Below are 564,982 nucleotides of genomic sequence, written 5' to 3'. Positions count from 1 at the left end.
AGAGAGGGATATAGCCTCAAGCTCAGTGTATTGAAGGCAGTCTAGTCTGCTTTAAGAGTCACTGGTCAGTGAAATCACTCCCTTTGACTGCAAACAAGCATCTCCTTCTACTTGACCAGCCTTGAGAGTCACAAACTTGCAGGAGGACTGGTTTCAGGCTGGCACCCACCTCATCTGGGGCTGCCGAGAGATGAAGGTTGATGTACTCAATGCAAGGAGTGATGAGATGACTCCACATGCCGGGGCCCGTCTCTGGAGGCAGTTCATTTGGCGAGCAGTGCTGCAGACTTGACATGCGCAGTTGGCTCAGGTTCGTTGCTAAATTAGTCCATTTGTATTGGCACAGGATGACAGGGCTCCTTAATGCCTCACGGATAGAAAAATCACCCTCCTGCACATCTGCAGCTGAGGCTTCCACGTGAAACCTGGCTGAGTGCAGCTCCCCAGCCTGTAGCAGCTATGATACACCCCCTAAATGAACGGATCAGCTGGAGAGGGGCTGGCGGGGAGGCAGGAAAAGGCACTTACAGAGTCATTCAGGCGATGCTCGTGTCTGGACAGCAGGATCTCTATCACAAATCAGAGCAAAAAAGCAGAGAGCTCTCCCCAGCCACTGTGGGGAAATTAAATGTAGACACCCAGCAGATTTCCGTTTCCAGCTTAGAGGGTGCATTTTTGTGATTTTACTGCTTGGGCTGGTATAAAGGAGAGAGAGAAGCCGCGTATAACGCGGGCAGGTTGCTGCAGTCATCAGTAGTTCAACCTCAGCCTTTAAGTAATGTGCTTCAGAGCTCCTAGAATGCCCAGCATCCCAGTTGCCAACTGCTATTTCCCTTCCCAAACACTGTATTATCAGCCTCTAAGTATCTCGCCTTCGTTTCTCACTGTCCGCTTATTTGCTGTGATGGCAGATGGCATCTTAGGTGACTCCATAGACCATCATTTCTCTCTGGCAGAGCCACAGCCTCAGACTCCCTTTTCTTTCCCAAATAGGCTGCTAACACCGGCATAGCTGGGAAGAGACCAAGCAGAGGGTAGGAGATGGGGGTGCCTGTACCTCCCAAACGAATAGACACCCTGCGAGCGCTGGGTCTATGGGTTACATGGCTCTGCCCTGCTCATATGAGAAACTGTTGAAAGGCTGCAGCCATCAGAGGGGTGTTTTCCATGTGCGCCGGAGCAGAAATGCGAATTTGAGCAGCAAGATGACAAGAAACCTGCTAAAAGAAATAAAGGAAGGATTTCCTGCCTCGCAGACGCTAAAACCCCATTTCGGGAAGCGAGTGGCTGTGAAAGGCATGAGGCCATTCAAAGAATTGGGGCTGTGTGCTACTGGGCCCTCCAAGGATTTGTCTGATGGAGAAGAAACAGCTCGTGCTTGCTTTAACCTGCTCCCAGAAGGTCTATTTCTTACAGCCCCCTGAAACGGAGACTAGGCGAGAGATGAATATGAGTTTTCTCTGCCAGTAATTTCCAGCACAGACTGCATGCAAAATCTTCATTTAAAATGTGTAAATGACAGCAAAAGAGCCACAAGGGAGCCAGATTTTAAGAGACCAATTTGCTGCCCTGGTTTTAATGACTGTGCGCCACAGCGGACCCTGTGCTGTTTTGCTGCTGTGTGCGCTCAAGAAGGGGATCAAAGGATAGACAGGCGGACGGGCAAGGGCTCAGCAGAGCCTGCGTGTCACTCTGGAGGATAAAATATTGTATGTCGTGCACGGAAAAATTGGGAGAGGTGGGCCTCCCTTGCTTCCGAAGAACAGAAAGAGAGGCTTTGTTTCCCAGACCTGCAGCTCAGAGCTGCCCTTTGGCACGTGTTGGGGAGACCGCTCCCCACCACGGGCGTTTTCTATCCAGTGCCCCGAGTCTGGCGGGACACGGAGGAGGTGATGGGAAGCTCTGCTTCACTAGAGGGCCTCAGCAGTTAATTCCTCTGAATGCCCTCAGTGCCCCCCAGGCTGGGTTGTACGCCCAAATCGAGCCCAAAAGGTTCCCCCCTTGCACTGCAGCTTGCCTGCCTGGGATGTTGCTCCCTGCTGCCCTTTGCTTGTTTTTCGCAGAGCCCTCAGCTGCCAGCTCTTGTTTCCAGATGTTTCCCTCTGGTTCTCACCCTGCCTGGCTGCTCTTCTCAAAATATCGGGATCAAAAATACCCCGCCTCAGGGCTGCCCTGGGATCTGCGCGGGGGACACGACAGCCCATTTGTACCATCCCATAAAGCGCTCTTCAGCTGCAGGGAGGAAAGAAAGATGCAGGCTGGTGTGAGCCCAGCCTCTGCTTTACAATCTCTTTCCTGCCGCTATAAATAACCCCGTCGAGAGTCACTTCAAAGGGAAGGGCTGGCGGCAGAGATGTGGTTTGGGGACTGAGCGGGACAGGGGCGTCCCACTGCTGGATCCCACCCCGGTGCTTTGCATAAATAAATAAATCATGCAGCAAGGGAGAGGTGGAGAGAGAGGGTGAGCAGAGGAGGTTACTTTGGGAAGCCGCGCAGCTCGCTCATCCCAGCCCCGTAGTTCGCAGGGAGTGTGTCATGTTACAGGGGACCCACAATCAGCCAGAGCACAACGTCGCCGGAGCAGCCGAGAACTACCTCTCTCTAATGGGGACTTTCATGTGCGAGCTCCTGGCTGGTCTGCGAAGGAACTGAAACTGGCAGCTTAGAAGGAAAGAAAATCCTACCAGCAAACCAAAAGCCTGAAACACAGGAGGAAAAAAGAAAAATCCTGATCAGACTTTTTTCCCCCTCCTTCTACTCTTTGCTGCAGTTGGATCCTTTTTTTCTGCACCCCTTTTATGTGTGTGTGGTTTGTTTTTATTTTTTAAAGACCCCCCCCCGTCCACTTTTGTCACTATTGATGTTATTTGTCATTTGCTGGCACTGGGATCCCCTTGGATGCTCTTTTTCTATGCCTTCTGGATTGTGCTTCTTGGAGTAGGAGTGAGGCTTTATTTATTCTATTTATTTATTTATTGTTTCTCAGGACAGGGAGGGAATGTTGGAGGAGAAGAGCTGGAAAGGTGTCGGCGAAGCAGCTTTTGACAGGGGGTGCATGGCTCCCCCCAGGACCGGCAATGGGGAGAGATGCTGCCGCCTCCCTCTCCTGCTGGGCTCGGGGCTACCTGGCGTCTCCCTGCTTTCTCTGGTGCTGAGCCTCCTGCTGTACTTTCGGACATCTGATCTGCAGTCACGGGTGTCCCACTTGGAAGCGGACAGACCCGCACAGCTCCCTGCCTGGCTCTCAGCAGACCAAATGGAGACGGCTATTTTGGGAAGAGTTGACCAACTGCTTGACGAGGTCGGTGTTCTTTCATTTTGCATGTATAGTTTGCAGTACTATAGATTTTAGGCATGTGCATGCTTGCATAGTTGCATTATCTATTTCTTTTCTTCCCTTAAAAATGTATTTCTGCACAAGTGATGCTGCTGGGTTGAATTTCCCGTGCCTTCAGGTCCCTCCCACCTCTCAAACCGGCCCGGTGTTTGCTTCCCTCTGCCCCAGCCCATGCTGTGGCTGAGCCACAGCACTTTGCAAAGGAGGAAACCTCATCCTTGGTCCTAGCAGGGAGCGAAGAACCTCTAGCCCTCTCTGTTTGGTGTCTGGTGGCATTGCCTGCCAAAAGAGTTAGAGCTAGATGTTAAACCTGGGAATTCAGTGTGTCTTTGAGCCCTGGGAGAGGGACCGGCAAGGCATGCCGCAGCTGCCGTGGCCATGAGAGGAGGTAAATGCAAACACGCCAATGTTGTGACAGGCTGGCTTCGCTGCCGTGCCAGCCCTGACCCCTTCCATGGTTCCTGGCTCAGGAAAATGAGACATGCTGACACTGCCAGGGTAGTTTCTGGTACTGCCAGACCATCAGTGCAGAGCATGTGGTTGTGCTGTGTGCGCTCGAGCCCCATCCAAACTCCACTGGAGCCAGTGGGCTCTTCCTCTAAGGATGGGGGAGAGCTGCTGCTGAAGAAGCCTGAGCTTCAGCAGGTCAATACGGAGAGAGCCCAAAAGTGCTGATTTTTGTTGCTGACACCTTTTACTTTGCTGTGCTGATGCTGCTAGGGGCTGCCTGGTCTCCTCTGCATTGGGTGGGATGGGTACCCTGCAGGATTCCTTGCCTTGTCGGAGCTTTGAAGCGGTTTTGACGTGTGTCAGGGAGCAGATGGTGGCTCATGAACTCTCCAGTCAGGTCCACACTGACCTGTTCCCCCAGCTCTGAGGGAGGCTCGGGGCTAAGATTTGGGGCTGGGGCCATTTCCACCCACTTGTCCTTTTCTCTGTTTATTCCATGAGACAGGCTGCAGAGATCCTTGGGGCTATCCCAAAAACTGTTTTTGTCTGAAAAAATCTCATGTGCTGCTATTGCGAAACAAGGTGAGGAGCCGGACGATCAGAGTGGTGGCTATTGGGACGTGCCTTGAGGCAGTGCTGCCTGGCACCCGGGGGGGACCTGGGGACCCCTCCATGCTTTCAGGAGCAGTGAGGGTTTGCCGTGAGGAGTTTAAACCTACAGCTGACAGGCTCGACTATCGTTTATGAGTCTTGTGGGAGCAGTCCCTGGATTGACCGGAGTTCGCAGCCAAAAACTGTGAACCTCGAGTTAGCAAACACCGTAGGAGCTGAGGGATGTTGTTTTGAGTAGCCTCTTTGGATGAGGAATAAGGGGGACACAGGATACATGGGGCAATACCTTGCAGAGAAAAGCTTTTTGGGGCGGCAGAATCTTTGCAAGTGGCTGGACTTGTTCCCCACAGTTGGACCTTTGCACAGGGACTTTGCACAAAGTCCCTGGGCAAAAATGTGCAGCGTTCCCCTCGTTGCTGCTGGCGCAAGCCTCCTGGGAAGTCGCAATTTATCTCTACCGAGTGATTTGAGACTTGCCACAGGACGCCTCCTGGGAGTGGTGCCCGGGGCCGGATGGCCCCCTGTGTCCTGCTGGCTCCGCTGGCTGCGGCACCTTTCCGCCTTTTTATACCCCGGCTTAGCAAGGAAATGGGGCTCTCATGATGCCCACGTGCCCAGCAGTGCCCCTGTTTTCTGAGCAGCCCCTCCTCAGCCCCTGGAGTGGCCTGAGACCTCCCCAGCCAGTGCAGGGAGCAGCTGTGGGACAGGAACCACTGCTTAAGGGGACAGATCTTGCTCCCAGGTACCGCTGGGGTTGCCAGCTCCCTTCTGGGCTACAGCTTCAAAAATAGCTTGGAGAAAGGTGCTGGAGCCTGTGGAGGAGCAGGGATGCCTGGTCCCAATCTCCTGTCCCTTTACAACTGGGAAGGTCTGCTGCCTAAGGGGGAAGGAGGACTGGACTTCCTGGGGAGCAGACCATCCACGACTCTGCTGCCCACTTCATCTAAGCTCCTAAAACAGCTCCTTCAGACCTCCACACCTCAGCCAGAAGCGCTTGTGTGGGCCAAGCAGCTCGAGGTGCAGGGTGGGGGTCTGCCAGCGGACAGATGGTGGGGTGGCATATGGGGCTTTTGCTTAGGAAAGAAAAACAAATCCCCCTGGTCCTCCTTTTCATTAGGTCTAAAGAGGGGCTAAGTTGGATGGGTCTCCCAGGCTGGCTGGCAAGGGACAAGAAGGATGGAGAAAAAACAGGAAAGATAAAGGGGAGCAGGGAAAGGATGGGAGAAGAAAAACGAGGAAAGAAAAAGACAGTGCTGAGCAGGGGAGAGGGGCTGTGGCCGGGCTTGCTGTGATGGATGTGAAAGCGGGATATTCGTTCCCCCCTGCTCAGACCCTCACTGCCTCTCACTGCCACATCCTGGTTTTTCGACCTTAATGGGTTTCACAGCTGCCAGCTTAGTGTTACCCGTCACAAAATAAAATAGCAAAGCTTTGAAGAAACCACAGCTTCAGAAAGCGCTGGTGTGAGCCGGGCAGGGAGGTGGGAGGTGAGGGGAGCCATGGGCACAGGAGCACATTTCTAGCTCTGATGACTGTGAAGATCAGCTTAGAGGGACATGAAGAAGCAAAGTCTGCAAGGGCTGGTAGAGGAGCTAGCTGAGGTTATCCTCTGTTGTCCCAGCTGGAGCTCATGTTGCCCTCCAGACTGTGCCACGCTTGTGCCCAGGTGTGTGCTGGAAGTCCCCATCGGTCTGTGAGCACCGAAAAGTGCAAAATGCCCTGTTAGCTGTTCTTCTTCTAGACAAGCAAAAATAAAGCAAACCGGCAGGGAGAGGAGCTGGGTTTGTTTGTTTAAAATGTTAATTTTAAGCCAGCTGGTGGGGATATTTTCCTGGTCTTGGAGCCCAGTTTTGGAGCACCCACGGCTGGCTGTGGCAGTGTTTCTATCTCAGTTCAGGATGAGCAAGGAGAGGGCGGCAGATGCATTCCCAGAAGCAGCCTGACTAAATGCTGCTTCACTCACTACTGTGTAAATCTCTGCCTGGTGCCAGAGAATACCAGAGGGGAATTTTCTACCAGACACAAATTGAATAAGTTTTCCCACAAAAACATCTGTGCGGAATAGGCCAGAAGCAGGTAATTCCGGGAGAACTTTAGCTCTACATAGGAATTCCTGTGCATTTATGGGGCATCAGAAATTCATAGAAAGAGCACAAATAAACTCACTACTGGTATTTGCAGGAGAGGCAAAGCTTTCCAAAGATGAAAACAAAGTCCTTTCCCATGCTGAGTAAAATTTGGTACTATTTTGCTTACCAAAAACTCGACAGGGTGGAGAGGAGGAGGGATTCGGTGCTGCTGCTACGAAAAAAACCCCAGAATTTGTGTGCTTGTAGAGATAGAAGTATGTGAGTGTAACACAACAGCAGTTATCCTGTAAACTCTGGGGGTAGATCAGCTGCCTCTCTGCACTGTGATGAGTGCACTCAGCATCTCAGGGAGTTGTGCTGAAGGTATTTGTTGTGTCTTCAGTGATGCTGAAGGGATTCAGGGGCTGTGCCATGGATGAGGAGGGAGCACTGATCCTCACTGCTTTCCCAATAGGCTCATTTCCCTGGGATTCTCTTCTTCTGTGAGCAAAGGAGGGACACCTGAAATCTCCCTTTCCCTTTCAACTTAAAGCTTTATTTTTTCCTTCCTTTTACTTCAGTGTCTTAAAGCACACTGCTCAATTCTGCTTCCCAGGGTCAGCAAGATTGCTTTAAGCATCCCCTGCCTCGATCTTTAGCTTAGTGTTTTCCACCCCAAAATCATGAGATCTAGTTTTGTCTTCCAATTCCTCTGGTAGCTAAGTCCTGTTTTCTTCCAGCTGCCTGCAATCCTTGAACCTAGATGGTGTTATTTCCAAGCTTTTTGCTCCATCTAGGAGGGTTCACTGCTTGCCTTTGCTCTATGCCACGTGGTCCTGTGATTCCAGGAGCTGGGCCTTTAAGAAAAAACAGGTAAAATGGAGATAATATAATGGAAGTTAACAAAACCACCAGCCCTTGAAATCCTCCTGATGGCTGTAATAGGTTATCTATTTGAGACATGTTTCTTTTAGCTGTTAGATAGTGGTGGGAAATGATTTCACCTCCCCGGGTGACTGCAAAAAACTACGTCTGCTAAAGAGCTATTAATCTGCCCCCTTTGAAGAAGCACCCCCTCTTTTACCTAATCTCAAGTGCTCATCCAAAATGGACAGGCACTTGCAAGGTTTAGGAGCCCGCAGCCACGGTGCTTTAATGTCAGAAGACGTCTTGCCTTCACTGCTCTGTCCGCTCAAGCCAGCCCTGTCCTGTCACGCTAGCGGTGAGTTAACAAAACCCATGGGAAAAGTCCATGCTAGCTTTATTGCCTGCTTCCAGCATGTCTTTCAGCCCGACCCTCCTGCCCTTGCCCTTCTGCAGACAGACGGTTTTCCACTTTCTTCTGGACTCTGCAATGTGTGATGGCTCCCTAAATACGCAGAGGTGCACGTTCCCCATGCAATCCCCGTGCAATCCCATTCCACAGCCGGTCAGCTGTGGCTCCAGTGCTGGCAAAGGCTTTTTATCCACTTTCATATGTGTAGGGGGAAGGTGCAGCCCTTATGTCACTGGAAAACATGACAGGCAAGAGCAAGCAGGCTGCGCTGACAAGCCGCTCCTCCGTGTAAGAAGTGTTTTCGGCATTTCTGCCAGGGCAAGAGGTAGCCAGTTGCGTGCTCTAGGTGTCCCCCTGGTGAAAAAGCAAACCCCAGACCCCAGAAAGGAGATTGCAAGCTCTAGATTCCCAGAGACTGTGTTCTTTTAGTTTTGCTCACAGAAGTCAACCTTGCCCTACAATTGAATAGTTTTCTGTTGCCTGGGAATGGAAGATTTCACTTGGAGAGGCCACTTTTAGAGGAAAGCCTTTCTTTTTGCTTTCCTGAGCAAAGTTGGCTTCTCATGCTGGACCAGGCAGTATTTTGCACAGTGGTAATGAGAGAAGCAGAGAAGGCTGGGAATTGATTTTGTTTCACCATCTCAACCCAAAGTTGAACTGAGGTCTCCAGAAGCCAAGGATTTTTTATGTTGCAGTCAATGTTTGTTTAATAGACTGTGCAGGAAACTGAACTCCAGGCGCTCCTAAATTCCTGGTAGGTTCTGCCTCCTACTCTACTGAAGGGGAGCAATCCCACGGCACCAGTGCCTTTTGCACTCCCCAGGGATGTGCAGAGCTCCTGGGATCCAGGGAGGCACCGTGATGGCCAGGGAAGGGGAAAATCCCCAGTGCCAGTGAGTGCCCGATGGCTGCAGGGTACCGGTGCTGGGGGTTGTGCTGCCAGCCCTGCCTAGCAGCACCCACACCTCCCTCCCAAGGGTCCCCGTTCTTGAGAAGGCTATTTCAGTTTTCCAAGATGTTTCCACTACCCTGACCCCGCAGATAAAGTCGTGGGGAAATGCTATCTCTCCTATTCCTCTCCGGGTCGTGCTCAAGTCCTGCTGGGTCATCACTTCCCCTGATCAATGTCGTTACGCTGCTTCCGAACTTGTGCGCCAGCAGAGCAACCCAGCCAAAGCTTCTTGCAGCAAACCTGAACTCTGCTTTCCCCCCGGCCGCTCCCAGTTAGCCCACGGGGTGCCTCTGCACTTGGTGGGGCAGGGGTCTGTTTCATGGAGACCTTATAACAGCCTTCCAGTCCCTGAAGGGGGCCTACAGGAAAGCTGGGGAGGGGCTGTTTGCAAGGGCATGTAGCGATAGGACAGGGGGCAATGGTTTAAACTAGAGCAGGGCAGGTTTAGATTAGACATTAGGATGAAGTTCTTTGCAATGAGGGTTGTGAGACACTGGAACAGGTTGCCCAGAGAGGTGGTGGAGGCCCCATCCCTGGAGACATTCAAGGCCAGGCTTAATGGGACTCTGAGCAATGTGATCTAGTTGAAGATGCCCCTACTTACTGCAGGGGGGTTGGACTAGATGGCCTTTAAAATTCTCTTCCAACCCAACACATCCTATGATTCTATGTTTCCTTGCAGATTTCTGTTCTAGAAAGGGTCCTGCTGCAGTGTGTTGGACCCTCACTGATAAGGAAATGACTTTCTGCTCCTGCCTGTGTGAACCATCACCCCTCCCGTGTGCTAAGCCCAATTCCCAAACATGGGAACCCCACCCAAATGTGTCGATCTCCTGTTTAGACATTTTGGTTGGCACATGTGTAGATGGAAACAGGAACGCGTGTGTCTACATACCAGTGCGAGTATCCAAATAAAGGCTTCACTGTCCGATTTGTGCCCATGTTTGACCATTAGTACAAAGTGTTCGAAGCCAGGAAGTGCTGTGGTGCAGAGCCATGCCATCTGGGGGTGGCAGCTAGATGGGAATGTGCCCAAATGCAGAGATTCACATATCTGTGCTTTTAAACTGGGAAGATAAACACAGATAAAATGTTGTATGGGAACTGGCAACTCTCGCGTGAAAGCCTCTCCTCACCCTGATAGCAAATCAACTTGTTATCAAAACATTTCAGTCTGCCATGCAAAAAAAAAGCTCTGAAAATATTCAATTTCTAGTCAGTCACAACAAATCTTACTGGTTTTGACTTCCAGTAAGGAAGCCAGTCCTTTCAAAATGAAAAATAGAAGTGTTCCAGCCAGTTCTGCCTTCCCTCATCCCAGGCAGAAATACGTTGCTTTATTTTTTTTTTCTCTAAGAGGAATTTTCCCCAAACTGATGCCTTCTTGCAGGAAGGTGCTCTCTTGCTTGTGAAAATCAAGTCATGTCTCTACGATCCTGGGCATGGGCTTCTGTTGAGCCCAATATAAGGCTATTTCTTTCGAAATGTTGGCCTCGATTATGAGCTAGGTTGGACAATAAGAAGATGCAACCAGGATGAACAGTTGGGTCTGAGGGGTGGAAGGGAAGTGATTCCTTAGCACCCAGCCAGCTCAGTCTTCTCAAATCATTAACTAAGTGCAGTTCACAGGCATTAATGAATAACTTTTTTGCATTGATTTGCATTTGCTGCACTAAATCACAGTTCTTTTAATGAAGTCTATGAGGGATGGTGTGGATGCTGTCCCTAAAGTGCATTTTGCTCAGGACATGGGTCAATTTTAATGACAGTGAGGGAAGATGCAGTGGCTTTAGGTGGACTCTATCGCCCCTTTAAGAGATATGCAGATGGGGCCAAAGAACAGGAAACCGACACACTGGCACCATTAGAAATCCAAAATCATTGCAAATGAACACCTTGACATGATTTTAGCTTGTGGAAGCTCTTGATAGGTTTTGTCTTGTTCTGCGTTTGGAGATTCACAGCCTCTGAAGGTTTCAAAAAACGCCATTGCTCTTTCCAGTCCACCTTCACCTTCAGTTTTTCAGTGGAACCCTTCTGTCCATCCAAGTGTCTCGGTGAGCATAAGGAGTCTGCTGCAGGGGGGAAGGAGTACCTGCGTCAGATCTCTATTTTTCATCTGCTGAGTGGGTCTTCTGAGAAATGTGGCTTTCTCATGAGGACACAGTCACCTCTATTCGCCACTGCTGGCTCTTGATTTTGTAATGCCTGTCAGGAGGACCACATTTGGAGGCCATTATGAAACTCCCTCAGCCTGCTTCCAATCAAACCCCGCATTTCTAGTTAAAGACTATGAACTTTAATGTCTGTCTTCGTTCCCAAACTGTTCTGCTCTGTCTCTTCCATCTCTACTTGGGCAGCATCCCCCAGTCCTGCTTTTCCAAGAATTTGAGACTTTGGTTTTGATGGTACTAATGAATCCTTTTGCTCTTTTTTCTCCCTTGACAGAAATTAAAGTTTCATTTGCCGAGACATCGAGAAGTTCGAGAGACACACCAGCGTTGCAACTGCCCAGCAGGTAGGGATCTGCGACAGCTAGCACTTTGGAAGGGCCTTTTTCATTGACATCTTGTTGAAATATTTTTTTAATGCAATGTATGTGTTAAAATACATGAATGCAAAGTTATGTATACTTGTGTAACAGTGTGCTTGAGGTATAGGAAATCAATATGGAGATGCCTGCAACAAGTCGGGTACAAATGTAAATGCTAACTCTGCATATGACAGAAACAGCAGGAAAAGTGATAGACATCCAGGTAGGCATCTACCAGTCAACAAAGCAGTCAATAAAGAGAGAAAGATACATCTAGAGGGTAAACGTTCCCATTAATTTCAGAGATCAGTTTTGAAGCGGGCAGAATGGCTCCTGGGAAGTGCATCTTTCTTGGCTGATGTGAGAAAGTTTCAGACACAGAGGGCTAGACCCAACACCAAAGCTGGACGGCTAAATTGTGGTGAGCCAAAATGCCTCTGGGGTGAGAAGATTTGAAACTCTTGGTGTTATACAGCTATCTGAGGCATCTTGCAGAATAACAGCCTTCTGTTAGAAGCAGCCATTTATCAGGGGGTTGAATGAAGTGGTCACTCAAGGTCCTGCTCATATAACATACAGAAATATTACAGGATTGCTTAATTGCATTATGTTTTTAATCATGCTAATATAAAAAGGCACTTTGAGGCACATCTTCTGAAGTGGTTTCAATATAATAAGTGACAAATTGCTATGGAAAAAACATTTGTGAATGGCATTTCATTCCATTGCCATGAATCACACAGCCTTCCTCATTGTCTTTTGATGCATTTGACTGTATAGAAAAAAAATAAAGAAGTGCCAGCTACCACTCACATCCAAAGTTGATGAAGTTTTGGGAGAATTTGAATGTGTGTATCCAAACTGAGTAGCTGAAGCTCACCTTGAAAAGAAAAAGGCAGGGAAAGTTGTGTCTGGATAAACACCTGAAAGTGGTGGTTCCATTTTCTATGGTTTCTCCCTTGGTTCTCTTTGGTGCCTAATGGGAGGTCCTTCACAGCGTCTGGTGGTACGCGTATCAAAGTGTGTTGAAGTATGGTCAACAGTGGGATAATGGTGGATGAAATGATGAAGGGGTCTGTCTTTGCTGTAGGTGACGTTGTCTCGTAATCAGTGTGTTTAGGCCTGTGTACAGACATAGGAGGTACAGTCTCTTGTCAGACTAAGATGGATTTGTAAAGTAGCAGCTTGTAAAAGCAAGAGGTAAAGCTATACAGTTTGTGATGGAAAAGTACTAAAATCCAGTATCCAGACTTGTAGACCACTGGAAAATATCTGATTTGACTAGTCCAGATCAGGACTGTTGGACTTTCTTTTTAGTCCTAAAAAGAAACAACAAGAACTATTTTGGTTTAAATTTAACAGGCAGTACAAATAAAATGTCTTCTAAGTATTTCTTCTCCAATGATCAGATCAAAACTGAGTTCAACTGTTTTTAAATTTCAATCTTTTCCCTTCAATGGGAACACAAATCGTAGCACTACTCCATTTTCAAGTTCCTGCCTAGACTTGACGTATAAATGCCATAAAACCACAGGAATGAATATCCTCCTGGTGTTTCTGAGCCAGCTTGGAGAAGGAAACTTAGAACTTGAATGCAGAGCAGAGAAAAAAAAGAGATTCACTGATTTTTGAGGCCACCTGAAGGTGAGCCCCTGCACCATGTGTGTGATAGCCCAAATGCTTCAGCATCAAGACTGTAATACTTGGTTACAGATTCACATCCCATTTGAAGCCACAGCAGCAGTTGGTGCTGGATTTTTCATAATGCTTAGGTGCCTGCTGATTCCATTAAGCTCATGGTATTTCTGAAGGACAGCTTTGATTCAGGAGAACAAGAATAATAAATGGCTCATAAAGGCTTCCTTTTTATCTGTCAAACTTGCTTGTCTTCATCAAATACCCTATGTACACAGAAACTATTTGTAAAAATTTCCCCCCCCCTGCCCGCTAATGCATCGAGAGAAATGAAGTTATGGTCCTAAGCTGATGTGTCTTGATTGACTTTGGGCAGTGCAGAAATGAAGGCACCTTCAGCCAGCTGTTGTCTCATCTCAGACCCTTTGCTCTGGGGTGTTTCCCTTTGGTCTTCAAGCTGATGCAATGCAGGCCACCTGAAAGCACTGCTGTGCTGTTTCAACATGGTTTCTCTTCCAGCATGAGACCTTGGGAATCCTCTTCCCCAGTGCATTTTTTCCCATGTGTTTAAAATGCCCTAAGGACCAGACAACATGACCCTTGCGGGAGACCAAGGTATTCAGAAGCACTGAGAAGCATCAAGATGTTGCAAGATTTGGCACATGCCCGTTGCTTCTCACTGGGCCGCTCCACTGCCTATAAACACATCATGTTCCTCACCAAAAAGAAGTGTTTATCAGAAGTGACGTTTGAGTTCATCCCTAACTGTGAGCCAGGTCCCTGCATGGGAAAGAAGGGGAAAAGGAAGGCAAGTTCATTTGCTGATTTGTTCAGTACGGATGTGGAGGTCCCAGGCAGGGTCACCCATTGCCATAGAAGAGCTTCAGGACACGGGGCGTTGTGAAGGTAAAAGGTTTGGGAAAGCTGGGAATATGGGAAGCAAGATGACTGTGAAATGTGTGACTGTACTGCGGCTATCTGAGCGTGTGTGATGAGGACTGTCAGAATAACACAGCCAGGAAAACATCGCAGATGTATTTATAGCAAACGATAAGGAAATATAAGTTTCCTTCGGCTGGGAAGCTGCTACTTCAGATTGCTAGGGCTGGGTGTGACTACCTGTGAGCGAGATGTCGCTCCTTGGCATTGTGTTTTTTGAGCTCAGAGGTCACAACGGACTTTTCCAGCAGTGTCTCAGTGGGGAAGACCCCAAGGTTAGCACAACCTTCCTGAAAAATTTATGACTCAGCTCCCATAATCTGACAGATAACCTGGGTGATTCCTTCTGTCCCCACTGTCTGCCAGACTGACCTGGGAAAGCTTCGTACAGGTTGGGAAAGTGTCCTGAAGCCTCAACAGCAGCAATGGCTGTATCCAGCTATTCACCACCCTCAGACCCTGTGCCATGCCAGGGCCAAATGTGGACAGGGAGCTCTGCACAGGTTTTGATCTGAGCTTGTTGCATGCCAGGATGGTACCTGGGGAGTTTATCTGGGGCTCAGCAGGTGCTGCTGGGACCGTGGGTCTGCTATCTAGGAATGAGCCTCCCCTCATGACTTCTGCTCAGATGAGGGAAATGTTTGTTTTCCATATGGGATCTGGATGTGGCTGAGAGCTCAGGAGGCTGAGGCTGGGGCTGGAGGATCCTCTTTGGCTAGCTGATTTCTGCCACACCACAACAAAATGCTGCGAGGGAAAAGCATTGTTTTCCAGGCTGACAGGGTGAGAACCTAAGCTTTCCTGGTCTAATCCAGACCCGGTTGCAGATCCAGGCTAGGTCTGCCTGGACAGTCTCAAACAGCCAGGGATTACCACCAAAACCCCTTCCTGCAGCCTTCCTGTCAGAAATGGGTGCCCACTTGGCCACTCTCTTCACCTCCGGCTGACCTTACAGAAATAGCAGCAGGAGCTGCCGCAACTCAAAATTGTTGCTGCTGTTTCCCGTCTTGCATGGTGGCCTGTGAGAGCAAAGGTGCAGTGGTGGCCCCAGTTGCACTCCGGGGCTGTGGGCCACATGATGTGCACACTTTTTCCAGGCATCCTGCTCACCCTCTGCTCGCCCCCTTGGGTACGCCCCTCCTGTGCCGGCTTGGACCCCTCGGCACAGCATCAGCTGCTGGAGGAGGCTAGCAAGAAATGGCACGAGGCTGCAGTGGGGTTTTGGCTCCCACCCAGGATGTATCGCCCTGAGCCGACAGGGCCAGCTGGCAGGAGGTGGCAGGATTTCCCATATCCTGACCCCTGCCTGGCCCCACAGGAAAGGAAATGTCGGGAAGGGCAGGACCCGGGCTGGCAGACAATGGGGTGGCAGGGATGGCAGCAGAAGGGGCAGACCCCTGGGCAGCGCAGGCTGAGCCCTGGCCCCACAGCACCCGAGCAGGATATTGCATCCAAGTGGATGCATCCGTTTCTCCCTTGGGATTCTTATCTCCTCCCCAAATGATTCTGGGAAGGTGAGACAAAAAGGGGGTCAGTGCCCAAGTCTTGCCTGCTCCCCCAGCCCTGCCCCAGACCCTGGCTGGGATGCTCCATCTCTTGCCATGTTGTTTTCATGGCTTTTTATGGTTTCTTGCTGTCATTTTTAACACGATCCCTTTTCAGCTTGCTAGGGCTGCTTGGACAGATCTGAGGGCTCCTGTGAGATTAAACGCCTGAACAACACCGGTCAGCCCTGAAAATTGGAGGTGGTGTATGGGATCCCTGGGGTGGGGTGAGGGTGTGGAAAGGTCATGCCAGCTATTTAAATGCTGGCACCCATGAGCTGTGTTGGGTGGCCCTAGCTCAGAGCCACAAGGAACATGAGGTGGGAGTGTGCAATGAAACACCCATCCCTGTGGCCCTCCTGTCAGGAGGTGCGTCGAACTAGTTGAAATGCTACCGTTTTCTCTTTGATACCATTTTCTGTTTAATATCCAGGCTCTTTTCAGTGGTGCCCAGTGACAGAACAAGAGATAACGGGCACAAACTCGAACATAGGAAGTTCCATATAAACATGAGGAGGAACTTCTTACTTTGAGGTGGCAGAGCCCTGGCACAGGCTGCCCAGAGAGGTGGTGGAGTCTCCGTTTCTGGAGACATTCCAAACCCGCCTGGACGCGTTCCTGTGCAACTTGCTCTAGGTGACCCTGCTTCGGCAGGGATGATCTCCCAGAGGTCCATTCCAACCCCTATCATTCTGTGATTCTGTGGTTCTGTAATGTCTAATCAGAAGAAAAGAAACTCAAATAATGCTTGCTGTTAGGAGTGATATTTCACCCTGGAGTTTAGATAGCTTGACATTGTCCCTGCCCATGGCAGGGGGGTTGGAACTAGATGATCTTTAAGGTCCCTTCCAACCCAAACCATTCTATGATACGTTTTCAAGACAATAAGGCAGCATGATTTTCTATGCTGACTGAGCAAAAGGTGTTTTCTGCTTTAGAAGTGTCTAAACGCAACTTTTTGACAACCTTTAACCAAAAAATCGGAAAAAAAGAATGTTTGTCTCAAGCAGGCACTCCTTGCCAAAAGCTTTGAGCTTTCCAGATCGCCTTTTTCCCGTGAATGCGCTGTCACAGCCCTCGTGGCTGGGCCGGCTAAAGAACCGAGCTCTGGAGGAAGCATGGCCTGGGATACTGGAGCCGGGCATCTGGCACCACCGCAGCCACAGCAGCATGTTGCCGTGTCAGGAAATGCAATTTGCTGGCACAGCATCCCCATGGCACGGCACATCTGGAAGAAAAATTGCAGCATAATCATTGCTTCAATACTTCACCTCCCTTTTTCCCCCCTTTGTAAAAAATCTCCCTGGGAATACTATTATTCCTTGAAATTTAAATATGTTCCCCCTATCCACATTTTTTGGGCCCTCCAGAGTATACACACACTTCAGCCTTGAAGGTTGCTCATGCGCCCTGGCCTGCTGGCTGTATTTTGGGTTGGGGTTTGTTTGGTTTAGACATACTGTTGTTTCATTTGTTTTGAAGATGCAAACCACACAATGAATTCCATGGATTCTGTGAGCAGTTATGAATAGATGTGCCTGAACAATTCAGGAAAAAACCAAACAGTTTATTTGGTCACTTAACTCTCTTTCTCTGAACACGTAGGCAGCTGTGCTCTTACGCAACTCCCTGGAGCAGCTCAAGGAGTCACTCCTGCCTCGGCTTTTGTCACCTGGAGGTTGCCACATCCGTGGCTGAAGGATAGTAAGAGGGAGCAAGGATGCTCCTTACACCTCTAAGCATCAACTCATCCAGTTTAGTCTGAGTTTGGGATTTAAACTGATTTTATTAAGGATTATTTAATTGATTTTAATGAACCTGCTGTTGTTGCCACAGCGCAGAGTAGGAGGGCTCGTGTAAGCCATTAATACAGCTGTGAGCACTGCCCAGGCTGTGAAATAGCTGGAGGGCTAGCACATCCTTGTGGTGCTGTCATGCACCATAGTTAGGAAGGCGAAAACCTCTGCCCTTCCCTCTTTATCCAAAATATGGTTAGAAACAGTCAACGCATTAGAAAGGGAAGGCACTGAGGCACAGTGACGGGCACAAGTGCTCTGGAAGAGGGTGGCCTGTTTATTTACGCCCACCTGCTTGCTTGTATAATTCCCTCTTGCCGTGTTCAGGCCTGTCTCCTGGACGCTCCAGGGCTCCTCTCTTTGTCCTTTTATGTACTTTCTTATTTTAAAGTTTTTATTTTAAGCTTTTTTTTTTTTTATTATTTTAAACTGTCTGGAAGGTGGAAGGAAATCCCCCCAAAACACACAGAATTGCTGCAGGTCTTTTCCTCTGGAAGCTGAGCTCTTCCCAAAGGTGCAAAGAGGTGAACATTTGTGTCCAGGTGTGCATGAGTCCTGGTGGCCCAAACATTAACTTGAATGGTGCTTGTATATTTTATCTCAAATGTTACATTGCGGCCTCAGGTAAGCCTTGCCTGTTCGGTATAGCCATCTTCCATCCAAAAACAGGGATAAACTAACCTCTTCCCCAGACAAGGGTATGGCGCAGAGGAAGACGCTGAGGATTAAATGCGCAGGAAAGACAGAGATTTGGGAGGGAGGAACGGATGCACAGCACCGCACAGGAGCGGATAACCAGGCGGGCTGCAGCCCAAAGCACAGATTGACACAGCAGAAAAGCACCGTGGCTGTGCCGATTTATATCAGGTAATGGGTCCCACCGTGACCTTTACCGTCCCTGCCAGACCACATCCAAATAACGTGTCCAGCAGCAAATGGCACCCCACACGCAGACTGGGGCTCAACAGGTTGCCTGTGGGGCACCCGGGACGCATGTTGAGGGCTGCAGCAGGGAGCTTCTGCATATTTCACGGGTTTGTGTACAGATGTTTGGTAGAAGTGTTTACACCATTGCGTGCCTATGCTTACAATATATATGGTACATATGGGCATAAATCAGCGCCTTGACAAAGCAAGGCAAAAACATCCCAGCTGGCTGGGGAAACCAAAGGCACATTGCGCTGCTACTGTACGGCGACGGCTTTGATTCAGTGCGAACGCGCTACCAGGGCGGAGGATTTTCCCAGGCCCGGGCTGTGTGCACATGGCGGAGCTGGTTTGCGTCAGCCGCTGACGCATGTCCGGGCCCCGCGACGTGGGTCTCGCGTGTGCTGCCCATCCTGGCAGCTTTGCGGCGGCCGGAGGAATGAAGGCGAGTCGCACCGGCCACCAGGCTTGACAGTGGGGCATGGCGCCCAGCGGCATCCAAGTCCCTTGCGCAAAGCGTGGGCGCCTGCCAGCCGGCAAAGAGCACCGAAAATACCCGGGACAGGCCAAGGGAGATGTTGCAGGTGCCAAGTGGCTCGCTCCAAAGCTGTTTGCAAAGGGAACTTTGCGTCGGCGCCAATGTTAGCTGACGCTGTGTGCTCAAGGGCAATGGTGGAGGTAAAAAGCAGGCTGCTAGGCCAGCCAGTGTCAGGGATGGCTCTGCATGGTGTCCCTGCAATAGGGCAGAGAGCAGGGTTTTGCAGCAGGGATGCAGAGGCCCAGGAGGATCCCTCCTCTCTGGGGCATTGGGTTTCAGTGTGGTGATACCTGATTCCCTCTTGGCTCTTCCGGGCATCCGCCTTCGCCCGGCAGATGGGGACCAAGGGCCAGGCTGATCTGCCGGTGCCCAAAGGGTATCCCAGGGTGAAGATCAACAGGAAGAGCGGAGGGGTGGCTTTCCTCCCCCTGGATCACCTTTCAGCCCCCATGCCAGGCTGGGGCCACAGGTACGGCTGATGGGACAGGGGGAAAGGCAGCGGTTTAAAAAGGACAGGTTGCATCATGCGGGGCTGGGTGGCTTCGGGAGGCAGAAACCTCATCTGTTAAACACATACGGCCCGCCCCGCCTCCCCTCCCTTGCTAGGGAACATTCAATCCTCTCTTTGATGGATGTCCAAGAAAATACTTCTTCCACATCCTAAACTTGTTAGCACCAGTTAATCATCTTAACCTTCTTCCCCTCCAAACATACACTCCAATGAGTTTCCCATCGCTGGCAGCCGTTAAAGACGCAGCGACACTTTTCACGCCGGCCTTCGCAGGCAAACATACAGCCATTAATTATTAAACATCCCGGCTGTCTCCTAGGTGGGAAAGCAGAAACCCACGTCTCATGCTGAAGCTTTTCAAAGTGACTGTGCAGTGAGTTGCTTTGAGGGTGAACGCGTTTGACACAGCACTCCCATTCCAGGAGTTGGAGCAGGTCTCTGCCCCTCTGTGCACTGCCTCTGACATTCACAAGCATTGGGAAACATAAGCCCTGGAAAATATTTGCCTGCATTGGAGCAATGCTCCAACGCATCCCAGATTAATGTTGCAAAATGCCAGTGGCATGACAATTGGAGGGTGCTCATGTGCGGGGTCTGTGCTGCACAGCTGGCGAGGGGAGGTGGCTGTGGCATGACACCTACTAGCTGGGCATCTGCCCTTCATTTCAGCTGGCTATTTCTCCTCTTTCCAATCTGGAAACCCCCTTGTTGCCCATTGCGTGTCTTTGCTGTATTTCCCCCAAAACAAGGTTGTGCTTCAGATAGAGAAAAGGCGACTCATTGATGCATCCAGCCCCTCTGCAGTGCCCGTGGCTCTGGTGCCCTTTGATGCTATCTCCCTCTTGCACATATGGGTTTGGAAAGCAGGCTGCTCGCACAGCCTCCCTAGACCAATTCACCCCCTCACCCCCAAACCGTGGCCAGGGTGATTCCGGCTCTGCCTGCCCATCCCGTTCCAACCTGGCTGCCGAGGCTCAGTGTCTGTTTCTTCCTAATGCGATGTCTTGGGCGAGCAGCATCGCAGCCGGACTGTGCAAGCAGGAGGTAATTAAATCAGTGTATTCCCCAGGGGGGGCGGCTGATTAACAGCACATTTTCCCCACGCCGGGGGGCTGAGGCACACACGGGCAATATCAATCCATTGCTTGCCTCCCTCCTCTCCCTTAGGATGTCTTTTTTCTTTTTTTCTTTTCTTTTTTTTTTTTTCCCTTTCTTTCAAAGAGAACATGAAGATTATATCAGCCGAACTGGAATCTGAACTGACAGAGCTTTGTGCGAGGGACATGTTTATTATGATTTGGTATTGCTCTGGGCAGCGTGTGTGCTATGCCGGGGACCACCCAGTGATCCCCTCCACACCAGGCTCCCTTTGCTGCGCGGCTCAACCAGCAGCAGGTAGAGGACTGCGGGGCTGCAGGCCGTCCTTTGCCTTTGGGAACCGAGGCTGAACTCGGTACCGGGATGTGGCGCTGGGTGGACCCAGCCAGATCACAGTGGCTGCTCTTTGCTTGTCCTTCTCCTCCACCGTCAGCTGCTGCCATCCAAGGGAGGAGATGTTGCTGGAGGCGACGGCAGCTGCTGGGAGTTTTGTGTTGGCCTTGTCCCTAAAGGAGCTGAAGCACACAATGGGCTGGGATTATTTATTTTTTTCCCTTTTTTATTTAGTTTTTAAATATTAGCTCCTTATTAGAGGGATTTTGGCAGCAAAGAGGGAGTAGTTATGTCTCCCAAAACGGCAGCCGTTGCCTACAGATTAACTTCCCCTTAAACGTTACTATATACAACACAGATGAAAGAGGGGTTGAAACACCAAAAGCACCCCACAGAGCTTGTGGGTTTGTGGCACAGCCCCAGCGAGGGAGCCACATCTCAGCCCTCTGCTCACTGGGAAGCAATGTACCTGGCCCTGACCTGTCTGAAACCCAAGGGGAAGCCATGGTATTCCAAGGCTGTTTGGTATCCCCTGTGCAATGTGATTTAATGTGGGCTTAAAAACAGCAGGAGAGGAGAGGGGGAAAGAAGTGTGGCTTCTTTGAAAGATGTAGCCTCGTGTTTCTTAGTTTACCCCCAATTCATGTGTGTGGTGATCTCTTGCTTATGGATGACCTGTGTACTAATAGTAAATGTGGTTTGTTCTTTTTTTTTTCTTCTGGGGAAACAGTGAGAGATGGGGGTTATCAGATGTGGTGTGAATATTTCTCTCCCTGAATTTCAAAGCCATCCTGGGTAGATCCCTATGCTCTGCTACTGTATTACCTTGATTCTTAATGGGCAGGGGTCCTGAAATTTCTTGGAACAGTGATAGGAAGTGGTTCTCAGGTCCTTTAGGAAGGGAAGCTACAAACATGCAACTCTTGGATCAAGGGCTGGTGCGGGACATGCACTGTCCCTGGCCCCGTGTGGTTTGGCATGCATTCAGCCATTGCCTCCTCCTCCACATGGGTTTTTCCATGTGCCTTTCCCATGCAGCAAACTGCTGCAGACCTCGGCCCTCATTCCTCCTCTTTACTCTTTTTTTCCTAGAACAGTGAGGTCTTGCTGTTTTGGTTGGACTTGGGGCTCTTGAGCGGCCCCAACAAATTTTTGCCAGACGTGCGTGTCTGCAGCGCATGTTCACCACCCACCCCATGTACTTTGGAGAAGCTTCTCTCTAAATATAATGCCCTTTTCCCCTTGTGCCCTCAGGACCTTTCCTTTTGGCTGGAGGAAGAGCTTCAGAGCAACTAGTTTCTAAACCTGGTTGATTTTCCTGCAAGTTATTTTTTCCTGCAAGTTATTTTTTCTCTGCTCCAGTGTCAGGGAAAAATATCTCTTTTCCATCTTCGTTGTGCTCTCTTTTCTTCTTGAAATTACTGTGAGATCTCTCACTACCTTAAAAAGTGGTTACCTGTGTGCCTAAATAAGAAAAATATTTCAGTCTCAAACAAGACAGGGGTCCCGACAGAGTTTAGCAAACTCATTCATTGAGTCAAATTTGCCACAGTGAGAAGATGAGAGAATACAGGTGCTTTCCAGACTATGCTCAAAAGGCAGGTGGCAGTTCGTTGGGGTTATTTTTTGCCTTTCCAGTTCAGTGGCTCTCTCTACCGCATGTGCTGTGCAAAGCATCTGGTTTGGGCACCGGCGGCGACGGGGAAGGGATCTGCACACTCAGTATGTTCTAGGTAAGGAAAGCCATGAATCCTTTTATCCCTGTTAGCCAAAGTGAGTTGTCTCCATATGTGCTTGCTGCCCCAGCCTGGCTCCCACCAGGCAGAGCCCTGCACGAGGGTAGCCAAGCTAAGCAAACCTCTCATAGTTTGAGACGTGCTAAGAGAGCATCAGCTAGATTTGGATGAATGAATGAATGCTCTCCTCTTCCTGTGCAATAAAACATGCTGAGCAAACCCGCTTGGGCTCAGAAACCCCATCGCGTTTTTCCTTTTGAAAGGACTAGCACCAGCCCTACTCTCCTCCACATGCCCTGTTTGGAAACAAGGCGGCGCATCAGGAAAGCGCCTGAAGGAAGAATTTATGGTGTCTCTAATTAGTCAGTGTGTTCCATCCTTGAAGAGGATAACGAGTGACAGGGATGCATTGCTGGCCTCTGGAGGAAGAGTGCTGTGGCTAGGCTTATGTCCAACTGCTGATAGGGTAATTAGTGGTAACTGCGAGCTATCAATCATCTTGGGTGGAAAAATGTCTCGGTTAAAGGAAAGACCCTCCCAAACATTTTTATAACTCAAAAGGGTGTGAGACAGGGTCTGGAAGACAGTATTGGCAGTCCGTGAGGTATTTGAGGAAGGAGTCTATTAAAAGATAAAATTGAAGACAATGGTTTTTTGTTCCTCCCCGGGTAGGTGACAGAATTTGCTGTTATAAAAGTTGCAAAGTATTTTGGAAGGAGGAAGGAAGAAGAAAAGAGTTAGCAGATGGAAAAGAGGGAAGAATAACAAGAATTAGGGGGGAAAAAAAAAGAAAAGTAACAGTGCACTAGATATTAAAATCAGCTGCTAATTGCAAAAACTACATAGGAAGAAAATGAATCTATGCAAGTTGACAAGTGAGTAAAATGTATTATTTGCATTTTAAGTTCATGATCAGAGAATTTATTTTAATAATTATTAGCTATAGTAAGTTCCAACTTTCTACTTTTCCCAGACAACCACATTATGAGAGAGTTTGTCATTTTCAGCGGGAAGTAAAAACATTGTGGATTTTGTTTTTTTGCTTTACCCAGCCATGATTTACTTTGGCCAGTTTTTCCCTCTGATTCTTTTCTAATTCTGCAGCTCTCTGAGGAACAAGGACTTGTGCAGGGTCTGACCGAGTGCTGAAGAAGCAATCAGCTCCTCGGAGGAGGAATATCAGACTTCTCCTGAGTTTTCAAAAGCTGCAGTTTTCAAACTTTTCGGACACCACCTTCCATATCCCTGGCATGGAATAGGATGTGTTAGAGGATGTGGGGTGGGAGCTGCAGGGAGACTACCTACTCTGCCAAGAGTTTTATTGGAGTCGTAGCTTGTTGCATTGGCATGTTCAGACTAAGAGTTGCAAGGTGTTTGTGGAAATGTCCAAGTGTGTGAGGTGGACTTCAAAAATACAGAAGTAGCTGCAGAATTCGTGGGGTAGTGCCCCTGGAGAGCAAGAGCTAGGTAAGAAGTTGAGGAGACGCAGCAGTCTGGTAGGGAAAATATGTTAAAGGCAGGAGTTAAAACTGTCCCAGTGCAAAGAAGTTATAGGAAGGGGTCAACTAAAGAAAATCATAAACTCCTCAGCAAGGTGAAATTCAAGACAGAAGAAAAGTAAAGCTGGAAGGATTTAAAATTAATGGGTATTGAAGATGAAAATTTGAAAGCCTAGGCTGAGGTGGGGCTTGATAGCACCTAGAAAATGCTGAAGAATTTCATTATGAGTGAGAAGGAAACCTTCCTCCTCAGTGGAGGATGACAGCAGGTCACACTAGACAGCAGGGACACCAGCTTCTTAGAGAAATGCTGCAAGAAATCTCTGAGCCTTTGAGGGCTCATGGAGGACAAGTGATATTTTGGAAGACAAGGGCAAGGCAGAGGTGGTGACGGGGGGAACTCAGTAAGACCCTGTGGATAAGGTGAATAGACACCATGTCTTCTGCCTTCACCAAGTCGTCTGCTGTTGACTCACGCAGTGAGCCAGAGAGCAGGTTGCTATTTGAGAACCACACTTCAAGGGGTAAATGGGCTGCTGAGGGGGAGCAACAAGAATGACCAGAGGTCCAGAAAACATGGCCTCTGAGGAGTGACTGGAAGAATTAGGTTTTGTTTAGTCTAAAGACAAGAGAAGACTGCGGGGAGCAGGACAGCAGACTTCAAACACATGAAAGGTAACCGCAAAAAGGAGAGGAAAAAAGCTTCTCTTTGAGTTCACTGTGCATCAGAGAGGTCATTGACTGACTTAAGCAGCAACACTGGAAATTTTGGGTAGTCTCTAAGAAAGATAATAAATTTGGCCTCATGAGTCAGGGCATGGGTATCGCCTGGACTGGATCACTAGGAAAGAGTGTGGTCTCTCCATCCCCAGAGGATAGCAACAGGTTAAAGAAATATTTGCCCAAATGGGCTAGGTAGAGACGTTTCTCCTTTGTTTGCTTTGAAGATGTTTCCTTCTCAATTTCGTGTCCTTCTCATTCTCCAGGAATCCTTTAATCTCTGTTTGGTTTGCTCAGGGGAGGCAGAAGGGGAAGAGAAAGGGGATAGTCAAGAGCAGTGGTTTTTGGCTGGCGGTTTGCATGAGCCTGGGGGCATGCTGGTTCTTTGGCAGAAGGTGGCGGACCAGAGTGAGCCTGCCACCAGCCGGTTTCAATTTACCATCCAGGGGCCCACACTGCTACTGGAAAACCCTGAGGGGGCCTCCAGATCCGAAGCGTGAAAACCCACCGGGCGAGCTGACCCCAGGTGCCCTTCCCAGCCCTGTTTTCTCTGCTTTCTGTGGTGCTAAGTGCTGCAGTGTGGCAGGGACAAATGTGATTGTTTGCTTTTTGGAAAGAGCTTGCTGACCCATGGATGCCCGCCTGAAACGAGCATTGTTCTGCCCTGTGTCGGCCATCCCACTGTCTTTCCCCAGCAGTGCCAGAGGTGCTGTGTTCATCCTGGGTGCAGCCAGCACCGTGTGGGCCATCTGCTCTCGGCACTTTCCCCCACCCTTTTTTTTCACAAGGGGCTCTCCCAAATGTTTGTCAGAATATTTCTGTTTGTCTATTGTTGAACCCTCATCTTTGAGCACTTTAATCTGCCTAACAGGCTCACTGCAGTTATGCCCATGGCCCAGATTTCTCTCATCAGATTCTTCTGGCTTTGGAGGCTGAGTGACTCCTGTCATCCTTATAGACGTTTCTTGAAACAAGCAGATGCTCAGAGATGCAGTTAGAGTCTGTGGCTTAACCCTGATATCAGGCCCTCTCTTTTATTTTTGAGCATGCTGCTTAATCATATTAATTTTTTTGTGAGGCTCCACCTCGTTGTTCGCTTTGGGCATGGCTTCCTCTGGACTTCTCTCGGTGCTGTGCTTGAGGCCTTCTCCTTGGCAGGGGCTGGTGGTGGTGGAGGTGGTGTGCCGGGATGCTCAGAGTGCCTGAGCAGTGACTTTTATACTCAACAGCTGCTGATATTAACTGCCGAGTCTCGGTGATGTCATGCGTTTGATTTCAGAGGCGGGCTTGAGTGACTGGCATAACCTGGTGCCTCAGCTTAGCATTGGTCACATTTTTTGGCAGTGAAATCCTGATAGCCTCTTTGCTGTCCAACATTTCTGTGATCCTTTGAAGAACCTCTTGCTGGCTCTGCAGGGGCGTAGGCAAGAGGGGGGATGTTTTGGGGACAGAAGGGCCTGGCCTTTGCAAGGGACTTGTGCTCTCTGGAGGCAGTTCTACACCCAGATTGTCTGCTATTGCTGACAACACTTGAAGCAAAATTTCTGGAGGGTGTGCTTTGGGTAATCACCGTTGTTTGAAATTTTTCATATTGTTTTGAAGATTTCTGTTGTCTTTCATTTCCACTGCAACTAATAACATTGAATTATGGCATGCCTGTGGCATTTTTGCCGTTGCGTTCGCAGCTCTTTGAGTTAATGCTCCTTCCACGTCCTCTTGTGTCATTTGTCCCCTGAGAGAGGTAGAGAAGGTGTCTCTAAAAGACTATGAGTACCCTGGATCTGTTGTGTGAAAACTGCAGCACGGCCAGTCTTTAAAAAAGGCCAAACCCACCACCTGGGCTCCATGGACCCAACTGGGGTCTGCCTGCTCTGAAACGGGGCTGTGAATGAGGGGCTTCCTGACACCCCGGATAAGGTCATGCTTGGGCCGATGACATTTCATCAACATTTCATAACTAATTGCCTGGCCCCAGCTATCTTGTTATTAATTAACATAGTCCTGAATGTCAGGAAGTAACTGTATCTCTCTAACTTGCTAAGGCTGCCTTCTGGGTCTGTGAAATGGCTGGATTTCCTCACAGGGATGGATTACATGTTTACATCTCCCCTTCTGCTGGAGTGCATAGTGAGGATGACCCAAGGAAGTAACAATAATGTCTTTATGTTCCCTCTCTGTCCTCCTCATCTACTGTATATGCTATAGAGCAAAAAAAATTCCCTCGTATGTGAGTGTTTGGAGCAGGGTGGAAGACACCCACGCTGCAGACACTAGATGGCCTGAAGCCAAGAAATTAGAGAAAAAAAAGCAACAGCATTTGAGAGCCTTTTAAGAATGGACACTTTCCCGGGCGTCAGGAAATGCCCTTAAATGGATGGGATCATTTCAATGATCCTATCAGTCCAGAGAGCATTGCTGTCTCTGAAGCTGGAGGATATCTCTGCCATCAGCAGGTCTCACACTATGCTGACCCACTATAATACTGTCCAGCTTTTAAGGTCTGATATTCTGGGATGTGGGACTTTCCAGATTAGGATAAATATGACCCACTTACAAAACTAAGCATCCCCTCTTCTGAGCCCAAAGAGGCTACAGTGTGGACGGGTGGCTTTTTATCTCTTTTATGTGAGTAAGGGAAAAAGGGTCATTGCGGTTCTGTTTTGTCTCGTTAAAGGTTTAACGGGCCATGGGGAAGGACAAGTGAGCAGAGGGCTCTGTGGCACAGCCCTGCTGTTCATCACAGGGTGTGCCCCCCTCTACATGTGCAATAAGGTGGACTCCTCCTGTCTGCAGACCATGGCTGCTCATTTGCTCGCTTGGGCTACAGGAAGGGCAGAGCTGCTTTAAGGAAAGTTTCTATCTGCATAAAAGCCAGAGCCTTCTCAGGTACTGAGAAGGGACAGTGCAGATGGTGCTAATTTCCAGAGGTCCTACGTTTGGAGGGACCCCAGGTACCCCCACAAGAATTCTTTGTTTTCTTAATGTTCATTTTCAAAGGTGCTCTGGAGGTCTTCTCTTTGCAGGAGGCCGCTGCTTCCTCCCACTCGTCCACTCCCGACATGTTTGCTCCCTCCCCCGCTGCTCAACAAGTGCCGCAGCTGGATAAACAGTGATCGCAGTCGCTTGCAGCCCTCCAGTGCCTTTCAGCGTGACGCTGGCACAGAGAGATGCTTCCTGAGCTGCCCGCTGTGGGCAGATGCTTGTGCTGTAGCCTGCACAGCAGCATGAGCATCGCTTTGGTCCCAGCAAGATCAGGTTCAAAACACACAGGACCTGGAGGTGCTAATTACAAATGTGGGCTCTCTGTTCTGCACAAGGATAACGAATTCGGGGATCTGGGAGCTCTGGGTCTGTCTGATGGACAGCTGGACTTAGATGGAATGGTCTTAGAAATGTTCACTGGAGCTTTGATCCCTGCTTTGTTGATTCATTGTCCCTTCTCTGCTGGCTGTTTATGGAAAGGGCATCTAGCACATCTCCTAAGTGGCACTGCCTCTGTCTCACCCCAAAAGAGCCTGCTGTAAATGTGGGAGAGGAGGGACCCCCATAAGTGTAATTTGCACTTGTGGCTGTCGAGATTGTTAGTTCTTACTTGTTTGTGGAGCTCTTTGGAGTTCACCACCATGGAGACCTGGCTCACCTGGTAGCAATCAGGCCTCTTTCTACACAGCTGCCCCAATCTGGCTGGGACTTCAGGAGCCAGGGAGCATGGGGGACAACACGCAGTGATGTTGTGGTGACTCCGTTGCAGTTCACATTGCTTTCATAAAGGGTCCTGTGCAGCCCGGTCAACTTGTAGGTTTACTCCCTTGGCTTACAGGGTTGCCATCATCCCTGACCAGGGCAGGGCAGCTCTGCCAGACCCCTGGCCAGGGGCAAGCCGGGTGCACTGCCTGTAGCACGGCCAGTACTGCCTGGCAGAGGCTGGCTCAGCCCAGCCACTGGTGGTTAGAGCGGTTGAGAGCGGAGGCGTGAGGATCCCTTCCCTCCTTTGCCTGCTCTTTCCTCCAGTGTGTGTTAAATTGCTTCTTATTTTATTAAAGACTGAGCCTCTTTAGAAGCTCTGCTCGGCCTTCTCGTTAATCACCGTGACAGAACATGACAAATCCACTTTGCTGAAGCACTTTGTAAAATCCCCAGTGCTTTGCAACAGCTTATCCAGCAGCACCTCCTCCCTCCTCACTGTCCTCGGGACACCTTCCCTCCTCCTCCTCCAGCCCATGTAAGATGATGTTGCTATTAGAATTGGCTATATCCAAGGGCCTTGCTTTCTCCTGGGTCACCCGGACAGTCCTGGCATTTGAAGCTCAGTTCCTTGATGGCTTCTACCGATTGACTTATTGCAGCCGAGACCATGTCCCTACAGCTCACTGATGTGTGTTTACACAAGACTGTGCAGCCCACCCTTCACATAACCATTAATTTTATAGAGGGCATATAACAAAGATGGGCCTCCAATATGCCTCCTGCCTTTGATCTGTGTGGGGTGACTGGCCTGATGGGTCCAGCGCCGCCGGCGACGCTGATTTACTCTGCTCTGTGGACATAGCTTCTGGAGCAAACAAAAGCTTATGTTTTGTCTCAGTGGTATTGCAATACCATTACAGGCTGTACTGCTGTCTGGTTGTGTTTGGTCTGGAAGGGCAGGGATGGCTCAGGGTTTGCTTGCCTTTAAATTTTTCTTTCAATGTTAGCTAAAGAATTTGGTTCATGCAATCAACAAGTGCCCCAAACCCACACAGACGGGTAGGTGGGTTATTAAGGGTCTATAGCGTTGCTAATGGAAATAAAGTCTGTGTCTTGGCAAGCTATAAGCATTGACCTTGTGACAGCTCACTCTGAAACAAAATCTCTCCAAAACAGTTCTCTCACAGAACTTTATTGTCATCCAAGCCAGACTTGGAAAACTCTTTTTTTTTTTTTTTCTTCTTCCAGTCTGGCATAAATTAGGATTCCTGGATCTGAGTCTGACCTTGCCCTCCAAAATGAACTCTCTGATCAGAAACCCTTTTGTTGTTTAGACCTGGCATACCAAGTAGGATAGTGACCTCAGCACCAACACCTCTGATGGGCGATTAGGAACAACCAAATCTGAGTCCCTGCTGAGCATCTGTCCTAAGTTTGAGTGGAGTTGTTTGGAGTCGTTGAGCCTTCTGGCTGTGAGTGTTGATCTTAGCTCTGTCTGTTGGTCACTGTGAAGGTGCTAAACTTTATTATTTTTTTTATTTTAACCAAAAGGTACCCTCTAGAGGCAACCCTTTTTGATCAACTACAATGGAAGCCGAGCAAAAGTCTGAGTGGCATTTGACAGTGCAATTTTAAGTCACCAAAGCCCGATAGCCAAACCATTTACCATAGTCCACGGTACGAAGGAGTCACGCTAAGTGAGAGATTTCCAATGCAGAAAATGTTTGTTCATCCAAAGTCTCCAGTTCCGTTTAGGGACTTTCAGCCAGGGGCATTTTCAGGATGACGACGTATTCTGCAGGTGCTCATCGTGGTATCTGCCTCCCCTGCAAAGAAGAGGTTGCTACCTGTTATCTGTCAGCTCGCCTGTTATACTGCTTAGTCTTACTTCTTGGCACTTTACATAAAGAAAAAAAAAAATGAAAACAGAGCATCTATGAATTATGGAAAATGTAGAAACCCCTGACAGTTGTATGGTGTGTCTTGCTTCTCCCACAGAGAGGAAACCACAAAATAGTGAGTCCAGGGGTTACTTTCCACACACACAATATCTATCAGGATTTTGAGGAATTTTCTGGGAACTGATGAAAGAAATGTGCTGTTTAAGCTCTGATATTTACTGTGCAATGCTTCTGTACAAGGAAGATGCTGTGCTGCACGCTGTCAGCTTCCAAAAGTCTTTCCAAAATAAAAGAAATGTAAAGGATTTCAGGGAATTCCTTCCAGGAGGGGGGACTGGCTCCTATGGGATCAGAGGCAGAAACAAAGGGGAAAATTAGCTTGTACTAAAGAGAAAAGTTACCTAATGTGTTTAATAGCTGCAATTTCCCCATTAATCTTTTCACACCTTTGTGAGATCACTGATGCTGGTGGAAAATGCATAGGCATTTTAGCAGCAAAGGGGCTCTCACCTCCCCAGGTTCAACTTTCTCAACCCCAAGGGGTGGGCAGGATGCAAGGGGGAGTCACACAAGTACCGAGTCCCCCATGCTCAGAGGTGTCACACTCAGGGAGGGGACTCCTGTGTGCCAAAAATGAGTGTAACAGTGTTGAGAGCCTGACTTGCATGGCTTTCCCAACACAGGGCTTTCAGAGGCTGCCCTACGCTCATGGTGACTGTATGCAGTGCTGCTAATTGGGGGCATATCTTAATTAATGAGCAGAGAGTTGGTGAAAGCGCATCAGCAAATGGGAGCAGCATCAGGATCAACCCCACAAGATGGTACAATGTGTTTATCTAGTCCTTGTTGAGATTTATTGCATTAAAAAAATTAGTTATTGTTTGTTTGTCTTCTCTCTTTCAGGTCCACCTGTAAGTACCAAACCTCTATGGTTTTAGAAGCTGTTGACACAGAGTTTGCGGGGCATGAACTAGCAAAGTCTCCTGTCTGTGGTGTCTGGTGCGGTAGCCACCTTTGCAGTCGTGGCACCCTAGGATCTCCAAAACAGCAAGTACTGCGGGTGCTGTGGACCCCTGTTGGGTGGGATTGCTCTCAGCTGCATTGCAGCTTCTGAGGGTGAAATTGAGGGAGCGCAGGGATTAGGACACGGCAAACGCAAGGGACACATATCTGTGTGTTACCAGTTAGCCCCAAATACCCCAGCGGAATTGGCTGTATGCGCTTCACATGCACTGGATGCCACACGCTGAACAAGACGTGTTTGCGAAAAAAGGAAAGATCGATCGCAAACACATGGCAGGAGCTGAGCTGCAGAGACTTGCTCCCTGCTACTCACTCGGGCTTGCTGAACTGTTGGGCCTTCAAGTATAGCTGCACGACTATCAATTTCAGAGAAAAAATTGTGTTGACAGCTTCCTTTTCAAATGTTAGCTAATGCAAAACCTCAGAGCAGACCATTTAGGCTTCAGGAAAATAGCTAGGTTATTGCAGAAGTTTTCTTACAGCTATTAAGAGACCCACAGTGAACCAGAAGCAGCAATGCAAGGAATGAGGCCATGTATCGACATCTCTCAGGATTATAAAGAAACACTATATTGTCTCTAGCACAGTCCTTACAGAGGAAATGGTTTATATTCATGTACAATAGAGTAACTATACTGAGTTTCTGTGAAGGAACATGAGAAGCTAAATATACGGTAGTCATCTTTTGTCTGCTCATGCAAAAATGTCTTAAACAGTTTGCAGATGACTGAGTTCGCAGTTCTGAGGAGTGGTTGCTGCACAACCTATTTGCCCCTTTCGTCAAATTGAAATGCTATAGACTGAACTCTCACAGATACACGAGCACAGCCCAATTTAATGACAACAATCTTCTAAAAAGTTGCACCTTCCAGGCCAAAAGGTCTGAAAGCGTTTTACGGCTGGAAGCCCTGAGCCATGCAAACCTTCAGCGATAGCTTATACCAGTGGGCTTTCAGGACTGGCTGCTGAAGTGGAGGTATTTCAGCATTAGCTTTGGGTTACTGGGAGGAAAGCAGTACTTTGGAGGGGGCTGCAAGTGGAGTCCGTCCAGAGCTGTCCCTGCCACTCTGCCCCGGGCAGGCACCTGTTGGCACTAAAGGGATGGGGCACAAAATTGGTAGCAGCGTTGGCATTTCTATTATTGCCATGAGAAATTGGAGAGAAATCAGTAAGCCAGCGTTTCCTGGAGAGCAGTCTGCGCCTTTGCAGGGTGAGGAAGATGCACGCACCAGGCTTTCTCTGCAGCAATAAGGGTTAGAAATTTAATATCGTAATGAAAGATTGAAGTCTGGCAGAAACACATGGGACCACCAGAGAAGTGCTAACAATATACGCTACCATATCCTACCCGGCTTATTGCGACCCCTGAACTTGTCTCTGCACGCAGACTTTCAGGACAGGCCGCGAGGAATGCTGCAGCCCATGGAAATAACAAGAGGAAGTTGGGCAGACCGAGCATCATTAACCAACGTGGAATTTGTCTTGGGCTAACAGCACCTTTTTCTCATTCTGGTCTTCTGGGGTTTTGGATCGTCTGGTGAGCGAGAGCAGCTCAGTTGCTGTGAGCAAAAGTTCGCTGCTGAAGAGTCAAGCAGAGTCCTCCATGTTGCTATAGGAAATATCCCCCCCGCTTCCCCCCCCCCCCCCCCCCCCCATGTTTCTCGTGATTAAAACCGCATGGAAACTCAAGTTTATGAGCAACAGACCTGGGCTCCTGCCTGGCTGGATGTCATACACAATGTTCTGTATAGCGACTCCAAAATGCTGACAACCCCACATCTCTTTCCCGGGGTTTTTTTCACAGCTTGCAAAACACAATATGCCAGGTGACAGGGCTTAGCTCCTGGTGCCATTGTCAGCTTGAGTGTGGGGATGGGCACGAAGTACTCGTTAGACTCGTTAGAAACGTGCTGAGCCCTGCTTGTAGTCTAGGATGACCAGGAGAAAAGCCAGGGAAATGGATGAGCAACACCCCACCAGGCAAAGGGGCCTTCATGCTCTCCTCTTGCCCAACAGATGCTCCCATCGTTATTCTTGAAGTCAGTCGAGGCTTTGGTGAAGGGAAGGGCAACCCGCAATCACGTAAGAAATTTGGTGAGATTGGGACTAAAAGGGGCAAAGGAAGGAAGGAAATGATGAAATCGTGCAATAGTCCTGAGGTTCCCGGACTCTTTCGCTGTCTGGACCACATCCGAAGGAAAAGATCCTCTCACGGACATTTTCTCTCCCATTTCTGAACATGCAACATTTCTGTGGCAACTGCAGCAATTCCATACATGAAAAAATAATATTTAGCAGATGGAAACTAAGGAAGAAAGTCAGAGCCCTGTAATTAGCTCGTTCTCCATGGATTTGCAGATACCTTCAGAGCCTGTGCAGAGAGCTGTGGGTAGAGCCATGCTGAAATGAGAGAAAACTTAACAAAGAGGGGATTAGGAAACTGAAGCAATCAGAGCTGATGGTTAAGAAGCTGTGGAGAGTTTTTTAACCATTCCATTTCCTAAACCCTTACATGTGATTTGGTCTCTTCATCAAGCCCTCCCTTCAGGATTTGAGGCTAACTTTCGCTGTTTCTGTGTATTTTGTTTCAGGGCCCTACAGGAAGACCAGGGCTCCAGGTAAATACTTCATTCCTTCTTTTTTGTTCCCTCGTGCTCTCTGTCTGGCAGTACTTTCATCAGAAGGCCCCTGGGGTTTGTAAGCTGAGAGAAAGTAGTGATCTCGCATAGCAAACCTGATGTGGAAGAACAGCATATTGCAAACAGGACATGGCTCATAACAGAGCAGGGACCACAGGAGCTTTGTAGGAGCAAATTTAAGGGTAATATAATCCCTATGAGCCCCCTGCATGTGGGAAATACTCTACTTCTGAAGATGCCTTTGTCACCTTTGAGGTTAAAGAGGTGCAGTATTCTTGCTGATGAGGCTTGCTAGTTGCAGGAGGATTTAAAAGGCCTGGGACAAATGCAAAAGTCCATAATAACAGTATCTGCATCTGAGATAGTCATGAGTGAGGAAGAAGTGTGGGTTTCAGGGTTACGGCTGCGTGCTTTCCTGGCGATGGCTCCCTGCTCCCCGGGCTGCTGCTTACCTGGAGACTGCAACAGCCGTAACAGCAAGTTTCCTAATGAACAAAATGCAAACTGTAGTGTTGGCTCTCCCCCTCATTCAGGACAGAGGCTGCTTGTTGCCTTTCATGCTCCTGTAGCTCCAGTGTGGGAGCTGCAGGCAGCTTTGCATGACTTTGTAACCGACATACACGGTATCATCCACCCACGAGCGCTCTTTCCTGGCTCCCTGTCACAGACAACCTTTCCTTATAAACATCTGGCATTTATTTGCTGTCCTCCCGTGAGCTCCCCCCTTTGCTGCTATTGCTTGGAGGGCTGTAACGCTGCGCAGCCACATACCAGACACGGTGTTGTCATGTACCACTCGGACACCAGGTACTCGCTGGAGACCAGACACAGCTCGGCCGCGACCTCAGGCTCTTCCTGCTTGGGCACCAGCTACAGCAGAGCCAAGAGAAACAAAATCAGCTTTTACCTCAAACCAGGAGGGAGCTCAGCTCTGGAGAAAAGCAGCATTTAAGGGACTAAAAACACAGGAAAGCTCAGCATTGTGTTCTCCAGCAGCCACAAAGTAATCCCAGGGCAAGATGCTGACACCAGGAGTTTTGCTCGCTGCCGGCACACAGAACAGTATTGCTAGCAAATATTAGTGGGACTGAGAACCCGCCTAAAACCCTAGAAGAAAGCAGTTTCCCATAATATATCATCTACAAAATTTAAAATCAAGCAGCTGTTTAGCGTTGCATCCATCTGCAAGGGATGCTTTTGCAATGCATGTATTGCCGCTTTTCAATTTGTCAAAGCATGCGCTGCATGGAAAAGAATGCTCCAACACCAAACGGCCCCCCAGATCCGCAGAGGGAAGTGGCTAGGCTTTCACCAGGTAACGGTTTGATCCCAGGCAATAGCATCCGAGTTTGGGATGCACAGCCAGAGGAGCCTCTGCGTACACCCAGCAAAACAGATAGAGTTAAGCGCATTCCCCTTCCAGAGATTTCAGACTGTGTTCATGCACATTGGGACTGAACATGGGGGAAGGCACAAAGAGGTGACACCGATGGGGCTGATGTCTCCAGCTGCAGAAACCAGAAGACCAGATTTATGTCTACAGATGAAGGCAGCCACAGGCAGGAACGCTCCGTTTTACATAAGGAAACTCCAAACGTTGCTGGAAGCAGAACTGAGAGATCATTATCATGTCATTTTTTGCAAAATATATAGGAAAAGCTACATGACCGCTGAAGCCATAATCATCAAGATCCTTTCAGCAATCAGCTTCTATCTTCCAAATCTGCGCAGCCTTCAAATTTGGTGACCAGGAATGCAGAGGGGGTTGATCATTATTTTTGTTTTTTAAATTGCATAGTTAAATTTAACTGTAAGAGGCAGAACACTGCCTTGTAGGTAAGTGGCTAAAGAAAATTGCCACCAGTCTTGTGTTCATGTGTTTACAAGGCTCTGTTCACTGTCACCTGACCCAAAGTCATCCCCCAAACCACTGTTAGGATGGTTCACACCCTGACAATTCACTGAGAAGTATCTCAAAGGGATAGAGGACACTGAACACAGCTGCTCATATGTCTTCTTCCAGACGTGCTTTTTCCTGTGTCAGCTTGTTTTCCCACATTTTTCTCTTGCTTCTGGACAGGACCGTATTTTCAATTCTAAGAAAATCCTGTTTTAAAGTGATAATGCTATAAATAAATAGCTAACACTAGGGGAAAAAAATGTGACAGTTGGCTACTGCAAGAAGTCAGTTCCCAGGACCTGAATTTTATGAAGTGTTGGAAATTGGGATTATACTTTGTTAGGCTGCAAACTCTTGCCCTCCTTTTGATGCCTAAATCACTATATGTCATTTCTGTTGTGAGACGTGCTGGTTTGCCATATGCACAAGTGAACTAGTGGCTTATGCATGTTGTTAAAGACAGGTTCGGGCACATGCAAACACACTTTCATCTCTCTCTCACTTGCTTTCTTCCTTTTTCAAAATCCCTGGATGCTTGCAGCGCAGCAGGAAGCTGTGTCTGTGGCACAGCTCATTTGTGCTGTTTTTATAACCTTGCTTTTGGCCAGTTTCCAATTGCCTCTGATTTTGCCTTAATTGCCAGGGGGACAAAGGCGCGATGGGGATCCCTGGGCGGCCGGTAAGTCAAAACATCTCGCATGTACCTTGTCCTCCTCATCCTCTTCCAAACCCCAAGGTTTTGGTGTGGCTTTTAGGATGACCCTTGGCAGGTATCAGCCTGAGCAAAGCCACCCTCCCTGAGCTCCACACCTGAGGGGCTCTCCTGGTCACAGCAGGGTGGCCAGCCATGCTGATCAGATACGTGCCAGGGGGGAGTGTGTTTCCATCCCCTTTGCCATACTGCTCAGACCCACTTCTAGTTCAGCATCCCCCTGGGTTGGGTGCCTCCTGCTGCCACCTCATGCGCCAGCTGGGCTTGCTAACCGTGGGCTTGCTAACATGCACCCCTGCCTGCCACCGGCAGCTGCCCATTCCAAATAACCCTGCCCTGAACAAGGTGGGGCCATCCCCTGCCTGGCTGAGCACTGTATTTTGGAGCCGCTCTTTGCTCGGGCACCCCACGGTGAGGATGGGAAGGAGGACTGGGGCAGGAGCTGGGGCCAATCTGCTCATCCCAGCCCCACAGCCAGGGTTTTGGGGCGGGGGAGCATGCCTTTGCCGCTGATGCCTGTGTTTGTGTCTCTCTCTCTCTCTCTCCGCCCCCTGCACCCTCTTGCACATGGCTGTGATGGGTGCCACTGACCAGGGACTAAAAGGGCAACCCGGAGAGAAGGTGAGTCGGCTCCTCGCAGCCCATAGCATCCCCAACTGTCCTCCTCTAGGGTCAGCCCCCTGGTCACAGTCATAGCCACTGCAGCCAGCTTTGGGCTTTCACACACCCCCCCAGGCTGCCCTCTCATCTCTGGTAATGCGAGTTTATCTCCCAAATTCCTTCCAGACCACTCAGCCTCCAAAGACATTGCGTTTCTTGTTTATGACAATTTACTAACAGCATAAGAGCCAGTAGGCACATACAGGGCTTCCCTCGAGGCTTCCTGGGTTTTAACTGTTGAGTTCCTTCCCTGCTGGCAGCTCCCCTTGCCCTGATCAACCCGTAGCTCCCCTCCGCTTCCCAGGTTAGCCTGATTGCCCGTGCAAGCCGTGGCAAGGAACAAAATGGCACGGCACGCTTCTACTTCTGACTTGGTGGGATCTCTTCCTCCTAAGGAAAACAGATGGTATGGTTTAAGCCTGCAGGAAGCCACCTCCCAAACTGTTTGCTGTGCAGCAAATGGGTGTTTTGTCCCTCCAAAGAAGCCGTGGTTTGCAAAGCATCCTGCTGCTGGCCTCCGTGTTTTGAGGTGTTTGACACTTCAGTGTTACTGTATTTTCCCAAGAGCTGTGAGTACCTCCTACCTGCAAAAACAGCAGGATGGAGGTGTTTAGGGAGGGTGAATAACTGAATAACAACAGGTAGAAACTAGGAAAGGGGTGAATATTCACCTGATAGGGGGACCATCTGTGCCATACCAGGCCTGTGTACTCCTATTCATAGGAGAGAGCGAGAAAAACAGCAAGGAAGGAAAAGGTGGGACAGAGATTCTCTTGCCTTGCTTTCAAGTTTCTGCTTTCTCATTGGAGTCAACCAACATTACCTAGCAGGCCAAGATTTCACTGCCTGAAGCCGCCCTGCTTTTTCTCTGCATGTCCTTGCACCTTTGCACGTCTCCACCAAAGCTTTCAACATGAAGGGACAGCAGATAGATGCAAGCAAACAAACAAAGGAAAAATCACTCTTAATTGTCCATGCTTTCCCAAAGCCTTCCGTAAGAGTCCTAGGTCCTCGGCAGGCCTCAGCTTTGTTTTGCAGAGAGCTCTGCTTTCTTGCAGGCTGCTTGGTTTATGGAATGCTCCATCCCAAGGTTCCTCAGCCCCGGGCGCTTTTGGAGCTGCCCTCAGGAATATGCTGTGTTTCCCAAAGACAGGGATATGTCCTGCCCATCACACGTCGTGGGTGGCTAGGAGCTGGAGAGGCAGCTGTTTTGCTTTCCAGCAAGGACTTTGCTATTTTCATCCACATCCCAACTGAGTTTGAGAAGCACACAAGGGAGGCGCTTCTGGAGGCAGCCAGTGAGCTGCCCGCAGCTCCCATTTCCCTGGAGCCCAGCACATCCCTTCTTCTTTTCTTTCTTGTGCAGGACACAGTCCTCCTGGACTCGCAGGAAGAAAACAGCAAGGATTTGAGGCCGTCTTTCACACTTGTAATAGGGCAGAACCTCTGTTTTGCCAGAAAGTGCTTTATGTCTTTCTAGTTTTCATTGCTGTGCAGCTTCCACTTTCTGACATGCCTGAGTAGCTCCAAACAGTATCTCTTCTCCTAAAGCGTGGGGTAAGAGCTGCGGGAGTCCAGAACAGCAGCTGCCCCATAAGCCCTGAAGGTCTCACACCTTGAGGACTGTCATTTAACCCTGGTCTTGATGGGATTATAACTGTCTTTGTAGTTTCCACTCCTCCTTTTCTCACCCCTTTTCCTCTCCCTTGTCTCTCTGCAGGGTGCTCCAGGAGAAGCAGGCATGTCTATCATCGGGCCCCGTGGTCCACCCGTAAGTGGTTTTTCTCTCTATTTTTGACTGATGCAGGATGTGGGCAAGTTACAGGGAAAGACTTAGGAGGGGCGGTAAGACACAGCATCGGCTGGAGAGAGCAAAAACCCTATATAATGTGGTTCCCATGCTGAACCAGTCTTGGTTTTATACTGTTATTATATACTATATATAATGAAATTACAGCTTATACTCCAGAACAAATGAGGAAGCCTTCCTTTGCGAGGAAACCATATTCCTGTATTTAAAGGAAGAAGCATATTTCCTTCTTGCAACAGGGCTGCTACTGCTTTTGGAGAAAATATGCCCTTTGTCTGGCTGATGCCTTTGGTTTCATTAGCAGAGGACGAACTCCCTGATTTTGCAGAAGAGCAGGATCAGAGCTAAGCTGGTGACTGGGGAACTCCCAAACATGGGTTGTTCAGAGGTCCTTGTCAAGTACCCATAACCTTGGAAACTCTTCGACGGCACAGTTACTGCTGTCTGGAAAGTCCCTTAGCTGGCTGGGGAGATGAGAAAAGTGTAGGCAGGATTTTGCACCCTCTTCCAGCAGAAGTGTCCCTGCCAGGTGCAACGAGTCAGCCAGACAAAGCTTTTTGCAAGGATGGGGTCATAAAAAAGACCAACATGAAGGGTTGGAGCATTTACGTGCCCTAAATGCCGGGTATTTCTTGCACTGTGGTTCAGCCATCAAGCCTCTGCTTTTGTGCAGATGCAGCCAGTCCTTCCTACTCCACCCTTGCACAGCCTCCACCAGAGATTTCCATGAAAAAAGACCTGCTGACTCAATTTTCTCCCTCCTAGTGGGCACTTCCGATTTTGATTAACCTGTGAAGAGCACCGTCCTTGACCCGCAGAGAGGATGGGCTGCCGGCAACTTTTGTTTCACAGAGGAGGTCAAGTGAGAGAGACCTAGGCAGTGCAAACACTTGGCTACATCTGGCTTTACAATTAGCTTTGCAAAAGCCCCATGATAAGTGTTTCTAATAAGAAACAGCTTTGTCAGTTCCCAGGCCCACCTGCTCGGCATGCTGGAGTTTGAAAAGTGACAGAACTGAAGCCCAGGACACAAACGGGTCTCCCCAAGTGTTTTATGCTCAGCAGAGTGGCCGTGTGGCCAGGCCAGGAGGAAGGGCTGGCAGGTCCCTCCATGACAAGGTCTGAGTGAGGCCACCTTGCTCTACAAGCAGCAGGTTTTGGAGGGTAAATGTCCCATTACTTTTGCTATTTCCTCCAAGCTGTATCTCTCAGCCTTCTGGATAGTGTGGTTATAGTAATTGGAGAGAAAATCTGTCAGTCCCTGTCACTGAAGGTCCTACAAACACAGACAGGCACCACTGTTTTCTTGAAGACATGCCTGGTCTGCAGGACAATTTTTCATGTCTGCTTTGGTGCTGCTGCTTTGCCTTTTCTGCTGTTTGAGAAAGCGCAGAACACATTGCATCTCCAAAGCAGCAGAGAACTTAGATGGCAAACGATACTTTAAATGGGCTTTTGCTTACCCTAGTCAAAGCTCCGAGGTGCCAGGACTGGCACAACTCCACACTTCACCCCCTGTGAAGATGATCCAGTTTCCTGGGGAGCTGGTGATAGGTCAAAAGGATGGCTGAGCACTGAAGACAAACATGGAAACCCCAGCCAAGGAGCCACTCGGAAAGACGTGGGATGACAAATAGTTTCCAGATTTTTGTTTGGAGGTTAAAGTTTTCGCTAGAGCTCAGAGCTGCTTAACTTCTGGCCAGAGAGGGACAGTGCACCAATAGTGGCAGAAACAGACAGTCTCCATGATTTGGCAGCTCCCAAGATTGCATACTTCATACGATCAACATTTTAAAAAGAAGACAAGGAAAAACAGCCACCCAAAAAAACCAGTCTCTTGGAATTGCTCGCTGCTGAACTGTTGTTTTGGCCTGATACCGTGCAAATCACTCTGCCGTCCTCTAAGGACAAAGAGGCAGCAGTCTGTAGTCTGCAGAGGAAGCCAAATTGCACAATTTCCAGGTTTTCTCCGTAAATCTTTTTTTAGCACTTCTTGTACAGGGAGGTGTCCAGCAGCGAACCAAAATTAATGAATTGTGGCTAGGCTTTTCTTGATTCTTGCCTTTTCAGAAACCAGCGATGGACAGATCCTTTAATTTATAGCCTATCTTCCCTCCTGGTCACTGGCCAACACGACCAGGTGGTTTTATATGTATCTTGCAAAGCAAAGCTGACCAAGTTCAACTTCGCAAAACTGAAAAAACAGTGCAAATGGGATTAGGTTCTGCTAGCGTTGTGTATAAAACCACAACCGTTCAGCACAATGCAAGGCGTTTTGAGGTAGGGGCATCCCTCAAACTCCGTGAAGAGGTTATCTGGCCCCATCTCTGAAGGGCCAGATCTTCTCTGATTCTCTCTGCAAGCAGAGGGAGGCTGGAGGAAATGTAACTTGAAGGTGAAGGTTTTCCCTGACAATGTGGCTCTGAACTCTCTCTCAAGGGATTAGCATTGCTGCGCTGCGGCAAACCTCAGCCTTGCAGCCCAGCATGCCCGTCCCCTCCTTCCCCTTCCCTTCCCTTGGCACCACAAGTGATAGCTCTGCTTAATGCAGAGATGCACCCAGGTGCATTTCTTGTCAGAAGTGAACCCTTGTTTATACCCAGCTCTTTCATAGGAGACCCTTGTGGGACTCAAAGATTCTGGTTATGGTATCTCAAATTGCCTAACAAAGCATTTTCTTCCCCAAAACAAAGCATGACAACACAGAAGAAACCTGGGCTTTTAGGCATCATAGCACGGCTTTCAGGGAAGCCAAGACGCTGCAGCGGTCACTCGACGACTGTGGTAGAGGATTTACCTCATCCTGCTGTTTCCATCTACATGGGTGTGCTTCCAGATCTGCTGAAGTCTGGTCCATATTGCTTCCTGATTTGGCTAACACATTTTTCAGGAAATTGAGATTAAAAAATCCTTAAGTAAAGTGATATCTTTTCTGGATACCCACAAATCTAGGGTATCCTGTGACCTGGGATGTCACAGGTCCCAGAAACTGAAGAACTATGAAAAATGAACAGCCAGGACATTTTCTTATTTTCAGTGTTTTTAAGTGGGTGATGAAGAAGCTGCCAAACACATCCCAAGCCAGTATTTGCTGTACCTGATCCCAAACTGGTAGCCAACGCTGGCTAGCCAGAAAGAGGCGGGGGAAAAGACATGGTGCTCATGTTCCTCTCATCACACTACTTAACTCTCCTTTTTCTCTTAGCTCTCACAGGGAAAAAAACAGAAAAGAAAAAAAAATTAATCATCTCTTCTCCGGAATTATTTGTGAGGGAAATGAATGCACTGGGACATGAGATTAGGGGAGGAGGAGAAGAGGGATGGCTTTGACACCAGTGACCTGCAAGGTTTGTCTTGCACAGAGCAGCACCCTACATTAAACGCCTCCAGTTTATGGCAGAAAGAATTGCCATAAAATGAGCTCAGCCCCTGGAATATACTCCAAAAGCCTAGCGTATGGGCTAGGGACACCCACTTAATTAATGTAGAAACTTCAAGGAAACTGCCTGCAGTCCAAACTGGACCCGTTCCAGGATTTTCTTGGCCCCGTACAAATTGGAGCTGGGATGAGAGATTTCCCCTCCTTCCCAAGACGCTTTCCCCTTGGATGAGAATTGGGTCTTGGGTAGCTCTTCAGAGAGTCGTAGGATAAATGGGCAGAGGCTGGAGGAAGGGCTACGTAGGGAGGACTTAGGTCAGTCAAAATCTACTTCAGTTCTTCTAAACTGCTGTCTCTGTTTCGTCCTTCCCAGGGACAGCCTGGAACAAGAGGTTTTCCTGGATTCCCGGTAAGTGTAACTGCTAATTTATGAGGTATGGGTGTGCAATATTACTGGGAAATGTCAGTAGTGCTTGCTGTATCTCACCATTTCTGTCTGAGACCAAGGAGCTGATCTGAACTGTTTTTTCTTTCTTTTAAATGATACTTAGGGAAAAAAAAACCAACCAAAAAACAAACCACACAACTCCAAAAGGAAATTAATTTAGAAACCCCCAAAGTGTTAAAATAACATAGTTGAAGCAGAGCTGTTCAGTAAAAGAAAACCATCCTAAGAAATACCCCCAGACAAAGAAAATAACCCCTAGGTAGGTGAAATTCCAACCTTAATTGAGGCTTTAGGTGATACTGCAATAGCGGTGAGTAACAGCAATCCAAATGGCGCCCTGCGTGATGCAGGTCGGCTGGGGGCCATACTGTAGTCACGCCAAAGGGAAAGTACAAAAAACATAAGGGGGGGCGATTCTTCTCCAACGCTGTTACAGACGGGCAAGGGAATGGAAAACAAGCCCAGGAGAGGACAACGCAAATTTAATTTCAGTCCTACAGTTGCTGGCAACACTCCTCTGAAGCATTGAGGCTGCTAGAGAACTCAAACAGTTGCTATTTATTCTTATGCATTTATCCTGGATGACTAGGAAGCCTAAGGCAAACACAAATACTCCCCGTATCCTTGCTCCCGCCAGGCAGCTCAGCTGCTGCTCCAGGACACACAATGTGCCAGAGCAGGTCTATGGGGGAGACTCTCACGCCTAGAAAACAGGAGGAATTGGCAGCCTCCGAGCCATCTGACCGGGCTCCATGGCTCTGCCCTTTGCGAAAAGAGGGGCTGTGAGCTGCCCCTGGGCTGAGGAGAAGCAGATCTCTCCAGGACTTTGTGGTCTTTGGCTTTCGGAGGAGCAGAAAACAAATCAGCCCAGCTCATGAGAAAATGCCGGGTGGGACAGTGCTCTGTGGAGCCTGTTTCTCATCAAATAGTACCTTCAGAATGAAGCTGAGCTGTATGTCACCTCTTCCCTGGGACACTTTTATTATTCTGTCATTTGCAAAAATTCTTCTTCCCCCAAAGGTGGGTGCCTTTTTAAATCAAAGTCTCAAGAAACTCGCCGATTTCCAACTAGTTTACAGTACACTGCGTAATTTGAAATGCTGAGGGTTTTTTGTAAATTGACCATGAATCCCTCCTCCCTTCCTTTCTTGTATCCGGCGTTGCTTCTGAAATGGGCTGACAGTGAGCAGGTCCCTGCAGAAGCAACTGGGAAACTGGGCTGGTACCCAGTGGGCCAGGAACCTGCTGGGACTCGGCAGGAGGGCAGAGAGAGTCACCTCACCTCTGTGTCCTTTCCCCAGTCTGTGCAATCTTGTGACATGTAGTGCTTGCTGGGGCAGATGGACAGACACCCCAGTGAAAGCATTTCTTGTCATTTCTCCTTTTTTATTTCAGGGCCCTATTGGCTTGGACGGCAAACCGGTAAGCAAACAGCTTCTCTCAAAGCTTTCTGCCCTGCCTCCTGCTAGGTCCCACTGTCCTGCCAGCCTGCGTGTTATAGAGTATGTTTTTAAGAGGATTATTTTGCAATGTCACGCAAATGCATGGATTAAAAGGAAATTAGAAGGGTGGCAGGCAGGAGGATACCACAGATGCCTTGGAGGAAATGCAGAGGTCAGGAGATTAGAGAAGGCAGAGTGGGGCTGCTCCCTTTCTAGGGAAATCTATAAAATAGCACTTCACGAGTGCAACAGCCTGGCTGCTGCAGGGAAAGCCTTAGCAGGCACTCCCACCCTGAGTCAGACAGACGGAGCAGGTCCCCTAGGCACCGTCCCTCTGCCTTAGACAGCTGACAGCTTCATTTGGAGTCAACCCTACAGCTTCTTTCTCTTCACTGCTCTGCTGCAAAGAGTTGCAGTAGAAGAAGAAAGGACCCTAAAGTCCTCCATGCTGTCTTTAGAGCCTCCTTATAATCAGCTTTGTAGCAGAGAGAGAGAGAGACCTAAGTTATCCCCATCCTTCAGAGAGCTAGGCAGAAATAAGGCTCCTTCACTATGAACCCAACTGACATGAAACCCACGGAGGCTGTAATGGAGAAGGAGCAGGTCGCACATACCTCTGGCACCTAATTTCCTACAGCAGGACCCTGTTTTTGCCATGAGGAACATCACCCTTAAGAGAGATCCAGCAGCATCTCTCTCGTACTGCTCAGGGGACACACGTGAGCCCCAGCAAGGCACAGCGCACTGCGCTCAGGTGAAGCTGCTCTGCCACCACAAGGGGAGCTTAGCCCTGTCCTGGCCATGCCCCGCAGAGCCTTTGCACCCTGGATTCATCCTCCAGAGCTTTGTTCTCAGAGTTTTGGGTAGCAGGGAGCCGTGTCCTGTTAGGCGTGTGAGCAGAGCTCCACATGCACGGCACTGCATCTCCCTTGACCAGGTATAGTAACTGCGGGCACCTCCCGAGGCAAGGGGCAACATCTTCTAGAGATCTTCTCCAGAGGCTGAAGCTGATGCATGTTTTCTTTCTTTTTCAGGGTCATCCTGGACAGAAGGGGGAGATGGTAAAAAAAAAAATAAATGTCTGTCTGTGGGTGATGGGTTGATTTAAAATGACAGTGCCTCTCAGCTGGAAACGAGCTCATAGGCAGGGTGGAAATCTTAGTTCAGCTAATCCACTAGCTACGTCCCTAATTCTGTAACTTTATAATAGCAGTGCTGGGATGCACATCTGTAATTTTTACATTATGGCTATCAGATCGTCATGTCACAACAGCAACTCTCTAGTTACGCATGGGATATGTTTTTCTTGCAGTTAGCAATTATGTTCTTTAAATATACACCGGGAGCTGACATTTTTCGTAGTTGGCCTCATAGCAGAAGTAAAAGTTGATGGAAAGATTTCTGAAAACCCATCTGGCAGCTTTCAACTTATCTAACAACAACAAAAAAAGCATATTTTATGTATTAAATGTCTGTCTTTCCCCTCTTGAAGCTCTGTTTCATATGTGAACTGTACTAAAATGCTTTTGGTTGAAAATTATAAGCTTAGGCTGCACTTGATGGAAAACCAAATGCAGTCTTGTTCCTCTTGACATCTCTGATGATGAAATCCCCAAACATGAGTATGCCAAGCCAGCAGCTCTGTAGCCACCTTCGCTCACTGAAATGCTGAACATTTTCTTCTGCTAATTCTATTTTTTGAGCCAGTCTAAGCCTCTGGCAAGCACATGTTGAAGGTCCCCCCTCCCCGCTCCTCAGTGGAAGGGTGAGCTGACATCCCCCTCTTGTGCAATCCTGGCTCAGGCAGTTGCAGCTCAGGCTTCAGTCCTGGCTGCTTCTGGTTCAATCCCAGTGCATCGACCAAGGAGACGCGCTGTCAACTGAGGTCCTGGGAACAATAAGGGTGTGTTTTCCTGATGATTTTTTCCCCTCTCCTTTTAATAATTGCCCCCTGCAGTGCAGCCAGAACATGTGTGCATTTTCACTCCTCCAGAGTAACAAAGGGAACACAGATCTCTCTTGGGAACTTTTCTCCACAATTGTTTTTAAAAGCCGAGTTTCCACCTACTCCATACGCTGAGAGGTTTTGTCTTGTCACTGTAAATGGGAATCCGTCTCACATTCACAACAATGTGTTTCTTTAAAGGGTGCTGCAGGTCCCAGGGGACAACCCGTAAGTATCCCATCCCTTGCAGTCGCACCACCTCCTAATCCCTTTCCCCTTGCATGTGCTGAACTCCTTCATTTACTGAGGGCTTTTTTTTAATCGCTTTTCCTTTATAGGGACCCCCAGGACAAAAAGGAGAAAAGGTAATTTTAATGGGAGACATGTTGAAAATTAAATGTAAAAAATGAGCAGGGAAGGGACTCGGCGGGTTTGGTGCTGCTCCTTCTGACTTTGAGTGGCTGAAAAATACAGCAAGAGCAGAGGGCTGTGGGGAGAGGGGTGCTTGTTGGGTGCAAATTGGCGTAACTGCACTGAATTCAATATAGTCACAATGATTTACACCTTCTGGATCTGACCCTGCGTGCCTATTTTGGTCCTCTCTGTTTGTGGTTTAAACTATTTCCTTTTAATCCCCTTCTTTCACAGGGTCAGTGTGCAGAATACCCACACAGGGTAAGTCATTAGCGTTATTATCGTATGTCCCTTGCCTTCCTGCATGTTAACCCTCCTTTGTTTGAACGGCTTTTTGTTGGATATATAAATCGTTTCATTAACAAGTTGTGTCATCAGGGCCCCAAGGGCAGCGCTTGGCTGCCAGGAGGGATGTTGGTTCTCTAGACTGTTCCTGCCCACCAGGGCTGACCCCCAACTAAATGCTGTCATTGCTGCTTCCTGGAGACCCTCCCATGCTCTGTGCTGGAGCAGGGAATGTCCGTATCCTCACCCTGAAACCCAACAAAACCTGGGGTTTCTGGAGGAGTAGAGGTCACCCACTCATGCCTTGTGTTGCTCCATGAGCTCTGTCCTGCTTCCTCAGACTGCTGTGGTTGCATGGCCAGGAGCAGTTGGGGGTTTGTAGACTTCGGGGAGACTCTATCATCATTCCTCCCTTTTTCTTCTCCCTCATGGTCTCAATCCTGCCTAGAGATGAGGGGAAGGGTTGTGCGCCCTGCCTGAAAGTAATCCTGACCACCCTGGCCACAGTGCTCTGGCTGGTCCCTGGTGAGCTGGTCCCAATGCCAGTCCCCCAGCCGGCTGGGCTTTCTGCCTGCAAAGAAGAGGAGGAGAGGGAGGATTGATGCCAGCATCCATTTAATGAAAGCCAGGATGTTGCCCCGCTTGCTTCTTCATCCTGAGCTGGCTGGCATGTACCACAGCCAAGAGAGGAGAGAGTACATCACGGGGTTTGAGGGGATTACAGGGGTAAAAATGTAACCAGCTCTAAAAACAGCTGGACTGCTGAAAATCCACTGGAAATGCATTGGAACGACATCATATGAAGTGCCTGGAATTTGTAATCTGGGTGTACAGGGAGACAGGCTTAAGGGCTTTCTGTTTATTTTTGGTGGGCCTCTGGACAATTAGCTGGGCTCTGGTCCCTGACCCCGAGGGAGCGGGGCCCTGGATGCTCTGTGCGGCAGAGGCAAGGGAATGAGCTGGGCTGGCGGTGAGGGAGAAGGGAGCCATCGGTATGTGCCAGCCCTGCTACAATAATACCCAGTCAGCTGTGTTTATTTAAGCGAGAAGGCTCACTAGATCGTTATGTTAAAAAGAAGCTAACAACAATGTTCACCCAGAGGTGTCCTGGGTTCCTGTTACAGCCCTTGGCTCTGACTGTCCTCAGTGCTCAAGGTGAACAGCGGCAGCAGGACCCACAGCAACACTGGGAAATGGAGATGCAGATCATGCATCACTGGGAGTAGCTTGGGTTCAGACCTGGGGGCAAAGGCACACACTGGTTTGGGAGCTGGGGGTTGTAGGCATCCCGGAGTGACATGCCGCAGGGCTGTGACGGTGAGGAAAGGGCAGGTGCAAAGCCTCACATCCCAGCAAAACCTGGTGACGTTTCCTTGGCTCTCATAGAGGTACTTCTGGAGTCATCAGGGAGCAAGCTCAACATTTTAAAAATCCCATGAGTCGTTCCCAGGCAGAGACGTGCTCACGGGAAGGGTGACTGTCATCAGATCAGCTCAAGGGTGGGCTGTCCCCAAGGGTCTGGTCACAGGCGCACATCAGACAACAGAGGTACAGTTCCCTCTCTTTCTCCCAAAATGAAAATTAGGATGAGCCTTGTTGTAAAAATGCTACACATTTGACTGAATTTTTGCAATTTGTTCTTGCTTTACTGATTGACAAGGTCCTTTGTCAGATGTTCTGGGCAAGGAAATGAAAAGCAGCAGCCTGAAAAAACAGGGGTGTTGTTTCAGTCTTGTTTCATCTTTATTTTCTTAGGAAGGAAATGTAAGGTTAGGACGTATGCCTTGGCTCGTGTTGCAGTTTCCTATCTTTTTTCTCTATGAGTCCATATGGCCTGCGCTGCTGTGAGGGGGAGGCCGAGGCGTGGGGCTGCCCATTCGGTGTGAGCTGGCCGTTCAACCTGCTCCAAAGCACTGCCCTGGGGAAGGGCTCTCAGCTCAGGGGAGAGGAGGACCAGCTGTGCTCCATCTCCTCTCAGAAATGCCACGTGTCTAACTGACCCCTTTTGTGTCATGTGCCTTCACTGTCCCCTAGGAATACCTAAGTACCACCCTTGCAGCCCTGCGGTCTAACCAGATCCTTACGCTAAAGGTTTGTGGGTAACGGTCTGATGGGACCCAGTTCTGATGCAAAGGCTTGAGGATGCAGATCCAATATTGCACGCTGCCTTCTGAGAAAAACTTGCTGTTGGGACACAGAGAGGGCAGGGCAGGAGCTGGGTGGAAGAGGCTCCTTCTCTAAACTCTCCCACCTGAATCTTGGTCTTGTCTCTCCTCTGCGTTCAGGACTGCTTCCCTCTGTTTCCCTCCTTATCCTTTCCAGCATCCTTCCTCTGCATTTCTATAAGCTGCATAGTATTTCAGATACAATTCAGCCACTTGAGGAGCCAGCTCAGCTGGCTCTGGGTCACTCGTACAGACCTGCTAGCGCACCTAGCATGGGGGTGTGGGGATTTACAGCAACATCTCCCTTGAGAAGGTCGGTACAGTCCTGAACGCTCTCCTGAGCGATGGGACCTCTCCTGCACTGTCTTTCAGAAAGAGAAGGATTTCCTTCAGGTAAAATCAGCCCTGCTGATTTTCCAGCAGCATTGCTTTTGTTGTGATAGCTTGTGGCTGTCCGGATCAGTGCATTTGAACGCAGCTGCCTGATCGCAGGGCAACAATGCTGCAATATTGGGTTGCCACTTCACTTTGCAACAGGACTGGATCCTTTGCTTTCACTGCAAACACAAAGAACAATGTTTAAAGGGATTAAAGTGCGCCGCTTGGATGCGTACGATTACTGTGGTGGGAGACCTACAGGCACACCTCTTAGATCTGAGTGCGCAGCTCACACCGGGAGACATCGCACGCAGGGGCACGTTTTTGTGCCTGTGCACAGAAAGCCTGTTTCTCTTCTGTGTAAATCAAGAGCAGCTTCAATGGAAAACTGATAGGAACAGGAAAGTGGATCAGGCCAGACGAGCATTCCTGGGCCTGGAGCCGGCACGGTGGCTGCCAGGCTGACAGCAGCATGCGTTCAAGTGGAAACTGGATACAGCAGAAGGATGAACAAATGCTCCTGAGCTTTAGTGCATTTGATTTCTATGTGTCCGGGTCAGCTTTGTGCCCTAAGGCAGCATTCCTGGCTGTAAGCAGTCAGAGGCTGATGTTACCATTAAACAAGGAAAAGCAAAGCACAGGCTCCCAAGGCAATACCCTGCTTGGGACTCAGAGGCCCCAGGGTCCAGTCTTCTCCCTTGGCCGTGATAGTTGCGTCGCGGAACACCACCAGGACCTGTTCGCTGGCTGTGATGCCTGCTGCTGGCCCCAGCTAACCTCCCTGCACTCCCTTCCACACCCCGAGGAAGGGTGAGGCCCAGCAATACACTGTGCTTCTTGTAAGGGAGGTGGAAAGAAATAGGAAACTGCACTTGGAAAACTTAGACAAAATCGGCATTTTGATAGTTACCGCAAATCTGATGATGAGAACTTAAGAGAAACAGTCCTGTCACCGGAGAGCTTAGCAGAGCCAGTGTGTGGGATGTCTTGTGATAAATACTGCCTGAGGAGAGCAGTGGAGCAGAGTAAGTTTTGTCTCTGAGCAGAGAAAGCAGTAAAAGCTCTCTGCACTGGGAGCATCAGGTTGGCGAGTGGCCACCCTGTCCCTGCCGGGCTTGGCACAACGGCAAATCCCCCTGTGAGCAACGCACAGTGTGGAGGAGCTAGGAGGTCTGCCAGCAGCTACCCGTGCCACGCACCTCCACGCGCGTCTCTCGCATGGTGGTTTATTTTCACGGCAATCTCTCTGTTCCCCTCTTCTCTGTTCTCTCCCCTGTCTGCTCTCTGACTCTTGATGCCCTAATGGCCTCCTTTGCCCTGCGACCTTCTGGTTTGATCTTCTTCAGCTGTTGCCTCTCCTCAATTCAGTGCGGCTGGCTCCACCTCCGGTCATAAAGAGACGCACTTTCCAGGTAGACTTCTCCTCCTCGTTGCCTGTTTCTAAGCATGCCCTGATGCTTGCGATTAATCAGCTTGCTACCTGTCTTTCTTCCCCTACAGTAGGGTTTCCAAGAGGTGCAGGCAGAGCTGAGGGACTTTCTTTGAAGCGCAGGAAATCTTTGATGTCATAATGTGGCTGAAAAGAAGTGCAGTGAAGCCAGTTTTTCAAAGTAAAAGAAATGGGCCATGAAACTGTTACCGGGACTGTCGACAGTCTCCTACCTTAAGGAGTCAGTTCCTGCATATTTAATCTCCAGAAGAGGTTAGAAACCTCTTGCTGAAACGCAACTAATGTCTGTGAAATTTAACTGAGATGAATGAAGAGTCAAATGCTTCTTCTAAGGGCTAGTCTAGTCTAAAACACTTGGGAAAATGTGTTTAAATAAGCTCTTATAATGGTTTCATTAAATTGCATTACATCTTTGTGTAAACACATTTATTTTGGCTTCCAGGGCCATAATTCATGTTTAGTTTAGTTTATTTTGGGAATGAATTCATAAAAAGAATTATGGACGTATGAACAGTGAATGAGAGTGTCCATAGTCAGAGTTCATAGTCAGAGGTTTAATAAGCCCATTTTAAACTCCCTCGTTCCATCAATTGGGATTAACTTTCCTGTGTGGACAAACCACTGCAATTACCCTGCTGAAGTGTGCTGGGCACCCTCTATTAAGTGGCTCGGTTTTGTCACCCCACTGCCTGTGTAGGCTGCAGGGAACTGCAGTCTGCAATACAAGCCTTTACCACGAGGTGCCTGGTCCTTGCCCAGTGCTGGCAACATCCTGACCTTATCACTTGAGCCCGTGGTCTCAGTTCAGTTTCTATCAATTCAGCATTCGCACCACACAAAGTCCTGTGGATTGCATTGGTTGCCCTTCAAAGTGACAGGCTGGAGAGCCAGGCCAAGGACTGACCTCTTGGGAAGGCTTTGAAAGCTGAAGTTCGTATCCAGGATGAAGTGGGAAACTTGAATAGCTGCCCCGCATCCTGTCATCAGCCAGGGCTGCAAATTCCCCCTGTCCCCGGAGGCTAACTTCACCAGAGAATTTTGCCATGATCTGTTTTGCTGTTGCTGTATTCATTCCCTAGGTGCAACAAAGTGTAATCCACTCCTACAGATCTGCCAGCACTAAGCAATTCCAGGAGCCCAATGTATGAACACTAAGAAAAAATGTGAGGCTGGAAAATAAATGTTAGCACCAGCGCCTGAGAGAGGAAAATCCTGCCGCTGCCTCTGAGCACATCAGTGAGGACTTGGGCTTGGACTTAGCAGAGACACAAACTGAGTGGAGACCTGTATTAGGAGGCTGAACAAGAACTGCATTGCTGGGGAACAATCAAGGTGGTGGTTAACTGGTGTTTAAAAGAACTGAAAAATAGCTCCAGTCAGTGGCTAAAAATATAGAATGACATCTGATGAAAATGACACCTGATCTCCAACTTACTGTATCCGCTTACCATCCAGTTAGATCTGTGGGGGTCTTTTTGTACCGAATGCACTAATAATGATGTGGTAGTAATGTTCGGCGTGTTTAGGGATCTGCACGGATGGGCACTCGCTTAGACAAAGCACACTCTGTCCGAGGCAGCGAAGCCAAGGCAATGTGAACAGGGGTTTGGGTGAGCTCCTTCCAGCCGCTCCCCGTGCTGGGCTCCTGTTCTCCCCAACTCCCCGTTCCCTGCTAGGGTGCCAGTAACCCATTCCCAGCATCGTGCTGCAAGCTGGGAGAGGGTAGATTTAGATTAGATATTAGGAAGAAATTTTTCACTCTGAGGGTGGTGAGACACTGGCACAGGTTGCCCAAGGAAGTTGTTGAGGCCCCATCCCTGGAAGTGTTCAAGACCAGGCTGGATGGGGCTTTGAGCAACCTGATCTAGTGGGAGGTGTCCCTGCCCATGGCAGGGGGGTTGGAACTAGATGATCTTTAAGGTCCTTTCCAACCTAAACCATTCTGTGATTCTATGATTTTTACTGCCCTAAATCTGGAGTGTGAACTGGGCTGACAGAGAGAATAGAGAAGGGAGAGCCAAAGGGAGACAGGCAGAGCCCCCTTTGCCTTCTCATGGTGCATCCACGGTGGGGTGCTGTGAGATGCAATGGGAGGGAAATCTCTGAAGCTGAGCTGAGAGGTCAGGACAAGAGGAAATCTAGAAATATACTCCAGTGTCCTCCAAACCTTTTGTCTTCATTGGATCCAAATTCCTCCCAAATTTAAAAGCTATGAGACCATTTACAGGAGGGTTGAATAGCACTGAGTATGGAGGATAGGGAAGCTCAGGAAGGATCCTGTGTCCCCTTGCATGGGGCACAGGGTGAGTCAGGATACACTTACAAAATGGGAAAAAGAGAGGGCCCTTTCCCTGCCTGGCTCAGCAGGCTTCCCAGTGAGGGATGCGGGTCAGGCAGCAAGGAGGCAGCAATCTTGAGGAGAAGGGCTGTTGTTCCACACATGACCAAGCTTCCCGTGAGCCTGGCCCATGTGTTGGAAATTTTCTTTTAAATAGAGCTCACGGCAGAAGGGATGAAATTTGCAGCTTATTACTTTCATTTATCATTCTAAATAAAGCAAATATCCCTGTATCTGCATGTTTTACTAAAGGCAGCCAGGATAAACAGCACGCTTGGTAGGAACACAGGCAGGGGACAGATTTTGTGCATTTCCCTGCACACACAAGCGTGTGAGAGCAGACTTAGTTTTACCCAGAAGCAGTGTATAGGGCTGCAGAGAGGATAAACACAGCAGACCCAACTGCACACCCACTGATTTATAATTGAGAAATGACCATGTTTGATTACTAGCTTCCCGTGGATCCACCAAGAAGAGTTTTTCAAATTTAAATTTGGTTGCTGGCAGTATGATGTTGTGATATTTTATCTAAGGAAAAGGGAATGGGACTAATGGGAATGAGACTAATAGCTTAGCGTGGGTGCCATGGTGCCTTAGGGGTTCGCTGGATTCATCAATTCTAGATCAGCAGTCTGGTATTCAAACGTGGCGCTTCCAACCCACTGTCTCCTCAGCGCTGCTTGGTCCCGTGTCCAGGTTCTTTGGGCCAGATGACATTGCTGACGCATGAGCCACAGCCGCTGAATGGCTACTGAGGGGCCTGGGGAGGAACCGGATGAAACGGCTTCATTTCAGAGAGCTTAAAATGGCAGGTGGCTCTGCACGCACTAGCTTGTTAAATCTTACAAAAACAGGCTCTGCCTGGCGTACATAGGCCTGTTTTGGGTGGGCTCCAGAAATGCCATGATGATCGTGTTATTTTCTTTTGGTTTTGTGGCGTTTCTACTTTTGGTCCTTGGCAAAACAGAGGGAGTGTTGTCCAACAAATATAGCACAGGGAAAAAACTAGGCTGAGGTAAGACACTGTGGCTCTGCCTGGAAGCACCAGTGTGGTCACGGGAGGCTTTGCTTCACATATGACTATCAAGTGCTTTGGAAAACCTCCTAAGAATCTCAAGAGATGTTGGGCCTTGACATATAAATTGTACTTGACTGACTCATGAAGAAAAATATCTCTTTGGAGTGCTCAGTCATCTGTGGATCCCTTTTAAAGAGACCTGGGACAAGGTGGCCTCAGGTGTCTTTGCAAAGTGTAGGGTGCTGGCTCCTGCTGCCCAGGGAGCCCGGCCGCCCTCAGCGGGGCTCTGTCTTGCTCTTGGAAACCTCTCCTGGCACTAACCTGGGACTTGCTTCCTACCTCTTCTGCTTCAGGCTGACCTGCCTTGGGCTCTTGGGGTGGTGGTGTGAAGGGTTTGCTCTGCCTGCTGATAACCCCTTGCTTTAATGAACCTCAGGGTGAACAAGGACAAGCAGGAATCCAAGGTCCTCCAGGGCCTCCTGGCCCACCAGGGCCCACTGGACCAGCTGGACCTGAAGGAACCCCAGGACAGCCCGGACCAATTGGGCCACCTGTAAGTCCAGTTACAAAAAAGCCTTCTGTTTCGTCTTTCTCAGGCTCTTTCCTCTGGCCTTTGTTGCCTCTTCTGAAGCCAAGATAGCCATGGACAGGAGATTTGCAGGGGATGCAGATGTGTGGGGAGGAAGAAGGTCCCAGGAAGGAGGGGGTGCAGGAGGGAAGGCAGAGGTGTGTGCCCTGCACCGTCGCTATCTAGACATACGTGTGTGTGTGGGTGACACCAGGCACATTTCCTCTTTCTCAGCCCCTGCAGACGGCCACGGGGAGGAAGTAACATGCGGGGTGTAATTGTCCTGCTCACAGCAGAAGCCTGGCTGATAAGAATCCCTGCGACCCCTTTGAAGTCCTGTCCCCGTCCTGTTCTCAGGCTGGTAGCAAGCAGCCAAAGAGGGTGAAAATAGAAGCAACGTTTAAAATAATACCATCGCTAAATGGCAGGGGACAGGGCAGAAAATCCTGCTAATGTACCTCTCTCTTACAACAGGGCAAAGTAGGAGAACCTGGGAAGCCTGGCAGAGATGGAAAGGTGGGTACCAGAAACCAGCTCCACTCCTGGGAGCTGGGAGCGGGGGGAGGGAACATGGCCCTGCAGCGACTACAGCATGAAAATGGTTTCCATCTCCAAGAGTTTTCAAGGCCTGCTAGCAGGGCAAGTAAGTCTCGTCCCTGAGGCAAAAGCGCCTCTCCACACACAATATAGAGGTCCAGTGTCATGTAAGCATTCTCATCTCTCTTTGAGCTCCAAGGAACCAAAGATGTGATGACTAAACATTTGAATTGCTATAAGCAGGCAACACTAAGGGCATCAGAGCGTATCTAGAGTAGTTTTCTCCTTCCGTCTGCTCATATCAGGAAGGCAGCTTCTGCATGGATATTTTGTTTATTTATATTTACATACACACATATCCAGTATACTTCATGGTTCATATCAGGTAAATTGTTTGGTTATTTCTCATTTAAAAACACAAGTGGTTTGTTTGTTAATATATTAGCTCTATTTAGCTTGTCAGAGGAAGCTGCAAATTCCTGATTTACTCCACAGCTGCACAGTGACTGGGAACAAGTTTCCCAAGCAAAGCCGGAGAAACAGAAAAGATTCTGGAGCACAATGCATAAAGCAAAGCAGCTTTTTGGTCTTCAGATTCAGTGAGACCAGGCTGGGGCAATGGAGCACTGTGGGCATGAATTTGTTTGGGAGTGCGTGTTAAGATTGTAGTCATCTCCATGAAGAATAGACTGGGGATGTTTGAGCTTACCAGTGCCAATCATCTCTCTCAAGTGGCATTTCAAACCAAAGCAGTCAGCATCTCCCATCACCCTGCAGTCCATGTAATGTCGTCTACATTTGCCAACTCCAACGATTCTTTTGATTTTATCTACAGGGCTTACCTGGGCCTCCTGGACCAAAGGTGAGATGTCTGGCCTTGCTTAGAGGGAGCAAGGTGATAACCAGAGGTGGACACTCCTGGCAAGGACAGACATGTACATTTTAACGGGTGGAGGAGGGGGAAAGGAGGTTACATCAAATAGCTGAAAAAGATTTCTAGCCCAGCTCAGTATTGCCTTTGGGGCCCAGTCCGTGTGCTGACTCATGGGTTTTGTCCAGGCGACACGTCTGAGTTGCATCTTGACTGAGCAAGGCATGCCTCATCAGCCCCTCTTGCAAAATTGTTTGCCACACACAGCTTTATTGGCTTCTTCCACTCTCAAAGCATTTACCAGCGCTTCAGGAACAGATTTTGCAATGCTATTGTTAACTCCACCACAGTTTCGCATTTATTCACTTGCCAAAATGCGAGGGCGGGGGGGGGTGTTGTTGTTTTTCAGCTGTAACCACCCACCCCTTTTGGGTTTTTTGAGATATTTAGCTAGGGTGAGGAGGTAGGAACCGCAGAGCTGGGTCATGGAGCTGGCATGAGTTATCCAGCTGCCAGCGCTTTTGCGCCTTTCCTGCTAGGACTCAGTCCAGCTGCAAGTAACAGTGTCCCGCAGGTCTGAAGGGTCAGGGACTCAGTGGAGTCATGCTGAGCAAAAGGTGAATTTTCCTCATGGAGTGCCCTTTCATCCCAGCATCTCCCCCAGGAAAAGGGCAGGGATTTGTTCTTCTCAGGCCAAGCCTCAGTTTCTTTTGTCTTTTTGCCTTTTGCAGGGAGACCCTGGGATTCAGGGATACCCTGGCAGAAAGGTAAGAAGGGGAGCTCCAATATTGTTAAATGAATTAAGTTGCACTGGTGCCTTGTGGGATCATGGCTGAAAATCTGCAGACTCCGCTGGAGTCCTATCCTGAGCTCTGGACATGGGGCTGTGACAGGCCCACGGATCCCTGCCATCACCCACATAAGGAGAGGCTGGACCCAGAGATATCTTTAACTCTCCACTGGCTATGGTACAGACATCTCCCCATCTGTGTGCCTCTCGACACCCACTTCCAGGCTGAAATATACCTCTCGTGCATCCAGACCTGAACAGGAGGCTGGAAAGGGCCAAATCCCTGGCTGTGTATTGCTCTCTGGAATAAAGCAGGAAACAGTCGATTCTGATGCAGGTTAAAAGGCAGAAGCTGGCAATGCCAGAATGTCTTCAGCAGCAGCTAATTAACAGTAGGGTCATCAAGCCCAGAGGATGTAATGAAGAGACAGAAAGAGAGACAGGGGAAAGACACAGAGTTAGATCAAAGAGGAGAAAGGGAATGAAGAGATACTGCTAAAGAGATGTCAGCTGGAGAAGGGGAAGGCGCATGTTCCCAGCAGGCAGGAGTCCTGTGTCCCCTGTTATCTCCATGTTGGTTTATGGGTGCTCTGCAAGCAAAATGGCAAGACCTGAGAGCTTTTTAATTAGTTCTGTATAAACTGAGAAGTTTTTGTTATGTCAGGAAGTGGAAATTATAGCCCCTGCGGACCACAGCCCACTCCTGCAGACAGATGCAATTTATTGCCTCTTCTTCCAGTGAACCATCGGTTTTTCCATTAAGAGCCCATCCTGTTCTGTGTGCGCTGGGCGGGTGGCTCTCAGCACACAGGAGCGGTGAGGGGGTCCCTGCAATGACCCTGCAGCGAGGGCCTCTCCTACGAGCTCCTCTTACATGAAACAACTTATCTGGCTAATTTACTTACCAAGCAAAGAGCCTGCACTGATCTCAGAGGAATGAGCCCAAGGTTGTGACCTTTCTCTGGGAAAGGTGGAAGGAAGGGATGAAAGTAGGGGAGAAAATCCTCCCTGGTGAGTGGGTCAGGGGAAAGGGAAAAGAGGGCAAAGAGTTGAGAAAGAATATTAGCTCTGCTATAAGATAGTGAGACCACTCCCTTCAGTCCCTGCGTTTCGCACCCTGAATATCTTTCCTGATGCGTGAACAAGGACAAGCCGAATGCTGCTCTCCTCCCAGAGAGACTCGGACGGTAGGTTGGTGTGTGGTGGGCACCTCTGTGTGGGACATCCCACTCACATCTTTGCTGACGTTTCAGGCAACCCACAGGCTCCTTTTCTTGCTGCTCTGCTCACTGCATTTGCCTCTTCCTCTGTTTTCTTTCTTCTCTTCCTCAGGGTGAGGTGGGTGAGTCAGGCCTGCCCGGTGCACATGGCCTCCCTGGAGCTACTGGCCCCAAGGTAACACTTAAACTCAGAGTCAGTGGGGCCATCTCCCAAGGGCAGATGAGAGGCACACAAGCCTAGAGACAGGCTGAAGGAATATGGAATGTCAGGGGCTGGAGGCAGTTCTCTAGTATGCCTCGGTATGAACCATGTAAACAGAAAAACTTGCTGCTGTGTAAAGGGCCTGGGCAATTTTTGGCCAGCGCGATTCCCTGCTGTCCTGAACCAGGGCCAGGTTCAGCCCTGCACAAGCCCCCGTTAAAGAATAAAACCGACCCAGCCTTCAGAGGCTTTTGCATTAAGGCTGGGAGAATGAGTATATTGTGCTCCATGAAATGGTTAGATGGTTTGTCTACACCCAAAACGTGCAGGAAAGTATTAGTACGGGCAACCTCCAGCACCCGCTCCAGCCACGTAAACTGCCTTGCATTCCTAGCGGGAGGGCTGCAGCCAGCGTCCAGGCTGGGACCATGTTACCAAGGAGCCAGTTCTCTCTGGAGGCCTGGGGTTGCATTTATCGCACACTCCCTCCTTCGACTACTTTCTCTTTGGCCCTCGCTGTTATGATTGTACTGCTTGCTCGGTTTCTCTTTATGTTCACTGTCCTTCTTTCTGTTTCCTTTCTCTCTCCTTTGCTGGGCAGGGTGAAAAAGGGGACGCTGGCATAAAGGTAGGCATGAGAAATACAGTTTTCTACCATGGCAGATCATGCTGCTGCTCCTTGGGCTGATGCGTTGTAAAATGAAGTTGGGTCTGAGGCAGCTCTGTGGGGTATTTAATGGAGTACACATCTGTGCTCTGATTAACCACAGGCAGACACTCCAAGCTCAGGCAATAAAAGCAGACTTTATCCGTTTGGTGGAATTCGATTCTTACCAAAGGCATTTCTCCGACTATGAAGCTTGCTAATGATTTGTTACATCTCCCCATTTGATGGGCTGGGTTGGGGTTTCCTCGTAAAATCTGGTTAGCTGACGCATCAAATCCTCTCAAACTCTGCAACTCAGGCTGAGGTTTGGCACCAGGCTTTTCTGTCTGTTTCTGGACACTTTTTAGAGGCTTATATGGTCTATGCCCAGATGTTATCTATTTCACTGAAATCTACTGTACCCATATATTTAAAGTATATCACTCAATGTAGACTGTGCTTAAAACATTACAACATTGGCAAGTGTTCATGACAGCCAGAGCATACTGTGTCATGCCGTACATCTTAAACATCATGAGAAAAGACTGGTCCTGTAATATTTTGAAAAGCATTAACAGTGACACATAAATTTCAAGTATTTAGTATGTGGCATGCATCTCATTTATTGTGCAGCATATACACTTTCTATATTTTTTCCATCTGGGTGGATTACTATTTGAAGGAAGAAAAGGCCCCTTCAGAACTTAATATGGATGTGTTACATCAAGTTTAAAAAAAAATGGTTTTTTTTGAATGCAGGCTTTGGGTTAATAGTTGAATAGAACAGCAGTGATTGTCCTCCTACAAGAAAACAATACCTCCTCAGAAATACTGCCGTGTGTGTCAAGTCCAAAGGTTCCCCTCTGTCGGCCTTCACATCACTGTAATACCATCGAGCACATGGAATTTCTTCCACTTTGTGCCAGTGTAAATGACAGCAGAATCACATCCAGGTTGCATGTTGAGGGCTAGGAGTTTGTTTGCTGCTGTCTCAACAGCCAGGTGCTCTCCCTGAACCAGAGGACTGAAGTCGGAGCGTGGCCTGGGAGGCAGAAAGGGCTGGAAGGAGAAGCTGCGTTCCACCCCTGCTCACACTCCTGTGTTTCACTGCTAGCAGACACCTGCTCTGCTTGCACCCATGTACAAGGACTGATCAGCCCTTCATTTGGGCTCTGCCAAAGGGGAAGTCTCCGACTCTTTATAAGTCTCCCACTTCTTAAAGAGTGGAGATGAAGCCCAGCACACTTTTTGTGGTACTAAATCGCAGCTCCGAAGGGGCACCTCCCCAGTCCCATAGCAGCCGCTTCTTTCACACACGGACTTCCATTTGTTATTGTCAGGATTGCTTTTCTCTCAACTTCCTTTCTTCCTTGCCCAGAGGAATTGAAAAGGAAGTGCAGAGGTACCGTTAAATCACCAGCCAGACATCACCCGGTAGCAGCTCCTGAACATCCGCACAGCACATGCATTTGTTGTCTTTGGAAATTGCTTCTTCCTGTCCTCCTCCCAGCTAGGAGAATCAGTTGAGGCTCTGGAAGGTTTTTGATGCTTCCACCTTTGCATCCGGTTACCTGGGCTAGGTTTTACCTTCTCTTTGTTTTGAAGAGCCCAGGACAAACACTATGATTCATAGTTTAGCTGTAGTGGTCAATTTTGCATAGCATGTCACTGCTTGCGCTGGCAGTGAAGAACATTTCAGGCCTGAAGAGGCTTGCTGGTTTCACACAGACCCCTTGTTCATTTGATAATCTCTCCTTACTGCCCAGTGACAGATACAGCACAACATAGATTCTCTCTTAGCTATTTTCTTCTGTGGCCACCATTTTTGCTTTGATCATATTGAGACCTTCATCTGTGTCCCATGAAGGCCATTAGACATCCAGTAAGTGTGATCACATGGGTCATTTGAATAGGCATTTGACTCGCTGCCCCCCAGCCTAACCATCACATTCAGCTTTAATGTCATTGTCTTCTTTTTATTGAAAAGTCCTTAGGATGAAGCTCTTTGTCGTGCTCTGAGGAAAGAGAAATAAAGAAACCTCCCACAGCCTTGCTCAGCAACCCCCTCATAATCTGCCTTTCACAGCAAGAAGCAAAAAAGGAAGGGTCTCCGTTTTAATTGGCAGCCTGTAACCAGTACTGCTAACGAGCTGATCAGCATGGGGCATGCTCTGTCATGATTGGCACCGAGTGGGTATAAAGCTGCTCACACCAGGTGTAGGGAAGAGAGCGTGAGGGTTTTGTCTGTGCTGGAGGGAGGAGGTGTAGCCTAACTCTTCTAGAGGGCCTGGGGAGCATAGGGGTATTTCCTAAATCAGCTCAGGAGAGCTAGGAGATGCTGCTGACCGCCTTCCTGGAGCCCACTGGGGACCACTTTGCCTTTCCTCTCTGTCTTTGGTGATGTTTCCCAGCTTCTGGCTTGGCTGTCCCATTCCAGTGCTGGCTTTGGTGGGTTCCTGCTGCCTGGCTATGGCACTCTGTGCAGTCCTTCTTGGGCCCAAAGGGCACTGAGGGATCGTGAAGGGATCAGCCTGGTGGGTACTGCGTTACAGTGCCTTTCAAATATATAAGGGTTTAAAGGGTTTATGGAAAGTTGCTTTCCTGCTTAATTCTCTGGCACTGGGCCTTCTTTCTGCTCTTTAATGGTGCAGTGTCAAGTTTGTTGCTTCTGCCTTCTAATTAGCTCTAGTGCCTGTGTGATCCTGCTGGTGCCAGTGGGAGCTGTGCAAACGAGCATCAGAAAACACAGGGCGGTGTGGTTGCTCTGTAACTTGTCCCCTGTAAGGGGCTACCTTGCTCCCTCTCACTGAGGTGGGCTTTGCTTTAGAAATAAATATAAATAATTACATTTATATTTAAGGACTAAATAATTTAATAGCTCTTCAGGCAGGTGTTTTTTTTTTCTCCAGGGAATTCTCTAAGGTGGGGAATTACTTTCACGTGCAGGGCTGGTGTGTGGGGGCAGCCTCTGCAATCAGGGTGGGTGCCTCCCATCAGAAAGCACTGGCCTTGTCTTCTCAGTCTCATTTAAGAATAAAAACAGGGAGCACAGTTGGGAAGGGACTAAGAGCGGTCCCCAGTTCTCCAGTACGAAGCATTCATAATTATTAGTTTATTTTTCTTATGGCTGGAAATACCCTAGTTAAGTATCCTGCATAGGGTAGAGGTGCCTACAGTGCCTGGGTCTTGTATATTACAGTACTAGACAGCATTTTACAAAATATAGTTTACGGGATGTCAGATTAAAAAAAGTGCTTTTAAAAAAAGCATATACATATACCCGCTCCAAACTGTCCTTTCAAGCAAGGGCTGAACGCCCAGAACAAAAGCAGACTGTCTAAAGAGGCTTTATTTTCCATTTACCACCAGATAAAGTTCACGCTAACAATACAAAGCAACCCTTGGGTTCTTTATTTCTCCAGATAAGTTTGCTCATCCTGTAGTTGCTGCAGACTGGTTACTCCCTGTATGCAGAATGCTGTGGTGTGGGATGTGGTAGCAGGATACGGATGCTGGCTTTGTTCCCAGCAGTGTTTCCCAGCCCCTGCTGTACAGCACAGGTTTGAGTGGTGTTGCTGATGGGAAATGGCCCTGGCTAGGGCACTCAGCTTGGTGAGAGCCAGGGGGGGAGAGAACCTCACCCTGGAGGCTTTCTCATCACCTCTGCCCTGATCGCTCCTCATAGAGCTCTAGGAGGACTCATGTCGTGTCTCTTGGTCTCTTTCTCTGTGTTTCTTGCTCTGCTTCCAGGGGGAGAGAGGCATGCCAGGGCTGCCAGGAAGACATGGCACTAAGGTACCTTGTAAACAGTGGAGTGACGCTTGTCTGCCTGATCTCACCCATACCACTTGACTGTCCCTGATGCGCAAGCATCACCTGAATCTGTGTGTGTGTCTGTTAGTCAATGACTATCCTCAGCTGAATTCTTTCTGCTTCTAAATTGCAAAATAGAGGGCCTAATTTATGAAGGAGGTGGTGGGGGAAGAAGTGTTTTACAAAGCAAATGGCATGCCCAGTCTGATGCTGTCTTGCAACATCAGGATCTTAATGCTTTATGCTAGTGAGAGCGGCCAATTGCTGATGTTTCTAGGGGGTTGATGTTTTGTAAACTGGGGATCTCGGGTGATGGCCACAACCTTCAGTGATGGTGTTAGCCCGCTGCAATCAGTAGGGTTTTGCAAGCGTGAACCTGGACTAATGCAGCGATGAATCAGGGTCAGCGTGTGAGCAAGCCTGCATGTGTGTGCGTTGCAGTTTTAGGATAAATACTAGGAAATAACCTCATCTGCATTTGCTGCCATTTAAAGACCAAAGAGTCAGGAACAGGCATCCTAAATGCATTGTAAAAGCCTAACCCAAGCCACTTGCTGCATGCAATCCCTTTCATTACTCTCGTTCGTATTCACTAAAACCTACTGACCCCTGAGACAATCTGGAATGCTTTTTTTTCCCCCCGTTTATTGCATAGAATCCCTGATCTCCATCTTCTGTCCTTGTGTTTTTTAGCTTTGTCCCTGATTTCTGTTTCAGAAAGCTGAGAGGTATGATCCTGCTGCTCTCTGGCTCCCCATTCCTCCTTGTTTGAACTTTTCCAAGCTCTTTTCACTTTGAACTTGGCTTTCAGTCCTCCTCTCTGCCTCATGTGCTACACCCCAACCCCTCTCATTTCCCAGCTTCTAACACTACTTCACCTCCTCCCCTCTCCTTAGACCCTTGTTATCCCTCATATTTGCTTTTGTAACTGGACATTTTCCTCAGGACCTAACTAATACTAACACAGGGCATACAGAGATTTTGGAGCGAAGGGTTGATAGGGAAGACCTGCTTTTTTGCACCAGTGCTGTCGAGGGAAATGTGACTGTCCCTGTAGGAGCAGCTGCCTCCTGGGGTTTCAAAGCACCTGTCTCGGATTGCGGGGGCAGGCTGGACTCCTTGAGCTCATGGTGGTGGCTTCCTCAGCACTGCAGAATGACGCTTGAATTGCGGTGCTCGGAAGTCGTTTTTCCCCCTGAGGTGGCTGGCTTCAGAGCTCTCCTGAAAACGTTTTACTGCAGGGTTTGTCTTCTGTGACAAAAACAGAATGAGGGGAAATAGCAAGACCAAGGCTCTAGGGTAAGAGCTGGCCTTTCTCGGGATGCTTGAGCTGATGTACCTGGGATCAAGCGCTAAACTGGGTGTTTGGTCCTCATCCTGTCTTTGCATTCCTCAGTTATTTGGCACTGTTCTGCTTGTTGGCCTTTGCTTCACTTGCAGGACTAAAATCAGGGGGGATGTGGAAATCTGGTTGTCTTGACTGGGTTGTGCTCGTGATGTCTGCCTTTGGAGGAGCTTTCTGGAAAGCAGAGCCACTGCCATAGGTGAACAACCTGCACAGGGAAGGAGGATGTGTGCTGTGTGGTGTTACAGTGTTACTGCTGAGTTTTGGAAAGCAAAAAGAAAATGTGTATTTTGCCTTTTTAGTTCCACCTGGCTGATACCGTTTTGTTTTTAAAAGTTTGTGTCCGATTTATTTCAAACAAGGTGTTCCTGTCTTTCCTCTCTCTGCCAGGGTGCTCCTGGGGTGGCCACCGCAGGGGTGAAGGTCAGTTTTACGCTACGCTGCAATGGCTTAAGTAGGGCGCGCTTAAGAGCCAAGAGTGGAGTTAGGAGAGCAGGAGGCCCAGGAAAACGGTCAGACAGCTCCCACTGAAGGGGAATATCTGAACTGCTGTTGCTTTCGGCAGAGGAAACCGGACCCGTCTCCAGCAGCACCCCTGCTCCTCCTCACCCCTCTGGGCAGGGAGGTTGGCGAGCTCGTGGTACTCCACAGAGCGAAGGGCCAGGTGCAGATTTAGGGGGCGAGAAGTTACGCCGGTGATCCAAGGCGTGCAATGAGACGACGACCTCTTGTTCCAATTCCTTCTAGCTGCTGCGGAAAAAGACAGGAATAAATAAGTCATCTCCAGGGCTGGTTGGGAGGGTTTTCCTCCTTGATGCCATATTAATGCCGTATCAACACAGGCCTCCTCCAAGCCCCGGTTGCAACTGCAGCCTTGCTCTGCTCCTGGGTGCATGGAGCTAGGAGTAGGGAAACTTCTTAATGCCAGCAGATGAGTCTTATTATGCTCTTTTGTATCTGGTAAACCTTCTCTTGGAATGCTGCAAGGTGGTTCCTCAGTTTCATAAAAGCCTCTTGTCTGAGGCTTGCTGGTTTCTTACAGCGGCCTAGAAGCTGGCTAATGAAGGTAAAACAGCTTCAGGCACAAATAACAATATGCATTTAAAGCATCCTCATCCCCTTATTTACAAGCCCAAGGCCTTCATAGATGAATGTTCCTTCCTCCACTCTGACAGCTCTAGGAGGTTTTGTACTCTCTCCTGGTTTTTCACTTTATTTTCCTGTCTCTTCTTCACCAGGGCGAGCCCGGGACTCCAGGAGAAAAGGTACTCTCAGAAGGCTTTGCTCTGAGCCTGCACTTCTGGTTGGTTTGTTGGTTTGTGTATTTTTTTTTCCCCCTCCCAAAGCAGCTGAGGGAGCTGAAGAACAGCTCTGCACTTCCCGGTGCCCAAATCCAGCCCCTAATGGCATGTGCCAGTGTAAGCAAAATGGTAGTAGCATACAGTGATGCCGAGTGGGACCACACTGCACAGAGATGCCTGCCCTCCTGCTCGTGACTGTGGGGATGGGAATATCCTCCAGCTGCCTTCCTCCTTTTCTCCCATTGCACAAATTATGCACAACACGTTTTGCTTAGCAAGTATGTTTCCCTTCCCTTGTCCCCTTCTGCCTCCCAGTAATTCTGTGTCCACCAGCAGTCTTCCCATGTTGCTGCAGGGAGCTGTTGTGTCATGCACCACGTGAGCTGCCCTGCAGCGTCTCCCCTGTCTGTGTAGTGTGACCTGGTTTGAGTTCCTGTGGTGGGCAAGGTACAAAAATACCCCATCACTCTCCATCACTAAGCAGCCGGCTTGGTTTCTGAACAGCTGGCTCCTCCTGTTTGAGGCTCACTGGATTATGTTACAGCGTGCGACAGCCATATAACAGACACGTTCTTCTGTCTCTTTTCTTCCCCATGAAGGGAGATCCCGGAGTCCCAGGGAGGATGGGTCCCCCAGGTTTGCCAGGGAAGAGGGGGCAGCGGGTAGGACATTGCGTGTTTGGGCTTGGTGTCCTGGCAGTGCTGTGCTGTGTTCCTTGCAAGTGGGAGCTGGCGGGAGCCTACTTTGCCTTGCGTTGTCCTGCTTGTGGGGTATTATGTGTCCTTTTCTGGCCCTAGCCCCCCTTGATGAAGTGTGTTTGCGTGGTCCTGCTTGCAGGAGGTGGGGGGCTGGTGGCAGGCAGGGCAGCACAAGAGTGAGTCTTGTGGGAATGATTAAGGACAGGGCTGCATCTTTTGACTCCAGAAATAACGCCCTAAACAAGGATTCCCTCCTCAAGAAGTTTGCTTCCCTACACCACTGTTCAGGCAGCACAGGATGTTTTCAGTAGCCCTTATGGGCGTGGGTATTGAAAACTACTCCTTGAATGAAAAGTAAGATGCCAAAAGCGGAGCAGGGCAGAATCGGGGATTTACAGATGCCTGGGGCAGGATTAGAGATTTTATCCTCACAAGAACCCTGAAGGCCAACCCTTTTCTTTGGGCATGAGGTCCTGCAAATGTTTTCCTTCTTTCCAGGGAGAAAAGCATTAATTTGCAGCAGCACTGTGCATGCTTTGGCAGGGAAGGAAAACTGGGTGGGGGCCTTACAGGTGTCTAGAGGCCTAATTACCGTAGAGAAAGCAGTCACTGCACTCTAGAATTGCCTAAAAAAAATAAGATTGCTGCTAGTTAATTATTTTCCATGGAATCACCAGTGCATGTCTGTTCTTAGAGCGTTGATGCAAGTCCCCTGCATGTCAGACGTGTGCCCTTGAGCTCCGACAAGAGCTGGTGTGCAGCACCAGCCTCTGCAGGCAACAGCATGGCACCAAGAGGAGCTCTTTGCTAGCCTTGTTGAGCCGGTGTGCTGCTGTTGTGGAGAGACCTAGGCAGATGCTGGGGGGAAGAGGTTTTGAATTGTTCTTTGTGATCTGTACAAGTTGTTAAGTCTTGGAGGTGTGAGGATAGCAGGTAAGAACACACCTTTTTGTGATGATGCGTTTGAAACATCTCTTGATACCACTCGATACTGGCAAAATGCAGGCTTCCAAACAGTACACTGGAGCTGGAAACCATGGGTTTAGCAGCTGGATGGAATGGACTGAATAGAATTAAACATCAATGTAAAGGCCACTAATTGAGCCCCGATATTCAAAAGATGACCCAGATGTCATGGGGAACTAAGCAAAGTCACTTCACCGAGTGAATGCTGGGTGCTGGATGCCTTCCGTTGCTCACTGCCCTGTGGCAGCCTCCATACTCCTCGGCCTGCTCTTCAGGCATCATATCAGGGGTTTTACACCATCATCTTCTGTCTTTGCCATTTTTGCCACTCCTCTTTTCACTGCTTTTCACCACCAGTATGCGTCACAGAGCTTGGCTGTTAACTGAGACACTGTGCTGTTTTGTTTGGTTTTTTTTACGAGCATGATGAGACTGGGATTTGGAGTTAGGGAAGAGGAGCAGGAAACATCCCTTGGGAGAGGTGTGGGAATATTGGCTGTGAGATCTTTGCCAAAGCAAAGCACTGTAATTCACAGAGTAATGAGGAGGTGTGAAAACTGGGATAGACTGAAGCAGTAGACAATTCCTGTGAAAACTGCTGAACTCTATCAGGGCACAGAGAAAGTCCTGCACTTCAAATAAAATTTGCCCGGGGCAACAACTTCTCTTGGATATGTGGAATGGGGAGAGCCTGTGCTGAAGGACTCATGGGGAAAAAGGGTTTAGCAGACCAGAGCGGTAAGGAAGATGCACGGGGGGATCCTGGATCCCTTTCCCACTTGCCTTCCTTTGGACAGAAATAGCAATGATGTGCTGAGATAGTCAAAAGGACAGGAGAAAACATTCACTGGCCTGAGCAGGTACTGCTGGAGGATGCCTTGTCTATGCCTAAAACAAAATCCCCTGGGGAAGGGAAAGAGGGTTTGAAACCAGAAGCAGCTCAATCTTTAGCTGCTTCTCCAGGACAGAGCCTGACCATGACTTTTTTACCAACAGGGTGAGAAGGGACGAACTGGTGACCCTGGGCTTCCTGGACTCCCTGGCACGAAGGTTTGCATCTTCTCTCATTTTTGGGGGGGGACCACTCTCATCCCCTTTCCCTCCTCCCTCCTGTGCCAGCTGTGCACTCTTAGGTCACTGTCGCAGCGTACAGCAGTGTGTTCTGCAGAGCTAAACTGGATCTCAACCCCAGCCAGGGATGTGATAGGATCACACAAAGTGCCTTCATGCAGTGAGGGCAAGGCTGTGGTCCTGGGAACATGACCACGGAATCCTGTTCCCCTTTAAAAGCATGACCTCAGATGTAACGTGGCATTTTAGCCTCCCTCCTGCTCCAAGATCCACATGTGAGGAGGAGACGGGCTTTTTGGGAGCTGCACTGCAGTGCTCTGGGTTGGGAGAGTAGCCTTGTGCTCAGAGAGACCCAGGGCAGGTCAGCTAAAGCTAAGCTCTGAAATTGGCTTTTTCTCTGTGCTCCTCGGAATCATACCTTTCAGGTCAGACTTTCACAGGGTGCTTTTCCTTTGGGAAAGGGGACAGTGCACTGGATGACAGTGGCCATTCTGGGAAAGGACGAGGGCGTAATGGCAACTCGGTGCAAGCAAAGCTTTCCTGTTACTGTCTTTGTATCTGCTCTGCGCAAACGATGTCGTCTGCAGGGCTGACTATCTGGCTGTTGACTACAGCTCCAGGGGGACACATACCAAAAAAAGCCATCATCAGGTGGTTTTATCAGCTCAATTTCAACAGTAGAAGAAAACAATTGTGTTCAAACTGAAGGCTAGGGGATGAGGTCTGTCCGCAGGCAGCTTTATATGGCCCTGGGGAATAAAGGCTGAGCAGCAGCACTGCAGCCGAAGGGATGATGATAGCTGGGACTGCTGGCAGGGCTCTAGGTGGAGGCCCCAGGCAGAATTATATTGGCCTGGTTCCTGGACAGCTGGTGGCTCTGGAGCAGTGATGTTTCTGGGTTACCAAGAGGCCAGCTGATGGACCTTGCCTTGGGCTCTGTCTCTCTAAGTCAACATTATGGCAAGTAAAATTAAGGAGATGGAGAGACTGAACTGTGACATGTGGCTTTTTCTTCCTTGCAACAGGGAGAGAAAGGAAATGCTGAGAATGCCCTGGTGGGAGGTAAAGGAGAACCTGGCCCTCCTGGTCTGCCTGGACCCCCTGGACCAAAGGTGAGCGGTTTTTTGGTTTTTTTTTTTTTTTTACTTCAGTGAGCTGTGTGTTATGAGGGATTGTGCCCAGCACAAGGTGTGTAGGAAGGGGCAAAGGTTGCATTCATCTGTGCCCACTTCTGATTACCTGCTGAAGCGATATCAGGTTCTGCAGAGTGTTTTAGTTTTGTTGTTATAAATGCTGAAGGTGAGAGAATTGGTAAACTGTGTTTCTGGGAGTAAAATACCCTTCTTGTGCTCAAATAACTCCCCTTTAGGTTCTGTAAGAAACCAGTTGCTCAGAATCAACGACAGCCTCTAGTCGCTGTGGTACCCGAGACAGGACTCCAAGCCCTCCAAGTTTCTTCTCCCCTTCCTCTTCTACCTCCTCAAGGTGCAGCACTTTTGCCCGTTGGCAAAAGACACCAAGAACACTTAAATCTGAGGTCCTGTCTCAGATGTACTTGGAACAACCCTCCTGTGCACTTACTTTTTGTCTGAATTGGGTGCTTTCCTTCATGCTGAATACTCCCTCCGCACTGAGTAGAAGAGAAGGGCACTTGGTGTGAAACCATGCCAGGAAATTTGGCTTACCTGAGAAGATGTGGGCATGGCAGGGGCGCTGGCTGGTGCAGTTCTTCCTCCTGGAAAGGCAAAGCCAGCAGTGAAGTCACAGCCCTGCCACACAACACAAACCCATCCTTTTCCCTTTTTCTTTCTTTCAGGGAGAAGCTGGTGACATTGGCCGGCCTGGTGCTGCGGGGTCACAGGGGGAAAAGGTACAGAGTGCTTCTGCACAACCCCGCTCCAGGTTCAGTAGCTGCAAATTTTTTCCTACATGCACAAAACTTATCTGAAAAGGAGCATTTTAAAACTGAGCTGCCTAGTCCCAGACCGTTTCAGAGGACTGGAGTTTGAGCAAGTGAAAGGATAAGCTTTGCTAACGGCATGTTCTTCTTGTTACAGGGGGAACCTGGTTCACCAGGAGACCAGGGACCCATGGGCCCAAGGGTAGGTGTCCCTTCACTAACACTTGAAGAGTTTTGGCCCTTCAAAGGGGCCAGTGGGACCACACTGACAGTCTAGATTGGGACGCTGCTTTCTTGACATGTTCTCACTGTTACTAAAAGTGCTTATAGCTGGGCAATGGCTAAGTTTGAGACAGGCCATTTTCACCACTCCATACCCTCATCAGAAGATACCGCCTTCCAAGCCAAGTCTTCCAAGCCACCTCAGGATGAATGCTTGGCTCATTCATAGGAGGAGGTGGGTTCGGACATCCCAGTCTGAACTCCAGCTGACCTTGGCATGTCAGCAAAGGGTAGGAGGAGAGTGTTTGCTGCATGCCCAAGTCTGACAATCAGTCAGATGATCTAGTTCCTGGATTCTGGCCTCAACTTGACCACTTACCAGACCCGGCAGCTTTGATGGTCTGGTGATCTAGGCTTGTCTGGCTACACTTTGGTAGTGTTTGCTCTATCAAATGTGCTTTCAAGAGCATTGTTCAATAAATGGAAAACTGGAGGCGCAGGGAACAGGCCCCTCTGAGACCCCCTTTTCAGGGTGAACCACAGCTCTGAGTAGCCCATGGGAAGGGCAATCCCCAAGCACTGTCTAAAGACCTGATATTTTGCAGGGCCCCAAGGGAGAGCCTGGGAAGGATGAGATGATGGACTACGACGGTAATATCAGTGAAGCTCTCCAGGTGAGCAACTGCCTTCCTCTCCCATGAGGTGACTGCTGCTTGCTTTACTGTTTCCCAGGGGATGCACAAAACCAGGAACAATGTAGATCTGTTTCCTCAGCAGTAGCAGCAAAAGGAAGTACTTCATTGTTCCATGGTTTGGTAAATACTTGTGTGTCTTGTTTAGCTGATATGTTAACACTGGTGGACATAGAGGTCATGTGAAGCCTGTCAGGAGTGGCCCATGACTTGGAGTAGATGGTGAATAAAAGGACTGCAAAGCTTCCTTGGAGGTGTGCACTGATAGTCTGCAGTGAGCGAGTGGCTGTGCCCAGCTCTGGGTTAGCCTGGGTTCTACTTGAAAAAAAGAGGAAATCGTAGAATAACAGCACCGTGGGACTCAGAGCTGTGGTTTTTGCTTTTGTTCATTTTGTAGGCTCCTTGCTCGTTGTCCCAGCGTTACATTAGTGGAGAACAAAACACCTCCAGGAAAAAGCTTCATTTTCAAATGGCTGTTTTCCTTTTTTTTGATTTTTTTTTTGTTTTTACTTTTTTTCTAGGAAATACGAACTTTGGCCTTGATGGTGAGTTCCTAACTTTGCTGTGTGGTTTTAAGCAAGTGGGCATATGTTCATCCTGAGCAGATGGCCTGGCAATTTAGGTGCAGCTAAAACATTTGGCCTTTGCTGTTGGGAGCTAAAGTTGGGGCAGGTGACAGCTGAAGGAACAGCTCATCTTGCCTTCTGATCGTGACACTTGAATTCTAATCAAGCCCTTTATTTCTCTGCTTTAGGAGGTAATACACGCTGCTCAGAAGGGGCAGGGAAGAGCAAGGGGGGCTGACTGAAGCAGAGAAAAAGGAGGCCTTGAGTGCCTTGCTTGAAAGCTGATACTGGCAGTCTGTGGTGGATACTTTCTGTGATGGGGGGGGAGGACATGTTTTCACCATTGATAAGCATAACTTGACATTACAGTGCTGTACAAAACCAATCATTTAAAGAAGCAGTGACTACAAGCCCTTTGAAGACAAAGAGAGGCAAAGTAGTTCTTTTGAGCCAAAATAAAGGGAAAAGTGCCCCTGTATTTTGCTTCTCAGGATAAGAAACCTGATCAGGAAAAAAGATGGATTTTTAAAATGCAGTATGACAGGGCAGCACAAAATGGGTATAAGTAGCATTACTTGCTAGGCCAAACTGCTCCCTAGGTCTCCTTAGAGTGGTAACTGTCGAGAGTGATCAGGAAATCTGCTCAAAATACTAGTGCTCTTTTGCTCTGCTTAAGTTGTGCTTGGGATCTAAGTAGTCCACTGTTTCCTATGATCTCTGTTCTAATAATTATTTCAAAATGTTAAAATAAAAGCCCTGACGATAATCTGAAAATGAGTTTTTCTTTTTTTAGGGACCCCCAGGGCTTCCAGGTGTGGCTGGACCTCCAGGGCCACCAGGACAGAAGGTATTTGCTCAGTTCGGCACTTGCAGAGCTAAGGGAAACACAGCAGCGGTCCAGGCAGAATTCTCCACACGCCCCACACCACCCCCACCACGACAACCCTCTCCAATGCTCCTATTCTCCCTGTGCAGCACCATCAGACTGTCCTGCTGGCCTCTACCACTCCTCCTCATGTACAATATCCTGAAAATATCTTTTCCCACAATGATAATGTCTTATCTGAAAGATGAAGGATCCTTTCTACTTGCCCTCCCCTTTAGGAAGCAGCTTATGGGAACTGATCTCTGTGCAGGGATTGTGTTTGTTGGGGACCATGTTACAGCACTGGGGCTGTGAACTATCAGTCAGGACAAACAAGACTGGTGAAATTCTTAGGAAATCACAATGTACTGTTTCAGCAGGGGTTTCCATGTTTTTTTTTTCCCCTGAGACCATTAGTTACCAGAGTCCCTGCAGACTATTTCTGTAATGCCCACCCTTCATCATCACGGTGCCATGCAGAAGGAGTCAGAGTAGCTGCTTTCAAACTGCCAAAGTAACAATTTTGTGTTTTAGGGTGAAATTGGCTTGCCAGGTCCTCCAGGCCATGATGGAGAAAAGGTAAGACACGGTGCCTCTGTGGATTGCTCTTTCCTTCAGTGAGCTTATCTGGAGTTAGTATGTTCCATCTCCGTCACTGACATTGCACAGTTGATTTCCCACAGGGCAAAAAAAGTATTTTGCTCCACAAAAATGAGTACTAATGGTTTATCAAAGTCCTAACTTATAAGGAGTGGCTAGGATGGTGTAGCAAATCTGCTTTTTCATGTCCTCAAATGGCATTACTGTGAATGAGAGGATGAGCAGTGAAAGAGGGTCTGGGCCAGGGAGTTGTTCTGCAGGAGTAACCTTACTCTTATCTGTAAACGTTTCACTCTGTTGCATGAATTTCTTTTAGGGACCACGCGGCAAACCTGGAGAAATGGGCCCGCCTGGCCCTCATGGACTGCCAGGAAAGGATGGACCACCTGGAATAAAGGGAGAGCCAGGTCATATCGGGGTCACAGGAGAAAAGGGTGATAAAGGAGATCCAGGACAAGCTGGCTCGCCGGTAAGTAAACTGAAGCCTCTCAGAGCCCTGCTGGCTCTCCAGGTTATGGGTCAAGGCCCTGGGACTTCTCAGATACCTCAAAGCTCCCCCGCTGAGGTGGGTGCTGGAGGCACCTCATTGCTGCTGTATGAAGTGTACCAATACAGAAGCAAGGCCTTGGCTCCCTGGCAGATGTGTTGTCCATCTTGCTGGAGCAGCTGTCCCCAGCTGCCTGCCTTGCCGTCCGGGCACTGTGTCGCTTCCTCAGCTTGCTGCCTGGCGTGTTGCTTAAGCTGAAATGCCGCTGTGAGCAAGTAGGCTTGACTGTGAGCAAGGCAGCTGAGGTACCAGCACACACGCCCTCTACAACCCCTTACATCCCTGCCGCTAACTGGGGCAGAGTGCCTGTCTCCCAGCTTCAGTCTGTCACAACTTCTGTGTCCCCAGCACTAGTCAAGAGGGGTTTATGCAATGAGTTTTTGCCTCTCTGCAAGATTACTAGGATAAAACTCTTGCTGTCACAACAGCTGGCTATTGGGGAGCGATTTCTAGCACCGACTCCAGCAAACTGCATATCTGTGAGCAGAACTTGGAGGCAGGAAAGCAGTCCCCATCCCTGCTCTCGGGACTGGCACATCCACAACAACAGGAGGATGTTCAGGCACTTGCATGTCCAGTTTTTAGTACTAGTGAAGCCCTGGTTTCCCCTGGGCACCTGGTGGTTGCCTGGGGTTTTCAGTGTTCTTGGGATGACCAGAGCCAGTCTCAGCTCTTGCAATGATGTCTCATATGCCTGCCTGACTTAGCCTTGCAAAAAATCCACAAATCTTTCTTGATCTGTAGGGTCTTGATGGCCCCACTGGAGAGAAAGGTGAACAAGGTGACCAAGGGATGCCAGGACCGTCAGGATTGCCAGGTCCCATTGGACTTCCAGGACTGACAGTAAGAACGAAAAAGACAGGCTGCTCTTTCCCGCTTGGCAAAGACAAAACAGCATAGAGCAATGCACAAGGGTTCATTTCCCAAAGCGCTGATATCTCAGGAGCCTCAGGCCTCTGCCCCTTAGACCTAGGTGTTTGGGTGTCGCCAGATGTCCATCAGGTCTCCAGCAGCAGACAGAGGGCCAGCTGGGCATCTGCTCCTGTTGCTGCCTGAAGGTGCTGGCTCTGGCAGCTGCCCGCAGAGCCTGCGCGGCTATGCCAGCCCGGTTTGCTGGCAGCACGGCACCATTGCTGACCCCCTTGCTGTGCCCCCTCCCTCAGAGGCTGTAGTGCAGCAGAGAGGTGTCAGGCGGCTGTTGGGGAAAGGCAAATAAAGCTCTGTGGCACTCCCCTTGCACAGCCATGAGATACTGCTCCTGGAGGCCTCCCTCTCTGTAGGGTGTCTGCTCTGGAAGCAGAAGTGCACGAGAGCTGCAGGTGAGCTGTTTGTGAAATACACTGTATGTTTGTGCTCCCTCTTTGGGGAGCTGCTGGTTCACAGATGGCTTCTGATGGAGTGAGACTCCAGAGTACAGCTGATGGTGACAGGGTCTGTTGTGTGCAGGGAGAGAAGGGTGAGCCTGGGGAGCACGGTGACAAAGGAAATCCAGGAGAATCGGTAGGTCACCTTCCTCGCTTTCCTTCTGCAATCTCGGCAGTAAGGGAGGGATGATCTGGCAGCAGTGCTGCTGAAAACCAGCACATCCCACCCTCTTATGACACACTGCTCATTGAGTACAGCAAGCTTCATCTTGTGGGACTGAATTGCCAACCAGCTCTAGCTCCTGATGCCCTACTTTTCCCCTACACAAGAACAATCTAGCTCATGACAAGCAATCAATAATGAATGCCTAGGGAAGAACAGAAGATCATGGGAAGCGTAACAAATGTTTTCCTTGGCATTTGTGGTAAAGGGATTTCCTTAACAATACCTGTGTGTTTCTACACGTATATATTTTTCAATAGATTTTGGCTTCGTGAACTTGTCTGTTCTCCCCTCAGAGCTCACCCCTAGCTTTTGTACTGCCCTGCAGCAAGGAGTCTCACAGGCTATCAATACACCCTTCTGCATGTGTGGAGCCAGCCGCCTTCTTTCCTGTCTCTTGAAAAAGCTGTTAGCTGTTGACCTTGTGCCTCCTTGCAGGAACAATGGTAGAGTAGTGGAAGTGGACCTTTTTCTGTAGAGAAAAAAAATCACTGCTCTCCTTCCTCCTAAATCTCTGTAACTGCTGCGTAACCCTCCCCAGAGTCTTGTTGCTGCTTCTTAGCCACTCTGTCCTGGATTGCTGCCACTTCCTAACATAGTCCTTAAGGGGAATCCAGGTTTCTAAGTCTGGTAGAGCTCAACTGTACCCTCTACCCTGCCTCCCCTCTGAGCAGTTCCCCCTCACCTGCTGAGGGCAGCAGATTATGACAGTGACTTCTCTTGTATTGCTTTCTAGATATCTGGCCCTCCCGGACCCCAAGGCCCACCAGGACCTCCAGTAAGTTTTGAGTGATTCACCTGAGGAGCAAGGCACTGGGAATGAGGATAGAGCGTGAAGTGGCTGGGGAGGATTCTGGGTGGAGAAAACAGACGGAAACACTGCAGTGTTGAAACAGGAACATGCTTAGAATCGCTTCTAAAACCACACCCCAGGGTAGGTCAGAGCTATGATGGGCTGGATAGGAAAAGAGAGAAGGTTATGTTAGTCTGAGATGAAAGGGAAGACAGTCACAAGAGGGGATGGACAGGATTAAAGAGATCAACTGCAAAATGGTCTTAATAGCGAGCCTGGCCCTTTGCCAGATTGTTCTTGGCAAAAGCCTCCTCATTACCAGATGAGAACGGTACATGAAGTGCCCTTTACACAAATAAAGAGGCCTCTGGGCTAAGCGTTTGTGCCCTCTGTGTGTCAGAAAGCAAAAGCTCTATGCTGCACACTGAACGGGAATACCTGTATTTTAAAGCACATCCTTAAACATTACTCATATTTTGTCTCTCATCCCAAATACAGGGTCTTCAGGGCCTCCCAGGACCAAAGGTAAGGCTGTAAAACTTTACTATCCTGAAATTCTACCAGGCTGGTCCGGGTGCAAGAATTTTTCAGTAACAACTTTCTAGCTTGCAAATGTTGTTTTCCACCTTGGTAAGAGGAAAATACTTCTGAGTATTTTCTTGAAGGAAATGGATTAGCAGCTCTCATTTTAGGACTCATTTAGCTCTCATTTAGCTCTCATTCATTGTCCCCAGTTTTCACCCAGAGAAGTGGGAAGCCACTGGCCCTTGGAAGTCTTCCCATGAGAACATATTTGAATTCTTTGTCTGAAAAGTTGAAGGTCTGTACCGCTGGATGGACAGCCTATCGTACAGTGTTAATTAACTCAGCTCTAGCTTAAAATTAGCCAGGTTCTATACCCTTTAAATTACGCTTTAAAGCCATTCAAGAACTTCACTGTTCTTGGAGATTAGAAGCTTTCTAATCTCCGTCTAAATATGTTTATGCTCAGCCTGCACCATTGGTTTGCCTGCCATTAAACAGTACCTGGACAAAAAAATATTTGAGTGGAAATGTTCAAGGAGAGCTATGTTTTTCCTCTGAGATTCTCGGAAAAGATTGGAAAATGTGAAAAGTGTCTTAATTCTTCTGGTTATGCTGAGTATTTGGCTACCAGCGCTATTTGGGTGTTAAATGGGGTGGTATATTTATCCTGATTCATCTTTTCTCCAGGTGTTGATTACAGATAGAGTTATCTGTCTTGCTTGTCTGTAACTCACTAGCCACTCCTATCAAACGTCTGGGAAACTTCCATGAGGTGCAGTTGTCTTTGGAATATGTGCCAACCAAATGCAGATGAAAGTCTCGCACAGCACAGGCTGGATTATAGGCAGGGGAAGTACTGCACCAGTGTCTCCTTGAAGAGAGGAGCCATGTAGGCTTAATTAGCAGGTGCACTGAGATGTCCAAGTGTGGAAGCTTTTGTTCCATCCCTGCAATCTGTCTTTTTGTAATGAAGCTTTCAGTAGTGGTGAGGAAGAGCATTTTATACCCTTTGCAGACATGTCAGAAATAAATAACTCTTCCAGGTATGTGCTCGAGTCAAATAGTACTGTAGGGCAGTGACACGTAGCTGCATGGAAGCCGGAGGGCTGGTAGAGAGCGCCAGCAATGTGCTGTCCTACAATTGTAGAAGAGTACGGCAAGCAGGCTTACTGTTTCTGGGCAAACTTGGTTCTTCTGACGCTTCTCTTTCAAAGTGCAACCAAGAGAGTGTTTTAAAATGCCTTATGAATAGGAGTGGGTGGGGAAAAAAGCTTTGGGTTGCACTTTGAATTTATGAAAAGAATATTTTGTTTAACACTACTTTGTAGTTTATTATACTATAGTATTATAATATAGAATTTATATATATAGTATTATCATATAGAATTTTAAAAATACCATTGGAAAAGGAATGATGATTTTTTTTTCCCGAATTTTGAAACTGATGCCTCTGCATTTACAAAAATCTGTCATAAAATGTTTCAGTATGACTTTGTTTTTTCAAAGCTTACAGACACTTGTCTTTCACTCCCAATGAACCCACATCTTAAAATGTAAAACCACCCTATTGTATAACTTCTGGTTACTTATATTTACCTGACGCTCCCTGCAATAGCAGGGAGAGCAACACAGAAGTGAGCTCAGCTCCCTTTTTACCATCTTCACCCGCTGGGCCTGAATCTCCTCTTACTGCCATTGATGCGAAACAAGTGACCTCACACAGAGGCCATTTGACTGATACCAGTTGTCTTAAGATTGGGCTGAGAATGGGGCTAAAGCATTGCTCTGCTGCCTCTTGTATTCTCTCTGCTGCCTCTTGTATTCTCTCTGCTGCTTCGGTGCGCTCCGAGGGGAGGAATGTTTGTTATATAAGTGGTGTTACGGTGGGTTTATTTTCTGCTCCATCCTTCCTTTAGGGGGAAGCAGGGATTGATGGAATGAAAGGAGAGAAGGGTGCCCAGGGTGAAAAAGGAGACAGAGGGCCACTGGGATTACCTGTAAGTATCCGGGAAGCAAGCAGCACTTTATGAGCCAAATTTATATCAGCTGTAAAAAGATCCCTCAATAGGAGACGCATGCAGAAATTTGATATGTAAAGTCAAAGAAAAAGATGATCTATAAATAACTGTGCCTTTACGTTTTAAACTTAAAAGGCTCAATTTCTGTACGGAGCCTTCATCTTTTAGATCTGTTAAACAGATCAGTGATCACTTTAATTCTTCCTGCTTCTGGTAGGAATGGGAAAAATAAGCAGTAGTTTTCCTGTGGGTTCTTTGCACTTCAGGGCAATGGGGCAAGACCAGAAACAGAATTCAAAAAGATGTGGAAAAGGAAATACCTTCCCAGCTATTTGTCACCTGGGCCAGACGTTGTACAAAAGCTTGGTGGTTCACTAGGCAATACTTTACTATCACTTCTGCAATGGAATCTGTGCTTTCCCTGACAGGGTAGAAGCCTCTGTATTCCCTGCTGTATGTGAGCTCGGTCACCCTGGACTACTGTCAGTGCACTGCTAACAGTAGAATTACAAGGCAGAATTACAAAGAAGTTACAAGCGCTTTAGATAAGAACCTGAAGGCTTTGTGAAGCTCTTAGCTCAAATCTGCTAAAAGCCTCTTCACCCGCTGTCTGAGCTGACAGCCGATAATGAAATTGTGTTAACTCAGTCCCATCCAGTTGCTCCGCCAGCCCCCAAGCTCTCTCCTCTTAAAAAGCACTGGTGGCAGAGCACACCCTCTCCCTTTGCTGAACCTACTGCCTGGAAACAAGCACTGCAAAGTGCATCTTGTGTACTGTGTGACTTTGGCCTGTGTTTGATCACCCAGATCCCTTGTCTCTGGCTGAAATGTGTGTGTCTTCGTTTGTAAAATGTTTTCCTCTTTTAGTTGTGCTGTATAGCAGTTACCTTCTAGGGCCTGGATGCTTCTCATCTAACTCTAGGCACTCGAGTGAGCTCATCATGAGGGTATTCACAGTGGCTCCATGCAGAACCAGTAGGGAGAAAGCAATGCTTTCAGAAGGCTCAAATGCAAAGATTGTACCTCAGTGAAGCAGTGAGAAGTAAAAACCCAGTCCCCATTTTGCCCTGAGGAATGCAAATAGAAGCTTTCTGCGTAAACAGTTAGTCCTTCAAGTCTGTGTGGTATCAGAATAGGGGAAGGAGGTCCTTGTGACAGGCTGAGCAGAAGATGCCCCAGCAATTATCCTGACAAGCTTATCAGTGTGGCAGGGAATATGCTATCTGGCTCTGCTACAGCAATGAGCCCCATGAGAAACCAGGGTCCCTTGGCTTTTCACATCATATCATCACATATCAAGAAAGATATGGACGTGCTGGAACGTGTCCAGAGAAGGGCCACGAGGATGATCAGAGGGCTGGAGAGAGTTGGGGTTGTTCAATCTGGAGAAGAGAAGGCTCCGAGGAGACCTTACTGTGGCCTACCAGTATCTTAAAGGGGCTACAAGAAAGCTGGTGAGGGACTTTTTGGGATGTTGGGTAATGGTAGGACTAGAGGGAATGGATTAAAACTAGAGATGGGACGATTCAGACTGGACGTTAGGAAGAAGTTCTTCACCATGAGGGTGGTGAGACACTGGAACAGGTTTCCCAGAGAGGTGGTGGAAGCCCCATCCCTGGAAGTTTTTAAGGCCAGGCTGGATGGGGCTCTGAGCAACCTGATCTAGTGGGACGTGTCCCTGCCCAGGGCAGGGGGTTGGAACTAGATGATCTTTAAGGTCCCTTCCAACCCTGACAATTCTATGATCACTCCTCCTGAGCTGTGGAGAGGGAAAGGCTGGCTCAGAAGTGCCCTCTTAGAAATGTTTTGTGTTTGGAGCAGCAATATCAGCTGGCCCACTAGGAAGCACAGTTACTGAGCTGTTAGTAAGATAACAGAGATATTGTGGACCTTGTATCCCTCCTCAGAGCTACCTGTAACCCTCTTCATAAGCTTTTCCATGCCTGATACAGTGTATTTTCAGCCTGTCAAAATTAATGCAGTGCCAAACAGGTACTGAAATATTTCAAAGACGGATTCTGTAAAATCCCACAGCTGGATCTGCTGCCTTTTCATATGTGACTTAGGGCTTGACATCATGCCAGAACCTTCAGCACGCTTCAGCACTGATTGTCTGCAGTAGCCTTGGGCTTCTCTGTATGGCCGACAAGCTGAGGAATTTGTCATGCTCCGGTGAAGGAAAACGCAGTATTTGGTACTTATATTCTACCAAAGCTTTCTCTCCTGGCCACCGTTAAGAGATATGACACTGGCCTAGATGGGCCTTGGGCAGAGCCACTGCTAGGTCTTATGAATGAGGAAATTCAGGGCAAGAGCCAAGCGCACAGAAAAGTGCCATTTCATCTCAATCTGGTGTAAATCTGCACTGGTGACACAGGAAGATGAGCCACCTGTTTTACAAGCCTCCAAACAACTGGATGTAGAGTGGAGCAATCTTGCAGCTGACTAAGTGTGCACCTAGAGGACTTGAGTTTCTCGGTAGGAACTTGAACGGCTGATGGCTCTGCACTGCTTGTAAATGCCTCCCTGACCACAGGCCTTTGAGCCTTCTGTCTCATCTGTGTTGCCCAGCCTGCCACAAAGGCAATGCATGATCCAAATCCACTGTTGCATTGCACTTTTCATCACCTGTCACAGAAGAGCTTCTTCCTCAGGGGTTTTCTTCACGGCACTGAGAGGGAAACTTGTATTCTTAAGGGGATCTGAAAATTACAGGTTGACAATATATATGTATTCAGTGTTTCTATGTTTTTGTTGGTTTGCTTGTAAGTACCATCACCTGTCCTTGAGATCTTAATTTTTGTTTATTGCAAGCATATGTTTGTCTCAAGTCACTGCTTCACTCACCTCTCCCCTCCCCTCTCCTTTCCCCCTCACCCTCCTCCCCTCTCGCCTTGTTTTTGTTAACCCTCCCCAATCTGTTCAGGGTGCTTCAGGTTTAGACGGCAGGCCTGGACCACCGGTGAGTTCCGTTTCTCCATTACCCTACGTTACTCCTCCCCAGTATCATGATTTGTCTCGTCTCTTCCACCAGAGTCTTGTTTACACTAGGAATAACCACCTTTTCTCCAAAGCAGGCTTGGGCAGGGGGCGGAGGGTGGTTAAACTTAGACTGTGAAGTGACGCCACGTGCTTGTCTTTTTTTGATGCTATAAATCTGTCTGGATCCTGGGATTACAGCCCACTTGTTCCACTTTATCTCAATAACAAGATGAACGAAACCTCTGCATGGTTCCATGATGCTCTGTTCTCCTGTCCTCTTTATTGTGAGGGGTCTCTATCCTGTTGTTCTCCATGGTAGCCTTGCTTGCCACCTTGTCATGACAGTAGCTCTACAGTTTTGTCTTGGGCATAATAATGCCGGTGTGTTTTGTCCTGTGAGCAAAATGCTTTGTGCGTTGTTTTCACACATGGCGTATAAGGCTCGGTTGCCATGGGTTGCAGGTATGCTTACAGGTATCTCTCTATAGCCTGGTAAGCATCTTGGCACAAGGAGAATTTACATCTAAAAGACCTTCTGCAAGCAGGACTAGCCCTTCACCTCTCAGCAGCAGAATGCCATGCACCTTCAGCAGCTCCGCACATGCCTTCCCTAGTCCCAGATACCTGGGGGTGGTGGGGTGTGTTCCGGTCTGGTATATACATCTGAGAGGTAGCGACATCTAATAGCGGAGCAGGATGATGCAAGATTCCCACCTCTTGTTGCTAACTTGCTGTGAGATGTGAAGGAAATAAACTCCTTGTGCCTAAGTTTCTCAATCTGTTGAATTCAGAATGAGACAAGTAATGCTAACCTGGTTCTGCAAACCATTCTGCTATCCTTGGCTAAAAGCTGTTAAATAAGGGACAAAGATTTTTAATACCTCCCGGGGAAATCATGTATCACCCATGTACAATCCATTTGCTATTTAAAAAGAAAAAGCAATTTCTCCTCCTCAGCATAACTGGAAATAATTCAGCTGCTCTAACTTCTGAACAGAATCTGAATGGCAGTTTACACACTCACTTGTTTTGGGAAATTGTGGATTTAATTTTATAAACGTGCAGGTGAGCTATCAGTGTATTTCATGGCACTAAATGATCTTAAAATGACGCATATATGCAGGCAATTAAGATTTCCATGATGTGTACTCCTGTGCCTGAACCTAAGGAGAGCCTGATTTTTCTCACTTCCTTCACTGCGTTGAAGTCGTGTGCTGCATGGACTACTTCTCCACTTAAATTCTGCAGATCTTAACTTGTCTGAAAAGCCCTCCTGATCCACATGACTCATTCTGCTCACATCGGAGGCGTTACTTCCATAACTAAGGATTGCAAGCTCACGTTAAAAAGTGCAATACCCTTTTCCTTAAGGCTGTTGGAAAAAGATTTCCCTATTCAAGAAGCTTCCTCCTTTGTCCTTCCTAGAAGGCAGGTAGTGGGCCTCAAAATTATCCTTGTATCAAGGCTCCATGAAGGAATAGCTAAATGGTTCTTGCTAATCTAAAAGTATGTGATGTAGGGTTAGGAAGGCAAATGGCTTGTCTCTACTATCTAGTTTGCAGTGTGCAGTACACCCACCTAATTTGAAGGCTATACTTTTATCTAAACTGCAGAATGTGTTCTGGGAGAGTGCTATGAGACCCTCCAACAGGGTCCACAACAAGTTCAAGGAGTCTATACAGAGTTGAAAGTGCTTGAATCTTCTTCTTAGCCAGGACTATTGCCTAACTGCTGTATTGGCCGCATTAAAGATAAGCTTTGATGGGGTGACTTTCCCAAAGCCCAAGCAAGTCTCAGCAGCACAGGGAATTAAGTTTGGTATGCTAGTCGGAGATGGCCCCTGTGTCAAAGGGTTAGCAAAAAGACTGGGTTTTCCTGTTCGCGTGATTGAGAGCCTGGTAGAGTGACATAAATGGCAAAAAGGGAACAAAGGGACGGGGACAGGGACTGAATGATCCCCCTCTTAGTTTGCATCTGTGTCTGTGCAGCATTCCTCTCTGCAGCATGGCGTCTTTCAACTTGCATGACTGACTGGCTGCCTGCCACCGAGTAACCACACTCTTTCATTTTTGCTCAACTTGACTGACGCCAGGGGGAAAAAAGAAAAGAAGCAAATAAAGAAAAGAAAACTGCTTATGCTATATCTAAATAGCCTTTATTCTGCTACAGCTTTCAGCCTTGTCTGATATAAACTAGAGCGAAAAAATTCCCTCCTGTGGAACTGGTAGAAATGCCTGCTGTAACAATTGTCAAGAGAGAGCTTCAAAATTAAAAATAAGGCTCTGCAAAATGGTGCTGGTGTGATCCAATGTAGCAATTCCCATGTTTTTCAAATTGCCTATATCAACTACTTCAAATCCATCGCCACCAACACTGAAAGCTGTAGTGGTGCTAGATGCCTTCCACCACCAGACTGTCCTTCCCAGCCATGCTTTTTCCTAAAGGAGCAGCAGTGTCTCCTGGCTTTAATGAGGCCCTAGAATAAAAATGTCCTGATGAATTTTCCTTCCTACAAATACAGGGTACTCCAGGACCAATTGGTGTTTCGGGACCAGCAGGACCAAAAGGAGAAAGGGTGAGCTTGCTTCAGAACTGACCAATGCTCTGTGTAACTTCTTTGAAGATACCACAGCTCTCTGGGATAGAGAAGCTCTAGCTTGTTCTAGAGCTGGAACTGCTCTTTCCTTGGGCATATAGGGCCCTCAGCTTGGCCTCTTTGATTTTTGAGTATTTCATTCATGAGGTTTTTAGGTACTTTGAAACGGGTCCTTTACTTTTCTTCTATAGTAATGCTTGTTCATACTGAATAGGAATGTGACAAATTCTACTCTTTTTTCTCCATTTCAGGGCAGTAAAGGAGATCCTGGAGTTATAGGACCAATGGGACCAGCAGGGCTTCCTGTAAGTATGGGAGTACTAGGGATTCATTATCAGTGTCTGTTTCCTTGCTGTGGTTGATAGCTTAAAATGCTGCTGTAATACAGCATTTGCAGTTTCAGCTAGGTTGGGTGTTAAAGAACCAAAGCTTATGTACGCTACAGAGAGCAACAGAAAGCGCTCGGTAGCTTCAGAACAACAATTCAGAATGAGATGGATGAAGCTGAACAGAAACTGCTAATTCACCTCGATCCTCAAACTACCAAAAGAAGCTGCACAGGACTCCCAGGATAAGTATCTTAGTCCAAAATACTGCTTTTGAGCACATCTGCTCTGTTTATCTTTCCACAGCTTGGGTACCTGCCTTCCACCTGTCTGAGGGGGCTCTGTCTTGTCGTTGCAGTGACAAAAGCTGCCTTCAGTGAGGTTACTTCCATTGTTTGGGATTACTTTTTGCAAAACAGGGACAGTGGGGCAAAAACTCCAGTTTTATGGTATCATGGAGCTGCTTTGTTAACACAAAAAAGAAAGTTTGTTGCTTCTTTCAGGGACTGCATTCTCTAAACTAGTTTGGTTTTTGTCTGAAGAACTCTTAGAGGAGTAGTAGTGGTGTTACAGCCTGCATGGCCTAATGGAGGTGAAGAGGAGGTTGTCTGCTGGAAAAGTTGGGTTTTGGTGGTTTGTTTTTGTTTGGTTTTTTTTTACCGTAGAGCAATTGGTACAAATGGAAAAAACAAACTCCTGGGTACACATTCTTCTTTTTGAGAAGGAATACAATGGGGCCTACTTATTTTAAAATATCTTTGTGTTGCTGCATTTCAGGGTTTACAAGGTCTACCTGGTGACAAAGGCATCCGGGTAAGTTACCAGGCAAATTTCTTGTGTTGAGTTACTAACATCTTTACACAGTGATAGATCCTTTAACTCCTGAGCAACCTCAAGTAGCCAGCAGGCAATTCTGTCTGCTAGACCTTCATATAAGTAACTTTACAAACTTGTATTTTCTAAGGTGATACCTGTAGCTCGTATAATCACCTGGGACATTGTGGTACATCTGAAAGCTGCAGGAGGAATTTTCTAATGTGTTAATTGTTGCCATAGCTCTGTTGTCACTGAAGCACGGGACTTCACATGTAGTAGAGTTAGGCTAACGTCGCATGCTTTAGAAATCCCGCTTATCTGTTTACTGATGCATGTAGGGATTCCCATGAGAATTAACTGAGGTGGAGTCAGCAAATCTCATTACATGACTTTTAAATTCCCCCTGAAGCATGAAAAAGAAGGTTGCTCTCTAGCAAACAATCCTGCAGGGAATTTCAAAGACGGAAATTTGGAAAAGATAAATTAAATTCGCCTACCTTAAAGAATCAGACATGCAGTCTCCTCATGTCCTGAATGGACGTGATGGTGAAGAGCTGGGTCAAACCCAATAACGTGAATGGCTGCTTTTCTGTTGTACCACCTGTGTTATAGAAAGATAAACATGACTAAAAAGTGCATGTTGAGAAGGTCCTTGCATTTTCATCAGGTTTTCCACAACGTAAGGGATTTCTTGCCTGTTAAGGCTCTGAAACTTTTTGATAAAAACAGTTGAGAGCTATAGTTGAATCTAATTTGTATTTGAAATACAAATGACTTTTGAATTAAAAATCTTTTTAAGATTACAATTGTATAAATACGTCAAGCAGTTCAATATAGTACACGTGTGTGTGTCTTTCTGCGTGTACTCACACATACACCTTCTTTTCATAAGATTCTGGTATCGCCTAAGCTTATCTGAAAATGTAAAGTTTTACAGTGCATGTGCCCGTGTGGTGATTTCATTATATGAATTTGCTTTTGATACTTAGTGAGTGTTCTCTGTCTTTTATCTGCGATGTATTTCTGACCTTACTCTGCACAGAATGGGCAGTTTTGGAAAGCAGTAGCCAATTGGCATCTTAAACTAGGGGAGAAAGGTCCAAGTTTCATGGGAGCTCCAAAGTTCTCCCCTTTTTTAATCATTGCGTTTCTGGCTTTGCTTCTTCCTCTTCACTAAGATGCATTTTGTGTTGTTTGTGTGGCTTCTAAACAACAAAAAAAAATAACTTTAACAGACTTCCTAGACTTTTTCAGTTGGTTTTTAAACTGGGTGTTTTATTTAAAAGAAGGATCTTTCATTAGCCGTATATAGGATTTCTCTGAGCTCTCGCACAAAAGCACGTGAAAACTGGGAGAAACTGCACCTCCTTATAGAAGACCGGTTGGAAAGCTGGAGTGGGAAGTTTTGCTGGCCGCTTGAAGCATGCGTGCACTTTGCCTCACTGCAGCCAATATTGTGAAATGAAAAAGTGTGAGAAACTTGAGACCTGTAAATGGGCAAGTGCAATACCTTTGTACCAGGTGGGATCCTAGAAAATATCATTCCCACTGAGTCTTTGTACAGCGGTTTCCCCTCACTCCTGCCCCTCTTCAAAAATTGTGCACAGGTCACTACTACTTACAGGAGTTAAACAGCACAGTTTTGGTGAGTCCCTTTTATAAAGCTGTTTTGTCTGAACGCCTCCCTCCCGTTGAAGTCATTAGAGACATCTGACAAGTATCGTTTAGCAGAACAGGACACGATGCCCATTTCCCAGGATTTGCTTTGCAGCCCAGTATCCCCCTCTGAGTGCTAGGTCTCCCCTGCAGTGGGACACATGGCTTCTGTGGCAGAACCTCCTCAGAAGAACGGGACAGTCTCTCCCAGCTGCTGGCAAAACCATGGCAGCAGTTCAGCCAGGAGACTTCAAAATGAAAAAGAAAGCTGTGAAGTGAAAAAGAGGAGGCAACACTTCACTTCTGGCCTGTTCCACAAGGGGCTGGGATACAACACCCGCCGCTTTGGAAGTGGGAGGTGTGTTCATTTAAAATGCCCCTCTCTCTTAGACAGCAGCAGTACACATAGCGCTTTAATATGAAGTTTTTCAGCGTTAAGCACATTAAAAATGAGGATCCACTTCGTTAAGGTCCCAAACAGTTTGCCAAAATCCTCTCTTATTTTAGGCAGAGCTCCTGCTGCCCTTTGTTCGGTGTGGGAGTACAGCACAGCTGTGCCTGGGGACCGGCAGACACTATCGTGGCACTAGGTAGCAATGGGAACAGAGGGCCTTTCAAGTAACCCAGCTGAAAAAGTGTAAACCCTGAATTTGTGCTACCAAGCTGATATCCTCACTGTTATTTTAATGCCTGTGGTTTTTTTCTCGTGTGTATGTGCATCTTCCTCGCTCCTACAGGTCCACCTTTGTCCCCTTTATCCCTTCCTCCTCTTCCATCTTTCTTCCTGGTTCCTTCCTCTTTCCTCCAGAGCAACTCATGCCGCATTTTCCTGGATTATGCTCCCTGTTCCAGTGCTTGGTTCTGGGTGACTTCTCATCGCCTTTCCTCTCCCATCCATTTCTCTTGCCAGCTTTGGGTTTAACACTTTTTTTAAAAGGAGAAACAGCAACATGTGGTGTCTGATTTTTACCCCTTAATTCCTTTAACCACCCCCCCCCATAAGGACCCTAAATTCAATTCCCTGTGCTGCAGCCCATTCTGCTGCTTTATGCTTAGCAGCTTTGAGAATTTCCTCTGTTATACAGAAAGATTTGGTATACATGTAACTGTCAAATCCCCATGCCATACCTTGCCTTGGCTGACCTACAACAGATGGGAGGTACACTTCCTTGGTTGAGGGCATTTGATCATTCCCTCAGCCCCTCTTGCAGCTGGCTTTCATTGACCTAATGCTGTCCCTCCACAAGAGAGCAAGCCTCCTCTTTGGTTATGATTTTTTAATTTGTTTTCCTCCTGCCCTGGCTCTGGTGTAACTCAACCTAGAGCCTGTGGAGAAATTATAATATCAAACCATTGTAAGAATCGCACCTTCTTGGGATATGTCTGTATTGCACCAATCCCTGAAGGGGGCCTACAGGAAAGCTGGGGAGGGGCTGTCAGCAAGGGCACGTAGTGATAGGATGAGGGGCAATGGTTTAAACTAGAGCAGGGCAGGTTTAGATGAGACATTAGGAAGAAGTTCTTTACACTGAGGGTGGTGAGACACTGGCCCAGGTTGCCCAGAGAGGTGGTGGAGGCCCCATCCCTGGAGACACTCAAGGCCAGGCTGGATGAGGCTCTGAGCAACCTGATCTAGTTGAAGACGTCTCTGCTCACTGCAGGGGGGTTGATGACCTTTAAAGGGTCCCTTCCAACCCAACACATTCTATGATTCTAAATAAGAGGGCAAGGGACCAGTGGCTGCCCTGCTTGGGACTAGTCCCTGTCTAACAGGTTTTTCTGGGGGAGCACTACTCGGAGCATCCCAAAGGACAACCAGGCCGTGCAGACTGTCGGGCTGAGTATTTCCTTCATTCTCTGGCTCTTTTCTGTTCAGCAATGTTGACACACCCTAGTGCACAAACCACCGTAAGACTCAGGCAAGCACATTCATGCAAGTTAAAGCTTTGCTGTGCTGGGATATGGAAGTAATTTTACACATTGAAAAAAAAATAAAACAACCCCACAGCTTTTAAGGAAAAGCTATCAACCCGAGGTGGCAAACAGTGTTCATTAAATGGTTTAAGGGAATGCTTCTAAAAACACTTCTGTGAGTGATAATTTCTTTAAAAATGAGAATTGAGAGTGGTAAGAAAAGTACAATCAACAGAGGGCATCTGTGCCAGCAGTGCCTTCCTACTACAGCAGGAGAGCCTGCTCGGGGTCTGCTGCAGGTCTCGCCATCTGAGGCACCAGGCATCTACATGCTAGCCCAGAGCTCCTGTGGGAGAGGAGGGACCCTCCCAGGCAGCTGGAGATGGAGATGAGGTGTCCTGCTGCTGCCCAGGGGAGTGTTTTCCCATCCTGTGAGTCTAGGGTCAGCCGCTTCTCAGAAGGTGCCCCTCTCTCTGAATGTATACTGTACTGAATGTATAAGAAGACCGGAGAAGTGGTATAACGATGGTACTGGCGGCGGAGGAGGAGTGCTCCGCTGGCTGACCGTAGGCCTGTCCATAAAGTTCAGAGGCACTTGTATTCCCTTTAATCCCTTGCAGTCTATCAGTGTGGGATTTTAGCAATGGCCAATGCGTTTATGCAGCTAAGTCATGGTTAGTAGCTCCATACGTTGTTTTTCACTTAACATCTCAAAGGGAGATTTCTCTTCTTTCAAAATGTTTCCTAAATGTTTATCCTTTTTTAAACTATCGCTGACATTTGTTTGAAATGGATGATCCTAAAGCTTTTGTGTATTCTTTTTTTTCTTGGACTAAACTATTATTTACAGGGGGAGAGGGGCAAGAAAGGCTCTAGAGGGTCTAAAGGGGATAAGGGAGACCAAGGAGCGCCTGGATTAGATGCACCCTGTCCGTTGGTATGTTCTGTTTCATCAAATGTATTGTTTTAAGATTTGTTGATGGGGAAGAAAGAAGGAAATCATAACATAAACAATGGTCTTGCAAAAGTACAACACTTAAATAAGGCCCAGCCTGGTTCCCACCGCATTCTATGGCAAAGCTGCTTTCTTCAGTGGGGAACCACTGATCCTTTGAGCAATCGGGCTGTTGAGTGACCATGGTTATATTCCTTCCTCTTCTGGAGCTCACAAAGGTTTGGGGTACATGGGGGTGTCCCATGTGCTGGGGGCCCAGGGCTTTCTCCTTTGCAGATAGAGCCCTGTGTCTCCTTTGCTGCTAGTTATGGCTCCTCTCCGGAGATGTTTAATGTCATGGTGTCTATGTAATGGCAGAACGTGAATGCTGTTTTTCTTGCCTTGGAATAACGGCCAGCTGATGTGATCGCCTGAGAGCGACACAGGGCACTTGAGCTGCATTACCCAGAGGGAAAACAAATCTCAGTTATTTTAAATGGGATATGCTTCTGTCGAAACATATTGTCTATAAATCTATATGAATAAATATAGGAATATGTACACATTTTTATTTAAACTCATATGCTGCAGCAAACACTGCCAAAAATCTGTAGCATTGCTATGAATCCCAGGAGTACTTGTGAATCATGCATCTATAAATCTAGCTGCTGGGTTTCCTAGTGAGGATAGGAAGAATGGATGATTTCATAATGGAGGAAACACCATTCTCATGCTCTCAGATTTAACTCAGAGAAGTATCTCTTGACTCATAGATTACAGAAAATCAGAAAGGAGACCGCTACTACTGATTATGCGGACAAAACTAAAACTGAAACAATGGGCCATCTGTACTCTGGGTATGCAGCAGAGTGCCCTGGGACAGTCCCAGAGGGGCACTCAGCCTCTCCTCCCGTGACATGGAGGTAACTGGCATTAACTGAAATAACGATAGTGGTTGATTTCATAAACAGGGTCTTCGAGGTTTTAAAGGCGAGAAGGGTGAGCCGGGGTTACCTGGGCTGGACGGCCTGGATGCCCCATGCCCATTGGTATGGCGTACCTTCCCTTTCCTGCATGCTCGTTTGCTTTTTGTATCTTGGTTGTTATTTTCCAATACCTCTGAAATAGCTGCATGCCCCAGAAACACCTGGCAATTCCTTCCTTACCTATCCCCATCCTACCTTCCTTGCGCTGCTGTTGTCAGAAACAGGCCCTTCCCTTCATGCTGTGATTCACAGCCGCTGTCAGCATTACTTTGTGGCATGAGGGAAAATGTAGCGGGAATGCAAATTTATTTACAACTGCTTTGATTCTTCCTTTGCCTTCACTTTGACAACATTCAGTAGATTAACACGTGAAGACCTGCCTCTGCACGGGCTTGGCTTTCTAGCAAGGAGCTGCAATGCTCATTAACTCTGTTTTTTAGTGCTTGCATGCGGCTAGCACAGCCTGACACTGCTTAGTATTACTTCAGTCACCCTATACACTAAGACGACTGAAAAAAATGGTTATCCTGTTAGCAAGCCCATGTGAAACATATTAACTGGACACTTACCTCCCTCAGTTCCTGCTAGGTAATTCCAATTTGTGACTCTCCCCAGAAGTCCCAACGATACCCATAGCATCCAAGAAACTTGAATTTGCAATTGCCTGTTTCCCAATATCCATCTTATTCAAGTACTAAAGGACGATTATTGCATTCGTGCCTCATCTAACCCAACTATTGTAAGACAAAGGTATTCAGGAACACTTAAACTCAACTGATTTCTAAACATTCCATTAAACATCACTGATCTATTAATTTAATCTCAGATTTTCCAGAGATGCAGCACGTGGGTGAGGTTTTTGCTCCCTACAGCAGTCTCAACAACTCCATAATACGTTGAAACCTGTACTCCCCTACCCTTCCAGCCCCGATTTGGCATAACTAGGTTTGCTTGAGGATGGGCATTCCAAGCTTTATGCTCACTTAAAGATAATTGATGCCATTTACAAGGGATGGGATATAAGTTAGTTCAACTAGCTGGAAAAACGTGTCCCAAAGAAAAAAAGCCACATTTAGTTTGGAAGGTTTTCTTAGTTTCCTGAGGAAACTAGCCCTGAAATTGCCATTAAAAGCCCTCGTTATTTGACTTTTATGAAGAGCTAACATTAGCCTTCCTTCGAGCCTTCCCTCCTTTGGGCGCCATTGTCTCTTTGGAGCAGTGACTATAACGGTGACTACTTGCAAAGTCTCAGTTGCTGCTCTGTAAATTCTGGGTAACAGAAAGAAATTCTGTCAGTCCCACAGGTGAAATACTACCTGTCTAGAACAGTCCACAAAGGAGAAAAACCACTGATCTACGTGTTTCGCCTCCCACTGATAATAGCCAGGTTTCTATGGAATAAGTTTTGCCTGAATAAGGCACCTAATTTCACAGGTGCACGGATTCTACCACTGCCCTGGTAGACTACCTTCCTTTTTATGCCTCTGCTCTCAGTTAGGATTCACCCCGCATGGCCGTGTTAGAACATACACTTCTTTTCATACCTATTTTTGTTAAGGGAAACTTGCCAGAAAATCTGTTGAAATACAGATGCCATTATTTTTTTAATATATGGCGTTCTGGCATGCAAGCTAGCTTGGGAATGTGGATGAGCATGTTTTTTGGTGCAGCTAGGTTAAAAGCTTAGCATCCAGCTGACACATCCATGTGTGTAACTTACGGAGGCCGCAAACTAATGCTTTACAAATCTGAGATATGTGGAAGGAGATACTTGGTACTAATAAGCATGTTGCATTTCCGTTCTCAGCAAATTCGCCTGCAACAAATACTTCCTTGTGACCCTGGTCTTCCTTTGATCCCTAAGCTATAACTCCCTGGCCTCCCATTCCTTCATACACCTAACTTCCCACCTCCTCCTGCAACGCACTACACCAGTCATTCCTACCACCACCCATGTACCAATGGGAATGCCACAATTCAGCCAGTAATTAACCCGTAGCTCAGTATTTCCACACAGTGGAGGGGAGGGGGAGGAAATATCACAAGGAGACCACAGTCTAAAAAATGCATTTGAAAAGCAATATGGTTGTAGCAACATTCACTTCATCAGTCCCTTGAAAGTAGTTTATTTTTCAATGAACTGCTGTGCATTTGCTTTTCTGTTCGGGTTTTTTTTTCTTTCCCCTTCTCAAATGGGATGACATGCACTGCAGATTTCTCATGCAGTACTTGAAGAAGTGAGAACTGAGTCATTTGAATGAAGAAATGTGCCTGCCTCGTGCGTTGTCCAATTTCACTCCCTGCTCTTGAGTTTCCCGGGTAATAGCAATAGCCCACGAATCTGACGTGCACACACAGTGGAAATATGTGACTTCTCATGTCCGAGGTGTATCTCCTTACATCTGACTTTATCTCCTGCTTGAGAGCACCTTATCATTGACATAATTTCCTGTTTTCTCATATCAAATAGGTCTGCATGGAGATGAAATTAATCGTAGTAATTCACAAAAGCGTTTCCCAACCATATAGGCTCAGCCCTTAGAGTATCCAACCTTCTTCAACATTAAAAAAAAAAAAAAAAAAATCACACACCCATCTTGGGATGTGTAGCCCAAGACTTCAGAGTGTCAGCTGCGACATCCTCAACCAGCACAGAGGCTGCCCAGCTTCTTACCTTCTTAATGTCCCTGGAGCAGAATCTTCTCAGAGGCAAGAGGGGACAGCTGGGCAATCTCTCGTGTGATAAAGCAAACCCTTTAACAAACAAACAGGGCAGAAAGGAACTGTAGGGTTTTTTTCCAGTCCCTCCTTCAGACCAATGTTAGTGCTGCCTCTGTGGTTTGCTTATAACCTCAGTGTTATACAGTCAAGCCCGAAGACCTAGACCATCCATCTTCTGCTTTCCACTGCCAACCTCCTGCGGCATTTTTCTGGCCGAGTGGTACCTCCTATGTTCCCTCCTTCCTTCATGGAAGCCTGGTTAAACACCTTCCTCAGCGAAGAATGAGAACAAGCCTACAGACCTCGTGTACATAAGTTCTTTGCGTAGCCCGCAGGCAATCCCCTGTTCAGCCCCAGCCCTTGCTGCAGGTTGTGTCAGCCAGAAGCCTGGGTCACTCCAAAGGGGTGGGGAATATCTTTCAGTCTATTCCTCCAGCCCTGGTTCAGACTGTTTGTTGCAGCTGTAATAGTTAACCTGCGCCTTCTTTGCTCGTTCTCTGCAATATTTTCTGTGTCCTAAACTGATATTTCATCTGTCTCTTTTGCAGGGGGAAGACGGCCTTCCAGTTCAAGGCTGCTGGAATAAGGTAAAATAATCCTGGAAATGCTGTGACTGTGCTGAGCTGGCAGTGCTATGGGTCCTGCTAATGTTTTTCAATGAGACTGGCTAAGAGCAAGAGAGGTGTGGAGGCACGCGTGGGATTTCCTGAGCCTGAAAAGCAGCAAGCAAAACTCTCCCTTGTTTGTATATTGCTGGTTAGTTTTATAGGCTAAAAGGGAGATAATTGTATTTTGTGGCCTTTGAGCTGCCTGGCCTTGAAGTGCTCTAATACTTGCGCAAAAACTTACATTTCCACCCAGTCAACGCTGTTAGGAGGCTGGCAGCTGGCGTACCCCAGGTAACCATGGGAGGCGGGGCAGAGCGAACGAGCAGCGGCTCGGTGCCCCTGCATGCCCCGATGGGCTCTCGGCGCCAGAGCCCCCAGTGCCCCCACTGAGGGGTGGTCTGGCAGCTGGGCTGCAGCGCTGGACTTGGGGAAGACCCTGTACGAGGGAACGGGCTTGTTAGCTCGATTCTGGGCTAGCACTGAAAGCGGGGTGTTAAGTACCTGTCGTCCCCCCGCCACCTCTCCCTTTGGTTCTGATAGTTCAGCTGCCTCAGGAGTCCCCTTTGGAGGTTCCCATTGGTGCCTCTGCCACTCCTCGGGGTCTAGCCCACCTTCAGTACCCGCGTGTGCCTTAATGCCAAGTACTCAAGCTACAATGATGGGAAGAAAGTGGAGGCAGAGAGTCAGCCCGGATCCAACCTCTCATCCTCGCTGCCCAGAGAAGTGAAAAGGATCTCTGCTGAGATCCAGCACCACTTCTTTTCCTCCTGGAGACCCTAGAGCCAGCTTCCCTAACACCATCCCACTGTCCTTCCATCCCATGAAATGGTCCTTCCCCCCCCTGCTGAGCTGTCACTAACAATTGTTAGTGAATTGTCACTAACACTTGTTTATGTTTTCTTTTGCAGTGATGATTCTAACCCTGGACTGGCCTGTGTGTGTTACTGTACATAGAATATTTATTTTTATACAGTGTTCTTTTCTGAAATGCCAAAAGTTATGCATTTTTACAAATTATCAAAAAGCTGCATATTTTTTGTACAGAAAATACTAGGTCTCCCTTCTTCCCCATTTGTCAGTTCTCTGTATAATTCTATGTCTGCATTACGCTTGTTTTGTCATGGAGTACAGCTGTAATATTTACATGATATTTGTGCACACATGATAAATATAGGAACTTAATAAATTATTGCATTAAAAATGCCCAAAGGAACTGCCTTGTAAAGATTTAAAGGTAATTTTAATTTTTCAAGCTGGCATCATTCAAGACTATTTCAAAATATTATGTATTTTTTATTAAAGTGAAATATTAACAAATTTGTGGTGACTAAATTAAGGTACTGCTGGGGGAAAAAAAAAAAAAATCACAGTAGCCACTGCACGCTAGGAACTTAGAGATTCCGTGATTAATAATTATCAAACAAGGTCTGTTTCTTGATCAGATTCAGGCAGCCAAGTGCAGCCTCCGCCAGCTCCTCTAGAGGCCCCTCCTTGGCTATGCAGGAAGGGTAAAACCTTCCCCAAGAGCACGAACAAAGAGAATTTCTTAGCCTTTTGCCTCTGGCTAAAATAGAGCAGCTCCCATGAGCTGGAAATAATAACAAATAAAAATAAAATAGAGCATCTCCCATGAGCTGGAACAACCCTCCTGACAACAAGCCCCGGTCAGCAAGAAATTCTAGCATCTTTCTAAATATAGACCTGCAAGTAGCTTAATTAAAGCCTCATTTAAAATTAAGCATATGGCTGAATACCTCGATGATACCTTAATGAATGTTTATTAGATAAATCAATCCATATGGCTTTTTAAATGTTAAACAAAGGTCGCATGCAAATTTGGGGAGTGTGTGATTATAATTTGCATACGTACACCGCAGTTATCCTTCTTGACCTACCTTTGTTAATGTCTCAAGTCTAAACTACACTATCAGACTAAAGCGAACATCACAATATGCTATTCTTCGGAAAGGAGTGGAAGTCTAAATCTATTCTCTGAAACATGACCCCTTTCCTTGGTCCTTCATGTAAGGGGGGAAGACAGTTTGCAACCCAGAAGTTTCAGGGGGGCAGAGAGAAGCTAGCAGTGTGTAGAAATCCCAACAGAGAAACACAAGCAGTAATTCATTAGTTAGACGGGTCCGCTGAAGTCCAGCTCTCCGCGCAGTGCTGCCACCACAAAAAGGAGTTCAGCGCCCTCTCCCACAGCATCGCTGTGTAGCTTTTACCACCAGGTTCCTGTGGTGCCGTACGTATGGATCCATAGGCTGTGTTCACAACAGCTTCTCCTGGCTACAGCTCTGCCAGCTGAAGCAGTCACCACTGCCTCCCATATTTAACCCCTATGCTCAAGTATTCATCTGTTTACAAACTATTAATTAATTATTTTTTCCAGCTGATTTCCATACAGCCTTTTAGCACCATCAGAGTAAAAGAACAGAGTAAGAGATATGCTTCTCTTGTATGCAGAGGAGAAGGCCTGCCAGGGACTGCCCGAGGAACCCAGCCCAGTCCCTGACTGTTCCAATCCATTTGTCACCTCACACTTTCAGAAATGTATTGAACTTCATCTAAAAAACAGTGAGGTTTCTGCCACCCTGTGTCCCTTACCTCCCCATCCTGCAGGCTGTTCCCGACTGAGATTGCTCTCGTGGTTAGGGAACTCCTTGCAACTTTCAACCTAAACTAATTCACAATACTTAAACCATCTCTTCTCATGCCAACGTTGTCCTTTGGATGAAACTTTTCCATGCAGGATATTTTTATGGAGCTGAATTAGCACAGAAAGAAAATGAACTGCAGAGCAGCAAGGGATTCCTGTGTGGTTTCTCATTAGTGTAAGACCCAGCTCCCTGTTACAAGGCTTTGCAGCTGTGAAGCTTAGCTAATTGGAACAGCACTTATTTAAACGAATGCCATAAACCTCTGGTGTTTTAATTATACACCTGTTAAACACAAAACAGTTACTAAAGACCCAACCAGGAATGCTGATGGCAGCTATGGTTTTGGAAGGCTATAGTAGGGGCAGGAGTGAATTCCTACTCTGGTCTTGTAGTGTTCAGCCCACAAGGTAGGTAGTTTGAATGCTTCGGTCCCTTCTCAAAATGCTGGCTATATTTAATCCCCCAAAATTTATAGATCCCTGAAAGAACCTGCCAATGCCTTCCGTTCCCTTTGGTGTCTGTGGTGTATTTTTGTCTTGTAACTGCTACTTGTGATTGCGCTGCATGGGATTGTCTTTGCTTGGGTTTGTCTTATCCAAAAGCAAACAAAGCATACATCTGTTATGTTGTCTTAACACAGCTACTGAAAGGTAAAGGAGTCTCCAGATGATACTGTATCTGCTTTATTTCTTGGGCTGTTTTTCAACTGATATGTTGGTGAGGGAGAAAGCTTTTGTCTGGGGCAGAGGAGACCTTGCAATGCAATTGCCAGACCTCCTGAAAGTACCTGCCTTGTGTCGGCAAAGAGGCAGGGGAGGAGGAAGAGTCTGAGGAAAAGAGGTTTGGTTTTTCTTTACTTCAGCTTTGCCCCAGCACAATTCCTCTGTTATCAGTGGAGGTGCTCCTGACTTACACCAGTGCCAACCACAAGAGGCTTTGGTGCCACAACTTCTGTAGGACTCATCTGCTTTCTGTCAGCAAAACACAGGCACACACAGAGTGTCAACGTATGCTCTTATCCTTGCTACCTTTTTCTTCCTTGTCTCAGCCTGTTCTGATCATAGCATTGGTTTGGCTTCAAATTAGCTGCTGGACTCTAAAGGTGCTCATTGGGGCAGCAGAATTTATGACCTTCAGAGGCTTGTTTAATGCTTCCTTTTGGATTCCCTTAAAACACTGAACTTAATTCAGCGAAAAGCATTTTAAAGCCTTTCTGAGAATGACATTTTGTAGGAAAAGTCTGCTGACTTGAAAACTTGTTTAATTTCTACTGTCATTTGCAAACCAGCAGCTCCTTTTGCATCGTGGCAAAAGGGATTGTTAGACTTCAGCTGTGAAGAAAACACAGCTCCTGCCTAATTCTGAAGAGCACCACGGTAGCTAATTCCCAGAGTTTTCTCCAGGGAGCAGGAGCACACCTAAATGCTTTTGTGAGCTCAGCCTGTGACACTAAAGGCTGACAGTTGGGTGCCTAGTGTGTGGGGGTGTTTTGGCAAACCCACAGTGCCTCTGTTGGGCTTTGAGTCACGAGTGTTTCACGCAGCTGACTACCATGAGAACACCGCACGTCACACAGCATACACAGACAGAAAGGACCTGAGATTATTTGCAGCAGTCGTACTAAAGTATAGAAGATGACAAACAACTGATCTAGTAGTGGGCAAAAGGTACGTGTAAGATAACCACTCACCTATCATAAAGGTAGGAAAATGGTGAGAAACATTCCCCGTGGTTGCTGCAGACTACAGCCTGGGTTTTTTTAACTGAAGTAGATCGGTAACCCTTTCAGATTGCTGTTCCTACAGCCCCTCCCGTTGACACAATCCTATCAGCCGCTGGGGATAAACCAGAGTTTGCCAATCAGTGGAATTTTACTGATGAGCTGTTCTTCCCAAACGTAAGAGCCTTGCATTTCGAGAAAAACCCAGATGGTAGAAGCTGGATTCACACCACCCTGAACCTGACAGTTTAGTTTCAGGGCCTGTCCCTACTAAAACCTGTAAGTCACTGTTGATGACTGTTAATTCTGCCTGGTTGTTTTCACATGAAACCATTTGTCTGCCACTTCAAGGGTCAAACTCCTTGGCTGATAGCCAAAAAGTGAGACCGGTCTGAAGGTGGAGAAGCTCGGGAAATAACAGCAAAACGAAAGGAGAAGAAGGACCTTCCTGAAGATTTGCTGAAGATGTTTTGCAAGTTCCCTCCCTGGAGCTTGGGAATAGTTCTTCAACGGCACATTAGGAATCGGTGCCCAGATACTGCCCGCTGGGGCTGCGGGAGCTCAGTGTGCCAGCGCTTTCTGCTTTGCTTGCTGTCTTCTCCCAGAGGCCAGTGGCAGGGTCCGAAAATGACACCATTTACATTCTTTTTCTTTGGTCATTTTCACTTCATTCTATTATTGTGGTCAGACTCTTTAGCTGAAGAATTAGGCTCATTTGCCAGCAGCTGCTGTATAAATGAGTGCAAGACACGGACGATATTTTTGTGGAGGGATTCTTTGATCCAAGGAAGAAACCCTTCTTGAACAATTATCCTTAGAAAAATCAATCAAACCCGGCATGCCCAGTTCAGAGTGCTGCTCAGAGAGGATGTGAGAAAACTTTTTGCTACTGTTTCTGGTTACCAGTTGACAAACTTCTACCTATATCGTTGATGATTCCATCTTTAACCTTTTCATCACAAACTTTCTTATCCTGTTAAATTATAAAGAAATGACCTTTTTTTTGGGGTGTTTTTTTTTTGTTTTGTTTTGGGTTTTTTTGCCAAAAAGGGAAAACCATACTGGATTTTGAAGGTGTGAATTATCTTGTTGGTAAAGGGAAATGTGGAGTCTGGAAAATATCTGGTTTCACTGAATAATTCCTTTGCTTCTTGTACTTCTGCTTTGGTCTCCACTGTGCACACTGGATGTATTTTGTCTGGAGTCCTCCAGAAATATGATTCTGCTGGCCCATTAAAGCCCTTTTTGTGGGTACCTCTCAAGAGATGTACTTCCAGATGGAAAATAAGGATCCCGAGGGTTAAATTCCACTGTTATGTGTTTTAATACATTCATTGAAGGGAAATAAAGATTTGGCAAAGCGCTGAGGAGTGCAGAGGACGTTTCCCAGCTACCTGAAGGGCAGAATATACAGGTCTAGGTACTTTGTACCAGCTGCCATGCAAATCTGGCATCCCTTACTCGGGTCCCACCGCTGAAGGTTAAATTCTGTTCACGTGGACTCTGTAGTGTCTCTCCACCATAGCTCTTGCGATTTATTAAAAAAGCGAAAATTAATTAAGTACATATCTTACCAATGTGACTTATAACATTTTGACTTCATTGAGTGCATTGGGAATCCCATTCGCCCAAGCACTAAGCCACACATTTAACTTTGAACGTGTGAATTCCGTTGGCCTAAACGATGCTATTTGCATGTTTAAGCACTCTGGTGAATCACAGCCATCGTTATTAGAGTTAATGGAAGATATTATCTAAATCATTAACAGAACTAAATGATAGGCAATTCACATTACAGTTCAGAGAGAAAGTGCTGATCTCCAGTTCAAAGCGATGTCTTTTAAATCAGCGCAGCTCCCAGAAAGGCAATAACCTTCATTCAAACACCCTTTGCCAACTCAGCTGGGACAATCCTGATCTTCTGATCAGGACACCTGCACCCAGCACCCATCTCCCCTCACCAGGGCAGGGAACGGCTGCTGTTAAAATAATTCCAGGATTACAAAAAGCAGGGAAAAAAGTTCTACTTTCAGTTTCAGCATTTCAGAAGAACTGCATATTTTTTTCTTAAGACTTCTAACAGCTTTATTCAGTAAATAGAGTAGCGAGGGAAGAAATTGTTTCAGTTAGGAACCAGGATGACGAAAGATTTAATTTATTTTATTTGTGTTTTTTAATTTTTTTTGTGGGGGGAGGAGGGGAGATACCCGACCAGAACTGCAGGCGGTAGGTGTGGTTTTTTTCCTTCTTTTTTAATGAAAACAATTATATATATAGTTTGATAATGTTACTTTTACTTTTCTTTTCATCAGTGATTTTTCTGGGGTTTGCTCTTTTCAGTTTTCCTGTGTTTTCTTTTAGGTATATTTCTACTGGTTTTTTGGAATAAGTTTGTAAAAGTTCCTCACCCAAAATGTCCTAAGGACATTCCTATCCTGTTTTTCCTCCTTACGTTCAGTAGTAAAATGGTGCTTTACGCAGGCAAAGCAGTTTTTAGTGGGTATAAACATATCCCCACAGGCCATGCCTAGGGACCAGGTACCAGCTCCCAGACAAAATGGTCTCTCCAAAACTCTTCCTTCACACTGACAAAATTCAAAAGGGCTATGTTAGGGACCAGCTGATTGGAAACGGTCTATTCCAATATTAGCTGGTCTGTCGTAAAGTAATTGGTCAGGCAAGAGTCACTGTGTCCTCTTCAGCAGCATTCTACAGCCCGAAATCTCCGGCTTAGCTAGAAAGCTCTGAAATAGCCATTAAAACTCCCACGTTTTCTCGAAAACGGCAAGCTGTCGGTAGGTACGTACTTAAGTATTGTTGTCTCTTGCTGTTGTTTTCCCTCCTCTAAATCCAGCAATGCACTCCCATTCAGACTTATCTTTAGGCTTTGCTTCACACTGAGCCACATGCTTTGCCGCATGAGGGTCTCCCCTTCTTTTACACTTTTTTGTGCTTTTTTTCCCCTTCCCCTGTTTTTGTCCCTATTGCTTCCAGATGACTTTGTTCCAGACAAACAGCTAGTTTCTCTTCTGCATTTTTAGAAAATCTCTGTTGGTCACGTTTTGAACATTTTTCCACTCACTTTTATTATCTATCCTTCCTGCTATGCTTCCTCCCTTCTGGTACCCTTTCTTTGTCAAACATGAGAACATCATGGCGAAACATGGATTAAGATTGTTGGTATTTGTTGGTAGTTTTGGATTTGACTGTAAAGCTTCTACTGTTTAAAATGCCAGGCAGCAAGACCAGTTTAGCTTTCCAGCTTTCTTATGACCTAGTTTGCTTGTTGAAGTTATTAAAGAAATTTGTTCTTTTTTAAATAGACTCAGAATTAGTCAGAATATTGCAGATTTTTCAATTAAAGAAAAACCTGCTAAAGTTTTTTCTTTTTTTTTTTTTCTGCAAAACATGACTTTGAACTGCTGTCACAAAGTTTAGTAGGTTAGATGTATTAATGGTAGGTATGAGAGGACTGGTTGTGGAACTTGCATTCTTGCTTTCCATTGCACGCCGTTTGTCAGTCCATTGTCTCTGGCGGGGGTTTGCTGGGAGCGTGAAATTCCATTTTGTGATAATTCCATTGTTTTCTACCAGTAATGTTTCAAAACATTGCTTCAGTAAATCTTCCCTTCAACTCTCCTGCAAAGATTTGCTTGTACCCTGGTGTTGCAAACCACCGGCAGTGCCACAGACCAAGCAGTTTCACCCGTTGGGGGATCTTCCAAAGATAGCTCATAAGTGGACCTGGACCGACGGTCTGCGACTGCGCCAAAGGCAGGGGCACCCAAGCCAGTGTGAAGGAGGGTGGAGCAGAAGCAGCAAACAAGGCACGGCAGCAGAGGCCTCCAGTGGCCTAATTGAGGCTGCTTCTCAGCTGCAGCATGCACTTACCCTCAATCATTCTTTCCACTTCTCTAATCAAGCAGGCTAGTCTATTATTCCTTCTTGTCCCTCACCATTTTAAATTTAAAGATAGGGTAAACTGGGGCAGAACGTTGTTGTTGTCATGTTTCCCCCACCCACCCCAATAAAAGAAGGACTTTGATGCAGGGTGGAATGACCTGATTCCACAACATTCTCATAGTTTTGAATGATGCAAAATTGACTCCAGATGTTGAACGGCACAGTAATGGGAGGGAGTTTCTGATTTATGGGGAAAGCCTGCAGATGTCATGGGCTCCTCAGCGGTACAACTTGTAGTGCCTGAGTTACAGGCCATACCTATGATACCAGTTGGTGCTGCATGAGAAGAATAGGTCTGAAGAAAGAACGGGTCCTGCCAAGGAACTATCTTGTTTAATTTTTGACTGCTCGAGTCTGGCCTAGCTGTCAGTGAACCACTAACCCCTGCCATTAGTGGTTCAGACACAAGGCATGCTGCTGGAGCTCACCTTCTGGTTCAGTTTCATCTAGCAGGAATCTAGTTTGCGTATTCGGAGACTGTTTTGTAATGTGAGCCAAAGCACAAAAGCAGTGTGATCAAGAGATTTGCTTTAAAAGTACAGCTTTATGGAATGCGGTGCCCTTGCAGACGTGCCAGGCCACAGCCTGCAACCTGCTCTGGAGCACGTCTACCCAGCACCATGCCGTGCTGAGGTGTTGCTCTCAGTGCCCTGGCTTGCAAGATGGGTGGGAGAGTGTCCCCCATCCAGGTGAAGGAGGTCTACCAAGAAAGCTGTGTGGTGTCAAGTAAACGTTCCCGTAGCATTCAGAGTCCTCACAGCAACAGAAAACCACCTCCCTGATGTACTTTCCCCACACCTGGAATGCTTGCGTCATTGGCACTGCTCCTGATTCTCATCTTTAGACAATTTGGACACCAAATTCTTTGATGCTGGGACTCTTTCTGTCAGAGATCTGCTCATTAACCAACATCAGTCAAACATTAATGACCCAGTCCCTGCAGGAGAATGATTTCTGAAGCAATCTGTTGTTGTTGCACATCTGGTTTCCTTGAATTTTACAAGAGATATTTTACTTTTTTTTTCTTTGGTGGCATAGAATGTACAATATTTGATATACCTGTAGCAAAGTGATGAGTTATGAGTAGATCTTGACAGGGCATTGTTTCTGCATATCTCTTATAAACACTTCTTGATTGAGACATTTAAATCTGAATACGCTTTTTTCTTTTTTTTTTTGATTGAACTTTCAGCCTGTATATTAAATACACGGTGTTATTTGACATTCATTAATGTAAGTGCTGTAATATACTTTTGTGTTACTAGTAATTATTACTGTCATCGTGCTGATTCTAAGACATTATTTCAACTTTTTCATGTAGTGTAGCTACTTGGAATTTTTTGGCCTTCAAGAAAATTCCACACTAAATAATTCCTAGAATGAAGAGAACAAAGGGCTATTCTTTCTCACAATCTTTTCAACCTTTGCAGGAGCTTATTCAGCCAAAATGAGTATTTACTTTTTTTTTTTTCCACTTTTTCCGTAGTAATATGACAACATTTGATTTGTTTTGTCTTTTCATTCTGGAAATTCTGAGTTCCATGTTGACCATTTCTAGCAATATTTTAGAAAAGCGGAGACAGCTGTGCCATAAGGAGTTGCTGATCGTAACAGAATTGAAATATTGTAATTATTTTGTTTTTCTTTATAAATATTTTTCCACTATTATGTTTTTAAGCAAATCTTTTCTTAGAGTGATAAAAACTGGAAAGACACTAAAGGATTAAACGTTTAACACGCATGAGGCAAGGGATTCAGTTAAGTGATTTGCATCCATATGAATGAAAAATAGCTTATGAATTTTTATGTCAGAACAAGAACTGTGCCTCGGTTACCCATTTCCTGTGCGCATTAGCTCATCCAGTGATTACAATGAAACCACACCTGCCCTTGAAACTAGGGGTACGCTTAAAGAGCTCACTAAAACCCTGCTCAGTAGTAAAAGTTCAGTTTTGTAACAGTAAGCTGCTGCTTAATTACAGTACCTTTAAAGCATTTCTGCCTTCTTGCAAAAGGTGGGAATTTTATATATTTAATCACCAAGTATCCATTTATCAGATAAAGAAAATTGTGCTTATCTTATTCAGAAGTGCTCTTTTCTATTATGACGAAAAGTGCTATGCAAGAGCTGTATATTGCTATTTTAAACACCTTAGCCTATTTACTATATCACTATGACAATAACGATGAGAAGATTCCACGAGGAAGTTAGTTTGGGGAAGGGACTTTTGGAAAACCAATGGAGGGCTGAAAAAAACAGGCAGGAGATAACGAAAAATGTCTTGGGCTGGATGGTTGTTGCAATGGGTAAACGTGACACCATATTTAAAGTGTCATCCCATCATTATCCAAAAGGAGTCTGATGCCTTGTGCTTTGTGTTGAAGCTTTACTCCTTTGTGTCAATGTTTTAGAGAAGTTTCTATTTTAATTTGCATGCCATACATATTCCAGTACAACCTGCATTTGTTATGTCTGGTGTACATACTCTCTTCTCCCTTTTATAAAAATACCTGTTTACTTACACACAGTTTCTGTCTTTTGTAAATGACAGCTAATGCAAATAACAAACCATAAATTCTCTTACACGTTGCCTTTCCATTTGGGGATGGTTTTTAGGTTAATGTTCTAAGGAAATCTCGCCTTCTGCTGTTTGCCAGTCAGCCCCAGTAACTATGGAACTAGGTGGCAAATTTCAACCGATTTGGCAGAGGTACAGAAGTCTCAAAAATACCGTTATCGCCACCTCTATGAAAATAGATGGATAGAGGACAGAGTGCTAGTTAGTGCCTGTGCTAAGGGAAAGGCAGCAATATCAGCTGGGCTATACTACCGGACACCGGGGAATCCGCATGGGAGAAAGACAGCCTGATCCATCCCACTGCATGAATAGTCTTATTGGAGCTCTTTCTTAAGACATGGCACTTAATCAACCATAAAACACAAAGCTACACAAATTGTGGAACTGAGAGAGCAAGCACAAACAGAGGGGACAGAGCCAAGACCAGAGGGAAGTAGAGACTGACTCTCTGGTTATGTCCATGCTGAAATGATCACGATTATCAGCTTTGTGTATTGTATTACTTTCCTCAAAACTGAGAAAATCAATAACAAGGTGTACATCTATCTCAAAATCCCAGAGTCGGCAGTTATTTGCTAAGGGACCCTAAAGTAAAATGTTTCTCAGTTTCTAAGAATCCCTGATAATGGGGAGGGGGGGCGGGAGGAGAAACTCCACAAAAGATCAGATGACTGAGCCTTTGGCAAATGGTCTGGGGACAGCAGAATCTTTCTTGTTTTTGGCAAGGCATGGTAATAAGGGGGAAGATGCCTTTGACTTCGAATGACATGACAGCTGTTACGATGATTGCACTATACCCCACGGTGATATATTCCTCTCATCTGACTCTAGATATCTGAAAATTAGACATTTACACTGGAGAAAGTTTCCCTTGGCTCCTTTTGCAGCAAAAGGGAGAAAGGGGCAGCTCCAGGAGCATCCATCTCTCCCTCCCCGCTGTCCTTAGGGATAGCTGTTTACTCCTCCCCTCCTGTACACCTGGGTTTGTTTCTGTGCTATCCCGAAGGGAACATATGCACCGACACAGTGGTGATTCCTTGAAATGAAAGTGATTTGCTGAAGAAACTTTAGCTCTGGAGTTGCCAGGCAGCAAAAGTAAGTGCCTCACTCCTGATCCCCTCTGTGTACAAATATAATGAGCCTTGGGTCATGAGCCAAAATCCTCAAGGATCTGGATGTTTAACAGTGATGGAGGCATTAAGTTATATAGAAAAATGAACGTATTTGGATACTACAACTTGGAAAGGAGAATGTGTTTGAAACATATGATTTCTATCTTAAGGCTTTAAGGTCACTTTTGCTTTACAAAAATGATGGCTCCTGGATATATGTTGTTGGGAGAGTAGTAAAATTTTGCATTTGTGTAATAAATAAATGTTTTGGAGGTTTGCTGTGTACTGCCTCAGCCAAACATGAGACCCAAAGGTAACTTGTTTCAGTGCATCTTCATTTATTTACAGCTCACAGTTTGAGATTATTTCTGCGCCCCCCCCCGCCCTGCCCCGGCCCCGAGGCCTCTGTAGTTAGCAGGAAAAAATAGTCAGTTATTCTAATGATGTAACTTGACTGTTTTAAATCAGACTGAGGAACAATTAAGAAAGCAAACAAGCAGTGCTGTCCTGTCCTGTGAAGTTTCTCTGAAAAGGACTTGGAGCTTAACAGTCCCATCCAGGACGACAACATGCTTGCAAACGTCACCAGAGGAGAAAGGAAATGTGTAACTGCAAAAGGACAAACACCTTTACTAGCACAGGAAAAACTGATCAGACAGAATTATAAAAAATGCCCTTGCAACATTGTGAGAAGTCGGAAATATAATCTAGTTTGTATGTGAGATGCCAGTTTGCTAAGAAATTATCCTGCAGTACAGATCTGTAGTGATCTGTAGATGAGTGATTTGATGATCAAAGGGTGCAATGACACAGTGCTACACCTTTGCTCCTTCAACAAAGAAACGTAGTTCTACAAATGCCAAAACATAATTGCACCAGAAGTGTGCAGACACCTACTGGGATGTGTCACTTTCTGCACTAAGAAACTGTGGTATAGTAAAAGCACAAACACTTTGTTGCAAATAGTATGCTTCAAGAAATTAACGGGTGTTACAGAGATGGAAGCTTTTCTGCCTCTTCAGGCTTGCGGTGCTTGGTTATCATATTAATCTGTGACCAAATGCATCCTCACAAATATATTGCTTTATCCATCCAGCTTTCCTTAAACTCATAAACTGAAATAGGTTTTTTACTAGTTAATATCAAAATTGCATTCATTTGGAGGCATAGGGCAACAAGCCAAGAGAATCAGATGTGTCCTATCTCATATTGCCCCTGAGTTTTCTTAGCTGGAAGTCCTAACCTGTTTAATTCTTCACAGAAGCCATTCCATAGGTGAGATCACCACACCGCTTTTCCCTATGCCTTAACCATTTCTGGCTATTGTTTCTGAGGTGTGGAGAGGAATCCTACAACGTATTACTCAACTGAGCACAATGTTATTTTCTGGGTTTTGCTCCCTTATTCTTTTTTCCGTAATTCTGAAAGATATATTCTTGACCAAAAAAAATTTAAATTATTATTGCGAGTAACCATAACTATTCAAATATTTGTATTAAATTAGTATTTTTACTTATATGACTAAGAAATAATTGAGTCAAGGTAATGATCTCTGCAGTCTGCATTGATGTGTTTAAGGGTGAGTTACAAGGATTATAACACTCCTTTTAAGTAACAAGGATGAAAACACTCTCTTAATTTTTTTAAGCTAATAAACATCATTTAACTTTTAGAATCAGTTGATGTCTGGACAGGGAAAACCTCTCTTTCTTGCTTATGTGTTAGCTAATCTGTGACTTTTGAAGACAACCTAACCATCAGTCTGCCTTAAACACCATGTCACAATCTGTCACAGACAAAAATGTTTAATTCTGAAGAACATGGGATGATCTAATTTAATAAAACACTGTAAGGGAGCTTTCAAAAAAAGTTAGGTTTAGCTTTTCTGGTTTCTTTAAGAAAAGATCACTTTATGCAACCTACTAGTATAATAAACCTATAAACAGTATGGAGGGTGGAGAAGGGGTTAAAAATGGCTCAAAGAGGGGGAAAACGTCACTACAGAAATATAGATTTTTTTGCAGAAGTCAGTTATTACATCTGTTATCTACTGCCGTAATATATACTCACATCAGCTTTGATCATATTAGGTTATCCTAATAACATGACAACACTTACACTGATTTGATAAAATTCCTGGTTATATATGCCCATAAAATAGAGCTTTCAGAGTACTTGACATTACTGTACTACCAGGATGACCCTGGATGCCTGCCAGACTAAGCAAGAGTAAAGCTGTATATCTCTTGGTTCTGAAACTATGAAATATTCATTACAACGTTTGAGATATAACAGCTTCTGTCCAAAAGTGAGAGTGCCATAAACACGCTGTTCTTCTAATAGCTGGAGAGCTAGGCAGTCGGCAGTCTATAAATGCTCTGTCAATAGATATGTTGTTTATTTTGACAAAGTAACAGACTGTATTTGCACTCGGAAGTCAACTGGCAGATGGTCTTTGTACAACCTAGTGAGGGCAAACTCCGCTCCTGCTGATTGGGGAAAGCTCTCTCTTAATACAGCATTGCAAATTGTTTTGTTGAAGAATGCTAGTTAGTAACAATTATTCCCTGAACAACTAGATCTAAATGGCCAGAACATTCAGCTATTGTGATTAAAAATCTTGGACTTTCAGTCATCTTCTGCATTACAGAATTTGTGAAGACATCCACCCTGCATCAATTCCTCACCACGTGGTTTAGGTGACCTACTGCTTATCACTTTTCCAGCGCAGCGTTAGTGTTCACCACCAAACTCAGAGCAGGAGAGAGAAACCCCAGTATGTTAGCTGCTCTAAAAAAGCAGGTAGTTTCAAAAGTGCGGTTACTGCAGAACAATTCACATGTGGTAACTCCCTGTTCAAATGCTGCCTTGCTCTGATCTGTTCTACTCAAAAATTGTTTATTCTTGTGTCACAAAGCAACTCAGAGTCTTCCAGAAATACTTGAAGCAACATAAAACATACATATAATGCTGTTAACATTTAGGTTAAGGATAAGCTGTGTCCACTGGAAAAAGAAATACAGAGGTGAAATTTACTTTATAGTGGGACAAATAAAAACCACAAAGGCAGGAAAATTGGTATTAAAATTCAGACATCTATGACTGACTTAAAAAAAATAAATTAAAACCAGTGGTACACTGTGAAGGTCTTTGTCCTCCTCCTCTTTCACGCTTCTCCAGCACTCCTGCTTCCTTCAGTCTGCTACTGCAGGGAGACTGTGCTATGGTTTGTGAGTCAATGGCGATTCCTTAGCCATTTGCAAGGGTAGCTAAGCATCTCCATGCTTAGTTTCTCCATGCTGGTGCTGCTTCCCCACAGAAACTCTTCCCAGACCGCAATCCCCACAGAAAGAACGTGAGCAATAGCAGAAACCAGCTGCAAAATAGGAGATCCCTTCTTCATACCTGCTCTACTGCCAGTAGCATAGTGACTCGCTCAGAGATGCGGCTGCTCCTGGGATGTGCTGTTCTTACTGGTGATGTGAAAACTGATACCAAGCTGGTGTGGGTGATAAAGAAGACATTGAGGTAATTAGATTCTTATTTCAGGGAACACAAAAACTGTATTAGGAGGCTGCAGTCCCGCACTCTCTGAAGGTGGTAAGCCTCTTCTAAGACTGACGCTTGACCACATTATACTGTGAAAGGCAAATCTGAAGAGGAGCCCCACCCTTATGCCAGTTTATTTCATCTGATCCATCTGAATGGCATGAACCTATGTGGTGAATGTGACAAACACAAAACTAAAGCTGAAAATATGCCTGAAAGTAAGGACAATGTTGTTTACAAACAGAAAAATGTTTTTGTAAACAGAATGAGTTGTCCTAATGTTGAAAGTTTATCTCACACAGAAGACATGATTTTATTTTCTTTAAAGACCTCCTACAGGTTTGTGTTGTTATCACACAGCAACTATTTGATGTTAATCTGTAATAAACTGGGAATGTTTTCAAAAATTTGTGATGCTTATTTTGTCTCAAATTATTTTTAATTACAAAGCTCTGTGTCACATGCATGATTGCTAGGATTATTGGATGCAATTATTTGTATCTGGAAAAGAAAAAATGTAAATACGCTTCCTCCTTTTTCACACGGGTTTTACATTGTCTTTCATTTTTCTGCTTAGTACTTGAAAATCTTCGTATTCCTCCTGCCCTCCCAATATGGTTCAATACACTTAAAATTCTACAGATATCTTTTTCCTTTGCTAAGTTCAAAGTCTCAACAGGGAAGATAAAAGTAAGACTTCCCCTTACATGTAAAATAATTCAAACTCATACACGAGTTTTTCTTCCGTGGTTTCAAAGAATTTTGACCTAGCTTTCAAAAAGAAATGGGAGAGAATAGACTCCAAAGCATTAATCCACAGAAATGTGTTAGATCTCTTACTCATTGAATGACTTGCTTAAAAAGAGGAAAGGTATCTTTGTTTCCATTTTAATGATAGCCAAAACACAGCAGTTGCTAGTGAAATGCTTTACCCAGGGTCACAGAACAGCTGAGAAAACCCCAGCCTCTCAACTCACGCCCTCTTTCTTTGGGAGATAGCGTTGTCCACAATTAATATAACCTGAAGGAATACTCCCATCGCTTTTTTCCCTACCAAATGCAATTCTATACAGACACAAAAGTTTACTTTGTCAGAGCCAAACCCAAGCTCCAGGAAGCCAGTGAATCTTTATGACTTTTGTCAGGGACAAAGGGAAAGCTGAAAGCATGGATGCCTCTTTATCACTCTGTTCTGTTGTTCCCAGCCAGCGTCCTAACGTAACGTTGCACGCAAGCTGGGTTAATGCTGTATCTCCCAGAGCATTACAGTAGTGCCCAAATACCTTTCAAGCGAAATCATTGCAACGATGCAGGATGCTTGCACAGGAATGACAATATAAACCCACTTTCATGTAAAAATATCTCCGAGATCAGTTTAAGAGGTGTAGCCCCGCACTCTTCTGTTTGCATCAGTCTGGGATCGCGTATCTGGCGCTGACGACAGACATACTGCAAGACTCTTAATACAATCATTTATTGCATATCTTGGAGCTCAAGCTCTTGAATACGTGCAACTGCAGGAAACAAAACCCAACCCCCTCAGCTTTCATTTAGAAAGCAAGTTAAGTTTGCAGTCCTCGTGGCTGAGTTGAAAAGCCTGTGAACGCCTTAAACAGCTCCAACGGAACAAGACACAAAAGAGCTGCCAGGGGTCTTTGTTACGGCCCTTTTAAGCCAGTTTGGGGACGCTGGAGCATTTCGGTTCGATGCACCGTACCGAAACGCGCAGGTCACCTTGCCTAATGTAGGGATGGGCGGCTCCCTTCCTAACAAAAAACCGGTAGGGCTGGGCGGAGGACACCTCAAAACCTATCCTCGAGCATTAGGCCAAGCTGGGACTGCCTCAAAACCGCTACGGCTCCAACTCCTTCACCCTGCGATCACGGAAAGGCTTCTTCCCCTTTATGCTCCCGACTCCTGCAAGCCGGGCAGCTCGTAAAGGCTGGAGACGGGGGAGCCCATTCTCACCACGAGGCTCTGTGGGGGGAGTGATGGAAGAGGCGGGGAGGGGGTGCCTGTGGGAAGGCGGCGGCAGCACCCCTGGGGCCTGGGCAAGGAGGAGCGGCGCGGTGCCTGGGAGGGCGGCAGCCATAGGGGGGGTTGTTGCAGGCCCGGGCTGCAGTGACTCCTCCTAGAGGCGGTATGCGGAGCGGGAGGAAACCCCTTCCCACCCCCGCCTCAAGAGGAGCCGCCGCCATCGCCATTGAAACATACAATACGGGAGGAGAGCCGGCGGCTGAGGCGGAGCAAGGGTGCGGGCGGGCGGGGGGGGAGGGAGGGGGGGGTGTGTGGGGGAGCCAAAAAGGGAAGGGGGGGAGGAGAGGGAGAGGAAGAAAAGAGGGGGAGAAAAAGAAAAAAATAAAAAAAAAAGAGGACGGGAAGAGAAGAAGGAGGCGGCGGCGGGCACCGGCAGGTGAGGGGAGCGGCGGCGCGGGGGCTCCGGGGCGGCGGCGAGGCCCGCTCCTCTCCCTTCCCTCTCCCCGCTCCCGGCCGCCCGACCCACCTCCTCCTCCTCCTGCCGCCGCCTTTCTCCGCCGGGAGGGCCCAGCCATGGCCGGGGCAGCGGCCGGCCGCCCTGAGGGGAAGAGGGCGGGGGGTGGGGCGGCTGTGGCGAGTAACGGCCGCGGGCGACGGTTGGGGCGCGAGGCGGGGGAAGCGGCGGGGAGGCGGCGGGGGGGGGGGGAGAACGGGAGGCGCGCGGCCCCTCGGGGAGCTGCGCGCCGGCCTCGCTCGCCGCTTTCCCTCCCTCCGTCCGTCCCTCCCTCCGGGACTTCCCGTTCCGGGGGAGCGCCCGGTGCCGACCGCCACCGGGGAAAACCTCCGTGTCGGCGGCGGGGGGGAAGCGTTTGCGCGGGAAAGCCAACAGCCACTCCTTCCCCCCCGCCACCGCGCCCTCAGGGCGCCTGCGCAGGCAGCGGACGCCTCTTTGTCCGTCGCTCAACGGCTCTTGGCCAATCAGCGCGCACCCTCCTAGCCCGGGCTGCCGTTGGGGCCAATCAGCGGGCGGGGCGGGCGCGCTGAGAGGGGGTTGTGGGCGGGGCGGAGGTGTCCAGGCAACGGCGTGGCGGGCCGGGACGGCTGGCCCTGAGGTGGCTTCTGGGAGCCTGGTGGCGGCTGGAGCTCGGCGGCTCTTGGCAAGGTCGAAAGTAGGTTATGCTGGCCTGTGTCAGGAATAGTGTGGCCGTCAGAGCTAGGGAAGTGATCGTCCCGCTGTACTCGGCACTGGTGAGGCCGCACCTCTAGTGCTGTGTTCAGTTTTGAGCCCCTCACTGCAAGAAAGTCAAGTGATATGCTGGAGCATGTCCAGAGAAGGGCAACGGAGCTGGTGAGAGAGAACAAGTGTTATGAGGAGTGGCTGAAGGAACTGGGGTTGTTCAGCCTGGAGAAAAGGAGGCTGAAGGGAGACCTTATCACTTTCTACAACTATCCGAAAGGAGGTTGTAGCCAGGTGTGTGTGTGGGGGTGATCTCTTCTTCCAAGTAACAGGCAATAGGACAAGAGGAAACGGCCTCAAGTTGTACCAGGGGAGGTTTAGATTGGATATGAGGAAAAATTTCTTCACCAAAAGTGTTGCCAAGCATTGGAACAGGCTGCCCAGGGAAGTGGTGGAATCGCCATCCGTGGAGGTATTTAAAAGATGGGTAGACGTGGTGCTGAGGGATGTGGTTTAGTGGTGGATTTGGCAGTGTTTGGTTAACGATTGGACTGGATGATCTTAAAGGTCCCTTCTAGCCTAGACGATTCTGTGATTCTAAGAAGACTCGGGTTGAGTCAATACTGAGGCCTACCCCGTCAGCTGTGCTGTGCCACACGGGTCAGCCTCTGCAGTTTGTGAGGGGAGGCTGCCTCTGCGAGGACCCCCAGGTTTTCCTGGCTTCAGTCTGCCCATGAAGCTTCTTTCAGTAGGAACACACTCTGTGTCTATAGTTTTGGAATAGTTTGAGTCTAGGAGATGTACTGGTTGCCTGCTGAATAGTACATTTGCGCATTGGTTGTGCCTTACTGATTTATTCAAGTAACAAGCTTCTGCTTGAGGTCTTCCAAGTTATTTTCACAAGGTGTGCGTTTGTATATGAGTGCATAGTCTAAGTTGACCCCTAGATATATTCTCTTTGAATTGCTTGTCGACTGCTAACTGTTCAAACAAACCTTAAGTTGGAGATGAGGAAGGTGTAGGACTGTTTATAGTCCTGCATGACCTTGGTTTCAGTCTTTGCCTGCTGAGTTCAAGTTTTCTCAATATTTGGAAGTCAAGACCCCGAGATGCCAAGCACACTGAACCATCTGCAAATGGTGTCCAATGCATCTTTGGTGAATATATTTGGTAGAAACGGTTCTGGCACAAAGCCTTGTAAAGACTCAGACATTAGTTCTGTGAGCCAGGCCACCAAAGTTGGCAACCAGCTATACCCAAGCAGTTTAGCCCGTGTGAGCTTCTGGTGTAGCACCCAGTGTGATGTCTACTTCTGAACCTCTAGTTGTCTGAGGGAGGGCACTTGGCGTGCTGTGCTACATTTTAGTCTGCCACATGACATTGTACTCACCTGTAAAGACCAGAAGGATGAGCAGCAATGCCAGATGTTTTAATTTGACTAGAAATTTACCTAATCATTGCTCAAATATTTAGTGACAACTAGTTGCTAGTGTGTTTTTCTTATTTGGTATAGCTGTTATCTTAGCTTGCCTCTGTCCTTTGTATGATCTGGGATGTGAAGAGGAGTGACCAGAATTTACTTTTCTCTACTGGTATTGCAACAGTTTTGGTGCTCCAATGTGCAGACTAAGCTTTCTTTTATTTTAGTGTTTTCTGTGATTTTTTTTTCTTAGAGAAAAATTTAAATCTGATGCATCTTAGACATTTTGTAACAAATTGAACTTTCTGATGTGCATCTGTGCTTTCTTGCCAGATGTTAATCTCTGAAACTGCTTCCTGGCCAGCTTTTCAAGTTCAGGCTCATTTGGAGGTTGCAGTCTGTTTTGGTGCCTGCAGGTTATTCTTATTTTTCTAAAAATTATATGTGTCCTTACCACCTAAAGATGATGATGGGATTTTGTTCTTCTGAGTGTATATGTAGGAAGGACTGGAAAGTTGTTTTGAGGTTGCTTTGGTAAACCTTGATACCTCAGGGTTGTGGTGTGGGATGAAAATTGCACAACAGTGAGAGGAATGTCCTAGGCTGGTGTGTTGTTCCAGTGTCCTTGTACAGCAGTCATCACCCTCTGCAGATAACCATGGTGGAAGAAAACAGAGTGATAGTGTCTGTAGTGGAAGGACCCTTCTGAGAGAGGCGAGGAGGTAGAGCTCTTTTGCCTGCAGGCAGAAGGAAAATACTGCTCATTGTTTTGTGCTCTGAAGAAGATTTAATTCACAGAGGAAGGCTCAATCTACCCTATTTTCATTATGTTGTAGAGAGCTATGGGAGATCTGGTAGCTACTAAAGCCCCCATAGCAACACAAGGATGTTGAAGTCATGGCAGAGTAGGAGTGTGCCGTGACGAATTAAGGGACTGGAAACATTAGTTGCTTTAAATTGCCCAAGCCTCATGATGTCGTGGTAGCCAGATATAGAAGCAGTTCCAGTAACTTAGCAAGGATGGACTTCACATAAATTACATGTCCGTGGTTTTTCATGGAGACTGTAGTTTATAAGGGCAAACACGGAGATGATGAGTCAGTTGGCAGTGAGGGAACTAATGTGAGTAGACCGAAGTGCTTTTCAACTGATAAGCCCTTGACGCTTAGCTGTATCGCTCAAAGAGAACAATTAGGAGAGCAGTGCTCAACTTGTAGCTCTTCAGTTCTTGGCAGCTTTGGAGCAGTTCAGGTGAGTGCATCATGTAACTGTGTCAGGACTGGGCCAATGTGCATCCTCCAAGGTAAACCAAATCCCTGCCTGTGGGAGGAATGAGCTGGCAGGGCACGAAGCCCTGGGGCCTCGTGCAGACCAGGTATAGCTCTTCTTTGCAAGAGAGCTTCAAAATCCCAAAGACTGACAGTCACCTGAGCCTGTGAACCATCCAAGGAGCCTGTCTACCCTCCAAGGTGCCCAGCGTAGATAGTTGCCAACCCAAACGTACCACATCTTTGTCCAGGTCCACAGGAGTTGTATGTGGAGGAGCAGATGTGACTATGCCACAGCTTGGCTTTCTACCAAAAATTGCCTCCCGTAGGATTCAAGATAAGAACATACTGTTGTATATGTCACTCCTCAGTAAACCCTGTTCCACTGTGTAAGTTGCAAAGAAGAGAGAGACAGTGTTAGCAGAGTTTTGAAACCTCTTTTGTATTTAGTCTCTCACAAAATTCTGCAAGCATACCTGATCTGTTACCTGCATTTGGAAAAACATTTTGGGATGCCAAAGGTTGCCTTGGCAGCAGGGGGAAAAAATGGCTGAGATTTGCTGTGAGAGAGAAGGGAAAAATAAAGGGGTAGACAAGGACGGAAAGTTCAGTGAGGCAACAGAAGAATGAGCCAGAAGTGATTAATTAAACAGAAATTTATATAATTCAACAGCATGCCCCAGAGCATGGTGCTTAGTTACACAAATATGTTTTGATTTTCTTTCAGAGAGATCAAGTGCAACCACAGTATTTTCTGTAGATGTAATCTCATGATATTTGCTTTTATTTTTCATTGATTTACACGCAGTTGGGATTTGGTATTGTAGGAGCAAATATATGAGAGGTTAGGTTAATATGATTTTGATACATGGTTGTTTGTAGTGTACTATTTCAGTATGGCTCTCTGTAGGGATTTCAGTGCAGGACTGAACTCTTGGATGATGAAACTGTCCTGCCAGTGTAGCAGGAATCAGATTGTAGCCTAGTGCATTCATTGATTAAGTTCCACCTTAAAATGAGTTATTGTTGCTAATATTACTCATAAGAGAAGGCTGTTCCAGAATTTTGCTCCTCTGCTGGCTAGAAACCTAATTCCCAGCCTACGTTTATTCATTAATTTGAATGTCAGTTATCATGAACTGAAAAGGACACTTTATAAAGGTTGATCAGTAGCATAATATAAAATGGAAAGTTTATAAAGGGTTTGTCACAAATTGCGAATTTTGTTGAGCAAGAGGGCTGAAGGAAGGGACCTCAAGAGATCACCTCATCCAGCCTCCTGTCCCAAGGTAGATCCAACGCTGCCCGTGCCATTTCTGACAAATATCCTCTAATCATTTTAAAGTTGTCCTGGTGGGAAGATTCTGCCACCTCCCCATCTGACTGAGTCTAGTGCTCCACTCTCCTCCCTGCTACACAGCTTTCGTAGGAGTCCCACTCTTTTCCTTTCACTTTTATGAGGATCACTTGCTCTTTCCACCTTCAAAGCAGCCTTTTATGTCTCTAAAGACCATTATCATGCCTCCCTGCTTCTTTTTGCCTTCCTTTTTAGTTTTGTGCCAGACATCCGATCATTCTTATCACCCTTCTCTGGATTCTTGTTGCCCTGCATGCCTGAATCGTGGTATCTGCGGTTGGACATAGCTTCTCGGCTCAGCTGGCTGTCCTCTTGCTTATGCACCTTGATGCAAGGTTTGCCTTTTCACAGCAGCTCTTTTTTTTCCCTCACTGTAACCTGCTGGTCCCAGTCCCTGGAGCTGCTGCCTAGCAATTGTTCCCTGTCCTACACAACTGGTTACTCCTGCATCAATGCAATTAATGGATTGCCTGGGAATTTTTTTCCACTTGTGTGTGTCTGAAGTGGTCATTGCCTTTAATCCACACTTGCAAGCAGCAGTTTATGAGCTCTTACTGCTACTCATGATTCCAGGCTGACAGTTTGCAGGGAACTCCGAGTGGGATGATTGGCAGCATCAGTTTTGAGGTGTCTGTGTCTGATAGGTTTACTGGTTTAATCTTTCCCAACTTTTGTTATCATGCCCACATAATATATTGCACTCAGAAAGAAAAAAATTATCTGGCTGATAGACAAGGACATGCCAGGGTTTTATAGATCCCTGCAGACCCTATGGTGATTTTATTTCCTTGATATTGTAAGTGAAACCAGCATTCAAGTTAGGTGATTATAGAAAGCGGCCCTTGACTTTGGCTGTTACGGATGATCTGGTTTCTGTGAATGTCTGGCTTCGTATGGGACAGGTGACCCTCTTTGTATTGATTTGTAATAAGCAGGATAAGAACGAAATGCAGATTTCTGTGCCCTCCTCAGGTGGATGTTGATTGATCCCAAGGGCTTGCAGCGATGTCAAATAACTTCTTTTTTTTTTTTTGAAGGCTATTGAAAATGCGGATTGTGATAAAATTTGACAGTATCACCTAAAGTCATTATAATATTTTTCAAATTATCTCTGTCCCGTTGTTTCCTTCTTTTGTTGAGATGAGTGAATACTGGGAATTAAGTAGCTGTGCTTTCATTGGCAGAAATACCATTTATGGTAGATATGCTCTTCGTTTACTTCAGAGGAGTGAATCTTGATCTATTTTGTTGTAACCAGGGTCATAACTAGGCCGCCAGGGCAGCTATCAAAATGGAATTAAAAACAATTTTTGTAAACAGAGTTCAAAGTTCTCCGTTATTTGGCTGAGAGTCAGACCTAGGAGTGTAACTACAACGACATGCACACTTTGAAGTGGAGTGGCTGATTTTGGGGTTTGTTGTCCATTTACCTGCAGTCTCACTGTTGCCAGGAAAAAAAGGAGACAATGAGATTTGTTTTCTTTGCTCCTATGTATAGACTAGATTGTCTCTTAAAGCAGGGAAAAAACACATCTACAGGGAGCTTGATGGACAGAAGAAAATGGTAGCCAGTCCTTTTAAGATGAGGGATTAGAGACCTCTGCTTAGCTGCATGAAGGAAGGCTTCTGGGGCTCTCAGGAGCTGCTGTGAAGGTGATCCGGGGAGAATTATGAAAGCAGCGAAGCCTGTGAGCTGGCCCCCAGGGCTCAGTTCCTGAGGCCAGTGCAATGCAAGGGGGTTGGTGCTTGAAGCATATCTGCTTGCCTGCATCTCTTCAGCCATGCATGCACGTGGAATTCCCTGTTTAAAAGACCTGTGAAGAGGTGGTGTGTTTGTAGGTAGGTTTTATTTTCTCCTGTGTAAGCAGTACGACTTCCTCTACTTATAGGTGGCACCCATATCTGCTTTTCAGCTTGTTTAATGCTTGTCCATTATGCCAATTCTTCTGAGCTGTTTATAACTTGGTACGCTTAGCAATCAGCATGGAAATTTTCCTTGCTGCGGATGTCTGCCTTGGTGTGATTTGTTGTTTATTGTTTTTTTTTTTTTTTTAAGATTAATGTAATGTACATTTGATTTTTTTAGTAATTTCTTTTTGATATTCTCCAAACCACTTTCTCTGTAATACTGCTACACTGACAGTGCAGCAGTCAAAAGAAAAGTTATAGCAAATGTTCCAGTTAGCCAACTTTGAATGCCTCAGCTTTTACAGGTATTGAGAATGGGTTTGGATTTTTGTTTCTGGAAGAACAAGATAATGTATAAAGATGTTTCTCACATGCTGAACACCAATCCCATTTCTTTTCTCTTGCAGCTTTTGGATTGGAGCAAGGGGTTAAGAATCACCAGCAAATTGAAAAGCGCAAAGCTGCAAGATGTCGGGCCGAAGTGGGAAGAAGAAGATGTCCAAACTCTCACGCTCAAGCAGGGCGGGCGTTATTTTCCCTGTGGGGAGGATGATGCGCTACTTAAAGAAAGGAACATACAAGTACCGGATAGGTGTTGGAGCACCAGTTTACATGGCAGCTGTCATAGAGTACCTAGCAGGTAAACCAAGAACACACAGAAGGCAGGGATATCCATGGAATGGGATACGAACGTGTTCAGCACTTTTGGAAATCAGGCTCTGCAAGTGCAAGATTTGTTGAAATTTGCTAAGGAGATTAATTTGCTTCTTGAAGAGGCTGAGGATGGAAATTTTCTCCTTTAGAGGCACCATGCTTGGTCACTAGCTGGAAGGATTGTTTTTTTATTGCTTTGCAGAGTGAGAAGTCACATATAGGTAGTTTCTGTCCAAGAGAAAATTGATATAAATTAGGCTTTTGAAACACCTGGATGTGAATAACAGAAAAAAAAAAAGGCAACTTGTACATCTCTTGTGCTTTTTAAGTCAACAGACTCTGCTTCGTGGGCTGCATTTCTCCTTGCAGAACAATGTCAAAGTGTTATGAAATATGGATATTGTTCATTTGTCTTTTAAAAATCATTTTTGTTTGCCTAAGTGTATGTAGAAATTGTTTCACCGTTTAAATCTTCCCACATACACTGAGTTTTCTTTTCCCTTCCTTTCTGAAGCTGACCTCAGAGGAAGGGGCAGATGTCACATGGTGATATGATATACTGCAATATACTGTGATGTATTGCAATATTCCAGACTGTCCTACAATCATATCTACTCATTTTCTTGTTTAATTGTGGAAAATAGCGCCTTAGCAAATTGTTACAATGCCTAGTGGAGAGAGGATGTTGGTTCAGGTTACTTGGGTGTTACTGATCAAGACTGAGGTGCATTAGAGAATCTCTGAGGAGTCACAAGCCTGGATGGAATTAGTTCAGTGGGTTGTGTGTCAGGAGTACAGTTTATTGCCGAAGTGGCATGGAAGAAGCTTGCATGGAGCCTGGTTGTCCATATAACAGCATGCCAGTCTTTATGTAAGCATTGTTGTCTTTTTTACATATGGAAGCCTGTTCTCGTTACCAGACAATAAAAGCACTATTGAAAGGTGTGGAGAAAATCTGAAATAGTGATAATTTCACTATTAAAATTAAATTTCTGATGATGCCTAATAGCATGTTACAGAGACTTCCACATTTGTGCTGATTAATTGAAGGATGTGAATTGATTATTTCTTTTATTTTTTTTCTGAGGCTACTTCTGGAGTTGGAGTGAAAAAGTATTGCTTATGTGGAAGAAATGTAAACAAAATTTTTAAGGTTGCGTTTATGTTCACTCCTATCTCCTTCAAGAGGTAAGTCCAGAAAAGGAGCTGGTTTTAAAATAAAACAAAACACCACTGAAAAGCAGAAACAAAATCCAAGATGGTAAGCATCTGTCCCATTTGTTTGATGTTATTTTATTTTTTTACTGTGGAAGAACAAACATGTTTATATTAAGATCATTTAATCATAGAGAGAGATCAGTTCTCTAAGGGATTTTGGAGAAGATTTTTTTACTTCGTACGTGTACTCGTATTTCCATAATCCAGTTTCATACATTAAAAATGAAGTCTTGTAACTGTAGAAATCTCTCTCTCAGTGGAGCTGGTGCAGTTATGCTGTACTGGGGAATTCCATGACTGGCAGAGTTTGTTTAGCTGTCTACAGCACGGAGCGCTTCTCAGCAGGGATGCTTCAGAGCCTGTAGGGAGTTAGGGGGAAAGGTGGAGGCACAGGATTCATAGCTTTCATAGCTCTCCTGCTCCACCACAGTGATTTTCAGGCTTGTTTTTGTTGGCACGTCCCTGTATGTTTTCTAGCGGAGGTTCAGGCCTCTTCAGGAATGTCATAAATATGAATTTCTCTATAGCAAGGTGTGTTTGCGTTACTTTATCATCTGTTGTGAATCGCTTAGAAGTCATCCACAAACTTCTGGATGTCTGGGTATTGCAAGATGAAAACCATATTACATGAGTTTTGGAAACTGCACTGACTTTTATAACTGAATAACATGGTTCATAGTGACTCTGCTGACCTTCAGCCTGGGGAGGAATACTTTTTTTTCTTTTACCACTCCACAGGGATCCATAGCGTTCAAAGGATTTTCTAGGATAAACATTTGGAGATTCTTGTTCTGAGCTGTGGCAATTGTTACAAGGTGTAGTAATAAATTGTCAACAGCACACCTAGTATATGCAGCACTTCAGTAGCGCAGACTGAGTTATGGTCATCTTTTTATAACATACAGTGCAGCACTGTTTACCTATTATCTGAACTAGAACAGTATATATCTTGGCTCTATTTCTGGCAAGTAAGTGGGGTTTAATTGAAATCATTTACATGGTAAGAGCAGATTATGTGTGGGCCTACGCTTTGTTTTAGAAAAATAGAATGTGTAGTCAATCAGGCGAGAAAATTGCTTGATGTGGGCTGGAGGCCCACATAAATTGTAAGGGAATGCTATTTTAAGCTGCTTGGTTCAGCAGAGAAGGAACCCCCTCTCACCCTAACCCTGTATATATTGTAATGGAATGGAGTAACGTTTCTGAGCAAACACCTATTGCTTTTATTGTCAATGCTTGTGGATGGTGGTCTTTCCAAGAGAAAGTTTATGCACTCCATCCAGAGTTTTGTTTGAAAAGATTAGAAAGGTGGATAGTTCAATTAAAAAACAGTGTTGTAACATCTAACCCTGCTGATCTAGTTATTCCAATATGTATGTGTGAATATAGTCTTTGGTTTGGGGGCGCCATTAGAAACACAATGTGGTTTTCCAAAGCTGTTGTCAAATGGGGTGTTATATATCAAACTGGCAATATTTCTTAATATTATCTCATACTTCCTATTACAAATTCCAGTTTTCTTTCATGGACTTGCAACTATGAAATGGTAGCTATTCAGGCTGAAAGCCTGCATACGGGGAACTGCTTCAGGCTAAATCTGGGAGGGTGAGCGTAAGGGAGTCTGGTTCTTAAACTGTTTCAGAGAAGCAAGTTGAACTGTGTCTTTTGTTAAGTTAAAACATTTGTGAGAACTCTAAACACCTGGGTGCTTCTCTGTGTTTGAGCAGAGAATTGTTGCTTTACTAAAGGGGAAGGGTGGTCTCTACCATCTCAGAGAAATCTGCTCTGTTTGGCCAAGCTGTAACTTTGAAAAACAACAGGTTACTCATGCTCAGCAGAGACTCCTTTGATTTCACCAGATAAATCCCCGAAGACTTGGTCCTCACTGAGCATGCTTCAGCCTCTCTTAGCTCTCAGTGCCGCCCAGACTGTGTCGTCCCCCAAGAGCAGCAGAGCATGCCTCAACCTCTCAGCTCTGAAGCATGACAGGATTGTGCATGGGCCACTCCACACGGTGGCTGAGCATGCTTTAGCCCATGGCTGCAGGTGCTCAGACTTTCCCTCTCACTGCTGTCCCCAGCTGCTCCCGATCACAGCACTGAGAGCAGGGAGGTGGCTGTTCTGTGGTCTCAGCAGTACCAGGCACTGCAGAGAGGAAGCTGTCCGATGTGAAGGCAGAACCAACAAAAGTCACACAGAGGCGTGTGGCAATAGGTCTGGCACTGAAGGCGGGGAGTACATGAAGGAGTTGAAGGAGAGGCTAATCATGCTTACTGTCCGTGAGGTGGGAAGGGCAGGCTGGAATTAACCATATAAGCAGATTAGCAGACTGGGAACAGTTCCACATTGGTCAGAGACTGGGAACAGATCATAACGTTTTGGGGAGACGATGGTTATGGGAGAAGAATATTGATGTTGGGGACAGAGCTAGGGATGGATCTGGTTAGTGGGGAGAGCTGAATTGATGACCAGTGGGCAAATAAATGGCAAGGGATGCCCAAAAATCCTGCCAGGGAGCTGGAGAGTAATTTGGAAAAATAGGGCATAGGCGGCCTAGGACTGGATGGAGGGGGTGCTGATAATGAGGAACTTAGAAAGGAATATTAAATCTGAGTACTACCACAACTGAGAATAGTAGACAGGAGAAAAAGAGACTGTTCAGGAAAGGCAATGGAGATAGAAGTCTCAGGTGTGGATTGCTGAGGAAAGGAGCTATGTCTGAAGGTAAGTCCTGGCTGGAATAAGGGCAAGGTGGATGAGGCTGAAGGGGTCAAACAGGACCAGAGCTGTCTGATTGCATTCATGCAGGGCCTGGCATGGACCAGTGATTCTCCTGTGAGCCGTGCAATGGCCTATATTTGTGTTGCCCTGAAACACCAAGCCTCTCAACTCACATCATCCAGATGTTGCATATATATCTTGAGCATCCTTATTCCCAGTTGCCATGTGGTTCAGGCTGCGTTTTGGCTTTGGTATGTGTTCTGTGTTGTGAGATACTAGATCCCTGTTTTTTCCCTTTGTATGTAAGACTGATTGTGGCTGCACCCCACAGCCATTATCAACACCAGATCTGCACTGTGACTTATCAACCCCATTGTTAAAATGCCAGCAATCATCGCAGTGTATCTCAAGAAGGAGGTACTTTTACCTTGACTGATTAGCTAATGTGAAGAAGATCTCATCAGTATTTTAAGCCTTTTTTTTTTTTTTTAATAATCTATCTATGCTGGTTTATATTTTAGGCTTGAAAATCATATTGCAAAACTGCAGCTTAATTCCTATCCAGAAGGTTATGTTTGTTGGAACAATGTTGGGCTCCACTGGCTTCAGGGTTAAAACTCCACGAAAAATTGGCCTCAGTCCCATTGGATTTATGGACTTTGCAACAGATGCATGCCAGACTATGCTCTGAGTGTGCATGGGGCTGACTACAGTCATCATCATCTAAATCAAACACGGGCTGCACGTGTCCCATAATGCACTTTCCTGAAATGTAGGCCAAGAATACAGACGCCTCTCGATTAGGAAGCAGAAGACATGCAAATGGTGTGCTGGTCAGAGGAACTCATGGAAGATGTCAATGGAAAGCCATCTTCTCTAAGGTAGGGCAGAACACAACGCCAGCAATACCTCCTCCTTCAAAGGACATCAACGGTCATACTCCTCTGGCTGTTGTACTCATCTGCCATCAAGAGACAAATCGAGCAGATACTATTCTGCTTGCAAATGGAGGGCCAAGGACTCCATCATCTGATACATCTTTTCAGAGCAAAGGTATTATTTGTAGATTTGTACACAGTAGTGTAACAGGAACTGTCACAATTTATCCTAAAGGGGAAGTGGAAAACAAGATAACCTGTCTGAAGTCTTTCCAATTCTGCTATCAGTAGTTTTCTCATATCTTTCTTGTCAGTACAGCTGAGCGCTTCACAAAAGGAGTCTGAGCCCAGCTGAACAAATACCTTTGGCCTGCTTAGGATGCTTTTAGTTCCCAGCCACTCCAAATCTATTGATCCATCAGCTGAAGAAAACTCTTTTTTCCTGCATGTTACAGGATGAGATGTAATCCCGTTCAGGCCATAGGTTGGCTACTGGTCGTGTTGGAAGACAGTTGTGTTCTTCCCTGGTCCCAAGTGCTTATCAAACAAGAGAAAAGGCTCCTTTAAAAATACTAGGTGTTGTGTGAAGTCAGGGGACAGTTCTGGGCATTACACTGTTGACCAGGATTTGATGTCTATCTGAGGCCAAGGTGAACTGTGGAGTACATAAATGAGCTAGTTTGCTTGTAGCCATCTGTGCTGAAGATGTCTGAATTTGAAGTTATGCTTCCAGTGTGAAGGCATTTTTGTGTATTTTGAATCTTGAGGGAAGCAAGATTATTTCAGATTTCACTTTAATTCTTAATGCCTGCTGCTGAAAGCACGTAAAGTAAAACCAATTTAATGGCTACCAAGATGCCCGATTTCAAAAGAGCTTGTTATAGTATAGGACTTTATTGTAGGACCTATATTCTCAGACTAGTCGTCTTAGAGTTTAGCTAACCTCAGCTATCAAGATGTTTCTACTTGAAATGTAAAGCAGTTGCTTTAGGGATCTGTTATTAACAGCAGAGGATGTGATAACTGAAGCCTCCAGATTTGATGTTGCATTTTGCAAGTGCCGTTTCATATTCTTGAGACTATGAATACCTGCCTCCAGCATTAGAAAAATATGCATATAAAGAATCATTAGAAGGAGGTAAGGCAATTATTTACCTAGCAAATAATTGGCGTCCTTTGTTAAGTGATATGTGTATTCCACAGTCTGACACACATCATCTCTGCCTTGGATTCCCTTCTTCCTGGTGTCCTGTGGTAGATGGCTGGCATTTGAGTGTTCTGCGTTTTTTGCTCTTGACATTAGGCAATGGACATTTGAGTGCGCCATCAGGATGCTGCTGGCCAAAGGACCCAGAACCTGGGGGAGTGGGGTGAGCACACAGGTAGCAGGATGTGCCTGTTGTTGGCACATCTGAAAGAACTTCGGTTACCACGCAGGTAAGTATGTGATGGCTTCCCCCCCCGATGCAATTTTCCTCTGCTATCAGCACACATCTGCAAAACCCACTGAAGAAGTCTGGGTCTCTTTTCTTGCTCTATGCTGGTCTGCACAATGGATGGCAATCTGTTCCTGTTGTCTGCTGCTGCACTAGCTCTGCTGACAGAGGTCTGGGAATTGAGTCTGAAACTTACAGCCCTGCAGCCCCCACAGGGGTGAACATAGCTGGATCTCTTTTCAGTCTCCTTTAAAGTCCAAGGCAAACACTCCAAAGTTAGGACATGCCAGAGCCAAGGTTGCTGGCCTAACTTGTAAAGTAGGCCCAGACTGTATTTGTGGTGTGATACTATTTCTGATTGTCCAATCACATAGTGCTTTTTCCTTGTAGCAGTGGCCTAGTTATCGCAACCACAGTTCTAATAATGTTTTCTAAAATGTAAGTGCTTGTCTTTGCAACATTGATAATGTTTCTTGAAAGTGGTGCATGCATAATTGTGAAAATTTTCAGCAGACACTGGCCGTTTCTTAAAAAATTGACTGTGAACATGCATGTTATTCTAAACAATGGCTTTTACATCTCCAACATTCAGTTAGGTGTGTGTGCTGTATAGTACTGAAAACTGGGTGACAAGTATGCACTTTTGTTATTCTAGACAAGTGAAATTAAAAGCTTTTATTTTTCCCATGAACTAAACCTCTTGTTGAAATCCTTTGGATTTTAGCCATAGAGCATTATGTAGATTTCCACTAGATTTTTCTTTCTATAATAGTTACAGTTCTTTATTTAGTTGATAAAAAGGAGTAAGATAGTAAGAAAAGGACACCGGTGGGCTGTAACTTTCTTACCCCTGTTACTGGGGGTAATACCGACAGATGTAAAGACAAAACCAAAAACCAAAAGGCAGGGACAGTGGATACTTTAAAGTGAAACAAGGTGTGAGTATGATTTTTATGATTCTTTGGAGCAAAACATTCCCTTCTCCTTCCTTCTCAGTGTTTTAGTAGAGCTCTTAACATGAGAAATAACTTCTCAGTAGGGGCCAAACTGTGTAAGTTAATGATTTATTCGGATTGCTACAGTTTATTTAAGAAAGACGTGTCTGTGTTTCCTCTCTAGCAATTGGAAAAAGCTCAGTGACATTAGTCGCAGTATAAATGTTATTGCAAATTTAGAGAAACTACTTTTGAAGTGACCGCCTGTTCCCAGAGATGTACAAAGAACCTTCTACCAATAGTTCATGCATTGAAGCTCTTACGTTGTCTCTGCTTGCCTCTATGTCAAACCTTTCATATCTTGTTCTGAAATGAAGCTTCTCACAGATTTTCCACACCCTTTCATTGCAGCATCGCCTGGCTAGTTTGTTGACTTTCAAAGTGTTTCTTTAAATGCACCTCAGTCTTCATCTTACCTGGTCCTGAGAATCCTTGCTGTTTTGTCAGAGCTGCCTGTACTAGGTTTGGGGTTTCATTGCATGCTTTACTGTTTTATTGTTAAAGGGTTACTGCTAAATTTTGGACTACTGATGTACATTTTTGTAGGCGTTTCTTGTTTTTTTGAAAGAGAATTCTGACTTGGGACTTGTAAAAGAAGTCATGTGAACCAAGCTTATTTTCTGCTAGCTATCCTTTAGGGAATTAGGAAGGACAAATGGCTTTAAATAAATTTACAAATACATTGAGTGTGGTTTGGTTACTGCTTTTCTGTAGCAAAGACCATTTAAATTGGGAAACACTCCTGAAAAGGTAAATGGATATTGAGAAGGAATGTAAAATGTGTATGTATGGTGTACAAGAGTTGCATTTTTATTACTCACTTTTATCTCAATGTGTTTACAGCTGAAATTCTAGAATTAGCAGGAAATGCAGCACGAGACAACAAGAAAGGAAGAATTGCCCCCAGACACATCCTCCTGGCAGTTGCAAATGATGAGGAACTGAATCAGGTACCCATTTACATTTCAGTGCAAGAGTTACGTGCTGTGGCATAAAGAAGCTGCTACCATGGAAGGTTAGAAACCGTTCAGTTTGACACATGAATGAGAACACAATTATTAGAGCAGAAGACAAGAAGATTGTGCCCACTTGAATAAAAGCAAACAGAAAAGGAGGTGGAGATATCTCATTTTAAATCCTCTGGATATAAATTTTTACTTCTTCCGTAGCCTGTGAGTCCTGTTGAAGTGGGTAAACTTGATGCTTAATTTTTTCCTCAGGGACATCCAGTACTTAAAATGTGCCATACGGAAGACCTTTCCCCAAAAGCTGTAGAAATGTGTGTTTTCTGTTATACTGGCTGTGAAGCCCATCTTGGGTAGGGATATAGCTCACTCTCTGCTATTGCTGTCTCCAGGAGTGCCTCTCCCTCCATATGCCCAGGTCCCATTAGCACCCGGAATGTGATTTGCAGTGCTCTGACTTTGAGGATCACTTGTGGGATCACTTCTGCTAAATTTGTTGAGTGAGAAGAGAGCTCATGGCACGGGCTATGGATTGCAGCATTCAGGGGTTCCAGAAAGGTTTGGTCAGCATCAGAGGATCTTTTCTTGGTTGGTCCCATGTGAAGATGTATGACATCATTCACACTTTGAAAGATTCCTACACTTAATTTGACTGCTTTAAATAATGAAAATGTGTGCCCATGAAGTCACCTAGCTCTGTTTCCGGTCAAGGGGACTGGAAAGTCAAAAGAGGCCAGGAGAGAGGGAAAAGCATGCTAGCTAACACTCCCAGCCCATTCCCTGCTCCATGGCACTGATCACTGGCCTGTAAACTAGGGATTAGATGCAGCGTTGTCTCTTATGAGTTAGCCAGATTTGTCCTCCGCATAATATCACAGCCCATTCCTGTTGTTCACCTCTGCAAAGCAGGTTCTCAGGGCTCATACTTGTTTTCATTGAATTTGTTTCCCTGCTAAAGGGATCTGCAACCAGTCCTTCTTTGACCAGGGCTGTGGTGCAGTCATTTTTTTAAGTTGCCTGCAGGTGCTTAATATCCTCTCTTACCCTCATTCACTGCTGCTGAGTCACCAAGGAGAGGCATGCAGAGAGACCAGCACTGGAAGAGAGAAAAGTAATTGACCGGTACACTAATAGAGTTCTCTGGGATGTGCTGGCTGACCTCACTGTGACCTGCCAGGTTTCTTTTCATTGTGGATTTTCCTCCCTAATAGTTTTTAGTTTTGTTTTGTTTTATGATAAAGGGACACGGTGCAATGCTTTAGGAAGTGTGGACTCTACTTGTGAATGTGTAATGTAGTCAGCAAAAATAGCTTCAGTACAGACTAAGCGAATCTGTAATGTGTTCCTTTACACTGCTTCTCCTTGCAGTTGCTGAAAGGTGTGACTATTGCAAGTGGAGGTGTCCTGCCCAGAATTCAGCCAGAGCTTCTAGCCAAGAAACGTGGTGCCAAAGGCAAATCTGAGACCATCCTTTCACCTACTCCTGAGAAGAAGGGAAGGAAATCCATGGTGAACAAAAAGAGTGGGAAGAAGGCAAAGTCTACCAAGGCCCGGACACCCAAAAAGGTAAGCATGAGGCAGATACGGGATTCCAGAGGTGTGGGAGAGGGAGTGGATCAAAACCAACTAAGATTATTAGGAGGAATATATTAGCACTGTGTGCATTGTTTGTTTGTAACAACTGGAAATGGGAGGTAGGAGTTGATAATAGACACACTAGGACTTTTTTTCTCTAAACTTTAGAAATAAAGGCAGACACTTTTTTTTTTAATGAATTTTTATAAAAAAAACTTACAAAGCTTTGAGGGAAACTTTACAGATTTCCATGTCACCCTTTGCAATACTTTCTTGATAACTATATAGAATCTCTTTATCTCCATTACTGTATAGAATCTCTTTATCTCCACACTAACTGTGTGGCAGTGAACTCTAGCCTTTAAAATAAAAGAAGCTGTATTTTAAAACATTTTCTACTTGAGAGATGTCATGCCTTCAGCCTTGTACAGTTACCAGGTTGCTGTTAAAGATTTTTAACTGTCCAGAGAACTTGTCCTGACATGGTACATAAGTGTCATTTTGACAAGCTCTTTGTTTCATGTGTTCTTAGGTGTGCTGCTGTTAGTGTTTTTTAAAAGAATTGCAAGACGAATAAATGAATAGAAACGTGACCAATGCACCTTTCCTTACGGTTGCCCATCCTCTGTCACCATCCAAAATGGTTTAATTTGGTAGAGCAGTGACCCAGATCAGTGTTCTTGGTTTGTCATTCCAGAGCATGCATCTTAAAACGCTGCTAAATTTTTGATTAGGTCAGATTAAAGGATATTAAGCTTGGACCTAAGCTTTTAAAACTTTTGTTAAGCACATCTTTCTGGAGGCCTCGAAGCTTTAATACATTTCCACAGCTGAGAATATGCAGAAACAACTTTTAAAAAGAAAACAGAGTTGCTTAATAGGATGCTTAAGAGGATGCCTCTGTGTATTGATCTCAGCTACCACCTTACTTTGAATTGTGCACATGCAGAGTTTGGGACTTGTTTGAGAGAGTTAGCTTCTTGGCATACGTTAAATTAAATATTGAGAGATGTGAAGACATGCTCCTGCAGCCCTCGTATGAACAGGTTACCTGCTGCTGGAGCTAGGCTGTGTGAAGGAGCACGTCCCACCAAGGGGATTTTGCATTCAAGATTCAGCTGTTAGTTATTTCATTTTGTCATTCTGACTGCTCATATGGAGGAGTGATGGCTTGCTCCTGTCAATATGGATTCAAATGTGTGATTTATTAGCTGAGACTTACGATTTTTTTCGGATTATAAAGATATTTTTTCCTTCGTATTGGAGCATTTGACTGGGTTACTAAGTTACTCAGTTTGATTTAGTATGAGCTCTGCTCTGTTACCAGCAAAAATAAACTAGCACACACCCACTTGTAAATGTAGCCTTAATTGTTAGTAAAACTACAGATGGATGTGGGTGCCCCTACTCTTAATGTGAGTACAAATGTATGTAATGCCTCAGATGAACCTCTGATGCTTTAGCATTATATAAACAGTGAAGACCTCTGTTGGTACATAATCTTTGAGGATTAAAAGGCTATGAGTAATATATTGATCCAAGAAGGTGAGATTTGTAGTAACTAATGAAGTCTATCCACTACGGAATAATGGTAAATGTTGCGTGCGTTTTGTTTTTTTTTTTTCCCTTTGAGACTTCTTGCTTTTTTCTTCCCCCAAATAGAACAAACAAAAGGACAACGAAAAAGAAGGAACTTCAAATTCAACATGTGAAGATGGACCTGGGGATGGTTTTACTATCTTGTCCTCCAAGAGCCTTGTGCCAGGACAAAAGGTAATACAAAGTTATAACAGATTGAGATCGCAAAAATGGAGCCTAGCATAAACAGAAGGATGCTTTTTATCTAACACGAGTACAAAATCTTCTCTATGTTCTCCCTTAGTGGTCTCAAATTTAAGGCCAAAACTCACTCAAGTCATGAGTGGGGCATAGGGTCTAAAAATGTATGTCTGCAGGTAAAAGATTTCCAAGAATAATGCTGGTCAGCCTTTCTTCTCGACAGAGAGCCATATCGATTCGTTTCTTGGCCTAACCTGCATTAAAGTTTTGCTCAGTTTGGACTTGGCTGTGTTATGCTTGGCATAGTGTCTAACCAGGTTTAACCTTCTAGGCTATTTATTATTTATAAAAGAGTATTTCTGGGCCGGGTCCCAGGATCACCCAGCAACTTCCACATATTTGTTTGTGCCAGAAGCATGGGTGCTCCATCTGAAAGTGGGCTGTGTGGTGCTGCTCTCTCACTGTTCAAATTGAGTATGTCACGAGAGCTGCAGGGCATGCCCACTTCTCCATCTCAGCACAGACCGTGACACCTTGCCTGGCCAGAATTACAAAACTGTACTACCCAAATAACCCGCACGTCCTTGGAGTCCAGCCAAGTTGGTCCCATACTTTTTCTTTTTTCCCCCTGTACTCACCAGGAGGGAGAGCTTAGAGATTTAACTATGGAGACACAGTCAAGATTTTTTAATTATTATTATTTCAAATAGTAAGGTCATCTAGAAAAAGTGCCCTTCCTGAAATTGCTTCCGTAAGCCCCCTGTGCTGATGATGTACCCTGTTGTATAAAGCAGCACTTATGAGTTCAGTCTGTCTGATACTATGTCTTGCCAAAGTGGTGCCAGACACATAATAGATCCAAAAGCTTGCGAAAAGCTGCTATCTGCCTGGGTAGATGAAACTTCAATCTACTTTATTAGAGTTCAGTCCTGTCTTAAGTTCCTCCAGAATCTGTCCATCTTCTTATTTTCTTCTCTGGGCAGTGCTTATTGTTCTGGTTAAGACTTAAATACTACAGTGTATCTTGTAAGAAATGAGGTATGCTAGGCACGTGTTCAGCAACTGTAAAGTCTTTTTAATGATTTTTAGGGTTTCTGTCCTCTGTTGTTTCTCAAAGTGATGAGGCTGTGAAATCTGGGGAGCGGCCTTTTTTGGGCACCTTAAGACATCATGTTTTGCTCAGTTCCTATATCCAGACGCATGGGTGGGTGGGTAAAGCATTCCTTATTTTATTTATGCCAGGAACTGAAAGGGCAATTAATTATTTGGCTGGTGAAGCCAAATGATCAGGATAGTGTTCAGCCCTTCTTCTGAACTCCTACGGTAGTTTACTGGGGGGAAGTGTTTCTACAGGAAAAAAGCCTCTTAATTTTAGTGTTTTTCTCTTTAAACAAAAGCATTTCCAAAATCAGCCTTTTCTCTTCAAAGTGTGATGCTAGAACATGAATTTTCTAGTAGTAACTTCCTCTGGAGCAAACTTCCAACCTGTGGGCATATCACAAAATGATGGAAAAGTGGTGTACAAATTAATTAATTAAAGGCTAAAAATCAGACTCACACATATTGAACACAATAAAACTACTGATCTCTGAAAGACTGAGTCCAGCCTTCTTTCGTTTTAGTTTTTTGGTATGAAAATGATTTTACAGTCAGATTACTATTTTATTTTTTTTCTACTCCCTCATTATTATTTTACAGCTTTCTCTGACACAGAGTGACATCAGCCATATTGGCTCCATGAAAGTAGAAGGCATTGTTCACCCTACAACTGCTGAAATAGACCTCAAGGAGGAAATAGGTGAGGCTCTGCTACACGCAGAAAAAACAGATCTTGAGCTGGAAAGTAGCTGGTCTCCTAGCTGTCTGCTGAGATCCCATCCTGTTTCATCTGAATCTTCCCCAGGCCATAAAATATCACTTACAACACTTCTGAAAATCAGGCTGGATCTGACTAGGTATAACAGGCTAATCACTACTTTATCTTTTTTTTTTTAATGATGCCTTACAACAATCAAAGCACAGATGATTTGTTGAAGCACATGAGCAGCAAAGGTGTAAATAATCATGATTGCAGCCTTTATTGGATTATTTTTACATTTGCCTCTGCAAATTCCATGACAAAAATTATATATTAATAACACTTGTAATTATGCTTCTCATTGTAGGATTTTACATACTTTACAAATACTTATGTACAAAGCCTTATACTGCTCATGTAAAAGAAGGAAATATTATTACTGCTAGTGTACAAATACGGAAATTGAAGCAAGAGGGAGGTAGAAACTACTCAGTCAGTTGCATAGAGAGGCACAGAATCTTGCAGCAGGCTTTTGGATCATTGTTTTTTATACAGTCAGTAATCAAGACCTTCACTGGCATCCCAGCTGTGTTTCTTTCAGAAAGTAGTAGGGTTTGTATATTGAGTTGATTTTGGAGGCTGAAAATCTGAGTCCTGAAAATCCCACTCTTCACTATTTTAGCCATAAGTCACAGTAAGATAGCATTCTTGCAGATAGTTATATTAAAGTAATTTCCAGTAATAACCATACAGGAGTTTTCAAAACCAATAAAAAGTTAACTTTCTCGGTGGCTAGATAGTGGCAAATGTGAACTTCAGCTGCTGATGTCAGAGGGAAACAGATAATATGTGTACAGTGTTCTTTTAAATAATGTAGAGTTGTATTTTCATGCTGATACTTTGAAGCCAAGGCCTTTTGCTCTCTGTCCTTGCAGGCAAGGCATTGGAAAAGGCTGGAGGGAAAGACTTTTTAGAAACAGTGAAAGAGCTTCGCAAATCTCAAGGACCTTTGGAAGTTGCTGAAGGTAAAAAGCATACTATGCTCTCTTTTGGAAACAGCTCATTTCATATGTTCTTTTCTCTGGACATCCTGATCTGTTCTTAATTATGTATGTGCCTTTGCTTATGTGATGTAAATGTTTCTGTTTCTTCTTTGAAGCTGTTGCTGATATGGACAGCCTGCTTAGGGGAAAAATAAGAAAGAAGACTAGGATACCTGTGTGCTGTGCACATACAGTCTTTGAGCTTCTAGGTGCCACCATAAGTTACACCAGGCTGATTAATTTAACTTAGGCAATTTCTGTCTGTAAGAGTCCAAAAATTAAGGAAAACTTGTGCTGCCACCTTTGTGCTGTGTCTCCTGTCCTATTTTTCGACTGCATTCCTTACGTGAGGATGAGAAACAGCTCTCAGTCTAACATAAGAGGTGTAAGAACAGTGATAGTTTATAAATTGTCCTGCTTTATGCCTATTTGATGAACAGTATAAACCAAACAATTACCTTACTTTGAGCACAAATAAAGATGTGATACAATCTTTAGAACTCACATGCTTTTTGGAAGAGCAACTGCTGCTCCCAGGCACTACACCTACATTATAGAAATACAAATTACAGAAGAGCTCCCTTCAAATGTTTAACACATCTGTAGCAGTGAATAGTTTGGGGGTTGAGATGATGTCTTCCTTTGTCAACAAATTAAACCAATTCATAGAGGGTGAAGGTGGCTGGAGGGCTGATGGAGAGAAGTTACAATATATCTTCCAAGTGCTTTATTTGACTTAGTATCTCAATACACAAGAAACTGATTTAAATATCAGTTTATTTAATGATTATATTAATGATTTAAATAGCCTAGTTTTTAAAATTTCCTAAATGAATAGCCTAGTTTTATAATCTCAGATGTCAGGGAAAATTTTGTACAAGATACTTGGCTTCATTTTTGCGTTGAATCAGAAATATATGCCAGAACGTCAAAGTAAACTTATTTTCTCTGTCAACAACACTACCTAACTAAAAAATAGACTCTTCCTATGCTATTAAGACAGTCCCAGCAAAGAAGATAATATTAGTTTAATAGATAAGAAAATGTACGCTCTCAAGCATTGTGTTGTGTTGCTGTGTTTGAAATTGCCTCTTCTACTGGTCTTGAAGCAAGTGACAATAAATGGTTGTTAATCACTGGAGATCTACTGCCAACACTTGAGCTCCAGCCTAATGGGCTTGAATTCAAGTGCTGCTCACAGGATACCTGTGTTGTTTTCAGTCAATTTGCTCCCTGTAGTTAAAGGCCTGACATTTCTCCTCTGGTTGATGTTTAAGTGGCACAGTGAAGCATTAGACAGAATTCCTCTGTGCCTGCAGCAGAATTCTTCTGGTGGACAAGTGATTAAATCCTAAGTTTTTCATCCTTGGACATTAATTGCACAGCTAATTTCAGGGTGTTTAACCTGAGATTCCTGAGATCCGTATTTTCAGAAGTGCTAATGGTCACAATTACAACAACAGCAAACTGATGCCATGCTGTGGACTCTGCAGGTCCTGGAGAAATATTACGCTTTCTGAAAAATTAATCTGAGATTCCTAATTGCACATATCCGTTAGAAACTTTCAACAACCAGCTTTGATTTTCGTGTCCTTGTCTGGAATTACTCAACTGTGAAATGGGTCTAAATGTTACTCCCTAACACTCTGGAGGTGTAATGCTGATGCAGGATATTTGTGCAAAGCATTCAGATAAGGCTGTGACAGCGTTGCAGAAATGTCTGTTGCGGGATTAATGATACTGTGTTCAGTGCAAGGTTTTGATACTTTGCATAAAATAAATCCACAGGCCATGCTGAATGAGAAGGCTATAAAATATTATTGTGTTAACCAAATGAGCTCCGGGTTCTTTGGTCTCCAAAGAAATAATAATTGATCACAAAAGTAATGAGAAGACAGTCAGATTATGATTGTGAGTGAGTCATTGTGGTATATTTCAATCACTAATGTATTTCTTTGGAGAAGTAATGTAATTAGAGAAAGTACTTTGGATTGAGAGGTCATTGCAGGGTGGTTTGTATTCAAAACTAAATGTTATATTTTCATTTGTATTAGCTGCACTTACTCAGTCTAGTGGCCTTGCGGCAAAGTTTGTCATCCACTGTCACATCCCACAGTGGGGATCAGACAAGTGTGAAGAGCAGCTTGAAGAGACTATAAAGAACTGCTTAACAGCCGCAGAAGACAAGAAGTTAAAGTCCGTGGCTTTCCCTCCATTTCCCAGTGGCAGGTATGACTCTTTCTGCATAGGAGGATTCTGTATTGGGTAGCGATGGTATAATCAGCACGAAAGGGCTGATCCTGCCTCCAGAGAGGGCTTGGCAGGTGCCATCTGACACCAAGCTTCTCCAGATTCAAGGAGCTTGAAGTGCAGTGTTTGCATGGAACAACCAGAAAGCCTTTATACAGAGAAATTAGCTAACCCACGGGAGTGCTGAGTAGACTCGCTGGGTTTTCTATTGCTAGGCAGTAATTTTCATTCTTCTACTATGGGCCTGCACCACCTCAGTTTTTATGTGTCCCTTCATTTTGCTGTGGTGAATCTGATTAAAAATACATTCGTACTAATAAGATTATAACAGCGTAACAGTGAAGGCAAGTAACAGTGATGCAACCTGAGCTAGGTAAATGTGAGGTGTTCACTTAAGTCATCCCGGGAATATATATTAAACAGACTAGTCACATAAAATGTTTTCTTTCAGAAGAAAATCAATGTTTCTCAAATATAGTTCTGCTTTAAAAAGGGAACTATGACACCAACTGTGAAACTGCACATTTCTTTCTCAATAACTAGCAAATAAAATGTGCTTGACTAAGAAATCCAATTATTTTTTTTTTTTGAAACTGACAGTTCATTGATCTTGCTTGGTCTCTGATCACAAGAAGCCTTACACAAGCCCTGCTAAATGCAGAAGTTGTTCTCTCATGTTGGAGTTTGCACACTTATGTTTGTTTAATTTGAAATGTAACAACTGATTTTCTTAGTAATGCCCAAAGAGTAGAGTTGTGTTGGCCCAATAGTGAATAAAATGGAAGTAAAACTGTGTTTTGATCAATGAAATCACCACACATGACTGAATACACAGGAGGTGAAAATACCATTTTTAGACAGACAATTTTCAAGACAAAATAATATTTTTATGGATAAGGACGAAAGAATAAATTGGGGACAGTGCAATATTTAGCGATTTTTCTTCCTTTATACATGGATCTTTTTATAGTGTTCAGTTAAAGCAAACGTGATAAATTGTTTTACCTCTCTTTAATAATGAAGTTCAGCTTTCAAAAATGAACTGTAGCTTTTAATGCCAATAGAAATAGTCTCTATAGACCTTGTGTTTCCTGTAAGTGTTATCTAAGAATAATCCAGTCTCGGAGCATTAGTCATAGTGCAGATGCTTCTGCTGCATAGTTCCATTTCACTCTCTGTTGCTCTTACAATTACTCCTGCTAACAGAAAATAGAGTATGTCTTACCAGGTGCTGCTGGTTTACACTTGATTTATCAAACGACCTCCAAGTTGTCTGAAAAAAAAGGCAGTTTTTCAAATAAAACTTAATGGTTTTGCTGTTGTTTTATTTCACCTACACGTCTGCCCAAGAAATGCTGGTTTTGTTGGGTAGATCGGGAATTATGCTGTATTGGTTCTGTGAATTTTCATCTTTCCTACCTTAGGGACTGTTTACAGTAACTGATACAATGTAGCAATAGATGGGATTTCTCAGTTGTACTGGGGCTTCTCACCTCTATGATCTTGTCATTAAAAAGTAGGGAAATGCAATTTAGATGAAATTACTTGTGCTGTGAAGCAGATATAAATTAACTGAAAAACATTTTCAAAAGGTTCTTATAGATAGCTTGCTGCCAGAAAGGCCTGTTATCAACTGAGTTGCTGCAGATGCTGTCCAGGGACTAAAAGTAGGAAAATCATTTGGACTAGAGTGAACACGGATACAGCAGTTGTTTGACGACTAGTTTCCAAGCTCTTTTTTAGATAGCTTTTAATATAAATGTGGTAAGTAGTCTGAAATCCCTAACATGAAATTGAGTAAGGAGAAGTGGGTGGTACTAAACTTGGAACGGGAAATAAACACAAATGCACATCACAGTGCTATCGGGGGGGAGGAGAAGACACTGCAGAGGCAGCTCTGCATGCTATGAAAAGAAATACCGTAATTTTTCAAGTGTAAGGATTGTTAGGTGCTGGGATGGCTTATCTGTGTATTCTCATGTAGCCCCATCACTGAAGATCTTTAAGTACAGGTTCGACAAATGTTTTTTCAGAAGCAGAAAAGTTATATGTAATCCTGCCTCAGAGGAAGGACACGGGCTAGATTGTGCTGGCCCACAAGTAGTTGATGTAATTAATTATAATTTTTTTTCAGTTTTCAACTAAAAAAATAATCATCCCTTGAAGTATTTAGCCTGCCCAGCAGAGCACAGTTTAATTCTAAGGAAGAGCAGTAAAAAACTTCATGTAGTTGTAAAAAGTAGAAGCAAACGAAAACAGGAAAGTAATACAGCAGCAGGTGAATGTTGCTATCAGAACCGTGGGGTTTGCTCCTGGGATTTACACCTTGCAGAACTGCAGCTGGCACTGTCTTAACAGCAGCCTGTAGTTGGTACGGCTATGGCTTGTTCCTTTCAACATCATGTGTACATAATGCTTGCACAGATGGCTGACACTCAGTTGTTCTGTTTTCTTCCCTTATGACATAGAAACTGCTTCCCAAAACAGACGGCAGCCCAGGTGACTCTAAGAGCTATTTCCACCCATTTCGACGGCACCAGCTCTTCCTCCTTGAAGAACATTTACTTTCTGCTCTTCGACAGTGAAAGTATTGGCATCTATGTGCAAGAAATGGCCAAGCTAGACACTAAGTAGCAATGGCAGCCAAATGAAACTTTATTTTTCAACAAACTTGAGTAGCATTAAAAGCATTAGAGGTGGGTTTTATTTTTTCAATGTGATGAGGAGGGGGAGTGGTAGTAGTGTGACGTGTTTTGACTTGATGAAGAGCTCTGACTAGAGATGAGAGGGGTTTAGTCTGATTTCTTCATGCTATCAGCATCCTCTAGCCATGTATATCACCTTAAGAAACTGAGTTACCATCTCTTTTCAGGAGTTTGCTTAGTGTCCCTTGTTACTTTAGTTTAGAAGTTTTTAAAGAGTAACCTCATCTTAGATTTGTAGTGATGAATATTTCACACACACACACACTTTAAAGAAAGCTCTTTAAAATGTTCTCCTCCCTTTTCCCCTCCCTTGAGGACAGATGGTAAACTTCTGCCTCCAGCCCACAGAGACGGGAAAGGGATTTTAAAAGTGATGCATGAGGAGCTTCTGTTTTGCTTTTAACTCACAATAATCTCTGTAATTACTGAAAATATTTCATGGTGATTTTGTTTGTTTTATAAGAAAAAAAGAAAAAGATGTGTCAAGTGTGGTTATTGTTATAAACCCTACTTCTGCTCTGGGAATGTCTCACCTTTAAAAGAAAGAAAAAAAGCAGCAGCATCTGTAATTAAGTGCTTACTGTGTCACACCTAGCACACAACTAACCTGTAGTGCTCTAAGTGACATAATAAAAGCTGCATTATATTCTGTTGAGTTTCAGGATTACAATAGCCTCTTCAAGGCTTTAAGCAGGCTTTCCCCAGGCAGTGCTGTGAGCCATTCTTCCTGCGTGCTGCAGAGCAGATTCCGGATCTGTAAGAGGCAGGTAGTTTTTAGAAGAGCAAGAGTAGAGAAAGCCAGGGAAAAACCACATAATAAACAAACCAGAGCGATTTTGAAAACCACAGTGTTTATGGTTACAAATAAGGTAAACCAAGTTTCTTGCTCACAGCTATCTCAACAGGGAAGCAAAAGAAACATTCCTTCTGTGGTTTTTATCATGAGAACTTCTGTGCACTTCATTTGGAAGTGCCTCCTTCCCCTTTAGAGCAAAGCAGGGCCCCCCTTCAATGCAGCACACTAATAGGTGGCTTTAGGAGGTGCTGCAGGAGACAGTATCAGTCTGTCCAAGCAATAAAAGTGCACCCTCACCGACTTCCAGTCGCTGTATTCCCTGCTGGTTTGTTACTGATCTCCCCCTTAAGAGGGCATTGTCTGTCCCATTGTCTTCCAGCTCTTGGAAACAAACAGGTCCCGGCTCTTAGCAATGGTCACCAAGAGATGTCCCACGTAGTAACCATTCACCTGGCCTACACCGTCATTCCTGCCCATTGAAAGCAGGAATGTTAGCGACCCTGGAAAGAAGATGTAGAGGCTTAAGTTAAGCAGTTTCAAAGCTAAACATCAAACCCAACTATGTGTGGGTGATGCACTTCCTCCAAATTCTCACTTCTCAAGCCTCTCCTCATTCCCATACACACAGCTAAGCATAGGACCCATGTACTGCATGACAAGGAAGGAAGCAGGCCCAAGGAGAACTAACTACTCACAACTCTCTCCTTTCTACCATCTGCTCTACCTCTTTCATTAATGGGATTGCTGAAGGATTGGGCTGTCTGCGTGTGTGCAGTAGAACTATTCTGTCCTCCCGAGAGGGAGTCCAAGAGGTAGACAACAATATTTAAGTAGAAAGAAATGTGAGTAGACTGAGCAGCCTCTGAAAACCAAGCTGCTGTCCGGATATCCTCCATCCACATGGAACAGCTTTCAGCATAGTCATGGTAAGTATTTACCTCAGTTGCTTATTAATGAGAGCCATCACCTAGCAAGATTTTTGAGACTAGAATTGTTCAGTTTGTGTTTGCTGTATAGTTTAAGGGGAGAAACGAGGGGAAAGTCAAGTCATCTCCTTCTTCCTAGGATTCAATTGGACAGTAAGCAATTTAAAGAAAAGGAAACAAGTTTGATGAATAGCAGACACCCACCAGTAGATTTATCAGGAAGACGTTAGTGAAGAAAGGACACGTTGCGTCTGTAGACTGACACAGGTAATTAACTTCTACAGTGTCTTTGGCAAGAACTAAGATGAAGCCTGAGCTATAAGCTTATTATACAGTCAACCCCAACTGTGTTCCCTCACCTCTAGTGTCCCATGCAAGTTCTGAGGTGTATGCGTTAAACTGCTGTTCCCTACAGAGAAGCAGCCCAACAGCTAGGGCCCAGTGCTACGATATTACCTTACCTGGTTTGTAGGTTTTAAGAGGCTTATGTGTCAGGCTGTTGATGATATTTGTCACCACAATGTTGGCATGGAGACCAGCATGGTAGGCCATCTTCGGTTCTTTCAGATCTGCACAGTCCCCAATGGCATAGATGTTCTCGTAGCCTTCCAGTTGGAGGTGCTTGTTAACTTTCAAAGCACCGTTACTTGCCATTCTGTCCCCTGTTTTGCCAAACAGTAAGTTTTCAGAAGGAGCTTTGTGTTGCTTGTTGTGGCCCAAGACCCCAAAATGCTGATGATGTTATTGAACATGTCACTGACACAAAGTAAGGTGTTGGTTTTTCACCCTCTTTTCTACATGTCAGGGAAGAGACGCTTTTTGCTTTGCTGTAGTTAATTATTGCAGTCTCATGCAATGAATCATCCTTTGATATTTCAGTAGAAACATCAAGAAACATTAAGAGCTAGTGTACGCAGCCTGAGAAGGAGACTGTATAATGGTCATACTGGTCCATAGTGGTAGCGCCATAACTGAAATTGGGCTGTAAGAGAATTCAGACTGAAGATGTATCACCAAATAATTGGCTGAACGCCCTGTGACACTGGCAGTTCAGCAAGAATGCTGAATGTGCTGAGCCTATTTTTTGCTCAGAACTCAACAAGCTTATATCTAGGATGAAATCCTGGCCTTGACGGCAGGAGTTACCATCATCTTCTAGGTGTCATCTGCCTCATGCTGAACTAGGACACTAAGGTTCCTTGGAGGTATTAGCGGAAGGAGCTGGAGAAGACTGTTGGCCACTTGATCTATAATTCTGTAAGTTCCAAAGGTCACATGTCACAGTTAAGTATTTAATGTGATGTTAGAGCATTTGCTGTATCATGGAATAACCACTGCAGGTTGTATAGGGTTGATTCCTAACCTCACAGTACTCAAGTGTAAGGTGTTGAAGAACTCTGTTGCTTCTCCCCCCACCCAGTGGTTTTTTTCATTTACCAAATGCAGAGGCGTATGCTGAACAGTTAATCTTTATCCCTGTGCAGAGGACCACCATGTCAGCAACCACCTCGGTGCCCTTTTCCGTTCTTATGACCATGTCCTTCTGGAACCGGTTTGGCGTGAGGTTTTCCTCATTGCTGACCCTTTCACCTGTTGGGACAGAGAGCCTTGGGTCACAAACCTTTACTAGGCTGCCATTTCCAGCTAGCCCAGATGTATCTAGAGAAACAGGAATTCAAGGAAGCCATGCTTAGTCAAAAAAGATCAGAAAGAGGACATCAGAATGACATGCTCTGGCTAAAGGAAGAGCAGCTTATAGAGCTTCAGAGTCTAGATCTTTAGAGGCATTGTTAGGTACGTACTTAATAAGAGGCGCACTCCTTTTCTGAGGAGAATCTCTTTCACCTCCTGACGGACGCTATCTAGCAGTTCCGCATCAGCTAGTGCAATTTTTGAGTGAATGAGGGTGACCTGTTGGGGACAAAACAGCAAACGGGGATACAGGAATGGGACAGGCCTCACCACATGCCAGGTGGGAGCAGCTATAGCTAGCTTCCAGCCCGCATTATGCCCAAGGAGAGCGAGGCAGTGAAAGGCATCTAGTGCCAATAATTGCTGGTGACAGGCTATGGGATGCTCTCAGAAGAGGAAGCAGTAGGGGTGAAGGCTGCCATTGCATGGAAACTCGTGATTTGCAGTGATCCCAGATACCATCACAGAAGAACAATCTCAGAAACAAGGATGAAGTAAATTTTAACTGATATGCTACTACCTCTTTGGCTGGGTGCTCTGTTTTGATCTCTGCAGCCATCTCAACTCCAGCAGCACCACCTCCCACTACCAGGATGCGCTCAGATTTCTCAATCTTGAGGTAAAGAAGAAACTCATGTTACAAGAGAACTGTTACGTGCAGGAGGTCAGATACCCTCATCCACTCCGCAAATAGACCTTTCTGAGATACAGCACTGGCCCAACAGCAATAAACCACCTAGTTTGTTAAGAGGAAACAAAAAATGAAAACACCATGCGCTCTTCCTGTGTACACTGTAACACTGTTGAGCATTTCAGGTTTTGCCTTTTGTGGGCAGCTGGTCTTCCCCTGGGGCATACAGGACCATATGCTGTACCTGTCCCTGCAGGCATCGTGGTCTCTTGTTCTTAGACACAGATGGCTCCAGATATGCATAGTAGTGTCTGGGACAGGGAAGCTGAACAGAGGCAGGCAGTGCTTCCTAGGAAGTAAGTTGATTCCTCACCTCTTTAACCATGTCTTCATAGGTCTGGATGGCACTCTCCATGTCAATGACTTTGTTGAACTTCCCAGGGAATGGCCCATCACTGCCTGTTGCAAGAATGAGATGGGAGTAGTGAAGCACCTGGGAAGGCAGAAGGTGGAATAGGATGTTAGACCTCTTTAAAACAGAGGTAGAATACAGTTGTTGCCTCCTCGGTACTTTTCACTCATTCCTCCTCCTCCTCGGTTCTCTTCACTCATTCCTCCTCCTCCAGCCCCCACTGACAACTAGGGAAAGTTGTCAGTGTCAGAAAGTGACTTTAGGAAGAGACCTGGTCCAGGTGACACCACCTAACTGCCTTCCCTCAGGGTCTGAGAGAAGCACTATTCTTCAGATGAGCTGAGTGCTTTGAAGAAGCTACCATAAGCTTACAGGAAATAACCTGGTATTTATCCCAGACTCTGAAGCTACCATCACAGCTGGCTCCAGAGACTAACTCTCCTTCACCTTCTTCTGAACAGAGATGAGATGCTTTGGCTGAAAAGAGTTATCAGAGCTGCTGCCCTTGTTTCTTCCTGTAGTTAGGTAAGGATCTGAGCTCCAGGGTTAATTGTTGAGCTCTAAATCCATCGCTAAGAATAAAAGCTCATCTGAGCACTAGATGGGGTGTGGCATTTACTGCACACCAACATCCTAACACAGCTCTAGGCCACTTAGCTTGGTTAGAGGGGATGGTGCTGTTCAGCGCATCCATAGAAAGAGCTACCAAGCTCTTCAGGATGATTAAATGCTCCGGTCTTTCCCCACATTGCCTCGTGGTTTTAGAGGAGATGGTTGGGGGCCTGCCTCTGGGGCAGACCTCCATAGAAGTAGGTCATTGGTTCCATTCCTCTCTACCTACTAGGGTTACAGGGCCAGTATTGAGCATGAGCATTTGTGTGTCTGCCCACAGGTGGCAGAAACCTAGAGGAAAGCAATCAGTGCCTTGGTTTGTGGCTTGTTTGGGGTCAGGCATTTCAGCCAAGCTGAGGGTTACATCAGAACAGGAACCCTGTTGTGCGTGTGAACTCTTGAGCCCGGGAGTATTGGACAGGTCAGGGTTCATGTGCTCAGCTGACCTGCACTGTAGGAGATATGCAGGTGTTTGCCACAACTGAACAGCATTCCCAGCTCTCATCTCCAGCTCCAGGGCAAAGGTCCAGTTTGTTTTTCCCAGAGCATGATTCTGTCCTGCACGCACCCTCCTCTAGCAGATGAAAGTTACACTCCTCTTCCTGCCCAGACGCACATTTTCTGTAGGTGCCTTGTGATCCTGCTCATCTCGCTCTTTCCCCCTCAAGAAGACTCCAAGCACAAACAACAGTCTGAAACCTAAATTCCAAGTCACTTCTCCAACCAGACATAATGAGTCAAAACCAACATGGCCTAGATTTGGAGTACTGCGTTCTCGCAGCCAAGACATGGCTGAAGAAAACCCTTGAGAAGGTGAGATTCACAACACGCCCTGCTGAAGGCTGACTCTCCGCGTTAGCAGGTGATCCCATAAGGCAGCCAAGTTACTCATTGCAAGTTGTTGCATCACCCACCTCACCATCACTGAGCAAGACTTGTTGCCTCCCAGGGTCTATACCAACAACCTTGCCTTGTCGGAAACTGTCCCCAAAGGTAACAGAGTAGGAGATGAAAGTCTTCTTGGCAAATCCTGTGGGAAGAGGAGATGACAGGGAAGAGATCTCCCTCTGTGGAGGCTAACAAACCCCTCTTTGCTTCTCCCCTCACACCATCTTTGCTCAGACAAAAGCATTTTATGCACCTGGGACCAGAGGCTGGGCCTCTGCTGTGCGTTATCTCTGCCCAGCAGAGACCTTTGCTTCAGGACCTTTGCCTCGGATGTGGCTTTCTCAGAAGCCAGGTGACAACCTCAGCTCGACTACTTTCCCTGGTCCCCATACAGAATCTCCTGTACTGGTTTGTCAGTAAGGGCTCCACTGTGGTCCAGGGTATTTCAGGCATGATTTCAGAGGCTTTTTGTCATGTTATCTGCCTTTCAGATATCCCTTTGATGCTTGTTCCCAGCCTCAAATATGGGATTTTTCCCCCTAAATCCCCAGTGACTGGAGGAATGGGGTTAGCCCAGTCTCCCAAGTGAGATCCCAGACGCATCTGAGCTTTGCCATCCAGGGCCTCACTACTGAGTTGCTCAACATTTCAAGTGCCAGATACAGAAAAACGTTCATTCACCCCTTCCAGCTGCTGCTGGTTTTAGCTTAGTCACCTTCTAAACTCTCAAAATAAAAAAAACAAACAACACAATCATCTGAGTAGGTTTTGCTCAGTTTTTCCCAGCAGACAGGCAATTAGCTTAACAAAGACAGTCTGTGGGTCTTCCCAGAGCTAAGTATTTGTTTTCCAGGCAGAAAAAATCAAGTCTTCCACCATCGCTAGAGCAGAGGAGGCACTTTCAGTACCCCGTTCCATGTTACTCCGAGTACCTCCGAGCTGCTGCGGTCACTGGTGGGCCTCAGAGAGCTGACCCGCCGAGACCCGCACAGGGGGAAGGCCGTGGAAATCAGTTGAGCCCTTACCACTCTGCACAGCGGCGCGGAGGGCAGCAACATTGTGATGGAAAGCGTCTCCCATGTCCACCAGTGTGAAGGGGATGGCCCAAGACTTGAGGAGGCTGGCGGCCGCTGTACCTCCGAAGCCACCCCCGACCACCACCACCCGCACGGAGTCGTCCAGGGACAGGCGGGATCCCATCGCTCTGAGCCGGGAGCTGGCGGCTGGCTCGGTGGCAGCGTCGATGTGGCTCTGCGCAGCCGCCTCCTGCGCGCTCTCCGCCTCTCCCGGCGGCGGGTGGAGTCACCTTTGCTGGCTGATAAGCTGTTCGCAGCTTTAAGGTTCAGGGAGGAAGTGGCTTTCTCAAGCTCCGAACCCAGCTCGCAGACTTTGGCTCTCCCGAGCAGGGCAATGCTTTCTGCCAGGACGCGGTGTCTGCCCAGGTGAGCATCAGAGTCCCAAGAACAGACTATTTCCCCTTTCACCTTCCTTACACACCCCCGCATATGTCCCCCACGTGAGAAGGGGACCGGAAGGATCTTATGAACCAAGAGCTGTGTTTTAAGGGTGATGGGCAAACAACCAGAGACCAGGGGAATTGCTCCAGCTGAGCCTGCGTGCTCGGGGCTGCCAGTCGCAGCCTGGCAGTGGGTAAGGATGCTGTGCGAGACAAGAGGCTCTGCTAATGCTGAGGATGTGCAGTCAGTCCTGCCAAACCCCAGCATTAAAAAGTCATGAGCTCATCTTTTAAAAAAAAAAAAAACAACAAACACAAGCAAAAAAGAAAATGGTTTTAGTTTGTTTTATTTTGGAAAGTTGACGAATATCGGGCTTTGCCTGCCCACCTTGGCTTGTCCTTTGTCAGCTGTGAACATTGGCTGATGACATGTTGGTTCAGTGCCCCCTTTTGGGGGGTAGCTGGGGGCTAGCAGCAGAGGGGTGCCCTGCTCCTGCCCTTGCTGGGAGAGTTCAGGTTTCATAGCCCTTGGGTCTGTGGCTTGAAGGGGCTCGTCGGGAAACACACAAACTGGCCAAGACCGCAGGCTGCGTGAACAACGCAGCCAGAGGATGGCCAACTCCCTTCATCAAGAGAAATGCTTCCCTCGGAGAGAGAAATGAAGACGTATGTGTTCCAAGTGGCAGTGGGAAAAGGAGCCCAGAGAGGGCTGTACGAAAAGGATGGAGGGAAGATGAGCCCAGCTTCACCATGGTGGAGATGGTGGGATTTAAGGAGGAGCATGGAAGGGCTGAGAAGGTAGTGACGGCCCCTGTAGAAGGGGAGCAAAGAGCAGAGAAGGAGGTTTACAGTAAAAATGACATCTAGATCATGTTCTTCCGCAGCACGGAAATTACCCCGAAGACTTTAGGCTCCTGTGGCATTCCAGATAAATATAGCTGCTGGCCATGTGGATAAATATAGCTGCTGTGCACACTGCAGTGTTGTCAGCTGGCAGAGCTGCCCCCGCGCTCCCCTTCCCATGCCGGTTTGAAGGCTGCCTCTGCTCCCCATTCCTCCTTCAGCGAACGCCTGCCAGTTCCCAAGCCCCTTCCCAGCAGGGTCCCCAGGAGAACTCCCCCCAGCCTCGTGGGTGGGAGATGGATGAAGGAATTAGCATTTATTTTTTTTTCCAGGAAAAGCAGGGCGTGGATGCAGGGCTGCCGCCAGAGGGTGCAGCCAGCTCGGCTGTGAGGACATGGGACACGGCGTCCAAGTCCAGCGTGCAGCACCAGACATCCTCCCCTCCATCGCAGGAAGGGCACAGGGAGTGGGGAAGGAGGGTGACAAAGGGGTCAAAAGATTTGGGGGTGTTTCTGCTCTACACAGGGGGACTCTTCATCCTGGAAGAGAGCTGAGAGAGGAGGGATGGAACGGCCGACAACAAACCCAGGAGGAAAGTCCTTTTAGTAGGAAAGCCCATGGCCTCAGCTGAAATAAGCCAGGGGCAGGTTTGTGCTTTTTGTTACACAGGACTTAGCTGGAGGGTGCTAAAACCTTCAATGGGGGAAAAAATAATTTTGGTTAATCTGGGGAAAATAAATCCTCCAGAGCTGCTAAACACAGAGGCACTGGTTCTGGCCAGGAAATCCGGGAGCTACGAACATCCAGAGGCTGTGAAGTATCCCCACGGTAGCAGCACTCCAGGTCTACTCCCTGTCCTCTCTCCTGGTACCTACGTGGGCACTGACCTCTGAGGAGGCTGCTGGAATAGCCTGGCGATGACCGGCTTTGGAAAAAGATAATTCAATGCAGAAACTGGAAAAATATAAACGCATCTCCATTTCTAAAAGGGTGAACTCAGCAATCAAAACCTGATTTACGCTCTGCCCTCAAATGACATGGACAGGCTTGCTTTGCACTGGGCGTGTGCGAACCCATCCCCTTCCTGGCAGCATTGGCCTTACGTGCATAACTCCTCTGGCATTTCATCCTACTGCAGCAAAGCTGGATCAAAGGTCCGCTCCTAAAAGATGGGGGAGGCTGAGGATGAATTGTCACTTCCCATGTGCTACAGCCCTCTCCCCCTTCCTCTGTGCCCAGCTCTCGCTTTTATAGAGGCGTTTTTTGGCTTTTCATGCCACATGTTTCCATGTATTTTACAGCACATACCCACTGCCGGGAGAAATCTATTACTTCAAGAGTAATCCCCTATTTTTCCCTATCGCATGATGTTATCCGCCCTCGGGTATATTTGCACCAGACCTGCCACAAAGAACAAGATCTTGTTTCTGCCCTTAATTCTGCTGCTCACACAGGATGAATGCCTTCATCCTGCCTCCAAGCATTGTTCCAAGGCAATGAGGGCTATCATCAGGTAAATCCGGTGGTACATCAGAAGATCAGGGCCACCTTTCCAAAAAAAAAAACAACAAAGGGTGTAAAAAGCTTCTGGGCCAGCGAGTTGGAGATGCACCAACAAACAAGACAAGGCCAGCGGAGAAAACAGTGCCCAAAGCAAACAGGGGAGGTAAAAGGAGCCTTTGTGAAAATGACGCACCCAACTCTGGGCAAACGGGAAGAAACTCTGAATGCTTAAAATTGTGGTCGGAGGGAGCCTTCTGCGTGCAGGTGCACACTCAGTATTGGCAAATATGTTGTTTTGATGATATTTCTGTGGCCGACAACTGCAAACAGACGGCTGCAGTAAGAGCAGGTCAGCTTCAGAGAGGGTTTTGTCTTCTGCTGGTGATCTGTACGGCAGAGCCAGGTGGGGAGGCTGGGGGCAGGGATCCGCCGGCCCTGGCTTCCTCCGGGCTCCCTGGCTTTTTCTTCGTACCTGCCCTGTGGACCGTACGTTCCCCTGTGGGATGGCAGGAGGCCAGTGGGAAGGAAGAGGCGTAGGGAAGGGGCTCGTCGGGATGCTCCTGTCCCACCTCTGCAGCTCCGAGAGGCCAGGCAGGCAGCGTGGGTATCTAGCTGTCTCTGTGTCCTCCCCTCATCAGGTTCAATGCAACATCAGCCACAGCCAACAGACATCCCTCTGAGTATGGTAAATCCAAGGATGGGTACAGCGGTGCTGCAGGAGAAGACCTTAGGATGTCCAGCTGCTCCAGGTGAACCTGCTTTGGCATGGAGGTTGGACTAGATGATCTCCAAGGGTTCCTTCCAACCCCTACCATTTTGGGATTCTGTGATTTCCCTCTCGAGGCAGCCTGAAGGCCCCCGTCCCTCTTGGACAAATCTGAGCAGCTGGAAGGGTCCTGTTTTTCCCCTTGCTGACAATGTCTTTGCTGTAAAACCAAAGGAGACATCTCCCAGCTGCAGTGCGGGAGGGAAAAACATCCCCCTCAAACACAGAAAATAAACAGCTGATTCAGGACTTAAGAACAAATGTCATCCAACCCACTGAGGGGTAATTGCTCCCAAGGAGACCCCGGGACTCTCCTTGGCACCTGCCCTGGGGCTCCCCATTTTGCTCCCCGTTTTTTGATCTTGTCACTCCCATGCGTCTCAGGAATCTCTGCCGCAGCAAGGGTGGAATCGCATTAGTCCAGGGCAAAGAATTGCCTGGAAAAACCAATTCAGACCAGTTCCTGTCTGCTTTTAAATATCAACACCAGCTATTTTATACTTTATAAATAACATTTACATTTAGCAAAAATCAACAAGGACCAGTTTTATTTATTCTCTCCCCAACAAACCTTGTTTTTAATTTCCAGTTTTTCGGTGACATCAGCTAGAGGAGATCAGCTGCTGGCCACTTCCTATAAACCACAGCACCAAAGTCACCTTATTTCGGTCAGGCTGGACTGGCCAGTCACACATATGTATAGGCAGCGCCTGTGCACATGCCAGCCCATAAACTAGTTGCAGATCCCGCACGGAGAAGGGATTCGGGAAAACCCCAAAGGTGAAATGGAAAGGTCTCTGTGATCCGGCTGGTCTTTGTATCCGAAAAGAAGAGCCACGGGGAGCTGGTTGTGGGGGTCCGCTCTGTCCCGGGGCTGCACAGGGCTGTTCTCCTTGTTCCTGGGATTGAAGCTGGCTCCATGCCGAGGTGCGCCCCAGCTCCTCTTTGCCAGCATGACGCAGCAGGACACCCCAGCATGGGGTGAGCACGGGCAAAGCCAGGGCTCTCCTTCCCCTTGGAGGAAACCCCTGCTCAGACACCTCCAGCTTTGGTTTCCGTGCGCTACAAATCTTCCCTACCCCTGGAAACGGGCTTTTGGAAACACCGTTTTGTGGGAATTCGTCCCTTGTTGTGCTGTGATACAGGCAGGTGCAACGAGAAGCTTAATCAGCCTTTATCCAGCTTAGCCGGCTGGTTGTAGGAATTGCAAAGACCCCTCTGGCAAGGCTCTCAGCTCAGTGATGAGGTGGCACCTTTCTCTTACGGGACAACACGGAGAAGGGTTTTGTGGCATTAATCTTCATGAGGTGGTAGAGAAGCACCTCCAGAAGGACGTCAGCAGTGGGGTTTTCCTTGAGAAAGGGAGAATGCTTGGGCAAGCTCCTTCACTCCTGGGGCAGGTTTTAAGAAGGAACAGCTTTCACCCCCAAATTGTAGGGAGTTTTCTTCCCCCTTCTCCCCCAAGATTTCACTGCAGTGAAAGCCCAGTGTGTAATAAAACTTTGTCCTTAAAAAAAATCAGTCTCACAGACAGGCAGCCTTTGTCCAAAGGTGTAATTACAGGATAAATATGGGATGCAGACCAAGAAATGCAGTCTGGTCAGGCATACAGTCTCTTAAAAAAACAAAACGGAAAACAAGGCTGTCATTTAATGCCAAAATGTCCACGTGTGCTGCAGCCCCTGGTCCCTCGCTGGCCCGTGCGTCCCCCCACTGACCTGGGGTTTGGGCGATGGAGCTGTAGCTTATGCACCAGCTCCCTGTGGGAATGACACTGAGCCCCACCATGGGGCAAGGGCAGATTCGGCTTCCGTCGAAGCCAGCGGGGCTGGGTGAGGGGATGTGGTTGCTTGGGCCATGGGTTTCCCTCCAGCCCTAGTGCAGAAATCCCATCTGATAGCCCTGCGCGGGCACATGGGGGATTAGCTACTCCGATCCCATTAAACGGAGCTGGAGCAAGTGAGGAGAAGGGGACGGGGAGTCAGGACAGCTGGTGGAGCAGCCTTGACTTCGGAAGTTTGGGACGAACCTTGTGCCAAGCTGGAAAAAGGCCTTTTTTATGCATTTCTGTGGGCCAGCCTGGTGGCTTGGCTTGTGGGCTGGCAGACATCCACCGTGCCAGATGCTGGTAGCAGTTTGCCACCTCGGCCATGCATTAAACACCACGGTGTCCAAGATGGCATCGCAGAGACCTGCCTGCCTCCACCGCTTTTGTAATTGGTGGGGACTGGCATCTTTTGACTCCAGCAAAATTGCCCCTCTGTGGCAAGGCCAGCCACATCAGCGTGGCCCCAGCAAGCCCCAAGTGTCCCCAAGAGGGAGGCGGAGAAACAGCAGGGTATACCTGCCATCCAAAGTCAAGTCTGGATTAGACCGGCAGAGGAAAGTATTAACCAGAGAGATCCCATTTAAAGGGGAACAGGGCATACATAATTTATTAAAGCTCTTACTGGTGCTACATCATCTCCTTTCACCTACAGTAACCCTGAGGAGAAGCAGGCTTTGGCTCGTCGCCCTGTCCCGTGGGACATGTGTCCCCTCACCTCTCTGGGCTACTCGCAGGAAACGTCTCTCTGGTGACAATAAACATCACAATGCACCTGATTTTCCCCCAAAATAAAGCTGTGGTGGGCTGAGCAGGCGAGCCCAGAGGCAGCCCAGCTGTGGACACTGACCTGCATGAGGAAGGGATGGGCTTGGGCTAGGGAAGCAAGGGGTAGGGGGCATTCTTTCATTTGTTTTCTTGTTTTAAAGCAAGCCTGATCCTTTTGGGACCTACTTTATTTCTGAAAGCTTGAATCCCTTGAAAAGAGGATGGGGTTTTTTTTTGGCATTGGTGTGGACGGAGGAAGGGAGAAGCTGAATCCGTTGTCTGAACGCAGGTATGGCCTTGCTCTAAGGCATTGCCTCTTGCCATGGCTTTCCCAAAGCATGTTTTTTCTCCCGAATCGATGCCTTTCCTCCTATAAGGATAGACCGGAGCAAGGCCTGGCAGCGGCCAGGGCAGGGTGAGCAGGAGGTGCCTCTCCTGGGCAGGGGGGACGACACCCCCCCACACACCCCAGTTGGCACAGAGAGAATTCAGCTTTCATCTCAAAAGGAGCCACGTGTTCCTCATGGCTTCCCAATGCGCCTGGCACTGCGCGGGAGTCGGGGCTGCGTGGCTTTAATGGGAGCAATTAGCCCCGGCGGAAATCTGCACGGGGTGGGCGCACGTTTTCTTTCTGTCCTGTGACATTTTTGATGGGAAGCTGGAGGTTGGCCAGGAAGAAATGCTCTCGACTGAGCTAGAAATGGCAGGCTGGAGCCAGCCGGGGCTGAGGCCGTGCTGGCAGCGCAGGTGAGAATGGGGGGTTGTCGCCATCCCCTCTGGCCTCAGCGTTGTATTTCCCTTTATTTCTCGGTACTTCCTGCCCCTACATCTCACTTTTTGCCCCAGCCCTGCGGCTCTTCCACGTGCAGTGGGGTGGGACAGGGATGGTGGGCACACCTCTGAGGTCCCTTTCCTGGCTCTGGCAGCCGAGCAGCTCTTAACCCCTCGTGCTGCTTTGCAAAGCAACAAAAAACTTTATTCGCTTTGCAAAAGCCAAACTAGCAAGTACTTTTGTAGAAGCGCAGGCGAGGTGTTTGCCGTGGGTTCGGCCATGTTTCCCGCCCCCACCCCCTGCCCCCGTGTGCTGCCTGAGCTCCATGGGATTTTTCCCAGCATGCAGCTGCGGGGTATCCAGCTGACCTCAGTGACCCCGCCGCTTTCCCGGCAGGAAGCCTCCAAACAAAACCCCATTCACTCGGTGAAACCCGGGGCTGCTTGCGATGCTGGGAGCTGCGTGTGAGACAGGGAAGGGAGGAATCTGATGGCTCTCCATCGCCTGCGTGCCACGAGCGCGTCGCCCACCTTGCTCAATGCAAAGAAAAACCCACTTTTGCACCCTCTCCCGGGGTCAAGCACCTTGGCTCCGCACCTTGAGCCCAGATGCTCCCCGGCAAGAGGCAGCCGCGCACGGGGAAAAAAAGCCGTCACGGACAGGCGCCTGGGGCTCCGTCGTGGCTGCTCCCTGCCAGCCGGCCCCCTGCTCCTCAATACCACCTCTGTTCTCCCTCTTGGGTCAAAAAACACGGCTTTTGTGAGCTTGGCCCAGCGGTGGCTCGTCACTGGAGCCCTGGTGTGTTCCTCCCGGCTGCCCTCCGCTGGCAGAAACACAGCCCAGCTGCGGCCAGCTGCTCCCGCTGCCGGATTTTTACTTATTCATTTTTGCTTTCAGCCAACAGCTGGGGAGAGGCGAGGTGGGGCTTCTGGGTGAGCATCTGCACGGGCCAAACACCCCAAAACTCCCCTTGCCTCAACCAAACCCCAGGTACGGGTCACCCACCAGCAAACATTTCTGGGGCTCCCCCCTCCCCAGGCACATGAATACCAAGGAGATGGGAGGTGATTTGGACTCTCTGCTGTTGTATTTTTGTTTTTAATTAAATAAGTCCGACTGTCTTCCAGCAGGCGCCGTGGTCCGCAGTCACTCCTGTGCAGGGTGGGTGCAGCCTTGGCACCAGCTCCGCTGGGGGTCTGGGGGGTGTTATAGCCCATTGGTCCCCGGGGGTCTCCCAGCAGGGCGCATGGTGGTCCCCGGCTGAAATCTTACCTCAGCACTGTGTGTGTCTCTGTTCCTTTGCGGTACAGTGTGCGGCTTTGATTTTTTTAGGCTTAGCTCCTTGACCTGCTTGCCCCTCTTTTTCACATAACAAATAAATAAATGGGCCTGGTGACCCTGGTATGCAAATACACAGGAAAAAAGGAAAAAAAAAAAAAACCAAACCAAATCCCCCAAAAACAACTTTGAAGAGCACCAGTCCACAAAGTCACCTCATTTCATTGCAGCCCAAGTGCTGGCCGGTGCTCCATGGGCGACTCCTGCCCCGGCTTCACCTTCAGGGCGGTTTCCAGCCTGTGCTGGTGTACGAAGGCACTAAACTAGTAAGGCCTCTAGGGTCCGGGTCCTTCCTGGCACTGCAGGGGTCTCGTCATTGCTTTGTCCTAGCTGTGGGGACAACGTGGAGGCGCTCGGCCCCACCACCTCCTCTTCCTTGGTGCAGCCCCTGAGACAGGGAGGTGGCCCCAGCACCGAACACCCGGCTGCCCCTCACCCTCGTGATTTCCCCATTCCCAAAGAAATTGTGTAATTCAGGCTCTGCGGGACCGCAAGGTCGGCTCCACTGGGATGCTCTGGCTCCCGGTGCTGCCACTTTCCACCCAGCGGCGGCAGCAGCAAGGAGCGTCTCTGGGAGTGGGGACCCCCGGGTCTCCTCCGGGCCGTCCGGGAGCGTGGCCGCAGCCCCTCATTCCCCCACGCTGCCATCCCCCCCCCCCCCCCCCGCCATTACGTGACCCAGGAGGGCTGTGCATCCTCCAGCAGGCTGAAGGAACGGTTAGCCAGAGCGGCAGGGCTGCTAGCCAGCTTGTAGCCAAAAAGGTGCATGGCTGGGGCGCAGGCGTCCTGCACCACCTGCGCCAGCTTGAAGGGGATGCTGAACCGCCACTTCTCGAACTGCTCAGAGGAGTTTTTGCGGGTGGAATAGACACCGTTGCCATCACGGGGCGCCTGTGTGTTTTTGCTGATCCACTCCTCCACCTGCGGGGTGAGGGGGAGCCCGGCAAAGCGGTACATCTCCTCCGCCTTCTGCAAGGGTGCCCGTGCCACGTCCTCGTAGCGTACCAGCATGTAACGACCCCGCAGCCAGCCTGGCCGCCGCAGCCCCAGCTCAGCCGACAGACGGATGCTCTCGCAGTTTCCCCGCAGCCGCTGCACCTCCTCCTCATGGAGGGGAGCCTCCCCTTCGGATGCCCACTTCTTCCAGGTCTCGTACTTGCCAGAGAAGGCCACCATGCGGGAAGCCAGGACGGCCCGGGGGTCCCGCACCAGCTGGATGATGCGCACATCCAGACGGGGGTCCTCCACCAGCGGCTGCAGGAATTCCAGCTGCCGGATGCGCACTGTCTTCAGGGCCACATGCTGCTTGCGCTGGCATGCCTCGGCAGCCAGGGTGATGTTGAGGGGGCCGCAGCGGCGGTTCTTGCAGTGGTACTTCTCGAAGACCTTCTTGGCGCTGGGTGTGCAGACGGGGTCTTCGCAGAGTGAGCGGCTCGAGCCTCGCCGAAACATGAAGGGCGTGAGGTGGCCCTCGGGGGCTGGCAAGATGAAGCTCTCCAAGATGTAGAGGTCGCAGAGGAGGAGCTGCTTGAGAACGTCCCGGTAGACCAGGGCCGAGCCCACTGCGTTGGCTCCCCCCGGCTCAAAGGTCACTGTCCTCTCAATGTGCCAGAGGGGCTCGAAGAGGTAGAAGATGCTGCCTTGCTGGTTGAAGAACTCCCCCACGAAGGAGGAGCCGGTGCGGGTGGTGGCCATCAGCAGGACGTGTCGCCGTGGCCTGGGGTCCCCTTCACCCACCAGCTGTAGGGTGACGTTGTGCAGGTGGGACCTCAGCTGGGAGAAGGCAGCATCCAGCTCTCGCAGCGAGGCCAGCGAGCCGTTCTCAGCCGGTGCCGGGCTGGCCTCTGTGCCATTGGCCTCCACCAGCACCTGTGGCAACTGCTTCAGCTTGTCCGACACCCTGCGGGGAGACCCAGCCCGGCATGGAGGGGAGCGGTGCCAACCCCATGTCCCAGCAGGGGGTTTTGGGGGTGGCTCCTGCTGAACAGAAGCTCGGGATGTGGGGGAGAGGAAGGGTTAAAAGCATGGGGTGGCTTAGGAACCCGCTCCCTACCTGGAGATGAAGTTGTTCTCCTTTTCGATGATGATGAGGCCGACGACGAAGACCAGCAGAACAGCGTACTTGCTCCTCATCTTCAGGCAGTGCAGCAGCTCCCAGAAATCCTGGGGCAAAGCGCATCGGATCTCCATGGGGACTGCACACACACGTCCCTCCTGCCTGCAATGGAGGTGTCCTGGGCTAGCCACCTCCCGGCATCCTCTGCCCTGCCCAGGGCAGCCCTGCCTGCAGAGAGAAGGAGGGTCAGCACAGTGGCAGCTCTCTACGGTCGGGGGGGACGCTGATCCTTCCCACAAGAGGTGACCAACAAGGCCTTGAGCAGTAAAAAAGGTGGGGGGGGGGGTGGGGGGGGGGGTGGAGGAGGGTGGGAGGTTGGGGCAGGTGGGTGTGCTCCATACTGCTCCCATCCCAGCCACGAGGAGCAGCTGCCTGAAGCCCCCATCAGACGCTTCCCCTCCATCCCAAAATACCACTGCCTTATGGGACCCCTTCCTGCACCTCCACCGACCGCCCCTGCCAGCCCTGAATCCTAATCCCCGCTGGCTGCCTGCTCCCCGCCAGCCAAAAACCTGCTGCCAGCAGCGAGGGACCCCCCTGGGTGTGAGAGCAGCTCCTCAACCCGATCCATGGGCCATCTTGGCTCCCAGCCCTCTGGAAAGAGCTGCTTTTGGGGACGGGTGCAGGCTCCACCGTAGGGCCCCAGCCTGGGGCTGCTCGGCTTCCGCCTTCCTGCAGCGCGACAGCGGCTGCTCAGCCATGAAAATGAAACCCAGAGGGTTTCCAGGAACGACAGCGGACCAGAAAACGCTGCTGCTGCTGATGGTCCTGTGCGGGTCATAAAATTCTCCCAGTGGTATTTTCCCGAAAAGAAAAAAAAAAAAAAACCAACGAAATGACGATGCATTCACTTGGCACAGGATGCAAAACCCGCCGGGAGACTCGGCATTCCCCCCCCCACCTCCCAGCAGAAAAGACCCACCCCACAAGTGGGATGTGGCAGGGGTGGTTTTTTTTTGGGGGGGGGAAAGCTGCCATTTGGGATGGTGGGGCAGGTCCCTGGCACTTGTCACACGTGCTACCTGGCCACTGGTTCACACGCCCAGTGTCCAGCTGGCCGCATGGGCAATGCTGTTTGCTTGTCCCGCTTCCCTGGCCAGAATTCCATTGACTCAGGGAAAGTCTATTTCGATTTGGTTTGGCTCCTGCCAGTCTGACCCTGGCAGCTTCCCCCCCCCGACCCCTGCTTCCAGGGGGAGCCTGGCAGAGCCCTCTCCTTTGGGGGGACCCCGGGGTTTGCCGGAGGGGAGATGCCCCAGCCAAGCAGCAGGCCCTCGGCAGGGTGTGGAGGGGGGAAGCCCTGCCAGGCGTTGCGTCACACCCCAACCTCCTCAACCCCGGCCATCTGGGGCCAAAAAATGTGCATTTTTCGGTGTTGCTTACTGGGAAGGGGACACAGGCAGGAGGAAAAGGATGTGTCCCACAGTCCCCAGCTTGCCCGGTCCCCGGCGCTCTCTGCGGGAGGACCAGGAGTTTCCCAGCTTGAGCAAACCGCTCAGCTCCTGGGGCTTGGCTTTGAGCCACCCCCTTCCCAGCAAAAGCTCCTAAAAAGAGACACCCACGCGCCCAGGGAGCCAGCGCTTGGTTGGGACACAGGGCCCTCAGAGAGCCCCAACAGCTCTCAATCCCGCCCCCCCACCCCACCCCCAGCTCTCCCCTTTCCCCCTGCAGTGAGTAGCACGGACGCCCCCCCCACACACGTATATGTGTGTGTTTAACAGCCCTGTTAGTTTAATTTGTCAGCAGGCTGGTGGCTGGGGCAGGTACCTTTCGCCATGCCATCCCCTGAGTCCCCCCCTTCCTCTGTCCCACTCTGCGCCCCCGTGATGACAGGACTTGTCGGAGTATTTGAGCAAATGAGAGAAGAAATAAAATACAAAGCCCTCAGCGCGCGGCCCGGTCTCTCAGCGCCCAGCGGAGCTGCTGCCTTCGCCGCTGCAAAGGATTTTTGGGTTTGTGGCGTCTTGGGGAGCGGTGGCAGCGGTCTGCATCCCTGCCCTCGCCTCCCTGGGGCAGGGCACCGTTCCCTTGCTGCCCGGAGCACACACGCAGTGGGGGGATGGCATGTAAAGGCGTGCTCAAACAAAATCCCTTGGCAAAGCTAGCCCGAGGTTTTCCCCCCTCTCATGTCCCCAGACCACAAATGATGCACAGACCGGGAATTATTCACAAGGATGACACAGAGAGCCGTTTCCAGCAGCGCTGGCAAAAAAACCCAACCCAATTCACGGGCCCAGGGCAGACATAATTCATTAAATAAACAGCCGGCTGCCAATGTCCTGCCTGGGGACCCGTGGGGTGGGGGTGGCAGGCGCGGGGGGGACCCTTGCAGGGCTGAGCTTTGGGGTTGGGGGGACACACAAGGGGGGTAACCTGTCGAGGCTGCTCAGCATCCTAAAGCTCTTCCTCACTGGGGCCCGCGAGGTGCAGCCTGGCCAGGGCGGCGAGCAAGCCACAAGCGTTCCTTTGTGAGTGGGAACAGAAGGGCTCTGTGCGCCCCGTGTGCTCCCCGCTGGGGCTCTGCCGGGCCGGGAGGTGCGGGAGGGCACAGAGATGTCTCCAGGAGAGCTGACGGGATGCTGCTACCACCCACACGCCCACGCCCAGGGGATGCGGGACGCTCACACTGCCCCACTGGTGGGAGCAGACGGACAGACAGCCACCACCTCCGCTGGCCAACACTCTCTTGCTCAGCACATCTCAAAGCAAGGTGGAGTAATTTTCACGAGCACTAGACTGAGACAACCCGGAAAGTGGCACACGTGGCTCGGGGGAACTCCCCCCCCGGCGCTGCTCCCTGCCTTTTCCCATCCCTCAGGCTGGGAATGCTTTTCCTTTCAGCTACAATTCCCAGTGTCAAGACGATAAAAGGCTTTGCAGATTTCCCAGCTGAGTCAAAGCTAGCAAAGGGGCTTTTTTCTTTTGGGGGGGTGGTGGGGGTTTCGTTCCCATGCAAAGCTGCTCAGGTGGATACCCGCCACTACTAGCAAGTTAACTTAACCCTGACGCAGCAAGAAGGAAGGACTCAGACGTACTGGAGATGCCAAATCATTCAAGTCTGCTGCAGCAAGTCGGCTCATCGGATGGAGGTGGGGTGAGAAGGGGAGTGTAGCCCCAGGGTGGCCCAGGGCAAGGCCCATGGTGAGAGGAAGGAGGGAAGGGATGCTTTTGTCACCCTTCTACAGGGCAGTTTTGCAGGACCGCCTGCCTGAGAGAGTGGAGCCGGGGTTTTTCGTCTCAGTTTTGGGAAAGGGAGAGTCTTTCACGAAGCCTTGGGGCTCTCATCCCCCCTCCTCCAGCTGCCCCTGACACCTACTGGGTGGGATCCAGGAAAGGAAAGATGCCTCCGGGCTGGCTGGGGAAGCCAGTTGGAGGTGAAACTGGATGGAGTCACATTTTCCTCCAGTGACTCAACAGGCAACAATGGAGCTCCCGGATGAGGAACGGCGGTGAAGAACCTACTTGTGCGCTCCCTCCTTGCCCGAGATCCCTCTGCCCATCCAGCCCCCTGCCTCCCCCCATGCATCCCTGCCCGCCTGCCGGGAGAAGGAGGGGAACCTATGATTCTATGACAACCTGCGGCTGAGCTCGCTGGCCCCGGAGTAATTCTGCAATGCTCTGCTTCATCAGATTAACAGCAGCAAGGTGAGACAGTGGAACACAGGGGCTGAACAACAAAGAGATAAGGCACACGAGTGCTTATCTGCTCTCCCCGCTGCTCTTTGTCTGCAAACTTGGGGATTAAAACACCACCCCCCCCACCCTGGGCTCCCCTCTGTATTTACTCTATCAAGTATTTCCGCTCACGAGCTTCCTCCCAGGGCTGGCCTTGGGAAACATGCCACCGGTGCTTCCCTCTCTGCTTTCACCTCCCAGCAATTTTCGTTCTGCCCCTGGCTCTTTTCCAAGGCGATGGCACAAGCGCGGCACCACTTCGGTTTGCCAACACCCCCCCAGTCCCCGGCGCAGCAGAGAGGGCTGCCCAGGCAGGTATTTTTTGCTTAAAAACATGTGCACTCAAGCGAAAAAAAAGGGGAAAAAAGTCACCTCCTCCTATGACGTTTATAAAGTTGCCTAGAATAGCCCTAAGCCTCATCAAATTGAAGCCCGGAAACTGCCCCATCGGAGGAGAAAGCTGGGAATGAACTTCTGGCTCATTCTGGGCAGGGATGGGGCACTGATGCTTGCGGCAGCCCCAGCCCATCCCACCGCTGCACGGATGGTGTAAGCAGGGGCCATGTCCCCCCAGGAAGGATGGGAAAGGCTAGGGGGCTGGCCCTTGGCTTGGGCAGCCCTCCGGGGACACGGCCAGGGATTTGCTTCTCTGTATGTTTGGTCAAATTAAGGCAAGAGCAAAGCTTGTTTCTCCTCCCCTCATTCCCTTCCCAGCTCTGCCCCTTGGTCCTTCAACCCGCCTCAGCTTGGTCCTCAGCTCTCCTCTTAACCAGGCACCCTAGTGAAGGATGTCCCTGCTAGGACAAAGGCATCCTCCAGGAGATGAACTATGCCGGTGAGGAGGTCATTGGTACAAACAAGCACCAACTGCAATGACTTGTTTGTCATTGCGTGTGCTCTCAGACTCCAGGTGCACGTGGTCATCTTCTGCCTGCTATTTATCATCCCCCCGAGGAGGCACTCTGGGTTCTGGGATGACCCATCCTCGTGTCCCAAAAACCGCTGCCCAGAAAGGATTTAGAGTCTGGCGTTGGGCACAGCAATGCTGGTGACAGGACCAGCCCAGGCTTCATGGCCAGGACAGAGAGGTCTTTGCTCTCTCTCACCTTGGATGGTGTCCAAAGAGAGGTGTTTTCTCCTGACCCAGGAGAGGGGAGAGCTGTTGCTGTTGAGCCCCTGGTAAACGTGATGGGACTTTCAGAGACATCAGTGCTGGCCGTGGGGGTAAAATCACACATCTACAGGTGCACCAAGCTGTGCTGCCCTGGTTTGATCCAGACCAGGAGCCAGTGGGGACCATCTGAGCTGGCTAACAAGCCAACAACCTTGAAACCAACTTGCTGGAAAACACAGACGTCGGTGAGGTGGGTTTTGCACCATCACCTGCAGCAAACGCATGTGACCGAACACGCCAACCTGCTGGGCAGCAAGGAGGTCCAGAGAACAGGCCACCAAGATGGGTAAGAGGACCACCCGGCTCCCTTTGCACAATGCTGGCCGCTGTGCATGCCATCGCCCCCCGGCTGCACTGGGAACCGCAAATGCCCGTCCCTGCTTCAATGAGCCCTTTCTCTGGGGTGTAGAGCCCGCGGTCCCTCCCACCGCCCCAAGCTCCTTCTCCACGCTAGCCTGGAAGCTCCTCCGCCAAACCCACCCCGAAAAACAGGGCTGCTGCTCGCTCCATGCCCCACTCCGCTCCATTTTCACCCTGAGACGGGCATCTGTAATGGTCTGACAGGCGGTCAGCGTTGTTCACTGGGGAAATACCGAATCCCTGCTGCCCTTGGGAAAATGTAGCCTCTGCCCAGGTTCTGGCAGTGCAGGGAGACCAGAGGTGTGAAAACGAGTCCTGCACCGAAGCAACTTGGCAGATGTGGGAAAATCGTGGAGTTAAATCCCTGCCACAGTGTCGTGTTGTAAATCACTGACTATGGAAAAAGGGACACTTTCCCCCAGGGACTGAAGCCAGGCTTGGGACTCATGGTGCAAAGGTGGGGTGGGGTGCGGGCAGGTCCCCAAAACGTGGCCGGGAGTGGCTGCTGGAATCCCTGCAGGCGCTGAGCAGGGACTCTGGGCGGCTGGTCCTTCTCCCCCCCAGGTATCACCATGCCAAACAAGTCCTGTCTGGGTGTCTGAGACCCGTAGGGTGCCATCGGGATGGCCGTGCCCCCGCTCCGGCAGAAAAGCCACTGGCTCCTGGTGGCCAGGAGCCAGCTGAGCGCCAGTGTGCCCCAGCCAGCCCCGGGGCAGGAGGGAAAAGGGTGAGGACAACTTTCCAGTGCTCCCTGGTAGGAGCTGACAGGCCGGATGATGCAACTCCGGGATGGTTGTGAAAAAGTCTCCTGTTCTCGACGCAGACACGCTTCGCTTCGGACAGAAGCTCAGCCTTGCGGCTGGAGAGCTCGCCCTTATTTCATTAATATTTTTTTGTTTTGTTTTGTTTTGTTTTGTTTCCCCCCCTCTTCTTCTCCTCCGAAAGAAAGCTGCTGGGACGGCCATGTGCCCGAGAAGACTTTCTCTCCCCAGGCAGGGCGCTGGGACCTCCGGCTGCCCCGCCGGCGGGGAGGCATCGCCGCCGCCGCTGCCTGGCTGCCGGGCGGGGGGTTGGGGGGTGGGGTGGGGGCGCACGGAGACAAAGGAGCGGCCGAGGCCAGTGGGAGCACAAAGGAGCCGGCGGAGCCCGGGGCCGCCCCGGCGGGGGGCTGCGATCGCGGACCCCCCCCCCATCCCCCGGCCTCCCTGGGCCGGGCCCCGCTTAGCCCCCCGGGGGGGGGGGTTGGCGGGGTGACGGCCCCCCCCGCCCCCGCCATCGCACGCCCAACTTCCCGCAACTCCCCTCCGAGCCGGGAGAGAAAGGCCCGACCCCCGCCGCCATCCTCCCGGCTCCAGACCCTCGCTCCCGCTCGCCGCTGCACCTACCCGGGGCGAGCTCGCCTGGTCCTGCCGTGCGGGCGGACGGCACGGGTCCCGAAAAGCAGCGGCTCCCCTGCTTTTTCTTCACGGCGCTGTCATCCTCCCTCCCTCCCTCCCTCCCCTCTTCATTCCTTCCCTGCCTCCCCTCTTCCCTCCCTCTTTCCTTCCTTCCTTCCTCCCTCCCGGGGAGGCGGCGGGGGGGAGCGGTCCCGGCGCCCGGACGCGGGTCCCGGGGCGGAGCTGGGCAGGGTCCCCGGGACAGCCTCCCCGCTGCCTCCCCGCTGCCTGCCCGCCCGCTGCCTGCCCGTAGCTTCGCCGACGCTCCGGCGCTGAAAACCCGTGAGTCGCCGGCCCCAGCCCCGAGATCGATCCGGGGCTGGAAGGGGTCGCCTGGGGGCTGGGAGGGTGTTAATGGCGGGGGGGGGCGGGGGGCTGTGACCACACACACACCCCCTGGGAAAGTGTCCCACCGTGGCCGAGGCGAGTCCCTTCCCGAGTACCGTGGGGCCGCAAGCTCCTGCCCGGGCTCCTGCCCAAAGCAGGGTCACGCCGGGGTGGTCAGAGCTTTATCCTGCAAAGCTCCAAAGATGGAGCTGGCACAGCCCCTCCAGGCAGCCTGTTCTCGTGGGGAAAACGTTTTGGTTTTTTTTTTCCTCCAAACCTCTCCTGTCCCACCTCTTGCCCTCCCACCACCTGAGGAACCTGGCTCCATCTTCTCCGTGACTGCCTTGCAGGCGCAGGAAGGCTACTTCTCCTTATCCCCAGCCAAAACTGGCTCCGGGGTCAGCAACTTTCTCCCCAAATTACCAAACTCCATTTTCTCCCCGCACAGGAGCTGTGGGTGGGTTTGCCCCATGCAATGGCTGAACACCTTAGCGAGCATGTGTGGGCTAGGAGTCAAATCATCTTACTGGGAGTGGACCAGGAGCTTTGGGGCTGTCACTGTCCCCGAGGGTCTGGCATTAAAGCTTATAGAAACGGCTATTCTGGCTTATGTGCAGAAATTCATACCACTCCCTCAGAGCTCTGTAACATTAGACACCGAGGAGCTGAAAGACATCTGGCTTTGCAGGCAGAGAGAGATACGGGAAAAAAAAATAGCCCCCATAAAAAGTTTCAGCACTCTTTCACATTCCTGGCATAGTTTTTCTGCTACGCATGTGGCATAGGTGAAAAAAAAAATAAAATAAAAATGCAGGTTTTTCTTGGCATTCATGTGCAACGACCTGCGTAGCTCATCGGTGGCTTCCTATCAGTGAAGGTAATACGTTCGGGTTTACACACGGAGTGCCAGCACCGTGCTTGAAGCAACAGTGGGTGTGTGCAAACCTATACGCGTGTGTACTTTACATATATATATATATATATATATATGTAAAGACATATATTAACATGGGGGTGTTGTGGACCTGACCAGTGTTGCGTGGGGCTGGTGGCACAGTCCGTATGCAAACATCAGCTCAAGAAAGGCCGGCTGTGATGTCTGTGGGTCTAGCCTCCACCCGTCCATACATCCTTCTGCTTTTTCTGGTTGCAGCGGGCATCCCGTAGCCAGTAACTCCGTGATCCGGCGGCAGACGGGCACAGGAAGTCTGGTTCACCCCTGCTGCAAGCTCTGGCTCCTGTATCATCGCCAATGGAGCCGGGGTGACGGGCAGTGTCTCACAAACTCAGCCCAAATGAAGTGAACCCAGGGCTTGCAGGATCAGGCCTGCGTAGGCTGTCAGGTTAATCACATCAAAAAGCGCAGATAAGTCTGGCTGGCCCCAGGCTGCAGGAATTTCGTGGGGTTTCGAAACATGGCGAAGCATTTTTTAACTCCTCGCTTATTTCCGTTGAAACAGGGAATTTCGCCTTGGATTTTATGGGCAGAGGAGATCTTGGTGAAAATACAGCCCTAATACGTAAATAGCTTTGAGATGAGGGCAGAGAGAGGCCGGCGGCGAGTGGGACGCCCACGCGAGAGGGGTGTTGCTGCTTTTGTAGGATGTCCCCCCTGAACCCCAGGGGGGATGGCAGGAGCAGAGGGGGGAGCATTTAGCCTCGGCTGAAGCCCACCACTCCCTGCACGCACACACGGAGCTCTGGATGGAGATCATCTTCCCACCTCATCGATAAGTAAAGCGAGCACAAGGAGGAACAGAGTGCCTCCCCCTCCCTGCAAATTTCCAAGAGAGGCGACAGGAGGGGCAGGGAGTTGTGTTTCCTCTGCTCTTCGCCGGCCGCAGGATCGCATTCCCTTCCTCACCCACTCCTCTTCCTCCAGGGATAACAGAGACTGCTCTCCTCAATCCATGTTGCACATGCATGTGCACGCATGCTTGTTGTATGGGAGGAGGCAGGGGAATGGCACCCGGAATGACATCAGGAGCAAGGCAAGGGGGATGCGTCGCTATAGCAACGAGGATGCTCTGGGGGTTTCGGGGAATAAAGGCATCTGATGCTCGTTTTCCGCCCTCAGTCCAAGTTGATGATATGGTGGTGACCAGGTTGGATTCCGATTTCAAAAAGCCTTCACTGGCCATTGCTCTGTTGGAGCCAGGGCAGCGTCTGCCTAGAAATTTGCCTGCAAATTGGATGTTGCCAAATTCTGTACCCACGTCCATTCAAGCACCGTCCGGCGGTGTCTGGCAGCAGGATGTGCTGCTGAGGCACCTGGAAACGGTCTGGAAGCTGCGGTGCAAAGGAAAGCCATTGCCTCAGAGAGGTGATGGTGCACGGGAAGGAGATGACCTGCCAGCTGCAAAATAAGAGTTGCAAATGCCCCAATTTCCTTTTGTGCGAGGGACTTTTGCAAACTCAGCCCAGGAAACATCATTCTCCAGCAGCCAGGACTTGGGTGCAGTGGTTTCGGGGGACAGGAATGCACAGGCACCTGCAAATTTATTTATTTTTTTTGCAGGATTCCCCCCTGGGGACAGCAGGGCAGCTGCTCATGGGACCTGCTCCCGGCTAGGGCTGGGCTGAGGACCTCCTAAGGCTGCATGAGCTGGCCTAGGGAACCAGGACCCATGTCAGAAGAAGGTCTCTGCCTCCTCTAGCTCCACACATCCTCTAGCAAAAGGGATGGGGAACCTAAAGCCACACGGATGCTCACACTGAACTAAAACATGCAGCACGGGTCCCGAACTGGCCAGCCAAGGTCCGCCTACGAAGAGAGAGAAGGTTTGTCTCAGTGCCAGGGTGCAGGCGTATCACCCCCGGATCTGGGTGCAACCCGCGTGGGGGTGGATGCACAGCCATCCCAGAGCAGCGAGGCTACCTGCGCCTCGAGGGAAAAGCAGCCAATGCCCCTTCAAACCAAAGAAGGGCCCAGTTTTCCAGTTGAGCGCACCGTGCCCACTCGTGAGCCATATCTGACCTTCTCAAGAAAAGCACTCTCAGGTGCTTTAATGACAGCTCTAATGACTCACTGGCTGCGGGTTGATACGAGGAAGGCATCAATGTGAAAACGCTGGTTTTCTTCCAAGGGCCAGATGCCATTTTCGATCACCGATCCACCTCTCCTTGGACATTTCCTCTTGGATGACCTTCCCCCACAAACTCCACGAGGGTGTTTTCACCCTCTCTGCCAAGCATGGCCTGCTTACCAGAACGCAGAACTATTAGGTGGAACTTTTACAGCTCTCTTATTTTTTATTTATTTATTTTTTTTAAAATTATCTTTCCATAATTAAACACAAACCCACCTATCACGAAACCTCTCCCCACCTAACTACATAACGGGGTCTTTCACCCTCTCCACCGCTGATAGCTCCCATCCTTTAGGACTATAAAAAAAAGCCAAACTTTTGAAGCAAGCGCTTCAATGCCATCTTTTGGACAAACGGGATGCGGGCTCCTGGTGCCACCTGGCGGCAGCACGTCGGACCCCAGTAATTTGCAAACTGGTGCCCACTCTCCCAGTCGCAGCCCGTACTGGGAGCGGGTGCTGCCTCACCGACAGCTTGGGCTTTGGCGGCGGGGGTGCGGGGGATGGGCAGTTTCTCTCGCAGGGAGCAGAACCACCTGCCCTTGGCAGCCCATCCCGGCTCCACTGTGTGCGGGGAAGCCACGTCCCCGGTCCTACAAGCTGGAGGGGGAAAAGTCCGCGTGGCTAGAGCCCACATCTGCTTTTTTCGGTCCCTCCTTCCCCCTCGTTTTTTTCGGATAGAGCAAAAAGCCTCTGGCTCCTGCCGGCTCGCTGCCCAGCCCTTGCCTTCCCCGTGCATTCCTCTCTTGGCATCTCTGGTGCCACCAGGAGCTTCTCTCTTAATTTTAAAGCCTCTCCTTGCTGGCAGACGTCCCTCCAGGGGGGTGCTCAGACCACAGCAGTGGACCCAAAACCATGATGTACAGCCCTGGTACATCAGCTTTCCAGGGGAAGGTGCTGCCTGCTTTGCCATCCAAGAAGAAAAAGCAAAGTGCCACCAAGTAGAAGGGGACAGCAAGCCCAAATATGACCCAGGGGCTGGGGGAGATGACGGCCAGCAAAGAGCATGGAAAGGGCGATCCATAAACTGAGGATGTTTGCTGAAGGATAGACTCATGAAGAACATCCAGTCCCAGGTCCACTACAGAACCTAATTATTTGCTACAAATAAGTAGCAAATTATTGCCTGCTTGGCAGGACGAGGTGTGAGAGGATGAAAACTTTCAGTGTGGGAGAATCTCCAGACTATTTTTGACCCAGGCCCTGGGGAAGAGTAAAAAAAGGCGGTTTTGAGGATGAAGTCACCAGAAAAGCCCAGAGCCCCAAGGTTTGTGGGGCGATGAAAGCAGTTCCCAGAGACAGTGTGAACAAGACCCCCTTTTCCCCCCTGGCAACTTGAGTGTGGGAGCAATCTCCGGATGTTTGCTCTTTTTGAACCTTGTCCTGGGGAGAGTGAAAAATGGTGGTTTTAAGGATGAAGCCCCTCGGAAAGCGCACCACCCCAAGGTCTGCGGGGCCATGGGAGCGGTTCCCCCAGAGCGTTACAATAAACGCCACTTTTCCGTCTTGGCACCTTGGGTGTGGGATCTGTCTGCGGACATTTGCTCTTTTTTGAAGGCCGGCTGTGGGGAGAGTGAAAAATGGGGGTTTTGAAGATGAAGTCGCCATGGAAGCACACAGCCCCAAGATCTGTGGGGCCATGGAAGCGGTTCTCAGAGAGCGTGAGAACAAGAACTACTTTTCCATCTTGGTACCTTGTGTGTTGGAGCAATTTGCGGACATTCGTTCTTTTTTGAGCCTGGCCCTGGGGAGAGTAGAAAAAGGTGGTATTGAGGATGAAGTCGCCAGGGAAGCGCACAGCCCCAAGGTTTGTGGGACCACGGAAGCAGTTCCCAGACAGGGTTAGAACAAGCCCCACTTTTCCCTCCTGGCACTTTCCATATTGGAGCAATCGCCGTAAGTTTCCTGGTTTTGAGCTCAACTCTAAGGAGAAATTTAGCACAGAAGTTATTGGGGCAGTGAAAGCAGTTCCTAGAGACAGCGAGATGGAGCCCTACTTTTTCCTCCTGGCATTTTCCATGTGGAAGCAATCTCCATATGTTTGCTGGTTGTTGAGCCCAGCTCTGTAGAGACTCTTAGCATAGAGGTTACTGGGGCAGTGAAAGTCGTCTCTGGAGACAGACAGAAGAAAACTGTTGCTTGTTCTCAAGCTCTCTGGGAACTGCTTGCATCACCCCACAGACCTTGGGGCTCTGGGCTTTCCTGGTGCCTTCAGCCTCAAAACCACCTTTCTCACTCGCCCCAGAGGGAGAAAAGGGAAGGAAAAAGCAGGAGGAAGAACAGAGGGACATAGGGAAGGGGTGTGGGACAGGAAGCCAGGAAAGGGGATGCCGCAAACAAGAGTAGAGAGAGGAGAGGGGAGAGACTGTGCAAAACACAAGAGACAGAGAGATGGAAGGATAAATAAGAGAGACAGGGGGCAGGAGAGAGAGGCGGAAGGGAGCAGCAGGACAAGAAGACAGAGACGAGACAAGGGGCGGGGAAAAATTCCACAGTGACCGGGAAGAAGAAGCAAAGGCAAGAAATAGAAAATGGAATCAGGAAGCAGGACAGAGGAAGACGTTGAAAAAGAACTTCAAAAGGCAACAAGGTACAAGCAACGTAGGCGAGAACTAACAAATAGGGACAAGGATATGTCAAAAGAAAGTGTAAAAAGTGACAGGGGGCAGGACAGAGAGGGAAGAACTGGGGAATTCTAGATAGAGAGATGGCTAGAGGAAGGAATGGGAAATGTAGGACAGGGGGAAGAATGGGGGAAAAAAGAAGGGATGAACAAGGGACGGGGGAAAGAATGCAGAAAGAAGTAGAGGAGGAAGAGGCATCAAGGGGAAAGAATGGGTAAAGAAGGGAATGAAAAAACAGGGGACAGGGTCTAAGAATGGGGAAATAAGGAAAGGAAAAAGAGGGGATGGAAGGGAAAAGAAAGTAGGAAGAGGGGACGGGGGAATAAATGTGCAACAAAGGAAAGAAGGAACAGGCAACAGGTGGAAAGAATGGAGAAAGAAGGAAACAAGGAACATGGGATGGGAGGAAAAGAATGGAGAAATAAGGAAAGGAGGAACAGGGGACGGGAGGGATAAATGGGTTAAGAGGGGACAAGGGAAAATAGAAAGGAAAGAAGGGGAAAAACAAACGGGGGATGGGGAAATAATGGGGAAAGAAGAAGAGGAACAGGGGACATCGGGAGAGAAAGAATGGTGAAAGAAGAAAAGGGGGACAAGGGGGAAAATTGGGAAAGAAGAAAGGAAGAACAGGGGCCGGGGGAAGAATGAAGAAAGAAGGAAAGGAGGAAGAGGGCACAAGAGGAAAATAACTGGGAAAAAAGAAAGAGGGACAATGGAAAAGGTGAGATAAATGGGGTAAGAAAGTAAAGGAGGAACAGGGACAGAGGGGAAAGAATGGGGAAAGGAGGAACAGGGGACAGAGGGGAAGAAAGGGGACATGTTGGATGGGGCGGGAGAAGAATGGGGAAGGGAGAAAAGGAGGACCAGAGAACCAGGGGGGGAAGAAAGGGGAAAGGAGGAAAGGAGGAACAGGGGACAGGGGGAAGAATCTGGAAAGGAGGAAAGGGGAAACAGATGACAGAGGGTGAAGAAAGCAGAAAGAAGGAAATGGGGAAGAGGAGACTGGAGGGAAAAAAGGATAAAGAATAAAAGGAGAAAAAGGACCCAAGGGGAGAAGACTGAAGACAGAAGTAAAGGGAAAACAAGCGACAGGGGGAAGAATGGGGAAAGAAGGAAAGGGGCAACAGGCGATGGGGGGAAGAATGGAGAAAAAAAGAAATGAGGAAGAGGAGCCGGGTGGTGGGGAGGGGAAGGAAAGAAGTAAATAAGGCAGAGGGAACGGGGGGAAAGAATGGGGACAGGGGTGGAAGAGAGGGTACGAGGGGGGAGAAGGGAAAGATGGAATGGAGGAACAGGGCCCAGGGGGAAAGAAAGGGGAAGAAGAAAAAAGGGAAAGGGGAAGAATGAGGAAAGAAGGAAAGAAAGAGCAGTGGATGGGGGAAGAATAAAGGAAGAAGAGGAAACAGTGGGGGAAGTATGGGGAAAGAAGGGAGAAGGGGAGGAAAGAAAAGAGGAAAAGGAGAGGGCTAGAAGAATGGGGATAGAAAGAAAGAAGGAAGAGGTGACAGGGTGGAAAAATGGGGAAAGAAGGAAAGGAAGAAGAGGGAACTGGGGAAAGAATGGTAAGAGAAGAAAAAGGGGATGGAGAGCAGAGAAAGAGAAGAAGAGGAGGAAGAGGGGATGAAGCGAAAAGAACAGGAAAGAAGGAAAGGAAGAACAGGTGAAGGTGGGGTAAGAATGGGGAAAGAGGGAAAGAACAGGTGATGAAGAGAAAAGAATGGTGAAAGATCTAAAGATGCAGCAGAGAACCACATGGGAAGTATGGGGAAAGACAGGAGAAAAGAAATAAGGGAAAAGGGGCAAAAAAGGGGACAGAGGGAAAAGAAAGCAGAAAGAAGGAAAGAAGGAACAGGGTGGAAAGAATAAATAAAGGAAGAAAGGAGGATGGGGGTACAGGGGAGAAAAATAGGGCAAGAAGGAAAGGGGGAACAGGCAATGCGGGGAAAAGAACGGGGAAAGAAATAAAAAGAAGAGAGGGGACAAGGGGAAAGTAACAGGGAAAGATGGAACAGGGCACGAAGGTTGAAGAATGGCAGAAGAATGGAAGGAGGAAGAGGGTAAGAGGGGGAAGAATGGGGAAAGGGGGACAGGAGGAAAAGAGGATTGGTGGAGAAGAAAGAGCAAAGGGCAGACAGGGGAAAGCAATAAGGGGTACATGAGGGAAAGAAAGGAGCCAAAGAAAGAAGGGGGACAAGGGATCGAGGAAAGGGGGAACAGGGAACAGCGGGTGAAGAAAGGGGGGAAGGGGGGACAGGGAACTGCAGGGGATAGAATGGGAAAAGGCGATGGGGTGGAAAAAGGGGTCAAGGGGAAGAAAGGGGGAAAATCGGGAACGGGGAGGAAAGAAAGGCAGAAAGGTGGGAGAGGGAAAAGGATGGAAAAGGGGAAAGGGTGCACAGGAGACGGGTGCGAGAAAGGGCAGTGGAGGAACCAGGGAGGAATAAGAGGGAAATGGCAGACATGGGAGGAGACTGAAGCGAAAAGAGAGGGAGGACAAATGAGGAGACGAAAGAGGAGAAAGACACGGGGAAAGGGGGGACAGGAAGAAAGTGGGGGGGAGGGGTAAGAAACGGGAAAGGGGACAGGGAAAGAGACGGGAAAGGGGACAGGAAGAATGAGGGAAATGGGGGAAAGGGGGACATAAGGGGCAAAGCGGGGACGTGGGAGGGGGATAAAAAGGGAAAGGGGAAAAAGGGAGACAGGGGATGGGCCAGAGGGAAAGAAAGCAGAAAGAGGGACAGGGGAGGAAGAAAAGGGAAAGGGGGAACCAGGCATGGTGGAGGGGAGAAAGCAGAAAGAAGGAAAAGGGGGACAAAAGATAAAGGGAGAATAAAGGAGGAAGGGGGGAACAGAAGACAATGGGTGGAGAGGAGTGGAAACAAAGGTGGGAAAGGGGATGGGGGGAAGAACGGGGAAAGAAGGAAAGAGGGGACGGGGACAAAGGATGGGGGCGGGGGGGGAGAAAGGGAAAGGGGACAGGAGGAAGAAAAGGAAAATGGGGAAAGGGTGAACGAGGGGGAAAGAAAGGGAGAAGAGAGGACGGGGTGAGGGGAAAAAAGGAGGAAAGGGGGGCAAGGGAATAAGAGGGAAAAGGGGGACAGGGGAGGCCGAAAGAGAAAAGGGGGAAAAAGGGTGACACAGGATAGAGGAAAGAACGGGTAAAGGAAGTAGAAAGGGGGGACACAGGAGAAGGAGGAACAAAGACGGGGAAAGGGCTGACAGGGAACTTGGTGGGAGAATGGGGACAGAAGGGAAAGGGGGAGGCAGTGAGTGAAGCACAGGGAAAGTGGGGGCAGGGGACGGAGAGGAATAGGGGAAAAAAAGGGAACAAAGAAGGCAGAAAGAGGAAAGGGGGGAAAGGGGAGACTTAGAACGGGGGGAATAAAAGGTTAAGGAAGCGGAAAGCTGGGACGTGGGAGGAGGAGCGGCAAAGAGAGAGGAAAGCGGTGACGTGAAACAGGGGGGAGAATGGGGAAAGAGTGGAAAGGCGGACAGAGGATGGGGGGAGGAAAGGGGAGGCACGGGAGAAGAAAAGGGGAAATGGGGAAAGAGGTGACAGCGAGCAGGGGGGTCAGAAATGGGGAAACACAGGATAGTGGGAAAGTCAGGGGGAAAAGGGAGGACTCGAGATGTTCACCCCACCCCCTGCAAAATACTTTCACCATCACCAAAATAAAGAAAAACAACATCATCAACTTACACGGTATACAGCAAAACCACTGAAAAAAAACCAAAGTTCCATCTTCAGTCAAGTTGGGAATTCCTCAAAATGCAGCATACCTGGAATAAAAAAAAAAAAAAAAAAAAAAAAAGAAGCCTCCTATTCAACTCCTCCACTCCTCCCCCGCCATGATTCCCAGAGGCACGGTGGCTTATCCACTGGCTCACACACACAGCCGACGAAGGCAGCGAGCTCCCGGTGCTCTGCACTGGTGACGCACTCTGTCAGGGATGGCTGGAAGGGACCCTTCCTCACCACGGGAACCATCCCTTCCTGGCTGGAGGCACCTGCCTGTTGGAACCCCCTTCGTTTGACTCCTCAGCCAGGGCCAACCCCATCCTCAGCCACACTGCCTGCACCTGAGCCTGGCCCAGCCCACGCTCACCTCATGGGTCCCACCTGGGCTGCCTCAGCCCCAGCTGGAGCCCGCTGGGAACAGGGGCCGTTGCCAAAGCCCCACAGCACATCAATCACCCCCTCCCCTGAGCCTGACCCCAACGACAGCTCTGCACCCTGGGGACAGCAAATGCACCCAGGGGCGCAGAGGAGGCAGGAAGTGTTTATTCCTTAATATGCGTAAGAAATCCCAGCAGCAAGTTGGCCGCGAGGCTCAGCGCCCAAAGGCGGTGGGACAGAGGGAGAAAAGGGAAGAGAAAAGCAGGAGGAAGGACAGAGGGACACAGGGAAAAGGCATGGGACAGGAAGCCAGGAAATGGGACGCTGCAAAGAAGAGAAGGATGGGAAGCAGGACAGCCCTGAGAAGCAAGGCAAGACTGTGCAAAACACAAGAGAGAGAGAGATGGAAGAATAAGTAAGAGAGACAGGGAGCAGGAGAGAGAGGCGGAAAGGACCAGCAGGATAAGAAGACAGAGACAAGACACAGGAGAGGAGGAAAAGTAACGTCATCAAGAAGTAAAAAAAACAGAAACAGGGACCCAGACAGAAGTACACGTTGAAAGAAAATTTTGAAGAGTGACAGGGTACAGGAAACATAAGCAAATAATAACAAGGGAGATGTAGAAAAAAAATTTAAGAAGTGACAGGGAGCAGAACAGAGAGGGAAGAATTGGGAATTATAGACAGGGAAATGGCTAGAAGGAGACGTAGACACAGGAAAGGCACAGGATACAAGAATCATACCCAAGACTTAAGAGATAGGTACGCAGGACTGCATAGAAACAGATGGAGGAAGACAATTATGAAAAGCGACAGGGTACAAGGAACATGGTAAAGAAATTAAAATTAATTTGGGGAGACAGATAGAGGGAAAGGTAGCAAGAATAATTTAAAACTAACTGGGTTCAAGAAACATAAGCAAGAATTAAGAAGAAAGTGATGGAAAGGAAGAAAGAAAGTTTCAAAAGAGATCGGGTACAAGAAACATAGTCAAGCATGAAAAAACAAGGACAGGGAGCGTAATAGAAGTAATCTGTGGTGGATTGACCTTGGCTGGCCCCTGGGTACCCACCCAGCCACTCTATCGCTGCCCTTCCTCAATGAGTCAAGGGGAGAAATTAAAATCAAAAAGCCTGTAGGTTGAGACAAGGACAAAGAGATTGCTCATAGTCACAAGAGCGACAGACTCAATTTGGGGAAATTCATTTAATTTACTGTCAATCAAATAACGAGAAATAAGAACAAATTTAAAGAAAACACCTTCCCCGCACCCATCTCTTTTTTTTCTGGGATCATCTTCACTCACGACTTCTCTACATCGTAGCCCCGGACAAGGCAGGGTGACAGGGAGTGGGGGTTGCGGGTCAGTTCATCTCGCGTTGTCTCTGACACTCCTTCCCCCTCGCCCTCTTTTTCTGCCCCAACAGGGGGGCCTCCACGGGCTGCAGGGGACTCTCTGCTCCGCTCCCAGCCAGTGTTGCTGACCACAGTGTTGTTCGACCAGCGGCAGGACCCTCTCGGAGCTGGCTGTGCCCAACATGGGGGGAGCTTCTGGTGTCTTCTCACAGAACCCACCCCTGCAGCCCCTGGCAAAATCCTTGTCACGTAAACCCAAAACAGCAGCCATCTGCTACAGGGCAGAGAAGTTGGGGGAGTGTGTGTGAAAAACAGGCAAAGGGAGGCACAGGGGAAAGAAAACAGCGATGGGCTACAGGCCAGACAGGGCGAAGCGACGGGGAGCCAGACAGAGAAATAACCATGAAGGCAAAAATTGGCTACGGGACAGACCTTTTAATATGATATAACATCATTTATATCATAGATACAGGTTTTTATTTTGAACTCCTTTTTATATACATACACTCATATTTTTCAATATGTATCAAAATGAGAAATTGTTCTTTATTTCAATGCCTCATGCCCATGTATACAGGTTTTATTGTTTTTTTAAACACACATTCCCCCCCATGAATTTTCAGGCATTTTTGGGCTGTGAACTGCCTCTTTTGGGGGGAACCCCGTGTGACACCCCATCCTCCCCAAAAAAGGTCTTGTTTTGCCTTAGAAATACCATCTGGAGTACAATTACAGCCTGACATTAAAAAAAACCAAAACTACACAAACATTACACCCTACACAAAGCAGCCTTAACATTGCTGAGATGCAGTCTGCTTCGCTGCTGCTGAACAGCCCCTCCCACATAGCTCTGCTCATCCCCCAAAAAACCCCATTAATTAAAAAGCTGCCCCCAGGACCTGCTGACGGCTAGCCCATGGGAGTTGACTGTACCACCTTTGCCTCAACAGTCTTGCTAGATCTACATACTAACCGTAGACTCTTTTGCTGTTCCCCCTATCCCTGACTCTACATGACCAGGCAGAGCAGCTCCGAGCCAAACACACGCAAGCACAGACCAACGCTGCAAACAATGCGCCTCACCAATGAGAGAAAACTCTCAGCGAGAAGGATGACACCCAGACATAAGCGACTGTCGGGCAAGAAGACCTGCGGGACCACAACGGTGACACGAGAAGGCTCTAGGGAAACCCCAGGAAACGAGTACAATGTAATGGCCTGGGACAAGAAGCAACTCCAAAACTGACAAGATGTACGCGCAGGACGCCCAGCTTCAAGACCTAAGAACTTAAGGATGCAGGGAACAAGCCCCAGTCACCGAAAATGGATGGCTAGAGAACAGGGCTGCTCCCGCAGCCAGTAACAACCCTGCAAATGAGCACCATCCGGACACTTCCGAGACGCAAGACTGATCCACTGTTTAAGCTTATAATGCAAGAAAAGCGGGGCCTGACTGGGGCAATGCCGATGAGTACTGGCATTCAAGGCTCTAGGGACGGTGCCTGAAGTACAGACCGTGCTCCTCAAATGTAAAGAGGACATCGAGACCCAAGGAAGGTCTAAGACACAGAAGAGAGACCACACAAACAAACACAGGCTGGAACCACCCTGCCCGGCTCATGCTAGCGTTGTGCTGAAGACTAACCTGCTCCCTTTACGTGCCCGAAGGGGACGGCTCCAGGACAGCCACCTGCCCTCCTCTAACTTTAAACCCCCACCCCGCAGATCCCAAATTTCTCCCTTCCCCCCAGCCCCTCCCCAGCCCTGGACACTCAACTTAGCCTTCAGAAGGCCAGAGATCTTAAATCCCCTGCAGACAAAAAAACCCAGCACATCAACTACCTGGGACAACCCTGTAGTCACCAGGTTCCTCTTCATCATTTGCAATTAAAGAAAACCAAATAGTGCCAGCAAGAAGTATCAGAGAGGTCAGTGCCGACCTCTTCCACAATTACCCCTTCCTCAAAAGCACAATGGTGTCCCGCTCACCTGCTCTTTCCAGAGTCAGACGCTGTGGCCATCATCGCTTGAGACACCAAGAAACACAATTACTATGGTGCATGTGAGAAGTCACCATCCCCAAAGCTCCTCCTCGCCACTGCTCTGACTCACCTCTAATGCTCATCCACTTCCAAAGATGGCTCACAGGGCACCTGCAAAACCAGAAGATAAGTACTTAACGAAGTTGCCATATAATACTTCACTATTAGACACAAATACGGCCCACAACTGCCTCACTTTCTCAGCCCACTCGTCGGCATGCGGCTTAGCCCCTCTGAGCCTGTGTCCTGCACCTGGGTGGGGGGAAAAAAAAAAAAGCCAACCAAAAGGCAGATGCTGAGATACTGCCCCGAACCTCAGCTTGCCCACAGCCATTCCTGTCTCCTACTCCTTTACCCTGGCCTCTCGCCCACCTGCCCTCCAGGATTTTGTGCTGACACTTTGACGCTTATGGACCATCTGTAAAACAGACCCAAAGGACACTCAGAACTTCACCCACAATACAACAGCTGACAAAGAATCGCTATTTCAGCCCACTAGTCATTGCTCAACTTGCCTGAGTCACCTCCAGTACCAATTATCATGCTTCCCTCATCATTTCATAGAATCTGTTGGGTTGAAAGGGACCTCTAAAGGTCATCTAGTCCAACCCCCCTGCAGTGAGCAGGGACATCTTCAACTAGATCAGGTTGCTCAGAGCCTCATCAAGCCTGGCCTGGAATGTCTCCAGGGATGGGGCCTCCACCACCTCTCTGGGCAACCTGTAATTGAGGAGATGACTGCTTCTGAACAGCTGTCTGCCTTACGCTAACTTTAAGACCCCTCCCTGCAATTGCCAACCTTCTCCCCTCCCTCCCCTGAACCGTCTCCAGCAACGGCCCCACAACTTAGCTTTCAGAGGGCTGGGTCCGAACCCATCCTCAACAAGAAAAAAACCCACAATCAGCCAAGTAGATTAATCCTGCAGTCACCAGGTTCCTCTTCATCATCTGCAAAAACTCCCACACGCACACACAGCAGTACCGTTAGTCAGCATCCCATCAGTCATCACGGACCTTCCCTGCAACATCCCCCACCTCAGATACACCACCACGGTCTGCTTGCCTGCTCTGCACAGATTCCAGAGTCAGATGCTGAGTCAGTCACTGTTTGTGGTGCCTAAGAGACCAAGACACACAAAATTGCCATTGCATATACAAGAAATCACCAGCTCCATGCTCCTCCTCTCTACTACCCGTCTCACCTCAAACGCTCATCCGGTTCCAAAGGCAGCCCACATAGCACCTGTAAAAACAAAAGAGAAACACTTCGCCGAGCTGCCACCTAACACTTCGCTATTAGACACCAATGCAGCCAACAACCACCTCACCAGCTCAAACCGCTCGTCAGCAGACAGTGTCACCCCTCTGAGCCTGCGTGTGACACCTGCGAAAACCCAAGCTAAACGGAACACGCTGAGATACTGCTCATATCCGTAGCCTGTACGCACTGATGCCCACCTCCTGCCCCTTGACCGACACAGCTTGCCTGCCCATCCTCCATTAATTTGGGTTGCCACCTGGAGACTTTCGCACCACCTGTAAAACCCAAACAACGTGGGTTGCTTACAACTCCACCAGCAATGCAACACCTGAAATATAACTGCTATTTCAGCCCACCAATCACCGCTCACCTTGAGGGAGTCAGCCTCGGTACCCATATCCCACACCCCTCGTTGCTTTGAAGCTCCAAATTGAAAAAATAAAATACCATAATTAGTCATAGAGCCAGCGGTCACATCTTCCCCCCGGTACCACACACCAACCCACCTTCTTACGGTGCTCCGCTCGGCTGTCGTACATCACCTTGCACACCTTCTCCCTCTGCATCTGAAGAGACATCAAAGAAGTCACATGAATGCAGAAGGATAGCTTCGTAACGCCAAAGGTCTTGTCTCTATTTAGAAATACCATCTAGAGTCCAACTACAGCCTGCCACAAAAACCTACAAACATTACGCCCCACACAAAGTGGCCTTACTATCTTTGAGATGCAGTCTCCTTCACCACCACTGAAGAGCCCCTCCCACATACTTCTGTTCTTCCCCATAAAATACTAATGGAACTGACTGTCCACACAACCTGCTGATGGCTACTTGATCTGAGATGACTGTACCACTTTTGCCTCAGCAGATCAACAGATCCCCTGCAGATCAACAAATTAACCATAGACTCTTACCGCTATTCCACCTGCCCCTGAATCTACGTGACCGGGCAAAGCAGCTCCAAGCCAAACACACACAAGTACAGACCAATACTACACAGAACACTACAAATGATGCACCTCACAGATGAGATAAAACTCTCAGCAAGAAGGATGACACCTGGAAGGAAGCCACCACTGGGCAAGAAGACCTGCGGGTCCATGATGGTGACATGAGGAGGCTCTAAGGAAACCCCAGAAAGTAAGTAGAACTCCATGGCCTGGGACAAGAAGTGACTCTAAAACTGTGAAGACGTATGCGCAGGAAGCCTGGCTTCAAGACCTACGAACTTAAGCACGCAGCGAAGAAGTTCCAATCCATGAAAAAGGGCTGTCAAGAAACTTTCGAGACACAAGATAGATCCACACTTGAATTTTATAACGCAAGAAAAGCAGCACCCCGTTGGTGCTAAGAAAATGAGTACTGGTATTTGAGACTCTAGAGATGCTGCCTGAGGTGCCACGCCATGCTCCTTGAGTGTAAAGAGGACACTGAGACCCAAGAAAGGTCTATGCCACAGAAGACAGACACGGACAAACTACACAAAACCAGACACAGGCTGGAACCGCCCTGCCCGGCACGTGCTAGCATAATGCCGATGACTAAACTGCTTCCTTTAACTGCCCAAAGGGGACCGCTTCAGGACAGCCCTCTACCCTGCAGTAACTTTCAGACCCCTTTCTGCAACTGTCAGTCTTCATTCATCTCCATTGCAGGTGCCTCAACTCAGCTTTCAGAGGGCCAGGGGTCCAAATCCATCCTTGACAAAAAACACAAAAACCAGCTAACTGACATGTTCCTGCAGTTACCAGGTTCCTCTTCATCTGCAAAAAAAAAGAAGCCACAGCACCAGCAAGAAGCATCTCGAGAGGAGACGCCAACCTCTTCCACAACACCCTCATCCTCCCAAACGCCGTGACATTCCGCTCACTTGCGCCATGCCAATGCCAACATCAGAGGCTGCCGTGACAATCATTTATGGCACCTAAGATACCAACAAACACAAAATCGCCATTCCATTTTCACAAAATCATCTGTCTCATGCTCCTTCTTGATACCCTGCTCCACATACAGGTACATAAAAGATACTAATCCATGTTAGATCATCTCACCATCAACCCTAACAAGTTAAGAGATACCAGCAACTTACACAGTATACAGCAAAACCGATGGGGAAGAAAAAAAAAAAAAAGCAACACGGCTCCATCTTCAGTAAAGTCAGGATTTCCAAGAAAATATGGTGACCTTGGAGCAAAAAGCAAAAAAAGAGCATACTATTAAACCACCTTGCCACACCTGAACACTCATTACAAAATTACTGACTCGAAAAAAATATAAATCCAAACCCCACCAAAAAAAAAAAAACCCAACAAAAAAAAACCCCACCCATACAAGTCAACTTTCTACTATACACGCTGCTGAACCTCAACTGGTCCTGAAGGTCTTAGACTGTCTTACCTTGGCTTCTCTAAATGCCGAAACACACCTGCTGAAATAGCTGACCCGCGTCCGAAGCTGCAGCCCACTGAAGGCCCAGCAGAACTGTGACCCCAGAGAGGCCCAGCAGCAGGACGGGCTCCTGAGCAGAGCCTGGGGCTCGTGTACCCCAGGCCCCATGTCCCCCGGACCCCATGTCCCCCGGGCCTCGTCCACGACCCTCGGGCCCTCCTCCGCCCTTCCCCCAGTCCCCTGGGAGAGGTGCAGGGACAACCCCCCCAGAACACGCAGAGGTGGCCAGAGGCAGGGTGGCTCCTTTTCTCACCTGTCTTCCCAGCAGGCAGAGCACCAAACCTGGTGTTTTTTTTGTTGTTTTTCCATTGAGGCTCATCTCTGCTGGTTTTCGTACCTCTCGCGTTGAAGTGATGTCGGGTTGTTGTTGTGAACACATTTCCACAGCGGTCGCATTCTTTTGGTGAGCTTCAGGTAATTTTTTTGGTTAATCGTCAGCCGTTTTGTGTAGTTTCGGAAGAGTGCTACCAGCACAGGGTTTCTAGAAGACTAACAGTCGCTTTCGGCGTGCTGGAGGACCGCGGTACGATAGAGATGGAGCTCGGAGGAATGACAGGCACTTCGGCGTCCCGGAGGACCGCAGTACCATGGAGACGGATTGCCGGAAATCGAACGGGCAATTCCGGGCAGCCCGGAGCGCGGGTAAGAACTGGTACCAGAGCGCTAATGGCCGCTCCCGGAGGCGGGCGGGCGGGCAGGCGGCTCCGGGTGGCGGGGAGCCCAGCGGAGCCCCGGCGGTGCCGCTTCGCCCTCCGGCCGCCGCTCTCAGCGCCGGCCCGTTGCCTGGCAGCAGCGCCGCCATGCAGAAAGCGCCGGGGGAGGAGGGGGGGCGGGCCGAGGCGCACCCGCTGCCCGCCACCTGCAGGACCGGCCCTCGGCCGCCGGGCGGCAGCACTCCCTTTAATTATCCCGGTCTCGGCGCTCATTAGGGTGATGAGCGGTGACGGCTCTCAGCCCGCTTTAGGCCAGCCGGGCACCGGAACCACTTACCGGGCTGCGGGGCTCCCGGCTCTCGGCCCCGGCCGCACTCGGAGCCGAGGCAACGGACAGCCTGCGCCTCCGCACCAAAAACCTGCAGAATACAGTCGGTTTTCCCCAGAATGAGCTCCGTGGACACTGCATAACTCTGCGCACAGCGCCAGAGGCAGGGGGGTGGCAGCAGCCAGCCCACCGGGGACCAGGGACTGAACAGGGGTGGCGGCTTACACACAAAGTGGAAAACAGTGATTTTTTGCCTGAGCGAAATACTACTTTTTTTTCTTGCTTTCTGGCTGCACAAATCCAAATATAGCATAGACACTCACACTCATGTATCTATTTACACCTGTATATATATATTTAGGGAATATTATCTATTTACACTTACAGAGAATACCTGTTTAGACTTAGATTCGCTTAGACTTACACATTAACAATCACCTGGGTGGGTGGGGGCGTGGTCAGGACCGAAAGGGGGCGTGGCCAAGCAGGACTGGGGGCTTGACCAGTGGGTGCATGGGCGTGGTCAAGACAGGCAGGGGGCGGGGCCAGGGCAGGCCCAGAGGCCTCCCCACCTGGGAAGGCAAAAAAACCAAGGAAACCCCAGGGATTTAATAGAATAAGACTAAATAATTAATAGAACTGAAGAACCAGTGTTGGTCCTGCTGCTAATATGAACTATACGAGGATTAGCCTCATCCCATCAGCGGGAAGCTGTGCACTCCCCCCGGGGACGGCCAACGTGGGACACTGTGAGCGCCACGGCTTTGGGAGGAAGGGAAGGGCTCAGGGCTCCAGCACCGGGGCAAGGAGTTCTCAGCACGGCTGCCAGCAAGGCAGAGAGAGAGATCTCCTCAGCAAACTTTCTCATTTACACAGAATGTGACACTCGTGGTATGAAATAATCCCCTTGGCAGCTTGGGTCAAGAGCCCGGCTCTCGCTCCTCAAATTCAGACACTAGAATCTTCCAAAAATGCAGTTTTCCCAGGTGTTAGAAAAGACCTCACCGAAAATTAAAATGAACTAAAAGAGAAATGAATCCTTCGTGGCTCAAAGCAGGAGGGAAAGCCGCATTAAATGCGAGTCAGCACGGAAGGCTGCCACCAAGCAGCTTCAGCAAGAGCTGCCTCCAGCCCACCCACGGCAGAGACATTGCACCACGGGGCTGTTGCCTCACACCAGGCATTGCGTGTTCATCCAGGGAAAAGAGAGCAGCAGCAATCCCTGGCAAGGCCTCTTGAACCTGCAACCGGGCTCAACCGAGCACAAAAGGCTTGATGGGACACGCAGCTTGTAGGGCGACAGCAACTCAATGGGAATGTGAATCCTGCCATTCAGCCCTGGATTCCCAGCGACATTTTGGGATGTGCCTTCTCCCAGCTCTGCAGCAAAGGGGAAGCCAACACAAGATCCGCCGGCAACTAGCACACAGTAAGGAAACGAAACACACAAACATCGTTTTACAGAAGTTTTTATTGTTCATTAAGGAAGCTTTTGTGCAAAAATCAAGACAATGTTCTTTAGAAAGCAACTGCACGTGTCCCCTCAGTGTAACTCAAGCGGGTCAGGTGCCAGGGTCCACAGGAAGGGAGAAAACCAAAGAGACTCCCAGCTCTAGCACAGGATTTCCCCCCTGTTCACCTCGCCCAACGCTACTAAAAACCCAAGAAAATTAAAACCTTGCCAACGGGTAAGAGCAAGTGTCAATCCATCCCCACCCTCCCTCCAAAGGGATTCACATTAAGAGAACGCCATCCAGTTTAAAAGCTCAAATACCACACTACATGCCCCGGTGTAACAGAACCCATACCTCCAGAGCAGCGAGGCTGAAGAGAGCCCATTTCCCATATCTGGCCTATCTACCCCAACCGGGATACACCGCTGGAATCACTGCGCAAGCCTGCCAGGACAGAAAGCTGAGGGTATTTTACATCTTTAGGGGCAAATATTTTTCTTTCTGTTTTTTAAAGCCATGAGTGCTTCAGCATTCTGTACAAACGCTGTCAATACTGCCCAGACATTTAGTATGTACACGAAGAAGTAACAAGAAAGCTGGTTTTCCATTAAACTGCATGAAAGTGACTTTGCCTGCTGCTACAGCATTGCTGCTGGCGCTCCCGCCTCACCCAAGACACCGCAGGAACAGCGGCAGTTACCGGCACCTTTCTGAAAGGGACGGGAATTTTCAAAGCTTCACCTCTGCCCAGCTCCTCCTTCTCAAAGGTCTTCTCAGAGCTACTTTGGTGCCTCTGTTTTGGGGGGTTAACTTCATCAGAACTACACCCTAAATGCTGGTAGAGGACACAAGGTCCGTCTCAAGCACGACTGTCATTCTCAAGGCCCTGACACCTCGAGGGCCTGACTGGTTTCCAGGGCAGCAGCCCGCCTTGAAAGGCTTTTGTTCAGAAGTTCAGGCCGTTTCAGTGGGATGCCGCAGAGGCACGGAAGACAGGTGCTCAGTTATGCCAGCAGAGCTGCCAAACACCTACTACGCTGCTCTTATCTGCCACCTCCGCTTGCTGCTCGGACGCATTTCCCAACAGAAATGGGAACTCCGGAAAAAAAATTCAAGCTGTTTAGAAGGGTGAGTGGCAGTGAAAACAGGTGGCAGCCATGGAAACTGCCTGCCTCATAGCGCCCGTGAAGTTTTAGATGACTGAAATATGGTGTGAGAGAAAAACAGATTGAGGATCAAACTGGCAGTTTACAATAAAAAAAACTACACATTTTTCCATGCGTTGTGCCCTCTACGCTGAGCCCACTTTGACATATGCACAGCCCCTGATGACTTTTTCCCTTCCATCTTCTACGGACCCAGCTTGCTCCACCTCCTTGGCACCCAGCTGGCTGCATGTAGGAAGCTGCAAGACTAAGCACAATTGAGCAACTAGGATAAGGAAAAAATGGGAGCCATTCCTTAAGTACGGTCAGCATGCTTCAAAAGACTGAAATCCCACTGTACAGGGCTTGACAGTAGTCATGCTTAGACTGAGTAGTCCCAGGAAATAAAAAGGACATGATCAAAGGCTGAGGGGGGGTTTCCCTTAGCTGTAACAACACCATGAGCCGTAAGGGTGGTCACTCAAACGCAAAAGCATGGTCACTCAAATGCAAACGCATCCCTTTTTTAGGTACCAGTTACTCTGAAAGTTAGCTGGGCACACTAAGTCCCCTCCTCTGCATCTGCAGAGCTTTGAAAATTCCAGCCAAAGGGATTCCCAGATTCAACACTATCCCTTGAGAGCTCCCCTATGGTTACACAGAAAATTAACATTCCAGCCAGATGTTAAAAACACAAAGCATGTAGTCTTCCCAATGCTGACTACAAACACATTTGAAAGTTTAGTCGCTATCTTGTTCTTTTTTAAATTAAAAGATAACAGTCTTGTCTCATTTCACCTTTTCTGCCATTCTTCCCAGCACCTAAAAACCACTTCAGCCTACCAATTAAAAAAAAATAATCTACAACACACTGACTATTTTTAGGAGTATGAGTTAAACTGTACAATCAGAGATATCTTTGTTAAGTCAACAATGAAGATCTGATCCTTCAACAGCAGCACTGCTACAGAAGAGTTACAATAAAGGAACTTGAAGGTCAAATTGTTAATGAGGCAGAGAGGAAGGACATTTGAGATACAGCTCTCTGCCAACCTCGGCCCACAATTTTAAGAGCCATGGCAAGCTTTCAGAACTGGAAATTCTTCTTCTAGTTCCACACGTGACGTTTGCAGTGATCAACAGCCTAAAGGGGAAGAAATAGTGCATGTCAGTGGGGAAAAAAAGGCTGTTTGCAAACAAGCCTTGCATCTACACACACAATTCAACACCTTATTCTAAGAAAAACAGATTTGCTCCCAAGATATTGTCACAAAGTAAGTGATCCCAGAGAGGACTGGAATAAATAACAGCCTCATCCCCACTCAAAAGCTTCAGAAAAGAATGCGGATGGCCCTTAGCCATTAAAAGGCCTGGCAAAGAACGCATCAGCCCACAGCAGTACTGGAAGCCAAATTTTAGTCTGATGAGAGGTCGTGACATGGTCTGATGGCTGTGGGAACCCAGACTAAATATAAAGCTCACATCGTACCTTACTACAGATTCTGAAATGCCAGCAGAGGGGTGGGGGATAGGAACGAAGGAGAGAGGAAACAGGCTGCTTTAAAGCTAAGGGCTCTGGAAGACCCTCTGATCACACTCAACCACCTCTAGCTAGTACCCTTTTGCTTCCTGAAACTGGAATTCATCCACTTGAAAGTGTGGTATAGATGCCGGAAAGGTAGTTTATAAGGAGCTATCAAAGACCAGCAGGAAACTTGAGGCAGAATCCTGCTTTACGTACATTGCACTGAGCGGCAGTCTCCATGTTCTTACACCAGTAGCCTGGGCCCCAGACACAAGCATCATCCCCCAGGAGAGGCTGTTTGGCCGATCCACAGACTCCAAGTTTCTGTGAAAGGAACAGCAGCAGAGTCAGCATCTTTCTATTTGCACCAAGAGATCTCAAGTCCAGCCTCACGCCTGGGCTTCCACCTGACCGAGTGTGGAAGCAACACCGAGGTAGCTTCAGCAGCTCCCACAGTACCACGCTCAACTGACGGCTGCAGTAATGCTCGCAGCCAAACGAGTAGACGTGAAGCAGTAATCTGACACAAGGAAGAATTAAGTTACCGCAACTGCTTCTTCATATTAAGTGTCGAGAAACAGAGATTCTAGAAAGGGCCCTTCCTCAAGAAAGGTCATTTAACTTCCTCTCATCGCATTCAGGGCCCACTACACCTCGTTACTGAACCTCAACAGTGGACAACCACTGGCAGCTCTTTTCTTCTGCCCTTCCCTGCACGAGGCTGGCACTCGGACAGCTGTCCATTCAGTATGCCCGAGGTCTTGCACAACCGCATTTGCTCCAAGCATTCAGCGTGCCGATTTTTATTCCGGCAGAGTTTCTGCATGCTAGGCACTGAAAGGCACACAGAAGAGCAGGCAGGACTGCATCAGAGCCCTTACGCAATAGAACTACACGCAATACTCACAGTGCAAACAAAAGTGGGATCCATCATCTCTGCCAAGAGTTGCACAACCACGGGTTCATACTGTTCCACAAACTGAACACACTGTAACACAACACAGGTGGAGAGAGTCTCCTGTTAAAGCCTTAGAAAGAAGAGTGAGATACAGGCCTGTATGCTACTCCAGACACCCCAATAATACACTCCAAACTGCTAAACCACAGGGTTGAGCTCTGCAGATCAAAAAGGACACAGCATCGCACTAATCACACAACTACATCATTTTTTTCTGGCTCACACCTGCCTACAGCTGTCGGCAGACAGGTTATGATGAGGAAGGGGGTCACAAGGAAAAGAACCAAGCGGGACAGACTTTGGGAAAGGAACCAAGCAGGACCAGGCTTTGATTTGCAAAGCTTAGTCTCTAATGGCGGAGATCAGTGCTGTCTCAAGAGGAAAGCACACTGAACAAGCTGGAGACAAACATCCTGAACAGGGCGTCAGCGATGCAGTAATGACTCTTAAGCACTTTTAGCCCAAGTAATTACTGTTCACTTCAGACCAGGCGGCGGCAGCAGCAGCACCAACGCTTCCCATCGACAGCAGTCAGCCCTCTAGTGGAGAGGCCACCTCCGAAGCACAAATAAAAATATTGCTGTTCTCAGCAGAGACTAACAGCACCGATTAATAAACAAACCACAGCTATTAAACGGCCTCGTAGCAGTTAGCGGGAATAGCTGCTTCATAGCTGCTTTAAAGCCTGTATATCATATGCCTAGTAAACTTGTAAGCAGTTGCCACTTGCTGACACTCAGCAGCCACCTAATAAGATTTCCAGGTAAATCCTGATAACTGTGGCCTAACAGGTGTTGCTTTTTGCTGTCTCACTGGAATTATGCCAGTCTACTTCCAATTACTTTGTTAATCCCCCAAACAGGATCAGTGTTGGGCGGGGAGGGAACCAGCACAAAACCCTTCAGCTGTTCCCACCCACTGTTCTCAGAGGATTTCCAGGCAAACCTTTACTGACTGCAAATTAGCGCAACAATCCAGCCAGTCAATTCAGAGCCTTAGAAGTCTCCATCTATTCAAAGGACTGCCAAACCCCCAAGGACCGGGAGCGTGAAAAACTAATCCCCCTGAACCCCAGACTCCTTCCAGCCTCCAGCAGAGGCAGGCTGACTACTCTTCTAAAAAAACACCAAGAGATGCCGCTCTCCGGTTCTTCCAAATACTCTTGCAAGCTGTTTCGACCTTCTCATCATCTCTATCTGCCTTGTTCTGCTGGAAACGCAGGCAGCTGCACAGCGAGGTCTGCGTGGTTCATTTGGCTGCCTCAGATCAAGCCTGCTCCCTCTTTTTTGCTCTACTGCACATGAGAAGCTGCTACACATTGATGCTAACTAATGAAAGGAAAAAAAACCAGGAAGGATCAGGTTGCTGAACACCTGTGGACAGTTTGTCTCCAGCCAGAGACCAAGGCAGCTGGCCAAACACAGAGACCTTTATTGTGAGTACCTGGACATTTATAGCAGAAGTAGAGACACTTGAGAGACGGACCTAAAATTAGCATGTAGACAGAATATCAGGCAAAACACTTAGAAAATGAGGAAAGCATAATTGTCACTGTAGGACCTATGTAAACCCAACAAATCCACAAGGACAGTTCCCAACCATCAAGACGACCATTGCTTTTTAGCCTGCCTCCTGCACAAGCGCTTTACCTGATCACTGACAGACTCCGGCAGGAAGTGACAGACTTTTTCCAGTAAAGCCTCAATTTCAGCTGTTGTGGCATTCTTCTCCAGTTCTTTGTCTGCATAAGCTACCACCATCTTGCAGATATCACAGAAGCCATCTGCAGGTTTCACTAACACTGAGAAGGAGGGAAAAAAAAAAAAAACCAAAAGGCAAACATCAGTGCTTAGGTAGTTCCCCCAAACAGAAGAAAGGAGGCAGCATCAGCAAAGTACCAAAGCACGTATCCTCAAAAGAGATATAATCATAGGTGAACTAGCTCATTTTGCAACACCAGCGACTCCTCATTACCAACCTGGCTGCTGCTGTGGAGGCTTGTTGGCTGCGCAGCATTTCAGCATAACGCACACAGCTTCAGGATTCGTTGCCTCCAAGAGCATGTCAATCAAAGCCTGGCCATAGACATCTATGAAGTCCTTGCACTGGTCTTTGACGCTTCCTGGGAACAGGTAGCAGATCACCTCCATTTCATGTACAATCTCCTCCTGAAGCACAGTGAAGGACGAGTAGCAAATGAGGTACAGAAATCTGACTCGACTCGTACATGTTTTCCTTCCCCCTCTAATACAACCCCATTTTAGCCAAAGCTTAGGAAGAGGTACCATTTCCCCCACTTAAATACCTCTGTCTTGTTGCTCTCCAAGAGGCCAGTCACTTCTTTCACCATAGTCTCACATATTTCACACACGGAAAATGTTTTCTCTTGAACTGAAGCTTTCTGAGTACACAGAAGAAACATACAAAACAATAAATCACATCTGACAGAGACAGTTCGTAAAATTTGTCTAACAGCATTCACATTCAGGTGCGGCACACCAATTCATTTTTACCTAGCTGGGCAGCTTGAGCTGAATTCAAAAGGTCACGCAGAACCCAAAACCAACCTCACAGATCTCAGTAAAAAGCCTTTTTGAATGAACAGTCATTTTGTATGACTAATTAAGACTACAATCCCCAGGTTGTATAAGAAGGGAAGTTGAATCTAGCAGACACAGAAGTAAGCAGTCTCACAGTGACTGGAGTCAAGAGAAATATGAACTAGTTGAGGACAAAATAACTAATTTACTAGAATTGAGAGCACCCTCCTGTTTGCAGAAGGAACCTAGAAATTGAGGGAAGCTGTCTGGAGCCTGTTAATCAGAAGTTAACTGTCCTCAAAAGATACTTTCTTTTTCAAAATAACCTCAGCCCATGTCTTACCCAAAGGCCATGGGAAGCTAAGGTGCTTCTCCAAACTCAGAGCTTCAGCGTTCTGACTCTGATCACTTATTTGCATGTGCAGAATACTGTCCCATTTTTTCAAGCGATTGAAGCATAACTCCAAATGCAGAGCAAAAATCAAACGAAGCCATTTGCCCTCTACCCTCTGAGGTGTCATTTACAATGGCTGCTATACTCTACTGCTGGAACAAGAGTTCCCATTTCAATCCTCAAGTATTACCTTATAGGTTCAGCTTAGCATTGGCTCTGCTGTTCTAACAAATCAGTCAGCTCACCTACTTCACAGATCAACATGAGAAATAACAAGTGGCCAGAGGAATTTATATGCAGGGATACTTGAATTATTCTATGCACAAAAGCTCGTATTTTTTTTTTTTTGTTTCACCTAGTTCATTACACTAAGGCAAAAAGGAAGGCAAAGCTGTTGAGTGCAAGAAGTCCACCTTACCTCCACTGTTTCCATTTTCACTTCATGAACCACTTGAGCTGGCACCAGAGTCTGAAGGGGAACAGATTTCACGGAAGGACAGAACCCAACCATGGCACAAATGTCCTTTGGTTGCTGTAAAGAGATGCATAAGCAATTTTTAAAAGTCTAGAAGACTCTGCCCTTCCTATGGAGCCTGTGAGCAGACACAGGGAACAAAGTTTTAAAAGGCTCCAGCACAACCAGAAGCTTCATGACTACTTCTACTTCAAGTATTGCCAAAGCATTTGATATGGTTATAGGCAGAACAACTACCAGATAAAATTTAGTAATTCCTTTAAAAGAGGAAGAGGTTAGGCCACCACATCCATTTAAAAAACCCCATTTACCGTGAGCTAATACACTATGCAAGACCTTCAAAGGAGTTGACTTAAGAGCTACCAACACCAAAACAGGCCACCAGCATCACATTAGACCTGCATTCACAAAGCTGCTCCCCTGAAAGCTTTAAGTAATCACAGAAGAGGCTAATTATCCTGACTTCAGAGTTCACCCAAAAGCTGAAAGAAACATGTAGAAGAAAGGACTCCTTTTCTCATCCACAAACTACCTTTTTTAAAGCATCCAGTAACATCACATTTTGCAAACAGAAACAGATTCCCGCATTACTGAACACAGCCTATAAGAAACAAAAGTTACCCATGTTAAAACCTAAGGCTAACGCTTTTTACAAGTATCTGCAGTAACTGTATTTCAAGTGTTCTTTTCACAGTAAGAGGGAAAAGAGCAAAGAGAAACAAAGCCTTTCAAAAGGCTTTCTAAGCTTTTCCTCAAAGGTTTCAGAAACATATAGTACTAAATGCAAAAATAAATGCCAGACATGAGGCAAACTGCTCTAAGGGGGCCACATTATTCCCACATAAAGTGAGAAAGTCTGTACAGAGTAATACACAAAACTTGTATTTTCCCACCTGAAGTCTACTTAAGCTAAAATAACAAAAGTTACCTTTGGTCCTATGGCTAATTAGAAGACCATACCCCACACTGTCACCAAGGCATCAAGCTTCTTACAGCAGAAGCTTATGGAGCAGTTAATACATCATGCCACAACCACATGCACAGGCAAAAGCAGTATCTCAACGATACGGTGCTGCTTCAGACTACTCCAGGCAGTACCTTTAAGTCAAGCCCTTTGGTTCATGCATTGTAAGAAGCATTTCCAGGTATTAATGTTACAGCATCACCCACATACACACAACATGCTGTCTCACAGAGAGATGACAGACACAAGGTCTCCCAGGACTGGTTAAATTAAAAGCCCAAATAGCTCTAGGAAGCAGGAGCCTAAAGGCCTCCCACATCTTCTTTTCAGTTCATATACTCCAAACATCTATCCCGTTGTCCTAAATTTAAAGGTTAACCAAGAAAAGACCCGGGGACAGCTTCACACAAGCCCTTCTGAGTCCAGACTTTAAATCTGAAGCTGGCAGGGGCCACCAGCATGCTTTTTCCAGAACTAACCCCTCTTGTATGAAAGCGAGCATATTTTCTGCTCTACTGGCCAAAGAATAATCAAGCTGAAATCTTAGTAGATACAAACTGGTATCTGGAGCTGGAAGTAGGACTGATCCACTGGAGGAAGTCTATAGTCTTTCCCTGATTTAATCACATAAACATCCCTTGTATCTGTCAACACTGAGTACAATCACACCATGTACACAGCTAATAAAGCAAGAAGTGAACTACAAGCCCTTTAAGAGCCAGAAGTGAACTACAAGCAGGCTATCACCACAGGCAAGTTGCTCACCTACCTGATCCTTCTGTTGACAGGGGAGATTGGAGACAGAGGAAGGAAGGAGAAATTAAAGATAACAGTTAAGAGAAAAAAAAATGTCAAGCAGTTGGAACTGCATATACTCTTTCCACGAAGATGATGATCCCCACCCCAAAGATCCTTAGCGCTGCACATTTAATTGCACAGTGCTAACCAGCATTATTCACTGGAAGTTATTAAAACATCCTGGGCAAGACTACCTCCAAAGAGTCTGAGCAACACTCAGCCGGATGCAAAGTGTGGTCACGCTCCAATTTCGGGTATTAACAACACACTGCATTGCAGTGCTTAAAATGAGAAACTAACTGTTGCTGGAACAAAGATTTGCTCCCCATCCAAATGCTTAAGAACCAGTATGACAGTAGCCTTTACCAACTGGAAACAAAAAAAGGCCACTGTGCTGCCAAATTCAGGTTCAAGTCAGCCATGTATTCTATTCATGAATTTGGAATAATTTATAATTTGTTATGTTACTTGTGGCATCTAGGCACTGCAGTCTTTAAGGAAAGGCTTACCCATTTTTGTTAAAAGGCTTTGAAATCTCTGGATAAAGGGCTGCTATGGAGGTGGTCAAAGGTAAAATATACTGTAAGTTGCTGCAGAAGACCAGAGCTGGTGTGGTACCTCTCACTCTCCATGGCTCCATCAAGAGCCCAGAGAGCAGGAGTCTTGAGATCGTAATTCCAGAAGAAGCATGTTTAATCTTGCTTCGAATAGACACAATTATCTCTAAAACTTGAACCGATTTTGCAATACTGTGACAGACCAACTCTAATATGCTTAACACGGTATTTGGCGGGGGGCGGGGGGAAGCGGTGTAAAGTGCAGGACTGAGATAAAAGACTATAGAGGAACATACGTAATGCACCTTCTGTGTTTCAAAGGATTAGAGCGTCTTTTGCGCCGCTGAAGTGGTTGTGAAAGAAAAGGAAAGTGCTAAAGAAAGCATTCTGAGACTGAAGTTACTATCCAAATAAATGACAAATTCAAAGCATTAACAGCAAGACTTACAGAGCAAGGGCCCTCCCCAGACTTTTACTGCAGTAAATGTTTCCTGTTTTGAAATAAGTTAGCTACACAAAGCAGAAAAAAATAACTGAGAGCAAACATCATATTCTATGGATCTTACCATGTGCATCATCATTTGGATAGCCAAGTCAGAATATTCAGAGATATAGTTCTTGCACTGCAGGAAGTGGGAAAAGAAAGTCTTGTAAATATCAAACCGCTTCAGCTGTAGAGTTAGTCTAGAATTTTCTAATACATCTCAAGGTATTAATTTACCTGCTCTACTTAATAACTATTCTGTTATCTTTCAGAGCTTGTCCCAAATACAAGATGGCATTTCAGGTTACACAATCATTGCACACATAGCTGCTTATCTGATGAGTCCCCTTTTCTCTTCCGCTCAGAGCAAAAGCACTCCCCCTCATTAAGGGGGACAGGACCACATTACCCTGACAGATCATTTTTATGAAAAAGGCCTTTAAGGGCTAGCAGCAACTTTCGGTCTTTTTCCATCCCCCCAAGTCCCACATACTCCATCCCCCCCAACTTCTTTGGCCAGAAAGTTTATGATTTCAGTGCTGTTATTGTTATACTGCGTAACGTATCGCACATGTGACACACTCTCCTTTGTTTTGTTAAATAGAGATTACATTGAGAGGATTAAGGCACCAAGCAAACTATTTCATGTTTGTACACAGGAGCAGATTTTTAAACAAAAAAGATAGCTTACCATGTCAGACATTCCAGGTCCCAAACGGTCACACTCCTCCTTGGCATGAGCAACCAAAGACTTCACAAAAGACGAGTTTGTCCTCACCGCTTCCTGAACATCAGTAACCAGCTGAATGCAATCTTGGCATACATCCCCACTTCCCTGGACAAAGAGTGAAAGGAAACTTAAGGTGATGTATCTTCACATCACGCATTTTAGAAGCTTCTGCTACTACCAAGTTTTAATATACACAAATCTCGATAAATACTACAGAATACTCGAAAGCCTGAACTAATACGAACAGACAAGCTACTGCTGGTACACGCACCAGCCACTAGATGGAGATTAGGTACCTACTTGGCTCTGAAACCCAAGATAACTTAAGATACCCAATCTGCAAAATCTCTTGGTTTTGTTACAGACCACAGTGGGAAGGTTTCTAAATTTGGCACAGATCTTACCTGCTCCACCCACAGCAGCTTGTTATCCGCCCATCCAGCTGTTTAACTCCTATATCTAGGCTTGCTATCAGGTCTCAGCCTCTACGCACAAGTTCATTGTCTCATCTACTCCCTTTTGTCAACTATTTGTTCTTTTCTGATCCAGTCTGTCACCTCTGGATTCAGAGATGAATGCTTCCCCTGAAGCTAGCAGACTACGCGGAATGTGAGAGAATTCTTCCTTTGAACGCTGATGCAAAACTTGTTCTCAGAAGAAATTGTTTCCAGTAAAACCTGCCTGACTGCTACATCACTGGATGGGAACAGCCCAGCACAAGACTTGCCTTTATAGACTGTGGTTGTTAATCCAACATTATACATATGGTCCACAGGGGTTGCAGCTATCATCTTACTTAGCTTTAAACCCACAGGTGAAGCAATAAGGTAGCTGTCTGTATGCAGGAGAACAAACTTCAGTAGGAGACAGTCACCCAGGTGAAGCACATCAGCATAATCTGTGCCCAGCACAACAATCCCACACCAAGAACCATCAGGAAGTTCTTACAAAAATGAGCGCTGAAGCTTTGGAGCAAAAAACATGCACTTCTCTTGCATGCTGGAATAGCACTGCACCCTTACCTGAGACTTCTGCTTGGGTTTGTCCTGAGGGTAGAGGAGAAGTGGCACGTTAGCCATGAATGGAGATGCCAGTTCAGAGAAATCCAGCTCTGGTATCTTATTGGACTGGAGTTGTTTCTGAAGTTTCATTGCTGCAAGGTGCTTCTGAAGGGGCTGGCACAGTGAGAGGGCACTACATACGACTTCAGGTTTATCCTAGGGGAGATAAGATACATACATAAAGCTCTAGACTGACGGCACTTTCATATGAAGGTCAGAGTAGAAAGTCATTCAGCTGAAACATGATAGGAAGGGAAAATGTTTCACAGCAAGGACTCAGTTTTCAAATTTACACCATTAGTTGCAACACCAGTGATCCATACAGGATTGAAGGGATCATACGCACAATCTTATGTACAAAAGAAACTCAGCCATCAACAGGAGCATGACTTTTAATTCCAACAATTGCAAATCGTTATCTACTTACTAGCTCTTCTTTGATCATATCCATGATAGAGGGTAGGTAGGAATCCACAATTTCTTTGCACTCAGAGACCAGGCCTTGGTCAGGAAGAAACTCGCATGTCTTTTCCAAGTAAGCACGGATCTCATCCTATAAAAGATACGGTGGGCTACAGACTATCAACATATATATCTATATTTATATGCAGGACACAAAGCCTAAAAAAAGCCCCTTGGACTCAGGCAGGTCCACCCAGTTGGCAAATAAAAATAGAATGAGGTTTTACACTATAGGTCTATTTTCCCCAGTCCTGGACCTTCAATGAGACCTTGCCGAAGTAAAAACATGAAATACTGCTTGCAAGGTCTGCACAACACAGTTTTGCCTGCATAGGACATTTACATTTAAGAAGAGGAAGTGAAATCTTGGACTCACAGGTTCACAAAACAGAATGGGAAGAAGTGTCCACAACAAAAACAAAGTCCACTTGGTGTAATTACCCACTTTTAGAGACGGCAGTATCCCACCTTTTAAGATTGATGGCCCACTGGCACAAGAACAATTTTATTAAGCATCTACAGTCAATCTGTGATGTGTTAGAGCACGAGAGGCTCCAGAATTTGCTAATCTCTAAACCATAAGAGGCCGTTTAAAAGCTTTTTCCCATGTACTCTGTCCCGTTTCAACATCTGCTGCTTAAGGGAAACATCACGCAGACTAGTAATCCACCCCCTCACCTTGCAATCTTGTTATGACAATGAAATCAAATAATACCTTGGGGCAAGGAGAAGGGGAGCTCTGCTTACCTCGGTGCCATTATCCTTCAAAACCTTGCCAACCACCGTCACAAGTTCCTTACACAAGTCACAGGGGATACTGTTCTGCAGAGAGAAGCAGAGAGTTACTCTGAGACAGAATTAAGTACCTGTAAATGCAGTGTGCAAATAAAAATGCAAAGGAAGAGCATCAGTTTTGGAATTGAAGTTAAGGAAGAAACACTGGCCGAAGCGAGGGTGAGAAGAGGTGTTTTTAAATCGAGTGAGGCTATTCCAAGCGTGTCGAGCTCCGGTTTCTTCAGTAAATCAACATGGTATGAAGAAGCAGGCATGCTACCACTTGCTCCTTCTACCTAGTCCCACCTCCCTTGAAGTATAAAGTATACTGCCCCGAGAAGCCTTCTCCTGAACCTCTTTTACCTTACACTTACTAGAAATTTAATAACTTCAGAATATCTAGCAAAGCAGCACTCACATTCACCACAAATGCAATTTGAAAAGCCTCGCTAAATCTAACATTTGTACCATTTTAGCTTTCATAATTTAGCATACGCTGTACCTTTTGTGGAACATTAACTCATGAGAAAGGCCTGAAGAATCATACAGCTTCTTTTGTAATAAGCCTATCAGTTTGGCAATGTTCAAGTTAAGAACAGGAAAAGGCTCTACGAGTTAGGAGTCGGTTTAACACAGAGAAGCAAGTCTGAAATCCACTAGCTCCATCCCAAGCATTGCTCAGTGACTGTGCAACAGGTCACAGGAGAAGTCAGCAGACAAGTTATGCGAGACAGAGACGTGGAAAGCAACCTTTATCTAGCACCCAAATTAAGGGAGAGTAACCGAGGCGTAGTGAGATGTAGCATTTAACTCTGATCAGAGACTTGAAAAATCTTCATCAGCTTATGGAAACCAGCTACCTCAGCTACAGGTGGGAAGAAGTCTCAGTAGTTGATACTTACTACAGTAGGCTTGTTCCAGACATTCTGCTGGCAGTGTTTCACCGCTCCGCACTGCGATGCTGTCCGAAGACTCTGACACCAGACCTCTGGACCCTTCACGCAGTCCTTCTGCCACAAAACAGGGCTTGCCACAGCTGCCAAAGAAAGAATCGTTCTTTCACAGTTACACATTTGAATGATTTCCAGTCCAAAGTAAGAAGGTTAATGCTGTATGGTATAACCACAACCTTTCCATTAGGCCACTTAGATTTACTAGACATTTTCAAGCACATTTCCATCCAGCAATTTCTACCTGAAACATAATAACGAGTCCCAAATACAGATTACACAGACAAAGAACTCCAGAAAAATCAAAACAGTTGAACTTCTCTACTGAAGTGCCTGACCACCTCAGCACTCCATTGCCCCAACATCTACCTTTAAGCAAAAACAAAACTAAAACCAAAACACCCACTTTGCTTAGCACACAAGAACTACCAGCTGACTCAAAACAGAAAAACTAGTCATTGCAGAAATCCACAATTCAGACAGCCGATTCCCAAAGCTACAACCCCGCTGTCCTTGCAGTCACTTCAACTCTGAATCAGCAGTTGCATCTAGCTTGTAATTGCTGTCTGCATTCCTTCTCCCAGGTGAACCACCCTTTCGTCATACAGCAACTGTGAGAGCTAGCAAACTAATCGGATTAGAAGCCACAACACCGCACACATTACATGGGGGACTTAAGAGCCAGGTGCAGACCAAAACACTGAACAGAAAGTTTCAAGTGTCAAAGCAAGAGAGGGACAGAAAACAATGTGAGACATGTTCCATCAGAGAGTTCTAAACCCATTAGATCTCTTTACACTTTGTTTCCTCTTGGTCAGTTCTTCCATTGTATAATGACAAATGCGTGGGGAAGAAAAAGAGCACAAGTCCTTGCCTGGACATTACCTCCCAGCCCACGTGGAATTGTCTCGCAACCTATAAAGTTTTGAAGTAAAATTTAGAATATCATTTCTGCACAATCTTCCTAAAGAAGTGTAAGAGATCTTCACTATTAGTAATTAACAGGGCAAGTTAATCAACCACACCTTTTAGCTGACTTTCCAAGCTTTTTTTTTGCGCACCCTCTCTGAACTGGACACCTAACTTCTCCCACTTCTCTAAAACCATATTGCCTGTCAGTAGTCTCAGTTTCTTCAGCAATCTCCTACATTGCGCTAACCTATGAAGAAACAACTCCTAAAATCCTGCAGTGGACAGCCTCCAAGGAAATTTGCCACCATCTAAGCCTACAAGGCACTGCTGTCGAAGTTTTAGGGAAAAAAAAAAAGCCCATTCAAACCCATTAGCTGTAGAGGTGTTGTTGTTTAGGAGCCATTATTTCCATGTCAATGCTATTTACACATCACAAAATGATGTAAAATTCCACTGTCAACCAAGAAGTAGGAATTAAGCTGTTTGATTCCTACGAAGCTTCTGGTAAATTTATAAAGAGATGAACAATCACTTTTCCATTTCTCACATCTCAGTTCTAAGCAATTAGAGGATCAACTTAACAGCTGAATTACTAGTGCATCTACTAGGTACACAGCCACTACACACCAAACAGAGCCAGATAAACACTGCATTATAGGTGGCATTCCACAGCCTTCTCAGCTGTTGATTTATAAAGCCCGTTTACACTGGATTTCACAGAGGAATGACCCATTTATTTTAAGAAAAATGTGCTCTGCATACTTAATCTTCTACAAAAAAGCGTGAAGTTTGCCACTCTCTCTTCCAGCAAAAAACCTAGATTGCATATTATTCTTCAGCAAGACAGCACACTATGTCTGCTGATAAGACCATAGGAATAAGACTTCAAAGCTTCTAATAATATATGGCTAGCAAAATATTTACAGATGGTTTATTTTAAATCACAGCCATTATTGATCTGGAAGCACTAATAATAGTTAAGTTTCAAAGTCAGATTGGTCAGCCAAATAGCTGTCAGCTCTGGCAGGATGACAATAACCAAGTATACGCTTGGTTGAAAGAAAAAGTTATTCTTCCCTTTCAAATATTGGTATTAAACAATGGCAGGAAGGCTCTGCAAGGCAGAGTCAAAGCCTGGCTGAAGTCAAGCAAGACCTTGACTTTCACCGTAATTAAGGGCTTCCAGCTATTTACAAGTATAGCTTTTAATTAAGCACCCCGAACACCTTCCCACTGGTACTATTTAAACTCCTCACTCCTGTACAACATCAGAGCAAGATGAAATGCCAATATACCTAGAGAACTTTTCCATCAAAAAAGTCAACAGATTCAGGAAACCTGAATCAGCTATGCCAGGAGGATGAACACTTATCTACAGAAAACAGAAACCGGAAGAGTGTCCTTTCACTTACAAAGGACACTGGGGAAGTTCTTTCCTTCTGGGAAGGCAACTCTACACTCCATGCTTTCAGTACAGCTCTTTCTGGTCAAACAGTGACTAGGCAAATTTGTTTGTTAGGGCCACGTATCACTGGCACATTTTAGAAAGCAGCTACAGAGCAAAGACGACACACACTAAGCGTGGCTTCTTTTCTTCCATCTTCCACAGTGACTTTAAATATAGTTAAGGTTGGATTAGTTTACTCTGTATCATGTTGAAATGTTTTTTATCTCATAACTTAATGCGTAATGTGAAAGGATGCACCTTCACTGCAACAGGATCCACCCCCCCTTTCTGAATGTTCTGGGAAAAACAGAAACAAAATTTAAAAAAACCTCTGCATTAATTCAGATCTTGCAGCTTCAGAAAAGAACAGCCTGAAATCCTTTCCTGTTCCCACTACTTTTTCCTTTAGGTTGTTCTCCTAATTTAACTACGAAGCAGTGTTTTTCCTCATATATTAACGTATGTAACAACACAAGCAAATATGCCAATGAAGTGCGTTAAGACCTTGTGCTGTTTCACATCAGCATGAATAGTTCTGAGTCTTAACAGTAACCTTACCTGCCCCCTCAAAATAGCCTCTGCTGCAAGAATAGTGACACCTTAACGTGGTACTGCACATCCCGAGCACAGCAGCAATCCAAGAGACAACAAAGCACTGTCAGTTACCTCACACCACTCCTAATGTTCGCTGGATAAACCCAATGGGATTACCTTCTTAGTTATCTCTGGCATCCCTTTATTTTATATATTCTTCTTTACCTAAAGGTCGTCCATTTTTAAATAGATTTCTCCTATTAGATTTCTCCTATTCTCCTAATAGATTAGCTCTCAACGGTCATGCGTCACACTCACCCAAAGCTGCCCCCCTTCCCCAGAGTTCTTGCAAGCTGCTATTTTTAGAGCACCAAACAAGTTTATCTGTGAATGCCAGGGTGTTCCTTCACTTGTCCTCTTCACTGGTTCCTCCCTTCTTGAACTGCTTCAGAGATGTAGTTTCTCCAATTTTAGAAGGAACAGTCTTTGCTCCACCAAGTTTTTCCTAGATTAAGCAGTGAAAGAAAACTGAGGAGGAAGGAGAAGTGGGGGTAGAAATGCAATCCATGTATAAAGGGTACGTCTTTTGGATGTGAAAGACTTCAGCTTTCAGGCTTTTAGCCAAGCTGACAGCCAAAACGTACCCTAGGATCCTTGCATACACTTGCAGCTTCTTGAAACAAAAACATAAACAACAACAACAAAAAAAAGAGATTCATACCCACTCTGCCCTCACTGGTGCTCATGTCTGACAGACAATAGAAGCCAACTCCCAGAACAAGCGTTGCCTCAGAAACACAGCCTGAAGCCCAACAACATGATCAAAATACTCCATAAGCTGAAGGGTAACAGCAGAAATGGAAGGAGAAACCTCTTCTTGGAGGCCCAGGTCAGCAACCTAACACTGTCAGAACACCAGTCGCGCAGTCCTGACAAGTGACAGCTACTGCATATCGCATGGGGCTCTGCCAGGAATCCACACAAAACCCAGTTTAAAAGCTGTGAAGATAAAGGGAAACCTACAACTTGTTCCTACAGTGGTACTATCCTACTTACTTCAGCGACTGTGCGTTACTCTCAGACACTTTTTCAAAGGGGCAAGTGCCAACTATTATCTCCTTCCTCAACACTAGGCATCTGGAATAGAAACACTAACATACAGTCAGGAGCTAGTGAAGTAGAAGGGACAGCCCTCAGACAATGACACCTTTTCTACTTGGAAAGCTCACAGAGCCCTGCATGTGAAAGCATAGTTCCTCCCTTCTCTTCAGAAAACAGGAACCTAGAAGGAAGCTTGTAATGACTGGATTACCATTCTGCAAGGAAAGCTACTGGAAAATTGTTTGGATAATTACCTTTCCTGAGAACAACCTTCCCTTCCCTGAAGCGTTTATGTTACTCTTCTCTTCTTCCAGGGAGAGCCAGCCTGAATTTCCTCCCGAGATTCTCAGGAAAACATCCTAAGCAATCCCCTCCAAAGCTGTACTGAATCTACTAATGAGACTTTCATGATTGTGCTTAAAAGTTAACACCTTATATAAGCTCCTATGAACAAGGACCCTGTATGGGCTGCACCAGATTCCCAAGAGTCGGGAGGATAAACCAGAAAACTATCGCCCAGAACACAAAGAAATTCAGCTTGAAGAGTCAAGCCTCCTCCAAACCAAACTGCTACGAAAACCTTGGTGCAAGCAGCATTTTTACAGACAAATTAATCTGCAGTTGGCAAGAAAGGGAAAGAGCTGAGCTGCTGTTCACTTTATTGGGTTGAAGTCAATTGTGGAAGATAACTTGGGGTGCTGTCAACTCTTATGACTTCATGACAGTCTAATTTGTTCCGAGCATATTAACACATTCATCAGGAGGGATGGTCTTTCCCAGGCTGTCCCACTTTGCAATGTTAAAAAAAAAAAAAAGACCATTCCTAATCTCCCAGGAGTGGCCCATAGACCAAGTGAATGCATCGGGTTCTGCCATTCTGTGCTCACTTACTGACTTTTCCCCATTTCTGCTGAAAATTGCAAAAGCAAAGTGTGTTTAAGTTAAAGAAGTCAAGAGGGATCAACTTCTCTTCATCAAAACTTACAAAGTGTCAACAAGTCAAGGAGTGACCTGAACCTGGAGTTATCTGAAGGGCTCACTACTCCACAGCCTCTCTGGTCAGTTAGTGAATTTAAGTAACATTTCAAAAGTTGTAACCATATCACACCCTAGTAACTCATGCCAAAGGTCTACTACGCCTCTGGATTGATGAGGCAGTAAAATGACAACAGTATTTGAGAGAGTACAAGCAATTTATGTAAAAAATGGATGAAATCTGGCTAGCTGTTATCAGTATTCCACGTTGGTTAAAAAAAAAAAAATATCAGTCTTCCTCTCCAGTATCTACTGATCAAATATCAAGCTTGAAACATTTCTAAGTAGAGCAATTCACAAGAAATACGTTTTGAGATAACACCATGATTGGTCTCTTCCTCAAAGCGGGGAACCCATTCTCATCTTGGTATGCAACCTCTGCTCCAAAACATTGTTCTTACCTCAGATGCTCACCTGCTTCCCTTACCAGAAGAGGGAGGCAAGAGAAGCATGGTAAGAGAAGCACTTTGGGTATGTACAAGCAACCACAACAAAGTTAAAGACAGCAGAGAACAAGATGAGCTGAGACAGTAAAATCAGCTCTACTGTCCCAGTAAATTGTCCCCGTTACTATAAAGGTTGCAAGATTAATTTCCACATTGACCAGAGGTTGCTACCAGGTTGCCAAGCAAGCCCCAACTTCTGCCTGAGATTTTTGTAAGACAGAATCCAAAAGAGATATTTGGATGTTCAAGGGCATGTGGTAGTCATCAGGAGTAAGCAGTTCCATAAGGAATGTTAAGATATTCCCAAGAAGTTATGAGAAGCATTTTTCCCCTACATCAGATGCTTGTAGAAATACACCTAAATGTTTTGAACATACTCGTTGTTTCTGTTTTGGGGTTTTTTTGGAGGGGGGGGGGTCAGGTTTCATGCAAGTCGCTGCAGAAATTCTGTATTCAACATGCCCCTTTTACCTGGCAAATATATTCACGCCACAAAGAATGGAAAAGTCTGTTAGTTATGCAGCGAGCCATGTCTGTAAGAGAGAAGTTACTTGCCACAGGTTACACTGCAGTCCCAGGAAAGCACAAGTGAAGTCCAGAGGCATCTAAAAACTTCAGAAAACAGAAGGGCAGCTCAAGACACTGCCAGGAAGAAACAGAAGAAGAGTCTCTGGGGTAATGTTCTTTTTCACACTGCTGCCAGAGAAGTGCTTTAATGCAGAATGAATGCCAGACACAGAAGACAACTCAACAGGAAGCTCTCTCAGGGAAAAGGAAGACATCAGACCCCCGCAGCTGAGCACAGAAAGTATGCCAGAGGGATGAAAAAGGACGTTTTAAAATGCAGCTTCAGGGAGTACAGCAGATAGCAATGGGAGAGCCTGGAAAAGGCAAACTGTGGTGCACAAGGTGAAAGAATAACCTACGCAGGAGTACAGTGATGAAGCAGCTGATACAGCAGGAAAGAAGAAAGCATTAACCTCTAATCTCTGTGTACTAATAGCTTGCATCCCGACGTGAACATAGTCAAAGGATTTTAAACTGTTACATTTGGAAAAAACAAGCCTTGAAATCTCACTGCAAGATTCGTTTACTCAGCATCTCCAAGAAAATCTCTCTATAGGCAGACTTTTACAGAAGTAGAGAACAAAGTTTAAAAACTAGTTAGGGTAAACAGTGAAAACGTGAGACTCTTCATGCCAAGAGAAAGAAAAATACCGATATCTGAAATTAAACATTGCTCAGTGACCAAACACACAGTCAAGCATTGCCTCAAAATATACGCACACACTACAAAGACCACAAAGTACCCCCTTTAACATGTAATAGGAACTCTAATTTCTTAATAGAAGCAAATTAACTGAATACAAAAGCTGCTACATAAAAAAAAAATTAAACAGAAAATGGACTAGAGTAAATCCTTACAGAAAAAAACAAACAGAAACCCTTTTTTGTCATGTAGCTCTAAGGCGTTGCTGCAAGTCTGCCTTGAAAAATCAGATCCACATAAGGCATTGAAATAAAAACCCGCTGGCAGCCAGCAGTAACTGGTCCTGCCTCCCCCACAGATATAAAGTAAAAATCTTCCTGCCTTTTATACCAGAAAACCCTCCCTAAAACAGCACAGTTCAACCTCCCGGAGAGTCTCAACTGACATCACCGTCACCTGATGGAGACATGGCTCCGTTTTGCTGACAAGCTCCCACTCTCTTGTTCCACCCTCTGCATCCTCTCGGTTTTCAGAGATTCCCAGAACTGCTTCTTTGTGGTATGCTGAATAGCACAAACTGAGATTGGAAAAAGACTGCATAAGGCTTCATAAGCTCTGCAGATGCGATCGTGCATTTCTCTGAGCACAACCATGACCAGGCAAGATGAGCTTGCGCAGCTCCTCCAGACACAACACCAAGAACAACCCTTTCTATTTATACCTCATACCTCTTCTGCAAACAAGTAGGAGATTGTGCAAGGGCAGGTTTACACAAGCCACATGACTGGTACACTGTCGAAGCACCGCTTCGTTATGTGACAGTCGTAAGGTGCCTCAAACCCACAGCACACTCTCTTATTCCTCTAAGAAAACAGGGATATATTTTTTAGAAATAAGACACCTTCCACGGTTTGCTTAATTTCATCTACAGGCTGCACTGGCCCAGCTTTTTTGTTAGAAACCACATTCCCAACTACAACAAGCTTGCAAACTACAGAGCATAGTCCAAGTTCAGTTATCTTCTTCTTCTGCACCCTCCAGAAAATTCAAGTCAGACTAAAACAGCCTTCAATTTTCCTGTCCCCAGATGTTCTGACCAGCGTTTGCTAGAGGAATCATACATCATACAAAAATCTTGGAAAGAAGATTAAGTCTACTATTGGGGGGGGGGATGAAATATCCATATCCTCAAACTTTTTACTTTCTGCTCCAAGCTTAATTTTATTTTACTAGAAGAAAAAAAGAATATATATATATATATATATACACACACTTTCAGCTCCCAGCCTTCCTTCCTTCCTGATCTCAAAGTCCAGCAATAATCAAAGTGCCTGTGAATAGTGCAGAGATCCCGAGTCCTGCACAGCCTGCTTTAATTCCTTCGTGCCTCCCTTAAAGCCAAGATGCATAGGAGCACTGTAAGTAGGTCAACCAAAAACCCTCATGGCCTACCAACCATGCTGTAAGCCAGCCAAGTAACTCCATTAGGATACGCCAAGGGTGGCTAGATTTTGATACAGCTAATTAGTTAGCTTAGTAGATGAAAACAGTGTTTCAGGTTGTCACAGCAGAATCTTCAGAGAAATCTGCACAATACTATCATAGGTGAGTCAATCAGTAGTCATAACAGGACTTTGGTCAAAAAAGACAGGTGTTTATTTATATTAAAACAGTGACTTCGTAAAGAAAAACAGGCCTAACAAGTCTTCTGCTATGCTCAGTTGCATACGCATGCCTTTAACAGGTAAACCAAGCTAACTCTCATTGCTGAACTGGTTTCTCATCACAATTTCCTTAAATACACTAATGGGAAACCTGGTGAATACTTCAAGGCAAATCCTTTTCACTTTTAAAGCACATGAAACTACAACAATTTTAGTGATTCGGAAACAGTCCCAACAGAAATGATAACTGGTGGCAGTTAACTCAGTGCAGAGCAGACACTAAAGTCACACTATTAAAGCAGATAAATAAGTAGAGCGAAAGCTGACATTTACTTTCTTTTCTCCAGCCTGAAAAGTCTGAGATTCTCTATTAAATTATCCACATACCAGTATATTTAAAAACTGCACCTAAGTACAAGAGTAGTGTAGAATCATGTGAGATCTCCTAGGCATAGTTTACTGTGCTAATGGCTATTCCTATGGCTTTTAAATGCCTAGTCAGGCTTTTTTTTTAGTTGACTTGTGAAACACTGCAGGTTAAACTCATGGGGAAATAAACACTAGGCTGAAAGTTGTCCTACTTCAAAGAAAATTTTCCAAAAAAATCGGGTGCATCACTGTATTAGACCTTCAATTTGGGGGGATTTCAGCCATCCCATACCACAACCTAAAGGTGTATTACCTCTCCAGTCAGTCTACGAATCATTTCTGTAGCTCTGTCTAGCTTCTGCAAAGCACAAAATACAAGCACTGCCTTTTCTAACCTCTAGCCCTAACGCTAAAGGCAGGTTATCAATTATTCCCACCGCCACTTTCACCTCATTAACAAGAGGCAACAAGGCAGCGAGCAGCAAAATGAGTGGAATTTTCCAGGGTGGGGGGAGGCAGGAGACCCTAATGAAATGAGGCTGCAAAAGTCACACGACAGAAAAGGCTACCTCTTGCCACCCGAAAGAGGATTAACAACCCAGAGCCAAAGGTAAATTGAGCTACCGACAGAAAGGCAGTTCCCACCAATTGCTCTTCTGAGGTGACATGGACACAAACTGACCCCCACGCCACCACAGAGCCACCAGAAGTCACTTCCCTAAAGGCAGTAGGAAAGGCTGGTTTTTCACGGGAACTTCCCCCTCCTCCCTGCCTTTACCTGCTCGGTGGGGTATTTGGGGCGATTCCCCCTCAAAATATAGCTGTTTCACCACAGCCACCCCCGAAGGCGCCCTTGAAACCCACCCACCCCCTCAGGCCTCGCTCCCTCAGCGGGACCGTTAGGCCCCACACCGGCAGGGCGCTCCCCCCGCCCGCCACCTCCTCTCGGCAGCCTTCGCCCGGTAGCTCCTGCTGGGAGAAGAGAAGAAAAACAGCTTTAGGCCCGGCCTCCCTCTCCCTCCCCCTCGCCCCCCGCCCTCAGCCCCCCTTCCCCGCTCGGGTAGGCGCCGTGTGGTGAAGGAACGCCGACCACCGGGGTTAAGAGCGAGGGGAAGGCGGATGCCGGGCCGCTTACCGGCCGCCAGGAGCCCGAGGAAGCAGAGGAGGAGCCGCCGCGCCATCGTTCCCCCCTGCACGCGCGTCTGCAATGCGGCGCCGCCGCCGCCCCCCCGCCCCTTGATAAAGGCTGCGCCGGACGCCATTGCGCATGCGCGTCCCCCCGCCCCCGCCCCCCTGCGCATGCGCAGCCCGCCGTCGGCGCCTCTTCTCGGGCGGGCGCGAAATGGCGGCGGGCAGGGGGGAAGTCTGAGTGGGCTCTTTTGCGTAGGGCCTGCCAGCCCCCGCCGCTTCAAACGGCCCTCCCTGGCCGGAGGAAAGGCCCCGCAGGCAGCAGAAGGTGGCCCGGCGCCTTCCAGATGCTGTGAGAGCACCACAGGCGGGAGGGCGCCCATTGCTCCCCCCACCCTCCCCTCAGGCTGGCTTTTCATCTCATCGCGGTGCACAGCAGCAAGGAGGAGTTGTGTTATGACAGAGCTTCCCATCTCGTTCCCTGGGGTTAGGAGCTGGAATGGGTGTGGGTGCAGCAGCAGACTGCTGCTGCCTGTTGTCACCAGGCACCTGCGTGGTCCAAAGGAGCAGTAATTAAAACGGCAATTAAGGAAGACAGCCTGAATTGACTTGGTATCTCCCAGCATCTTGACTCCCGCCATATCCCTGGAACTGATTTGGCCAACTAGAACAACAAACTAACCCAGAAAAAATAATAAAAAGCAGTATTTTCCTCCTGGAACAGCAAACCGAACCAGCTCAGCTGAAGGCCTGAGCTGGTCCCTCGGGCAGGACCAGGCTCACCAGGACTGCAGGGAGCTGCTGGACCAGATCCCCTCTGGTTTTAAACCCACTTTTCTGTTGCTGGAAGAAGGGTCCTGGTAAACTTAGGTGCTTCTCACAGCCTGGAGTGCTTCACTTGGGTATCCCCTGCGGCCTCACTGTAACTCAGAAAGACTCATCACTTCAACATCTGAAGTGCTGACCATCAGCGAGGCTTATCCAGCCCACTTCATGAGGGCCTTCAAGGTATCGGCCTTCATCTCAGGGCTTGTTAGATCCCTACCTACGTGTTTGTTTTTCCAAGGACGAGACTTGCTGATAACACTTAAGGTTTACTTGCAGTTTTTAAAGGAAGTGGATCTGCTCTGTTTCACTTTACACCAAGCAGGGTATCATTTCTCCTCCCCTTATGAAGACCTTTTCAAAATTAAAAGCCAAGCTAAGAGGCCACTGTGGGAGGCTTGTTATCTCGCTCTTCTTTGCGAGACACGGTGGAAGACCTCGATGCTCACACAAGCCCTTTGCCCCCTGCCCATCAGCACAGCTTCATCCCAAGCCTCTGCTGTCCCCCCTCATCGGGAGCCACAGCTCTTGGGCAATTCCCAAACCGGACCCAGACGCACCTGGACTGAATCAACCATGCAGAAAACCACCCCCCCAAAACAGCAATTTTGGCCAGACTAAACAAACAACCTTTACTCTGGTGCTAAAGCCACCTTACCTAGGCAGGGCTGAGCATGCCTCTCTTATCTCAGGAGCGCACACAAAGTGCTGACAAGGCACCTTGACTTTCTAACCAGCGGTCAGCTACTAGCTTGGGAACACAAAAAAGGACCCACCCAGCTTTGTGACGAATATTTAAAAAGGGGGGTTAAATAAGACTGTCTGGAACAGGAGAGCTATTTCAGCAGGCAGGGTGTTTTTCTTCTGGGAACTGAAGGACAGGGGTAAGGAAGGCCTAGCATTGAGCTAGCAGCTGCCACCCCCAACCTGTTCTCATTTTGGGCACCAAGAGAACTAGTAGCCCAGGTTTCCCTGGAGCTTCACCAATTCCAGTTGATTTGGTGACTTCCCCACCACAACCACCAAGTACAGAGCATATAATACCTGGCCCGCAGCTTCATGACAAATTGTCACCATGACATAGCTTTCCTGCTCTAGCCATACTGCCTGCTAGTTTTCTCACTTAAAAATGGGATTAAAAAAAATAAATGAATATCAAAGGGCATCAAGAGTTGGAGCTCTGGCCATCTGCCATCAACGACGGGACTGTTTGCAAGAGTGGGGAAACCTCAAAGGGCAGCTCAGCCCGTCGAGACCAGGTCCAGCTCACAGATGCAAGAAGCCAACTGCATGAAGAGAGACCTCACACCGAGGGTGCAAACTGCAGCCGTCCACCTTCCGCTTTTGCTGAATTTCTGCTGAGATTTGGGGTTGTTTGGGTTTTTTCCAAGCAGATAAACCTCTCAGATAAGGTGTCAGATGAGGCTTCTCAAGAAGGACTGTGGCTTGTCGGTAGTCACATACAGTTGAGTCACTTTGCTGTGGCTGGGAGAGAAAGGGGCCTTCCTTGCCTAAACCTAAAAACGGGGCTAAATTTTTTTAGCCCCATTTTCTGGGAAGTGCATGCTCTGCATGGAGAAAGTGAGTAGGAAGAGCCTGTCCTTGCTCAAGCTGGAAAGCTGCGGCCAAGCGAGGGACTGTCCTGCAGCAAAAGACATGAGTCACTTTCCAGGGGCTGGCGTCCAGGAGAGGTGCTTCCCCTACCAACCAGTTTGACTGGGCTGGCACCGGAGCCCGGCTGGCTCCAGAAAGCCTGATGCTCGGTTTTTGTCATGCCTACGGCACATAAATTCCTTCCACCCTGGCCTCGCCCTCCTCCTCCTCGGGCCCAGTTCCCCGCTTTGCACAAGCGGCGCACGTGAGGTGTCTCTGTTTGGCAATCTTGGGAAGCCAGCCAGAGGCCCCTCCAGGCTCTGGTTTTGCAGCCAGCTCTGCAGGATAAGCACTCTCATTGCAAAAAAAAATTTAAAAAGTTAAAATTAAAAATAAATAGAGGCATTTTCTGCAGTAGCCTGGCTTTTGAAACCACTTTGCATTTCCACCCAGGCTGCAGCAAGCTGTCAGAGAGGAAGCAAAGCCAGCCACAAATTACAGCCTGGCAGCCTCGGGAAGAGCCTTGGACACGTTTGAAGTTTGTTCCAGCCTCCCCGTGACTCACCAAATGGTTTGGCTTGTGGGTCCCGTCTGGACTAGACATCTGCCCAGCCCAGCGACCGCGACCCGTACGGCTTTAGGATTGCTCCGTCCCTCTCCCTGGGCAGTGTTCCCCTGGATCCAGTTCGGTGTCTGAACGCTTGTGGCAGCACAGGGTGAAAGCAGTTGAGGACCATCCCCTTTTGGCGGCTGTGCCGCAGCAGAGCTCACAATTAACACTGGCATGATCACGGGCCACGCTCTCCACGTTCAGCTCAGCCACAACTTAATTATCAAAAAAGGGGTCACATCAAGTGCACTGGATTTTCCAAGCAAAGCGTAACATAAAGCCTCCAATCACTGCAGCTAATTCTCATTTCAGTATTTCCTTTGTCAGCTGTCACAAGTTTTACATTTTAGTTACAAGCTGCATTTTGTTTCAAGGCTTCTGCAGCATTTTAGGAACTGCTTACTGGGATTAGACCCCTATTCCAAGGCTGGCCACATGCGAAGGCAACTGTTACTTCAAACCAAGTAGATCAACACAAAGAGAGTCAGCAGCCATAAACGCTTTGCCCTCGTGAGCCAGGATTTCTGACCAGCACTAGCAAGACCTGGAACAACAACAGTCTCGCCAGAAAAGCAGATGATTCCTCCTAAATACGGGGGAATCAACATTGCAGGGTCACCTTCTAAAACCCATGCTTTAAAGGATGCGCGCAAAGATGCGGAATCCCGTTCCTGCTCTCATTGTGTCATCGTTTCAGGGTTGTAAAAGCAGAAAGCAGCCAGACAAGCTTCTGACACAACCTTTGAAGGAGGAACAGCTTTCTTTTTATAAATGGAAAGGAGATTTAAGTCACATGTTTTTCCTGTAAATCCTACTTCCTGCCCCCCAAAAAAACCCCAAACAACAACAACCAACCAGAACACACACATTAGAAATACACATCTAGGTTACCCAGGAAGAAAATAAAGGAAAATGAATAATATATTTAAAAATATATATCAGAAATGCCTAGAAAATAAAGTCTGATGAAGCAAGGGGAGGATGATTTTAGGACACCTTTGGTTCCCATTCATGCTGCAACCAAAAAAAAAAGCTCCCCAGCAGCCCCCAGGAAGCACTACCCCTTTTGTTTCCCAGCTTGTCTATAAAGATTCAAAGCAGATGACTTGAGCTGCTTACTGGGAACTAAGTTCCCCTCCAATAACAGGAGCAGGCTTGATGCTTTTTAGGATTTTGGCAGTAAAAGACAGGGATGAACAGAAGAATGCCCTCACTTATGCCTGCCTCTCCTCCCTCTGTCACCTCATGCTGTCGCGTTGAAGCTCCCCACTGTTTTCCTCGAGCAGACATCTCTTTGCAGGCTCATCTGTCTCATGAAGAGCCACTTTCCAGAAGGTGCTTTTAGTGCATCACCTCTATCAAAAAAAAAGAAAAAAAAAAAAGAAAATACCAACCTATTAAAAAACAGCCTAGCTGGCCCCTCTCAGAGGATGGCATTTCAAAAAGTAATCAGATTTTTAGTTTGGGTCTTCAAAGCCTAGGAGGAGGAAAGTCCCGGCGCCCAGCCCTCGCTGGCGCCTCCCTGCACATACCCTGGCAGGCTGCTGGGACATCAGCGGCGTGGCCTTGGGACACACCACTGAAGACCACCACTCTGTCAGCTTTCAAAGGAGGCACTCGCAGGGAGCTTCGCGTACACCCTGGAGAGCAGGCTGCCAAGCAGGGCATGCGTTTTCCAAAGCAAATATCAAATGGCAAGGCAAGGCCAGGCCTTGCCATTAACCCTGATGGGGTCCCCAAGTGGGGAGGGTCTCTCTTTCACTGTGATTTTTGGTGTGGAGGGGAGAATATCTTCCCTTCACAGAGCAAGTGTTAGCGCCACATGGCTCCATCCTCAGGGAACAAAACGGAGCATTGCTCAGGTGTCACAGGGCAGAGTCTGATATTCCTCTTTTCCATGCGTTCACTCCAAGGTAAAAGGCAACACATTCCCCATCCTCATCTTCCACCTCCTCCTCCTTTACCTGCCTTTGGGCTTGTCTCCAAACACAGGCCCGGCAGCTCCAAATGCCACCACCTCGCATTTAGCGCTGCCAGCCAAAAATGGGCGCAATTTGCTTGCCAAAACCAAAAAGCTTTTACAAAATATGGGGTAGAGTTCTTTTTGTTTGCTTTCTGCTTTGCAGGTTTTCAAGGATTACACTTGGAAGCTCTAAAGGCTTTTCCAGCAGTGTGGACTTATTTCAATCCAGCCCTTTCACAGCAGATGGAAAATCTGCTTTGACTTGGTTCAGCTCGCACAGAAGTGATTAGATAATCACGGGACTCCGGGAACCACGGCTTTAAGGAAAAGCACAAAGTATTATAGGCTTTGCAGACAAAAAAATAAGAGTTGGCAGGGGACAAAAAGTCTCTTGTAAGGAACCAAACTGAGAAGACACCCATCCCCCAGACTTTCTTCATACAATTTCCTCTGCTGTTAAACTACTTGCTTTCTCTTCCCTCATTATCCAAAACAAAAAGGAAGGCACTGAGGGGAACATGTCATTTTTTGGGGAAGATGATACAAAGCAGAAGAGTTTGGACTGCTAGTAAAGGCCCAAGTATGCCAACCTCAAATATTTGGATGTGCAAACAGGGTGTTATCTGGTGTGTAAGGAAAGGAGTGGAAATAGATTGGGGAGATCATATAGTTCGAGATCTTGATAAGCAGACCCAGAACTCAGGCAGGAACCACATGTGGACTGCTGCTTGCCGGTCACTATGCTGTTGCAAAGTCTGCAATCCCTTTTTTAGGTCACAAACCCAGGAAGCATCAGGCAGGACCTCCTCACATGCGATCGCACCTCAGCTGCGCAGTCGAGGACCTTTTTAGCCAGGCAGTGGCTTTCAGTGGAGTCTGCAACAGCAGCTGGCCAAAACTGGCACAAGTGCAGATTAATCAAAGTCACAAGGATGCAGTGGGGGAAAGTGGCAAGACCAGTGACTGTGGCTTCCACCACAAGGTCTTTCGTCATCTTACGGTCACCAGAACCCACACCCAGAGTCACGGCCATCTGAATGGTTGCCCTCTGCCCTCTTATAAAAAAAAAAAAAAAGAGGCTAAAAGCACAGTCAGAGCCTCAGTCTCCCTCCTCCACTGTCCCAGCTAAGTCTGGTATTTAAATGGTGGGGAGCAAATTGCCCACTGCAGCGTTCATCCCTCACTTGCTCCAAGTCTGACAGAGTGATCCTGTGTCAAACTTCTGAAGCCTCTTAGCTTTCTTCACCTTCCAGTTTCACAGAGCAAAAAGCATGTTTTAGATGAGGAAAAAGAGCCAGCTGGAGTGCAGCATGAGTAGGGCAGACAGCTACAGTTAACACCTTTGGGTTTTACAGGAGAACTCAGCAGCACCTTTCCCTGGTAGCAACCTCCCCTCCTGTGTCCTTCCCACTATCCATCCAACAGCAGCTGGAGGAACATTTGAGCATCTCCTCAAAACAGCAAACCCAGGGTGATAGAGATGTTTTATGGATTCCATGCGCAGTGCTGTGACTAATGAAGTGATGCCAGCCTGCAGCCTGGCTTTCCATGGGAATCACAGTTTCCATGATTATCACCCAATGTGTGTCTTTGAGACTTGCTCTTCACCTCTTCCCAAAAATCCACCAGTTGAACAAAGGCTTATTTTAACCCTTAGCTTGTAAAATCACAGACCTGCGAAAAGCCAGCACCGTGCACCCACACAAGCTCAGCTACAGCCAGGAAATCACTAGGTCAAAACTCACCATTCTGACATGCTTTGTTTGCCAGGGTGAGCGTCAGAGAAGAAACAAAACCCCTCTCATCCTTCCCCAGGGACGGGCAGAGAGGCGTAGGAGTTAGCTTTCAACCCTGGGCACTGTGATCCAGCCAGCTGCAGAACAAAAGCACAGCTAAGCCCATAGAAAAGAGAAAAATGCAAGAAACCGCTCTGCACAGAACAGTAAATGTCACTCCTGGCTTAACACACTGGGTCAAATCCATCGCTTGTAGGAGGACAGAGAGAGGCCCTGACCCAGAACATCTCAGAAGCCTGCCATTAACCTTGTAAGAAAGAAACTCCCTCCATTAGGCCTTGCCCTTTAAAGCTTACCCAACAGCTGCTTCCCCTCAGGTTATCATTTTTTTGTTCAGCTGCAGCTGATCTCTCTCTGTGCTCCTTTAGTTGGACAAGGTTCAGAGCCATGTTCTGTCCATGCTAACGGATCTGCAAATGAGAGTTTATTAACCCTGAGAGATTTGGAAACTGCTTTTCCATAAAAATGAGGATTATCAGGTTTGAGCTGCTCCTGTTTCACAGGGGAGCTTAGAAAGCAAACGGGGTTTTGCTCTTACTTGGTTTTCCTGGTGCTGCCTGGGGAAATCAGAAAATATGTGGAATTTTTAGTGATTTCTAGCAAAAGCGTCTGGGTTTCCCCATTATCTTTTCCTAGCTGAGCAGCTGGTCTGATGACAGCAGGTCAAATTGTTCTCTTGCTGCACTCAAAGACCATCGTGTAGTGCTAGTTCCTCCTACAGGTGTCCACACAAAGCGGGAGTGACCTCCAAGGTGGACCTGGTCCTTCTCTCTCTCTCTGAGACCTATAGGTTTTACACCAGGAGGGTCCTGCCCTGTGTCACACGCCATCTCTTGCTTTGCAACACACCCTTCAAATGAGAGACCCACCACGTCCAGAGCTGCAAAGGTGGAGAAACATGTCTCCTCCGTGCAGGCTGCCTGCATGCAGCAGTGCCATTTCCTAGAGGTGGATCTTCCAGAGATCCAGCTACAGGGCTTGGCTGACCCTGTGGATGTCCTGGTGAAGTCCCCTGGCTTCTGGGCAGATACTGCTTCTCTCCATCTGCGCCAGTGCTTTTGTTTCAGCTTCTTCTTGGAAAGACCCTGCCCTGTTGTCAGCAAGGCTTCAAAGGTCCTGGTACCCTTAGTAAGTAAGGGTTAAGTAGCAAGGATTTGGTTATCACCAAGCCAGACAAGGTTTCCAGGCAGAGATGTTATCTTCCTTTTTGTCAGCAGACCTACAAGGCTACAGCATGACTACTAGGGGAATGTCAGAAGCCACCGTCCGTCGCCTGCCCTTCTGCAAACAGTGGCTGAGCTCCGTGAAGAATTAACCCCCCTGAAAAAACTGGCGGTCAAACAAACTAGGAGCAGTCACGCGCGAGAGTGAGCTCTGACCCTTCAGCCCAGAGACTGGGGAATCTCGAACCCGAAAGGTGTTTCAGAATAGGATGAACGTACGTGTGCCTGGACAGGGCTAAATCAGGTGTCCTTGGGTCCGAGGTGACGTTCGGAGTGAAAGCGTGTGCCCAAACTGGTGCTGGAAGGGGCTGCCCTGCTGCCTCTTGCACCCTGGCCATGCGCTCCTGCCGCTTCCATGTCCAGGGACAGACTGACCCTGATTGGGTCCAATCAGCTCCTGATCCAACTCGAAACTCACCCTGCAAAGGAAAAGCAATAACAGATAAGTTTTCAGGCTCACGTTGCTGCAAGTGGTGCAAGGGAAGGGAGAGAGAACATATGCTGGGGACAGAAAGAGAGCCCAGGATGGTCTCTTCTCTTCCTCTGCCTTAGATGGATTTAAGCACATCATGAAATTGACCAGCAGAAAAGATGAGATACAAATGACACAACGGGGTAAGGAACTAAGCCGCATCGATATACCTCATTGAAGAGAGTGCTCAGCTTGAGGACCCTCTTTCAGTCTCAAGTTTCCTAAATATTTCACCAACATTTTGATAAAACTACACCGTCTGACAAACTTCTAGACACCAAGGGTTTGGCTAAGATACTAATAACTCACCATAGCCAGAAATGGTTTGCATACTTTTAAGACCATCTCGTGACGTTGTTGGTGAGGAGCAGAAGAGGAGGACACCCCGCAGCGGAGAGCATCCCGGGTGTGCACTTTGGTGTGTGCCTGTGCTCCACTATCACACCATCAATGGGAGTTTTAAGAAGAGTTAGCAGCTAACCTGCCACCTAGCAAAGCTAAACCTTCTCGTTTTACAGCACGGGCTTCAGAGGAGCATGGAGAAAGCTTGGTGCAATCTTGCAAATCCCGAGCAAAACCCAGTGGGCAACATGGCCGAATAGCTCAGCACCCTACCAGGTGCTAAGCACCCAAAAACCTGAGTCACCCTTGGGGTTTTCTCAGTGCTGAGCACTTCTTAAAAAAAGGCAGTTCTCATTTCCTTCTTTCGGAGGGCAGAAGATGGCACAAGTCATGGTTTTGCAGGCACTTCCTCTCCCGCTCAGGCTCTGAGTGGGTAACTGCTGCTGCTTAGCACCATGAGCTCCCTTTCGCTGGGGTTTCTCCTCATACGCTGGCTGGTCAGAAAGGAAAGCCCACTCTCAGTCTGGGTCAGTCTCCCAGCTGTGAACATCAGGCAAAAGGAGCTTTATTTGGTCGATCCTAAACAGAGTTCCCTGCCTCGAATGGCGTGTTGGGAGAGCAGGGTGCTGAGGCAGGGAGTTTTCCATGTCTAGAGAGCAGGGAGACCCAGATTTTTCCCAGCTGAGGATGCTGCTGACCTTACCAAGATGCTGATAGGCGCCTGAGGGCACCTTTTTCCCTGCAGCGCAGCTCCAAAGCCAATGGCACCAGTAGAAACGCGCTTGCAGTCTGCATGTGATCCGCCCCCTCTCTTCTCAATCCCCATTTTTCTCTGTGCCAGAGACTTAAAAAGCCAAACCGGCAAACACAAGGCTTCCCACTGGCTTGGGAGAGCAGCAGCCTGGCCTTGCTGGCTGTCCCCGGGATGGGGACATGAGAGGCATTTTCTACTGGTGCCACTATTTTAAGGTTTGCCAGCCTCTCTTCTCGCCAGGCATCCCCCCTGGCCTGGCTGCTCTCATCCTGTCAAAGAAAATCTTCAGCACTGCAGGTTTATAAAATGTCTGCTGTGAATTAAAAATAAACTTAACTTCTTTATTTCACCCCCAGCAGCTTTTAGAGAAGCAGAATTGAAAAGGGAACAGAAAATGCCGCACGGGTTGGCCTGAAGATCTGGCATGCAGGGGCTGCAGGAGGCAGCGAGGCGAGGACGTGGTGGGGCCAATCAAAAGCACATCAGCTGGGAGCACTGAGTTTCCCACCAAGCTCCCACCCAAATTATGTCCGCTTGTTTTAAGCATTAAAAAAAAAAGAAAGATCAACGGAAAAATCTCTCCGGGGAGCTCAAATGATGGGGTGTGCTGAGGCTGCACCAGGCAGTTTGCCGACAGAGGACAGCTAGAAAAGCACACACGAGGGAGCAGCCGTCGCCACAGGCACCGGGGTAGACACTGGCCAAGCATCAGTTGGCCTTGGGCATCAGAAGACTACGAAAATATTTTAGAAAGATTTATTTATAAAGAGCTATTCAAGTGTCAGAATATATGTCTAAACAGATAACTAGTCTAATTAGATGTTCTGTATAATAAGTGTTAACATCTAAGTCTAAATAGATCTGACTCTTTACAGATATCCTATGCAAGTCTAAATAGATAACAGGTATTCTCGAAGTGTGTGCGTATATATCTCTGTGTGTCCGTAAATAGATATAGTGGCGTAAATGCCTATGCTCTACGAGGTTTCTAAGATGCAAAGAAAGGCTCTTTGTAGAAAGGATTTAGAAATTCGCCCTCCCCTCTAGTCTCTCGTGAAGACATCAAAGCACTTTCCAAAGCCGCCCCTTCCCCCTTCTCCTTCTCCCCCTTTTCCCATCCTGATTTGGGGCCAATTCCCCCAAAGCGGGGACTTTCCCCCCGCGGGGCCAGCACGCCAAGCGGGAGCTGCCGCCGCGGCACAGAAATACCCCGAACCCCCCGATTCTGGGTCTGTGCTGGGGGACCACCCCCCTAATTTTGGGGGGAAAATATCCCAGTTTGGGGCTCCCGGGAAAGCTATATCCACCTGGACTTGTGCAGCTGGAAAGGACTGAAAAGCAACAACCGTTTTCATGCAGGAAAGCAAAAAATCACCGATTTTTACGTTGTGGATGAGGCGCCAGCCCCCCTCCCTGGTCCCCGTCCGACTCCCTGCTGTCACCCCCCCCCCCCCCCCCGGTCCTAGTGCCCCGCGCGGAGCGATGCAGCGTCCCCGGGGCTCGTTCCGGGGCGAAAACCGACTGTATTCTGCAGGTTTTTGGTGCGGAGGCGCAGGCTGTCCGTTGCCTCGGCTCCGAGTGCGGCCGGGGCCGAGAGCCGGGAGCCCCGCAGCCCGGTAAGTGGTTCCGGTGCCCGGCTGGCCTAAAGCGGGCTGAGAGCCGTCACCGCTCGTCACCCTAATGAGCGCCGAGAGCGGGATAATTAAAGGGAGTGCTGCCGCCCGGCGGCCGAGGGCCGGTCCTGCAGGTGGCGGGCAGCGGGTGCGCCGTGGGGTGGGAGAATAATTGTCTAAACAACAACAAATTGTGCGTTCTTCAAGCCATAACGCTTTCCTCTTGTCTTCATTCCCTTGCTTCGCTTTGAATGAAACAAAGGTCTTTTAAATGCTTTAAGCCTCTAAATGCACCATTAATTCACTTGTCCTGAATTTGCAGGTCTCTGATATCTGCGCCCCGACCTTTTTTTTTGTAATGGATGGTGCTCTGTTCGGTGAGGAGCGCAGAGAATGGCTCCCTGGTGTGGCACCGGGACACTTGTCCCCCACCCTTTGCAGCCAGGGGTGGCAGGGTTAGCGTTGGGAAGCAGGTTCTGGGCTGGTTTTGGCTTCCCGGGAATACCTGCCCGGCTCCGGTCCCTCCCTCCCACTGGCAGGCCGGGGGATGATTTTATAATCAAGGCGTTGAGGAGAGGGGTGTGGTAATTGCCCTGCGTAGGTGTGGGGTTCTCACTACCTATCCCAACCCATCCAAGATTCCTCAGTCTGGGAGCAGCACGGGAGAGGAACCAGCCACTGAGAACTGTCATAGGAACGGCATGGAGAGCAAATGGAGTGGCTGGGTGCTGATCCTTTCTGTGTGCCTGGCTTCCCACCAAGGTAAGGCCAGGCCTGGGGGTAGGACTCAAGGAGAGCCCGGAAAACCCCTCTGGACCCCAAAACTATAGTGTTTTAAGCTTCCTCGTCCCTCCCTGGTGTTGGAGATAGGCCAGAGGAAAGCCGGGGCAGGTGCCACCACCGCCTGATTTACCTCTTGCCCACCTGGACATGGGCCTTGTGACTTCTGCCCTGAAAGATGGTTTCGGGGCAAAAAGGGGCTTGTGCTCCCCTCCTGCTTCTCCGGGCAGCAGGGATTTGCATGGAGCCGGTGTTTTCCTGGGGTAGGGAAGGAGGGAGGCCAGCTGATGGGGCGTCTTGGCAGCCGTGGGGGAGAGGGGCTGCTTTGGCTGTTGCCCTCGGCGTTGGGACGTGGCTGTGTACGTGCCGTTTGGGGGAAAGCTGCTTTGTTGTCCCAGCACAAGGGAGGGACCACGGTGCCACCTGATGCTGTCCCTTTCCTCAGGGACCTCCTCAGAGGTGCAGGAGGCAGGAAACCTCTTCTGCTGTGGCTAGCAGGGTGATGGGGGTGCAGAGTTGCAGCCCTGAGCACCTTTGGAGACCCCTCATCACCAGGGCTTTGGGGCTCTGTGTGCTAATCCTACCTGTGGACCTTCTCCTGGGGAAGCCATGGATCCCTGCTGTTGTTGTAGGCAAAAAAAAAAACCCAACCCTTTTTAGAGGGAAGAACCCCTTTTGCGCCCTAATTACTCCCGGCTCGGCCCATCGGGCTCCTCCGACATGACCTGGCTTTGCGGTGGAGGACTTGTGCCCTCGCACGCGTGACGTGGTGGTGGTGGGAACGTGCCAAGGTCCTCCAGCCACCAACAGGCAGAGCAGGAATGTTCACCCACGTTCCGCACGTCCGTCCTTGGCGTGACATCTGCCCTGGAAGCCGGTGGTGGCCCAGCTGCACCACGGTGGGGCTGGTGGGGCTGCAGGACCAGCTGTGGGGGGCCACAGCAAGCCTTGGAGAAGGATTTTGATGCTGGGAAGGGTGTATTTATGATTTTTTTCGCTGTAACAGGGGCGTGCGCCCAGCTGGGAACTCGGGCGCCGGGGCCCACGCCGCCACCCCCGGGGTTTACGTCACAACCTGCTTGGCCGGCTCGGCCGGCACGCTCCGGGGCTCCACGTAATGCCGGCACGGTCCTGCCAGATCCACAGCTCGCTGCTGGATCCCCATCCTGAGCAAAGCCCATCCCAGGGGCCTGGAAGTCAGGAACAGGGCCATCCTGGCAAACCTGGGGCCACCACGGCAGCATGGGAGCATCCCTGCCTCATCCTGTGCTCTGTGCTGGGGATTTGCCATAAATCACTTTATTTGCCCAATGTCCTGCTACCTGGGTGCCCATCAGCACGAGGCAGCACCCCCACAGCTCAGGAACATGGAGGAGAGCTCACTGGGCACCAGTTGCACCGGTTGCCTGCCCGGTGGGGATGTTTTCCACCCGGGGAAGCTCCCCCTGCTCTCAGCAGTTGGGCTTTATGATTAGTATTAATTACTTTTCCGGCCCGGCACTGGTTGCCCGAGTTTCAGCTTGGGCAGAGCGAGGAGTAAGCGCCCAGCCGCGAGGGATCCAAACCATCGGTGTCTTTTAGACCAGCCGAATCCCCCCATGCCGTTGCTGGCAGCGTCCGTCGCCGCCGGTCCGGTCTCCATCACAGGGCTGTGGGAGATGCGCGTGTCTGTGGGTCAGGAACAGGCTGTGGAGTTGTCACCTCCCCTCTCCTCGTGGTGGTGGGTTTTTTTTTGGTGCTGCCCCTTAAAGCTTCCGCTGACTTGCCATTCTTGTTCGCTAGGGTTAAAAAAACCCCAATAAATTAAATATATATCTCTCAGGTGATGTGGCAACCGCGACACCGCGCTCCTGGGGAGGTGTGTGGGAGAAGCCCTGCATGGGAAACCGGGGAGGGGGACACACGACTCACCCTGCCCCGGGGCTCGCTCCTGCCCCGGTGCTGCCGTCAGCCGGATGGGGCAATCGGGGCTGAGGCACCACCCGAGCTGCGCCAGCGCTTTTGGGAGAAGGCAGGGCTGGTGGGGGGGGGCTGGGGACACCCTTTCCCACTGGTCCCACCTCCAGGGACTTGCCGGGGTGGCCCTGAGCATCTCAAGCTGCTGCCCCAACACGTCCCGTGGATGAGCCGGGATGTGGGAGAAGCAGCTTTTGGGGAGAAACCTGATAAGGGTAGGGTGGTAAAAGCTGTCTGCGAATGTTCTCGGGGCGGGGGGGGGGGTGTTGTTCTTAAGAACGCCAGCTGCAAGAGGGTATGCAGCAGGGTCTGTCCGTCCATCTGTCCATGTGCTGCTCCCCATGTGCCCCCCCGTCTTCCCGGAGCAGGTCCCGGCCAAAGCAGGGCAGCGAAGGGCTTGGGATGCACCGGCTCCTCGCCACCCCCCTCCGGCCACATCCTGGGTGGGCGCATCCCCCGGTGGGAAGAAACACTTGCCCCATCGCAAATTAATCCTGACACGCCGAGGTGGCAATTAAACCGCCGGTGTTGCGCCACGCCACCGCCGCTGCTGCCACGCCGGGGATTTGCAGCCAGGAGAAAATGCTGTCGTTGGGAGGAAATGAATTAAAAAAAAAAAAAATCAAAAAAACAAACCCAACAAAATACCACCCCAAAACTGGCATTGCTCAATCATTGCCGGGAGCTGTGGCGTGGTTAACCGTGAGCGCTGGCACCCCCAGTTTGCTCGTTTTGCAAGATTTATTGCTGTTTTTTTACAAGCAGCCGCCTCCCCAGCGTGTCGAAGGGTGCTGCTGCGAGGCTGAGGGTGATCCCCCAAATTAGCTTTGCTTTTGATGCTGGCCCAAAAGCTGCTGCAGCATCCCGTTGGAAAAAACCTGGAAGCACGTGGTGGCCCAATGAAGCCGGTCTTTGCTGGGCTCGTAAAACCATATATAAAACCCAACCACCCCACCACCATTGTGAAAGCCCCGGGTGAATCATGGCGGGAGGGTGAGGAGCACCTCAGGCTGGGGAAATGGGGTCAGGGTGGTGCAGGAGCTGGTCTGGGGGTGCCCGGGGAGGTGGCTGATGGTCTCCTCTCCCCACCACCCCACAGCCAGGGCCAGCCCCCTCCAGCAGTGCGACGAGCGGCCGGAGGACTGGTGCCGCGACGTGGCGACGGCGGCCAAGTGTGGGACGCTGGAGCTCTGCCGGATCACCGTCTGGGACCAGGCCCTGGGGGTAACCGCACTGGGAGATGGAGGATGCGGCGGGGCAGGGGGGGATGGCGGGACGTGCCCATCCTGCCCCAAAACAATGGGCTGCGGGGAGAAGCCTCATCTGGCCACGCCGGTACTGGGCACCCAGAGGAGCATCTGCTGATGCTCTTGGGCAGCAATGTGTCTGCAGGGTGAGCGACAAAAATGAGCAGTGCCCCTCATTTGTGGGGTGGGATTTGGGGAAGGAAGGCGGGATGCGGGGGGGGGGGGGATGTCTGGGTGCCGTGGCATCATCCCGAGGTATCTCCTCTCTCGGCAGAAGGGGATCCCGTGTCACCTGTGCCAGGTGGCTGTCTCTGTGGTGGGCAAGATCCTGCAGGACAACCGCACTGAGGTAGGTCAAGGCTGGGGGGGGGTGTGCGGGGCTGGCATGTGCCCCACTCTCTTCCACTGTGGGGCCAGCCCAGCCCTGAGCTCTCCCCTTGTCACCTAGGAGAAGCTGCGGGCCTTCTTGGATAAGAAATGCCAGTACCTGCCCTTCCAGGACTGGTCTGTCAAGTGCAAGAGGATGGTGGACACTGGCATCCTCATCCTCGTCCAGCTGGGCAAGCAAGTGCTGGTAACTGGCCCGGGGAGGGAAAACCCTTGGGTTTGTGTTTCTCCATGGTTTGGGATGACTTGGGGGCTCACAGGGCAAGGGAGGCTTTTGGAGCTTGGGACAAAACCTTTGCAAGACGGAGATGGGGACGGGAATGACCCAGGGATGGGGGGGAGCAGGGCAATGGGGCAGACACCACCCCAAGCCCCCACCCCTCTGCTCCCCCAGTCGGACCCAAAGGTGGTGTGTGGGACCATCAAATTGTGCCAGCCCCAGGAGGGCCCCACGGGGGCCCTGAAGTTCCAGCAGGAGCCGCCGCCAGCCTCCACAGGCCCCGCTGAAGACTTCGCTGACCTGGGCATCCCCTTCATCACCAACATCCCCCTCCTGCTCCATCCCCAGGACCCGCCTCGCGGCGAGGCCCAGGTACCGCGGCACCGGCAAGAATGCCATTGATGCTGTTCAAGGGCAAGAATCACCTAAGCATCGTCTATTTAACAATAATTAAAAAAACCCAACACCTAAAATTACTGCACAGCTGAAATGGCATCTGATTAGGGATCTCACCAATTTGGGGCTGGGATACGGCAGGATGTGGGGGGGGCGGGACCAGAGAGATGCTGGCCAAAAAGCTGCCCCAGATTGCCACTGGCATTTAAATCCCACGTGTGTGTTGGGGCTCGGTTTTATCTTTTTTTTGGGGAGGGTGGGGTGGGGGGCGTACTGACGTGTCCCTGCCCGCGTTGTCCCACAGGAGATGGAGGAGGTGTGCGGGGACTGCCTGCAGCTGGTGGCCGCCCTCCAGCTGGAGCTGGGGACCGACGCTGCCATGGCCCCGGCGCTGGTGGCCAGCGCCGAGTGGGTGTGCGAGGGCATGGCGCCTGGCCTGGAGCGGCAGGTGAGGCCGCTGGCATCCCGCTGGGCTCCCCCCTCCTCCTTCCCAGCCCACCATGGCAGCATCTTTCGCCGCCACCACGCTGTGGCGGGCTGTGGTGGTGGTGGGGGGTCCGTTGGGGTGGTGGGGTGTCTCCACTCGGGGGTTGATGCCGTGTCTCCCCGTCTCCGCAGTGCAAGCGCTACCTGGCCGAGTACGCGGACACGGCTGCCCGGCTGCTGCGGCACTTGGTGAGCAGCTCCTGGGGGTGGTGGGTGCTGGGGGGGGTTGGGGGGCGAGAGGCACGGCCGAGGGGGCCTCATTGGCCAGTGTGGGTCTCTGCTCTTTTTTTTTTTTTTTTAATTAAACCCACTGCTTTATATTAATATAAATTTTTAAATATTCCCCCCCTCTCTGGCTTGCAACCTCTCTAATTCTTTTTTCTATTTATATTTTTTTCCTTGCTGTTTTCTGCCCCCTCCGCCGGCAGCAGGCTGAGGTAAGCGAGACCTGTGCCCAGAAAATCTGAAATAGCCCTTGGTGGGGAGGGGAGGGGGGCATAGGCTCACCTTGCCGGGGGGGGCGATGCCCACCTGATTTGGGGTGTCTCTCTCTCTCTCTCTCTCTCCCCCCACCCAGGACCCAATGGAGCTGTGTGGCCGGTTGGGACTCTGCTCCTCCGCCTCGGCGCTGCCCCTCCACATGCTGCTCACCGAGAAGCTGGTGCAGGTCCTGAGCGTGATAGGGGTAAGCGGGGACCCCCCCTTAGTTTCTGCCGCGCTCCTTCAAATCCAAATGCCGGGGAGGGGAAGCCTTATTTTACTTTTTTTTTTTTCCCCCCCCTTGAGAATTCCAATTTTTCCAAGGTGGGAAATGTCTTTCGCAGGGGTTGGTTTGGTGGGGATGGTTCTGGGGGGGTTGTTGGGCACGTGTCCCATTGGCTCGTCCCGGCAGGACGGGGAGGGGACCACGCCGCTGTGTGAGATGTGCCAGTTCGCCGTGAAGGCGGCCGAGAGCCTCCTGGAGAACAACGTGACGGAGGTGAGCCCCACCGCTGCGGTCCGGGGAGGGGGGCAAGGTGGGGAGCAGGCAGTAAGGAAGCGGGAGGGGGTCTCCCCATCCCTCCGCCCGCCTTCTCCCGGCAGGAGCAACTGGTGAACGACATCGAGAAGGTGTGCTACATGCTGCCCCACGGTGTCATCGGGCAGTGCAAGGACTTTGTTGACTCCTACGGCAAAGCCGTGGTCATCATGCTGCTGGAGGCCACCGACCCGGCGGCCGTCTGCACCATGCTGCACTGCTGTCCCCGCAGCGGGGACACCCACCGAGGTGAGATAGGGGTCCCCGGGTGCCACCCGGACGCCGGGTCCTTGGGGAGAGGGGTGATGGGAGGGTGCTAACGTCCCCCCTGCCATGTCTCACAGGGGCTGCCGCGCTGGAGCAGCTGGCGGTGGGTGCGGGCGCCTTCTGCAACGTCTGCCAGATCGTCATCACCTACTTCGATAATGAGCTGCTGAAGAACGAGACCTTGGCAGAGCTGGGTGATGTGCTGGAGAAGGGCTGTGAGCTGCTGCCCACGCCGCTCACCAGCAAGGTGAGATGGGGAAGCGGGGAGCGCCCGGCCTGGCGGGGACCCCCCCAGCCCCAAACTGGGCTTACCCCCTCTCTCCTTCTCAGTGCGAGGCGCTGGTGGTCCAGTACGAGCCGGCAGCCGTGCGGCTCCTTGTGCAGATGATGGACCCCAACTTCGTCTGCACCGTAAGTGCCCCCGTGCTACGGGTGCTGCGCCTGCTCCCCTAGACGGCAGCAGGGTCGCAGGGCGTCCATGAGGTTGGGTGTTTTGCCTCCCTTCTCCCATGTTGTCTTTCGCAATGCAGAAAATAAGAGCCTGTGACTCACCCAAGGAGGATCTCCTGGGCTCAGACCCCTGCGCCTGGGGCCCACGTTACTGGTGCAAGAACATGGCCACGGCGGTTGAGTGCAACGTAAGTGTCGGCTGCGTCCCCTCCCCTGGGTCAGCAGGGTCCTGGGAGTCCCCGTCTCCCCCCACCGTCTCTCCCCGTCTCTCCCGCAGGCCGTCGAGCACTGCCGGCGTCACCTATGGAACTAGGAGCCTCCTCCCCGGCTGCCTGGACTTGCCCGCCGCTTTGGTTCAGGATCCCGGACCCCTTCCCTTGGGATGCGCCCGCATCCATGGACGGCGACGGCAGGAGCCCACCGGCCTCACCACCCCGGCGGGGACTGTGGGGGACCCCAGCCACCTCTGCCTCTTCCTTCTCCACCCCTGGGGCTTGGATTTCCAAATCAGGTTAAGGGACTCGTCAGTATTTTCAGGACTGGAGATTCAGCCTCTCCGTCTCTTGGGCTGACTGCAAAATCCCACCATCCCTCCCCATCCCCATCCCCATGCCCCTCCATCCCCATCCCACCAGTTCATGCTTGTAAAGCCCAAATCCTGCGACGTGGATCCGTCCCTGTGGGCTGGGATGGTTTCTGCTGCCCAAAGGCAGCCTCACACCGCAGGTCTCGTCGGCTTTTGGCAAGCCCAGCCCCCTTTGCTGGTCCCTCTTCAAATTGGGGTGGCTTTATATTTTATTTTACTTTATTTTTCCCTGGGTCGCCAGTTAGAAGTGGATTAAATCTACCTGCAATGCCCATCTTTGCAATGCCCGTTTGCAGCACACTGATCTAGTGTCAAGCCCGTTGCTGGATAGATAGATATATATATTAATTATCCCCCGAACAAGAAAATGAGTGAGTTTTGGGGGAGAAAAAATTCCTTTCACGCACACATCCCTGCCGGGGGGGTCCTGTGCTGACCCAGCCGCGGTGGGGGGAACAGTGTGGTGCTGGCTCGTCCCTCCCCGCTGCGGGAGGGGGGACGCCCGTGACAGCCGGTCCTGAGCGTGCACAGGAGCATCTCGCTGCAAATAAACTCTTCCCGTGAGCCCGGCTTGTTGTTTCCCTCCTCGTTCTCCTGGGGTGCCGGGGGTGGGGAGCAAACCTGGGGGAGTTTTAATGCTTCCTCCAAAATCTGGGGTGCAGCAACACCTGGGGTGGCGTCTCGCGAAGGTGATGGAGGGAGGGGTGAATTAAGGGGGGGGAAAAAGGGGGTTTTTCTCTTCAAAAGTTGGTTTGGGTATGATGAATCCGTCAGGGCCGGGGAGGAAGGACGACAGACAGGTTACCCAAAGCCATAGACAGTGTATTTCTGAGTCCCGTAACAGACCGTGCCCGAAACTCTCCACAAAGTTACGATTGGAAACAAACCGCCCCCCCCTCAATGAACAAACCCGAAAGCAAGAGAGGAGGGGAAAGAAAAGGGCAAGAAAAGACACGCACGAGCACTCCACATCCAGAAGCCCCAGTCGTTGTCAGTCTCTCTCTTTTCTGACGTCGCAACATGTTTTGGTAAAGCCAGCAAAATGGAGAAATGTCTTCGGTTTTTGTTGGGTTTTGTTGGGTTTTTTTTTGTTTTTTTTTTTTTTTTTTTGTCTTTCCTTGTCGGAAAGGTGACGTTAATGCCAAACGGACTTGGTCTCACGCTGCCCCGGCCCTCCCCGTGCCCGTGGTCGAGGTGTGACAGCTCCTTGTCCTCAGCCTGTGCCTTGGGGACACCGCGGTGGCACCTCATCCGCGCCTTCGCTCCACCGTGCCTTCACCGCTGCCCAGCCTGGACTCATTAGATTTGTTTAGCTTCTCTTTTCTTTTTTTTTTAAAAAAAACCCACTTCTTTTTTTTAAATAAGAAAAATAAAAAAAAATTAATGCTTTCATGGATAAATGACAGGTGAGTAAAAGCAAACCGGTCCTGAGAGCCCTTTCCCGGGGCCAAGCTCTCCAAGGCCGCTGGAGCGAACTGCACCGGTTGGCCTGGACTCCTTCTGCAGGGGAAGGGGGGGCCGAGCACTGGTCTTGGGGTGCCCCCGGCCCCCACCATGGCCCCCCTTGCTCTGTGCTTCATCCCCGCTGGCCCCGGCTTGCCTAGAGGAGCACCACCACCACCACCACCACTCGTCATAACTCGGTGATCTCCAGCGGGCTCTCCATGATCACCTCCCGCATCTTGTGCAAGGGGGTGGACTTGGCCGACTCGGTGCGGGCGTTGTGGTCGCTGTAGCCCCCGCAGTCGGCGGTCAGAGTCTCCAGCGAGCGACCCAGCACCTTCTGGTCGTCCTCGGGCAGGCTGTTGAGGTCGGAGGCGAGCAGCGTGCCCGTGCTGCCGTGCACCACGTGGATGCCGTCAGGACCTTTCAGCTCCACCGGCTGCTTGTGTCGGAAGCGGAGGCTGCCCTGGCCGGGGCTGTGCTCCTCCTCCTCCTCCAGCTCCTTCTGGATCAGCTGCAAAAGGTCCACGGGGGAAGGAATCACCACCGCGGTCCTGGCTTCCCGGACTCTGAACCTCCTGCAAAGTTGGAACCCAGCAGGAGAGACGAGACCCTCCTCTTCTGAAGCAACCTCAGAGCGTGGTGATGAAGATCACCAGCACGATGATGGTGTCCAGCCGGATTGCTCGCTTGTCGCATGGATGCCCCAGCTCAGGCACTGGCTGCCAGCCGGGTGGTGGGTCTGGCAGCAGCCCCCACAGCAGCCAAGGAAGGGGGGGTTCGGACCCAGGTTGGGATTTGTGGTTGTATGAAGGTGGTGGGGCAGGAGGCAAACAAGGAAAGGAGTCGAGGCAAGGCTGGTTGGGGCTTGAGGGGAATAAAGACAAAGAGGGACAGGGGGCTGAAAGGTGTCTCCCATCCCAGTGCTCTCCTCCGCTCTCTTTGCCCCACGTTTTGCCCCCCATGAAGAGGGGCAAGGCTGCGGGAGGAGCTGCTTAACCCCATACTAGCCCTCCTGCACCAAAACCCTCTGTCCCAGCCTTTCTGTCTCAAAAAACTGCTGGGTGGGTAAGCCCGGAGGGGCGGAAGGGAGGGACAATGTCCCCACGTGTGTGCAGGGACCTCCAGCATCTTGACCAGCCTCGGCAGAGCGTCTGTGCCTTTGTGGGGAGACGGGGAGGTGATGGACAAAGCACACCCCGCAGAGAGGGGGGCGACCTCCTCCAGGGTGGGAGAGACCAAGGGAGAGGGTGCTGATGATGCTCAGAGGAAACACGGGAGGATCACAAGAGCTGGGGCACTGCAGGGAACAGGCTTAGTGGAAAACCAGCGTCTGGCTCGTTTTGGCCAAGCAGGAAATGGGGGGACCACTGGATGATGGGAACTGTGGCCGTGGGGAGCGACTGCAGGCTGCGGGGCTGGAAGACACACTGCATCCCAGAGGGCACGGCAAGCATCTCCCCACGCCCATGCACACCCCGTCTACCTCCGAGACCGAGGAGCGGTCCCCCTGACTGGCGGTGGCCTTATGCACCATCCGCTGGGCAAAGAGTTTTTTCAAGCGCATGTAATCATCCAGGACCACCTTCAAGAGAGAGCCCTGGGCGGAGGGGGAGAGATGACAGGTTACCCAGGGGAGATGGTTTGGGTGGAGGGAGGTTGGCCTCATCCCAGCATTTTTTGGAGCAACATCACCCTCTGGCGCCGTGGCCGTAAACCTGGAAGCCAGAGCGGTAGAAGAACCCTCCTTGGTGGAGGATGCCCACACTCATCACTCACCTTGATGGGTCCCTCCCGCATGATCTGCCCAAGCTTGGCAATGTTGTCGTACTCCTGGATGGCTGCCCGCAGGTAGCGGTCATCCTCGGGCTTGGCCGCGGAGGGCTCTCTGCCGAAGGTCCCCTGCGGGAGGAGAGAGCGGCTGAGGAGGTGGCATGGGCGTTGGGCAAGGGGAGGAGGCATCCCGGTGGGGACTGTGTCTCACGTGAGTGCGGGCCGGGCTGTTCCAGAGGTCGGTGATCTCACTCAGGTTCTCCGGCAGGTCGTCCTCATGCTCCGCCTGTGCCGCCAGCTCCATGTTCCTGCAGAAGGGGTCCAGCCACACAGGGTTGGCCCTGCCCGGGAAGAGGAACAGCCCTCAGCACAAGCAAACAACGGCAGCATCCCTAACCCCATCCAGAGCCTGGATGCCGAGGTTGCGCTGCCTCCTCCTGCCCTATGCAGCCAGGAATTTGGCTGCCCTGGATCCAGATGTGTGTCGACAGCCGCCCGTCATCTCTGCTTACCCAGAGCTGGCCAGAGTTGGCAGAGATGGAGTCACAGGACAGGGACAAGGTCTTTTGGCTTTGAAAGTTCTCAAGGCAAGCGACCGCTCCAGGGTCAGCGTCATGCCCCACATGGCATGCCTGACCACATCCCTCCGCAGAGCAGAGAGGTGTCGTGTCTCCACCTCCTGCCCATCCCTGGCCACAAAACCCAGGCGTCCCTCTCTCGGGAGCAACCTGCCATCCCGCGAGGCGGCAAACCTCACCCATCAAAGGAGTACTTGTTGGTGTTTGGCATGTCCATGATGTCCATGAAGCCTCTGTTCCCTGCGAAAGGCAGGGGCAGGGGTTACAGGGCGGCCTGTTGGTGGGACAAGCAGCAAACAGGGTGGCACTTCTTTACTGGGGAGGGAAACTTGGCGACCAAAAAGGCACCAACAGCATGAGAAACACGCCGGGATGCTGCTGACGATGCAGAGCGTGGATGCTGCGGAAAGCCTCCCACCATCGTGCCTCGCTGGGCAGGATCGCTTCCAGCTTACACCCCGCTGGCATCCCCCATGTGTGCCCCCTCCATGCTGCTCATCCCCCCTGCCGTCCCACGCAACGGGAAAACCCCAAACACTGCTCACCGGTGGAGCCAGCCACTATGGCTTTCAATTTCCTCTTGTGCCTGTGAAAGAAATACAGCGGATAAAATGAAGATGCTCGAAAGGAGAGGGGGTGTGCATGCAGATTTGCCATAACCTGGCAAACAGCCCCTCTATCTATAAGGACGGCGAGTTTGGTGGGGAGAGGCAACATCAGTAGTAAAACCGTTATATTTTGGGGGAAGAGGGGCAGTTTCTGAACTCAGGCTGAGAACAAGGAGCAGCTGAGGAACCTCTTCAGGAACTACACTGCCGCGGAAAGCGTGGAGAAGCTGGTGCCCTCCTTTGCTTGCCAGCACTGCCAGGGCCGGGAGCAGCCACGCGGGTCCCCCCAGCTTGTGGGGAGATTGCGGCCGGTGGGGCAGAGCCCCGGCATTACTCACACTGTCCGGTAGTACCAGTTCATGAGGATGAAGAGCATGGCAGCCAGGAAGAGCAGGACGGCCAGCACGATGATCGCCATCTGGGAGGGACAGAGGGGTAGTGGCCACCTCCAGCACGGAGCCAGTACCCAGCAGTGGGCACCCGCCCAAAATTATTTGGGTGAAACATCCCTCCGGGCCATGGAAGATGTGAAGGGACATCGCCCCACTGCGAGCAGTAGCCATCTCCAGCCCCAGTTGGGCTGTTACCTGCAGAGCCGAGAGGTCATCTGGGGCCCGGGCGGTGATGGCGGGCTGCACATCCAGCACATTGTAGTTCCTGAAGAGGTTCCTCAGCTGCTCCTTGTTCTCATCTATCATCTGAATCACCCTGGGAAGAGAAGGGGTGCTTGGGCATCTTGACATTAATGAGGCTCCCCGAGGACCTAATGGGCCAGGCAATGGGCTGGGTGACGGGCCAGGTGACGTACCGCTCCACGTCCAGGATGCGGTTGGTATCCCTGTTCACCACGTGGATCAGAAGCTCTGTCTGTGCAAAGTTCACCCGACCTTTCTTGTCAACATGGAACTGGGGAGCAGAGACAGCAAGGTCTGCAGTGTGGTAGAGGTGTCTCCTCCCGGGGCATCTCCCAAGGGTGCCCCGAGGTGTGCTCGTGTGGCAAGAGACCCCCAGGCCTGGCATGGGGTCGGTCTGGACCCCTTTGATACACCCCAGCCTGGGGTGTATCCATCACCTTCAGAGCTCAGGGGTGTCTATGGTTTAAACAGACAGGGCACCCTCAAAGGAGACCTCCCAAGCAGCGCATGGAAGGTTACCCGCCCCTTGAAGCAACCTCAAAGGTGGATGACTACCTGCACATCATCTGTGTTGACAATGGCGCCTGTGATGTTGGAGAGCAGACTGATGAACTCCTCTTCGAACTGCCTAACTTTGTCAGGGATCTCATTGATGATGATTTTGACCCGCTGGTCATCCCGCAGGATGTAAATCCCCACAATGGCCGTGTCGTTGTGGCCCACCAGATCAGAGGCCATGATGTCCACCACGAAGTAGCCGGGGTTGTAGGCCGTGAAGAGGTCAAAGGTTCGCAGGATTCCATCAAGGGTTCCTGGGGGAAGGACAGTCACAAGCCCAGCATTAGCGACCCTGGTCATGGGGATGTCTTTCATCATGGGGATGTCTTTGGTCTCGGGGAAGTCTCTGGCCACAGACTCGTACTCCTGTGGGATGCAGCATACGCACCAATGCTGAAGATGTTGGCCACCTCCTCGGAGTCGTTGGAGTGCTGCTTGATATAGCGGATACCCAAGATGTTGTACAGGACCAGGCTGTTATTGCCTATATCAGCGTCCACTGCGACCACTCTGATCAGCTCCGATCCCACCTTGGCGTCGGTGGCGACCCCTTTGAGAGAGAGACAGGCTGGGGACGTGGGGTCAGGCTGGCTTTCACTGCCCCTTCATCTGGCTGGATTTTTCCTGGAGCATTTCCGGCTCCTGGTGCCCTCCCAGCCCTTGGCACCCCTTACCTGCTGTGTACTCTGACTTGGTGAACTGGGGGGACTGGTCATTGATGTCATCCAGGAAGATCCGCACCTCCTGAAGGGTCAGGTCCCCGTTGAGGTCCCAGGCCTGGGCTCTGCCCGCCCGCTGGCCCCGGGGAGGGGACCAGTTCCTCTGGCTGGACGCTTTGACTATGATGGAGTAGTATGGGTCCTTCTCCCGGTCCAGGTCTCGCAAGACCTGCAGCTTCCCCTCCCGGCTCAGATGGAAGTTGCTCTCCTGGTTCCCAGCTGGGTGCAGAAAGGGGACCCCAATTAGTCCCCTTTGGGCTGGCATTTCTAAAATGCCACCTTGCCCATTGACCAGAGCAGAAAGGCAGTGAGGAGATGTTGGGGGCAATGGAAACCCTTGGTGAGGGGTGTGCAGGGGGACATAGAGCTGCCCATCCCCTCCCCACTTGGCACCCACCTGCTATGAAGTAGTAGACGATGGCGTTGGAGCCCTCATCTGCATCCACTGCCCCAGTGACATTTCCCACCACGGTGCCTGGCTGTGAGTGCTCAGGGACGGAAAGTGCCTGGTACTGGGGACTGTCCCTCTGCCAGAGACCCCAGGAGAAGGGACGGTTATGAGCATCGAGGTGGCTTTAAATTAAAGTGGACGCGTCCCATTGTGCTCCCCACCATGGTGACGCCCAGCAGTGCATGCTCCATCACACGTGCCCGCCGGTATCCCCATCCCTGCATCCCCTGTGTCCCATCCCCTCCATCCCGGCGCCTTACGGGTGGCCTGAGGAAGATGGGCTCATTGTCATCAATGTCATCGAGTGCGACCTGGAGAGGCTGCATGGTCTCATAGGCTGGCTGGCCCTGGTCACAGGCCACGATGATCAGCTGGGGAGAGAGGCAAAAGCGCCATCCTGGGCAAAGCCACGTGGGCCAGGAGACATGTCTGAGGGGATGGTTGAGTGGTGGAGGATTTTGGGGGGATTTAACAGGGAATTGGGAGCTGGCCCACCAGGATGCAACTCCCCCATGGTGCTTGATAACCACCCAGTTCCTGCCAAGGTGTGACACCTTCATGACTGCGGCAGCTGATCCCATCCCCACCACATCGCTTGCATCCCGCCAGCCCCGCACCGGACCCACAGCCTCATGGACAGTCCCGGCCACCCCACGGGTGTGCTGCCGCCTGGCTCACATTGTACACCGCCTGCTTCTCCCGGTCCAGCCGCATGGCCGTCTGGATCAGCCCGCTGACTGAGTCGATGCTGAAATACTCCCAGTCTTTGTTCCCCGCCCCGGTTTTCAGCAGGTTGTAGAGCACTGCTCCGTTGAGGCCCTCGTCTTTGTCCGTGGCGTAGACCTCATAGACGTTGGACCCCAGGGGGATCTCCTGCTTGCACACGTGCAGCCCCTCAGCCCCGGCATTGCATGAGAGCCCCCTGCTCCCCCTGCCCCTCCAAACCCCCTTGTATCAGGGTCAGCAGGCTCCTCCTGCTCAAAACCCAACTGGCAGCTGGCAACGAGGAGCCGTGATTCCCTTCGGTCGTGTGGCTGCTCCATGTGCAGGCCAAGGACTGGCTGAGCCAAGTCCAGCTTCTCAGAAAGGAGAAACATCTTAAATGTCAGTGTTTCGGCCCTTGTCACTTGCCACTCATCACACAGTGACTGGCTGTTTCCTGATTTTGCATGTTGCTGTGGTTTCTGTTCCCCAGAGCTGCCCCGACATCCCCGCTTACACGTATGGAGAGGGGCTGTTGCTGACCGTTCAGCCCCATGACCCAAACCTTCTTGCTGCATGTTAAATCAAGGTCTTGTTCCATCCCCAGTGCAAATGGAGATTGGATTTTGCCACCGGTAGGCAGGAGTGCTCCTGGCCATGGTCTCGGCATGCCATGACCCCGCTCCCTCTCAAGGGGTTTACCTCCTTGATGTGCAGGATGGTGCCATTGGGCGGGCGGACGAAGACGGGGCGGTTGTCATTGATGTCGATGACGTCCACGTGGAGCATGGTGGTCCCCCAGAGAGGCGGGTGCCCCTTGTCTGTGGCCACCACAGTCAGGTTGAACCTCTCGTAGGACTGCAAGCGCCGCCGGGATGTGATGAGCCCCGAGTCTTTATTGATCTTGAAAGCCTCTGGGGGGTAGAAAAAACACACCTCTGGCTCAGGACACTTGGCGCCGGATAAATTACGACTAGAAACCAGTACACCAGCTGAAGCACATCCCTCACTGGTGGGAAATCCCTGTCAAGGGGTGATTGAGCGGAGCTGGCTGCCTGAGGCTAGGGGTGCGGGTGCTCTCAGGTTGCCATTTCAGAGCATCCTTGCCCGCTGCCGACTGCCTGCCACTGGGCAATGACAAGAGCCCTGCTCCCGGGCCACCCCTGGCTGTGTTTCACTCCTGACCAGCCAGGACAGGGCAGTGGTCAGAAGGAAGTCAGAAGAGCCCATGGGTCTCAGGAAAATGAACTTTCTTCCATTTCCCTCTACATTTACGCTGGCTTTTGCTTGGTTCCTGTTACTCCTCGACATGCGGAGATATACTGGATTTCAGGCGCTATCACTATCTACCCACAGCCTCCTAGCTCTTCTTAGCTTTCCCCCAAAGCGTGCAGCGAGTGTGCTCCAAGGCACACTTGCGTACATAGAAAGCCTTGCTGGGGTGGGGGGAGACAAGAGGACAAGCTGAGGCTGGGCTGCAGGACGAAGGCAGACAAAGCCATAACATGCCACACCACGAGGAACTGGGAACTGTGGAGCAATACTGAAACCTCCACGCTTTCGGTATTGCTCCTGGGAGCGTGTGCACAACCTTGGTCCAAACCAGCCAGAGGACACAAGATGTAGTCTTGGCCACTATGTCTCCTCCAATTGCTCCTCATCATAACCCTCTTCCCTGGGGAGGAGCTCCCCACCGCCAGCACCCACCTGCGCCGGGGCCCTCGATGCTGTAGGTCACTACGCCGTTATCCCCTTCATCCAGGTCGGTGGCGGTCATGGTGATCACCGACGTCCCCGCCGGCTCGTTCTCGTAGACGCTGGTGCTGAACTGGCTCTTGCTGAACTGGGGCCTGAAGTCGTTAATGTCCAGGACTGTGACCAGCACCTTCGACAAAAGCGCAGCTGGCTGGGTGACATGAGGCTGGACGTGGCCAGGCAGCCCCCAGGGGCCGTACCCCTGCCATGACCCGCGGCTCCGCCGCTGGAGCGTGGTCCCCTTCCTGCTATTCGTTTAGCTCCGCTAGCTGAATTCCTGCCTCCAACAATGGGGGCCACCACGGCTGGGGCACCCATTCATGCCGCAGCACTTGTAGACAATAGTGTTGCCCTTCCCTGCCCCTCCTGCTCTGTCCCCTTCTGCCGACGTGCTGTCCCCACAACCCAAAGTGCCCTGCACCATCCACCCCCCAGCCCCTGGGATCATCTGCTCTCCTGCCTAATTCCTCCCTTCCCTGCTGGGGAGGAAAGCCTGAGGTTTAACACCTCCTTGCTGGTGACCACCACACGAGGGGTGGTGGGAGGAGGAGAGCCCTACCTGCACGGAGTTCTCCCGACGGTTACTGGACACGTCCCCGGGGTTGTCCCTGGCTACAGCTGTCAGCGTGTAGTGATCCTTCTTCTCCCGGTCCAGGGCTGACAGGATGTAGATGTCACCCTGCAGCACACAGAGACCTTCAGGTGGACCTCATCTGGCAGAGCTGGTACTCAAGAAGGGGCAGAAGGTGAGATGTGGGAGCAAGGCAGAAGGTGGGACCATCTCAGCCTCCCCTCCCTTTCCCCACTCTGTTCCAGCCTCGCTTGGCTCCTTACCGTGTTGGGATTTATCCCAAACTTGCCCTCTCCATCCCCCAGGCTGTACTGGATGAGAGCAAAACGCCCAGAATCTGCATCCGTGGCCTGGACCCTCAGGATGACCGTACCCAATGGCACGTCCTCAAAGACAGCTTTCTGAAAGCAAAGGGATGAGTTGTTTCATAGAATCATAGAATGGTTTGGGTTGGAAGGGACCTTAAAGACCATCTTATTCCAAACCCCCTGCCATGGGCTGGTTTAGCAGGCAGCAACCAAGGTCATAGGGTGGCACCCAGGGATGGGCACAGCTGGACTCAGAACAAGGTGTTGACACAGAGTACATTGGTGGGTTGACTATCTTCTTCATGTGGTTCAAGCACAGAGAGAGGGAAGAGAAGGTGTCCCTGGAGAACGCCCAGCTCTGTGCCCGTCCTCACCAGGCAGGCACTGCCCAGCCCCACGTGGACTTGAATGGGGGAGCCCAGCTCACCTGGTAGGATGGTTGGCTGAAAACAGGATTGTTGTCATTGATGTCCACTATCTGGAGGTACACAGGGATCTCAGCGGATCTGCGGGGAGAGCCGTTGTCGGAAGCTCGGATGGTGAAGTTCAGCCACTGCACCTCCTCATAGTCCACCGTCCTGTTGGCCACGACCTTCCCTAGAGGATGGCAGACCCTGAAATGAGAAACCTGCCCCAGGCCACCAACCTACCCCAGACTCCCACCTCTCCAGGCCACGGACCTGCTGACTGGTCTTCAAGACAGACGTAGCCTTCCGGGGAGAGGTTCAGCAGCTCGTAGGTGATCTGCCCATTGGCACCTTTGTCCGGGTCCACCGCTGAGATGGAGATGAGTGTGGTGCCCTGTGTGGCTCCCTCCAGGATCCTCTCCGTGAAGTAGGTGACCCCAAAGGGGCGGAAGCGGGGGGTGTTGTCATTGACGTCCAAGACATTGACTGTCAGCTTGGCTGTGGCCATGGTGGTGACCACAGGGGAAGAGAAGAGGAAGAGGACAAGTGAGAAAGAGAAGCAAAGAAAGGATGGGAGAAAGGAAGGTCATAAAGAGACAAGCATGAAACTCCAGGAAGCCCAACTAAACTAAGCTGGTTCATCAAGATAAATGGCAATATTCAGCAAAGCCGCTCTGCTCTGAGCTGGCTGTGGACACTCTCACCTACTTCAGACCTACTCCTGATCTGCATGTGCCTGGATTTACCAGGAGCAGGCTGGCAAGATGTCACGGGGATGGTAATGAAGAAGCAGGTGTCTCCCACGGTACAGTTATGGGCACACAGACTGCTTCATCCCAGTGCAGCCCTGGGACGTTCAGGCTTACCGTTGGGCACGCTGACGGAGCGGTCGATGACTTCGCTGGCATTATCGTGGACGGAGATGGTGACCTCGTAGGTGGCCACCAGTTCCCGGTTGAGGGGAGTTTTGATCTTCACAGCTCCTGGGAACCCCAAAAAGATGGGGAGGGTCATAGACAGTGCTTGTGTCCCCCCTCCACCGAGGACCCTCCACTGCACTTGCACTCCTGCCTCTGCCCAAAGGCTAAATGGGGAAAACACTCCATAGCTACAGGAGGAGACAACTTCTCTCCCTCTGCTCTCCATCGCCTGCCTTCCTGCCTGCTCCGCTCTGCCCAGCTAACAAGGTCTCAGGCTGCCTCAGCCAGGGTAGGAATTTGGGTTGTGAGGACGAGAGGTGTTTGGGAGCGACTGCTGCTGCTGCCCTGCATGACCCCATCCACCTTAGCTCAGCATCCGAGGGTCCTGTCCTGTATCCTTCCCAACAGGTTTTTTTTTCTTCCCTGGATCAGGTCCGTGCTTCCAAAACAGACGCAGGGAGCTCCTGGCCCACCTTCCTTGAGGGTAGAGCCCACCACCTACCCCGGAGTGCCCCCCCTTGCTCCCCCCAGCGAGGGTGCCCATGTCCGGTCTGCCAAGGCTGAGCAGCCCCCGGCCCGCAGTGGGGCTGCCTGTGATGGAGATGGGTGAGATGGAGGAGGGAGGCGATGGGTGGCGTGGAGAGAGAAACAAGCACAGACACAGAGACAAACCTGGCGGGCCGAGAGCCGGAAAGGAAAGAAAAGGGTTAGTTAAGTCGTTTGGCTGGGGGAGAGAGGACAGGGCAGGGTGAGACGGGGCAGCAGGAGGAGGAGAGTGGGGACGCAAGAGGGGAGCATCATCTCCCTGTGCCTCAGGCACCTACCTCCAGGCAGAGAAGAAGAAGAAGAAGCAGAAGACAGTAGAGGGTTCTGCGCCGCCCGCGCAGCCCTTCCCACTCTCCTACCTGTCCTAAAATCCACTGTGAACACTCCTTGCTGGTCGGGCACCAGTGCGTCTGTGTCGTCACGGGCCACGATCTCCAGCAGGTAGTACTCCAGGCGAGGGTGGAGGTCCCGGTCGATGGCAGTCACCTCAGCCACCACGGTGCCGGGGGGGGCCGACTCAGGGATGCTGACCGTCTGGATGGGGTTGATGAACTCGGGCCTGCAGTCGTTGATGTCGTCGATGAAGAGGCTGACGGTGGCGGTGCCCGAGAGCGCTGGCGTGCCCTGGTCCACGGCCACCACTGTCAGCCGGTAGGCATCCCGCTCCTCCCGGTCGATGCTGATGTTGGCCACCCGGATCACCCCCGTGGCGGTGTCGATCAGGAACCTGTCCTGGCCGCCACCCTCAATCCGGTAATCCAGCTGCTGGTTGAGGCCACTGTCAGCATCTGTGGCTGTCACCTGGAGGATGGAGAAGCCTGGAAAGGGGGGACACAGCCCTCTCAAGCGAGGGTTGGAGGGCAGCAGCAACAAGCCCCCAGTCCCGAGGCAAACACCATCAAGAAACATGGGCAGCCCCAATTCCCAGATTTTCCCTTCAACCCCAACCTGACCAGCCCTGACCCTGGGAGCTGGATCTTCAGAGTCCCAGGGGGACACCCAGGTCTCCCTATCACCCACTCTCACGTTCAGCCCCACCCTCCTCCTGACCTGGGGGGCTGTTTTCCCGCAGCCATGCCGTGATGGAAGCTGGCTGGAAGATGGGGCGGTTGTCATTGTCATCCAGGACGGTCACCACTAGGCTGGCAGTGCTGTTCAGCCCTCCCACATCACAAGCCACCAGCGTGAACTCCAGCAGAGGGTCCAGCAAAGCCTCTCGGTCTACCATGCTGCCACGTTTCACTGAAATGACACCTGGAGAAGGGGAAAAGCCTGGTGACTGACCCCATGTCTGCCTGGTGGCCCTGGGCTGGGGACAGTCACCTGCTGAGCCACCCCACCTGTCCTGTTGTCGATAACAAAGAAGTTCAGAGATGCCTCCAGGAGCTGGTAGGTCACCATGGCGTTGCTGCCCTCATCACTGTCCAGAGCTAGGATGGGTCCATTGAGCACCGTGACCAGGGTCCCTGGAGGGGATGACAATGGTTAGGGAGGGTGGCAGCCCCCTGCAGAGCCCCCCCATCCCCTCCCACCCTGGTGATGCATGAGGGACAGCAATGAATGGATGGAGGAGGTGACAGAGAGGGGCCTCGCAGTGCACGAGGCAGCGGGGGGTCAGCTGCTGCAGCCTTGCAGACCGACTTGGAAGGCCCAGGTGAGGTGGCGGGACGTCCAGCTAAAAACAAACAGACAGACACATCCATCAGATGGGTGGCACCAGCACCCTGCCACCGAGGGCATCACTTGGAGGCACCCAAACGCTTCGCCTGGGACGTCCCTTGATGGCGGGACAGAGAGGTACCTGAGGTCTTGGAGCACAGAGCAATTTAAATGGCAGGAAGGCAAAACTTCCCCAGCTCTTTGGCTGGGAAACGTCTACCTGGACAGGCTGGACTGTTTTACCTCTAACCCCCAGAGCAACGCGGCTCCAGGTGCTGGTGATGGAGAGATGGCACTCCATCCCCTGCAGGGATGTTGGGCATGTTGATGCCCTCAAGGCTGCCCCCAGGGCTCGGCTCAGACCGTGGGCACCTCTTGCTGTCTGCAGCTGAGCAACTCCCAAATGGGACCGATTTCTCACAGGGTTGTGCCAGACCTGTGTCAGGAAGGGTTTCCACCAGCAGCATGGACCAAAGCTATGGTCTCCTGGAGGCTGATCTCCCCAGGTGGTCAGCAGAAAGCCCTCGTGCTCAGCATCCCCGTCCCACTGACCTGCAGCCTTTCCCTGCTCAGCGTCGTGTCTCCTCCACAGCCAGGAGACACCTCCCCTTGCCTGGCCCCAAAGGCACTCCCGAGGAGCCACTTAAGGGAGAGAAGAGAGACCTACCTGGGGGCGAGTTCTCCATCACCTCAGCCTGGTAGGAGCTCTGGGTGAAGAGGGGGCGGTTGTCATTCTCATCCGCTATGGAAATGACCAGCAGGTCGAAATCCTAAAGGAAAATGGCGACAAGAGGGTGATGACAGCAATGTCCTTTCCTTGAGCTCACTCCTGCCTCTCACACCTCCAGTTTGGTGCTGGTCAAAGCTGGACCCCTGTGCAACTATGATGCTGTGCTCCCTGGACCATCCTGGAGGGTCTGCAGGGACCCTTGCCCCGGGGTTGGGCACCCCTTCCCAGCCTGCACCCTGAAGGGGGATCCGTGGGACGTCTTGGCAGGGCCAAAGGATGCTCCGGTGTCATTGTGGCTGTCCAGCTCTCCAGCCCAACTTTGTCCCCCCTTCCGTGACGTCTGCTCCTGTTGCATGGAGTCGACATGCAATGTTGGACTTGCCCTAAATCCTACTGGTCCTGTTCTCTGCTGGGGAGAGGGTTACAGCCCCCTCCTTGTGATCCCCAGCTTTTGGGGGATAAGGCTGCTATTGGAAACGCTGTGGGTGAATGCGTCATCTGGTTTTTGGCCACGGCAGGAACCCCTTCTCCCACCCGCCCTGCTGCCTGCACCACTGGAGGCCCTGGCAGTGCCCGTAATTACCCGCCTGGCATTGCGTATGTTCTCGGGGTTGTCCTTCACTGTGATGGTCAGCCTGTACTCTGCCACCCGCTCCCTGTCCAGCGGGTGGTTTACGTAGATGATGCCGCTCTACCAAGAAAAAAGGGAGGAAATAGGTACAAGGGACACGAGGACCGCTTCTCCCAGGTCACCTCCTGCCAGGGCAAGGATGCCAGATGGCACTCATGGGTGCCCAGGGAAGGCAGGGCTCCAGGACCAGGGGTGCCCACCCTCCGTGTCCCGGCATCCCACCCCCCTGGGGGCATACGGTGCTGTTGATGTAGAAGGCATTCTCCTTGTTGCCCGCAGTTATGTCGAAGGTCAGGAGTGCGTTCGGCCCCTGATCTGCGTCCCGGGCAAGGATGCGGGTGACGAAGCTGGAGATGGGGGCATTCTCGCTGAGGGTGAGGTTCATGGGGAGGTTGAGGAGCACGGGGTCATTGTCGTTGATGTCCAGCACGCGGATGCCCACTAGGATCTGCAGGGAAGTGCAGGAACACGGCACCTGTATCCATCCCTCCCATCCTTTTTATGCCCCCCTGGGCAAGATGTGGGCTTCCCCACTCAGCCCACTACGGTCTGGCAGAGGAAAGCCCCAGGGACAAGGGGAAGGAGAAGGAGGGGAGGAGAGTGAAGGCAGAGACCAGGAGGAAGGAGGTGGGGATGGGGGATGGCACCCCGCAGCCCCCCATGCCACCCCAGGGGACTCACCGTGGAGCTGAGGGGGGGCACCCCCCGGTCCCGGGCGGCGATGGTGAGGTTATAGAAGGGGATGTTCTCGCGGTCCAGCTCGGCATCCTTCCGCACCCGCAGCTCCCCTTCCACCGGGGAGATCACAAATTCCCCTGCCGAAGACAACAGGGCCCTGGCTTGCACCATGCTGCTGCGAGTGGCCCAGCACCCCAGGGGAACGACTTAATTTGTGATGGGGGACAAGCACCAGGGAGGGTTTGGGGACAAAACCATGACCCGCTACTGGAGATATGGGAGGACTGTGGCAGCCGGAGACTCTCCTGGATGCATCCCCAGGTACCAGCAGGAGCAGGGGGTGGGCTGAATGGCCAAATAAAAGGTGCCCGTGCCCCTTGGCTGGGCCTTTCTGAAGATGCCAACAGCCCTCTGAGCACCTGCCCATGCCCCGTGATGGCCAGATCAGGGTGGGCTACATGGCGCGGACCCCCCTGGACTTGCTCTGGAAAAGCTTTGCAGTGGGGCCAGCTGGGAGATGGGACTGGGCTCTGCCTTCCAGACACCCTAGGCTGAAGTCACCACCCGTTCACAGAGGGACAGCCCTATGTCCCCATGGTTAGGGACGCCCATGGCTCCTCTGCCACCTGCTCTGGGATGCTGGTGGGGCTGCAGCTACAGCTTCCCCATGGGTGGCAGAGCAACTCAGTCCCCAAACACCCTGTAAACCCCATGGGGGTGAGGGGATGGGGCTGTGCACTTGCAGCTCTCAGTTTCTCTTTCTGTGGTTTGTTTTTTTGCCCTTTTTTTTTTTTTTTTTTCTTCCCTTTTCTTCCCCTGATTGTTTAGCAGATTCGCCCCCTCTCTTGCACAAGTCCCGGCCACCCCGCCTTGGCTGGCCATGAACGGGTTAAGTTTCCTGTTGCTCAAAACAGGATTTCCTGGTGTCGAAAGGCTGAATTCGCAGAAGTGATGGGAGGGAGGACGGCTTTTCTGAAAGGCTTCTGCCCGCCCTCCCACAAGCCAGGTTCCTCCATGGGGCAGCCAGAAGGAGAGGTGGTACCCCCCCCACCACCCAAGGTCCCCGCTCACCAAGGGGGTCCCCAGCGATGATGCTGTACTCCACTTGCCCACTGGGTCCCGAGTCACCATCGTGGGCCAGGAAGGTCCAGACACGCGGGCCAGGCTGCCCTTCTGTGACATCGAAGGGACCCTCGTAGGGCCGTGGGAAGGTGGGGCAGTTGTCATTGATATCGTTGAGGTTCACCAGCACCTGCGGTCAGGGCGAAAGGGTGGAGGGCAGTGAGGGGAGAGGGATGGAAGAGGAGACCAGCCTGCTGGCCATGAGCATGGGAAGCCATGGACAGGTGACATCGCAAAATACCTCCTGTATTTCTGGCTTTGCAGGGTTCACCAAACATCCAGCTTACAGTTCAGAGACTCAAAGTCTGTCATTCCTGATCATAGTGACACTATGAAACTCCAGCTGCACGCAGGTGGGGCCCTTTTCAACCTCCGGGACACACACCATGATGGAGAACTCAACACAAAAGTCAAATGTTCTCCGCATTCACATCTTGAAACCCAAGCTGGACAGATAAAAATCACAGACGTGGATTTGACCACCAAAGCCACGAGTTTGGAGAGACCTGACATCTGCAGCCAGCTGCACACTTGCTCACTCCTTTTCCTCCACCAAGGCCTTCATTTCTACTGCTGAGTAAACTTTAAAAAATTTGCAGCTTGTGTCCTTATTCCAACAGGAACAACCACCAACGCTGCTGGCGCGTTTCCTCTCTTCGCATCCCTTCCTACGACACACTTGGCTGGCTAGAAACCAACCCTACAGATCTCAAAAGGGGAAAGCATCAACTGTTTTAGGACAGAGTAGACCATGGGGCTGCCAGCAAAGCTGGGGATCCAACGAACTCGAGTCTTGCTTTTTAATTGAGTCACGCTACATAGGAGACGTTTATATAGCTCTCTACTATACTGTATTGCAAAAAGGGTTATCCCCTTCCTTGCTAGACTTCAGGGAACTTGCACAGGGGAGAAACTCTGCCTGAGGAGGAGAGTCTCCAGTGGCTAATAAAAGGTTGAGCTTTGGTGGTACGGGTGGTTATGAGAAAGCTACGGAAAATGAGGAGCTTTCTGAGCTTTCTGACCTCCTGGGCTAAAGGACAGTAAAATCCATCAGATGGGCATTCGTTACTGGCTAAATCTAATCTTTACAGAAGAGTATATCTGAGCCTCTGCTCCGTTTCCTAGCAGTGGAGAAAACAAACACTGGCATGCCTTATCAGGGTGATGGATTTCCCATCACTCGGGATCTAAAATAATCACTAAACCTCCTCCTAAAAGCCATGTTTTCGTACGGTGCTGGCACAAACTCCCTGGGCCGTGTAAGGAGGGTGCTTCCTATCCCGTCTAGCTTCGGTACTTGTTGCTGAAGGGGCTTCCAAGTTCATGTCTCTGCTTGGGCCGAGAGCCGGGAAGGCTCTGCCTTCGCCCGCAGCACGCCGGCAGCTGCTGCCTTCCCTGCCAGCAGTTAAACCCCAGGTCTCGAGGTTTCCACTGCAGTTTTCCTGGGCCAGGAAGGCATCTCCAGCAGTAGCAGCTGCACACATCTGAAGGCTTCCCACCTGCCCAAGCATGGAGCACAGCGCTTCCAGGCTTGCGCGGACAGATCTCATCCATGAAAATCTCCCACACTGGTATCTCCCTTTCAGTTTCTCTTGTTTTCTTGGCACACAAGAACTTTACTCCTTTTGGGGGACTACAAAACGCTTGGCTCGATAGCTGGGTGAGGCATGGTGGTCCACGACAGGGAGCCAAAGCAGAAGATCTAACCGATCCCTTCCACCCGCAGACCTCAAAATCAGCCTGGGCATGCACGTCTACCACACAACCTGTCAAATTTTGGTTTTGGTTACAAAAATAATCAACATATTCAACTCCTGCAAAACGTTTGCTTTGGAGCTCCTAGTCCGCCCTCCCCACACTTTGGGCACTGCACTAAGTTCACGTCACCGTGGTCCAGGAAAAATGGAAGAGCTAGAGAGAAAAGCAACAAAAAAAATGCCTACAGGCTTTAAATAGCCTCCATACGAGGAATCAAAAGGGAATTTTAAAAGCAGATAAATAATCTGACAAGATAAAGATGAAGCAGAAATTAATGCTATAGCAATGCTTTACTACCTACTGTCCCTTCAAGCAAGAAGCACCAAGGGGACATCTAAAGAAAACATAATGCAACTTAAAAGCAGTTCCGGAATTTCTTCTGTTTGTGTCTTTGCAGGCCCAAATAACCCACAAGTGTCCCTTGCCCACATCCCTGTTTTGCAACCCTCATGAGGGAGTGGGGCAACAGCAACTGGGCAAACTGGCCACAGCTGGGAAAAGCGACTGGTGACCACTGGGAAGGAGATGTGAAACTGCTCGCACAAGGGGGAACTCTTTGATCCCGAAGAGGCCACTGTGTTGCAAACCCCCTCAGCAGCTCCCTACCGTGGTGGTCGATGTCAGCCGGCGCGAGACGATGGGGCACTGGTCAGTGGCAGTGACGATCAAGGTGTAGCGCCCATGGCTGATCTCGTAGTCCAGCTCCTTCACCGTGCGGATCTGTCCCTGCAGGCGAGGGGAGAGCGACCAGGAGTGACGGGAGTGGGAGAGGGACATGTCTGGGATGGGGCTGGCATCCTTACTGACCGTGGCACTGTCGATGTGGAAGGTATCCAAGATGTTGCCTTCGGTGATGGCATATGCAACCGTGCCATTGGGTCCCTCATCCCGGTCCAGGGCCTGCACAGTGACGAGGGTGGCGTTGAGTGTGGCAGGACCTTCATCGAGGGTCACCTCGTACAGCTGCTGTCGGAAAGCAGGAGCGTTGTCGTTCTCGTCCAGGATGGTGACGTACACTGTCGTGGTGGCCTGTGGGACATGGGGACATTGTGTTAAACATCATAGAGGGATCGGCTCCACAATCCCTGGAGCTGGCTGGGGAAGGCTGGACCTGTCAAGGTCAATGACCAACGGGGGCTCAACCCTGCCAAAACAGGAGGCAAGGCTCAAAATGAAACAAGCCATGGCTGCAGACGCCTCTCCAGGTAAGGGTTGGGTACAGAGATAAACGTGCAGAGATTAAATCTTGTTCCTTCTCCTTTCCACCCAGTGTCACGATTGCTGATAACACCAGGGAGCAGTCCATGGCAGAGGGAAAGCCAGAGGCTGAACCCCATCGTGGAGGAGACATGTGTGAGTCCTCACCTTGGCTTTGGAGACATCTTGGTTCTTATTACCGAGGGGAGTGGCGTGGTAGGATGGAAAATACCCAAAGACGCTGCTGCCATGGCTCAGGGGAGGAACAAAAATGAGCATCTCAGCCTGACCTCCCGCGGATCCCATCATCTACCTGCTGACCACAACTTCAGTGCCGCTCAGGCTTAGTCTGTCCTGACCCTCTTTCAGCTGTATCTGGCCCTGCACAGGCACTTGGATGTCCTTACCGAAGGCTGTCTTCTGGGAGTGTCACCACGGGGGCACACCTGGGGACAGGGAAGTGACACAAGCGTGCCACCCTGCCTAAGGACTCATCTCAGAGATGGTGTCTTGGGACGATAAACCATTTTCTTGGAGTCTCTGGACTTTGTGCAACAGAATTGCACAAAGCAACAAATTTCTTCCAGCCAGACAAGGGTTACTTTTTCAACGAGAGCATCACAGGCGTGTTTGCTCTGAAAACCACAAAGCCGCACCGTAATTAGCTCCTTTTCTATTTCGCCGCCCCGCTCCAAATTCAGAGCAGGTGAGCTGCAAAGTTCCCTGCGGTTTGCAAACCTCCACTGTTATCTCCGGGCTCCGCTTCTCCAGGGAACCCCCTTTCGAGACGAGGTGGCCCTCGGCTGCAGCCGGAGATTTTGTGGATGCTTTTGGAATTTGAAGCGGAGCTCCAGGAGGAGTTACACAAGTCAACTCGCCGTGCCACTTATTTGAGGGCAGAGTAAAGTCCCCCCCGCTGCGTAAACAGGCTGCAGGAACGGGGGATGCTTTGCTCCCCCTTTTTTTTGTGGAGGAAAAGCTCCTTTCCCTTCCCCAAGCTCTGAGTTACCCTTCCCTGTTTGTTCCAGGAGGGTTTCTGCCCCCTTCATCCTCACAAAGGTGGGGAAAAATAATTCCGAGCAAAGTGCACTTCAATGAAGCAAGCTGGAGCTTGGCCCCCAAGGGATCGGCTCCTGCCGGGGAAGGGATGGGGACCAGCATGTCCCCCCGGCACGGTGAGCATCCTCCTCAGCTACCCCAAAAGCAGCACGCGCCTCATTCTAAGCTACGCCCTGCGAAAAAAGGGGGAAAAAGGGGGAAAAACCCAACACATGAACCCACTGCTGCCCAAACGTGTGGGACTGAAGTGTCACCCACCCATGGGGTGCCTGTTTGGGGTGCTGCCACCCCCCCCCCCGCCTCCCCGGGCCACCCACAGGTCCCTGCCCCATCTCACCTCCTGGGGGTGCTCGCCGTTCTCTCCATCGCTGCCTGCGATATCTCAATGAAATTTCCTGTGTGCGCGAGTCCGGCTGCGGCTGCTGGGCTGCTCGCAGCGTGCAGACGGCTCCGCAGAGGCCAGCTGAGCTGCCCCCCCGGCCGCCATGGAGGCCACGTCCCCCCGGCCTGGGCTACTGCTGGCCACGCTCTGCCTGCTGGCGTCCCTCGGTAAGCTCCAGCTTGCTTTCCTCCCCTCCCTGCCCAGAGAAACCCTCCTTGCCCAGGCAGCGCATTCCCCCGTCCGGGGCTGTGCCTCGGCACAAGGAATTTGAGGCATTTGGGGGGGTTATTCACTTCCTCACCCTGTTATTTCGGAGTTGGGGGGGCTTGAGCCAGAGTCCCACGCGATGCTGGCTGTGTCAGGGGGAAGGGGCTGCTGTTTTAAAACTCCGGGATTGGGCTTTTCTCTTCTTCCTTGGCTTTGATCTAACATGCGTGGAAGGAAAGCAGCCACCCTCTGTCTCCCTGCCAGCCCCCCGCTGGGGATCCCGAGCTGGAAAAGCCACCCTGTTCCCACACGGCACTTTGCCCTGGCGCTGCGGAGGTTCCCGGCCACACGTCCACCCCACGCCGCACTGAAAGGAGCCTTTCATCAGCCCCGGGGGAGCGGAGACTGTGTGCGAGCAGGGCCGGGATGCCCTCTCTAAGGATGCTCTGCTCCGCCGTAATTGCTGGGATGTGCTGGGCAACTTCTCCGGGCGGGCGGCCGGCTGGGCCAGGACTGCTGTTGTATGACCACCCAGTTTCCCTTCCCCTGAGCGAGCGCTTGCCAGCGCTGGAAGCTCGCCGGCTGCTCGTGGTGGGATGCTCAGGGAGGGGCTGCTTCACACACGGCTCCGCACCAGCCCTGGCAGCGGTTCCGTACTGGGGCTCTTGGGGACAGGCGGGCAAACGGGGGCGGTGGCAATTAAAACCGCAGCTCATCTGTGGAGGAAGGGTCAGAGAACGAAGCTGGGAAGGACCACGGTCCCTCCCTGCCCTGCGCAGGCGGAGGATGAGCATCCTTGGCTTCTCCCGGGCTTGGCTTCTCCCTCTGTCCCAGGATGGCAAAGTGACTGCCTCCAGGATTTCTGTCGGCACATCCCCAGGAAGAAACGATGCCCCCCTGCAGTGGGGCAGGGGGTCCCTTCTCCTCTCTCCTCTGGGACAGCAAGGCTGGTGTGGATTGATATGTGCTCCCGACATCATGATGTGAGCCTCCCGACATCAGGGAGCGATTCCCAGCATCTCCCTTGGATGATTTTATTTACACATCTGGGGTGCCGGGGCCGGACACCAAACCTTCTGCAACACAAGCAGCTTGGACTCTAGATGTCCAACGTGAGCCTGGTGCCAGAGGAACTCAGCTTCGTGCAACCTTCGTGTGCCTGCCAAAACTTTCTGAACCCCCAGCTAATTTTAGCCGGGCTTGATGGAGAAGTAGAGCCCTTGGAGACATCCGGCTCCCACGCGGTTTGGAGACGCTGGCAGCTTGGTGGATGGGGAAGCGGCTCCTCTCCACCCAAGGCATGGCGTCTGAGCTGGGCTTCCCAAAATCGCATCCCAAGCGCAAACCTGGTGCTGTGACCCTGTTCCTGAGTTGGCGCCGTGCTGGAAGAGGAGGAAGGCAGGAGCCTCCGGCGGGAGCAGCAGCATCCAGGCCTGGATGATGGGTACCCAGGGAGCAGCCCCACCGCTGAAAAGCCCTTTGGTTCCTCAGGGTGCGGGAGATGAGGGCCATTAACGTGGGCATCTGGCATCTTCAGTAAGTTTTTTCTTGTACTGAGGTGTGGATGCCTCTGCACATCTCACCCAGCTGATAACTCTGAAGCATAATGACAGCACGGTGACGATGGGGCTGGCGGCACTTTGGTGTGAGGCTGTTACAAAAGCTCCCAGAAGAGGAATCAAAGCTGGGTTCCTCGCTCCGGCACTGGCAGCCTCTCATCTGCGGCGGCTGAGCCCCTCCAAGGGCTGCAGCCTGCCCCCCCCCCAGATTTCCCTGGAGCGGAAAGGGGGGGCATGATGTGGAAATCACTGCTATAAGCCACAGGAGGGTAGATCAAACACCTCCTTGCCAGAGCAGGGAACCAAAGGCAGGAGAAGCAGCCAGGAGAGGCTTTTGGTCACCGACCCAGAGTTTGGCACAAAATCCTGATTTATTTGAGCTGATGGTCGGCAAAGCAACACGGGCTCCTCGGCTTTAGTACTTTTTTGCATTTCATTTTCTCTGGAAGGAGAACTCCTGGGTTTCACGCTAGGCAGCGGTGCCGGCAGCGGGGCTGTGCCAGGGCTGCAGCGGGCTCTGTGCCACACCAATGCGATGCTGCAGGTCGGAGCCGAGGGGCCGAAGGGGCACTTTTGGCACCCCGCTTGACACCTCCTCTGTCTACCAGATGGTGATGAGGCAGCAGCTCCTGGCTTGGACCTCGGCCGGTCCAGCGCTCCCCCAGCTCTCGGTCGGAGCTGCAAGGAGCTGGGCACCTGGCTTTATTTTGGCATTCGCCAGCGGCACTGACTTCAAAGGGAACGGTCCAACCGGGATGGGATGGAGCCAAACCTGGGGTCTGGGCATGGAAGAAACCCACAGCACCCAGGGAAGATTAAGAACCATGAGCTTTACTGCAAAGACACTGCCAGAAGGTGTTTCCTCCAGGCACCAGCTGGCATCTAGCACGGCTTTAAAGCTTCGTCACATCTTGGGGAGGGACCAGCAGCCGCCCCGGCACCTCGCCAGCTCTCCTCCCCAGCTGTTTTCTCCTCCGCTCGACAGCTTTTGGAAGTCTTCCCTTGCTCGGGATAAAGAAGGGAAGTTGGTCATGCCGAAGGCTTCGCACACGTGGTAACCTCTGCCCCCCCGCTCCCTGCGGCTGGGCGCCGCTGCCGAAAGCGTGGGCTGCCGTGACTTTCCATCCAGACGGTTCCCATCAAGGCCCGGAGGTGGAGGCTGGATGGTTTAAGTGAGGCACGGCTTTGCAAAACCATGTGGGGATGAGTGGGACGGCCCCTTTTTATTTGAGGTGGAAAACAAAGCCTGCCGCAGATACTTTTGCAAGGTGTTGGAAGTGCGGCTTCCTCCAATAGAGCCCTGGCTTCCCTTCCCCTGGCTCCCGGGGGACCCCAGATGTGAATGGGGCACTTCCTGTCGTGGCAGGTATTGAGAAACACATCTGAGGTGGCTTTTGTCCTCGGTCTGCGGGCGAGGAGGTGGGGGACCCGCTCTGCTGCGTGCCAAAACCCAACCAGCCCGGCCGAGCATCCCGGTCCCCAGTAGCATCCGAGGATGGCGAAGCAGCCAGGGCTCAAAAACGAGCAGAAGCGGGGCAGCGCTGAGCTCCGGCCACGCAAACCTCTGCCCCGGAGATGTGTTGCCTCGACGTGCCGTGGGGAGCAGGCTGAGGTGCCTGTAGGAAGCCAGAGTGATTAACCGGAGCGGTTTGGCAAAGGTCACCCCGTCCCCAGCTCTGCGGGACTCCTCAGCAGCGTGTGCTGCAGACTGGGGGGGGTCTGATGGGGCAGATCCCCTCCCCAGACCCCCCTTTCCTTGAAAAGCATCCTTGGAGGTGGGCTGCTGGGACTCGGGGGCTCCATGGCTGTTCCTAGCGGGCTTAGAGATCCCCATCACCCTAAAAACCAGAAGTAACCCCGAGGGGTGGAAGGCGGGGGAGATTTTCGCTTTCGGTCTTTCAAGCGGAGCCTGGTGCCGGGGCAGAGGCCCTGCAAGGAGGAGGATGGAGGATGCTCTCCAGGCAGCCCGGTGACGGTGAGCCCCTCGCTGGGGCTGGATGGCTGGAGGGTAGGCGCCGCACATCCAGCCTCTGATTGACACCTGCTTGATATAGCAAGCGAAAAACCTCAAAGCGAAAACGGTGGCGGAGCTAATGGCACAACAGGATGTGACCAAAATAAAAGAACATCTCGTCCTCGTACCGCCTTCTCTGTTGCAAACCAGCCCTAGGAACCTCCCGTTTCTCAATAATTTAAAGAAAACGACCTCCAAATCAGCTTTTTCTTCAGCTTTCCAAGGTGATGCTTGCATTTCTGCAAACACAAAGACTGGGCCATCTTTTCTCTCTCCTCATGTGCATCCCCCCTTAACCACCAGTACCCTCCGCCGGTGTGCTGGGACAGTCCCAGTAACCCGGCAATACACGCCTCTGCTTCCCTCCATTCCCCCCGTCAGGCTCCTTATGCCTCTGCCAGGCTTCCTGCCCGTGTTTTGCAGCCGGCAGCTGGTCAGGGACTTCTTTCTGAAAAACTGTTTTTATTTTCAAGCAGTTCCCCGCGGTCGGCGTTGGCCAGTTTCCCCTTCTCCTCCCCAGGGGCTCAAAAACAAGCAGGGTGGGACCCGCTCCCCGCCTGATCTCAGGGGGGGACACACGGGCTCCTCCTAGTTATTTGCTTTATATTTTTTCTCCTTTTTTTTTCTTTTTTTTTTTTTTTTTTTTTTTTTGCAGCCATCTCGGCAGCTCTGGCTGCCCCGCTTTGCAGGGGGCTGGTGCCCCCTAAGCAGATGCCCGGGGCAAACCCCCACCTCTCTGCCGGCCCCAGGCAAACCTCTGCCTCCCCGCTGCTATTAAAACCTGATGCTCTATTAGCTCTATTTAAAGCATCTCCTCCCAGCGTCCTTGCTAGGGCGAAGCTGTGCTCCCAGCACTGCTGGGATGCTGCCACAGACCAAACGATAGGCTCACGCCGTGCTTCCCATCTCCCTTCTCTGGGGATACTGGGAGATTTTTCCATGATTTTTTTCTTGCCTTAAGGGCATGGGTGAAGTGTTTTTCCCCATCTGCCTGCAGGCTGGTGCTCTCTGATTGCTCTCTGCAGCCCCTGGCCATCCCTCCGCCACCGTGGGTGGTGGGGTTGGCAGTGCCTTTTTTGGGGAGGAATGCCCATTTTGCTGCGCACTCAAGGTGAGCCCAGGGCTGCGGGCTCCAACTCAGCCGCCGTGTCTTCTCCCCGGCAGGAGGGCCGGCAGCTTTCCTGATCACCACCCCGTACTCGCTCTGCGTCTGCCCCGAGGGCCAGAACGTCACCCTGACCTGCCGGATCAGCGGTCCCCTTGCCAACCACCATGACCTCCTCTACAAAACCTGGTACTTCAGCAGCAATGGTGACCAGAGATGCTCCGAGAAGAAGCACATCCGCAACATCACCGAGAAGGAGCTGCACCATGACCTGGGCAGGCACCATGAGCTACTGGGCAACGGCACCCCAAAATCCCCCCTCAGGGGGCAAGCCAGCAGCCATCACGGAGTGGAGTTTGTCCATGACCACCACGGTGCCTTTCACATCGTGGTGATGAACCTGACGCTGCAGGACAGCGGGAATTACTGCTGCTATGCCGTGGAGGCCAGGTGGGAGCACGGCAAGCCCAAGCCTCAGCGTGCCGCTTACGGTTTCGTGGAGCTGCAGATCCTGCAAGGTGAGGAGGGCAGCCAAGGCGAGCCCCTGCTGGTCCCGCATCCTGGTCCCGCATCCATGATGGGATGCGGTGGGGCATGGCGGCAGATAAGGGCTGGTGGGGGGATGCCGGGGTGCAGCACAGGGGCTGGGGAGGCAGGGCATGCTGATGCTGAAAGCCCAAGCCAAGCAGATGTTGAAGGGTTGAATTAGGGCCAGAGAGCACTGGAACATTAAAAAAAAAAATAAAAAAAAAATCAAGAGGCTGGAATGCAATAAAATCCATGCTACATAGTTTCACTGATCTTCTTCAACCCCTTTCTGGAAGAGAGGAAAGCAAACCTCAACATAAAAGGAGCTGGCTGGTGGTCCAAGCCCGGGGGAGGGCTGCGGGCATTGCTCGGGGCGCAGGGCTCGGAGGTAACCTCGGGGCAACAGCCCAGCGGGGACAGCCACCCAGAGAGGCGCGAGATGGAGGGGAAGGCATCTCCTGCCCTTGATTTGCAGCATTAGGGTAGATAATTTTCCTTTTAGGCCAAAAATAAAAGAGCCTGCGTGGCCAGGGACAGGGCCTGCCGCTGTGAGGGAAAAGGGTTCTTGCAGCAGGAACCGCAGTGTAAGCTTCCCGGGATTAAACTCTTGCTTTTGGGATGCTGTGGGCTGGTCTGGTGAGCAAATTGTGGTGAGCAAAGGCGAGCACGGCTGGCAGGTGTGGGAGCTCTGTGGTACCTGCACGAACCCCCTGAGATCTAACGCGCTTTTCTCTCCTCTGCAGGCAGGGGAGGGCTTCAAAACTGCACGTTTCATACCGCCGCCAGCAAAGGTAAAGGGAAAAAGACGCCTCCCGCCAATGCACTGCTCGCCATCCTGGGCCCTGTACTTCCCTAGGGATGGCCACTTGCTATAAACGCGTCGATGCCCAGGTGCCACCTCACGGTCAGGTGTCGGGAGGGTGATTTCTGAGGCTGCCCCCTCGGACATCTGACAGGCACGTCCTCAGGCTGAGGAGAGCCTCCTTTGGCCCACCACCTGCACATGACCCTCCTGAAGCCCATGGAGATCGTTTACTCCATGGTTATAAAACACCTGAGCCCCCCAAAAACACGATCAGGGATTTAGCGGCTGCTGCCACAAGCAGATGGGAAGGGACAGAAAGGTAGAGTCGCAGGAACCTCTGGCAACACCCCGGCGCCATCCCGAGCCCATGCCGCCTTGCCCCAAGCAGAGATTCTCTCGCCGGGGAAACCCAAACCTTGCTTGAGCGCTCAGACAACATGAGGCTCCCCCAGCACTGCGTCTAGACGCAGGGGGTGCCCACACTCCGCTGTGCAGGTGGTTTCTCGGCGGGTCGCTCTGTCTACCCCCCTTTGCTGGCTGCTAAATGGGCAGATTTTGCTAAAATTGGTTGGCGGCGCGGTTGGGGCCACGGAAACTGCATGGGAAACTGCATCCTCCTCCCCACGAGTAGTCCTTTGTGTCTCAAACCCTCAGTCCCGAACGCTGGGACACCCTGTCCTGCTGAGCAAAAAAGAAAAGGGGAAAAATATCCGCTCCCTGCCAAACACACCCAGAGCAAGAGGCTGCTTCCCCAGACGGACGCAGAGGAGGGCTTGAGCCGAACCTGCCCTTGATTTAGGCAGCCCTCCATCCTGTCCCACATGGACCTTGATGGCCACAGACCTGCCCGCAGGCTGCCAGCCTTTCTGGGGAGCCTCCTCGGTGGAGAGCTCTCCCAGGGGCACTTCATTAGTGGAGGCCTTGGGTAACGAGCCCTTTGATGCCCGAGTACTTTGAGGCAGCCTGATTTTGATGAGGGTGGGGGCTGGCACTCTTTGAAATCAGGGAGAGCCTTTCTGCTGACTTCAAAGGGCTTTATCAGGGCCCTGCTTCTCTCCTCATATCTAGAAGACCAAAGGCAGACCTTGGGATGTCCTCCAGCAATGAAGGACTTTGGTCAAGGTCCTAAACTGATGCCTCAGAGCTTATCTCCGCAACCAGTGAAGCATCCTGGTGCAAATCCCGTTAGGAGCGGGCCACCCATGTGTGTGGGAGCCACAGGTGTGGGGCAATGCCAGGGTTGCCCCCTGTTTCTGGTACGGGCTTGAGGAATCCAAGGAAATACACGGCGAGTCCTCCCCACCTCTGTCCTCTTCTGTTGCAGATATCACGGCCGCCGCGCTGGCAACGGGTGCCTGCATCGTGGGCATCCTCTGCCTGCCCCTCATCCTCCTCCTGATTTACAAGCAGAGACAAGCGGCCAGCAGCAGACGTACGTACCCTCCCCTCGCCATCCACCAGTGGGGACACCTGTCTCATCTCCCGGGCTGCATCAGAGTGGCCTTTGTGGGATGGGATGTATCCCACTGGAGCCAGTGGGATACAGTTGAGTCCCATGGGCACCGTGTAAGGTGGCCCAAAGACAGGTCCCTGCCAGGTGCCTCCTACGAAGCTGTTCTGGGAAGGGCCAGGCTCTTCTCACCACAAAAAAGACACTGAGGGGCTGGAGTGGGTCCAGAGAAGGGCAACGGAGCTGGTGAGGGGTCTGGAGCACAAGTCCTGTGAGGAGCGGCTGAGGGAGCTGGGGGTGTTCAGCCTGGAGAAAAGGAGGCTGAGGGGAGACCTTCTCGCTCCCTACAACTCCCTGAAAGTGGGGGGTAGCCAGGGGGGGGTCAGTCTCTTCTCCCAAGGAACAGGCGATGGGACAAGAGGAAACGGCCTCAAGTTGCACCAGGGGAGGTTTAGGATGGATACTAGAAACAGTTTTTACTCTGAAGGGGTTATTAAGCATTGGAAGAGGCTGCCTGAGGAAGTGGTGGAGTTGCCATCCCTGGATGGGTAGACACAGTGCTTTGCCAGAGTTAGGTTGCTGGTTGGACCAGATGATCTGAAAGATCCCCTTCCAACCCAGGCAATTCTATGAGTCTATGATTGATCCTATGATTCCATGCCTGCGGGCTGCCCGTGAGGAGTGTGGGGTGGGAGAGGGACCCGTGATGCCTGCGTGGCACCCCAGGATCCTGTTGGGGACACTGAGACTGCGGAGATGCTGCCAGCCCCCCCTCTCCACTCACTGCGCCCTTTCCTCCCCGTCCGCTGCGAGAGATGGCTCATTTACTCACCCCTCCCTCCGCCCCACAGCTGAAATAGAAGCTTTGCCTGCTAAGTGACTGGAAAAGCATTTATTTGTGCTTTTTCTTCCCTGCTTTTTAAAAGGAGCCCTTACCTGGCCAAAAAGACCGGCCACCTGCCTTCATGCACCTGGGTGCAGCTCCTCCCCATGCTGCGAAGCATCACCTGGATGCTATTTAACCCAAAAGATGGAAGGCAAAACCCAGGGGGATTTGCTCCTGGGGTGTCTCAGACCAGGTTAGCTACAGGTTATTTCCTCCGGGCGCTTCAGTCTGGGCCAAAAACTTGTGCGTCTGGGCTCGGGATGCTCGCCACGCGGCCATCCAGCACACCCCAGTGACACCGGTCTGCCCCGTCTGGGCCACCTTCTCCCTTCTTCAGAGCCTGCCTTTGCAATCTGGGAGGATTTACTCCCCGGTCTGGGAAGTATGCGAGGCAGGAGATGTCAGGGGTGCAGAGAAGGAGGTTTGGGAGCAAAGGGGAGGCTGATGCGAAAAGGAAAAGGGAAAGGAAAGAGGAGGAACTGGGTGCGGGTGAGACGCCAGAAACCAGTGCTGGCAGTTTGACGCCGGGTTTCGTGCTGCCAGCACTCACATCAACTGCTTTGTCTTTGGCAGGTGCCCACGAGCTCGTCAGGATGGAGAGGTGAGGAAACCCACGTGCTTCCAGCTCCCTCCAACCTTCTCACACCCCCGGACCCCGCAAGGGTCTTGTCCTCTCCTTCCCTTCCCTCCCCTCCAAACCAGCATGCATCCTCAGCCCAGCGGAGCGAAGGGGATGCTGGTGACACCCACACCCGGGGTCCTGTCCCTTTCCCTTTCTGGGCAGCTGCTGTTTCTCTTTCCTCCCTCCGAGTGGGAAGTGTTTCCTTTCTTTCTGCCTGTGCCAAGGGCTCACATCTCCCTGCGCCCCTGGAGAGCTCGAGACCATGGTGCCTTTTGGTTAAGCTTTCCTCTTTCAGCCAAGTTTTAATCCTGCGCCGGGCTCCCCGCTTGCTCTCAGCCAAAGTGCCACCGCCTGACCCTGCTCCCTGCCCTGCTTGGGTGTCCCCAGTGCTCAGCCAAAACCCCGGGGACAAAAATAAAAGCGCAAATCCCGCCCCCTCCCCCCCCCCCCCCTTCCCTCACACCCTCTCCTCTCCCGCAGCAGCGCCCAGGGCATCGAAAACCCCGTCTTCGAGGAGGTCCCCTCGGGGAGCGCGGAGCCGCAGCCCCGACCCCAGCTCTCCTACATGGCCAGCCGACAGCCCTCCGAGTCCGGCCGGCATCTGCTCTCCGAACCCGGCACCCCCCTGTCCCCCTCTGGCCCCGGGGACTGCTTCTTCCCCACGCTGGGTGAGTGATGGGCGATGCTGAGCCCCCCCCCGGGGGAACGCTGCGGGAGGGGTGGGAAGGAAAGGGAAGGGGATCCTGTGATTGTATCAGTATGAAAGGGGCAGCCGGGAAGGGGAAAGCAGGGGTTAAATATCAGTGGCAAACTTTGCGTTATTTGGGACAGCAAGTCCCAGGGCTTTGAAGACGGGGAAGGCCCAAAGCCTCTGTTTTCTGCGCAAAAGCGGCCGCTTCCTGAAGCATATTCCCACAGCTGGACTAATAACACCCCTGGTCTGCCCTTTCCCAGATCCTGTTCCCGACTCGCCCAATTCCTTGAAAGCCTAAAGACCCCCGAGGAAGCCACATCCCCCAGCTGGGAGAGGCCAGGCAGCTGCCGTGCCGCGCTCGCCCAGCCGAGACCCCCGGGATGGGGACAGCACGGCCAGGGACAGCAAAGCCTTAACAAATGAAGCCGGGAGCAGGATCCCTGCCCTCGCCTCCTGTCCTGGCTCTGCCCTGGGGCTGGAATTGAACCGCTCTTGCACGGATTTCGGTTTTTAACTACCAATTTCTATGGAGACAGAGTATGGCTCTGCACTGCTCACGTTCGACGGACTAGCTGAAAATCGGGGAAGGAAGGACGACCCGCACCTGCAAAGCTCCCCCAGGATTTAACTTATTGCCAGGGATTTAAGCTCCACAACATCGACCTGTTTCCGCGTCTTTGACTGAAGATCCTCTCCGGGAGTGGATGGTAAAGTATTTTATCCACCACGAGACAAAACAGGGTCACCAGCCACCCTTGTACTACCTTTTTCTTTGCAAAACAGGAAGGGGAGAGGCTCCCTGCTGCTGACGGAGCCCTCCTTCCTCACCAGCCTTTTGAGACGGCCACGGACTTGCGAGGCTGCTGCGTTTTCAGCTGGGCACACATCAGGAGGAGCCTTATTTCCGCTGCAGTTTTATCCTGGGCTTGGGATCAGGGGAATTTATCTTTCTGTTTGTTTCATTATCAGTGCTGATTAAAAGAAAAAAAAGGATGTTTATGGTTTTTGTTTGGTGTTGGTTTTTTTTTGGTTGGTGGGTTGTTTTTTTTCGGAAATGCCTGTAAATTGGAAAGTTCAACTGGAGGGTGTCGGAGGATGTTCCCGTGATGTGGTTGAGGCACGGGAGCAAGCAGCGGGCAGTGGGAAACGCTCCGTCTGGCTTCCCCCCGTCCTCCCGGGACCAGCATGGCCAAGAGCAGCTATCCCCGGCACCGCTGCCGGAGGACCCTGAGATGCCCCAGGGGATGCGGGTGCCCTCACAGCATCCTCCGTCCAAACGCAGTACCCCAGCATCGCTCATCCTAAAGAAGCTGTGGGAGACAGGCTCCAGCGTGACTCAGCCCCTGGCGAGGAGATAAAACCTTGTGGTAGATGCTGTTACTCGAAGGGCGTGTTTAGTTTTTGGGGTTTTTTTCCCTCTTGTTTCTGTTTTTGTTGTAAAATGGGGAAAAAAGTTGCTGCTAGGCAAACATAAACATTAGTCATACCAAGACAGTGTCAGATCTGAGCAATAGCTGCACCAGGCAGAGAGCCCGGGCAGAGCATTCCCAGCAGCACGCCGAATTTTCACACTCCGTGACTGGAAGAAACGGCGTTTGCCTCTGCCACGGTCTGGGGACACCCTGCCCCGCTGCAGGATTCCATTAATCTGGCACTGGCTTCAGCAAGAGCAACTCCAAGACGCTACAGCTGTGGGCAGAGGGATAAAGAAGCCGGCACCAACGCCCCGACTTTGGATGTAAATTCCTGAGCGTGGGACTTGGGCTTTATTGCCACCCATGGCTCAGCCCCATTCCCAGCTCTGCTGCGGAAGCTTGACCAGTGCCTCCGGTGCTTCCCTCTCCCCGTCCCAGTGGCTGCAGCTGGGAAGGCACGTGGGGAATTTGCCTACTTGCGGGTCCTAGCTGCATTGAAGCCCTCTCCCAGTCTCTCCGTTTGCTAACAAATGTGCTGTCTGACGAGAGAATAAAGCCTTGTTGGGAACAGGTTTCCCTCTGCACTGCAGGAGTCCCATTTTTCGGGAGGCAGAGGCGAGCTGAGCAGCCGCCTTCTCTGCCAGAGGCTCTGGTGTGGCACGTCGGGGCATTTCCCACCTTTAAAAGTTTGCCAGAAGGAAAACTAAAGACTTTTAGGGGAAAGAGGCCATGGCTACCCAGCCTTCCGCACATGCCGGCGTGGGAGCCCTGGCACGCCGGGTGCTGGCACCCCACCTTGCCCCCCACCACTGATGGAGAAGACAGCACGGTGCTGCACCTTCTGGCAGGATGCTGATGGTGGCGGTGACCCAGCAAGATGCTCACGCCCTCATGCAGGGCTCTCGCAAACGCCTGGCTCGGGAGCACACGTCGAGCTGGCCCCGCCGCCGGCTGTTTTCCGCTGCATCAGCACTCGGGGCTTCGCTGGCAGGGAGAGCGAGGAGCCATGGTGCTTCACCTGAACGCTTGTTTCAGAGCGGGCGGACGGGAACAGAAACTGCGGAGGCTGAGGCAGCCCTGGCTGGGGGGAGGCTGCGAGACAGACACCTGGGAGGTGAGGAGAGGCTTTGCCCACCCGCCGTGCCTCGCTGCAGCCATCGGTGCCCGGGTCTGCGGGTGCCGAAGCTCCCCTGGGCAGAAATCCTTCCTCCTGCTGCAGGAAGCCTCCCAGAGACTCCAGAGCAGGGCCAGCCCTTGGGGAGGTGCAGCTGGAGGCGTGCACCAGGGTCAGACAGAGCCCGGGTGACTCTTGCAATTCCCACGCAAGGACACCAAGACCTGCCAGTTGCAGCTCACTGGCCTGTGAAATTTTTCTTCCCTGCAATGCTTTTTGGGGTAAACGCTTCCCTTTTATCATCACTGCTTGGCCCTTCTGCCCCTGCATTTCCAGCTCCCAGGAGGATGGCCAGGCTTCCCTGCACCCTTGCTGTTATGGGTATCGCAGGCCACCATGGGACTTCCAAGTCCTCTCCCAGCTCTGTCTCCTCTGCCTCTCCCAGAAGTAAGTCAAATCTTGAAGGGACGCACGAATCGCAAACAAAACATCCCTTTTGTGCATCATTGCATCAGCCTAGACTTGCGAAACCAAAGTTTCTAGTGGGTGACAAACTCCTGACAGACACCATTTCATCACCCGGGCATGAGGCCAGCAGCCACCAAGCGACGTGCAGGACAGCCTTTCACAAGCCCTAAGTGTCCTCAAGCTCCGCAAAGGGCCCAAACTCTTCTCTCCGCTGAGGAATCAGGTCACTGGATGCTTTGTTTTGCTGCAGCGTGGTGGGAATTTGATCGTCGCTGCTGGCATAACTTGTGCCGGTGACGTGGTGGTCACGCAGCAGAAACCTCGAGGACAAGCGAGGCGACTGGGACGCCGTTTTGGCAGCGTGAAGCGATAAACCGTGTTGCTTGTCCTCTCCAGCACCGGGAAGAGGGCATTGCCATGGCAATGGGATTTGCCGGCTCAGCACACGGCATCCCTCACCCAGGCAGCATTGGTGATGCTCCCAGGGCGCGGGGACGATGGGGACCTGGTGGTTACATGCAGGGGCCTTCTCGCATTTTGGGGAATTTAAGCCACGGCAGCAGCAGGGCTTAAGAAAATGATGGTGGTGATGCACAAGCTGGTGTGTGAACTACCTGGGAGGGAAGAGTTCAGCGTGCCAAGCCTGAAGCGAGAGTTGCAAGCCACAGTTTGCACTGCTGGTTGCAACCTGTTTCCTCAAAATGTAGAGCAGGGCTTTGCAGCAAGAGCTGTGCCGGGAGATCAGAGAGATGGCGAGATATAGCAGGTGGAGGTGGGGGGAGGAAGGATGGCAGGGTGTCACGCAGGGTGTCATGCCTCCCCGGCTCACAGTTTGCGCTTGCTTTGCCCACTCGCCTGCCTTCCCCCAGAGCCGGCGGGGTTAGGACGGACGTGGGGCTGGAAAATGCCCCAAATGTTAGTTACCTGCTCATTCGATTCTGCCACACTAGAGTCTGCCTTAATGCCACCAACAACAAGACTCGCTACTTGTGGAGCGAGGAAGGCGCGAGGGAGAGAAGACAGACTGCAGTTAAGTGCCGTTCCCCACCGGGCACTCCGGCACGCTGGTAGCTAAGAAGCAAGGTGGCCACCTCCCCAGGTCAAGGGATGATGGCTGGGGTCTCGCATCAGCCCCGAAATGCACGCCCAGACCCTTGCTCGCCGTGGGCAGGGCACTCCAACAGCAGCAACGCGACTCAAGAGCCACCCAAATCTCGCACGGTGGGGACCGCAACGGCTGTAGCGATAATTACCAGAGCTCATCTCATGGGTGAGAGCAACATCTCAAGAACCTTTCGGACTCGGAGCGCAAGGAGCCGGCGGGTAGGACACCTCCTGCAGCCACCAGCGCGCTCGCCCGTTGGCATGCTGGTGGTGTTTCTGACGTTTACAGATGGGTGAAAAACAGTTCAACGCTTCTGCTAAACTCCCTTCAGCGCCGACGCAGCAAGATGGAGAACATCCTGCATGAACGACTGCAAGAGGGCATCCCGCAGGATCAGGCGCCAAAGGAGGCTCCCATTCACACCAGCAAATTTGGACCCCGAGACCTAACCCGAGTGGCCGGGTCACCAAAACATCGCTCCCCGTGCCTGTTCCCCCCTTCCTTGCTTGACATCCCAGTGCTAAGCTGACTCCTGCAGCGCTGCCCAACTCCATCCCACACCTCAAAAAAAAAAAAAAGCACGTTTTCAGTGGCTCACCGACAGGGAAGGGTTGCCCTCGTCCTCAACGGTGATCACCAGGCTGTAGAAGCTCTGCCGCTCGCGGTCGGGCGGGGAGGGCCGGGTGGCGATCTCGCCGGTGACGCGGTCCATGCGGAAGGTCAGGTCCTCGTTCCCACGGGTGATGTAGTAGGAGAGGACGCTGTTGAGGCCAACGTCCTGGTCGGTGGCACGTACCTGGGCCACCGCCGTGCCCCCGCCGACGTTCTGCAGGGTGAGACGGCAGGGATGGGCGATATAAATTACGTGCACCTCATAACATAAAATACATAATTTTTTTTAAAAAAAAAAAAAAGGAATAAAACGAACGGGCAACACTCGCTGTTAAGTCGCCAGAGCCAGCTGCCGCCCCACGCCCAAATTGCCCCTCTTTTTCCTACGTTACAGCATCTCCCATTTGTGGCAATGAACCGGCCGGATAGGCACGTTTGGTTCCTTGCCAGGCTGGCGCAGCTCAAGAGAGTGTAAAAACCAGCATGTGTGCAAAGGTGAAGGCTGCGTAATGGACTCAGAGCTCGGCTAATTATTTTCGGATAGTCCCATTATGGGGAGAAATCAAAACAGAAATTCTGTTCTTCAACCGGCTCTGAACATGTATTAAATAGATAAGAAAATCCTAACAGGGCGATAACTTTAATGCAAGGCCATTAATCACGAGCAGCACTTCCTCACAGCTAAGTGTCACTGGCTATTACTCGTATTTCATTTTTCATCATCAAATTGAGAACCCCCCCGGTCCAGGAATTAAACTGTCAGGAAATAAGTTGTCTTTTCTCACGCCTGATTGTGTTTTATTGCTTAATTATCTAGCTCTTGCCGAGCTGCTTCCTGAAAGCAATTCCTATTCTGCACCGTGCCGCCTCTTGTATCACTTCAGTGGCCGTTTCCATGGGTGTGTGGCCACATCTCCTTCCTGCTGGCCCCTGCAAGCTCATGGGCTTAAGTTGCCTGCAAGAGCTCTCTCCTAGCCCAAAACTAGGAGGCTATCACAGGTGAGGGCTTGCAAGGGGCCACCAACCCTTAAATCATTCAAGGTGAGGTTTGCAAAGGTCAGCAACCCTTAAATAACCCAAGGAGAGGTTTGCAAGAGGCCAGCAAGCCTTAAATGACCCAAGGTGAGGTTTGCAAGTGACCAGAAACCCTTAAATGACCCAAGGTGAGGTTTGCAAGTGGCCAGAAACCCTTAAATCATTCAAGGTGAGGTTTGCAGGGGGTCAACAACCCTTAAATGACCCAAGAAGAGGTTTGCAAGTGGCCAGAAACCCTTAAATGACCCAAGGAGAGGATTGCAAGTGGCCAGAAACCCTTAAAAGGCCCAAGGAGAGGTTTGCAAGGGGCCAGCAAGCCTTAAAAGGCCCAAGGAGAAGTTTCCAAGGGGCCACTAACCAACCCTTAAATCATCCAAGGAGAGGCTTGTGGTCCACCTCAAGCGGCTGACCACCTGACCACCACACGGCTTGTGGTCAGACCTCACCTTGGGAGGGTGGCAGGAGAGGAGCAGGGCTGGGTGCTCACCTCACTCACGCTCACATTGTAGCCGAAGGGGCTGTCGATGATGGGGGGGTTGTCATTGACGTCGAGGACGTTCACTCGCAGAGTGTGCTCCTTCCTGCGGGGAGGCACGCCGCCATCCGAGGCTTGGATCTGCAGTTGGGGATGGATTTTTCAAAAAACATGCTATTTTTAAGCTCACAGCCCCAAGAAAATAGCATTGATGCTCAAACCAGAAGAAGCCAAGGAGGTAAGTGGGGTGGTTTGGTGCCTACCCGTAAGGTGTAGTGATCCAGCAGCTCCCGGTCCAGTGGCCGTGCCACAAACACCTCGCCGTAGGTGTTGTTGGTGGTACGGATCTCGAAAGCCCTGCCGATGTTCCCCGACGTCAGCGAGAAAGTCACCTGGAAACACCACAGGGAAACAAAAACAGAGGTGATGCTGCGGGGGGGGAAGCAGATAAAGGAGATCCTACAGTAATAAAGCCAGCATCGCCTCGGGAAGTCTCTGAGCATTTTAAAAGGCCCGATGTGTTGGGGTCCACGGGTGTGCTGGCTTATTGCAGCCACCGCAAAGCAAACACCCTTGGGCTGACTCCAGTCTCATCCACGGCCCTCCTACGGTGCTAGCAGGTTTTGGTATTAAGGGTGAGGGGACCTCGTTAACGCCTGCCTGCACAGGAAAGAAAATTAACGACTGTCGGAGAGCTTCCTGCACAGCCTGCCAAGGGCTTCGCTGCCGTTCCCCGCGGCGGGAGAGCCCACAGCTGTTTTTCACATTGCCAGGCTCCTTTTGACACGTGTCCCCTTTGGCCCAGGCAGCCCAAGGACAATGTTTTTCCTCTCCTGCTGCAGGGCTCGAGCGGCGAGCGCCGGTACCCGCTACACAAACTCCCCCCAAAACCGCTGGCATCAACGATCCCAATCATCTGTCGGGGATGCAGAGGAAGGGAAGGCGCGGGGAAGATGCCGACGGAGGTGTTTTGGCGTCAGCGAAGCGCTCAATGCTCCCACGGCCTCACGGGCAGCCCCAAAGCTGCTGTGCCAGCCTCCTTTACCTGCCCGTTGCTGCCCGCGTCCGGGTCGCGGGCCAGGACCACGGCCACCCGCTTGCCGATGGCACTGTCCTCCGCCACGCTGACGGAGGAGTCGGAGGTGATGTCGAACTGGGGGCTGTTGTCGTTCTCGTCCAGGACTGTGATGGTCACCTGCGGGCACGGCACGGGGCTCGGGGAGGGCATGGGTGGGGGCTGCCTCCCCCCTCACCCCGCCACACGCTGCACCCACCCGAGGTGCTAAGAACATGAGTGGTGTCCATCCCAGGTGCGAATGGGAGCAAGTATTTGAGCCCAGGAGCTGAAGCTACATCCCTGTCTGTGGAGGAGGAGCAGGAGGAGGAGGGGGGATGCTTAGAGGCCGGAGTAAGAGCGCAAGGTGGGGCTGCAGCTCTTGAGTAGTGGATTTTTCTATAGAGCATCCTCTGTTACTTTTATCCTCCAAATATCTGGGTGTGGAGCAACTCAGGCTGCTGCAGGGTGACCCTTTCCTGCTAAGTTTTTCACAAGCAGCAATTTCATCCATGCTCCCAGCACCAGCGGCTGGGCAGGTTTTGCTTTGAAGCTAAAGGGACACAAAGAAGTTGGAGCTGCCTTTATTTAACTGAACCAGGGCAAGCTGGGCATGGAGAAGACCTCGGCTCCCTCCTGGGAAAAGGCACACGGGCGAGTGATAGATCAGGCAGGAGATGCTCGGAGGGGCACTCCACTGCAGGGGACCGGGCTACCTTGGCCGCAATTAGCCAGAGGAAATGCTCTCATTGCGTTTGTAATCAAAGAGCGACACAGAAAACAAGAAAGGAAGAGCCTTTCTGTTCCCGGGGCTCTATTTATGGGTGCCCCGAGCCCTCAGGTGCGGCCGGGCTGAATGCGGCAACATCCCGGAGGAAGCTGGGGAGCGAGCTGTGTGCCTCGGGGAGATTGGGTTATTGTTGCCGATGGGTTAAAAACAGGGAGGCAGGAGCAGGGAGAGCCCATTCAGGACTCGGCAGCTGCTCTCCCAAGCGTTGGATCCGGGCGTTGGGATTCCTGCTCGCCAGCAGCAGGGTGGCTCACGGGCGCTGCACCACGTCCCAGGCTTGTCACAGGGGCTGGTGCTGGTGGGACGGGGCTGGAGACCTCCGTCCCGGTCCCTCCCTGCAGCTCAGTGCGGAATTCAGGACGGATCCTGGCCCCCAGGATGATGCCAGCATGACGGACATGCTTACCTTCTGTTGGAGGAGAGCGGAAGGGGAAACAGAGAAAACAAAGAACCAAGATTTAGTGGGGGGTGAGGAGGTGCAGGCACATGCAAGGGGCAGCGGGCCAGCTGTAGCAGTGTTGGGAGCCACGGGTAACCCCCTGTGGTGACTCAGAGGCTTCTCTGTTGATGCATCCTTTTGTTTTTTCTAGATAAGCTTGGCGGATTTGCTCCCTCGCCCTGGGAGAGGCTCAGAAAGAGCGTGGCGGAGAGCAGGGCCATCCATGTCCCCATGGGGACCAGCAGGGCTGGCAGCCTCACCGCTTTTGCTGTCCAGCATCCTTTTCAGAGGCGACAGATGCACCAAGACATGACAGTGCTGGAAACGCAGACCACTGCCCATCGCTGCGGGCCAGCCCCGGCTTTCAAATCCACCCCCTGCCCCCGGCGAGGTCCCACACCTCCAGCTGGCCCAAAGCAGCAGAGTTTGGGTAGTGTCAGCTGAGCCCCCCCTGCCTGCGGCACGGAGACCGGGCTTGCCCTGCGCCCGGCGTGCCTCCCACCCCAGCAGAGAAATGCAAATCACCCCCCTGCTCGGCTGCCTTTGAAACTGCCAAATATAACCCTCCCAAACGTAAACCGCAGTGAAGTATTTCAAGGCCCTCAAAACTGTTTTATCTTGGCACAGAACTCTACAGTTTGGGGGTGGGTTGGTGTTTTACGTTCTGAGGAATCCCACCCTACGACATGCAGGTCCCCCAAATCAGGGTTTCCCCCAAATCAGGGTTTCCAGAGTAGAGGGAACAACTAGGACATGCTGTCCTATGCCAGAGGAAGAGGGACATGACCTGAGGTCAGCTCTGCCCGTGCAAAGGATGGTGGGGAAGTGGGTAGAAACTACTCACCACCGTGGAGTCGATCTTTGGTCCTCCATCATCGGCCACCACTGTCAAGGTATAGAAATCCCCTTTCTCTCGATCCACCTGGCCTTTGACTGTTATCACACCCTGCCAAGGATGAACAGCAGCCATGTTGGCCACCAACACTTGGGTGGACAAGCAAGCCAGGAAGGACCACACTGTGGCTACTTACAGTGATCCCGTTGATCTTAAAGAGGGAGAGTGCCTGGGCATTGGTGTTGGGGTCAAACTTGTAGGTGATCTGGTTGAGGTTGTCGATGGAGCGGGCCTGGACCCGGAGCACCTCAGAGCCCAAGGGGATGTTCTCCATGATCACGGCCTCGTAGCTGCTATTGGAGAATTGCACGGCCTCATCCAGCTCATTCAGTAGGCTGACGTAGACACTGCAGAAGCCCTGGTTGTTGGGAGGTGCCTGGTCCGTGGCAGAGACGTTCATCAGGTAGCTGGTTTTGGTCTCGTAGTCCAAGTAATCTATCGTCGTGATGAGGCCTGTGCTTTCATCAATCTCAAACTTCCCTTCGGCGCCTGACAGGATTTTGTAGTTCACCAGTCCGCCGTTCCCTGGGGCAGGAGCAGCAACCATGGTGATGGTTGGACCAAGCATCCTGAAGAGGCAGGCACCACCACCGCCGACCCCAATCACGGAACAGAGCCCGTCCAACGTGGGGATTTCAGCCCAGCCAAGCAAGGATGTGTGAAATGGCTGTTATCACCACTTTCCCTCAAAACTGTGTGTTTTGGTGAGCTCGCCCTCAGCTTCCTACCTGTGTCTCGGTCGGTGGCCCGGACCACTGCCACCGAAGTCCCTATCCCCGCCGTCTCCCGCAGCCCCAGGCGGTTGTACTGCCGCTGGGTGAACACCGGCACCTCATCATTGACGTCTTCCACGTAGACGATCACCTGCGAAACCCCCCGGAGAAACCATGGGTGAGCTGGGCAGGCTCGTGAGCCCTCACCAGCGGCTTACACTTGTGAGGGGAAATTCATTGCTCACGGCACAGGAGAAACGTTATCTCTATTACAAACGCCATGTGATGGAGGGTGAAAGCACACAGTTTAACATCACAGATTTAAACAAGCCCCATGGTCAGAGTGACTCGGTCCTTCCCTGGACAGAGGTGGTTACACTCTGTATATCAATTCCTCCGTGCTTTGGGATGCCCTGCTGGAAGCCTTGCAGTAGAGACCCCGCAACATAGAAACGCCGACGACTCGGTGGGAAATTTTGCTCCAAGTTCAGCGGGTCGAGCTGCTGTTTCCCTAGGGAACATCATTCCTCCTCCTGTTTTTTTGCTTGCTGCGGGCACATCACGCTGGGCCAGAGCCCACCCCCACCAGGGGGTCTAAACATAGATGCAACCAGCGGGCTGGGTCTGTGGGAACTGTGGGGAGCTGGTGTGTTGCTGCTAAAGATGGTTGCCACGTGGTCCCGGCTTATTTAAACAGATCCTGGCCAGGAGACACGGTTTCCAACAGCCTGAGGCTCAGCTCTTCCTCCCGGCGGCAGAGCCACATCTCACTGGGAGAGTGTGACTCCCTCCATCAGCGACTGCCACATCACTTACCAGCCTCATCGCACCAAAACGTCACAGGAAAAAAGAAAAAAAGAAAAAAAAAACACAAAAAATAAACCAAAACCCAACAAGCTCTTTTCCACCCACGGTCAGCCCCCAGAGATTTCCGTCAGCGTTTCCATGCCAGATCGCTCAAACTTCCTGCACGCCTGCGAGGGCTGGAAATGACTGCCCTCTGATGGAGCATCCCGAATATTTCACATGAACTCCTCCACCGCCCCCCTGGCCCTGCTGCCCACTCCTTGGCGGCCGCGGGGCCCTTACCCGCACCGAGCTCCTCATAGGTCCCTGCTCCGTGTTGTAGGCCTCCACCTCCAGGACGTGAGAGGAGTTTTGCTCCCTGTCCAGGTGCCGCACGCCGCGCATCACCAGCCCGCTGCTGGGATTGATGCGGAAGTGGTTGTGCTCGTTTCCTGGAAAAGCAAGATGGATGCTGCCCATCGCGGCTGCGTCAGTCCTGGTGACACGCCGAGCCCTCCCCAGGGAGCAGATTGTTGAGCAAAACCCAGGCCCCCATCACCTTCAGCTCTGTCAGGCTCAGCTCAGCAGGGTTTGGCCCTCATCAAGCCAGGACCTACGGCATCTAGGTGTCCATGCATGACAAATCACCCCCTGGCAATTAACACTAATGCTGAAGTTTTGCCCAGGGGTGGGGGAAACATTTCTGTGGGCTGCAAAGCGCAGAAGGATGGAGGGTGCAATGAGGTTGTGTGTGCGGCTGGCCAGAGGTGCAAACGCACTGATGCACAAAGGGGCACCCGGACTTACCCTTGACAATCCTGTACCACACTCTGCCGTTTATGCCTTCATCCGCATCTGTGGCTTTCACCTTCGTAAGAAAAAGAAAAGCAGTGAAGGTGAAGAACAGAGATTTCCAGTCCATGACAAGTCATAGAATCAAAGAATGGTTAGAGTTGGAAGGGACCTTAAAGCCCACCCAGTGCCACCCCCTGCCCTGGGCAGGGACACCTCCCACCAGACCAGGCTGCTCCAAGCCCCGACCAACCTGGCCTTGAACACCTCCAGGGATGGGGCAGCCACAGCTTCTCTGGGCAACCTGGGCCAGGGGCTCACCACCCGTACGGCAAACAATTTCTGCCTCAGATCTCATCTAAATCTCCCCTCTTCCAGTTTGAAGGCATTACCCCTTGTCCTATCACTCCGCTCCCTCATAAAGAGTCCCTCCCCATCTCTCCTGTAGGCCCCCTTTAGGGACTGGAAGGCTGCTATAAGGTGTCCCCCTCCCACCCTGCCTGAGGCTGCACATCCTGCTGCTCCTGAGCCAGGGAGCTTACCAACTGCTAAGCAAAACAAGTCACCCTCCCCTCATCACCCGACAGCAGGGACAATGGGCTGGGGAGCCTTCGGCTGTCAGATGGGCTCGGGGTGGGACCTGAGCCTGAGGAACCATGCCATGAAACCATTGATGGAGGTCCTGCCCTGCACACCAATGCTTGCCCCACTGGAGATGCCACTGGGGATGGAGCCTCCCTGCCCACAAAGCTGGACTGGGATGGGCAGGGAGAGCTGCTCCCATGGCTGGTGGGCACCCAGCCCATGGCATCGGGGTGTATCATGTACCATGTTAAAGGAATGGCCCCTCTCAGCCAGCACACCCAACTGGGTCTACTGGCTCTGAGAGCTGCTTGCCATTGCCAAGCCACCCAAGCAGCAGCATAAGCAAAAATCCCTGAGGGAAACACGAAAGCAACCATACTGGTGGTCCGGACACTGGTCTGAGTCCTCGCAAGACCCCTAGCAGTGGGTGGGAGCACCCCTCAGCTGTGACACACCACACGGTCCATGCAGGTACCGAACAAGCCATCTGCCCCGGGAAGCCTCTGGTGTCCCCTCTCTGTCTGACTCTGCACGGGTCCCCTCTGGTGTTGCTGAACAACACTGCAGGGCTTTCCCCACAAAACCCAGCCAGCCGCCAGCCAGCCCCGGCAGCTGGGAAGCGGGACATGGCAAGGGACAGCAGGACGTGGGCTTTTCCTCATGGCTGGCATGGAGCCGCTGCGTCTCCCCTCTGCAGAAACCACTTCCCACAAAGCATCCGAACCACAACCACAGCAGCTTGCGAATCACCGGGATGAGGACATGGGGGATGCCTTAGCCTTTATTCTACGGCTGTTCCCCCCAGCAAGGCATCTTCTGCCACATCTTCTGCCTATAAATGTTACCCAGGGCTTTCCTTTCCCAGGCAGGTGGGGGTTTGGGCCCAGATCTGCATGGAAAAGAGGAGGGTTTGCTGCAAAGGTGGCAGCAGGAACAGTGAGGCCATTTACAGGGGCTCAGCTGTAAAGCCCCGGGCTGGCTTTCACCCGCAGCCCCCCACGGCACTTGCAGGAGTCAGCGATGCTCTTCCAGAAAGCAGTTCTGAGATGCCTTAAACAGCCCTTGTTGCCTTTCACTACCAAATCAGCCCATGTCAGCAGAAATCTTTGAAGATGCCAACCCGGCACTTGCAAACTATCTGGATTTCCCAGCTGTGTGCCATGCACCCTGTTTTCCTCTGTCCCAGACTGGCTCACGTCTCGCTTGTGGCTGGAGATAACCCCGTGTTTCAGCATGGACCCAGCACCTCCCTTTCACAGCAGAGAGCTCTCCCTCCCGCACCAGTTTTTTCCATCCTCGGGGCTCCCTGAAGCTGCTTCTGGGCAGGAGCGGGGCCGTCTCCTCTCCCATGTGATGGATGGACCTGGCGGGCGAGCAACGCCCGGGCAGACCGGCTGCCTTGGCACGGCGAGACCAGCCAGCCACACACATGGCTCCCCCCTGGGAAAAGCCATCCCGTCGGCCAAAACACCACGCCGATAGGATCAAAGCCTAAGAGATGGGAGACAAACCTTTGCAGCCCTTCCCAGCCCTCCTGTGCCCAGGAAAAAGCATTCCAAAGGCAGCAAATGGGAAGGTTTTCAACACGACGAGCACTGGGTGGGAGCAGGAAATTGCAACCCCTTAGCCGCCCTTTTCCCAGCTCCCCCAAGCATTTGCTGCAGGCAGGTCCGGCACGTAAACCAGGTGGAACGGGTCAGCCCAGGTATTTGGGTTTTAATAGAAAAAAAAAAAAAACAAAATGGCACAGCCTGCTGCTGGGAAGAAGCTCGGCCACTGCTGGTTTGACCCACTGGGGTCCTGGAGGAGACGTGGTACTTTGACAGACTGTCCCAAACCTGGGAAAAATGATTAAATTTCAGTGCAAAGGGTGGGAGAAAAGCTCTTTGTGCTGCAGGTACAAAGCTCCTTGTGCAGCCGAGTGCCGGGCTGCTTTGTCCCCCTGCTAGAGAGAGCGGGCAGCCGGCAGAGCCAGCTTTTGGCAGGCCACCTTTCAAACACCCCCGCCTCCTGCACAGGGGTCAGGAAAGGAGGAGGGGAATCAAAGGATGGGGAAAGAAAGCAGGCGGCTTAGTGTGGAGTTGCTGGGAAAAGGGGGAGCAGGCGTGCGGAGGGCAACCCGCCGCCCCCTCCCCGGCACGGGGGGCTCAGCCCACGACTGTACCATTCAGCCTTCCCGCAGGGGCAAAGCCTGGGGAAACACGTCCCAGGGGGCTCGACCCCTCGTCCCAGCGGGGACACAGCCCCGGGGCACCGCCGTGCTGGCAAAACCCGGGCGGGGGCTCAGGGACCCCCGCGGCTTTGCGCACTGTGGCTGTGCCCAGCCCGGCTGCCATCTCGCTCCCACCCTCCCTCGCCCTCCAAAAGGGAGGAGGGGGCTGGCAGGCAGAGGAGCGGTGGGAGAGGCGGCAAGGCAGGCGTGCGGGAGGCAAAGCCCGGGCTCAGCTGGCCAGTGAGAGGTAGGGAGCCCAAATCCCCATGGCGAACCCACTCACTGGGCCACTTAAACTAACCCCAGGTGGCCAGTGAGGCAGCCCAGGGACGTGCCGCTGTCCCCGGCCGGAGATCTGCTGCCCTCAGCCCTGCAGCCGCCTGGGGTCGGGGCTGTAAAGAGGGTGGGGAGGGGAGACGTGAAGTTTGGGGTGGGTTTGAAGTCAGGCATCCCTCCTCCCTTCCCCTTCGCCTTGCTTTGTCTGTCCCGGTGGTGGGAGGGGGGGAAAGCCTTGCAGATGCTGCCGGTTATCAGCGAGGGTGATGGGGTACAGCATCACTCACAGCCCTTTGCTTTCGGTACCCAACTACCCGGGTGTTCGGTACCTCCCCAGTATTACCTCCTCCTGCACGCGAGTGGAAAGACTTAGCGCATTGGGAAAAGCTGGGGAGCTCCGGGAAAGCGTCGCTAAGCAAGACAGAGAGAGGAAAGAGAGCTGCTTTTCATTCGAGCTGTGTTACAGGCACAGAAGTGCCTGAAAACAGCCTTTTCTTTGCAGGAATTTGAGAAATGGGAGGGAGAGCGTATGGAAAAACTCGTGCCAAACTGGGCAGCTGGGCCAGGCCAGGCAGGCAGTTCCCGCTGCTGGGCAGAATAAGCGCTCGCTGTCTTCTTCTCACACTCAAAAATCACGTCGTCTTCCTCTCCACCTTCCTAGGGAGCATTTTGCTTTCTTGTAGTTCCTCCTCTTCCTCTCTGATCCTCGGCTGCCTGGTGCCCAGTGCTGGTTCCTGAGCACTCATGGGGACGTCTCCTGTTAGAGATGACCAGGCATGGATGACCCTTCTTGGCGGGGGGGGTTGTCCCTCCATGAGCCTGTTGTCCCTTGGGTGGGACAGTGGTGCTGGGAAGGGGCGATGCTGCAAACAGGGATGCAGGCAGCCACTTGGCTGGGAGGGTACAACATGCTGTGGGCAACTGGTCCGTGGCCACGCTTCGGGAAAGGCGCTGAGCTCCCAGCCCTTGGGGGGAAAAAACTCATCCGCACATATGCTGTGGGCACTGGGAATGTGTCTCTTACCAAGCCCTGACCTTTCTCTTGATAACACCCCAATTTTGGCAGCTTTTTGCTGAAATTCTGCTGAAACCGCTGCAGCTCTGTCTCAGGCAGGTGGTGGGGAGGATCCCCTTTGTCCACATCAATAATTGGTCCTAAAAGAGGTCACCGCTCACGTGTACTCTGCAAAGATTTCCCAGATTTTTAGTGGCTCCATTTCTGGAAGGGTTTAGAGATCAGGCGAGGGGCAGCCCGGACTGTCCCTGAATCACAGCCTGCTGAGCTGTGCCTGAGGAGAGGATGGATGGGAAGCAAGAAGAGAAGATGGCATGGCTGGAAAAGCCTGGGAAAACATCACTGTGATCCCTCCTGGTGGGTTTCTAGGGGAAAACTCGAAGCCAGCTGGCTTTGAAATAAAAACCCTACAGCCACCAGCAGCAGAGCAAAAAACAACCTGAAGGAATTGCCTGTGCCTCCTGGTGTGCTCTAAACGAACAATATAAGGTCACCAAGCCAAGCCACATGTGGTTGGTAAATGCCAGAATTAAGGTAGCCACGGTGACCTTGATTCAGGCCACCTTTTGGTGCCCGCCATAAGCAGGAGCCTTCCCTGCTGGTTTTCATGACCTCAGCAGCCTGTCCATGGAGCAGGGGCGCCCTCGGGACGTCTGCTTGGGATGAAGGCAAATGGAAACATCACTCCGGAGGAAAGGAAGGGACGAGAGCCCCCTCCCCTGAGCCTCCTTGCAATACGCACGGGGATTCACCCGAGCTAAGGCGTTCTCAGACGTTGATCCATTCATTTTTGCATTTCCCATTTTCTGAGCGCAGACCTGGCTCTGACTCATGGAAGCGGCCATGTATCCCCAGAGCCCCCGAGCTCTGACCAGGCCGATACCACCCTTGCCCTGAGGTCACCAGCATCACAGCTTCGAATGCCCAAGCTCAGGCCACGCAAAGTGTTCCAGAAATAAATCACACCTCCCCAGTGCCTCAAACCCGGCACCCAACTCTAGTGGAAACCTATGAACTTATTCCCTCTGTATCTCAGCTCATTGCCTGCAAGGCGGAGCAGCACGGATCCTGCAGGAGCACCGTGGGGACCAGGCAGGGTCCTGGAAAACCGGAGCTGGGAGCTCCCCTGTGTAAGTGTGCACCCAGAAGGTATGGCGGGGGCACAGACAACCGGAGTCCAAGGACTCCTCCACCTCCGCGCACTCGGCCTTGCAGCTCTCACAGTGTTTGCTTGAGGTTGCTTCCTCCTGCATGATTTGGACGGTGAGCGATGCTCGGCCTCTTCTGACGCAACCTCTCGCTTTCCACCAGGCTCATCTCTGCGGGTGTCTCATAGTTTCCAATTAGTGATTAGCGACATGTTGCTGGTGTCTCCTCTCCCCTTTTTTGAACATTTTACCAGTGACTGTCTGACTGCTGCCTACACAAACCTGTGTGGCTTCGGGGTGGTGGCTGCAAGAGCAGACCCAGAGACCCTGGCAGTCCCTGCAGCCCTGCCTTTCTCCCCTTAATCTCTTAATTTTAAATTGGCTCAATCCAAATCTGTACTTTCTAGGACCCCAGACCAGTCTCACAGCTCTCCATCACTCTCCTACTCCCACATCTCTATAGGAGAGTCAGCGTAATGAAGCTTTACCTCCAGTGTACAGGCTAGAGCACAGAGGGTTGGCATGGCAATATTTCCCCAACTCTCATCTCCAAACTGGGATGATGCTGGCCTCCAGCACAGCCGGTCCAGGGCCAAGAACAGGCAGAGGAGGGCGCACAGAAGCAAAATAATGGGTGCAAACTGCTCTGGGGATGTGAATTGGGGGACCTGACCCGGTGGGGAAAGGAGAGGACAGTCACCAACAGGTGTTCAGAAAGAGCTCTTGCTGATGAGGCTTTGGGAAGCTGCTTTGCATCAACTGTTTGCAGGTCTGGCCGAGAAACCCGCAGCATGTTTGAACCTGAAACCAGGTCAGCAAAACACCTAACCCAGGAGGCACAAGCAGGGTGAAGGCGCTAGACTTCGCCCCTGAAAAAAAAAAAAAAAAAAACCCAACCCAAAAGAAAAAAGGTAATGCTGGTGCAATACTGCACCTTGGTGGGGGCTTGTCTGGGCGCAGGTTCAACCAACTACCCGTTGGGAATAATCAAAAAACCCCAAATGATAGTCGATCTAACAAAACCACATTTCTGGGGAATAGAGAACGACCAAACCCCAGCAGCTTGGGAGAAGATTTTGGGCCTTTTCTAGTGTACGGTTATTTGTCGCTCCCAGAAAAGCTTCACGCAACATGTGTGTGTGTTCCCTACAAGGTGTCATCGCCGGGGCCATGGTACCGTGTGTACGTGGTACTACCTGTGCTAGAATTCTTTGCCAGATGGTTTTGCACTTCAGTTCAGGGCAGTACTTGGCAGATATAAATCCCACCTCTGTCCTTTGCCTCCTAGCAAAGGGACAGACACAGACTCCTGTCACCCCGTGTCACAGAAAACATGGGCGGGGTGACCTTGGACATCAAATCAAGCCAAAAAAATCCATCAGGTTGGCTCTCTGTCCAACTTCTGGGTGGTAATCATCCATGTTGCTTCTCTCTGTCACCTTGTGCCCTGCAGGGAAGATGAGCGCAGAGGACGCTGGCAATGGGACCTCTCCCACCCCACCATCTCTCCTTGGGCTTCTGGTTTCATCCACCGAGCTGGTCCTACCCACTACTGCATCCCCCGAGAAGGCAGGCCCCCTGCCCATCATCGTGGCGCTCGTCTGCATCTTCCTCCTCCTGGCAACCTTCCTCATCTTTGTCACCCTCTGCAAGCCATCGGCGCTGGCCCAGGCCCACTCTGGACCCCGTGAGTGCATGCCCCATCACCCGGCGGATGCCAGCGAGCCCCAGCTGAGGCTCTGGAAGCGGCTGGGCTCCCTGCGATGCTCCATCAACACCTTCAGGAGGAGTCGGCCGGTGTCCCAAACCCAGCTCGCCTGCCCTAGGAGCTCCCCCGTCAGTCAGGACTGGCACGTCATGGAGTCCACCAAAATGTGATCCTGCTCTGCAGGAAGTAGCTCATCCCGCATCGCGATTCTTTCCCAAGCTTTTGGTTCAGGCTCTGTTCCCTTCTCAAGCAGCCCCTGGTACCCTGGCCATCCCGGCAGAGCCCCTTTAAGCAGCTCACTTCCAGGCAGTGCCTCAGTGAATTCCAGGAGATTCGCTTATTTCAGGTTTCCAAATGCTTTCCAGGTTACTGTTTCCCAGCAGGAGAGGCGGAGGCATCCAAAGTACACCCACACGCAGCTATCACTAGGCAGCCCAAAAAAACATTGCTGCTTAATTTCTTTAGGAAAATATTGTGCAAGTTGCGCAGCACCTGAACCAGCTAGCCTGGGCGAGAGCAGAGTAACCTGGCTGCCTTGAAAAGAGGTCTCCTGGAGCACACACGCTCCCCAAAAAGCAATCCTCAGTCAAGACTGCCCCCCGAGAAGTGCTCCTGAGCCCCTTGCATGCCGCCCGGTCCCTGTCCCCCACCACCCCATGGCAAAATCTGTGGGATGCTGCGGTTGACGTTTGGAAGGATGCACGCTGCAGCTGCCTGCTGGAAACCCTCTACAATAAAAGCAGGTAAACGCGTCTGTAAATGCATTACAGAGGCCTTTTGAGGCTCTCGCAGGTGCTGCCAGCTTGGAAAGGCACCGCACAAAGCTGAGCCACGCGTTTCTGCTGCGGAAGGGTCTGACAGCCAGCAGGTAAGCTGACGTGCTTAAAGGAATCAGTAGGAAAAAGAAAACTGGTTTAATTCTTCCAGGTCCGCAAGCTCACACTACGGTCAGCCACCGAGTTCACCCCTCTGGGTGAAGTCTCCGTGCCCGGCGCGGCCCCGTGGTGAGCACCAAACCCCATCTCTCAGGGTTTCTCATGGATTCTGAGTCTGGTGAGGTGCAGCTCTGCCTTGGCACATTCTGGGACATTCCTGCTCTCAGGATGTTCCTGCTCTCGGGACATTCCTGCTCTCCTCCAGCCCTGGGCTGCCTGGCTTTCAGCGATGGGGATGGGGAAACCTTCAAAAACTCTCTTGTTGCCACAGGGACATGGGGATGTGTTTGAAGAGGGAGACGTTCAGTACAAATGGTTCACACTAAAGGTGTAAATTAAACTAAGCCCAGGTGATCGCCCATTTCCGCGTCCCTCTGATTTTTTTCTGTGGAAAACAAACTTCCCCCAGACATCGCCTCTCCTTTGCCACAGACTGCCACAGGCATCCCCCCCCACACACTTTTTGCCGCAACAGGTGACAAGGAGCCACAGGGCTGGCACTTGGGGACCTGCCGCCCTGAGCTCGACTCCCTGCAAACCTTTGTTGCAAGAGGCAAAAGGCTTCTTTCTTCTCCCCCGGTGACTCACCCTGCCCAGAGCGCCAGGGACAAAGCTGCCCCTTTCCCTGTGCCGGGAGAGGTATTCAAGGCAGGAGGAGCCTTCCCAGGGCCCTCTGCAAAGAGCCTTTGGTGCCCGCTCCAGAAGAGCCCTGGGTTTGAAGGGATGCTGGAAGCCCTCGGAGGCCGAGTGAATGCTCGCATTCATCCGGCACTCACTGAGCCATTCAGCTCTGCCCACCGCTCCCTCAAAGAGCAACAAAAATGAAAGCGAAGTCCAAACGCTTTTCTCCCTCTGTTTCCCCCCCCGCCCCGAGCATCTCTTTGCAGGCACTCTTCTCCCCCCCTCCCTTGAGATCTCCGTGCCCCGTCCGTTCTCCACTGGGAGGAGGGAGGAAGTCAGGACGCAGCCAGGCGAAAAAGCCAACGCAGGGCTTGGGTTTGCTCTGCTCAACCCCTGCGGAAATGGGGTGAATTTCTGATTTTTTCCTTACGCTTTGCTGTCTTCTCCCTGGTGACCACAGCCTGGGTTAGCAAAGGGGTAGGGGAGCTTACAAGCAAGAACACATCTTGCCCTGGCCTGAGGGAGCAAGACCACTGATGTGGAGAGGAAATGTCCTCCCTGGGCTTCCAGCAGCGGAGAGCCGTGGTGCTGGGGCCCAGAGAGCAGGGCATCCCTTCGCCCACCCAGAGGCCCTGAGGGGAGAGAACCACGTGCCTGCACTATGCTGCTGGCGGCCGGGATGTCCTCGGGGACGCTGACTTCATAGCTGCTCTGAAGGAAGATGGGTCGGTTGTCGTTGACGTCCAGGACGGTCACGTACACAGTGGCAGTCCCGGTGCGCCGGTTCCCCGTGGGGCCATTGTCTGTACGGGAGAGAAAGGCAAGAGGAGCATCAGTCACCTCCATCTCCTCCTTGCAGAGGTGGTGCTCAGCCTTTCGGCTGCTGAAAATAATGGGACCAAAATTTCTAAACCGAAATCCTGTCTTTTCTGCAGCTTCCAAATCCCACACCGAACCACAGAGGGTTGTTGGGTTTTATTCTGCCTATCCTGAAAGAGAAAGGAAAAGTCAAACTGCCCCCAAGCTCTGCCATGGAGCAACAGAGGGTTTGCAGCTCCATAGGCTTCAGAGGGTGATGTATGCTGGAAGGGACTGCTGGAGGTCAGGGATCTGGGACATGGAGATGGGCAAGGGTCTGATGAGTTTTCTGTAGGCTCAGCTCAGCTCCCAGCCAAAGAGCACCAGGGCTGGGTGATGTTCAGTAGATAAGGACATGGCAGCCATGAAGGATCACAGAATCACAGAATGATCAGGGTTGGAAGGGACCTCTGGAGATCATCCAGTCCAACCCCCTGCCAGAGCAGGGTCACCTTAGACCAGGTTGCACAGGAACGTGTCCAGGCGGGTTTGGAATGTCTCCAGAGACGGAGACTCCACCACCTCTCTGGGCAGCCTGTGCCAGGGCTCTGCCACCCTCACAGGAAAGAAGTTCCTCCTCCTGTTTAGGTGGAACTTCCTATGCTCAAGTTTGTGCCCATTACCTCTTGTCCTGTCGCCGGGAACCACTGGAAAGAGCCTGGCCCCATCCTCCTGACATCCACCCTTTAAGTATTTATAAGTGTTGATAAGATCCCCCCTCAGTTGTCTTTTTTCCAGACTGAAAAGACCCAAATCCCTCAGCCTTTCTTCATAAGAGAGGTGTTCCAGTCCCCTACTCATCTTTGTAGCCCTTTGCTGCACCCTCTCCAGCAGCTCCCTGTCCTTCTTGAACCGGGGAGCTCAGAACTGGACACAGCACTCCCCAGGGCAGAGTAGAGGGGGAGGATGACCTCCCTCGCCCTGCTGGCCACACTCTTCTTGATGCGCCCCAGGATGCCATTGGCCTTCTTGGCCACAAGGGCCCATTGCTGGCTCATGGTCATCCTGCTGTCCACCAGGACTCCCGGGTCCCTTTCCACAGACTTGGAATCCGGTCCCGCATGCCCAGCTGGTGCAGCATCCCCGCTGCAGACCCTATGGCACCTGCAATGCTGTGCCACTGGGATTTCTGACCAGGCCACTTATTTCTCCTTTCAAAAGGGACGCCTGAGTCTTCTGTAAACAGGCACATCATTATAAAGCTCCGGGGATGACGGCCAAGATGCCTTTGGCATGCAGGCCCTCTGCCTGTGCCAGGTGGCTCTGGATTAATCGGCGGCCACTGCGCCAAGGGCTGGCACGTCATCAGGGGAACGATGCTGTGGCGCTGGCATTTCTGGGTGGGGGTCTGCCCTGGGCAGCACGGAGCCTCTCGGGAATGGGGGTCTTGCCTTCCTGGGTGGAAAGGGAAAGCCCCGGGGCTGGGCAAGCTGGAGGGGTGAGTTTACCATCTGTAAAAGTCATGGTGGAACCGGGAGACGTATTAATGCATGTGGGCTGTGAAATGCTGACACCAAACACAGGCTGTGGCAGCTCGGCACGTGCACAGCCATCCCGTGCGGCTGCTTGGCAGCGGTCCCATGGGAACAGTGGGAAATCCTTACCGATGGCCTCCAGGATCAGTGTGTACGACGCCACTGTCTCCCTGTCCAGACTCACCACCGTCCTGACCACCCCATCCCTGAAGCCGACGCTGAATTTGCCATCCTGGTTCCCACCTGCAGCAAAGGACACGGAGCAGGTTGTTGGGATGCAGGGAGCGAGAGCCCGTGCTGTGGGGGATGCTGGGCACGGGCTCTCCTGAAGGGATGCATTTTACGGCGTTTCGAGCAGGCAAGTGTGGGATAAGCTCGCATCTCGCCCTAGGCAATGCTTCTCTGGGGCAGAAGCGGGGCAGAACGCCTGTCCCCGCCACACCAACCACCGTGCCTGCCTCTCAGCGCAGGCGAGGAGCGGCGGTTGCAGGAAAAGCTGAATCATGTAAGAGCCAGATCATTTCCCCAGTGCCTTGGAAGGAAACTGGGGTCACTTTGCACATGGCCTGCGGTACCCATGGGACAACACACACTTTTTCTCTTGCCGGGGGGAGGCCGGAGGGGCCACGAGATGATAGGTGAGGCTGCTGTTATGAGAAAAAGTGACTCTTTGGTGGCACTTCTATTTTTGCCCTCTTCCTGAGGGCTCAGTGCCGCATGTGCAGTTTGCAAGTCAAAGCATGGCCAGGGGCTTCCCCGCCGCAGGTGCTGCAGCTGCGGTGCCAGCCAGGCTCTGCCCGGGGGGGGCATCGCTCCCTGCCCACCCAACACCCCCTGCACGCCTGGCTACGAGGTGCCCTAAAGCCCCAGAGAGGCTTCCAGCCCTAAATGCTGTCCCATGTCCCGACAACAACGCTGTCCCAGTGGCGTTAAGCCCGTTCTCATGGTTTTCCTGGCTGCACCCTGCTGGTGTGGGAGGGCAGGGGATGCTCGGGAGCAAGCGTTCACCCCGAGGAGGACAAGGGTTCACCCCGAGGAGGACAAGGGCTCATCCTGAGCAGGACAAGGGCTCACCCCAAGAAGGACAAGAGCTCATCCTGAGCAGGACAAGGGCTCACCCCGAGAGGGACAAGGGCTCATCCTGAGGAGGACAAGGGCTCATCCTGAGCAGGACAAGGGCTCACCCCGAGAGGGACAAGGGCTCACCCCGAGCAGGACCAGGAATGGTGTCGGAGTGGTTGGCAAAGGCAGGGAGCCGAGCGGGGCTGTTCAGCAGAGGGCGATACCAGCCAAGGTTTGGAGGGGCTGGAAGAGGCTGATGCACAGAACACCCTGGCCACGGTGCGGGGCAGCCCGGCTCCTTTCCATGACCAAAGGTCCCCTCCACAGTGTTTTGCAAGGGGGTTCTTACCCGTGATGAAGTAGCTGAGCTCAGCGTTCAGCCCAACATCAGCATCCGTGCAGTTGAGCCGGACCACTTTGAAATCCCGGGCCACATTTTCGGGCAGTGACACATTGTATATGGCTGGGAAGAAGGTGGGGCTCTCGTCGTTCACGTCCAGAACTGAAAAGGGGGAGCAGAGCTGAGTGACCCCCCCCCCCAGATTCTTGCAAATGCCAAGCTGACGGGTTCTGGGCTCCCAAAACCACCTGCCTGCTGCTCTGAGCATCCCAGGGAATGCTGTGCCCGCGGCTCCCTGCCGCCTGCATGGTGGGGGCACCTCCAGACCGGCCGTAAGGACTGGACCCACGGATGCAGGCTGAATTTGGTTGCCTTTGACACACACAAGATCACCCCCCTCACGTCCAGAGAAACCCTACACAACTGTAATTAAAGTTAGTGTTTGCATCAAACTCATTTCCATCCCCATTCAGAGGAAAATCCGGGGCTTAAATATAAACTCAGCATTTCTCGCTGTGTGGCAGAGGGCTCTGGAGTTACAGGACCAGAAACTTCTTTTTCCAAACCCAGGCCTGGGGAGAATCCAGGGTCAGTTTATTTCCAGATGATGGTTATCCTCAGCACTAGGCTCGTGTGAAGCCGGTAAACAGAAGCGCATTAAATTAAAGGCAGGCCACACAATAAGGATCCCAGGAAACTGGGATTACGTGGGCTGCCCAGACACGCAGCTGATGCGAATCACATGCTGAAGCAAAAGGCAGGCCAAAAGAACAAGAAACACCGGGGATGGGGGAATGGAGGAAAAAACAATACAGAATTTTGGGGCCCTGCCAGAAACACCATATTTTCCCTGTCTCTGCACTGTGCTGACACCACATCGGGCAAGACGTGAAGCCTGCAGGGACAGCAGTGTGACGGGTGGCCCTCCCTGTCTGCTGTCCTATGGAAGAACAGATAAATTGGGTCGGATCATATGTCCATCTGACTCCTCAGCCTGTCTCCTATATAAACCACATCTCCTGCGAGGTGTGCTTGTCACCCGTCTCTTTGGGACCAGAGGGGGCTCTGTGGCTGGGCAGGGCTCAGAAGGGGTCTCAGCGCACCCACCTTTGACAGTCAAGGTGCTAGTGGAGCTCTTGGAGGGCACACCGGCATCGCTGGCCACCACCCGCAGGTAGTACTCAGCGATCCTCTCCCTGTCCAGCACAGCAGTGGAGGTGACGAGCCCGCTGGTGCTGTTGATGAGGAAATCCATGCGGGGCATCCCCACCTGCATGCGGTACGTCACCTGCCCATTTGGACCCTCGTCCAGGTCGATGGCCACAACCTGGTGGGGAGAGCGGAGGGAAGGGGTGAGCGTGGGGGAGCCCGACCAGCCCCTGATGATGGAAATCACAGTGCATAAACCCTCAGCATTTCTTTGTCCCCAGAGGAAACAAAAGGCACCTCGAGGCATCCCCCCCATGCTGGGAGCGAGAACATGGGGTGGGATGCCACAACCCCTTCTGCATCCCCCCAGTTGCATTGGTAGGGGATGGAGGATATGGAGAGGAAGGATAGGATGGAGCGGAAGGAGGGGATGGAGGGGAAGGAGGGGACGTATCGATAGCCTGCTTTGCAGAAGCGATGTCTGCGACAGCAGCAGGTCCCAGGCACAGCAGATATGGGGCACGCTCACCTGGAAGACGGAGGAGCCCGCGGGAAGGCCCTCGGCGATCTCGGCGGTGAAGGGCAGATTTTGGAAAGTGGGGTCGTTGTCGTTCAGGTCCAGCAGGTTGACGAAAACCGTGGCGCTGCTGGTAGCTCGCAGGGGCGGCCTCCCGCCTGCGGAGGCCAGGAATGGGGTTTCAAGGTTAATGCCCCCAGCCGTTTCCAACCCTTTCCCCCAAAAGATGTCCTCACTCCTTATGCAGACAGTCGTGCAGGATGGGGCTGCCCCATCAAGGCATTAACCTGTCCGTGTTGCCGCTTGCGTTGCAGCCCATCGGACTAATGGCACAGTCCCCCAAACAGGAGGCACACAAGACAGACCCACAGCTACCCCTGCGTGCAGCTAAAACGCAATAGCAACACCGATCTGTCCTTATCCCCAGCAGGTATGGATGAGACGATGGCCTTAGCACTGTGCAGAGGCAATGCAAATATTGAAAAGGGCAGAGCTGAGGTTATACGTGCCTGCTGGCTCTTGGAAACCAGATGGATAGTGGGGAAATACCTTCATCTCCCTCTATCTCTATTTTTTTCCCTAAGATATACTATTTCTGGAGCAAAAGACATTTCACACTTTGTTCAGCTCTTTTTTTCCCCCACCTGCTCAACTGACTTCCCCGGATACTGGTGGAGCCAGCCTCCATGCCAGGCTCAGCTCCGCAGGGACCAGCAGACCTGGCAGAGCAGCACAGAGACAGTCCCCCCCGGCTGCCTCAACTTGTGCATCTTCTCGGCAGCACGCTACGAGCAGACGGAGCTGCCCTGCAAAGAACGGTGTCTTCTGCAAAGAGGGGGAGTTTCTGCCTCCCAGGCTCATTGTCAGGGCTGCTTCCGAAACTACCGTGCTTGCTTTTCAAGGGTTTATGGTTTGTTTTGACCTCTTCTCATCATTTTAACCTCAAAAACATCTTTTGGAACTTACACTCAAAACAGGAAAAAAAGAAACTTAATAAAATCATAGAATGGTTTGGGTTGGAAGGGACCTTAAAGCCCACCCAGTGCCACCCCCTGCCCTGGGCAGGGACACCTCCCACCAGACCAGGCTGCTCCAAGCCCCGACCAACCTGGCCTTGAACACCTCCAGGGATGGGGCAGCCACAGCTTCTCTGGGCAACCTGGGCCAGGGGCTCACCACCCTCACAGCAAACAATTTCTTCCTCAGATCTCATCTGAATCTCCCCTCTTCCAGTTTGAAGGCATTACCCCTCGTCCTATCACTACATAGAATAGAATCACAGAATGTGTTGGGTTGGAAGGGACCTCTAAAGCCCACCCAGTCCGACCCCCCTGCAGTAAGCAGGGACATCTTCAACTAGACCAGGTTGCTCAGAGCCTCATCCAGCCTGGCCTTGAATGTCTCCAGGGATGGGGCCTCCACCACCTCTCTGGGCAACATGTTCCAGTGTCTCACCACCCTCATTGTAAAGAACTTCTTCCTAATGTCTTATCTAAACCTGCCCTGCTTTAGTTTGAAACCATTGCCCCTTGTCCTATCGTTACATGCCCTTGCCAACAGCCCCTCCCCAGCTTTCCTGTAGGCCCCCTTCAGGGACTGGAAGGCCACTATAAGGTCTCCCCGGAGCCTCCTCTTCTCCAGGCTGAACAACTCCAAAAAAAGTAAAGTCCTCTCTTCCATTGTGAAGGAAAAATCAGGCCGAGAAAAGTTCAGCTCGACACGTGAAAGCCATCAGGGAGGGGAAGAGGTGGGAGAGGAGGGCGGTGCCTGCACAACCAGTGATTTCCAGTGTGCTCCAGCAAGAAAAAAAGAGGAGGAGCGGGACGGAAGTGGGGCTTACAGTCAGTGACTGACACCACGATCCTCCGCATGAGCTGGGCCTCCTGGGCGTTGGGGTTCTCCCGGTCCAGCAGCACGCCGGTGGTGCGGATCTTGCCCGTGGTGCTGTTGAGGCTGTAGAACTTGTTGGGGGGTCGGATGCTGTACACCACTGTCCCGTTCTCCCCCAGGTCCGGGTCGACGGCCACCACCTACCACAGAGAAACAGCAAAAATTCAAGCAGAGTGACGGGGATTAACTCCCGTGGTGCATACCCATGTAGATTCACTGGTGTCTAATAACGAGGCTGAGCTCCCATGACAGGCTTCTCCATACCAGCAGCAGCAAGAAGTTCTCCTTCCTCCACACAGCTGTATATTTCGCGATACTTGCAGGGATTTTCTACCCTTGAGACCCTTACTGCGATGTTAAATCTCACCGATATTGGCCTGCGAGCCCGGGAGGTAATGGCATGACAAGAGAGAGACGAGCACGCAGCAATCAAACGGGCTTTTCTCCTTTTAAATAAAGCCGGCTAGAAAACACGCGCCCTTCCGAAAAATAAAATAAACGGGACAAAAAGGCTTGCTGAGGAACTTGTGCTGCCACACTGGAAATGCTGGAAATAATTCACTGGTGGGGTTCTCCTCCCCATCAGACATTTTGTGCTTCATTGTTCTCCCTGTGACATTTTTTAATTACAGGGGACGTTTACATTTAAAAAAAAAAAAAAACAACAAGCTTCAATACGTTTGTAACTTCCCCGGCTGCTGCTGCCTGTCCCGCCGCTGAATTTACATCATATCTGTGACAGAATAATTATTTTCCCAGCAACTAATTGGGATGTCAAAGGCAAGACGACTTCAAGCCGGCGCCGAGCAGCGAGGCCGGTGCCCTATGGAAGAGGGAAAACTGCCGTGCTCCAGCTCGGGCTGCACTGCCAGACCTTTCTTTTCCCCCCTCCCCTCAACTCTTTTTCCTTCGTAGCTTTCCCCCGTATATGATTTTGTGGATTCTCTTTGCTTTTCCCTCATTTATTTTCCGTCCTGTGCCCGTCATTTTTCTCCCAGCGTGATGGAGTATAAGCCTCCCTCTCTCCTTCTCTTTTATTTCACCAGAGGGACTTGAAAGGCCGTAAATCAATGTCTTTCAGAGAGGTCCTTGAAGGAGGTTGCAGACGAGGCTAAGAAAAGGAGAATTTGGCTAAAACCCACACCATTTAGGGAGAAAAAGGAAATAATTCCAGCAGGGAGGAGAAACACATGGGACTGGCGGCAGCGAGGAGGCTCAGAGTATCCTTTTAAATGGAATTCTGCAAGATGGTGCTTGGCTGGAGGTGACAGTGTTTCGGAGGTGACATCGGTTTTGGGGTGACACTGGTTTGGAGGTGACTCCCTGCTCCAGCCAAGCAGGTGAGAACCTTGCCGGGTGAAAGGAAGAGGCTTTTAGCGTGACAGCCGCCTTCCCTCGCACCTACCGTGGTGACGTCCGAGTTGGGGGGGGTCATTTCCACCAGGTTGATGAAGTATGGCTCATCCTTCCAGGTGGGATAGTTGTCATTGATGTCCAGCAGCGTGATGTTCACCTGAGAGAGAGCAAGCAAGCATCAGGCAGCATTGGGTCCTGGGGCAGGGTGGCGTGTCCCCCTGGATATACAGCAGCACCGGGTGCCCAACGCATGTTCAGAAGAACAACCTTCCCCACCTTCACAGCCAAGGCTCCTTGGCGTCTCTGCTCTTGGCTTGGCTCACGTGTATTTATTACCTTGCAGCTAAAACAACCTCAGAGGCACAAGGTGTGTTTTCAAGCAGCTACTTCACTAGGAGGTGGGGGGGAATTGCTCACTGTGGTGGGGGAGAGGGTGGCAGGAAAGGAAGGAAAAAAACCTGAGTGACTGGTAAAAAGCAAAAAAAAAAAAAAATAAAAAGGAAAAAACGAGAAATGGGGAGAGGGTGCAGTAACAGGGGATGGGAGGTGCAAAGACAAGAGAGCACAGGAGAGGATGGTGCCCTGAAGTGTTACCTATCTTCATTTTCAGCGTGAGAAACGGCACCTAAGTGACAGGAGTGAGCATGTGGGATGCATCCTGTTGTCTGCGCGTCTCTCACCTCCCCACATCACCCGCTTCAATCCAGCCTGTGAGTCTATAAAGGTGCCCGAGGGAAGAGCTGCAGTACGGGGGAAAGGGGGGCAGAGGGGCAGGGGTGTCTCGGTGGAGCTTCTCCTGGGGCTGCCAAGTAATCAGGTCCTGCCACCACACTAGGCTGAGCTGCTGGTGCCACCCTGTGGTGGAAGAGGCAAATCTGGACACCACGGTCTCCGGAGATGTGTCCCAGGCACAAGCCAAGGCACCGGGGTGGTCCTTGGGGAAAGTTGGTGACCCACCCCTATCCCAAGCACCCCAAGTGCTTCTTCATCACCTAGATTTTGGCCACCTGCTTCTCACCGAGTTTTAATATTCTTTAACTTTTTAGGAACCGTGATGCATTTTTCTTTTTCCCTAATTACAACCTGTGTTGCAAAAACCTTGTTTTGCCTTTCAATAAAGCTATTAGGAGAACATCATCTGATGTGGAGCCCCAAAGGGGAACCTAGCATCCGCCAGCCCATGGAGTTGCCTGGCCACAGCTGTCATGTTCCTCTGGGAACAGCTTCATAGGGAGCTTCTATTCTGCGGGCTGGTTCACAGACATCCTGATGGCCCTCAGCAGTAGTGACAATTATGATAGGGATCTCCTCAGAATAACCACAATATTTCTCTGCATAATCCTCTGTTGCGTGGGACATCTCTCTTGCAACCCTATCAAGCGTCCCAGGAGCAAGAACATCCAAATGTTATGAAATGTTCAAACCAACATGGTGCCACGAGCAGTGAGAGAAGGACCCTTGGCTTTTCACCTCCTGCTATTTCCAAAGACTTCTACAAACCCTTTGCAAACAACAGGCCTCCCTGACATCTGTGAAGGGCAAGGCAAAGCAGAAGGCTTCAATTTGCAGTACAATGGCCTGCACCTCCACCAGAACCTTCTGAGGAGCCCCGCCATCACAAACCGGTTGGAAATCCTTGATCCAGGCAGTATGTGAATAGTTGTCATCAGGAACAACTAAGCGTGCCTGCAGGCTCTCCAACTAAGCATTTTCTCAAGAGGCATGAACAAAGGGAGCCGTGCTGCGGATGGAATAGGTACCCATTACCGCCTTCGCACAGAGAGCTGGACACGTAAAGCTCTGGAAGGTCAAGTGGCTCCTGGGTGAATGGCTTGCCAGGAAAGGGAGCCCGATTTGAAGGTCTACACAGCCTGGACAGTCATTCTGCGAGGGCTGCAAGCAGCGGTTGGGGACAGACCCCACCGTATGCTCTTTACCCATTCACACAGCTAAAATTAAACACTGCTACTATGGGGAACCGAAGCACCGGTGCCTGGGCAGCCCTCCCCAACACCAGCCCCAGGCGGGCACTGGTGGCTCAAGGAGATGGGAATCGCTCCTTCACGCACTCACCATAGCAATGCCTGTCTTCTGATGGTGGCCCACGCCTCCATCCACCGCCCGGACAATGAGGATGTATTCGGATTTGGCCTCCCGGTCCAGCAAAGATGTTGTTGTGATTTCTCCTGCAGCCACAGGAGATGAGAGGGATTAGAGAAGCTGTATGGTGAATAGGGCGGAAAAAAAAAGGGACGCTTGAAAAAAAGAGACAGGATCCTTCAGAAACAGGCCCTTTCTTCTGATACAGTTTCAAATAGATGGACCCTGGAAGGGTCAGCTTGCCAGCAGGCTCCTGCAAACCTCACGCTGTGTCTTCCCATGGGAGCCCACATAACGGCTGGCTGCGATCCCTTATGTTTGTTTCTGCCCATGATGAACGGAAAATGATGCCAGCAAGGGAAGGTGGGCAGCAGCTCCTTAGCAAATGTAAACCCTTGCAGTCAAAGCCTTTCCTTAGGTGTTACTCCCACCGGGACCTGAGCTTCCACTGGTGCCTCTGCCAAAGCCCTCACGGTGACCGAGTGAATGCTGAAATCTGGTGAACCCCTTAAATTGCGTGTCTCCTAAGCAGGCTGCTCAGGGGAAAGGAGGGAAGGGTGGGGAAGGAGAGAGGGTGAAAGAGGAAAAAGGATGGGGAAGAAAACCAGGGGAAATTCAGGAGAGGGAGAGCATGTACAGAGGCTCACCTGAGCGAGCATTGATCCGAAAATGCGAGGAGCCCTCCAGGGAGTAGATGATCGACTCTTGCCCGTACTCCCTGGACCGGTCCATGTCCGTGGCATTGAGAAACAGCACTGTGGCTCCTTGGGGGAGGCAGAAATGAGGGCTGGGGCGACTCATTCCCAGCCTGGAGTGGCTCTGCCCAGCTACCCTGTCACCCCACACTGGTCCTGCAGGTCACCTGGCCGAGGGGTCCCCTCACCTGCATGCACAGTGCGGCCATGCCCCCAGACCCCATGCTACAAAACTCCACCATGACTCTGGATTTACCTTCCCAAAAAGTCATCACCCACCCCGTTCTAGCTCTAAGACCACCCAGGGCCCTTCTGCTAGCCTGGAGAAGGAGCAGGGGAGTGCTCCATACCTGCCATGATGTCCTCCATGACGGTTATAATGTAGGAGGGCTTGCTGAACGTGGGGGGGTTGTCGTTTTCATCCTGAAACAAAGAGAAGGTCGAGAGGCTGATTGGGAAAAAGGCAAGATGGTCAAGTGGCTGCAGAAGTCTGGTACGGGGATGCTCCTGGCCACCTGCATCTCAAGATGTGACCAGCTCAAGACATCAGCGTGGAGAAGATGCTCTTAGGGGTAAGGCACCAGAGGTCTGAGCACGCGGTTTCACCGCGGAGGCAGCTGAGGTTAAGGTAAGCTGAGTGCTAGTGACTTTGCCAAGCCATACAGTAGGGATAATACTGACCGTGTCCTTACCCAGCATCGTGGGCCATATGCAACAGGCCTGAGGAACCGCTGCCCTTTGCAGCCGAGCATCCTCTGAGCTGCTCCTGCCTCCACCACAAGCCCTGGGAAGGCTCAAACACTACACGAAGCACAGCAGTGTCATGTACAGACCCACTCCTCCCTCCTGCAGGGGCACACGAGTGGCTTAGTGCTCCGGGTCACCCTGGCCATGAGGCCACCAGGCAGACCAGACTGGCCAGGGGAGCTGCTAAGCGTTGGCTGCCTTTGTTGAAGCGGAGGAACGCTGCGGGTGATTGCAGAGAGAGCAGCTACAGCGTTTTTGGGGGGAAGCTGGTCTGCATACCAATGCGTTCCCTCCAAGCCTGACTCTGCCAGCCGCCACGGCCGGCCTGGTGAAACCAGGCAGGAGCAATTGCTCAAAACATCCCTCAAAACAGATTTTGGACCAGTTTAAAGCTCCCCATGGGGGGCTTTAAATGCTGCTTAAACAATGTTAAGAATCTGCCTTAAATGAACCAAACCCAGCCGCCTATGGAGGGAAGGATGGAGCCATCAGGACATTAAAACACCGTTATGGACGTTGACGCTTCCCTGGGGCTGTGCTGGAGACATTTTCTACCTGGAGACTGCTGATGGACCTGTGGGCTCAGCTGCTCCTGCTGCCACCGAACTTGATATTTGAGGCAATTTCACGTGCCAACGATGCCCATCGTGCAGCAATTAAATTGCCATCCTCTGCTCTCGTTGCCAGAAGCAGGTGGTCTTTAATCAGCCTTTGCATCGCCCAGCGTTCACCGCATCTCCTCCGTGGGTAATGAGGAAATTGCCTGCTGCCTGGGGTGCCCTCCCCGTGTCCCTCCTCCTCCTCCTCGCAGAGCTGGATCGGGGTCATCAGACCCAGGAGGTCCGGGCAGGTGAAAGGCAAAGGAATGGGAGAGACGGAACGCGCATCCCTGTGCCACCCGCTGCTGTGGTCCAGGCTGGGTGGACGCATGCCAGAGCAGACGCTGCGCTGTTTCGTTAGCGGTCCCGAGTTCACCAGGCCGTGCTCAGCACCGCCACGGCCCGCTAAGCCGTCTCCCAGGGAGGCAAGGGCTCGCTCCTGGCCGGCTCTCCATCTGGCCGGAGCCAGCATGTACCTGCCTGCGGCACAACGCGTGGCTTTTCTACTTGAGAAGGACGTTTCCCACTTCAGCAACGTCAACTCCAAAGCTCCCTGCTGCAAACCTTCCCGCCTGCCTCCTGTGGCACCCACGGTGATGCCAGATGGGACCCGGCACGCTTCCTCCACTCCCATGGGAGCGAGCATCCTGCTAAACACTGGCCCAGGTTGCCCAGAGAGGTGGTGGAGGCCCCATCCCTGGAGACATTCAAGGCCAGGCTTGGTGAGGCTCTGAGCAACCTGATCTAGTCGAAGATGTCCCTGCTCACTGCAGGGGGGTTGGACTGCATGGCCTTTAGGGGTCCCTTCCAACTCAACACATTCTGTGATTCTAAAGGACCCCACTCATCGAATTCCAAAAACCCAGCTTCCTGCGGCCCCACCGACCCTCGGCTTCGCACAGCCATCATGTCATCTTCAGGGATGCCGAGAACCGCCGACACTCACTTGCGCTGAGCGCACAACCCCCCTTGTCTCTAGACACAGGCACGCTGCAAGTTGCTGGCTCATCGCCCCGAACGGGGCATCAGCGGCAGGGAGCGAGGCAGAAACTTATTAGCGGTGATATTTCCCCGGATCCTGGCGTGGCGCGCGCTATTAGTTCTGATTCGGCGGCTCCCTCTACAAAAGCGTATTGTCCCCTAATGGGAAATCTACAAGGCGAGTTTGACTTCTTTATTAAAAACCAACAAGCAAAGGATGAAAAAAAATTACTTCCCTCCACACTCGCTCTCGTTCTGCCTTTTCACGGCTCTTGTTCCTCAAGTGCCGTTGTGAAATATTTCCTCCTCATTTTCTTCCTATTTTCTGGCTTTTGGTTGTTTTTTTTTTTTTCTTCTTTTTTTTCTTTTTCCAGTCGAGAGAAAATCCCTTCGGTTGAGAGTGGGAAAAGTGACAGGTACTTAAACCCCACCAGTGTACAGGCTCAACCCGGAGGAGATGACCCACTGAAGTGGGGTCTTTAGAAAGAGATGTTTATGCTGTCTAAGGCACAGCATGGGAAGGATGTATTTAACCATCACTAACCCCCCCCAGCACTGCCTTATTCCCCCTCTCCTGAGCACGCTGAGGGGGCTGGAGGAGAGACATGCTGATGGGCCTTCATTCGCATCCTACGGCACCGTGGACTTCATCTTCTTCGCCTTCCCAGGCTGATGCTGCCGCCAGCCGGGCTTAGATCCCATCACCATGAGACTGACGGCTTATCAAGCAAACTGTCTCCATCACTGATATCCCCCCTCCAGACGTCCTCGAACCACAATGTGCCTCAAAGTGACAATCCGATCTAATCTTCCTGAGGAACGCCGTGATGCTTTACCTCTGCCAGCAGCAACCCCTCCATAGGATTTGCACCTATGAGACGCACGGCAAAGCGCGCAGCCCAGGGGGGACAGCCGGCGCTGGGGAGATAAACAAGCAACTGCCTGTGATTGATTCCGGGACCGATAATTTCTGACACTACAAGTGCTAACGCGCAGCCAAAGCTCTCTCCTCGGCATCCAAGCTGCAGCGAGCGCCTCTGGCTACCGGCAAGGAGAGCATCCCAGCCAGAAGTTCCCTGCAAGCGGAGAGAAGGGCTCACCGGGTGCTCAATGAACCTCCGCAGCCGAAAGCAAGGGCAGAGGGTAGATCTCCACCCTGTGCCCAGCTCCGGTCCTCACCCCGTGGTTAGCTGGGGCTCCTACCACGCTAATTCCAGCTGTTTCCCTGTGCATCGTGCGTGGCCAAGGAGAAGGAGGATGTGCATGGGGTCAGGGCAGCCCACCTGTGCTTGGCCATGGTGACACCCCCTCAGAGACACTTGCCCTCTGTCACAGTCTTTCTTTAACCAATATGCATGACACGTATGTACATGAGACATATATAACACACATTTACATATGACCAGGCTGGATGGGCTGTGAGCAACCTGGTCTAGTGCGAGGTGTCCCTGCCCAGGGCAGGGGGGTGACACTGGATGATCTTTAGGGTCCCTTCCAACCTAAACCATTCTGTGATTCTCTAGATGAGACACATGTAATTGCAATCCACAGGGCGGGATAGTCTTGCTGGGTTATTGACGGATTTACGTCCCTGCTGTGGAGCAATTGCAGGGAAACCACGACAGGATCGTTGGGTGCCGTACTTACAAACACCTCGATGGTGACGGGGACGGTGCTGTTGAGCGGCGGGTTGCCGGCATCCTTGGCCATCACAGTCAGGTAAATAACCCCGTTGGCCACCTGCTCGTAGTCGAGGGGGTGGTTCACACTGATCACTGAAGGGATGCAAAGTGTGGGGGTCAGGGGGGCATTCATGCACCAAGCAGGATTGTGGGTGGGCTTGGGGGGTGGCCCATCCCCACCACCTCCCCAGGGCCAACAGCGGCTTTTTAAGGTGTCAATGCCCCGAAAACACCATTGCCGGGCATTACTGAGCTCCTTGCACTGGCGTAACCCAGCGTGAGCTGCAGACCCATGGAAACGCGGCTTGGCTCAAGCCCTGCCACAAAGGTCCGCGCTGCAGGGAAGGTCACCGTGGTCCCGGGACCAAGCACTTACCTCCGTACCCTTCCGACACCATGATGTCAAAGTAGTCACGGAAGGCGGACGCCTGCACGATGCTGTACGTGATCTGGTTGTTTGGAGGGGAGTCCTCGTCAGACGCCTAGGGCAGGGAGGGGCAGAGGGAGTCAATGGGTACGGGAGCCGTGCCGGTGACACGCAATGGGAGAGAGCCGAGGGGACGGGAGGTGCGGGATGGGCCCAAGGAGAGTGGAAAAGCGATGGAAGAAGACGCGCTCGCCCCGAGGGGGTTCGTAAACCAGCCTCTCCTCCCATCCCACCTCCCAGAAAGGACTCGCTGGGTCCCCCTCTCCCACCTCCCTGCGACACCCACCCAGCCTGGCCCCACGGAGGGGAATTTGTGTTCTTGTATCACGGCGAGGTTTATTCTTGTGCTGAAGGAGCAAACGGCCTTCCCTACCTGCCTTCCCTCCACAGCAGAGGCTTATGGCTCCACCAACAACAGGCAGAGCACCTTCCCCTCGGTGCCTCCTGACTTACTGAGCAGAGCAAGGCAACACGGAGGCAGCATCTGTGCCCTGGGAGAAGCCCCAGGCCCTGGGGATGCCATGTAGGCATGAGACTTATGGGAAAGGAGGAGGAGGAGGGAGGCAGCCCGTGGCTGCAGCACTGTGCCCAGTTGCACTTTGCAGTAAAGGACAAAGGATTTTTTAGGAGGGATGCAGGCGGGATGGCAGCAGGGGTGGACGGGGACCCAACCCACTCCTGTTTCCCCACCGCGCATCCCCTCTCGAGCGAAGGAGCTGCTCTGGTCCCTCACCCGGAGCCGGACCACCTGGGTGATGGAGGGCTCGTTCTCCCGCAGGGCCCCCAGGTATGCCTCCTTCTGGAAGGTGGGGATGTTGTCGTTGACGTCGAGGACGTTGATCCGGACGCGTCCCGTCGTCTCCTCCCCGCCTCCGTCCCGGGCAATGACGGTCAGGGTGTAGCGCTGCGTGGTCTCAAAGTCCAGCCGAGCCGTCAGGAGGATTACACCCGTGTCTTTGTCCAACGAGAAACTGAGGGGACAGGAAAGGAGGGGGAAAAGCCCTGGTGATGCTGGAGATGGAAAGATGGGGTGGCAGCAGCCTGACAGCTAGCACCACGGTGGGTGAAGTTCATGGCTTGCTTCTGAGGGATATTTGGTCCCGGAACATCTTCAAGAGCTCAGTGCAGATGGTGGGGTAGAAACCCTCAGTGCAGAGAAATGGGCTCAGAGGCCCCCAGATCCCTTCTGCTGGGCAGCCCATGTTCCTCCCCCAACTCCCCCCCACGACCGTGTCTCACGCGATGCTCCAGGCCCAGCTACTTGCTGGCAAATGCATTTACTGGTCCCAAGCACCACTGGAACCTGTAGGCCCTGATTCAGCAAAGCAATTAAATGTGCTGAGCATCAGGCATGTGCTGAAGGTAACTCACCGCTTTGGGAGACAGCATAGTGGGGTTTTCATTGGGTATCTCACAGGCAGTACATAACAAATGCCCTTAATTGCCCTGTGACTTCTTAGCGAGGTAGGAAGAGGATTTCGAAGAATCAAAGTCACGCCGGTGGTTCAGACTTACCGGTCAGGGTCATCGCTGAAAAAATAACTGACTTTGCCGTATGTGCCCACGTCATTGTCAGTTGCCTGAAAAAAAAAAAAAAAGTTAATTAATAAATGAAGGTATTTATGGGAACATTGCATTACATGCACTGGGGAATCCATTGCATCCTCTTTACCTGCGTGTACCCAGCACGGACCTCGTGTGCTGCCATTTATCACCCGAGCGATGCGGGGCTGGGGCTGTCTGTGCTCGCCTGGGTTTACCCACTGCGTCCCGGACTCCCAGCCTGCTCTCAGCAACAGCCCTCCATCCACATCTCTCAGCATCACTTCCAAAAAATTTGGCATGGGAAATACAATGTGTACGTATCTTCCCTGACATATTAAGCCGATCTGGGAAGCGCCCGTGAAATAAAGGTTTCCGTAGACAATTCTTGCGGGCCACCCGTCCTGGCCCCGTGAAGCCCAAGAGCCAGGACCCTGCACCCGCAGCTCTGACTCTGCATTCAGGGCTGATGGCGTGCCTTGGGGCGGCAGGGAGAGAAATAAAAACCTATCCCGCTTCAAAACTGCCCCCCCCCCCACCTTGACTAAAACACAGACCAGGAAAAGCAAAGAAAGGGATTTAGACCTTGCTTTCCATAAGAAGCCCTTCCTGGGGGGTGTTTTGCGATCTGCTCCAAGCCCACCGAGGCAGGGACGCCTCTCAGGATGCTGCGGCAGGACTCGGCGCACGTACAGCCGCCGCCAGCTGCCGGAGCTGGAGCAGGCTGGTCACGGCTAAGCGACCAGCACCTTCTGGGGAAGGTGTGCGAAACTCAGCCTGTCAGCTCTGGATGAGCCAGGCAAGATTTATGTGCGTTTTAAAGTCTTTTCTCTAATGAATAGATAAAATATGCATGAGCGGCGGCAGGAAAAAGGAGTAGAAATTTTTTTTTTTTTTAGCTGAGGAAAGTGGAATACAAGCCCCAAAATACCCTTTTCCTCCCCCGGTATATTTTCTAAATTGAGTCCTGCCCGGATTACTTAGACATCAACAGGTCTGAGAAAAAGCAGGGTCAAAGACACATTTTATATCCAGATACCAGCAAAAGGCTGTATTTTAGGACTGGCATGGAACACAACCCGTTCCTGAAACCTCCCTGATTTATCGATGGCCTTGATTACCCTTGACAGCAGAGCAGGAGCTTGTGCACGTCAAACAGCTTCACCCCTCTGCGCCACTTACCTGCCACTCCACGGGGTGGCAGAGGGGCAAAGGCAGGAAAACTAGCCTGAATTAATTCATTTCCCCGCCCCGGTAAACCCTTCCCCAGCGCAGGTGGTAAATTCCCGCTGCTTTACGCCAGCTGAAGGGCGCGCTGGTGGGAGCCAGCCTTTCAGACCTACTGATTTTCCCGATTTTCCTCTCCACTGCTAAGATGCGATTTACTTTTCACGTGTGTTGCATTTACGTTCAGTAAAATGGAACGAAACTGCCAAAATCTGCCCGGAGAGATGCCCATGGAGCAAGTGGCACTTGCTCCTGGAGGTCCAAGCCCTCTCTGGGGTGCATCTTGCTCCTTAGAGGACACCAGGGAGGACATCTATGAAGATGCCCCATCCCAGCCAGAGCCAAACGGGAACACCTGGGGAGGAGGGGGGTAAATCTACCATCTGCCCACCCCAGCTTCCCTCAGCAAATTAATACTGGTATTAGTCCCCCATCTTGACACTTGCCAGCAGCCCAGGTGGCTGCCAACCTTGGTGGCAAACCCCCAAATTGCAGCTGGGGCTGGCCAATCAGAGTCTTGGGGCCTCTCTCCCCAAAATCCTCGAGCATCCTCAGCATTGCCTGACCTCAGCATCCTTGACCTCCCAGGCAGGACTTTTCCCAGCCGTTACTTCTGTGCCCACAACCCCCGTGAACCCCTAGGTCCCACTAATCCCTATGCGGCTGGTGCGAGAGCAGAGCCCGGAAAGGCATTTTCCGTGCACCTGGATCGGCTGGTGATGAGATAATGATTTACGGGGGGCCTGACAGTGCCACAAAGCACAGGCAAAACTAATTCCCTTCATTTGGCCCCGTACAATTGCACTTGGAAGCGCTTACTGTGGTGACAGACAATGCTGGGAAAGTGTAATTTTCTTCTGCCGAGGAGAAAAAAAAAAAAATATATATATATAGGGAAGGAGGAAGGTTAAAAGGAGGTTAGCATGGAGCCGCTCGGCACAGGGTCCTGGGGAGCCGAACCAGGAGGCGGGGCTGGACCCCACGCTGCGGCGATGCCGGGCCAGCCAAAACTGCCATCAAGGCAAAGCCACCAGCTCAGGAAGAGCCATGAGGCCAGGCAGCCTAACCCTGCCCCGCACACCGCCTCACCAGCTAATTAATTACCCTCATTTACACCAGGGGAGTTGGAGGGTGATGCCTGCTCGATGGCTTTCCCGTCAACTGAACATCACGGACACAGCGCAGGGCAATGGAGCGGGTTACTTGAGCGTGACGGGGAATACGCAAAAAGCAAACCCATGCGCGCTCAGCATATTTAATTTTGGGTCTGCGCGCATTTCTCCATCACCAAACGTTTTCCCTCTCAGGGTGAAAAAAGATGCTCAGATGCTCAAACCCGCTGGGGAGGCGACACGCATCCCCTTTGCTGAGGGCTCCCCAGGAGCACACGCAACCGGTGCAGCAGAATATCCCAAATCCCACCGAGCCGAGGGCTTTGGGGGCCTTTTGCGATGCCGGGGTGCCAGCTGTTTTCCTGTGGCTGGCCCCCTCATCCCCCTGGCACGCATGCATCCCTCCCCACAGCCAGGGGAGGGAAGGCATCTGGCTGGAAGTTTCCCGGGGTTCCACCTGGAGGAGCAATCAAATGGCTTTTTACGGCTGCTCCTCTCCTGCCCAGAATATTAAAGTGGGATTTGCCCACTGGAGCCTGCAAAAAGGCAGGATGAAAACTCAGGTCCACATCTGTACTTTTATGAGCTGTCGCCGGTGCAGACCATTTCTAAAAAAAAAAAAAAAAAGCAAAACGAAAAAACCACAAAAAACCCCCCCAAACCCAACATTTGCGCAGTTAAACTCCGGGAGAGCGACAGGACGAGGAAGCCTGGCAAACCCAAAGGATTAATTTACAGAGCCACAGCTTGGCGCGGGCACCCGGCGGGTGAATCGCAGGCGCACGCAAATAAATACCCGCAGTCCTGCCCTCCCTCCCTCCCTCTCCATGCCCCAAAGCACAGATATTTTGGACATCTCCCTTTCATCCCACCGAGGGCTACCATGTCCATCCTTCCCCACCGGCGGGGCTCAGAGACAAAAGCGCGGAGCCGGCAAGCGGTTCCGCTCTCACAGGCAAACCTGCAGGAAAGGGCATGTCGTCCAATTTGTTCGGGAAACAATAGCAATGTTTGACATGTCATCAGGATTGATGGAGCAGAAATTTACATGGGAGAATTCCGTTTTAAACAGCTCCACGGAGCTTCGCCAGTGATGGTTTCGACATTCATCATCCGCCGAGCTCCACTCCGCGACTCCTTAAACTGCCCGAGATTAACTCTACTCACAGCAGCTTCAGGGAGCGCGGCAGGCGGAGCATGGAAAGGCTTAAAAAGCCGAAAAAAACCTTTTTGGGCAACATGGATCCCCCACCAAGCCCCTGGGATGGCAGTCTTTTCCCTAAATCATTCTGGGGAGGGATGAGGAGCTGAAGGTTGGTTGCAGGGATGAGCAAAGCATGTTGGAAGGATGGATGCTGTCTGGATGAGACAGTTTGCCACGTCCTGCCTGCCTGAAGATGGCTCTGTCAGCACCGAGGGAGCCAAATCCTTCCTACCTTTCCAGGGTCGCTGGAGCGGGTCGCAGCTCTCCTTCGCCCTCTTTGTTTTCCCTCCCCACCCTCACATGCAGAAACTGGGAAATAAAAATTGATGGGGAGCAAATTGCTTTGGCCAAAAGCTCTCTGCTTAAAAGAGTCGCAGCAGGAAAGCAATTACCCAACGTCAAAAAAGCTGTCTGGGCACTGAAGTGACTGGGCCTGAGTCTCATCTCACCGCTGCTGCCTGCTCCTCCCCTGGCCACACTGGCTGGGCGGTGGGGACACCGAGGAACCGCCGCTCCGGCAAAATGCCTGGGGCTTGGGCCACGGGAGAAAGCAACTGGAAGGAAGATTCCCATCTGCTCCCAGAGAAGCTGTGGCTGCCCCATCCCTGGAGGTGTTCAAGGCCAGGTTGGAAGGGCTTGGAACAGCCTGGTCTGGTAGGAGATGTCCCTGCCCAGGGCAGGGGAGGTGGAATGAGATGGTCTTTAAGGTCCCTTCCAACCTAAGCCATTCTATGATTCCTACTTTTTTCTGGTTTTCTCGGAAAATGAGGCAGACGTGGTCACTTCTTGGGGTTTACTGGGCAGCCATGGGCTACTCAGACCACAGCACAAACAACCCAGGGTGGGGAGCCATGCCCTGTCATCATACCGATTTTTGGAGTCACCTAAACCTGTATCCCTCCTTAAATGCAACCCATGGCAATCTTCAGGGTCCAGGGGAATAACAATCAACCCCTGGTATCCACCCAGATTGGGATTTGATTTGTCACTTGGAGGAGAGAAATGTGAAGGGCCAAGAGCTTCCAGGAGAAGAAATTGCTGGGCTGAAAAACGGGCTCAAGAAAACCAGTGGAAAACCTACTTAAAGTCATTATGCCCTTCCCAGACGGAAAACAGCTCTTTTGCTGGCATTGCCTGCCCTGACTGTGCTCTTTCCCAGGCCTTTAAAGAGCAGCCGCCCGGTTGGAGGTGGCAATCAGGTGCAAGCGGAGTCATCCGGCATCGCCGCTCTGGAGCCCAGCAGAATGATTAACTGGGAAGGTGGGAGGCGGGAGCGGGGAACCGGGGCGATGCTGGGGTACCGCCGCCACCGCCTTCCCCAGCCGCTCCGGACCACGGGCTCTGCACCCAGCCAGGAGCTCAATCGCCGCTTAATGACCCCAGAGGGCTGCGCGGAGCCTGGTTGAGGGGGGGAAAAATAGCCAATCAACCCCCCTGGGAATTGCAGAGCTTTTTCCCCACCTCTTCTGCCAGCCACCGGGGAAAACAGCCGCCTCCTTGATTGTGTTTTATAACAGCGTTCCCTGCAGCAGCAGCTCCTTGCGAGCCAGGTTAACACTTTCCTTGGGCAGCCTTGATTTTAGCAAGGAGTAATTTACTGTAGCCGGGCTGTTGCAATGGCTGGAAACCCTGTTTTAAAGTGCGAGTCGACAGAAGACAGCCTTTAAGCAAGAGAAGCATCTCGAGCACGGGTTTACACCATGCAAGGTTGAAACCAAGACCATTTAGACACCCGCCTCATATATATATTTATACTGGGTTATACTGGAATGGGTTATACTGGAGTTCCGCGCTGGAGCTGGGCGCAAGTGCTCCGCTAATGAACCGTATTGATTTCATACTCTCCCGTTGTCCACCTAAATGGCAAGCGGCACATCTGATAGATTAAATAACCACGCAATTGCCTGGCTTGACATCTCAATCACTTTGCTGTCGGGTCTCTAATGAATTTTACAGCCCAGCAAAACGGAAGAAATTAAGGTCAAAGTCCGGTGGGGGAAATATAAATCCCCAATGATCTCTGAAGTATTTGCAAGAGCTCCTGGAAGCCAGTCATGCCTTCCACCATCTGCAATTCCATTTCATCCAGGTGATGAGCATCATTTGGGGCATGGCGGGCAGAGGGGGAACAAGAGCAAAGAAGGAGGGAAGAGCCAAACGGGTCCTTGCCTGGAGATGGACATGAACACGTTGAATCCTGGCCTGGAGAAAGGAACGGCAAAGTCCAACCATTCTCCGGCAGGAATGAAGACAATTCACCCTGGAACTGGACGCAGCTCGTGGTTGCTCCCGGTGTGAAGCAAACCCAGCTGGAGAACAGGCTTTTTAGTTTGTCAGCAAGGGGTAGCAAGCCCAAAACACATCCCTGAGAGCTACAGGGATGCACTTTGTTCAGCCCAAGGAAACCCATGGTCCAGAAGCCATGGGCTCAGCTCCAGAAGCACAGCATCCTCACTCCCCAGGAGCTAGAATCTACACCTGAGTCTCAGTCAGACAGCAAGCAGCTGCTTCTCCAAGGTGTTTGAGGGGATGGAGAGCCTTAGTTTTACTCCTGGGACTGGAGACACCACAAGAAGTTTGGTTATAGGACGCAGCAGCCAGCCATGGGAGGATTGAGCAGAGTCTATGGCCCAAGGCAGAAGAGACCTCTGGATGATGTGATGGATCTCAGGAGGTTGATATACATGTCTCGTGGCTCCCAAATTCCCTGCTCAGGCAGATTATCCTTCCTTTTACACCCCAACAGCGGCTCGTCAACAGCATGAGGGGCTGCACAAGGTCGTCTCTCCACAAGGTGATGTTGCATCTGTCACCGCATCGCTTCAGCTAACGGCACCCGCTGGGTGCGGACCCACACAGGGGCTCTTCGCTGGAGGAAACAGAGCCCCGGATGCTTTGAGAGAGACGTGGGCGCTAGGGACACGGGGGAAGCCAGCCGGGAAAGAAGATTAAAATCCCAGGAGCTCTGTTGGGGCCCTGGGTGGGAAAGCAGAACAGAGCTGCCCTTGCTGAGGGTCTGGGAGAGGACGTCGGGAGGTGAAATGTTGGTTGCCCTCAAGGGATGGCTGAGAAGGAGGTGTGAAGCCGGGGTGTGCGCACAGCAGCAAGCATCACCATGGGAAAAATCCTCCATTCATCTCCCAAATCACCAGCCAAAGCCAGCAGCAAGGGAAAGCCTCCCAAGCCCACCTCCTGCTGGGAACACTGGGAAGGGTGGGGAGAATCTTGCTCCCGGGGTTGTGCTCGATGCAATTTGAACAGGAGCAGGTCTGCCTTTGCTCCATGTTTTTCTTTCCCATCTCACGGGCTGAATTGGCTTTTTTTTTTTTTTTAAGGGGTAGGGCTGTGATTTTGTTTTGTTTTTCCCACCTCTGCGCTTTAGCTGTGCATTTATCCTGACAGCTCCATCAGGACAGGGAGAGGCTGCAAAAGCTGCAATAAGTGTCTCTCTCCTCGGCGCTCGGGCTGTCATGATTCCTATTCCACCCCATTTCGGTCCTACAGATTGATATTTAGATTAGAGAGATAAACACAGCCAAAGAGCACTGGGCCCTGACAGAAAGACGAGGACTCAGATCCGTCAATCACACTGCTACCTGGAAACTCCATCCTCCCCTTCCCTTTATTTACAGAGCTGGATTGATAAGAATATTTAACAGGAACAAGGAGTGCAAGCGTTTTTCTATATATTTTTTTTTTTTAAGGAGAAGCACGCAGGAAGACGACAAGCCATTCATGTTTAACTTTCCAGGCAATTTGGATTCGTCTGCTTTGATTATTTAACTATTTACTGTTTCGTGTGTTTGCAGTTTTCCTCTCCTCTTACAGATAAAGGATTCAATTTTCTTTTAAGCGGTGGGGAAATTGGAAGAGATTTTGTTCTGTTTAAGCACAGCTGGAGTCGGAGCACTCAGGGGGATTGAGAACAACAAGATCAATTAAGATGCTAACGCCGAGGGTGAGCTGTGAGGGGCTGGGAGGAGGGACAAAGTCCAGGCTTGGAGAACATCAGAGGTGTCCAACTGGGAGACCCCCTCCTTCTCCAGCCTCCAGGAGCTGCTGCTGACCCGACATTTCACATTCCCACCAGTGTCCTGTGAATTCCCGCCTGCTTTCCTAAACGTCCTCTCCCCATGCCTAAGCCCATCATCTGCACCACCCTGGATGTTCGGCTGGCAGTCCCCCATTACCACCTCCCTGGCGTTCAACCTCTCCAGCAAAGCTTTCCCATGCATTTTCCATTCACTCCAAGCAGAAAGAAAGGATGGAGGTTGACCTGGGAGTCCTCTTCTCCCAGTGTTTGGCCACCCTGTGCTCCCCATACCGCTGTGGGAAGGCGGAGGAGGTGCAAGCTGCTCCTAACACATGGGCAGTAGGTGACTCCCTGCAGAGCAGGACACAAACTCAGCCCCCTGCGCAAAATTTTGAGGATCAGTCAACTGGAAAAAGTCGAGAAGCCCTGTGGTATCCCCATCACAGCATGGGGCAATGCTGTTCTACTGACCACCGATGCCCTGTGAGATGGTGGGCTGCTTCACTCTCCAGTCCTAATGCTGGGACAGTGCCCCAGGAGCCACGGATGGGGCAGGGGATGGTTCATCTCCCACCTGATTCCTTGCAGAAGTCAAGAGCAGGGTGATCCCTAGAAGCCTTTTCATCCATCCATTGATTTGTGAGCTATTTCCCCATCTCACTCCCCTCTCCGACTGACTACGTTCCTCACTCCATGCAATCTCTCCAAAACCTGGAGTGATGCGGGCTTTCCCTCAAGGCCAGTCCACACAGTCACCGTCGCTACGTGAGAGAGGAACACAGCTCGGGGCAAGCCCCTTGGCACACAGCACCTCACCCACCAGCAGCTTGAAGCTACAGCCAACTCCTCTGCTCAGCCCCTACAACTTCTCCCTTTTATCCCAGACTATTGCTGCCCCCTGTGCTCACTTTTTCGCCAAGAAAAAGAAGGGGAAAGAAAAGCTCTGGAGATCATCAAGAAACAAAAGATGCAGATGTTAGGGGACAGCCCTTGGCCAAGCGGATGGAGAGATGCAGGGTACGGTGAGACCTGAAGGCAACCAGAAGAACCGTCCCCAGGTTTACAAAGCCCCGTCCCACCCATGTTGGCCATGTGCACTTGGAGTTGGACAAACCCAGGGGGATGCAACCCCCCCGGGCAACCCAAAGCCACCCTGGGACTGCTGCAAAGCTCTGGGTCAGGATGCAGGAGCCCATGGACCACAGCATCGCTGTGGCCCCGTCAAACTCACGCCAGCCGCAGGCTGACAGCTGATTGAGAAAGTGATTTGCATTCTAAATAGGTGCTTATTGATGTCTGCAACCCTCCTTCCCAGGGTGGGAAAACTACATTATTACTTTCTTGTTGACTGGCGTTTACAGCTGGTTGGAAAGAAGGGGAAAGAAAATCAGGCCGGGATCGATTTTCCCCATCCCTGATGTGAGGCCAAAGAGAGATCGAAGAAGCAGAAGAAAACTGACAGCTGGGTGGTAAAGGAGAGAAACTTTGCCAAGCAAATTAAAGGTTGCCTTAATGAGGAGAGTAATGGAAGGTTAATTAGCTCATTTACTTCATTAGGCTCTTACTAACAAGGCTTCTCCCAAGGAAGCGCAGTGGCAGAGTGGGGGAAGATGAGAATCCAGGTGAATGGATGTGGCTGGGACAATGATCAGGGAGGGGACAACCCATGGAGGGCAGCAGAAAGGGACTATTCAGGAATGTGAACCAGAATGATATAAATAATATATATATACCAGAATATAAAAACAATATCTATATACACACACACACATATATATGAGAATATATAGGCTAATGCATTTGCAAAAAAGACAGAGGGACCTTTTCTTCCCCCACTCCGTAAAATAATCTGTAAATTATAATCTGAAACTCAGGGGAAAAAAAAAAAAAAAGGAAAAGCAGCATTTTTTAAAGCACAAGACTGTCTTACAGATTCAGGTTATCGAGCCCCAAGGGAACACGGTGCTTATTTTACCCGCCTTGCTGCATACCACAAGTACAGAAAATCATTCCCACGCTGAAATCGATGCCTGATAGTTGAATCGGGCACCGCAGTTTATAGTCTGAGGTCTGCGGACTGCTGGTGATGCTCAGACTATTCCTGAGGGGCTGCAAAAGATAACTGTGGAAAGCACACCGACAGGCTTGCCCGAAAATGTCGGGTGTGGTGGTGGGGGGAACGTTTCAAAGCTCTGAGAAGTCTCAGCATCCCCTGAAGGGGTGATCCAATCCCATCCTATCCCCTAGGGTGGTTGTCCTGGGGAGAAAGGACAACCATCCCCAACGTGGGGAGAAACCCAGCAGCACTGCAGAGCCGAGACATCTCTGAGTAAGGAGGACACCAAGGCATGGCAAGAAGCGTAACCTCAGGAGGATGTGGGAGGATGAGGTTCCAGAGAGAAGGCAGTCACCAACTCAGCAAGGATTTGGCACAAATCTCATACACAACCATCCCAGGGAGGCATCAAGGTTATTTTTAAAGAGCAGCGGGTCTGAGAGAGGTGCCTGAACGAGCAGCTGGCTCGTCCGACCCGGCCTGAGCAAGGAAGAGCCGGCAGGAGAGCGTGGGGAACCGCAGGGGTTAATGCCTCTGCTGGAGACGCTTCTCCAGGAGTTTGAAGATGGGCAGCCGGGCAATGTGCTCCCTGCAAACCCCTCCACATCTCCCCCTCTTTGTCCCAGCCCTTTGCCGGGAGCCGTGGGGTGGGAAGGGGTCACACAGCAGCCCCCCCGGCTCGCTCATGCTCACGTGCCGGCTGATGGAGCCCACAGCCACCTGCCAGGGCCAGCCCAGCCACGCCAGAATGGGGCCAATAACGCAGGGAGGAGGGATCACGGAGCTGGGATTACTTTCCACACTTCCCTGGAGACCCATTTTTCTCCAGACCCTTCAAGGCAAATCAAACGCATTGTTGTGTTAAAAACAAGTTACTTGCGGTTTGTTTGGGCTTTAATGATTTTGGTTATCGGAGATTTTCAGGAGGACTTCGCTGCGCAGGTCTGCAGCCTACGAGGAGCTTAAGGAGACCTCCCGCCCCTTAATTCTTCCCTCCCACTGGGTTGTCTTAGGCCCCTTCCCCATTCCTGCAGGACCAGCAAATCCATCAGCAACGGAGAGTGAGGCACGTGCCTCGCTCGTGCAGGTCGCTGGCTTTTGGGAAGCCGGCACCATTCTCACCCCAGCTGATGGCCGCTGCTGTCAAAGCAGCAGCGTCCAAGGGAAGGTCTGGAGGGGAACGCAGCCCCTGCAGCCTCGCGGGGCAGCAGGTCCCAGGGACGCCGCAGGCTCAGCACGACAGGCGCTAACACACGCTCACACCTTCCCGGCTCTTCCCAGCCGAGCATCCTCCACCGCACGCGAGGGGCACAGCACCGAAAGGACCCGGGGCAGGGGGATGCTGGACGGAACACCCTCCCTGCTCCTCTCCCTGCTGCGGGGGAGCTCGCTGTAAGCTGGGACAGGTCTTGGTGACCCCAAAAGCACGGCCATATTTTCATAGCGTCTTTCACCCCAGAAAGTTTCCCAGCTGAACGCTGCATCTAAAGCCAGTGCCTCCCCCTCTCCCTAAGTCACAGAAGAGCTCCTCATGGGGAATTTCCAGCCCTGCCACATCCAATGGGATTGTGAGCCCAGGGGCCACTTTTAAAACACCCCCCCCCCGTGCCTTGGAAAGGAAGGAGCAGCTGGGTCTGACGCCTGGCCAGCACGTCCTCTTCACAGCCACTGGGCATGGGACCCTGGGACACTTCTGCTCCCTTCTCAGCAGACATGCTCCATGAGGGCTTGCGATGCAGCGGTACTACCCCCTGCTGCCGGCAATGGGGCAGCTTGGAGCGGGACGGAGAGCAGCAGCAGATGGGGGGACACAGCCTGAGGGCTTCTGCCGGCTCGGGGCTCAAACAGGACTGAGGGACTGGCCCCACCATCCCCTGCCCCGCGCTCCCTCCCAAAGCAGAAGGCATTCCTTCTGGGTCTCCCCCCCTCAATCCCTGCTCCCACGCAATAGCTCTTCTCCCCGCAGAGGGGATTTGCCCTGGGAACATCACCCTTTGTGCCAGACCTCGCTTCCTGCAAGGCTCGTACTGAAACTGTTAGATTGTGGCGCGGATGACAGACCGTGCCCTTTTATCTGTCCCTCCTTCATCTTCCTATTGATTTGTCCCTCTCTGCAAGGGATTTAACTCCATCTGGTCCGAGACCTGTGGACGTGTCTCTCGTCTCACGGCTCATCCTCTCCTCCAGCTTCTCAGGTGGGAGAAACGGGGCTGGAGATGCCCTCCCCTCTCCTGCTCCTCTCACCCCAGGAAAAAAACAAGTTGCTGGGACCTGCTTTGGAAGATGTTTGCTTATCCCACTGCAGGCTACGGCACAGGAACGGCCATTCATCCACCCTGGCACTGTCCTCCCCCAGGGCTTCCTACCACACACAGCCCGGAGCCCTCTGCCCTCTGCCGTGGCCGGCAGCTTTGTTCACCGCATCTCCCCAGGGCACAGCCTTCCAGCCGGTTCCCTGCTACTAGGGAAAGCCAGCACCCACCAAAAGCCACCAGGCAGCACTTGGCAGGGGGCGTCACAGCCCCAGTTAATTTAGGGCACACTGTACATTCTTGGTGCTTCTCATTCCTGGAAGGCATGAAGTTATACCGGCTGCCTGCTTGCTCAAGAAGTGTGAAATTCTTTCTCTGACCTTTTCTGTTATGTTATTAAGAGGCTTCATGGCCAGTTGTTTCAGAAAAAAAAATAATAATATTTCAATATCTGTTGGTAGCTGGGGCAGAACTTGCCCATATCTTCATGCTGAGCTCTGGTCACCTCCCTGCTTCACCCCAGCCTTGCTGAAGGAGCGTGCTGCTATGCGGGACCCTCTGAGCCTCTCCAGCCCGGCTTTTCCCTGCACAGCAGGGCTCAGAGCAGGGGAAAAGAGGAGTTTGGATGAGGGAAGGCTACTGACAACTCAGAGACCCAGGGCAGCCTGCCCACCCCTCCGCTCGGCCGGTGGGTTGCAACGCACGCCTAACTCCAATCTGCGATGATTTATGTTACAGGGCAAGCTGGAAGCTCTGTCTTGAGTGAGGACCCCTTCACGCTGGTCACCAGAAAAGCAGACACACAAGCAATCTCTGGCCTGAGGGGCTTTTCACACAAGTCAAGAGCACAGAGGAAGGAGAGAAGGCTGCCTTCGGGTGTATTGCCGGCTCCCTGCGCACAACAGGAGCTGTTCCCGTGAAGCCTGGACTATCCAGATGTTCCCGTGCAAGCACATGACTACCCGAACCCATATGATAAATGCCTTTCACGGAGAGAATTAAACAGACGGATGGATGGACCGGGAGATGGAGGGAATGCAAAATACAGAACAAAATGCAGATAAACAAAATCTTAGATGGGGGACAAGGCTGCGGCGGGTCAGGAAAGTAACCAAGATTAGCCCAAGAAGGTGTAGGGTGGCTTATCCGAGCCCCACGCATCTCTGGGCAAAGGGAAAGAGGCAGAGAGCAGAAAGCAGGCAGCGGCTCCGGGTCCCCGCCGGCTGCTTGCACTTCGGGTTGTTTTACAGTTGATTTATACGTGTAACAGGCAATGTTTCTCTGCTGTCACTGACATTAGAGGCTGAAATGCTGCAGAGACGAATGGCCATTTGTCACTGCAAATGAAGTCTGCTTGCTCTTCCCCCCCCCCCCCTCCCGCTTTTTTCATTTTCAGCTGGCCAAGTAGAGGGCAGTGGGGAAAGGGCGGCAGCGAGGAGCGCACTCGCTCGGGAGGGCAGGCTCGCTGCTCTTCCCGCGTCACAAAGGAAACCCCCTTCATTCCTGTCCAACCTGCTCTGGATGACCCGCCTTTGGCAGGGAGTTAGGACTAGATGATCCCTGAAGGTCCCTTTTTCAACCCCTGCCATCGTGCGATTGAGTGATTCCCCTCGCCTACACCCACCCAACAACGCACAGCCAAAGGGGAGAGAGCAAGGAAGCGCTTGCTGGAAGACGGGCAACCAGCTCAAGGTCTTCTGGGAGTAACGTCTGCTCCTTCCCTGGGACGTTGGACTGGGCGGAAGATCAGCAATCTCCCATTGCCTCGGCCCCCCATAGTTTTAACTGCTCGCTTCCTGCCGGGAAGGAGCTGCAGGAGCTCCTCTGCCCTGCCAGCTGTGCTTGGCCACCTCTGGCAACGGCTCTTGGGAAGCCCCTTGACACCTTCTGATGACTGCTCACCCCAGCCTACACGTTCGCCTGTTCCTCCCGATGTCATAAACCTCCTGATTTGCCCTTAGCACCCTGGAAACCCATCACCTCTCCCAAACACACGGCCCTCCAGCTTCCCTTGGAAACACAACCCTAATGGATGGTGGCACCTTCACCGGGGGACAGAGCCACATGGGGATGCTTCACGTTGCCACCGAGCAGGGGGGCTCAGTTTCAGGGTGACAGGTTTCCAGCCAGCTGCAAAACCTGCACTTATTTGCACAAAGGGACGCTTTAGGAGAAATTTAGATTAGTTATTAGGAAGAAATTCTTTGCTGGAGGGTGGAGAGGCCCTGGCCCAGAGAAGCTGTGGCTGCCCCATCCCTGGAAGGGTTCAAGGCCAGGTTGGATGGGGCTTGGAGCAGCCTGGTCTGGTGGGAGGTGTCCATGCCCAGGGCAGGGGGCGGACTGGATGGGCTTTAAGTCCCTTCCAACCCGAACCATTCTATGATTCTATGATTTTGCAGCCCTGAACAGGGGGACCCAACAAAAATCCCTTTACCCAAGGACATCATTCAGTGGCCACCAAAGAAGCATCACTCTATGTAGCTGGCCAGGCTTTCTTCAAAGACCCATCCCTAATCCCTGTGGGTGAATACCCATAAAGAGCTCCCAGGCAAGTGGAAAAGAAAGGAAAAAAAAAAGAAAAGGAGGAATTTATGAGCAAGGAAAGCAGACTTTTTGTCTGGGGCACGTGAGACAGCTGGAGAGGCACAGAGCACAGGCAGTGCCATGGAAGCGAGCAGAGGGCTGCATCCCAACGGCGAGCGGCAGCAGCAGGAGGAGCTGGTACTTTACGAGGGTTGTTAAAAGTTTGGGATCAGCTGGGAGGGCAATCTGGATTTCAGCGCTAATTGCATCCATTCTGATTTATCATAGAAGATTCAACTCCTGGCATTTTGTGTTCGCTCCGAAATGCTGGCATAGCTGGAAGTTGGGGAAAGAGGAGACGCAGTAACAATCTCATTGTTTAGTGTCTGATGGCCTGACTAGCTAAACATCTGCTTGAAATATTAATAACTGTCAGATGGGAACAGCTCGGGGGCTCTATACAGTTTCACACCATCTGTTTGTAGAGTAAACACACTTAGGCACAGGCGCCTACACCCAACTCTTTTGTCAGGGCTTTTATTCTCTGGATCAGTACGCCTGTGCTGATGGGTGGCCAGGGGCTGCGTCCTGGGACAGCAGGGGCAATCCCTTCTCGCCAGGGATTTTGGGTGCTTCCACCAACCCAGGCAGGAGGGACGAGCCCTTCAGAAATGCCCCGCTATTGTCCCCACCTCCATCTGCTGCACAACCATCCTGCTGCCAGCTCTGCTAAATGCAGTCATTCCCCTCTTTTGCCATCCTTCACCCTTTCACTGGCTCAACTGACCTCGACTTGGTTGAGGAAGATGAGACTGCCAAACAGTGAGAAAACCCACACAGAAAGATAAGCATCGGGCGTTCACTCTCACCGATGAAGCGACCAAGTCTGTTAGGTACCAGCGCATCTTTTCCCGTAAAGAATTAAGGTAAGAGAGAGGCAGTGAATATGCGATGGGACACAAGCCACGTACACAACGGCAATACTTGGTGGATCCCATGCGGTAAGGAGGAGGGAGAGGCCAAGACCATGAGCATCAGGATCAGTATCTGCAGGAGAAGCCACTGTTTGCAGATGAGACCTGGCAGTGCAGGAGTCTCCTTGAGCTCCTGCTCTGGTGGGAACCACACATACCTCGTCCACAGACCAGGAAAGGTCAAGGCATCTGCTCCAAAAGTCCATGGGAGGAATACAACCCACCCCACCGCCAGCCTCTCCCGCTGCTCCCTTACCACGCTTCCCCAGCCCACCCCTTGGTGACAGGCACTGCAGAGCCAAGGACTTGGCAAAGAGACGCAGGATGCTCCTACTCACGTGGACCTGGAGGACGGTGGTGCCCACGGTTGCATTCTCAAAGAGGCTGATATTGTACAGGGCCTTGCTGAAGATGGGGCGGTTGTCATTCTCGTTGATGAGGCTGATCTTCACGCGTGCAAAGCCGACGTGGTCCGGGATGCTCTCGTTTGCAAAGAGCTGGACAGAGAAGTGAAGGGGAGGGTTGGAGACACTGTTTGTGAAGTTTGGTAGAGTCATCTAATTCTTCAATGGAAAAAACAACGCTCTCGTGAGCTCCCTCACCAGAGGAGCCAGCTCAATGCTACCCACCAAAGCATAGTTACTCAAAAAAATAGAGAAAAGCCCCTTCCCTCTCCCCTGGGAGCTGCTCAGCTCTGGGTGACCTCAACCCTTGGGTGCACCAACCACCCTGCACCACCTCCCCTCAGCAGCCCCGGCCTCTGCCTGTCAAACTGGGGAACCTGCCACCCCACCGTGGCCCGCAGCAAGGGTAAAAAGGCTTTTGCCCATGGAAGAGGGGCTGCATGGAAGCGCCTCTGCCAGGATTAACACTGCGGGTGTGTGGCATGAGCCTGCTTTGCCTTCCTTAAGAATTTACAGCTCAGGCAGAGAGCAGGACAAAGCTGGAGCAGGAGGCTGGGGAGAGCTTTGGTGCCTGATAGGGGAACTTAAAACAAAGTTTTAAGCTCTATAAAACTTTTATGGCCTTGTGACATAGCAAAGGGGAGCACGCTCTGCTTAAGCTCTTACAGCTGAGCCTTTGGATGCCGGAAAGAGAGAGAAGGCCACCCACCTTCTTTTCTTTATTATTATTTCCATTTTTTTGGTCATATTGCAATGCTTTGGATTAGAGAGACTAACGGTCACTGGTTAATGGTCACTCTTAAAAATACGGATGTCCCATAGAGCACAGGGGTTGTTGGCTTATTCCTCCTGCCCCAATAGTACCCGTACCGAAAATTCGTAGCGAGGAATGGTCTCAAAGTCCAGCGGCACCGCCACGCGGACACGGATGTCTGCCTTCCCCTGGATGGAGGTCGGTGAGATGATGAAGTGGTTGGAGTTGTTGCCCACCAGGTAAACCTCAAAAACACTGTTGGGTCCCTGGGAAGGGAGAGAGGAAGGTTGACAGTGACAAAGGAGGAAGGACCAGGCACAGCCGCTGGGTCAGGCTGCGGTCACCATGGACCAGCTGGAGGGGGAGCACAGGGCAGAGGCAACAACCCGGCTGCAAAGCCTGTGCGTCGGGCACAAACCTGCCGGCACCAGCAGTTCTTCGCCTTCAGACATGTAAAAATGCAATTACCAGAGACGCAGGGGAGCCTTTCTCTGCTTGGGTTTGGTTAACTGAATCACAGGGTTTGGCACCAACCTTAAGCACTCTTTGTTGTGTTCTATTACACTTACTGGGTGTACAATGCATACGATTTCTCTAAATCTTCTTTTCATGTGCACCCGTTTTGTACAAAGGCCATGTGCATCCCTGGGATAAACCCGCGCCGCACATGGCTGGAGGGAAAAATCCCTTTTACTGTTTCGAGACCCACGCGCGGCCCAGGGTATCTATCACACGCTGAGTGCCTCTCCCAAACAGGGGGAGTACTTTCCAGAAAGACAGCTCAAACTGGGAACTGGAAAACTCCTCCTCGCCCAAGCCCTGGCCGGCAAACCAGCAGGACCACCGACATGCCTGCAGCAACGTTGCAGGACCCTCGCTCCGGGCACGATGCCCCTTTGGCAAAGCACGGTCCAGCAGAGCACGTGAAAAGCAAGTTCAGAAGCTGCCAGAGCCAAATTTCCAATTTTCCCCGAATGACCTCCCTCCTATCAGAAAAAGGGACCAATTAAATGCACGAAGGGGCACTAATAGCAAAAGCTGGCTAAGCGTGACTGCCGAGAGCCAGCGACACGAGCAGAATCCCTGCTTGCCCTCCTCCTTCCCGCATTCCCCGGCAGCCGGTGGAGCTGGGGGGCAATCTGAGCATCTCTGGAGGAGCCACAGGGCAGGAACAAGCCCTGAGGGCACCCATGGAGCCACACGAGCGAGCCCCTGAGAGCACCCATCACCCCAGGAGTCCGGCAATGCTCATCTGGTGGGTGATGGACAGAGGGAATAAAAGGGACCCCTCTCGGGGCAGAATTAGCCCCTTCCAAAAGCTGCTTTGCTGGCAAACTGGGAAGTGACAACCCCAGCACGAGTGAGGGATGCTCCCCGACACCGGTACACAGCCCAGGAGGGAGGGAGCAAAGGGTACAGAGAAGGGTAGAAGGAAGCATCACTCCCCAGGCTGTTATTTCATACCCTATCCTTAAGACGCCAATTTATAGTGAATGACCACTTTCCACCGGCAACACAAAGCCATTTCATTGAGGAATTTCTGCCCAGCTCCGCTGCTGAGCCCTTGGTGTCTCTCCCAGGGCCTGGTGCCCTCCCCACAGTACACAAAAGCACCTTTCGTGGTGGCGAGATGCGAGGGATTTTCATGGAAGCCGGAGAGGAGTGAGTTTGTTGGAGGCATGAGATAAAAGTCGAAACATCAAAAGAAACCCAAGTATTTTGTGGGAAGAGAGCCGGGTGGATTAATTCCCCTCCAGCTGGGGAAGCAGATCAGCCTCCAGATACCCGCCATCCCTAATTAGCAGCCTCTTGAGTCCCTCAGTCCCCCCATGTGAGGTCTGGAAAAGGGGAATACTTCTCCCTCTAAGGAGGGCTGCCGCGAGTTGCCATTTATATGTTTATTCAGCTATTTCTTTTTTTTTTTTTTGTTTCTGCCCCCATGCTGCTTTCCTTGCTCCTAGTTCCCGGAGCCCGTGAGCCCCCTGCGGATGGCTGAAAGCAAATCTGAATATTCAAATTGTTATCAGCTGCCCAGCAGAAGGGGCTGGCTCAGCCCGGCTCACAGCGAGTACCCCCCGCTCCGGAGAAAGCCACGGGAAGCTTCTTACATTTTTCCTCCCCCCATTCCTACCTGCTCCTGCCACCCAGAGCAAACAACGGAGCTGAAAACATATGCGCAAAGAAGAAAAACAAGCGACATCTCCCCGGGCTCGCAAAGGTCCCGGGGTGCAGTGGTGGGTGTCAGGGATGAGCCGGCTCTGTCAGCATCATCTCTGCAGTGCTGAGGATGAGTATGGGATGCACGGGCGCGCTAACGGTCCATGACCTGCTTTACCTGCTCGTTTCACACCCCCCCCCGACCCCTTGCCCACCAGCTCCCGTATAGCTCGAGTTTTTTCCCAACGCTAAAACCAAATTTTTCTTCTTTTTCTTCTTTTCGAGGCACAAAATTACTGAGCAGCCTGCCAAACCTTAGCAACCCTCCAATACTAGACCCGTCCGCATGCACCCTCCATCTGAAACAAATTAAGCCATTCGTTAAACAGGCTTCGGAGGGAATTTCTTTATTTCACAAAGCCGGGACACGGGCACATGTTTCCCACCTCGTTCCATCCCCGGCCAGCCCACGGGGCCACCGCTTGCCGTGGCTGGAGGCTGCTGCCCGCTGCCTCCTTCCTAGCAATCAAATCTCCTCCCAGCCGTAGCTGGCGCCGCAACTGATGGAAATTTCATGTCAATTCAGCTAAAAGACAATTGTAGCTGCAGTTGGGCATAATTATTACTTTGTTCTTCGCGTGCGTATTCCTCAGAGCATGTAATAGGAGCCGCACCGTGTCCCTGCTGCCACAATGCCGGCATCAACCTCATGCCGGTACCCGACCTCTGGAAAAGCGACTGCTGACTGATCTACCCCCGGTGCTTCACATTTGAACAATTTGTGAGGGACCTGTTTGCCAGCCCCACACGCCCAATACACCTTTTAAATTCCAGGGGGCTGGAGCAAAGGGGAGACCGTCCCTGGGCACAGATAGCGCAGCGGGGACCAGTGGGCAAGGGCAGAAGCTCAGGCATGAGGCTGCAAGATGGCAGGAGGTGGGGACGTGTGTCCCTCCCAGAGGTCCCGGGCACCATGTGGGACCCGCTCATGGCCAAAACCTGCCAGACTCGGTCCCAGGGCATGGTCCACCACGAGTCAGGGAACGCCTTCTCACACCAGGAGGCCAGAAGCAGCCACATCAGCTGTTACAGCTTTGGCAGAGGACGGACCCTAAGCTTTATCCCTGCTTTTTCACCCAACATTGCCCACTGGCTTGTTCCATCACTCCTGCCCCCACCCAGCCCCTTCCTCATGGGAGTGCACATGGAAATGCTTCAGAAATTATTCAACCTTCCACCACTCAAAGGAAGTATTTAGCATCACTTACCGATGGCTACACAAATACTCAAAGTGAACTAAACCCCAAACCCCTAGACAAGCAAACAACCCTTTCTCAACCACACCACTCCCTGAAATCACCGAGGTGCAGAGGTAGGTTGGTGGTCTGCAAGCATTTCCAGCACAAAGTAAGCTAGATTTTGGAAAAACAGCCTGCGATCCTCAGGTTTCTCCTCTTTGTGCTGACTTAGTACAGGGCTCCCTTCAATTCCCTCCACCCTAGCTCGGCTGCAGCTTGCTTTTCCAAAATGGAGAGCCCTGCCTTTCCAAAGCACAAAATCCAGCGTAACTCCAGCTTTCCTCCCAGCCACTTTCTACATACGGGCTATTACCTACAAAAAGCTGAGGAGGGTTTAATATCCCTCCTTCTGGCAAGTTTGCAAAGAAAGGAAAGTGCTCAGAGATCAGGAGTGGTGGAGGAGGAAGAGAAAAAAAAAAAACAAAAAGGGTTGTGTTGTTTTTTCCTTTTTTTTTTTTTTTTTTTTTTTTTTAAAAAAAAAAGCAATTAGTGCCTCTTTGTACAGCTTGGATACCTTATGCCTGGTTCTAGCTAGTCAGAGACAAATAATGCTTAATCTTTCCTTTGAAAATATGAAGAGGGTTATTCTTTCCACCCACTTCAAGGCATTTTAACAGGAGTGCTCCGAACAGCCCCTCCAGCACTGCTGCCCCTCTTCTGCCGCCCAGCCGGGCCACCTCGGCCTCCAGGCACCCATCGCCCCCGGCGGCACCCATCGCATGACACCACCAACCACCCATTCCAGCGCTCCCTGGGCATGGCCACTGGTCCCCTGTGGCCCTACGGACCTCACTGGGGATGCGCAAACGCTCCCCGGCCTTTCCCATTCTCCTCCCCACGCTGGCAGACGGTTTCTCCCGTCCTTCTGTCCATCCCAAGCGTCAGCCCTCGCCCGCTGCCCCCCTCGCGGAGGAGTTTTCTCCTTCCCCGCTCTCCCCAGGTTATCTGCTGAATTCCACACACGCCTGCACAGACGGGATCAATCCGAGGCTGCCTCGCCTTCAGCTTATCTCTGCTCCAAATGATTGATTTTCCCTCTTTAAGGGTAATTTGCTGGTGAATTCCATGTATTGCAAAAACCCCTGTGAAATCTAATTCAGCCCGACTGGCAGCTGGCACTTTTGGGAGAGAATACTCGAGCGCCGTCAATTCCCCTTTTACAGTTCCTTGCTGTGTAGATCATATTTATAGTGCGCGTGTCTGTCATATGCATATATATGCTACGAATGATTCATATATTGCACCTGCACACGCATGGGCACATGCGATATCCCTGTGCGAGTCTCTGATGGAGCTTTAAGCAACAAATACTGTGTATTCCCATGGCCTGGATTTTCTCTTTTTAAATTCCCCATTTATCTTCCTCAATATGCTTATTTTGGAGAATTGTTTCAAACTTATTTCAAAATGTCAGCCCATCATATTCGTGCTTTATACAGCCTCTGCCCTTTTCTTCCTCTTCAGTCAACTGTGTCAAGGAAAATCAAGCGAAAGCCACGGCAGAAGAGATGGTTTCTCCGGCGTGTCCGGGGAAAATACACTGCGGTTTCTCTTAATACACCTCTGTGGATCTTGCAGCGATCGGAACCTCAAATGCGGGAAGCACTGAAGGATGCCCTGCTCCTTCTCCTGCATGGCCAAACCCTTTCCCTCTCCCTAAAATCCTCCATCAGGGCACCAGGCTGTATCACACCAGCCTGTCCAGAAGGGATATCCGTGTCCCCCGCCTCAGCCAGCCTGGGAGCAGACGAGCCCAAGCTACCCAGCCCTCCCAATTAACGCAAGCTAATTCCACAGCTGGGGGCTCTTGCTCTCTACCTGGAAATGAACCTTGCTGCAAAAGCGGATAATTCAAGGCTTTAATCTTCCGTCTCGCACGCAGGATTTACTCATCCCTGCTGATCTATCGCAACAAGAGTGAGAGGAGAATCCAACCCCAGGCTGGGAATGCGTGTAAATACACGCACACCAGTCTTCTGCTGTGTCCAGATGTGGTGTCTCAGCCTAAATACTGAGCAACTTCCCCACATTTTCATAAGCAGCTCTCAAACGGCTTTGGGAAGGTGGTTTGCTGGCTATCCGGCAGAGAGAGAAACTCAGCCATGCCGAGGTTAATGCTTTTTTCTTGGTTCACAGAAGACCGGGTCCAAAACCCTGGGCACCAATTTCTCCTGTGCTCGAGTGTTTTCGACAAGCCGTAGAGAATGCGAAAAGAAAAACCAGCACTAGAGGTGGAACACCTCTTGGCTGCACTCCAAATCCACGTCTGGGGTCATCTCAGCTCAACCCGGGGGCATGCTCCTCGAGATGCTCCCTGTCCCACCCCGCACCCCCGGCCAGCTTCTCTTCAAGCAAGGCTGGGGCCACCTCTGAGGGACAAAAGCCGGGAATTTGCAAGGGCCCAACGCAGTGGAAGGGGTTTCTCCTTGGAGGCACCCCGCTTGGGTACCTTGTCTGAGCCGTTAATGCCAGCCTAGCCCCAGAAAGGCACTTAAACACAGAGGTAAAAATCAAGCGCGTGCTTTCAAGCTCGGTCTTGTGTGCAATGTAAATACATTTTTAAGTGCTTTGCTGAATCGTTTAATCTAACTCCTTCAAAAAGCAATCATTTAAGTTTGTGCAAAACACACCAGAAGAAAGGAAGACCAAAAAGCCCCACCATTTAAAAAGGCCGCGTGGGCCTGGATACAAAACACCTTCTTGTTTAATGGCCTTGGTAGCCCACGCAGTGTGTTTTAAGGGCCAGCCCCACGCAACACCCCTTCCTCCGGCTCTACAAAGACACAACCGGGGTGCCAGGGCAGGCAGGTTCCCCAAAGCCACCCAAAAAACCACATGGGACCCCTGTGTGAGGCAAGGTTCAGGCGTGGGCTGCTCCATCCAAGTAGGACCTCAACAAGCATGAGGGCTGAGGGAACAGCATCACATTTTTCCGGAGGGGCAGAAGCGGCTGGATGGCTTGGAAAGAAACCAACCTGCCAAGGGGCTCTCCCAGGACACGGGTTGGGAGGCAGAAGACAAAACTCGAGCAAAATGATCTTCCCCAAGACTCGAGCTTTGATTTCATATGTCTCTACCCATCTGCTCTCATTTATTCATCTAGCTGCTCTCCCCGGAGATGTGTATAATCCTCTTCTTGTTTTCCTTTGCCCCTTACACAAATGAATTGTGTCATCTGCAGCGTGAAGGCCGTGTTGGTGAAATAGCTTCTGTCAGCCACGTCCTCAGTCACCTCCCTGCCTGAAGACCTCCATCCTCAGTGTCCCATCCCTCCACCCGCAGAGGGCCCGGCGCCATCTCGGCTACTCCAAATCCAGCTGGTTTGTAAAAGCCTTGCAACTCTCATAAGGTACTTGAGCATCCAAAATAACCATCGGGCAACTATCTCCCCCTTTCCCAAAGTTTTTTACTGAAAGTTTGGGGGTCTTGGGCCTTCTATAAATACATTGCCTGGCTGCAGAAGCAGTCCCACTTCTATCTCATAGACATCTTTCTCACTACCTGGGTATCCTCCCCCAATTTTTTACCCCCAAAACACTACCTTGATGGTTAATCCAGTTGCAAGCATTCACGAGGGGAAATAAGAAAGATCCACCACGGAATAATGCAGAAAATAACCCCCAATTGCTTATAACTTTCCTCTCTCCAGATATTCCGAGACATCAGCTCTCCTGTGCTTCTTATCAGTGAAAATAATGCTACAGGCAAAGCAATTCATACTAATATGATGGTCTCCAAAGACATGTACAGTAAAACTCCCTCAGACTCCCTTAGCAGAGGAGGTCCTCTCTCAGCAGTTTTAAAAATCTCAGCCAATTCTTTTGGGGAAATCTCAGGAAGTTAAAGAAATTCACCAAAAGAATGAGTCTATTTTTTGCTGGCGCGAGCGGGAAAGGCAAGGCTATTTTTTATTCTCCCATTTTAAAATTAGCAAGGCTGAAAAGTGAATTCTTGAATGGGAGTCACTCCAGTAAAATGAGCTTTTAACCAGAAATAATGACAGATCCTTCATCCTTCTGGCACAAACAGAAGTGTTACAATGCCCTTCAAGAATGGATCTGCTGACATCTCTCAGAAAGCACGACAGCGGCTCTATTCAGAAACTATCCTAAGCATCTGTCATATCCATATCTTCTTTATTAGCAATTGACATTTTCAAGAAAAAACAGTCTCTTTATCTGCTTAATAGCTCATCTGCACCTCTTCAGGCTGAACTCATAAACTCTCGGATGGTGACATCATGTCACAAGTAGATTATTAGTTCTGTGTCATAATCACTTCACATGAAAAAAAATGGGATTTCTGGGCGGCTTTATGAAACGCGGTGAGCTCCACCCAGGGCTGGGGAAAAGCAGATCCATCATTTCAGCCAGCAAAGGCATCTTAGAAGACACACGTTTTAACCAGCCTGCTGGGATTTTGGGGTTGAGGAGAGATGTTCCGTTTCGTATTCCTCGGTGTCATCACATCGTTTTACCCCAAGGCATCAGGAAAACATCCTGACGATGCCATTTATTCTAACAAACCCCCTCCCCTCCTCTCTTGCTCGGCTTCAAGAGGAATAGGGACGGCAGGAGCCCGTAGCCAGAGCCTTTCCGAGGGATTTTGGAAAGTTCACCATGAGGTGTCAGCACTTGTTTGAAGCAGACACCAAGCAGTGTGGCGGGGTTGGAGGTACGGGCACTCAGAAGCAGCCAGACGTGAACTGCACAAGTCAAATAATCAGAGTAATTGAAGGCTGTAAGCCCAGGGCTGGAAAACATGCTGCAATCCCTACGTGGCATGGACCCGCGTGTAATAAATAGGAGCTCTGTTAACGTGAGGGAGGAACAAGCCTCCAATGCTTCTGGCTCGTTTGCAATGATGAGCTGGTATCCCAGTCCCTCCACGCTCCCTCCAGCCCCACGCTAGCGGGTATCTCGTACCTCCTCCCCGACACATTCCCGCCGGGGGGCGGAGAGCCCCGAGCTCCTTTCTTTGTCCTCCCTGGCAGGTCCTCTGGGAGCCCAACAGAAAACCTCCTCCCTTTCTACAACAGACTGGCCAAGGACTGCCTGACAAGAGCCCTTGGAAGGGAGCAAGGATCAGCTTCCCACACAATCCTATTTTCTGGGTCCCGGGGGGCTGTGCAATCCTCACTGCACTAAAGCACACGCCACGTCTGCGCTCTGGTGACTGAGCAGTAAGAGCGGAAAAAAGGGCTATCAGGATGTAGCCATGCACCTCATCACAGGTTAATCAGTGACTTATCCTTCCCTGCATCCCCCCAAAACAGTGCGACCCTACACAGGATAGACAGGCGTGCCCGCGGCAAGGGGTACCTCACCTCGTCTTTGTCCTGCACCTGGATGAAGAGGGGAAGGGCAAAGCCCACCTGGGCCAGCTCCGGGATGGCCACGCTGTACTCCGAGCTGTTGAACTCGGGCGCGTTGTCATTGATGTCAATGACTAGGATGTTGAAGGTGGTGGTGACGGTGGCGTTGGAGGGTGTGCGGTCATCGTTCAGCTCTGTTGCCTGGCAAGGAGAGAAAACAACAGGGCAGCCTTTATTTTTCAAAGAATAAATATAAAAGTCTGCATGCTGCGATTAGAGGCTCTTGCAGCTTTTGCTTCCTCCGCTTGGCCGAGGAAGGATGCTCATTCGGTTCTGCTGTCGCCCCTTAACCCTGAGCACCTTTCCATACCGCTGACCCACTGACATGCTCAGACGTTGACCCAGCTCTTCCATTAACCACCCCTGAGGTCCACAGCACTCTTGCAAACCTGCTCCCTTCCCAGAGGTTTAACGTTTCCCCTGGGGTGGCTGTGGCCAAGTTCTCACTTGTCCCTGTTGTGCAACAGGTTGTCGGGACTCACAGTCGTGGCAGGGGATGAGTAGGCGATTTCCCTACCGCAAGCATCTAAACCAAAAAATTGTGGGGCACAGTCCTCTTGTTTGGAACACAAGTCTTGTGAGGAGTGGCTGAGGGAGCTGAGGGTGTTCAGCCTGGAGAAAAGGAGGCTGAGGGGAGACCTTCTCGCTCTCTACAGCTCCCTGAAAGGAGGGGGTAGCTGGGTGGGGTTGGTCTCTTCTCCCAAGGAACAGGCGATGGGACATGAGGAAACAGCCTCAAGTTGCACCAGGGGAGGTTTAGGATGGATATTACAAAAAATTTCTTCACCAAAAGTTTTATCAAGCATTGGAACAGGCTGCCCAGGGAAGCGGCTGAGGCACCATCCCTGGAGGGATTTAAAAGATGGGTACACATGGTGCTTAGAGATATGGTTTGGTGATGGTTTTTGGCAGAGTTGGGTTGATGGTTGGACTCCATGATCTGAAAGGTCCCTTCCAACCCAGGCGATTCTGTGATTGTATTCTAACAAGGGCAGCCACGATGGAGCAAAGAGCACTCCTACTTCCTCCCGTGCCATCTCCTGAGGTGGGACCAGGAGCAGGCAGCTAACCACCATAGTACTACGGAAAGGACAGAAAACTAGGGCAACAGAGAAAAACAGGATTTAGACCTTAAAATAGGTTTGGCAACATGTGTCTAAATACAGAGATGAGTCATGGCTCCATATCACACCTCTGTCTCAAGAAGGACTTTAATTCTCCTTTCCCAAAAGGAAAGAGTGCGGATTTTATTGCCAGAGAAGCAAGACTTGTGAAACAGCCTTTTCAAGCAGAGTCCCTCCTCTCGTCCTTTGGATAATCTTGCTTTGCTGTGGGCACAGAAAAGCAACGCTAAACACGACCCGCGCGGCTCATTGCTATTCACCGCTTCTGCACACACCAGCAGAACAGGCTGATCCGAACAAGGAGCCACCCAGCTGTATTTTCAGTGCACGCTCCAGGACGAGAGCAGCAGGGAACATTTTGGGTCCTGGGGATGTGGGCCACAGAGAGTTGGCATTTGCGGGAGGATGCAAAGTTTGTGGGGAGAGGAAATAAATTGGAAAAAAAAAATAATCTATCGGATCAACAGAACGTAGTTGGAACTCCATTATCATGCAGGCAGGAAAACAGGCAAGTTTTCAGGTTCACAAACCTTTCCAAGATCAAAGAGATATTTTTGTCCCTATTAAAAACAGACAATCCTCCCGCTCTTGATTTCTACTGAGTTTGAGCTATAAAAGCCCAAACCTAGGGGCGGTAGGGGTGGATGGGGAATTCTTCCCCATCTGTAAAGCCCCACCGTATGACCTGTGCCTGGGACCACGAGGGGCAGTTTCTTGTCCCTTTGTGGCCCCCCCCCCCACTTTCCCCCTGACAAAGCATTGCACTTGCCAAAAGGAGAAGGCGATGCCGCTGCCCTCCCAATCAATGACCCTTCCTACAACGCTGATTTTTCCCCACCCCAGCCCAGCAGAATCTATACTTCTAAATGTGTTTCCAACTAGCTGCCCAGCTTGGTATTGATTTTAATTACAGCGGTTGTGAGTGGAGCCAGGGAGCCGCTCTCAGGTGGGGCTGGTGGGGCCGGAAGATCACGCTCCAGTGCCTTTTCTTGACGAGACAACTTTGAGGATCCCTCCCCTCCCTCCCCGTGCCTGCCTGCGCCGGGCAGATGCAGAAGATGCCCTGTTATGCCGCTGCCTGCTGACGTGACAAAACATACCTGTTTTTCTGTTGTTTTGAGGGGGGAAATGTGGGAAATAGGCACAAGTGGACACAATTCAGGTGCCCAAATGTAGGGGTGTTGTGCTATTTGCAATCCCAGGGCTGCCAGCAGATACAACCGCAGGGAGATCTAGTTGGAGGCCAGGCAGGGCACCAAAAATGACCTTATACATCCCTATAGAGGCAACCATGCTTTGGACCACCGCGCAAGGGGGCTGTGTTAAACATCTGGCTGGGGAACAGCAGATCACATCTCTGGATGCCCACAGGAACACGTCCCAGCTTTGTGCCTCCACCTGGAAGGAGTCATCCCCAAGCAGGGTGACCTCCCCATCCGGCTCTGCTGGTGTGTCTCGCAGACGGAGGAGCTTCTCACCTTCACCGTGAGGATGAATCCAGCGCTATAGAAGGGGTTCTCCCGGTCCAGTGGCCCATTCAAGGTTAAGGCTCCACTGATGTAGTCCAGCGCAAAGATGCTGTTGGTGTTACCTGGGAGAGAGAACAGGCAGCATGAGCGCAGGCAGCTGGTACAGCTGATGCCAAATGGTAAAGCAGAGAGGGGAGCAGGGGGACACAAGCCTCTTTCCCCCTGCCAGCCTGCAGGAATGGCGCTGGGAAGAGAGGTTTTACAGCCAGGCCAGGGGCTTCAAGCTGGGCACGGGCTGCAGCGGGCTCTGAGAAGCCTGTGCATCACCTCCGTGCGCTTTAAAGGGTGATGGCTGAAACTCCTTCCTCCTCTCCCCTGCCCCAGCGCAGGGCTCAAAATGGTGTTCGCCTTCCAATAGCACATATAAGCCGTGAGCGCTGCAGGCAGCTGAAGAATTTCAAAGGGGTTTTTGGGTCATGGATAATACGCAACAGCACAGCCAAAACCAGGGCCGAACCCAGGCCCTCCCCTCTGAACAACCGCCTGCGTTCGCAAGACACCGCGTCCCTGGGGCGGGCAGAGCCTCCGTCTTCAAAACACAAGAGTTAAGGGACATCAGTCCAGGTTAATCAGAGGAAGGTGCAGAAGGACCAAGCTCACGAGTAATTCTTCCCCTGACAAGCAGTAGTATAACCATGGGGCCCCTTGCCAGAGGATGTTGAGGATGATGGAAGTCCACACGTATTTCAAGGAGAGTCTGGGGAGGTTAAGGAAAGAAAAAAATCTATCAAATAACAGAGAAGCCACATGTAGCCGAGGAATTTTCTTAGCTGGACATATTTGGTGCCAGGCAGAGTATTAGTGTGAGTACTGTAGGCACTCGCCCTGCTTTTATGCTCTTGTCAGGCGTGTTGACCCCATGCAGCTGCCTCGTTTTCCTCTACTCGAGCCAAATTCGGCCCCTGTGCTGATCCTTAACGTGCGAAGAATCAGACAGGGCACCATGGAGGGCTGTGCCGCCTCGGCTCCACCCTTCCTCTGGAATTAGACACCCAGAGAGGCTTCAGACAACACTTGAGTCTCACAGCCAGCAGATGCTAAGAGGACCGATGTCCTGCACAGGGAATGCCCTTGCAACGGTCCCAGGTGTGCTCTCCATCAGCCAGACAAAAGACAGCAGTTGGTACGTGGAGCCGGGGATACCTGATGCCAGCCCGGCACAACACCGGAGGAGGCTGATGAATTAGTCATGACCACGGAGGTTATACACAGGCATACGGACAACCGCACCACCGCCCTGCATCGTCTCACGGTGTGCAGAAAACCTTGATCCAGCCCCAGATGGGAGCAAGGAAACCCTGCAGGTACATTATATTAATCCCAGGCAAAAACAAAATAAAAAAAAAAACCCAACAACTGATTTTTCAATATACCTCAGCGTGAGCAAAACACACACAACATTCGTCACTTCCCTAGAAAGGAGCTGCAAGGCACACCTGCTGCCGCAGAAAGTTGTTTCCCATTGCTCAGCATCCACCTCATCCCTGTCTGATCCCCCGTTTAACCACGGTGGCTCCATCGCGGGATGGTCAAAGCCTCCAGGTCCGGCTCTCCTGGGAGCCCCCCGGCCTTCACGAGCGGCTGGCTGCCTGCATCTCCCCTCTCTCCCGGAGCCCTAAGTGCCGTAACACCTTTCTCCCCAGTAACCGAGCCTTTACATCTTCCTTTCAGACCAAATGCCTCCCATTTTTGTCCTTGGCCCTCTCTTCTCTCCATCCGAAATGACCCATTGACTGCTAGCCAGCCTAATGAACTGATGCGTGGCTACTTAAAATATTAGCGGCAGCCTTGGTTGTGGCTTGTTGGGTTTTTTTAATTTAACTTTTCACTGCCATACCCAAAGATCTCTGGTCTCCTCCCTTGGATGATTCCTCTCTTTTCATCTTGACTTCCCACCTTTGCTCTGTAATTTACGGCTGACTCCTCAGGAGACTTCTCCCAGTCCCAGATTTGAAGGACACTCCACGAGATAGAGCAAATTCCGCTGCAAGGCATTTAAATGCTCCAGGATGCCATGTTGCCATGGTAAAGTTTATGCATCAGGGCTATCTTGGTACACTCCCTTTAATATAAAGAGTAATAAAACACCTTTTTAATCACAAAATACTGTCCTGCTAGTGGGAATCTGTAAATGCGGAGACCAATGGATTTTAGTGGAAATAGGTCAATAGGGCAGGAATTCGACACAAAGGACTAAACACAGTCGTTGCGCGTTTCATATTTGACCACGGTCATTTTTCTGAATAAATTAGGGACCCAAATACCCCCCTAGGCTGCGCATCAGAGGCTTTTCTCTAGCTCAGCCCCCCCAACACCTCTCGGATGGCAGATACGCATCTGATGCCCCCCGGGGTGCCTTTCGGTGAGCTGGGAATTACTGGGTTTGCGAATTAGCTTCAGAAGGGAAGACCTTTGTCCCCTCCACGTCTCTCCCAGTGCTTGCTCCATCCCGCTCCCAGCCGTGCTGGTCGCAGGGGTCTGTGCCCAGGGTGGTCTCGGAGCCAGGTGGACACCGTTGCTGTCCCAACGCCCCAGCCGATGGCTCGCCTGGCCAGTGGCCAGCACTGGGCATGCCAACGGAGCAAACCGTGGTTTGCTCATGACTGGTTCTGAAGCCATACCCCAATGCACAGATGTGAGATGGAGAACACAGAGCGGGTGGAGAACCTCTAGAGGGATTTCAAACCCAGTCAAGATCCCCCGATAATCCCATTTCTTGAAGGATGTGGAGCGGCACAGACCTTTCCATCTCCAAGTTTGCCCTCTATAGACTGTTCTAATGACACAGACAGGAACTATTGTGGCCGCACCTGCCATGGAAGCAAAGTGACCTTCAGAAAGCTGCCCCTGCTGCCCCCTCCTTCCTCCGGGTCCCCCTTGCAGGCTCTCCCACGAGCAGTGCTCACGCAACGGCACGCACAACCTCCTGCTCTGTACCTACCAGGCGATGAAATGGTCACTCACTTGGCTCAGGAGTTGCCAGCTGCTGGACGTGCCCTTGCTTGAGCCATCTACCTCCTAGTCCAAGGTCCGCTCTGAGCCACCAAAGCATGGAGACCAAGGACTTCATTTCCACGCCCCTGGTTTGAGAAGGAACCCAAGAGCATGCTCTGGTTTCTGCTAAACAAAGGCTTACATGTCCTTCACCCCCTTCTCCACCCAGACAAGGATGTGGCACGTCCAGAGAGAACGAGGCAACCCAGCTCCATTGCATCCAAAGCTAAGGAATAAATGCAGTTTCCACCAGCAAAGGAGGAGCTCTGCTTTCAAGTGCTAGGAAAGCAAAGATGGCCTTAAGAAAAGCAGGGCAGGGAGCGGAAAGTAAACATGAGGCTGCCTAGGAGGCAGCATCCCTCAGAGAGGGACACCCTCTGAGGACTCCTCTCTGCTACCACTGCAAACCTGTGGAGCTGGACACGGAAAAAGGCAGGAGAGACCAGGAGAGGGATCCCGGGTAGGAACCAGAGATGGGGCAGAAGTTAAATGATGGGAAGGGAAAGGCTGAGCCGCAAATGGGAGCGCAGAGAGAAGAGAAGCAAAGCAGACAATGTTTTTAAACACTCAAAAAGACAGAGAAAAGGCGTGAACAAAAAAAAAAAACAAAAACCAAAACCCAAAAAGAATGAACTTTAGGACAAGAATATGAATACATTTCTGGCAGACTTGTTGCTCTTACCTGGCAGGGAGCAGGTCCTGAGCACCTTGCTCAGGACATACAAGCCCAGCTTCTTGTGACACCGGCAAAAGGAGGAAAAGGAAAACTTTCCCACTTCTATGTCCGAGTGCAGGTACAGGGACAGCAGCAACTCCTACATCCAGCGTGGCCGGGCAGGGACCGGGAAGGCAGGGCGCTGGGTTGGGAAGCAACAGGATGGATCGCAGCAGCCCATTCTGAGTGTTTTTCCAGGCTCATTGAGGAATGGATGGTGGCATAGGCAGCATTTTGGAGAAACACTGCTATAACGAGGGGTTTTATAGATGAAGGCCATAATGTTTAATCGCCCTCAGCCAACGCTCTCACAGTTTAAAAAGGCCATTAAAAATATTGGCTCAAACCCAGGGCGGGGGGGGGGGGGGGGGGGGGGGGGGGGGGAGAAAGAAAAGGAAAAAAAAAAAATAAAAAAAGACATTGCTGTCTCCTCCTTCCTCCCTACCCCTTTGGCCTTTGAGCATGGTTCAAACCCATAGAAAAGATGCAGCCATTGCCCAGCTCTAGCTAAGAACTACCTGTCAGGCAGGGGAAGCCGATTCCCCCCTGCAGGAGAATTTTTCCCACCCCCCCAGCTACCCAAAAAAACATTTGTATGGGGGAGCCGCATCCTCGGAAGGCCCTGGGCTTGCTGAGCCGCTCGCTGAACTTGGAGTGGATGACTTTCAGGAGATGCGAAAGGGGAACCCATCACACACCTCGCGCTGGATAATTTATTAGTCAAAATGTGCTCCGTCAGGGCTCCTCAGCACTGAAATAGATGCCGTTGGACGTGGTTCATAGAGTCAGCAACAGACACAGTTATCATCGTATAAATAGTCCATCAGCTGCCGTGACCACCTCGCTGCTCTTCACCTTGAGTTTTTGCCTCCCGCCCCGTGCGATGTGCAGGGAAGCACGCCCGGGCAGACGCCTCGCCCCACGCTTAAATTCAGAGGGAGCGAGTTATTTCCAAGGGAAAAGGGGGTTCTTACAACCTGAGCTTTATTTCTTCACACCGTGTGAAATCAAGATGCTTCAGGAAACAGTGCCCGCTTCTCCTGTTCTGGACTTTGGTTTGCTCTTCTTCTCCGAGGATGCAGCTCTCTCTGGGATAACGGGTTCCAGCCCAAAGCCGTGTGCCGGCACTCCTCCGCACACGCAGACAGGCGTTTTTAGTATCTTCCCCAAAAAATTTAATTGCCCATTCTAGCACAAGCAGCAGAATTTCTCCTCTTGCAGAGCCACAAAAGCAGCTCGGATTAAATGCTCATGTTGTTCCTTTTTTTTTTTTTTTTTTCTTTTTTTAAGGACGGAACGTACAGTACAAGAAAATAAAAGGAGAGATTTATCACCCGAGGTGCTATGCTCCTCCCGAGGCCCCTGGGAGCTGTGCCTGGGTACCAGTGAGGAGAACAGAGCCCGCAGGGTTTAAATGTTCCTGCTCCGAGTGTAATACATCACGCGAAAGGGTGCTGAGACTTGGACCACAACCACCCTTCCCCCACGTCATCTAGACTGCGCTCGGTGGCTCGAAGGGACGGCAAATCACCAGCCCTGCCTGGCTTGGCCATTTTCCTCCCAGCCTCTCCGCTTTCCATGAATCTAACCCTAAAACCTGCCGCGGGAGCGCGGCCAAGAGCTGCATCGATGAGTCAGGACAGCAGAGCAGCGCAGGGAGAACTGCCGTAAAATGTTTGTTTCCCTCATTTCTGTCAAAGGCAACAATTCAACCCTCCACCGGAGGATTTTCTCCTAACGCGCAGGGCGCGGGAGATGCATTCCCAGGGAGGACGGGCTGCTCTGGGCATGGCCACCTGGGAGCAGCGGTGGCAGAGGACACTCTCACCCCGCAGGTGAAGGATGCTTACACATAAAATTAGCACTTTTTTAACAGCCACCGTGCCTGCGCTGGATTCAGAGACCCACAAATCACCTCTCCTACCTCTCCCCCACCAGCAGGCATGCTCACCAGGGGAACAGAAGTACACTGTAATACGCCCGGTAACAACTCTGAACCAGCTTATTAACATAACGCCGCATCTCCAGGCTCAACACCTTCCAGAAAATCTTCCATTAAAAAAAAAAAAAGGTATCTCAGAACCGGCCGTTTTCTCTAGGCCCGACACCAACACAGACAGCGCGGATTCCTCCTTTCCCAGTGGTTGCCAACATCCCGAACGCCATTAAGTGCCAGGAAGTTAAACAGTCCCAGAAATTAAACAAAAAATACGCTCTTGTTTCATATTTACACATAAATGGGAATGTATAGTTTTAATTACCGAAGAGGCGTTTGCTGGGAGACCACCTGCCATGCAAACCATCATCCCATCCGTATCCGTTTCCAGTGGTTTCTGGATTACCAGGGAGCCAAAGCAAGATGCCAACACAACGATGAAGCATCAATTAGCAGTGGGGAGGGAGACGGGGAGCAACCGAGCCAAAAAAAGAGGGGCTGTGGCCGCAGCCACCATCTCTTCTTTGTGCTGTCTCTTGTCCCCTTGCATTGCCAGGGTGGAAAAACAGCCTTTGATGGATAACATGGTGTGAGGCACTTTTCCACCCATCAGCGTGTCCTCCTACAGAAATGTTCTGCTATGATGACTGCCTTTAAATCACGCTGGAAGGTCCTCCCAGCAGGTGTAATTTATGAGGATTTCAACAACCGAGTAGTCCACCGAGCAATCCGAATGTGGGGAAAAAAGCCGGCGCAACGTTAAGCCAACTGGCAACGAGAATATTAGAATTAGCATGTCCTAATTCCAAGGATCCTCCCTGATGTCTGGTTTAAGGGGCACACTTTGCTTTGCTTTCTTTGTTAAGCCGGGTCAAAATGTGAAGGCAGGTGTGAACAGCTGAGGCCACTTTGGCCACCTAACCTTATACTCAGAGGTCCGTGCCACGCTTCCAGAAGGAAGGCAGGGAGGGACTCCAGATCTGTTAAAGACCACGTGAAACGCGTTCTGAGAGTTACTGCGACGATTTTTACATATAAATATACATATGTTATTTTATTCCTCAGCAGGAAAACCAGAAGAAAGACAGAGAACAATTCTTTTCAGACAAGGTTCCTTCTTGCTCCTGTCACTCACACTTCTATTACATTGTGCAAATAATTTTTAATTCGCGCTTCCCTTGAGATGCACCAGCTTTAGCAAGAGAGCGCTTCGCCAGAAACAGCGCCGGTCTCCTAAAAGAATCAACTTAGGAAGAAAAAAAGATGCCCTGAGGGTTTGCAAAGAGCCCTACGGACCATCTCACCCGACCCAGAGCTCCCTCCCCTCTCTCCTGCAGGACTTCCCAAGCCCCAGGAAGGACGTATGGATTGCCCTTGTGCAGTCTCCCGTTGCCCATCCATCATGGCACCTGAAATGTGTCAGGCAGGCAGAGACTGAGGCTGGGGCACCGCTCACAGCCCCGGTTTAACCCTTTTACCCCTGGTTTAACCCTTCGCTGCCTGCTCAAGCAGCACAGGTCACCTTCACATCCTGGTGCTGGGAGACGTGAAGGCTCCCGACCGTCCTGGAAATAAAGGAAACCCAAAGTTTAGCGAGCAAAGTGTGAGACCGCGGTCATACAAGACATTTTCTTAACAAGAGCTCGCAGGCCAAAGTCCCCCCCCTGCCTATTAATTAAATTGCCGGTTAGGTCACGATAAAAATCCTTCTCCTAAAGGATTCAGATTCCCCAACACCCCAGGCGCTGTGCAGCAGCGGCAAACGTGAAAACACACTGCCGTCTGCAGGCCTGATCCTGCCGGGAGTGCCGGGGCCCTCCGATTTCCACCGGGAAAAAAATCAATCTCTGTTAGAGCGGAGAGTTCCCCGAAATGAAAAGCCTTATCTAGAGCAGGTCGTGTTATACAACAAGTCACTCGCTTTGCCTGGGAAATGAAAGATGATGAGGCAGAGTCCCCGGTACAGAGGCTATCTCCATAAATCTGCCGAAAAGGAGCTGCGGATTACTTCACTGGATTAATTATCCGTCCTTCAAACAGAGCCCTGACCTCAGCGGCTGAGCATCTCCAACCTGTAAGCGCAGCCGGGGGACCGGGGAGGGAGGAATTTCGCGGGGCTCCAGCCCCGGGATGCCTGCGCCATCCTTTTTGCCTGGGGAAAGTGGCAGAAACACCCGTCGGAGCGATTGGGAATCCCCAGCACCGAGTGGCTCGAATTGCGAGGTCTCAATGTGGATTTCTTTTTCCCTGAGGTGTCAATTTGGGTTTCTTTTTCCTTTTCAGTGATGACCCCGCTTCTTGCAAAGCGCAGGGAGAAAAAATAAAGGGCGCGTTTTCATGGGGTTAAAAATCCTCAGATTGGAAGGAAGAGGGAGAAACGACTGGAGGGCTTTTTCCCTATAGGACATGGGAATGATTACCAGTGCAGGCAGGCTCGGCTGCCCCAGCAGGACAAGGTAGCCAAAGCTGCGACACAGCCCGATCAGCGCTCCTCCGTCATTTCAAGCTTAACAGCTTTGTAAGCTGGCGGCATAAAGTTGGGTCTTAAGTCTTCTTTTATGTGGTTAGGGTTAATCTTTTAGTTTTATTGTTTTCCTGTCGTGGGAGGACCTTGTGCAGGAGATGGCCGTATAAATAAGAGCTGCTGCAGTATATCCCACGGCGCAGCTACCCAAGGGCCGAATAGGACACTGGCAAGTCCGAATTAATTTTTACACCCCGCCTCCAAATCATACCAATGCTTTAGGTATTAATACCAAAGAAGTGATAAAAGGCTCTCGTTTATCAGCTTTCAGCTCTCTCACTGCCATATATTCAACTCCAGCAGGTAAAATCAGAGCTCTGTGCCCGAAAGCCTGGGAGAGGCATCACCCATCCCTACCGTGAAACGGGAACAGCATCGCCGCCACCTCCCCTCGTGGAAGCGAGCCGAAGAGCCAGGTATAATTACTACCTCCACCGACCATTTTCGCTTTTGCTTACGGTCGGTTTCTAATTTAATTTGCTTCCCCGTTCCCATATGTTAGACTGTTGTTGCCTTTTTTTTTTTTTTTCTCAAAATTGCCATAAAAATTTACCAGCTCAGGCACAAAATCTGCTCGCTGACCTTTACCATCGTGATTGAGGATAATGACGAGTTAATTAGGCTTTACCTGCCTGCCAAAAAAAAAAAAAAAAAAAAAAAATCGCTTGCCTTGGGTGAGCAGGATTTTGGAGGCTGATTCCCATGTCCGGGCTCTCACGCATCAGAAGGTAGCATCTTCTTTCAAAAGCAAGAGGAAAATTATGGAAAGTGTAAGAAAATGCCTTGAGCAGAGCCGTGGAGGCACTCACGCTCCTGCTGACTTCAGGAGAAAAAACTGTCTGCCCCACAATCCTGTTTTCTTTAAAATTTGCCCTCGGCCACAACCTGGCAGCCAAAAGGAGCTGGCGAGCTCTGGCAACCAACTCAACTCAACGCGGGAGCGGAGCATCCCAAAACCTGGCTTCGGGGGTTTTGGGAAGGTCTGCCTGAAGCCGAAGGTAGGGTGAGGATGAGGAGGAGGGAGGAGGTGACAGCGGGTGCCTGCAGTCGTCCCTCGGTCCGTCCGTGGGCTGATCCTTCCCCGCTCCGCAAGATGCTGGTGCCGACAGGAGGAGGAGGGCTCCTGGCCAGTTACAAAAATGCTCCTCAATTCTCATTTTTGGCCAAAAAAAAAAAAACCAAACTAAAAAAATAAAAATAATGCAAAGCATTTTAATCACTCTTTGATGTGTTCTGCCCGATTCTCCGATAGGAGAGCTGCCCCCCGCCGGGCGGCACCAGGGGCAGGGATTAAGCTCTTGGCATAGGCAAGCAGATGCCAGGCTCTTTGCACTGATCCGCCCACCTGTCACTGTCACCCCGCTCCCACCAGGCTCCCGGGCCACACCTGGCTCCTACCACGATCCCCACCAGCCCTAATGGCTAGGTTTCGACTACTCTGGCGCTGAGCCAGGGACAGAAAGGGACTTGGTGGCTATTTCGCAGGAAAACCCGAGAGAGACACGAAAATAAGAGCACGTGTGAACATTCCAGGTAAAAATCCAGCGTCCAAGGTCTTGCCGCCTTGATTCAGCAGAGCAGCCATGACCATCCGAGGAGCAAAAAGACCATGAAGCGGGTAGGCGCGTTTAGCAAATTAACCCTCTATCGATTGCACGGTTATTTCTGTAAGTTTAAGACACCTCTTGGAAGCCCAGAGCTGTTTGTATTGCACCAGGGCCGACAAGGGAAAATCGGATACCGGCAGCATACTGGGCCAGAAAAATGGCCCGTGGCCATCAGCAGCTGCCCAAAGGAGGGTGTACAAAGAGGACAAGGGCGATTCCCCGGCTGCTGAGCATCTTTCAGGCTTTGAGCTGGGTGGGGATTTTGTCAGCTGAAGGCTTTGGCCACCCTCGTGGTAGTTCAGCTGCAACCTCAACCACAAAATTAGCCTGAGGTTTCAGTCCAGTCTCCAGCGAAAAAAGGCCTGTATTAGCCAAAAGAAAGTCCCTGCTGCACTTTGGCCAGTTGATACACACAATCCAGGAGGAACCTTGCATCTAATTCATGCTGGGGGAACATTAGAATAAATTGCAGAGGGAGTTAGAGGAAGAAATAATCCTTGCATCTTCAAAGGTAGACTGACCTGGATACTTGCAGTCAGGATCAGCGGACTTGAAAGTCAGGGTGAAATCACCTTGACCCCAGAGGTTGATTAAAAGAGCGTTTGAAACGGCTGGGCTTTGAGGAAGAGAAAGCGGGAAATTATTTCCACACGTGTAGGTGGAAGGAGCTGCCAGCCAGCCCCCGAAGCATGAGGCACCGCGGGGAGAGGAAGCACTGCTGCCATTTCTCGCCGGGAAGGATCCCCCCCACCCCGGGAAGCAAAGCCAGAAACAGGGTCACAACCCAGCCCCACCAAGCTGGTCCCTTGCTGCTGGGTCAGCCCGAGCATTCTGTCCGTCCCCAGGGCACAGCCCCACCAAAGCAGCGTCTGAGCGCAGCCCAGCGAGTGTCAAAGCCTGCCTCGGGTATGGTAGAGGCGTGCTGACCTCAAGGCACCTTAAATGAGACGGGTACCGGGCTCCAAAAAATTGGCCTTTCCAAAACACAGCTATGTTTTGCATGGAAACACCCACCCAGACTACCCTGGCTCTTTTGCCATCAGAAGATGACCACAAGCTACGGACCTAAAGCAGCCAAGCATTGCCCAGCGAGGATCCACGGGCGATGGGCTACACCAGTATCAGCGAGCCACCCATGCGCGCTGGGAAGGGTTCCCCGGGCTCCAGAGCAAGGCTGGGAAGGCAGGATCAATCCATGTGGCCATCAGGAGACAGAAACCCTCCACCACTCTAATTCAGCTTCATTCTCCAGCCCTGCGCCCTCGCGGGTCCAACCCCCTGCCTCTGGCAAGGCTTTGGGAAGCCAGCCCTCAGCACGGAGATTTTCGGGAAGCGCCACGGAAACCACCAGGAGCCCTTCAGCGCGTAACCAGTCCCATTCCCTCCCTAAACAATAACCACCGCACCGCCAACGAGAGTTTTATGCCTGGCTCTTTGCAGGTCTCCTCCATGGCACTGTGAGGCGGAGACGTTTGTGGTTCGCCATTAGGACGGAAAGGTTTCACCATGAGATCTTGGCAAATTAGTTAGAAACAGCGCCCGCTGCTCGAGGAAAGGGAGGTTCTGCGAACGCCGCACTCCGGCAGCACTGGAGGTAAAAACGTTCAGTTGTAGCAGTAGGCTACGGCAATTGGCAAGGACAAATCAAAATAACAAGCAGGACAGTCGAGGAGAAACTTGGCCAAATGCGATTTCCCAGGTATGGGATGTACAAAGACTCATTGCAGGGCCAGCTCCTCCAGCCCCACTGGGCTCCCCACCACATTTACCCCTGAACTTACCTGAGACGATGGTGTAGCCGATGCCCCGGGGACGGCCCTTGTCCTGGTCGATCGCCGTTATCATGCGCACAGTGGTACCCTGGGGAGAGAGAGGAGACGCGTGTTACAGCCACCCCTGCCGAGCACTGCTGGGGCTCGCAGGGTGCCCAGCCGAGGCACTGCACCTCTCACCGCGGGGCACGCGCTTGGGAAAACCTGTCCAAGGACGAGGCACGCCATGGAAAAGTCCCATCCCAGCTTCTCAGGGCAGTTCAGGCTCACCACTCATCGCTCTTCTGCAAGCTGTAAAACTCTGCTAACCCACCCCAGGATGTAGCTAGTGACGCTGAGGGTAGGACCAGCAGAACGTGTCCTCTAACCGACCCACCCAGCAGGCTGAGCTTGACCACAGAGGAGGCTTGGACCAGGGCAAGTGTCCGTAGGGACCGGAGAGAGTGACACAAGACTCATTGCCCGTGCTGCTCATCCCCGGCCCAGAGAATGAGGATTTGAAGCAAGGTCAGCGTGGTGAGCCCAGCTATGAGTGCTCGAGGCAGAAGAGGAAGGAGGGACTGAAGGTGCATCGATCAAAGGAAAGCCAGGACGTGCCTCCTCACAGCTGCACAGGCTGAGCTCTGGCTGACAGGCAAAAGCATATGCTCCTCCATGGTAGAGATTTTCATCCTGCCGTCCCTTGAGAACCAAAGGCCACAATTCCCTCTCACCACGAGCTTCAGCGCTGGTCACTAGACCAGCGTTATCTATCGCTGGCTTCCCAGTTTTAACTGGTCCTCTTCTGCCCCTGCGTTCTTCAGATGAGGTGCCCCAGGCAATGAGGGATGCTCACGCTGGCCATCAGCATCCAGCTGCATAACCAAGGGAGCTGCAGAGATTTGAATTGAAACCTTTAAGGAGGAGGATGGGGGATGGACAGATGCTGAGTACAGCGGATTGCCCATGGGCAGGAGCTTCTGCAGCTACCAGCTCACCCACCTCACCCTCCACCCTGCAGGACAGACCTGTTTCTTACAGCAAAGCAGACAGATGCATGAGGCCGAGTGTCCCCCCAAAACCAACGAAGAACGTAAGAGCGACCCCGAATCCTTGTTTAGTTCTTTAAATAAAAACATCCTGTGCTTATGTCAACTCCATAAGCTGTACTTCCCCCGCCGCACTGCAGCGAGCCCATGTGAATACAAACACAGCCACATGCACATAATTAATGTAGTGTGAAAAAATTTACAACTCAGCTGTTCTTGTTTTCATTGCTTCTTTTCCCACTGTTAATAAACCCATTTTAATATATTTTTTTTTTAATTTTTTTTTGCCCGCAAAGGAAATGTCAACAGAGGCGTTTGCATATCTAACAAGGGAGCACAGCGGGACGGCAGCATGGCGTTGGCCCTGCAATCCATCAGCTGAGGGCCACGGGGAAAACTGCTGTGGACACATCACTGGTGGGAAGCGGGGACTTGCCGTCTCCCTGGATTTCGGAGCCATGCCCCTGCGGGCTGGATGGAGATGCCTTGCCGCCGGCTGGCTGTAAAGAAGGCTCCCTGGGCCAGCCGGATCTGCCCCTTCCCTGATCTCTGAGGGCATTCCGATAGACTCCTTAAGGAAATCCACGTTATTAACCGAGAACATTAGCCATAAATCCCAGGTCACTGGCCTTTGAGCAGCACTCGGCTGGCGAGGCTCAGCAGCTGCCGGAGAGCCTCTAAATCACCGACAATAACTCTCCTTTTCCAAAGGAGCGAGGACTGCTAAAAACCACCAGAAAAGTAGGAAAGGAGTGAGTGGGAATGCAGAATGAGGGATGTGGCAAGGAGGGCATGGCAAAGCAGAGGGGGAAAAAAAAAAAAAAAAAAAAAAGGAGGAAGGCATGTGATCCAGCGTGCTCTCTCCCAGCCTCTTGTGCTTTGATCATCCGACCTCACGGGGCGGGCGCGAGCCTCCCTGGGCTCCCCGGCGAAGGGGGAGCTGCTGCGTGGCATGGGGCGGTGGGCGATGGCGCTGGGTGGGTCTGATAGCTGGCTCCTTGCCTGTCAAAAAGCCGGGGAGCGGCACAGAATGATAAGTGCCGCCTGCTGCGCGGCACGTTCCAAAGGGGAGGCAGCTGCGGGAGGAGGCAAGGGCCCCAGCGATGGCCGAGGAATAGCAATCGGCACGCCGATGCCGGGGCCGCTTTATCTGCAAGAAAGGTCCCTCTTCCAGCAGCCGAGGGGAAAGGCTGCCGGGAGAGATAAAAGGATGAGCGCAGATGTCACAGTCAGGAAAGTTGGGGAGGGGAGGAGGGGGGGAATCTCAGTCAGATATCTCAGCAGCGTGTGCCATAGAGATGTTCGTAGGAAAGAAATTATCCAGACATCTGATCCCAAGAACGAGGGCTGCAAGTAAGATTCGCCTGGTCCTCGGCTTCCATGCTGCTGTTTTCTGAGACTGGGTATCCCCCTCTTCTTCTTGCAGCCCCCATGTGTCTCCTACACAAGCCCCTTCACCAGCCCATCCTGGGATGAGCCACACTTCACCAGGCACTGTGAAACAAGTGGCAGAGCGGGGCTGAGCCGCTACTGTTCCTGGATGCTGTCTCCTGGCACCACACCAGGGGCAGGGACCTGGGCACCTCCTCACAGCCCGTCTGGTTTCCATCCTTCCCGCCAGCTCCTTCACAAGAGGTTTCCAGTATCCACAAGACTGGCAGATCCCAACTCCCAGGAACGAACGATCCCTCCCGAAGCATCCGCCCAGTGTTTTAGGACAAGCCTTTATGCTTCTGGGGAAGAGGCGGAACAAGCGCCAGAGGATGGGCATAATGCTTATCCATGTAGCTAGTGGCAATTTCTGGGTTTCTAGCGAGCGGTGACAGCTGACGCAGCCGGCCTCGGAGCACAATCACTCAGCATGGTCAACAGGAAGGAGCATTCCCCTTCAGCACACGTCTGAGTGAGACGGGGAGATGATGTGACGCAAAACATGACGCTAAAGCCCAGGCTATACTCATCTCTTAGTACCTGCGATGATCACGAAGCATCTTGCCCACCACAGCTGCAGGGACAACTAATCAGAAAGGAGAGACAAGAAATGGGAAAACATGCAAAACCAAACCCCTTGATCATGGCCATCCCGCAATGGCAGAGATTGACCTCTCGCCAACCACATCTCAACAATTTCCAACTCCTCTTCCAAAACCCTACCAGACCACAACTCTATTCCTTTGGCTATCTAGGTCCTGGCACGGCAAGGGCAGGAGACGCTGTGCTCTAGCTCCCATAGGCAGCCAGCTGCACCCCTAAATTGGAGGGCACCTTCCCTCCGTCTCTGGCCAAACACATCTGGCAAGGCGTCCACTTACTCACGGAAAACCCAAGCTGACATCCAGAGCTGACAGCTCTGCCCAGGGCTCTCCCCAGGTATTTGTGGCATGAACCTGTGGCTCTTAAAAACGCTCCCAAATACTCCTGACGTTTTTTCAAAGCAAGGAACAACTCGGCTGCCTGCCACAGACAACAGTGGCTGCAAGGAAAGGACACGGGTGGTGGGTACAGACCAAAGCACCAGAACAGAATAACCCACTCCCTCTAGGGAAGGAGGAAGAAGGTTTAGAAAAGTAATAATCTGGAAAAGCCTATGCTTAAAACAAAGGCAAAGAAAATAAAGAATGGCACATTATCCAAACAAAATCTGAGGGTTTTTTGAAGAGGGGCAGGGGTAAATCAATCCTTTTTTAATAAAACCCTGAGCTTTTAATAAAGTGTTCACACTGATGGGCTGGAAATATTGTAAGAAAGAATTAACTCGGAGCTATTGAGACTCTAGGGCAAAAATAGCACTGATTCTATGTTATTTCTTTAACCCAAGGAGTTTGTGAAGAGGAGGGGGATGGTGCTGAAGAATTAAAACTGTTTCGGTGATATTTGACACGTATCTGCTCCATGCTCTCACAAGGGAGTACCACTGCTGGTCTCGGGACCAAGCACCAGTGGGGTTTGTCTCTCCTCTCGCCTCCATGGGGCTCCCCCTGGGATAAAGCACACGTTCACAGGCCTCAGCTTGTCTCCTAGGTAGCAGATTCCTCCTCTTTCACCCCCAAAGTGAAGCTGCGATGCTGCCAGGACCATGCACCAGCTGAGATCCAAAAGTAAGGGCTCATCAGACCATCAGCATCTCTGCAAGGGGAAACGTCTCCTCTTCTCCAGCCCCTATTAACCTGTCTGGAGAACATCAACGTGCTGCGAGGACAGACACCCACAGACTCTGAGGATGAAAAATACAATGCCGCCAAGCTGTAGACAGCTTTGGGGCACTTGGGTGCCCTGGGAGAGACATCTAAGGGACGCTGAGATGATAAACGGCATCAAGAAAGAAGATACAACACCTACAGGGACAGAAAAGTCTCTTCCCACTGCATCCTCTTCCTTTGCCCGATAAGAAATTTCTTTCTTCTCAGTGTCCGAATAAACACGTGCCCAAAACACATCTAAATTATGCTACCGGATCCTGGCCTGAGAAAAATAACAGCTACAATGGCACTTCTCTCCCCTCCCGTGCCCCTCCACCCCTTTTTCTTCTCCTTCTCCTCTTACAGGATTAGGGACTTGAAAGGCAAAGCGCAGCCCAGCGTTGCAGCAGCAGGAGGAGGGGGCAGCACTTCAGAAAGCTGCCACGGCAAGGGAAAAAAAAAAAAAATCCTATTTCTCACTTCTTAATTCCAGTCAATTCCAGTCAAAGGGCTGATAGAGATCTGTTTGCGGTAATTTGCTGCAGTTTATCCACTCTTTTCACCTTCTATCGGCTCTTCACTGACGGGCTGGCTGACATGCTGTTACTCGAGTGAGGAAATTAAAATTTGATGCAATAATCCCAAATAAGAAGGATTTTATTAGGTAATGTATACACTTCAGATGAGGTATTCTTGCCTGATACATTGATAGAGGAACACAGACATGCTGTGCACCACAGATAAAAAGAGAGGCAAGAGAGAGACGGAGAGCGGGTGCGTGGAGCAGCAGCAAGTCTGGGATGAAACGGCTTGAGCACGCCTTGGCCTGCTGGGGCAGACGGCAGGCAAACGTCACCCACAAACGCACCGTTGGCTTGAGCTGGAAGCCTTGTTTTGGGACACGTTGGCCGAGCCCAGATTCCTCAGCCAAATTTGCTGTTATCCTTTCGGTAACCAAGCCACTCTGTAGGGTGACAGCGACTGGCTCCCTCGGGTGGTAGGGCAGAGCTGGTGAGAAGACTTCCCGTGGGGAGATGAAAATGCGCGTTCAACGCCCATGGCTTGCCATAGCAAACCACGTCCTTCTTTCAGCAGTGGAGATTTCTCCCGTGAAGGATGGGACTTTGGGTCGAAACCAGAGAGCAACAGCACTCAAAGTACCACCCACGTTCCGCAGTCTTCCTTTTTACCATGTCTCCAGTGGCACCTATCCATCTTGGATATCTCCATGCCTTTGGAGACATTACATGGGGCCAAGAAAATCAAAATCTCATAGAATCTTCATGGTTGGAAAGGACCTTTGAGATCATCGAGTCCAACCATACACACACAAAAAAACCCCCTACAATCTCTGTCACTAGAGCATGCCCTGAAGTGCCAAATCTAGACGTTTATTTTACATATATTGTTCTTACTAGGAATTCAGAAGAAATAGGCTCCCTAACGTGTTTCTCTCTAGTCCCCTTTTCATAGAATCATGGAACCTTCATCTATCACAGAATCTTCTCTAAACCGGTCAGAAAACTGCCAAGAGTTCGGTGAGTGCTCCTTCATTCGTTTCCTACGTCAGGTTACACAGCACCTATTTGCTGCTTTGCCTACTGCAAACAGTCCCGTTCTGGGAATAACTGTAATGCACGTTGCTGTATCAACACAAAGAGATCATTAAGCTGCAGCCTTATTACATATCATTAATCTGAGAGAGATCCCCTTCTCCTGGATGCCGGCTCACTCCAGGCAGGTGATGGAGTCTATAATTTTTGATACTCGTGGGAATTCCAGTTGCATAATTTCATCTAAGGCTTTTCCCACTAGTTAAAGTTGAACGAAGGAGCGTTTTTGCTTCCCTGCAGCTCGTGCTGCCCACCACAGAAATGCCCCTGAATCCCAACGGCACTGAAACTCATTGAAACTCTCACTTCATGAAAGTAATTCACGAAGCCATTTTTTGGCTGTCTTCAGGCTGGCAGACAGGTAATGTGCTGTCTGACCGCGGGATTTGTGACAGTAGGACTCAGCCCTATTGATCCAGCACTCTGCATGCCGTCAGAGCCAGCACTGTGCTTCAAAGCGAGTAAAAAGGCATAAAGTGAAGCAAGCTGGAGTTCCCTCTACCCCTGCATGATCTAAGCCATCCGGCGTTTGGGATACAGCACACCAGAGACGTTAGGGGATGCACGTGCGGTATGGATGCCTACCACGCCACCATTTGAGGACAGAAGGTTTTCCCATCCATATACAAAAATATTTGCCCTCTAGATAAAGCAATGGGAGGCAGAGCTGTGCTTTGGGAAGGCGGATGCTGCTGCCAAGGGTCGGTCCTGGGGCTGAAGGTCCTGGGCACCCCTGCTGGGAGCAGAGCTAACAACAAAGCCAAGGCTGCCCACCATGCTCCCCCGCTGTCTGCTGCGGGGGGGGTGGGTAGTGGAAAAAAAGCCCTGCTGTACTAAGAGACCGGGAGACGTTTTCCACAAACAGCGAGTTTGCTGACAAACCAAGTTGCAGAAGAACTAAAATGATTGGATCAATTTGGCAAAACCTGGGGGAAAATGCTCAGAGTGCTGAAATGGCTGATGATTCTGGCATTTTCAAAACTGCCTCATTTCAGGAACGTTTACTTTTTTCTTCAACTTTGCTATTAGAAATGGCATGCATATACGCTGTGGGGAGGAAATGGGGTGACTGTGTGCTAAGAACAACAGAAAACCTTTATAAAATTTAAAGAAAATCTTTAGGCAAACACTCTATTTGGGTTTCAGGCTTCCTACACCTCCTTGCTTAGGCTCCCTTTTTAAAAAAGAGCGTAAAATACTTGGGAGCTGGCTTGAAACACATTGTTTCGGAAAGAAAAAGCTTTGCCTCTCTTTGAGTGCCCTTGGGATCTCCCGATTCAGAGCATTTGCACTTCAGCATGGAAACAGGGCTCGTCTTCGCACCCAAGCCACAAAGGTCGGGGCAGAGCAATGCCAACGGATGGAAGGAAGGACAAGTATCTCTGCGAAGAGGAGGCTTCCCTCCAGCTTTTTTGGGATACCTTGTGCTTTCTGCCCCGTACCCTACTCCATCCTCCCTCGGCTCCCGGCGCAACACCGCGGTCGTGGACATGGGAGAGAAAGAGCAGCCCTTACCGGAGGCGAGTTCTCATAGATGTTGGTGCTGTAGGGCAGGTTGATGAAGATGGGGTCCATGTCCTGCACGTCTGTAATGGTGATTGCCAGGTTGGCCAACGTAGACAGCGGCTTGTTTTTATCTTGGTCCTTGAAAAACACAAGGGTTGGCAGGGGGAGAGAAAAGATTTCTATCAGAAACACAGAATTATTCAACAGCATTAAGTCTCTCACAGTTGTAGTTGGGTCAAAATTTCTGCCTAGTCCAGGTAATCATCTCTTTTTCAAGCTACCTGCTGGAATTATTGTCCACAGTGCAATATGCATTTCATTCCAGCGTTAGCACTTTTAAAGTAAAGCAAGCACCAATTTAGTTTTCATCACATTTTGGGGTGAAAAAGAAGCAATGCTGCTCAACATATACTTCAGAATACAAATTCTCTCCTAACGCAGATATGCCCCCAGGGCACCTCCGCACCGCGAGACCCAGGTGTGGTTGCCAGCAGACTCTCGTACCAGCACATCGCGGCAGCGCATCTCATCCCCGCCAGCACCAACGCCTCGGCACAGCTTGGGCTCCGTCGGCTGGAACACGACAAATCCCACAGGCTCCCTCACGTTTCCACGGCTCTTCCTAACCCTGCGGGCTGCATCGCAGCTTTATTCTTTTCTGTGATCGCTGCTCTGAGCAGGAGCATCATCGCCCTTACACCCCACCGCAACCCATTGGGATGGAGCCTCAAGACCCTTCTCCACGAGCGCTTTCCCAGGGAAAGGCCCTTCTCCAGCAGCCAACTCAACAGCAGTATGGGCTGCCACCAGCTTGTCCTGGCAGTGCCCTGCTGCCACCGGTTCTCTTGCTGGAGCCTCATCCCGTGGGTGCTCGAAAGCAACCCTTTGCTAAAAGGGCAGAGGCAAAGAGATAAGACGCAAAGGAGAAGAAAATAAAACTCTCCTTACTCCCTAATCAAGCACTGTGGTGAAAGGCGACCATTAGAGGTTACCGCATGCTTCTGCAAAATGGTTCTGAACAGCGGCAAGGACTGATTGCCAGGAGATTAATGTTAATTTAAACCGTATTCAACAACACAGCTCGTACATTATCCTCTTAACCTGCAGGCCTCAGCGTTTATGGCCTGGATGGATGCTTATTTCCAACTCGCCCTCCGCTGTTAGTGTTATCAGGTTGAAATCTTTCGTTTCTCCAGATAATGTTTTTTTCCCCTTCCCTTTCACCTCTTTAAATTTTTGTTAAGGTATTGCAGGTAGCACTGAAAAAGCAAGCACATTTCACATTTCCTCACCTTCCCAGCCTCCTCCTGCCCTACATCCCCGGCATGAAATGGCTCCTGCCTTGAACCAAGGCCCCACGGCTCTTCTTGCAGCCACACCGAATTCACCACATCAACCCCGTTCCCACTCCGGACCACGCAAACTCTCCATCAGGCAGGCAAGAGACTGCATTTGCTCTTCCAGCTCCCCCTGTGCTGGCGCAATTCTCATCCTCCTTCCCGGACTGAGCTTTGTCCCAGGGTTTCTTGTTGCCTTTCTGCTAGAAATTACCAGCGCCCCGCGACCGAGCCCAGGAAATATTTGGAGACTTAATATTTAACTCCCTGAGTTGGAAATCACTGGAAGCCAGCAGTGTATTAGGTAGCAAGTGCCAGATACACCATTTTATGTCTGCTGGGAACTGCTCCTGGGACACGGGGCTAGATGGAGCTGGATGGACCAAGGTGGCACCCCAGCGTCCTTGAGGAAACCAGAATGGGACATGTGGAAGAAAGGCATGTTTCCATCAGGGATTGTGTTTGGTCCCAGATTTTCTAACCTGCTAGACAGCTCAATGGCATGTCCTGGGAGAGCGCGTCGGCGACACAGACTGACTTGGAAAAAAAACAATGGAGGAGGCCTCTTATCACTGGAGTATTTAAAATAAAATGAGGTATGTTTCAGAAAAAATAAACTTCTGGGGAAAATTCCACTGCCTTGAACATGAAGGGAATGAGCTGAAAGGTTGAGCTGTTTGCCTGTGGCCCTGGAATCTGCGAACTCCCAGCCTCCGTTGGCCATGAAGAGCAAAGCAGCCTGGCGCGGCCCTCCATGTCCTCGTGACATTTGTGGCTCTGCATCAAGACAATGATCTTGATCAAATCACATGCTTCAAGAGCTCCAGCCAGCTGCCTGGAGGGTTGGGAAGGGTTCCCCCCCTCTCTTGAATGCACAGTTGGCCAGATGTATTGTAGGGCTGAATTTCACCTTCCTCTGTTGCATCTGAGATGGGAAAGGAGCCACCACACAGAGAGCCTGCTTGTGCGGTGCTCCTCACTCACACGCTCCCTACGGAGCTCTCACCAGATTTAACACCAGGAAAGAAGTTTCCCATAGGGGTGTGACAAGAATTTGCCATGGTGGCCACCTGGACCCCCTCCCAGGGGTCCCCTCTGGCATCGGCTGTATAGAATCATAGAACAGAATCATTGAATTGCCTAGGTTGGAAGCAACTTTTCAGATCATCGAGTCCAACCATCAACCTAACACTGATAAAAACCATTGCTAAACCATATCGCTAAGCACTACGTCCACTCGTCTTTTAAATACCTCCAGTGACGGTGCCTCAACCACTTCCCTGGGCAGCCTCTTCCAATGCTTGATAATGCTTTCAGTGCAGCAATTTTTCCTAATATCCATCCTAAACCTCCCCTGGTGCAACTTGAGGCCATTTCCTCTTGTCCTACAAATCCACCCTTTATAAACCATGACGGACCGGGAACGAGCCCGGAGGATTTAATGGGCTGCATGCCTCCTCTCCTGCAGCAGACAGGAGAAGACTCACCGTCGCGTTGACCTGGAGCTGGTACGCCTGAGTCACTTCATAGTCCAGCTCCCGTATCACCGACACGATGCCACGGCCGCTGTCGATGGCAAAGAAATTGGAAGGGGGCTGGAAGGAGTAAAGCACGCTGCCTCCTGCCCCCTGGTCCGGATCCGTGGCGTTCACTATGAAAATCGGAGTGCCCACCGGTGTATTCTGGAAATAAATCAAAAAAAAAAAAAAAAAAAAAGAAATACATCGGTAAAATTGTGCACCAGCCTATTTTCCCATCCAACTCACATCAGCAATTTCCTTTGCCCACCTAAAGGAATATCTAGAGACCCAAGAACTTCAGTCCTATATTTTTGGGACATTTATAAGTTATATAGTTGTTTTCTTTATTACAGTATTGCAGCAGCTATAATAGTTGTTACACACTTATAATAACAGTTATACAGCTGTGGTCAAGATGGCACTCTATCACAAACCCTTATTTTCCCAGACATCACAACTTTCCAGAAAAAATTACTCTTTTTGCTGAAACTTGTTTTCTGCCCAAAGGCACTTTTATTTTCAACGCTGATTCCCTCTCTGTTTTCACCACGAGGCATTAAATGTAAGAGAGCCTCTAAAAAAAGACATTAAATGCAACACAGAACTTTACGTAAAATTCAAAGTTGTAGTTTCCACAGCAACTACAACCTGGCGCGATTAACGCAGGCATTAACAGTTAAATCGTCATAAATCTGGAACTAATCTACATGCATAAAATATGCAGCTGAGTGCACAAAATCAGCAACGGCAAATGCAGTTTGGCACTTCTTATTGTTTAACTTCACAGAAGGGAGAACAATTATCCATTTTTGGTGGAACAGCTGCATGTTCCTATGCAAATCTTAAATGCATATTCTTGTCTCTCTAAAGGCAGAAGCACAAGACCGCAAGCAAAAAGGCTTTGCTGGGGACCCAGGCTGCAGGTACACAGGGATCACGACCGCTTGGGCAAGTCCCTATGTTGGTAGCACGGTGACAGCCACGTTAAGGGCTGACGAAGAGCTAAAACTTGAAAGGGAGACAGCAAAAGGTCAGGAGCAAGATGTGACAACAGCTGGTTACGGCCAGTTGGGATAATACGGATTATTTCTGAAGACCTCTTCCCAAGCCCTTGCGTTTTATTAACTTCATTTGTACTAAATTATTTGTTCTCAGCTCACAGAGAAGTATCAGGAAGGTCAGAAGGAGACTTCAGGAGATGCAGAGCTCAGAAGATAGGGCACTGGTTCCAAGCGAAGCTCCTCCTGCAAATGCTTGGCCAAAGCTGAGCAAGGAACTGAGCCATTTTCAGGTTTTTTTGGGAACCACAAAGCTTGCAGTGAACCACAGCAAGGTTGTCCCAGCCCAGCCCCTCCGTTAAGAAAGCATGAGAAACCAGGACCCCACACTTGGAGATCCGATTTAACTAGTTTAATACTGGGTGATGGCACCATAAAAGAAGCAAAACACCTCAATTTCCCTTAGTGAGGCTCAGGCCAGCAGAAACTTGCCTTGAAGGCGGGTGGCAGGACTTGCTGTGAGCTGGGTCAGGAGGAGCCCAGGGCACGTCCCACAGCTCTTGGCACCCTCACACCTGCCTGACCTGGCACCCAGCCACGCAGGGACGCTCCGGCAGCTGAGCTCGCCTCAGGCTCCGGCAGACCTCCCCTTATTTCAGCGTCACTTCTGCCGAAGCATGAGAGGTTGCAGTTCCCCCCACCTAGACTTTTCATTTGCTTTCTTCCCCCTGCTCCCCTTCCCCTCTCTAAATCAAGCTGCTAAAGAAAGCCTCGCAGGGCATGGCCCCAGGATTATTTTTTAAAGCGCCTTCAAGTATTTTTTTGCGATCAGCAATCATAAAAGCATAAAAGATATAGCTAGAGGGGACCTCAAAAGAGAAACCTGTCCCTGTGCTACACCTAAATCATTCCCATCCTTAAAGCCTCCCAGTGATGGAGATGCCACAGCCTTCCCAGCCCATTTGTCCCAGCATTTTGCCACCCTTTGCCTTACAACTGCTCATTTTCTGGCACGCTTAACCCACATCTTGCCCTGCTGCCGTGTAAGCCCTTGAGTCTGTGCCAGGCACACAGCATGTTAATCCTGGCTTGTGCATTTGGGGAGCTCAGGAAGCGGTCAGATGGGGCTTTGAGCAACCTGGTCTGGTGGGAAGTGTCCCTGCCCAGGGGAGGGGGCTTGGAATGCGATCATAGAATCGCAGAATGGTTTGGGTTGGAAGGGACCTTAAAGATCATCCAGTGCCACCCCCTGCCCTGGGCAGGGACACCTCCCACCAGACCAGGTTTCTCCAAGCTCCGTCCAACCTGGCCTTGAACCCCTCCAGGGATGGGGCAGCCACAGCTTCTCTGGGCAACCTGTTCCAGTATCTGAGATGATCTTTAAGGTCCCTTCCAACCCAAACCCATGATTCTATGGCTTGGTCAGCTCAGGAGGCGTGTTGGGACAGAGCAGCCCTTCGTGGGGGGCTCTGGTGGGTGTTTGCTTTCTGAGTGTGTCCAAGACACCTTCTGGGACAGGACTAGAGCATCTCCCCACCCCTCTTAGGGCTACCTGCCTCCCCCCCAAGCCTGGAGCATCCCGCAGCCCTGCTCTCCTTGCTGCCAGGGCGCTGCTTCCACAGCCGTGGTCCACACGCTCCACCAACTGCCTTCTCAAATTCCTCCTCCAGAGCCACCGGGGTATCAATGTCAGGACCAAGAGCATTACAAATTAACCATTAATGGGGGGAGGAGGGGGGAGGCAGCGACAGCGTAGATGCAGGGTTGCACCGACGAGGTCTGGGGTATATTGTCCCCAGGAATAATACTATTCATAAGGATAAAGCTGGACTTGATGAATATGTTTCCTCTTCTTTTTAAGTGCCCCTAGCCACTCCTTTTAACATGCAAATCCTCTCTGGTCACCCGTGATTATGGGGCTGCTCGGCCCGGTTATGAAAGAGGAGAGCTTGATTTCCCCGGCATTGTATTTCATACAATAGCCCAAAAGCAGGCTTTGAAGAGAGTTCATCTCCTCGTCCTTCCAAAGGAGAAGCTGCCTGGAGGGACACGGAGGTCACCAGCTTTGGTGCTGTCAGCTCCGGCCCCCGCAGATGCCGCCTGAGCTCTAACTTGGCGATTACCTTATTTTTATCCTTATTTTACAGCTCTGCTGACCAGGTCCCGCTGTTGGCCAGGACAGCAAAAATCCATACAAGCCGGGTACCAGCTCCAGACAGAGATCTGGCTGGCCCTGGGAAAGGGTCACGGGCATCAACACCTAAGCATCAGAGGGGCTGGGAGGGCACCTGCAAGGATGAGGATGGGGGCACGAGCAAAGCATGGTGTTGGTGAATTTAGGAGGGGAGCAGAAGGGCCCCCAGGCAATAGGAAGAGCGTTACAGGAGCTCGAAGCAGAACAGCACGGTCGAAGAGGGGGAAAATCCCTGATAACTGCCCAAAATACTCAGGTACTGGGAAAATTTCACTATGGAATGCGTGCCTTTACTCCCAAGAGGCGAGGTCAAAGGATGCAGACCTGTAAGATGTGCTCTGGGTAATGCACCTTTTTTCCCCAGCTTGAATTCAAGTTAAAAAAAAACAAACCAAACCAAAACAAGCAACCAACAAAAAAAGCCCTAACCTTCTGGCAAGGCAAAACCAGCTGCGGGATACAGACATCGCATATTGACAGTCCTCCAGGAAAAATGAGGTCTTATTTTCAATGTTCATGCCCAGGCAGGGCACAGTCAGGGCTCAGAGGAATTTCAGATCATCTGCCTTAAAAAGCTCAAGAAGTATGTCTTCAAAATCCTCTCGGCGTTTTTGGGTCAAACCGGCTCAAGATATTCCTCAGCAGGAGGCCGACGTCTTTATTTCTCAAAAGATGTGGCCCATCATCTAAACAATGGAGCAAAACGTCTGCAGGAACAGAAGGGGCTGGGTTTGTGTCTGGTGGTAAATAACAGGCAAAGCCCCACGCCAAGGCTAGCTCAAGACCGTCTTTCTGCTTTTTCAGCATTTGGCCCATTTATAGGGCTCTTCCACGTGTCCCTCCTGGCTCTTCTGCCTTAGTAAAGATTAACCGTGGCTGCGCTTAGCTCGCCCACAGGCAAAACCAGCAAATTCTATCCTTTCAGTCCAGAAAAAAAAAAGGAAACACGGGCAGACGACAGCCTACAGGTGCTCGTGGCAAACAGGTGAGTTTTCTACACGAGTCGCCAAATTTCATCATTTTTCAAGCTTTCGCCTCCCTCCAGCAGTCAGCGGTGGAGCTTCACTCCACCACCAAAAAAAAAAAAAAAAAAAGAAGTGGTGACAAAACTGTGTCATATCATTAAATCTTTGTTACGACGCCAGCAGATGCAAGACAAAAATAAACGCGCGGACAGATGCCTCCTGCGGAGGAAGAGGAGGGCGAATGGGAGCGGGACCTGCTCCCAACCTGTCTCCATCACTCCATCCTTCATCTGACGGCTCAGCAGGAGCCAGGTCCAGCACCCAGGTCCGCCCAAGGCAGCTCCGGGAGGCAAGGGGCTCCGCTGAGCTGCGTGGGCTGGGGATGCGAGGCAGCCAGGCTGTCCCCCATTTTGCAATAAATGAATAACGCTCCCTCGAACTCTTGTAAAAATCTTACGGGAAGAAGTTGAGGGGTCCTGTTTGCTGGAAAGAAATATGGAATGGTAATAGTGTGTTTGACACCCGGCTACCCAAAGCACCGGGAGACCAAACCAAAACCAGCAAGAGCCCAAACCTTTAACCATGATGAGACTACTCTGTTTCAGTGGATCACCGGTAGCAAGGGTAAAGGTAGGTTAAGATAAGGAATGAACAACCCTAAGCTCCCTGTGCAAATACGAAAGGCTGTTCCTGCACAAGGAGGTGGCAAAGGAGAGAACAAGACCTTACCTCTCTTGTGCCGATGCAGCAGTAGGACAAGGCAATAGGAACTTCCGAGTGACCAGAAGGTTGTGTTTCTGTCCAAAAGCTCTCACGGGTATGGACCAAGCATGGCCCACCGCAGCGAACCCCTCCCCTGGTCTGGGCTGTCACCTCCCGGGCCACCCGCCAGCACGAGTGACCAGCCACAGACGTGTCCTGTGTTAACCCTGGTACGTCTGGTGGGTGTCCCTAGCTGGGACTCCAAAGCCTTACACGATATTTGCAAAAGGGCAGAAGAAGAGGTTATCAGAAAATGGCATTTTAAAAAATATTTACACCCCCCTCTCTGGCCACGCCTCTAGTCTTTAATATCTTGTTATGAATCCTGCTACGAAATGCAGGAGCAATAAAGCTCCTGATGGATGCTGCTCTGGCGCAACGTGGCAATACAAGGCGGGCGATACCAAGAGGAGACGCATCCTGCGGAGGTGCAAGATGTCCTACCAGGCAGATTACATGGCCGAACGGGAGGGACGCCAGGCAGGACTCCCTAAAAACCTCAGAGCACAATCTTCTCTCATCAGCCACCGAACGTTCCCCGAGGGCTGCAGAGCCGGCTCTGCTGGGGCGAGGAGAAGCCCCAGGGACCAAAGCAGGGCAGGACCTCACCCGGCACAACAGGGAATGGGGACGGGCTGGGTGAGGAGGGAAAAAAACCTCCCAAATCAAGGAAAACTTTAGGGACACACACACAATTTTTAAGGCAGACGTCAAGAATAGGCTGTTTTGGAGAAAAGCCAGCGTCCCTCCCGTTTCACCTGCCCCACGGCGCCTGCTCCCGGAGCGTATCAAACCCCCCCGGCCATCAGGCAGCCGCTCACCCTGCACACAGGGCAAGATTCACGCGGCCTCTTCCAGAGCTTTCCACCAGAGCAAAACCATTTCACGGGCCACCAACACCTCCGATGTGCCGTGATCCATCCCATCTCCTCCAACGGGCCTGACACTAGCTGCAAAGGGCTGAGAGGGGGAATACGCGGCACTGGCTTTTTATTATTTTTTTTTACAGAGGGGTCAGGTAGAAATGAAGGTGGGAGATGAAGTGCAGGAGATGCGAGAGTTAGTTCCTCAGCCTCTCCTTTCCCTTAAATACATCCAACCTACAGACAGGCTCCGCTTGGGCGCTAGAAATAGACCATCTGGGGATGGTCCCTGCAAGCTGGCTGCCCATCAGCGGTGGCTGGCCAGGAGGAGGACCTCCATCTGACCTCCCAGGGCAAAGTCACCCGTCAGCGCCCCAGCAGAAGCCGGGAGCAATGATTAGGATGCGGAGGCGCGCGTGCCGTACCCAGGCAAATAATGTGGAAAAACGGCAGGCAATCTGGCCCAACAGCTGTCTGAAGGTCGACGGGATGAGAGGAGGCAACGCAAATGGGCCGGGGGGGGGCATCCAGCGACCGACTGAGCTGCCCGCGCTATGATCTTCCCGTCACCATCAAAACCATCTCACCAGCCTTATTTCAGGTCCTGCTTTTGTCCCCGTCCCCGCCCCCCCAGCGCTGCCCCTGCGTCAAGGCAGGAGCTGACTGCTCCCATCAGGGGATGCTTCGCTGCTCCGTGCTCCTGTTATATCGCAGGTCAACCTATTACTCTTAAATAATTCCCTGCCGCTCTCTTCCCAGCGGCTCTTTTCCCTCCTCCCCTGTCTCTTGGCACCGCACAGGAGCTTCGTGCTCCGCTGGAAGCCGGCTCAGCCCTCCCTCTGCTCCCCCATCCCGACCCACAGCGGGGCAGGAAGGGGGGCTCCATGCCTCCGGCTCAAGGCAGGGCACCTCAGAGGGGCTGTGAAACAGAGCTGACGCTCAATCCGAGTGCTCTGCCACGGCCAAAATCCCAGCTCCCTCCTCCCGGGGCTGCCCCGGGGCAGATTGAAGTCACCTATTCCCATCCGGGTTTATGTTAGCCGCATGGAAAAGCTGCAAAAGGCAGGCTTGGAAGGAACGCCAGCCCCTCTTCCAGGCTCCTCTGAGAGGGAAAAACTGGCCCCGAGTCCTGGTTTCCCTCCCCAGGCTCCATCTGGGAAGCGGCCCCACTGCCGAACCCGCTCCCTTGCTGCCCTGCCAGCTCTGAACGCTCCCAGGGATGCGCGCAGACTTCCAATCCCTCTAGTCTTTATTACACTTTTAATTACATTTATTAATTGCATTACTGCTAGCCCGAGCCAAGCAATTTCCAATTTCAAAGTTTGATTTTCAAAACCTGCTAATTTCCTTTTTTTTTTTTTTTAATAAATTTTTTTTTTGGTTGAAATTCACCCTACCTTTCAATCAGCTCTTGTTAATATGTATCTCTTGTTGCTATCTCTATTAAGTGACCTCCCTCATTATCGGGTGACACTGGCAAACGGCCACCGCAGAGCTATAATTCAATTGAGGGGCTTTTGAAAACAGCATAAACACAGCTGGAACAGACGCTTTAGTGGAGCTGGAGACCGAATTAGCGACTGGGTAACGGCACGCAGAGCCGAGAACGCCTGTTCCCGGCGGACACATCCCGACCCAATGCACGGCACTGAGAGAAAGGGACATGGCAACCAGCAAGCCTGCGGGGGAATTCGCCACCCTGGCAGGACGACAGCGCTCAGCAGGCGGAGGGCAAGCGGCCACGGATGGGAGAGGATGCTCGGGAATCCCGCGGGGTAAAGCCACTCGCTTCTTCCAGCCCAGAGCCGCCCTGTTTCCCATTGGTGGTGACTCTGCCCTTGCCAGCGCGGGGCTCGGGTGGCTGATGTACAGCACAGTGTCCCTAAAAGCTGGGCAGAGAGTGGCTCTGCCACCTCTCCTTGTGGCACCCGGCCCTTCCACAGCACGTGGCTTGAGGGATGAGCCCAGGAGAGGCAAGAGAGGGCAGGTGTGAGAGGAAGGAAATGCTAAGAAGACAATAAAGAAACAAACAACTTTCCTCCTCTTATTTATAACTTCCCAACTATCTCTTCCCGGCAGCGACACAACAAGTGGGACCTGTCACCCCCCTGATCTCCACTCTAGGGAGCAACAGGCTCAAGCACTCATCCAGAATGGAGTTACATTCGACAGAAAAAGCGAGGGGGCGAAAAGCTCTATATGGCAGAGCTTTAATTTCCAGCTTCAGGGGCAAAAGGAGTCACCTGCCCCAGACCACGGCAAGGGCAAAGCTTGAGCTTGCACCGGGGCTGCACCACGACCTCCGTCCCCAGCCAAGCCACCACAGCCAGGGGACTGATGCTCTCCCCTCCCTCCAAATCACACAATCACAGACTGGCTGGGGTTGGAAGGGACCTCTGGAGATCATCCAGTCCAATCCCCTGCCAGACCAGGGTCACCCAGAGCAGGTTGCACAGGAACACGTCCAGGCGGGTTTGGAATGTCTCCAGAGACGGAGACTCCACCACCTCTCTGGGCAGCCTGTGCCAGGGCTCTGCCACCCTCACAGGAAAGAAGTTCCTCCTTGTGTTGAGGTGGAACTTCCTATGCTCAAGTTTGTGCCCATTACCTCTTGTCCTGTCGCCGGGCACCACCGAAAAGAGCCTGGCCCCATCCTCCTGACACCCACCCTTTAAGTATTTATAAGTGTTGATAAGATCCCCCTGCAGTCATCTTTTTTTCCAGACTGAAGAGACCCAAAATCCCTCAGCCTTTCTTCATAAGAGAGGTGTTCGAGTCCCCTCATCATCTTGGTAGCCCTTTGCTGCACCCTCTCCAGAAGCTCCCTGTCCTTCTTGAATCGGGAAGCCCAGAACCGGACCCAGTGCTCCGGCTGTGGCCTCCCCAGGGCAGAACAGAGGGGGAGGATGACCTCCCTCCACCTGCTGGCCACATTCTTCTTGGTGCTGGGTCCCCCCACATCCCCAGCCAGCCCTGCCCCGCGGCAACCTCCTGCCTGCAAGCAGCCAGGACGCAGCCAGGGGGGTGAAGCACCGAGAGAAAGAGAGCAAAGAGAAGAAAGCGAGCTCCACGCCGGCTTTCAAGAAGCCATCCCATCCGTGCTGCCACCGGTTATTCAAGCAGACAGCCAGCTTTGTCTGTCGAAGCCCATTTCCCTCAACAGCCCCTATTTCAAGGTAACTCGAGCTATTAGGCTGCACCCCGGGTTTGCGTTTTCTGCCCCGGATCTCAGGAGACCACAAGCGGCTTCTCACAGCTCCACCAGAAGCAATGAAGAGGAGCAAAGCTGATGTTACATACTCCGCGCAGGGAAAACCTTGTGGGAACCTTCCCAGCAACCAAAAAGCCACCAAGACGGACCGCTACGTACAGCCACAGGAGCATAAATCGTGAGCACAGAAGCACAGTCGGAGAGATTACGAAAACCCGGATGGGGTTGGTCATTCTGCCTTTGGAAAAAGACATGGATGGGGAGAGCTCCGGCAGGGCCAACACAGTCTACCTTTACATTTGCAACCTCCTCCAGCGAGACACATCTCAGCATGTCCCATAACTCCTGCCAAAGAGAGCTGAAGACGATGGCTGAGGCGCTCGCTGGACTGTTCCCGATGATTTTTGGCAGCCCCACAAACACCCAGGAGCAGCCGCAGCCCTGGCAGAGCGACCAATGGGATTTTTTCAATGGGAGCAACTTCTCAGCTCCATCAGCCCCAGGGGAAATAAGGAAACCCTCAGCATAGCCCTTGGCTAATGGGGAATTAAAGGGAAGCAGCACCATTAACACCTCCCACAAGACTGACAGACAATAGGTGCTGCTCTATTCCCTCTCTCCGCTTTCTACCAGAGGACAATCTTGGTCAGAAAAAGGCAACAGAATCAAAGTCAGGTACGTCATCTTCTCTAAGCCATGTGACTTGGTGCGCTGGGAGATTGATTAACTCATAGAAGAATTCCAAATCAACACAGTCAGCTAGCATATAGCCCTCAAAATACAACTGTAAACAAGGAATATTATCAGGCAAGTGTTATTTTTAATGGATTGTTGCCAGGAACGCGCAGGTCTTTGCCCATTATTTGACATTTTTACCAATCATCTGTAAGAGCGAAAGCGCAGAGGCTGGAAGATGGGTAAACAACAAAGGGCATAGACCATCGACATCGAGCAAATTGCTGGCAACTGCTTTGAACCAATATCTGGTTGGTTTTTTTTAACGTGTAAATGCAGAATCCTATACCTAAACCAAAAGACCACAGCTCTCCTAGGAAGGGGGATCACCCTGTAAAGCAGTCTGTCTCCCACCGACCTGGGGAGGGACAGAAAGGTGGTGAAGCAGCCACCATTTCATTAACCCAGCGCCCGCACCCAAATCCCGTTGGGAGAAGCCCCGATTCTCTCCCATTTCTGTTTCCCGATGTCCCTCCCTGCAATACTACAATTCAGCTGCAAAACCAAGCCAGCAGTGGGGCTTACTGCTGCCAGCCAACATACATTATGGCGTAAGAGAAGGAATCCCTTTTCCAGTTTCTGCTTGGGGGTGATACCATAAACTGGGCAGATCCTATTTTTTTTTTTTTTATATATATCACATTTTATTTGCAGTCACCACTAACTTTCTAAACCCATGGAGAGGTCGAGAAGGTGGGTGAAGTTGATGCACCAGCCTTAGGATGTCTGGAAGCAGCGCGCTGACCTGTCGGAGCCGGGGAGGATGGGAGCGGAGCAGGCTGCCGTGCCCGAGTCTAATTAGTAACAAGGGTTACTCTTAACAGCAGCCCGTCCCCATCGCTTCGGCTGGGTAACCCTTGCCGCAAGAGGTGCCCACCAGCACCCCCATGGCAGCCCATGGGGGCCACGCTCCAGGTTGCAAATGACTCCCATTAAGGCAGAGCGTTAATACAATGCATTACAAATGAAACCCTAGTGCCAGGACACTGGCAGCATTGCTTCTACTTGATATTAATTGGGTGACACTTTCTTTTAATGGTACATTAATTAATGCAGAATATCAACGGAAGTGCGCGACACCCGCATTAATACAAATGAATTCATTATCATCGGTGTTATTACAAGAAATGACAAATAAATCTGTAACAGTGGGGCCCTTCAAATAGTAGCCACGAATCATTAGCTGTTGCATTCATTTATACTGCAAATATCCACATGCAATCTGCGGGTGCTCATCTACTCACACGTTCCTCTCCAGGCCAGCCAGATTCCTCCCCGGCTCTCCAGCCACCCTGAGCCACCCTGGAGGAGGGAGCCAGAGGGACAGAAGGAGAAGAATCATGATAGAACATGTTGGAAGGGACCTCTAAAGCCCACCCAGTCCAACCCCCCTGCAGTGAGCAGGGACGTCTTCAACTAGATCAGGGTGCTCAGAGCCTCATCCAGCCTGGCCTTGAGTGTCTCCAGGGATGGGGCCTCCACCACCTCTCTAGGCAACCTGGGCCAGTGTCTCACCACCCTCAGTGTAAAGAACTTCTTCCTAATGTCTGGGATTTGCTTTCACGTCAACTCACTGCCAGGACTTCTCGCTACCTCCTCTTAACCCACACACTCTCCATGACCACCTGGAGCCTTCAAAAGACCCTCTGATCTGGCACATTTCTTCTGTGAAGAGGACCACCTTCCTTTCCTCCACCTCTTGCATGACTGTTTCAGCCAGGCAGAGAGAAACCTGCCCGCTTTACCACCTTATTTATGTATTTTACTGCTGGTTTATCCCCTGGTTCAGGTAGAAAAGCTAAAAGCACCTCTCGCAGCACAGAGGGGCTCGCTTCTGACCACAGGTGGAGCAAGTAATTTTTCCTCAGGAAAATAAGAAAGAAAATACCTCTTTGAAGTCTGGGATTTGTAGGTCCCAAAGATCCATCAAAAAGAAACTCCTGCAGCTGCCCGCTAACACGTATCGCTCTCAACGCCAGCGAGAGCAAAATCCATACAGCTGTGCTGATTCAAATAAAAAATCCAAACCAAAAAAAAAACCCCAACATATTTCCCTGTCTTGCTGCGGATGGCTTTATTACCAGAGGAAGGATCGATACCAGTTCAGCCCAGGTCTCCTCACAGAGTTTTGCTCCTGCTGAAAAGCCGGTGTTAAAACAGCAAACTCCAGCACGATGCGTTTCTGTCGGGCCATGTCGTGACATGGTTGCCCTGGGGGGATGCCAGCAATGTGGGTACTGCTCTCCCCCTGAGGGCCAGCACCCTAAATTTGCCATCTCCGACCATCTCTGCAGCGCTCAGGGGCAGAAGGAGCAGTTGCAAACCCGGGATAAAGGAACGCGTGGGGAATACCATTTTTTTTTTTTAAATAGAGTATATGAAGACTTACTGACTTGTCCTTGAACCTCTCGAGCAGGAAAACCCAGCAAAGGAGCTAGAACAAGCTAGTTAAGACCTACAACAAAGACAGGAAATCTAGCGACCCAAAGGAGGGAGAAATGGTGAAGGGAAGCACCGAATCTCCTGGTTCACGCAGCATCCCAGTGCCACAGCGTAAGGAATGGTGCTCCAAACTCACCTCTGCTAGCATGCGTGCTATGAAAAAAAAACAACAAAAAAAAACCCAAATGGGTTTATTGACACAAAACAGCCCAGCTTTACCTGCTTTGGCCCAAGAACTCCCTGCTTAGTGCAACAGGCTGCACTCAGGGGCAGAGCAGCTTTGTCTCGCTGGTGGCCCCAATGCCACCTGCCATCCTTGTGGAGGATGAGGCACCCTGAGGACATGAGCAGAAGATGCTCATCTTATTTTGCACCGCAGAACTGGGTTGTTTGCTTGGTGCTTTTTTTTTTTTCTCCCTTTTTTCTCTTATGAAAGTAAGGTTTTTCCCCACCTGGGAAGGTCAGAGGCAAAGACCTCGATGTTTTCCTGTGGCAAAAATGGCGCAAGAGCCCCGAGGCACATGGTGAATGAGGTCCTGGTCCCGTGGATGCAGGGAGCACCACGAGCCAAACCTGCCTCGAAAGGGAAGGAAAAGGGGCGAGCGGGAACGCGGCAAGGTTTGTAAAGGGAAGCGGCACCTTGTGTCAGCCCGCACGCCGATGCTCAGCTCTGCAACAATAAAAAAGCATCCTTCAAAGCCAAACGCAGAGCGAGGACTAATGCTCTGAATTTACCGACACTATGCTAACCCCGCAAACAGCAGTTATTTGTGAAGTGGAAGAGCAATATTAGCACGAGAATATTAGCACAGACAGACAGTTATTTTTTTTTTTTTTGTCATTAGATTAAAAGTTTTAGATCCTACCCCGAGGGAAGGAGGGACAGATCTGCAAGCCATCGGATGCAGCTGCGTAGCCATGTTTCTTCTCCTTCCCCGGTCAGCAGCGTGGCCTCCAAGCCGCTATTAAAGCATAGAGGGCTCGTTCGCGGCGATAAAGCTCTTTTTGAATCATTCAGCTTCTGGGCTGTTTTGGCGGGGGCTTTGCTTGTCTTTAATCCAGGCTGGAACCTCGGTGCATCAGCTTGGGGTGATGGTGTTCACCCGGTGCTGTGTCCAGCAGGATTCCTAAAGAAAAGGGTTTTCCCAGAGGACTGGGCTTGCCGGCTGCGTGGACCGGCACATCTGGGTGAATTAAAGGAGCGATGTTTTGGAATCCCTTTCATTCGCTCTAGGCCAAACCCCTTCAGCTCAGGGCAGCATCTGTGCGGTGGGAAACGTGCACAAATCCAGCTTAATCCCCCCAAACCGTGTCTGAGGAATGGGGTTAAGTATATTCTTTTCACACGGGTCACTTCAGTTCTCCTCTCCCCTCGGCTTTGCCCTCACTCACAGCTGAGAACATGGATTATTGGTCCAACTTTGTTTCTTAAGCATGACTGATTTATAGGTTACAAACTTAAACAAAACTCAAGCAATTACAAATAAATCAGGGCTTTCCCTCTCTTCTTTTGCTGTTTCACACCTTCTCTCACCTCCTTGTCATCACCATCAGAAGCCAGAACACCCATTTTAATTTCATACTATTCATTTCCAGACTGAAGCTGGAGGTGTAAAGTCCCACCCAGAGCACTTGGCCTGAGATACATCCATACCTCGCTTCCATAAACGTCCTCAACGGGTAGATCTACCCGTGGTAGGACCATGTGGCCACAAGCTCGTTCTCCCTTGCACATTACTCTTCATGGCAGCACAAGGCAGCCGCCTTTGCTAAAGGCAGGGAAAAAGCATCCCCGCCACACGGCAGCCCCTCGAGCCCTCCTGCCACAGCTCTCGCTCCCTTTTCCGCGCTGATTGCGAACGCTCGCCCTTCTGCTGATTACAGCTGATGGGTCCCGCCTGGTTTTTGCCCCTCCAGACCAGACCCTCTATTATCAAGGGTCTGGTGTGTTTTGTTTTGGTTTTGGTTGTTGTTTTTTTTTAAAGGTTTGGCTCTATGACTGCTTTTTTCAGTTCAGCTAGTGAGTTTATTTCTCGCTTGGGCTCTCTCCTACCCTGTCTGGATGGGCTGATGGATTTCGGTGCTTGCCAGAATCCAGCAAAACCAGGCTCGCTGGGTAGTATTAACTTCTAACCCCCGTGTAAAAATAGCTGCAATAAAGCAGAGTGAATAATATAAGCTTCACTTAATGTAACTTTGATTAAAAAGTGCTGCCCTCTCCATCACTCCTGGGTGGTAGCTCCAAAGAAACGTCCTTCCCGGGGTCTGGAGAGAGAAGAGCCGATCCGACACTGGCACGTCCCAGGGCTGCTGCTGAGCCCCAAAGGGAAGGCGGAGGGAGCAAATCCAGAGGAAAAAGCAACAGGAACAGAAAATAAAGACAGATTCCTCCCACCTCCGGGCAGCAGGGCAGCCCACAGGCCCTCCCTGCTTTAACCTGGACGCAGGACCGAAGCACCAAGGTCCAGGGCAGAGAAGCATCACCCTTTCCCTCGGAAGACCTTCCCTCAGAAGCAAAAAAAATCTCTCCACGTATTTAATTATTCTCCTCTTCACTCCTGGTGCCGGCAGACTGTGGCAGGAGCTGTTTTGTTACAGCGTGCAGGAGGAGGCAGAAAAAGGTTTTAATTTCACGCCTTGCACCAGGCACTGCAATTTTGGACACTGTTTGTTATCTGACTTCTGGCCCTATCTCTGGTCCCGGCGCTCCTCAGGCAGCCGCGGCCAGTTGGCTTTTTAATTTATTCTCTGCGAGGATGGGGATTCTGTTCAAGTGAGAGCCCTCACCGGCCAGGCGTGCCGCTTTAATAACAAAATGCCTCCGAGTTTGCAGGTGCGACTTTGTGCCAGGTTAAAGCACAGCACCTGCCACTTCTTGGGGGCCTGCAGGAAACCCCACTGCTGTACATCACCCTTTCCTTCCACTTTCATCCTCCTGGAAAGGAAAAAAAAAAAAAAATCACCAAGGACTGAAAACAATTCCCAGGTGGCTCAACCATACCCCTGGAATTAAAGGACCACCTCCTGCAAAGTGAGAGGGAGCTGCTGCGCCAATACCTTCGTCCCCATCAAAACTACCCAAGACCACGAAATTCCTGCTCAAGGGCCCGAGGCTGAACCTTTCATGGGCCGTATTTGGTTGTTGGGTTGTTGTGGGTTTTTTTTTTTGTCTACCACTTTGCCCATGTCTTTAGGAAAACCTGCTGTGCTACAAAAGGCCTCCGAAATGGGTGTTTTGCAGGCGTTTGCTCTCCCTGGTAACTCCTGGAACCTGGAAATGTCAGCACAAATCTCTGTTTTCATATTTTAAAGGCGTTTTCAGCCCTTTCCCCTTAGAATTCAGACTGGAAATGTAAACAGATCATGAAGAGATGCCTGTCCTTTTTGCCTGTGATGCTGCTGGTCCATGAGCTCCCAGTCTCCCGCGCAGCCCTGTCCCTGCTCACTGCTGTGTCCTGCAGAGCCATGCATGAGGACACCTGCACGTGTCTGACACCTCCCATGCTTGACAAAACCCGTCCCCACACGTGGCTGCCAGCGGCGTCTCGCCCCGGCGCTCACAGGATCTCTCATGTTGCCCGAAGGCCAGCCACCGCCTCTGGTGACAAACCGGGGTGAGCTCCATGCACACGAGACACCAACTTAATAGCACAAAAGACAGACAGTGACATAAAACCCACGCCGACTGATCCCAACGGCTTCTGTCGGAGGAGAGACATCTCCTAAGCTTTCCTCCTCGCTTTCTCCATTGACGCTCCAGCCCTGCTGCAACCACGCGCAGACCCGAGCTCTTCAGAACACCACGCGGGGAAGTGTTTCTCACAGAATCCCAGACTGGCAGGGATCTCTGGAGATCATCCAGTCCAACCCCCTGCCAGACCAGGGTCACCCAGAGCAGGTGGCACAAAAAGACGTCCAGGCGGGTTTGGAATGTCTCCAGAGACGGAGACTCCACCACCTCTCTGGGCAGCCTGTTCCAGGGCTCTGCCACCCTCACAGGAAAGAAGTTCCTCCTCGTGTTGAGGTGGAACTTCCTATGCTCAAGTTTGTGCCCATTACCTCTTGTCCTGTCACTCGGTACCACTGAAAAGAGCCTTTTTTGCCCCAGAACTCTCCGGTAGACACAGCTGCTGGTTTTCATCTGTGTTACGATGCACCTTGTTTTGTTTTTTTTCTACCCAAAGCACAGCTCGCTTGACACTGCGTCTGGTCTGTCTTGGTCTGGTACCCCTCTGCAGGTGGCCACAGCTCACACGGATGGATGCTCACTCCCCAGCAGAGGACCGAGGATGACTTGGGAAACAGTTGTCCCCAGGTCTCCGTGCTGATCCTTTGCAGAGCAGCAAGGTGAAGAATTTCCTGATTTCCTACATTTTCAGCATGAGCAAAAAGCAAGGCATAAGGTTATATTTGCAGGCTTGGGGTGGGGGGCACAGCATCCTTCTTGCAGGTCTTGGGATGACCCCAGAAAAAAACCGAAAAACCCCATAAAAAAGGAAACACGACAGACTGAGCACCTTTGAGCTGATCACACCCCAGGGGAAACTCTCCCCAAAGTTTTTGTTGTGGAACAAACCCCGACCCGTCTCTGTCTTCCGGGGTGGTTTGTCAATACAGAGTTTAGCTCACTTGGCAAAGGACTCGGGATGAAAGAAATCAAGAGTAGGTAATTGCCGCCTGAAAATGACAGCGCAGCGATTTACACAGACAAAAAACGGACGGCGGAATACCAAGAGGCAGCCAACAGCGGCGAATCAATACCTCCCAAGAGGTGGGATTATTAGGGAGAGAAAGGGGCTTGAAAGATCCATAAGTGCCTGATGACTGACTATTTCCAAACGACCGTTCGCTGAATGAGAATTGCCTTCGGAGGGATGCCGGGGCCCTTTCCCAGGGTGTGCATTTAGCCCAGGGATGCTGCCAACATCCCCGCGAGGAGCCGCAAAGGCGGGGGGTGACACACGGCTGCCCCATCACCACCTTCCTGCAAAGGCTCAAGACCCTGTCGCAGAAGGGAGCTCTTCTCTTACCCCGGCGAGGATGCCGGGTAACATCCCAACGGGGACTTTGGAGGAAGCATTTCAGCCCCTGCACTGGCGTTTCTCTCAGAAATGTGTCAAAAAGAGGCAGCAGGGGGGAAAAAAAAAAAAGTGGGTTTCCAACTCTTGTTTTTGCCAGCAAACACAAAGCATCCCCGCGGCCATGAACAAATCAGATTTGTCAATTCCCCTTATTTCCTATAAAAAACAGCCGTGTTCCCTCAGCATCTTTTATACAGCAAATTCCCATGCTTTGCTCAGCTCCTCCACGCTGTAGCCACGCGCAAAGTCCGTCCTACAGAGCCTTTGACAGAACACGGCGAGCGTATCTGCGTCACACCTGGCCACAAAGCCACAGGAAGCCACCAGGATCTCCTCCAGCATTCCCGAGGGATGAGTCCTTCTCTTTTCAACCCCAGCAGAGCCCGTCACCCACACAAGCCTCCCAGTTCTCCAGGGACAGCCCAGCACCCCAGCAGCTAAGGCGACAACACGGGGCAACAGTTTCATTTTGCTGGTCCCTGACACGGCAGGCGTAGGCCTGCGAAAGCATCCTTGGGCTCCGTCTCTCGGAAAACACGAATTCAGGCCCCTGCAGCCGGAGATCTGCCCTCCAAGCATGAATGCAGCTTGTCCGTAAGACACGTGCCCTCTGGGCATGTCGGCTTCTCACCTCGCACAGGTTCCAGGCAGCCGGCAGCTCTCTGCCCAAAGCAGCCCAATAAAAAAGAAAAAACAAAACAAAAAAAAACCAACCAGCCTGGGAATCTCTTTCAGTGACCTGGGGGAAACTTGTGTTCGGCTTAGTGCTAAGCATGCTCAAAATACAACAGTTGCCCCCAAGTAAAAGAAGGCAGGAGACCCAGGAGCCTCATTTTCCCTGGGGAGCTTCTCTCTGCACAGCTGGTTTTGCCCCAGAGTCCCACAGCCAACGGCTCACGGCATCTCTGGGTAGGAAAAGCGAGTAAAAGCCAGAATGGCTTCCTCCTCTCTCACCGCCATGCAGCTCCAGTGCCTGCACGTCTTGGTTTGGCACTTATTCATTTTTATTTTTTTTTTTAAAAACCATTTTCCAAAGATGAAAACATAAATACGATTTTCTTTTCAGAGGGGAGAGGAGAGAGATCACAGCGCAAGCAAGAAGGGAATGAGGAGGACCCTAAAAGAGCAATTTTTGAAATGTCAGCAGGCAAGAGTTTGTCCAGGGACGGCTTGGATGGACTATTTCTTTTTCAAAGGAAGGTAAAAAGAGCTGTTATAGCTCTGGTTTTGCATCATTTAGTTCATCAGCCCAAACGGGAACTGTACAGCAGGAAAGGAGCAGTGCACAAGACATGCTCTCTGAAACCTTCTTCCAGCAGAGTTTCTTCTGCTACTATTTATTTTCTACCAAATGTATACAGGACAAAGAAAAAGTGAGCTGCCCTTTTGTTTTGGGGTGGATTGTTTGTTTGTTTGTGTGCCTTTTTTTTTTTTTTTTTAAATTGGAGGAGCTATTAGCACTTAGCTCAGGCCAGGGAAGGAGGGTGGAAAACTAAGGACTCATTAACCCTCTTGGACAGGAGTAGAGAGGGAGCCACACATGCATCCTCCAGCTCGGAGGAGCTTTGGCATGCCTGGCTCCGTGCCACTGGTGCCACAAACAGCCCTTGGAGCTCCTCTGGGAGCTAGGAGGATGGTGAAGCCCAGGGGTGAGCGACAGAGGGCAGCAGGAGCTGAGAAAGGGGGACAGCAGAAGAAAACTCTCTGTCTCCCGTCCTGACCACCCTACGTTGGCCGAGCTGAACTTTTTGCACTGCTGAACCTTCCTGCTTCCAGCATCCCCCTTCCCCACCTCTTCCAGCATCCCTCTTCCCTGCAGGCTTCCTAGCCAAATGACCGTCCTCCACAGCAAAAAGCGACATGACCCCAAAAACAAAAACCAGAGCAAAGAAGAAAAAGGCAACCCAACCCTTCCATTTCAGAGTTTCACAAAAGGCAGGGGTTTTAACCTTTACGCACGCAGAGAACTGCATCAAAACAGCAACCGGCACTGAAAATACAGAAAGTTCAAGTGGGAGCAGGAAAAAGAAGCTCTAAGGGGGGGGTCATTTCGTACCGACGCTTGTGCACTCTCTGCATCCTCCGCCCATGAGCGGACGTCGTGGTCTCCTGAGCACGGGAGTTAAATAGAATGAGCTGGTGCAGTGGCCGTGGCTGGAGAAAGCGCGTGTTTTGTAGGATCTACCCGTGCCCTCAACACATGCAGATGACAGACCTGGCTCTGCATAGAAGAGTAGCTCACATTGTTGTATTTAAAATTAAAGAAAGTAGGCTTATGTTGGGTCCACATACCTTCACTGTGATTTTGAAAGCACAAAAATCAACAAAAGGTGCCCTCGAATCAGAAAATCAATGAATGAGGCATGAAAGGAAGGCCAACAGTCCCAACAAACCACCAGATATCAGCTGTTCCTGAGATCCCGTCCCTCCCCCAAAGCCTAGATGAGAGGCGGTGAATGAACACTCAGCAGCAACAGATGTGCGCTATTTTGGGCCAAAAAGAACGAATGCCAGAGCTGGAACGGCGTAACAGTGTCAGCCAACAATCAATGGTGACGTCAGTTCTGGAAACGCTGCGCCAGAGGCAGGACTTCACCACCTGGCACGGCATCAGCCCCCGGCAACCCCTACCAAGAGCATGTTGTCCCTCTGGCCACCCAGCTTTGTACTCCCAGCATCCCAAAGGGAAGGTGATACAGACCAGCCACCGCGCGTGGTCCCAGGTGGAACAACTTCACAGCAGGGAGAGGGATGTAAAGTCACGGCATCGTAAAATCACTTCGGTTGAAAAAGACCTTTAAGATCATCAAGTCCAACCATAAATCTAACTCTGGCAAGTCCACCACTAACCCACGTCCCCAAGTGTAGCAAAAGGCTAGCTGAAGGGAGATACAGCAACAATAAACGCTGTTAATGGCAAAGAGCTACTGAAGCCAAGCACGCCCACTGAAGCAAAACACCAAAGTCAAAGGAAAATTCGCCTGGGTGAGGATAACCCAGAAACAAATATTCAGGTTGCAGCCCAAAGCGCGCATACAGTTATAAATAAAAAAAAGAAGAGAGAGAACTTTTGATCTCTTGTGTAGTTCTTGTCCTCTACACATTCACTCGGTTCAAGTCTTAACCGGGAAATTAAAATAAAAGCACCGTGCCGAAGTCGTGATACGGAGGAGGATACGAATGATGCCCGTCCATCACCGGTTGTAGCCAACGTCCACGAGGTGCAAGAAGAAACGCCAACCTGGTGCTGGAGCAACATCTAACCCAACGGCAGACCTGCTCCCGTGCGCTGTTGGTGCCCACCTGCTCTGGCAGCAAAATCCCATTAAAACGCAACAAACGAAATAATGTTTCAAGAGCGCATCTCCTTCAAAACAGCTGCACCCGGCAAACATTACGTGGCCTAAGACTCAACTGCTCTTCTTCTTCCCATCCGTCAGGCTGGGTGAAGGATTTGCTGTGTGCGTTTTGTTTTGTTTATTACTTCTAATGACTTTCTCATTATCATTTCGCTGTGAAACATAAACGATGGTTATGGGAGAAATCATATTATTTGGATGACTTTATTAAATTAGAGAGCAAATCTGTGTATATTTCTGGCTCAGGATAAATGTTTGAACTTTGAGAGGCCAAAATTCATTTTCAGACAAAGCCATTTTCGGAAGCTCTGGAATCAGTGGTTAAATTCGCCCTCAGCTGCAAGGGAGATGTATGGGGGTATTTCTCAATTTAATCCCTCCTAGAGATTTAACCAAATCACCAAATCAAAACCTTCTAGGCTCCTAGTTCCATTTATGAGAAACTTGAGACTTGAGGGACGTAAAGGAGAAATAAAGGCAAAATAGCACTTAAAAAAAAAAAATAATAATAATCATCCCGCCTCTGTGCCCCCATTCCCCTAGTCCTCGTACAGGGAATTCATTCAGCTCACGCATCTTCTGCGAGCGAAATCACCGTCTTCACACCTTCCCAACACGGGCTGAAAAAGTGCTTATTTCTGCAGATAGCGCTAGGGCTGATAACACCAGCACAGCTCCACCAGAAATAGCAACGGCAGCCCGCAGACATGCAAAGAGCTAGCCACGCCGGCACAGGTTACCTGCAAGAATTGCCACTTAAAATACACGAGGAGACGTCTGGCGCCTTATCTGCTCCCAGGTTCCTGCAGGACCACCAGCAGGACTCAGCTGGTGGTGACAGCGGAAGAAAAGCGAGTGTGAAACACACACACAGAGGATGAGAAAGCTGTTGCTAGATGGGCAGAAAAGGTTGCAGTTTTCTCCTCTTTTCCATCCATCCATCCCTCTTTCCCAGTAGGGGAGCAGAAACCCAATACATTTTCCAGGCATCAAATCCCAGCCTTTTAAGACCAATACCTGACACTGGGATAAACCTGTTAAAAAGAATAAATTCCCCCAAGCGCACCCAAAAGGGAAAAAGCAATAGAAAATCGACTCTCATAAGAGATCGGTTAAATGAAAGCACTTTCGAGACATCAACCCAAAATATTCGGCCCGAAACAAGAAGCTTTGCGAGAGAAATCTCTGCTGGAAGAAGACAGCAAGGGAAAGGGGTGAAATGTTTGGGGTCCTCCATTCACCATGAGGGCAGGGAACATGATATGACCTTCAAGGAGCAGGCTTTGGAGCAATTAAACCTGCCTGCGGGCATCAGGACCCCAAAAACATGGCCTCAAGCAGTCTGAGCATCAGGTGGGACCACAGGTGACCAGGACGAGAAGGGACACGGGAGCATGCCAAGCTGGAAGCAAGCAAGATCTATTCTGCTAATAATACAGAAATCAGGAGCAAAGAGACTTGGGGTAAAAAAAAAAAAAAAAAAAAAAAGGGAGGGGGCAGTTTTTCAAGCAGGGGCAGGTCCATGGCGCTGGCCATGAGGAGCTGTACTCTCAGCTGCTGAAGGATGGAAAGCAGGAGTCGGCGCTACCTGTCCACTTGCCCAAGGCAAAATACACCTTGCCATCTTCTTTCCCCTACCTCCACGAGCTGGAGGCAGGTAGAAATGCTGCCTCGGTCACCCCCGACAGCCCTAGACATGTCTCACCATGGTTGGTGGGCAGCAGGAGCCAAAGGATGTCCACCTCCTGCACAAGGCAAAAAGGAGGGGAAAGAAGATGATGTCCGAGGAAAGTGAGGCAGGCAAACCCATGACACCTATCAATCCCTCTGTCCAACCCTTCCTTAAGAAGCAGGAACACAAATGCTCTTGTTTTACAGTGCCGCAGCTTCCTTTGGAGAGACTCTGGTTTGTCCTGGAGCACACAGAAGGAAAGGCAGGACCACCACCTGCTCTCCAAGTGCCCTGGGCAGCAGCCCTGCTGGTCTTCCCAGAGATCCGCACACAGCAGCCGCGAAGGAAGGTGGCTGACAAAGAGCTGGCTGAGCTTTTCCTGCCAGCTCGGGTTTAAGTTCGTTTTAAAGCAGGATCCATTTAACTTTGAGTGTCAGATGTGCTAAGGGGATGCAAATTGCTGCCATTTCATCTGGTTTGATTCCATCTTATCTGACTGCAGTCACTTCCCGGCAGGACTGTGGGTCAGTCCCAAGGGTTTGGAGGGAACTGTCATCTTCTCTTGTGTTATTTCGTCTAGGTTATTTTGGATCTTGGTGCTCAGCTGCGACAGACTTTATGCAGGTGGTGGAATATACGGCCACATAAGCATGTTGCCAAGGATATCAAACCTGTGGCTGTCGTTTCACTTAACGCCAGCCCATTGTTCTACGTGGACCAGGAGAAGCTGGAGACTTCTCTCCTGGGGATCGCTCTCTCTTGCCAGGACACCTGGGCAGGACCCAACTCCCCACCACTGACCCCTCTCTCACTTAGCAAATACATCATGCAGATAAATGCAGAAACAGCTGGACCTGCAATGAACTAAAGACATGCAACACCCACAAGAGAACAAGCTTGTTAATTAAAGCCTCCTCCTCTCAGCCCTTCTGGGAGCTGCAGGCCACCGCTGTGTGTCACCACTACCATTTCCCCTGCAAGGACTCCCGCTGGATTGCTAAAAACCCCCAAACACTCAAGACCACGCTGCTTCTCCTTCTCTGCAAGCGAGGTCCTGGAGATTTTTTTTTTCAATGAATGCCACGCAGCTCCTCTCCTTCCTCTTCCATTTCCCTCCTCCTCGACCCCCGCGAGGGTGCCGCGGGCACAACGTGGCAGCTCTCTGGGTTTCTGACACCCACCGGCCCCACCAAAGCCACGGCCCCCACCTGGGAGCCGAGGAGCAGCAGCGGACCACGGCACAGCAGCCAGGCACGCAAAGGGCTGGCGGCTCGTGGCAAGAAAGCTCTCCTGACAAAGGTCCCTTGCTAATTAGCAATGAGACCCTCTCAGCTGGAGCGCCAAGAAGTGCTCTTAGCTTAATCCCCCTTCAAGGGGAAGAACTTTTCTGGGCAGCTGAACAGCAGGAGAGGAACACCTCCTTCCATAAAGCACCTCTGCTCGTTATTTGTAGGACACCACCACAACCAGCGGGCCTAAGGAAGGCGACAAACTGCACCGGTTTTCCCCATGCATGGTGATGGAAGACTGCTGTAAACAGGGGAAGATAAAGGTGTGAATCCTCCCCATGGCCATGGTGCAGAAGAACCTAAAGCAGAGAGGAGACCTGTCTGCATAGAGGCTGAAACCCACCAGCCCACGTCCTGGCATCCCTTATCCTCCCCGTGGGATTTGATCTGCATGTGCAGAGGGGAGCGTTCACGTTCCTGAGCTTGTATGAAAACACCGGTTGTGACAACGTCTTACCTTACCCACGAATGCTTTAAGGCAACTCTTGAGCTGAGACTGGGGGCGGGGGCAGTAAGCTAAAAACCAATCCCATCAACTCTGACCACCCCTTTTTATACTGTATATGCCCAGTCGTATTGTGTTTCTAAACCCAAAGCCAGGCAGATGTTTCAGCTGCTCAAAAGGAAGCCACGGGCATGGCCAGGAGCACACAAGTTGGGGTACGGTGCCTGAAAGCAGCTTCCCCACGTCTGTCCAGAGGAGTCTGCACTAAATAAAAGGTTCAGTCGCAGCGGACAGCAATGAGCAATACCACGTTTCGCGTGCCACCTGCGCAGCACACCTAGGAACGGGCCTGCAACACGAGACACGTTGATGAAGAACTGATGTGACACTCTTTGAGCAAACTCCCGTGTCCAGGAATGAAATCCTCCTCCTTAGAAAAAAAGGACAGAAATCCTAAAAACACACTTACCCTTTGAAAAACCTCTCTTGACACCAAATCGATGGAAATAACCTGCACCCTTTTCCCACAAGAAGCTGGTAAAGCACCTGCTTCAAGCACCAGGTCCCATTCCCCCTCTCTCCCAGTGCTCATCACCCCTTTCATTCCTGGCCCCACTGTTTTCCAGAAGCAAGAGCTCCCCCAAAGGATCCAAACTTCCCACCAAATGGTTAGGGAGACAGAGGAAAAGGAGATGAGCAACTTTTGCCAACCATATTTTTCTGAACTCATAGAAAGGGAGAAAAAGAAGAGCCAAGCCTCCTTGGGAGGCAAAGCCTTTAAGTTAAATGTATCATGAAAAAGAAAACTTCTGTCTCTGCTTAAAAAGGTTTTTGACAGGTCTTCATTTGTAACCCACAAACAAATGCCATTTCTCATGCTCCATGGACTCTAATATCACTTCACAGCAGACCCAAACCCAGCTCTCCATTGAAAAGCCAGAGAAGCAACGACATTAAAACAGCTCTCTCCGCTGCTTTTGGGCACACCAGAAATCTTTCATTTCAGGAGCTGCACTCAAGTGCCGGGGAGCACAACCTGAATAGACAGAAACTGCTGCTCAAAATCATTTCAATAGCTTTGGGTGGGCCAGTTGCGGTTAAGTCAAGCCTAACAAACACGGCATTATTATACAAGACAGAAAGAAATAGCGCTTTGCCCTATTTAAGCTACAGCCAAGTTTCAGAAGCCCCTTTCATCACTTAGTTGATGAGAGAGACTGGCCATAACCCAACAGTTCCGAGCTGCATGGCCGCCTAGAGCTCCCCGCTGCCTACGACAAGGGGTGCAGAAAGCAAAGAGAAGAGTCATCCACCGCACACCAAGGTTAGGGATAGAGGAAAGGAGCAAGGACCCACTCCAGACCTAGGACACCAAACGGCACGTGACACAGCAGGTGGGACAGCCTCCTCCGTGCCTTGCTTTAAAGAAGGTTCTTGTTGAGGGAATCAAAGCGAGCAGTCAAAGTGCAGTCAAAGAAACCTTTGCAGGCAGCTTCTCAACACATGTAGCCACGGCAGACTGCCTCAAAAGCAATGTCTGATACAAACGGGCACGATGCCCGAGTGGACCACCACAGCACGACGCTGAGATGCAGGCTCTCGTCAAAAACAGTACGTGGGAGATGGCCAACAGTCATAGAAACGCACAAGCCAGGCCTCATCTCCAGGAGAACAGCGAGATAAGAGGAAATGAAGAGAAGACCATCTTCTAAGTGATGGAGAAGCTGAAGCACCTATATCACCACGACAGCCCAGAAGGTACGAACCATACATCCACTGGCCACAGCATCTGCTCTTAATTTGAAACCTCAAAACCAGCTAGAAAAGCACTGACTGAGAAGCAGTCTCTGGCTACCTGCTCCACAGCTCACACCATTCATCCTTGCTCGTACGTTTAAAAATTTAGCCAGCATGACCTATGTGCCCAAAGAGACCCTTTTAAGACATTTGCAAACCCAGCCGAGCCTGAAAATCCATATTTCATCTGCACAATACAAGCAGAACATTTTTGCCTCTTAATTTTGTGTTAATTTTGGTTCCTCGCCTTCTTTCTGCAGAGTACCCAAGATTTCGTGTCAGCTACTAACTCATCCCTCCTCCCGAAAGCGGGACGAGTGGCTGCAAAGCCCAGGTTTGTCACCAGCCAGAGGAATCCTCTAGAAAGAAAACCTGCAGGAGAGAGATAAGAAGCATCTCCTCCACTCATCGGAATGCAAGGAAAAGACCAAAACAAATATTAATGAGAGGCACTTAACTGCGCCTGTTCAGCAATCAATAACACACGACAAGGCGCACAATCGGGCCGCGCACTTCACGCCATCGCTGCACTGGAGGTCTGAAATGGAGGGGTCTTCTGCTAATCCCTTCCTTGAGGTCACATCGGCAGCTCACCCAGTCCTCATCCCCTTCCACGCACTCCCTCCGTTAGAGAGGCAAGGGACTGGAGCAGCGAATAACACCTCATGGTTGCATTCTAAGATTACATTCATCCCAACTAGCCATGTTCCTCATTTTTTTTCTTTTATTAGTCTAGTCCTTCCAATTATTCAAAAATACCACCCGTTTGGCTGTGCCAGTGAATGCTCTGGAGCGTTTCTCCACCTGTGGGTGGCACAAGGGGTGTCGCGGGGAGGCGACACGGGGCTGCTTGGTGGGGCTCCGCTCTGACGTCCTACCTGGGGAAGGGGTGCGGTGGGAAGAGGTGACCACAGACGGACTTCAGGGAGATGCTGCCCAAGCTGCAGGGACCCATTGGGAGAGCGTTCCCGATGCCTGCGAGAACGGAGACCACAGCTCGGGAGCCTGTTTACCTTTCTGTGCTCATTTCACACAAAACCTTCACCTGTCACTAGTCTGGCTCCTCCTCTGCGTCATCCCTATAGTGACCATCTCCTACCCCCGACCGCAAGCACGGGGCACCGGGGGGGACCCAGCTGAGGGGGTGCTCCCCCCACCTCTCGCGTTTCCAGCAGGATTCCCAGGCTGGCATCTGAGAGCGCAGGCTGCGGGAAAAGAATGGCTTTCGGCTCAATTACCCTTCACATTCTGATTCCATAACGCTCCAATGGGGCTTTTTAACCAAACCCCACCCCCCAAAAAAAAAAAAGGCAAGCCTGCCACAGCCTGGCCTCAAGCTCGAACGTGCAGAAGGGACGTGACTTTCTGCTGGCATGAGGCTTGGCTCTCCTGTCCTGCTCCCACCTTTCCTGAAGGTCTCCTCTAGGCTGGCTTCTCCTCTCCTTGCCAGGCACCCTCCTGCTGGGGATCGCACTCCTTCTCGCTCTTCTTCCAGCCTCCGCTTCCCTCTTGAGCTCCTGAGGCCAAAAGCATTGGACTCAAGGAGATCAGGCTCCTTTGAGGTGCACATTAGGTGCAAGCAGAAAGCACCATTGCTGCTGCTTGGGCCACCAAACACCCCCATCTGTCCTGCAGAGACAGGTGGGCACAATGCAGCCATTTGGGCTCTCCTTTTCACAGGTGCTCACAATAAGAAAATAACGCAGTGAAGGATTCGCTGTTTTGTACAACTGAAAGTGAAAAGCAGGTCTGCTGCCTTCCAGAGAAGGGCTGACCTCCTCCTGCCATCTTCTCAGCAGATCAAAGCTGACATGCAAGCACGCAACAAGACACTAGTTAAATGATAACGAGAGACCAGTGATGAAGCACATACTCTGGAGGCACAACCTTGCTGAAAAAGTACCATTTGCCCTGTGGAAAGGGCTAGGTCTGGTGTTCAAGGCCCTCAGAAATGAGATCATCAAGACAAAACCTTCCAGAGAAGGTTCCCCTGCGATATGTGGTGGGATGCTGGGCTGGCCCACCCACGTTAGGAGGACGCAGGCTTCCAACTTCCTCCCAGCCCATCCCCTGAAGCTCACGCAGCCCTCAGCAGGGGTTTGCAGGCAAGGTAGACGTGGTCAGAGGCAAGGCTGCAGCTATGTCCCTCGGGGCAGAGACATCCCCACGCGCGTGATACCTGGCCTTTAGCCCCCACACCCACGTCCCCCGCTGACTGCGAGGACGGGGGCGAACTGCAGTGCCCTAGTCCTGGGCCGGGGGGTCATACCAGGAGAAACAGCCTCTTTGCAAAATTTCCTCCCCCGAACGCCCAAGTTCTACATAGGAAAACAAAACACCCACCTGTCCTGCTGTTTCACCGACCAGCTGAAAACCCCTACGACGCTTCATGGGCCATCAGCTAACCACCACAGCGGAACAGCTTTATGCTTTAACCCTCTCAGCCTCCCTCCGAGGCGAGGAGCGGGCAAGCACATCTCGGAGAGGGCAGCCTTTTCTCCCGGGAGGCTGGGAAATCTGCACACGCACATCTGGCCCTGTGTTTCCAGCACGTTTAATGAAGTGATTTTTCCCCAAGTGCTGGCTCAGTAGTTCCTGACCCGTAGTAGGTTTGGGGTCCTCCAAATCACACGCACAGCAGAAACGGTTCCCCGTTCAGGTTGCTCATCAAGGTCTGGCTGTGGTATGAAGCAGAGGGAGGTCCCTCTTTCTCCAAAGCTCAGAGGGCTCTGTTCCCAACTTACCTCTAAAGAAAGATTTACTAATTAGTGGAAATTATTTATGTCAAAGGAGGTGATTCTGCCCCTCTACTCCCTGTCCTGGTGACACCCCACCTGGAGTACTGTGTCTGGCTCTGGAGCCCCCAACATCAGAAGGACACAGACCCGTTGGAGCAGGTCCAGAGGAGGCCCCGGAGATGCTGGGAGGGCTGGAGCCCCGCTGCTGTGAGGACAGGCTGAGAGAGCTGGGGGGGTTCAGCCTGGAGAAGAGAAGGCTCCGGGGAGACCTCAGAGCCCCTTCCACTCCCTAAAGGGGCTCCAGCAAGGATGGAGACAAGCTTGATAGTAGGGCCTGTTGTGATAGGACAAGGGGCAATGGTTTCAAACTAAAAGAGGGTAGATTTAGACTAGATATCAGGAAAAAATTTTCACTGTAAGGGTGATGAGACCCTGGGCCCTGTTGCCAAGAGAGGTGGTAGATGTCCCATCCCTACAAACATTCCAGGCCAGGTTGGATGGGACTCTGAGCACCCTGATCTAGTTGAAGATGTCCCTGCTCATTGCCAGAGGGGTTGGACTAGATGACCTTTAAAGGTCCCTTTCAATCCAAACTATTCTATGACTCTATGATCTTCCACTCTTGGTAATGAACTTAGAAGTGCTAAAAAAAAAAAAAAGCCTCGGATGAGCACACCAGCCTATGGGTTACAAACGTCTTTTTTTCCTCCTTAAATACCAGTATGAAGGTAATGCTGGTGGTCACCCTTGCACAAACAGCCAGACCCCAGGTTGTCTAAACAAAAGATGCCTCCCAAACACGTATGAGCAACGGAGACTCATCACACACAGGCTGGGCAGGAGGTGGCCGACTCTATTTAACATCTCCTCTTCTCCCTTCCCTCCCATTACCCTTTCAAGCTTGATTTACAATTGCAGGCCAAGCCCAGCTGGAAGTGACATACCAACATGATGGAAACCCAAGGCAGGCGTGAAAACCAGAGGGGCTGTCGGTATAACCATCGCCTGAGCTCAGAGAAGACAGGCGGGCGGCCCCAGGGAGACCCCTGCACCGTGACGAACAAGCTGGGTCCTTGGCAAGAGAGGGACAAACACCTCCCGTCCCTAAACCCAGGGGTGGGCGATGGTCTCTGCGACACAGGGCGGCAACCACCACCCATGGACCTCTTCCCACTTCCGTTACTTATCTGGAGGAGGCGTACTGCATCGGGACACGGAGGTGGCTCGCACGGCTACTTGTCGAGACCCTCTGCATGCACATCCAAGCTCGCGTGTGCACAAAACCGCCTCGCGAGCTGCTCATGCTGAAAACAAGAAAGAGCCGAACCTGACATTTGGAGAGCAAGGCAGAGCGGCAGGAGACGCAGCAGGAGGCAGGAAAGGGGCAGCAGGGAGGCAAGAAAACCGCAAAAACGTATTTGCTGAGCTCATTTACCGCACATTTGCTCACTTCTGTGGCTCAGAAGGGGGCGGGGCTGCTGGCGGTACGGCAGTGATCCTCTGGAGATGGCCGGCAGCTCAGCATCGCGCTGCCCTGGGCCAAGCCCTCCCGCACAATATCACCCATCTGCACCCAGCCACCCACACGGGGTTTGCATCCTCATTCTGGGGGGAAAAAAACCCCACTTTTTCAAATCTCCCACAAAACAAACCCTGAAAATTAAAAACTTTCTTTTTTTTTTTTCTTGAAACAAAATTGCCTTGAACCCTCTATTCGGTTTTCCCGCTTCTCTTCATCATTCACACTGCCAAAATAAATCAACCCCACTCAAAGTTTCAACAGCAATTAATGGTCAAAATTAAGCACTGGCTGCCTAATACTGATTGAAACTTCTTCCTCAATCAAACGTCTCCCATTTGTAATAAAAATAGTTTGAAAACCGATACAAACAGTTCAGTTCACACATAAATATTTAAAAAACAGAGAGGCTGATTTAGCCTATTATTTTATCACAAAGTATGACCAGCAGTAGAAAGCTTATTATACACGACTGCCTTTGACACATTACAAACTAATAAAATACAAAACGCAATTCTGAAAAAGAAATTGGAATGAATTTTTGCAAGACCGATTTTTATTGTTCTTTTGAAGCGCTATTTCTGCCCAGCCTCGCTGTCGAAACGGCAACATTTTTCCTACATATTTCCAAGCTTAACTAAAACCAGCATTTTTTTTTTTTTTATTAGGAAGCGCTCTGGCAAGCTGCTTCTGCCAGCTCTGCCTTCACCTTCTGCACCGAGGGAGGATGCCGACACCTGCCCGCCTCGCGGCTCCACCGCTGAGCTCAAATATTCCAAGGGGGGGAAAAAAGCCCATACCCTCAAACGGCAGCAACTGGGGCAGCATCCCCCACCACGGCGCGCTTCTGCATCACCTTAATCGTGCCTTCATTTAGGCGGCGCCATTGGAAAAGGAGCCCCAAACCAACAAATCGCATGTGCACGTGGATAAGAGAAAATAACGCGCTTCCAGGGAAGGTTCTTCCGCTGCCTTGCGCCAAGCGGTTGGCACCCGCAGGCTGCCCACGCTGCAGGCTCAAAAGACGATGTAGGGAGAGTTAAAATGATGTAGGGAGAGGGAGGTCCACGCAACAGGGACACGGAGGGAGGGGATGTGGCTTTTGCTGGCGGGCGTGAGATAGTAAGTTACACGTCCCAGGCTTCTGGGAGAGTATCGTAACCGGAGGAAAGAGAGATAAAACAAGACTAATTGCCAGCAGGTCACATTCATTAGCTCCTCCACCCGTTTCTGGCAGCAGAGAGCCCTTCCTCCTGCCGGGGACAAGGAAGAGACCTTGAAGCCATCTGCTGCCCAGATGCATAAGTGTAATTACACTGACGGGGCCGGGCTCCGACGCCCCGTGCCGGCGCTTCCAGGCCCCTGGAGAAGAGCGGCCTTTCCAGCCCAAGCCCGAATCGCTGCTGCGGTAAGAGATGCTCGGCAGGACCGTCAGCCACCGCCTCTGCTCTGCAGGAAGGGTGCCCAGCAACCCGCTCACTCGCTGACAGCGAGGGGGTCCCAAGGAGCCGTCGTCACTCGGTCTCTGCCATCCTGAGCTCAGACACCGTCCTGACCTCGGGGATGGGTCTGGGACAGGTGCACGCAATAAGCTCAGGGCTTTGCACATCAGTGAGGGCTGGGCAGAGGCTAGGGCTCAGCATTCACCCGAAGAAACTCCAACAGAGCACCCGAGAACGAGCCCGCGTCTCGGCAGGAGCTCAGCGACTGAGGGTGTTTTTCCTTGTCCCCGTTTCTTCCCAGAATAACGATTCCTGCTCTTGTCTACGTTACCTCTCCCCTCTTTGTCTGGATGGTCCTCGCTTGGAGAACGTGTCTGGACGCTTTCTCTTCCTCTGCCCCAAGACTATTTCTTTGGCTCTGGGAGCCTTGTTTTCCCGGCACGACAGCTCCTCCACAGAGGCACCGAATTGCCCGCTGGCCCACCCTAGCTTTCCTTTCAGCTCTAAATCTGCCGTTTTCTCCCCTTTCTGTTTTGCTGTGTCCCCTTCGCCTACCCCAGCGTTACGCTGGTCAGAACAGCACGACTATTTCTAATTTTCAGGTTGTCCCCCCCTGCTCCTTGCTGCAGTATCCTTCCAGAAAGAGCCCAAGTTTTGCCTGGTGGAAATGACTGTTATATCTCCAGGACACTTTACACATTACTTCCACGCCATTTGGAGTTTTCCGCCCCAGTAGTTTCTGTTGCATCTCTCATTTCACTCCTCAGGCACGTGTTTTAAAGGACCAGGGTCTCCTATTGACCAGTGAAGCCAGACAAGTGACAGGACCGCTAGAGGCGGGGACTTTCTTTCTCCCTAGGACATCAGGACGTCGCTCAAGACCCTTTGACGTTCTCCATCTGGCGTCACGGTGTACGCACTGGCAACAATGACAGAAGACTTGCACACAGATGACCTTCAGAGGGAAGGATGCTGCCAGGTCTGAGCACCTGCTTCATCATGCAATGGCTTTCTCCATGCAAAGAAAGAGACCTCCACAAGCCTCCCAGACCCGTGCAAGCCCCTCTACCCAAGCCACACTGCTCAAATCCTCCTTGTCTTATTATACAGATGAAACGCAACTCTCTAATAAGCACCTCACCCCTCGAAAAGAAAATTTTCTACATAAATCCCAGAGACATCTCTGATGAGATGCCTACATGAAAGCTGGGGAGGGACTCTGGATCAGGGAGGGGAGCTATGGGATGAGGGGGAACGGTTTTACACTGGAAGAGGGGAGATTTAGATGAGATCCGAGGCAGAAATTGTTTGCTGTGAGGGTGGTGAGCCCCTGGCCCAGGTTGCCCAGAGAAGCTGTGGCTGCCCCATCCCTGGAGGTGTTCAAGGCCAGGTTGGACGGGGCTTGGAGCAGCCTGGTCTGGTGGGAGGTGTCCCTGCCCAGGGCAGGGGGTGGCACTGGGTGGGCTTTAAGGTCCCTTCCAACTCTAACCTTTCTGTGATTGTTAGCTGTGCAAACCCTTTAGCCCAAATGCTGTTTTACTCAATGTACTGCAGCCTGTTTTAAGCACCTTTCTTCAGTGCTGGCAGAAAAGAGCAGGGAGAAGATGGCAGCCGCCACCTGTAACGCTTCCAAGCTCTCACCCGAAGGAACTGCCAGCATACCAAAGCCAGGACGAATGCCCAAGACAGTGCCCGAACTTCCCTGCACTTAACAGCCCGCTTACGTTTTGCTTGCATGCAGAAAGCGGGGATCTTTATGAATATTTACAAACTGGCCCCAGAGGCAAACGCACCCCGCGTGCCAAGGCACATGGCCTCCCCCCGCCAGAGCCAGCTCAGCCCCACGACTCACATGTTATTCACGTCCCTCCGTCCCCCTTTGTTTGCTGCTTCCTCAGCTCCCCTCCTTTCCGCTCTCCCATGCCGGTGCCGGGCAGGAGGAGATGGTCCCTCACCGCCTCTCGGCGACTGATGGAAAAGGGCGTCCCACAGCCCCCCTGGCAAAATCTTGACTTGACAGTTTTCTACATGTAAGGATACATTTTAACATTCAATCTTCCCCAGCAACGTAGAAATAGCCCCATCTTGGCGGATGACGCAGGCCGGGGTTGAGAGAGGAGGGGAGAAGGCACGGTTTCTTTGAGGGATATTACATTCTACATAGTGATTACAGAGCAGCTGACACCCGCTCAAAGGGATCATCTCATCCAGCTAAAAGACGGCGCTTTAATAGACAGCCGGTACACCTGCACTTCAGACGCACCCTTCACAACATGGCTCTGCTTCTGCGAGTTCGCTGGACAAAGTTGGAAAGTAACTAAAGGTTGCCCAAATAAATAAATAAATAAAAAATTACCTGGAAAGGAGAACCATCAAAACAAAGGCACAGTGACCAGCTCTGTGAAGCCAAAGAGAGAGAGAGCATGGAGATCTAACCGGTCATTTTGTCAGCCGCCTATTCCCGCGGGGCTGAGGGAGGCTGGCTTTGAAACCCAGCGACAAGAAGCACAATTTAAAAAAAAAAAAAAAAAAAAATGAAGATGCTCGGGCAGTTTTGTAAACGTGTCAACTGCCACGGGTTATCACCGCATACCTGCGCGACCCAGACCCTCTCACTGGTCAAGGCCTCACCTCCCACTTCTCCAACGGGCACCGGGGGTGAGACAGCACCCTCAGTCCCCGGCACCGGCCGTGCCGATGGGATGCCGGGTTGGAGATGGAGATGCTTGCCTAACCAGGACAGGGATCAGACTTGCTTCTGGCCAACAGCACTTAAAGAGCACAGCCTGAGCAATTTGCCAATTTGTCAGTTGCCTTCCCGGGAAGTTTCTAAAATCAAAACACCCCAAATAAATAAATAAAACTGCATCCAGAGGGCTGCGGGGGAGCTCAATGGGCTTGCGGGTTTTTGCCTGCGCAAAGGTGGTGGAAGGAGGGGGAAGGCTGGATTTAGTGGGTAAGGTATTCATTGTAAATTATTTGTTCAGTTCTAAAACCCACACAGAAGCGTAAGGGCAGGGAGAGAAAGAAAACAGTGAGAAGAGGGGGGGGGGGGGGGGAAAGAAAAAGAAGAAAAAAAAAAAAAGAGATGAGGAAGGAAAGCAGCCAACAATGATTACAGGCCATTTTGCAACGTGGCAGAAACATCTTTCTTATCAGCTCTGTTATCATCTCCTTCAATTTAAAGGCTCTTTATTTAAAAGAAGGAGGGAGGAGGAGAAAAAAAAACCAAAACAACCCAAACTAAACCCGGAAAGGTGTCCGTGAGCATGCAAGTGAATGGCTGGTGGGGCTGAAGTGGGAGCTCATGCTCATGGCAGCTGCTTCGTATGCACGGCATCAGGCCTCCGAGCCATTGCAATAGAATTATATGAGCCCCTGAAGATGCCCGGGCAGGATGGCAGGGAAACTGATGTAATTACCGACATTATTACCATTAAAGCAAAATAATAATTTTAATTACAGCTAGGGCTTTTGGGGCTTTCTCTGATCCTCCCCTGCCCCTGCTCGCCGTCCAGCACGGTCTGGTTCCAAGCTGTGTAATGGGACAGGGCAGTGACGGTCCCCTCCTTTCTCTCCCCCTCCCTGCCAAACACCTTTCTGCACAATTAAAAAAAAAAAAAAAAAGACAACATCATGAAAGCCACTGTTTCAACTACACCACCATACTCAGGACTGGAAACGGTGACCAGCAGCTTGTGAAGGTTCAATCCCAGCGGCTGCTCCCCGAGCAGAAGGGGCTGCTGTTGGTGGCAAGCGCCCGCCTGTCTCCCAATTAAAATAAATTGGTAAATCAGGGCTGAGTTCAGGCGACGCGACACCTGCGAGCTGGACTGTGGTTGCCCAGCCGACACTGTGTGCTGCCCAGAAACTTTCCTTTACATTTAACTGCTTTCCCACAGCCCTGCCTCTTACTGGGGGGCTTGCTTGAACTCAGGACGAGACAAGCACGTTCCTGACGGGCATGGCTGCGGTTATGGATGCAGTGGGTGCCTCTCGAAAAACAGAGTCCCGTTAGAGTTAATATCTCCCGTCACCTTACAGATCAGTTTTTGTGGTGCAACTGTCATCTCGTGAGCGGCTGGGGTGCCAAACGGCAGTCTCTGGCCCGGAGCCGGGCTGAGGACAGCTTTTTACTGGATGATGTAACCCAATAATACGCATTTCTTTATAAATCACCCAGTGTGTTAACTGTAACTGGAGGAGTGAGGTGGGGAGAACACCAAAAGGAGAGAAAACCCCACTGGAAACCTCATTCAGCAAAGAAACCGACGATTAAGTGAGATCTTTCTGCCAACACATGAAGACTGATGATGCTCCAGGGCCAAGAGAAGGCCATGGATGGTTTGAACTCAATCAGCGGGCTCAGGGTGTTGGGAGGCTATGGGGGGAAAACAGCTCTTCACGACAAGGTACTAGAATGGCATACTGCACCACACAACGGCCTCGACATTTGAGGAATCTCTGCAGGACCCAAGACGCGGTCCTCTAGACAGCGTAGCGCATGGAAGTAGCAGATGCAGAAGAGACGTTTGCAGAGCCATGCTTTTTAAACATCAGCTTCAAGGATGTTCTCTCCAAAGGCAAATGGAGGTCTGTGCGCCCCAGAAGGTCTCATGCTTGGAAGCTGGGACAGAAAAACCTAGCAGGCACCTGTAGGAACAGCCCACCCCGATTCCCAGCACCACACCAGGTACCACAAAACCAACGTGGGGGTTTGGCTCCGCTTCACTCGCTCGCTTCACCTAAACCCGTCCAACCGTGACAATCCGACAAGATGGAGCTTTTCCTACAGATCCAGTCGAATGGAAAAAATAGATTAGATAAAGCAGATTGGACGCATCGGAAACCGAGACATCACCAGACCAGCCCGCCACAGGCTCAGCCATGTATCTTCCCCCATTTAAAAGCCCAGCCGCAAGACTCTCAGAAACGCGGTACCCTGGGTCTGGGTGAGGATGAGGAGGGTGACAGAGGGCGCCTACGAGAGGTGAAGTGCAAGGGACGCGCCTGAGAGGAGAACAAAGCCTGAAGGTCAGAGTAGCAAGCACATGAGCGGCTAGCTAATGTACTACAGCAGCACCACGGGGCACAGAGACAGGCACACGCGCCCCAGCAAACTGGAGAGCCATAAAAGTCTATTACAGCAAATCCAACAGCAGCCAGCATGACAGCCATTAGCCTGAAATGAATACACGAGAACTTAATGAGCTCTGTCGAGGCCAGCTCGGTGAATTAAGTTGCCAATTCTAGCAGGATTCCCCCCTTTTCCTTTACAGGCTCGAAGGCGTCCGCGCCGCCCCGGTGCCTTTCCACGAGCAAATCGCGGGGGGCCGTTGCCCAGACGGGACGGACGACTGCGCCGGAACGATGTCCCTCTCCCAACACGCTGTCCCTCGCTCCGCTATTCCAGGCAGGAGCCAGGGATGGCGTGGAGACGTGGCGAGCACAGAGGACCGGTGGCACCAGCCCGATACGCCAGCGGTCCGCGGTCTGGGTATTTGGAGCTGCGGCAACATGGAGGAGCCCATGGCTAAACTCTACCCCATCCCCAAGCTACAGAGGAATCACATCTGCAGCCTGTGCCCAAATAAATTTCCATTCTCAAATCAAGCCGACTGCGTAAAACGCCAGGACGGGTGTTTAGAGGCAGTATTGTTTTTAAAGGTCAGTTTACTTCATGTTCCATTTATTTATGCGCACTCTTCTTTTGACTTTCCCAGTGCCGCACAATAGCGGTGAGGTTTAAATAGCCTTTCTGTTGCTGCTCCATTAGCTAGGACAACTGCAAATCGATACACCCATTTATCTCAAAATTAAAAAGAGAAAAACCCTCATTAGCTGCCAATTCTGCACAGAGCCAGACGAAGCAAAGCCGCACCAGGCACTCCTGCTGGCCTGTTCTCCAGCCCCAAGCTCCGGCCCCTGCTTATTCATCAGCTGTAGGACCTTCAGCTTGGGCTGCCTGGTCTTTGAGACAGATTTTGCTACCCATGTCACCACGGCTCCCCCTGCCTTGAGCTGCCTGGAGTACAGGGGTGACCTGGGGACGCTGTCATCCCCTACCATGACTGGCTCTCCCCAGCCCCAGCTGCATCCAAGGCGTCCCCTGGCTCAGGGGACTTCAGCTTCTGGAGGCACATCTCCACACCCCATCACCTCCAGCTTCCAGTACTCTGGACAAGCAACAGGGACAACCTGTGGCCCAGCAAAGCTCTCAAAGCAAGAGGGCATCTCTTTCTCCAGAGCCATGCCAGCACACACAGAGGAAATTCACCGCTCGCACGTCCTGTCAGGGTGGTGGGACCCCATCCCTTGCTGACAAGGAAACGCCGCCTCCCCAGCGGAAGACCAGAAGTGCCTCCAGGATACTGGCTGAGCCAAGTTTGTGGCTCATGACCTCTGATGGGTTGCCCTTGGTTAAAGATCATGGGTAGAAACTGGAAACTGGCACGCGATGCCTGGTAATTAGACGAGGCCGCCCTCCTCCAGAAAAGCGCAGCTCTGCAGGCCGAGCAGGTGCGCAGGGGGGAAGCTTCGTGCCTGCGGTACCCCGAACAATTAGACTCGCCTGGGAACCCCTCCCAGGAAAACCACAGCTGACGTGCAAAGCAGCATGACACATGAGAGGCAGGCTCTGGGGTTCAGCCGCCTCTTCTTTTATTTATCTTTTTGTCCAGATCACCTGCCTGCGGTTCCCTTTCCCCGGCCAGCCTTAATTTTCCAAACCAGCCCCGGACCTTTTGCCCTCCCGGCTCCCCGGGCTTGACGCAGGTTACGATCGGAAATGTGGAAGGCTTAAGATTTGCAATATCGGCTTTTTGAGCAGAAGCGACCAGGAGAAGGAGGTACAGCATGGCTGCTCCGGGTATGGAAACATTGGGGCTTAAGAGAACAGGCACAGAAACCCACTTTTCCATCTCTGTGCATGGAGAAGGGAGTCCTCTGTGCCAGGTGCTGTAAATAGCAAAACCAGAGGGAAATCTACGGGAAGGGGAGAGGAGACCGGTCTCTTTCTGTCCCTCTGACATTCCTCTGGCTTTGCGGACAGGTTGCCGGGAGGGGCGGCAGCAAGGCAAGACGGCCACCCATCAGCTTCCCGAGGCCTGAGCCGAAAGGCGAAAGCGAGGAACCGCTCATACAGCTTTTACCAACTCATTTCTGCGCTGTTTGTGCTTTAGAGAGGAGAAGAAATGACTCTGACCCACTGTCATTCTCAAAGGGAGGTTTCAGATGACTTGGTGCAAGGATGAGACTCGAGCTCCCGGCTCGTACATCACAGGAACCTAATGAAGAAACCTCATCCTCGCAGCAGAGGGACAGGGAAAGATCAAAGCCCAGCCCGGCAGGGCACCAGCAGTCAGCATATTGAATAAATCGTGGTAACACAATCGTTTGTACCTCTCAATTACCAAAGACCGCTTGATTTCACACATGCCGGTGCACACTTGACCTCATCCACACCCCGAGGAATGCTCTGGGGAAAAATGGGCTCTGCCCTGGCACCCGGGTGCAAGAGGGAGAGGTTTTCCTCTGCTGGAAGAGGTGAAATGCCCTATGAATCCCCTGTTGCAAATATAATGCCCTGACTTTGTCCTCCTAGCACCAGCAACCATCTTTCACTCCACGTCTTTAAAGCCTAAATTCCTGTCAGATCCATAAATTCTTGGCCCGTTTCTGCCAAGGTGCAGAAGCCCTCCCTGATGCTATGACATGGAAAACTCCAGCTGTGGAGATATTCAACAGGTGGCTGGATCAAGCCATGAGCAACCGGATCTGACAGGAAAATTCTCTCTGCTTTGGTGGCAGCTTGATCCAGATGATATTCTGTGGTCCCTTCCTACCTGCTTTATTCCTAGGACGTCATGGGACAAGTCCTGCTACGGAGATGTTAGAGGAAACCAGAAGCAAGGGCAGAAGCCTTTGGGCAGGACTCTGCCAGAAATCAGGCTTTTGGAGAAATATTTAGTCCTGCCTCAGGTCACCCCGAGACAAGAGCCGCACACCTCCCCCTGGCTCAAAGGAAGAGGAAAAGAAACAAGATTCCCATTTACTGTTATTTCCAAACTTCACATTTGTCACGGGAAGAGACTTCACCGAGGCTGCAAAGGTTCTGAGCTCCAAACCTCCTCCTTCTCCATCTGTCTTCCCCCAACACCCACAACAACATCACTTTGCTTCTGCCCGTTTTCAGGCAACAGTAACTTCCAGAGGTTTGATCCTCCCCTCCAGCCACAGCGAGGGCCCAGGGCAGGAGGACAGTCCCGTACTTTGGTGGCCCCTCAGGCAGCCGGGCAGAGAGCTCTGCGGTGGCACCTGGGCAGCAAGCGTAGCCACCGAGGGAAGAGCCAACAGCCGGGCTGCCCGGGGAGGCTGCGGCGATCCCTACCTCTGGGATGCGGACGCTGTAGGGCTGGTTGTGGAACTGCGGGGCATTGTCATTCACATCCCCGACCTGGATGTTCACCGTCCCTTTGATCACCTGCGGCCACAAGGATAACAACGGGGAAGGGGTGTCAGCTTTGTGCATGGATTTAAAACCCAAAGCAAGCTTGCAGCTGCTTTGTCTGACTTGGGGCTTTTGGCAAGTGATAGCCAGGGGTGGTCCTGCTCCTCAGACACCACGCCCCCCACCCCCCGGCACAATGCAGAAGGTCCCCTGGCAACCCATCCTCATCCTCCCCGCTCCCCTCTGCCCGTGCCGCAGACCATGAAATGAGAAGTCGCACTTACCCCTTGGCTGTCACTGACGGAAAATTCAACCGTGAATTCTGACTTAGTCTGAAAAGGAAGGAGAAGAAAAACATATAATTAAAGATACTGTACTGTTTATCTGCAGATGGCAGGCTGGGGACTTTTAGCCAATATTATTACATGCAAAACGCTTTCAGGACCTTCAAGAAGAGACGGAGTGCTTGAGTGCAATTACCTACACTGAGTATAAAATGCAGAGAAATACCGGTGCCAGCGGGGCTCCAGCCTGTTTCGCAGGCGCGGAGAGGAGATGCTCTGCCCCACGCCAGGAGGATGCGGGGGGACTAGCAGCCGAGCACTTTAAACAGACAACTAGGCTAAAGGAGAGGAGAGGAGCCCACTGTTTAACCTTCTGCGGCATGCCAGCGAGCCCCAGCTTTTTTCGCACGCCCTCCCCGTCCCCAGCGCCGCAGGCAGCGCGAGGGAGTAAGTGCAAGGCAGGGAGAAATGCAGTTTTCCCCCCACGGCGCACGGCGATCCCGGCACTGTCTCCGACTGCAGGGTACAGGGACAGTGCGAAAAGAGAAGAAAGTCCCCAGAAAAAGCCACGTAATTAGCTTTTGTTCGAGGTGACAATACAACACGGTCTCACTGAGGACACCTAAGTCTTGCTGCAGCTTTCCCAACTCACCCGCCACGCAGCAGAGCACTGGGGATACCACATAGCTGGGAACACTGGGATGAGCACAGGCTCTGTAGTAAGGACTGGCTGAAATCCCTTAAAACCCATTAGAAAAAAAAAAAAAAAAGAAAAAGCCTGTGCAGTCCTCTCTGTCCCTCATTGCTCTAACTAAATTAAGAGCTTGGTCTTAAACAGCAATATATTGAAATCACTGGTGCGGGGGTGAGGGACAAGTGGGGAAGAGGGGATTATTTTGGTGGCAGGGCAGGGGGATATTGCTAGTGGAGGCAGACCTTCTCTTCCTGACATTCCTTTTCCACCAGCCATCATTTTCATAGAATCATAGGGTCGGAAGGGACCTCTGTAGACCATCCAGTCCAACCCCCTGCCAGAGCAGGGTCACAGGAACGCGTCCAGGCGGGTTTGGAATGTCTCCAGGGTTCGAGACTCCACCACCTCTCTGGGCAGCCTGTGCCAGGGCTCTGCCACCCTCAAAGTACAGAAGTTCCTCCTCATGTTTAGGTAGAACCAGTTTTGCTCATGTTTTACCAAGCAATTGCACAGGTATGGAGACCACCACACCTCTCTGGCTCCTGGGCACCAGCTGGATTTTGGTTCCCCTAGTCCCAGCAATCCCTTCCCTCCTCCAGCATCCCCTCCCACCCCCAGCGCTGCCGGAGCGCAACACCTTGATGTTCCCAGAGCATCATGCGGGAAAAGCTGGAGAGCAAGTGGGAAAGGGCTCTCTGTGCTGCAGAGACGCGCTTGATTTATTCCTAATAAGAACGACTCGGGGACTGGCAGCAGCCACTGGTGCCCAGACCAGGAGCTCTGCTTGCACCAGGCTAGCGGTTCGTCTTGGAGAAGGGTTTGGGGAAGGGCTCACATGAACATGTCGTCCCCCACCCCACCCCCACATCTGTCCCCTCCCAGGCCCCCCACCCGAACAGCTGGGGAATTCCACCCAAGAAAGCCTTGCCTGGCTCCTGCCTCGGGGCGATGCTCGCCGGCAGAACCAGGAGCCGAAATGCCCACGGAGAGGAGAACCTCAGCCCTTGTCACATCCCACCCACCCTGCCGCATCAGCCCCTTTCACCTTCCCCCCCCGCCATGGGTGGGACCACAAGGGACAAAGCGGTAGGGGAAAAAAGGAAAAAAAAAAAAAAAAACAAACCAAGAGAGAAGAAACAACCAGTTGAGCATTTACTTTCAAAAACTTGGTAAAATAATCAGAGAAAGCTGCCACATGCTAATTTCTGTCTCCACCCTTCATTTTAGCACATTTTTTTAGGCTTGGGGTTTGTCTGTCTGGTTGGGGTTTTTTTTGTTGCTTTTTTTTTTTTAAACCTGTTTTCCTTCTAATCTTTGTGGGAGTGAAAAGCCTTTTGAAAATTGTTTTGCTTCTATACATTCACTCCTTCCTCTTTTTCTCTGTTCTCCCTTTTCCTGCATCGTTTACCCTCACTGCGACTCCCTCTCCCTTCCCGAGTCTCTCTGTTTCTCCTCTGTCGCACGAGAATTGATCTCTTGCTTTTCTTTCCCTGCCGCTTTTCTTGTATGGCTTTCTCTCCCCGACTTTCTGATTGTGCCCATCCGGGCCAGCACCCTCTGCTCCCAGCTCCACCCTTCGCCCCCCGTCCCTTCCCACCCACGCCATCCTGCTTCCTCCACCAGAAATTGTCATTTACACCTTTCCCATATCCATACCAAGCTCGGCACGCGTCCGTCTCCAACTTCTTCACACACCGCTGACTTTGAGCTCTCGAAATAGGTTGACGGGCACAGGCTTGCATCCAAGCTCTGCTCAGCTGCTTCCCTCTCCACCCTCCACCAAAAGACACCTAAACATCTATTGATTCCCCCCACACACACACCTTGGCTTAAGGCTATTATCACAAGTATTGGGAAGCTGGAGGCATCTGAATAAGGGAAGACTCATGACTCATGCCAGCAGCTGTTGGCACGGGGCGGCGGAGGGGAGAGGGGTGAAGAAAAATGCTTTATTTTTCCCAGGGCCCCGCTCTTTAGCGCTGTGAAATGGGGTTTGCCCTCCCCCCCCCAAGCCTGGGCAGCATCCACCGCCCCGCTCCTCCCCATCCCCACAGCTGGACCGGGACCTCCAGCGCCTGAGGGGCACTGATGGGGTTTTATCTCCACCACGCTGCCGCTGGCAAAGGAAGCGCTAAACACGGGCAACAGGGGAAAATTAAGCCCGCTGCCCAAGCTGCACGGTATTTTCCCAGTCTTACCCCAAGCTCCTGTGCCATCCCTCCCTCCTCACTTTGGGAATGCGGCGAGGGACAGGGCTTTTGTAAAACAGGCACCTGGGTGGGATAACATCTTTGCACACCAAAAGCGCCACTGAAAGTGTGTGTGTGAGAAACAGCTTCGAGGCAAAAATCCTGCCAAATTTAGCATCCAGCAGCCTGAATCTACAAGATGATGAAAGGGCATGATGAGACTGAGTAAGCAGGGATACCTCACATCTCTTCACACACTGTTTTAAATAGTAAAGGATTTAATTGGAATATAGGTTTAAAGAGGGAGCCTGGAAGTTTCCCTGAATGTATGAGCATCCTCCTCTTTGATAGATCATTTTCTCTTGTTGTTTTCTTCACTTCTAAACTTGCAAATATTATTCTGGGATCCAGGCAAACCAACACGCCAGATGGAAGCGGAGCACCCTGCTTATTCCCTCTGTCCCCACGCAGCTCTGGCGAGGGACAGACCCTGGCGGGGACACATCAGGCGCCCGGATTCCCGACTCAAGAGGTGAAGAGCCACCATTTATGTGAGCAGAATGTGGGTTTTGTCCCCTCCGCTCAGCAGAAAGCGGCATTACCTCTCTGTCCAAGGGCTGCCTGAGCCAGACGACGCCGGTCACGCTCTCCACTGCGAAGAACCGGCTGGCCTCCTCCCCAACCACACCGAAGACCAACGGGTCATTGTCCAGGTCCCGGGCCAGCAGCTGAGTCACCGAGGAGCCTGGGAGAGATAGAGAGGGGAAAGAAATCATGAACGAAACCGGACAGAGAGGAAGAAATCCTGAAAACATTCACGTCTTCTGCCTTCCTCCCTTAAGTCATCCCCAGATTATTTTCCCGTGGTACTACAATGCTTCAAACATTTATGCAGCGGGAAGGGGAGTCAAGCTGTGCGTGGTCCTACTGTTCTCTCTAGCACAGATAAATTGTATCACAGCTCCTCTCCTCCCTCGTCCTTATCAAAAGAGAAAGTCACATTAGCTCAGCAGAAACACGGCCATCGGGCACTAGGGGCAGTGGAGGAAGCCATGCCTCTTCTGGGCAAGCGCCTACCAGTCTCCTTCACACTCTCCCCCACCGAGGGGCACCACCAGCAGATACAACAACATCTCCAGGCCAAGAGCACTGACACAATGCCCACAGGTGCCTCAAGGCTTAGGGATTTGGTAGGGCCTGGAGCCAGACACAAACCTGGGGTTTATTTTGAACACCGCAGCTGCAGCCAAGTGCTGGTCTTTTTGGCATATGCGGAGCCCACGCGCCCAGAGAGCACGAGAGATGCTGGGGCAAATCCATCACTACCTTCTGCCAAATCACATTTGAAACCATCTTCTGCAGTATCTTGAATACCCCAATCAACAGCAGCCTTACTCAGCCATCCCTCACCCATTTCGTGCAGCCTTGTCGTCATAAATGTCTCTTCCTGACTGCACCCAAGAGGCAACCGGACCCTCCAAAGTTGCTGCATGGGAGCCACGTGTCCTGTTTGTGAACTCCACACTGTTCCCAGAATGGGATGACTTCTCCTGCTCTGAAAGCAAGGGACAGCCAACTCCCTTGGAAACCCCCTCATTTTAGCCCCATAAGAAACTCCTCGGATCATTTTGGGCCTCTCTGTGACACCTCTAATTTCATTCAAAGTCTAAGGGTAGTGGGTCAACCGTAGCTGGCTGCATGTCACCCACCCAGCCACTCTCAAGTCCCCTCCTCAGCAGAACAAGGGAGAAAATAGGAGGAAAAACGCTGGTGAATAGAGATAAGGATGGGAGATCCCTTGGCCACTTGGCCCCAGGGATGGAGGCCGGGGGGCTAAACCAGCCTGAGCCATCTTTGGCAGTATGAGAGCAGCCTGCAACCCCAAATCAGCTGGCCAAGGAAAACAGATGCCAAAATTTCATCCATCTGGGAAGAGGAGAGAAGCTCCAGTAGGCCAGAGGGCAAATGCGGCGGCACAGCTCGGCAAGCAGAACGACCCGGGCAATTACCGACTGGTTGGCCTAACATCAATCACGGCAGAAATAATGGAAAAAGCTGATATGAGATTCCATTAATAAAGAATTAAACGATAGGAACATAATTAATGCCAGTCAACATGATTTTATGGAAAATAGGCCTTGTCAAACAAACCTGATTTTATTCTTTGATGAGATTACAATTTTGGCAGATAAAGGTAACTGCAAAGAAATAATAGACTTTTGTAAGGCATTTGACTTAGCACTGCGTGACTCCCTGATTAAAAATTTAGCACTGTACGATACCAATGAAGCGCACTCGAGCGAAGACCCATCTGCCTGGCACGTCCCAAGGCCACTGACTGCAGTCGGGGGACACCCTAGCACGACATGAAGTTGCTGCCAGTACAAACTCAAGCAACAGCACGGCAAATAACGGGGAGGACCAACAGCCAGTTGAAGCGCTTGGTAATTTGGGCTTGTTAGGTAAAAATCTGTTTTCATGACCCTTCTCCAAACACCCTTGAAAAAGGCTGGTGGACCACAGCATCCCAAAACCAGCCCTTCGGGTAGGACCAGGGGTCCAAGCATGCAAGGAGCTGTTTCCATGTGTAATTTGGGCACTTGGAGGAGCGACTTTAGGACATATTGGACAATATGGGCATATTGGACAATATGTACAGCCGGTTCTGCCAAGGCTGCAATTCTGCAAGCTGCTCGGCTGGCCACATCGTCTTCGGGACTGGGTGCAAGAGGAAGCCACGAACGTTCAAGAGCTAGCAATTAACAAGGACTTTAAAAGCTTGAACTGCTTCATTTATGACAAAGAAGAGTGAGATGACTCAGGCCATCTCAAGCACATCCATAAGGAGGACAAGATGTAATACTTAAAGATGACTTTGCCAGAGCAAGGAAACACAGCAAGACTCAGTGGCCAAGCCCAGACAAATTTCTATTTGGAGAAGGAATAGCAGTTGTTTTAAAAGGAGTAGCTACAATTAACCACTATGGGGGGGGGAATCCTTCCACCAACAGAGGTGCAAGTGAGTGATGGCTCATGATCAAAGGTATTTTGGACAAAGACCCAAAAGCAAGAGTCCTTATCCAAACCACTGCGATCAGCTGGTTCATCTGCAACCTTCCCATCTCTTCGCTGAAGCCAACGCTGGAGTGATCCTACAACTTTCTCAGACCTCAGAGCCTTGATATGAAAGAAGCTGCCAGCTTGCTTTTGTTTGGGAGGACACCTGAAGCTATCCAGAGCAAAGGTTTCTTTGCCCCAGAAGATGGGCAAGACTGTGACCAACCCCATGACAGTGACAGCCAGTAACTAGGACAAGATAAACCCAGGGTCATGTCTCCATTCTGCTAAATTTAACGGGAGAAACAGACTTCCCCCCTTTACATCTCGTACAAAAGCCCTAGATCGACAGCGTTATCTGCAATTCCCTCCAGAACTGCAAATACTCCCAACTTCAAACGCCAAAAGGTCTCAGTCGCAACTCTCAGTGGAAGGGAAACAATCTTAAAAATCCTGCTGAGTAGGAAAACCATGTCCCAGCCAGTTCTAATCATAGTCACATTCACGGTTTGTACGCCGCAAACCCACTTGCGCAAAGAAATCAGCTGGCAAACCGACGTTTAACTCTTCTCCATCTCTCTGCGTTACAGCTGCCTCCCACTGTCCGGGAATTTCATTCCTAAATTCAGGATAGCCTGGAGAAAGTGGCAAGGCCTTTCTGGGGAGGGTGCATCATCCCACCTGCATTTCTTTTTCCTGCCAGCCTGCAGACACTCGGAGTTAGAGCCCTGGGAAAAGCTCGCTGGGCTCGTCTGCACTCTGGTCAAGGCATATCGAAAATCAAGGAGGGATTTAGCAAGTCAAAGAGGAGGGAAGGGAACATTCAGCACCTATAACCCCCCCCCAACTTTTCTTTCTTTTTAGTCGTTAGAAACAAGAATCTTCAGCAGGAAATAAACAGGGCAGCGCAGAACATTAAAGCGTTGAGCTGCGGCGTTGCTCTCCTGCATCACAGGAAAACACCATCTTAAACACCAACAGCTATTTTACCCATTCCCTTACCTGCCCATCAGCCAGTAATCACCATCCTAACTTAAAAGCACCACCCACTTCATCATGGGGCGGGGGGGGAGCATAAAATACAAATCAAAATAATAAATTAAGTAGAGGATAATGAGAAACAGAGCCCTGAAATAAGAAATGAGACTTCACAACCGCTTTGCCATTCGTTATTCTGATTTCTGCAAGCTCTACCCCAGGGGAATGCTAAGTTTAAGCGCGTGGTGTAAACGGGGCGTGCAGGACGCAGCGAGAGAAGACCACAGCAGAGCACGCCGGGCTCCTTCACCGCCTGCGGCCAGACTCTGGGTGGTGGGCTCCAAGATAAAAGCTTATGGGAGCCACCTCCCACCGGTTCCTTTAGCACCGATTATATTTAATCCTACTTTTCCCCCCACCTCAATTCACCCCCACCAAGGGAGGAGGAGCGGACTAGTGGATAGCACAAGGCAAACGCGCGCAGCTGGAGCATCTGGGCCACCGCCACCATTCAACAGACCACAAGAAACCTCATTTTCCAGGGTGATCACAGGGCAGGTGCTGTTGAGCCACCCATAGGTGAAGCCAGACCAAGGCAAACACCCGTTCCACCAACACTCAGCTCCGCAGCCGGAATCCACACTCGCCTTCATGGAAGCAACACGGGAATTGCCAAAGGAGTGCAAAAGCAGCGCGGAACAGTGCCTGTATCACTGGGAAAACAGCAAAAATCAGGGCGTCCCACTCGAACAGAGACCAGGGAGGGCCACATCTGTCCAAAACCCCTCTGAGGATGCTGTTCCAGCTGCCACAAGCCCAAGTGCCGACCTGGCTCCATCAAGGGCTGAGGAAACAGGGACAAATTATCCTTCTGCAGTGCAGAGTTATAGGCTCCATTTGTTTCCCCTCAGGAATCAGACAGGGCAGCTAAGTGTCTTGATTCCACCAGATAATCACAATTTATCTTGTCTCCTTTTGCCTCCTTTCTCTCAATCACAGCTACTTCTCCCTCTTTCTCACACATACACAGATTTTCTTCTTTCTCCAAGTCTTGAACTTTGATTGACCTCGGGAGATTTTTTTTTCTTTTTGTTGTTGCCTCCTGTTTTCCTCCTGCTAGGATTTTATTAATTTATTTTTTTTTTTAGGTTTGGCTGCATTATGGGGTGTTCTTTTTCCCCCCATACAGGAACACCTGTCTCAGCATTTGCTTGCAGCTGTAAACCTGTATCTTTTTCTTGCCCTTCCATTTTGCCAAGGAGAAAGTTGGACAAAGGGGCTGTGTCCTCCCAATTCCTCTCAACGAGTTTTGCTTTCAAGAGGGGAATGAGAAAGGAGGAAAAAAACCCCAAAATCTCCAGGAGAATCACAGAATCGTTATGGGTGGAAGAGAGCTTTAAGATCATCAAGTACAACTGTTAACATTGCCAAGTTATCACTACCCCATGTCCCTCAGCACCACGTCCACCCTTCTTTTAAAACCCTCCAGGGATGGTGACTCCACCACTTCCCTGGACAGCCTCTTCCAATGCTTGACAACCCTTCCGGTGAAGAAATTTCTCCTAATCTCCATCCTAAACCTCCCCTGGTGCTACTTGAGGCGTTTTGCTCTTGTCCCAACGCCTGTTCCTTGGGAGAAGAGACCAACAAACCCAGAGCTCCTGGAGGGTTTTGGAAGCATGGAGCCCCAGGGCCAGGGAAAGAGCCAGAGGATGAAGAAGACGCCAGAGCAAGATGCTGACACAGTCTGCACAGGGATGGGATGGGGTGGGACGGAGGGCACTGGAATCCAACGGAAGGGGCAGGTCTCTAATTAGTTGCTTAATAAGATGCTCTCCTAAAAGGTCTGATCCAAGTGGAGTTAATAGGAATCTCTCCACTGACTGTGCTGGCTTTTGGGCTCAAGACTTCAGGCATCAGCTACACTTTAATATTAAAGGCATTTTAATCCCTGCTTTTAAAAGCCAGCGCCTGTTCCTCCTTGGCTCATCGCTTCCCACCCCTCCCGTACTCTGGATCATATCTGTGGGCACAGCCACCTCGCAGCTTCTTGGCTCCCCGTCTTCTGCCACCGAGCATGGTCCGGAGCCTGCCAGCACCGCGGGCACCCAGCTAACAGCCAAGGGGGTTTGCATGATAAAAAGCCAGAAATTTCTAAGTAGCAGCGGCAAACGGATCAGAGGCACCAGGCACACTGGGGAGGGAAGTGGCAGGGAGACAGCCCTTATGCCAAGAGCAGTGCTGACGGTCCTCAACCAAGGTCACGAGCTGGCACAGAGAGCCCTCCATGGCTATTCAACTTCTCAAACCACTTTATTTACAAAAAAAAATAAATAATCATTTTAGCATCCCCACCCTCCAGTAAGGAGTCCCCTTACGTGAAGGCAACCACCACAATTTTGCTTCAAAGTAGCTGCCACCAGATTTCCTTGGCTCTGCCTCCTTCCTTCCTTGGAAGGGAGATGGGACAATCGCGCCCCATCCGCTTCTCCCACAACACCCCTGGTGTTAGCCGCTAGCCAGCAGCCCTGCCTTCCTGCCCCGCTTGCCCCAGCATCTCCCATTAGCCCAGTTCACCACAGCAGGCCGGCCTCCAACGCGCCTGCTGTCAGGATTTGATGGATCTGATCTTGAAATTCAAACCCTGTTCTTCTCATTTGTCTCCCGCTCCTTTTTCTTTGCCTGTAATTCATTTTATCTTTCACCTTTCAGAAAAAAAAAAAAAGAAGAAAAAAAAAAAAGCCCTTCCGTGATGTTTTCCCAAAGATTTTTTTTAAAAAGAAAAGATGAAATGCCAATAGTTCTGTGCTGCTAAGCAATCCGTAAGGAATGTGAGGGAGAGGATAGCCGCTCCCTAGCAAGGAAAAGAAAGGAAAATCTAGTATCACGCAAGAGGCTACAGCAAGTGGGAGCTGCTCCCATGTTTGGGATGAAGCTTCGTCGTTTTCCCCACGGAGGACGAGCCCCGAGCTGGGGACAGAGCATGCACCTGAGACCCCACCTGACACAGAGGGGGGGATGCCAGTGTGGGCACACTGAGAGGGGCTTGAGGAGTAACCAAAACACATTTGGGCTCAGAAAACCTCTTGCAGGCACCAAAGTCTCTCCATCTTCATTCCTGCTTTCCTCCCAGTTGGTCCCAGCCTCCTGGAGCAGTTTCCTCGTCCATGCCACAGATGGCCACGGATTATAGAATCACAGAACGGTTTGGGTTGGAAGGACCATCCAGTGCCATCCCCTGCCCTGGGCAGGGACACCTCCCACCAGACCAGCTTGCTCCAAACTGGCCTTGAATGTCTCCAGGGATGGGGCAGCCACAGCTTCCCTGGGCAACCTGGGCCAGGGGCTCACCACCCTCACAGCAAAGATTTACGTCCTTAGATCTCATCTGTATCTCCCCTCTTTCGGCATAAAACTATTCCCCCTCATCCCATGGCTTCCCTCCCTGACCCAGAGTCCCTCCCCAGCTTTCCTGGAGCCCCTTTAGGGACGGGAAGGGGCTCTGAGGTCTCCCTGGAGCCTTCTCTTCTCCAGGCTGAACCCCCCCAGCTCTCTCAGCCTGTCCTCACAGCAGCGGGGCTCCAGCCCTCTGACCATCTTAGTGGGCCTTATGCAGAAGACGTGGGCTTCCAAAGGCTAACCACCACATGCTCCAAGCTGCTACTGCCAAGAAGACCTCGCTCCTCGCAGCTGGAGCATGCCGTGGATAAACACTACTACCAAAACTCATGCCACACAAGTGTGCTGAGATTAAAGCCTGGCCAACATCATTGAGACACACTCGGGGATACCTAAAAGCACACCACAGGTACAAGGGCAACCCACTCATCCATCTCCACGCCTTTCTCCCAAAGCGGGGGGCTGCCACCTCATTTGGTAAACACAACCTCAACAGATGCTCTCTGTGCCCTCCTTCTCAGCAAGGCCTCAACCACCTGAGCCAAAACTTTCCAGAACGACTCTGCAAAGAAAGTTTCCGCTCCTACAATTCAAGTTGAGCTCAACGTTACACACTTCTCTTGCCAGGTGCTAATGGGAAGCATCACCTTACCCTGTCCACCAAGGCCGCCTCCTCTCCCATTACTGTGCTGCAGAGCAAGTGAAAAAAAGGGCAGGGAGACACCAGCACCTTTAAAAAAGGGTCTCATAATAAATATGTTGATGGAAGAACAGTTTCTGCCAACGGAAAAACAGGAGGTCTTCACCAGTTACGCGGGGAAAAGCCCAGGACAAGCTGGTCCTGTAACCACACATGCTACTGCCATCACCGGTCACGGACGGGAGAGAAAGGAGCCAAACACGGAGGTGACGGAGATGAGGGCAAACAAACCTGTGCAGTCAAAACCGTTTCTGAGGGAGCTTATCAAGCTGGGAAGCCAAAGGCGCAGCGGAGGGTTTTTTCTCACACCTCGGCAGGAGCAGGAGACAGAGCCTGTAATTTCTCTGCTGCACTTAGTTATTTGGAGCGGGGAGTCAGTGGCGAGACGGAGCCCATAAGACGACCTGACAGCCGGTGGTAAAGCTCAGAAAAAGGCATCGCCTGCTTCCATTCCCCCCAGCTCTCCCAGAGACGCTTAAGGAGGGCTTTTTTGGTTTACTTCGCTATTTACCGAAAGCTTCGGCTAACTTTACAAGGGAAATGGGGGCGGGGGAGGGGGGAAGAGGTGAGGAAGCTAAAATACAAGCCCCAAGGGTTTATTGAATTTCCGTGACACTATCAGTAAAATAAACAGAATATCCGAGGCTCTCCCAGAAGATGCTGTGCACGCAGCCACCGGGCTTGCCGGCACACGGGCGGGCAGAGAAGCGGCACCCTTCCAACTGAAGTCAACGCCTATATCAACACGGTTAAGGCAGAGCAATTCCCCTCCGTCAGCCTTCAAACAGGTCTTCACAGCACCGCAGGTACCGAGCAAGCTCTCCGAAACCAGTTTAAAACCCAATGCCTTCATGCTGGTGCTGTGTCTTCCCAGCGGATGGAGGTCACAGCCCTTGCTCCTTTGCTGGCATCCGTGTATTATTATTATTAATATATACTATACTACGTTATATACAATAATTATATATATTATGTATATAATAATAATTATTAGCGGTTTATTAACCAAAACACTCCAACTACGCTGGTGTTTTGCTGCCGAAATCACCAATACGCCTTAATATCCACTGCGGCATCTTCAGCTCTGCCTGGGAAAGAGGATTAAAAAAAAAAACCAAAACAACCCAAAAACCCCACGCGTATCCCTGGGCAAACCCCCTGCAAAGAGGAGCAGGTTCAGGGAGGGGAGCCTGCCTCTCCTTTTCCAGCGATTCCTGCCCTCCGTCTCACTGCAAAACCCCGGGAGGAGGGAGAACGCACAGAGTTTGGAAAAGTTTCTTTTTGCTTGGAAAAGGATAGGCTGTATCAGCACGAAAGAGGGAAGTAAATACAACTGCACCAAAAAAAAAAAAAAAACCAAAACCCCAACTAAAAAAAAAACAGGAGAGTAAAATCAGAAGAGAAACACTTGTAAATGAAGGAGTCTGGGTCTGTGAAGATATTCCCGGTGTGAAAAGGGGTCCCGCACTTAAAAAGCCCTCTTAAAAATAATTTCCTCTCCACACTGCCTGGGAGCCTCGTAATTACCAACAATGATCACAGACCCATTCATTTCATCCTAAAATTAATACATCACGTTCGGAATGATATCGCATTAATTTATCACAAGATTTATGAAACTTGCACTTTTTTTTCTAATGAGATTTATGCAAATTCTGCTCCATCCATTGTTTGCGCCATAAAAATATATAAAAAAAGAAAAAAAAGTTCCCTCGCAGAAGCTGCTCTGTCAAAAAGTCTCATTCATTTTTATTGACATCTGTCCTTCCTTCTTCATCCCCACGGCAGAAGGGGAAGGAGAAGAGATGGTTCCAGGGGGGTGGGATGCCATTTCCAGGCAGAGCAGCCCCATCACAAGGGGAGGGATGCAGGGGAGCCGACTGCTCAAGGCACCTTTAAACTAATTTTAAAAGGAAATTAACCGGCAGTTCACTCGCCCCCTTTGTCTGAGAAGGGTCAGGAAGCAGCGGGGAATGGCGGAATTAAAGTATTCGGACTTCCCAGAGAGAAAAGTCCGCGCTTGATAAACTTAACGGAATGAATACAAAAAGAGGGGAGCATGGGGGGAACACCGAGAGAAGTGCAAGCACTGAGCATCATGGGCTTATAAAGGGGGTGGGTGGAGGGGGAATAAACAAACCACATGAGATTAACCAGATATTTTACATCAGAGCTGCAAACTGAAGACGGGAACGCACAAGGCGTCCCGCCAGCCCGGGGAAGTGCACGGCGCCTTACAAAGCCCGAGGTTTGCTGAAGACCGGGGTAGGGGGGGCCGTTCTCAAGAGCACGGATGCTACAAAGCAGGCAAGACCTGAATTGTCTCCAGTTCCACCACGGCAGGAGTATTGCCTTCATTTCTGAGCACTGCCAACTGGAGGAAATCAGATGGAGATCTTCGTCAATACCCGGGCGGCTCAGCCGAGGAGGCTGGGGAAGGGGACTCTTGGAAAACCCTAAACATTAGATGCAGCCTGGCTCCTTGGAGCTGCCCTCCCCGGACTAACAGCTACTCATGAGACACGGGCACAGGGGCGGGAGGAGGCAGAAGGAGCTGAAAAAGCAAAGGAAAATACAAATCTGGGGTTAGCAGAAATTTCCCAGCAGTGAAACCTACTGAGGCATTAAATGACAGCAGAAAGCCCCAACACCGCCTAGGGGCTTTTGAAACTGGTCGGGAAAAGATGCTACGTACCCCCCACCCCGGAATAGCCCCAGCAGTGCTGACTGGATGAGATCTAAATCCCAATTTCCACAAGCAGCTCCAGGGAGCAGGGTGCTTCCCCACCTGTGAAGGCAAACCCATTCCCTCTGCATGGCCGTGTTGCCAAATATTGCCACGCCGCCTCATGCTTGTCTCCGAAACACCCCCAACACTCCGTACACCACCCCCCGCCATACTCACTCCTCAAGGAAAATCTAGCTAATACGGTCTTGATTAACATTTCTTACATGAAGTTTAAACTCTAAATCCATAGAATATCCTTGTCTAATTAGTTTTTGAAATAAGAAACAGCCCAGAAAAAAGTAAGGAATATTTCCCTTCGTTCCTTTATGCCTTCTCCCAACCTCCCTCAAAAAAAAAAAAAATTCATTTTTCAACTAATTAAATACTCATAGGTGGAAGGAAGCTCTGTCACCAGTACCAGCGTGGAGGGAAACACCACCCAGTTCTCCCCTGTGTGAATATTGCAGCTCAGTAACAGGCAGAAACCCAAGATCAACAGTGATGGTGAGACCTTCACCTCACCCTGATTTCCCACCTGTGCCTGGGCAAGCTCCGAGAGGGAGTGGAGACCACCAGAGGTGGTTCACCACCACACCCACCTCATCAGAAGGGCCCATGATGCATGCACAACCACCTGTAGAAACCTCACACCTCATGCAGGCTGCAGCACCTCCTTCCCCAAATGCTATCTTTGAAGGCAGCTTCCAACCAACATCTGCCTCAACAGCCAGCTTTTAGACAACCATGCTTCTCTGAAAAAATGGATATGCATGAAGGTGGGACGCGCAGTCCCACCAGAGGCTGCACAAGTGCTTTCCCAGCAGTGACCACAACCGTCCTCTTCCCAACAACTCAGGAGCCTCCCCAGCAAGTTACAGCTCAACATGGGAGAAGGATTTGCACCACGAAAAAACCCTAGGGTTCCTACAAGTTTCATGAAAATAGCTCAATTAAAGAAAGCCGAATGCCTCTCCTTAAGGTCACAACCCTTTCTTTAAAAGCTGTGGTTGCCAGGTGTCCCCCCAACATGAACTCGCCAACCAGCACGGGCAGGGAGCAGGACATCCCACCTCCCTTGGGACCACTACGGGTCCTCATGGACATGGTGAGGAGACCTTCCTCCCAGGAGTTCTACTGACTCCGTGCAGAGACAGATTGCTCCCAAGCAATTACTCCAAGTTGTTTCTTGGGGGGGGAACTCTAAATGAATATGGATCTTGAGGTCAGAACCACATGGCTGGGGGCTTTCCGTAGTGACCGAGGTTAGTGTAGAGTCACTGTGCTTCCAGAACCAAGAAATTACACCAACTGATGGAACAAGTTGTACAAACAAGGGCAGAGACTAGAACTGCAGCACCACAGTGCTGGGGTCAGTCCCATTTGGGGAGCCAAAGGGCAGAGGACTAATTTACTAAACAAAGTCCAGCAAGCTTGCATTTTGACTGCCAGCTGGCAAGAACAGAGATAACAAGAGACTTCTGATCCTGCCAGAGAAGCCATGACACCATGGCAAAGAGCTTCACAGGTCAGAAGAAACCATCTCAGTAGGTGACCTGTTGTGGCCGCCCTTTTTGACTACTGAGAGGTGTCTGGCTAAAACCAAGCAGCAGCAGGGATGCTGAGCACCCAATATTTTCAGAAGCGTCTTCCAGTAGAGCATAAAGCCTGGATAACCAGCTGAAGCAAGCCATGGACTCTCACTAGGAAAGATGAGACAAGGCTTGCCTAGGGGATAATTGAGCCAAAACATGCCACCAAGGCATAAAAGACATCGCCAACTCTCCCAGAAAGGGAGGCCAAGAGCACGTAGAGGACCAAGAGTTACCATATGGACAGCAGGGGACCAACCAGCTCTGATGTCTGGGACAGTAATGAGGGCTGAAACCAAATCCTAGCTCCAGGGATTACTTTCTACTTAATGGATGCGACGAACTAACAGGAGCTCCATGGAGATCATTCAGATGGGAGTCACCTCTCCTCAACTTGGAAAAACAGGAGTACGTGCCCACAGCGATCTCCCACCTGCTGCAGAAAGCAGGAGGGCAGAGGAGGCTAGAAGATGCAGTTGACCCAGCACCCTCGAGTTCATGGCTTCTCTTTGGCCATACCAAGCTTTCTAGAAAGACACCGGGGCAAACAGAAGAAAAGCAGGACCCCAGAAGCCTAGCTAATGAGGTGCTTTACCGTTTGGTGTAAATAAATGATGTGTGAGTAAGACGACACACGCCATAGTTTGCATCTCACCCAGACAAGGTAACATAGCTTTGTGTTAATTAGAAAAGAGATGCTGTTCTGCAATTAATATGAGGTCAGAGATAAAGCTCATTAGATCGCGTTGCCTACGGACTGGGTCCCAGAACCACCACAGCACTGAGCAGGAGCACAAGACACCTGTAGGGTGTAAGACGAGACATCCCCCCGGACAGTAAGGCAGTGACACCCGCAGTGCTAACGGAGGAGCCGTGCGAGTACCAGCGCTCCATGGGTGCGACGCCAGCTGTGCTCCACTAACGGGGATGAGACGAGCCAGAGCAGAAAACGCCACCTCCGAAATAGTGCTGCCTGAGCGCTGCTTCCTCCACCACCAAACCCTGTCAGGCTGAGAGGGGCTGATCAATATGAATGGGGAAAAGGAAAAAAGAAAAAAAAAGAGAAAAAAAAAAGAAAAACCACCCCCATCAGCAAATTTTACTTGCGCAAGTGAAGTTCAAGCGGGATTCATTCATGTCTTGTTTGAAATCTCATCTGCGCCTTACAAAAAGATGAAACATCCCCGAGGCTCTCAGTCTCCCAGGGAATACAAAACCTTCAGCGCTACAGCTTGCCTCTGGCCCAGCTGCTCCGCTCTCTGAATGGTTCAGGGGAACAAATAAATATAGCCGCCCTCAGCCCAAATACTGCCGGGTATTTTGCTCTAGCACAAGCGTGAGTTGGTATGTGCGTCAAAGGCCCCAAGCCAGAAGGAGATGGTACCCGCGGACAGATTTTTTTGTCTGCTGACTTCAGATCTGTAAGCAGATTGGCCTTGGACTGTCACCGTAACTCTCTGAGGTTTCAAAACATGTGCTGGGTGATAAATTCTGCCTCGTTATAATGAAGACGCAGTGAAATCCCCGCTTGATTTATCCCTCTGGAGTTGAGTTAGCACCTCTTGATCTCCAAGGTATGGCTGCAGTAAAAGCAAGACTTACAGAAATGGGACAGAAATTTGCAGCCCAAAACAGCCAGTTTTGGAAAGGTTACATTTCCTGCTCCTCTCACACCTTCAAGAGCAACCAAAACTCTTAAGGGAACCAAGAGAAACAACCAGATGCTGGAAAGACTCTTCACAAAGATGACAGCCTGGGGAAATACAACACGTGCAACTCATCAACCCTTTCATCTGTCGGTCCTGGCCTTGAAGCTGCCTTCCTCCAAGCACAACCCAACCCTTTGCAACTTCCACATCCTGGATGGAGCATTTAATCACAGAATAGAATCACAGAATGGTTAGAGTTGGAAGGGACCTTAAAGATCATCCAGTTCCAACCCCCCTGCCCTGGGCAGGGACACCTCCCACTAGACCAGGTTGCTCAAAGGCTCATCCAACACAGCCTTGAATTTCCTACCATGCCTCCCTCCCTCTCCGATGCCAAAGAAAAGGTGAGGAGAGACTTGGCAGGTGGTGCCTGGGTATCTGAGGCACAAGCTTATCTGCGTCCCCGCCACGGCACCGCAGTAAATTGCTTGTTGATAAATGAGGCTATTTAGGAGCAAGTGATGCCAGCATTACTGTTATTAATGACGCCGACGTGGAGAGACATTTAAGAGCGGCCCCATGTTCTATTGTCCTCTCGCCTATGAGTAATGGGGCACTTCAGCTACGGGGCTTCAAAAACCAGCTTGGGCTGTTTAACAACAGAAACAAAATAAGACGGAGGGAAATAGATGGAGCGCACTGGACTGACAACTCCAACGCGCTGATAAAGCCAAGCTCCTTCAGTAGAAGCTGGGCAAAGCTCCAGTCCTTAGATGAAATTAAACCAAGAGCGTTCCCCTTTTTCCATCCACCAAAGCTCTTCCACTCATCCCTGCAAGCTCCTAGCAGGTGGCAAGACAACACACAGCATCTTGTTCTCCCAATCTACGGTCCTGTGCAGCAAACTCAGCCAAATAAAAGGGAAAAGTCCAGCCGTGACAGCCTAAACTGGGAGCAGCAGCGGTCCAGCAGTACTTGCAACACATGGTCCACCCCGGAGGTGGTGGCGGTGATATTTGTTGAAGCCTGGGAGGCTTTCACAGGGCCATTACCTCACTTCGCACGTCACAGATGTCTAAACGTGGCCAGGAGGACAATGAGCGAGAAATAAAGAGGCTGTTTACTGCAAGAGGAAGCCTCGGAACAGAGCTCTGGAGCCGCTGGTGGGAGTGCGAGGTAGAGCTCACGAGCACACAGCTGTAAACTTGCTTTGAGTTAATATACCCACGAGTGTTTTTCCTTTTCCTGTGAAAGCACACTCTTCTGCAAACAAACATCTGGAGATCTCTGTTACAGCTGGATCATTATCCCTAGCGACTAAAGCATTCAATTAATTTAGCCTTTCTCGTTCGCGAGTTGTCTGCAAATAGACTTGGATTCACAGGAATTTATTTGTTATTTGAATATATTCAGTGAATGGTTTATTAAAAACATATTTCAGACAAAGGGTTTCTTGCTAACTGCTCCTATGACTGTTGCTCTGAGTGTTGGCAAGGGGCTGTTCGTGCCGTGTAAATGGTCACCGCGGTCAGGTGGGAATGCCTTTGCATCTTGATGGGGATGCGGCATACCTCCAGAAAGAGCTTTCCGAGGCTCTGTGGAAGCACCTGCACAAAACCATACCCTCGTGCAAATGCACAGCACCCAGCCTGCTTGAATTGCCTTAAAAAAAAAAAAAACAAACAACACAAAGCACAAAACAACTTGCACAGAAGTCATCACAGAGAGAACAAGAACAGAGTTGGATACCAGAATTAATTGACTTTACGCAAAACACCAGTGAAAACATCTCCCAGCAGCTTCCATAACACCTTGCGAGCCTCCACGGGGCTCCTTATTCATCATCCTATCTGCCCAGGCATGGTTTGTCTCAAAACCCCAGGGAACGCTTGCCGCAGGAATTTCATCACAGCAGCAAGAGAAAATGGGGTGAGAAAGGAAGTAGTGAAGGGCTATTTCCAAGACTGATGTGATCCCTCAGGCTAGCAACAAGCCCAGGCTCCTCCTTGCCTGTGTACCACAAATTGTAGCCTACACGGCAGGTGTGATGTGTCTGAAGTCACAAATCCTCCTACAAGAACAGTTTTAGTCTTCTACGGAGCGTTGCTCCAAGGCAGTCATCTCCCTTGCTGCCCCCAAGCTTTGCTCCAGAGATCGCTGCACTTTGGCAGAGGGCAAGGGGCAAAACAACACCCCAGGTAAGCCTCTACTGTTTAAGAACAAGGCAATTTTTGTGTTTTGGACAAGGGAAACAGGTTTTTCCATGATCTTTGTCATCCTGTTAAGAAGCCAGAGAAGCAAATGCTGCACAAGGAAGCAGCGATGCTTGCCAAACCCTCATGTTGCAGATTGAAGCCACGCGGGACGAGGCAGATGACCAGCAGCGGGCAGGACCCCATCCCAGGGATGTCAGCAGGGTTCAACTTCCATCCAGCACTTACTTTTACAAGCTGCCGTTTCTCTATGGCGTTACATTCACTGTAGGGACAGGCAGAAGACCAGCCAGACAACCCAATTTTAAGAGACACCAAGTGGAAGGCCTTGCGTTGCTGGTCCTTCACCCCGCTGCGCTGCCACGTTCAACAGTAGACTTCCCAAGAGCTCCACCCAAGTCACTGTGTCGGTCTCCCCAACAGGACCCCCAGCCCATGGCACACGTCAGCCTGGGACATTCCCCATGGCCAAGGTGACCTGGCTGCACAGAGATCCTTCTGCAAGCTGGGCCAGAGCTGCAAGGGGTGGCTGAGTCCACGCACCCCTCACCTGTCATCTACACCAGCCCGCGCTCAAAAAAAAAAAAATAAACTCCCCTAGTCATACGTAAAAACAAACACAATTTTAAAATCCAAACTGAAGACAGAACTCCATGCTAAATCCCAGCTGCCGGGTTGTTTGAAGGCAAAAAGAAAGCAATCACTGAGGTTTCACAGGCTGTTCTAAATGTGGAAATCTATGAAGAGAAAAGTGATCCAATAAGTCACAGTTTTAGGCTTTTTCTTTCAATTGCACAAAGTAAAGACTTTCAAAGCTTCTCTTTCCCCTGAAGCCCTGATTGAGGGATAAACGGGTACTGACCACCGAATTCAGCATCTACTTGCCAACAGCTACTTGTAGACATCAGAGACAAATTCCAGCCACCTCTGCCACGGCAGCTGCGTCAGGTATGTTGAGTATTTTTCCAGACCCTTTGGCAGCACCAGCCTCGAACTCTCATGCAAAACCAGCCCCTTCACAGCACCTCAGAAACCTCCCGTGCTTCTCAAGTGCCCTCCTGGTCATCCAAGCTCATAGAGCCAGCTCCTGCGGGCAAATCCAGCTTCCTTCTCTTGAAGGGCTTCGCACAGTGCCGCACTGAGCAGCACTGCAAACAGAGGGACCAAGGACCCAGTCTGGAAGTGATACCTGCTCAGAGCAGCATTCACAGAATCAGAGTGGTTTGGGTTGGAAGGGACCTTATAGATCTTCTAGTTCCAAAACCCCTGCCCTGGGCAGGGACACCTCCCACCAGACCAGGCTGCTCCAAGCCCCGTCCAACCTGGCCTTGAACCCCTCCAGGGATGGGGCAGCCACAGCTTCTCTGGGCAACCTGGGCCAGGGGCTCACCACCCGCACAGCGAAAAATTTCTGCCTCAGATCTCATCTAAATCTCCCCTCTTCCTGTGTAAAACGATTACTCCTCATCCCATCAGCAAATAACAAGCAAACTTCTTATTTAAGGGTAGGCTGCAGTACGTTAGAGCTTGTGGCTCTCCCATGAGGAAGAGAAGTGTCTAAACAATGCGTGCCTTCCTCCCCAGGGTGCGATGGAAACACAGACTGGGCAGCTCAGTACTAAGGGTTTTAACTGGGAAAACCCATTTGGGAGAACTGAACCTTTCCTGTGCTGTTTTACCACTCCTTGGATGAAGAAAAACCACCCGGCTCTCTCCACCTGAAACTATGGTTTGGGGACCGCAAGGCCATGGCCAGCCCTTTGGTCCCTACAGTGGTCCCTCAAGTCTTAATGCATCAGCCCTGAAAGGATGAGCAATCCCACAGCCCTGGGGACACTGCCCCGGGATTTGGCACGTGCTGTCAATCTCCACAGCTAAAAACCTCAAAGAAAACCTCAACTCCAGCAAACCAACCCTGCCACGGGGATCTACAGCCCTTCGTTAGGGGCGGCGAGCGTTTTTCCTACCATCAGGAAGAAACGCAGCTCTCTTCTTCCTTCCCATTAAAGGGCAGCTGTTCATCTTCTCCATCTCTTTTTGTTGTCCTTTAATCTAGCACTTGTCCTTGGCAGGATGCAGAGAGCACCCTGGCCTAGATAGCTCCCCAGATTTCCTCAAATTTAGGCCGAGATTATATCTGCCATTATTGAAGAGTGCTAATAAGCCTTATTAACCAAGAGCAAACTCAAAAGGAATAAGGGAAGGATTTTCCCAGCACCCAAAGTGCAAGAAATTCATAACTAACTTAATACCTGTACCAATAAGAGATACTCAGGCTGAGTCTATTTTAAAACCCCCCAAAAAAAAGAAAAGAGATACACTCTTTTTTTCTTTCAGAATGATTCATGAAGAAAGTCACAAACCCCCAGACAAAATAATGTCACCGGTTGCGCTGGTTGTCCTCCCGCTGCGGGTGGCAGCTGGCTGGGTGCTGGCATTATTTGCCAGCACATTAGAGGCAACAGCAAGCCCAGTTTTGGGTGTTCACAGCCACAAACCAGAGGAAAACCCATGGCTTCAAGCAGTACCCAAAGGGTGCAGGGCAATTTGGGAGACAACGGAGAGACCGAGCACTGAAAAGAGTAGAGGACAATGAAACCCCCTCACCTTGGGAAGCTATGGGGCTCAGGACCGCTGCGCGGGCTGGACTTGACCCCATGGTGTGTCTCAGCCACCCAACAGCCATGAGAATTCCAGACCTCCAGACCCGAGCCTCCTCACCCCTGATATTTTCATGCACTTAAAGACCTCATGTGAAACTCTTCTCTTTCAACTGGGTCTCTCGCACTTGACATAATCCCAGCCTTCTCAGGTTTTGGGATGCCTGTGCGTGCTCCCAGCTGAGGATGTGCTCCCAGCTGTCCCTGTGTACCCCCCTCTCCAAGCACGCTCACAGGCTTCCTTCAACCTCCCCGCTTGCAACAGCTCTCTGACATGCCTCCAAGATGACTGATGAGTCGGTACGTTGTTTTTGAGCAACTCACGTGCCTCACTGGCATGCAGGATGACAGACCTTGGGAACCCGGGCATTAATACTGGAGATTTATAGTCAAATCTGTCACGGTTGGGGAAGCTTCCCCCCTCCCCCCCCCAAGAACTACTCTGCCTGAAGGTCACTTTTCCCGGGCAATAAGCGCAAAGAAACTTTCTCAGCCACCTTGGCCCCCAACAACTGGCCCGCAGGAGAACAGGGGAGGGGGACAGCCCCCAGCCAACATGCCACAGCAGTCCCACAGGTCCCATCTGCCTGGTGGCCAGCAGAGCTTTGGCTACAGCCTCCCACTGGGGAGGAAGGGGGAAAAAAAAAAAAGAAAAAAAAAAATCACACCCTGGTTTGAGAGCAGCCCCCATCCCAAACTCCACATCCTCAATGGATTGGGGCAATACATATATATGTGTATATATATATACACATATATATACACACACACAGAGAGAAACAAAGTCCACCACCTGACCCAGCACAGCGAGTCTCACCTGCTGGTGTTCAGCCAACATGAGATGTTTGCCAACAACATCAGCTCCCTCCAACCCTTCCTTTGCAAGGATCGGGAATCCATTCCCGCAAGACGTTTGATGCATGAGGCGACATCTTCCTATGCACAAATACCATCAAGGAGTTCATGGATGCCGCTGTTTGCTTATATTTCACTGTCAGCACCACGCTATTATTTTTGTGGCGTGACTGGTACGGCAACTCCAACAGGCGCCATGGAAATCGGGGTAAACCTTGAAAATACAACTCCATCCAGCGCATTAACAAAAACCCACATATTTGTCATCCGAAGACAATGCAGTCACACTAAACAATCGCTCCAGGGTGGGTTTTCCCCCCTAAAGAGTTCCCAGACATTCCCCTGGTGCCGGTAACCTGCTAACTCCACTGTCATTATCTACGTACACCCTGTTTTTTCCACTGCTGCGGCCAGGGGATGAGGGGAGGTTTCAAGGATTGGAGCGGGGGAGGAAAAAAGCCCAGGGGTTGATGCAGCAGAGGAATATGTTACTACTACTGCCGGCCCTCTGTTTCCATTCATGGGAGATCAGAGCCCGTCCCCTGCAGAGGTCAGCGAATTTAGCTCAGAAAATGCAAACGGAGCGCTTTCACTGGCCTTCAGACGTTTGCCTTGCTGACTTCCCAGGCACGGCTTGGACCCAATTGACCACTGGATTTGCTCTGCCCAAAGGAAATACGGGTCTGCATGTGCCTCCGGGTAGGTTGCACGTACGTATCAAAGTAAAAAGCATGTAGAGGACCTATTCGCAGACTGATTTTGGATGAGCAGCTGGCCATAAAGCTCAGGCTCCCTCCCCAGAACCGCACCACCAAGGAATGGGCTACCTCCTGCTCTCTCCATGTCTTTTTCTTCCTCCTTTCTAACTTGTTTAGAAAGCAGGCATTTGACTGCGGTGTCAAACTCTCTACAGAGAACATGAAAAAGGCTATGGGACAGCCTATAGGCTTTTTAAGCTATGAAGGTTTTGGGGACTTGCTCACCCAGAAGTTGCCCTGGTCGTTGCTGTAGACCAAAGCATTTGGGACAAACAGGGGAGCACTCACCCTGAGCACGTTGAGGACATGGATATGAAATCCATTCACCGCCTTTCTGCTGCTACACTCTTCTCCCCTCCGAGGCCGATGACAGACACGGGAGGAGCCGGTGAGGAACAAGTGACAAAGCCCAGCCATTTGTGGGTGCAGCGAGCCTTAGAGCAGGTAGAGGCGAAACTCCTACCGGGAGCTACCACGGGCTGGGTGGCAATTTCACAGACCAACAGCTCAAATAAATTGAATAAACCAGCCCAAGTCAGGACTAGCTGGGGAGTTGGATATGGACCGGCAGCAAAAACAACTTGGTGGGCTGCCAGAGGCAAAGCCCACCATGCAGATGGATGAGAGCCCAGACAATAAGCAGCATCCCACCTGAACCTCACAGGATGCCCCAAAAAGATGCTCCCAGTGAGATGGTTTCCAAGAGATGCTCTTCTCTGCACATCACTTTCCCATGCCAGTTTCTCAGGCCATGCCTAAAAGCCAAACCCTTTTCTCAAGGCCTCTGAAACCCCGAAGAGAAGGACACCCGTTCGGAAAGCTGCCTAGGATAAGGAAATTCTCTTTGGTCCTCCTTCAAGCACGCGTCAGGACGGGCTGATGGTGCACGTATTGCTCATCCCTTTACCAACAGAACAGATCAATTCCAACAAGGAAGGAAGGCTCCCGAGGTTCATAGTCAGGGCAACGTGAATAAAACCAACAAATCATTTATTCGGTAAGTTTTGGCCACCCATAACAACGAGCTGCCTGAGAGCGTACCACAAATTTCTCTAGCATATTCTTACTTAAAACAACAATCTCTCCAGATAATTCTTAGTCTCCAGCTTGTTTTAGACAGCACAGGCTGTAAAACTCAAGTTATTTTAGGAGGATGCAATGAACAGTGTGCCCTTTTCTTCCCTTGCCTGAGCTGTCAGATCAAGTTTACAGGAGGAACAGGGACAACGCCAAATCAGAAATTTGCTTTCTATCACAGTACTGTTGGCGACATCCATGGAATACTCCTGCCCACGACCTATGTGGGAAGCCAACCTGCATGGCACACAAGCTCCTCAGTAAAAAAAAAAAACCCACACAAAAAAAACCCCAATTCAATCCCTACAAACAAGCCTGTCCTTCACAATGCTTGTCCAGCTTGTCCCAAAATCAAAGACACAACAGCAATACTCTACCAGGGAAAGAGACTCCCTAAAGCGAGCAAGAGGTCTGCGTGAGCAGTGATAGACAAACTGCTTCACCATTTCATGCTCAGGGTGCTTTCCAGGCTGGCTGGTGTGCCCTGGCATGCAGTGGTCCTCTGGATAAAAGGCATGGAATAGAACAGGGACGAAACATACAGTGAGGCCTTTTGAAATTAATTTAAGAGTTTCAAGAGCAAACACGCCTTACATCAGGACAACAGTCACAGAATCACAGAATGGTTTGGGTGGGAAGGGACCTCAAAGCCCACCCAGTGCCACCCCCTGCCCTGGGCAGGGACACCTCCCACCAGACCAGGCTGCTCCAAGCCCCGTCCAACCTGGCCTTGAACACCTCCAGGGATGGGGCAGCCACAGCTTCTCTGGGCAACCTGGGCCAGGGGTTCACCACTCTCATACTGAAAAATTTCTCCCTAATATCTAACCAAAATCTCCCCTCTTTCAGTGTAAAACCATTCCCCCTCGTCCTATGGCTCCCCTCCCTGATCCAGAGTCCCTCCCCAGCTTTCCTGGAGACCCTTTAGGGACTGGAAGGGGCTCTGAGGTCTCCCTGGAGCCTTCTCTTCTCCAGGCTGAACCCCCCCAGCTCTCTCAGCCTGTCCTCACAGCAGAGGGGCTCCAGCCCTCCCAGCATCTCCGCGGCCTCCTCTGGCCCCACTCCAATGCTCCGTGTCCTCCTTATGCTGGAGGCCCCAGAGCTGGACACAGGACTCCAGGTAGGGTCTCCCCAGAGCGGAGCAGAGGGGCAGGATCCCCCCCGTCACCCTGCTGGGGATGCAGCCCAGGGTGTGGGGGGTTTCCGGGCTGCCAGCGCACATTGCCAGGGCGTGTTGAGCTTCTCATCCTTTTCGTTCCCCAAATTTCCCCTGTAAATCTCACCAAGCTCTTTCCTTTTATTGCCTCCCCCCCCCCCCCCAACTGCTTGGAGCTGAGCTTCAGAGCCCCTCTGGCACTCTCCCAAGCAGCCAGCAGGTTGCCTGCCCGCCTCCCCTCCAACACCTTGGCACCAACCCTCTCTGCCATGATGCCCGCTCCTCTCCACCTCACCCCAACAGCCGCTCGCCTCCTCCTTCCCTTTGGATGGGAGCAGAGAACCCCCGCCGCACGGTGCCTCTCCCCATACGGCTCCTCCCCTGCCTCCCCAAAGCATCACGCCCTCCCCAGGGGAGGCAGGGGACACACACACACGCCCATGTCCATCCCAGGGACAAACACGTGCCCGGCCAAGAGAGAAAGGGAGATCAGATTCGCAGGCTCTGATCCCAGGCGCCTGACCCCCTCCTCTCCCTCGTTACGGATGAGGTAAATTAGCTGTGACACTCATTAGCCGCAGCTCCTAATTAGTGAAAATTAATATTGGTTTTGATAGAAGTGTTGGCTGAAGGCAGAGGCACTACTGACCTCGTTATCCCGTTTAATAGCAAGTTATGTCGTGGAAACGACTTTCCATGGAGTCGACAGATTGCAGCCACCTCCCACCCTCCACGGCTCTCTTCCCCACTCAGAGAGAGGGTCCCAGCCCCTGCCACAGCACCCGGAGCCCCATTGGCATCTACGTCCATCCCTGGCAGCATCCTGAGCCCCCTCCCCAGCAGCCTTTCCCACGGCCAGCAATTTTTTCCACTGCATTTTGAATAATTTTTTTTGGCCAGGCAACAGTAAATGGAGCAAACCTCTGTCTGGGTTTTTAGGGCCGTAAGAAACTCCCTCTGGAACAGTGCCAGCCATCCCTCTCTGCCCACGGATATCGCTCCTCTCGACTGGCCTTTGGGAGAGACCGTCCCAAGCCCCCGACGTCCCATCCCATCCCCCTTCCCGTTGGCCTGAGTAACTCCAGACTCACCGGAGGACTTGCTCGCCGCCACCACCTCTACTCACAGCTTAAAAATAATAAATGCAACAGGAATAGCTGCGGTGCAACGGCAGTTACCATTCGATAAGGAAAGAAGTAGGAGAGCAGCATCCCTTGACCTCAGGGATCCCTGCCCTTGGAGCCCGGGAATCTGCAGGTGGCTAACCAGCAAAAGTAACAGACGCCGCTAAACAAAAGGAAAACATTTGCTACCAAAGTTACACATAAAAAAAAAAAACAACCCCACACTGTATTATTCACACATTAATAATAATAAAGATGTCAAACTGTCAGATAAGAAGTTAATCTCATTCAGAGCACAATTAAAGATGCCATTATCCAACCACCTGGGGCCACTTCCACTTTTACAAGGCGGTGGGTTTAAGAGATAGCAGGACCAGACCGTGCCTGGCGAAACCCCTCGCCGTCCCCTCGCACAACCCCACCGGCTCCCTCCGGCCCGGGCGGCCAAACACTGCTGGTGTTTCTTGCTCAAAAGAGGCTGCAGGCACATCTCTGCTACCAAAGCTTTTTTTTTTTTTGGGGTGGGTGGGCATGCCATCATTTCTGAGATCAACGTCCCAGTGAAAATTGTCCCTCTGCCCGCCGGGATGATGCCACCTGGATACAGGATGCAGGAGAGGCAAAACAAGAACCGAACCATCTGCGGTATCGCTGGTCCCCGGGGGGAGCTTATGTTTCTAGAGGGAAAAAAAAAAAAAAACACAACCCACAAACAATCAAAACCAACCCACAACAAGACTGGAAAGCAGCCTGTCCGGCAGATTCCAGTTGCTTTTACAGCGGGACACCCACCAAGCACAGTATTTTTGGCTTTTGATGTGAAGTACCGAGCTCTTTGCGAGCAGCAAACGGACCCTGAGCCTTTTCCCGCCCCCCCCCCCCCCCCCCCCCCCAAGACTGCTGCTGCTTAGGAAGCCGAGGCCAGAAAAGCCGGGCACACTTGCTGCTGAGCGCAAAGCCACGGCCACCAAATTCTGGCCCCTCCTATGAAAGAGGGGACCAGGAAAGCCGCTTCGGGGGCGGTGGGAGAGATATGTGCACAGGATGCTGCTTTCCCCCTGGTCCCTTTGCTCCCTTGCCTGAGCGTCCCACTGCCCTGAGTTTTACACCAGTGCTCTTTCATACAGAAACAATTGTTTTATCCGGCAGGATGTGTTTAATTTGATGGGGCTGTCTCGTGGGGAAATGCGCGTTTCTGGAGTCAAGGTTTTTCCGCAGTGCCGTTACTTACTTTACAGTCTTCTGCCGTATCTATTTCTTCCCCTCTATTTCCCAAAATCATTATTAACAACCATTAATCCCTGCCTGTGAGAACGCTCCTCGCTTCTCCCCGTACCGAGTTCTTCGTCTCCCTTGGACTTGGTCAAGTGGTAAAGGTCTTCCCCCCCCCCCACCCCCCCCGCCTTTTCCAAATTAACTGCTTGAAACTCAACAGCAGAGTAAGAAACGAAGCCATGTCGCTGTTTGCGAAAGGGTGTATCACACTGTATAGTATCATCCCTCACCTCAAACCTAATAATCAATTAGAAAGCAAGAAAAAAAAAAGAAAAAGGAAGAGGTCCCTCCGCGTTGAGGCACTGAATCACTGAATCGCCTTCCTAATTGCGCACCCGCAGAAAGACGGCGATCCAACGCCGGGGCCTCGGCAGAGCAGGCGGCTGACGAACCCGTGCAGATGAATGGAATAAAATTGAGTTACTAACCATTAAATGTCAAGCGTTTGAAATCTTTCCCCCCGGTGTAAAAAGCAATATTAATAAATCTTTAAGAGAGGGAGGGCGCGGAGCTTACCCACTCCTCTGGCCGCCGCTGCAAATTGAGCAGATGTTTTCATTGAGTTGTCCAACAACGCTGTCTCCAGATTATTTTTTTTTTTTTTTAATACCCGCCCCCCCCCCCCCCCCGAGTGGTTACAGTTAATTCCAAAGCCATCAATGTACAGGAACGGTTTGACAGGAGGAACCAGTTCATTAACTCCCCCTGCCAATCAAGCACATTAAGCCATTCAAAGGCAGAAAAGGTGCCTTCGCACAAGCCTGCGATAAATTGGGTTAAAAGCCAGGAGACGGGGAGGGGACGGATTCATGTGGCAACACCAAGGCGACCACCCTGTGCATCCTGGGGTCCAAAAAAGTGCAGAAATAGCAAGAAAACAGGCTTCCTAAGAGGCCACCCAGGCAATCAAGCACAGTTATGGCAGTGCAACACCTACCGACACCCTGGCCCTGAGCACGGGATGCTCACCGGGATAACGGGATGCTCACCAGGATAAAACAGCAGCGTCCTGCTAAAACAATTCCCGACAGCGGGACCTTTATCCTGCAATCTCAGCACCATGGCACGTACACATGCTTCCAGAAGGACTCTCTCCTACCTGCTTATTTTCATACAGGAAGGTGGTGGTTGTCCATAACAAGGACTAGCCAAGTAAACTTCCACGTTTTAATCACTCAGATGATTTTTGAGGCGGGTGAAAAGCAGCTGGGCTTTCTTTACCTTTTTATTCATTGCATTTTTTGCACTTTTTATGACTTCTTTTACACCAGGAAACAACAACCACAAACTCATAGTGGTGGGGAGGGAAAAGTTCGAATTTTTCCTTGTTTAAAGACAAAGTAGCACTTCCACAGTGGTCAGTTATGGAGAGTTTAATCGGAAGGTTAATTTTTCACGAGGCCAGAAGTCTGAAAATTGTGTAAGAAGAGGCTCTCATGGGATAGATCTGGCAAAATACACAAGCACGTTTGATATTGTTTGCAACCACAGCTTTTTTCCTACGAGGTCCCACCGATAGACTCAAAGTGAAAACACAGCTCACCTTCCCCACCAAAAATAAAAACTATGAGTGTATGCACACGCAAGTATTTCCCTACAGTACAGGGAAATACTCTTGGCCCGTATTACAGTCCCTTAGAATATTAATACCTCCACAAAGATACATATATAGCCTCCTAATTTGAATATACACACACACACATACATGCATATACACTTTCCCCCCTGCCCTGCGTTTATTGCTTCACCAAGCCTGACTCACACTCCTGTCCCTGCGCTATATCAGGTTTGTCACCCCCCGATAATGCCTCCAACCGGCTGGGAAAAAGGCCAAGTTTAACCAAGCTGGGACAGCACTGACACCCAAGACACTCCAGTCTAATGAGGAGGGCTCTGTTGAGCACAGCCCAATGCCCAGCCCACAAACGGAGCTCCTACCGAGGGTGCTGTACAGATAATTAATGCTACTAAAGTCATCTCAGGCATAAAATTCACCCCACAAACACACTCTTTCTCTATTTCCTCTGAGAGGCCTTCGCCCCCCGTGCAAGGGCTCCAACACGGAAGGTGGCGAGATCCAACCTTCACGTGGTTTGATGAGGCCGTTACCACAAGCAAGGTTACCCCGGCATGTTAATTAGTCCATATTGCAAATACGCTTTCTTCCTTCTCTCTCTCTCTTTCACTTCTTAAATATAAGCATTAACATTATTGCCTATTAGCAAAGCAGATATGAAAACTTAAGTGATTGATGAAGTGATTAATTTAATGATGCAGGGTTAAGGGTTTTGGGGGTGGGGGGAGCTTTTTTTTCCCCTTAAGTTTCCTGATGTTGGGAATAACTAATTTTCTAGCCTTAAATTTTCGTTAACAGTGCTGCACTTTTTACAGCTCAACAAGTAATTTCACCAAGGGGCCTTCAAATGACAAACAGGAAGAGGACTGCATTAGGAGAACGAAACCCTCTTCTTACAATACTCCTCTAACAACGCCAAATTTGGGTCGTTATGATGCTTAGAAACAAGGCTGGTCCTTTGCAGAATGCTCAAGCAGCTTTAAGTGGTAAGTAGCCATCGGATGATCATATCGCTTCCAATTAACACTGGAGACGACACACGAGCTTCCCTTTCCAAAGGAGAATATTCACACCCATCCTCAGCAATGCCTGTAATGAAGCTCGCCACGCAGGTTTCCTATTCAAAAATATCTCAATCTCTCTCGCAGTCAGGGACGAGCGCATTCCTCTGGAATTATCCCTTGTAAAAGGCCAAATCAATTCTGCTGGCTGCACACAGGCATGCGCTCCGCCGGGGTGATGGACACGTATGGGCTGGTACCATCAGCCCAAAGGGGCACGCCGGTGCCAGCCTCCATGTGGAAAATAAGAGTCCGCGTACCTGCTGTAACACTAGCACCAAAACAGGAGGTGGTGGGAACCCCCGAGGCTGCTGGGAGCAAAGAACGTTTCAAATAGCTGGGCTTCACACGCCCGCCAGGGACAAGCAGCCCTTCTGCTGGTGGCAACAAATTCAGTCCGTTCGAGGGGGTGGGTTTAGAAGCAGAAAAAGCAATGTTTCCCCCCAAACCTTACCAAAGGCAGCAAACTGCTTCTGGCCTACAGAAGATGAGTTGATCCCATCTCGTTCTTTTCGGAACAGGACGGATAACCTCAGGGAGCCAGCTCCAGCAGAATGAAACATCCCCGGCTGGACTCCAGCTCGGATTTAACCACTGCTGGCATCCTCTCGTGTGGTCTATGGCTAAGAACATCCACCCAGCAGCAAGTCAAGGAGCCTAGGGTCTACCCTATATTTGCCAGCTAACCTTTTGCCTGCCAGAAAAGCCATAAAAAAACCCCAACTTTACTGGGTTCTTTCCATCATGAAACCCTTGCCCCCACATCAGTGCTAACACAGATGCTGGGACACTCGCTGTGCAAACTCTCCAACCAGCCAGAGACCAACTTCCAGCACACACCAGCCCACTTGTTTTGCCACACATTTGCCCTCCCAGCTGGGGATTATTTACATACATCAGCATGGCTTCCCCACCAGCTGAAGCTGATCCAAGGCAACACCACAGCAAAGGGATAGCCTGTCCGGCCTCCCATGACTTATGCGTCCACATGTTCTTGCAGCTCTACCAGCCTAAACACTAGTCTAGCTGAAAGCTAGCTTTACAGACTAGAAGAAAAAAGAAAAAACCTTGAAGAAATAGATGCTGGCTGCACCCTAAACACATAGTGTTGGTGTAACTGGGGTGGGGAAGTGTCCTGTGGCTGTTGGGCTCTCACTTGCACATTCCCACCTTACCTTCCTGAAAGGGTATTACCTCTTCTTTGGAGCATTTTTGGAGCTGTTTTGGCAAAGCAGGACACCCATAAGAACACAGGGTTAGTTTTCCCCGCTAACTCGGCGGGTGTGAACAGCTCAGCGCAGCCCTGGCCGGAGCTGGTCAAGCTGGCCGGAGGCTTCCCCCTCGGCACAGCACCCATGGATGGAGCACCTCTGACGGGAAGGCAGCCCATGTCTTATTTCGACCCCACGCGGGCACAGGGGCCCTTCCCCGCAAACTCAGCCGGGTGCAGAGCCACGGGAAGGGAGCACTGGGCAGCACTGGCGTGAAGAGGGCACAGCCACTGCTGTAACACACTTTTCTTACGAACAAGCAGCCTTTCCCAAGCTCTCCACCCACTCTACCACCAGTGCCACCACATTTTGCAAAAGCATTTTCCAACTTGCCAAATTCTGCTAAAAGCCAGCCTACCTCGTGTGGTTCACAAAGGCTCTGTCGCTGCCCAGGACTCCCTATGTGCTCCTTTCAAGGAATTAACCCCAGGCTTTAAAGGCATCCTCTGAGTTACACCTCCTTAGTACCCAATTAGCACCCCATTAACAGCACACCCACAACGCCTTCTGGTCTTACCAGGGCGACTTTTAACCCCGTGGTGCACAGAGGTGAAATTAATTTTCTCTTTTTAGTTCCATTATTTCATTTTGAGCAAGGGGGACACAACGGCAGACGTGCTCGGGCAGTGTCCCCCCCCCCCCCTCCAGCCCCTGCAAGTGAGGAGGGAGGCCAGGAGACACCAAAGGGAAAAGGCTCCCACGCTCAGACGCCCACGGTGTCCCCTCTCCAAAGCTGTCCCCAACAGATGGCCCACAAGCTTCACGCATGGATATCTGGCCCAGACGGTTCCAAAACAGTTTAATCAGTCCAGAAGTATGCAGAGACCTCAGCCAGCACTTTTCCTCCCCTCTCCCCTTCCTGTGATGCATTAGGCAAGGGCCACGATGGAGAAGCCCAACCACCGCAGATGCCTATAGCCGTGGGATCAAACAGGCAGGCAGGGTTTAGCGGAGACAGCCCGTGCTCAATCACAGGCAGATAACCGTATCTTCAGCAGCAGCTTGAATGGCCCAGCACCCTCGGGGACCAAAGCATCTGGCTGCCCGGGACCAGAGCACCGCAGTGAAAGGCTGTGGCAGAAGAGATGATTGCTTTGGAAAGGACAGAGAGAGCACACAGAGGATGGCAGCCTTCCCTGCCTGGAGAAGAAAAGCCCTCTGGCCTGGTCCTCGCTTAGGATGGAGAATCAAGTCAAGTCATCCACAAATATCAGAGGGACACACTGCCTCAGATCCACGTGCAGAGTTTCCGCCCTGCCGCTGCCCACTAAATACCAAGTTCCTCTTCCAGGCCTCTTGGGAAATAGCTTTCCATCCCAGAAGGCCCTGAAGTGCAAGAGGTGACACACAACAACCCAATCACTTTAATCACCACCAGCCATCAAATTACAACCTGTACTGCAGCAGTACCCCACAATCCCTGGCCCCTCTCAGGCTGCAACAACTTGGGGTCCCCAGTAAGAGCCCCAACTCCATGGGGCAACATCCAATATGGCGCATTTTGGTGAAGTAGGTCTCACAAAGAGCAAGATTCAGCTCTTCACCTCAGAACTTGGTGGAGAAACAGACATATGTTTTGGAGTCCCCTTAGCTGGTGCGGGTATCCCCAGAAAAAAAAAAAATCAGCTTTCCTCTCAAATTCCACAGTGCCTTCTCCTGCCAGCAGAGGAGGTGGTCTGCTCAATGCATCCTGCCCTGGAAGGGCCCCAGCTTGCCCTGGGAAAGCGTAATCCGAGTTCCCCACTGCAGAAAGTCAAGCCGCACCATCAGAAATCTGTCAGCCAGCAAAGCTCTCCTAGTCAGTGCCAAGAGCCACAGTGCAATCCTCAACCATCCAACGGCACGGCCAATGGACAGCCAAGTGCCTGAACAAGAATGGCTTCCACATGCGTGCTCCCTGGCAGAATTCGTGACTCAGTCAACACCACCAAGAGGTTTGGGTGTCTCCAGCAACCACCCTCTCTTCTACTGTATCTAACCGAAATTCCTGCAACAGCTTTTGGAAGTCGCCACCTGCAAGTCCCCAGACAAGCAGGGTTTTTTTGTAAGCTAATGAGAGCATACCCACCCTGCTCCCGAAACCTCAGCTATTTATGGCGCATTTGCCAGCTCAGCAGAAGTTGTGCAGAGCAAAGGTGGGGGCAGAAGCAACCCATAAAATTCCCTGTCAGTCACCCACCATGCTTTCTGACCACAGCCAACCCAAGGGATGGAGAGCACGGCCTGGAAGAGGCAGTGAGCTGAAGTGAAGGAGCAAGGGGGCTCTGAGCAGAAAACACAGCCCCATACACTGTCACAGGTGGAACAAGCGGGAAGAGATATCGAGGCAGCCAACTTTGGAGAACCTAGGGCTGAGCATCCCACCAGGCATCCCGGCAAGCTGGTGAGGCGGAGAGCCGAGAGCCTCAGCTGCATGCTTTCCTGCCCAGAAATAACTGAGGGAATCAAATCACAGGCAGCCTTGGCAGAAGCCCCAGGGGAGCCCAGCCTCCACACCTGCCAGCCATCCCGGGCACGTTTCCCAGCATCTTCTCACACTCACATCGCCCAGGGGGGTGGTCAAGCCTTGCCACTAAATCCTGGCGGGTTTCCTTCTCTGTCATGCACTGTTCGACCTCAACAGGCTTTACAGAGGAGATCAGTCCTGCAAATTTATTCCCCTTCTAGTTTTGGGCAGGGTGTGCAGGAACAAGCTCTGACGGGGAGGAGGGACACGTTGTCCCCAGCCCACTTGGGTGCCCATGGCATGGCGTGGCCCCAGGAGCAAAAACAAGTGCGCAGTATCAGCTCGGGTGCAACGATTAAAGCGTTTCCCACTCTTTTAAGACAACATTATTTCAGCAACGCTAAAATGTTATCGCTAGGATGAAGGGAAAGTGGAATCGCGCTCGTCTGAATGGCCTCTTTTGTCATGCGTTTTGCAAGGCGTTGAGGCATGAAAGCTTTCAGAGAAACCCGGGTGAATCCAAGCTAGGTGGTTATAAGGCTAGTTACAGACCTGACATGATGGATCATCTTCATTTTCCCATTCTTGTCCTGCACACAGCAAATCCATTTGCTGGGCAATTAGCCTCCAGTCATTACATTATGCTAAAAAGACGTTCCCTTTTGCAGCAGGGGGGACCCCCAACCAAGAGAAAACCCAGGAGCGCTGCCCGCCCATCCCTGCTGGCTGACAAATCCAGGGCTGGAAAATCCACCTGCAGAAGTGCCACCACGCCAAGTGAGCATCCCATCTTGACAGAGACCTCCAGCGACTCACCCAGCATCCGTACCCACCCCGCTCTCCCTCACCATCAGCCCTCTAAAAGGGCTGGGATTAGACGAAACAGCCCTGGGAATGATTTTCCTGAAGGTGGTGAGTAGCGCGATAAAGACAAATGGTCCTTCTCCTGCAAACTCTTCTTCTAAGGGCCATTAACCCACTGGTACTTCTGCTTTCCGAGTGAAACATGCCACGACACAGCCACCAGCAGCTGATGTGGGCTCTCGTGGTGTCCCACCAGCCATTATCCCTCCCTCCTCCTCTCCAGGCATCTCCCCCTTTCTCCTGAAAATTTCTTTCCCAATCCCTTTTTCTTTCCTCGAGCTCACGTCTCCTATTCCCTACGCTCCCCCTCTGTGTGTGTGTGTGTGTTCCATTACTTCTGGGTGAAATAACTGACTAAGAGGGTCAGTCCACCTGAAAATTGCTCTCCCCGGACCTAAACGAAACAGATGGGCATTGATGATGTTTTGGGAGAAATTAATCAGCCTGGACCGGCGGCAGCGCCAGCAGCTCCCTCGGCCCAATTTCGCCTAATGAATTCCGAGCTCTCCGTCTTAATAGCTCCTGACAAGACTAATTTACTCTTGTAAGTGATTAGAGGGGGAATGATCTCTTAATTGTTGCTTAAGAGTCCTTTCGGTGTGGCAGCAGCGAGCGGGGACTGCTGGGTTTGGGGCTCAGTGAGCCCGGGGACGTCGCAGGGAGGGACAAGGGGGCATTTCCCCAACACCACGGTGATGGGCACTTCCAGCAGCCCCCAGAGAAGGACCCCTGTTTTTTCTAGCTAAGACACCACATACAGTTCTGCTGCTTATCATTAGAAAGGTGTTTACTTCCCCCCCCCCCGTTTTTTTTTTTTTAAAGTTAATAAGCATAACTCAGAAAACATCTACCAACAGCGGAAAAAACACAGAAACGCTGTTTGTCAACACTTCTACGGCTGACATTTCCCTCCGGTGCACCTGGAAACAAAAATCCCAGGGTGCAAATATTCTTAAGAGTGAATTTCATTTCTCTACGGTGTAATACAAAGTTTAACAAAAGAAAAAAAAATAAAATTCATCCCCCCAAAGTAATTCCAAGCACAATATCTCACTGGAAAGCAGGCTGTCAGAAATCTTCCCCCGTTTTCTGCCAAACTAGAAGTTCAGCCCAATTCCCATAAGGTATTTCAAAGCTCAAGTACTTTGAGAGCCACATACTCGGCGAGGAAGCATTTCCATTAAGCCGTTCCCAACCAGCTCTTGCTCCTGCATCCGTCCCTGGGACTTCTCTGGGGCGTATTTAGCACTAAACGTGTGTTTGCAGAGACACGGGCTATCGAGGGGGCAGGGACAACACAGACAACAACACAAAGCAGCCGGGTGCGAAGGGACTTCCAAGGGGTGGGTTTGCAGAAGACGACCATGAAAAATGACACGGATGCAAGTCATTGGCGGGGGGGGGGAGAAGAAAAAAAAATTACAGTGAAGTCAGGTCCTTCCTTTCCTGACACTGTTCGCAGCCTGCCTTCCACGGCGCTGTGAATAAAGGCACCCGAGCAGCGGCTGTCACTGTTATTTCCCATTGCAAATATTCCTGAGCATCACCGCAAGACAAAGCTCCCCAGGGCTCCACCAAATCCTTCTGCTGAGGACACATCTCTGTGCAGAGCTCGGCCACCACCCTGGAGCTTCCACGCCATCTACCCAAAAACTCGCCCCCAAGCCCCTGTGCTCAGACACCCCCCAAATCCCAACAACCAGGACAACGGGGGCTGCAAAAGGTGCAACCAAGGAGACCCCCAAGAAAAGAGAGATGCCTCAGCTGGAAGCCGGGGCTGAGCTGAGCAGCCACTAGAGGAGACCTCTCTCTCCAGAGTCCTCCAGCCCTTGGTAGCTCCCGTGACAACTTCGGTGAGGTGAGAGCACTTTTTTTTTTTTGAGGAAAGTGCTGCTGGGGTTGCACGGTTGAAGGTGGCAGTAGATGTGAGAAGGGGCCTCTGTAGGCTCCCACCCGGCCGCCCCCCGCTCCTAATCGATCCCTCCTGCATTACAATCCAGTCACGAGCCCTGATTGAAGAGCACGAGTTTAATGGACTGAGAGCCTGGAAAGAGGCCGAGAATGACCGGGTCGATTTCTGCATTTACTAAAAACCGATCCTTAGCTAAATAAGTCAAGAAAAAAAAAAATAAGCTACATCTGTCAATCAGAAGAAAAGCATTCCTTTAATCCTTTTCCATCAGGGGGTCGGCAGCAGCAGAACCCCCCCGCCCGCGGGCACGTCCCACTTACCCACGGGAGTGTCCTCGTTGATCAGCAGGTAGGTATCGAAGAAGTAGTTGATGAAGTATGGCAGGTGATTGCCCCGACCTGGGAAGAGGACAAAAGCAAGGCGTTATTTCCCCGGCTTGGTGCAGCTGGAAGGAGGGACGCACACGGGGGACGGGGCTCGCTGCTCGGCATGGGGATGGTGATGGGTACCCCTGAGGTGAAGGCCGGCAGGAGGACAGAAAGCGGCGCGGTCCCCCTAGAAGCTGGCTGGGGAGCCCCTTCCCTCCACCAGCCTTTCTTCTTTTAGTATTTTCTCCAGCAGGGCGAAGGCAGAGGGGAAGGGGGAAGCCAACAGCTCGGGGACAAGGAACATCAATTATTGTTTTAGCACATGATTAATACCTTCGCTCTGTTCCCACGGTTGAGAGCCTTTCGCCTTGTCAGCCATCCCAGCAAAACCCAGTGCACCTCCCTTCTCCCATCGCCCGATCGCCTTTCCCTCTAATTGCCTCCTTTCACCTTTAATAACCAGGCTCACTCCTTTCTACTCCCTTTTCCACGGAGATGGAAGCTCACGCGCCTGCCCTCCAACCGCAGCCTCATTAGGTGACAGAATCCAGTGCACGGGCACGTAGGAGAACAACGATCGTGGCCTGAAACGGGGGAAAAGCCAACCGGGAAAGATTTACCATTCAAGGAAATGGCAGAAAACAAGGCGGCGGGAGAGGAACATGGTGATTTTCTAAGGTTTGGTGTTGACCAGGCTGCATCTGAGGGAGGGGTTTTCCTCGATACGCAGCCGGAGCCGGCCAAGCCTGCAGGCTTTGAGAAATGCCATTCACCCCCTGGGCACCAAGAACATGGGAAAGCAGAGGTTTGAACTGGTCTGGCCAAAACAGCTCAGGCCCCTTGATGGGGAGTCCCTGGAACCAGTCCCAGGAGGGGAAGAGGCAGGACTGGGGTCCCAAGCACAGCCCCTGGGCAAGGAGGTGTGCTGGACGCGATGGGGCAGCACTTCCCCCATGAGCCCCGGCAACCGCCTCTGGTGTGAGCTGAGCCAAAACACCCAAGACGGTGCCAGTGTTAAAAATCGCCAGCCAAGCGGCAGCGTGACGCCCCCTCACAAACCCCTGCTGCACCAGACACGGATCCAGCCAGTGCAGAGCATCACCTCCATGTTACCCCAGCCACGCTGCAGTAGCTAAGACATTGCTTCGGGCAAAGGGAGAGCAAAGCCCGCATGAAGTCAGGTGTCCAGGTTTCCTTCCTAACCACGCTGGAGTCTGCCACCACCTTCCTGCCCTGCGCTTCAGCATCCCACCGTAAGAAACAAGAACCAGACCTCGTTTCAGCGTCCTCCTCGCCTTCCCAAGCTCCCAACGGAGGGAGACGCTCCTGGGACCTTTCAGGCGCAGGTCCCAGCTGTGCTCCCACACAAACCCACTCAGCACCCATGGGAAACCCACTCGGGGCGGGGGGAATCAAGGAATGGAGGATCAGCCTGGGCTCCCACGGGGCTCCCTCCGTCTCAAGGCAGGGGTTTTCGGCACTGCCCTCTTTCCCGAGGCACCCGCTCTGTTAAACACCTCGAGAAGAGGGAAAAGCACTAGAGGCAGCGCTCTCGCAAAGGCACATTTAAATCGCAGCCGCTGGAGTTAAGTACCTGGAAAGAAAATGAGAAGGACCCCGACAAAATGGGTTATTTAGAGCTAATGGCATCTCCGGAGGGCTTCCAAGTGCACTCGTACCTGTCTGGCAGGCTCTAAAGAGGGGAGATGAGGCTAAACCACACCAAGCAGCCCCTTCCCGCAGGGGATTTGCTTCTGCAAGCTTCTCTACGTCAAAATGTATTTCTTAATATTATCAGTATACTAAATATAAGTCGCATCTTCCACACCCGGCTGCATCGGGTGCTGGGAGGCACTGGAGCCACCAGCCCACAGGATCTGCGTGGTAAGAGAAGAGGGTTCCCCAGCTGGGGAAAGCTGCAGCAGGGTCCGGAGGCAGGATTCTGCTCCGGGCTGCAAATCCCAGAATAAAGAGCAAGGCCATCCCTGCGCTGCCAGACTCTCGGCGTTCAGAAGGGCGGTGCGAGGTGGAAAGGGAATGGAGAGAAAGCGTCTGAGACAATACAAGAATGCAGGTCAAAAGATGCATGCTACAACAAATGGAACTATTCCCCAAAAAATAAAAGAGGGATTGCTGTGGCTGAATCCACAGCCCCATCAGCCCTGTCCCTGCCCAAACACCCCTGTTCCAGCCACCACTATTTTCCAGCTCCTCCACAGCCCTGACCACTGCCGAGGGACACGTCCTTGGGCCACCTTCAGGAACCTTCTCCCCATCTCAGGTCTGGCCATAAGGTCTTCCTCTTGTAACCTGGCTGCTGCCAAAAAAAGCCTCGCCAGGCTGTGAAACACAAGTCTTCCGCACATCTATCCTGCCACCTAGTCTAGGATCCCAGGAATTTTCCCTTTCACATTTAATCCCGGACTGTCAATGTTGGCTCTGGGCATGCCGGTCCTTTCACACAAATTAATTTGGGAATCACAGCCACATCCTGCACACCCCAAAAGCAAGTTTACGCTTTCCCAAAGGCACTGCTGTGATCCAGCCATCACCTGTGGCTTCATCTAATGGATCATCAGCCAGATTTTCCTTCTGCGAGACTGCCACAACTACCCAGTTATACCCTGGGTTATTCCATCACTGTATCCCTCAACACGGCTCTTGCCCATGGTCCCCCAGCAAGGTGCATGGCAAAAAACCATGGCGTCCACCACACACTTGTAACCCTTTATTCCTCCTTCAGGTGCTACCAACAGGCTCTCAAGGGATCATGATCAACATTTCGACATGCTGGGAGATTTTTCCGCCCTGCGTGTCTTCCACGCCTGCTCCACATTATTCCTGTAAAACCTGCTGCTGCTTTGCCCTTCAGAGTCAGTACTCCTGTCCTTGGCCATCGCTGATGCGAGAGCACGGTAATCATGGAGGCGTTCTTCTAGCCAGCACCCCTCGGCCCCTCCTAGCCTGGAGATGGTGAAGGTCTCTGCCCATCTCTGGTGACTGCAGCAGTAGCTGGGTAGGAGTAGGCAGACTCCACCGCCGTGCCAGAGCTAAACCATCCTCTGCCAAACCCACCGAGCTGCACTTCTGCATTTGCCCTGCTAACCACTTCACCGGGAGCTTTGCAGGTCTTCTGGGGGGAGGACCTCCATCACCCACAGTCCCCAGGGCATTGTGGCAGGGCATCCATGCACTTCTCCCAATCCCAGGAACAAAGCAGGGTGCCAGCGCTCGCTTATTGAGGACAGGCACTCCTCGGGGAGGTGACGACCAAGCCCCGGGCAGAGTAGGTTTGAGGAGAGAGGGGCTGACACACTGCTGGATCTACAAGCCCCCAAATCCTCGTTTCCCTGCACTGCCCCCTCCAAGGCTTTGGGGCTTGCTCTTGCCTATCTGCCGTGTCCAGCCAGGCACACGCCAGCTCTGCGACAGGGAAGGATGAAGGAGCACGTCCCCACCCAGGCAAGCCAAACCATCCCACCTCCAACAGGATGTACTGGACCACTCGTGGCAAGCGCTCTCTCCAGGGGACAAGTTTTAGGGGGCCGAGACTGGGGGCAAGGACGTGCTGGGTTGTCTTTTTTTTTGTTTTGTTTTGCTCACTTTTTTTCCCCCCTTCCAGAGGAATGACAGGGCAGTTAAGTGGAGAGGCTATACTTGATCCAATACGACACCAGAGGGAGATTGACTGCGCTTGTCAGTCACAGCTAATGTCATCCGCTGACTGCTTAATCAGGCTGCCAATCTGGGCCAGCCATCTTGAGGCTTTAGCAGAGAAGGGGGAAAAAAAAAGCCTTCATTCCAAAGGGCACAGTGCTATCGAATGGACACATGCTTGCTATTGTTTATCAGCAAGTGCCACACAGGCACACACCCCCAGCCCCCTCTCCCCCCGCCCCCGGGAAGCTTTAGCCCATTCATGCAACAATCCCAATTTTCACGGGGCTTTGCGGTCCTTATGCATCCCGGGATATGCCAAAGCCCGGCCCAAGAGGCACATTCGCTGCACCAGGAGGCGGTTGTCCTGCCCCACGGGCTCCCAAGGCTGGACCCCAGGGAGGGAGGAAGACCGAGAGCATCACGCTTGTGGGGCAGAGCCCAGACGTGGGAGGAGAGCTCACCACCGAGGCGTTGCCTGCCCAAAGCCCTGCCCTTCCCTCCAGCTGGAATGAGAAAGGCAGCTCGGAGAGGGGTTATTTCCGTGCGCAGCATACATTAAAGCACAGTTCGGGTAAGAATTTTGCTGCTGAAAGCAGAGGGAGAGCCCTGCCAGTAATACCTCCACTGCTCAACAGCTAACAAGCTTCTGGTTTACGTCCTTGCCTTGTGTCCGCTCCCTCTGATTCCCTTTAAGTTTAATTTACATCAAAAGGACCTAACGCCGGATGCATCACGAGGTCCGCCACCAGCTTTGACTTCGCGACCCCACATTTGGAAGTTGCCAAGGTCTTCCCATGGAGATACATCAGGAGCACCTACCACCCTTGGGTTTACCAGCATATCCTCCTCCTCCTCCAAGACTCTTCCCAACCCCTCCCAGCACAGGCCATCTGATGCCATGTGGGTCCTTTTACTGACTGCACGGGAGCACAACGCACAGGTCCCCAGGGCCACATGCAACGGAGATGGATGGTCTACTTACCCGTACCAGGCACATCTCCCTATCTCAACAGCGATGATGCTCTGCCTTTCACCAGGAGACCACAAAGGCAGCAACCTCACAAACGTGAGACCCGAGCGGGGATAGAAGAGCCTGGCACTGGACGGACGGACAGATAGATGACTTACCCAAAGGGAGCAGCTCCAGGAGCAAGAGGGGAAGCAGAAAGCTGCCAGCAGCAGTGGGACGCTTCATGGTTCCTGTCAAAGAAGAAAGGCAGCGTCAAGTCCAGCATTTTATGGATATGACCTTGCCCCCCCCCGCCCCGCCCGGCACAGGCTCAGGGATGCAGCCCTGTCCCACCTTGCACCTTAGAGCCCCGCGGCCACAGGGCGACACCCGGGAGATTAACATTTTGTTAACGCTTGGCTTTTTTAGAGGGCACTTCACCCAGGAGTACCACCACCACTTTCTTGGTACCTGCAGCCCCAACCATCCTCTTGGCCAGGGTCAAGTCAAAAAACCAGGATTAACCTAGCATAGGTGATTTTTTATTTTTTTTATTTTCCACTTTCCAAAGCATATCAGCTCACCTCATGGGAGGGGACAAGCCACTGTGACCTCCACGGTCAGGCTCAGAGGCTGAGCCGAGCCACCTGAGAGAGCCGCCACAACCCGGGAACCACGCAGCAGCGAGCCACCGGCGCTGGGATTTAGGATGCTTTGGCAAAATTGAGTGGGAAGCTTGACCCAGAATCACTGAGGAGGCACCGGAATGTCCGAGGACAAAGCAGAGCCCCTCAAACCTCTCAAACTGCCTGGGGGATGGGGGGGCTGCAAGATCATTTACAGATCATTTAATCCCAACCCCCTGCCCTGGGCAGGGACACCTCCCGCTAGAAGTATAACCCCTGTACCTCACATACAGTATATAGGGAATACAGATCCCCTTGGCAGCCCAGGCAGAGCCTGAAACAGGTAAGGACATCTCGGAGACCCCTCTCTAACGCTCTCCCTATTTCTGCGGGTGCTGTGAGAGGTGTGGGCTGGGGGAACATTTTCCCCACCAGCAAACGCAGGGACATGAAAGGCAGAGCGCGTAGGTGACAGCCAGCCTTTCGGGGGGGGCGGTAAACACGGCGGCGAACCCGGCGCTCAACACGTAGGCAGCTCCCGCTTGAGACCAAGGGCTGACCTGAGCAATAAATCACATCTCCCATTCACCAGCCCAGGCTGGGAACTTGTTACGCCTGCGACCGGCTGTACACACAGCCGGTTTTGGCTCACCCAGCGACCGGAGAAGAGATCACTCGAGCAGCAGCCCTCAATAAACCACAGCGACCCGTGCGATTCCCACTTGGGGAGCACCCAGACAGCCAGCTTATCCTTATCCGTAAGCCCAGGGTACCACCTCCGCCCAGCATCCCTCTGCAAGGCAGCCGGCATCCCTGCCCCACCTCCGCGGATGCTCCTAAAGAAGCTTCAAAGCAACAGCCACACACACCATTTTATCGTTACTGGTGGATGTGTCAGAAGCAACAGCTCATAACAACTCTATCACCCTAGAAAAGGTCCTAAATTCCAACTTCTGCAGCTATTTTGCCATGAGATAGTCCCTAGGAGGAAGAGGTCTGTGCCTAGGCAAGAAAAAACGGCCCTGCGGCTTTTTTCCATGCGTCTTTAGGATATTCGTCACAGGCCCGAGAAGGCATTTGGGATCTGCACTGCTTAACTTGTAGGTGTATCGTGCCAGTCTCGCTGGGAAACCTGACACAGGTCTGCGAGACACGGCCAGGAGCCCTTGGCAAGTTTCTGTCTTCTGAATGCTGGATGCCAGCAGAGCCCCCAAAAACCCAGTTTCTAAACAAAAAATACCTCTATCCCCCGGAGCCAGGCACCCTACTAGGCCCTTTATATCTTCAGATTCAGCCAGCAAAAACCGAATAGACACTTCTAACAAAGAAAACCCCCAAATTTTTCAGTTATCCCCCTTCTTTTATATGTTTCAGGCAGGGGAAAATCTCGGACATGGACAGATGCCATTGAGGAAAACACTAACTTTCTTCTAACGCAGCACACAGCTATCAGGCCAAGTGAGCGGAAACATCATTTTCCGGCTTCACAGACCACATTTAAAAAGCAACAGGGCAGTGGAAAAACAATTTGCCTGATGTAGAAATAAAGGCAGTTGACAGCATCCCCTTTTGAGTGTCATGATAAATCTAAATATTGTATATTCCGAGTCAGTCACTTCATTATGTAAGTAATTGCCTGAAATGTCATTTTGATTTTGTCTGTCTTCATTAATATTGAAGCTCTTCACCGGTTCTCCGAGACGGTTCACTCGAATATTGCAAATTTAGGAACGGGATTGAGAAATCTCCAGGGAGAACTTAAAAGTTGCGACTAAGAGCATATTAAATTGCACCTTCTGCCTGAAAGAGGCTCTGGGTGGGAAGCACTCGGTGCAGTTCCCAGCATAATAATAACGTCTCCGGGCAAGTCGGCGCTGGGCACCGAACTGTTGTCTCCTGCCTGCAGGAGCACTGATGTTAAACCAGAGATTTCCCAGTCCGCCGGCAACCGCTCCCCGAGGCGCAGGAAGCAGCGGCATTGAATAGCGATGGATGGGAACCGGAGGAGACTCTGCCACTGAAACAGCGCTCTACAAAGAAGTCCCGAGGCTCAAAAGTTTAGGAAGTGGCTCAGGTCGAGCAGAGGTTTTTCAACCCCCTTGCGCCATACGCCTCCTTCCCAAGCCTGGAAAACAGCTTTTTTTTTTTTCTCCCCGCTGCATCCCTGAGCATGGCGAAGATCCCACCTGCATGGCTACGGAGTCCGACCGGCGTGTGCTCCCGTCCTGGGCACACATTAATCCCAGCAAAGGTGGTGACAAGGCTCCCAGAGCCTTCTGGCATCTCAGCCCTGGCAAAAGCTGGAGGCAGAGATGCTCCCGCTTCTCCAGCCCGGGCCACCTATTGCTCTCGAGGTGCTTCAGCATCAGCTTCCAGGCTGTGCACCTGTATTGGTTATTTTTAAACGCGCTGTCGGGGTGCTGGCCTACAAGAACGGCTCGAACGCACACAAAACACACTTAATTGCCTCCATCGGAGCGGCGGCTGTGCCGCGCTAGCGGAGATGCTGGCACCTTTAATCCCCCCCAGGCCCCCAGCCCTCTCTCCCCCCAAACCTGCGCTTCCCTTCCCCAAACGGCACCACCACGCTCGCGCCTCAGGATTTACAGCGTCAGCCTCTCTGTTTGCTCCTCGCTCTTTCCAGGAGCATAAAGAAGAAATGAAAGTGTAAATCAAAGCATCTCCCAAACGGCTTCCAGGCGAGGAAACTGTACGCGCCTTCCCAAAAAGTTTTGGTTTTTTTTTTTTTTTTTGTTTTTTTTTTTTTGTCCAAGCAATGCAGCACCAATGTTGCCCCTCAAAGAGGGGAGCCCAGCAGCCATCACCGCCCACCTGCAGCATTCGGTCCTTCATAGGCAGAGCGGAAGCCCCTGAGATGCCACCAGAGTCCCACCATGCCCCACAGCATCCAGCCACATGCTGGAAGACCCCTCTCCCCCCTCCATTATGCCATCCGTGCCTGCTCTCCCCAGCTTCTTCCACCTTGGAAGAGGGTCAGGAGATAGCTCCACCGAGACCCACCACCAAAGGTGCATCAGAGAAAACACCCCCAGGGTCCTCCTTCAGCAAAGCACACCGCTCGGACCTCATGATGAAACCCAGCGGCTCCCGCTTTCCCATCCCTCTGCTCCTCAAATGGAAGCGCCACTAGAAATTCACCTTTTCTCCTTATTGCTTCTTGGCCAGGTTTTCACAATAAGTAGAATCCAAAAGGAAAAAAGTAAAAGTTAATTTTAATTTATTTTTTTTTTTTCTTCCCTCCATATATTGGCATGGGCTATACACAAATCATAATTCCTAAAAATAACAAATTGCAGAACAGGGTAATCAGAAGTAAATTGATATTGATAAATAAGCTTTTCTTCCGCGCGGTAGGTGGTTTATTTTAATCTAATGAGTTTTATATTTTCTGAGCTTTCAGATTCCATGATGAAGAGCCGTCCGCGCTAGAATTACGAAGCACTTTGAAATATTGTAATTTTATGGCTCATTTTGTCAGGACTCTTGAAAATGAGATTTGTTCCCAGTGAAAAAATTTGCCCTTTTTTTCGTCTATTCCCCGCAGAGAAGGAAAAAATTCCCCTCGTTAAATAAATACAGGCCAACTTATTTGTTTGCACGTCGGCGGGGGGGGGAAGGACGCACACAGAACAGGGAGCGAGGGGACGGGGCTGCCGCGACCCACCTAACCCCCGAGGTGATGCTTGCAGGGGGAAGAGCGTGGAAGATGCTCTCTCTCCCCTTCCTTCACCCCAAAAGCAAAGTCAAGGTTGGAGACGCAGGTGTTGCCCCACCCACCCACCCCAGAGGATGCCCACGAAGCCGACATCTGAGCATCCCGGCTGGTGGTGTTCAGACCTCTCTTCCAGCAGGGGAAGAACTGTTACTTACTAACAACGAGCAACACCAAAGTTTCCCACATTTCCAGGAGTTTCCTCCCATTTCACAACAAGGACAGGAGTGGAAACATTGTGCTGGGGGCTGCAGGAGGTGTGCTTTCCCACAGGAGACAAACGTTAGCTCCCAGATAACATTAACACATTGCTCAACCAACAGCCCAAGACCAGAAGAAAGTGTTATGTTCGAAGGTCTCAGTCCACGCAGGAAAACTTGGCCTGGGTTGGATGGGAAACTGGTTTTCCAAGTCATTGCAACTGCCACAAGATATTCCATATCCACGCTTATTCCATATGCCACGAGATGGAAAATCTAGGTAAGATAACTGCCTGGCTCTTCGTTAGCAACACACAAACCCTCTGCTGCAGCATGCCCCAACCATGGGGTACCCAAGGAAAGTCATTCAGTGCTACAGGCAGAAGCATCCAATTCACCTCTTCAGCCATGCTTTGTTAAAATAACACCCTGGGGGCTTTGGGAAGGGGCGTTCCCATTGCAGCAGCCATGGCCACCCATCCTTCCACAGCAAAGGCAGCATCTTTCTTGGGTAGATGGAAGAAGAGATACCCAATTATTTTATTTTTTTTTTTTTTTTTAAGTGGGGCAGCACGGGCTCTACTGAGTCTCCAGCACCGGTTGCTATGATGCCTATGATGAGAGTAGCAACCATTTTCCATCACAAAACCTCACTAAAGCTGGAACAGGAGCTCCGGAACTGGGAGGCAGGCTGGGATGGGGCATGGAGACCAAGCCAACAGGTTCCCAACTCTCCTGGTTCCCGGGCTGCAGCAGCACAGGGATGAAAAGGTGAAAAAGCAGCCAAGAACAAGAGAGCTTAGCTTGGAGGAATACAAAAAGGGGGGGGGGGGAAGGAGGGTGGGGAAGACGGGTGGGAATGACTGCTTTAGGAGGAGGTGGAAAGCTGAACTCTGTGGAGTTGCATGCACAGTCTGGTCTTGTAAGACAGGAACCGCCCTCTAGACTCTTAAAAACACACAACGACAGACAAAGTGGCAAAGGTAAAGATGCTGAAGGCCTGACCCAGAGCCTGCTGGTCAACGGGAGGCCAGTGCTCATCTAAATATTGCCCACTCCATTTACAGAGTAATAAGCATGCGTAGCAAACACATGGTAGGTGGCTGTTGCTCAAGCCCTCTGGCCCAGGCTGTCCCCCACAGCACAGGAGCACTTGCCCCAGGGACCAGCACGGCATCTCCCTCCTTGCCACACTCAGGGGCACAGCTTCCAAAGCCAGCATCACCTTTCTGCAGCCGCAGGAGGAAGCACGCCCATAATAGTGCAAGCAACGCAATAAAAGACCTCATTATCAACATCAAGAACAAGCCATCAGGCACGGGACCAGGAGCTCTTGGCAATCAGCAGCCAAACGACATTTCCAAGCCCTGCCAGAGACGACAGGTTAGTTATTTCACTTTGTCTTCCTTGGCAAGCGCTCATCTGGGCAGACACCACGCCAAGCCCCCATCAGCACAGCACCCCGGGTACACGCACCCCCCGGGATCTCGACCACTTTCCCTGCCTCCAGCTATTCCCAAGCCCCAGGCTGGATGCTTGTGTGGCTATCAAGGAGCAACAAGGCTATTCGTTCATTCCTCTGGTAACTCCAGCCACAGGCTGGAAAGGTAGAACTTAAAAAGAGAGAGAAACAGGGGTGGCTTTGGAGGAGGGGGCAAAAAAAAATAACCCAAACCAATAAAAAAAAAAAAATCAACCCACATCTTCACACTGAGCAACCTGAGCTGCTAAAGCTCTCAGGCCATTTCTTGCCTCATCCAAATCAAGAGAGAAGTGTCCTTGCCACTCTTGCACAAAGCTCACTTAACTTCCAGCGAGAGGCACTTTGCGGCGACAGACCTTTTCAAGGCCCGCTGGCCGCTGCGGCTAATGAAAGCCAGGCTGCGCCTGATAGAGTCGCACTGTGGGCACGCTGCGGCTAATCACACCCCAGCTGAAATTTTAGGAGGGGAGGGGGGAAAATAAAAAAAAAAATAAAAAAATCCAGCGGTAGAGACAGCAGAGGGGAAAGGAAGATGGAGCTACTTGGGAGGAAAATTCCCTCCCAAAAAATCCCTCCATCCCAAAAAGCAGCCCCTCCAAGAGCAGGGGCTCACACCAAAAGGCAAAGGCAGTCAGCAGAGATGAAGTTATTTGGATTAATGACAGCGGTTCATCACCAGTGACATGCTTGTTCATGTTCCTGGGCCCCCAGTTGTGGCTGAGGACCCTCCAAGCTGTCCAGTCCCTTTCCCACACGTCCTTTTCAGAGCTGCAGCAGCCCGGGCACCAGCATCCCTCCCCCCGCCATTGCCAGCAGGATTTCACCCCCAGTGGCTTTCTCCCCAGCATACTCCAAGCAGGACATCTTCCTGCCACTGTTACAGCAAATACACAGATCAGGGCAAAGGAATTTAGGCTAAGGATGAAAAAAAAAAAAAGCTCACTGCAGCATTGGCTTGGGCAGAGGCTGGGGAGGGACGTCACAGCCCTCCCACGGCCAGGTCGGAGCTTCCATCACAAGACACATCCAAGAGGATCCCTGGCCCCAGGACAGGGGTTCAAGCAGATGCTCCTGCCAGGCTATCTAGCAGAATAGTAGACAAAGCGTGCACGGGATGGCCCCTCTGATCGCTTGTGGAGCACACTGTAGTCAGCAAGCACCCACCGGCGCCCCACATGCCAACATCTTCACGGGCTGGGAGCCACCAGGCTCCACCACCCGAGGTTTCCTGCCCACGGTGACCGAGCTCAGCCCGGGCACAAATGCTATTCCAGCCCCCGCTGCAGCATCCTGGTCATTCCTGACCCATGGGCAAGGTTCCAGTGCATCTGCATGATTTGGGTGAGCCTTAACCACCGGCATCGCCCATCTCGGCTGCAGAGCCTGGTCCAATGGCAACGCAAGCGTGAAGGCATGAATTTTAGTATTTGTAGGTCTTAAGACATAAAAACCCCAAACTAACCCCTCCTCCTCCTGTAACGTTATTAAAAGTCTCATTGCAGAAAGCAGGACACTGTAGTGGGGAAAAAACTGCAGAGTTCTGGGATGCGCTGTGAACTATTTGTGCTCAGAGAGCAAATCTCCAGCTCAATTAGCCGGGCTGTGAGCAGCTGGGATGTTTTACACCCTAACGAGAGGCCACAGGCCAACCCCTCATCAAGACAAACCCATACCCTAAAGCTCCTTAAATTTAAAAATAATCCGTGCTCCAGACCATCTGCGCAGAACATCTGAGAAACTTCATAAATCAAACCCTTTTTAAGATGCCCTTTTTCTTTGCGTACCTCCACCCAGTCAGCAGAGGAGCTGCCATACCATGGACTTCACTCTAAATTATCGCAGCTGAGCAGCAGAAAACATTTTGGTGCCACCTCCCTCCTATTTTCAGGTGACGTCCCCAGGGGGGACACAACACCCAGCCTCTCGGCACATGCGTACCCTTCCCAGACCCAGCGACAGCAAACTGACGAGCTCCACAGGTCCCACATCTTGCAAACATCGTTTCACCCACTTATCACCAAAAAAAAAAAAGAATTAAAAAAATAATAAACGAGAACATCAATTTTTACAGTTTCCCATAAAGGGAGTGTTTTACAACTTGGTCTTAAAACAAAACATTGTATTTTCACAACACTATCTCAACTTGGTGGTGCGAGACCTACAGTTTGCCTCCTGAAACAAGAGAGCTTTTGCGCTGGGGAGGGAGGGAGGGGGGCGGAGGAGAAAAGAAAAAATGGAATTGTGAAGGGATTTCCTCTCCGCCAGGGCAGGGGAGAAGGAGAGAACAGAGCAAAACTCCCTCCCCTAAAACACCCACCCGGATTTTGACAAATGTGAGTTTCCCATCGCAATGCCTTGCTCCACAAAAAAGAAATAAAAAAAAATAATATTCCCGCACCAGCTCTATCTCGTGGCGTTATCACTCACTGAAGCCACGCGCATGAGGTGTCCCCGGCTGCCGTAAGATGTGCCGGGAAGACCCTGGATAATTGCACACAGCCCGGACACAATGGTCACCGGTGGCTCTGCCAGCCCCCCCCAACCCCCTTGACATCCGTCCTGCCCTGGGGATCTGCTGCCAGACAGGGCTTTACCCCCAAAACAAGGAAAAAAACCCACCCAAATAACAATGTAAAACACACCCGCACAGAAAACTTCCCATTCCAGCATCACACACCCCCTGCCAAGAATACACTGGTGGGTAAGAGAGATGAGGCTTGAGGAAGCGATGATGGTTGGCAAGGGGGGGGGGCTGGCAGCACCCCCGGGCGTCCCTGGCACAGGGATTGGTTTTGGATTTGCCTTTCCCACCAGGGGACCCGTGGGAGAGCCCCGGGTTTTGCCCCCACCCCAGCCAGCTCCGCTGTTCCCCTGCCCATCACCCCAGCCTCCGCACCCTTTCATCGGGCCAAATAAGGTACCCCAGAGCTGCTTTTCCTCCTCTCCTTTTTTTTATTTTTTTTTTTAAAGAACTGTTGCCTTTTCTATCAGCAGCCTTATTCATTTTTTTTTTCATCCCCCTCTCCTCAGACAAGTCTTTACTACCAGCACCCCAGGTTTTGTATTTCCCCAATTAAATGCCAGCAGTCAAGCCCCACACCTGTGTTTCTAATTACAAGCAGGCACGGGCTGTTATTTACCTCCCTGTAAGCATCCAAAAATCATGGATCGCAACAAAGGGGTTGGTGCCGTGTGGCTCAAACTGAAGACCAGCATCAGGGGAAAAGCCACCCTGGCCACAACGAGCGGAAACACCCCTAAGGAACCCCCCTGAACCTTGCAAGGGAAAAGGAGGGGCGACCTAATGCAGCTGGCTGGGTTTCGTGGGGACAAAACTCTTGAAGTTTGAGCCTTTTCTGACAATAAAGGCTCCGGCGACAACTCCAGGCTGTTCAAAGCTAAAGATGCCTGGCCAACGCCAAGTTGGATTTGTGCGGCGGTTGGTATTTGGAGGTGGGCAGGAAAACGTTTATTTAAATAAGAGAGGATCGCAGGCTCTGTCAGGGAGTAAGGGAAAGAGGAGCAAGCAAAGGGAAAAAAAATAAAATCTCAAATAAAGCGTTTTCTCAAGAAATAAAAAGAAACTATCCGGGGCAAGATTTGTCGTTTTTGAAAAGCTGTTTCGCCCTTCAATATATTTTTGAGGGGACTAAAAAAAAAAAAAAGAAATAATTAAAAAAAAACCCACCCTCCCAAAAAACCCAACCCTTTTTCCACGGCCGCCCAGCCCGGCAGCATCCCTGCGCCTTTGGAGAAGTTCGGCGCCGGCTCGCCCGAGAAACTTTGCAGCTTCTGGCCGCCTCCTGCCGCCCAGCTCCGCTCCAAACCACAGCCCGGGGTGGGATGGGGCGGGGGGGGGGGGGACTCTGGGGACGGTGCTGCTGTCCCAGGGGCAGGACAACACCGACGCACGTTGTTATTGTTATTATTTTGCCAAAAGGTTGGGCTCCCCGCCTCCTGCCATCGAAACCCCCGCGCTCGGAGACTCTCCCCCCCCACACAACCCCCGCCAAAAAAAAATAACGATGATGGTGGTGGCTCACCCCAGAGAAGTTGTCCCCTCGGCGGCAGCAGGTAAGGGAGGTTTGGGAAGGAGGACGGCGCGCAAAGCCACCCCCGGGGCGGGTGGGGGAGATGCCCGCGGCTCCGCGGAGGCTCCGCGCATCCTCCGCGCACACGCACACCGCCTCGCTAATTAAAGGCGGAATAAGGAAAACTCGCGGAGGGGGGCATTACCTGTGGCAGCCGGTCGCGATCCCGCTGTCAGCGGCGAGCCCACCATGTCCCCCCCCACCCCCCCCACCCTTCCTCCTCCTCCTCTTCCTCCTCCTCCCCGCGGCGGCTGCCGGCCCCGCCGCGCTGCCAGCCGAGTGAGCCGCGGCGGGGGAGGAGGAGGAGGAGGAGGAGGAAGGGGAGGGGAAGGAGCCCGAGCGGCGCAGCGCCCCTTGCCCAGGTAACCGGAATTTCACCCTCAGCTTCCACCGACCCCCCCCGCCCCAACGACTCCCGGTGGGGCAGCAGGACAACCCCCTCCCCCCCGCCAAAATCCCGGGCTCACCCCCAAGACAGCGGTGGCCCCTTCAATTCCAGCTCCAGCCGGGCACCGGCCACGTGAAGTTTAACTCAACCTCTTTGATTTTAATTAATTTGTTGTTGTTGTTATTGTTGTATTACTGGTCTTTTTCTGCGCTCTGTGCCTGAAAGGCTGGCAGCCCCGAGGAGCGCATAAATCATGGATGAGGGATATGGTGGGACAGGTGATAGGAGAGCCGAGGAAAGCGAGACGGGCAGCAGGCACACCACCAGCAGTTATTCTCCCCAGCTCTGCTCCCTCCGGCGCTCAGAGCCTCCCTTTCTACAGACACGGTGTTATTTTTGCCACAGTGACAACATACGCATCCACCCAACACTCTTGCCACCATGTCCTCTCCGAGCCCAGCAGGACATCGCAGGGCCAACCCCTGCCTCCAGTCCAAGCCCTCCCTACACACAGCTTTAGGGAAGGCAGCCAAATCCCACAGCTTCACCCCATTTCTTGCCTTCTTGGAAGCAACAAAGCCATAGAAAAGCAGCTCACGATGACACCAGTCCCAGCAACACTCCATGTCCCGCAGCCCCAGAAGGGCCAGGGCTTTGGGTGCTGCTCCGCCACGCAAATCATCCAAAAGCTTCCCACTGCTTTGGGCTTGGAGGAGCTTTACCTTCCCACCAGACCCCATCCCCAGCAGCTTTAATTAAAACACTAAACGAGCACAGTTTGTGCTTCTGAAGCCTCCCCCCCAGAAGGTCAGGAGCCTTCCCTGACACCCACCTTTGCATCCCTCCTCCTGGAGCAGCCTTGGGCAAATGCCTCCACAGGAACGGGAGGGGATAATTAAACCCTTGCCTCTCTTGAGCAGCTTCTGCTAATTATGCAATTACCGCAGCTGATTGATTTGAATTGGGCAGAGGTCTGCTCCCGGTACCCTCGCCTCCTCCCTTCATAAGGGGGGGGGGGGGGCAGGGACGCTCTGTGGTGCCCCCCCAGCTGCAGGGAGCCCCCCAGGGTGATGGAGCTGCCCCCTCAACCCGGTGAAGCTGCAGGTGGGGGCTGTTGCGCAGCAGAGCCAGCCCTGGCACACCTGCAGCTGCTTTGGGGTTAAAAACATAAGCTCCTGACAGACCCCTGAGTGCGATGAGCTGCCTGCAGTCAAGGAAGGGGCTGGCAAATAGTTTCCCCCCCCATCGCAACTGGGTTTGCTAAGGATTATGCCCTTGGTAGCTGGGATGTCCTAAAGTTGCAATCACAAGGATCCTCCCTCCTGGATTCTCCCTCCTTCATCCCTCCCGTGTCCTCTTCCTCACCACAAAGAAGCACGCACGCAGCCAGGATACCTCCCAGACACGTCCCTAAAATAGGGGAACTAATTTGGGGCAGAAACAACAAAAAAAGGGGAGGGGAAAACCAAGCAAAACGTGATTTGGAGGCACATTTCAGGCCTGGTTGGTGGCTGCAGCCACTCTAGCTTTGCACAAGTGATGTCTCACTTCATGACTCTCATGATAAATTCTGGTCAGTGTTTCTATTTAAACAGAAACGCGTCTCTCCTCCGCTCAGCCACTGCCCGGCCCCCAAGCCTGGCCTTCACACCGCGGCTTTCAGCCCACGTCCCAGCCGATTTGGAGACCTGGCACCTCTTTTACATCAGCCAGCTCTCCAAAAGCCGAGTTCCCCACGGCCTGCGGGTCCGGCTTTGAGTCCTGGTCCCATTCCCAGGGGAGCCCAGGCTGCATCTTCCCCGCCATGGGGGGAGAACTAGTGGGATTTCACTGCCTGGGATGACAAAGCCCGCAGGAATTCCGTCTCCTGTGAGCTGCCTCCCTCTTCCACGCTTGGTTTGAATCAGACAGCAGCAGCAATAGCTGTCTGCAGGCTGGACCGCGGACCAACTTCGGGAGCTGATGTTCCCAAGCTCCGGTTTTGAAGGGAGCGACGTGGCTCTGAGACGCAGCCAGCGGGGGATGCGCCATCACCAGTGCCTTTTAACAAGCTCGTAGCTGGGCGGGGGGGGGGGGGGGCTGTGTGTGTGAAAAAAAAAGGGATTAAAATGAAGTGATGCAATGTGAGCAGGGGGATGCTCCTGGTCGCCGTGGGGGATCGGAGGCCACCACAATTAGTGCCAGCCCCGCAAGGCAGGGGGCACAGCGGTGAGCAGGAGGGCTGGGATAACCTCCCTGCTAGCCCGGCTTTTCTCCACGGGCTCATTACTGGGAAACCGTATTATTTTTTTTTTTTTTTTGGAGCCAGGCCCCGTGAGCTCCCCTCTCCGCACCCTGCCTGCCAAAGCAGGGCCTTCGCAGCCTCCTGGCACCACTCACTCAACCTTGAAATCATACGGCAAGGCTTCCCCCACCCCTCATTTTCTATCTAAGCACAGAACATTTCTCCATCCATCGATCCCGGTGGTCGGTCACTCCTCTCCCTGCCTTCCCTGCCCCTTCTGCTGTGAGAGGCGGCATCGCCGCCCCTCTCTAAACCTTTAAGTAGATGAAATGCCACGCGGGGAGCAGGTAAAACGCAGGCACGTGCAAAATCCTGCCCAGCTGAGGAACTGAATTATCTCTGCCCGCCAGGGAGACCACGTACTGCCCTGGATCCCGCGCCCGCAGGGACACCGGCTACCTGATGGCCAGCGCGGGCAATACGGTGCCATCAGTCATTTCTTCACACCCCTTTTTTCCCCAGGAGGCTCCCGCAAGGCTCTTTCGATGGGCTTTCCCCAAACCGCCATCCTCGGTCAGTAAATAAAACCCGTGTGAAAGAGCAGGAGGACTTTTTGCTCAGGGAGAGGCAGCCCCTGCCCCCCCCCCCTGCCCCCGCCAGCTTTCCCTTCTTGGGGCACACAATGATTTTGGTCCCCCCCCACCGAAACCGTGAGCCCCTCGGTGATGGTGGTACCTTCCATCTGCCGTGGCTTTCCAGCATCCCACATCGCGGTGTGGGTCGGGATGGCAGCACACGGGGCGGAAGGCGTGTGTGTCCCCCCGTGCTACCCCATCACCCGAGTTGCAGGATTAATTTGTACAGCAGTTGCAGGGTTCTCTTTCCGACCACCTGCGCTGCGGCTGATGGTGAGCCGGTTTTTCCGGTGTGAAATTAATTTCCAGGTCCATTTCACACAGAATTTTAAGGCCAGTATGAGGCTCACGCTGTTTGTGTAGGAACTGGTGGGTGAGGGAGGCTGGAGAGGAATCTGAGCAAAGTGGAGGGGTTGTGGAAGAAAAGTGCTGAAAGAGCAGCCGGTTTCTCTTTTTTCCTTTAGAAATACAGAAGTACCGCATTTCCAGTTGTGTCTGCAGAAGGTGACAGCCCATGCAGGGAGGGCAAAGCAGATGTGTTTAAAGGTGGTGGGAAGGGCAGGAGCCGAGCACACCGGTGTAGCGTCCTTCACACAGAATCACACAATCCCAGACTGGCCGGGGTTGGAAGGGACCTCTGGAGACCATCCAGTCCAACCCCCTGCCAGAGCAGGGTCACCCAGAGCAGGTGGCACAGGAACGCGTCCAGGCAGGTTTGGAATGTCTCCAGAGATGGAGACTCCACCACCTCTCTGGGCAGCCTGTGCCAGGGGTCTGCCACCCTCACCGGAAAGAAGTTCCTCCTCGTGTTGAGATGGAACTCCTTATGTTATGTATATGGAACTTCCCACGGAATTTCCTCGGGGATCTGCCAGCTTGCGTTCACCGGTGGCTCCAGCTGAGCTACCCCCAGGCCAGGGCAACGGGGACTAGGTAGCCAGAACTGCCAGCAGTGACAACGCGGGTCGAGGTGTGAGCTCCAAAAAGCCTTGTGGCACCACCCCAAACAGAAGCTCTGCCCTTTGCAGCCCTCAAAGCAGCGCGTCTACAAAATGCATCCTCTCCCTGGGTAGCCCAAGTTGTCCTCGTGGAAGCGGGCAGGACGTCTCCCCCACTAGGGATGCTGAGAGCACCCGGTGGCCCCTGGCTAGGCTCATTATAGCCAGAAGGGGTTAATGAGGGTGAAAAAAAAAACCCCTTCGTAGCAATTCTCTGAGCAGGTTTTGAGCCAGCTCTGGGTGCAATCTGCTGCCAATGGCCAGTGTCAGGGACAGCAGAGAGCAACGGCCGTTTGGTGACGATCGTGACAGGCCACCCGGAGCGGTTGCGGTGAGAGGGGACAGCTCTGGGGGCCGGGCCCTTCACCCCCCCCGGGGATGAGCACCCTGGGTCACTTCATGCCATGTACCCAAAGCACCTTTCTCTTTGCTTTGAGCACCACGTCACCAGCCAGGGCTTTTTTTCCCTCCTCAGTTTTTCATTGCTCCTCAGCAGAGTCAAAGGTGCCATCTGCAGGCACAGCACCCACACGACAGCCCCTGCGTCGCCCTGCCCGGCCTGGCTGTGCCCACCTCTCGCATGCCACCCAACCCTTTGCTGTGTCACACAATCACAGAATGGCAGGTGTTGGAAGGGACCTCTGGAGACCATCCCGTCCAACCCCCTGCCAGAGCAGGGTCACCCAGAGCAGGTTGCACAGGAACACGTCCAGGCGGGTTTGGAATGTCTCCAGAGACGGAGACTCCACCACCTCTGGGCAGCCTGTGCCAGGGCTCTGCTCATGGAATTTCCCATGTTCCAGTTTGTGCCCGTTGTCCCTTGTCCTGTCACTGGGCACCACTGAGAAGAGCCTGGCCCCATCCTCCTGCCACCCGCCCTTTAGCTGTTACTGAGCATTGGTGAGATCCCCTCTCAGCCTGCTCTTCTCCAGGCTGAACAGCCCCAGGGCTCCCAGCCTTTTCTCAGCGCAGAGATGCTCCAGTCCCCTGAGCATCTTTGTAGCCTCCGCTGGACTCTCTCCAGCAGCTCCCTGCTCTTCTGGAACTGGGGAGCCCAGAACTGGACACAGTGCTCCAGCTGTGGCCCCACCAGGGCAGAGCAGAGGGGGAGGACGACCTCCCTCCACCTGCTGGCCGCGCTCTCTTTAACGCCCTCCAGGATGCCGTTGGCCTCTTGGCCACAAGGGCACATTGCTGGCTCATGGCCATCCTGTTGTCCACTAGGACTCCCAGGTCCTTCTCTGCAGAGCTGCTCCCCAGCAGGTCACCCTTCCCTGCAGTGCGGTCTCTGAGCTGTGTGTCCACATTGTCCACTTTTGGGGTCAGAGACTGCCCAGAGCACCGTGCCAGGCAGACGATGACCTCCCTCTTGGCCAAGCTCTTGAGCACCCGCGTGTAACCTCCATGGTAACCCAGGGGAGCAGCAGGACAAAACCACAAGGGAAGGCGGCCACTATCTGCACACCTGGGAGGGAAGGAGCAAAGGGGACACAAAGTAAATGTGGTGACACAGATTCCCCAGGGGAAACCTGGAGGGCACGCATGCTGCTCCTCCAGCAACCCAACTTCCAGCCCCATGGGTCTACCCGAGCTGCTCAGGCCCACACGGCGCTCTTCTGTTTTGCCCTCCTCTTCCAGTTGCCTCTCATTTGATCCATTTTGGTTGGGTTCACACATTTGTAATTTAAGGAGATAAACTGGGAAAATAAGAAACTGTAGGAAGAAGTACAAATAGGACCTAATAAATGCTCCTCTATGTGACTACAGGACAGTGAGGGGTGACTCTCGACCAGCTGGGGTGAGGGTGCGTACAAGGGAACATGGGCTTATGGAATCATAGAATCATAGCATAGTTTTGGTTGGAAGGGACCTTTAAGATCATTGAGTCCAAGCGATAACCCAACACTGCCACGTCCACCGCTAATCCATGTCCCTCAGCACCACAGCTACATGTCTTTTAAATCCCTCCAGGGATGGTGACTCCACCACTTCCCTGGGCAGCCTCTTTCAATGCTTGACAACCCTTTTGGTGAAGAAATTCCTCCTAATATCCATCCTAAACCTCCCCTGGCACAACTTGAGCCCGTTGTCCTGTTGCCTTGGAGTGGAGGTACTTGCACTTTGGCCATGAAGAGCTGTTGCTTCTGTTTAAGGTCAAAAAGCGAGGCCAGCAGGTCTCCGCGGTGATGCAGTTAAAAGAGGAGCCAGGTCCTGGAGGTGAAGATCCAACCGGCCACCCTGCTGTTGCCGCAGAAGCTCCCAAGGTTGACCCCAGGAGAGCTCTACCTGCCTCGCCAAGCCGAGGGCTGGCTGGGGCAGGGAAAAGGCAGAGCTAAGGCCGGGCAGATGCCCTCGCCCTTCGGAGGCAGCCACGAGCCTGGAGCTCGCTCCCGCTTCCAAAGCCCCCTTCCCAAACCTGAGCCTCCTGCTTCCTATTAAACCCATTTGTCACAGCCGACGCTCCTCCACCCGGCGCTGGTGGGTGCCCGATGCTGCGCAGCGCTGAGCCAGGCGGGATTACGAACTCTGGGATGGAAGATGAGCCGTGTGGCTTGTGGGGGTGGGGGGATACGCGTGTGCACCCCATCCACCAGCAAGTAGTAGTGGCAGAGAGACCAGACCCGCCGGCTCCCTCGGCTTTGCCCATCCTACCCTGGGCAGGCTGCAATCCGTGCCCAGCCACCCCCGGCTACTGTAAACCCCCCCCGGCTCCTCCACCGCCACCACGGCGTGATAAATTGGAAAGAAAACTTTCTCAGCTCCGTTTTCTTCTCCCAGAGCCGTCCAACAGAGCACAAGCCCGTCTAATCAGAAGCTCCAGCCCTTCGCCATCTGTTTGGAGCCTAATTACAAATGCAGAAAAATAATGTGCTTTACAATTGCACCAGTAAATGCTGTAAATGATTTAAACGCGTGCATATGTTCCCTGCAGAATTCAGCATGCATCTGCGGCTTCTCCTCCTCACATCAGGCACACAAATCAAGGGAAAAAATACCCAGATCTGACGAACAGCGTGTCCCTGGGATGGTGATTTTTATCCCTTTTTTTCCCCCTGCTGGAATGGCAAACAGGGCCTTTTTGTAACAATTCATTCAACGGCGTTTTCTCCGCTTCCATTTTAAAAACTGTTTATCACCGTCATGTAAATATAGTACAAATTGCTCCATAAAACATGCAGGAGGAGAACAGCAGCCGGGCAAGCCTGCAGCTGGCTGGCGAGGGTTCAAAGCTGAGTTGTGGGGGGTTTTTTCCGCCCTCTGGGGCGCCTGCAGAGGGGCAGGATCAGCTTGGCTCATCTGCTGGGGACCGTGGCCCTCCCCGAGCCCCCACCGCAGACGACAACCTCCGGCGCCTCGAGCCCTTGGCTAGCATGCCCCTCTTTCAGGAGGATGCTCGCCGGAGGCACGCCGCAAAGCCGCAGAGTTTGGCACGCTCCAGCCAAGCATGTGTGGAGGGGGAAAAAGGGCCAAGAGCTAAAAAAAAAAATACCTTAAAACCGGTCTTTTTCCATGTCTGCGGAGGGCGAGGCGGCGACGTTTTGGGGGGGCAGGAGTTGGAGAGCATCAGCCTGTCCTGCTGGGTACCACGTACGGTCGCCCTCGCAGCCCCTGCTCCCACTGTTGAGCCACCAAAGGCGAATCCCACTCCAGCTTTTGACCCACGGTGCATGCTGGCAAAACACCGGGAAGATGAGTCCTACCTCAAAACACGTACAAAGGCAGCAGAGGTTCTCTTTGGTCACCACCAAGGTGATGCTGAAGGATGCCGAGGTTGTTTCAAAGATGCTTCTTCCCCCCAAAGGGTAAGAGCGCTGCACTGAAGCCTCTGCAATGCAAAGGCTGGTATGACAAATGGAGAGGTGGCAGCATTTCTGCCCTGTGGGGCACTCCACCCAGTGGGGACCAGCAAGACAAGGCTTCGGAAATCAGAGAGAAAGAGGGAAAGTCACTTCCAACTGATGGGACGTGAATATTGCTCCGTAACAAAAGTTTCCTTCCCTCCTAGAGCGTGGGGTTTTTTCACTTTAATGCCCCAAATACCAACACTTAAAGGCTCCAGCTCTGATGCAGGGAGGAGTAGCTGGCACCACGAAGCTGAGAGAGAGGACGAGGAAAGGTCGGGCACAGGCTCAGTGGCTCTCCTTGGAGCAGAGGCTGCAGCAGATGCGTCTCCTCTGCTTCCTGCCCTTTCATCCATCCATCCCTGCGCCCTCCCGGCTCGCTGGGGCTGCTTTGCCGGTTCACAGCTTTCCTCTCTGCCCTCGGCCAGCTGGATTGGACACCAAAGGCTGTTGGAGAAGCCAGCGTGGGGCCGCCGCAGCATCCCGTGCCCGCCGGGCTGCCAGCCCTCTGCAGAGCTGGGGCTCTCCATCCCCCATCTCAGTTTGCCAGCGATGCCGGCCCCGAGCGCTGGGCAAATGGTGGCTCTGCCACTTGGCACCGCCCATGGGCTTCCTGCCCGTCTTGGATGGAGCCTCACTGCGTGGGGCTGCCCTCATGAATCTTGCGAGCGCCTGCGTCGCTCATTTTGCGCCCGCTGGTGAGCAGGGGCCAAGCCCTGCAGAGAGCACGTGGTCCTTCCCCCGCCGGCTGCCTCGCAACTCGCTCTCCTTGGCTGGAAGATGGTGAAAACATTTACAACCCTGCTCATTTTTCGTAAACAGCTGAGGGGGAGGGTGTTAATTAAAGAGATAAGATCCATCGATGCCGTCTCGGACAGGTGAGGAAGGCCCATGGACTCAGCTCAGCTCCCAGCCCTGCCCAGACCTGAGGTCATCTTCTGCACCTCAGGGGGCCCAGGTCCAAACAAAGACCTGGGGAGCAACTCCCTCTTATAAAGCTCTTTGGGACCTAGAAGAAAAAAGTATAACCTCCTGGCCAAATACCATGAAGTAGGGTTTTGACCCCCGCAGCATTTCTGCTGGCTGTCCCACCTCGACGCTGGTGTAGAGCAGGGAGCACGCATTGTTCCTCAACTGGGAACCAGGGTTGGTGGCTGCATTCCTTAGCAAAGATACATTCACAGAATCACAGAACGGTTGGGTTGGAAGGGACCTTAAAGCTCACCCAGTGCCACTCCCTGCCCTGGGCAGGGACACCTCCCACCAGACCAGGTTGCTCCAAGCCCCGACCAACCTGGCCTTGAGCACTTCCAGAAATCCATCAAGAAATAACCTGGGGTTGCATTTCGACCAACGCATCCAGGACGCAGCATCCTTCGTTCTGCCTTGCAACCGCCGTTTCCCTCCTCATTCCACGTTTTCTCAGCTGGAGCTCTTCGATATGGCCTACGCCGAGCATCAGACGTGCCTTCGCCCAGGCAGCCCAGGGCAGTGACTGCTGCCCTGCCGATACACGCAACACTCTATAAATGACCCGTCCGCTCTTGCGGGGGGATCACCCACGTGCCCATGGCTCAGCCTGCCCGTCAGCACCCATCCCCATACCACGGTGCTCCCACCAGCTCTATACTCACTTTAGAGAGATATATATACATACATATACACTTTGTACCACCCTACTTTATACTCAGACCCGATTCTTGCCCAGTTTGAACCCGTATTGATTTTTCCCCTCATTTCTCTAACTTTCCTTAGCTGACCACCATGGAAGACAAAGGATAAATCCCCCCTTTCCCCGCTTCCCCTGCAGATGCAGTGCATACGCCCACCACACCTACCTGCAGCTCCTTTGGAGACATTGTATTAGAATAGCGGGGCTCCCAAAGCAGTTCTCTCAGGGGTCCTTCACCTGGCCCTTGTCCATGATTTCTCCCAGTTTACAGTCCAAGCTGGGAGAGAGAAGGATGACCAGAAGGAAAGATGCAAACTAGAAGCGCATGCATCCATGCATCTCCAAGAGAAATCACTCCAGACACCAGCAGTTGCACAGTATCAAGAATTGACTTTATTAGCAACGGTGCCGGGTAATTAAGCTCTGTCTCAAGAGGTATTTGGCCTGTAACGTGACGGAGCAGCCAGCGAACCAGCAGAATCTCATCGTACCGGGGGAAATGGAGGAGTCGAGGAGAGCAGACCACGCGGGCAGGCTCTCAAGTGGGAAGCACTGAAGGCCACAAAGGGATGTTTCGGTTGCCGATACGGCGCTGGCTTGGGTTTTTGAGCCCTGAGCGACTATTGCCTTACCCCAGGCAGTGCTCCAGTGCCATGGGAGGTGATGGGAGCGCTTACTCTCCTGAGCAGCACCCGGCCAGGCTGGGAGGCATCGCTCCCCTCAGCCCTTGGGCTGCCCTTCAAGCCATGGCAGACCTCAACCTGGGTCACCGCTGGCCCAAAGTGGCCCCCAGCAGAGCCTGGGGGGCTGAAGGGCTGCAAACCTGCCGAAGCCACACGACTAAGGGCCATAAAGCTGCTCCTCGGTACCACACACCCTGTAAATTTTCTCACTCGTGCCTGGATTTTATGTTTAAATAAAAATCAGCCGTAAAGCAAAACAGTGTGTGTATTGCCAACGAGCCCAAACTAAACACTGGGAAGGATTTATATAAATTAAAGAACCCACCCAGCCAGCCCACATGTCACCCTGTGGCAATAAACACTCTCGATGCCGCTGTGCTCCCAGCAAAGCCACGGGGGACACGGCACCAGCCCCGCACCCTCCCTCTGGCCACCCAACACACCGAGGAGAAGGGCTGGCAACCCAGGAGATGGGCTAGCAGCCCAGACCAGCAGCTTCTGGGTCAAGCAGGAGACGTCGAGAGAGCATCCGCTAACGGCCTGGTCTTAAAGGAAGTATTTTCCCACATAGCATCCCTGCGGCATCACGCCACTTCTGCCATCACATCCTGGCTGACCAGGTCACCTCCCCTCGACCATAAATCCACGCAGTTTGAGTAAATAAACACAGTAAGTGTATTTAACCCAGGCGGCACTTGCCTCAGAGCCTCCCTAATAGCTCTCCCTGCCTTTTACAGACCTTTCCCAATGCAGAACCAAGGCACCTTAAAAACCTCAGGCTAGGGCCACTCAGCGTTTCGCTTTCCTTGGGCTCAGCTGCAGACAGGTAAGCTGGTGTCCACAACCGTCCCACCGCGGTGACGGCAGGAGAAATGGTGTCAGGTTGGCCACGACGTACAGCCCCGGCGCCGTGCTGGGGGCTGGGCAGTCCCTCATTCCCTCTTATCTGGAAAAATTAAAGCAAGCAGGAGTCCAAGTGGAGAGGTTTCCCTTAGATAACGCTTTTCCATGGGATGAGTGGATGAAATCCCCCCGCAACAGTGCCCTGCTTCCCGGCACAGCTGCTCCCAGCTCCCAACGCTTGCTGAAAGCTGTTCCAGGGCTGGAATTCCCTCAAGCTCCAGGCCATGGTCACAGCATGATGAAGGGGGAGCCCCCGAGACCACTGAGACGCTGCAGGGCTGAACTGGGAGGCACCAAAACCCACGGGGCCTTCAAAAGCCCCCGGTTTCAGTTTAAAACCAGTATGGTGGCACCAGCGAGCCACCCTCACCCGCAGGCACTGGGGTGAGGGACAGGTTTCCCTGTGCCCCCGGCGCTTCTCTGGGGAGGACAAGGGTTTTTTTGGTCCTTTTGCTCCAGTTAAGCCAGGGAGAGACAGAGGTTCGACAGGACCTCCCAAGCACAGGGGACACCCCTTCCCAGAAGGAGGACTTCCCCCCTGGATGCAACCCCCCCTCCCAAGACAGGCAGCCTGCCCCAAAACCATGGCGTACCTGCCTTTTTTTTGGGGGGGAAAAAACCTCTAAATACCCAAGAGCAGCACCGCAAAGCGAGGGCACCCCGCTCCGGCTGTTCCTCTACAGGAGGTGGACAATGAGAACGGAGCAGCCAGACCCCACGGCCAGCCCCAGCATGAGGTAGAACGTCATCACCACCCCCGCCGCCTCGGCCAGCTCTTTCGGCACGATCTTGGGGCCGTAGACAATGACCAGCGTCCCCAGGTAGCCGTTGCTCAACCCCAACAGCGCTGTGAAGACCACCGGGTAGATGTCTCGGTCAAAGACCACAGTCCGGATGTGAGCCCGGGGCTGGTAGTTGCTGAGGATGAAGAGAGGGAGGAAGACAGTCCTGAGGAGGACGAGGGTGGGCAGCAGCTTGCTCTTGGGGCCGGGCACCTGGATCCAGGCGGTGATCTGCCTCCCACACCAGTCGGCAAAGTTGTACAGGAGGAAACTGGTGAGGGGCACAAAGTACTTGGTGCTCCACGGGCTTCCCGAGGACTTGCTGACCGACTCGATGTTGGAGGAGAGAGAAGGGAAGATGATGATGGAGATGAAGAAAACGTAGAAGAGGCAGAAGCCGAGGAGGGCCGTCTTCTGCAGGATGGGGCGGAGCGGGGGGATGCTGTTGCGTTTTGCGAGGAAGGAGGTATTTGTGGTGCCTCCTGGCTCTGCCTCATCCTCCATGGAGCTGTCGGGCGGCACGGTGGCCAGAGATGGGCTCTCTATCTGGCTGCTCATGTAATACCTGGAAAAAGAGGAGGAGGGAGATTATTAGCCAAGTGCGTGTGTGTGTGGGGGGAACCTGAACCGAGATTTGGAGAGCGAGCAGGAGAGTTGGCGACGCAGGGATGTCTGCTGGGCCCAGTGACCCCATCGCGCCTCCAGCCCCCACCTCATACGAAGAGATGACCCACCACTCCCTCTTCCCCACCATGGGGAACGCTTTACACCCTCGGTGGTCCACAGGGGGGACTGACTGCATGCAGGCATTTGTGGGGGGGGCCAGGTGGTTTCAGGGGTTGCAAGCACCAACAACACCAATGGGTCGCACACATCAGCATGTGATGTTGTAGATATGGATGCCCTACGGGGACCTACCCGGCCGGCTGCTTCCATGTGACGGCTCTCTGCTGACTTCACGCATTTTAGAAGCCCCCGGAGTCAGCACCCCCCTCTCCCCCCGGCCTTCCCCAGGGAGGTTTGCTAGAAACTCAGCACGTGCCAGGCAGTCGCCCAGTTTCGGTCTGTGGTTTCGGTCAAATGGGGAAGTGTGGATGGTGGTGGCACAGAGCTGGAGTTCATGGAGGGATGCTGGGGCCGGGGGGAGGAGCAGGGGGGTGGCGGGGCAGGGACCGGCATAGCATGCATCTCATGGGTCCCCCCAGCAAGCCCCCTCGGCATCATCAGCAGCAAACCCCCCCGGCCCACGCTCGTGGGATGCCCCGGGGCTGGTGCACGCACCTGGAGTACTGCAGCCTGGGCAGGAGGAGGTACACCATGATGCAGACGACGATGAAGATGTCAGCGGTGAGGAAGTAGGCCAGCGCGCTGTCCGTAACATCAGCCGCCGCCGCCAGGTCTATGACGGAGGCGACGGCGCTGATCGTGCCGCCCATGGCCTGACCTGCGCGGGGGACATGGAGGCGGCAGGACCTCCTGTGAGGAGGACTTTGACGCAGAGGGGGAACCCGGGAACAGCAACATCCTCTTATTAAGACCTCCTGGGGTGCACAAACCCCCCCAGGGGAAGGAGCTCACCCCCCTGCCCCACACGCTGGTCCCCACACCCGGCCGAGGGTGCAGGTCCCATCAGCGGTACTGTGTCACAGCCCAGGTGCCGTCCCGTGCTCCCTCCCAACAGCACCATGGGGCTGCGCCAGGGTCAGGATGGGACCCAACCTGCTGGGCTTGCACATGCAGAGTCCTGCAGAGAAGGTCCAAACCCTGCCCAAAGCCCAAACCCGGCTTTCCACCATTAGTGCCCATCATTAGTGCCTCTCTTCCACACTCCCCCAGACGGGAACCCAAGCCACCGGCAACAGGTATGGCATCTCGGGGACGCAGTGATTTCCACCACCAGGCTAAACTCATTAAAACACTCCTGTCTCGGCCCCGGGAAAAATTTCTCTGCCTTGCTTTTTTTCCCTCCTTCCCCTCTTGGTTTGCCAGCCGTTCCACAGCACATTTATAATGTCATCAACCTCCAGGGAGCTCATCACTCACGGCTCCCAACCTGCCCTTCATCACTCATGGAAAGGCAGGGACATGCTGAACAGAAAGGAGGAGACAAGGCAAAGCTGAAGGCTCCTCCAGCTGCAAATCACAGAACCACAGAATCGCCTGGGTTGGAAGGGACTTTTCAGATCATCTGCTCCAGCCACCAACCCAACTCGGACAAAAACCACCACTAAACCATGTTGCTAAGCTCTACATCTGCCTGGCTTTTGAATCCCTCCAGGGATGGCAACTCCACCACTTCCCTGGGCAGCCTGTTCCAAGGCCTGACAGCCCTTTCGGTGTAAAAACTTTTCCCAGTATCCATCCTAAACCTCCCCTGGTGCAACTTGAGGCCGTTTCCTCTTGTCCCATCGCCTGTTCCTTGGGAGAAGAGACCGACCCCACCCGGCTACCCCCTCCTTTCAGGGGGTTGTAGAGAGCGAGAAGGTCTCCCCTCAGCCTCCTTTTCTCCAGGCTGAACACCCCCAGCTCCCTCAGCCGCTCCTCACAGGACTTGTGCTCCAGACCCCTCACCAGCTCCGTTGCCCTTCTCTGGCCACGCTGCCGAGAGAGGAGCTGAGGGACGTTTCTCTTTCCCCTTTTCTCCCTGCACAGAACAAATGACCAGGTTCAGCCGTCATGCCAGCTGCAGCTGCTCTGCGGGGAGCTCGCCCCCAGGCAGGGACGGTTAAGGACGGCTGCTCTCCTCGTCCCTGCTGAGCCCTCGGCACTTCGGTTCATGGGTGTTTACAGAAACCAGAGAGCCGGCTCATGTGACAGAGCGGGTTTCTCCTTCGGCAACTTCCCTTTCTCTTGGAGGCCAAGTTAGGTTTCTGAAACAAACCCAGCCGAGGCAGGAAGGAAAGGAAAACCAACCCCCCAGCTCTGGCAAAGGCAGGAGCACGGCCCCCGCGGGACAGCGCGGCCGGGGGACACCCACCCGAGATCAGCGCCTGCAGGTTCCTCATGGGGAAGCAGCTGCTCAGGCCGAAGATGCTGCTGGTGAAGACAGTGGAGGCGCCGCTGACCACGACCACGCAGCCCATGGTGAGGGCGAAGAAGCGGGTGGTCCAGGCGGAGGTGTCCACCTTCACCAGCACCGTGATCACCAGGAAGACAGCCAGCATGATGAAGAGGGAGGAGAGGATCCGGACACTGGCGGGCACCCTGGGGACAAGGGGAAGGAGAGACCCCAGCGTTTAAAACTACGGCGTGGAGGCACGATGAGGGAGACACCGCATGAAGGATCAAAGAAAATAAAGAAAAGTGGGGGAAGACAAGGAATACAAAGCAATGTCTTTGCTCAGAAGCCTTCAGATATTAACTCTGCCATTTCCACGTTTGCCACGAGTAGGATTTACGAAGTCTAAAAGCCCGACCGAGCTGTAAATACCCATTTCTCCCAGAAATCAGGAGCCACCCCCATGGCCGGAGCAGTGACAAACCCTGCCTGGGGCACAGAGCAGGCCGGGTAAAAGCCATCCCAGGCACGTCCCCCTGCGGTCGTTAGCTGTCTGAGCACAGAGGTTGCTTATTCCCCATGTGGGAGCCTGGATGGGCTGGCAGGACAGAGGGCAGCGAGGCGGGGAGCCCGGCCGGCAGCCCAGATCAAGAGATGAAGTGCACGAACAACGTCCCTCTTTGCCCGCCAACGCACCGCGGGAGCTTAATCTGGAATAACAAGCGGTACAAATGAAGCGGGGGCCGTTTTAGGTGTAAAGTCCAGCTTGCACCAAGGCAGGGATGCTCCATTTCTGAACCCGGCTCAATGGCTGGCAGGACTGGAGCAAGGCGTCACTCCTGCCTGGGAGAGCCCAGCTCCGCTCAGGCTGGTAACGGCAACGGCCGTTTTAAGACCGTTTGCCAAGCAATTAGCCAAGGAATTTATTTACAGCAGGTGCAACTCAAGCCAACCCCCAGCACAGGGCGCTTCGCCCCGCTTCGTCTCAGCTGGCTGCGGCTCAGGCAGGGGCAGACGAGGGGATTTTGCGCTCACGATGCCCCACATGCCCCGTGGCTTCCCACCCAAGGGAGCTGGTAGCCACATCTGAAGCTGGAGAACGGACCTGGGAAAGGGAGAAGCACTCACTTGTTGACGAGCAAGAAGTTTCCAATCAGGCACAGCACCGAGGGCACCGTCGAAGCGATGGAGATGTAACTCTCAAAAAAGTCCTGCCAGGAAGTAAAAAAAAAAAAAAAAAAAAAAAAAAATTAAAAAAGGTAGTGGGGGGGGAACAACACATGAATTTTGGGTCCTAAATAGAGCAGGACAGGGCACGCCTGGGCAGTCAGCCCAGCAGGTAGGAAGACGCTTGCAAAGAGGATGACCTCCATCTCCGCCCCACGGCGACGGGCTCTCATCTTCTGCAGCTGCAGCCACGGGGGCCACGTCGCGCCCGAGCGCCAGAAGGCACTTGGCACCTTTTCTCTGCACATCACTTCTTTTTCCTCCCCCCCCCGCCCCAAGCTTTGCATCGTAGTCTTTTAATCAGTTTACAAGCACGTTCGTTTATTTAGTCTTCCCTATCAGGAGCTTTAGTGTAAGCGACGGGAAACCTGATAATCGCTCCTGGAGGGTCCATGCAGACGGAGACGCAAATGCCCGCGCTCAGGGCAGCGGCTCGGCGAAGCAGGGGGCTCAGAGCTCCACAGCCGTGTGAGGAATTAGAGGAGAAAAAAGCCAAAAGCAAAGTTGGCTGCTAAAACCAGGACTTATTTATCAGCCTACTTAAAACAAACCCCCAGACCAGCCCAGGGATGTGTAATATACTTCCAAGTTAATTTTCTTTTTTTTTTTTTGGAGCGGGGGGAAAAAAGCCTTTATAATGCTTTCCACCAAGCAGAAGCGCATCCACGCTTGGGGTAATCCAACGGAGACGCTGTGTTACGGGGAAACGTTCGTCCTTCCCTGCAAACCCGCGCACACCGCGGTGGGAAGGGGACGGGGGACCAAGTATTCCAGAACCTGAGGAGCCCACGCTGCCTGGGGAAATTTCACCCTGCCTCACCCACTGCCAAACCCTGCCGGGTTTGGAAAAAAGCCGAGCAGGAGGGTTTCCGAATGCTGTCGTTTCCGTGAAAAAAGGGAAAAGCACATTTTTAAGGCAGCAGCGGCAAATTTAATCCATGCCCGGATCAAGGGAAAAACGTTTGGCTCCATCCTTACCTCACCTCTTGTGTTAATCCAGCTGAGGAGGGAACTCTTCTCCCTGCCTCGGCATTCCCACCCATCACTGACGGGCTCTCAGGGCAAATTTTTGGCTGCGGGAGATATACCTACTTCTTCTCCTGTTCTGCTGAGCCCCCCCCCGACTGGCTGGCTCATCTCCTCCGGCATCCCTTGGTCACAAGGGCCAAGCTCCCCATCACCGACACGGTTTTAGAGGAGAAACGCAGGCACTGAAAGAATATCGCCCCTTTCCTGGTTAATAACAACAATAATAATAACCCACAAAGCAAACTTGGCACCTTCCTCCCATGAGGAAGGTGTTGCCCCTCAGCCCAGGTGCGCAATGGAGGTGTCTGACCCCGTGTTAACCCTGTACATCATTAGCATCCTCAAACACACTGCCACGCTGCACGCCGGGCACTCCGTACCTTAGGAAAAAAAAAACAAACCCCAAACAAGAACGAAGCGTCGTGGTGGCAAATTAGTCACCGGCATCACCAAGGTGCTTTTTTTACAAGTAGCTTTTATTCTGTTCCCGGCCGGACTCAGCAGATGGGTTCCTGCCGGGCTGGAAAAGCAATCCAGGACACGGTGGAGGCCGCAAGCACCGGAGCATTACCCGGAGCAGGGGGGCATGAAATTAGGAGTGAGCACCAGAAACGGGGCCGACTGGTTTGATTTTGATCAGGCTCAGCCTCCGCGGAAAAGCCAGGCTGCTTTCCACCGGAGGAAGCGAAAAGCATCACGCCTCGGCCGTGCCGAAAGAGAAACATCTCAACAAAGTTAAGGGCTGATCCAACCAGGAACACAGCTGCGAGTGAGTTTTTAGGAAGAAGACACCTCGGGATAACTTTACGTGAAAACAGGGTTTTTTTCAAGAATTGCCCCGGATAAACCTGGTGTAGGAGTGGCGGGGAGTGGGAGGGATGCAGGGAATGCGGGAGGACATCATGCCCTTCCCAGCTTTGCCAGCACCGGGGCATCCTGTTTGCAGTCTTTGGGCACCGCGGGGGCCTGGTCTCCATCGCTTTAATCCACCCAGCGTCTCCATTTCCACTGGCACACCAGGACTCCAGCATCCCGGTACAGGCACCGCCGACCGCCCTCCGCTCCCTCCCCAGTAAACGCGCAGCCGGCTGCACAGCGGTTAGAATCAAACCAGCCGCGGATGCCGCGCCGGCATGAGCAATCCCAGGGAAAGCGTGGGCGGCACGCCTTGCCTCTGTGTTTATATAAAAATAAAATGTGCCCAAACCACTTCAACGAGCTCGGCGACGGGACGCAGCCTCATCGCGCCGACACTTCTTCAGACACAAAGAAATGGCGTTGCGTTGTCGGTGCTGGTGGGGGCGGGGGGGAGGCACAGGGAAATAATCTTGTGGCAGCAGGAGCAAGGGAAGGCTTTTTTTGGGGGAGGAAAAAAAAAAAACGAGAGGCCACCAAGCCCGTTGCCCCAAGGCCGACTCATCAATCACCCTGTGACAAGCTCCTCATCCCATATGCCAAAAGCCAGATGTTTATCGCTGCAAGGAGATACTCCAGTCCCACCTGCCAGATCCCGAAGGAAAAGCTGTAAAGCATCCAAGGGGATGGGGGGGGGCGGGGGGCTTGAGATTACGGCAAGCCATGAGCTCCAGGGCTGGTGCTCCTTCAAAGCCCCGCTGCCACCTCCAAACGCAGTGCTGCGCCAGCCAGCGCGAGGCAGAAAAACGCCCAAAACGCGTTCGACGCCTTCAGCACGGAGCCAGAAGTTCAGGGCAATTTATCTCCTGGGCCGCGGGAAGCTGCGGCCAAGCTCCGGCTGGAAAAGCAGAGAGCCCTGCAGTGAGCTCAGGGGCTCACCAAGCATGAAGGACAGAAATAAATAAAACCCAACCGCAAACAGATCTTTATCTCACACTGCGGAAATTGTCCCGTGAAGGGCAGCCTTGCTGATGGGACGGGTTAAGCCACATTTTTTAAACGCGCTTTAAACCTTAGCGCTTCAAATACAGGTAAAAAGATGGACCACGGAGCGATCTGCTTTTTGGTTTTCAGTACCTTTCTCGACCACTCGTCCTCTCCAAATAAACCCTTACCCCAGGTCTGCAGCAGGCAAAACCCCGGAGGAAGTTCACTCGCCTTTTGGGGAAGCAGAAGGGAAAAGGAGCGAGTGAGGAAAGAAAGTAGCCGATTTTGTTTCTGCCTTGAAAGCAGGACACTCACGCGCAGATCCGATGCCGCCTGCCCCACCGGGCCGGCCCCATCCGAGCAGTTTTGCAGCTTGTACATCCAGTAGTGCTTCGCCGTGATGAAAAAATTCCAGGGCAGCAAGGACCCGATGCCCAAGAGGAAGAAAATAACATAGGCCCCGTGTAAGCGGTCACTCGGCTTTTGCCGGCTGTATCTGCTCCCCGAGGGCTCCTCCACCAGCGGCTCCTCGTCCGGGGGAAAGCCAACGGCTGCCGGCTGCATGGCGCTGCCAGGCTGCAAAAAAACACGCAGAGAAACACTGAAAATAAGATCTGCTCGCGGGAAGGGTGCAAATTGTTGCCCGCAAGCCGCTGTGCACGGCTCCCCACCCGCTTTGGGTGGCGATCGCCCGGATGAGTGAGCTGAACTGGCTGCGTCCCGGGAGAGGGGACCGGGTCACGGTGGGGATGGCATGGCAGCACCCATGTTCCCCATCCATAATTAATAATTAACCCGCCTTCCTCGGCCTTGCCAGAGCAGGAAACCTGTCCGAGCAGTGTGTAGGAGGCTCCGTAAACAATTAACAGCCTGGAAACTAACCGAACGCCAGCAGAGCGACCTGGGAACTGGGAATGCTGAAAGGGTTTGGAAGCCAACGGCGACGCCAGAGGGCTTCCCGGGCCGGCGTGGGAACGCAGGGAGCATCACCCGGGGCTTTGCGAAAGATGGCTTGTTAAGCATGACATCATCGGGCTGGCAAAGTGACGTCCCCCCCGCAGCGGGCCCGGGGACGAGAGGGCACAGCGAGGCGGCGAGGGCTCCGAAAAGGGGCTTGTAAAGGACCCACGGCGCGGCCGGGCTGGGACAGAACTCGCCCCGGGGAAGCGCCGAGCCATGTGCGGGGGGAGGCGGGGGGGAGAGGGAAATGCCGGAAATCAGGGCTTTGGCAAAAACAAAAAACCTCACACCCCGCCACCCCCTTTCCATTTCGGGCGGGGGAAGCGCCGCATCCCTCCCTGCATCCCTCCATCCCTGCATCCCTCCTCCATCCCGCCCGCAGCACTTACTGGGGGGGGCGCACCGCGGGTCCCCGCCGGCTCCGTTCCCGCTCCGTCCCGTCCCGCTCCGCCCCCCCGGGGGTGGCCCCGCTCCGCCCCGGCCCCGGCCCCGGCCCGGCCCCGCGGGCGGTGCTCCGCGGGCGGGGGGCGGTGCAGCAAGTCCTTCCCCCTCCCTCCCTTAATTTACTTTTTTTTCCCTTTTTTTCTCCCTCCCCCCCTTTTCCCCTCATCTTTTCTCCCCCTTTTTCCCCCCTTCCCCCCCTTTTTTCCCCCTTATTTTTTTCCCTTTTCCCCCCTTTCCCTCCCCCTTTTCTCCCTTAGTTTAATATTTTCTTTTTCTCCCTCCCTCCCTTTTCCCCCCTTCCCCTCCTTTATTCCCCCTTCCCCCCCAATTTATTTTTCCCCTTTTTTCTCCCTCCCTCCCCCTTTTACCCCTTCCCCCCCTTTTTCCCCCTTTCCCCCCATTTTTGCCCCCTTAATTTATTTTTCCCCCTTTTTTCTCCCTCCCTCCCCCTTTTCCCCCCTTCCCCCCATTTTTTCCTCCCTTTCCCCCCTTAATTTATTTTTTCCCCTTTTTTCTCTCTCCCTCCCTTTTCTCCCTTCTTTCCTCCCTATTTTTTCCCCCTTTCTCCCCCCTTTCCTCCTTTAGTTTTTTCCCTTTTTTCTCCCTCCCTTCTCTTTCCCCCCCCTTATTTTTAATTACTTTAACTTATTTTCACGATCAGACCTCTTGTCAAGCAGCTCCAGTTTTAAATCTGAAGCGTGCTCTTAAAAAATCAGTGTTGTTCACAGCCCCGGCTCGTGGCGTGGGGGTAATAAAAGCTTGGGGGGGTTTTTTGGGTGGAAGTCGTCCCAGCACGGAGCGGCAGCATCCACTGCTGAGGATGTGAGGGCTGGGAATGGGGAGCATCCTCTGGAGGGTGAGGGACCCCTTACCAGAGCTGGGCCACGAGCTCCTCCTCCACTCGTTTCCTGCAATGCCCCATTAGGATGAATTTCAGTGTAAAGTCCTCAATTAGCTCCAAACTACACTTTAACACTCACCTTGAGGGACTGAGAAGGACAACATCATTAGCCACCTTCCTCTCCCCTGCTCTTCTTTCCCTTTTTCCTTCCCCAGGGATGGGTTCGGCTCCCCGGCACACGGGCAGCCACGCAGGAAAACGACAAACTGGTGGGGCCCCGGCTTTTCTGTAGCTCCGCTACGCTCAGACACGCTTCACCAATTTGCTTGCGCTCGTGCTGGCAATTAGTGGAGTTTTACACCTTATGTTTCCCGTTGCCAGCTGTTTGCCTTTAGCCTTCCCCATCTCCAACAGCTAAGGTAATTTTAACCAACCTGGATCTCTTCCTTGCTTTTTTTCTTCCATCACACGTGTATCCAGCTGTTCTTCATCAAAGCGAAAATAGTCTCCATTTTTCTGCAGAAGACGGTGTGGTCTGGAGGATTTTTTTTCCATGTAAACCTGCCTGTGGGACAAATGCAGGTGGATGTAGATACCTGATCTCCCAGCAGCACCAGTACAAGTACAGCTGGCCACCACCTGGGAGCCAGGGCTGGCCACCACCTATCTCCAGCCTCTCCGAGCCTTGGAGGAGAGCACATCAGGTGGCCTTGGCCACCCAGATGTCAAAATAGCCCAAGACATATGCACGCTCTATTTATTTTTTTCCCCGTGTTTTGTGAGCAAACAAGCAGAAGCACGCGACCAACCCACCGGCAACGTGCTGAAAGGCTTGAGAGGAGCACGTGGGCTCCTCCCCAGTGGTTTTCTCCTGGGGATTGTCATCCGCATTGATGTGCCAGGCTGGGAAAGCACCTGCGGAGATGGCACAGCCCACGGGAGCCAGTAACCCGTCGGCTCCGAGGGATGCGCCTGGTATTTCCCACCTGCTGCCGTCCATCATGTCAAAAACCCACTGCTGGGGAAGAGCCCGGGATTGGCACAAGGGACCGTGACAGCCCAGCGGGGGAAACAAAGCTGGAACACGCTCAGCCGATGCAGTGACAGCCCCTCGAGTCAACATCACCCACGCTCCAGAGCCCCTCTGCCACGCAGACCCCCACCCAGGGCAGATTTTAGGGACACCTCCACCCTCAAAGTGGGGTTTAGGCTGCTCCCCCTCCACCCCAGCCCCCCAAATCCAGGGCTGGCACTGGTTTGAAAGCAAGGTGAGCTGTGCTGGAGCAGAGAGGGTTATCCCAAAAGGATAGCGGGCATCCCAGAGCGCTGCTTGCTCCCACCGCGCTGGAGGCGTAACGCAGCAAAGGGCATATCAGTAACGGTTGAGAGAGTGAAATATGTTAACCGGGACTGCGAGAGTGGCTCACGGCGAGCCAATTGTAAAATCCAGCGCGACTGGCTCAAAGGGAATTTCCTGAACATGCAATGGAAAAGTCAAAGAGCCCCCGATGTGACTCGCTCCCGTGCTGCCGGGCGGCCTCGCTCCCGCAAAATAAATCCGTCAGCACTCAGCGATGGCACCGCAGCCGCTTTCACACCTGTTGTGGGGACCGAATCCAACCTAGCAACTGTAGAGAAGATTTGGGCCGGCTGGATTTTGCAGGGAAGCGTGCGAGACGAGTATTTCAACAGGAGAACATCGGACGAAATCAGTCACCAGCTGGTCAAAGCTATCCACAGGTCTGGGCCCCTGGAAAGATGGGTTGGCGCAAAAGGCGCCCAGCGAAAGCAACTTGGGAGGCTGAGCTTAAAGGAATTAACATGCAAATAAAAGGTGGTCACTTCCAAGAAGGTATCTGCCTCGGCATGGGACTCGGAGCTGGAAAGTCCAGCTGGGAGGGCTTTGTGCCTTTGCACAGCTCTGTTGTAATTGCTGTGGTGACAGGGCAGTCATTTTTTTCCCCATTTCTTTCACCGGTCACAGAACCCTGTGCCTGCCCCCATCAGGGACAAGGTGGCCATCTCCTGGTGGCACCTTGTCCCCAGGAGCCGGGTGAGGGGAGGGTGGGCACAGCCGGCAGGACCCTCACCTCACCCCACAGACCCTTCTGGCCTCGGCTTTGCTCTGGCAGAGCCGTCCCCTGCTCCCAAACTAGGTCCTGGTCCCGGAAGGGACGTTACTTTGGCGGGATATCCCTCGGGGAAGGCAACGAACTGCTGGAGATGGTGGCTCAGCCCACTGAGACGCAGCTGTACCGCTCCTCTCCTGCCTCGTCATTGCCTGTGCGCGTCCCATACAAACCCTGAATCAATCCCTGCAGCTTCCCTCCCAGAGGGACTCCAATGGCAGCATCCTCCCGCCGCCGGCATCCCACCACCAACAGGTCGGAGCATCCTCTCGCTGCTGGCATCCCCCCACCAAGAGGTCGGAGCATCCTCCCGCCGCCACTCGAGCCGGACCCCAGTCCCTGCAGACGTGAAACCCAGCCGGAACTGGGGAGGGATGAACACGAGAGCAGATTATTTCTTGGTTTGTTGTTTTTTTTTAATTTTTTTTTTTTATTATTAGACTAGGAAATATAATTTATTGCATAAAAATTAATTTGTTACAATAGGAATGCTAAACTTTATTTACAGTTCTTTAGTTTACAGAATTAAACAAGATGCGGTTTTAGAGGATGCTGCCAGGTCCATCCCCCGGACATATAAATATGGAAACGGATCGCAGAGCAAAGAGACGGGCGCTGCCAGCACGGCACAGACTGCGGCTTTGCCTTTGCCGAAATGCCTGGCCAGAGAAACCCCCCCGGTCATGGAGGGCTCCTGGGAGCTGGCACCCATGGGAGATGGGTGCAGGCGCTAGGGGGGAGAGACAAACCCTGCCTGCCCCCTGTCCCGCTCCCAACGCAGGTTCCCTGGTGTGAAAAATGGGAAGAAACCCCCCCCTAAACACGCACCTCGGTGCCTCCCGGCGGCTACCGCCCACCGAAAGGATGGGGAAGAGGAATGCAGAAGGATGGGGATGGAGGCAGAGGCGCCCGTGGGCGGGATGGGACAGAGGGATTGGACGGATGGACGGACAGGAGTGACCGGTGAAGCAGACACAGCGAGAGAGATTCAACGCGACCCGAAAGAAGAGCCTCTCGTCTCACACAGAGCACCGCGGCGCGGAGAAAGGAGCCCTATAAAAACGCCAGCAGCCGGTTTGATACGTCAGGTTCTTCATTTCTTTCCAAATTGGCTTATTTCCTCCCCCCCCAGCCCCAGCCCCAGCTCAGAGATAGGGGGGGCTCAGAAATCGGATGCTCAAACGCAACCTAAAGGACAGATAAAACCCTTCCTACAGGACGCAGGAGTTCACCCAGCAGAAGTCTTCCCACCCAATGCAAATGAAGAAAGTCCCCTTTCTCCCACAGCCTGGAAAACGCAGCAAGAACCGAACCCTGGGGACCCCGACACGCGACAGGGAGCAGCCCTTCCCGTCCCATCGCTGCTTCGGGAGCTGCCAAGAGGCACCAAACCCGAGTCCCAGCAATACCGAAAACTACCCCCCTACCCTCAGCCGCCCCACGAAGGCAATGCTCTCGCTCTCGGCAGGGCTCCCTGAGCTTGCTCCGGTCCCCGGGATGCTGTGGGCATCCCACGACACCGGTCCAGTGCTTGGTAGCCAGGACACGGCGCATCGCAGCCCGGAGTGGGACCTGCTCTCAGACCCCACTCTTAATACTTCCACTGATGGAGAATCCACAGCCTTGCCACGGGATCTAGTCTAATCCTGAGCTGACCATCCCCTTCCTATTTTTTTTTTTTTTTTTAAAAAACAGACACATTTCTAAGATATAGCACTCGCTGAGTAACTATTTCTATCCGCAGGCAAATCTAAATTTTTACCCTTCATTGAGACATCGCATCTTTGTGAGGAACCTCGTCCCTGCCTACCCCTTGATGACTCTTCCGTTTACCCCACAACTTCTCCGTCGTGACAAAACGCCCATTACAGGTCCAAAAAGCAGCCACGATGGGAGGATGGGAACCCGATCACCGCTTACGGTGCCGTCCCCCGCCCACACACGCTCAGCCTGGCTTGCAAATTGGAGACCCTGCGCTCTCCCCTGCCGAACCCCCGGTGGGATGCTGCATCAAACACCTGGCGCGAGCGCAGGGAGCCGAGCCCGACTCCGGCCCGCCAGCCCTCTGCTCTCCCCAGAGCCCTCCACAAGCTGCTCATCACCCTGCTCCAAGCCCAGGTTCGGGATACTCACTGCAAAATCCCAGTGGGTTTAAAAAAAAAACCAAACCAAAACCAAACCAACCAACCCAAAAAAAACCCCCAAGAGCCCCCTTTGGCCTGTGGGTCGGTAGGTTGGTGCAGGACTGAAATCTTTGGTTTGCACTGAAGTTATGTAAATGAAGGCGTCGTCATCCTAAAAAGCTCCCCCAAACGATGGCAGGGGAAGAATTCATTAAAAATACCCATTTCTGGATGTACTCCCCCCCACCCCCACCCCGAACTCTAAAAGTAGGGCAGCGTCCCTCATGGGGGCAGGCCCCCTCGCCCCACCGGGTGCTGCTGGGGAAAGGGGAGTTTTTCAAGGAAAAAAAGGCTTGGGGAGGGTGTCCGTGGCCCCGAAGCAGAGGGGCGCAGAGGCACTTCACCCTACGGACTGCCCGGGGGGGGGCCAGGACATGTAAACACGTTTCGCTCGACTTGGCTTCGCACGCTCGTCCCTACAAAAGAACGTTCACTTAAATCTCTCTCTCTCTGCCACCCCGACCGCAGCTACGCTCTTGCTCTCACGCACAAAAAAAGATTTATAAATGTCTTCTTTTTTTTTTTTTGTCCTTTTTTGGTCTTTTTTTCTTTTTTTTTTTTTTTTTTTTTTTTTTTAAAAAGGACTCATCCAAAGATCTGGATAATAAATTATTTGCGTTTCCTAAGAAACTTTTTTTTTTTTTCCTTTTTTCTTTCTTATTCGCCTTATTAAGTAAGCCGTTCGCCTAGATTGTACTCGTCTCTTCAACGCAGAAATGCTATTAAAGGAGGAGGAGGGGAACCCAAACGAAGGAGGAGAAGGAAAGCCCCCGTCCCGACTCGAGAAGCCCTAATTCCTCCTCACACCACGAGCGCTGCCGGCTGCCGCCCCAGAGGAGGAGGAGGAGGAGGAGGAAGAGGAGGAAGAGGAAGGCTGCGTAACACTTGAATTGCTTGTAAACGCTGAGGATGGGTCTCTAAGGCTGACAGTGATGGGGGGAGGGAGGGAGGAGCAACGGCCTCGGCCCTTCCTCGCTCAGCCGCTGCCCGGGGAGGGACACGCGAAGGGTCGTCCCCCCTGCCTTCGCCCCCCGTTTGGGTCCTCCCAGCCCACCAGCCGCGGGGGAGCATCATCAGCAGTCGCCCTCCGTGGCCATGACCACCAGCATCTCGCTCTTGCCCATCTCTTCTAAGGCACTGGCCAGGGTGTTGAGATCGCCGTCGTCTTGGTGCTCGGCTTCCCATAAGTCCAGGAGCACCCCGGTGGGGCTGGCTTTGGTGGCAAAGTAGTTCAGATACCTGCGAAGAGCAGAAAGGAGGTGCAGGTTGGCACGGCATCCTTTGGGGGTGGAGGGATGGAGGATGCCGGAGCAGCAAACCCGTTTGCCACGTGAACCCTGATGGAAATGCCACAACGCAAATGCCGAAGCCCTGGGGACATCGTCTTCAATGTTCGATGCAGGCATTCACGCGAAAGCAACACAAGCTTTGCTTTGCTGGAATTACCCTCCCTTCCTTCCGTCCTCAGAGGTGAACCCAGCCAGGAACAGCCCAACCATTGTCCCAAATAAATAAGGGTCAAGTCAAAGCAACAAGAGACCCCGGACTGTGGCACAGGTGGATGCGTGGATATAGACAGGTGTAACTACGCATAGCTACATCCGTATTTATGATTTATGGATGGAGCTATACAGCCGGAGAAAACCTAGCAGGATGCACTGCAGGAGGGAGGGACTGGAGCGACCCTCCTTGCCCAGGGCACAGGAGGGGAAAGCAAAGCACGGGGCGACCCACCGGTCCATGGAAAGCTTCTGGGCGAGGAGTCTCCAGTCGTTTCCCCTGGAGTTGGGGGCATCCAGGCTGTTGCAGATCTTCTGCCGGATGGAGAGGGGGATTTTGAAGGCGTAGGGTCCCAGCTGGGTGGTGGTGGTGGTGGCACAGCTGTGGTGGGAGCGAAGGGTGTCGAAGGAGCTGGCATGCTGCAAGGGGAAGGACGGGGTGAGATGTTGAGGCACAGAGCGGCTCCCGAGTGTGTCCCCTTGCTGTCCCCACCACCTCCCCACCGCTCACCTCTCCCAGCGTGATGTGGAGCTGGAAGATCTGTCCTTCCCCTTCCACCTGCCGGACGCAGATCTTGCAGGTGAGCTCGGTGGAGGCCTGGCTGTACCTCTCCAGCGTGAAGGTGCAGTGCAGGGCTCGCTGGCTGCCGCTCCAGATGTGATAGAAGGGAATTTCCTGCAGACCACCAAAGCATGGGCTTAGCAAAGGCTCTCGGAGCTCCCGTGGGAGATCCCGCCTCCTCCAGCCACCCCACGGGGATGAGATGGGACAAAGAGACCCCACAGACAGCGTCCCACCAGGAAAGACCATGTGAAAACCAGTCCCCCTTCCTCCTCCATCCCTTTGTGAGACAACTCTGGAGACAAGACCAGGGCACTCACGACCCCGTGGTGCCTGGCTGAAGATGGTGTCCCCAGGCTGGGTCCCCACTGCCCCCGCCTCAGCCCCTCACCTGGTACTTGGCCAGCAACTTGCTCCTCCACAGCGCATGGGGGATGTCGTGGATGGAGAGACGTAGGTTGTGGTAGCTGTCCTTGAAGGGCAGGGGCTTGGGCTCCTCCAGCAGGTACCCGCCCAGCGTCCGCTCCAGCTCCAGCACCTCCTGCGGGCAGCGGGAGAGGCGGCGTGAGACCCAGGAGATGAGCAGGGGCTGCTCCTCTCCCTTCTCCATACCCAAAGCCAGGCATGTTCCTGCCAAGGGGAACCAGCAGCAGCAACAAGCCTGTGGGAGAGTGGCCTTTGCCACCCCGACAAGTTCTCCAAGAACTTGCCATCTCCTCTCACATAACAGCCCAACCCACAACTTGAATTTTATAACACATGGGCATCTCTGTATGCCTTCTCAGATGATGCAGAGGTTCAACACAAAGGTCAGGCATGGCACCCTTCAATGAAGAGTGCCGCTCAATCTGTTTTTAACACCATCCCACTATTCCACCAGCAACTCTGAGGAGAAAAAGTGCAACCCAGCAGCTAGAGCGCTGCCTACATCTCCACCTAGAGGCACTGCAGCAACCCTGACACCACAGGACAAGTCACGGGGAATTAAACAGCCACTGCACCAGTTGTCCGGGCAGCCAAAGCACCAAAACTCGAGCTCCTCATGTTGCACTCGATGCTATCAATGTCACCAAACCCCCCTGAGGAGGGGAGAGACACGTCCCCATGCAGGAATAACAGGATCTATAGAAAACCCGAGGCAAATCACAGCAGCAAGTGGAGTTTTTTTTGTGCAGGAGAGAGAAAAACCCGCCCAGCGGCAGCAAAACCTCTTGTGTAAGGTCTGCAGAAAGGGGGGTCAGTATAGGAGCTAAGAAACACCCTCGTTATTTCCTTCAGAGAGGGCGAGGAAGGAGGGGGAAAGCAGTAAACATGCTTATTATTTCACTGTGGTGACTTTGCAGGCAGTTGCATCAGGTTGTCTGCTCCTGGGGGGCCCTGCTTTGGGAAGCGGGGGCAGCCCGCGCCAGCCTCGCAAGGTGACATTACCTTCAGAGCATCTGGTGTGTCCTCCAAGCAGTAGACCTTGAGGCTGTACTCCAGGGAGGTGCAAACGGTGGGGGCAAAGATGGCCAGCTGGAGCCTCTTGATGGCTGACCTGGAGTAGGACTCTCCCACAAAGACGTAGGTGCCAAGCTGGTCCAGCAGAATGTGGCAGGACTTGGCTTCCAGCTGGCAGTAGCAGGGAGTGTTAAGGGTCTCCTCATCCAGGGTCACAACCTCCTACAGGGAGAGATGGGAAATCAAGGCTGGGGGTCAGCCCGTCGTCTAGGGGGGATTTGTAGGGGTTGTGTCCCACAACGCTCGTGGTCTTCACCGGCTGCAAGGGCTGGGTTCCCACCTTACCTCCCAGTTTCCCTGGTGGGACTGTGTTTTCAGCTGGTAAATCCAATCCGAGGAGCCGACATCGGCACAGTGGGGAATCGTCAGGACGACGGGGCGGCACAAGAGCAAGCCAGTGGGCCCGCAGGTCACGGCCGGGCTCAGCACTGTCTGCGTGCCTTCGGAGGGCAGGCTGGGGAAGGGAGAGGGGACACTGGTTGGAAAGGAAGCCTCATGGTGGCCAAAAAAGAGCGGAAGCGCGGGTGGCGCAGCGTGACTTACAGGGCGCTCTCTGCCTTGTTTAGGACCAGGTACATCTCGTAGAACTTCCCCTGGGGGATGGCCCCGTGGGGCACCAGCAGGCTCACCCCTAGCATGGCACACACAGGCGTTAGTCACAAAACGAGGGAGAAACCACCAGGGACAAACCACCCCTCCACCCCGGCCGGCGACGCAAGGACAGCACTGAGCTAGAGCAGCCCAGAGCACTCCAGGAGAAATATCTCCAGATGTTCTTCAGCTGTACTGCTTGCAGGGAGGAGCCAGGCCACCACATTAGGAAGCAAAACAACAGGTTGGATCTTTTCGCAAGGCACTGGCCCTGGATTGATGGCAGAGCGGGCCAGGAAAGTCCCAGGAGGCTGTGACCTCCAGCCTGAGAAGCCTGGCTTGGGAATGGCTTGCTGCCTTCCTTCTGAGCCAGCTTTGGAATAGCAAAGGGCTGCTTATAACAGGCAAGTCTGCTGGCAAGAGAGCAACTCCTTCATCCTTCAGCCGCCCAACGTGCCCTCCTCCCCAGCCCGGGGCTTACCGGTGCCTGGGACGGTGAGTCTCCCCCCTAGGTAGCCAAAGGTGCCGCTGGCGCTGTTGCCGTGCTCCCGGGGCAAGCTGAGGAGATGTTGTGAGCCCAGGGCTTTGTTCCTCACATTTGCGAAGTGGCTGTCCCTGGTGTTGTCCACTGGGTAGGTGCCAGTGGCAGGGAGCCCCCCAAGCAGGTCCGTCCCGTCATGCAGCCCCGGTGAGGAGGAGGCGGTGGAGGAGTTGTACACCTTGATCTTGAGGTTGGGGAGGGGGTCGAGCAGGGGGGAGTTGGTCATGGGGATCTTGTCGGAGGAGTCCTGCAGGGCGTACATGGGGCCACGGTAGACGCCGGCGCTGGCTGTCAGGTCCGGCTGCATGGAGGGGTGCAGCAGCTGAGGGTTGTCTGCAGGAGGAGAAAACACGGATGGGGTGAAGGCGGCAGTGGAAACAAGGGGACGTAAAAGCACTGCTTGACTGGAAGAGCCACCTGTGGAAAGCCCTCCTCTCTGCCTGGGCTCAAGCAGCAAGTGGGACCTGCGTGGGCTATGGCTCTTACCATGCCGGGAGGTCTTGAAGTTGGCAGGGTGGAAGCCTCCGGTCAGAGCAGCTGATGAGTCCGTGATGTCCGTGTCGAAATCCCGGCACCTCCTCCGGTACACCACCACCCCCACAGCCATGAGGATCACGATGAAGACAAAGATGGCCACCACCAGCCCGGCATACAGGGCCACGTCGCCTGTGGCCTCCAGCACTGGGAGGGATGAAAGACATGGGAGGTGAAAAAAGGAGCACCAGAAATGGATGTCAAGACCCACCGGTGCTCCCCAACCCCACCACAGGCTCAGGACATAGGCACGAAGGGGAAGACGTGTACTGGGCCTGCTGGAAAGGCTGTGGCAGGAGGATGGAGGTTGTTTTCTCAGAGCAGTCCAGAAGTCAGAGTGACGCCAGAGGACGAGATGGGGGTGAACCCCTCAAACCTTTGGAAGACACCTTGCCATGGCCCCTGCAAACTTTACCTGAGCACGAAGAACCCCAGAAATTCTAGGTTTCTACAGCTCAGATTCATGGAGTGATCAACCCTCACATCTGAACAGGGACAACAACCCCGAGGAGTAAACGTAACACCTATCCATGTGTCTCATGTATATGCACCTGAGCTATTCATCCGTCCAGAAAGATCGAGTGTCACTGTATCTACACAGACTCCTCTCAGCTTCCCCATCTTCCCTTCCCCTGCCATAAGGTTCTCCATTTTGAAATGCAGCAGGAGTTGAGCAGGCTCGGCCGATCCGCCTCCCTCCCTCCGCGCTCACCCACATCTCTTGGCTTCTGTGGCTTTGTGCTGGAGTGAAGCCCTGTCCTCCACCGCCTTAGGACCTCCACTGCCTTAGGACCTCCACCGCCTCAGGATCTCCACCGCCTCAGGACTACCCCACTTCTGGCAGGTGTCACCCCATCCCCGAATTCCCCCCACGTGGATGCCAGAAACGGGAACCCTGATGCACCCCCACCCTGAGGAAGGGAATCCTCACGGGGGGGGACGACGATGCCTGGATTAGCTTTGGTGGGGTGACACCGGCTGTGTCGTGGTGCACCCAAGAACTGCCAGCAGCAAAAAAGGGGGACGGGAGCGGGGGTGCAAAAGCGGGTCCTATTTATTGCTTCCAGCAGAGCATGTGATTTAATGCACACGGGAGTTTTGGGGTGGGCTTTAGTCGTTCCCTCTTCCAACCTTCTCCAGCCCCAGCTGCCGAGGAGCCCTACCAGGGATGCAACAGAACAAAACCAAAGCGGTGCCTCGCAAAGAAACAAAATGGCCATGAAATGAGCACTTACGGTGGCTTTTGGGTTCGCTTAGAACTCTTTTATCTGTTAGGAAAAAAAAAAGTAAGAAAACAAAAGGTGAAGGTGGTGATGGTAGGATGAGGTGAAACAAAAGGTGGAGAGGGCGGAAGGCAGCCTGGGGGGCACCTCGGCGTGGTGGGGAGGGACGGGGGAGCAGCATCGCTCCCCAGGGCGTGCAGAAAGCCAGGTAGAAGCAAGGGTGATGAGGGTGTCCACATGCCCGACCAGCCCCCGGGGCGCATGTCCCCATCTCACAGGACTTCGGGCATTTCTGGCCGTGGCAGCGTTAAAGGGGACGATGGTGTCAGACGGCAGCAGGTGGCAGCATCGGCTGCTCAGCCTTCGGTGTGCCCGCTCAGAGCGTAACAGCACCGTTATTATCATCATCGGGACTTTTCCTAGCTGCTGCCACAGAGCTCTACCGAGCGGTGACCCGGGTCAGATGTTTTTGTGCTGGGGCTGAGAAACCCCCCCTGGCTTGCCTGCACTAACCACAACCAGCCTTATTTCAGCAGAGACCCCAAACCTAGCGCTGCTCCAGAAGACATTCAGATCCCACTGAAATAATCCCCAAACCTTTCTTTCCACCAGCTGAGAACCAGCTTTGGACGGGGTAAGTGCACTTAAAAAAAACCTTGATAAAGACAAGGTTTAAAAATCAGGTGCCAGCAGCACCGCTACCCACCCCGTCAACTTGGAGGCATGGCCAACAACATCATGGCCAAGCCACCAGCATTGCCCATGTCCCCGGTCCCTGCCAGCGTACTCACTGTGCAGGCAGAGCCCGTCAGTGCAGTTTTTGGAGTCGAGCAGCACGCCGCTGCAGTCCTTGCCGCCATTGCGGGGAGCCGGGGCGGCGCACTCCCGGCTGCGCCAGTGGGTGCACTCGGTGCTGCACGCCGACCACTTGCTCCATTCCGTCCACGCGCCGTCCACTGCGGGACACCAAAGACAGGCACGTCGGTACACCCTCTCAACACCATTCCCCAGTGCTGGGATGTCTCCGGCAGCAGAAAGTGCCCATGGCCATCTCAGGGCTTCCAGAGGAGCTCCTTCAGGGAGCATTACCACAGCAAACCCAGCCCTGTTGTGTCTCTGCAGACATCTCCAGCTCTTTCAGGTCTTGTCAGACTGAAAGATGCTTCAGATAGGTCTTCTGAACCCCTGTCTCCTTGGGAAGATCAGGATGTCTCCGCAGACATCTCCAGCCCTTTCAGGTCTTGGCAGACTGAAAGATGCTTCAAACTGGTCTCCTGAGCCTGTGTCTCCTTGGGGAGACCAGGATGTCTCTGCAGACATCTCCAGCCCTTTCAGGTCTTGGCAGACTGAAAGATGCTTCAAACCGGTCTCCTGTGCCACTGTTTCCTTGGGGAGCACCAGGAGCACAGTTGGACCGTGCAACCTGGAGGACGGTCAGTGTTTCTGAACCTGCCTTACCTGGGCAGAGGGTGGTGCAGGTGATTTTCTGGAAAGGCTGCCCATCGCAGAAGGAGCCGCCGTTCAGCGGTGCGGGGTTGGTGCACGTCCGGGTGCGCTTCTGCCAGCCCCGGCCACAGCGGTTGTTGCAAGGAGACCACTCAGACCAGGTGGACCAGCCACCGTTCACTGCAAGAGGAGATGGACAGCGTTAACACATCAACGGAGCCCATTTCAGCAGGGGCTGGAGCTAAGCCTAGGGTTCACCGAGTCCCTCTGTCCTTACATCTTGTGTGACACTGGAACAGCTCACCCTCACGAAAAGCAAATCACGAGACTCCTTCTCATGTCACACACCCCATGCAGCAGATGCTCAAACCTGCTTTGGTCCTTTTTTCCACTTTGCAAATATTTTTGCATGTGGCCACAGCAGATCTTTGGCTTCATAGCAAAGTTCAGCCAAATGCAGCTTTTCATCTGCTTTGAGAGTCAAAGGGATCCGGCTGGGTCCAGCCTCCACCCACCTTTGTACCCAACCGAGAAGGCATGCAAATGCCTACACCTAAAAACTTCTTCTAACAACCTGTGCAAGCTGGTAGAGGTACCTATTTTGCAGACATTGGCTATTACCTAATTTAACACAATGCCCTGGTGGGGTTTGCTCCTACCACTCCCAGAAAGTGCCCGTATTTCCCCTTGGCTTGGAGACAGGGCTGGCAGCAAAGGTCCCCCCACAAGAGCAAGGGCTGGTACCGTAGACGATGACAGCAGCTGTGGTGCTCCGGCGCTTGGCCACGATGTTCTTGGCCATGCAAGTGTAATTAGCAGTGTCCAAGAGCCGGGCCTGCTTGATGATGAGGTTGTGATCGATGGTGATCAGGAAGTTGGTGTCCTGGGTGGGATCGATGACATCCTCGTTCCTCAGCCACTCCACCTGGCCATGCAAAGGAAGGGATGGGGTAAGGATGGTGATTAAGCTGAACGAGAACTGAACACTCAGCCAGGAAAAGCATGGCATGGGTTTTGGTGGAAATGCCCATCCCACATGCTCCCCACCATGAGGGTCTCCAAGGGCCCCCCAAAGCTATACGAGGACATCACTGTTTAACTAGGCTGTTTGGGAAGGGCGTGAGTTGATACCATTGCCAAGCGCAATGGTTGATACCAGCGCAGTTCATACCATTGCCAAGCATGGCTGTGGGCACGAGCAAGGACAAACACCAGGTTGGAGGGCCTGAATCCACCAGCCCCGATGGCGAGCAAACCCCTTCAGACCAGCATATGACCTGCCCCAAAGCCCTCCTCATCTTCATCACTGAGACACCGATTTCCTCAGCACCACAACCATTGACTGGCCGACCTTGCCTCTGACTGTTTTTATTTCTCCTCGAAAGCTGGGCCAAACCAGGCCTGACTGTGGCACGTTACTGCTGTTTTGGCCAAGGACGGGACACTGTGGCCACCACCAACACACAGCTCCTGGGGGCTGACAGAGTTGTGGGCACAGAAATCACCGCTACCACGTGAGGGAAACCCATCTGGTATCGACTTGGCCAACCCTTAGCTCTCGCTTGTGACTGCTCCCCTTCAGACAAGTCATTGGGTGCCTCCTTGTTAGATCTTCCCTCTGACGGGTTAGAGGAAGTGTGGGAGAGGTGGGCCGAGCAGGTGCTGAGGTTAGGTGTGTTATTAGATGTCAGAAAAACAGATCCACTGCCCAAAATAAACAATTCTGTTGAATAATGAAAGCTGATGGTCTCGGTGCAAGGTCATCCATCACAGCTGCAAGCCATCTGCACGGACGTGCCCCTTCTCTCCCCGGAACGGGAGGGGACACCCCACCGCGCATTTCTCCGAGCTGCTGAGCTGCTCACCTCAGCCTGCGGCACCCCCTCGGGTGGGCGGCACTGCAGCAGGACCTCGTGCTCCAGCGGGACCTCCTTGCCCAGCGGCTCCTGGTCGAAGTTCTTCCGTAGGTCTGGGAGGGAAAGGAGAACCCAGGGGTTAGCAGCTCACTGCAGAAACAGGGCAACCTGCAAAGCCTTGGTGGGGAGAGAACATCACCTTGGCCCACAAGTAGGGAAACCCCTCTGGCATAGCACAGCTGGAGCAGAACATGTCCTGGGAGGAAGGGGCCAAAGGAGCATCTTTCCAGGATGGATTTGGGACAGCACATGGTCCTCGAGGATGATGCCTTTCCTCCTTCATGCGCTTGCAAGCTTATACCCCCTCCTGTCTTTTCCTTTCGGGGCTAAACCTCAGCTTAGCCACTGTTTCTTCAACCCTCCTGTTGCTTTCACCCTCTGGACTCTGCACCAGGACCCTTCTTTGTTGAAGGGATTTGCACAACAGCTTGGCTCCCACGTTGGCGCTGAAGTGAATCCCCATATTTCAGAGCTACGGGGACTTGCTGGTGGTCCTGGCTGAGCCACCTCCCCAGACCTGCCGGAAACCCGTCCATCACACTCCGGTGCCGGAACGGGGAACGGTCGCTGCTGAAAAGCCCGGCTCGCTCAGCAAGGGGCTGCCCAGTGCTTTGGGGAAGGGCGGAGAGGGGAGAAGCCCAGCAGAGCCCCCAGGGATGTGTGGGACATGGCAGTGTCCAGCTCCAGAGCCTTGAAGGGAGCAGGAGCATCACTAGATGGTGCTGGAATCCTCTGCTACGGCACCGGCTGCGGCTCCCGCTCCTGCAGGGCAGTGAAACCTTGCTCCATCTCATCTGCTGGGCTCCGAGAAACACCAAACCCTTGGCAGGGGTCGGACGAACGGGCTCCCTCAGGAGCCTCGTAGCATTTTCCCCGTTCAGATTAAATCCTCCAGCAGTATAGCTGATTCCCCAGCCACCTCCGTTTTGGATTATTAGCCCTCTAATAGCAAAATCTGTTTACAGCTGGGGAAGCCTGGCCGTTCTCCTATAGCTTGGCCATCTCATTTGCCAGGAGAGCAAATTCAGGCGGGTAACAGCCTGATTAACTTGCCCTTAATCAGGCTGACACCCACAAACAGCAGCTTAGAGAAGTGACATATGACAGCAGGGACTCCAGGGACACGGAGTCGCTGATTCAGGCAAAGCCTGCAAGGTGCTAACCGTTGGGTTATTAACGATAATGAAGCGCCGGGAAGAGCTGAGCATGCTGATGGGCAATGCGGTATTAACCCAGGTAGTGCCACGGCCGCTCGCCCAGGCAGGTAGGGACGGTGCCCACTCAGAGCTGCGATGGGGAGCTAATACCAGCAAGGATGGGTCATCTCCAACTGATCAAAAAGCACTAATTCCAACAGGGAGACAACTTTTGGAGAGGGCTAACCCCACCCAGCTGCACCCACTGTGTCCTGGGGTCCCAGGAAGCTGGGCAGGACCAGCCTTGGCCACTCTTTCAGCTGGTGTTGCTGCCAGAAGCGGCCCACGCCTGGCTTGAAACCACAGCTTCTTCAGCCTGGGATGCAGGGTCATGCCTCAGGCTTTGCGAACAATTTGGAAAATCGTCGGGTTGTACCCTCTGGAAAACTTTTCAGGCCCCCAAAGTGGGAAAGAAGGTGTAAGAAGGGTTCATTTAAACGAAACAAGACGAGGCACTTACACGCTATGCGGACGTACGCCCTGCGGCTCTTCGTGGTGCCCGCCGAGCTCCAGGCCACGCACTGGCACCAGTAATCTTCTAAGCCGAAGAGCTCCTCCACCTGCTGCCGGGAGACTTCAATCTGCACCTCCCGCACCAGCATCCCTGGAAGGGGATAGAGGGACGGCATCAGCCCGGCAGCAGGGAACTTGACCATAGGAAGTTCCACCTCAACACGAGGAGGAACTTCTTTCCGGTGAGGGTGGCAGAGCACTGGCACAGGCTGCCCAGAGAGGTGGTGGAGTCTCCGTCTCTGGAGACATTCCAAATCCACCTGGACGCGTTCCTGTGCAACCTGCTCTGGGTGACCCTGCTCTGGCAGGGGGTTGGGCTGGATCATCTCCAGAGGTCCCTTCCAACCCCTGCCACTCTGGGATTCTGTGATAAGGAGGCAGCACCCAAGAAGGCTGGTGGATGCACAAAGCTCAAGGTCAGAGGCAGTGGGTTGGAGGCATCTCAGAGGCATCTGTGGTTGGCACCTCTGCACACCAGGGACTGCTCCCTGTGGAGGGTGACTTGGTGCTGAAGCAATGGCTCATGTAGAGGAGTCTTGTCTTATTTTTTTTATCTCCAGTCTGGCTGGGCAGGACCAGGACATCTTGAACGATTCTAGAGGCATCACCCTCCTCCACCAGCCTTCTCCTCTGGCACCGACATTCCCTGTCCCTGTCCAGACCCCTTCCCACCTGCTGAGTTTGAAGGTTGCCTCCAAGGCTTTGCTGTGAGGAGAAATCATCTCTACCAGCTGCCATTTAAACACAAATATACAATGACAAATAAAAGATCTTAGAGGAAATCATCCAAGGACGATAGCGTTTCATGCCCAATGACCCCAGAAAGGGTTACACGCCTCCATCAACCCCCCCCGGGAAATCTGCCAGGACACCCGGGCCGTGGCAGGGACGCAGTGACAAAGGTGGCACTGCCACGTACAGGACACGGTCCCCTGGGCCGTAGGATGCTGAGGCTCACCCGAAGCATCAATCCCTCGCAGCGTGGCCATCGCCAAGGGCGGGAGGGACTCGGTGCTTACTTTTCCTTATTTTTAGCAATACCTACCTCGGTTTTTTTTTTGCAGCTTCTATTTACAAAAAGGCCACAAGTTCGCCGGCACAGAGCGCCAGGTGCTCCCCAGCTGTAATTTTGTGAGCTTGCTCCCGGCGCTGCGAGGAGCAATTACCATCTCTCTGCCACCTTCCCCTGGAATAGCTGACAAACGCGCGCCAAGGAAATACAATTTATTTTGCCACTCTTAAGGAAGGGGGGGGAAAAAAAAAAAAGAAAAAAAAAAAGAAAAAAAAAGCATTTGGGCCAAACACTTTTGGAAAAATTAGGGCTTTTAGAAGGAGCCAGGAGGGAGATGGCTCAAAACCATCCCATCTCTCCGGTGGGGTGGGTCGAGCAGCCCTGGAAAGGTGGGGAGCATCTTGCAAATGCCCTGCTATCTCCGTAAGCCCGAAAGCAAAGGCTACCCAAAACTGCAGAGCGAGCTTATGGCTGCCAGGAGCCACGATTTAAACGTCTCGCAGGCATCCAAACACAGCCGCTCCTACCCACCACCCCTTCTTGTCCCTCTGAATTATCCTCTCCGACTTGGCCTATTTTTGCTTTCTTCTGCATGAAATGTTTTGGATCAGACGCACTCAGAGCATTACTGAGCCCAGCTCATTCAAGACATGTCTTAAAAGTAGCTTTTTCTTTTTTTTTTTAAGGTCCCTTCTTTCAAGCTTTTAACTGAGGACATTTAGAAAGGCGCCCACGCCTAACCCTGTTACCCTGTCCCTTCGTGCCCAGCTCTGCCCCGTGCCCTTTCCTAGGGAACTTAGGGAAATTTGCAGCTTCCCTACGAACGGCAGGTGCTGCAAACGCAGGTTTTTTTTAGCCTAGCATTTTGGCTCCAGCTCCCAGATGTGCCCAGGCCGGCGGAGTTTTACATGCGTGGTATCACCTCCGTAGGGAAGGCACTGTTAGGTTTGTTCACTGGTAGCAGCAACACCGTCTTTTGAAGCCTGGGTGAAGAAGGTGTGATGCTGTTTCCTCCCCAGATCGCCGGCACACGTTCTGCACCTGCAGACTGGCACCTGAGAGGGAGATGCTGGCCCAAAACAAACGTGTCCCCCCCTAAAACAGGGTAAGCTCATGCCGCCCAGGCTTTCTGCTCCCTTTCTGCTGCGTTTTCTCCAGCCTGTTTTGCTCAAGAGTTGCATGAGGCAGGTTATCCAGTAAGGGGTGCTCACCCAAGAGGTGGATCAAGCGCCGGGTCCAGAAATATAGTGCTTTTTCCACGCTGCACATCACTAACTCGGGATGATTTGGAGGAGAAATGAGACCTAACAGCATTTAGATAAATTAACAGGGGGATAATCCATCCAGGGCTGGACCACACTGCTAACATAGAATCTTCATGATTGGAAAGGACCTTTGAGATCATCGAGTCCAACCATACACACACACAAAAAAACCCCCTACAATCTCTGTCACTAGAGCATGCCCTGAAGTGCCAAATCTACACGTTTCTTAAACACCCCTAGGGATGGTGACTCAACCACCTCCCTGGGCAGGCTGTTCCAGTGCCTGACCACTCTTTCAGTAAAGTAATTCTTCCTAATATCTAATCTAAACCTCCCTGCCGCAACTTCAGACCATTTCCTCTGGTCCTGTCATTATTCACTTGGGAGAAGAGGCCAACACCCACCTCTCTACAACCTCCTTTCAGGTAGCTGTAGAGGGCAATGAGGTCTCCCCTCAGCCTCCTCTTCTCCAAACTAAACACGCCCAGTTCCCTCAGCCTCTCCCTGTGTGATGTGGTCTCCCGACCCCTCACCAGCCTGGTAGCTCTCCTCTGGACACGCTCCAGCACTTCAATGTCCCTCTTGTACAGAGGGGCCCAGAACTGAACACAGTACTCGAGGTGAGGCCTCACCAGTGCCGAGTACAGAGGCACCATCACTTCCCTACTCCTGCTGGCCACACTGTTCCTGATACAAGCCAGAATGCTGTTGGCCTTCTTGGCCACCTGGGCACACTGCTGGCTCATGTTAAGCTGGCCGTCCACCAGCACTCCCAGGTCCTTTTCTGCTGGGCAGCTTTCCAGCCACTCTTCCCCAAGCCTGTAGCGTTGCTTGGGGTTGTTGTGACCGAAATGCAGGACCCGGCACTTGGCCTTATTAAGCCTCATACAGTTGGCCTTGGCCCATCGATCCAGCCTGTCCAGGTCCCTCTGTAGAGCCTTCCTACCCTCAAGCAGATCAACACTCCCACCTAGTTTGGTGTCATCTGCAAACTTACTGAGGGTGCACTCAATCCCCTCATCCAGATCATTGACGAAGATATTAAACAAAACTGGCTCCAAAACTCCAGGAGAATGCTGTGGGGGACGGTGTCAAAGGCCTTACCAAAGTCCAGACAGACAACGTCCACAGCCTTCCCCGCATCCAGAAGGTGGGTCACACGGTCATAGAAAGAGATCAGGTTGGTTAAGCAGGACCTCCCTTTCCTAAACCCATGCTGGCTGGCCCTGATCCCATGGCCGCCCTGCACTTGCCGTGAGAGCTCACTCAAGATGATCCTCTCCATGATCTTTCCTGGTATCGAGGTCAAGCTGACAGGCCTGTAGTTCCCCGGATCCTCCTTCCGACCCTTCTTGTAGGTGGGCGTCACATTAGCCACCCTCCAGTCATCTGGTACCTCCCCTGGTGACCAAGACTGTTGATAAATGATGGAAAGAGGCTTGGTGAGCTCTCCCGCCAGCTCCCTGAGTACTCTTGGGTGAATCCCATCCGGCCCCATAGACTTATGTGCGTCTAGGTGCAGAAGCAGATCATTGACTACTTCCTCCTGGATTATGGGTGGGTTGTTCTGCTCTCCATCCTTATCTTCCAGCTCAGGAGGCTGAACACTCTGGGGATAGCTGGTCTGACTATTGAAGACGGAGGCAAAGTAGGCATTAAGCATCTCAGCCTTCTCCTCATCCTTGGTTGCAACTTTCCCCCCCGCATTCAGTAAAGGATGGAGATTCTCCCTGGCTCTCTTTTTGTTGATGTATTTATAAAAACATATTGCTATCAGACCACGGAATCCCTAATCACAGACTGCAGGAAGCTGGGAGGGTACCGGCAGGGTTCATCTCTCCATCATTGTCCCGGTTCAATGTTCTTCCCTTAAGCATCCACCGCTGCCTCATGCAGGACGTGTGAACCTCTGGCTTGACCCAGTGCGGCCACACGTTATAAATACATTAACAACCCCTGGGCGAAGGCTGCTCGGTCACTCATCGGCCCTGACTTTTCCCCGGAGTCGTGAGGGTTTCAGACCTGGCCTCCGCGAGAGCTGGGAGGTGGAGACGCAGCCCCAAAGAGAGAAAGGGCGCTGCTGGTGCTCCCGACAGCCTCCGGAGAAGCAAGGGGGACAGCCTTCCCAGGCATTTTTGACCATCGTTCACAAAGAGGTCCTCTGGAAGCAAAACGCCCTGGGAACAGATGAAGCGGCTTCAGGAAAGGCTCAAAATGCCACAGGGAAAATAAATGGTCTGCCCTTTCCAGAGGAGGTTCGGAGATGCACCCAAGCAAGGACCAGCTTCACGGATGAAGAGCCAAGCAGATGCCGGGGAAGGGCAAAAAGGGACAAGAGGAGATCCTGTAAAAGCACTTGTGCTCCTCTGGGCTGACAAAACCTCTCCTCTAAGCTCAGGCTGCCTTCTGGGGCCAGCGCTGCAGCAGTTCAAAAGGCCGCCTTGGTTTAAAGCCCTCCGGAGATGAGGGATGCCGCACGCTCATTTACAGAGAACTGCTCTCCCATGGGAAATGTGACTGTTTTCCTCCCCTCCAGACCAGCCCACAGGTACCAAAATTGGTGCAGAAAAGATGGGAGCCGAGCTAAAGCAGACGAATTTTAGCAAATTTACTTGATTACATTATATATCCAACCCCCATGCCTTGTTCTCATGTTGGGATGTTTCAAAGCAAGGGGCAAGAAGCTCCATGGTGCCCAGTCCCATGGAACAAGACACCCCCAAGATGCCTAAACCACCTTCTTGCCCCCTATTTCAGGCAGCCAGTGGCTGACTTGCCCTCTGAGGCAGGGAAGAGCTCATCTGCCATTAAAAGGCATTTTAAATCCTACCTGCAAACGTTCTCACTACCCATTAAACATCTAATCCCTTTATAAGCTGCCAGCCTTTGCCACCCCTTGTGGCAATGACTCCTACATGTTGATTAGGCGTTTTATAGGAAAGCGTTTCTTTTTTTTTTTTAAATCAGTTTTAAACGTGCTGCCTTTCAAATCCCATTAAACAACCCCACATCCTGCAAAAGGGTGAGCGTGCAAGCACACAGGCTGACTTCCCCGAGCTTCTATGGGGTATGGTGACCACCATCATGCCTTCATCAATGGTCTGGAAAGGGGCAGCTCATCCTAAAATTCACCAATGATGTGGAAAGAGAGAGAAACTGTGCACGGACAGAGGAGGGGGAAAACATACAAAAGCGACCTCATGAGCTTGCAGTCACGTGGGAATGCTAAAAACGAACCAAAGAGACCCATTGGTCTACCTGGAGGAAAATCATCTCCAGTGTGGATGCGCAAGAGAGAAAAGGGCAGAAGCACCTGGGAAGAGGAGAGGGGAAGGGCAGGCGGGGGATGCCAGGGTGGGTTTGCTCACCGGTGACCTCGTCCAGGCTCTCCTTGGTGACGTGGTCGTTCTGGTTGACCCACTCCCCGTTGCACTTGAAGTAGATCTGGGTGGCGGGGTTGGCGCGGCAGACGAGCTCCACCGGCTTGTTCTTCACGATGTAGGCGTCCTGTGGCTCCAGCAGAAAGTGAGGGAGGGTCTCCGCTGGGGCCGAGGGGAAGGAGTCGGGCAGCACATCGCTGTACTCCAGCCCTGCCAGGGGAGCGAGAGGGTTGGGAGGTGTCCTTAGTCCCATCCCAGAAGGGATGCAACTCCTACCTACACCGCCTCATCCCTCCCTCACCTTCCCAGGACTGCCCCGCGTGCAGTGGTGTCACCAACAGCCCTTGCTGAGGGTGCTCGGAAAAGCAAAAGAAGGCTGGAGGCTCCCCCCAAAAAAGAAAATCAAATCTCTGCTAGCTAGAGAGCTGCGGGGTGCATCCTGGTTTCGCTGGGTACCAGCCACCCCATCCACGGTCAACCCCGAAGCCTGGTTGTGGTCTCACTAGAGGACACCATGAGGAAAAAGGCAAAACAAACCCAAGCCCAGGGATGGGGACACAGAGAAGCTCTAAAGGGGCTGGTGTCTCCCGTCCCAAGCTCTCCCCCCTGCCAACGCTTGGATCTCAGCATCGCAGGACGGGATGGGGGCACCAGCAGCCCCCTGGGAACTGGGCATCTGCCCATCACGGGCCAGCGATCGCTTCCAGCCTGGCCACCTCCAGAGAACATCACCCAAAAATGCAATCAGGATTCACACCGTCCCACCCCAGACACCAGATGGGGTCAGTGCCCTGGTGATCTCCATCTACCAGCTTGTTGGCTCTCAAAACCAATCTAAATGCAAAAACAAGCAGAAAAAGAGAGGTCACATCCGCTCGGGCCAGGCCAAGAAAAGCCTTGAAAAGGGGGACAAGCACCTCAGTGCTCACCCAGGGACATAAACCCTCAGGAGTGGGAGCCTTAAGGTGGCTCGCGCCCAGCGTGGGAAGATGCTGTGACCGACGCTGAGGATCATCTGCAGCATCCCGCGCAGGAAACCTCTTCCCAGCCATATTTCACCCAATTAAGAACAAACCCAAATATCCAAATATCGCAGGACTTAAAAACCACACACCCACCCACCCACACACACCCCGGGATGCTGCTGCTTAACCTGTTGTTTCTGGGCATCTCACTAGCAGTCAGGTCACACCACGAGGCTTTTCTTTACACCTAAAAGAGTTATGAGCTTTTCCTCCTCCTCCTCCTCCTCCTCTCTTCCCCCAGCGAGAGCTGCGATTCTCAACTCCAGGCACTGCGGCGTGCAGGAAAACAGTAAATATCCCCAGCCCTGCGATAACATCTCCGGAGCTGGCAAGGAAGAAAAGAGCCCACTCCCTTCGTCACCCTTGGCAAGGAGCAGCGCTGCACAGGGGAGATCAGAGCATCCCGAGATGGGAGGAGAAGGGAAAAAAAAAAAATAATCAGATGCATCAAGAAAATAAGATGCCTGGGCTGCCTCCCGAGCAAAAATCAGCCAGGGGAAAAAAAACAAAAAACCAACAACCAAACCCCAACACACGAGGTCAGTCGTTTAAAATCCATTTAGGAAAATTGACTTTCCATTTCCATTTAACACAGCACTAAGGGAGAGCGGCAGGACATTTGTCATAATCCATTAACTGCTCTTTTGGAAACAATGAATTAAACTCCGGGCTAATTTCTCCCTCTCTGGCTGGCTCTTCCCCACCTCTCCTCCACCGGCCATTCCTTCCCCCGGATCATCTGCAGACCTGTAATTTTCCCAGCGCCCGGCGGCGTGCGGGGGGACGGGGGCGTGCGGGGGGACGGGGGCATGTGGAGGTGCCAGCCCCCACCGGGAACCGGCCCACACTCCTCCCCGTGCCCCCCATCAGGTCCTGCTCCCCTCTCCTGCTGAGCACCCTCTTACCTGTATCACAGCAGCAAATATCACTTTCTTTTTTTTTCTCCCCCTTTCTTAATTGACTATTCAATTTTGCATCCACTGAGCTGTTTTGTTGGTTGGGTTTTTTTTTTAAAAAAAAAAAAAAAAAACACAACACACTTCGATGCCGCAAAACTAAATTCCCTGGCAAAGGGGGCTGGCAGGAGATAATCCAACTGGCAGCGGAGGCAGCCAACAAAGCTTCACTCCCGGGTTTGTGTGAAAAGCCTCTCTGAAACGATGCTCTCCGCATCCCTGCAAGCGTGCAGCCTTGCGAAGTGGTACCCGAGCTCAGGGCCAGGACAGGGCGCAGGTATCGCACACGGCAGATCATAGAATGAATCACAGAATGGTTTGGGTTGGAATGGACCCTGAAGCCCACCCAGTGCCACCCCCTGCCCTGGGCAGGGACACCTCCCACCAGACCAGGCTGCTCCAAGCCCCGTCCAACATGATGCCAACTACTCCAAGATCTATCATCCCTGGCCGTAACGTGGGTATGAAACTCCCCATTAAGTTTTTCTTCCATATCTGCACCAGCCTTTTATTTCTTTTCTTTCTTATTTTTGTTTTGTTTCATCCCGGGATGCTGACGAGGAGTCCTGCAGCCCACCCAGCACCATAAGGGTGACCCACAAAGAGCCAACAACCCCAAAGAAGCCCATTTTCGGAGGAACCTTCCCCTATGGGCCTTGCCTCTGGCAAGTTCACCCCGAAGCGTATGTGTCTCTGACCCAAAACCGCGGGCGAGGAGAGGTTCTCCTCCAGCAGCCAACACCAAAGACACATCTCCTCCCACCCCACCACCACTTTGGTGATGCTAAAGGAGACTTTGGTGAGGATCTGGGAGCAGGGAGGGATGAGTCACACCGACAGGGATGAAAATCGCAGATTTGTGACTCACCCCTGGTCACCTGCAGTGGGATGGGTCATGGGCTGGGCTGTGGTGGGACATGGGATTCGGGGCTGAAACACCGCCAGCGGTACCCAAAATCCACCAAACCCCCCGTCGACGGGTCCCATCTGACTCCCTGCCCTGAGAGAAGGTCTGCCCAAATCCGTGCTGGGGGTCCCAAGCTCAATGTTTCAGGTTTCTTCTCCAAGGGGACACAGTGAGTTTGGGGACGAGGGTGGTAGGACAGGACAATCTTCCCAGCCCTGGGCCAGACTCAGCATCTGCTTTCGGTGGCTATAAAAACCTGCGCGGTTTAAGGTTTGAACACAAAAATCCCAAACCCTTAAAGCTAGGAGGATCCTGGCTGCTGGGAAAGTCTAAATCCTGCAAACTCACAACAGCTGAGAGATCATGTATTTCTGGCCAAGAGAGATCCAGGGCCAAAAAAGCAGCTTTAACAGGAGACGGGGAAAAAGAGAATGTTTTTTTTCGTGGCAGACTCATAACCGGGGCCGTACTGCAGAGCCCCAACCCCACAGCACCCCCGGGCTCCTGCTCTGGGACAGGAGCAGAGCAAGGGGGAGGCTGACTTCTCCATCCAGAAACCAGCCGAAGAAAAGCATCTGCAGCTGGGCAGGGCGTTCGGCTCCAGCATGATACGGCCACTGGTATTTAAAGACGCTGGGATAGAATTAAGGCAGAGGAACAATGGGAACTTTGGATGTGAAGAGGGAGGAGAACCACGATGGGCACATTTATCATAAGCCATGAACACGACCTTACATTCCATGTCCTGAGACCACATGGGAAACCTCTTGCTCATGGAGTGGCACCCCAAAAAAATCCATGTACAGTCAGCTGGGGGGGAAGCATACCTGCTCGTGCCATGAGGATGAACCACTGCTTCTCCCACCTGCCCCAACTATCCAGCAGCAGCCACAAAATACACCAAAAATAAGAAGCACCTTCCCAGTGGTACACCACCATCACCTCCACATGGTCCTTCCCCCTGGGATGGAGGGGCAAGTAGCTCCAGCATGGCCAGGACGAGGTGCTGTGGGTGGATGGAGAGGTTGGGGAAAGGTTCTGGTCTGCTCCTGTGTGATAAGGACATTGATAAATGGCCCTGTGAAGGTGGAAGAGGGTACCCTCTGCTGGGACAACCTTCACCTCCAATGGTCTTGCATAATATCATTATTATGGTGAGTCCCTGGCCCAGGTTGCCCAGAGAAGCTGTGGCCACCCCATCCCTGGAGGGGTTCAAGGCCAGGTTGGACGGGGCTTGGAGCAACCTGGTCTGGTGAGAGGTGTCCCTGCCCAGGGCAAGGGGTTGGACCCAGATGATCTTTAAGGTCCCTTCCAACCCAAACCATCCTATGATTCTATGATTATATACATATACAATATATAAGAAACCTTGAAAGAAGCAGATGTCTGGCTTCTCCAGGCTGGGGACACGCACTGGGACACTCAGATGGCTCCAATACTGGTGAAGACTTTGTGAGCAGGAGGGTTTGCATGCGTGCTTGCAACGAGCATCACCCCAGGGAACTGAGGCTTTGACCCACAAAACACACGGAGGCCACTTCTGCTTTGCCCAAGGCCACCCTGATCCCCCCTGAGGTGGCCACTTGGCCCGTTGACCGCAGGGGTGGCACATGCCAGAGAGGCACGTGAAGGCAGGGACGCCAGCCCCGCGCAGCCGGGATTTCCAGTGCTGCAATCAAACAAGCAATAAAACTCCCAGCAGCGACACACTGATAAATATTTGAGAGCGCGCTGCGCTGACTGCAATCGTCATCTCCCTGGCAGACGTCTGCAGGGGGTTCCCATCTGCCGGCTTCCCTCCTTCCCTCTGGAGGTGGGTGCCTGCTTCCCAGCTCCCTTTGGGGGATTTTTTTTCGGAAGTCCCAGGCTGTCAGTATCCCACAGTCTCACGCTATTTGGGGCAAGCGGTCGGGTGCTGCGGTGCGATGTGCTAGAGCACTGAATTCACCCCTAAATCCATATTTTTGGGGAGGAGAGGCAAGGAGGGTGCTCGGCCCGTGGGACCAAACCCCCAAGGATGAGTATGATAGGAGCGGCGAGGTGGAAAAAGGGAGGAGGGGAATAGGCACTGACTTCTTTCCCTCTCCAGCCTCCTCTCCCTCACCCTTCATCACACGTTTTAATCTGCTGGGGTTGAGCTGGATTATCCGCAGCATCTGTTCCCCGGGGGGTGACCTGCAGATGTTCGCAGCTCGCCTTTGCAACTTGGCTGGAGATCGAAGACCCCCAACCAACCAGCACCACCAGCCTGCACGGGGAACAGCATTATATCCCCCCACCTCCATCCCCCCAAAACACGCGCCAGAAGGGACGGCGAGCCCCAAAAGCAATTCCCCTTGCAGCAACGGCCGAGCAAACCTCCACGGGAAAGCGTTAAAATCCTCCCTTCTGCAATTGTTATCCCTCCAAATATTTGGAAGATTACAGGGGCATTAGCAGTGGTGCCCATCACCCACGACCACGCATCCCTCCCCTCCCTGCATCCCTTCCCGCTGCACCGGCCAGGCAGGAATGTGATGTAAGGATTAAGCCGGGATGCCTGGGCTTCTCCGGCTAAATCTCAGTGGCGGTGGGCGCTTAACCCTCTCCGCCTCCATCTTCCCCACCCCACATTGATTTCAGGGCAAGCGCAATTTCGTGCGAAGGCCCAAGAGGCAATGGTTAAACCCATTCCCGCCTGCCAGGCGGGTAGAAATCCTGTAGAAATGAAAAAAAATAATATGACAGCTTATCTCCACCGTCGAAGGAGGAGAGCCGCCTGCCTTCCCAACCCCCTGGCGGGGAGGGGGACGGCAGGGATGGTCTGGCCACCGGCGGGGATGCTCTGGCCACCAGCTTAGCTCGAGGAGGTGTCTGAAAGGAGCAGGGCTCTCTCCCCCCACCCCAAATCCCCCCTCCTGTTGCCTCCAGGGGGAATGTATGACCACACTCATTTAGGGATTAGTGCTGTTGCCATTTAAGCGCCAGCAAGTTGTGGTGCCAGACCCACGGAACAGCTCATTCCCACACCAGGATGCCCGCTGGATCGCCGGATCGGGGACATCCCCGCTGGAAGCCCCAGGGGGACATGGAGGCATCACCACCTGAGCGAGGGTCATCACGTGGGACGCAGTCCTCATCCCACCACATTTCAGTCCAACAGCTCAGGGGGAGCCGGCACCACCAGGCCAGGGATGACGCCTGGGAACCTGCCCTGTTCCCAAGGACTTCCCATCCCAGAGCGCCCTCCTGGGATAATTTCAGGTCTGGCAGTGAAACATAGCCGAGCTTTTCCTCCTAAAAGCACCCTGAGCATCCTTGCTCCCCGAAGCATCATCCTCTCTTCCCCGAGCATCCCCTTCTCCTCCCCATCGCACACATTCAGCCTCCTGCACACCGCTGCCATCTCCCAACACGAAGCCCCGTCACCAAGGAGGTGCCAGCGGCTCCTGGCATCTTCAAAGGCAAAGTCTCCGTGAGGCAGAGCAGTGCCCTGCAAAGCCATGGCCCAAAACCCCTTTCTCCAGGGACGTGCCCAATGCCCCAAAAACAAAAGGTGGATGGGTTTGCAAGATTTGAAGCCCTTTGCACCAAGTGCAGCTTCACCCTCTGCTGCTCCCTTGCACAGAGCCCGCAAAAACTCCTGCCTTCCCAACCCTCCCATTTCTTCAAAGCAGGGTCGAGAGGCGAGCTGGGAGACGCAGAGGAAAGGGAGATGCAGGGGATGTGACAGGCGCCGCCATCCTGAGGGCTGCCGTCACCTCCCAGCCCTGGCGCACAGCTTGCTGATGTAACCCCCCAGCCTCATTAACTCAGCGCGGCGCTCATTAACCTTTCCCTCAGCGGGAGGACGGAGAGGATGAGACGGGACGGACTCGAGCTGCCCGCAGACATGGCCATGGGAGGCCAAAAACTGAGCATGGAGCCCTTCAGGGGCAGCAAGGAGAAACACTGGTGCCCGGGCAGCTCACCTCCAGCCGGCAGCAAGGCTGGATTTTGAGGTCAAGAAGCCACGAGGATGTCCGGCCATTGATGTGCTGCTGGGGTGCCCATCCCCGTGGCCTCCGACATCTCCCCCAGGCACATGCAATGGCGACTCAGCAAAGGCTGGACCACAAAACCACGATGCTCAGGGTGTTGCTGTGTTCGACCCTCGCTACCGCTGGTGCCCTGCCGTCCACAGAAGGTGTCGCTCCACCCCGGGGTCACGTGTTTCCAAGGTCTTCTTCTCTGCCCCCCCAAAAAAAGCAGAGCCCCCCGCTCCCACTGGCCAGGAAAGGTCCTGCAAGCCTGGCTGCACGGGCTAGATTTGGGGAACTCACCCCCCCTGTAACAGAGCAGCAGGACTCACAGACAGCACAGACAGACTGACACGATGTCCCTGTGGCACCACAAACCCCCTTGTCCCCCTCTACAGCTCTCTGCCCTCACCAACCTTTTATTAATCACTACATTTGGCAAGAACCACCTAACCTCCTCCCCAAAGCACCTCTGCCTGACAAACCACGTCATTTTCCTCCATCGATTGCCTCCGTTCTTTCCCGAGAGTTTTACGGTCCCTTTGCATCCCTCCCTTCCAAACTCGGCATCGTCCCCCCGGGGGTCAATCCAGCCCCTTCCCCCCCATCCCATCCCCTCCAGCTCCTCCCGGAGCCCACCCAGGGCAGGGGACAGCAGGGACAGACAGACAGACAGACACGAGGACAGCATTTCGCAGCAGCATCCCAGACGGGTTAGCAGATCCCCCCCCGGCAAGCGCACGTTATAATTAGAGAGCATTCCTCCCCAGCACGGGTAATGAGGGGGTGCGCCCAGCCAGCCCTAATTACACCCTTGGAGGAAAAAAAAAAAAAAAAAAAAAAAAGCAGATTCTTCTCCCAGCCAAACGAAAAGCCTGCAGCCGGCCTCCCTCGCTGAGCACCTCCACTAACCCGCACTGGCTGGGCAAGGGGGGGAAAAAAGTAACAGAAAGCAAAGTCTGAGCTGAGAAAAGGGTGGGAAGAAGGAGCAGCAAGGGGGAATTTGCACGCGATGGCCTTATCAATCAAAACCCACTTCACCCGACCCAAAAAAACCACATTAAAATAATCAACTCTTTAGCTAAATGCCCAGGTCAGGCTTTTGCAAAGCAGCCCGAGAGGAAAACTAAAAGCAGGGTACCCTGGCAAGGGGGCATCCCTGTGCGTCCCACCACAGCAACCCAGCGGCTAAGGGGGTCCGACCCGAATCCCCACCACCGCCAGCCCCGCAGCAGAGACACCCGGGGCTCTGCCAGCAGCTCCCCTCGGAGCCGGGAGCAGAAAGATTTATCTTCTTGATTACGCATTACGCCGGAGTATTTATGGAGTTGCTACTCTTTTGTTTTTATCTTTATGATTATGATAATCAAAGGCGAAACCTCCTGAGAAGTGTAAACAGCTGAGATCCCTTATGGTACGAACCTCTTCATTTTTCATTATATAGATTTATAACACCGCGCCGGCAGATTGGAGTAAATTGTGCCTTATTTCTGGTTTTAGCAAGAGCAGAGCTGGGAGCTTCGCGAATCCTCGTAAATACCCACGGAAAGGGGAATGAATTAAAAAAGAAAGAAAGAAAGAAAGAAAAAAAGGAGGAGGAATTATGTAGCAAATCCCCATTACACTCTATTGTACTCACTCCTTTTGTGCTATTTTATACATTTCCTTCAGGGAAGCAGTTATGTTTGAAAACTATCTCCAAATTTCATCTAGCGCTAGTTCTTGTTATGGGCACGGACACTTTCCTTTGTGCTATTTTAATTCCATTGTCGCGGTACTCTTGTATAGTTTGTTCTGTTTACTGAGCTGCCGCGTTATTTTTAATGGATATAATAATTATATGAACTTTTATTTATTTGCTTTGGCTCACGAAAGAAAAAAAGCCAGCAGCAGATAACGCGGTAATACGCTGTTTATTCACATAGACGGCGTGTACTGTGTTTCTGTTGTGAAAAGAATAATAATTTCAACAAGAAAAGAGAGAAGGGAAAAGAAAACAAGGAACAAACAGCGACTTGTTGCCCCGGTTAACGCCAGAAAGTCCAAGGAATTATTAATTATCATTCAAACTGCAGTAAATCAAGTGCAAGATGCAATCTCTCTCTGGGGAAGAAAAAAAAAAAAAAGGAAAGGGAAAAAAAAAAAGGTCTCCTGTTCAAACGAGCAATGCAGTTTTAAAATGCTAACTCCGTGAGAAGGAAAGTTGCCGGTTTCGCAGGCAGAAAGCGCTTTCCCCTTCGCCCAAATTACATACATATTTAAAAATGTAAATTCCCCAGCATTCCCCTGGAGAGTGCAATTTCCAGGCGGCTGTTTTGCAATGTGTTTTCTTGTGTTGTGTCTTTTTTTTTTTTTTCCCCCCCACCCTCGATGTGCAAATCCGGAGGCGACCACCTTGGCTTCGGGCACCAAAAGCAACTTTAAACCGCCAGGGAGCGGGGCCACAGCCCTCCCGGCGCCCCTCGGGAGGGGGAGGATGCTCTGCTGCCCACCCCACATCCCAGCTCCGAGCATCCCTTCCCTGGACCACGGGCAGGAGGGGGAGCGGGGTTTCACCCTCAGAGCATCCAGATGCCCAACATCCAGCAGGGCACACGACCCGTCTGTGCCCTCTAAAGGTGGCTCACAAGGTTTGATGGTCCTGGGGCCAAAATCCAAAAAAAGGAGGGATGTGCATGTCCCACCTGATGCAGGGAAGCAAGGGATGGCGTGAGCCCAACAAGGTAAAGCAAAAAGTTTAGGCAGCTGGCTGCAAAGAAGGGAAAAGCAGTCCAAAAGGAGAAAGCTGCCTTCTTTTTTTTTTTTTTCCCCCTCCACCGTTTTTGCCTTGTTTTCTCACCCACCCTCTCCTCCCCAGCAGCTCCCGCCAGCCCCAGGAAGGCAAAGCTGGCTAGAAGGATGGATGCTCCGTGCCGCCTCCAGCCCAGCCTCTCCGCAGGCCCCGCGCCAGGCACTGCCCTACTTTTCCCGAGGTTTTTTCCCCACTCTTCTCCCGCCACTCCCTCAGGAGGGGCACCCATTCCCCTTGCTGGGGCTTCCCAGACCCACCGGCCGGGGTCATCTCCCATTCCATGGGGCATTCCAGTTCCTTACGGGAAGGTGGTGGGTGCGATGCTGCGTGGTTTTTAAATCATTTTAATCACGGCATTATGTTGTTTTTTTAACCGCGAACAACGCAACAAAAAGAAGAGGTCCGCTCCATGCCCCGATTTCGCCATTAATTCAAACCGGGCGAGGAACATCACAAGAGTGGCTGATTGAGGCCCCTTTATTAAACACTCTTTAAAGTTGCCCTTAATCTTTCAGATTTGTTGCCACGATCAAAAAAAAAAAATAAAATCCCAACAACCACCGCAAACGGAGGCTGAAAATATTTTGCTTTTCATTCTCCTTTCTCTGCCCTTTTCTCCCCTTGTCATTTCACTTCGACTGTAAGGGACAAACAGGAGGAGGGGAAAAAAAAAAAGGGAGGGGGGAGAATAGGGATAGAAAAAGACGTAAGGGGGGGGGGGGGAAAAAGAATCCCTTCCAATGTTGAATAGCAAATATTAAGATTTTTCTCTCCCCCTTCTTTCAGCAATATCCCTATTAAAGACTAAAAAACCCGAACTAGCGAGACTAGCGGAGAGGACAAGGCTTCTCCATCCCCTGGCCTCTCTTGTACTTCAACCCCCGCAGCCCAGGGCAGGTGCGAGAGCAGGTACCCGAGGCCAGAGCTTCCCATCGCAGCACACAGGAGAGGTCTCCGGCCGGTTGCGAAAGCATTTCAGCAATTACCTTGATTAGTTTTATTCCTTCCCCTCTAAACCCCGAAGCCAGCTGGGCTCCTTAGCACTTCGCACCTGCTTTTACAGAGAGCAAAAAAAAAAACACCTGAGATTTGATTAAAGCTGGGAGGGTTTTTGCCTATTTTCGGTGCCTGGCATCGCTGCCTCCCTGCCTGCACCGTGGGGAGAAACACCCCATGCTCCAGAGGAAGGAAACCCCTACAAAAAACAAATCCTTTTCCCTCCCGCTCCCATTGATGGCAAGATGTGAAGCCTTTGGGAGCTTCCTAATGTTGTTTGGCACCCTCCTCCCCTCGCGTGCTCTCCCCGGCATTTAAATACTATGGGACCCCGTGCCACCGCAGCCGGTTTCTTCCTTTCTCACCACTGGGAATTTCCACCTTTTCTTCTCCGGACGCAGGCCAGGTTCCCACCGCGCCAAGTTTCTCTTTCCTCCCTTTGTATTCCGGCACCCGTGTTCCGGCTCCGTCCCATGGACTAAGCCCCAGCCTCCCCGCGAGCATCCTCCCCTTCTCCGCGTGGGTACCACTCGGCGCCGCAGCTGCCGGGGCTGGAAAAGCCCCGGCTCTGGGGGTCTGTGCCACCCCACCTCGCAAAGGGGGTGGCATCCCCATCACAGCATCCCCACCGATGCTGCCACCTGTGCGGACCGATACACCGACACGCAAGTCGTGCTCCCTCCCACGCCTTCCCCTCTCTCCCTTCTCACCTGGTGCTACACCATCCCAAGGTACCGATAAAAATCGCCCTAAAAAAAAAAATTAATAAAATACGATGCTCGCTAGCAAGGTGCAACGCTACCAAATTAAATCAAGTTCTGGTTCGCTGAATCCAGAGACTTTACAGTGACAAATGCGCTGAGCATCTTCTAACTCCAAAATCGGAGCACAGCTGGGACGGACACAGGAACACCCAAGGCACAGCCTTAGCAGGACCAGCAGTGAAATGGCTCTGGCAGGGCTTGGTGGCATCACGGAGGGCTGTGCAGCACGAGAGAGGGAGCAGAGGTGATCCAGAAAGGTCTCAAGGGAGCAGGGGGGCAAAGGATCACGCATACTGAGCATCAAGCATGCCGCACACGGAAAAAGTACCACGGAAAAAGTACCGTGCCCCCCAGCCTCCTCCTCTTCTCCTCTCTGTCCCCCAGCGGCTGCATTTCCATAAGTGATTTGTGCTAATTGCTTTAAATACGGCCATGCTGCGGGTAATCAGAGTCATTAAGTGACCTCTGCTGCAGGAGGGCAGGCAGGGCTGGTTCAGAGCCCCTCGCCCCGGGCCACGGGCCAGCCTCCCCCCTCACCCCGAGCAGGGCACACTCCCCCATCCCGGGCGGGGATGGAGCTTGCCTCCAATTTGCTCTTCCCTGGAGCCCAATCAGTAAATGGCCTCCCTCCTGCCCTACCCAGAGTCAGGGATGCTGCCCGACGCCTGTGCCGCAGTGGGGATGGATCCTGGTGACGCTCGGCTGCCCCTGCCCTGGCTGGACGGTGATCAGGTTGGGTTCAAACCAACCATGTACAAGCACCCGAAAACCCCCACATCCTCCCCAAATTATATTTCCAAAGGCAGAAAATAGGTATTGCTCTGGGGCAGGGTGACAGGAGGGAAGAGCCAGCTGTCACCACCCAGGGGACGCTGGCCTTTAAGGCTAAGCGCCACCCTGGATCCGCTTCCCACCCTGGATCCGCTTCCCACGGATGGCTTTAGCCTTTGGTTGAGGGGCTTAGCCTCAGAGAGCCCCCGCCGCCCTGCCAAATTAACCGTGTCCTCGCTAAGAGACATGTCCACCACCGTGTGACATGTTCAACCTGACTCTAGGCAACGCTTAAGCTGGGGCTTGCAATGCACGCGCTCGCCAAGGAGGTGGCAGACGGGGCTGAGGATCCTCCAAGCACCTTCCCACAGATCTCTCCCCGCTCCTAGATAGACAAGTTTTCCTGGAAGCACGCCGAGCTCCTCCGGTTCAGCCGCTTGGTGCCTTCAAGGAGCCCCGGACCGGGTTTTCCTCAGTGCCAGCGAGCAGCCATCCTAAAATGCAGAGCCACGCAGGGATACAGCCCTTCTGGTTGAATTGAAAGCCTGGGTTTAGAACCATAGAACGGTTTGGTTTGGAAGGGACCTTACAGATCTTGTCCATCCCCCTGCCCTGGGCAGGGACACCTCCCACCAGACCAGGTTGCTCCAAGCCCCATCCAACCTGGCCTTGAACACCTCCAGGGATGGGGTGGCCACAGCTTCTCTGGGCAACCGGCTCCAGCGTCTGGAATCGAGCACTCAGTATAAACTAGAAGCTGCTCAGGCCAGCGCTGCTGGCAGCCGAGGTCCGAGGGGGACACGGCGGGGTCCCTCCCGCACCCTTGGAATCAGGGCTGGGAGGTGTAAAGAAGGGGCCGCGCTTCCAGGAAAACGCGCTGCAGCACGGCTTCTGCCCCTCCGCCGGGACCCATTACACTAACAGCGTGTCCGTTCAGCCCGATATATAAATTACTAATGTAAATTAATGGATAATTGAAGCCCTTTAGTCCTAAATATTTAAATTATTTAACAGGCAATTAAGGGAGAAGGAGAAAGAAAAGAGGAAAAGGGGCCTTAACCCCAACGGGCAGGAAAAAAAGTAATAATACAAATGAAGTGAGAAGAGAGCAGAAAGAGCCAAACACGCACGTTTTAAAGGGACGCTGCCAGCTTCAGTTTGTTTCCCTGCGTCTGTGTTTGAGCCCGGCGGATGGTGCAGCGGGTGCCCCGAGAGCCGGGGGGGAGAACAGGCAGGGGACCGCCGAGCAGCAGCAGGGCTTCTGCCCCGCGTCCCTGCCAGGAGAGGAAAACTTCACGTCCGCCTTCACAACGACTATTGGTTACGGCGGTTAAGCTCTGCGTTCACCTGATCAAGTACAAACACCTTTAATCCAAGCGTTTTAATCTTTTTTTTCCCCTCTTAAAAGTGGGCTACGTGGCTACTTCACTCTCTCCCACCTCCCTCTCCAAACACCTGCATCAAGGCAAAGCGCTGGCACAAGAGCAATCCATCAGGACGCTGGATCCCATCCATGCAATGAGTTTCCCATCCCCAGACGCGCAGCAGAACCCTCCTAAACAGCTCAGCCCATGGCAAGGAGCAGGGCAGGACGGAGAAACACCGTGTTTCCTCCTCCCGCCTCCATCCCAAACTGGCCAGGGATATTCCCACCGCTCCCCTGGGTCTGGAAGAGGTTGTAAAGAAAAATGCCTGTTGAGAAAAGACGTCATGTGGGAAAAAAGACACTTTAACAAAAGCAGCGTGTGAGTTTGTGCGTGCCCGGGGATGACACAGAGGGCAGGGAGAGGGATCGAGACAATAGTGAATAGACTTCAGATTATATCCTGAACTCGCAGCCCCACGGGAACAGGGTTATAAAAACCCTTTTTATTTTGTTTGTAGTCCAAAACAAACAAGTACATAAAAAGCTAAATGCGGAGGAGCCAGACAGGAAGTGAGTAACATCTGGGAAACATCTGGCCCCGACCGGCCTGCAAGGCCAGCCTCCGGCACGGCTCCGGGTACCTGCTCCTGCACTTCCAAATCAGCACGGGTACCCAAAACCCCTTCTCCTGCCCCAAAATGGAAACTCTGCCCATCCCTCAGCTCCTCTCATTTGCTGAGCGAGGCAATTCCCAAGCTCCTCATCCCTCTCTGGGCCGGCTGAAAGGAGTAAACCCTTCTGCTACTCCGGCGTGGGTGACCAGCGATGCACAGGCATCTCAGCCCGCTGCAGCGGCGTGCATGGACCAGAAGGAGCAAAGCCCCAGGGGCATTTCACCTCTGAGCGGGACATCCTGGTACAGGGCTCTGAGCATTGTAGGATGCCCTCAGCATTGCAAGACACCCTGGTACAACGCTCTGAGCATCACAGGACACCCTGGTACAGGGCTCTGAGCATCACAGGATGCTCTGAGTATTGCAAGACACCCTGGTACAACGCTCTGAGCACTACAGGGCACCCTGGTACAGGTCTCTGAGCATCACAGGATGCCCTGAGCATTGCAAGACACCCTGGTACAACGCTCTGAGCATCACAGGACACCCTGGTACAGGGCTCTGAGCATCACAGGATGCTCTGAGTATTGCAAGACACCCTGATACAGGGCTCTGGGCATCACAGCACGGAGGCAGGATGGTCAGCTGGCACCAGGGCATGCTTTCCCAGCCGTGAGAGATGCCCCACATCCTCCTCCGCAGGATAAAGGGGGTCCAGCCCTCCAGACACAGGGGCTGGAGATATTTTCTTCTTTCTTTTCCTCACCTCCTACTCTTAACTCCTCCAAAAGCCCTGCAGAAGGAGCCACCCAGCACCCTACCCCATGCCCAGACCCAGGAAGCCCGGGGAGGTTGCAGGGCCTGATCTTTGGGCTGGTTCCAGCCCGCCTTGTGGGGGAGGAAAGCTGGCTCGGCAGGCTCACAGACAGGGCCCTCGGCGCAGGGTAATTCCCTCATGGCCAAGCTGCCATCCCACCTCTTCCCTCCCCACGCCGCTCACAGCGGACAGGGCGCTCCGGGGAGGGGCAAGAAGAGAGGGGGTCACAGGGATGGCAAGCAACCCCCCCAGAGCTATTAGGCAGCAGGGGAGGAGTTGCAGTGAAAGGAGCAGCGATGCTCAGGACCGGTCTGGATCATAGCGAGGAGGCACTGCTGTCACCGCCGCACACCCCCAGCCGCATTTACAGCCGGGAAACGCCACAACCACACTCAGACGCATGGAGCAACCCCACTGCCTCCCTCTCTGCTACCCCAGCTGAGCCGGGGCGAAGCACCAAACTTCTGTCAAACCAGCTTCACGTGGCTCCTCGGAGCAGGATGGGATGCCCCCCCGCCCAGCTCACCAGATAAAACCAAAGCAAACCCCAGTTCCCCCCTTCCAAAAAAAAAACCCCAACCATCTCCTCCACATTTCTTCCACAGGCAGAGACGTATTTTTCCTTTGCCCTGGCAGAGCCCAGGATTAGCATCTCGTATTTTCCGGCGGGGAGGATTAAAGCCAGTGGGGCGCTGGACCGAGCTGTGCAGCGTCTGGCGCCCGCTGCTCATTTCCCATCGCGGACACGTGGGCAGCGGCATATAGGACCAGTGAGGGCCAAGGGCGAGAGTGCTCATGGCTCACAAGAGCAGGAAGGACAAGGACATGTCTTTTGGGGTGTTTTGCACCCATGTTGGCAGCATCTGGAGCATCTCCCCTTGGAGAACGCCAAGGCAAGATACAGGGGGCTTGGGGAGCGAAAAGGAGAAATTAGGGATGAGAATGGGGATGTCAGGGAGAAAAACAGGGAGGTGGAAAGAAAAAAAAAATATCAGAGGAAGAAGGACAGTGGCTTGGGAAGGGAAAGAACCAAGGCGCTTCAAAGGAAAAAAATTATCCGGCAGGCTGGCAAGGTTAAAGAAGTAAAAACAGTGGGATACGGGAGGATATAGAGGTGTAGTTAAAGAAGCCTCACCCAGAGCACACCACTAGAAAAAGCCTCTGATGTGTCAGGGAGAGCCATAGGATGCCGCGTGCCCAAACCCAGGTCGCTGCACGCCCTACCCCAAAGGGCACAAACCCCATACCCCGGCACCCCGAGCCACGGCAGCAGCAAGTCCTATTTTGTTCCTTGATTTTCACTCTTTGCACCGGCTGATGCCCCCCTGTAGCCTTTTTTATTTTTTTTTTTTGTGCTATTACTTGCCATCTTTAAAAAAAAAAGCGAAATTAAAAGGCTACGGCAGCAAGCGGCTGCCCAGACGAGTTAGACCCTATTGAGAAGGGACAATGACAGCACCGAACCGATCCCCAGCGTGCAACACCCCAGCTAAATTTGGCCCAGCGAGCAGGCAGAGCGGCTCCTGAAGATGTCGGAACACATCCAGGCCGTGGGGGCGAGGAGGGCGAGCACACCGGAGCCGGGCAGACCCTTCCCACCGTCCCTTGTTCCCACCATCCCTCCCATGTGCTGTTTCCCTGCTTTTTCTTTCAAATTCCCAGCCTAAATAAGGCTTTGGGGAGGAAATTAATGAAAAGCAAAGCTGATTACAAAGAACAATACAATGACTCAATCTGTTTCTTTTACCTCAATTGTATAAAGCTTTTACATTTATAAAGGTTTCTCTCAATACACAATGAAATGCCCTGGGAGGGAAGCGGTAAAATGGCCCTGGAGACTTTTGAGCAAGACCGGACAAAACACCTCCGAAACAATCCCAAAGGAAGGGCCAGATGATCTAACAGGTCTTTTGCATCTTTAATTTCTCGCCCTTTTTTTTCCTCCTCCTGTTTCAGGCATGTTTTTGGTGGGTTTTTTTTTGGTTTTGTTTTTTTTTTTTAGCTGCTGCTAATTAGATGTTAATGCGAGAGCGGTTGCATTTTCAGCACATGGTGTAACCAAGAGAAAAAATATTGGGGCCCTAAATGACAAACAGATCACAGGGATGGGCGTCCTTATTCTCGGTGTAGAAGAGAGCTCTCTGGAAGAAAAACAGGCCATAAAGTATTGAGATCCTTTCCACACCAGGATGGGTTCCTTCTGCACCCATGTTAGCTGTCTGATGTCCATGGATCACCACAGCCACCTGCTTCACATCTCCTCCCTCTCCATCCCCACATCCAACCTCTTCACCAGGGCATGGAAAGGATCTCCGAGGTTGTTTTGCCTCGTTGCAATGCAGCCAGAGACAGTGGAAAACCCCCACCAGAACAAGAGACATCCCAGAACAACCTGCGTTTAGGTCAACCACAAGACCAGCTGACGCTCCTGGCTGCTCCTTTGTAGCCCGTCTCCCAGGAGAAGGCAACAGGACGCTCTTCACCGCCACCTCCTCCCCCTCTCTGCTGTTTGCTGGGCTGTTTATTCGAATCCTCTCTAACGCCCGCCTCAGCAAGTTGCAAGGAGCTGAGCCGAGCTGTTTGCAATAAAAATCAATGAGGTGGTGCAGAGGCAGGAGTCTGTGCCCTTGCCTGCGGCGCCTGTCCCCCACCGCAGGACAGTCAACGAGGGCCACCGCTCGTCATTGCCAACACAACCGTAAACCCAACCGCGCTCGGAGAGCGCTTGGCGGAGATGTTCCATCGTGCTCCACCGTGCTCTCCCCTTCAGCCTAGGCCCAGCTCACCATTATCACAAGCCTGAACGTAATTTAAAATATTTTATTGTCTTTTATCAGCCTACCAGAAGCTTTGTAAGAGAAGCCAATGCTCCACAGGCCCTGGCCGGCAGAGATGACCCTGACTCTGCACCAACACATGAGCAGTAACACACCAGCCTGTGCAGTTTGTGCTTCACCCCCATGGAGCACCACCGTAGAGGTGATACTCCAAGGTCCATGTGGAAGACCAAGGCATGGGTCAAGAATGGATGGGGAGCCTCAGATTTCTGGTGGTGGGATCTTACTCCCCTCGTTAGTGGGGTCAAGGCCCCCCCACCAGCTACTGGTGTCCCAATGGGGAGTGACCTCCCTCCAGCCCAGTGGGGGACCCAGTGCCTACGCCCCAGACCAGACAGGAATGAAAGCCGCTGCTAAGAGACACATTTACGACCTTCCAAGAGGGAGCCCGCTGACAGCTTAACGAGCTTTTTGTTTTTCAAGTAGTGGTTTTATATTTACGATCTGAAAGGGAAAGATGCAAGTAGGCAGACGATCATGGGGCTATCTACTCCTTCTGCTCCTGAGCCACTGCTGTCCAACCCACAACCAAGCCCTTCCAGGAAGCCATAAAAAACGATTGCATTTCAGCTTTTTCCTGCTCCTTCTTTCTCTCTCCCCACTAAAAACAAAAAGCACCTTTTTTTTTTTTATTTGGTGGTGGTGGTGGTCATTTCTCTTTAATGTTCACCCCAAGGAAGAGCATCAAACATTAAAGATTCATCACACCGGAAACCAGAGGCCCTGTATGTTACGGAACATCCCAGTGGATGCAAGATCCCACCAGTTCATCCCCAAGGCCTGGCTCTTTAATGCCTGGGAAGGAAGGGGGAGAAAGGAGGAGGCCAGAAGCTGGCTTTATGAGCGCAAGAGATCACATTCCTGGGATATCAGCCCAGAGTTGCACTTGGAGGAGGAAAAAAAGTTAAGAAAAAAAACTAAACCCCACCACCCCTCCCTAGGATGCTGCACTGTTATTTATAAGCTTAATAGTGAAAAGAGAGGGCAAAACTCCATGGTTTTTTTTTCCCCAGATCTCAGCATTAGCACAGCAGAGAAATGCCTTTGGGCTGCAAGAGCATTCCAGCCACCATCAGGAAGATAAGCCTCTTCCTTTGCCTCCAGATTCCTTGGCAGAGAGGAGACACGTGGGGTTTAATTGCATACAGAGATGCCACAGCCGGGACACAAGGGTGATAAGAGCTTTCGTCTGCTTGTGAGCTCACCCAACTGATAAAGAACCCTGCCCTGTAACTCAGAGGGCACCTTGGCCAAGCCCAGCTTGAGGAGTTGGTGGGGGACGTGCAAGGCCAAGATGTGCCACGCAAGGGGTTGGTGGGGGACATGCAAGGCCAAAACGTGCCACGCAAGGGGCTGGTGGGGGACGTGCAAGGCCAAAACATGCAACTCAAGGGGCTGGAGTGGCACAGGGAAGACCAAGACAGGCCACACAAGCGGTTGGTGGGGGATGAGCAAGGCCAAGATGTGCAACGCAAGGGGCTGGTGGGGGATGTGCAAGGCCAAAACATCCAACGCAAGGGGCTGGAGTGGCACAGGGAAGACCAAGACAGGCCACACAAGGGGTTGGCGGGGGATGTGCAAGGCCAAGATGTGCCATGCAAGGGGTTGGTGGGGGACGTTCAAGGCCAAAATGTGCCATGCAAGGGGCTGGTGGGGGATGTGCAAGGCCAAGATGTGCAATGCAAGGGGGTGGTGAGGGACGTGCAACGCAAGGGGCTGGTGGGGGATGTGCAAGGCCGAGAGATGCAATGCAAGAGGTTAGTGGGGGACAGGGAAGGCCAAGTCATGCCCTGTAAGGGGTTAGCAGGGGACAGGGAAGGCCAAAACATGCAGTGCAACATCTGGCAGGGGAAGCGTGCGACATGGCCAATGTCCCATGCAACGCAGAGCTTGCCGCACCACTGCGCGTGATGTCGGACACGCACGTCCCGTCTGCCAGGGGAGGAGAGCACCATCGTGGTGTGTCCTTGTGCCAAAACCTCAACGTGGCCATGGACAGGAGGCGAAGCGCTGCACAGGGAGGCAATTTATTGCTGAGCAAAGATGGAAGAGCAATGACCTGAGCTGCACAACTCAGGCCATCTTCTCCCTTTATCCCTCTCCATCCCTACAGGCAGCCACGAGGCCGCAGAAACAGGCAAAAAACAATAGAAAAAAAAAAACCAACCACAGCCTAACTTTTCAGTGGGGTTAACAGTTTTCTAAGAGCGGTGGTGGTGGTGGCGGTGGGGGGTTCGGGGCCCCCTCCCCTCCCCATCCCTCCTTATCTGGTGCCTGGGGCTCTGCCCCGGCGCCTGCCGATAATCAGGGAGCTGCAGTGGAAAACCCGGCGCCAGACAGGATCCTTATCTCCTGCCGGAGAGGAATGTGGGATAGGGGCTGCCCCTGCCACAGCTCCAGGAGGAGGAGGAGGAGGCGGGTGGGAGGAAGAAGAAAGCCCCCCCCCCACCTCGCCATGGCCAGGGTGGGTGACTAAGGCTCGGTCTGCTTTCAACGGAGACACTTTTTTTCCAGCTGAATCGCTCCCGGGGTGGCCGGAGGGATCGGAAGCACCCACCGCCTCTGCACAAGGGCCGTGTAATTATGCCGGGGGGATAATTGCTCTGCTTTAATTGCCCCATAAAGTCAAGTCCTGGGTAGGCCGGCTCCAAAGGCAAAAAAAAAAAATATTTAAATAAATAAATAAATAAATAAAAAGCGAGTGAGGAGCCAGGGCTGGGCTGATCCCCCTGGGAAAAGCCCAGGGCACGGGCCTGGGGGACATGAGGTGACAGCCTGGGAGAGCCACCTCTCCCCACCCTGGCTGGCAGGCAGCTCTCCCACCCATCAAGATGCAGGGTGAGGGCTGGGAGCCGTTCCCTGCCCCCCCCCCCCCCCCCCCCCAAAAAAAAAAAAAGCTGAAGACCTTCAGGGCTCAGCTTGTGGACCCCCACAAGATGGGAGCAGCCCCTAGGGCAGGATGGAGAGGAGGACTGGTCCCCCCAGAGTCTTCCTCCCTGGTGAGGAGGGGAGGGTGCTAGAGCTGCCCGGGGGCTGATCTCCACTACCAACAGGACCGACAGGATCTTCAAGCAGCCTAATAACAGCGGGGAGAAGGAAAGGAGGTGAAAGCCAAGCTGATGGCTTCCCTCCTGCCAGGCGGGACAGGAGCCATGGCTCCAGCCCGGCGCTTTCAGCTCCCTCCCTTATGGGGGCTGGATGCTCCAACCCCCAAAAAAGAGCTTCAAAGTGGTTATTTTTTTTCAGTTAGGAACCCAGACCTTTCCCCAGAGTGGCTGGAAAGCATCACACCAGCACCCGCGGTGAACTGGTGCTGGCCGCATGGTGCCATAGGTACATGGCTGCCACAGACGGCCGAGTCCCAGCAGCCCTCGGCTCCACCCCAGCCTCATGGGCATCCACCCAAGGAGGACACGGTTGATGCTGTCAGACCCCCAAGGAATTTGCATTCAATTAAAAAAAAAATAAAAATGTAATAAATAGGGGGCTGATGAAGTTTAGAAGCTGCCGACACCAGCCATATGCCTCCAATATGCACAGTACAGTCGGTGCCTCAGTAATGCAACTGCAGGTATCAGCTCGCCTAATTAGCTACCAGAAGAAAGTCTAATTTAAAACAAAGCTCTTATTTTATTTATTTGCTGACAGTAGCAGAGCTATTCCCTCCAGCATGATGTGAAAGCAAACACGCTGTCCTCAAAATAAACCGCCATGGGCTTTTTAATTTTATCCTTCAACAAGTGTTCCTTGGTTAGTCTTTGGGAAGGGGGGGTGGGGGTTGGGGAACACCCAAAAAAAACCTCTGGGGAGGCCAACCTGCAGCTCCCATTAGCATTACAGAGGGCTTGCAAAGACACTTCCCGCTTGTCACCTCCCTGCCACAGAAAAAAAGCCAGGGCAGATGCCACGGGAGTGGGGAAGGCAATGGGAACTGCCGTTAATAACGTGTCTGTAAGAAAACATGTCTGTGTCCCCCCTACCCCCCTCACTGTCATCATTTGGGGTGGTGAAAGGAGCTCGGCGCATCCAGGCGCCCTGGCTGCTGTCACCCTGAAGATGCCCGTGGGACAGGGCTGCTGCTTGCTGGAGGCACAGCTCGGCATGAAGCTCCAGACCCATGTGGGGGTCCATCCACCCAGACTAAGAGAGTCCTGAGAGCCCCCATCCCTTCCCCACCTTTGCTTTAAGATGCACCTGCAGGCAAACACGGGGGAAAAGGAGAAATCCCCGGAAGCAGGGAGAGACTACGGGGCCGCTGTGATTTTATTTAGTATCTTTATTTATTGAAGTGCTTTAAATAGATATGGATTGACTCTCTCAGCTCTGGCTATTACAGCTTGAAAGGGGAGCTGCAGGCTCTGGAATGCACACACGGCTGCTTCCATGGATGCTCAGCATCCAACACCATGCGGCATCTCCTCCTGCCTACCAAACTGCAGCGGGGACCCCCGCAGCACCCTCCCTGTAGGGGCAGGAGGGTGGCACAAGCCCCCACCACATATGTGTTAGCTCCTGAGTGCCGGGGGCTTGGGCAGGGTTTGCTCCAGAAGTGCCACATCCTCACTTTGCCCGGGAAAAGCTGCCCCAAATGCCCACTTTGACACCATTTTAAACCACAAATTGCCCCAGACACTTTCCAAAGGGTGGTCGAGACATTCATTTATCACCAAGCAAACGGCCCACTGACCCACACCCCACACGCAGCGGGTCCTGGGGAGGCTCTCCTCAACCCCAGCACTGCAACCGCATCCCACCAGCAAACCCAGGAGCAGGGTGGGAAGGGGAGCAGCAAGATGCCAGCTTGGGGAAAAACCCTTCTCTTTGGGTTCCCGCAGCTGGCAGAGGATGGTCAATGCCAAGCCCCATCACGAGCCTGTTCAAGGGATGCTTCAGCATCTCTCCTCTCACAAAACCCAATGCCTGGTGTCTCCACTGCTTGCCCTTTACACCATCCCCATGAAACCATCACGCCTCTCCACCACCACCCCCCTCAACCACCTCCACATCCGAGACCGGGCCACCAGCTCCACAGCCCACCGAGACAAACCCTCCATCCTTCCCCTGCCACCTTCTTCCAAGCTCGTCCGAATAATCAGAGATTTATTCCTTCCTAACAGCACATCCTGACACCCATTTACGAATTTATAAAAGCAGGGAGAGGCATCACAAGCCTTTACGGACAACGCTGGCAAGGATGTGCATTTTTCTTTCCACTGGTGGAAGTAATTCCATTCAGTTAAGGAGTAAGTAAAAATCACACTATTCTTAGGCAGCTGGGAAAGAGGAGGAAAATCTATTGCAGCGACCCTGAACAGGCGCTTCCCCAGGGCTTCGAGGCAGAAAACTTATCAGACACCGCACTGATAACATATTCAGGCTGAACCATAAGTCTTCAGCGCATAAAAGGTATTCCTAACTGCAAACAGAACGAGCAGGGGGAAAATAAAGGTTAAAAAAGCCCAGAGGCCAAAGGCTGGGGGGGAGGAGAGGGGGTGGCAGCAGGCCTGGGGCTCGGCCGCCGAACAGGCAGCGTGGCGGCTAACGCCAGACCCACGCGCCTAGGGGACAAGCAGGAGGATGCCGATGCCGAGCGCCCACCTCCTGCCACCAAGGCATCCAGGGAAAGTTTGTCTTCTGGGCGTTTAAAGCTGCAGAGAAGTGGGGGGGGAATAAAATAAAAAAAATCAGCATCCGTACCACTACCAGAAAGTGGTGGTACTGGTGAAAGATTTCTCCCCAGGGCCAGCATCCTCAATCATCCCCAACAATGTATTTGCGCATTATGGCCCCATTTACCCCCCCCCGACACACACACTATGTTCAGGTCCCAATACCCGTCTTACAACACCTTCCCCATCGCAGCCCTGCTCCTGTTCTTCCCTGTAACTCCAAGCCAACTCTTTGTCCCAGGCACAAAGAGACATGAGGTTTCCACTGCGGGTTTCTCTGTACCATTTTTTTCCCCATCCCCCCAAAGAGCCGTATTTCCCAACCCAAAACAAGCTGGCTGTCATTTGTAGCTGATTTTTTTTTTTTTTTAAGGAAATAACTCCACTGGCGTTTTCTCCGCGCCTTGTGCGACAATGGGAGTTTGCAGCACAACCTCTGAGGGGTCCACCTTCTCCCTTAGGTTCACTTGTTAAATCCCATGAGGATCGCCCCAAGCTGAGGACGCCAAGTGACATGAAACCAGCTGGAAACAAACCCCTGTCCTATTTCCAGACCACCTTAGGAAGGCGAGAAGCAGGACAGGTAAGGAGGACAGGAGAATCAGCTATATAGTAACCTGACCAGCAGCAACCACAGCCATAAGGGAGGTGGTGCAGCTCCTGGCTGCCCCCCATGTCCTGCAGCTACCCACAGGTCCAGTTAGTTGTTCTTGAAGGAAAAAAATTAATAAAATTCCATATTTCCTTAGTACCCGCCCCGGGCACGGATGACAAGCTTATGGCAGGAGCAAGCGGTGACCACAGAGCTGCTTTTGCAAGCTCCTCTTCCAACGCCTCAGGCTCAAGTCTTCCAAGCAAACCCCCGGCTCCAGCCAAACTGCTCCCCCGTTTCTAGGGGTGACAACTTCCCAACCAGCCACCCACCAGCACCGCCATCCCCACGGACATTGAGGGCCACCACCTTCCCCCAGATCTGCAGCTCCGTGCCTCGGCCGAGGTCTACCGACGGCCCCATCTCCACCAGCCTGCACCCAGGCGCTGGATCCCAGCATCTCCCAGCCCAAACCATTGCTCCTCCCTCCCTCCGAGGCCGGTTTTCCAGGCAGAACAAGGATGGGAATTACTCAGGCAAGCATGTGACATGACCACCAGAAGGAGGGCAATTGCATTACCGGAGCTAAAACTGGATCCTGGTTTCTATTGTCTATTCTTTTGTAGTGATGGGAAGAAAGAGCTGCTGCTCTGTAATCAGGCCTCTTCTGGCTGCTTCACTGCTTTTAGGACCAACCAGGATAATGCCACGTTGCTTTCATGTGGCTACAGAAGCTTATAAACAATGCTATTACACTGATACACCACTGAAATTAAAGCCCTGCTCCGAGTCTCAGCTGCTCCCAGAGGCAGCCTCCTCCAAAAGTCTGTAATACAGTGAACAGACTAAAATTCTTTCTAAATAAGCACTCATGAAATTTAATTACTCCAAAAATAATGCCTAATACCTCTTTCTGAAGAGAAGAGTAATTCCTCCCAGCTTTTCGCTCATGTTCTTTTAGCAAACGCTCCGCATTTGTCCTTCTTTCACTTCTCTGTGTGTGCAAAGTCACAGTGACAGCGGAGCAGCTCCGGATCACCATTCACCCCGAAACCTGAAAGTCTTCTGTTCGCCGATGCTTCTTCATACCTTTATTTTACTTTTTTTGGTCCAGAATGATTGAGATTCTTTCCCCCCCCCCCCCCGCCTTCCCTGTAAAAATTCAGATTCTGAGCTCACCCATACAGACTAAAACCTCCAGAGTGGATTAACACGGCCAGAAATGATCTCAGCTGTGAAACATCACAAGGGGCAATCACATTCTCAGCAGCTTCAAAATAAAGTTGCTTTTTTTTTTTTTTTTTTTTTTAAATTAAAAGGGATGCCATCTCTCTGCATCTGTGTTTTATCTAGAATAAACATCCCGGTCCTGGAAGAAAACACACTTTTGCTTTCCTGACTCCAGGTTCGCATTTTCACCACCTTCTTGAGAACCTCTTCATGGTTTCTCAAGCCGCCTTCTGCACTGCATTAGGACACCGTCTCTGCAAATAACATGGTTTAAAACCCAGGGAACTCTGCAATAGCACAAGGACTCAATTCACCACCCAAGGGACCTCTTGGACCACTTTAAGCCACTCGGCTTAAAGCATCTCCTGGGCAGCTCGGTTGGGACGAGCCAGGAGGCCATCCTGCCAGCAGACAAAGGGCCAGGTTTGTTACAGCACTTGCAGGGACAACTGCCAGCCAGACCAAACCCTGCAGAGACCCTCAGGACCTGCAGAAGCACCTGGCACCAGGCCAACAGGAAGATGCTAAGGTCCCTTTAAGGTCATTTAAGTCCATTCCAATGCACACCATTCTATGATTCTACTGGGGAGGGACTATTGATCAGGGAGAGGAGCCACAGGACAAGGGGGAACGGTTTTACACTGGAAGAGGGAAGATTTAGATGAGATCTGAGGAAGAAATACTTCATTGTGAGGGTGGTGAGCCCCTGGCCCAGGTTGCCCAGAGAAGCTGTGGCTGCCCCATCCCTGGAGGGGTTCAAGGCCAGGTTGGACGGGGCTTGGAGCAGCCTGGTCTGGTGGGAGGTGTCCCTGCCCAGGGCTGGGGGTGGCACTGAGTGGGCTCTAAGGTCCCTTCCCACCCAAACCATTCTGTGATTCTATGCTATTTCCCCCCATCTTTCCCCTTGACGCTCTGTTTTCACAGAGCCGCTCCCCAAAAATGTGAAAAGCCAAAGCTGCAGAATACCCTTGACCCAAAGGTCTACGACAATCCAAACTCCTCCAGCCTTTAGACCCCACACTTTACATAATTGTCTTTTGAACCCCCCCCTTTACACGTCCAACACGCCTAGTCACCTCACCCCAGAGACTCTTCCAAAGCATGCATGTAGGCTATGAGGAATCCCCATCCCCATCTCTCTCCAGCTGACCCAGGTGTGGGATGCTCTCCTCCTGCTTCCCCTTCAGCCGCTCAACCATCATTAGGGAAGGACCATTTCCTTCCCCAACAATTAAAGGTCATCTGCCAACAAGTGTCTTTTGCCACGACCTGAAGCCATCCTTCAGCGCTTCTCGCGCCTTGCCCAAGGTTCTTCCAACTTTTTTTCCCCCCTCAGTTCTTCATCTATTTTGGGGTACCCCATCTCAGCTCAAAGGACATGGCCCCAGAAAGAGCAGAACAAACCCTCCTTTCCCATGGATCTGCTGCTCAAAACGCTCACGCCCACGTGGCGTTTGTGTTCCCCAATAGTAGGTGGCAAGTGTTATGTTGTTGGGTATTTTTTTTTTTAGTGGGATATTAATAGATCCCTCTCACTGGCCGACCAGCTCGCCTAGATAAAAAAACACAACTACTTTATTGTTAATTTCCTAATCAGGCAGGCGCTTAATTGCGAGATGTCTACTTCTGAGTCAAAGAGGGGGAAGGCTGCAGACACACGAACAGCATGACTGCAAAAGAAAAAAAGTCTGGATTTTTTTTTTTTTTGTGAAATCAAGCTGAAAAAAGAAATCTCCCCCAAACAAACAAACAAACAAAAAACCCCAACCCCAAATAAGCCAGGCAGCCAAAAGAAAAATCCATCGGGATTTTTGGTATCTTCGGCACAGGAGCTCCTCTTGGTGCAGGGGCCAAGGAGATGCTGTACCCCGTGGTCCCTCCTGCGGGGGGGCTGGAGCCCCCGACTGTCCCAGGGTGGGGGCACACGGCAATGTCTCTCTCCTCCTGCCTCCCGTATATATAGCACGGTCCCCGCGGGCGGCGAGCAGATGGTTACCAAGCTGGCAGGTTGCAAACAGCTCTGGAGAGCTGGTCGGGGAATCAGATATTGTCTCCACGCCTTTAGTTTTGGAAACAAAAGATGTCTCCCAGCTTAAAAAAAAAAAAAAAAAGTTTGCCACGGGACCTTGCCGCTCCCCCCCTGTTTTTGGATCTCTTTCTAAAAATCGCTTCAATCCAGTTCACATCGCTCAGGTCTGAAGCCTGTACAACTCTCCCGGCTGCCTCCACATCATTTTTTCCACTCTGAAAAGGGAAAATGGATCTTTTCATCTGACTCTCCCCTCTGCAGCTGGAAGGGGAAGGCAAGGAGACAGCCCTGGTGCACGGCACAACATCAGCCTTGCTTTTCCAGCAAGCTGCGGGCACTCCCTTCCCTCCATGAAGTTTTCTCCCTTGCCTTCCTACCAGAACTTGCAAACGCCAGGAACTCGGGGCAAGCTTCTTCCCAGCATCCCTGCCGCTTATTTATGGGAGGCTTGGAAACAGTCCTGGACCCAAGCCCTAAAAAGGCAGGACAGCAGTGACACTGCAGAGGGACCCAAATCATCTTTTAGGGTGGGTTAACTTTTAAAACCGTCCTTCAGTAGGCCACACCGGATACCTACTGGTACGCAAGCAGCAGGACTCCGGCTTCTTGTGCTTCCCCACCAGTTTTAGCTCTGCAACTCGACCCTCGCAGAAACATATGGTTTGCATTCTCCCCCCGGCCCCGGCTATCCTTTCCATAGGCTCGCACACGCTCTCCTTCCCATAGGCACACAAATCCCAAGCTCTTTTCTCTCTTTAAGCAAGAAATGGTCCCCATGGCTCTCCAAGGGAAGGGGATGGGCATGGGCAGAGCGGGAGAGGCTGCAGTAAAAAAAACCCCTCAGCTGAGACCACTGAAGTGGGCTTTGCTATTTCATGCTGGGGTCATTAACATCCCGACTGGATCTGCTGCGTGCCCTTAGAGCCAGTCCGTAAATACCGATGGAAACAGAGCCACTGTGTCAGTGGGATATGGAGACGAAAAGGGGGATACACAACAAAAAAAAACCCCACTTTGCCTTCCCCAGCCGGCCAGGGAGCACTGAAAAGCCACCCTGCTGGAGACTCCACCCTCATCCCTCTCCACTAGCAGAAGACAGAAACAACGAGGCCTTTGGATGCAGGGTCAGGGATGCGGGGAAACGGATGCTAAGGCACTGCAGGGTACCAGTGCTCAGAGGATGCTCGAAGGGCAGGCACCGGCCGGCAGCAGGGTTAAGCAGCAACTTCACCTCCTTCTTCGTGTGCAAAACCCACCCTTCTTTTCCTGTTAGGCAGTTTTCATCTAATTTTCTGCTTCATCCAGCAGCCAGCCTTCTCTCCGCAAAGAGACGACGGCAGCCTAAGCTGGTTTTTGTTCAGCCCAGAGGACCGATCCGGCGGGAAACGGCGAGAGGGGATTTTTACGGAGCATTACTTTGCCTTCACCGACAAGCACGGCATCGCCTCCCCCCAGCCCGCATCCCGGGATGAAGTTAAAAATTCAGGAGGCCCCTCGCGCCCGCTTCTTTTTCCTGGTGTCCTTAAAGCACTGCGCTCGAGAGGAGCCTCCCAGAGCCTGGGAGGGCTGTGGGATGGATGGGTGGATGGATGGATGCCCCCGGCCAAAAGCAGCCCGGGCTGTGATAGAAACCAGAAGCCCTGCGGTCTGCGAGCCCGACTGCCATTGCAAAGCATGCCGAGCATTGCTGGCGCGCCTGCGTGCCCCACACCATCCTCCCGGCCGCCGCAAAAAACCCCGAAAGATCCTCCAAATTTATATATATATTTATTTTTCTTTTTCGGCAGCACAGGACCAGCAAGCCTGACAGTTTCTTGGCGCTGAGCGCAGCATGAATTCCTCCCAGCAGGTATTATAAAACCACACTTTAAAAAAAAAAAATCTATTTTTGACCCATTGTGTATTTCAGATTGGCGTTACTCAGGGTTTTAGCTGGATAGATGAAGCCTTGCAGTAACCTGTGGCTTTCCCTAACACTTATCCCCCCGGGATCCTTCCCGATGGGCTGGGACCCCATCTGCAACGCCGGCGCGTGGGGTTTTTCCATCCCCGGCGGGACCAGCCCCAACACGCCCCAAACTCCCGGGGTTTTGTTGTAAACTACAAAGGAACCTGCCCATTTTGCCCCAGTTTGCATAACCAGTTTATCCCAAGCATTTGTTTTAAAAAAAAAAAAAAATTAAAAAAAATTAAAAAAAAAAACAACAAACCCTCAACCCTTGTTAGTCACCGCTCAGCCCAAACGAAAACCCAACCCTCTTCCCAGCTTTTGGATCTCACTTTTCCAGCTGCGGGCAGAGCCAACATTTTTAATCTTGGTGTTTAAGTGTTAGAGTCTGAAATAGGCACCTCAATACCTTGTTATATATATAAAAATATATATTTAGAATATTATATGTGTTTATATAAAAATATATAATTATATTTTTAATATATATATATCATATATTTTATGTATTCTTACGTGTGTGTATATATATATAAAAAACAGCCAAAGTACCCAAGGCAGGGATTAACTGGGGGGCTGTAACTCCTGCAATCCGAAGCTGGGATGGCTGGGCCATGGCACCACGGGATTTTAACGTGGAAAGCCACGGCAGCCACACGTCCCAGCCCTGCTCGCTTCACCCGAGCACAGACTAGTCATTCACCGGCAGCAAATCACTTAGCATAGACACGCGTGGAACAAAAAAAAAAAAAAAAAAGGGAGAAAATAAGTTTTATAGCCCTCAGCCACCCGCATCCTGGCTCCATCACGCTCTGGGCCCCAGTCATCCGAGCAGCTCCGTGCAGCCAAATCCCCTCTCCTGAAACAAATCCCTTTAGTGCCTTTAGACGCCGGAGCGTGGAAGGAGGCGCTCGCAGGGCTTCTGACTGCAGAAAGCAGCCAAAACGACGGGCAGCGGGCATCGCGTCGCGCCTCCCCCAGGAAAACGTGCTCCCACAACCAAAGGCAGGCATCTGTCTCCTCCTGAAGACCAGGGGAGGAGGAAAGGAACCGCATGGGTGGGGATGGCAGGGAAGCCCGAATCGCCGCCTCCTCTTCCTTCCAGCAAAAAGCCTTAGCCCACGGCCCCAGCAATGCTGACGGAGCCAGGCTGCACCCAGCAGCGACACCGTGTCACCGAGGGCTCGGCCCCAAAGCTGATAGACTGGTGCAACCCAGAGGAGACCCTACGGAGACACGTCAGGATGCTACAGCCCCGATGAGGAGCTCCTGAGCGCGGGGAACAGCTTTCTTCCAGCCTAACGCAGATTTTCAGCAATACTTGACTCCCTCTAGGAAGACGTCCTCTGGTCAGGCCCCAGAAAGCAGAAGAAACAGGACATTTAAGCTTCTCCAAGGCAGGCTGGAAGAAAAAAACTCCCTTAAACGAACCTAGTCTCCAATGCAGCGACGCAGACCACTGATTGCTTTTAATTGCCATGTAATTGGACTTAGGACCATGCCTTCATTTTAAGCATGTCTCTACATTTCCCATCTGTCAAGGGGGAAAGAAAAAAAACCAAAAACACCCTTCAAAACAATATTCCAGAGCAGGAACACCATCCAGCAACTGTAGAAAGAGCCGCGGCGGGTGGGGAGGCGAAGGCACCCGCACCCTGAGGAGCGGCATCCCCAGTCTGTTTGGGATAAACAGGGGTGGAGGGAGGCTGCTGGGATCCCACACCTGGGCAGCGGCCACCCGAAAGGAGGTGATGGCCCCGGGCCAGACCACAGCAGACAGCACGGCCACATTGCAAGACCCACCCTCATGACCAGCACTAATTACTAGATTCACTCGCAGGCCCTGCAAAAGCCTTCAGAGATGCCCCTCCAGGTGAGGGTGGGGACACTTGCTTGGCTCCACTTGGCTACATGGATGAAAAGCAAGCAGCAGACCGCATTTTTTTTTTTTTGGTTGTTTTAAATAGCAACCACTTTCTGGCTGCTGGAAAACACCCTCCCTTCTGTTCTTCAAGCCAACCCAAACAGATAGAGCCAATAACGCAGCCAGGTGACAGCGTAGGATGGTGAGGTCTCCACGTAGAGGAGATCAGCCCCCGCTCGCAGAGCACGCAAGGGTGGGATGAGACCCCCTCAAGATGGCAGGGAGGCAGAGTCGATCACCCCAACCTCCAAAAAAACCTACGAAGCCCCAGTCCTCCATCCCAATTGCTCTCAGTTCTCCAACCATCATCCAAAGGAAGAACTAACATCCCTTCACGCGAGTCCGCTGGAAAACTGGACGGTCAATGAAGCAAGGTCTTCTGCTGAAGACCTTCGCGGTGCCTTCAGCCACCGTTGGGTGGACGTGCACATATGTGATAAGCCCAAAACCTCACAGTCTAGAAAGCATTGAGGACACTGACCGACAGCAACCTGAGACAGGAGGAGACACCAACACTGCATCCCAGGCGTGTCCCTTCTCCGATTTTAATCTGTTCCGAGGAGTTTCTGGGCTCTCTAACCTCCTGCCTAAGGAAAACTCCCACGCTATACAATGCAACACAACCCTTTTAATAGCCTCCCGCCTCCACAAGCCACCCAGCCAGGAAGCCTGGGTTTTGTTTTACAACATCTTGTCCCTCCGGCCTGCCACCGCCCCAGGAGGTGCGGGTACATCTGAGGAGCCCAGCCAGAGGTGGACGGCCCACACTGCTCCCTGTTTAAGTCGCGGGGGAGAACAGGTAGAGACATTTAAACACTGCCAACCAAGGAGGAAGCATGGCGAGAAGGGGGCAACCAGGGCTAATTTCCAGGCTGGTGGCAGCTCCCAGGGAGGAGAGTCGCTCCGCAAAAGGGAAGACTCGCAAAGCAAAAAAGAAGAAAGTGTTTTCGTCTTTGGTGTGGACCCTGCTTCCCATCTTCCCTCAACCCGCAGGCCTGGGCTCTGCCAGGTCCCTTGCCTTGCCTGGAGCATCCTTGGAGGCCACTGCATCTTCCCTCCTCCTGCTTCAGCCCCTCTCCGGAGGGGATTATGGCCAAGCACTCGCTCGTTTAGGTGCTGGGAAATATCCCCTTTCCTGCAAATACATTGCTGACCTCGCTCTTTGCTGCGAGGAGGAGGAATTACAAAGTCCCAAGCCCTGGGGGTGGCTGCGGAGCCCACCTGGGGCACGTGGATGGGGATGGCAGGCTGTGGTGGTGGCGGCGGCCCAGGACTCCCAAAGCTGAGCCGTGACCATGAGACGAGGTTTCCTCCTGGAGTGGAAGGACAAGGTCAGGGTAGAGAAAAGCTTGCTCTCCTCTCAGCCGTGCTCTCACCTCCCTGCCCGGAGTGACCCTCTGCCTTGCAGGGTTCCTATCATTCATCAGCCACCATGTCCATCTCCACACAACTTCACCGGGGCGGGAGAAGCATCATCGTGCCTTACAGGATGATTTCCCAAGCACCAGCCTGCACTCAGACCCTCTCGTGCACATTTCGCCTGTGCCTGGGGGCCGTTTGGTTCAATACATCGAGGTGTGCCGAATCCATCACCAGGGCAAGCCAAAACATCCAGAACAATCCTGCACCTCCATGCAGTGACATCAATACCAAGAGCATTTCTCCACCTCTGTGGAAGTTTTATGGATTTACCCTCTCCCTGCTCCTGTCTAGCATCCCGTGCTATCCACTTGCACAGATCCTCTGGACGAGGATGCTTCCCACAGCATCACAGCCCCAGATCCCACCTGGGCACTGGGTATCTGTACACAGCGGTCCTCGCCTCTCCTCCCACGGTGGCCTCTGCTCAAGAGAAAGGCAGATGGATCTAATACGCATTAAAACGCCTCAAAATGAGATTTTCCACGCTCTTTCAAAGGGAAACAATCCCTCGGCTTTCGCACTCGGCGCAGGCTTGTGAAGGTGGGGAGCCGGGGGGCAGCAGAGGCTACTCGTGGGACCTTTAGAGAAACCACACGGGCAGGACCCCCCCGGGAGCACGAGAGATGCCAGGACCTGAGTTTTGTGTCTGGCCTGATGAGGGTTTGGTACCGATTAGAAGCACAGCCCACGCTGGCAGCCCTGGGTATTCAGGCAGGGAAGGGATCGCTCGTGGTGCAAACAAGCCCCTTCCCTCCTCCTGGCTTTTTTAGGAATAAGAGAGGCAGAGAAGCGAGGGCAGCTGTGCTGTACTTGGGTATATACGTGTATTGTGGGCTGCTGCTGGTCAGACTTGCAGGGCAAAGGGATGGAGGTGGAGAAGGAGGTCCCCGAAGATGCTCTGCAAATCTATGTAGGTCTTCTTCCCCACCTGATGGGACTCACTCCGCCAGGGAAAGGGACAGCCCAGACCCCACATGCAAGCAGAGAAAAGCTTCAGAGTTTGAAGCTAGAGCTCTGCTCCATTTTCTTCTTGTCTAACTAGGTATAGTACTCTTTAATAAGCGTCTCAACTTGTGTCTTCCATCACTCAAAGCAAAAAAAAAAAACCAACCAACCAACCCAAAAAACCCCCCAAAATCAAATATAACCCCACTGCCTTTAACTTAAACAACACGCAAAACTAAAGGGGGGGGAAAAAACGGCTCAAAACATTTGTTTTTCAGATCCCGGGGGATTATGCCAGTCCAACCACTCGGAGCCAGCCCTGTGTGGCAGGCAATGGGATGCGTCTCTCAATAAATATTTTGCCTGCACAAATCCAGCTCCAGGAAGAAACCTCGTCTCATGGTCACGGCTCAGCTTTGGGAGTCCTGGGCCGCCACCACCACCACAGCCTGCCGTCCCCATCCACGTGCCCCAGGTGGGCTCCGCAGCCTTGTAATTCCTCCTCCTCGCAGCAAAGAGCGAGGTCAGCAATGTATTTGCAGGAAAGGGGATATTTCCCAGCACCTAAACGAGCGAGTGCTTGGCCATAATCCCCTCCGGAGAGGGGCTGAAGCAGGAGGAGGGAAGATGCAGTGGCCTCCAAGGATGCTCCAGGCAAGGCAAGGGACCTGGCAGAGCCCAGGCCTGCAGGTTGAGGGAAGATGGGAAGCAGGGTCCACACCAAAGACGAAAACGCTTTCTTCTTTTTTGAGCTGTAGGACACCCTGCCTGCTGCTGAACATCGCAGTGGCACGTGGCTCGCTTTGCTTACAGGCTTTCCCCCCACCACCACCCCTTCCCCACCTGAATTTCTCCATGGAGCCTAACACTGAGAAACACGGGGAGCCAAACTGCTCATCACACTCCCTTTACCAGATTTACCCCAAGGTTTACACTCCCAGACACCAGGAGTTTGGGTCAAGGCTTGCAGCTTCAACACCCCCCCAGGTCACACCAGGGAGCAGCCCCTGGATCCCCAGTCTGGGGGAGGAAGAAGAGGACCAACCGCCCCAGGGGTTTCACCACGACCCTAACCCAGATGCAAGCCACCAGCGTGGGTCTGGGGAAGCTGGCTGCAATGGGGAACAGCCCCCCCAGGAGCTGAGCCGAGCCAGAAGGTCGAGGAGAAGCCACCAAAGGCAGCGGAGGAGACCCGAGCGGGGAGGGACTCACAGGAGATTAAAGGCAGCAGGCAGGGCACGCCGGAGCAAGCCCCGCGCTAAATAATTCCTGCTTCCCTTCCCTTTCTTCCCTCGTTTTCCAGCGTGGCTTCGCCCAGCCTTTCCCAGCCCGGCTGGCGTTTGATCTCGGGGCTGGCTCTGCCTTTCCCTCCCCTCCAACCAGCCACCGCAACCCTGAGGCCGACGACCCTCCGAGCTGCCCCAACCCCCCGAAAAATCAGCCCCCTACGCGAAAAAGCAAAGGTTGGGGGGGGGGAGGGGGAATGAAATAAAATAAAATAAAATAAAATAAGATAAAAAAAAATCCCCTAAAAATCCCAGCTCAGCAAACATGTGGCTGCTACCAGCCCAGGCCAGCGGTTTGGGGAGGAGAGGGGATGGGGAACGGGCTGTGGAGGAGGAGGAGACGGCGGCTCTTCTCCTCCACCAAGGAGCAGGTCCGGGGCTGCCAGCCCAGCGCATTCCTGCACCGTGAGTCAGGCCTCCGAAAAACCAGGAGGCTTCAAAAAATAAAAAAATAATATTCCACGCAGCCGGGATGCTTTGCTCGTCCTTCCCCAGCCTCCCCCAGGCACGCAGCCCCTGGGTTTTTTGGGCTTTTGCTCCACGACGGGACCAAAACCCAGCTGGAACCCTCAAAGAACAACATCACCCCTCCGCGCTGGGCCTCCAGCACGATGAGAAAAGGAAAACCCACACTCCAAAACTGCCTCGACAGTAAAAATTCAAGCGGCGGCCAAGCCCATGGGGCTGTGGAGACGGGGAGAGGGAGGATTTCAGGAGCGTTCTGGGGGGGTGCCGCAGTCAGCCGGGGACCTCCAGGCTCCCCACCAAGAGAGGTCCCTCGCAGGGCGGGTGTGAAACCAGCCATCACAGCAGCTTTCCGGGCTGTTTTGCCTCTCCCAAGTCAAAGCTCTGGATTTCCCAGCCCTGGTGCATCCCCACCGTGGGTCATACGGGATTTTTCTCCGCTGCCCCAGCCTGATGTGGAGCCACCTCACTCAAAAGCGATCGGTTCACCGCTCCCGGGCCTCTGCAAAGGCTCTGGTTTGGGGGCAGGGGGGGAAGCATCTCACACAACATTTTCTTTAGGTCCTGAGCTCTGGCAGAGCCAGGGAAGGATCCCCCAAGCTCCCTTCACCCTGCGATGAGCAGGAGGAATGAGTCTTCGTGCCACCAGATGCGGAGCCCCCCCCTGCCACCAGCATCCAAAGGACCAGGGCTGTGTCAGCTCGGTGCCACCGCGCTCTGACTCACGAGCAGGGGTGGCTTGCACAATACAACTGATTACAGCAAATTACAGCTGGGCCTATTAAGGAAAGCCAAAATCAGAGGCAATGGGCCTTAAAATGCCACAACGGGGCCGGCGGCAGCCAGCGAGCATCCCTTGTACCAGTATTAATCTCCCCGCTTCCCGAGGCGAGGCGCACGGGTGGGATGGCAGGAGGGGGGCAGAGGGAATGGGCTGGTGATTTATGCCCCCTCCCCCCCCCCCCTTTCCTTCGCTCCGGCAAATGTTTTCGCTCGCATTAGCATCGCTAAAGCCGGGAGGATATAAGTGAATAGGAAACAGCAGGAACCTGTGGCTTTATGGCACCGACATCTGCTGTAATGAACTCCTCGCAGACTCCATACAGCCCCTTCCGTCCGGGCTTTTGCCGAGCGGAGCCAAGCCCAGCTCCCGGACTCTCCCGATAACCCACGGGGCTGGCAAACGGATCCCACCAGCCCCAAACACGCCAGGAGGGAGAAAAACCACACGGCTGAGGACTTGAAAGCGCTGCTGCTGCTAGAAATGGAAACAAAACCAAGCTCCTTGCATCATCTCGGCTTGCTTAACTGACCCGAAATACAGTGTGGGGCTGGTTTTGTTTTTTTTTAATTCCTGTATGGCTAGGACAGGGATGGAAAGGGAGCTGCATGCACAGCACCAAAAGGACCCACGGGACCTTCCAGAGGGCAGGAGATAAAGGACCCAGCTGGACTCTCCAAGCTGCTCACTGGGTCAGCAGCGGTGCACTTTTGATTTCTAAACAGAGAAAATGCAGTCTGGATTCCTCCCCTACCCCCCTCCACCACTCAACTACCACTTCCAAGAGATTCTGCCTTCCTTAAAGTAGTATTTTTCCATTTCTCTCCTTTTTTTTTTTGTTGTTGTTTCATTATTTCATTCTGCCACTAACACGCACGGCGAGCTCACAAGAAGGTGAGGGCTCCATAACCAAGCAGCTAAAGGAGAAGACAAAAAGCCGGAGCAGATCCTTCCACACAGGGCTGGCCTGGAGCGAGGAAGCCCCCGGCTCCTGGGAGGGCAGGCTTTGCTGAGGAGCAACAGGTCTTGGAGCGTCTCTCCCCCAGCCATCTGCTCCCGGTGACAGCAGCCTCCTGCCACCACCAACCCATGCTGGTGGGGGACAGCAGTGCCAGTGTCCCCCTCCCTCGCTCCCCAGGTGTTGTCCTGTGATGGTGGCAGAGCAGAGGGATGGAAGGAGGGTCCTTCAGCCGGGTGGCAGTGTCACACCGTCTGCAAACGCCCTTGCCAGCATCACCCTCAGGATCGTGACAAAAAATCTGTGGGGAAAGGCCCTCAGGCAAGCTCAAAATCCTGGCGCCAAGTTGTTTTCCTATTGAGAGCAGCACAGCCAAGCAGAACAGAGCACAGCGAGGAGCCCGGCAAAGCCCCCAGGACCCGTATCGGGGGGACACGGGTGGGAGCTGGGGTCCCGCCGGCAGCAGAGGAGAGCACAGTCCTGGGGACGCGTGGGCCCGCCGCTGCTGGGATTCAGACCCCAATCCAAAACAACGCTTCTCCCCTCCCCGCCGCTGCAAAACCCAACGCAAACAGCATGTACGTTCTCTGCTATTAAAAGAGAAAAGTATTTTCTAGGTGATGTCTCTCCCTCCCTCCTTAGAACCAGGCAAAGATGGGGAAGGGAGCAGATTATCGGCGGGGCTGAGGACCCACCTCAGCTCCCTCCTCTGCATCCTCACATGCAATTGCTAAACAACACTCCTGGAGAAACACTAATTATAGCTCTACAGCTTACAAACTTTACACACGTTTACATACGCCAGATTAACAGCGTGCCTTCGGAAAGCTCCCCAGACTCGAACCGATCCAGCTTGGTCAGGTTTAACTTGTTTTTTTCTTCTTCACTCCCTCCCTCCTGCCCAGCTTCATTTCAACCCCTGCGTGAACTCAGCGCACGCAAAAATCAAGAGCACGGCACGGGATGGAGCCAGGTGCGGGGGTCCCGCACCACCACCCCAACCAATATCCCCCCAGCTCCCCGGCATCCCCAGGCTGCTTGGCCACAGCTAAACCCTGACCCAGCGCATCCCGGCTAATCCAGCCTTCCCAGTTCCCTGCCAGCCACAGCATCCCACGCCATGCCGAGCCTCCGGGCCCCTCGCTGCCCACCCCCAGGGCACGGGACTCTCAGGCACACGCCGAGCGGGACACCAGCTGCCGGCTCTCCAAGCTCTCCCTTCCCAGAAAAGGCAGAGTTCCTCCCGGCTGGAGGACGCCGCTGCAGCAACGTCCAAGGCCACTGAATAAGTCAATAGTGCCATTTCTGTTTTCCATTTGCTGAAACACACTGGATCTTTGTGCGGCGGAGGCGGAAAAAATATTAATCTAATTAAACTCCCTCCCCCAAATTCCTCGTCACCTTAATTACACTTCAGAAAAGAAGGCTTGGTTCATTTTCCTAGAAAATCAGCTTGTCAGGAGACGCTTTTAACTGCTGAGGAGACAGATCTGTGCTTGCGCTTTTGCGTCCTCAAACCCTCGCCACAAGCTGCGGGAAGCGAGCGACAGGCTCTCCTCCCGAGTTCCCACGGGGATGACAACCTTGCCCGTCACCGGAGCCCCGGCGCTTACGGTGACGGTCTCTTCCAACCTCTGAAAAGCCATGAAACTTTATAGGTCTCCACTTTCTGAGCTCTATATTCGCGGACATCTTATTTTATCTTTTTTTTTTTTTTTTAATACCTGGAGGATAAACACCGGCACTTTTGCTTTGCCACCGCCGGAGGATGACAAAGGACAAAGTCCCGAGACGCAGAGGATGTTCACGAGTCGCAAGGGGGGGGGGGGGGGTTGGAAAAATATAGCGGAAAGGCTGAATTTGATCACGGGAGTCCTAACGAGAGAGGGCAGCAGGAGAGACGTGCCTCTGTTTATTGTCTGTGGCAGGGATTGCCAACGGAAGGGCTGGATGTAAGTGCATCTCAATCACAAGATTGGGTTGCGCACAGGAAACTTTGAAGAGCCATAGGAAAAGCCCACTTAGCCGCCCGGCCATCAATAGCTCGGTTTATAAAAACGCAGATTATAAATAAATAAATATAAAAATAATAATATCCAGGCTGCATAATTACTTATTTGACCCGCTGGGCAAATCGCAGCTGGCGACGCTAGAGAACGCGGCTGGGTTTGGGTGGGTTTGTTTTGCTTTTCCCAAGGAGGGGGGGGGAGGGGGAAAAGAAGAGATAAAAAATATATAGATATACAAAAATACACAGACATAAAAAATTATATAGATATATAAAAAAAAGCCAGCGGCACGGTGAGGCGGGGAACGGCGCTGCCAACCCGCATCCCCCCCGGAGCATCTTCCCCCCGGAGGATCCCTCTGCCGGAGCATCTTCCCCCCGGAGCATCCCCCGGCCCCGGGGGCGGCTGAGCTCCCCCCCCCGCACACCCCTCAACCTTGATATTAATAAAGAAAAAGGGAAATAAACGCCTCAAGGTTGGACACCCCCCTCACACACACCCCTTAGAGCTGCCCCTAAAAAAAGGGCTAAACCGCAGCGAACTTTTTTCCCCGGGGGGGAGACAGCTGCCCCCCGCCCCGAAAAACTTCTTCTCTCCCCCCCCCCCCCCCGTTACCTGCGGCGCCCAGCGTCCGTCGGAGGGTGAGGAAGGCGAGGATGAGGAAGGCGGCGGGGCGGCGGGGGCCGGGCGGCGGCGGCATGGCGGCGGGGCCGGGAGCGGAGCGGCGGGGCGCTGCCTGCCCGCCCGCCTCGCCACACTGCCGGGGCTGCCCGGCGCCCGGCGGGGCGGGGCGGGGCGGGGCGGGGGCGGTGCCTGCCATGAGCTGTGCCGGCCTCAGCCCCCCCCCCCCCCCCCTTCCCCTTCTCCGGCATCACCGCCACCTTCCCGCCCCCATCCCGTCCAGCCCGGGGTGCGGGGCGGGGAGGGGGGGGAAAGCCGAGGCCGGGCTGGAAAATCCACGGTTGAGAACAAGCGGCGGAGCGGGGTGTGCAGTGGGGGTGTGCGGGCGCAAGGGGGAGCCCCGCAACGCGCTCCGACGCCGGTCCCCGCTGTGTGTGCCCCCGCTCCATCCCGCATCCCAGCGGGACACCGGTCCCCGGTGCGTCTGTGTCCCCCCCCATCCCGCATCCCAGCGGGACACTGGTTCCTGCTGTGTGTCCCCCGCATGCCCGCGGGACACCGGCCCCCGCCGTGTGTGTCTCCCCAATCCCGCCTCCCAGCAGGACACTGGTCCCTGCCGTGTGTGTCCCCCCCATCCCAGCGGGACACTGGTCCCCGCTGTGTGTCCCCCCCCCTCTCCCCGCATCCCAGTGGGACACTGGCCTCCAACGTGTGTGTGTCCCCCATCCTGCATCCCAGTGGGACACAGGTCCCGTGTGTGTCCCCCATCCCAGGTGGACACCAGTCCCCGGTGTGTGTGTGTGTGTCCCCATCCCAGTGAGACACCGGTCCCCGATGAGTGTGTGTGTCCTCCCCCTCTCCCTGCATCCCAGTGGGACACTGGTCCCCACTGTGTGTCCCCCCCATCTCACATCCCAGCGGGACACCGGTCCCTGCTGTGTGTGTCCCCCCTCTCCGCACATCCCAGTGGGACACGGGTCCCTGCCATGTGTGTGTCCCCCATCCCGCATCCCAGGGGGACACCGGCCCCCGGGGTGTGTGTGTGTGTCCCTCCCCACATCCCAGGGGTACACTGGCCCACCCCATCCCATATCCCAGTAGGACACCAGCCCTGCTGTCTGTGTCCCCCACATCCTGCATCCCAGTGGGACACTGGTCCCTGGTGTGTGTGTGTCGTCCGTCTCACATCCCAGAGGGATACTGGTCCCTGCTGTGTGTCCCCCCAGCTCCCTGCATCCCAGCGTGACGGAAGCCCCCGGGAGCTGGCATGCCCACCCTTGCCTCTGGAAGAAGTACAATGGCAAAAATACACGCAAGACATGAAATTTCCTTTTGCTGCTAAAGGCGTGGGTGCTGCAGGAGCATGCGACGCGTTATCGCATCCCCCCACCCCAGAAAAAAATGGGATTAAAACCCAGGCTGCAAAACGTACCCAGAGAAGCACAAAAACCTCAGACACACACATGAACAAAAAATTAAAAAAAAAAAAAAAAAAAAAAATCACACTTCGGGGAAGTTATCCTGCAGCTGCTCCTCAATTCTCTGGACATCTCCCTTCCCACAAAGAATTGCGAACGAACTTACAGGTTCGCAGGCTTCGAGCGGTGGGGGCACAGCTTTCCCCTCAGGCTGGGTTTCAGGCTCCTCGCTTGCTGGAGAGGGGGGGCAAAAGGGCTCAGGTATGCCCAGGAGAGGGGGCAACCCCAAGTTCAGCCAAGTTGCGTTAGGGTAGAGCTTCTCACGGAGCAGCATCCACACAAACAGGGCCACAAAGCGCCAGGTGACAGCAAGAACCACTTCCACTGAGGGAGAGGGGGCTGCCATTGCTGCCTACAAATGGTTAAAGTCGCATGGGAACTGCTAACTACTTTTAATTGCTGGCAGCTGCTGGGTTCCTCCGGGGTAGGGCAGTGGGGGCGAAGAAGAAACCCTGGCAGGCAGGAGGTAATTACAGCCCGCGCCTGCCTGGTGGAACCGGGGCTGTGGGTTTGGCACCAGCTCTCTCCGGGCCCAACGTGCTGCTCCCGGGTTTTGCCCCTTGGCCTGAGCTCGGCTGTCGCCGGAGGGGACGGAGAAACTGGGGGAACGGAGTCTGCTGTTGGATCAGGGTGTCACACGCAGACCATGGGGTGGCCTTTGCGCTTGGGATGGGCCTTTCGAGCACCACCCAGAAATGAAAGTCCACCTCAGGAAACATTTCAGGGTCATCATGAGCTCTCCTCGCTGCCCAATTGCCTTCTCCTGCCACCTCCCAGCCTGGCTGCCCCTCAGCCGGTCCCGTGGGTACCCCAGCCAGCCCCCAAAACGGGGGGGTACTCGTGCCACGCTGCTTGGGCCACCCACACATCCCCTGCAATACACAGAGTGGTTCGGGTTAGAAGGGACCTTAAAGTCCACCCAGTGCCACCCCCTGCCCTGGGCAGGGACACCTCCCACCAGACCAGGTTGCTCCAAGCCCCATCTAACCTGGCCTTGAACCCTCCAGGGATGGGGCAGCCACAGCTTCTCTGGGCAACCTGGGCCAGTGTCCCACCACCCTCGGAGCTGCCTCGAGCGCTACCTCCAGCGTCCCCCCCTTGGCTGCGCTTCAGCCCATATTTATGGAGCAGTGGGACATGCTGGAAAAGGCTTAAGAGGAAAAAACCCAACTCATCTCCAGTTGCTGTGGAGGGGGTGAAGCTGCTGAAGAAGAGCCTGGCTGGGCAGCGAGGCGGGGGGATGCGCGTGACGCAGACCCGGCGGCGCTGGCGTTGGAGAGGGGCTGGGGGGGAGAGGCCTGAGAAAATAAACCAGCAAAAAAGGCTGTTTCCCAGCCGGGTCGGGACACACGTCAGGCTCACGTGCAGGTCGCGGTGGCAGCGTAACGCAATGGCACATCGGCACCTGCCCAAATCCCGGGCACTGGCGGTAACCGTTGGTGCAAGAGAGGGCTCTGTGCCTGGGTGGGCGTTTATTCTTTATTAAATAACACCGATAGCACTGGTTCTGCTGTGTGAAGCACACGAGGGGCTCAGAATTCTTCTCAGAATTCTGAGTCTGGTACCAGCGCGGGTGTTGGTACTAACGAGTGGAGGAACCGGCAGGCAGTCACAACACCTGCTTTTGGAAGCAGAGCGCACCTTTTGAATGTTTTTGATTTTTTTTCGTTTTGTTTCGTTTGGGGTTTTTTGTAGAAATGAGTGAGAGCGTGTGGGTTAAACCGGGTGGCGTTTAAGTCATTGTCTGGTATTCAAAATATGAATTAAAGCAATGCAAATTAATGGTTAGCCTGCCACTGTTTCGCAATTTTAGAAAAATCTGACATGACAAACTATCATTAAGGCAAAGGGCTGTTTTTCCTCCCAGGTGTTTACCTATTACCCCTCGTTTTCCTCTAATGGCCCAGGTCAATTAAATCCCCGACGCAGCGGCACCGCTGGAGGTGTGATGAGTTGTGCGGGTCTCAGCCACCCAGCCGCAGCAGGTCTGGCTCTTGTCACCAGCCCTGGAGGGACAGTGGGTGATGGGGGCGGATGAAGCCGATGGGAAGGGGATGGTACATGGGAAAGGGTCTGCACTGGGTGTGGGTACGGCTCAGGAGAGGGGCAGTGTCAGAGGGGAACCTGGTTTTTGGGATTCTGCGTGGGGGGGGCAGGGAGGGACTGCTCCTGCTCAGGGATGCGGGAGAATGCAGGGGGGTTGGAACTGGATGATCTTTAAGGTCCCATCCAACCCGAACCATTCTATGATTCCATGACCCGTGGTCCACATCCCACCAGCGATGCACTCGGCATCTGAGCAGGGACCCTCTCTGGCGCATGTCTCAGTTGGGCATTTGGGTCTTTAGCATAGCCAGGAGGTGTGTGTGTGCGGGGGGGGAATGTGCATTAAAGCATTAAAAAAGATGGCAATCGGATGAATAATAAACAGAGGAAACTCCCAAAGCATAATCAGGAGGTGAGACAAAGACTCGCTTGTTCAGGCTCGGAGGTCATGGTGCCCTCCAGTCGTGATCCCTTGGTCACGGGAGGGGTGGGAGGCATTTCCCACCCAAATTTCAGAGGCAGAGTGGACCTCGGTGGGCTGAAACGGCCTCAAAAAGTGCCTTTTTCTTTCAGACGGTGACCGTTCTCCTCACTCAACATCTCAGCGGGCTGGGATAAGGCTGGATGTAGATGTCAAGACACCTTTATGGTATAAAGAATATTCTACTGGGGGGGAAAGGGTGATTTCTTTTTTATTTTTTTTTTTAAAGAGTATTTTCTTTAAAGCCCCCACATGCTGTTTGCAGCCATGGTTGGCTGGAAGGGCTGTGGGCAGCTATGGAGCGGGGTAGCCGGAGGTGCTTATCTATTTGGGGGCTCGTAGGTCTTCCAGACAATTTGCATAGAATTAGCCATAACTATGCTATCGGGCCAAACAGCGCCGCCGACACCATCAGGCATTAGGAACGAGAGAGCATCGAAGGCAGGCACGGGGCGGGGGGGGTGAAGAAGGGATACGCGGCAAAGGTACAGATAGCGTGGGGCCAAGAGGCCAGGAAGGGCTTCCCCAGCCAGGAACAGCCTCGGCTGCGGGGAGTTCTGCTGTCCCCGGGATGCTGCAGCCCGGCTGCACCGCAGCAACGGGGACCAAAAGCGGAAAATTGCTCGTTCCCGGGTTGGGGAAAAGCGGCCGCCGCTGAAAACTGCCCAGCTCGCCACGGCGGGAGGCTCAGCCGGCCCCTGCCGCATCTCCTCTCGCTCCGCAGACACCCGCTTCCCTCCTGTGGGAATCCGGACGGGATGAAATGACCCTGCTGCTTTTTTTTTAAAAAAGGGGGATTTTATTTATATTTTTTTTTACCTAGAGAGCTGCTTGTTAGGAAGAGAGCTCCGGCACAAAGTAAAGGCAGAGTTTAGCAGTGGTTTATTCATTTATTTATTTATTTCCCCCCCTGCTGCCGACGATTTCCTCGCCACCTCTTGGTGCACCGAAGGAGGCTGCGGAAATTGCCGCTGACGGACCTGCGGCAAGGATGCTGTTTACTGCCGCAGAGAAGCCCCAGCCGCTGCCTGTAACAGACGGGGAATTTACTTCTTAACGTGCGAGAGCTGGGGCAGGAAAAGGGCCGGAGGGGGGGAGGGCAGGTTTGCCCACAAAACGGGCAGACTGGCATATTTTGCTGGGTGTGTTGCTGCTGGTGGGCACCGGGATGGAGCCAGCCTGTCCCCTCGGCTCCACGGAAGCCAGCCTCCCTGCTGATTTTGCTCCGCGCACAGCTCCGTGGGGATGCTCGGGGGCGGCAGCGTAGCCACTGCTTGATGCACCGTCAAAACCTGAACAGAGAGCTTTCTCAGAAACGTCCGCCTCCATCAGCAGCTCCCCTGCTCTCTGAGGGCGAGATACCCAGCACCGATTCTTCCTATCCCTGCTCCATAGCATCCCCCATCCCGTGCTGGGAAAGGCCTCCTGAGGTCCCCAAGTTGCCCTTTTCGTCTTGGCCGGGGCAGTGAAGGCAAGGGACTGTGCTCCTGCTCCAAATGGTGCGGCTGTACGCTGCACATCCCCTGCTTGGGCTGGCAGGGGCTCCTGAGGGAGCCGAGCAAGGCACGGGAGAAGATGTAACATCTTCATGGAAGCTGAAGATGGAGAAGACCCACTGGACGCCCGAGATGTGCTGTGTACCCAGCGCCTGCTTGGAGGGGGACATCCCTGTCGGGGAGGTGACCAGTGCGGGCAGAACATCCCCATGATGAAGACCGAGACCATGAAGCACTATAGCCATCTCCCCAAATCCCCGGGCTTATGGAATACCTGGTGTAATGGCCCTGCACCAGCCACGGGGCACAAGGTGGGGCATCCCAGCCCCAGCTCCCTCCCCAGGCGTGTCCAGGGGTGGGAGACGGAGAAGAAGGGAGGCAGGATCTCGGCGGAGGCGCTGGGGAGGGAGGAGGTGTTTGTGGTTCAGTGGCTCCCAAGTCCTTTCTGCTTTGCAGAGCTTTACGAGTGACACTGGCGTGTGATTCGATTAGGGAAAACGCTTCACTTTCTACGGACTCCGAGAGCCTCCATGGCTTCAGCTCGAGATGCCATGGAAATCCCGCTTGGCGGGGGGAGAGGCTGACACAAATACCCCCCTTCTCCCCATTTCCCCCCCACCAACATGACCATCGTTCCACCTCTCTCCTCCACCCTGGGTGATGCTTCACGGTACCCCCTGTCCCATGGGGTTGGGAAAGCCTGGTTAGGAGATAAGTAATTCCCAAAGTGCCCATAACCCGTGTGATGAACTCTTCCCTTCTGGTTTGCTCCGGAGGGAGCCTGCCGGCATCCGGACCGGAGTCAGCAGTGCCTCCCCAGCATCTCTCCCACACCTGTAAAAGAAGGGAGCAGGAGAGAAGCGGAGACAAACACTGCCATGAAGCAAAGCAGAGAACTGCCTGTCTCCATCCTCCGGGCGATGCCAGGTCAGGCTGGCAGGGCAGTGGGAAAAATTGCCAGCAGGTATGAATGCGGGAGAGGCGAAAGAAAAGCCGCGGAGGGCCGGTATAAAAGCACCAGTGCCGTGGAGCAGGTGCAGAGGCAGCGATAATTCCCCATTTCTTCCAACACAGGAACTAGGAGTGTCCAAATCGAGTTATCGGGCAGCAGATTTAAGGACAAACAAAAGACAGTGCTTTTTCCATGCCACCCCTGATTAAATTATGGAACTCATTGCCACAGGATGCTATGGAGACCTACAGCCTAAATGGGCCCCAGAAAGCATTTAGGCAAACTCGAGGGGCGCATGGGTCTGTTAAACATGATGGAGCAGCCACCTCGGGGAGTCCCTGAGCCCGGAGCTGCCGGGAGCATGAGTGGGACAAAGGGCTCGTCAGACCCACCGTCCCCGGGCAGCAATGCCGGGCCAGCACAGCCGGGGAGATAAATAGACGGGGTGTCTCACCACCTAAATAAACCCTTCCCCAAATCCTCTGGAGGGCAAGGGGGAGGTTATTGGGCCTCAGAAGTGCCCAGGGTGATGCTACAGGATAGGCAGAGAGGGGCATGGGGGGGATGCCAGGCTTTACCTCCAAGTCCCAGTGCAGGGTGGCACCGAGCCCTGGGCATGACAAAGCTGCACTGGGGGGGCACGAGTCACCCCGGAGAGCAAAGCAGCGGTGAAACAAGTGTCTCCCCGTCCCGTCTCGGGACCAACCCACAGCTCTGCTTCATGGCTGAAACCATGGGGCAGCTGCTCCTGCCGCCTGCCCCTTCTCCAAAGCCGAGGCTGGGGTGATTAATGACCACCTCAGCAAGGTGCCAAGTCCCTGTCCCCCCCAGGCTGGCTGCTCTGGGGAGATAGGGCAGGAGGGGAGGGGCAGGGGGTGAGCTGGCCAGCCAGGGCACGGCAAACCTTAGGACCAGTCTGCGTCAAGCTGAGCACTGGAGCTAATGGGGCAGCTCCCCGGCCAGAGCCCCCAGCCTTCGTGTAAGGAAGATGAGTGCTCGGGGCTGACGAAGCACGGCCAGGGTCCCCGCTACATCCTTCTCGCTGAGATACTGGCTGGCTGGTTTCCCGCATCGCTGTGCACAGAGTCGGTCAGCTTGCTTTGTCTGCCATCTCCGACACAAATATTGCGCAGCCAACTGTACGCCGAAGAGATTAAAGCAGAGTTTTCCCTCTTCTGCAAGCCAAAGCAGTGTCTGACGCTACGGAGGGGGAAGAGACTGCTGTTTGTAAGGCACGGCACGCTGCCCTTTCTCCTGCTTTGGGCCAGCATCCCTATACCTGTCTTTTTAAGGAACCCATCTCATTTCAATCATAGAATCACCCAGGCTGGAAGGGACCTTTCAGATCATCGAGTCCAGCCACCAACCCAACTCTGCCAAAAACCATCACTAAACCACATCTCTAAGCACTATGTCTGCCTGTCTTTTAGATACCTCCAGGGATGGTGCCTCAACAACTCCCCTGGGCAGCCTGTAGAATGGTTCGGGTTGGAAGGGACCTTAAAGATCACCTCGTTCCAACCCCCCCTGCCTGGGGCAGGGACACCTCCCACCAGACCATTTCCTTGTGCAGACCAGCGTTATCCATTCCCAAACCCCAGAAAAAGTGAAAACGCAACAAAGAGCACGAGCAGAAAAACCTGGGGGAGGGTTTTGGGAGAAAAACCAGGGTTTTGGGAGAACCCCCCCCAAAAACTTCTCCGGGATCCTTCGCCAGGGATTTTGTGCCCGTGGTCGCGCTCGTGACTGACTCAGTGAGTTATGGTGGGCAGAGCTCGGCTGTTTCCTCAGCTTCAGGCGGAGATGCTCTTGCTCAGAAGGAAAGGGAGAAAAAACATCATCACCCCCCGGCTCCCCGCAAAGATACCACGTGCCAGCTCCTCCCGCCATAAGCATGGCCCCTGCTCCTCGCTCTCCACCCAGCATGTCTGCTCAATAATTTATGGTCCAGGAGGTGCAATAACTATCCATAATTCACGAGCGATAATGTTCTACAAGTTGGAATGGGGCAATTTGGCTCCTCCAGCCCCTGCGCCGTCTTCCTGGGCCCGCCTTGTGCCATGTCCAAGGTCTCATTTCTTCTTGGTGAAAGGCAGGAAGGCAGCGGCCGCCCCTGAGTTGGTGAGGCCGTGAGGGGCATCCTAGGTTTCGGAGCCGCGTCCACCTGGCGCTGCTCTTCAGGTTTCCCAAGAGCTTCCTCACCTGCCGGTCTCAAAATGATGAAGAAATCTTGGGTTTTGGTCCGAAAGGCCGATAAGAACCACAGGTTGTGAGACTCCCCATTAGCGGAGAAATAGAGGGAGGTGCTTGGGAGGAGCAAGATAAGATGCATCCCCGACGCAGAGACCTGGCGTCTGCCAGCAGCTCATTGTAGTAGTGCCTGATGTTCATCAGTGACCCCCCCCCACCTCCAGCAGCAAGGGGATTCCTGAAACCCTGCCGGTCCCAGAGATGCCACCGAGAGAGATGTACAGCCGTACCTTAACGTCCGAGGCTGATAAATGGCTCAAAACCATGAGCTCCATGAGATGATGTGGGGTTGGGAGCGGTGGTGGGGGGGCAGGAAAAGGGGCTGAGAGAGGTTGCGGCTATGGGTTACCCCCAGGAGATAACACAGAAGCGTCAGGGTATCAGCCCGCCGAGAGGCGGGGAAGCGAAGCAGCTTCGGGGAGAAGGCTGGAGCGTGAGCCCCCAGGTTCTCCCATTAGAAAAACACCTTTTGCTCTGCAACTCTGTTACTCAGACGTAAAACACGGTGAAGCAGAACATGCCGGAGCTCCTTCCCTCCCGGGGGAGATGTTTATTAACTCGTCAAAATATAACGTCTGCTGTTGCCAGCAAGAAGATAGAACGGGACCGGAGGGGGGGGGGGGGGGGGCGGGTGGAGAAAGAGAAAAAAATAGAAAAGGGGGAGAAAAAATGAAAACCACACATGAAAAATATCCCTGTTTGCTTCCCTGGTCGGTCTACAGAGCGTGCCCCAGGTCCTGTAGCATCCCCCCGGTGCGGCAGGAGGAGATCCCGGGGAAGATGCCGCTCCAGCTCCGACACACGCACGGGTTGCAGGAGCCGCTCCCCGACCTTGGCGTAATTGGGACAGTTGGCATTCCAGGCCCGACATAAATTAAAGCTTCTAAAATAAATAAGGTGATAGCTGGGAGTGAGATACCAAATTAACGTCGAAATAGCACGGGGCCGCGCTGCAGCAGTCATTACAGCCCGCTGACACTCCGTAACAAGAAATGGGAGAGCAACCACCCGTCTGCGGCAATTATTTTAATCGTATTTGCTTAAGCGCTGCAGATCAGGGACCGACTGTCTTCACTGGGGACTCGCTGCTGCTTTGCTCACCTTGAAACGGAGACCGAGCGCCCGGGGGGGGCTAACGGGGGGCTCGCACAGCGTCCCCGAATTTGGGCAAGAGCATCCCTCTGAAGCCATGCCTCGTTGCTTCTGATAACCACGCTCCTCCCTCCGTCACACACGGCACAGGCACCATTACCAGTAACATAAATATATATATATTCCATTTTTATATATATATTATAATTCTTATTACAAGCCCAAGTGGTATCAGCAGGGCGATGCCGGCCTCGATTCATCCGAGCAATCAGGGATATTTTATTCTTTTTTTCCAACCTGTCTTTCAGGACCAGGACCTCAGGTGCTAGTTGTCCCTGGGTTTGCAGGAGACCGAGGGTGGGAGATGCTCTTCCAGGTGGGAAGGCAAGAAGCAAAGTCCTCGCAGAATGAGAACAGTCATTCCAGAGCAGGGCTGTGGTACTTTCTGTGCTTGCTGTAGGGTTTTTCCAGCCGTTTCAGCCTCCGCTACTGTCAATATGTACTTTAAGGAACAATTTACACTTAAAAATGACCCCCTCCTGTGAAAGTGCCACCGTACAAAACAGCAGATGGTGTTTGAACACTGCAAAACAGAAAATATATCTTTAAAAAAACAGACATACAAGAGTCTTCCTGGTGCTATGTGGATGCCTCAGGGTCTCGATTTGCAGCTTTCTGTGTGTGGGGGGGAAGAAAAGATGGAAAGTGCCATGAGATAATACCAGTGGCAGGAAAACGCTCTTCCTGATGGAGCCTTGGAAATCGTGGCATGGGCATGACCTGAAAGGACTACACAGGAGGGGCTCCCTGCCCGGTGGCCCTGAGAGCCCCCAAGGGCCACCACACATGCCCAGCCTGGGACAGGGAGCAGAGCAGGCTTTTTCCTCCTTTCCCCCTCCCCACCTCACGCTCATCTTGCTGTTTTTGGGATGAAATGCTGTTTACGGAGAGGCAGGGTGGGGTGGGAGAAGCGTAAACCATCCGGCTCTGCTTCCATTTGGGGCTGCTGGGGAGGAGAAGCCGGTTGGGATGGTGACCCTTCCCAGGCAGCAGCCCCGGGCAGGAGCTGCAGGAGGTCCCGCTCCCGGAAAGGCACACCCAACTGTTCCAGTAACACTGGTTTTTTACGTGAAACATCAAAACTGCTCCTTAAAAAAAAAAAAAAAAACCCTCCTGCTTGTAAGTCTTTCCTCTCCCTCCCCATCCTGGGAGCAGAGACCCCACCGAGCCCCCGCCCTCCAGATGACGCTCCCTCCCTGTGGGGGGAAAAAAAAAAAAAAAAAAAAAGACGACCCAACCTTTTTCTTAGAGGTTTTATTAATAAAAAAGCTGGAGCGCTGCTAATTTCCAAAATAAACAAGCAAATCTTCAGAGTAGTGAATGCAAAGGGCCCCTGAGGCCTCTTCTAAATGTCACCGAAAAGCATTAGCCCTAATGTGTGCCCGGCTGCTGCTGCCTCCCTGTCCCTGCGCCGGGGACTGGGGAGACTGGGGAGTCTGGTCTTGCTGGGAGCAAAGAAAAACCCCGAACTTGGGCCCCCTCGCAGTTGCTTTGAGGCCGACAGGCTCTGCAACAGGGGTAAAAAAAATAAAAATATATATATATAAAAAAAATTGGGTTCAGCTTCACTCCTAGCAACGACATTTTGACAGCTTCTATTTCGGGGATGGCTTTATTGTTTTCCCTCTGGTCCTCAATTAATGCCTTACCTCAAAATAGCTACGAGCCAGCAGGACTTTTCCACTCACCAGACTCTGAGCTGCTCTTCAGATTCCCTCTTCCCCTGTTGCTGTTCTTGCCTAAGGTTTGGGCTTGTGTCCCCAACCGGACCCCAAGTCCCCCATGACCCTCCCTCTCCTCCCAACGGGGACAACTTCCCTGCTGAAGCCAGGTGCTGGCGCTTAAAAGTCAACCTGGGGGAGGAAAAAAAGTCAACCTGGGGGAGGAGAGCAGCTGGCAAACCTGTTTTCCATCAGCACGCCGAGGCCGGGATCAGGTCAAGCTGCCAGGAAGCAGCTACAGCCGGTGCAGGGCTTGGGGATGCTCCGAGGCCTGCGGGATGCAGCCGGAGCTGACCTTTACATCCCACACCTTGCTCTGGGAGCCGGGAATGGTTCGGCACGTGTTGGCCTGGAGGATTTTCCCCGTGCGAGAGAATCCCGTGCAATGGGACCTGCTTGAGCATCATGGTGGGCATCGCCGTCCTCCCTGGGGCAGCGTCCCCCCCGAATCACCTTGGGGCTCCCGGCTCCCCGTGCCACCGAACAAACTTATAAACACCCCTCTCAAGGTTATCCAACACTTGTTAAAGATTTAAGAAGAGTGCTGCACAACGTATACAGCTCCTCCTGAAATATTCATCCCCCGACATCAATGTTTCATCAATTTTCTATCATATATCACCCTGGACACCAGCTTCAATCACGGAGGTGCGGATTGTGAAAAATAGATATGTTTACAGAGCCGCCCGCCTTCGGTTTTCCTCTTTTCCCCCACATAATTTAGTATCAATTAGCCCGCACAGATCTCACCTTCCCCTCTGCTCCGGGTGAGCCAGCCGTGCCCTCAGCTCACCTCCAGGAGCGGGCAAGCTGTGGAGGGCCAGCGGTGGCCAACCCGGGCCAAGCACAGGGAGCCCCGCAGCAGGGCAGCCGTACCAAAGGCTCTGGTTTATAATTTATCCCTGAGACCCTCCGTGCCCCTAAAATTCCGGATGCCGGCTGCCCTTTCCCACTGCCCTGGGGATCCTGGGGCTCCCATTTTTCATGTGATGTCCTTCTAGCCTTTTTTATATATTTTTTTTTTCCTTTTGAATCCAAATAAATAGTTTAACCTGTGTTAAGTGCCTCTCCTGGCTCCCACTTAAATGACCGACAGGTTCCTTCAGTCTTCCCATCAGCCCTCACCTGGCTGCCGTGGCAAATTTGGGGGGAAAAAAAGTGCTCTTTTGCCACGGTCATCTTTTTGAAGTGCAACACTTCAGCCTGGCTAATGAAGTTAAGTGAGACCTTTCCTCTCCCCCTAGCCTGAGCCGGAGAAGCCAGAACATTTTAGCCATTACCTGATTTGATGTGCGCAAAAAAAAAAAAAAAAAAAAGAGAAGGAGAGGGAAAAAAAAAAACCCTACAAAACCCCACCGCTGGCTCCTTCTCGCCTTTAATTGCGGCGTACAAATGCCAGGCTTGTTTTTGCTCTCTCTCTGAAATTCCCTCTGTCAGTGCCGGGCTCCCCCCGGTTCAGGACAAAAAATTGACGTCGCGTCACGAATGAAGTAATTATTTCCCTTCCGCAGATGAATATGGCAATTTATTTTCCTTTTCCAGAAGCGAGGGAATGTGTGTGAGGTGTCAGCTGCCCCAGCAGAGCCGCGCTCCCTACCTGGAGCAGGGCTGCTCTCAGGCTCTGCTCGCCAGCCGGCTTCCCTTCCCTGAGGAAGAGCAGGGATATGTATGAACACCACCTCGGGCATGGGCGCAGGGGGAATACCAGAGATCCCTGTTGTGGAGATGACCACGGAAAAAGCTACATTTCTGCTTCTCCATTCATCGGTGCCTCATTCCCTGCCTGGAGCAAGGTCTCCCTGCTCCAAAGAGAGGACTGAGGCGATGGCCAGGAGACCAGGATTAGCCCATCACAAGCAGACACTGCCACCATTCTCACCACCACGAGAAGGTTGGTCATAGAATCACAGAACATGTTGGGTTGGAAGGCACCTTTAAAGGCCACCTAGTCCAACCCCCCTGCAGTGAGCAGGGACATCTTCAACTAGATCAGGTTGCTCAGAGCCTCATCCAGCCTGGCCTTGAATGTCTCCAGGGATGGGGCCTCCACCACCTCTCTGGGCAAACCTGGACCAGTGTCTCACCACCGTCAGTGTAAAGAACTTCTTCCTAATGTCTAATCTAAACCTGCCCTGCTCTAGTTTAAACCATTGCCCCTCATCCTATCGCTACATGCCCTTGCTGACAGCCCCTCCCCAGCCTTCTTGTAGGCCCCCTTCAGGGACTGGAAGGGGCTATAAGGTCTCCCCGGAGCCTTCTCTTCTCCAGGCTGAACCCCCCCAGCTCTCTCAGCCTGTCCTCACAGCAGAGGGGCTCCAGCCCTCCCAGCATCTCCGGGGCCTCCTCTGGCCCCGCTCCAACAGCTCCGTGTCCTCCTTGTGCTGAGGGCTCCAGAGCTGGACGCAGTCATCCATGCACAGACCCTGCAGAGCAAGGACGGGCTCTTCCCGCAGCACCCTGAGGGTTCTTCTCTTAGCAGTGGGGCTGCATTTTGCCACGGAGGTCTTGCAGCAGCCTGGCTGGTTTATTTTTTTTCCTGGCCCTTCACTTCACGCATACCCGTTTCTGACTCCAGCAACGAAGGGTTTACCGACTCGTAAAGCGTTTTGTCGCTGTCTCTCAAGCACGTTGCAGCTTCTGCAGGTGTTAAAAGCCGATGTAAAGAGCTACGCGCAGAAAGCTCTTTGCGGCACACGCCGAGACCTTGGAATCCCGCAAAAACAGCGAAGCGACGCAGCATCGGGGACCAAAGGGCAATGAACCAGCACCGTCACTATTAACTATTTCCAGGAACACAAACCCCAGGCAATCCTGCAAGAACAAACTTCAAGCAGGTGCTCTTAGAAGCACAGGTGAAGGCCATCCCCATGTCCCAAAAGACGAGCCGACGGGGAAGAAGGCCAGCCTGGCTAAATAGAGAGCTTTGGCTGGACCTCAGGAAAAAAAGGAAGGCTTACATTCTCTGGAAAAGGGGCTTAGCAACTTATGAGGATTATCAAGATATAACAAAGCTATGCAGGGGGAAGATTAGAAGGGCCAAAGCTCAATCAGAACTCAGCTTGGCCACTGCAGTTAAAGACAACAAGAAGAGATTTTTCCAGTATATCAACAGAAAAAGGAATACTAGGGAAAATATAGGTCCACTGATGAATGAGACGGGTGCCCTAGTGGTGGAAGACACAGAGAAGGCAGAGTTACTGAATGCCTTCTTTTCTTCGGTCTTCACTGATAAAGCCGTCCCTCACACATCCCATACCCTGGAGGCAAGGGGGAAGGTCTGGAGAGAGGAAGATTTTCCCTTAGTTGAGGAGGACCGGGTCAGAGACCACTTGGCCAAGCTGGACATTCATAAGTCCATGGGCCCTGACGGGATGCACCCGCGAGTGCTGAGAGAGCTGGCAGATGTTATCGCTAGACCACTCTCCATTGTCTTTGCAAGGTCATGGGGAACAGGAGAGGTGCCTGCGGACTGGAGGAAGGCTAACGTCACTCCAATCTTCAAAAAAGGCAAGAAGGAGGACCCAGGGAACTACAGGCCGGTTAGTCTCACCTCTGTCCCTGGGAAGGTAATGGAGCGACTCATTCTGGATGTCGTCTCCAAACACATAGAGGAACAGGAAGTTATTGGAAGTGGTCAGCATGGATTTACCAAGGGCAAATCATGCCTGACCAATCTGATAGCTTTCTATGATGTTATAACGGGTTGGCTGGATGAGGGGAGAGCCGTAGATGTCATCTACCTTGACCTTAGCAAGGCTTTTGACACTGTCTCCCATAACATCCTCATTAGGAAGCTGAGGAAGTATGGGCTAGACGAGGTGACAGTGAGGTGGATCGAGAGCTGGCTGAGTGACAGAACCCAGAGGGTTGTGATCAGCGGCACAGAGTCCAGTTGGAGGCCTGTAACGAGTGGTGTCCCTCAGGGGTCAATACTTGGACCAATTTTGTTCAATATATTCATTAATGACCTAGATGAGGGGACAGAGTGTATCCTCAGCAAGTTTGCTGATGATACCAAGCTGGGAGGGGTGGCCGACACTCCGGAGGGCCGTGCTGCCATCCAGCGTGACCTGGACAGGCTGGAGAGCTGGGCAGAGAAGAACCTAATGAGGTTCAACAAAAGCAAGTGTAGGGTCCTGCACCTGGGAAGGAAGAATGCCAAACACCAGTATAGGTTAGGGGCGGACATGCTGGGAAGCAGCTCTGAGGAGAAGGACCTGGGGGTCCTGGTAGACAGCAAATTATCCATGAGCCAGCAGTGTGCCCTTGTCGCCAAGAAGGCCAATAGCATCCTGGGCTGCATAGGGAAGACTGTGGCCAGTAGGTCGAGGGAGGTCATTCTCCCCCTCTACTCTGCACTGGTGAGGCCACAACTGGAGTACTGTGTCCAGTTCTGGGCTCCCCAGTTCAAGAGGGACAGGGAACTACTGGAGCGAGTCCAGCGAAGGGCAACCAAGATGATTGTGGGACTGGAGCACCTCCCTTATGAGGAAAGGCTGAAAGAGCTGGGACTCTTTAGCCTGGAGAAGAGAAGGCTGAGGGGGGACCTGATTAATGTTTACAAGTACCTAAAGGGTGGGTTTAAGGAGGACGGAGCCAGACTCTTTTCGATGGTTCCCAGCGACAGGACAAGGGGCAATGGGCACAAGCTAGAACATAGGAAGTTCCGTTCAAATACACGGAAAAACTTCTTTACAGTGAGGGTGACAGAGCACTGGAACAGGCTGCCCAGGCAGGTGGTGGAGTCCCCTTCTCTGGAGATTTTCAAGACCCGCCTGGATGCAGCCCTGAGGGATGTGCTTTAGGCAATCCTGCTCTAGCAGGGGAGTTGGACTAGATGATCTCTAGAGGTCCCTTCCAACTCTGAAGATTCCGTGATTCCGTGATTCCGTGAAACGCTTACCATGGCAGAGCAGACGGGCCACCACGAGGCACAGGTACCGGCACTCAAAAATCTTGTCTTCACACTGAAACCTTCTGGGTAGTTCAAGCAGCTTCTCCAGAAAATCACAGCCCGTTCCCCCATCTGGCTCTGGCTCCAGCAAGACAAGGAGAAGAAAGAACAGAAGAGGGAGAAAAGTGGCAATAAATGTATTTTTTTAATAGTTTACCTACACTATGCTGAGCCAAGAAGTCATAGCAAGCCTCCACTGGGAGCCAACAAGCACAGAAAGCTCCATCCCACCAGCCTGGAGACGGGTACTTGGTGGCACTTTGTAACTTTGCTAAAGTAGAAAGCATAAAGCTGGAGAGTTCTGGGCTACAGCTCCCCCACCAGTGCAACCCCAAATACTGGAGTCATGAAACAGCAGTGGCTTGGCCTTGTCACCTCAAGTAGTCTTTCCCACCCTTCCTGACCAAGAAGGCTACCTAACCTGTGTGTAAGACCTCCAAGGACTTTCCCAGGTACTTGGAAAGACCTGCCTGGGCCACCATGGGCAATGCTGGCACAGGGTTTCACCTTTGACCAGGCTAAAATCAGGGTAAATACATGTGTTGTGTTTTGTTTTGTTGTTTTTTTTTTAACCTGCACATGTGCATGGAATTATGTATTCATTTAATTGCAGGCATTTCATAACCCATCGCTGTGTGTCCCGCGTGAGCCACCACCACGACGCAGCCCCAGCACTCCCAGCAAGACCCTGTCTCTTTGCTCCATGACTTAAAACGGCGGGATGCAAAGCATCGCTCCCCGAGCGAGCCAGAAAGTCACTTGAAGGTTGTGAGTGACCTTGAAGAGAGCTGGACGTTGGCTTGTTGGCTGCGGTGGCAGAAGCGTGAAAATGTATTGCAGCCCTTGGGCAGCCTTCAGTTCTCATTTAAGCTGTTAATCAGAGGGGCAGAGGGAGGAGAGCAGCAGCAGCGTTCCCCCACCAGCCTGGCTGTAAAAGCATGAGTGGCGCTGGAAGGGCCTTCAGGACACGGGCATGGCGGGGGGGACGCACTCCACCTTGCTGCAAGGAGGGCGGGCTCTAGGAGACCTTATTCTTGTTAGTCCTTTCACAGATGGAGTTATCCCAGTAACCGGTTTTCCCATGGCCTGTGGGTCTCCCCTCCTAGGGCAGCATCACCCCCATGACTCCAACATGCAGTCTGGGGCCACCTTGTGATATTTTTGCCTCCGTGCCTCATCTGCCAGGATGCCCTGCCGCCTCTGTGCCGTGGTGAGAAGGATGTGGCAGCGGGAGCTTTCTGCTTTCAAGCCCATGTGTCACCAGGCCATGGGCCGCATCCGCTGTCCCCAGCATCCCTCGGGCCATTAAGCTGTTGGGAAGGGACAGAGAGGGACACAGGCACAGACTCTGCTCCTCAGGGGAGTGGGGCTGGTGACCTGCCCTGCCAAGAGGACCAATTCGACTGCGGGTGGGATGCTCTAAGGGAGAGCAAGTAGAGTATGAGCAGGGCACCAGAGAAGCCACCTGGTCCACTTACCCTTCTCCAGCACCGCAAGGGTTAAGATGAGTCTATTACTGTTTGCTTGTCACTTTGTCGCTGATCTAATGACCATCGATAATAGTTGAATAAGAATTGATGGAGAGATGGATTTAATTAACCCTGGTGTCAGCAGCTAGCATTGCTGTCTGTTTGTGTTAATGGAGCAGCTCAGGAAAAAAACTCTCTTGAGCTTTGTGTGGCTCAGCCTGCGGCAAGTAAAACAGCCCTATTCATCAGCTGCACCCTCCAGGTATACCCAGGGAGTGCCACGTGGAAATTGCTTCCTCTTTCCCCCCAAAAGAATAAAATAATCACCTACACGGTCGCGCTGCGAGTCCCCGGCTTCACCTGCCACCCCATCTCTGCCTCTCCCTCCTGCCTGCTGCTGCCAGACGCTGTCACAGGGGCATGCCCATACTGGGCGGCTGGAGATCTCTATTTAGCAGGGGAACGGTGCGTGGGGGCTTGCTAGGTGAAGACCAGCATGAAGGCAGCAACTGCTTGGCGTTATCTGACAGTGCGGATGCCAGGCAAGATGATGGGATGGGGCAGGGATGCTGGGTAGGGTGGTGGAATGGGGCAGGGATGCTGGGCAGGATGACGGGATGGGGCAGGGATGCTGGGGAGAGAGGCTTTCCCGGCCATCCAGGCTGCTCTGCATCCCCCTGGGGCCTCCTACATTCTCCCTCATTCCAAAATCCAAGTGTTGCATGCATTCTGGTGGGATTTATCCTCCCCTTCTGGATTTCAAGCCAGCCGTTCGGGAGCCAGGTCTGGGCTTACAGCATGGATCCCCCCTGACCGCTCCATCTGCAATGCAAGACCCTGCACCGATGCAAGCGCAGACTGCACAGGGGCCAGAAAGTCAGCCCAGACCGTCCTGGTCCCAGTAACGAGGCTGGTCCTGCCCGTTCCTTTATTGCAGCCACTAATTGGGAGGGAGAAAACTGCATGGGCAGCGTGGCCCGTAGGACATGTAGCATCTGCCGGCTGCTTCCCTCCCTTCAGTCAATCCGCAGGTACAGCAGATGACAGCTCCTATTGCTCCCGGTCCTCCTGTGCCTGGCTCGGGGGGAGCATCACAGGGGAAATTCCAGCCTGGAGGAGGGAGCGCGGGTGCCTGGCCCTTCTTGCCTGGCAGATCTATGCATTTCCACGGGTGAGCACCTGGCAGCTTGGGGAAACAGCGGCTCAGCACCATGCCAGGCACCGCAGCAGCATCCAGCTTGCCCGGGCCACCAAGTTTTGGCACCAATTCCCCTCACAGTGATGCGCGGGCGGACTCTGGAGCAGCCCCCTCCCCGGGCGTCAGCCGACGGGGACACCTCTCAGGGCAGGGCTGAGGTGGGGGGGGGGCTCGTCTGACACCCACCAGCTTTTCTTTGCACCTCCCCTTCCTCTCATTTTCAGCTGCGATTGCTTTTCATGTTCTAACACATGCCCGGCCTCGACCTGTGCCGGCGGGCGGGCAGGTCTGGATCCGTCTGGGGATCCGGATGCACTGGGGATGCACGGGGATGATGCCGGTGCCATCCAGGCTGCTCCTCCGGGCACAGGAGCCTGAGAGCCCACATGCTTGCTCGGACGGACCAAGGTATTACTGTCTGAAGGAATAAGCAGATTGCCTTGCCAGGCTAAAAATATTTCTTCCAGTAAAAAAGCTGGCTCCCGCTACCAGCTGTGCCTTGTGGCTGGCATTTCCAGGTAAGACGGGACGCAGATCTTTCGCCGTATGAAGTCAGTGAAAATACCCGTTGTTGGCAAACTTGTTTCCTGCTGAGAAAGGGTGAGGTCAGCTTTTGGCTTCGGCAGCTCGCTCAGCACTTGCAGGGAACTCCGAGGGAGCCGATGTCTCAGCCAGCATTCCCACGGAAGAGACGGGCATGGCAAACAGGCGCCCGGAGAAGCGAGGCGGCGAATAGCGCTGGGGAGGTGAAAGCTGGCATCAACAGAGATGGGGGGGGGGTTGTTCCTACCCTCGGGCCTCGCTCCTCTGGCTGCTGGAGGAAGATAACATCACCTAGACACAGGGAGGTGGAGAGTTTAATCCAGGGGTGGCTAATCAGGAGTTTCTAAGCCATTAACACAGCTCTTGGAGCATTTCGGGTCTGGCTTGGGAGAGCCGGTCTTAGCGATGCGATGGGGGGGACGTGGGTCCGTCCCTCCCTCCCCCAAGATCTTTCTTCTGCTAGGCCAGCAGAGAAGAGCAGGCACTAAAATAAGCAAAACCGTCAGTGCAATGCAAAACTGAGCCTGGCCTGAACGCAGTTCCTGAAAGCAGCAAAGTTCATCCTGCCCTGGGAGGTTGGGAAGCATCCCAAGACCAAGCAACATCCCGAGTCCATCCCAGCCTGGCAGAGCTGCCAGCTGCGGCTGAGGAGGAGCTTTCCCTCCCCCCAGAAAACCCCGAACTAACCCACATTTTCCTCTTTTAGCTTCATCTACCTGATGGAACATCTAGTGACTGCCCACGGCTCTGCTTCACCCTCAGCAAAACACGTGGAAGGCACAAGAAAGGTTTGTCCTGCTCCGGAATAGCCCGAGCCTTTGGAAAGATGCTGATTGAGAGAGAAGCAGGTTTCCTGTTTTGCTCATCCCCATCCCAGACAGAAAGTGCCCTTGCCAAGTACATCTTCAAATCCCTGCCAGTAACCTGCAGTCATGGAATACGTGAGGCTAGGGGGAAAAAAAAAAAAAAAAAAAAAACAAAAAAACAACCAACAAAAAACCCAACAAAACACCGCCACCCAAAACCCAACAGAATTTAATTTTGAAGACCCAGCGAGTCTTATAGCTTTTCGACTGCAGGAGCAGGTGAGCCAATAATAAAATCAACTGCCCAGAGAGGAAATGAATATTGGGTTTCGTTCCAAATGGATGAGTTCAGCCAGAGTCTGAAAAAGGTGGGGGGGGAAGAGTAGGAATTGTTCTGTGACAAACGTATTTTGACAATCCAGCTGAAAGGGCTGACAGAGTTATGAGTGAGGGGGAGGAATTACTGATCGCCGAGTGTCATCTCACTTGTTTTTCCTGATTCAACCTGGCCTTCCTAACAATGCGTGTCACTGCCCGGCGCTGGGAACATCCTTTGCTGAATGACACCCGGCGCTCTCCAAGGCAAAGCCTGGCTTCCTCCTGCAATATACCTGCCAACAGCACCAGCACCGGGGGCTGCAGGGGGTGTCCACCAGATGGGCTGGATCCGGGAAAGGCAAGGGCTGGAGGGGACGAGGTCTCCGGCCACACGTCCTGGTGCATCCCTGTTTGTGACAAGCCTTGAATCACAACTCCCCGTCTGGTCTTCCAGCCGGCCAAAGCCATCCAGCGCTTGGGGACAATGCTCTACGATGGGTCTTTGGTGGCTCTGGAGGTGCTGGCTGCTCCTGGTCTCTGCTGGCAAGTTGGAAATGCGGCACAGTTTTCCCCCCGCAGTGGAGGCAGGCAAGCAAGATCCTGCAGCTCGATCCAGCGTGGTTTGTGTTACATCCTACATGAGCAAGTGAAGTCAAGGGAAAAAGCAGTTCCCCATAAATAATGTTCTCATTGTTCTCATCCACACACGCTGAAATGGAGCTCGGGGTCTCCGTTTGCCACCACGACCCCGCGCTGGGTAAAGGGGAAAAGCGTAGGAGGATGGTGGCTGCTTGATTTCAGGCTCATCAGATGAAAACAAGAGCTGCTTGGGAGAAGGGATGGCTGGCACACAGCCTCCCGCTCTCCTTGCCAAGAAGGTGGGCGAAAATCTGCCGGGCAGCAAAGGAGACCGTCACGATATCTGGCAAAAGACCATAGCAGCTGACCGAAGCTATGGCTTCCCGGTGGCATGGAGGTGCCGGCTGCCCACACCTCCTCCGCATTGAGCATTGCTAGCACCACTCTTTTGGGCGAGTCCCTCGGGACGGTCCCATGCCTTGCTGGTCAGCGTAGAAACCTCCCTTCTCACCCCAAAACCAGGGCGGTGTGTTGTTTACCGGGAATGGGCTTGAGGGACTGGAGCCTTTCCTGCTGACGCTAAATTAACACCCTGCTTAAATTGACCTACATCCAAAGTCCCAAAGTACAAGGCTTTGGAGGTTGCCAGAGCCTGACGTCTCTCTGTGTGAGTAACAGGGCCAGAGGTGCCTGGTTTTGAATGGAGTTTGTGTTTGTGGAGGTGATGGGTGTTGGTGAGGAGTCTCTGATGTCTACGACCGGCTGTGCTCTTCCCGATGCTGCGCTCTCCTCCTTGGTGGGGACACAGCCATAGTCCCTCTGCACCCTGTGGCTGCCTCCGAGACCTGAAAGCCTCTCCCAACGGCCTTAAATCACACAGAGGGCTCAGAAGGGATGAAACGGGTGCTGGCAGACAGACAGACACTTCGGCAGAGACAGCATGAGCACACAACCTCCATTTCCTTCGGAAACCTGGCTAAAAGTTACATTTGGATTGGGGACCTCGGGGATTTTAAATGTCCCTTCTTGGTCTGAGCCATGCAGCTCAGGGAGTGGCTTGTGCAGCGATTGGTCCCCCCATGGCATCCCTTACCTGGGAAAACCTGGATGGAGCCAAGCCGTAAGGGCCCATTAATTTTAGTTTTCAGAAAAGCACCTCCCTTTGGAGCAGGACCTGGAGCCGACGCCAGCAAACCTGGTGGCATCTCACAGCATTCGGAGAGGTTCTCTCTGTTTGAAGGACACCAGGCTCCCCGTGACTCCTTCTGAGTCACTTTGAGTCACCTGCCTCCACTTGCTGCTGCTAATTTACTACCCACAATGATTTTGAGGATTTGGGACAATCAGCTGCTTATTCAAATTTTTCCCCTCCTAGAAGCCAATGTGAAAAATATCCGGGCTGGGGGGGGTCCAATGGCAGGAGCGGGTCCTACAGCAGCTTTCTCCCTGGCTCTCCGCTCTTTGCTAGGACTATTATCGATGCTGGCCAGGGAAGAACTTGAGACCTTCCTCCACCTTCTCGGTGCTTGTTTCACCCAGCCTGATTCTGCAGCTTTTCAGACAAAAGCATTTATGCCTTGCTTCCCTGCCAACTGACATCTTTCAGGACGTGTTTTCCGAGGGCTGGAGCAGAGGGCAACCTCCCAGAGCACAGCGCGATACTTCTGAGATAAATGAAGTGCTCAGAGCAAAACCTCCTGGGGTGGTGGGGGGGAGAAGGGCAGCATGACTTTCCTTCAAGGTTTGGGGGATGGCTCCGTGTTTCCAGGAACAACTGGCTTGCGTTTGCACCAACAACCATTAAAATCGTGGGATGAAGTTCGACAAATTGAAGGTCAGGTTGTCTGGGATGGGAAGAACTCCAGAAATTGCCAGTGATATATATGTATTTTTTTTTTTTTTTAAGCATTTGTGCGTGACCGTCTCTTGCAGGTCTTTCCCACCCGGATTAATGCCTGTGCCCAGCCCAGCCTTGGGAGAAACCAACCCATGCACTCAGGTTGGTTTTGGATAATTAAGGAGAGTGAAATAAACAAGCCCAGACATTTGCCGTTGTCCTGGTTGCTCCATTCCTCACCGGAAGACAGACACTGTGGGGCTGAAGTGTGCCCAGAGAAGGGCAACGGAGCTGGTGAGGGGTCTGGAGCTCAAGTCCTGTGAGGAGCGGCTGAGGGAGCTGGGGGTGTTCAGCCTGGAGAAAAGGAGGCTGAGGGGAGACCTTCTCGCTCTCTACAACCCCCTGAAAGGAGGGGGTAGCCAGGGGGGTTCGGTTTCTTCTCCCAAGGAACAGGCGATGGGACAAGAGGAAACGGCCTCAAGTTGCACCAGGGGAGGTTTAGGATGGATATTAGGAGACATTTCTTCCCCAAAAGGGTTGTCAAGCCTTGGAAGAGGCTGCCCAGGGAAGTGGTGGAGTCACCATCCCTGGAGGGATTTAAAAGACATGTCATGCCGAGGGACACAGGTTAGCAGTGGACTTGGCAGCACTGGGTTAACGGTTGAACTTGATGATCTCGAAGGTCCCTTCCAGCCTCAACTATTCTATGATTCTGCTCCCACCACCCTGCTTCGTGATATTGCTCATCGGTCAGGTGCAGGGGAAAAGGCAAAATAAAGCCAGGGCTCCTGTTTGTTCACGCTGATAGAGGTTGTGGTGTATGTTAAAGCCCCATCATTTCTCTCTCTGCTGGTGGAGAGCATCTGCTCACGATGACACTAGAGCTGCCCAAGCTCCTCAATGGCTGCGTTTTGCTCCAACTCTGTGTGCGGGCATCCTAAGGAAGAGCCCAGGCATCTGGCTCCACAAGGGCTGCTGGAGAGGAGCACGGACATCCAGTTACATCCTCTACTTACCCGGAAAGACAAATGGGAGCGGCGCTGCCAGGTTTAATAACCCCCTCACGCCCCACGAGCCACTTCACGGGATGCGGACCCTGTTAACATGCAAAATAATGTAAAGATGCAGGTGGGGTTGTGGCTGGTTAACCAGGAGATGCTTCAGTGAGAATTATCCAATTAAATCTCCATCTATCCCTTGCTTTCATGTTGTTTCCCCCCCGCCACCACCAACCATTGTAGTGGCATTATCACCCAGACCAATAGACACAAGCCCTAATCGAGTGCCTTCCCCATTAAGCCACCACCGCAGGCACTGGGTACCCCTGCACATCCCTGCAGCCTGGGTCTCCAGGGTACCACTCCGGGCTGCCGGGAGGCAAGGAAAACTAACCAAAACCTAAATATATACACCAGCACACACCGTATAGTCTCAGGAGGGGCTGAGCCTGGCCAGGTTTGGGGTTTTTTTTTTCCCCCCCCTCTTTGTGATAGCAAAGCTCTTTTACTCAGCCCATCCTCACTCCTTCGCCACCCGCGCCATAAACAAGCCCGAGCACGGCAGGCCGCTGCTCTCCTTGAGCGCAGATGCTAAAATCCCATCTCTCACAAGAAAAAGGGCTAACACAAGTCCTACCTTGCAGGGAGACCCATGGCCGGTGCGGTACCAGTATCCAGCATCCCATCCCCGGAGAAGGCACATCCTCGCGGGGCTCTTCCTGGCACCCACGGCTGGCGGGGCTGCGCTGCCTCGGCTCCTGCCTGACTTCTGTGTCACCCCAACTATTTCCCATCGCCACTCCTCTTGGCGTCTGTTCTTTCCCCCCCTCAGGCGTTTGCGCCGTGTCTTTATTGTGGGCTTTCTGGTGAAAAATAAGAGCACAAGAAATAAGCAGCAAAGCAGCAGTTACCAGAGCCCCTGGTGTGTGTGTGGGATAAATAAATAAATAAATAAATCAGCTTTGGAGTAAAGATGAGGTTCATTTTATCAGATGTACTACCCGTTTGCCAACAAAACACAGATTTTCAGATGTGAAGCTGGAAAGTTTTAGCAAGTTAACTCGTTTCCCACTCATCTGCTGGAGTAACAGCATCTGGTGATGTGTCCGGGTGGCTTGGCGCAGTGGTGGGATGGCAGGTCCTGCAAGAGGGGGCTCCGTGACGTAAAGCTGGGGGCTGCTGTGGGGTCAGGGGATGTCCCTCTGTGTCCCTATCCTGGCGCTTGGTGGGGGTATGGATGCAGCTCCCCCAGAGGGATGAAAGAGGTGAAGCGGAGGCAGCATCCACCAGCCCTGCCACCATTTCTGGTCCCTGCCAGGAGCTGGGGTCACGGCTGGAGCCTTTCCATGGGGACAAGGCTGGTGGCTGGGAGGGAGAGGGCTCCTGCAGGGGACCCTGTTCTGCCCGGCCACCCCATGCCATGGGATTTCCCACTTTCCCTCCAGCTATGCATGTGATTACAGCAAATCCCTCTCCACAGGAGCTGTGAGAGTGGGTAAAATTGAGTTCAGCTCCCGGGGCGGGGGGGGGGGACATCCTCTGCCATCTCTGCTCCTTCCCCCGGCGCAGCCACGCTGCCCGGGTCCTGCTGGGCACCAAGCGCGGCTGGTAAAAGCAGCAGTAAATGAAATCACATCAACCTCCCCAGCCAAGGCGATAATTTGTTTCCGTGAGGCCATCTGACACCCGGCAAGAGCCCGGTCCGGGCACTCAGCGGGAGAGATGGGGCCCATGGAGATGGAGATTGCCGTCATGCCGGGGGCTCTTCCCCCTGTGCTGCCTCCTGAGCCCTTCTGGGGAGGTTTGCACCCCCTCATCCTGCCTGACCCCCCAGGGATGCTATCAGGTCATGCCCAAACCATGCCAAAGTGACCTGGCGCTGGTGTGTGCCAATCTCCACATCTCTTCTCACCTTTGTTTTTTGTCCTTTTCCTCCCTGAACAGACATCTGTGGCAGAGAGGAGGCATATCCCTCGCCCAAGGGTCAGAACAGCCTGGGATCCTTCTCCATCCCTGACAAAACGAAGGGTTGAACACCCCAGCATCCCGTGCCCACCAGGCATTACAGGAAATGGAGCTTCTGCACTCAGCAAGCCCTGGCGTGGACCGGTGTTTTAAGCCCCTGGCGATGCTCCCCTGCTCCCAGCAAGCAGCCCTGGGCATCTCCCAAGTGCACAGGGGAAAAAACGAGAGGCGACCAGCCGAAATGTCAGTTCCCATCCAAGTTTAGCCCCAGTGTGACTCGTTTATCCCACACAGAATCCTAAAGCGGGCTTTTCCGCGTGCCCGTGCATCACAAGGGTGAGGCATTTAAGCTGTAAGGAGCAAAGAGCTTACCCAGACAGATAAAGGCAGGCTGAGGAGCTGCATGGAAATAGGATTTCTCCCCGATGGCTGGGCGGGCAGGGAAGATGGGGCTGGGGGCATGCAGCTCATTCCAAGTAATTTGTAACTCATTTGGCCACGGTGGAGTCTGAGCATCACTGGGGGCACAGCTCGGACTTGCCTTCTGACAGGAAAACAAAATTAAAGAGAGCAAACCCAATCAAAGGGCTGGGGAAGTGGAAGGGGAAAGGACTTGGTAGCATAGCAGGCACCTTCGGCGTGTGCCTTTTTTCCCCCCCGTCTGCATGGATGTGGGGTGGGAGGAAGGCTCCGTCCCTCGCTCTGGGAGCGCAGACCTGGAGGAAGGCTCCCTCCTTCCCTCTGGGAGCGCAGACCTCTGCTTTCTCTGTTGCTGCCTCTGAAATGACCCTGCCCAGGAGAGCGAGGGCTGAAGGAAGGGCCGTGCTATTTTCCAGCAGCTCACCTGACAGCGCAGAGCCGTGCCGGGGTGGGGGCTGGTGAGCTTTGCCAAGCCATGCTGCTCTCCACACCTCCTTCCCTTCTGGAGGCAGAAGCCACGCCAAGCCCTGGGCCAGCAGGCAGAGAGCATCCTCGGCCATCCCAGGGAGAAGCTGGGATGTTCTCCTGCTGCAAAACTGTCTGCTGGGGTATTTCAGTGGCCCTCCTGCTGCCTGTCCAGCTGGGAAGGCAAAGTGGGGGGGGGGGGGTATGCCAAGGAGCTCGCTGCAGATGGCGAATGGACCAGCGAGTGATGACAGACCCTGTGCCTCCAGCCCCTCTTGCTTTGGTGCTGCCAGGTGCCGAGGCCACCTGTGGTACCCAGGTTTCACCTGTCAGGCTGGCTGTGTACAGGAGCAGAGGATGGGGGAGCCCTCCGGGGCGCAGAAAGATGCTGCTTGCCACCGGAGAGTAATTTCATCCCCGTTTTTCGAAGCTCATAACCCCCATCTCACAGGCCTGCCAGGCACACACACAACCTACCAAGGGTAAAGGCATAGACCCTAAGCCAGAGATAAATTTTGCCATACTCTTTGAATCACAAACGTCATCGTATTTTTTTTTTTTTATAATATTATGGCATAATATAGTTTTTTTCCATAGCAGATGCGGTATTTGCTAGATGCAAGGCAAGGGTGGGGGGGTGTGCCATGCAGCATTCACATCATACACAGGTGTTTACCTTGCTTCAGGCTCCTCATTTCCTTCCCCTGGTCAGGTAAGCACTGGAAATGTCACCTTCCCACGCCTGTAATTAAACCCGGTGACTTTCGTCCTGCCGTGACCACGCGTGTGCGCGCACACACATGCGCCCAGACGCGGCTTCTCTCTCTCTCCCCCCTTTAAAAACTACCCCAAAACTTCGTTTTTCCTCCAAATCAGCAAGGCAGATGTGCACCATGTAGCTGGATATTGCCATGGCAACAGAGTTTGTCCTCCTACCTGCCCCCTCCCCCGACCCTTTCCCCCAGATGAAGAAAGGGGGAAAAAAAAAATTAAAAATAAACAATTTTAATAATGTCATGAAAAGCAGACAGGGATATAAAAATCCATTAAGAGCTGGAGTGGTCCTCGCAATGGGAAGTGCTCCAACTCCTTCCCTTTCTCTCTCTTTCTCTCTTCAACCCCCTGAAAGGTAACCTTTAAAACACATTCGGCAGCGTGGTACTTAAACCTCTGGCATTTACCTTCATTTCACTCTGGCTTTTATTTCTTTCGAGGGGAGGAGGGCTTTTATGTTCTAAGAGGACAAGTTGGGTTTTTTTTTTTCCCCTTCCCCTCAGCTTGATTATTTTCCCCCCTCCTGTGCATGTGGTTTCTTTCCCCCCCCACCCTTCTTGTTTTGTGGTCGCCGCCATCCCTGCATGCAGCCCCCGGCTGCCTGGACCCCCATGCTCCTCACCATGGGGGGAGCAGGACAAGGAGGCAGCCTAGCATCCAAATCGCTCCCCAAACTAACATTTTAACATCCTAAATGCAGGAAAAATGCTTCCCAACGACTTCTTTACAGCCCTGTGAATCCTGACATGGGCTTTTCTGGCTCTTTCTGAAGGATGTCTACGCCTGCCGCTCACACCAGCTCATGATTTTATCACAGCCTGCCCACGACATTCGCTTCTTCTCTCTCCCCTCCCTGCCTGAAGACCCCGCTTCAGGAGTCGTGTGATTAACAGAGCATCTCGGTTCTCATTATGAAAGAAAAATCTTGTATTTTCTAGGTTGCATGAGAGCTTGAAAGCATGACCTAATTGTGCCCGGAGACCCACTGGCAAAGAAAGAGTCCAAACGATATTAATAAAAGGAAGCTTGCCCATTTTTTTTTCCGAAGCCACTCATTAATTTCAAGTGTGACCCAGGAAGAGAGACGTGAATTATTCTCTCTTTCTAAGCCAGCAGCACCTGGAATCCCAGGCTCCCAGGCAATGGCGGGAAATCCCGGCAGCCCCAGCTTCCAGGCGGAGACCCTGAATACCCGAGAGGGACGGGGGAAAGGAGGGCAGGTTCCCCCACCCCACAGCTGCACCGGGGAGATGGGCGCATCCCAAGGGTGATGGGGATACCCGAAAACTGCTGGCCCTCCCCAACCTCCCAGATTTATGCCCCGGGGACTTCTCCTACCTTGCAGCCCAGGCACGGGGACATGGTGAAGGACAGCCCCAATGGTGAGGAGACATGGATGTCTATCTGCTGGGTCCTGATGGAGCCACTACTTTTTGTCCCCATCTGCCCACATCTCCTCCTGCCAGAGCTGGAGCAGCAGAGGCATTAGGTGATGCCGGTTTTTGAGTTTATATTAGATACAGCTGATTACTTTTCAGCTCTGAGGAGCCCAGCTGGCTGGTGTTCCTGTCCCTTGCATGCCAGCCCTCCTGGGAAGGGTTCACTGGGAGACCCTGACTGGTGCCAGCCATGCAGTTAGCAAGAGAATCACATGCATCCTGGAAAAAACAGGACCAGGAGAGCATGCAAAGCAAGACTGGTGCCTACATCACCACCCCCAAAGGCTTCCAGGCATTGCCCACACCATCCGGACCTCTCTGCTAACCGGGGCACCCCAGTTCCCACAGGTTCCACTGAGGACACGCTCTACCTCCCAGAGACAAATTTGCTCTTTTAGCACATTCATCCGCTCCTACTCTGCGAGTAGCACACAACAGATTTGCAAAGCAGCCTTCAACTCTTCCCCCCCCTTCCCCTTCCCAAATTCTTACAGGTTCTTACACTCCTTGGCCAACAAGACTTTCCTGAACAGGCAACAGCCAGGTAACTTAAGCAGGAGCTCGGAGTGATGCCATCCTCCTTCTGCAGCCGACAGCCTTGTGGAGCAACCCCAAACCCTGCCATCTCCTGTGGGCCACCGCCGTGGAAGTCTCCTCAACTCACACTGAGCCGTTATTCCCTAGCTTTTCAGGGTAAACTGGACCTGAAGTCAACTGAGTCAATGAGTAGAAGCTTGGTTTTTAAGGCTGGCATTTTCGTTTGTCATTGTTGTTGGGTTTTTTAATATTTTTTTGGGGGAGGGGAGTGATACTCCAGGCTGGTAAAGATCAAACCTTCACCTCTTCGTGGCTCTAACTCAAAATAAGTCGTCATAAAAATAATCTGTGCATCAGTCCAGTGCTCTGAGCAGCCCCAGGTACCAGCTGGTTTCCAGACTGCCTCTCTCTGGCTCAGCCCCAAAGATGCATGGCAAACAATCAGCGCTACAAATGGTCATAAAGAAAACAAGGCTTGCTAGCTAATTGCAACAGATTAAAACACTCAGAAACAAGTAAAACACAAAATTACACAGACCAACCATCTTGCAGCTGCTACGCGGCAGAGTTGTCTACAGCTCTACAGGTTGGAGAGGGCAGACAAGGCTCTGGGTGAACGAGGTTTCTTTGGGACGCACAATGCTGACTCAAAGGGCTTGTGCCATGTCTCCGGCTTGAACCAAATTAGATGCCTTCAGAAACCCTTCAGAGCAAAGATCACAGTCCCACTCCATCCCCCAGCCAGGCAGTCAAGCGCCAAGCGGAGGTTTGTGGGTCCTGAATCAAGGAAAGCAGTGCCACAAGGAGGGGAAGAAAAGACAGACACCGTCAGAGATGCTCCGCTCAGCAAAAGTGCCCGGACAGCCAGGTGAACGAGGTGACAGATAAACCCCACTTGGTCATTTTTGGCAACACCTCAACCAGGGGAGCAGGATTTCAGTTAGATTTAGATGATACATCTCCTGACCCTCTGGACAAGGAGGGAGTTTCATCTAAAGAAAGGAAATAAAAAGTGCAAAGGTATGAAATTACCTGAAGACTTTTGTCTGAGTGTGATGGGATGGGGCTCTGGTGGCACTGGAAAAAAAAAAAAAGATAGATAACAAGAGAAAAATCCTGACTCTCCAGTGTTTGCAGAGATTAAATTGGAGCCTTCTGGTCTGATACATCGATTGCATTTCACTTCCACAAACAGTTGTGTGGCAGTACAAATTACAGAGGACGTGGAGTTCACATTTCTCAGCCATCCAGCAATTTGCTCATTTATCAGCAAGGGTCTCTTCAGAGCCAGCCGTGACATCCGGGCAGAAGTCCTGGGATCTATAGGAATTCAATCCAAGGGAGAAGCCACAGAAGCGGCTTCCTTCCTTTGTGCGCGGCCCAGCTGAGAACCTCTCATGCGCTGTGGATGTCTCTTTTCAAACCACTTCGGTACACGTCCAGCAGCACACCCAGATGAACTGGAGCCTGCAGCAGCTCCTTAGTCCTGAGCGTTTGCATTTCCAAAGAGCCCGCTCGCCAAATTGCCCCAGCTCCTCAGAGGACGTGTAACGTATGGCTGCATTTTTCATCCCGGAAAAGCCATAGCAGAAACACGAGAGGCTCCAAGAGGAGTAACAGACACCAGCAGAGACAAGGAGAGAGGGATGGGTCAGGGACTGGCAGTTTCACAAAGCAGCTGAATAAGAGGGCCATAACAGAGCCCAGACATAACCAACGCTCCCAGAAAGGTATTTCCCCTTCCTCACAGCACAAAAACATGCAGGGATAGGAGCCTGATTTAAGTTTAAAAGGGAAAACATGCTTTTTTTTGTTTGGTTGGTTTTTTTGAGTGGGGCAGCTGATCTACTGCTGGAACTCACCACCTCGGGGTCCAGTGCCACCACCTCACTCCAACCTCAATGGCTTCATGTGTGCACCTCTTGCCAGCCCTAGCGTTACTGCTCCCACCTTGCTATCTCCTGGAGCTGCACAGATATTAAACACGAAGGTTGACAGAAGGAGACATTGGGAGGGTGATCAGGAGAGGTGGAGCAGCCAAATTTTTTTTTTTTTATTTTTTTTTTTTTAAAGATGCACGCAGCCCTCCGGTGAAGCATCTCTGTGGTGCCTGGCCCGGGTCTGGGCTCCTTGGGAGGTCTGGGCAGAAGGGTCCTGCCAGTGGCATTGGGGCTCAGAGGTAACGGTGAAGGTTGCATGACGTGCGATAGCTGCAGAGGATCTCGCCTAGAAACGTTGAAATCGGCAAATATCTCCAAACATTGACTTCTGCCAATAAATACATTAAGATCAGCCAACAGGAATTAAAACTGGCACAGCTACTGCTTTGCAAGCTGCTATTCAGATAAGGCCTCCCCTGCTGGGACTTGTGGCTCCAACTTCAACGTGACATTCACGTTGGCAGAGCCTCCCTGCGGGCCAGGTTTTCCCTCTCCCTGTGATCAAAGGGCTTCTCCCACCGGTACCTGCAAACGGCTGGAGATCATAGAATCACAGAATTGTCAGGGTTGGAAGGGACCTTAAAGATCATCTAGTTCCAACCCCCCTGTCCTGGGCAGGGACATCTCCCACTAGATCAGGTTGCTCAGAGCCCCATCCAGCCTGGCCTTAAAAACTTCCAGGGATGGGTCTTCCACCACCTCTCTGGGCAACCTGGGCCAGTGTCCTGGAAGCTCCCTGGTCCTGGAGCTCCCCCATGGCCACCCCCAGCCAGCTTTAGGGCCGTCTTCTCTGGTTGTGCAGGAGGACTCCGGACGCAGCGCTAACATCTTGTTCTCCCTCCTACAAGCCTGCAAAGCCAGGTTTTGAGTGAAAGCAGAGAGAAGGTGTTTTACTGCAAGAGGTGTCAGGCAGGGTGACACTTCAGGAAGAAGTGTCCTCGCGGGTGCTGATAGGGTCACCTCAGTACCTTACCATTGCTTTTTATCTTCACCCATCTTTAATTTCACCCGCTTTTAGCATCCCAGAGAGCCCCAGCCAGGTGCAGGGAACCCAGAGCTCTTCCCCAAAGAACAGGGACAAGCATGTGGAGGGAGAAGACCTTTCCCGAGGAGACCAAACAAAGGATGAATCACCCCGTTTTCAAGAGGGGAAGGACCACAAAGCAGACAACAAAAGCATCTTGACCACATCAGGCAGTCTACCTGTTTGGCTCTTTCCTCCCAAGGGAACAGATTTCAGGGCTTCTCCTTTCCAAGGAGAGGAGAAGTCTATTAGCATCATTACCATCCTAATGGCATCAATGACACGGGCTTTTAACCCTTCACCTGAAGAAGTGGAAGATATCCACAGTACCAACTAAGATCTAATAAACAGAAAGTCATTTCTAACAGCTTAAACCACCTATTAGACACAGGCGATCTACTTCTGCCTCGTCCCCAGGTGCCAACAATTAGCGCAAGGCAACGGTGAAGCACAAGCTCTGCACGAGCCTGTGGAAGGGGTGATGCTGGAGGTCCATTTTGGCTGAGCGGAAGGGACTGGCTGTCCTTCTCAGGGGGGATCTCCAGAGGATGGGGCCTTTGGAGAGGATCAGCTTTCCTTTTTCTTTCCATCACATTTGTCCAGAAGGGCTGGGAGAGCACGATAGATAGCCAGGATAAGGGAGCCTTCAGTTAATTCCACTTAAACTCCATTTCATTTCCTTTCTAATTACAGCAGCAGGCGTGTTTTAACAACTGATTATCTCTCCTGGGCAGTTGCATGTGTTCTTCCTGGCTACTTTTTCAATTTTTCCCAACAAAGCTCTAATGCAATTGTAACATAAAAAAGGGAGTGGGGCAGAGCACAGGCATTTTGGGGGAATGCTCTGCCAGGAATTGGGACCAAGGTTTCCTTTTTCATTGCTAAAGGTGACAACCAGAAGGTGCTGGTAGCAGAGTACAGCCATCAGAAAATTATTGTTAAGGGCTATTTGTAGAAAAAGAAAACCATCCACAACAGGCATTCAACCCTCCTGGCCATGCTATAGATGCCCTATCTCCTACCTGTGCACCCCGCAGTGCCCAGGCAATGGGGCTTCTCCCAGCAGCTCCAGGACTACCAAAGACACCCCTTATCCACCAGATTCAGGAGCCACAAGCATCCTCTGCGAGCCCCCTTTAAAGCTGCTAGTGGGGCTAGGGCACAGGTGAAGGCATGGCAGCTAAAACCTCTGCAGGTGGACATGGTCACCCCTGACACACATCAGGAGAGGAACCTGTGCCCAATTCTTGTTGGGCAACCCTGAATTACCACCTTGACGATTCCTCAGCCTGGTGGGAGTAAGCCGATAGCTCCCTCTCTCCTGGGTGACTCTTGCCTCCTGCATCTGCCCAGCACGGCTCGGCCGGCTGGCTGGGTGGCAAATGGCACAGCTGGCGGGTTTGGGCTCTGATGTGCCCCAGGGCAGGTGCTCGGCTCTGCCAAAGCCCCAGCTGGAGCTGCCCGGGGAGCTCCTCGAGCCCTCAGCCAGGCTACAGAAAGGCAGGGACGGTTGGTGGCTGCTGCCTCTCTTCTTTTCCCCAAATTCGCCTGCCTTACCACAGCCGGTCCATCCCACACACAGCCTCCAAGAGACCCACCGAGGGTTAAACGCCGTCATTCCTCGCCTCCAAACCCAGCTCCTCGAAGCCATTTCTTTGTTGTTGTGTTGTTTTTTTTTCTGGGATGTGTCAGGGCTTCTACTTGGCTTGCTCCTCCGACCCCACTGCGGCGGGGGCAGTGCTTGGCTCCTGCGGGAAAGCTGTGCTCCAGGGACGGGGCGCTGAGCCCCCCCACCCCGACACCCCTGCCTTGGCATGGGGGTGCGCGGGGGGTGCATCAAGGGCCTGGCAGGGCTCACGACGCGTGGGCTTGGCCGTGGTCCCTCGCCTGGTGGCATCTCGCTGTGTCGGTCCCCGGGGGCGTGACGGAGCAGCGATGCTGCAAGCATCCCCCCAAGCTTGCCAGCTTCCCAGCGTCTCATGAAAGATGAGCAAACCCAGAGGGTTTTTCTGCAAAGCTTTTAATTTTTATTTGGTTTTATTTGTTTGTTTGTTTTGTTGTTTTTTTTTCCAAAATAAACTTGTTAGGGCAAAAAGACTCAGACCACAGAGCTGAGTGTCCTACCCTCTCCCCATCCCCGGGGCTGCCCCAAGCTGGGAAACCACAAATCCCCTTTTTCCGCCCTTCTTCCACGCTGGCAGCCGATCCCCAGACACGAGACATAGTTTGTTTTCCCTTTTCCATGACCTCATCCCCGTTTCTCTTGGCGCTGCCTCCCCAGGACCCCTCACCCAAGGGCACATGCTGGACACTGGCAGCACACGGCAGGGGGGTGGGGTGGCAATTTTTCAGGAAAAGAGGTTTTTTTGGCACAAAAAATGGGTCTGTGGCCAGGAACATGACGCTTCACGTTGCTGGGATGGTGCTTTAAATATTCCCATCCCCTTCATCTCTGGGACCCAGAAGGAATCCGCGAGCTCTCGTGCACCCATCCCACGATAAACACACGGCCATGCCGAGAAAAGAACTGGGAAATGAAAAGCAACGTAAACACCGCCATTCCTAACCGACCCATTTGTTCCCTCTCCAAAACCCTGGGCTGGCACTTAAATTTCCTGCGCCCCAGAAAAAGTCATTAAACGCTTTCGGTGTGACCGGAGCGGCCATCTCGATGGCATTTACCTCCCTCAAAATGGGATGCGACAGCTTAGAGTTAATAAGTCCAGGAGGAATACTTATAAAATAAGATGGTGTCACAACGCGTTGTTAAAATAGCAGGTGAGCCGGCCCATTTGGAGAGCTTAATGGCCCCACGTTTTAAAAATATCTGTGCCACATTTCGGGCGACTGATAATAAATCTGCGGCAGATATGGATTTTTCCTGCCCGGCTGCTGCACTGAGCTCCAGCTCGGTCCCCGCATCCCGCGGCGGGGGGGTCTCATTGCCTGCGCATTCCCCTGCCCACCCCCTTTGCCATGGTGTTTTTGGGGGATGGCGGCTGCAGGGATGTGTCCACGTAAAGGTGATTTTTTTGGTGGAGGCAGTGGTCAGCATCGTCCCTGTGCGGGGGGGATGCCCCGCCGTTGGGATGCTCCTTCTCCCCGAGCATCTCTACTTTGCCAGGGCCAAACTTTTGGGGGATTTGGCAGAGCAAAGCTGCTCCCACCCAGGTCTTCTCCACCCAGGGACCTTCCTGCGCTCGACACCGAAACCTCCCACTGCACGGATCTGGGGATGTGCTGGAAACAGCCACCTCCGGCAACGGTTGGGAGGACGGACCCCCACGCTGTGAAGTGAATATATAACCGGTCGCCGCTGCCACCGCATCCTGGGGCAGCACTGGGTCCCCTGCCCATACCCCTCTCCATCTCCGCCTCAGCAGGGGGACCAGTGCACTCCCAGCAAGAAAGACCCTACCACAAAATAGCCGCAAGCTGGCTCCCTCCCCCAGCACCAATGCTACCCAGAAGCACCCGGGGCCATTTTCCCGGTGGGGATAAATCAGTGCTGCCGCTGGGAGAGGGAACGGGGCGCCCTCCTTCCATCCGGACACGCGGATAACACAGACCGGAGAGCTGGCGGGGTGGGCCAGGGCCGGGGTAGCGGCGGGGAAGCTGTTATTTTATTCTTATTTTTTCACCTTGCACTATTTGCAAGAACTTAACGCACAGTGTGAGATCTTCCAACTGACAAGCGAAATTTAGTTAGCGGACTTCTATTATTCCCAATTTACTACTCCACTGGAGAGTTGTGCGGGCTTAAGGGCTGGAGAAAGGAAAACAGAGGCGCGCAGGCACTGGCAGCAGCCGGCAAACCCAACCCAAGGCTCCCGCTGAATTATGACTCACAATTTATAAACCATTACGTGCAATGGATTTCAACTATATTTATTGCAATACGACTGCTAGCAGTTCAAAAATCAATTTGGTAAATGTGGAGGGAAAGGGCGAAATTATTAATATGTTTTATATAAACGCCGTAGCTTGTCCTTTTGTCGGTAAATAACTGCGAGCCCTCTGCTTGCTGAAGGCAAAGGGGGCTGCCCAAAGGGACGGGATTCACCCCAGGGTGCCAAACACAAGGGGACAGGAAGAGACGGGAGATGCACAAGGTATAAGAAAGGCAAGGTGCCACAAAGGAAGAAGTCGGAGGAGCCTTGGGGACACAAGGAGGTGGCTCGTTCGATGACGAATCGTAGAATTGCCTGGGTTGGAAGGGACCTTTCAGATGATCTGGTCCTGAGGCGGGGAAGGGTCGCTGGGGATGAAGCAGAGCACACGTGCGCGCAACACCCGCAAAAGCGGACGGCTGGGTTTGGGGTCAAGGAGCTGGCAGAAATTCCTCAGGAGTCCCAGCTCCAGCTGGCGGGCGAGACCCCTTGCCCCAAGCGGGTGGACGAAGAGAAATGTGGTGGGTGCGACCTGCCCACTCCCCCCGGCTCCTGCTGCCCACCCGTCGCCCGGCAGTCTGCTCCACTGCCTCCGTGGGAAGATGCTGGAGTGGGGCAGACCTGGCACAAAGGCGACCCGGTGCGTTCGGCGAAGCAGCCTCTCTGCATCCAGCCAGACGCTCCGTGCCACTGCACGCCTGACCTGCTGCGTCAAACCCCAGCCGCTCCGGGGTGCCTGAGCAGCCTTTTCCCCACGCTAGCCCATGCCCAGGGTTGGTTCGGAGGACGCTTGGCTTTCTTCTGCCTGACTGAGAGCAGCGGCAGCCCCGGCAGCCGGGCGGACACGGCACATGCTGCAAGGAAGCAGTGAAATGAAAGATGCCCACAGGGCCACCGGGGATGGGGATGGGGAGCCACGCACTTGGCGAGGCACTGAGGTCATCTGCCACCGTGTCCAAACACATTTGCAGGAAAGGCTTTTCCTGGCCTTGTCAAGCAATAAGGTGTTGCTTCAAAATGTATGATTGGGGAAAGTGAGCAAACAAACAAAAAAACCCCCTTGGTCAAGAGGTCCCATCTTCTGAGGTGGAGACGGAGCAGAGAGGGACATGGAGATTACCTCCTCCACATACCCAACCAAAGGCCACGTGTTTCTCAGCACTACACAGCACATGTAAAGAGGCCAAAAGTTAGGAAGTGTAAGAAAAAACAAGCTCACGGCCACGGTGAAGGTCCCTACGAGGTGACATTGTCAGATGGCCTGAAGAAGGCGGCTGAGTCACCACGGCAGGCAAATAATGCGTGGCTGAGGCACCCAAGGCAAGAGCCCACAGCAATCCTCCTCCTGGCGCGGGGACAGAGCGGTGAGCGAGAAGGGGGAAGATTCAATTTATATGCTGGGAAGTGATGGATGGAGACATCATCCCCAGTCCGCGCGGCTCGCTTATTGCTTTGGGAACCACAAGCCCAACTTCATCATGAAAATTCTTGAAAGACGTATGTAAAGGTGGTGGCTGGCATCTCTGCCTACTGAGCACCCTAGGAAATGGGAGCATCTGCTGCAAAAGGTTGGATGATATTGGCTTTTCCATTTTGGTGATCTGCAACCATATGGCGCACTCCAAACGAGAGAGGTTTTCTTCTCCAAATTAAGAAACGGAATGAAAAAGTACGAGATTAGAGAAGAAGTGGAGGGGTGTTTTACATGTCTTTAAGGATGACCTTTTTCCAGGTTTCTTCTGTAACGTCAGGAAGGAATCTTACTTCTATTTTAAAAGAAAAACCGGGTTTCTCATATGTTCCCATGATTCCTGATGCTGGCACTTTAAATTAATCATTGCAAAGAGCCGCCACGAAAATAGCGATACCAGGAATGAATATCCTCTGGGCAAACGTTGCAAATGCTGCCTGATATGTTCATGTTAAAAAATCATTCCTCTCCTTGGCACCTTCTCCTCTGGCTCATCTTATGCAAAACATCTAACGAAGGAGAATTTCCCGGGCCTCGACAGAGGCCGGTCAGTGGGGCAGATCGAAGCTGCAAGTTCACAGGTAATTATTTATGTGTGAACTCGATACAGCAGGATTAAATCTGAACTATGTTCTCTGCCAGGGTCCATTTTCCCTTGGAGTAATGCATTACACAAGGCCTAATTGGTAGGGGAGGCAAAGGTTTGAAATGCTCCAAAATTTGGGAATCCCGCATGTTCACCGTCTCTCTCCAGGACGCGTCCCACCCCACTGACTTCTGGCATGTTTAGGAACGGGCAGAAAACACCTTGTGATTTTACATGAGCAGCCGCCGCCAATCTGCGCGGCTAGCTTATTGAGCACCATAAGCCCAAGAACACGTTTTGAAGTGGTGAATGATTTCCAATAACCAGTTTACCCAAGGACATCGCAGGTCCCAGAGTGTTCACGGACGGTTTGCGAGGGGCAAGAGAAGCTCGATTCACTTAGCAAGCCATTTGCATGGAATTATTTGCCAGGCTCTGCTCATCACCCAGTGAAGTTTGGCGGTAGAGTTTTACCTGCACGACCCTGGATTCAGCAAGAGTTGTCCTTTTCTCCCTGGGGGGACTTGAGAGAGGAAATACCACGGTGGTCCTTGACCGGGGTGGAAGTGTTTTGACTGACCCCATGGCTTGGGGATGCTGTTGGAAGAGGATAAGTGATTCTTCACGCACTGGAGGGCATGGGAGTGCGAGACTGATTCCTACAGGATGCCAAGAGGTTGCGTGGGCTCCAAGAGAGACTGGACGAGATCATGGGCAAGGCTCCACTACGGATTGTTAAATACATAGAAGTTGTATTTGGCTTCAGGTATCCCCAAGGAAAGCGTCTGCCATGGGCTGACGATGAGAATCGCCTCCCCTCGCCCCGACGAGTGAGACTGAGCAGCTGCAACCAGGGTTTCAGGGAAGAGGAGACCCATAGTTTCATCCCCCATCCAAACTCTGGGAATTTGGCTCACAGAAAGCGCACCTGCCTCTTGGGATGAATATTCCCATCCCTGCCCGCTCCTGCCCGCCTGCGCAGCCCAGCACTGCCCTCTGCGCTCACGATATTTCCTTGGCTTTTGCGGTGGGAAATGATAGCGATGGGAAATTAACTGTTTTTACAGGAACTGTTACTCACCATTAAGGCTAAACTACCTGGAAGCTGGGCTTCCTGGCGTATCTCCTCCCCTTACCCTAACCCTTTCCCGTCCGCTGCTTTCTTATGGCCACCTTGCTCGTAAGCTGCTGGGATGACTTTCGCTGGTGCCTCCGTGCCCAGAACAAGGCGGCTCTGCTGGGGGACGTGAGTTTCTTGAAGAAGGCAAAAGGGAAGAAAATGGGCTTTTCACCACTAAAAACATTCGCCCTGAGCTCATTCCCATGCATGGAGCTACAAAACTTGGAAGAGAACATGGTCCATGGCCTTTGGGCTGAACAGAAGGAGCTGAGGTTGATGGAAGCCCACCTGATGGGCAGCTAAGGCACAACTTCAGCCAAGGAAGGCGACTTGAGGAGGATGGGCTTGCTCAGCTCAGGTACTCATGCCAAAAGTGAGGAGGCATCTCCTGGGAAGGGGTGGAGGGCTTTCAGCTCCGCTGGCTGCTCCTGACCCCCATGGTCCACCACTGCTTGCATTCAGCAGAGCGTTCCTTCAGCAAAGGCGATGGGTGCTGAGAGTTTGAGCTCAGTCTCCGCAGGATTGGGCATCGCACAGATGCCTACCCCTCCAGCCACCCATCCAGCCACCTGCCTTGGCTGCCTTCTCGGGGCTTGGGTGGTTGCATGCCTTGTTTCCCCCAGTTTTATGCACACATTTTTCTATCAGTGCTGACAGAGCTGCCCGAGGGACAGGAGCTTAGCAGGATTCACGGCTCCCCTTCGCCCTCCTCATGCTCTCCCCTCGCCCTCCCTCCATCCAGAGTGGTTTCGGCTCAGCGCCGGGGAGAGAAAAATGTGCCTTGTATAAGCCGTGACGGCTGATGACTTATGACATTTATCTTCCCTCCCGAGGAGGACGGGAGAAGTCGCTTGTGGCTGGTTTCACCTGGGCTGTCAGGTTTCTCAGCGCTGGGTTTAGCCTCGGGGTGACAGTGGGGTTTTCACAGGCCGATGCAGCAACGAGCTCCAAATGCCTCGACGAGGGGCTCCCTAAAGTTCAGCCCCACACCTTTTTGCATGAGTGCCAGCATCTCCTGTAAAGGCTTGGAGACCGGTGAGGGATACAGGCTGCTGTTGTCCCACCAAACCCGTTTCCCTTTAACCCCTTCCAGACCAATTTGTTAATTTGCCCCTTCTTGGAAGATCATAGAATGGTTTGAGTTGGAAGGGACCTTAAAGATCATCCAGTCCCTGGGCAGGGACACCTCCCACCAGACCAGGTTGCTCAAAGCCCCATCCAGCCTGGCCTTGAACACCTCCAGGGATGGGGCATGAAGGTGTGACAGCATGTGGTTGGAAAGACGGACAGCACGTGCAGTGTGTAGCACAGCATCCATCACACAGGGCTGGAGCAAGAGGGGAGGAAAGCGAGACTCATGGAGAAAGTGTTGCCTGTAGAGACTGGGTGTCTCCAAGCCGAGATGTCTGCCGGTGCTAAGGAGCTGCTGCTCCTCCCTTCGGCTGCCCAAAACCAGACGCAGAAGTGATACGAGGCTTTTCTCTTCCGTGCTGCAAGGTCAGGATGCTCTGCTGAAGACAAAACTCCCCAGGGAGGATTTTGACAGCGGAGCATCCCTTGGGCAGAGCCATGGAAGGGTCTGCAGTGTGGTGTGACCTGCTTCGGTCCCAGGTGGAATGAAGCCCTTTTTCAGCGTCCCATAGGACTGGTCCCCATTGTAGGCAGGAGGACCGCATCCTGCATCGCTTGGCATCAGAAGATGTTGCGGGGAGGGAGGGTTAACACCCTGCAAGCATCAGGAATAAACATCATTCCCAAGGACAAGAGGGGAAAGGCAGGGAGGGTCCCTCCTGCTCACCCCAGCTTTGGGCTGGAGAAGAGGACAGCAGCCCACACTAAGGAAATTTGATCCTTTAAGGAGTTTTTGACTTTTTTTTTTCCCCCGCCCCCTGTGCCCAACTGCAAACTTCAACACCTTTAGCATCTTTGGGAAGAAGGTGTTTGTGTAGGCTCACAGGGAGGGGGGGGAACACGGAGCGAAGGCAGGGAGGAAAATCTGTTGGGTGTTACTAGGCAGAGAAATCACACCAGGCTCCGGGATTCCCTGGAGAGGAGAACAGTTGGAGGTCAGGACAGCCTTCGTGGTAAGTACAGACGCGCTCTTTAGCTGAACCAGAAAGACCTTTCTTATCTCCTTAGACACTTTTCCCCATTGCAAAGTGCAGTGGTATTGGAAACGTGCTTTTTTTTTTTTTCTAAAAAAAAAAAAAACCAACAACTGGTAATGTGTTTTGTTACTATAAACTCCCACTTCCTTCCATTGAGTATTTAAATACTGCTGGCATTCTCCAAAACCTGTTTTCTGCATGTCCCTCTGGTTTTCCCCCTTTCTGAAAACAACGGAGATTTAAAACAAGCAAACTAACCAACCTTCCTCCGACTGATTTTTCTCGGAGGCTTTCACCTGAGTAATTCTCTGCCGGCTTCCCATCAGTGGCTGTACCAACAGCTACCAGAGGTATCGATCAAGGACTGAGTCGCTTTTGAGCCAGCACAGACACTTGGAAAGGAAAAAAAAAAAAAAAAAAAAAAAAAAAATGTCCTCTAAAGGAAAATCTATCTAAGTACAAGAAAATAAGGAAAGAGAGGGCTAAAAGCACGGGTATTAAATGCAATACAATCTGGCTTTATAGAGAGCCCTTTGTAGGTAATTCCAAGTTGCCTTACATGAATTTAGAAATGGTTAGAGGTAATACGTCCTTGAAAGAGCTATTCCATTTAGGGATGGTTAGTCTTTTTTTTATTTGTGGTATTAATGCAGTGCCTAAAAGGCCTGTTCATGGACCCTATTGTACTCGGTGGGGTATTAGTGCGGAGCAAGAGGATCCCGCAAGGGATGTGTGAGAGAAGAGCCACCGGATAGATGCTGATAGACTGGGGAGAACGAGACCCGTGTCCCATCTGATCCGTAGCAGCCTTAGCACATCAACACCAACTCTGCCGATAGCGGAGGGACCTCTGCCTTGTACACGGGGGACCGACCTCCACTGCTGAAGGAGACACAAGAAGTGATGGCATGAGGACGTGAAGGTGAGGAGATTAGGGCTGGGCACATCAGTTTGCCTGTTTTTATTCTTCCCTGAAAATATACTGTAGAAGAAAAGATACTGGTCCAGACGGAGCTGGGTTTCACCCCGTTACAACCTTTAGAGGTTTAAGAAGCTCCCATAGCTGCCCATTCCCCTTTCCCTACTGCCTCTTCCCGCCCTCCATCAAGGAGCAGGAGTTGCACTAGTGAAAACGTTCAGGTGTGAAGGGTAAAACACAGCCCATATGGAGAGGCTCAAAAAAAAAAAAAAAAACCACCAAAACCCACTGCCCCATTTCCCTGGCGGAGCACACAGCACAGGCCCCGGAAGGGACGAGGTGACTTTCCCTGGTCACGGCCATCGGGAAGGGGCTGAACAAGAAGTGACCCAGGCTGCCTAAACGTGGGGGAGGCATTGCTGCAGGCTTGAAAACAGGAGAGATCTCCTAATGCAGGGGCAGCAACCAATATTTCATTTTTTGGTGGTGGTAGGTGCTTAGTTTTGTGCTTTTTTTTGTTTAGAAAAAAATAAAATATAAATAGATTCTATATTTAATTCCTCTCTAGGGGTAACGTACCTTGGAAATGAGAATGTGATTGGTGAACTATTAAATATTGCCTTTCCATATTTCTCTGCCTGTGTTTATCTCTGATGCCTGCAGTTTTTCTCCTCTCTGTTCCCTTCCCGAAAGCATAATAGTGTCTTTCGCTTTTTTATTACACAGCGCATCTGTTGCTGCTTCTGTTCAAATTCTCCCAAACAAATAAATGCGTTTCCCCCCACATCACCAGCACTAAAAAATAAAATAAAAAAATAAAAAAAAAAAGAATTGGGGTAGCTGATACCTACCCGTGCCCTTTGCTCATTGCTGGATGGGGGGCTGGTACCCTGGTACCCCCTCACCCTGGCATCACCTGCATTGCTGGGGCTGGGGGTGCCTGGCGGAGCGGTCCCAGGGATGCAGGCGAGGAGCTGGGTTTGTTCCCCAATAATTTCCCCACGCAAAGGGAATGCCGTGGGCGACCGGCGGGACGCCTCAGTGGGAAATGAATGGCCACATCTCTGCCTGCCGCCTCCTGCCCTGACGGGCTCCTGCCCGGCCACCTCTCCTGTCGGTGCCCGGCTGTGGCTCTGCCCCCCATTTGAAATAAAAAGGGGAGCTTCATCGCCAGCTGCTGGCCGGGGAATCTGGGAGGGGCTGGTAGGGTGGGCGCTCCTCCGCCGGAGGGGTTTGCCCGTCCATTCAGCCCTGAAATTAATTAAGATGTTGCCGTGGTTTAGCCTCAGATGGCAACAAAGAACCACGTGTCGCTCGCTCGTGCCTTCCAAACACAGGAAGAATCGTAAGAAAAGGCAAGACTCTTGGGTTGAGACAAAGGCAGTTTAACAGAACAGCAAAGGGAACAGGCAAACAACAACAACAACAACAACACGGATAGGGGAATATACAAACGCGATTACGGAACCGCCGCTCCCCCCGCCGCTCGCCGCTCGCCGGCCGGACCCGGGCCGCCCCAGCCCGCTTTTAAGCAGCAACTTCCTGCCCCCTCCCCCGGCAGCTCAGGGTGGGCGTGGCTCACATGGCATGGAATACCAGGAAAAGTTAACCCTATCCCCACCGGAACCAGGACATTATCCACCCCTTATTCCATACCATCTATGCCATGCCCAGCAGGTTCCAATGAATTGCCACCACTTTCCCCTGTTATATATATATATATACACACATATAATACCCTTAGTTTATGGGTCATCCCTCCAAAGTGTCCGTTGAGTTCTTTTAATCCACGGCTTTGGGCTCCATCTGTTAGAACAGTCTCTCAGGGCAGGTGAGATGCTGGGTGGTGCTGGTCTGTTGCATGCTGTATTTTTCGGAGCTTGTGACTGGTGCACCTGGTGTGGCTCATGCACGCAGTCTGTAGGCTGAAGATGTAGATCTTGAGGAAACTGCTATAACAGCACACAATCTGATTCATTGGCTATTCTCGCCCAAAATCAGATCTCCATGAGGTACACATCGGACTTCCCCATCCTTCCGCATCACCCACCAAGTGCACCCAGGTCCTTGGGCAAAAGCAATCCCACGGATGGGTTTGCCTTTGCCTGAGGCAGGACTAACCCAGACTGTCTTCCCTAGCATATTCTTCATGTGCACCACGGGGACTTTATCCCCTTCTACAGTACGTGGAAGTTTTGATTGGGCAGGGCCAGCCCGATTGTTAGATCCCCTGGTGTTAACTAGCCAGGTAGCTTTTGCTAAATGCGTATCCCAGTGTTTGAAAGTCCCACCACCCATTGCTCTCAGTGTAGTTTTTAACAGTCCATTGTATCGTTCTATCTTCCCAGAGGCTGGGGCGTGATAGGGGATGTGATACACCCACTCGATACCATGCTCTTTGGCCCAGGTGTCTATGAGGCTGTTTCGGAAATGAGTCCCATTGTCCGACTCAATTCTCTCTGGGGTACCATGTCGCCACAGGACTTGCTTTTCAAGGCCCAGGATAGTGTTCCGGGCAGTGGCATGGGGCACAGGGTATGTTTCCAGCCATCCAGTGGTTGCTTCCACCATTGTGAGCACATAGCGCTTGCCTTGACGGGTTTGTGGCAGCGTGATATAATCAATCTGCCAGGCCTCCCCATATTTGTATTTCAGCCATCGCCCTCCATACCAAAGAGGCTTCAAACGCTTGGCTTGTTTGATCGCAGCGCATGTCTCACATTCATGGATGACCTGTGCAATAGTGTCCATGGTTAAGTCCACCCCTCGGTCACGAGCCCATCTATATGTCGCATCTCTCCCTTGATGGCCTGAGGAGTCATGGGCCCACCGAGCTATGAATAGTTCACCCTTATGTTGCCAGTCCAGATCCACCTGAGCCACTTCAATCCTAGCGGCCCGATCCACCTGCTGGTTGTTCTGATGTTCCTCCGTGGCCCGATTCTTTGGTACGTGGGCATCTACATGGCGTACTTTCACAACCAGATTCTCTATCCGGGCAGCAATATCTTGCCATAGGTCAGCAGCCCAGATGGGTTTGCCTCTGCGCTGCCAGTTGCCCTGCTTCCACTGCTGTAACCATCCCCACAGAGCATTTGCCACCATCCATGAGTCAGTGTAGAGATAAAGTACTGGCCATTTTTCTCGCTCAGCAATGTCCAAAGCCAGCTGAATAGCCTTCACCTCTGCAAACTGGCTCGATTCACCCTGTCCCTCACTGGCTTCTGCAACCCGTCGTGTAGGACTCCACACAGCAGCCTTCCACTTTCGATGCTTTCCCACAATACGGCAGGACCCATCAGTGAACAGGGCATATTTCTTCTCATTTTCTGGC

At 51.6% G+C, this 564,982-nt stretch overlaps 12 protein-coding genes across 32 annotated transcripts; 6 read left to right on the top strand and 6 right to left on the bottom strand.

Moving 5' to 3' along the window:
• Positions 1-2,465: 2,465 nt before the first annotated feature.
• Positions 2,466-31,238, top strand: LOC128910923 (collagen alpha-1(XIII) chain-like). 3 transcript variants are annotated; one of them, XR_008466925.1, is made up of 3 exons: positions 2,466-2,802; positions 2,987-3,301; positions 11,145-11,216. XR_008466925.1 is itself a non-coding variant. In XM_054204951.1 (3 exons), the coding sequence occupies exons 1-3, from the start codon at positions 2,999-3,001 to the stop codon at positions 31,029-31,031; spliced, it is 408 nt and encodes a 135-aa protein (XP_054060926.1). In that variant the 5' UTR covers positions 2,466-2,998; the 3' UTR covers positions 31,032-31,238. The 3 variants fall into 3 exon arrangements, 2 of the variants coding, with proteins under 2 accessions (XP_054060926.1, XP_054060927.1); XM_054204951.1 differs by adding an exon at positions 30,997-31,238 and having other exon boundaries at positions 2,466-3,301; positions 11,145-11,214; XM_054204952.1 differs by lacking the exons at positions 2,466-2,802; positions 2,987-3,301 and adding exons at positions 7,550-7,690; positions 30,997-31,238 and having other exon boundaries at positions 11,145-11,214.
• Positions 31,239-32,068: 830 nt separating this feature from the next.
• COL13A1 (collagen type XIII alpha 1 chain) lies at positions 32,069-105,483 on the top strand. Its single transcript, XM_054204938.1, has 42 exons — positions 32,069-32,092; positions 33,708-33,734; positions 36,299-36,334; positions 38,748-38,798; positions 42,590-42,625; positions 44,060-44,086; positions 45,141-45,167; positions 46,253-46,279; positions 46,390-46,416; positions 46,700-46,726; positions 50,640-50,705; positions 54,536-54,652; positions 55,142-55,183; positions 56,040-56,066; positions 56,807-56,842; positions 58,198-58,260; positions 58,889-58,915; positions 62,684-62,728; positions 64,482-64,514; positions 65,330-65,356; positions 65,992-66,054; positions 68,053-68,106; positions 69,153-69,239; positions 69,944-69,997; positions 70,185-70,229; positions 70,855-70,923; positions 71,463-71,486; positions 72,301-72,354; positions 72,907-72,951; positions 73,289-73,441; positions 74,264-74,362; positions 74,966-75,019; positions 75,843-75,884; positions 76,398-76,424; positions 78,341-78,421; positions 81,369-81,404; positions 83,946-83,999; positions 84,272-84,325; positions 85,124-85,159; positions 89,583-89,669; positions 93,922-93,960; positions 98,713-105,483. The coding sequence occupies exons 3-42, from the start codon at positions 36,314-36,316 to the stop codon at positions 98,743-98,745; spliced, it is 2,016 nt and encodes a 671-aa protein (XP_054060913.1). The 5' UTR covers positions 32,069-32,092; positions 33,708-33,734; positions 36,299-36,313; the 3' UTR covers positions 98,746-105,483.
• A 6,113-nt stretch (positions 105,484-111,596) lies between these two features.
• Positions 111,597-145,817, top strand: LOC128910922 (core histone macro-H2A.2). 8 transcript variants are annotated; one of them, XM_054204949.1, is made up of 11 exons: positions 111,600-111,816; positions 119,079-119,311; positions 127,417-127,523; positions 128,907-129,104; positions 130,776-130,886; positions 132,591-132,690; positions 133,626-133,715; positions 135,788-135,962; positions 138,452-138,679; positions 140,550-140,677; positions 145,499-145,817. In XM_054204949.1, exons 2-9 carry the CDS (start codon positions 119,140-119,142, stop codon positions 138,615-138,617), a joined length of 1,119 nt encoding a protein of 372 aa, XP_054060924.1. In that variant the 5' UTR covers positions 111,600-111,816; positions 119,079-119,139; the 3' UTR covers positions 138,618-138,679; positions 140,550-140,677; positions 145,499-145,817. The 8 variants fall into 8 exon arrangements, with proteins under 8 accessions (XP_054060925.1, XP_054060924.1, XP_054060917.1 ...); XM_054204942.1 differs by lacking the exons at positions 111,600-111,816; positions 140,550-140,677; positions 145,499-145,817 and adding an exon at positions 111,881-111,977 and having other exon boundaries at positions 138,452-138,617; XM_054204943.1 differs by lacking the exons at positions 111,600-111,816; positions 140,550-140,677; positions 145,499-145,817 and adding an exon at positions 112,596-112,710 and having other exon boundaries at positions 138,452-138,617.
• AIFM2 (apoptosis inducing factor mitochondria associated 2) lies at positions 139,304-146,029 on the bottom strand. The gene is made up of 9 exons (XM_054204941.1): positions 145,671-146,029; positions 144,672-144,787; positions 143,107-143,226; positions 142,623-142,715; positions 142,213-142,321; positions 141,848-142,000; positions 140,872-141,072; positions 139,782-139,984; positions 139,304-139,442 (listed from the first exon to the last, which is right to left on the bottom strand). The coding sequence occupies exons 1-8, from the start codon at positions 145,843-145,845 to the stop codon at positions 139,830-139,832; spliced, it is 1,122 nt and encodes a 373-aa protein (XP_054060916.1). The 5' UTR covers positions 145,846-146,029; the 3' UTR covers positions 139,304-139,442; positions 139,782-139,829.
• Positions 146,030-154,584: 8,555 nt separating this feature from the next.
• CHST3 (carbohydrate sulfotransferase 3) lies at positions 154,585-162,725 on the bottom strand. Of its 2 annotated transcripts, none has more exons than XM_054204940.1 (3): positions 162,627-162,725; positions 155,970-156,200; positions 154,585-155,816 (listed from the first exon to the last, which is right to left on the bottom strand). In XM_054204940.1, the coding sequence occupies exons 2-3, from the start codon at positions 156,104-156,106 to the stop codon at positions 154,586-154,588; spliced, it is 1,368 nt and encodes a 455-aa protein (XP_054060915.1). In that variant the 5' UTR covers positions 156,107-156,200; positions 162,627-162,725; the 3' UTR covers position 154,585. The 2 variants fall into 2 exon arrangements, with proteins under 2 accessions (XP_054060915.1, XP_054060914.1); XM_054204939.1 differs by lacking the exon at positions 162,627-162,725 and adding an exon at positions 156,545-156,868.
• A 19,649-nt stretch (positions 162,726-182,374) lies between these two features.
• On the bottom strand, positions 182,375-206,176 carry PSAP (prosaposin). The gene is made up of 14 exons (XM_054204922.1): positions 206,046-206,176; positions 196,145-196,278; positions 195,216-195,290; positions 194,434-194,559; positions 193,968-194,162; positions 192,907-193,050; positions 192,298-192,354; positions 189,356-189,469; positions 188,309-188,404; positions 187,982-188,171; positions 187,653-187,804; positions 185,953-186,033; positions 185,262-185,369; positions 182,375-184,664 (listed from the first exon to the last, which is right to left on the bottom strand). The coding sequence occupies exons 1-14, from the start codon at positions 206,170-206,172 to the stop codon at positions 184,629-184,631; spliced, it is 1,635 nt and encodes a 544-aa protein (XP_054060897.1). The 5' UTR covers positions 206,173-206,176; the 3' UTR covers positions 182,375-184,628.
• Positions 206,177-217,909: 11,733 nt separating this feature from the next.
• On the top strand, positions 217,910-224,767 carry LOC128911638 (prosaposin-like). The gene is made up of 15 exons (XM_054206851.1): positions 217,910-217,991; positions 221,065-221,189; positions 221,487-221,561; positions 221,661-221,786; positions 221,994-222,191; positions 222,520-222,663; positions 222,834-222,890; positions 223,130-223,138; positions 223,279-223,386; positions 223,594-223,680; positions 223,785-223,968; positions 224,064-224,233; positions 224,317-224,397; positions 224,517-224,624; positions 224,714-224,767. Exons 1-15 carry the CDS (start codon positions 217,931-217,933, stop codon positions 224,747-224,749), a joined length of 1,569 nt encoding a protein of 522 aa, XP_054062826.1. The 5' UTR covers positions 217,910-217,930; the 3' UTR covers positions 224,750-224,767.
• Positions 224,768-225,829: 1,062 nt separating this feature from the next.
• CDH23 (cadherin related 23) lies at positions 225,830-436,216 on the bottom strand. Of its 8 annotated transcripts, XM_054205963.1 has the most exons (68): positions 436,179-436,216; positions 426,080-426,151; positions 421,244-421,321; positions 387,178-387,320; positions 383,693-383,740; positions 383,349-383,441; positions 343,415-343,609; positions 340,600-340,728; positions 333,274-333,352; positions 321,666-321,778; positions 319,016-319,204; positions 310,351-310,500; positions 309,415-309,573; positions 293,669-293,733; positions 292,887-293,124; positions 292,103-292,208; positions 291,692-291,819; positions 288,068-288,140; positions 287,670-287,786; positions 286,996-287,108; positions 284,972-285,079; positions 283,517-283,706; positions 281,689-281,834; positions 281,118-281,337; positions 280,020-280,172; positions 278,738-278,851; positions 276,930-277,078; positions 267,791-267,851; positions 267,287-267,435; positions 266,213-266,348; positions 265,621-266,009; positions 265,434-265,535; positions 263,352-263,501; positions 262,570-262,698; positions 262,319-262,447; positions 260,783-261,010; positions 244,382-244,603; positions 244,181-244,300; positions 241,766-241,946; positions 240,698-240,831; positions 240,255-240,464; positions 239,969-240,076; positions 239,323-239,425; positions 238,337-238,462; positions 238,047-238,250; positions 237,356-237,814; positions 236,397-236,513; positions 235,804-236,028; positions 235,551-235,720; positions 235,079-235,216; positions 234,804-234,923; positions 234,197-234,374; positions 233,192-233,403; positions 232,466-232,660; positions 232,048-232,158; positions 231,734-231,863; positions 231,292-231,555; positions 231,006-231,167; positions 230,615-230,871; positions 230,233-230,330; positions 230,012-230,132; positions 229,763-229,842; positions 229,362-229,402; positions 228,996-229,056; positions 228,450-228,579; positions 228,245-228,367; positions 227,952-228,065; positions 225,830-226,979 (listed from the first exon to the last, which is right to left on the bottom strand). In XM_054205963.1, the coding sequence occupies exons 2-68, from the start codon at positions 426,144-426,146 to the stop codon at positions 226,656-226,658; spliced, it is 10,074 nt and encodes a 3,357-aa protein (XP_054061938.1). In that variant the 5' UTR covers positions 426,147-426,151; positions 436,179-436,216; the 3' UTR covers positions 225,830-226,655. The 8 variants fall into 8 exon arrangements, 5 of the variants coding, with proteins under 5 accessions (XP_054061938.1, XP_054061933.1, XP_054061934.1 ...); XM_054205958.1 differs by lacking the exon at positions 227,952-228,065; XR_008467045.1 differs by lacking the exons at positions 225,830-226,979; positions 227,952-228,065; positions 228,245-228,367; ... (18 more) ...; positions 236,397-236,513; positions 237,356-237,814 and having other exon boundaries at positions 238,115-238,250; positions 238,337-238,671.
• Positions 246,208-257,075, top strand: VSIR (V-set immunoregulatory receptor). 3 transcript variants are annotated; one of them, XM_054205966.1, is made up of 7 exons: positions 246,208-246,379; positions 251,157-251,615; positions 252,369-252,416; positions 253,755-253,862; positions 255,340-255,367; positions 255,869-256,056; positions 256,343-257,075. In XM_054205966.1, exons 1-7 carry the CDS (start codon positions 246,316-246,318, stop codon positions 256,378-256,380), a joined length of 933 nt encoding a protein of 310 aa, XP_054061941.1. In that variant the 5' UTR covers positions 246,208-246,315; the 3' UTR covers positions 256,381-257,075. The 3 variants fall into 3 exon arrangements, with proteins under 3 accessions (XP_054061941.1, XP_054061940.1, XP_054061939.1); XM_054205965.1 differs by lacking the exon at positions 246,208-246,379 and adding an exon at positions 246,398-250,216 and having other exon boundaries at positions 255,872-256,056; XM_054205964.1 differs by lacking the exon at positions 246,208-246,379 and adding an exon at positions 246,402-250,216.
• C6H10orf105 (chromosome 6 C10orf105 homolog) lies at positions 272,960-274,889 on the top strand. Its single transcript, XM_054205967.1, has 2 exons — positions 272,960-272,993; positions 274,465-274,889. The coding sequence occupies exon 2, from the start codon at positions 274,470-274,472 to the stop codon at positions 274,887-274,889; it is 420 nt and encodes a 139-aa protein (XP_054061942.1). The 5' UTR covers positions 272,960-272,993; positions 274,465-274,469.
• Positions 436,217-446,170: 9,954 nt separating the features above from the next.
• SLC29A3 (solute carrier family 29 member 3) lies at positions 446,171-456,682 on the bottom strand. Its single transcript, XM_054207173.1, has 6 exons — positions 456,606-456,682; positions 455,572-455,832; positions 452,287-452,369; positions 451,138-451,364; positions 449,442-449,604; positions 446,171-448,725 (listed from the first exon to the last, which is right to left on the bottom strand). The coding sequence occupies exons 2-6, from the start codon at positions 455,818-455,820 to the stop codon at positions 448,056-448,058; spliced, it is 1,392 nt and encodes a 463-aa protein (XP_054063148.1). The 5' UTR covers positions 455,821-455,832; positions 456,606-456,682; the 3' UTR covers positions 446,171-448,055.
• Positions 456,683-462,324: 5,642 nt separating this feature from the next.
• UNC5B (unc-5 netrin receptor B) lies at positions 462,325-518,837 on the bottom strand. 2 transcript variants are annotated; one of them, XM_054206986.1, is made up of 17 exons: positions 518,707-518,837; positions 478,980-479,201; positions 473,282-473,425; positions 471,575-471,678; positions 470,454-470,634; positions 469,722-469,889; positions 469,055-469,219; positions 468,276-468,308; positions 466,993-467,187; positions 466,447-466,839; positions 465,918-466,005; positions 465,660-465,828; positions 465,303-465,536; positions 464,266-464,415; positions 463,824-463,988; positions 463,548-463,732; positions 462,325-463,052 (listed from the first exon to the last, which is right to left on the bottom strand). In XM_054206986.1, exons 1-17 carry the CDS (start codon positions 518,789-518,791, stop codon positions 462,887-462,889), a joined length of 2,847 nt encoding a protein of 948 aa, XP_054062961.1. In that variant the 5' UTR covers positions 518,792-518,837; the 3' UTR covers positions 462,325-462,886. The 2 variants fall into 2 exon arrangements, with proteins under 2 accessions (XP_054062961.1, XP_054062962.1); XM_054206987.1 differs by lacking the exon at positions 468,276-468,308.
• Between the last annotated feature and the right edge of the window lie 46,145 nt (positions 518,838-564,982).

Source organism: Rissa tridactyla, chromosome 6 (assembly GCF_028500815.1).
Source record: "Rissa tridactyla isolate bRisTri1 chromosome 6, bRisTri1.patW.cur.20221130, whole genome shotgun sequence".
In the NCBI taxonomy this organism is placed as follows: Eukaryota; Metazoa; Chordata; class Aves; order Charadriiformes; family Laridae; genus Rissa; species Rissa tridactyla.
The sequence above is the reverse complement of the archived record's forward strand: the minus strand, read 5'-3'. Positions and strand labels throughout refer to the sequence as shown.

Coding starts and splice junctions, on each gene's coding strand:
- SLC29A3 (XM_054207173.1), bottom strand. CDS start 455,820: ATGCAGCCGGCAGCCGTTGGCTTTCCCCCGGACGAGGAGCCGCTGGTG. Junction 452,370..455,571: donor AGGCGGCATCGGATCTGCGC/GTGAGTGTCCTG, acceptor ACTTCCTGGCAG/GACTTTTTTGAGAGTTACAT. Junction 449,605..451,137: donor CCTGCAGGCGCTGATCTCGG/GTGGGTGTCCCC, acceptor TCCCCCGCGCAG/GTCAGGCCATGGGCGGCACG.
- C6H10orf105 (XM_054205967.1), top strand. CDS start 274,470: ATGAGCGCAGAGGACGCTGGCAATGGGACCTCTCCCACCCCACCATCT.
- UNC5B (XM_054206986.1), bottom strand. CDS start 518,791: ATGCCGCCGCCGCCCGGCCCCCGCCGCCCCGCCGCCTTCCTCATCCTC. Junction 471,679..473,281: donor GGCGTACGTCCGCATAGCGT/GTAAGTGCCTCG, acceptor TTTCCCTCCCAG/ACCTACGGAAGAACTTCGAC. Junction 466,840..466,992: donor CTTCAAGACCTCCCGGCATG/GTAAGAGCCATA, acceptor CTCCTCCTGCAG/ACAACCCTCAGCTGCTGCAC.
- CDH23 (XM_054205963.1), bottom strand. CDS start 426,146: ATGAAGCGTCCCACTGCTGCTGGCAGCTTTCTGCTTCCCCTCTTGCTC. Junction 292,209..292,886: donor CCCAGGTGGTCCGGCTCCGG/GTGAGGGACCAG, acceptor TCCCTGCCCTAG/GCGTCTGACGAGGACTCCCC. Junction 267,436..267,790: donor GTGGTACAGGATTGTCAAGG/GTAAGTCCGGGT, acceptor TTGCTTTTCCAG/GAAACGAGCACAACCACTTC.
- CHST3 (XM_054204939.1), bottom strand. CDS start 156,813: ATGACCCGCACAGGACCATCAGCAGCAGCAGCGTTTTCTGGTCCGCTG. Junction 156,201..156,544: donor TCCCTCGCTGCTGGCAGCAG/GTTTTTGGCTGG, acceptor TTCTCTCTGCAG/GCAGGGCTGCCCTGGGCAGG. Junction 155,817..155,969: donor GAGAACAACTTCATCTCCAG/GTAGGGAGCGGG, acceptor GTCTCCCCGCAG/GGTGTCGGACAAGCTGAAGC.
- LOC128910922 (XM_054204949.1), top strand. CDS start 119,140: ATGTCGGGCCGAAGTGGGAAGAAGAAGATGTCCAAACTCTCACGCTCA. Junction 119,312..127,416: donor TGTCATAGAGTACCTAGCAG/GTAAACCAAGAA, acceptor ATGTGTTTACAG/CTGAAATTCTAGAATTAGCA. Junction 130,887..132,590: donor GCCTTGTGCCAGGACAAAAG/GTAATACAAAGT, acceptor ATTATTTTACAG/CTTTCTCTGACACAGAGTGA.
- AIFM2 (XM_054204941.1), bottom strand. CDS start 145,845: ATGGGATCCCGCCTGTCCCTGGACGACTCCGTGCGGGTGGTGGTGGTC. Junction 143,227..144,671: donor TCTTGCTCAGTGATGGTGAG/GTGGGTGATGCA, acceptor CTGCCTTCCCAG/GTGCTTCACTACTCCCATCT. Junction 142,716..143,106: donor ATGAAGACATGGTTAAAGAG/GTGAGGAATCAA, acceptor CTTTACCTCAAG/ATTGAGAAATCTGAGCGCAT.
- LOC128911638 (XM_054206851.1), top strand. CDS start 217,931: ATGGAGAGCAAATGGAGTGGCTGGGTGCTGATCCTTTCTGTGTGCCTG. Junction 221,562..221,660: donor TGCAGGACAACCGCACTGAG/GTAGGTCAAGGC, acceptor CTTGTCACCTAG/GAGAAGCTGCGGGCCTTCTT. Junction 224,234..224,316: donor CCACGCCGCTCACCAGCAAG/GTGAGATGGGGA, acceptor TCTCCTTCTCAG/TGCGAGGCGCTGGTGGTCCA.
- PSAP (XM_054204922.1), bottom strand. CDS start 206,172: ATGGCGTCCGGCGCAGCCTTTATCAAGGGGCGGGGGGGCGGCGGCGGC. Junction 189,470..192,297: donor TCCAAATGATGATGCACATG/GTAAGATCCATA, acceptor ATCTCTTTACAG/CAACCAAAGGACATTTGTGC. Junction 186,034..187,652: donor CGGAGTCTGTCAGTGATCAG/GTAAAGCGCTTG, acceptor GTTGTGTTACAG/TGTGTTCAGTTTGTGGAACA.
- COL13A1 (XM_054204938.1), top strand. CDS start 36,314: ATGGGGATCCCTGGGCGGCCG. Junction 69,998..70,184: donor CGGGGTCACAGGGGGAAAAG/GTACAGAGTGCT, acceptor TTCTTGTTACAG/GGGGAACCTGGTTCACCAGG. Junction 72,952..73,288: donor CAGGCCATGATGGAGAAAAG/GTAAGACACGGT, acceptor AATTTCTTTTAG/GGACCACGCGGCAAACCTGG.
- LOC128910923 (XM_054204951.1), top strand. CDS start 2,999: ATGTTGGAGGAGAAGAGCTGGAAAGGTGTCGGCGAAGCAGCTTTTGAC. Junction 3,302..11,144: donor TTGACCAACTGCTTGACGAG/GTCGGTGTTCTT, acceptor CTCCCTTGACAG/AAATTAAAGTTTCATTTGCC. Junction 11,215..30,996: donor GCGTTGCAACTGCCCAGCAG/GTAGGGATCTGC, acceptor TCTCTCTTTCAG/GTCCACCTGTAAGTACCAAA.
- VSIR (XM_054205964.1), top strand. CDS start 250,072: ATGGCACAACAGGATGTGACCAAAATAAAAGAACATCTCGTCCTCGTA. Junction 251,616..252,368: donor GGAGCTGCAGATCCTGCAAG/GTGAGGAGGGCA, acceptor TCTCCTCTGCAG/GCAGGGGAGGGCTTCAAAAC. Junction 256,057..256,342: donor CTGCTTCTTCCCCACGCTGG/GTGAGTGATGGG, acceptor GCCCTTTCCCAG/ATCCTGTTCCCGACTCGCCC.